Genomic DNA, 531,982 nt, shown 5'->3' with positions numbered 1-531,982 from the left:
GAGCCTCCTCCCAGCAGTCTGGCCCTGCACTGAGTCTGTGCATGATGGAGCCTCTCCCAGCAGGGCTATGGCCTGTTCTCTGCAAAGTGCTCAGCTGGTTCAGTTTTTTGCAGGAAGGAGTGGGATCCATGCGCCCTGCTCCTCACTGACAGGAGTGTCCTCTTCCCTCCTTTTCACACAGGGTATGTCCACACTGCTCTCCGCTACCACTGAGCTACACCCCCATTTCCCATCTATCTTTACCTCAAGTCTTGGGGAATTACTCTCTGGCAGTACTGTCTGCAGGAGCAGGTGGTGCCATGCACACATGGCGGGGGGAGGACGGCCCTCTATGGGGTTGGTCATCTGTGGTGTCCCCCAACCTACGATCAGCATGACGCTTCACGATAGCACATCATCCCCTGAGCTCCCGCCTCCCTGCCCTGTGTGTGTTGCCACCTCACAGCACTCACCTGATGTTCCCTCCCACGTGCCCGAAGATGTCTGGGAGGCCTCCTGCATCTGGGGGACCAGTTCCAGGGTGAGGGTCACAACGTTCCTGGAATCCTCATCCTGGAAATGTTGGTCAGCAGGGTTGTTGTCCTGAAGCTGCATCTGCTGCTGCCCAGGTGTCTCCATCCCAGACTCCAGAACCATGGCAGGAAAGAGGCACAGGCATTGGTGGTATAGTGGTGAGCATAGCTATCGTCTAAGCAGTTGATGTGGGTTTAATTCCCAACCAATGCAAAGGGCAGAAGGAGCAATGAAGCCCCTTACAAAGGTTTTACTTTAACCCCAAAAAATGGGCACAAGTGGGTCCCACAGCTGGGAGCTGCTTTTCCAATAGGCAGGAAGTGCTTGATCACAGCCAAATGGTGGAGAAGCTACACTTGACCACCTGAAACATGAGAACAGCTCTTGGCCATGGGCCATGCAGAATGTCTGGCAGCCCCTTTGCTGCTCTTGAACTTGAGCCAAGACGCTGTACCCGCCCCCTCCCAGAAACTTCTGTAACTCCTCTGCCATCCAATTCCTCCCCAGTTTCTTCCTGACACCTGCCCCCCACCCCCCTCAGCTGAGTACTTTCTAGGTGGGAGCTTCTAGGAACAGGCATTCCTGGCCACAGGGTGGGTCTGGGTCCTCTCAGCCTTTGGATCCATGTGCAACGTGATCCCAGGGGGACCATCTCCTGGAGTTTCTCCTTGTCCCATGGATCTCAGGGCAGGGGGACCCAGGGCCGGGGTCTGTATGCTGCAAAAGGGTGTAACACATGCCAACATTTCTCCTTCCTCTGCCGGAGAGGGAGCCAGATAGTTCCCATGATACCACATACAGATGGGCAGGGTCTGGAGAGGTGAAGCCACTGAATGGAAAAAGCAAGGAGAGCAGAGTGTCAGCTATCAGCTGAGAAACTCAAACATGGGGCAGTGTGATGGTCCCATGGTGTAAGGAGCAGGACTTTGATTTCTGCAGTCTGAGTTCAAATATCAGTGGGGCCTACTAGTGAGGTGTTGGTTTGTGCAAATCTGTAAGAGTGAATCTCCTTGCCCCTCTCCTTCAAGTCCACATTGTGTGTCTTTACTTTTTCAATCTAAGGACTTTGAAAAAACTGTTTCCAAAAGCAGCTCCAGTGGCACAATGGGTCAGCCTGCAGTACTTATAAGACAGCGCACCCAGGAGACCTACTGAGGTTGTGAATTCAAACCTCATATGGAGCGGTGGTTTTCAGTCCCAGCTGGGCTGTCTTCTTGCATTGAACCCTGGGGGTGCTGGGATTTCACCCCAGAGGACAGGAGCAGTGAAAATTCCCCCTTCACATGCTATGGCCTCCAGCAGCGGCCGGAGGCCGGCTGCAGTAGCTGGCGCCCTGGGCAGGGCAGCGCAATTGGTGCCCCTGCCTGCACAGCTGTCAATGCCCGTGATGTCATCATTGGGTGCCCTGGTTAGTGGTGCCCTAGGCAGCTGCCTAGCTCCCCTAGGCCCACAGGCCACTGGTGATGGCCTCATCAGAGCGATTGGTGGGTGGCCACGATGTGAGGCCAACTGGCACAGAGAGGTTTGGACCCTTGACCCTCTTTCTGCTGGGTCCTTCTTGTCCATCTTCTCCCCCCCGCCCCACCCATCAGCAGCCACCGTCCCTTTCAGCCTCTGGGTCAGCTCAGGAAAAGAGGCAGGAAATGGGACAAAGTCAGGAGACAAGCAACAAACCCCCAAACTTCCCCTGTGCTCTGAGAGCCCAGTTTGCTGAGAGCCCCCCTGCCTGAGACCCCAGAGCCCTCCCTTGGGCCTCAGAACAAAAGCTTTTGTTAATGTCTGTGCTTGAACCAGGGACCTTTACAGCTTCAGTCTAATGCTCTCCAAACTGACCTACTTTGGCACCTGAAGTACCTGCCTTCCACCCCTTGCCCTTGCCCTTCTCTCCCAGTATGTCTCCACTGCATGTTTCACTTGCACAAAAACCTCCCCCCTGTGCGTGTGGCTGGCAGTGGTTGCTAGATGGATCCATTCACATGTAGCTTCACTGAAACCCCCTTGTTTTTGCCTTGAGCCTCCCCCAGCCCAAAGGCCGGTGCCCAATAGAACAGTCCCTGTAAGAAATGTGTCACTTTTACCCCTGGGAGGAGCAGCTCAGCCATGCAAAGGGGCTGCCTGGGGCCGGACATTAGCCCTGAAGGGCAGGGGTGGGTGTGGCAGTGACATCACAAGGGCCTTTTGCAGCCCCTCAGCTTATTGGCTAATGGAGGTTGGGAGGTGATGACCTCACAGAGAGTCCATGACAACGGCCAGGTGGGACAGGCTGCAGGGCAGAGGCCATCTCAGAGACCCCCGATCGCTTTGCTGCAGGGAGTCTCTTTGAGATCTGTTTCTGAGGCCAGAGAGAGAATGGGAGTCCAAAGAATGAGTGTGAGAATGAGCCTTCTCCTCTCCCACCAGCTAAATGACCTAGAAGGCAGAGAGGTGGGAGAAGGACCCAGAGTTAATCTCTTGGGTCACAGCTGCTGTAACAATGAGGTAAGATGAATGAGTGGGCAGTTGTCATGTGAAGAGTGAGGCTGGTTTCACTGACTGGGAATTGAACCCAGACTTCAGTAGTGAAAGCACCAAATCTTACCCACTAGACCATCAGGGACACATGAATGCAGTTCTTTCTTTACCTACATTAACCTTTCACAGGTCACTTTCTGTCCCCTTCAGGACAGGGGTCCATTTTCCATTGTCCAGAGGGGACAAGAACAGAAACCAAACAGAACATCAGAACAGCCAGATGGGACCATGCCAGTTGCCCAACTAGCCCAGGATCCTGTCTCATGACAGCAGCCAATTTCATTGCCCAGTGGGAATCCTCAGGACAGACAGTTATTAAGTGATCCCTCCCATCGCCCATTCTTAGCTTCTAGAACACACCAGCTAGGGACACCTTCCCTGTCCATCCTGGTTAAATGCCACTGATTGACCTTTCCTGCATTAAATTATCCAGTTCTTTTTTGGACCCTCTTGTAGATTTCACCTTCACAGCATCCACTGGCAAGGAATTCCACTGGGTGCAAAAATGCTTCCTTTTGGTTTATTTTTAATTTGGTTACTTACCAGTTTCATTCTCTCACCCGGGATCTTCAGTAGGAGAAAAAAAATTCTTATTGTTTAGGCAACATGCACTGCACTGCAGAAAGCAGCCCCCTGCCTTTTGGGAAGAGACCCCTGAAAGCGCTTAGCCCTCTGGCTCACTAAACAGCTTAGCCCTGTGGCAGCTAAACAGGTTAGGCTGAGAGTGGAGGAGGCAGGTCTGGGGCTGAGACTTCTCAGTGATGCCTTGCCTGAGACCAGATGCGGTGGCCAAACAGTCCAGGGCCCACCCAGAAGTGTCACTGCTGTGGCTGTGCACCTTCGGGGCAGTGTGGCTGTGGCCTTTGCTGCAAGGGGACACAAAGACACAGCATGTTCTGCCTCATGCCCAGACCCCAGCCACCCCATTCCCCTCACTTTCTTCCCAACCAGCTCCTCCAGCTTGCTTGCACACACCCCTTTTTCCTGCTCCCTCAATCCTGGCCAGACACCCCACCCTGCTCCTGCATCCACGTTCCTTCTGCTCCCTTTCTCCTGGCCACACACGGCTCCTTGGCGCTTCTCAAGCCAGGGCCTGCAAGGAGCCACCAGGCAGGAACCAGCCCTTGGAGCTCAGCTTGCACCCGAGCTGGTAGTTTCCCACCACATCTCGCCTGAGAAGAGGTGACTTGTTCTCCTTTCTTCTGACCTTACATCTCTGTTCCCTTCAAAGGTCTCCGCTGCCTCAGGGCCCGCCTCCTCAGGGCGCTGCCCCTCTGCCACTGGGCTGGGAGTGGGAGACTCCATAGTCTCTGCACTTGGGCTGAGAAGTCTCACTGGGACTCGTCTGTTGATGGGTTAGTCAGCCCGATGGCCAGCTGGATCCATTCCATAGCGCTGCCCGAGAGGAGCTTTACAAGTGCCCAGTGTCCATTGGTATTTTCTGGGGCTCTGTGTAGGGGTTTGGGCTGGGCAATCTTTTCCACGGGAAATGCCTCTTCTTTGGAACAGCAGCTCCCAGGAGTTCATGGAGCTTCTTCTTCTCAGCTTGGGAAAGGGACGACTCAGGGGCGATGGGGCAGAGTTTAGTGTAATGATGCAGTTTCTTTTCAGCTCCCTGCAAACTGTCTCCCAGCTGTGGGTGAGGCTGAGTGTGTGTGAAACCAGCTGCACTTGGGATGATTTTGTTAATTGTTTAAAAAGCCTCACCCACTTCTTCTGCCTGGGGAGGTATCTGTAATAGATGCCTAGTGTGATATCACTGTTGGGTTTTACCCCTTGTAACCTCATCCAGAGACTCCTGACAAGTCTGTCTCCTGTGTCCATCTCCGCCTCAGTTCAAGTGTTCGCACGTTTCATATCTAAGGAAACTCCTCCTCCCTTTTTCCCTGCCAGTCCTTCCCGAGCAATCTGTACCCTTCTGTGCAAATATTCCAGTCGTGTATTATCCCACCACATGCCTGTGATACCAACTTCTTCCTGCTTATTACCTATAGTCCTGTGTGTCTATACCAGCATCTAAGACACAGATTAGATTTTGCTTCCCAGTGGTCCTGCGTCCTTCCTTTATCTCTGCTGTTACAGCCCCTGCTCTCTCCCAGTTCTGGCCCATGTCCCAGGTGTCCTTGTTGTTCATTTATCTGTGGGCTTTGGGCACTTGCCCCCGTCAAACCTAGTTTAAAGTCTCCTCACTAGGTGAGCCAGTCTGTATCCAATACTCTTCCCTTCCTCGACAGGTGAGCCCCACCCCTGCTGAGCAGCCCTTCCTGCCACAGCATCCCATAGGCAAGGAAGCCAAAGCCCCCTGCCTACTGAGCTGTAGCTTTCTGTGCCCAGGGAGCCAGACACCGCCAGGGCTGGAGGGAAATGGGGAATGGCTGCACTTTGGGAGGCAAAGGTATTGTCTGGAAACATAAAGAGCCATTTTAAAGAGCCTTTGGAGGCAGGCACCATGGCTTAGTTGGCTAAAGCGTCTGCCTTATAAACAGAAGAGCCTGGGTTTGACTCCCAGTGGTACCTTGTTGCAGCCTTTGTTCACCTTTTCCTATGTCCTTGTGGACACAGAAGAGGCCTCCTCAGGCCACCCATGGAACTGCTGGTTCAGGAAAAGGCTGATTGGGGAGGAGTGTTGGGAAGAAGGAAACCACAAGCCTGGAGTGGGTGCAGAGGCTGCTGTGACTGGCACACGCAAGGCAGGGCTCTGACTGCAATTTCTGGGACAGGAGAGCCAGCACCACTCAGCCTTGTGATTCCCTGGGGCTGTCAGCACCTAGAGAGCCTGAGGGTGCAACCTCTGCAGCTCCTGCAGCCATGGAGAGTCAGGGTCTGTGGGCATCAGGTGCTTCTCACCTTTGGGGGAGAAACCTCTTGGGACTTGTGGTTTCCTTCTTCCGCATACACCTCCCCACTCAGCCTTTTCCTGAACCAGCAGTTCCATGAGAGGCCAGGAGAGGCCTCTTCTGTGTCCCAGAAGGGCATAAGTAAATGTTATCAAAGGCTCCAACGAAGCACCACCAGTAATTGAACCCAAGATCCCCTGTTTACTAGGCAAATGCTTTAGCCAGCTAAGCCATGGTGCCCTATTTTGATCCATCTGTCAACTGTTCTACTGTATGGTCCCAGACAACACCATTGCATGGCAAAGTTCAGCCATTCCCCATTTCATTCCTGCCTTCTCACCCTGCCGCTGTCTGGCTCCCTGGGCACAGAAGGCTACAGCTCAGTGGGCAGAGGCTCTAACATGCACATCTCCCCCAGCCGCTGGGACTGTGGAGTTGCCTTTGAGGTTTTGCAGGGTTATGGGAGGAAGAAATGGGACAAAATTTGATTATCTGGCTTGTAAACCCCTTGGCCTCAGGGATTAGGTTGGAGTCCCCAGGTTGTGGCCCGGCCTCCTTCAGTTTGGTCCCTTCCTGAGGGCACAAAACTGACAGCAGAGAATTCCTTTACCCTGCAGCAATCTCTGTTGGCCAAAGGGTTAGCAACCGAATATTTGCCCAAGCTTAAGTGCAGCAGCAGAAGATGGTGTTAAGTGTGTTTCTGTGGCGTAGTGGTTATCACATTTGCTTAACATGGAAAAGGAAAAGGACCCTGGTTTAAAGCCAGGCAGAAACAGGTGAAAACACAGGGTCTTCTCCTATTGTGGGTCCACTTGATGCCCACAAGGCAGTTTCAGTGCCTGCCCTTTGGTGCAGGGATGGACAGCATGTGTGCTGGCTTTCAGGAGCATGTGGGAGACAGCTAAACAGGTTAGGCTGAGACTGGAGGAGGCAGGGCTGGGGCTTCTCAGCAATGCTTTGCCTGGGACCAAGTGGTTGCAGCAGCATGGTCCAGGGCTCTCTGTGGAAGTGCCACTAGTGCAGCTGTTGCCTTTGCTTTGCTGTAAGGGGACACAAAGCCATATAGGCTGTGTCTGCACTGGCACTATCAGCCCCACTGCTAGTAATTCTCAGAGGGTCCATATTGCCCTAGAAAGAGGTGTGGCCAAAGCACAGACCTCGCTGTGAGCAGGATTTGAACCTGCACAGGGAAACCCTAGTGGATTTCTAGTCCAACGCCTTAACCACTCAGCCATCACAGATCTGGGTATGAAAACTGGTGAATAATCCCAATGTGCAGGCTTAACGTCACCTGCCACAGAATTCACACAGCAAACCATTGCAACAGCTGTGCACAGGAGTCCTGGCTGTTCCCGTCTTACGCTGCCTTGGAGGTGAGTTCTGCTTCAAGGTCTTCTCTCCTCCTTCTTGGTCTTCCTTTCCCTTTTCCTTCCTCTTCTCTTCTCCCCTTTTCCTTCTTCTTGCTGGTCTCCTTCTTGGACCCCAGTTTATATAGAGAAACTCAATACTGCTTAGTTCTTCCTTAACCAATTATTTTAGTAAAATTTCACTCACCAATCAGAACATACTGTAACAGAATTACCTAACCAATCATACCACACTGCCTTAGTTGATTTACACCACACAAAGTCAATCACACAGCAGACAGAAACAGATCCAAACCAGACTATCACACAGACAAACAACAGGAAAGTGAGGCCAAGAAGCATAAAATGCCAATTGCACAACCACAACTATTGGTAAGCAGTCTTTTGCCAGACAAAATGCTGTTAACTGAGTTTTCTCTACCCACTTTGAGATCTGCTTCTTCCCTGGTGACAGTGGGTGTCACCAGAGACCCCTTCTCACAGCCTAGTGTGACACTATTTCAATGTCATTTAGATGGAATGTGAGCATGTGACTCCAGGCTTTACAGCTAATTGCTGCTGCTCTTCAGTGTGGCTGCAGAAAAAAGCTTCAGTTTAGACCCATGGTCACCAACCCGTCAATCGCGATCGACTGGTCAATCACAAGGCCTCGACCAGTTGATCGCGAGGTGTTTGGGCACCCCCACCCCCATTTTCCCCCCACCCCTGAGAAGCCTCACTACTTACCTCTAGTGTAGTGCTGGCTTCCCGTGGAGTGGATGGAAGTCCTGTCTGAAGCCCACGTCACTTCCGGGGGTTCCAGAAGTGCACGGGCTGCTCCCCTCCCACAGCTCTGTTGTGTGCTGGGGGAGGGGGCGTCGGCCCTGGAGGAGGAGTGCGGCAGTTTCCCTGTGCCGCTAGCACTGGAGGGGTGAGTAGAGCGCAGGGGTTGCCTCGGGGCAGGCACCCATGGGGGTTGGGTTGGCCAGACTGGGCCGCACCATGCTGTGGGAGGAGGGTTTGGCCCTGGGGCAAGTGCCCGCGGAGGTTGGTCATGCTGTGGGAGGGGGTTGGCCATGCCGCACCATGCCATGGGAGAGGGGATTTGGCTCCAGGTCAGGCACACGTGGGGTTTCCCTGCACCACAGGGGAGGGGGGGAGTCGGGCCCGGAGGAGGCACATGCTGACTTCCCTTGGGGCCGGGGGGGGAGAATCCTAGGAGGAGGCAGATGCAGGGGACTGTGCTGCCACTGGCCCCCCACCCCCTGACCACACTACCCGCTCCCCAGAACCCACTCCTCTGTCCCGAGCCACAGAACTCTGTCCCCTCTCCCCTGTCCCCAGCTACAGAACTCTGTCCTCATTCCCGTCCCCACTCCTCAAACTCTGTCCCAACTGGCACCCTGTCCCCTGCTGCAGAACCCTGTCCTCTGCCCTCCCAGGACCCTGTTCCTTCTCCCCTGCCCCCCGCCGCAGAACTCTGTCCCCACAAAATGTATAATTATAAATGCTTCATTTTAGATTTAAATAGCATGAATAAAAAGACCATTTATTTCATAACTATAAACACCTGATTTTAATTTTATATATCGCATAATTTAAAAATAAACTTTATCAGAGTGTGTCAGTGAGGGCTGGGGATAGCAAGTGATGGACAGGAGGAGAATAGAGAGGGCAGGGCTTCAAGGAAGGGGTGGGGCGGTAGATCTTCACCTGTTCTGCGATTTAAAAAGTGATCTTGGGTGTAAGAAGGTTGGAGACCACTGCTTTAGACCTACTGAATAGTTACAGGGCTTCCAATTGTGTTACAGAAAAGCCTTATTGTTACATAAGACCTCTCCAGGCCAAGGACAGCAGGATCCAGAAGCACAGATAAAGGTAGGTAAGTACAACTGCAAAGGGACTCAACCCCTCAATTTTCTGACATGAAGCCAGACACCTTGCCCTTTAGGCCATGCAGTCTTGGGCTGCTCAGGATTGAATTTCTTGAAATGTGTAGGTAGGGAAAAGTCTCCCTAGTCCATCAGGTTTTATTATTTTCCTTGTTTGGGGGTTTAGAAATCACGTCTGAGCTGGTGAATTATTCTTATTGTGTGTAAGTAAGCATTGCAGCCCAGGGATTTTCCTGAGTCTATGTTACTTCATGGCTCTCTACCACCTAGGCTATCTCCATACTGCATCTCTCTTCCCCAAAAGCTTATGCAAATGAAGCACAAATTAGCATATTGCCATGCTAATTTGCATAATTAATTTAGGTCTGTTTTTGCACAAGAGGCTTTTGCACAAAAAGGAGCTGGGTGGACTGGGGCTCTTCCTGCCACCTGCTTCCCCTGGCTGCAGCCTGGCCTTGGGCTCTTTCCTGACAGCCCCATGGGGCCAGGGGAAATGCAGGGGCCATTTCAGAGTCTGGTTGGGGGCGGTGACCTGTCCATGCCGTGATGGGGGAGGGGAGAGTGTCACACGGCTTCTTCTAGAGCTGGTATTTAAATAAAAACAAAAAATAAACAAGCAGCTGGGATGGGGCAGCTGGAGGGATCTGGGAGACCAGAGGCAGCCTGAGCGCTGAGAGTCACAGGGGCTCACCAAAAACATCAGCTGTTTGTCCCATGGTGCAAGGGGCAGCACTCAGGGATCTGAACTTTGCAACCTGAATTCAACTGTTAGTGGGCCCTTCCTAGGCTGGTTGTTGTGAAACCTTCCTGCTTTACATTTCTTGTTCTCAGGCTGGTGAAAAGAGATTTTTGTGCCTTCTGCTGGGTGTCTAATGTCTACTGGCGCTTGGTCTCTCATCCAGCAGGCTCAGATGAGCTGGGGCCCTGGAACCTACCAGCCTGGCTAGAGATGCAGGGGGCTGACATTGTGTTTTTGCTGCTTCCCCTGATGCCCTCAGGTCCAGTCCCAGCAGCTGCCAGGCTCTGCCTATTGCCCCCTGGCCTCTGCTAACCCACATGTTGGGTGTGGAGCTATTGCCTTGGGCGTAGGAACAGTCTGGGAGAGCGAGCAGCACAAGTGAGAGGCTGGACCAAGATTCACTCAAATGGTTTGGTTCTTTTGGGTCTGCCCCTTCTGCACCCCTAGAGACAATGAAACAAAAAAAGACCCAGGAGAAGAACCCAGCTATTTTATTTTTGCTGTGGCATAAATGGATCTAGCTCTGGGGTCCTTCTGCATGTGAAGCACCCCTGTGCTCCTGGGTTCTTCTGCCCCCCGCCTGCGATGCCATCCACTTGGGGGAGCACTTGCCCTGACACTTGTACATGGGCCAACATGGACAAACCAGTGGCCTCACTCAGGTGTCCTTCACTAGCTCAGCTGGTAGAGTTGCAGACTGTAGTGCGTGCGTGGCAAGTAATCCTTAGGCTGCACTGCAATTGACAAAAAGATTATGGGTTTGAGCTGCTAATTGCATTTCTTGGGATGCACGGGCCTTGAGACCCCTTGAAGGCTGGACTAAAATAAAGAAGGGTTGCACTTTGGAATTCAAAGGTGTTGTCTGGGACCATAAATTAGCACAGTTTTAGAGACACTTTTTTCAGAATAGGCTTTTCTGATATTTGGCCCATCTACACAGGCCCAAATGTGGGGAAAACCTCCTCTTTCGGAAGAGCCCTTATTCCTACTAAAATGAGGAATACAGGCCTTCCAAAAAACACGCCCACTTTTTTGGAAACTGATCTCCATGGATGTGGCAGAGTTTTTTCAGAGATACAAAAGGTATCCTGGAAAAACTCAATATTTGGCATATAGCCAAGAAGGGTATCTGTGTTGGGGCTGTTGCTAAAAAGGGCACTGTGGCCTAGCTGGCTAAAGCAGCTGCCTTATAAACAGGTGATCCTGGGTTCAAATCCCATTGGTGACTTGTTGTAGCCTTTGATCACATTTTCTTATGTCTTCCTGTGACAGAAAAGGCTTCCCCTGGCCACTGATCAAACTGCTGGCTCAGGAAAAGGCTGACTGGGGAGGAGTGTTGGGAAGAAGGAAACCACAAGTCTGGCACGGGTGCAGAGGCTGCTGTGACTGGCATTGGCAAGGCAGGGCTCTGACTGCAATTGCTGGGACAGGAGAGCCTGCAGTACACTCCCTTGTGATTCCCTGGGGGTGTCAGTGCCCAGAGCTCCTGTGAGTGCAACCTCTGCAGCTCCTGCAGCCATGGAGAGTCAGGGTATTGGGCATCAGGTGCTTCTCACTTGTGGTTTCCTTCTTTCCAACTCTCTTCTCCAATCAGCCTTTTCCTGAACCAGCAGTTCCATGGGTGGCCAGGGGAGGCCTCTTCTGTGTCCCAGAAGCACATAGGAAAATGTAAGCAAAGGCTTCCAACAGGCATCACTGGGAGATGAACCCAGGATCTTGTGTTTGCTAGACAGTAGCTTGAGCCAGCTAAGCCATGGTGCTCTCTGCATGCAGTTTGGTGAAACTTTTCTACCCTATGGTTCCAGACAACACCTTTGACTCCCAGCATGCAGCCATTCCCCATTTCCTTCCAGCTCTGGCAGTGTCTGGCTCCCCAGGACAGGGCAAGGGGGCTGGGGGACGCTGGCTACATGTGGCTTGAGGATCTCACAAAAATCCCAGCCAGTCTGCTCTGTACCCCCTCAGTGGCAGCCCGTGAGTCTGGGGAAATAGGCAGTCGCCTAGAGCGCCACCAGCCCGTGCACACAATGATGATGTCATGAGTGCCAGGGCACCCTGTGATTACATCACAGCCGTACAAGCACGGGTGCTGATCGCACCTTCCACCTGGGGCGTCAGCTGCCGCAGCCGGCATCAGACCACTCCTGCACCCCCTAATGTCTGCTACAGCTGCTTCCAGACCAGATTGTGCTCTGCCGCCGGCATCACAAGGTACTGGGCAGTCAGGGCCAATCCCCCAGTGCAGCCTCTGTCCATGGCCACACAAGGGCTCCTTTGGGAAGTGGGGCAGGACGGTCAAGCTGGGGGTGAGAGGGGTGTGATAAAACAGCATCTGTAAGAAAGTTAAGAGTGGAGGGCAGGAGGTAGGGCCTGGGGGCATGAGCAGCGCTGGGCAAGCGGGCTCAGTTCAGTTTCTCCCCAACACAGTTTCTGGCTCAGGGCGTCCCTTTCCTCTACCCCAGTCATCACCGGGCTGTGAAGCAGCACCAGAGGGTTGTGGGCTGTGTAGCAGTGTGGGGCAAGTCTAAACCACACCATTCCGTGTGAGCTAGGCCAGTTATTCCTTCAAAGGTTGTGGGTTCAATTCTTGCCAGTGTCACTTTAGCTGTTTCTTCATTACCAGGGCAGCATTTACAGAATCAGCAACCCCCTTGAACCATGGCCAAATGGGCCCAAGGCAAAGGAGGGGAGACAGCCCCACTTCCAGGAACTACAAGTCTCTGCACAGCAGAGGGAGGGAAGCAGCTGCCTCAGAAATGTTCTTGGCTGCTGGCCAGGAGTCACCCAGCCAGAGCCTGTCTTTGGCACCCCAGGCTCTCCCCCCCTCCCCCCCCCAGCACTGATGGGAAGAGCAAACAGTTGGCCAATTTTATGACTACAGATGAGGCTGTTTTCCCTGACTGGGAATCAAAGCCCGGCCACAGCACGCACAGTGCTGACCCCTAGCCACTAACCCGCCAGGGAAACAAGAAGCACACTTACTTGCTCAGCTACACTCGCCCTTCGCAGGCCACTTTCTGTTCCCTTCAGAACGTGGGGCCATTCTCAGAGAAGGTGCGTGATGCCGGTGTATTTCTCTGTGCCTCCCCCGCCCCCCCTTCCCCTGCCCGCTCTTCTCACTTTCCTCTCCCCCTTCCCCTGCTGGTAACACAAACAGGACTTCTCCCTGTGCAAAGAACAAACTCTCTGATTTTGATGTGGGGAATGTAGAACTGGGGAGGAGGATGGCAGAAAGGGGAAGAAGGGGGAAGTGGGGCTCAGGGATGGTGCTGGGACTGGCGTCAGCCTTGGGTGGTCCCACTGCCTCATGTGCAGGGGCCTCGGCAGCCATGGGGAGGCTCCAGGAGGAGAAGCCACAGGAGCAGGGGCAAGGGCAGGTTCAGGTGGGACCTGAGCAGGAGCAGTTTGGGTTCGGGGAGGCTGCTGGGCCACTGAAGCACGTGACCAGGCAGTTGGCAGCAGCTCTGTGTGCCAGGCACGTGCTCCAGGCCTTCTGGAAATATTGAGCCTCCCTTTGTGACTTGTGCTGAAGAGCCTTGGGGCAGCTACTGCAGCAGCAGGAATTTGGGCATCAGGCCACCCCATTGGGGACAATGGAGGGAGGAGAAAGATTTTCCTTCCTATTGGGGAAAGCAGGCCAGGCCAAGGCCCTTTTAGCCACTGGGTCTGTGCAGGCTCAAGCCTCCTCCTACCAGTTCTCTGGACTGTTTCCTGAAAAAGTCTCAGCCTTTTGCTTGTCTCTACTTCCCATAGCAGGTAGCTAAAGGAAGGGAAGTCATCAAACACCCCTGTGGCCAGCATGGGGCTTGAACCCACCACCTTGGCATTATTAGTACCACGCTCTAACCAACTGAGCTAGCTGGCCTACAGACCTACAGCTCACCAGTGGTCCTTTGAGGAAAGGTGCCTTAGGCAGCTGCAGGGCTGTCTCTGCAGCTGCCAATGGCTCTTCTCTGACAGGGCCACTAGTGACTCACTGTGACGTGGGCTGGCTAGTCCAGCTGGTTTGAGGGTTGGTCAAGGTGGCTGGCGGCTGGCAGACCCAGAGCAAAGAGGCAGCCGGAATCTCTTGCTGTCAGCACCTTGCCTCCCAGCTTCTTCCCTGTCAGCAGCAGCCGCAGCCCCTTTTGGCCACTGGGTCAGCCTAGGAAGGGAGGCAGGAATGGGGCATCAGATTGCAGGATTCAGAGTCCTGAGCGCTGCCATTGTCACCCTGGGACCTGAACCAACCACCCGTCACTCAACTGGGCCGAACTGGTGCCCCAGTTCATGCCCACGGGGACCTGCTTTACTTGGTTTCCTTCCAACTTCTTCTCCTGGGCTGCAAGGAGCATCCCTGGGATAGGCATAGGACTCTGCTTCCCCACAGTCGGCCCCACCCCACAGGCTTTGGCAGAACGGAGGGGAGGGGCTCTGCTCACCCCACTGAATCCCACAGAGGTGCTGAGCTCGTGCCCTGCCCCCCTCAGCTTGGCTTCCCTCCTCTGCCCCATTCCTGCCTCATTTCCTCCTTGGGCCAGTCACACAAGGGAGGCAGCAGGAAGAGCCATCCCCATACGCCAGCCTCCAAGGGCAGGGGTGGCCAAGACACAAGACCCCAGCCTGACCCATCTGGCTTCCCCAGGCTGGCACCAAGGGGCATTCTCAGCTGATGTCACTCCCTTCTGTCACATGGGATTCGGGCTCATCTCAGGCACAGGCCTGGCAGCAGGAGCTGCACTTACCTGGCCACCAAGGGAAGCTGCAATAAGCTGTGTTTCTGCCTGGCTTTGAATTAGAGCCTTTTTGTATGTTAGACAACCATGATAACCACTACACCACAGAAAAACACATTGGTGGGGGTAGAACTTGGCTGTTCTGTTCCTAGCTCTTTCTAACTCTTTCTGCAGGGAAGGGGAATGCACCTTGTGAACACTTCACCTCTTGTTCTCATGGAAGCCACTAACCTGAGCTGCCAGCTCCTCATTTCCTCACCAGCCCCTTGAGATTTGTAGCTCAAGGCTGGAGCTGCTGTGGAAGGAGGTGAAGCTACAGAAGCTGACGGGACAATCAGCGGGCAGAGGGTTATTTTTTCTCCTCCCTGGGCTGATGTGGCTAGAACTGAGGAGAAGAAAATCCTCTTCCCTTCTCCTCAGAAGATGGAAATTGCAGTTGGTTCCCTCTTTGGTTCTCCTAAAGCTGGACCCCAGGACTAGACTTTTTCTTTCTAAAACCCTGTTGAAAGCTGAGAGTGAATTGCCTGTAGACTGAGAATGTGACTTAAAAAAGGGCATCACCCAGCATAGGGCTTGAACCCATGACCTTGAGATTAAGAGTCTCATGATCTACCAACTGAGCTAGCCAGGCTAGCTGCCAAAAAGCCTTCTCACACCCCATTACAGGGTATCAGGAGCCAAGTGTTCGCCACTGCCTGACAAGTCTTTTTTTTTTTTTTTTTTTTTTTTGGCCCCCGGTGACCAAGAGTCTTGTTGCCAGCCTGGAGAAGACAGATGAATGAGGCCAGGAACCTATTGGAGAATCTTGTGAAATATTTGTCCAAGTTTAAATCCATCAGAAAATGGATTTATAGGTGTTTCTGTGGCGTAGTGGTTCTCACATTTGCCTAACACACAAAGGCTATGTGTACACTGGAGGGCTCTTGCTCAAGAATGGCTGTTCTTGCGCAAGAATCCTCAGAGCATCCATACCGCCCACCTACTCTTGCGCAAGGAGATTAACAGTACGGTGTCAGAAGACAGGGCTTCTTGTGCAACAGCTATGCTCTTTTCTGACAAGTGTAAGCCCTTCTAGTTCCTGTGCTTTGACTTCCTTTTCCATAGGCTCCCCAGAGAGAATTTTGTGCCTCCTGATGGGTGTCTGACGCACCCGGAGCTCAGTCTCTGGCTTGGATGGTCCCTGGAACTTACAATCTGGCTGGAGCTTGCTGCTTCCCCTGATGTTCTCATGTGTGGTTCCAGCAGCTGCAAGACTCCAACTCTTGCCCCCATGGCACTAACAGGTGCCCACCTCTAAGCGCTCATTTAAATTGGTCTTTATGGTCCCTTTCAGTGCATTTTTCTCCTCAGCAGCACACAAGAGAGAAGCCGTTGCCAGCGGCCCTGCAAAGCAAGACGAGCTTTTCCTGCCTTCCTCAGACTGACTCGCTACTTGGCCCCATTACTGCCTCCCTTCCTGGCCTGACCATGTGGTAGAAAGGGGCTGCGGCTGCTGCTGACAGGGAAGAAGCCGTGAAGGAAGGTGCTGGCAGCAAGAGATTCCGGCTGCCTCTTTGCCCTGGGTTTCAGTGCGCCATGCCGTTCGCCAGCCACCTTGACCAAACCTCAAAGCATCTGGACTAGCCAGCCCACATCACAGTGAGTCACTAGTGGCCCTGCCAGGGAAGAGTCCTTAGCAGCTGCAGAGACATCCCTGCAGCTGCCTGAGATGCCCCCCTCAAAGGGCCACTTACAAGCTAGGTTTCTGTAGGCTGCTGAGCACAGTTGGTTAGAGCATGGTGCTAATAACACAAAGGTTGTGGTTTCAAGCCCCATACTAGCCACAGCGCTGTTTGGTTTGGTGACTTGCCCTTGTTTAGCTGCCTGCTATGGACAGGGAAGCAGAAACAAGAGAAGGCTGAGAGCTTTGCAGGTAGGCCAGAGAACTGGTGGGGGGATGCTCCAGCCTGCACCGACTCAGTGGCTAAAAGGGCCTTGGCCTGGCCTGCTTTCTCCAATAGCAGGGAAACTCTTCTCTTCCCTCCATTGTTCCCAATGGAGTGACAATGTCCAAATTCCTGCTGCCACAGTGGCTATCCCAAGGCACCCTGCAGGGAGGAGGCACCCAAGCCAGAGAAAGGTTCAATATTTCCAGGTGGCCTGGAGCATGTACTAGGCACATAGTGCTACTGCCAACTGCTTGGTTGTCTGCTTCAGTGGCCTGGCAGCTGGCCCTCCCCAACCCAAACTCACTCCTGCTCCAGTTCCCTCTGAGCCTGCAGCTGCCCCTGCTCCTCTGGCTTCTCCCCCTGAAGCCATTCCATGGCTGCTGAGGCCCCCACCCATGAAGCAGTAGGGCCACCAGAGGCAGGCGCCAGTTCCAGCCCCATCTTTGAGCCCCACCTCTCCCTTCCTCACCTCTCCACCAGCCTCCTCCTCCCTCCCAGGTTCTTTACCCAGCCACTCCCCACTTCTACATTCCCCACATGAAAACCAGTTTGTTCTTTCAGCAGGGAAAAGTCAAGTTTGTTTTACCGGCAGGAGCAGGGGGAGGGGAAAGTGGGAAGGGAGAGCAGGGGAAAGGTTGGGGGGGAAGCACAGAGGGGAATGTAGAGGCCCCTTGTGGGGATGCCCAGGGGAGAGTCTCACAGGTGTCCTTGTCTGAAATTCTCCTCCAGAGCCTCTTGGAGGTACAAGCCCTCAATGGGCTCCTGGTGGCATCACGGGCACCGAGTTCTTCAGTGGCCCCAACCCAGGTAGGGCAGCTGCTGCATAGAAGAAAGTGGCTCAGGGAGGGAATACATGAATGACCCTGTGGAGGTTGGTGAGTTTTGGCTTGTTCGCACCAGCCCAGGCAGTGGACTGTTTCCCTGCCTCTAGGGCTCTGAATTGGGACCCGGTGGAGAAAGAGGGCCTGGGTCCTGCTACCTCCAACCCAGAGGCTAGCCATTGCTAGCCTACTCTAAGAGTTCCCTGTCATTGGTCTTGAGCTGAGAAGGCTGTGCACTGGTGAACTAGAGACACTTACCTGTGGACTTGAGCCAAGAAGGCTGTGCACTTGCTAAGTAAAGACATTTCTTGCAGGACCTTAGCCTGGAAGGCTGTGTGTCTGTTGATCCAAACCCCTCACTGGGGAACCCCAGCCTGGAGAAGGTGAGGCTTGTGTTAATCTAGGACTCTACTCATAGACCTCAGCCGAGTTGGTGATGCTTCTGTTAATTAAGGGGCTGGGTTAAAGTATGGCTACCTGTACACCGGCATGATTTTCCAAAAATGCTTGTAACGGAAAAGTTTTCCTTTAAAAGCATTTTCAGAACAGAGCGTCTCGATTGGCACGGATGCTTTTCCACAAAAGCACTTTTTGCGGAAAAGCATCTGTGGCCAATCTAGATGCGCTTTTCCGCAAAAAAGCACCGATTGCCATTTTGGCAATCGGGGCTTTTTTGCGGAAAACAAATCTCAGCTGTCTACACTGGCCCTTTTGCACAAAAGGGACTTTTGCCCGAATGGGAATAGCATAGTATTTCCACAAAAAGCACTGATTTCTTACAGTAGGAAGTCAGTGCTTTTGCGGAAATTCAAGTGGCCAATGTAGACAGCTGGCAAGTTTTTCCGGAAAAGCGGCTGATTTTCCGGAAAAACTGGACAGTCTAGACACAGCCTAGGACTAGATTAGACTGGGAGGAAAGTGCAGGGGTTGGGATGAAGGGGACACTGCAGAAGTTAGGGGCACAATGCAGGGTTGGTGGCAAAGGGTGCACAGGATGAGGGTGCAGGAGATGGGGAGCTCATGGATGCAGGAACAGTAGAGCAAGGCTGGGTGGGAATGAGACTGGGTGCCAAGCTAGTACATTTTCAGGGTCCATGTGTGCAGGGTCACGCACCTTGCTAATTATCCTTTGGTTTAGTATATTTCTTCCATAATTTAAATTGCACGTGTGTGTGTGTAAAACTCTCAATAACTCATGGGTGCCATGTAGGCACACATCTGAAAAAGTGCACAGGATGTCACTCTGTGCACAAGAAAAAACTCACTCCACTCATGGATGGAAGATCTTAGGACTACTGGCTGAAGGCTCTAGCTGGGACTGTGATCTTAAAGATGGAGGGGACTGACATGTAGGCCTCTGAAAGGCTACATCAAGGAGAAAAGACTGCCACAAGCTCTTGCTGCCCCAGCACACGTGTTACTGTGAAGGGGGAGGAAGGAGACACACCTCTCCCTGCCATGGTAACTCTGGGGCTGGGGACATGGGATAGCCAACTGTCCTCTGGCCACAGCAGGACTGGGCTGGGGTTGAGACCAGTGGGTAGAGGTATATCTCCCCACCAAAGCCCTATCAGCTCACATGGCATTTAACAGGCTGAGGCACAGCCACCTGGCCACATAGCTTACAGGGAACTCAGGTTCTAGGTTTCTTCCCCCTGTAGGTTCTCCAATGGCTAACAAGAGTTGAGCTCTGACTGAAGCTTTCCCCACAGTCAGAGCAGCTGAATAGTTCTCTCTCCTCTGTAGGTTGTCTTATATTTAACACACACATGGACAAGGGGGATCCAGTAGATACAGTGTACTTAGATTTCCAAAAAGCCTTTAACAAGGTCCATCACAAAAGACTCTTGTGCAAATTAGGTTATCATGGGATAACCAGGAAGATCCTTCCATGGATTGAGAACTGGTTGAAAGGGTAGGAATAAACGGTAAATTTTCATAATGGAGAAGTGTAACCAGTGGTGTTACCCCAGAGTCAGTCCTAGGACCAATCCTATTCAACTTAATAACTGATTTAGAGAAAGGGGTGAGCAGTGAGGTAGTCAAGTTTGCGGACGTTACTAAACTGTTCAAGATAGTCAAAACCAAAGCAGGCTATGAAGAACTTCAAAAAAAGATCTCACCAAACTGAGTGACTGGACAACAAAATGCCAAATGAAATTTAATGTGGATAAGTATAAAGTTATGCACATTGGAGAAAATAAACCTAACTATACATACAATATGATGGGAGCTAATTTAGCTACAACTAATCGGGAAAGAGATCTTGGCGTTATTGTGGATAGTTCTCTGAAAACGTCTACAGTGTGCAGCAGCAGTCAAAAAAACAAATAGGATGTTAGGAATTATTTAAAAAGGGACAGAAATTAAGATGAAGAATATCTTACTGCCCATATATAAATCTATAGCACACACACATCTTGACTACTGTGTACAGATGTGGTCTCCTCACCTCAAAAAACATATTTTGGCATTAAAATAGTTCAGAAAAGAGCAACTAAAATGATTAAGGGTTTGGAATGGGTGCCATATGAGGTGAGGCTAAAGAGACAGACTTTTCAGTTCAGAAAGAAGGGACTAAGGGGGATATGATAGAGGTATGTATATAAAATCATGAGTGGTGGGGAGAGGGTAAATAAAGAAAAACTATTTACTTGTTCCCATAATATAAGAACTAGAGTACACCAAATGAAATTAATGGGTAGCAGGTTTAAAACTAATAATAGAAAGTTCTTCTTCACACAGCACACAGTCAACCTGTGGAACTCCTTGCCAGAGGAGGCTGTGAAGGCTAGGACTGTAACAGAGGTTAAAAAAGAGCTGCATAAAATCATGGAGATTAGGTCCATAAAAGGATATTAGCGAGGGGGTAAGGAATGGTGCCCCTCGCCTCTGTTTGTCAAAGGCTGGAGAAGGATGGCAGGAGACAAATTGCTTGATCATCATCTTCGGTCCACTGCCTCTGGGGCACCTGGTACTGGCCACTGTTGGAAGACAGGATACTAGGCTAGATGAACCATTGGTCTGACCCAGTATGGCCATTCTTATGTTAAAGTCTGACCTGTATTTGAAGCCTTGTCTGCAATCAGAGCTATTATGAGGCGACTCTCTTGTATGTTTTATCTGATGGTTAGTAAGGCAGGAGCACTGACTATAGCTTTCCCTGCAGTCAGAGCAGGTGAAGGGTAGCTCTCATATGTGGGTTCTCCTATGTCTAACAAGGTGTGCGCTTCTACTGAAGCTTTTCCCACAGTCAGAGCAGGTAAAGGGTTTCTCTCCTGTGTGGGTTGTTCTATGTCTAACAAGCTGTGACTTCTGACTGAAGCATCTCCCGCAGTCAAAGCAACTAAAAGGTTTCTCTCCTGTGTGAGTTCTCCTATGGAGAACAAGGTCTGATCTCCCGATAAAGCCTTTCCCACAGTCAGAGCAATTGAAAGGTTTATCTCCTGTGTGTCTCCTCCTATGTGTAACAAGGTTTGACCTCTTCCTGAAGCTTTTCCCACAATCAGAGCAATTGAAAGGTTTCTCCCCTGTGTGGGTCCTCCTATGGATAACAAGCTCTGAACTTGTACTAAAACTTTTCTCGCAGTCAGAGCAATTAAAAGGTCTCTCTCCTGTGTGGGTTCTCCTATGTCTAACAAGGTGTGACTTCTCATTGAAGCTTTTCCCACAGTCAAAGCAATTGAAAGGTTTCTCTCCTGTGTGGGTCCTTCTATGGGTAACAAGGTGTTCACTTCTACTGAAGCTTTTCCCACACTCACAGCAATTGAAAGGTTTGTCTCCTGTGTGGGTCCTCCTATGGGTAACAAGGTGTTCGCTTCTACTAAAGCTTTTCCCACACTCAGAGCAATTGAAAGGTTTATCTCCCGAGTGGGTCTTCCTATGGTTAACAAGATGTGAATTCTGACGGAAGCTTTTCCCACAGTCAGAGCAGTTGAAGGGTTTCTCCCCTGTATGGGCTCTCCTATGTGTAACAAGATGTGAGCTCCTCAAAAAGCTTTTCCCACAGTCAGAGCAATTGAAAGGTTTGTCTCCTGTGTGGGTCCTCCTATGTCTTACAAGGTGATCGCTTCTACTGAAGCTTTTCCCACAGTCAGAGCAGTTATGGGGTGTCTCTCTTATATGTAGTATCTGATGGTTCGTAAAGTGCAAGTGCTGACTGAAGCTTTTCCCCGAGTCAGAGCACTTGAAGGGCTTCTCTCCTGTGTGGGCTCTTTGATGTTCAATAGGAGTTTCAGAGTCACTACAAGTGCAGGGTGACTGTTGATGGGGGATTTTCTGTTGAACGGTTTCTGTGTTTCTTTTCTCCCCTCTGCTCCTGTGACTGGATTTATCCTGTCCCCCTCCTGGATGGTTTCCATGCTGCCTTTCTGGGCTATGCTGACTCTCACAAGTCTCTCCCTGCTCACGTATCTGGGAAACATGCCCTTCAGGTCTTCCCAGTAACATCCCACATGGAGACACTTGCTCCGATTCCTCCTGCTGCACAATATCATGGTTCTCAGTCAGCATCCCATCACCTGTTGGGATAGAGCAGTGGTCCCCAACCTTTGAAGGTTGTCGGGCGCCAGGGGGCGTGGCCGTTCGCCTGCCGGGCACCAGGGGGCGGGGACACTTGCGCGCCCGGGGGCGGGGCCCCCCCATAGCCGCGTGCCCGGGGCCCCCTCCTAGGGCTGCGCGCCCAGGACCGGCACTCCCCCCCCCTCCCCGCAAGCGCCATGCGCCCGGGGCCGGCGCTCACCGTGCGCCATGTGCCCGGGGCCAGGCCAGCCCCGAGCACCTGGCGGGCGCATGCAAATGCCCCTGCGGGCGCCATGGCACCCGCGGGCACCGTGTTGGGGACCACAGGGATAAAGAAATAATCCAGACAGGAGTTATTCTCTATGATGAGCTGAAAGAAAACTCTGAAAGAGGAATAGAAAAGGGGACACACGCTCAAATAATGATTGAATTATCATGAGCTGAGTTCACCCTCCTTCTTCACAACTCTTCCACAGAAGAGAAAACCCAGCCTTTCCTCATCCACCATGCTCTGGCTCAAGTTGAAGACAGGCTAAAGAATCAGACAGACTTCATGAAAACACACAAGTAACACCTGCTATAAGTTGGTTTCTGAGGCATTTTTAACTGATTGCTCACCTGTGTGGATGCCACTGATGATCTCTCCTTCCTCTCGGCTCTGGTCATCTGGGACCTGCAACTTCTCCTCTCGCTCCACCCAGGTGATCACATGAACTTCAGAGACTGGAAATCCTGTTTGGAAAGTAATTAAATAAGTGCTGATCTTGTTCATTAAGGTCTCTGCCATTACTGCTTCCAGAGTCAGGATCTGAGTCACCCATCCAGAGAGGCTCCTTTCCAAGAGCCCAGAACACACACACACCTGCAGTAAAGGTCCACCCCCCCCCCCCCCCCCACCTTGAGAATGGCCCAGCTCTTTCCCCAGGAGAGCTGAGCACTCTGATGCACTCTCTAGGGTACAACTCAGTCCCCCTCAAAGCCCATTCCATCCCCCTCATCCCCAGTATCTCAGAGCAGGACAGGGACACACTGCTCAGAAGGGGAGCCCTAGGGAGGGCTGGCAGGTCTGACACCAAGGTCCCCAGACAGGGCTCAGACTGTAGCAGCCACATGCCAGGTCACTAGGACTTGGAGAGGAAGGACCCAGCAGAGCTCTAGTTCCCCAAGGCTCTGTCCACAAAGCTCCTGGCTGGTAAGCTGGGCTCCCCCTGCTCTTTGGCTCAGATGTTCTACTTGGGCTAGAAGGAGGCAGAAGAAGGTGTCTGAGCAGCTAAATGAATCCTTGGCAGGCTTCTTCAGGGCCCTGCCTATGCTCCTGATTCCTGATCCCAACTTCCTGTGTCTGGGTGGGCTCTGCTAGCTGCCCACAACAGCTGCCATTCCTGCAGCTGCCCAGGGTGGCATGAGGCTTCTCAAGCGACCAGCCAGGGTGAAGCTGGGCCGTGTTGCTTCTCTGATGCTTGTGGCTGTAACTCAGCTCCCCGTCTGTAGCCTCGGTTCTACTCTGACAGCAGCAGCCTTTGTGTAGTTTCCCAGTCTGGTGAGCCTGGCCTTTGATTTGGGGCCGCTCCAGGGAGGCACAGAATCGACCACATTTGCACCTTGTGAGCGCTTTCCCCTCAGCTTTGCCTCCACCCCTTCTTGGGCCTGCATTTAGTGTTCAGAAGAGCCACCTGTGATGTGACCATGGAGATCATTGTGCTACCACTGTTACACAATCGCAAGAAACCTTGTGCGAATGTGCTGTGTGCCGAGTCAATGGGAAAATTCTGATCTGATTACTAGGATTATCTTATGTCCATTATTTTTGAACTAAAACAAGCCAGGCTTTGGCAGAATGGTGGAGCACTGCTATCAACTAACCAAGAAATCACATTCCTGAGCAGGAGGAGGGCAATCAACTCACCGCTCTCTGCAGGAACTGCAAACACACAGTCCTAACAGATAGCTCACTGACCCTTGTGCACAAGAGCGGGATGAGGGGATAATGGATATGGATGTTTTGTTCAAACAAAGAGGCAGAAGGCCAAGTGGGGTAGCAACACATGGAACGCAACATGTATTTTATTTTGGTCAATATGAGAGGAGAAGTCACAGGAAGGGCATGTTGATACTGGCTGAGGGGCAGTGTTCTAGCTGCTGACTGAGCTGGTACCATTATTGGGTTGGGACAAGTCTCACTATACCTGTGTCTGAGGAGCTGGGACACTAGCACCCTGCTCCTTTCACAATAAACCTGGCTGAGTGCCTTAGCCTCTGAATGGAGCCTGGGTCTTTCTTAGCAGCAACCCTATGCCGTGCTGCATGGATAAGCTGCATGCCCTGCCAGTGCCGCTGGCATCAAGGCTCCAGAAAGATCTGCCCTGAACAGCCGTATCAACTCTCTGTGGCACTAGCAGCAATTCATATGGCACTGCAGTCACTGTGGGAAGCAAAATTATCAATCACAGCAGCACCTGGGAACTCTGGTGTAAATCAGGACCCCACTGTGCTATTGCAGTGCTCATATGGAGCTAAGCATCACCCCTCTTTAGTGTAGGTATCCTTCCCAGCCCTGAGAAACATGGACACACTATAAAAGCTAGTAAAGAGAGAGGTGACTGCACACAGAGAGTCTAAGGGACTGGATCAAGGTCACACAGGGGGACTGTGACAGGCAGAGGACTGAACACAGGTCTCCTGAGCATGAAGCCAGACATTCACACAGGAAGAAAAAGTTCCTACCCGCAGATATAAAAAGACAAGACAGGTGACATGATTTATCTCCACTGCACAGAGAGGCAAGTGAGCCCCAGAGAGAAGGAAGCTGAACTTTTGAAAGGAGACCCAACCTGTGCCTGAAATGCAAGGGGAGCTCTGCTCATGTTTGTCTACTACAGAGCTACCTCGGACAAAATACTCACAAAAGCGTGAACTGCCTTATCCACCCTCCCTCAGCCCCAGCATCCAGCCCCTCTCACTGACAAGTACCAGCATGTCACAGATTAGCTACAGGCAGGGAAGGACTCTGGGAACCGCGCCCACCTTCCAGTGGCTAAGCACACTGCCACATGGGGATCCTGCAGCCACTAACAGCAGCCAGACCCAGACCTCTGGTACCTGATGTTCCTGCCTGAGCCCTTCCACTCACACCTCTGGTCAAGGCACAAGATGGGCAAGATAGGGGGGAAGCGGAATGAGACCTGAACCTGGGAGGGGGCACGGAGGGGACAGTCTTTCACACAAGAGCCAGGATTATTATGGCAGATAGTCCTGACATTGGAGGCAGAGGCAATGAATAACCCTGAATCAAACCTAATCCAGATGCTCCAGAGCCCACCCAGCTGCTGTTACCCAAGGGGACAGGAATCCTTACTCAGCCAGTTCACAGCCTCATAATTCTCCTGCATCACACCCCTGTAGAGGGCTCTCTGGCCCGGATCCAGCAGAGCCCATTCCTCCTCAGAGAAATACACAGCCACGTCCTCGAAGCTCACCGGCTCCGCCACGGCCATTTCCTGTCCCTGGCTCTGCAGGTCAGGGGCTGAGCTGGAGTCAGACATGGGTGTTCTGCAGCCTGGTAGGGGGAAAAGAGAAATTGGAGACATTTCAGAAGGGGCTTTAATCCTTTCCACACCCCCATTCTGCCCAGACTCTGTCCGTGGTGACACACATGCTAGACTCTGTCATTGTGGGCAAAAGTTTTAGTCTAGATATTCCAGAAACAGCACACAGGAGTTAGATCCCAAATACACATTCATTTCTGTCTGTACCTGGCTTGAGTTACAACATTACTGCCTCTGCAACAACGGGATTTAGTTCTCAGCACCCAGTGTTTCCGATAACAAGCCACATATTCATCTGCCTGAACATTGACATAGGCTAAATGCAGGCTGTTGTATTTGAAACCCTTAGTCTTCATTCACAGATTTGCAGCACAAACTTTGCTCTCTCATCTCACAGAGACGTTACAAACCCTTTCCACAACGGAGTCAGTGAAGGTAACACCACCATTCAGATGCTTATTATTAAACACGTGTGCTGAGTGTTTTTAGGAAGAGATCTTAAAATTCATGGATTCATGGGATCAGAAAATATCCTTAGTCACGCAGTCTGACCCCTCTGTGGCACAAGCCATTACACTCCATCCAGTTACCCAGGCACAAAGCTGTTTCCCCACAGTGTACTTTCAAGAAAGTCCCCCAGTGATTTGAAGATATTAAGAGATGGGAGAATCCACCAGTTTTGTTCATTTGTTTCAGTAGCTAATCTGCTTCCCTATCAAACATTTGTGCCTTTTTTCTAGCCTAAAATAGTCTGGCTTGAGCTTTCACTTATTGGCTGTCACTGAGCCATATCCACTTGATGGGGTGAGCAATACATTTTGATGGGGGGGCCAAATGGAAAGTGGCTGAGAGCTGCACTCTTCCATGACATTAATGCACAAAATGCAGGGTCTGGGATGGACGTTAGGAGAAGAAGGGAGCTTGGGGTAAGGGTTTGGGATGCAGAACCTACAGAGGGGTCTAGAAGGGAGTTTGGGTGAAGGAGGCAGGCTGTGATAAAGGACACTGGATTAGCCAACTACTCATTAGATACTTAAGTAACTTTAATTTAGAGAAGTGACTGGGTGGACAAATAAGGCGCTGTGGGTGTCTGACCACTGAGAGCTCCTGCATACATAGCTGCAGGACAACGACAGGGTTTGGGCATGGTGAGTGCGGGGCAGGAGTGGGGAGCAGATATTAGGTTGGGAAGGGAGAGGTTGGGGTGACAGAGGCAAGCTCTGGACAGGAGATTTATCTGAGTGACTCCTGGCCAGAGGCCAAGTACCTCAGGAAGGCAGGCTGCAGGGCCATGTGGGTGTGTGAATAATTATGACCCAGAGGGAAGGGGGCACGGTGCTTTGTTTCTGGCCAGAAACTGGCCAATGAGATTGTCCTGGGGGTGGAAGCAGCACCTGAAGCCTTCCCCCCTCCTCTCCAGGCTCACAGTTGCTTTCTGAGTGACTTGCAGATGGGGAGTGGCATCTGTGGGCTGGATCCAATGGCTTGGTGGGGTGGATCCGACCTATGGGCTGTATTTTGCCCAGGCCTGCACTAGACGTAACAGCCCTTAGGGATCCAGTAGTTTCTTGCTTTGAACGAACTGATATAGTAGAAGCCAGGCAGCGCTCAGCCTATTTATTGTTTGAAACCAACCCCATATTGAAACTGACTGAGCAGTGAAATTTGAACTTGAAGGTGCCGTGCATTGTGTGCTTTAACTTCACCCCTTTAGCATCACACCCCGTAGACCAGTGTTTCTCCAAGTGCCCACAGGTCCCCATGCAGTGCCCCGGGTCTCCTCGCTGATCAGTGGGTAAGATTTAGGGATGAGTGGCTGAGATTTAGGGCTGTGCTCGCTATGGTCACTGGGTCTGATTGGTAACTTCAATGACAATCCCATGAATTCTCATAATTTAAAGACTCTCCACCTGCAAACTTACCCTGTCTGAAAGCTCCCAGGGATTTTCCTCTTGCTCTCTCCAGCGCAGAGGGCAGAGTGTCTGGTGGGGGAAGGGATAAGAGAGGAGAGATTCCAGGCTCTCCTATTTATAACAATGTCCCCACTCTGAACTCTGCATTTCAATTGTATCAGAGACCAGACAGAGACACACTCAGGAACTGAGTATGAAAGAGTCTAAACTTTCATTCCTTCTCTCACTCGGGCACCTCCCAGCAATGGAACCAACATCCCCGCAACCTGTCCCAGGAGAGAAGCTGTGAGTGAGATTTACTTTTCCCTCCTCACCCCCTCCCACTTGGCTTCTCATTCACTTACTGCCTCTTATCATAACCTGGAGTTGTGGTGGCAGAACACGTGGTCATCACAGTAACTTTAGCCATTTTGATCTCTGACTGGGAGGTTCAGAGTTTGCAAACCCCTGGATTTATCTGCAAGCACTTGGGTCTGTTCGCTCAGTGTCTCTAAGGAGAGCAGTGTGATGGGGCCGTCATTCTCCACGTGGGAACTGAGGCAGGGGAAGGTTGGCTTCATAGGCCAGATTCAATAGTCTCAGATACTTGAACCACTTTCCCCTCATCCATCCCTTCCAGGTACCTTTGAACTCCCTCAGAGTCTCCGATAGAGCAATCGTTTTCTGGGAGAAACCTCTGACTTGTTCTTCCAGTTCAGGGGAAATCTCCTCTGGCAACTGGAACTGCCCCGTCTCACATCTGGACAGAAACAATTCCATGTGATTGTATTTCATTTACTGCTGATAAGTTCCGGCTAGTGAGTCTCAGCTCTAACAGACCTGGAGTTAGAATTCCTCCAATTTTCCCAGCAACACAGTCCATGGCCATGCAACCTTCCCCTGAAAGGTCCCATTGCTGTTCTTCACTTCTGTCCTGGGGAGACTGACTGTGGGACAAAAGGGGAATTGAGTCTCCATGGCCAACTCACTCCTTGGCCTCTAGGCGCTGAGGGACAGGAGTTTCCCAGGTGAAGGGCTGAAGGAATCTGTCCAGTAGGGACTAGACTGAGACACCAGCTCCTCTCTCCCCAGCTCCTTCCACACAGGTCCCCAAACAGCCCTCAGGTGGGACAGATTCTTGGTCCTTGCTGCCCTGGGCTGAATGTGCCCAGTGCCCAGCAGTGACAGGCCCATGTTCCACCCCACAGCCCACAGGGAGGTGGCAGCTCCAGGAAGCACTTGAGGTTAGACTGTGCCCTGAATGGGGAATTCCAGAGTCTGCTGTGCGAGGATGAGACCCTCAGAATTAAATGAGCCAGAGATATTTGTATCTAACATCTGGCTTTTAGAGCCCTGTGGAGATGTGGTGCTAACATCAGCTCCAAGCTCTTTTCCTGAGCTGTGTAGCGGGAGGGGAGCAAGAGCCACATACCTACTCAGGGTGCTTCTGACGTCCTAGAAAAAAGACAGAGAAAAGACTCTCAGCCCCATTGGACACACACAGGGGACCTCAGGGAAGAGATTTTGCAAACATGGGAAGAGAGCCCCTGCCCTGACTCCAGGAACATGGATCCCCTGAGTGAATGGGGCTTTACAATCTCTTATAGCTCTGTGCCTGTAACTCAACAAAGCACAAGAGTCATTCACATGGCAGCAATGCACATGGAGTTACACCCAGATCTGACAGCTGGACCTTAGCACTTGTGATTCAGGAGCCTCCCTTCCCTGTGTGGGGAGCTGAGACGTTTCTCCCTCGGTCTCACCTGCAGGAATATATTCACTGGCTTCTGACACTTCCCTTCCAGCTCACTGATCCGCTCGCTGATACGGGAAATCTGCACAGAGAGTTTCCCGACAGTGTCAGTCTGGAACCTCCCAATCTCCTCATCCAGCTTCTTCAGCTGGGCCAGCAGGAGTCGCTCTTGTTCCTCCAGGAACTGCCGCAGCTGCTGAAACTCGGCCACAATCATCTGCCTCTCGGCTTGGGTCCATTTCTGTATGGAAACAGGGAAAGGGCTGGTCAAGGGCATGAATGGAGCCCAGGGCCCTTTCATGGAGAGCTGAGTGTGAAGCAGGGAGAATTTCTTGGAAAACCCTAAAATGTGTGACATTTGACTCTACTTTGTGGTTACTAGGCAGAGGTGGCTTTCCCAGCATCTCCTTTGGGCCCCATGTCCCTCTGAAAGGGATGTGCCCATATCTGTCATGGGCAGCATCTTTTGATATTCATGGGCTCTGGAAATTCAGACCCTGAGCAGCACGAGGCAGGACTCAGCACCAGCCTGACAGAGATATCCAGGAAGGAAAAAGGAGAAACATGTTAATACACCAAGTGAGCAGACAACCCTTTAGGGGGACACTCAGCTCCTTTGAGGAGGATTTCTGGGAAAACTACAAAGGCTGGACATTAACTCATGCGCTGACATGGAAGCTCAGGGCCTGTCTACACATGGATCTCACCATGCAATCCACAATCCAGGAGAAACACCAACAAGCCCAATGTCACCAAGGCCACACGAGTCTGCCTCCTAACAGCCCTCCCACTGCCAGTCCCTGCTGTTTCAAACGACAGGCACCTACCAGATACTCCTGGCGTGTCCCTTCTGCTGTTGTTTTCCTTCCCAGCACCTTTTCTCTCTCTTCCCTCAGAGTCTTCAAATGGGCCTCCAATTTTTCCTGAAGAAACAGAGATAAGCACAGGGGCAAACCCCATCAGATGTTGGTAGCCCATTTGTCTGCCTTTAAGAGAGTCCCAGTTCTGTGGAGCTCTGCCCCTCTCCAGCAGGCACTCAGCCCTGGACATGGTTGTGTTCATAGAAAAAGACACAAGAAGAGACTGAGGATGCAGCAGGACACCTACAAGGGTGGGGGAAGGATCAGTGGTGGCACCTTTATAAAGAATGAAGCAGGTGGGGATTAGGGAGGTAAAAATGCTTAACAATACTAATCATGTAACTGATCACAATTTATCAGTGAGAGGAGTTTTTTAATCGGCTGACAGGTAGGGCTGGTAGCGGAAATGGGCACTCCTGGGCCGGGGATCTCTCGTGAAGTCTGCCGGGGGTGGCCACAAGGACTGCTGGCTGATGGGAACTCCCAGCAGCTGCAGACTGACGTTAGCTGCCAGAGGGAAGCAGGCACTGCTGGGGCAGTGGGGAGTTTAACCAGTAACTGGCACCGATAAGCATTAGCTCTTCAGTTAACCAGTTTGCACTCTTGCTACAATCCAGTTGACTCCTAGTTGTGTCTGGCATGGACCTGCACTTCCTGAAGTTCTGCTATGGGTGGACTGAAGGCGCTCGGGGCCCCACACAGCATCCAGCCCAGCAACCTCATCTAGTGCCAGCGGCTGCATTGGAGTTTAACTCCTCATGGAGCTCCTCAGAAGTTCGGCATCCCTATTAGAAACCTTCACTTCCTGCTGGACCTAGGGCTTTATCAAGGCATCTTTCCCTCCTAAACGGCCACACTTCACCTCTGTTCAGTGATGCTGAGGGGCAGGGAGCAGTGTCAGTCTAACAGGGTACGGGGCTAAACTCTATCCCTGACGTGCCTGGCGACTATGAGCGACTAGGTGCTGACCCACCTTCCCTTCCCACAATTTGTCTAACTGGACTGTGACCTGCTCAGAGAAGGGACTTTCCCTTGCTGGATGTTGTGCAGGTCTCAACTGCCATTGCAGGTCTATAAGACAAATGACAGATTGTTCCACCCATCAATAACAGCTTGCAACCTCCTCTTCTCCAGTCCCAAGGCAGCTCACTGATAGAGTGGCCTGTACCTCCTGTGATCTAAACCTTTCTGATTGTTAACACCTTCCCTTGTGCAAACACCCAGTGAGGGCTGGGTTTCAGGATTCACAGCCCCGGAGAAACCTTTCCCACATGGGGTATCTTGACGCAAGTTGCCACAAAGCCAGAGCATTTACTTTTTACAGCATGTCTTGTAGGCTTTACTGAGCTCTGTCACAACTGTGCCCAGTAACTGTTAGTGAAATAACGCTGTAATTAAAACACACTGGACAGGAACTCTGTACCTTGTACTCCGGGGCAGCTTCCTGTATGAGCACCACCGTGTGAGCCTGAGATCTGTCGGACACCACACAGATGGGAGTTTGATTCTCTTCACAGAACCACTTCAGAGCTTCCTGGTGCTCCCCACACACTCCGTCCCATCTTGCTCTCTCTGCTGCCTGGAAACTCAGCGGCTTGGCTAGTTCCATCACATTTGCCAGCTGCCAGTTGGGCCCGAGAGGTCCCTGCTGCTCAGTGTCTCTGCCCTGAGGGCCGAGGGGGGCCTGGCAGAAATTGTTCCCACACTCCAGAGTGACAGGGGCTGTGAAATCCTCTGGGCAGACAGAGGGGCAGGTCCAGGGGCGTGAGGGCACCAGCACTGAGAATAAAAAAACGAAATCAAAATTAAAAAACAAAAAAGCCCCCAAAGCTTCGCTCACCCCTTCCCCCGCCAGATCCTCCCCTGGGCCCCTCAGCCACCTGCCCCAGCCAGACCCCCCCCCCGTCTCTGCGCCCCTCAGAGCAGGGCCCCCCCCGCACACTCTGCAGCCCCCTCGCAGCCCCTCTGTGCGCCCCCGGCCCGCCCAGACACCCTGAGCCCGGCGGCAGAATCAGGAAGCCCGACAGAGGGACCGCGGGAGTGGGGGGGCGCCCCGATACCTAACGCCGCCTCCTCCCCCCAACCCCCTCACGCCGGGCCGCCCCCTCCGCGCTGAGCCAACCCAGCAGCGAGTAACGGCGCCAACGGCCCCTCGCAACGGCTCCCACCTCAGGGCGCGCGGCGCGTGACGTTACTGCAGCCGCCGCGGGGCGGGCGGGGCCTGAGCGGGGCGGGGAGTGACGGGCGAGGACGCACTAAAATCCGGCTGCGGGGTGTAGAATGCGGCGGGCGCGGTCAGACCGCGCATGCGCAGCGGGCTAGTGACTCCGAGCAGAGTCCAGCGCCCGGGGTTTAGCTCAGCCCGCGAGCTGCCCGGCCACGCCCCCAGCGCCGCGGGGCCCCACGTGGCTTCCGCCTGTGGGAGCCAGGCCGGGGCGAGATTCTACAGGCCCCGGGGCAGCCGCTCCCCGCGTGTCTGTGCCGAGAGCAGCTCCCCTGGGGCGGGCACCGGCTCTTAGGGGGGAGCCTCCCGCGGGACAGCGGAGCGGCCCCGAACCAGCTGCTGCGCTGGGGGCCCGGAAGGGGGGAGGGTCCAGAGCCCCGTGGTGTATTCCCAATTCCCCCCCAATCCAGCCCCCCTCTCCCGAGCCCCATGACCGCCCGCCCCGCAGTCTGATCCCCTGTAGCGGCCCCCGCCGCAGTGCAACCCCTGCCCCTCCCCCCGCCTCCTCCATCCCTGCGCCCACAGCACTCCCCGTGGCAGCCACTGGCCGCAGCAGGAGCCCAACGGACCCCGCCCCCCACTGTGACGTTATTGCTCCGCCCCTTGCTCTCGCTCCGATTGACAAGGGTTCCCCGGGCTGTCACGCCCCAGTGACGCAGAATCGCCCGCCTCCGTGGCCGCATCATCAGTGACGTACATTGCTCCGCCCCTTGCTCTCTAGTCCGGGTGAGGGGGATTCCCTGGCCCTGCTGGCCCGCCAGGAGTGACAGGGCTGCCCAGAGACGCCGAGGGCGGGGCCAGGAACTCGGAAGGGGGCGGGGCCGGGGATCCACCAACCAATGAGAGCGCGGTAGCCCAGTGACGCGCCTGCCCTTCCTCCGGCGCGAGACACGGACCCGCCTCTCGGGCCAGGGGGGCGGGAGCGCGCGGACTCGGCCGGGCTCGGGCCCCGGAACGTGTCACCTGAATGTTCCACCCAGGCCCAGGAGGAGCCGGGCTGCTTGAGAACTTCCTGTCCTTGTGGGGCCTCGGCTTGGCCTGTGGAGAGTCACAGCCACAGTTTGTGGTTTAATAATAAAGTTTTTCCTGTTTGAATCTCAGTGTCTGTCACTGAATAGTTATTGTCTGAGCCCAGTACTGCCTGCCCCTCCCCCTAGCATTTCCCACTGCTGTGAAAATTGAACATGGTAAAACTGCAACTGAGAGCATGTAACTAGATCCATATAAATACTCAACTGTTACTTTATCTGTCAACATCGCACATCAAACACAATGAATTCTGCACAAGCCTCACTCTCTCTCCTTACACGCACAGTTCTGGGAGCTGAGCAGCCCAGCCTGGTGGATTCTGGGGAACATGTGCCGCCCCAGAGATTCGCCAAACCAGCCCAGGGGTAGGTGGCAGAGCCAGAGTGTGGGACATTGATCACCAAAGCCTCTAGGGCTGGGGTGTCTCCTGCTGGCTTTTCCCATTACAGGAAACAGCCTGAGTCAGCTCCAGGGAGGGGAACAGCCGGTTGTTGCTGGAGGCAGGTAGAGCCTGAGCTCAGGAAATAGAAACTGATCCTCTTCCCCAGCCCAGAGGGAGCCATGGCCGCAGCGAGCACAGTGGAAAGTCTCAGAATGGACGTGACTTGTCCTGTCTGCCTGGAGTATTTCACGGACCCGATGATCACACCCTGCGGGCACAATTTCTGCCACACCTGCCTCAGCTGGTGCTGGGAGGGACCTGGCCCAACTAACCCCTGCCCACAGTGCAGGGCCCCTGTGCAGCAAGGACCTCTCCTGCCCAACAGGCAGCTGGCGAACATGGTGGAACTAGTCAAACAGCTCAGTTTGCAGGTAATGAAGGGAGCAGGCACGGGCAGGATGTGTGGGGAGCACCAGGATGTGCTGAAGCTGTTCTGTGAGGAGGATCAAGACCCATCTGTGTGGTCTGCAGAGAGTCCTGGGTGCACCAAGCGCACACAGTGCTGCCCATCTGCTAGGGAATTACTCTGAGTTTGAGTCACTGGCTAATTTCCCTGACTGTTCTATGGCCCAGTGCGACTCACCAACCAGCTGAAGCCTGCCTGGCTCAGGAGAGGCTGGGACAAAAGAAATGCTCCAGCTGAGGGGGGGTAAGGGGAGGAGGCAACAGAGGCCAAATTCCAAGTCTTTAAAGACACCGGATGTGAGAAACTTCTCTGAGATGCTCAGCGGAATCCTCCTGAAACCAGCCCTCTATGAGAGCGGCAAGGAGTCCTGTGGCACCTTATAGACTAACTGAAGTGTAGGAGCATAAGCTTTCATGGGCAAAGACCCACTTCGTCAGATGCAGCCCTCTATGGGGGAAATGAGAGCCCGTTACCGAATGGGAGGGGTATGGATCAGCCACAGGCTGGCTATGGGAATGTGCTGTCTTCAGACTGGAGAAGGGAGGTTACAAGCTGCTGTTGTTGTTACAAATGTGATGACTAGAATTTAATGTTATTACTTGTGTTTGCATCACAGTAGCCCTTACAGGTCCCACATGAGATCCAGGCTTTGCACAAAACAAAACTAGGGACAATCTCTTCCCTGAGCGGTTTACAGTCTAGATAGACAAACGTTGGGAAGGAAAACTGAGGTACAAAGCGGGGGAGGGGGGTAAAAGAGAGGAAGAAAGGTGAATGAGCTAAGAGGTTAGTAGCTGATGTCAGTCTAGAACCACCCCCAATTTTTCCAGGTACACTTTATGATCCTAACCACTAGGCCATGCTGCCACCTCAGGTGTGGGGTTGAAACATATTGGTTAGGAGAGAAAGATGCCCAGTAAGGTGAGGCAGTTTCCCACTGCTGAACTCCTGGGCTGCTCAACTCCTGGGCTGCTCCAGGAGGGGTTAAACTCAGATGCTGTGACCGGCACTAGAGGAGATCTCTGGGCTGAACACTGTGGCTGTGTCTAAACTGGCAAGTTTTTCCGCAAAATCATCTGCTTTTGCGGAAAAACTTGCCAGCTGTCTACATTGGCCACTTGAATTTCCGCAAAAGCACTGACAATCTCATGTAAGATTGTCAGTGCTTTTGCGGAAAAAATATGCTGCTCCCATTCGGGCAAAAGTCTTTTTCTGAAAGACTTTTGCGCAAAAGGGCCAGTGTAGACAGCACAGTACTGTTTTCCGCAAAAAAGCCCCGATCGCGAAAATGGCGATCGGGGCTTTTTTGCAGAAAAGCATGTCTAGATTGGCCACGGACGCTTTTCCGCAAAAAGTGCTTTTGTGGAAAAGCGTCCTGCCAATCTAGACGCTCTTTTCCGAAAATGCTTTTAACAGAAAACTTTTCCGTTAAAAGCGTTTCCGGAAAATCATGCCAGTGTAGACGTAGCCTGTGTGGGACCATGAGCACCTTGAGTCCACCTTCAACAGGGCTCCAGGCAGCGCAGGGCCACGCCAGCCACCACTGGGATCAGACTGGGTTAAAGCAAAACTACCCCCAGGCTGGAGCTGCTTGGTACCAGTCTGACCTGTGCCAGGCAGCTTTTAGGAGTCTCCCAGAATGCACTGCTGCCAGGAGCTGTACCAGGCACTGCGGCAGTGGGTACTTGCCCCGAGGGTACTACCACTGTAGGGCAGTGCTGGGGCAAACCCCAGCCACCCTGAGCAGAAATCAACCTGTTTAATTAAGGGAGTCACTGACCCATCCCCAGAGCACAGGACATGCCCACGCCTGCCTGCCGGGCCTCCCCCACCTGCACTGGTCGGCCTCTGTGGGCCTGTCCCTGCCTCTGTCAGACCATCCCCACCTACATCATTCTTTGTGGAGGTGCCGCCCCCTCCTGCCCCCACCCTCACAGGTGTCCTGCTGCAGCCTCAGTCTCCTCAGCTAAGGCTACACTGTAGCCTTCTTCTGGAAAAACTTATACAACTGAAGCACAGTGTGGAATATCGCCGTGCTTCATTTGCATCATTAATTAGCATCTGCTTTTGAGCAAGAGGCTTTTGCACAAAAAGGAGCTGTGTAGACAGCAGATAGAGGCAGCAAAGTGCAGGGGGAAAAAGGGGGACTTAAAAGCGGCAGAGATGCACAGCTAGGCCTGGTTTGAAACACCAAGGCAGCGTTCAAAGGGGCAGCACCACTGACCTGATCCCTGGCTCGGTGTTTCAAAGTGGCAGCGCTGCAGAGCTGATTCCAGGCTCAGCTGAGCGTCGCTGCGCGTGTGGAGCCCGGGGTCAGCTGGGGACTCCTCAGCTGATCTCGGGTTCCACGTGGCATTTCAAAGCAGCAGCGCAGCATGGAGCCCGGGGTCAGCAGGGGACTTTGACTCCCGCTGGGGACTCTTGTGCATGTCAAAGCTGGCGCCCACCTACAGCCCGGAGTCAGTGGGACTTCCCACCTGCCCTGGGCTGCACGTGGAGTTCTGCATTCCTCCTTTGAAACGTACTAGAACCCCAGCGGGAGCTCCTTTACATTTAACAGCAGGAATGCAGGAGTGTCTCTCGACTAATCGAGTAGTCGATGGAAATTCCATTGACTACTTGACTAGACAATTAACCACTAGTTAGCATCCTGAGTTTCTCCATGTTTTTGGGTGTGGACAGGTCCTGAACTTCCATGTCAGGGGATGAGTTAAAGTCCAGCCCTGGTGGCTTTCCCAGAAATCCTCCCCCAGTGACCTGAATGTCCCTGGCAAGGGCTGTCTGCTGGGTCTGTCATTTCCTGCACTAATGGGTTTGCTTCTGTGTACTTCCTGGGTATCTATCTGTGTCAGTGTGGGGCTGAGCAGTGTTCCCAGTACTCTGAGTGCTTAGGCAGCAGCTCAGGAGAGATCCTGATGCCTCAGTACACATAGAAAAAAATATTCAACACATTGAGGAGAACCTGGGTGCTGAGTCCTGCCTCCTGCTGTTCCCAGAGCCCATGAATAACAGAACACGCTGCCCATGACAGACATGGGAACATCCCTTTCAGAGGGACACAGGGGCCAAAGGGGAAACCGAGAAACGCCTCAACCTAGTACCCGTAGAGTGGAGACAAGTGTCAGAAATCTGTAGGTTTGCCAAGTTCTCCCAGAAATCTGTAGGTTTGCACTCAGCTCCTCATGAAAGGGCCCCGGGCTCCATCCATGTCCCTGCCCAGCCCTTTCCCTGTTTTCAGACAGAAACCAAGAGGCAGAAGATTGTGGCCAAGTTTCTACAGCTACCGCAGTTCCTAGGAGAACAAGAGCGACTCCTGCTGACCCAGCTGGAGAAGCTGGACGAGGAGACTGGGAGGCTCCAGACTAACACTGAACTGGAAGAACAAGTCAGGGGTTTCTCCCAGAAAACCACTGCGCTGTCAGAGACTCTGAGGGAGTTCACAGGTACCTAGAAGGGATGGGGGAGGGGAGAGTCAGCAAAGCGTCTGAGGCTGTGGAAAGAGACCGATGGAAACCTGGCTGGGAAACACTGATCTACAGAACCGCCCCTCTGTTCAATTAGCAGTTTTAACTCAACTTCTAATTCAAACCCTGGGAGATCGACAGCAGCAGCCTCAATCTTCCCTGCAGTGTAGACACACCCCAAGGCTACGTCTAGACTGGCATGATTTTCCGGAAATGCTTTTAATGGAAAAGTTTTATGTTAAAAGCATTTTTGGAAAAGAGCATCTAGATTGGCACAGATGCTTTTCTGCAAAAGCACTTTTTGCGGAAAAGTGTCCGTGGCCAATTTAGAAGCGCTTTTCCGCAAAAAAGCCCCGATCGCCATTTTCGCAATTGGGGCTTTTTTGCGCAAAACAAATCTCAGCTGTCCACAGGCCCTTTTGCACAAAAGTTTTGCGCAAAAGGGACTTTTGCCCGAACGGCAGCAGCACAGTATTTCCGCAAGAAGCACTGATTTCTTACAGTAGGAAGTCAGTGCTATTGTGGAAATTCAAGCAGCCAGTGTAGACAGCTGGCAAGTTTTTCCGGAAAAGCAGCTGTTTTTGCAGAAAAACTGGTCAGTCTAGACACAGCCCAAGTGTGTCTCTGCTATAATGAAAACCCAGGTCTGTGTGTTAGGATTGGGGATGTCATCGGCAATATGGACTCCTGAAGTCTCACTTCTCTTATTCCTTCCCCCACCAGACACGCCGCCCTCTGTCCTGGAAGGAGCAGGAGGAAAGTCCCTGGGAGCTTTCAGACAGGGTGAGGTTTCAAATGAAGACTGAAAACACCTTCCACACATCATACATGTGTAGCTCAAGTCACCAACCAAACCCCCAGCGACCACGACAGGCAGAGCCCAAAACCTGCCCACTGAGTAGGGAGGAGCCCCAGGGGCACTGGGTCAGAAGGACGAGGGGCCGTGTCCTGACCCTTTAAGCAATGGGATGGTCGGACCCCCCCCACACACACTTCTTACTATGGGCACAGTTTGCAGGCAGGGGGCTTTGCAGGCAGGGGCTGCGCTTTGTGTCGGGGCAGCTGATCAGCGCAGCCCCTCCTTGGGCACCAGCCTCTGCCCTGTGCTGGCCCCTCCCCATAGCCCCACCCCAGATCCCCTTCCCCAGAGCCCTGCCAACAGCCAGGCCAGAAGCCAGAGCTGGGCTCCCCCAATTGAGCCCGGCTGCCCTGAGGAGCCCTGGACCCTCCACCTGCCCTGGGGGTGACTAATGCCCAGGCCCTGCTCTCTGGGGTGAGGCGGCTCTTCCCCTGCGCTGCCCTGGGCAGGGGGTGGAGGCTGCAGCAGGGGAGGGAGTTTCCCTCTGGGGGTTGAAGCTGGAACCTGCCTCTTTTGCCCCCCCGCCCCTTCCCCACCTCACTGAACCCTCCTGCCCTCGGCCTGACTCTGGGGATGGAGCAGCCTAAGCTGGGGGGCAGGAGGCTGCAGCCTCTGCACAGAAATGAGAAGCTGATGAAGTGGGTCCCATTGCCCAGGCTGAGGCCCAGTGACAGCTCGGCTCAGTCTTAGGCTAGGTCTTCACTACATTTTTTTTTTTTCAGAAAAAGGTATGGAAACTGCGCTCCACAATTTGCGCACATTTTTCCGGTTGTTTTTTTTTTTTTTTTTTTAAGATGTTTTTCTGAAATTTGGCCCACCTACACGGAATGAAATGAGGAATGCAGGTCTTCCAAGAGAATGCATCTGCTCTTCCGATAAAAGCGTCAGAAGAGCAGACCTGTTTCCTGGATGCGGCGGAGATTTTCCAGGATAGAAAAACTCCATAGTCTAGACATAGCCTAGTGACCCAGGACAGAGGCAGCTCCCTGGGGCCCAGGCCTGTCCCAGCCAGAACAGGGATGCTGGGGAGGTTGAGAAATGGCCCCAGCCGCTCCCAGGACTGAGCTCTGCCCCTCACGCCCTGATTCTCTCTCCCCAGCGATTGTGACTCTGGATCCAGACACGGCGAATCCCCAGCTTGTCCTGTCAGAGGATCAGAAAAGTGTGAAATGGGAACATGAACGTCAGCCACTGCTCGACAAACCGGAGAGATTTGACTCTGTGTACTGTGTGCTGGGCCGTGAGGGATTCACCTCGGGGAGACATTGCTGGGAGGTGGAGGTGGGGGATGGGAAAGATTGGGCTGTGGGGGTGGCCAGAGAGTCTGTGAGCAGGAAGGGACGGATCAGCCGTAGCCCTGAGGAGGGGATCTGGGCTGTACAGTGGTGGGGGGGTTTCTTCCAGGCTCTCACTGACCCTGAGGTGACCCCACTGCAACTGAGCACTCCCCACAGGATCTGGGTTTGTCTGGACTGTGACCAGGGGCAGGTGACATTTATCGATGCTGATGCTGAGGCCCTGATCTTCACTTTCCCGCCGGGCTCCCTCCCTGGGGAGAGAATCCGACCCTGGTTCTGTGTGGGGTTTAAATCCCAGCTCCAACTGTCCCTGAGTTCAGCCTCTCTAGGCCTCACACAGCCCAGTCTCTAGAACCTTGGAGTCCCATCTGCCTAGCCCCTGCTCCTCATCTCTATGATGTGTGGAAGCTGCTCCCCTCCATCCCTGCAAGAGAAGACCCCCTTGGGCTCCAGGAGGAGCAGAGGAGCAAAGGTGGGGGCTGGGCAGGGGCAGAACTAACAGCTGGGCAGGGGACAGGCAGAGGTTGTAACAAGATGATTTTTTGGTAGCCGTATTGGAAAGCCTGTAGCTATTTGGTAGGCCTAGACTACCGCCTTCTTCTGCAGCCAGACTGAAGAGCAGCAGCCATTAGTTGTAAAGCCAGGAGCCACATGCTCACATTCTGTCTAAATTGCATGAGTGTCACACTAGGCTCTGAGAAGGGGATTCTATCTTAATAGCACGCACTGTCACCAGATAAGAAACAGAGCTCAAGATGGGCAGGGAAAACTTACTTAACTGTATTTTGTCTGGCAAAACACTGCTTATCAATAGTTGTGGTTGTGGAATCCTCATTCTACGATTCTTGTCCTCACTTTCCTATTGTTTGTCTGTGTGGTATCTGTCTGGTTTGTGTCTGTTTCTTTCTGCTGTATAGTTAATTTTGCTAGGTGAAAATCAACCAAGGTGGTGGAGTGTGATTGGTTAGGCAATTCTGTTACCGTATGTTATTATTGGTTAGTAAAATTATACTAAAATAATTGGTTAAGGTGAGCAGGATTCAGATTTCACTATATAAACTGGGGTCCAAGAAGGAGACAAGCAAGCAAAAGTAATAGAAGCAAAAGGACAGAAGAAGAAAGGGGAAAAGCAAGAAAAGCAAAAGGGAAACAAGAACAGAAAGGAACAACAAGAAGAAGGAAGACAAACTCCCCTCCAAGACATGGCATCTAAGACCGGGTGGGGCGAACATTTTTTGCCCCAGGCCACATCTGAAGGGCTGTGGCCTCAAGCAGAAGGGTCAGGATACTTCCCTGCTTCCCCATCCACAGACTATGATTGGTCTGGGGGTAGGGGAGAGCATAAAGTCTTTGCCCTCTCCCTCCCCACAGAGGTTCCCCTAGGGACCCATTTCCCTGTGCGGGAGGAGACTTCACGCACGCCCCCTTCTGCCCCCAGGCCAATCAGGGCTTGGGGGCAGGGGAGCATGCAAAGACTCCTCCCGTCCTGCCAGGAGCACGTGGTGCTTCTAAGCGCTGCACGCTCCTGACATGGGGAGGAAACTTCGTGTGCTTCCCCCAGCCCCAAGTCCTGATTGGCCTGGGGGCGGGGGAGTGGCAGGGCCTCTGTGGGCCGAATCAACCCACCTGGTGGGCTGTATCTGGCCCACAGGGGCCCTTTTGCCTATCCCGACCTAAGACCAGAACTGCCAGGATTCTGCTGCACAACCGCGACATGTAGCAGCTAAGATCCAGAGTGACTGATCTTACCTGGCCAGCAGAGGAAGTCTGCCTGCCTGTACCAGGAATGGTGAGCATGACACTGTATTCTGCTTGCTTGAGAATTGTCAATAAATAGAGGATAAGGATATTACTCTGTAAGGCTCTTTCAGTGGCAAAAGATCCTGCAAATCGGCAGGAAGTCCCACCCGTCACCCTGAGTGAGGGTGGGTGTGTAAATAAACAGGGTTGCACCTTTATCACAGTATTGGACTTTAAGGGGAGCAGCCAGATCACTGCTGCGCCCATAGCGGGGTATTTGCCCCAAAGTCCGTACAAAGGGGGCCATGTGAGGTGTCAAATAAAAGCTTCTGTTTTACTGAGTCTATGTGTGCTCTTCATGTGCTTGTATGATCTCTGTATGCGGAGTTATGAATATGTTCTCTGTGCTGGTATTGGGCCTGGACTGCCTGTCATGAGGAAGGAATGACCAATGAATGATGATGCTAACTAGCACAACCGTAAGCACAATGGCTCTCAAGATGCCCAATACACACCTGAGGAATGCATCTGGGAACATGCAAACCAGCCAGGGCATTTTTAAAAGCCGGCTAGTGCGAACCCCGTGCCGCGCGGCTACACACGGCACGGGCTAGATAGTTAGAAATAGCTAGCTAGCTATTCCAAACTATCTGTACTCCTCGTTCCACGAGGAGTACAGATAGTTCGGAATGGCTACGTAGTTCGAACTATCTAGCCCGTGCCGCGTGTAGCCACGCGGCACGGGGTTCGCACTAGCCGGCTTTTAAAAATGGCGGCACTGGCTTTATGCTAATGAAGCCCGGGAAATTCAAATCCCGGGCTTCATTAGCAAGTTCGGTATGCATACATTATCCCGCTAGTTCGAACTAGCGGGGTAGTGTAGACATACCCTGAGTTAGGTCACTGGGGTCAGCCCAGCTGGTTTGGGCTTGTTCTAGTTAGTTCTGTGTTATGCAATAACATGGATACTCGCAACTACTCAAGCTCTCTGTATTTCCACTGATCTAAGTTTCAGTTTGCACAGTGTAGCCATCAGTTCTTACCCCCACCTTCCAGAACAGCCAAAAAAAATGTTTGTTTTCTTACATTGACTTCTACCTTTTTGTTCCCGGAGGCAGCACAGGTATCCCACCCTCGTTGCCACTTGTTATGTTGTGTGGAGTTTCACAGAATAGGAAGAAATCAGTGGAAATACAGAGAACTTGAGTAGTTGCTAGTGTTAGTAGTTGCCTATGGAAATACAGCTCACAAGTGGCCCTTTCAAGAAAGGTGCCTCAGAAAGCTGCAGAGACATCTCTGCAGCTGCCAAGGGCTCTTCTCTGACAGGGCCACTAGCGACTCACTGTGATGTGGGCTGGCTAGTCCAGCTGGTTTGAGGTTTGGTCAAGGTGGCTGGCGGTCGACATGGCGCACTGAGACCCAGGGGAAACAAGCAGCCGGAATCTCTTGCTGCCAGCATCTTGCCGCCCAGCTCCTACCCAGTCAGAAGCAGCCACAGCCCCTTTTGACCACTGGATCAGCGTGGGAAGGGAGGCAGGAATGGGGCCACGCCATTCCGCTCACAGTGCACTACATCATATCCTTCACGTGCAGGCTGCCTGCACACAGCATCCCAGCCTGCACATGCTAGCAGCCGGCCGCTGAGCACAGGGAGTGGCTCCGGCAGCGGCAAGGGCTTCATGTGCGGTGGCAGCTCACATTTTCCTAGGTCCTCCTGGGACATAGAAGAGGCCTCCCCTGGCCACCCATGGAATTGCTGGTTCAGGAAAAGGCTGATTGGGGAGGAGTGTTGGGAAGAAGGAAACCACAAGCCTGGAGCAGGTGCAGAGGCTGCCATGACTGGCACTGGCAAGGCAGGGCTCTGACTTCAATTGCTGAGACAGGAGAGCCAGCACCACGCACCCTTGTGATTCACAGGGGGTGTCAGCACCTAGAGAGCCTGAGGGTGCAACCTTTGCAGCTCCTGCAGCCATGGAGAGTCAGGGTCTGTGGGCATCAGGTGCTTCTCACTTGTGGTTTCCTTCTTCCCAACACTCCTCTCCAATCAGCCTTTTTCTGAACCAGCAATTCCATGGGTGGACAGGGGAGGCCTCTTGTGTGTCCCAGAAACACATAGGAAAATGTGGTAAAAGGGTATTGAAAGGCACCACTGGGAGTTGAACGCAGGATCTCCTTTTTACTAGGCAGTTGCTTTAACCAACTGAGCCATGGTGCCCTCCTTAGGGAATTTGGTGAAACTGTTCTATTGTATGGTCCCAGACAACACCTTTGACTCCCAAGGTGCAGCCATTCCCCATTTCCCTCCCGCCCTGGCAGTGTCTGGCTCCCTAGGCACAGAAAGCTACAGCTCAGTGGGCAGAGGCTGTAACATGCACATCTCCCCCAGCTGCTGGGGCTGTAGAGGTGCATTTGAGGTTTGGCATAGTTTGCGGGAGGGAGAAGTGCAGCAAACATTGATCATCGTGCTTGTAAATCCCTTGGTCCTCAGGTTTGGGTTGGAGTCCCCAGAAGAGGACCTTGCCTTTTTCAATTTGCTCCCTTTCTGAGGGCACAGAATTAAGGAGAGATAATTTCTTAACCCCACAGCAATCTGAGTTGGCCAAGGAGTTAGCAACAAAATTTCTGTCAACATTTAAGTAGAGTCAAGGAAACCCTCACAGGTGTTTCTGTGTATTTGTAGACCGAAGTTCATTCAAGTGGTTTGTTTGTTTGTGGACCTGCCCCGACCGCACCCCTAGAGACTCTGGAACAAAGAAGACACATGAGAAGAACCCAACTTTCTTCCTTTTGCTGTGACATGGATGGATCTAGCTCAGGTTTCACTCAGGGGGGTCTGTCTGCATGTGAAGTACCTGTGACAGCTCCTGTGCTCCTCTGCCCCTCATCAGCAATGCCATCTACTTGGGGGGGATCATTTGCCCCGAGACTTGTAGAAGGGACAACCTGGACAAGGCAGGCTTAAGCAAGTACCCTTTGATAGCTCAGCTGGCAGAGCAGAGGACTGTAGTGTGTGATTGGCAAGTGATCCTTAGGTTGCTGGTTTAACTCCAGCTTGAAGGAGTGATTCTTCAGCCTGGCCTTAACAGAAGGCAACCAATGTGGTCTATGTCTTCAGAGTCTTCCACTGTAATTGATAAAAAGATTGCAGCCAATCACATTTCTTGGACTGCACAGGTTCTGTCCACACACAAAAGTTCTTTTGGAACAATGGCTGTTATTCCACAACAACAATGCAAGAGTCTACACAGTAATTGCATTATTTTGAAATAATTCTGAAGTAACAGACGGATTATTCTGACTTCTGCAAACCTCATTCTACAAAGAATAACACCTGTTCCAAATTAGCTATTTCAAAATAAGGCCTGTGTAGATGCGCCACTGCTGCGAGTTTGAACTAGCCCCTCCTCAAGACCATTCTAAGTTATTTTTCCTGGGGCTCTAAATCAAGGTAGCTCGTCTACACTGGGGAGCCTGCCTCAGACTATTCTGAGGTTTCCCTGCAGTGTAGCGGTGCTAGTTCGAAATAAGCTATTTTAGAATAACTATTCAAGAAAAGCTTATTCCAGAATAAATGGTCAGTTTAGTCATAGCCAGGGAGATGAAGCAGCAGGAGGGAAGCCAGGAGTGCAGAGGCCAGCCTGAGAGCTGAATATCCCAGGTGCCCCATGCATAGTCCACTCTATGGGTCCCATGGTGTAAGGGGCTGCACACAGGACTTTGAATCCTACAATCTGAGTTCAAATTTCAGTGGGTCCTGCTGTTGTGGGGCTTGTTGTTATGAAGTTTTTCACACTGCATGGCTATGTTTATGCTGCAGGCTTTTTGCACTAGAACCACTGTTCGTGTGCAAAAACGTGTGGAGTGTCTACCCTGCATGTGCATTCTTGTGCAAGAAAATGTAGAGTAAACCATTGGAAAAGAGGGCTTCTTGTGTAAAAGTTATTCCTCTCCCCATAATGAACAAGCCCTTTTGCACAAGAAGGCCAGGCAGTATGGACAGGCAACAGGGATTTCTTACACCAGAAACCCTGATGGCTAAAATGGCCTTGAGAGGTTTCTTGTACAAGAGAGCATCCACACTGCCATGGACGCTCTTTATAAGGAGATATACCACCCTATAGATCTGGAGGGGACCTTGAGGGGTCATCTAGTCCAACCCCCTGCACTCATGGCAGGGCTAATGGTCATTCTCAAGGGCTGAGCTCTCAAGTCTGGGTTTAGGGAGCTAATGCTCAAACCACTCAGCTCTCCCTCCCTCTTGGGGGAAAGGGTGTGGCTGTGTGGACCTGCTCTTGCACAAGAACTCTTGCCCAAAACAGTTCTCGTGCAAGAAGCCTGCAGTGTAGATGGAGCCTAAAGTTTTTCATATTTTTTTGTTTTAAAAATATTTCAAACAGTTATTCAATGTGCCCCAGGCCTGGAATTGTGCTGCAGCTGCCTCCCTCGCTACGGTCGCTGGCTCCATGTGCACTGGCCTTCTGTCTGGGTGCTGGCAGGGGAGTGAGAGGTGGCAGGTACCGATGGGTAACAGGTGCCAAGGTGCATACAGAGAAGCCAGCACATGCATCTCTTCAAGTGACCTCACTTTACACACCTCAGCTTTTAGGAAACACTCCTGTCTGCACCTACCAGTGTCACTGTCTGCTCCTGAGGGGTCCTGTCTGGGGGAAACGGCAATTCCAGGGGACACTTGCCCAGTGTTCAAACGTCTCACAGATGCCATGGCAAAGAGGAAGCCTAAGAGACTTTGCATCTACTAGGCAACAGTACAACTGCCACCCCAGACAGGACTTGAACCCACAAGCTCTGGCTTAGGAAGCCACATATATCTGGTTTCAAGATTCAAGCTCTTGGAAGGCGCCAGAAACACAAGAAGGGCTGATCATACCCCTCTGAAAAGCAGCTTTCAGGAGGCACCTCCAGCTGTCCCCAGAGTGTGGGTCACCCCACACTAGCCATGAGTGAAACACAACAGCTGGACATCTTGTCATAAGAACATAACATAAGAACATAACAACGGCCATACTGGGTCAGACCAAAGGTCCATCTAGCCCAGTATCCTGTCTACCGACAGTGGCCAGCACCAGGTACCCCAGAGAGGGTGGACCGAAGACAATGATCAAGCGATTTGTCTCCTGCCATCCCTCTCCAGCCTCTGACAAACAGAGGCCAAGGACACCATTTTATCCCCTGGCTAATAGCCTTTTATGGACCTAACCTCCATGAATTTATCCAGCTTCTCTTTAAACTCTATTATAGTCCTAGCCTTCACAGCCTCCTCTGGCAAGGAGTTCCACAGGTTGACTACACGCTGTGTGAAGAAGAACTTTCTTTTATTAGTTTTAAACCTGCTACCCATTAATTTCATTTGGTGTCCTCTAGTTCTTCTATTATGGGAACTAATAAATAACTTTTCTTTATCGGCCCTCTCCACACCACTCATGATTTTATAGACCTCTATCATATCCCCCCTCAGTCTCCTCTTTTCTAAACTGAAAAGTCCCAGTCGCTTTAACCTCTCCTCATATGGGACCTGTTCCAAACCCCTAATCATTTTAGTTGCCCTTTTCTGAACCCTTTCCAAGGCCAAAATATCTTTTTTGAGGTGAGGAGACCACATCTGTACACAGTATTCAAGATGTGGGCGTACCATAGTTTTATACAGGGGCAGTAAGATATTCTGGGTCTTATTTTCTATCCCTTTCTTAATAATTCCCAGCATCCTATTTGCCTTTTTGACCGCCGCCGCACACTGTGTGGAAGTTTTCAGAGAACTGTCCACGATAACTCCAAGATCTCTTTCCTGATTTGTCGTAGCCAAATTAGCCCCCATCATACTGTACGTATAGTTGGGGTTATTTTTCCCGATGTGCATTACTTTACATTTATCCACATTAAATTTCATTTGCCATTTTGTTGCCCAATCACTCAGTTTGGTGAGATCTTCTTGGAGTCCCTCACAGTCTGCTTCTGTCGTGACTATCCTAAACAGTTTTGTATCATCTGCAAACTTTACCACCTCACTGCTTACCCCTTTCTCCAGATCATTTATGAATAAGTTGAAAAGGATTGGTCCCAGGACTGACCCTTGAGGTACACCACTAGTTACCCATCTCCAATCTGAAAATTTACCATTTATTCCTACCCTTTGTTTCCTGTCTTTTAACCAGTTCTCAATCCAAGAAAGGACCTTCCCTCTTATTCCATGGCTATGTAATCTCCCTCCTGAAGCCAGGGGCTTGTCTCCCATAGCTGCAACCTCAGCACTCTGGGGCTCACGCTGCTCCTGGGGAAGGGAGCGGGTCCCATAGGGGTTGGGGATGGGTGGGGAATGGCCAGCTGTTACTGAAGGGGGAGGATAAAACGCAGCCACCTTGCCAATGGCAGGGAGAGCGGTTGGGGCTGGTGGCACCGTGGGACGTCCCTGGGGGAGCTCTGCAATGTGACCCTGGCTCCCAAGGCAGCAAGTGCAGAATCCCCCTTGGTGCACTGCAGCTCACAGCACCCCTGGTTTCTTCACTCTGCTTTGCAGCAGGGCAATTGCTGGGGTAGAAGAAAGGGAAAAGCTGAGCCAGAGGAACACATGCGCCCCCTCCCACACTCAGACCCCCCATACCCAGCCCCCTGCCCAGAGCCTCAGCTGTGGCTTAACCCTGGTTCCAGAGAGAAGAGGCCAATTCAAACAGCCCCATGGCAGCGAGGGAGTCAGCATGTCAGTGGGTGGGGCAGGACGCTGGGGGCAGAGCTGGGCTCTAACTCGCTGGGTGATCTTGGCCTGTACAGTGAATCTCTCCCTGTCTCCATGGCCCTGTCTGTACAGCAGGGACAGCAACACTCACAGCCCCACAGGAGGGGGCTGGTTTACTGCTTCACCCCACGGTCCAGCAATGAGCCCCCAACTCCTCCTGTGCTCAGGGAGCCAGGTTTGCCATGTGAATTCTGTGGGGCAGGTGCCATCAGGCCTGGGCACTGGGACTATTTCCCAGTTTCCCCGGCCCTCTGACACTGCTAAGATCAGAGGTGAGGCGGCTGAGTGGTTCAGGTTTTTGATTAGAAACCAATAGACTAAGCAGGTCCACAAAATCCACTAGTTCTGCAGCCCCAGAAAAATAAATGTGAACCTCAGTCCTCCCTGTCCCTTCCCCTCACGCCATGGGGGCTGGAACGCCAGAGGAGTGAGGTGTCTTAGTTGAGGGCCACATCAGAGAGGGCTGGGGGCCTTTGCAGGAGTTTTTTTGTTTCTCACTTTTGTGGCCCCCAATTTTTCTGTGGATCAGTGGCCCCCGACCAAAAAAAGGTTCCCCACCCCTGCCATAAATAAAGCAACATTGAAACCTTGTGTGCTGGCCATAATGTTTTCCTTTATTTCAAATGAAGTTTGATCAACTAACATGAGACAGTTCAAGTGCTTAATCTGTTTATTTAAATTAAACTGTTCTCCCCAGCTGCAGCCCTAGCAAAATGGCTGGGGTGTGATTATGTCATTAGTGGTGAGTGTCCATTAGTAACCAAGAGTCCATGGAAAGGTTTGGGGAGGGCAGGGGCTCAGCAAAGGGGTGGGGGTCTTGGGGAAGGGACGGGATAGATCCTGGCTTGCCCTGACATTTAAAAGGTGACCTTGTGGGCATGTGGCACCCTGAGCAGCCTCTGATGTTCCCTGCTTGAGCCCCAGAACCAGCCCTGAGTGAGGGGGGCAGAGGGGGAGCAGCTCACACATGCCAAGGGGCTGGCCAGGGGCAGGACATGAGCCTGCAAGGCAGCAGTGACATCACAAGGGCCTTGTGCAGCACCTCAGCTCATTGGCTGGGAGGCAGTGACCTCACAGAGGGGCCATGGCAACAGCCAGGTGGGACAGGTTGCAGGGCTGGGGCATCTCAGAGACCCCCCTGGCCTGGCTTCCTGGAATCTCCTTTGTGAGGTTTCCCCTTGAGGGCCCCATCTGGGAGTGTCTCTGTGGAGATTTCCCCTTTCCCCAGGCTGCAGTAGGAGGGGCTGGGGCAGGCAGGGGCACAGGAGGGGCTGGCACTGAACTGAAGAGAGATCTGGGAGAAGCAAGAGGAAGGGTTGCAGGATCCCGATGAGGATGGGATTTGAACCCATGCATGCAGAGCACAATGGATTAGCAGTCCATCACCTTAACCACTCGGTCACCTCATCTGAGCTGTAAGAGTTTGTTACCAATTACCCAAAGCCAGCACTGCCAGGAACCTTTGTGCCACTCGCTGGCTGGCCGGGGACATCCAGGGCTGGAAGGTTTTGGCTTTTCACAATGTTCCCTGGGCTGTTGTACAAAGCTCAGTGCTCGTAAAAAACCCAAACACCCCCTGGCTACATCTACCCTGCAGGCTTCTTACACAAAAACTGTTTTGTGCAAGAGGTCTTGCGCAAAATGTCTTGTGCAAGAGCATGTCCACAGCGCCATGTGCTTTTGCGCAAGAATGTCCGTGACAGTGTGCACGCTCTCTCGTGCAAGAAAGCTCTGATGGCCATTTTAGCCATAGGGGTTTCTTGCACAAAAAAACCCTCTTGCCCATTCATACTACCTTCTTGTGCAAGAGCTCTTGCACAAGAGGGTATATTCCTCATGGGGAGAGGAATAACTCTTGCCCAAGAAGCCCTCTTTTCCTATGTTTTGCCATAAATTTAGTTGCTCAAGAACGCGCATGCAGTGTAGATGCTCCTCAAGTTTTTGCGCAAGAACGGCCATTCTTGAGCAAGAAGCCTGCAGAGTAGATGTAGCCCCTGGGTGCCCAGAGATGAGCTGTCTAGTCACAGTCTGGCTCGGCGCGCGCTCTGCAATGGGAAGATGTCCATGGAGCAGGCAGATGGCAGCAGCACATGGCTCTGGTGGATCCAGCATCCAGAGGAGTGTTTCCAATATGAGTGTTTACTGACAGTGTCCATCTCTGGTCTGATTTCACAGTGTGCTTCCCTCACATAACCCTGCCGCAATTCCTTGACCTTGGCTCTGACTTGGTCTAGGATGCGGGGTAGTGGCCTTTCTTTATAAGACCATTGTCCATTCGGCCATAGATATCCACATTCCTCCGCATGGACTGCAGGGCCTGCAGAGACTCCTCCTTCGACCACAGCTCCAAGAGGGTCTTTATCTGTGGCCCAGACAATGACAGTGCCTGGCGTTTGCTGCCCCTGGCTTGATTTGATTCCCAGCCAATGCAAGGTGGGAAGGGAACAGGCAACCTCCTGGGGGAGATCTTCTTTAACCCTGAACAACAGGAACAAGTGGGTCCCACAGCCAAGGGCTCCCTCTCACCGCTTTTTGTGGGGAGCAGCTCAAACACTCTGTAGTGTGTATTCTCAGATTGCCCCTGTCCCACTGGGCTGTTGTCATGGACCCTCTGTGAGGTCACTGCCTCCTAACCAATGAGCTGAGGTGCTGCACAAGGTGCTTATGATGTCACTGCTGCCTTGCAGGGCTCATGTCCTGCTCCTGGCCAACCCTTTGGCCTGTTTGAGCTGCTCGCCCTGTATCACCCCCACTCACTCAGGGTATGTCTGCACTGCAGAAGTAAACAGGGTCTGAACCACTGCTTCCAATACAGCCAGCTGAAAGGGGAGAGCAGTCCTAGGTGTGGGCACACTCCTTCAGTTGTGTAGCCCTGCAAAATACTCAACTGTTGATATGGAAATACAGCTCATGCTGGGCTGGGAAAGGAATCCGGGCTGTGGCTATGTAAATCCAGTTCAACCAGTGCTATAGGCCTGATGGAGGATCGGTTGTGAGAATGGAATGTGGAGTATTGTAACTTATTTGGCTGTTGTGGGGTCACAAACCATTTTATCTCTAACTGTAGGAATTGTAAAATATGACACCAGTGCTTGCAGGAGAGACACTGTCATTGAAAAAAGTCTGGGGTGGACGAGCCTTTCCCTTCCAGACTCAAGTGGAGTGGACTCTGGGTGTGGGGGGAAGGAGCGTGAACCAGCAGCCCACATGTCCTCCAGCCATGAGCTATGAGACGGGTTCATTCTGCCTCTCCCTCCCCCACTACCCATTCTAATGATAGATCTAGAACAGACTCCTTAAGGAATCTCTTTGTTATTTTGAAATATTGTTCCAGTGGGGGCTGGAATCTTGTCCAGCCTAGTGGGGGGCCAAGAGCTGAAATCACCAAGGAAACTGACAAAGAGCAGAAATCACTGGGGTTAGCCCAGAGCCAGACCTATCCCGATCATAAAAGCAGCAGCTGGCAGGAGCAAGCAGCCAGCAGGGTGAACGGTAGGGGCAAGAGCAGGTAGTTGGTGGGTGGCCAGTAGGAGCAGTGGCGGGTGGCCAACGGAGAGGGTGAGATGCCTCCTATGCCCACTCCCTCCAAGAGTGGGAGATGAGGTCTGAAAATCACGCCTAAGCTCTTATCTGCCCTGAGCAAGGGCAGCAACTGGGAGTGGGGTATAGAGAAAGTTTGGGCACGTGAGTGGGACACGTACATGGCTGGACTTACATTGCTGGCAAAGGACATTGCTCAAGCCACTGTAGCCGAGACTTATTTGTGGGTTGGTTCTGAACCCTGCTTGTGGTATTTTCCCAGGCGAATGCCACGTTACTTCTCGCCCTCTTTCATTAAAAGCTTCTTTTCTACATTCAGACTCTGTGCCGGCAAGTGGGGAAGTATCACCACCCCAAGGTACTCGGAGGGGGGGGGGGGATTTCCCAGGCTTCTGGGTGGAGGCTCAAGCCAGTTTTGTGTGAGATGAATGAAGAGAAACCCCTAGACATCGAACCCAGCCCTGGCTGCTGCCAGCACTACCTGGCAGAAGAGATACACTAGCAGGGGGAGTGACCAAAGCACAGGCCTCGCTATGAGCAGGCTTAGAACTTTTTCAGGGAAACCCTATTGGATTTCTAGTCCAACACCTTGACCACTCGACCATCACAGATGTGAAGACAGCAAAGCCCCTGGGCCAGGGGAACTGGCAGATAATCCCAATGCCCAGGCGTGATGTCACCAGCCACACAAAATTCACACAGCAAACTGGGCTCTTAGAGCAGGGGAAGTTTGGGGGCTCGTTGCTGGGCCGTGGGGTGAAGCATCAAACCAGCCCCCTCCTGTGGGGCCTATCAGTGTTGCTGAATGTGTGCCCCTGGAAACGGGAAACAAAAGGTCTGGAAGCCACACAGAGACCCTGCTGGGCTGAAGTCCCAATGACTCCACTTTGTCTTTGCCTGTGGGCTTGTCTGTCTGCAGCCTGGAAACCTCCTGGCTCCTCAGACCACTGGTCTGGATGGAGCATTACAGAAGTCGGAATAATGGAATTGCTGTGTAGACGCTTCCATTGTTATTGCAGTATAATGGCCGTTATTCCCAAGGAACGCTGCTGCGTAGATGCAGCCTGAGAGAAACGCTGAGCAAGGGCTCTTACAATGTCAGGGGAGTCATTGAAATGAGATCACTTCTCTAGATATAAAAAGGAAGACATGTCAGGACTGGGATTTGAACCCACATCTCTATTCAGAGACCAGAACACCCAACTGAGGGAAAAACAGAACCTTGGGTCTATCACCTTAGACCACTCAGCCACCCTGACAACTGCGTAAAAATAATCAACCGCAGCTTTCTTACATATGTGAGTTGCTCGGGGAGGCGGCGGGAGCACCTCTCTTTCCCCATCTAACAGCTGCTCTACAGCACAGCTGGGTTTATCCTCACTCACCCTCATCTACCGTTGTGAGGTGTTTTACAGGGAGCTGACAGGAAACAGAAGAGGGGAAACCGCTGGCCGGCAGAACCGAGGCCTGGGATTGTCCTATGCCAGGGAGACTGTGTCAGTGCCCTTGGGGATCCTGAGCAGGGTTGGTACTTGGGTTAGTACTTGGGGTGGGGCCGGGGGCTGTTCTGAAAGGCTGCGTTAGACCCTTTTGTCCTTCCCTGTCTCACCCCAGCGCTGAGCAACACCCGTCTGCGCATCCGTGTCTCTGTGGCAGGAACCTGCCCAGGCAGCTCTTCCAGTGAAGCCCCTGCCTGGCAGCACCGAGCAGTGAGAGCTGAGTGAAGGGGGAGGCAGGACCAGGAGGAGAAGGCTCCATGACTGTGTCAGAGGGAGGCTCTGCCCTGGCCAGTGGGGAATCGTTGCCTCTCCGAGGGGCCCAGGCCTGGTGAGTCATTTCCCCAGGTTACTGAGTGGGGGCTGGAGCCAGTTCTGGGTTGTCTCCTTCAACAACCAAACTGAACCAATGGATCTTGTGCCCACCTGACACTGTGCTGGGCTAGTGCTGTGTGTGCCACAGAGCTTCCTACATGGGAGAGGGGAGGGGCAGCTTGAGTCACCCAGCTCCGCCCCTTCTGAAGGGCTTGTGAAAATGGCAGGTGCTGTCTTGGCAGTGAGGGAGAGGTGGGAAAAGGGCCCTGAGTGAACCTCTTGGGTCACAGCTGCTGTAACAAAGAGGTAAGATGAATGACTTGGCAGATGTCAGGTGAAAACTGAGGCTGGCTTCCCTGACTGGGAATTGAACCCAGGCCTCAGCAGTGAAAGTGCTGAATCCTAAACACTAGACCATCAAGGACACAAGAGCAAGGTTCTTTCCTTACCTAAACTAGCCTTTCACAGACCACTTTCTGTCCCCTTCAGGACATGGGTCCATTTTCCATTGCCCAGAGGGGACAAGAACAGAAACCAAACAGAACATCAAAGCAGCCAGACAGGGCCATGCCAATTGCCCAACTAGCCCAGGATCCTGTCTCACAACAGCAGCCAATTTCATTGCCCAGTGGGAATCCTCAGGACAGACAATTGTTAAGTGATCCCTCCTGTTGCCCATTCTCAGCTTCTAGAATACACCAGCTCAGGACACCTTCCCTGTCCATCCTGGTTAAATGCCATTGATTGACCTTTCCTGCATTACATTATCCAGTTCTGTTTTGGACCTTCTTGTAGATTTCACCTTCACAACATCCTGTGGCAAGGAGTTCCACTGGGTGCAAAAATGCTTCTTTTTAATTTATTTTTAATTTGGTTACTTACCAGTTTCATTCTGTCACCCATGATCTTGAGTCGGAGAAAAAAAATTCTTCTTGCTTTCTGCACCCGTGTCATTTTTACATGAAACTGTCCCATCACCCCTGAGTCTAGACTACATCTAGACTGTGCTCTCCCCAAGATCTCCTCCCGCAGAAGAGATGCAAATCTGCTGATACTTTTTGAGGAAGAGATTTTTCCGATTTTTGGCCCCGTGTAGCCCACCCGTGGGAAAACTGCTCATAGCCGGGGGAATTAGCTCTTCACTAAGCACGTGAGAGGCAGTGGGATCAATAGCCACATTCCTCAGTGTCTGTGGTGTTCTCCTTCCTTCTTCTCACAGGCAGAGTCGGGGGGCTCTGAGCACCCAGAGACCAGTCCCTCTTCCTCCCTGGTCTCTGAAAAACCCAGCGAGTGGAGCACGGAGCTGCTGGGCCTGGTGGAGTGTTGGGAGAGGGGCTAGTGCTCCCTTTGCGCACGAGAGGTAGGAGGATTCACTCCCATCTTCTCCTGCCTGCTCACTGGTGCTGAGGGGCTGGCCCCTTTCCTGCCACCCCAACTCTTATTCCCACAGTGCACTTTGTGCAGGGGCCCTTGGTCTTTGTGCCAAGGCATGTGGCTGGGAGCCAGGACTCAGGGCCCTTCCCCAAATATACAACCCCCACCCCACCCAAACCCTCTGTTCAGCTCTCACTGTTTGGCTGCCTCCAGCATAGGCTGAGCAGGTGACCTGCCCTACAGCTGGGAGAGCATCAGGCACCTGACCACAAGTCTGATCAGTCTGGGGACCAAGCTCCATTGGGCCTCAGACACCCAGCACAGGAGTAAAACTGCCTCTGGGGAACCTCAGCACAAGGAATGTAAAACCCACAGAGCACAAGGAGCTCACAGCAACCAGGCCAGCCCAGCAGGCCCCACTGAGATTTGACCTCAGCTTGCAGGATTCAGTGTCCTGAGTGCTGCCCCTTACACCATGAGACCTACATATACAGCTTCTGGTGGGGACCTGGGACACTCAGGTCTCAGGCTGGCCTCTGCTCTCCTGGCTTCCCACCAACAGCTTCATCTCTCAGGACTCTCTGGCTACGTCTACATGGCACATTGATTTTGGAATAAGCTGTTCTTGAATAGTGATTCCAAAATAGCTTATTTCGAAATAGCACGTCTACACTGCAGGGAAACCTCAGAATAGTCTGAGTCAGACTCCCCTAATGTAGACAAGCTACCTCGATTTAGAGCCCTGGGAGAAATAACTTAGAATGGCCCTAGGGAGGGGCCATTTTGAAAAGCGGAAGTGGCGCATCTCCACACGCATTATTCTGAAATAGCTAATTGGGAACAGGCGTTATTCCTCGTAGAGTGAGGTTTGCAGAAGTTGTAATAAGCCATCTATTACTTTAGATTATTTCACATTAACGGAATTGCTGCACAGACTTTGGCATTGTTATTCTAAATGGCCATTATTCCAAAATAACTTTTCTGTGTAGACAGAACCTGTGTCCTGCCCCAGCTCTGCTGCTTTCAGGACAAATTCCTTGTTAGGGTCCATCACAATCTGGGGTCAGTGAGGGTCCGTCCCACCTGAGATGTGTGGCCGCTCTCTGGGACAGCAAACACGGACACAAGGCAGGATTCTCTCATTCTAGGACCATTCATTGGTTTTTCACCTGTCAGAGCTACAGACTAACAGGGCCCCCCCCGAAGGGACCGACTATGTGGCCCCCAGACCTTTTGTTTGCTGGTGCCTAGATGCCAGGGGCCCAGACTCTGCAACACTCACAGGACCCACAGGAGGGGGCTGGTTTGATGCTTCACCCCACGGCCCAGCAACGAACCCCCCAGCTCCCCCTGTGAGCTGGGAGCCAGGTTTGCTGTGTGAATTCTGTGGGGCAGGTGACATCAGGCCTGGGCACTGGGATTAGTTACCAGTTTCCCTGGCTCTGCGGCATTGCTGAGCTCACAGCTGTGATGGCTGAGTGGTGAAGTTGTTGGATTAGAAATCCACTAGGGTTTCCCTGCGCAGGTTCAAATCCTTCTCACAGCAAGGCCTGTGTTTTAGCCACACTCCTTCCTTGGGCAACAAGCTACACAACCCCTCTGATACTCTCCTCACCCTCCCCATCCGGGGCCCATCCCCTCTGCTCCTTTCAGAGACTACGAGGTAGAAGGGCAGTGTCCAGAGAACAGGGTTTTCCAAAATTTGGTGCCATGTAGCAGCAGGTGGCAGGAGCCAACGTGGCTTGACAGCCTGTTCCATCCTAGTGCACTGACCTCCCAGCCTGCTGCTGCTCTGGGAGGGGGTGTCTGGCCGTGTGCATCGGGGCATTGTGATGCCACGCGTGATACCAACACAGGATGCTCTGCTGCAGCGTCCTCGCCCTGCCTCTGACCCCAGGAGCTACTGGCAGACGGGCACCGACCCTCCGTCCTCACCTTCTGCAACCAGCTGTTCCCAAGAGGGCAAGTTTGGGCAGAAGGTGATTCCAGGATTCTGTTTCTGCCCTTGTGGACAGAGAAACCGGGACAAAGCAGCAGCCCCAAAAGGCTCTTCCATACTCAGCTTACAGAGCAGAGGCCTGGAGTAGTTGCTCAGCAAGGCTGTGTCTACACTGCCCCCGCTTATGCAAAAAATATGCAGATAAGACAAAGCGTGCAATATCGCTGTGCTTCATTTCCATAATTAATGAGGCTCCGTTTTTGCAGAAGAGGCTTTTGTGCAAAAAGGAGCCATCTAGACAGCGCCTTTTCTTGCACAAACCCAGGAATATTCCACGCTTTGCCTCATTTGCATTTTTTTTTTTTTTTTTTTTTTTTTTTGCACAAGAAGGGAGGCACTGTAGACATAACCTATGGCTGATTATTTCCAGGAATAACGGAATTGTGCTAGAGGGTTTTTCTTGCGCAAGAAGGGAAATGTAGACAGCTCCTTCTTGAGCAAGAGCCTCTTCTGCAAAAATGGGGGCTCATTAGACATGCAAATGAGACTGGGCAATATTCCACACTTAGCCTTATTTGCATAGCTCTGGCACAAGATCGCGCCAGTGTAGACATAGCCTGTGTGTCCCTACATGGCTGGTTTGACCCCAGCAGGTATCCCTAGAGAGCTAGTTTGACTCCAGCTCTAAGTGGAGCTTCTTTTCCCTCCCCTGGCTGAGGCAGGACTTGACAGCTGCTGGGTGGAGCAGTAGGGCAGGCAAGGACCTTCCAGGGGGCACAGGCAGGCTCTCCACAGAGGAACCAAACAAGGGAGCAGCCACAGGGACTGTCAAAGCCTGGGACTGAACCAGGAACCATTAAATCTGCGCTCTGAGAATCACCTCACTGAGGGTATGTCTACACTACCCCGCTAGTTCGAACTAGCGGGGTAATGTAGGCATACCGCAATTGCAAATGAAGCCCGGGATTTGAATTTCCCGGGTTTCATTTGCATAAGCGGGGCGCCGCCATTTTTAAATCCCCGCTCGTTTGAACCCCGTGCAGCGCGGCTACACGGGGCACGAACTAGGTAGTTCGAACTAGGCTTCCTAGTTCGAACTATCGTTACTCCTCGTGGAAGCCTAGTTCAAACTAGGAAGCCTAGTTCGAACTACCTAGTTTGTGCCCCGTGTAGCCGCACTGCACGGGGTTTGAACGAGCGGGGATTTAAAAATGGCGGCGCCCCGCTTATGCAAATGAAGCCCGGGAAATTCAAATCCCGGGCTTCATTTGCAATTGCGGTATGCCTACACTACCCCGCTAGTTCGAACTAGCGGGGTAGTGTAGACATACCCTGAGCTACTTCAGTAAGTATGCAGTTTGTTTTGCCTGGTCCCATCACTTCTCTCTCAGGGGTGTGTCTACACGGGTGCGATCTTGTGCCAAAGCGGCCACTTTTGCGCAAAACCTTCCTGCCTGTCTACACTGGCGGGGAGTTCTTGCACAAGAACCCTGACGTTCTAATGTATGAAATCAGGGCTTTTTGCGCTAGAACTATGATGCTCCTGCTCAGGAATAAGCCCTCTTGCACAACTGTTCTTGTGCAAGAGGCCAGTGTAGACAGGCGACATGCATTCCTTGCACAAGAAAGTCCTATGGTGAAAATGGCCATCAGAGCTTTCTTGCACAAGAGAGCGTCTACACTGGCACGGATGCTCTTGTGCAAAGACACATGCCAGTGCAGACGCTCTCTTGTGCAACTACTTTAGCGCAAGAACATGACAGTGTAGACATAACCAGGGAGATATAAGGCTGTATTTTTCCACAGCCTTAAGTCACCTGACACACACAATTCAACCAGCAAGCCTGGGTCCCAGAACTCAGGTAGCATGTGGGGGTCTCATAGTTGAGCCATGGGGTTCAGCATCAAACCAGCCCCCACCTGTGGGTGGTGTAATTGTGCTGGAATCTGGTTACTCTTGTCCGTGGACAACGAGAAACAGTCTGGTGGGCCACACAGAGAACCCTGCTGGGATAAAGTACAGGCAACTGACGACTCTGTCTTGCTGCCTACAGCAAATCCTCCAGGTTCTGCACGGTACTGGGTGGAAGTGGTGTCACTTGTGCAGCAGCACAGAGTAGTTTAAACTCTGAAGCTAAATGAACACTTGGGAGAAAGAGGCTCCTTGTTACAAATTCAACGTTCAATACCACAAGGTTAGTAAGGACTGTGCTTGGTTCTTTGATTTGAGGCAAAGGGCTTGTTCTCACTGCCCAGGTGCTCCAGGAATGAGACTCTACGTGGCACTACATGGCATAGTGGAACCAGGCTAGAGATGCAGGGGGTAGGAGGGGCTGAGCGTGCATCTCTTGCTGCTGCCCCTGGTGCCTGCACATCTGGTCCCTGCCACTGCCGGCTCCGCCCCCTCCCGGTGCTAAAGGTGGAGGTCTGTGGGGGGGCTGGGCACGAGGGGGGGGGTCTATAGGTAGAAGAGGGCTGGGCACAGGGTATATCTGGAGGAGATCTCTGGCAGAGGGGAAACTGGGCATGGTGGTTGCTGGGTATCAGCTCTGCGGGGTAGGGGCCAGTGTGGTGGACTCACTAGCAGTGCAGGGATGGGGCAGGGATGTAGGTGGAAGGGGAGTGCATGGGTGGCTTGGGGATGGTGTTATCTAGGGGTTGGGTTGCAGGAGGCTTGGGGTAGGAGAGGCAGGAGGTTCCCTGTTCTTTTCATAAAGACAATGCTGAAACATTTTGTGTTTGACATAATATTTTATTTAAAAATGAAGCCAGGCCAACAAACCCCAATTGGGGTCAACCCTCCTCCCCATCTGGCCACAGCATCATAACACTCCTGTACCCGCTCCCCCCCTCCCCCCGCAGACTCCAAATCTGAGCCTATCATACACGGGAACCCCCTGTCCTGAGCCTCTTACATCCCCAAACTCCTGCATCCCCACAACCCACTCTGCTGCCACAACACCCCTGCACCATCCACACACTGAAAATCTGTGTCCTGAGCCCCTCCTACTGCCAGCCTCCCTGTCCTGAGCCCCTCATGCACCCCAGCCCAAACTCCTGCACCCTCACAACCACAAGCCTGTAGTTTGCTCAGTGCCCCAACCTGCCCCCCCCCCCCCACCAACCCCCACACTCTCCAGCCTGGAGCCTCCTCCCCAAGCCAGCATCCTCCTCTCTACTTGCTCCTGCACCTAAATTCCCTCTGGGTATGTCTACACTACTCTCCTAATTCGAACTAAGAGGGTAATGTAGGCATACCGCACTTGCAAATGAAGCCCGGGATTTGAATTTCCCGGGCTTCATTTGCATAAGCCGGGCGCCGTCATTTTTAAATCCCGGCTAGTTCGAACCCCATGCCGCGCGGCTACACGCGGCACGGAGGAGCTAGTTCGGATTAGGCTTCCTAATCCGAACTAGCTGTACTCCTCGTGGAATGAGGAGTACAGCTAGTTCGGATTAGGAAGCCTAATCCGAACTAGCTACTCCGTGCCGCGTGTAGCCGCGCGGCACGGGGTTCGAACTAGCCGGGATTTAAAAATGGGCGGCACCCGGTTTATGCAAATGAAGCCCAGGAAATTCAAATCCCCGGCTTCATTTGCAAGTGCGGTATGCCTACATTACCCCGCTAGTTCGAACTAGCGGGGTAGTGTAGACATACCCTCTCAGAGCTTGCACCTCTCACCCCTTCCTAGTGCTTTTTTGGTGATGGTCTGCCCTAGAATGGTGCACTGGTACCAATTTCCCCCCGGTGCGACTTTTTTGTTTCCCCCTTTCCCCCCTCTGTGGTATGTGGCTCTTCACACTCTATCCACAGCTATTTTGGCTCTTCGTCTCTAATGGGTTGGCCACCCTGCACTAACCCAAAAGAGCAGTGGATAGTAGTGCAAAGAGCCACACATCCCTCCACCAGAGCCAGGTCCTCCACTCTAATCCAATGCCCTCCCCCAGAGCCAGGTACCCCCCAGGCCTCTCCCATTCTAACCCAATGCCTGGGTCTTACTGGAGCTGCCACAGCCACGGCCTCACACTTCTCCCTCCAGGCACTGGGGCACGTGCACAAAGCAGGCATGCAGCTCTGAACGAGTCGCAACCCCGAGAGCCGCATTTCTGTGAGCAAAGAGCCGTATGTGGTTCAATAGCCACATATCAGCCACTCCTGTCCCAGACAGATGTGCACATCAGCACGGTAGCAGCAGCTGTTGTGGGAGTCTAGAAATCTCCTCCCGCAACTCCCCACATGCCAGGGACCAGCCAACCAAAGGGAGGGCTGCAGGGTCTTGAGTAGAACAGAGTGTTGGGGGAGGGGTCTGTATCTACTTGGGGAAACTCCTCAGTCCCGCATCCCAGGCACGTGCTGTGGCACAAAGACCAGTGGTCTCTGCACAACGTGTCTTGCAGGGATAAGAGCTGGGGCAGCAAGGAGGGGCAGCCCCTCAGCACCAGAGAGCATGCGAGAGAAGATGGGAGCAAATCCGGCTACCGCTCCCTTGAGATGGAGACACATTTCCGTGGGGGCAGAGCTAAGCTCCCAGCTGTGATGGCCGAGTAGTTAAGGTGTTGGACTAGAAATCCAATGGGGTTTCCCTGTGCAGGTTTGAATCCTGTTCACAGCCTCTGGGCATGGTGGAGGTTCCTCCTACCAGATGTCTGGCCTGCTTTCTACAAAGCTCTCTGGCTTTTGCTTGTTTCTGCTTTCCTTTAGTTACCTACTATGGACAGGCAGACAGGACCCATCCCACCTGTCCAGCAGCCAGCTGGAGCACATGACCTTGGTATTATTAACACCACACTTGAACCAGCTGAGCTAGCTGGTCCCCCAAATGGCCCTTTCAGAAAGGAGCCTCAGGCAGCTCTGGACCAAGGGGGGTCGTTGTAGGCGGGGGGATTAGTTTGAGTAGCAGAGCTCTGGCTGACCCTACAAAAGGCAGGGGGATCCATACCCACGTTCTCCAGTGATGGGGAAACCTCATTTCTCTTGTCACAGGCAGAGCCAGCCCCAAGGGCCTCCAGTGGCCCCTCTCTCCTTCAACCTTCTCTCCCCAAAAGCTACTTGGGCCAGGGCAGGAAGCTGCTGGGACTCAGCCCTCCCTTTGCCAGGCCGTGACAGAAGCCATGGGGACAGGTCCCAGGCGGTGGCGGGGGGGGAGGGGGCAGAGTTGCCCCATTGAGACTGTCAGAACCAGACAGAAAAAGCCACCTCCCTCCTGCTTGTTTTCTGGTCTCTTCTTTCAGCCCCACTCCTGCCTGGGCCTGGGTCCCTTCTAGCCACTGACTCGCATCTGCTGAGCTGTACCTGGGGGCTGTGGGGGGCTCAGGCGTGTGGGGAGGGGTCCTTGGTCACTGCGCAGGCGGAGGAGGCTGGGGTCTGTCTCTGCTCCGGGTACAGAGCCCAGAGCTGACTGAGCTTCCCGGGTCAGACGCTGCTGCCTCCGATATCGTGATCTGGGAGCCCAGGCTGAGCAGCGGGTGCGTAGCGAGGACTAAGGAGACGTTCACAGCGGCCCCTCTGTGCCCACCCCGGCTGGGGACGTTCCCCGGTGCCTGTTACCAGCCCCTCGGGGCGGCCCCAGGCGCTGCCGGCATCAGCTCCAGGGGCCGGGGAGAGAACTGGGGGGCAGGAAAGTGACTCGGCCAAACCAGCCTGAGTTTGTGCCGCAAACAGCCACGAAGAAGGAAAAGCACCAGGCGGAAGGTCGCTCGCTCCGCTCAGCGCGGGGATCGCCCGCCGGCCCCGGGGAAACCGCGCAGCCGAGACGGGAGACGCTGGCGCGGCCGGGAGAGGGGTGATGCAGGCAGGCTCCCCGCGGGGAGCAGCGACTCTCTCTCCGCGCCCAGCGGCGCTTGCCCCGCATTCGCTGTGCTGCGGGAGCCGAGCCTTGTGCCGCCCCGCTGGGCTCAGCGCCGGCCGGCAGACAGGCAGCGTTACCGCACCGGGGCGCCCGGAGACTCTACGGCGGATCCTTTTCGCTGCCTCCGCCCGTCACCAGCGGGGACTCGAAAGGCAACTCCCTCCTGCCCGGCAGCGGAAAGAGCCGCGGCCCGTGCGGGGATCGAACCCGCCGCCTTGGAGCCATTGGCGCCGCGCGCTGCCCAGCAAAGCCACCGGCCTGGGCGCGGTCCCGATTCACCTGCTTTAATTGCGGGGAGCAGCCCCGCCCCCGCGCCACTTCCCCGGGACACTCGCCATTGGGCGGCGCTGCCCCGGCTCTGGCCGACACGTGCCCCGGCACGAGGCCAGACACTGATGCGGGCAGAGAAGCCGGAGGCGACCGCAAGGGACCAGCTGGAGACTCCCCACCTAGATGAAAGGGGCGGGGCTAGCGCAGGGGGCGTGGTTAGCGGGGGGACAGTAGAGCGGGCGGAGGACGCTCCGGCAGCCGCAGCACGAGCCCCGCAGACGCTACTGCCACGCGGACCGCGCCGAACCACCTTAGCCTCAGACACCTTAGCCACGCCCCGGAGCGCCTTAGCCCCGCCCACTTTCACCCTTCCGACACCCTCAGCGTTCTCTGACTGCGCAGGCGCAGTTTTTCCCGCCAAAAGAGGACGAAACCAAAAAAGCGGAGGGGACCATCGTATATCACCCGCACCACGCCGCCGGCACGTGGTATCGCCCAATTCTGAGGGTATAAAAAGGTCTCGCCTTAGCCACGCCCCTTTCCTTCCTGCACGAACACGCCCCCTGCAGCGCGTCTGGCCGGGAGCGGAGGGCGGAGCAAGAGCAGCAGCCCCCGGGAAACGCCCCGGCACCGGGCAGCGTCCTGCGAAGCGCTGATAGGACCTGAGGTAAGTGTTGCCTTTTGGAGCTGGACGCTGTGTTTTGAGCTGACTGTGCTATGTATCCTAGCGTCTGTGCGTGGTGATTTCCTGCACTGGTGCTGGGTCCTGGGACGGTTTGGGTGTGTTGCTCATTGCTAATGGCGTGTTCTGGGAGTGCTTTTTTACAGGTGTCTCTTTAGGGTATATCAGGAGTGTACTTAAGCACAAAAAGGAAGCTTACAGAAAGTGGAAACTTGGACAAATGACTAGGGAGGAGTTTAAATGTATAGTTCGAGAATGCCGGGGGGTTATCAGGAAGGCGAAAGCGCAAATGGAGTTGCGACTGGCTAAGGATGTGAAGGATAACAAGAAAGGTTTCTACAGGCATGTCAACAAGAAGAAGGTGATCAGAGAGGGTGTGCAGTCCCTAATGGATGAAGGAGGTAACCTAGTGACAGAGGATGTGGGGAAAGCTGAAGTACTCAATGCTTTCTTTGCCTCTGTATTCACGGACAAGGTCGGCTCCTGGACTTCTGTGCTAAGCAACGCAAGATGGGAAGAAGATGGACAGCCCTTGGTGGGTAAAGAACAGGTTAGGAACTATTTAGAAAAACTAAACGTACACAAATCCATGGGTCCGGACTTAATGCACCCAAGGGTACTGAAGGAGTTGGCAAACGTCATTGAGGAGCCTTTGGCCATTATCTTTGAAAAGTCGTGGAGATCGGGCGAAATCCCGGATGATTGGAAAAAGGCAAATGTAGTGCCCATCTTCAAAAAAGGGAAGAAGGACGATCCAGGGAACTATAGGCCGGTCAGTCTTACCTCGGTTCCTGGAAAAATCATGGAAGGGATCCTAAAGGAATCCATTTTGAGACACTTGAATGAGAGGAAAGTGATCAGGAATAGTCAGCATGGATTCACAAAGGGCAAGTCGTGCTTGACCAATCTGATTAGCTTCTATGATGAGGTAACTGGCTCAGTGGACATGGGAAAGTCAGTGGATGTTATATACCTTGACTTTAGCAAGGCTTTTGATACGGTCTCCCACAATATTCTTGCCAGCAAGTTAAGGGAATGCGGATTGGATAAATGGACGGTAAGATGGATAGAAAGATGGCTAGAAGGCCGGGCCCAGCGGGTAGTGATCAACGGTTCGATGTCAGGATGGCGGTCGGTTTCTAGTGGAGTACCCCAAGGTTCAGTTCTAGGACCGGTTTTGTTCAATATCTTTATTAATGACCTGCATGAGGGGATAGATTGCACCCTCAGCAAGTTTGCAGATGACACTAAGCTAGGGGGAGAGGTAGATACGCTTAAGGGCAGAGATAGGGTCCAGAGTGACTTAGACAAATTGGAGGATTGGGCCACTAGAAATCTCATGAGATTCAACAAAGACAAGTGTAGAGTCCTGCACTTGGGACGGAAGAATCCCAAGCATAGTTACAGGCTGGGGACCAACCTGTTAAGTAGTAGTTCTGCAGAAAAGGACCTGGGGGTTACAGTGGATGAGAAGCTTGATATGAGTCAACAGTGTGCCCTTGTAGCCAAGAAGGCTAATGGCATATTAGGCTGCATTAAGAGGAGCATTGCCAGCAGATCCAGAGATGTCATTATTCCTCTTTATTCGGCTTTGGTGAGGCCACATCTGGAGTACTGTGTCCAGTTCTGGGCCCCCCACTACAAAAAGGATGCGGACGCATTGGAGAGGGTCCAGCGGAGGGCAACCAAAATGATTAGGGGTCTGGAGCATATGACCTACGAGGAGAGGCTGAGGGACTTGGGTCTGTTTAGTCTGCAGAAGCGAAGAGTGAGGGGGGACTTGATAGCAGCCTTCAACTTCCTGAAGGGAGGTTCCAAAGAGGATGGAGAGAGGCTGTTCTCAGTAGTGACAGATGGCAGAACAAGGAGCAATGGTCTCAAGTTGTGGTGGGAGAGGTCCAGATTGGATATTAGGAAAAACTATTTTACTAGGAGGGTAGTGAAGCATTGGAATGGGTTACCTAGGGAAGTAGTGGAGTCTCCATCCCTAGAGGTGTTTAAGTCTCGGCTTGACAAAGCCCTGGCCGGGTTGATTTAGATGGGATTGGTCCTGCCTAGAGCGGAGGGCTGGACTTGACGACCTTCTGAGGTCTCTTCCAGTTCTGATTCTACGATGAGGGGATGGTTGGATGAAATAACATGAGCTTGGTAACTAATTGACCATTCATTACCAGTTGGAAATAGGTCAATGGAGGGATGATAGGAGTTGCTATAGGGAACTTTCTGGGTGTCTGGCTGGTGAGTCTTGCCCCCATGCTCAGGGTTTAGCTGATCGCCATATTTGGGGTCAGGAAGGAATTTTCCTCCAGGGTAGATTGGCAGAGGCCCTGGAGGTTTTTCGCCTTCCTCTGTAGCATTGGGCACAGATCACAGCTGAAGGACTCTCTGCATGTTGGGGCCTTCAAAGTATTTGAAGGCTTCAATATCTGAGACATAGGTGAGAGGATTATTCTAAGAGGGGTGGGCGAGATTCTGTGGCCTGCACTGTGCAGGGGGTCAGACTAGATGATCATAATGGTCCCTTCTGACCTTAAAGTCTATGAGTCTATGAGGAGTGGGGGCAGGGCGTTGAACTGGGCCTCCTTCTTAGAGCCACCAGCCTTCCAGGAAAGCCAGGCAGAGGAGAAACTGAGGGAGCAGCCAACAGGAGAGCTTGCCTTGGGAATCGGACCTGAGGTAAGTGATGCCTTTTGGAGCTGGACGCTGTGTTTTGAGCTGACTGTGCTATGTATCCTAGCGTCTGTGTGTGGTGATTTCCTGTGCTGGGTCCTGGGACAGTTCTGGTGTGTTGCTCATTGCTAATGGTGTGTTCTGGGAGTGCTTCTTTACAGGTGTCTCTTTAGGACGTAGCAGGAGTGGGGGCAGGGCGTTGAACTGGGCCTCCTTCCTAGAGCCACCAGCCTTCCAGGAAAGCCAGGCAGAGGAGAAACTGAGGGAGCAGCCAACAGGAGAGCTTGCCTTGGGAATCGGACCTGAGGTAAGTGTTGCCTTTTGGAGCTGGACGCTGTGTTTTGAGCTTACTGTGGTATGTATCCTAGGGTCTGTGTGTGTGATGATTTCCTGCACTGGTGCTGGGTCCTGGGACGGTTTGGGTGTGTTGCTCATGGCTAATGGCGTGTTCTGGGAGTGCTTTTTTACAGGTGTCTCTTCAGGACGTAGCAGGAGTGGGGGCAGGGCGTTGAACTGGGCCTCCTTCCTAGAGCCACCAGCCTTCCAGGAAAGCCAGGCAGAGGAGAAACTGAGGGAGCAGCCCGCAGGAGAGCTTGCCTTGGGAATCGGACCTGAGTTAAGTGTTGCCTTTTGGAGCTGGACGCTGTGTTTTCAGCTGATGGTGCTATGTATCCTAGTGTCTGTGTGTACGGTGAATTCCTGTGCTGGGTCCTGGGACGGTTTGGGTGTGTTGCTCATTGCTAATGGCGTGTTCTGGGAGTGCTTTTTTACAGGTGTCTCTTTAGGGTATATCAGGAGTGGGGGCAGGGCGTTGAACTGGGCCTCCTTCTTAGAGCCACCAGCCTTCCAGGAAAGCCAGGCAGAGGAGAAACTGAGGGAGCAGCCAACAGGAGAGCTTGCCTTGGGAATCGGACCTGAGGTAAGTGATGCCTTTTGGAGCTGGACGCTGTGTTTTGAGCTGACTGTGCTATGTATCCTAGCGTCTGTGTGTGGTGATTTCCTGTGCTGGGTCCTGGGACAGTTCTGGTGTGTTGCTCATTGCTAATGGTGTGTTCTGGGAGTGCTTCTTTACAGGTGTCTCTTTAGGACGTAGCAGGAGTGGGGGCAGGGCGTTGAACTGGGCCTCCTTCCTAGAGCCACCAGCCTTCCAGGAAAGCCAGGCAGAGGAGAAACTGAGGGAGCAGCCAACAGGAGAGCTTGCCTTGGGAATCGGACCTGAGGTAAGTGTTGCCTTTTGGAGCTGGACGCTGTGTTTTGAGCTTACTGTGGTATGTATCCTAGGGTCTGTGTGTGTGATGATTTCCTGCACTGGTGCTGGGTCCTGGGACGGTTTCGCTGTGTTGCTCATGGCTAATGGCGTGTTCTGGGAGTGCTTTTTTACAGGTGTCTCTTCAGGACGTAGCAGGAGTGGGGGCAGGGCGTTGAACTGGGCCTCCTTCCTAGAGCCACCAGCCTTCCAGGAAAGCCAGGCAGAGGAGAAACTGAGGGAGCAGCCAACAGGAGAGCTTGCCTTGGGAATCGGACCTGAGTTAAGTGTTGCCTTTTGGAGCTGGACGCTGTGTTTTCAGCTGATGGTGCTATGTATCCTAGTGTCTGTGTGTACGGTGAATTCCTGTGCTGGGTCCTGGGACGGTTTGGGTGTGTTGCTCATTGCTAATGGCGTGTTCTGGGAGTGCTTTTTTACAGGTGTCTCTTTAGGGTATATCAGGAGTGGGGGCAGGGCGTTGAACTGGGCCTCCTTCTTAGAGCCACCAGCCTTCCAGGAAAGCCAGGCAGAGGAGAAACTGAGGGAGCAGCCAACAGGAGAGCTTGCCTTGGGAATCGGACCTGAGGTAAGTGATGCCTTTTGGAGCTGGACGCTGTGTTTTGAGCTGACTGTGCTATGTATCCTAGCGTCTGTGTGTGGTGATTTCCTGTGCTGGGTCCTGGGACAGTTCTGGTGTGTTGCTCATTGCTAATGGTGTGTTCTGGGAGTGCTTCTTTACAGGTGTCTCTTTAGGACGTAGCAGGAGTGGGGGCAGGGCGTTGAACTGGGCCTCCTTCCTAGAGCCACCAGCCTTCCAGGAAAGCCAGGCAGAGGAGAAACTGAGGGAGCAGCCAACAGGAGAGCTTGCCTTGGGAATCGGACCTGAGGTAAGTGTTGCCTTTTGGAGCTGGACGCTGTGTTTTGAGCTTACTGTGGTATGTATCCTAGGGTCTGTGTGTGTGATGATTTCCTGCACTGGTGCTGGGTCCTGGGACGGTTTCGCTGTGTTGCTCATGGCTAATGGCGTGTTCTGGGAGTGCTTTTTTACAGGTGTCTCTTTAGGACGTAGCAGGAGTGGGGGCAGGGTGTTGAAGTGGGCCTCCTTCCTAGAGCCACCAGCCTTCCATCACAGCCAGGCAGAGGAGAAACTGAGGGAGCAGCCCGCAGGAGAGCTTGCCTTGGGAATCGGACCTGAGGTAAGTGTTGCCTTTTGGAGCTGGACGCTGTGTTTTCAGCTGATGGTGCTATGTATCCTAGTGTCTGTGTGTACGGTGAATTCCTGTGCTGGGTCCTGGGACGGTTTGGGTGTGTTGCTCATGGCTAATGGCGTGTTCTGGGAGTGCTTTTTTACAGGTGTCTCTTCAGGACGTAGCAGGAGTGGGGGCAGGGCGTTGAACTGGGCCTCCTTCCTAGAGCCACCAGCCTTCCAGGAAAGCCAGGCAGAGGAGAAACTGAGGGAGCAGCCAACAGGAGAGCTTGCCTTGGGAATCGGACCTGAGGTAAGTGTTGCCTTTTGGAGCTGGACGCTGTGTTTTGAGCTTACTGTGGTATGTATCCTAGGGTCTGTGTGTGTGATGATTTCCTGCACTGGTGCTGGGTCCTGGGACGGTTTCGCTGTGTTGCTCATGGCTAATGGCGTGTTCTGGGAGTGCTTTTTTACAGGTGTCTCTTCAGGACGTAGCAGGAGTGGGGGCAGGGCGTTGAACTGGGCCTCCTTCCTAGAGCCACCAGCCTTCCAGGAAAGCCAGGCAGAGGAGAAACTGAGGGAGCAGCCCGCAGGAGAGCTTGCCTTGGGAATGGGACCTGAGTTAAGTGTTGCCTTTTGGAGCTGGACGCTGTGTTTTCAGCTGATGGTGCTATGTATCCTAGTGTCTGTGTGTACGGTGAATTCCTGTGCTGGGTCCTGGGACGGTTTGGGTGTGTTGCTCATTGCTAATGGCGTGTTCTGGGAGTGCTTTTTTACAGGTGTCTCTTTAGGGTATATCAGGAGTGGGGGCAGGGCGTTGAACTGGGCCTCCTTCTTAGAGCCACCAGCCTTCCAGGAAAGCCAGGCAGAGGAGAAACTGAGGGAGCAGCCAACAGGAGAGCTTGCCTTGGGAATCGGACCTGAGGTAAGTGATGCCTTTTGGAGCTGGATGCTGTGTTTTGAGCTGACTGTGCTATGTATCCTAGCGTCTGTGTGTGGTGATTTCCTGTGCTGGGTCCTGGGACAGTTCTGGTGTGTTGCTCATTGCTAATGGTGTGTTCTGGGAGTGCTTCTTTACAGGTGTCTCTTCAGGACGTAGCAGGAGTGGGGGCAGGGCGTTGAACTGGGCCTCTTTCCTAGAGCCACCAGCCTTCCAAGAAAGCCAGGCAGAGGGGAAACTGAGGGAGCAGCCAACAGGAGAGCTTGCCTTGGGAATCGGACCTGAGGTAAGTGTTGCCTTTTGGAGCTGGACGCTGTGTTTTGAGCTGACTGTGGTATGTATCCTAGTGTCTGTGTGTGTGGTGACTTCCTGCACTGGTGCTGGGTCCTGGGACAGTTTTGGTGTGTTGCTCATTGCTAATGGCGTGTTCTGGGAGTGCTTTTTTACAGGTGTCTCTTTAGGACGTAGCAGGAGTGGGGGCAGGGTGTTGAAGTGGGCCTCCTTCCTAGAGCCACCAGCCTTCCATCACAGCCAGGCAGAGGAGAAACTGAGGGAGCAGCCCGCAGGAGAGCTTGCCTTGGGAATCGGACCTGAGGTAAGTGTTGCCTTTTGGAGCTGGACGCTGTGTTTTCAGCTGATGGTGCTATGTATCCTAGTGTCTGTGTGTACGGTGAATTCCTGTGCTGGGTCCTGGGACGGTTTGGGTGTGTTGCTCATGGCTAATGGCGTGTTCTGGGAGTGCTTTTTTACAGGTGTCTCTTCAGGACGTAGCAGGAGTGGGGGCAGGGCGTTGAACTGGGCCTCCTTCTTAGAGCCACCAGCCTTCCAGGAAAGCCAGGCAGAGGAGAAACTGAGGGAGCAGCCAACAGGAGAGCTTGCCTTGGGAATCGGACCTGAGGTAAGTGTTGCCTTTTGGAGCTGGACGCTGTGTTTTGAGCTGACTGTGGTATGTATCCTAGGGTCTGTGTGTGTGGTGATTTCCTGCACTGGTGCTGGGTCCTGGGACAGTTTTGGTGTGTTGCTCATTGCTAATGGCGTGTTCTGGGAGTGCTTTTTTACAGGTGTCTCTTTAGGACGTAGCAGGAGTGGGGGCAGGGCGTTGAACTGGGCCTCCTTCCTAGAGCCACCAGCCTTCCAAGAAAGCCAGGCAGAGGAGAAACTGAGGGAGCAGCCCGCAGGAGAGCTTGCCTTGGGAATCGGACCTGAGTTAAGTGTTGCCTTTTGGAGCTGGACGCTGTGTTTTCAGCTGATGGTGCTATGTATCCTAGTGCCTGTGTGTACGGTGAATTCCTGTGCTGGGTCCTGGGACGGTTTGGGTGTGTTGCTCATTGCTAATGGCGTGTTCTGGGAGTGCTTTTTTACAGGTGTCTCTTCAGGACGTAGCAGGAGTGGGGGCAGGGCGTTGAACTGGGCCTCCTTCTTAGAGCCACCAGCCTTCCAGGAAAGCCAGGCAGAGGAGAAACTGAGGGAGCAGCCAACAGGAGAGCTTGCCTTGGGAATCGGACCTGAGGTAAGTGATGCCTTTTGGAGCTGGACGCTGTGTTTTGAGCTGACTGTGCTATGTATCCTAGCGTCTGTGTGTGGTGACTTCCTGTGCTGGGTCCTGGGACAGTTCTGGTGTGTTGCTCATTGCTAATGGTGTGTTCTGGGAGTGCTTCTTTACAGGTGTCTCTTCAGGACGTAGCAGGAGTGGGGGCAGGGCGTTGAACTGGGCCTCCTTCCTAGAGCCACCAGCCTTCCAAGAAAGCCAGGCAGAGGGGAAACTGAGGGAGCAGCCAACAGGAGAGCTTGCCTTGGGAATCGGACCTGAGGTAAGTGTTGCCTTTTGGAGCTGGACGCTGTGTTTTCAGCTGATGGTGCTATGTATCCTAGTGTCTGTGTGTACGGTGAATTCCTGTGCTGGGTCCTGGGACGGTTTGGGTGTGTTGCTCATTGCTAATGGCGTGTTCTGGGAGTGCTTTTTTACAGGTGTCTCTTTAGGGTATATCAGGAGTGGGGGCAGGGCGTTGAACTGGGCCTCCTTCTTAGAGCCACCAGCCTTCCAGGAAAGCCAGGCAGAGGAGAAACTGAGGGAGCAGCCAACAGGAGAGCTTGCCTTGGGAATCGGACCTGAGGTAAGTGTTGCCTTTTGGAGCTGGACGCTGTGTTTTGAGCTGACTGTGCTATGTATCCTAGCGTCTGTGTGTGGTGATTTCCTGTGCTGGGTCCTGGGACAGTTCTGGTGTGTTGCTCATTGCTAATGGTGTGTTCTGGGAGTGCTTCTTTACAGGTGTCTCTTTAGGACGTAGCAGGAGTGGGGGCAGGGCGTTGAACTGGGCCTCCTTCCTAGAGCCACCAGGCTTCCATCACAGCCAGGCAGAGGAGAAACTGAGGGAGCAGCCAACAGGAGAGCTTGCCTTGGGAATCGGACCTGAGGTAAGTGTTGCCTTTTGGAGCTGGACGCTGTGTTTTGAGCTTACTGTGGTATGTATCCTAGGGTCTGTGTGTGTGATGATTTCCTGCACTGGTGCTGGGTCCTGGGACGGTTTCGCTGTGTTGCTCATGGCTAATGGCGTGTTCTGGGAGTGCTTTTTTACAGGTGTCTCTTCAGGACGTAGCAGGAGTGGGGGCAGGGCGTTGAACTGGGCCTCCTTCCTAGAGCCACCAGCCTTCCAAGAAAGCCAGGCAGAGGGGAAACTGAGGGAGCAGCCAACAGGAGAGCTTGCCTTGGGAATCGGACCTGAGGTAAGTGTTGCCTTTTGGAGCTGGACGCTGTGTTTTGAGCTGACTGTGGTATGTATCCTAGTGTCTGTGTGTGTGGTGACTTCCTGCACTGGTGCTGGGTCCTGGGACAGTTTTGGTGTGTTGCTCATTGCTAATGGCGTGTTCTGGGAGTGCTTTTTTACAGGTGTCTCTTTAGGACGTAGCAGGAGTGGGGGCAGGGCGTTGAAGTGGGCCTCCTTCCTAGAGCCACCAGCCTTCCATCACAGCCAGGCAGAGGAGAAACTGAGGGAGCAGCCCGCAGGAGAGCTTGCCTTGGGAATCGGACCTGAGGTAAGTGTTGCCTTTTGGAGCTGGACGCTGTGTTTTGAGCTGACTGTGGTATGTATCCTAGTGTCTGTGTGTGCGGTGACTTCCTGCACCGGTGCTGGGTCCTGGGACAGTTTTGGTGTGTTGCTCATTGCTAATGGTGTGTTCTGGGAGTGCTTCTTTACAGGTGTCTCTTTAGGGTATATCAGGAGTGGGGGCAGGGCGTTGAACTGGGCCTCCTTCCTGGAGCCACCAGCCTTCCATCACAGCCAGGCAGAGGAGAAACTGAGGGAGCAGCCAACAGGAGAGCTTGCCTTGGGAATCGGACCTGAGGTAAGTGTTGCCTTTTGGAGCTGGACGCTGTGTTTTGAGCTTACTGTGGTATGTATCCTAGGGTCTGTGTGTGTGATGATTTCCTGCACTGGTGCTGGGTCCTGGGACGGTTTCGCTGTGTTGCTCATGGCTAATGGCGTGTTCTGGGAGTGCTTTTTTACAGGTGTCTCTTCAGGACGTAGCAGGAGTGGGGGCAGGGCGTTGAACTGGGCCTCCTTCCTAGAGCCACCAGCCTTCCAAGAAAGCCAGGCAGAGGGGAAACTGAGGGAGCAGCCAACAGGAGAGCTTGCCTTGGGAATCGGACCTGAGGTAAGTGTTGCCTTTTGGAGCTGGACGCTGTGTTTTGAGCTGACTGTGGTATGTATCCTAGTGTCTGTGTGTGTGGTGACTTCCTGCACTGGTGCTGGGTCCTGGGACAGTTTTGGTGTGTTGCTCATTGCTAATGGCGTGTTCTGGGAGTGCTTTTTTACAGGTGTCTCTTTAGGACGTAGCAGGAGTGGGGGCAGGGTGTTGAAGTGGGCCTCCTTCCTAGAGCCACCAGCCTTCCATCACAGCCAGGCAGAGGAGAAACTGAGGGAGCAGCCCGCAGGAGAGCTTGCCTTGGGAATCGGACCTGAGGTAAGTGTTGCCTTTTGGAGCTGGACGCTGTGTTTTCAGCTGATGGTGCTATGTATCCTAGTGTCTGTGTGTACGGTGAATTCCTGTGCTGGGTCCTGGGACGGTTTGGGTGTGTTGCTCATTGCTAATGGCGTGTTCTGGGAGTGCTTTTTTACAGGTGTCTCTTTAGGGTATATCAGGAGTGGGCGCAGGGAGTTGAACTGGGCCTCCTTCTTAGAGCCACCAGCCTTCCAGGAAAGCCAGGCAGAGGAGAAACTGTGGGAGCAGCCAACAGGGGAGCTTGCCTTGGGAATCGGACCTGAGGTAAGTGTTGCCTTTTGGAGCTGGACGCTGTGTTTTGAGCTGACTGTGCTATGTATCCTAGCGTCTGTGTGTGGTGATTTCCTGTGCTGGGTCCTGGGACAGTTCTGGTGTGTTGCTCATTGCTAATGGTGTGTTCTGGGAGTGCTTCTTTACAGGTGTCTCTTTAGGACGTAGCAGGAGTGGGGGCAGGGCGTTGAACTGGGCCTCCTTCCTAGAGCCACCAGCCTTCCAGGAAAGCCAGGCAGAGGAGAAACTGAGGGAGCAGCCAACAGGAGAGCTTGCCTTGGGAATCGGACCTGAGGTAAGTGTTGCCTTTTGGAGCTGGACGCTGTGTTTTGAGCTTACTGTGGTATGTATCCTAGGGTCTGTGTGTGTGATGATTTCCTGCACTGGTGCTTGGTCCTGGGACTGTTTCGCTGTGTTGCTCATTGCTAATGGCGTGTTCTGGGAGTGCTTTTTTACAGGTCTCTTTAGGGTGTAGAAGGAGTGGGGGCAGGGCGTTGGACTGGGCCGCCTTCTTAGAGCCACCAGCCTTCCAGGAAAGCCAGGCAGAGGGGAAACTGAGGGAGCAGCCCGCAGGAGAGCTTGCCTTGGGAATCGGACCTGAGGTAAGTGTTGCCTTTTAGAGCTGGACGCTGTGTTTTGAGCTGACTGTGGTATGTATCCTAGGGTCTGTGTGTTTGATGATTTCCTGCACTGGTGCTGGGTCCTGGGACGGTTTCGCTTTGTTGCTCATTGCTAATGGCGTGTTCTGGGAGTGCTTTTTTACAGGTGTCTCTTTAGGGTGTAGAAGGAGTGGGGGCAGGGCGTTGAACTGGGCCTCCTTCCTAGAGCCACCAGCCTTCCATCACAGCCAGGCAGAGGAGAAACTGAGGGAGCAGCGCGCAGGAGAGCTTGCCTTGGGAATCGGACCTGGGGTAAGTGTTGCCTTTTGGAGCTGTTAGCTGTGTTTTCAGCTGATGGTGCTATGTATCCTAGTGTTTGTGTGTACGGTGAATTCCTGTGCTGGGTCCTGGGACGGTTTTGGTGTGTTGCTCATTGCTAATGGCGTGTTCTGGGAGTGCTTTTTTACAGGTGTCTCTTTAGGGTGTAGCATTAGTGGGGGCAGGGCGTTGAACTGGGCCTCCTTCTTAGAGCCACCAGCCTTCCAGGAAAGCCAGGCAGAGGGGAAACTGAGGGAGCAGCCCACAGGAGAGCTTGCCTTGGGAATCGGACCTGAGGTAAGTGTTGCCTTTTGGAGCTGGACGCTGTGTTTTGAGCTGACTGTGGTATGTATCCTAGGGTCTGTGTGTGTGATGATTTCCTGCACTGGTGCTGGGTCCTGTGACGGTTTCACTGTGTTGCTCATTGCTAATGGCGTGTTCTGGGAGTGCTTTTTTACAGGTGTCTCTTTAGGGTGTAGAAGGAGTGGGGGCAGGGTGTTGAACTGGGCCTCCTTCCTAGAGCCACCAGCCTTCCAGGAAAGCCAGGCAGAGGGGAAACTGAGGGAGCATCCCACAGGAGAGCTTGCCTTGGGAATGGGACCTGAGGTAAGTGTTGCCTTTTGGAGCTGGACGCTGTGTTTTGAGCTAGTTGGGTTACTTGCCCAAGAACCTGCGTTTCTGGTTGTTTAATTCCCTGATACTAGTTGCGAGGACATGGCGCTCATTCTGCCAAGTTCCTGTATCAATAGCCGCTTTTGATAGGACGTGCTCTGGTTCACCCACTTTATATTTAGTCGTCTAGGATGTGTAAGCCCTTGAAAAATGTCACTCTTTATCTGTCTGCTGTTTCTGGACATATTAGACTCTTTTTTTTTGTTGTTTTTGTTTTTCTCACATGCTCTTACTCACCCTCTTCTCCTTATTAGAACGTTAGAGGTTCCCCATTAATAAACATGTCTCCAAAGAGATGTCTGTTAGATGCAGGTGCTCCTCCGCACCCTTTGGCCTTCCCTTATCCCTTGTTTTAAAAACTGCTCTACGCCCTTTTTAATGGTAAGTGCTGGCAGTTAGGTTCCCTTTTTGGTTTTGGTGGAGCCCTTCCTTCCCATACAGGCACCCCCTTCTCCAAAGTTCCCACACTTCTGGAGAAAGCTACATCTCTCCTCTTCACCATTGTCTCATCGATGTAAGTGGCTTTTTGTGGTGGTGGGGGACGGGGGTGTTGGGCAGAGGGGGCTGTGCTGTGGGCTGTTGGAATGAATATCCAGGTGTTTGTCTGATGGTTTGTCTGACTGGTACTAGTTGCGGGGACTGAGACTCCATCTGTTTGGCCATCAAGAGTGGTTTATTTCAGTGGGGGCCTTCAGGGGCTGATGTGGTTGGAGGCAAGACGCTTGGAACCCAGCAGCCTTATCCGAGAGGCAGTCAGTGAACTGAGTGAGCAGCCAACTGGGGAGTTTCCCTGGGAAAGGTCCATGTGGAGCTTAGGTAAGCGAGGCTGTTGTGGAGGGGGGAGGAGTGGCTATGTTAAGATGGTAAGAATGGCTATACTGTGTCAGACCAGAGGTCCATCTAGCCCAGCATTCTGTCTTCTAACAGTGGCCAGTACCAGATTCTTCAGAGGGACCCAACAGATGGGAATCAAGTGGATCCCTCTCCTGTGTCTGTTTCCAGGCTATGACTGACAAACCAGAGGCTAGGGACGCCGCTGCTGGACCTGACCTCTGTGAACCTATCTAGTTGTGTTTTTTAACCCTATTAGAGTCCTGGTCTTCTCAACCTCCTGTGGCAAGGAGTTCCGCGGGTTGACTGCACACTGCGTGAAAGAAGAACTTCCTTTTTGTGTAAAACTTGCTACCTATTAATTTCATGTGGTGATCTTTAGTTTGTAGGGGAACTAGTAAATAACATTTTTCCTTACTCATATTGCCCCAAAGTCTCCTCTTTCTCTAGGCTGGAAAGTCCCAGTCTTTTTAACCTCTTTTTGTATGGGACCTGCTCCAAACCCCTCATAGTTTCTGCTGCTCTTCTCTGAAGCTCTTTGAATGCCTTTATAGAGAGGCGATGAGAGAGACTGTCGTTTTCTCCTCTGTTTCATTTTGAAAGGATTCCTGACGTCCGTCGTGTGCGCTTTGGCTGCTACTGCTGCACATTGAGTGGATGTTTTTAGAGAACTCTACGCAGTGACTCCAAGATCTCTCTCCTGAGTGGTTAGAGCTAAATTAGTCCTTATCATTTTGTATGTAGTCAGGGATGGTTTTCCCCGCTTATACGTTACGTTCCATTCATCGACATCATTAGCTTTCATTTGCCATTTTCTTGCCCACTGATTTAGTTTTGTGAGATCTTTGAAGCTCTTCACGGTCTGCTTTGTTCTTAAGTATCTCGAGCAGTTAACATCACCTGCGAAGTTTGCCACCTCACTGTTTACCCCTTTCTCCAGACGATTTATAAGTAGGTTGAATAGGATGGGTCCCAGTATGGACCCTTGGGGCCGGGGGAGGAGGCACCTCTCTCCATTCTAAAAACTGACCATTTATTCCCACCCTTTGTTTCCTATCTCTCTTTCAACCAGTTATCAATCCATGGGAGGACCTTCCCTCTTATCCCATGACAACGTACTTGACATGAGGGACCTTGTCAAAAGCTTTCTGAAAATCTAAGTACACTATAGCCCCTGGCTTCCCCCCCCCTTGGCCGCATGTCTGTTGACCCACCTTCCCCTCCCTCAGTCCAAAAACTCTCTAGTAGTAAGACATGACTTCCCTTTATAGAAGCCATAGTTGCTTTTTTTCCCCACCCAAGAAAGGGTTCATCTATGTGTCTGACCATTTTATGCTTGGCCATAGTTCCAAATAACTTGCCTGGTACCGACGTTAGGCTTCCCAGTCTGAAATTGCCAGGATGGCCTCTAGAGCCCTTTTAAAAATATTGGCGTCCTGTTAGCAGTCTTTCTGCTTGTTGGCTATGGAATCTTGATATAAAGGCTAGGTTACAAAGGCCAGTTAATCGTTGTGCAGTTTCACATCTTACTTTTTTCAGAACGCTTGTGTGAGTGATGTCCAGTGCCACTGACTTGTTACTGTCAAGTTTTACCACTTTGCTCTGAAACCTCCTCTAGTGACACCTCAGTCTTGGACAATTCCTCAGATTTGTCAGCTCCAAAGAATTGCTCAGGTTTTGGAATCTTGCTAACGACATTGTCAGCTGTGAAAATGAAAGCAAGGAATTCATTTGGTTTGTGCAACGACCTAATTGTCTTGGGGTGCTCCTTAAGCATTTCGATGGTCAAGTGCCCCTGCTGGTGGTTTAGCAGGCTTCTTGCTTCTGATATACTTAGCCAAATGGCTTTTTATTACTTTTTTGACTGGCTAGCTGTTCTTCAAACTCCTTTTGCCTTTTCTTCTATTTTTACACTTCATTGGACCATTTATGCTCCTTTCTGTTTTCCTTGCTAGGATTTAACTTCCATTTCTTTTTAAAATGATGCCTTTTTCTCTTTCACTCGCTTCTTCTGTTACTTGGTGGTTCTCTTACTGTGTGTTAATTTGGGATATACATTTAAGTTGGGCATTTCTTACGGTGTCTTGGAAAAGCGTCCATGCAGCTTACAGGGATTTTCCTTTTGTCACTGTACATTTTTCATTTCTGCTTAACGAACCTCCTCATTTTTGTGTAGTTCCCCTTTCTGAAATTCAGTGCCACAGTGTTGGGCTGCTGAGGGTTTTTCCCACCACAGGGATCATTTAGGACTAAGTCAAGAATTGCCTGTCCCCTTGTGGGTTCCAGAACCATTTGCTCCAAGAAGCAGTCATTTGAAGATATCAAGAAATGTTACCTGTGCCTCCCATCCTGAGGTGAGGTTTTACCCAGTCAATATGGGGATAGTTGATGTCCCCCACTATTATTACTGAGGTTTTAATTTTGATGGCCTTGCGAATCTCCCTTAGCGTTTCATAGTCACTATGGCTGTCCTGGTCAGGTTCCCTCTGGCTATCTTTTAAATTTCTTTTTAACCAACTTCCTCTTCATTTTTGTGTTTTCCCCTTTGTAAAATTGAGTAACACCTTGTTGGGCTGCTGAGGTGTTTTCCCACCACTGGGCTGTTAAATTTTATACAAGGCACTCTAGTTCACCCATCTTATTTAGACTTCTAGCGTTTGAGTATAAGCACTTGGAAAAGGGTCACTGTCTACCATTTCCAGCTGTTAAACTTTTTTCACTTGTTTCTCTTATCTGATCTTCCTCTTCCTTGATCATTTTCCATCCTCTTCAACCTTACTAGGAGAGACTCTTAATAGATGCTCCTACAAGAGCTGTCTGTCAGATACGTCTGCTTTCCCCTAGTCCGTAGTTTTAAAACTGCTCTACGACCTTTTTAATGTTAAGTGTCAGCAATCTGGTTCTAGTTTGATTTAGGTGGAGCCCATCCTTCCTGCATAGGCTCCCCCTTCCCCAAAAGTTTCCCCAGTTGCTAACTAATCAAACACTCCTCTCTACACCATGGTTTCATCATAGAACTATACACTGGAAGAGACCTCAGAAGGTCATAAAGTCCAGCCCCCTACTCTAGGCAGGACCAATCCCAACTAAATCAACCCAGCCAGGGCTTTGTCAAGCCGAGACTTAAACACCTCTAGGGATGGAGACTCCACTGCTTCCCTATGTAACCCATTCCAGTGCTTCACCACTCTCCTAATGAAATAGTTTTTCCTACTATCCAACCTGGACCTCTCCCACCACAACTTGAGACCATTGCTCCTTGTTCTGCCATCTGTCACTACTGAGAACAGCCTCTCTCCATCCTCTTTGGAACCTCCCTTCAGGAAGTTGAAGGCTGCTATCAAATCCCCCCTCACTCTTCGCTTCTGCAGACTAAACAGACTCAAGTCCCTCAGCCTCTCTTCATAAGTCATATGCTCCAGCTCCCTAATCATTTTGGTTGCCCTCTGCTGGACTCTCTCCAATACGTCCATCCTTTTTGTAGTGGGGGCCCAGAACTGGACACACTACTCCAGATATGGCCTCACCAGAGCTGAATAAAAGGGAATAATGACATCTCTGGATCTGCTGGCAATGCTCCTCCTAATGCAACCTAATATGCCATTAGCCTTCTTGGCTACAAGGGCACACTGTTGACTCGTATCCAGCTTCTCATCCACTGTAGCCCGCAGGTCCTTTTCTGCAGAACTGTTACTTAGCTGGTTAGTCCCCAGCCTATAACAATGCTTGGGATTCTTCCGTCCCAAGTGCAGGACTCTGCACTTTTCCCTGTTGAACCTCATCAGATTTCTTGTGGCTCAATCCTCCAATTTGTGTAAGTCACTCTGGGCCCTATCTCTGCCCTCAAGCGTATCTACCTTTCCCCCTAGCTTAGTGGTCTCATCCACACCTTGAGACTCTGAAGTGCTGCCTGCTACCTGGAAACATTTGAGAGAGTTTGCCTGGGAAAGGTCAGAAAGGAGCTTGAGTAAGTGTGGCTGTTACAGTGCAGGGGATATGTTGGGGTGGTGCTGTGCTGTGGGCTGGTGGGGTAAGTATGCAAGTGTCTATCTGGTTTGACTGGTAATAGTTGCAGGGACTGAGACCGCATGTGTTTGGCACATTGAAAAGTGTAACTTGGGAGTGCTTTGTTCCAGGTGGGCCTTCAGGGGCTGATTGGCTTGGAAAGGCAGCCAGAACCAATGGAACTGAGCAGCAAATAGGGCAGCAGCTGACAGAAGAGTCTGCCTGGGAAAGGTCCACAAGGTGCAGGGGTTGGTGTGGTTTTGGGGGGGGGGGGGGGGGAACTATTAAAAACGTAAGAACGGGCCTGGTGGGTCATACAGAAGTCCATGGTTTGTCACAGGTTGTTTGTGCACAGTGTGAAGGAAAAACTTCCCTTTTGTGTTGAACCTGCTAGCTATTTGGTGACCAATAGTTCTTACGTTATGGGAATAAGTAAATCACTTTTTTCCTTTGACTTTTTCCACCCATCCTGATTTTAGAGACCTCTATCTTATCCTCCCTTTGTCTCCTCTTTAGAGCTGAAAAGTCCCAGTCGCTTTAATCTCTCTTCATACAGGAAGCATTCCAAACCCATTGTCATTTTTGTTGGCCTTTTCCAGTGCCGGTTGATCATTTTAGAGATGAAGCGACCACGTCTATAGGCCATATGGAAGGTGTGAGCGTACCATGGCTTTCTGTAGAAGTGATAAAAGATTATCTGTGGTATTCTGGATCCCTTTGTACAAGGATTCCTTGGGTTTTTTGCCTTCTGTGGCCCACGGAGTGGATGTTTTCCAAGAGCTTTCCACAATGATTCCAAGATCTCTCGTGGGAATGGTTACAGCTAAATTAGTCCCCATTCTTTTGTCTGTATCATTGATACTGTTTTTTCCAACATACCTTACTTTACATTTATCAACGTGAACTTTCATTTGCCATTTTGTTGCCCAGTTGCTCAGTTTTGAGAGATCTTTTTGAAGCTCTTGGCAATCTGCTTTAACTGTCTTGAGCAGAGTAGTATCAGCTGCAAAATTTTCCACCTCACTGTTTATTCCTTTCTCTAGAGCCTTAATTAATAGGATTGGTCCCAGAACAGACCTTTGAGGGACACTGCTAGTGTGTGTTCCATTCTGAAAAGCGATTAATTCTTACCTTTTGTTTCCTGTCTTGTAACCAGCTCTCAGTCCATGAGAGGACCTTTCCTCTGATCCCATGACCACTTACTTGGTCTTAAGAGCCTTGTCAAAGGGTTTCTGGAAATCACCAAGTATTTGCTATCTACTGGATTTCCCCCAAAGGGCTCAACTAAGGCATAACCTTTCTTTACAGAAACCACACTAACTTCCTTCCCAACAACTGATCATAGAATACTAGGACTGGAAAGGGACCTCGAGAGGTCAAGTCCAGTCCCCTGTCCTCATGGCAGGACCCAGTACTATCTAGACCATCCCCGATAGATATTTATCTAGCTTACTCTTAAATATCTCCACAGATGGGGATACCACAACCTCCCTAGGCAATTTGTTCCAGTGTTTAACCATCCTGACAGTTGGGAATGTTTTCCTAATGTCCAACCTAAACTGCCCTTGCTGCAGTCTAAGCCGATTGCTTGTTCTGTCCTCAGAGGCCAGGAAGAACAAGTTTTCTCCCTCCTCCTTGTGACACCCTTCTAGATACCTGAAACCGCTATCATGTTCCCCTTCAATCTTCTCTTTTCAAACTAAACAAACCCAGTTCTTTCAGCCTTCCTTCATAGGTTATGTTCTCTAGACATTTAATCATTCTTGTTGCTCTTCTCTGGACCGTCTCCAAATCTCCACATCTGTCTTGAAATGTGGTGCCCAGAACTGGACACAATACTCCAATTGAGGCTTAATCAGCGCAGAGTAGAGCGGAAGAACGACTTCTTGTGACTCTGGGATTCATTAACAGGTGTGTTTAGAGCCAGACACATTTGCTTCCCTGGCCACAGTCTCACGCTGATTCATATGTAACTTGTGGTCCACTATGACCTCTCTCTGTGGTACTCGCTCCTAGACAGTCGCTTCCCATTCTATAGGGTGGAACTGATTGTTCTTTCCTAAGTGGAGCACTTTGCATTTGTCCTTATTAAACTTCATCCTGTTTACCTTAGACCATTTCTCCAATTTGTCCAGATCACTTTGGAGGATAGGGTCATAATTCAAAGCAGTTGCAACCCTTCCCAGCTTGGTATCTTCTGCAATTTTAATAAGCGTACTCTCTATGCTGGTATCTAAATCGTTGATGAAGATACTGAGCAGTATGACTTGTAGAAATCTACTGATTACTATTCTAAGTGATTTTTAACTTCCTCTTTTTTATTTTATCTTCTAAACCCTATTCCCTTCCAACTAGCATTCACTGTTAGGTATTCCTTCATCAGGCTTCTAGGTGAAGACCAAAAGGAAGTCATTAAGCATGACTAAAATAAGCAGTAACCTCATGTAAGTTGTATGTGAGACGGCTATCAAACGTGTTGCTAAAAGTCTAGGTATACCATGTCCACCACTTCTCCCTTACCCACAGGACTTGTTATATTATCAGAGAAGCCTATCAGATTGGTGTGACATTTTGTTCTTTACAAATCCATGCCGGATGTTACTTATCACCATATCTTCCAGTCATTTGCAGGTGAATTCCTTAATGACTTGTCCCATTTATCTTCCCTGGCAAAGAAGTCTGACTGGTCTGTAGTTTCCTGGGTTGTTCTTATTTCCCTTTTTTATAGATGGCCATTATATTTTCCCTCTTCTGCAATCTTTCCTGTCTTGAATGATTTTTTCAAAGATCATGGCTTTGAGTTGGGCCTCCTGCTCTGATCCAGCACCCTCACACCAAAGGCAGTTTTAGGGGGACCTCAGTGAGTAGCCAACAGGGGAATAAGCCTAGGAAATGTCAGAGTGGAGCTCTGGTAAATGTGGCTTTCAGGTGGCTGATGTTAGGAACATGACAACAGGGATACTGGGTGAGACCAAAGGTCCATCTAGCCTCGAATCTTGTCTTCCAACAGTGGCCCATGCCACAGAGGGAGTTGAAACCAAGGGAATCCAGTGACCCCTCTCTTGTCATCTGTTTCCAGGCTCTGACTGACCGAGCCTAGGGTCACCATTGCTACCCATTCTGGTTAATAATCATTGGTGGGCCTAACCTTCATGAACTGATCTAGTTAAAAGCCCTGGTCTTCACAACATCCTCTGGCACGGAGTTCCCCAGGATGGTTGTGTGAAGGAACAGCTTTGTGTTTTTTAAACCTGCTACGTGTTACTTTCATTTGGTGACCCCCTAGTTCTTATGGGAACAAGTGAATAGCTTTTCTTTATTCACTTTTTCCACCCTGTCATGATTTTGTAGCCCTTTAGCGTATCCTCCCTTAGTCTTTTCTTTTCCTAAGCTGAAAAGTCCCAGGCTTTTTAATCACTTTTCATATGGGACCTGTTCCAAATGCTTCATTATTTCTGGTGCCCTTTTCTGAAAGTTTTCCAAAGACAATTTATCTTCTCAGAGATGAGGACTCCACGTCTCTGCTCAATATTTGAGTTGTAGGCTAGCCATGGTTTTATACTGAGGTGGTAAGATTCTCTGCCCTTTCGTCTGTTCCTTTTTAAAGAATTCTTAATATTCTCCTTGCTAATTTGACTGCTGCCGCACGTGGAATGAATGCATTACTTAACATTTATTGACATTAACTTTCATTTGTCATTTTATTGCCCCATCAGTTAGTTTTGAGACATCTTTGAAGCATTTTGCTGTCTGCTTTGTTCTTAACTATCTTGAACAGTTTATCACCTGCCAATTTTGGCACCTCACAGTTTACCCCTTTCTTCAGAACATTTATAAACAGGTTGAATATCATTAGTCCCAGTACAGACCCATGGGGCATACAGCTCCTCTTTCCATTCTGGAAACATACCAATTATTCCTACCCTTGATTTCCTTTCTCTTTAACCCAGTTATCAGTCCATGAGAAGACCTTCTTTCTTATCCCATAACTCTACATGACTTAAGAGCCTTTGGGGGGGGGACCTTGTCGAAGACTTTCTGGAAACCTAAGTGAACTGTGTCTTCTAGCGACCACTTGTCCACATGTTTGTTTGACCCCCTCCCCCTCCAAGGAACTCTAGTAAGGCAGAACTTCTCTTTACAGAAAGCTTGTTGACTTCTTTTCCCCCAACAAATTATGTTCTTCTGTCTGACAACTATATTTTTGACAGTAGTGTCAGCTAATTTGCCCAGTACTGACATTAGACTTAGTCTGTAATTGCCAGGATCCTCTCTAAAGCCCTTCTTAAAATATTGGCGTCCCATTGGTCATTAGGAGCAGAAACTGATTTAAAAGGAAGGTTACACAGGTACAGTTTGACAGTTGAGTTTTCAGAACTCTTGGGTGAATGCCATCTGATCCCAGTGATTTGTTATTGTTGATCAATTTGTTCCGTGTCAAGCCTAAATCCACACTCTGGCACAATGAATACAGAATTGGGGGCCTACAAAAGTACCCCCAAACCTTACCTTTCCAGGCTTTGGTATAAAGCTTCCCCCAAAATCTTAAACCTAGATTTTGGGATAAAAATCTGTTGCCACCATCCAAGTAACGGTAAAAAAAACCAGGAAAGAGATCACTTAGGAAATATCAACCCTAAAGTAAAACCAGGACACACAAATTAAGCAATACCAGGTTAATAAGAAAAGAACTTTTATTATCGCCACAATACTCCTGTTACATGCATAATGACTAGATGGAAAAGTTACCATTTAATATACTCATGGAGGACCCTTATGGGCCAAAAGCTGGGTTACAAAGGAGAGACCCATTTTAAATGAGACCCATTTCCATTCTCAAACTGTAAAACAATAAAATCTAATGGGTTTATCTAAACTTTACCCTACTTACAGATAGTGAAAAGTCTTTTCTTTGAGAAACACATGATGTCTGTCCCCCTCAATCTCTGGAGAGAAACTGCCCAGACGCAAAGGAGGGAAAAAACAAAAATTCCTGTGTCCCAGTTTGAAATTCCTACCTACCTTTCTATTGGTGGCCTGCTACTTGGTTAGGTAAGGGACATGGTTAACCCCTCAGTCCCCAGGCTGCTGGCTAGCCCTCATGGTCATGACATTCCCGAAACCACCTTTTAGTTAGTTGAAACTGGGAAAATTCCTCAGATTTGTCACCTCAAAAGAATGTCTCAGACTTTAAATCTCTCCAATATCCTCATCTGTAAAGATGGAAGCAAAGAATTCACTCAGCTTCTCCCCAACAACCTTATCATTTTTGAGAACTTTTTTAGCATGTTGCTGGTGAAGTGGACCGCCTGGCTGTTTAGCAGGCTTCCTGCTTCTGATGTACTTAAAAAAAAATGCTGTTCCTTTTTGAGTGTTTGGCTAGCTGTTCTCCAAACTCCTCCTTTCTGTCATTTCTTCAATTTTTACACTTAATTGGACAGATTATGCTCCTTTGTATTTTCCTCACTAGGATTTAACTTCTACTTATTAAACAATGCCCTTTCCCCTTTCACTGCTTCTTTACTTGGTGGTTAAGCCACAGTGGTATATTTTGCTTCTCTTACTGTTTTTTTGTTTTTTAAATTTCGGGTATCCATTTAAGTTGGGTCCCTATTATGGTGTCCTGGAAATATTTCCATACAGCTTTCAGGGATTTGATTCTCCCCCCCCCCCCCCCCATATACCTTTTTAATTTCGGTTTAACCAGCCTCCTTTTTGCATAGTTTCCTTTTCCGAAATAGAATGCCACAGTGTTGGGCTGTTGAGGTGTTTTTCCCAGCACAGGGAGGTTAAATTGTATTACATTAGTCATTATTTCTAGGCAGTACAGTTATATTTATCTTAGACCAGATGCTGTGCTCCATGTAAAACTAAGGCAAGAACTGCTATTCCCCTTGTGAGTTCCAGAACCAGCTTCTCCAAGAAGCAGTCACTTAAGGTATCAAGACATTTTATCTGGGCATCCTGAGGGGACATGTATCCAGTCATTCTGGGGATAGTTGAAATCTCTCCCTCCCCCTCCCTCTCCCCTTATTATGAAGGTTTTTATTCTCACTCATCTCCCTTAGTCAGTCTCGCCTTCTAGTCCGGTGGTCGATAATATATCCCTCAGGCTATGTTCTTCAGACGTGGGATTTCTAACTGTCATGGCTCCTTCCCCAGTCTGGCATGATAAATGCAGAAGTGGGGGCCAGCACGTGTCCCCCAAAGCCTTATCTACCAGGCTTGGTATAAAACTTCCCCCAAAATCTTAAAAACCTAGATTTTGGGAATAAAACTACCGCTGCCACCACCCAAATATTAATGATGAGATTAGGGGAAAGATCATTTGGGAAATCTCACCCCTATTATAAAAATCAGGACACACAAGTAACCAATGCCAGGTTAATAAAAAGAAAAGAGAAACTTTTTATTATTATAACAGCAACATTCCTGTTGCAAGCATAAGGATCAGATGTAAGGGTAACAAAGTATACTTATGGAGGAATTACACCATAGGCTAGAACTTAGTTAAAAAGAAAAGCCAAACATCTCTTAAGCAGTGCCAGATACCAGATCCTATACCCAACCCTTAAAACAATAAAGCCTAACGAAACTACCTAAACTTGACCCTACTTACAGAAAATGAAGAATGGAATCTTGGGGGGGGGGGGGGGAGAGATGCTTGTCCCTCTCTGTAGCTGCAGAGAGCACACCCAGAGAGAAAAAGAAAGGAAAAAACCCAAATTCCTTTGTCCGAGTTTGAAAGTCCCACCTACATTCCTACTGGTCACTCCACCTGGCTAGGTGTAGTTAACCCCTTAATCCTCAGGCTGCTGGCTAACCTTCATAATGACACTAACCATAGATTCTGTGGAACCTTTCTTTTCCTTTGATTCTGCATTTTTTCACCTATGGTGCCACTCCCCCACCAGCACGACCTGTTCTTCCAATACATACTTTGGTGTGACTGTCCCATTGATTGTCCTCATTCCACCAACTTTCTGTGACTTTCTGTGTGAGTAGCCTTTTTATGAGGCGCACTCATGCACCAGTCTTATTTAGACTTCTAGCATTTGTGTATAAGCTCTTTAAACATGTCACTGTTGAGCTGTCTGCCATTTCCTATGTTAGACTTTCATTTGATTCTCATCTGATCTTTCTGATCTTCCATCCTTTCCTAATTAATAGAATATAGAGACTCTATTAATAGACTGCCCCCAAGAGATGTCAGCCCAATCCATGTGCTCTTCTGCACCCATCAGCTTTCCCCCAGCCCTTAGTGTAAAAACTGCTCTAAAACCTTTTTAATGTGAAGTGCCAGCAGTCTGGTGCTATTTTGGTGTAGATGGAGCCCATCCTTCTCGTACAGGCTTCCCCCCCCGTTTCCCAAAGGCTTCTTCGGTTCCTAATCTAAACCCTTGCTCTCTACACAGTCTCATTCACGCCTTGAGACTCTGAAGTGGTGCCTGCCTGTGTGGGCTTGTGCATAGAACTGGAAACATTTGAGACCTTTCCCAGGAAAACTAAGGAGCTCAGACAAGTGTCGCTTTCGTGGGAGTGAAGGGGAAAGGGTATTGTGCTGTGGGCTGATAGGTAGAGTTTCTAAGTATCAGTTGAGTGTTCCTTGCATGCTAGTTGTAGGGACTGTGTAATCATGTGCTTAGCAGTTTGAGAAGTGTGAATTAGGAGTGCTTTGTGGGGGGGGCCTTCAGGGGCTGATTGGTTTGGAGCCAGTAGCCTTCTAACAGGCTGTCAGAGCCAACCAAGAGTGTCTACTGTCAATTTTTTTCAGAAAAACAGCCATTTTCCCAAGAAATCTTGAATTAAATCTACACTGCAACTGCATTCTTTCAATTTTCTTTTAAAAGGACTGAGGGGTTTCCCCCACAGTGGTAACCCTCTTTGTTGGAAATAAACCAGGACACTCTGGATGCAGATGAAAACAAGCAGAGGATTTATTACACCAGCTGATGGAGTGACACGCAGGGGTTACCCTGGTGAACACTGGTTAATTAACACTATACAATAGGTTATATAGTCAGCAGGTGGACGGAGGAAAAATGATTTGATAGGTCTAGCAGCAAGATGAAATGAGCACATAAGCCAATAGAACTACTAAAGATTACATAACATCTCCGCCCATTGCAAAGTAACAGCTCGTTAATTAATATACAGGTGGTTATTGTTCAAATGCCAAAACATGTCAGCAAAACAGTAATAACATTTAGTCTGCATTTATGATGATGATGTTTCTTATAGCAGGCGGGTATGGCCTTGAGTTGGTGCAGCACTGGGTTCTCAGGCTCATTATCTAGGAGTGAAGCAAGAAGCAAGACAGTTAAGCAAATTTATGAATGTTATCTTAAGCAAAATGTTAAGTTACTAACTGGAGTCCAGTTTGAGTGTCTTAGAATGTGGTTGCTATGGTGCCCAGGGTCTTTTTCTGTCTGCAGTTCTTATCCTGACTGTGGGAATGGAGTTATGCTGTTTAGAGGCCTACTAGCACTTTTAGGGCTACCTCAGTTTACCCTACAGTTCCCTCCTTTTGACTTTAGGGTTCTTTGACCCGCCAGGACAAACACAGTAATTTCAGGGTGTTCATTCTGCGCTGGAAGCAAACAATATGAATGTTATGATTGAAACTTCGCACATAACTTGGCACAACACTACTTAAATCTACCCCTAGGGTATTTGCCGGTGAAGCCGCTGCCCATGATTTAGGTTTGACCTCTACTGCCTGGTCGAGTGCCTCAGAGGTAGGTGTTTGGCATGGTCTACGGTGTTTCCCTATCTGTGTGTACTTCAGACGGCCAGCCTCGATATATCTTTGGGCATTGGCCAGCAACTCCTTGATCTTTGCCTGCAGGCCAGTAAACCCTCCTCTTGGTACTTACTTCCGCTGTGCCACTCAGGATCTCATGTCAAGTTACTTATCACTGCCGAAGTGCGATAGAGCTGCATTCCACCAACGGTCAGGATCGCCCGGTGGGGGACTGTTATGCACACAGACGGATATGTAGAAGGGCAAGATGGAGTGATCTGTCTGGGTAGTCAAACACCAGTAGGTACCGTTTATTTGGACCAGCTCGATGTTTATTTGTTTTTCTGTGAGAACCACATTAAACCTAGGCAGATTCGTCATGATGTTAAATGTACAGGTACATAAAATTTTTATCAAAGTGGGTGCAATAATCCCTGGATACAGGGAGGTTTCTACACCTTCAGAATAAGCAATGCTCTTGCTTTGGTACAGGCAGGGAGGTTACCATTCTGATTATTGTGAGTGAGGAATCCCCAGAGGAGCTAAAACAAATGGTTATACTATGGCCTGTCCAGTGGAGCACTTTGCATGTCTCTTTATTAAACCTCATCCTGTTTACCTCTGACCATTTCTCTAACTTGGTAAGGTCATTTTGAATTATGTCCCTATCCTCCAAAGAAGTCGCAACCCCACCCAGTTTGGTATCATCTGCAAACTTAATAAGCGTACTCTCTATCCCAATATCTACATCATTGATGAAGATATTGAACAGTACGGATCCCAAAACAGACCCTTGAGGAACTCCACTTGCTATCCCTTTCCAGCAGGATTTAGAACGGTTAACAACAACTCTCTGACTATGGTTATCCAGCCAATTATGCACCCACCTTATTGTGGCCCTATCTAAGTTATATTTGCCTAGTTTATCAATAAGAATATCATGCAAGACCGTATCAAATGCCTTACTAAAGTCTAGGTATATGACATCCACCGCTTCTCCCTTATCCACAAGGCTCGTTATCTTATCAAAGAAAGCTATCAGATTAGTTTGGCATGACTTGTTCTTCACAAACCCATGCTGGCTATTCCCTATCACTTTATTACCTTCCAAGTGTTTGCATAGGATTTCCTTAATTACCTGCTCCATTATCTTCCCTGGGACAGACATTAAACTGACCGGTCTGTAGTTTCCTGGGTTGTTCTTATTCCCCTTTTTATAGATGGGCACAATATTTGCCCTTTTCCAGTCTTCTGGAATCTCCCCTGTCTGCCATGATTTTTCAAAGATCATAGCTAACGGCTCAGATACCTCCTCTATCAGCTCCTTGAGTATCCTGGGATGCATTTCATCAGGACCTGGTGACTTGCTGACATCTAACTTTCCTAAGTGATTTTTAACTTGTTCTTTGTGTATCCTATCTTCTAAACTTACCCTCTCTCTGCTTGTATTCACTACGTTAGGGGCACCTCCAGACTTCTCGGTGAAGACCGAAACAAAGAAGTCATTGAGCATCTCTGCCATTTCCAAGTTTCCTGTTACTGCTTCTCCCTCCTCACTAAGCAGTGGGCCTACCCTGTCCTTGGTCTTCCTCTTGCTTTTAATGTATTTATAAAAGGTCTTCTTGTTTCCCTTTATGCCTGTAGCTAGTTTGATCTCATTTTGTGCCTTTGCCTTTCTAATCTTGCCCCTGCATTCCCGTGTTGCTTGCCTATATTCATCCTTTGTTTGTTGTCCTAGTTTCCATTTTTTATAGGACTCCTTTTTTATTTTGAGATCGTGCAAGATCTCCTTGTTAAGCCAAGCTGGTCTTTTGCCATATTTTCTATCTTTCCTACACAGCGGAATTGTTTGCTTTTGGGCCCTTAACAACGTGCCTTTGAAATACTTCCAACTCTCCTCAGTTGTTTTTCCCTTCAGTCTTGCTTCCCATGGGACCTTACCTACAAGTTCTCTGAGCTTATCAAAATCTGCCTTCCTGAAATCCATTACCTCAATTGTGCTGGTCTCCCTTCTACCTTTCCTTAAGATCATGAGCTCTATTCAGTCAGTAGGTCTAACTTCAGTGGCTTGATGTCAGTGTTTAGTTTCTTTCCCACAATATTCATACAAACTTTAACTCAGAGGACTGTGTATTCTTTGTCCTTGTAGTGTTCATGTTGTTACAATAAACAAAATAATTGTGTGAATGAGGGGAGGCCCAAGGCTGTGTATTCCCCATTGCTATTAGTGTATATTTGTTCTATGTATGTGACTTGAAGGAAGTTACATTGACTAGAGTCACTGTTTCTCTTATAGGACCAAGCATGGTTCACAGATGTTTAATTGTTAGTAGGAACCCATGCAATTCCATAATTCTTGAGGCCTTTTAAGGCATCAGGCACCAATGAGTAGCAGGACAAGTAGCTGTTACTGCAATGGTGAGGTTACTAGTTTCCTCATTGTTGTGGGCATCTTTACTTAAATATGCTGATGTCCCACTTGCCTGTATTGTTACTTATAGATTTCTTATTATCTCTGGCCAAACCACTTTTATGGTTGGTGTGCAAATTTGCAGAAGCTAAATGTTTTGTGTAGCCATTAAAGCAAAACCAATCCGGTGGGGGAGGGGCTGGTACCCCACTCCCAGTCCTGTTCACGTGATGCACTCCTTGCTTCCTTCCAGTTCCTTTTTTGTTCACCTGTGGGAGACATTGTTAACATTCTCATAGCCTAAACAATTACTAAACTATTATCCTTTTACTGAATTTTAAAGTTGCCAATTGATTAAGTTTAGAGTTGCCAATGGATTGGGCCCAATTATTAATTTTGTTGGTTTAAATTCATGCTTCTGCTTTACTTAAAATTATCTTTTCATTAAAATAATTTTCTATACACAACAACATTTGCAATATGTATTACATTTAAGACACAAGACAAACTTGGACAGAACACAAACTTATGTCATGACACAGAGCCATGGTTTTTTGTTGTTGTTGTTGTTTTACTTCAGCTGGCACCAGCGCTTTCTGATGATCTGAAAGACAAGAAAACATTTCTACCCACATTGGGGTAGTGCATTATATTTTAGAATACTTTTTCTTTACAGATGTTCTTTCCTAACTTTTATTAGCCTGCTGTTACCTAATGGTATGCTTTGTTTTGCACACCAGCTTCAGAGGGTTTGAGTAAATTACTTCATTGTTCAATTATTAAGTTAAAGATGACATGCTTCAGTTTCCCTCTTGTACTGCAGTCCAGGCTCTCTTTTCCTTTAATGTGTGAAGCTTCAAATAATTTACTGCCACAAACTTTTTCTTAGAACAAGGCACTTGCTAGTTACTATTTCAGCAAGCAAAAAGGTTTTCTTTTCCTGAAAAGAAGCATATACAACGTTACAGGCTTACTTATGGGGGACAGTGCCCCCCCCTTTCTAGAACAGACAGGCAGTTTGCAGACACAACCTTGGATCTGAAAGCAAGCTAAAAGTGCTATTAACTCAGCCTTGAACAGAGACAGTGACGTTTCAGGGCTTGGATTTTTAAAACAATGCTTTGTTTTCTTAAAGAGTAAATTTAACCTTAAGGATTGAATGTATAGATTTCATTCTTTTATACAGTTAAGTGTCAATCGAATTTCTTATTTACTTTTTACTATGCCCATAGGACTCTAAACTCTTTGCCTTCTCCTTTCACATGCCTTTTTTTCCCCCTCTTCCTTCTTATGGTCTATCCTGATTTCTGCTAAATGACCTTTCCTAATGACACAAGTTTATCTAATATTAATTTGGTAAGGAGAGTGGGCTTTCCAATTAGCCCTCACACCTCCTTATTCTTTTCAATATGTAAATCTAAATGTGTATTATTGCAGTCAGCTATTAATTTTAAACTTCTCAGTATAGGGTTTTCATAACATCCATGCTGCAGCAGTTGATCTATGCTGCTGATTCTGGGGTGGATCACTTGCCCATGCTCTGTAAGGAGATTTATGTTGCAGAATGTGTCCCCTTGTTAGGGCAGATTTAGCTTCTGGTGATTACATCTTTAAATTTAATTTCTACCGGTTGACTTTAGGGTGGTTTTTAGGTTACTTCCTCCCATGCCCTCAAGCTAATTATAACAGCGTGTGAGGGAAGGGTTTTAACTGGTTTTTTTTCCTCTGGACGGCCTCTACTCGTGCGTTGTGAAACATCCTTGAATTGCCTGCGATTCCAGCCGGAGAGGCTGTAGTTATCTATTTGCTAACCAGGAGATTCTCAAGGCCTTAAGTTGGTGGGCAGACTTGCCTACTCTTGTATTGTGTTCTGTGTAAATGTTTCTAACTAAAATGCCTAGGGTCAATATGGCTTGATGGTCGGCAGGCATTCTTTCCTTGAGAATTTGGAGGAATACTTCCCATCAGCTGTTAAGTTTATTTGCTTTGGATCGGGCAAAGTTGTTACTAGAGCCCGTTTTTCCATTGGGAAGAGCTGATCCTTTTAGTTACCTTTCGTGCCTCCTCTCTATAATGATGTATAGCCTATATGGGGCTGGGCATAGAGAGGAGTAAAGGGGTAATGTGCCAAATTCCCCCCCTAAGCTTGGGAGAGGCGGCACAGTTGATATGGGTGCGCCAGCTGGGAAATCCTTTCCTCTCACTCCCAGTGCATTCTTTTGGCTCAGAGGCACTGCTGCTTGTAAGTTACATTTCTTACCATAGGGAGGATTTCTTTTTGCTTTTCTGAGCTTCAATTTTATCCTTCAGGGCTTTAATTTCTTTTCTGTCAATCCGTTAAATGCTTACAGGTCCTTGGACCATGATGCACATACATGTAGTGGGTGCCTTTCTGCGGTGGGGTTATGCTTAGACTGATCCCCATTCATTTTAGTTATTCAGGGGAGTATTTTGTCCACTCCTTGTTTGTTCAGTGGCTTATAGGAAACTAAATCTACACACTCCAAAGAAGGGGTCTGCTGCGTCTAGTGTCAGACCTTTTTAGCAGCTTATGAAATAAGGGGAGTCATCACTCCCTAACATATCCGCTCGGCCTCAAGGTTTGGCTGACCCCCCCCCCCCTTGCATTTAAGACTTTGTCAGTGGCATTCACACCTCATACATTCATTTGCATTCATTCAGATGAGTGATTATAAATGTGGTTTTCAACATACTATCAGTAGGAGGAATAGGATTATCCCTAACAAGAAAAGGAGCACTCCCTGGGATTGCTCCAAATCCCAGTAGTTGTTTAAAACAGCCCACGGATTAGTGTACTCAGTCATTGGTTGCTAGCAATCTTATTCCCTAGCAACCAATGCTAAGGTATGACATACAAACACACAACACGTGGTCCGGCGAACGCAGAGGTTCAGCGGGTCACACTTTCCAGCTGTAACAGCTACAGCTCACTCTCAGACCTTCTCAGTCCCTCCTGACAGGCGCTGGGTTCTTTTTCTTCCAGTCCTAGACTTGGGTGCCTTGGCTCCCAATCCGGCTGGGCTTAACTTCCAGCTCGGGCTTGGGCACCTTGCTCTCAACCTGGCTGACTTACGGAGGTTACGCGCGGTTTTCCTCCCTGCTTCTGCTTTTTGGTACCTCCTCGGGGATTCCACACACGACTTAACTGTCCCTCTTTAGCTTCGTCTTTCAGACGTACTCTTAGGGATCAGCCTTTTCCCCCGAACTTCCATGTGTGGCTTATACCGTACGGTCTTCTCTTCTTGTAGCACCTCTTGGTACCTTCACAATTGCCGGCGGGGATTTGCACTATGCAAGAGTGTGTACATTAAGTGCCTGTTGGGGGGCGTCCGCCAGGTCTTACAATGTTACGTGCAAGGAGAGAGTGGGTCACCAGTTTGTGCTGCCTGCCGCCTTGTGTACTCGGCCGAACCCGAGCTTAACGTACGGCTCAATCACTCCCTGGTGATTTATCCAGTCTCTCCGTAACGAGCCCCTTAGTTCTAACAGTACACAACCCTTTTGTGCTCGTCCCCTGTGGGGGGTTAGATGTTCCTCCCTCCCTCTTTCAGGCCTGCCTCATATACTTGGTTCACCCTCATCCAGGTATCTCATGCCTCAAATGGGAACGGAACCAGGATGTGTCTGAAGGAAACCAGAGTTATCGACCCCTAGGCCTAATGAGGTGGTAAATTAAATATACTCACCTCTCTTGGGTTTCAGTCTCCAGCTCCCGATCAGCTCACAGGCCTGAATCCCGGACGAGCCCCCAGTTTGTTGGAAATAAACCAGGACACTCTGGATGCAGATAAAAACAAGCGGAGGATTTATTACACCAGCTGATGGAGTGACATGCAAGGGTTACCCTGGTGAACACTGGTTAATTAACACTATACAATAGGTTATATAGTCAGCAGGTGGACGGAGGAAAAATGATTTGATAGGTCTAGCAGAAAGACGAAATGAGCACATAAGCCAATAGAACTACTAAAGATGATATAACATCTCCGCCCATTGCAAAATAACAGCTTGTTAATTAATATACAGGTGGTTATTGTTCAAATGCCAAAACATGTCAGCAAAACAGTAATAACATTTAGTCTGCATTTATGATGATGATGTTTCGTATAGCAGGCGGGTATGGCCTTGAGTTGGTGCAGCACTGGGTTCTCAGGCTCATTATCTAGGAGTGAAGCAAGAAGCAAGACAGTTAAGCAAATTTATGAATGTTATCTTAAGCAAAATGTGTTAGGTTACTAACTGGAGTCCAGTTCGAGTGTCTTAGAATGTGGTTGCTATGGTGCCCAGGGTCTTTTACTGTCCGCAGTTCTTATCCTGACTGTGGGAATGGAATTATGCTGTTTAGAGGCCTACTAGCACTTTTAGGGCTACCTCAGTTTACCCTACACTCTTTCTATGAGGAAAAAGCCTTTTTCTGGAAGAGCTCTTTTGGAAAAAGGCATATGTGGACAGGGAAGAGCTCTTCCAAAAAGTGTTCTGGTGGCCACTCTGTCCATAGTAATCAGACTGAATAGACACTGTCTTTGAAAAAGCAGATCACTTTTTCAATGAGCTTTGGTGGTGTGGATGCTCTTTTTTTGGAAGAAGTTCTTTCCAGAAGATTTCTTCCAGAAAAGCTTCTTCTGAAAGAAGCCTGCAGTTCAGACGTAGCCCAAGTGAGCAGCAAACAGGGCAAAAGCCAACAGGGGAGTTTGCCTTGAACAAGCCCATGAGGGGTTGGTCTCTTGGTTTTTGTTTTTTTCTCTTCTCTCCTCCTTTTCAGGCTTCTAAGGGCAATAAATACATCTGAGGAGTCTTAGAAGGAAGGTGGAATGGTTAGTAAATGGCCAGAGGTGATGTGGATGGTGTCTGCGATAGGAGGCTTTCTTCATACAATTAAGAGAAGCTTCCAGATGACAGGCCATAGTTCTCATGGGAGACTTGACTCACCCTGATACCTGTTGGGAGATCAATGCAGCAGTACACAGACAATCCAGACAATTTTTTGGATAATTTCGGGTAGAACTTCCTGGTACAAGTCCTGAAGGAACCGACCAGGGGCCATGTGCTGCTTGATATGCTGCTCTCAAACAGTGAGGAACTAGTAGGGGAAGTAGAGGTGGGTGGCAACTCAGGAAGCAGTCCTCATGAGATAGGGGAAATCTCAGGATTCTGACAAAAGGAAGAAAGGAGAGCAGATGTGGGAAAAGCTGAAGTATTCAATGCTTTTTTTGGTCTGACTTCATAGACAAGGACAGCTCCTAGACAATTACATGAGGCAACACAGTACGGGAAGGGGGTGGGCAGCTCTTGGTGGACAGAACAGGTTAAGACCTATTCATAAAGGTTAGACGTACACAAATGAATGTGGATAGGGGAGTTGGCAGATGTCATTGCAGAGCCATTGGTCATTATCTTTGAAAACTCATGGACATTGGGAGAGGTCCCAAATGATTGGAAAGGCAAATGTAGTGCTCATCTTCAAAAAAGGGAAGAGACAATCCAGGCAACTACAGACGGGTCAGCCTTGCCCCCCAGAAAATTCATGGAAGCAATCCTGAAGGGATCCATTTTGAAGCACTTGGAAGAGGAGAAGGTCATCAGGCATCGTGAACATGGATTCACCAAGGGTAAGTCGAGCCTGACCAACCTGATTACCTTCTGTGATGAAGTAACTGTCTCTGTGAACATGAGGAAGTGGGTGGATGTGATGTGCCTTGATTTTAGCAAAGCTTTTGATACTGTCTCCCATAGTGTTATTGCCAGCAAGTTAAGGAATTATGGATTGTAAGGTGGATAGAAAGCTGGCTAGATAGTTAGGCACAATGAGTAGTGATCAACAGCTCAGTCTGGTTGGTGGTCAGTACCCCAAGGATCGGTTCTAGGGCTGGTTTTGTTCAACATCTTTAGTAATGACCTGATGAGGGGATGAATTGCACCCTCACCTAGTTTGCAGATGACCCTAAATTATGGGGGAGAGGTAGCTACATTGGAGGGTAGAGAGAGGGTCCAGAGTGACCGAGACAAATAGGAGGATTGAGCCAAAAGAAATCCGATGAGGTTCAACAGGGACAAGTGCAGCGCCCTGCACTGGGGACAGAAGAATCCCAAGCTCTGCTACAGGCTGGGGACTGACTAAGTAGCAGTTCTGCAGAAAAGACCCTGGGGATGACAGTGGATGAGATACTGGACGAGTATCACCAGGGTGCCCTTGTGAGAGAAGGCTAATGATGTATTAGGGTGCATTAGGAGGAAGGGCCCTTTCAAGAGGAAGACCTGCAGGGGAGGTCCCTCCCCAGCCATGCTCTCCATGCGAATTGCAACAGAACACACATGAGCAGAGACGGCCTCAGTTCCCGCTCCAGCCATTTTCCCTTGTGCCTCTACCTCCCTTGGCCCTCAGACAGTGCTGGGAGGGATTGGTTTTTAAACCAGCTCCCTCCAGTGTCGACTCCGGTTCACTCCGTGGCAGGGCAGCCCCGCCCCGCACTCAAGCCCAGGGAAACCACCTGGTGCCGGGGGCGGAGAGGGCCCCACCCACACAGCCCTACCAGGCATGCTCCAAGGGGAGCACAGGTATAAAAGGCTGCTGGCCTGCTCAGAAGGGGCAGACTGCGGCCCGAGCTGGAGCTAGCGCCCAACGGCCAGAGCGGGAGTCGCCAAGAGTGCTGAACGCACCGCTGCTGGGCCTCAGCCAGGTTCAGCCCCAACGCTGGAGCCACCGACTGACCCCCTGTAACCCGGGCACCGGACCGGACACTGCCAACCCCGACGTTGCTGGGGGAAGTACCAGTACAGCCATCTGACCAATGCCAACAGGTGGTACCGCGGCAGGCCGGGGGCAGGGAGCTGTAAAAGCCCGAGGGCTTGGGGCGTTGCGGGGAGGAGCCCCTGCTGAGCCAGTGGTGGGAGCCACTTGCCACTAATAGGGCCCTGGGTCGGGGCCCCCCTACCCCTGCTGCCCAAGACCCCAGCGAGTGGGGGCTGGAATAAAGAACTTTGGGACTAGGCCTCTGGGCCTGCGAACTTTGGACTAGGCCGTGAGGCCATATTTCCCCTAAAAAGGGGCATCACGCTTTGGGCCAAGGCCCAAGCTGGTTGGATTATGTCCCAGAGGAGGGTGGCAACCCCTGTCGAGGGGGGGGGGGGCCCAACACTCCCTCTTGCTGCCCCTCTCTGATAGGCTGCAAGGGGAAAGGGAAGTGACTAGTTGCATCAGTAGTCAACTATCTGATAGGCTTGTGCTTATCCGATAGTCAATATTAGGTGGCTAAATGATTTTAGAAAGATAAAGCTGCAGGTGGTCCCCTAACAAAACTAGACTCTCTGGTTCTGAGACAGCCAGTATCTGTAATCTGGTGGCATGCCTCCCTTTTCCCTTAGAGGACAATTCATTGTAGGTAAACCAAACATAAGGACAATTTATTTAGGGAAAAATTACGAAATGGGGAATTCAGTGTGTAACCAGTAATTTAAAACAAAAACAATTTAACCTGTACCATAGCCAGTCCCCACTGAACAAAGTATGCATTTGGTTGAGCCTAAATTATACAGTAAGTATTATAACAAGTTTATAGAAACCTTCTTGAAAGTTCCCAAGATGGACAGCTGCTCAGGACCTCTGATCTCGTGGCTCCTGGAGAGCATTGACAGAGGAGCATGGAGGAGAAGAGACTTCCTTGCTGCCCATGGAAGGTAACTGGCAAAGTCGCTTGCTATCTGGTGCTAACTCTTGGCTTGACAAAGCCCTATCTGAGTTGATTTAGTTGGGATTGGTCCTTCCTTGGGCAGGGGGCTGGACTTGATGACCTTCTCAGGTCTTTTCCAGCTCTATGATTCTATGATATGTGGAGTCTTCAGTGTGGCTGCAGCTGTTGGGGCTGGAGTCTTGGATGACATGAAAGGAAAACCCCACACAACCCGCCACTGGGATGGGCATCCCTCAGCTGTTCTGCTGCCAACCTTTTATGCAGTCTAAGGCAGGAAACTCCTGTGAAGGAGACCCTGTAGCATCTGCCCCTACATGGAAACCCTGTAGGATCTTAGAACATAAGAATGGCCGTACTGGGTCAGACCAAAGGTCCATCTAGCCCAGTAGCCTGTCTGCCGACAGTGGCCCCAGAGAGGGTGGACCAAAGACAATGATCAAGCGATTTGTCTCCTGCCATCCTTCTCGAGCCTCGGACAAACAGAGGCCAGGGACACCATTTCTATCCTCTGGCTAATAGCCTTTTATGGACCTAACCTCCATGAAATTATCTAGCTTCTCTTTAAACTCTGTTATAGTCCTAGCCTTCACAGCCTCTTCTGGCAAGGAGTTCCACAGGTTGACTACACGCTGTGTAAAGAAGAACTTTCTTTTATTAGTTTTAAACCTGCTACCCATTAATTTCATTTGGTGTCTTCTAGTTCTTCTATTATGGGAACTAATAAATAACTTTGCTTTATCCGCTCTCTCCACACCACTCATGATTTTATACACCTCTATCATATCCCCCTCAGTCTCCTTTTTTCTAAACTGAAAAGTCCCAGTCGCTTTAACCTCTCCTCATATGAGACCCGTTCCAAACCCCTAGTCTTTGCCCACGAAAGCTTATACTCCAACACTTCAGTTAGTCTAAGGTGTCACAAGACTCCTTCCTGCTTTTTACACTTATCCACATTAAATTTCATTTGTCATTTTGTTGCCCAATCACTTAGTTTGGTGAGATCATTGTGGAGTCCCTCAGGGTATGTCTACACTACAAAGTTAATTCGAACTAATGGACGTTAGTTCGAATTAACTTTGATAGGCACAACACTAGCGCTCTGCTAGTTGGAACTTAATTCGAACTAGCGGAGCGCTTAGTTCGAACTAGGTAAACCTTATTCCACGAGGACTAAGCCTAGTTCGAACTGACTAGTTCGAATTAAGGGCTGTGTAGCCCCTTAATTCGAACTAGTGGGAGGCTAGCCCTCCCCGGCTTTCCCTGGTGGCCACTCTGGGCACCACCAGGGAAACTCGTATGCCCCCCTACCGGCCCTAGAGCCCTTAAAGGGGCACGGTCTGGCTACAGTGCCCATGCCAGGTGCAAGCCTGCCAGCACCCAGCCAGCAGACCCTGCACCTGGCACGGCTCGAGCCAGCCACCCGATGCCCCCCAGCTGTCCGCCTCTTCCCGGGACCAGGCTGGCGGCTCTTGAGAGCCTGCCCAGGACCGCAAGACGAGGGCACCTGCCTGGTCTAGTGCAGACATCTTGGACCTCGTCCACGACCTCCGCACTAGGCACAGGAAAGTGGCTGTCTAGGGCAGGAGAGCTGCCAGCCTGGCCACCCAGGAGCAGGTTTGCATGAAAATCAAGGTGGTCCACTGAGACCCCCGACCCTGAGCCCTGAGCTTAGAATGGCCGTACTGGGTCAGACCAAAGGTCCATCTACTCCAGTAGCCTGTCTGCCGACAGTGGCCAACCCTAGGTACCCTGGAGGGGATGGACCAAAGACAGTGACCAAGCCATTTGTCTTGTGCCATCCATCTCCAGCCTTCCGCAAACATTGGGCAGGGACACCATTTCTACCCCCTGGCTAATACCACTCCATGGACCCAACCTCCATGACTTGATCTAACTTCTCTTTAAACTCTGTTCTAGTTCTAGCCTTCACAGCCTCCTGCAGCAAGGAGTTTCACAGGTTGACTTTGCTTTGTGAAGAAGAACTTTTTGTTACTAGTTTGAAGCCTGCTACCCATTCCTTTCCTTTGGTGTCCTCTAGTTCTTCTATTATGGGAACTAATGGAGAACTTTTCTGTATGCACCCTCTCCACACCACTCTTGCTTTTATAGACCTCCAGCATATCCCCCTCAGTCTCCTCTTCTCTAAGCTGAAAAGTCCCAGTCTCTTTAGCCTCTCTTCATATGGGACCTGTTCCAAACCCCTGATCATTTTAGTTACCCTCCCCTCTCCCAGCCTCTCTTTCCCTCTCCCACCTCTTTTTCCCAGTCTCCCCCAGTTTTGTTCAATAAAGAGAGATTCTATTTTTGAACACATGTTTTCTTCATTTTGTACATCAGGAAGGGGGGCTAGGGAAGGAGGTGAGGGAGGAATGGGGTACGAGCCCCTGATGGGGAGGACTGGGTTGGCTCTGCAGGCTTCTCGGGGTGGAAGTTCTCCTGCAGCCCCCTGATTGCCCCCTCTCCCGGGATGGCAGCCTGTGGCAAGTGCAGTGGTGGTGATGGCCGAGTGCTGTGATGTTCCACGTGTGGGCACTCAGGGCACCCCAAGCCAGGACTGCTTCGCAAGCGGGGAACCCCTGAGAACTGTCTGTCCGGGGTGGGGGTCAGGTCCCTTTAAGCACAGCCCTCGGCTAGCCTGAGACAGCAGCTCCACGCTCTAAGTCCTCATCTGATGCCCTGCCGGCACTGCTTCTGGCCATCCTTAACCTCTGTTCAGGGTCCACTCTGTGTGGACATGCTAGTTCGAATTAGCAAAACGCTAATTCGAACTAGTTTTTAAGTCTAGCTGCGCTAATTCGAATTAGCTTAGTTTGAATTAACTAATTCGAACTAAGTTAGTTCGAATTAGTGCTGTAGTGTAGACATACCCTCAGTCTGCTTCTGTCTTGACTATCCTAAACAGTTTGGTATCATCTGCAGACTTTATCACCTCACTGCTTACCCCTTTTCTCCAGATCATTTACGAATAAGTTGAAAAGGATTGGTCCCAGGACTGACCCTTGGGGGACACCAGTAGTTCCCCCTCTCCATTCTGAAAATTTATCATTTATTCCTACCCTTTGTTTCCTGTCTTTTAACCAGTGTTAAATGGGTTGCATTAATAGTAAGGTTACAATTTAGCTGTAGCCCAACAAATATTGACTGGTGGTTATTATAATTTTTTGACTTTTCTCAAAATTGTGCTTGAGTTAAGAGATTATCTAAATTTACATGATAATCTGAGGGATAAGGGTGCCAGGAAGGGTCTTTATCAGCTGCCTCGCTTCCCCAGTTTTGTAACTTAGAATAGTTTGCTTCTATAGCAGTGATGGGGTCTGGAGATTGGGATGTTGATGGAGAGTTTTGTCCACACAACCAACACTTAGATAAATTCAAAGCTTTGGCTATAGCTACAGTTGCATGAATATAAGAATTTTTAGTCCAAGCAACATCAGAGCTTAGAGAATTCCGCCATTCAGCAAGGGTAAAGAAAGAAAGGAGAACAAGTAGAATAAAATGTAACATACTTAAAACTTAGGCTTCCAACATAAAATTAGTAACAAAACTTAACAACACCTACAAAAAAACTAACAATCCCTGATGCCTTTCTAGATCCTGCTAGTTGTCAATCTTTGTCTATGGGTCTTAGATGGTAGAATTCATTAAAAATGGGAGGTTTACCACCCCTTTTCTCTGATATAGGAGTTTGTTATTGGGGATTATATATATATATATATATATATATATATATATATCCAATAACAAACTCCCAGGATCATGAAAATGACAAATCTTGTACCAAACAATTCAGTCGTGGGGATTAAGTCTTTTTCCTTCGTGATCGTAAGTTATATTGTGGAGACTTTCTGTAGAATGTGTAAGTGATTCTGCTGCAATTGGGAGGTGCAGTAGCTGAGAACTGATGGAGAGCAGCTGGGGGAGGTACCTTTTTGCAGTGCAATTCGTGTACCCAGCTCTGGAGTCCTTCACATTTTACAGCGGTGTGAGTGGTTAGCAGGACTTGGGCAAGGCCCTTTCCAGAGAGATTGGGCATTTGTCTGCTGGTGTGCCTTTATGTAGACTGAGTCTCCAGGCTCTAAAGCAGTGGTCTCTGACATTTTTACACCAAAGATCACTTTTTAAATGAGACCAAGCCAAAATCTACTGTCCCGCCCCTTCCTTGAAGCTTTTACCCCTTCCTTGAATCCCTGCCCTCTCTATTCTCCTCCTCTCCATCACTTGCTATCCCCAATCCTTATACTGCTGATTCTAAAAAAAAATTGTTGGAAACCAGGCTTTTTCTGTCCATGGCCTTCACGTATAGCCCATCCAGCCACACAAAGCAGCTTACAGAAAATGTAGGCCTGTCACACTTTGAGAAAGCATAACTTGTAAGGGCACAATGCAGTTTTTGTGAATGGAATTTGACCTTACAGGCATCTGGGGACTCACAGACGCCAAAATAATAGGGAGGTGAGTATGACTAGATAAGTGCCTAGCTGCACTTACAGATAAGCCTCATTTGACCGTAGCTTGACCGGTCTTAGAGGCAAGAGAAAAAAACAAACATAGGGTAATAAAACACAACTGTCTCACACTAACTATGCCCCATCTGGTCCTGTCCACGAGGGGATCACGCATACATAACAAAAATTCCTATAGGGCAGTATTGTCATACTACCTCATCACTAGCCTGTCAGGTCCTGCCAAATGCAGACCCTAGCATGGCATTAGATATCGAATTTTTGTATAAAAGACCCTCAATCCCTTTGTTCTACGGAGGTTCCATGTATTGAGGGCACGTATCTCTTTTTGCCCAGCTAAAGGATTGATCACCCTGAGGCTGCCTTCGAATCAAATATAGGGGTGCACGAGTCCTGAGCATGATCCGAGTTCTAGTGTGTCTTTGTGTTATCGTTGCTGGATTTGTAAGTATTGCTTAAATGTATTAATTGGTTTATTGCTAAAATGTATTACTTATTGGTTTAATAGTTAAATTGTGTTAATTTCACTGTGTAATTCTGTAAAGCGTATCTAAGTTCTGTTAACCACACTGTGTAAATTGTATAATTTTGTGTTGTGTAGTAGTGTTGTATTTAGGTTAAGTATAAGTGTTAGAAATAGAAGTCTAGGAGTTAAGTTGTAAAAAGTAGATTTATGACTAACTCTACCAGCTGCCCTAAAATAACTACAGAGGGACTGGCTTTAGACAAAGTTTTTATTATCATTATATTGTCCTTGTTTTTGTATTTTTCGTTAAGCAAATTAGAGACATTGATTTAAGTGAATTGTAATCAAAGAATTGTAATCACTTGGGTATAACTGTGCCCAAGCTTTTCTACGCTGTAAAAGTATTAAACAATTGCTAGTTTAAACACCTACTTGTTAATTGCTGCTTTTGACCACTTCATAAAAATCATTTGTTTCACCATCATCCAGTAGGTTCTGCAGGGGAGGCAGGGTGCCGGGGGGAGCAAGGGAGAGGGAGCAGGAGGGCAGGGGACAGGTTTGGGGCAGGGAAGAGGGAAGAAGGTTTGGAGGCAGAGAGTCCCCTACACCATCCACGGAGGGAAGCCTCCGTCCTGCGCTCCCTCCCGGCTGAGCGCAGGGCAGCTGGACTGGAGCGAAGAGAAGCAGCTTCTCTTCACTCCTGCCCAGCTGGCCTGTGCTCAGCCCAGAGAGGCTGCGCCTAAGCTTCCCCGTGAGTAGCTGCTCATCAAATGAGGAAATCAAATGTAAACCCCTGGCTCTATCTGCAAGCAGTGGACTCTGTTTGCTCAGTGCCTCTAAGGAGAGCAGCATGATGGGGCCATCATTCTCCATGTGGGAATTGAGGCATGGGATGGTTGGCTTCAGAGGCCAGATGCAATAGTTTCTAATAGTTAAACAACTTTCCCGTACTCCATCCCTTCTAGGTACCTTTGAATTCCCTCAGTCTCTGACAGTGCAATCGTTTTCTGGGAGAAAGCATTGACTTGTTCTTCCAGTTCAGGGGAAATCTCCTCTGGCAGCTGGAACTGCCCCGTCTCACACCTGGACAGAAACAATTCCATGTGATTCTATTTCATTTACAGATAAGATTTGGCTAGGCAGTCTCAGCTCTAACAGGCCTGGAGGAGTTAGAATTCCTTGAATTCCCCCAACCTGAGAACAGGGGCAACACAGTCCATGGATATTCAACCTTCCCCTGAAAGGTTCCAATGCTGTTCACCTCTGGCCCGGAGAGACCAGCTGGGGGCAAAAGTGGAATTGAGTCTCAATGGGTAATTCTCTCTTTGGCCTCCAGGCACTGAGGGACAGGATGTTCCCAGGTGAAGGGCTGCAGGAATCTGCCCACTAGGAACCAGACTGAGGGTATGTCTACACTCGAAAGTTAATTCGAACTAACAGACATTAGTTTGAATTAACTTTGATAGGCACTACACAGGCAAACCGCTAGTTTGAACTTAATTCAAACTAACGGACTGCTTAATTCGAACTAGGTAAACCTCATTTCATGAGGACTAATGCCTAGTTCGAATTAACGAGTTTGAATTAAGGGCTGTGTAGCCACTTAATTCGAACTAGTGGGAGGCTAGCCCTCCCCAGCTTTCCCTGGTGGCCACTCTGGGCACTACCAGTGAAACTCTTCTGCCCCCCTCCTGGCCCCGGAGCCCTTAAAGGGGCATGGGCTGGCTACGGTGCCGGCTCCAGGTGCAAGCCTGCCAGCACCCAGCCAGTAAACCCTGCACCTGGCACGGCACAAGACAGCCACCCGCTGCGACCCAGCCCTCTGCCTCTTCCCGGGACCAGGCTGGTGGCTCCCAGGAGCCTGCCTGGGCCTGCAAAAGGCGGGCGCCCGCCTGATCTAGTGCGGACATCGTGGACCTCATCCACGACCTCCACACTAGGCACAGGAAAGTGGCCATCTAGGGCAGGAGAGCTGCCAGCCTGGCCACCCAGGAGCAGGTTTGCATGAAAATCAGGGTGGTCCACTAAGACCCCTGACCCTGAGCCCTGAGGTTAGAACGGCCGTACTGGCAAGGAGTTCCACTCAGCGCAAAAATGCTCCCTTTTGGTCTATTTTTAACTTGATTACTTACCAATTTCATTCTGTCACCCTGGTTCCTGAGTAGGAGGAAAAAATTATTTGCTTTTTGCATCCCTGTATCATTACATAAACCCCTGTCCGATTGCCCCTTGCTCGTCCCTTTCCCAAGCTGAGAAGAAGACGTTCCACATCGTCTTCTCAGCTTGGGAAAGGGACGAGCAAGGGGCAATTGGACAGGGGAACTGCTGGGAGCTGCTTTCCCAAGAAGAGGCATTTCCAAAAGAGAAGATGGCCAAGCCCAATCCCCTACACAAAGCCCCAGGAAATACCAATGGACATTGGGAAAGCTACCTCTCAGGCAGCGCTACTGAATGGATCTGGCTGGGGTCCAGCTGACTAACGCCATCAATGGAAGAATCCCAATGAGACTTCAGCCCAAGTGCAGAGACTGTGGAGTCTCCCACTCCCAGCCCAGTGGCAGAGGGGCAGCACCCTGAGGAGGCAGGTCCTGAGGTGGAGGAGACCTTTGAAGGGAACAGAGACAAGGGAGACGTGAGGTGAGAAGAAGGGGAGCAAGTCGCCTCTTCTCAAGCAAGACGATGTGGGAAACTCAAGCCGAGCTCCAAGGGCTGGTTCCTGCCGTGGTGGGTCCTTGCAAGGCCTGACTTGAGAAGCAACAAAAAGTGCCCTGTGTGTAGCCAGGAGAAAGGGTGCAGGAGAAAGGGAAAGTGTTGGAGCAAGCTGGAGGTGCTGAGTTTTGGGGTGGCTGGGATCTGGGTATCAGGGGGGAACCTTACCTGATTTTGTGTGTCCTTGCAGCAAAGGCTACAGATGTCCCAGAGGTCCTGTTGTTGGCCTATGCGGCTGCAATGCCCTGGTAGCTTTGATTTGTAGCTCAAAGCTGGAGCTGCTGTGGAAGGAAGTGAAGCTACAGAAGCTGACGGGGGACAATCAGCAGGCGGAGGGTTATTTTTTCTCCTCCCTGGGCTGATGTGGCTAGAACTGAGGAGAAGAAAATGAGGAGCTGGCAGCTCGGGTTATTGGCTTCCATGAGAACAAGAGGTGGAGTGTTCATAAGGTGCATTCCCCTCCCCCACAGAGCAGTTGTAGAAAGAGCTAGGAACAGAACAGTCAGACAAGTTTCACACTTGATGTGTGTTTCTGTGGTGCAGTGGTTATAACATTTGCCTAATATTCAAAAGGTCCCTGGTTCAGAGTCAGGCAAAAACACAGCGTCTTCTCTTATTGCTGTTCCCCTTGGTGCCCTGGGTAAGGGCAGCTCCTGGTACTGAGACTGTGCCTGGGATAAACCCAACTCCCATGCAACAGGCGCGGGTGACATCAGCTGAGAATGCCCCTTGGTGCCAGCCTGGGGAAGCCAGATGGGTCAGGCCAGGCACCTGATGGACACTTGTCTCAGCCTCCCCTGCCCTCGGATGCTGGCGTATGGGGCCGGCTCCTGCTGCTGCTTCCCTTGTGTGACTTGCCCAAGGAGGCAGTGAGGTAGGAATGGGGCAGAGGAGGGAGGCCAAGCTGAGGGGGGCAGGACAAAAGCTCAAAATTTCAGTGGGACTCAGTAGGGTGAGCAGAGACCCCCCCCCTTGTTCTGCCAAAGCCTGTGGGGGTGGGGCTGGCTGTGGGGAGGCAGAGTCCTCAAAATCCACCTTCTTTGGCTTCCTTTCCTGCAGGCCCGCTAGAGAGGGATTTGTGCCACCTGCTGTGAGTCTGAAAACACCTGGCAGCTCTGTCTCTTGTCTGGCAGGCTGGGAGGGGCTGGGGCCCTGGCAATGCAGAGTCAGGCCTACGCGTGGCTGTAGACAGCAGCAAAGACTTCCAAGAGGAGAAGGCTGAAAATTCAGCATCAAATGTGCCCCCTGCTGTGGTCCTGTAAGGCGACCTTGACAATGCAGCGCTATTTCGGGGTACTAAGGCATCTGTAATATCTATCCCGTGTGTTAACAGTGCCCTATTATTTTGAAATACAATGGGCTCGCTATTCCAACATCCCTGTAAACCTCATTCCAGGAGGAGGAAGGGACATTTTGGAATAGCAGGTTATTTCAAAATGTGGTGCTGTGTAAACACTGAAGAGTTTTTCAAAATAAGATGAAAATGACAACTTCTGTAGCTCAAAATGTTTACCATATGTCAACCCTCTGTCTACTCTGAACCCTAAACTTGAAATAAGATGCTACATCAGGGCTCTGTTTGCCCTGTTTAGTCCAGAGAACACATCTGCTCTTCCACAAAATTTTTTGGAAGAGCAGACATGATTTACTGGCATCTCTGTGAACTTCATTTTATGAAGAAGGGATGTTCCAAAAAAGGGTTTTTTTCCCCACATTTGGCCCAGTGTAGACAGGCCAAATGTCAGAAAAGCCTTTTCCAAAAAAAGAAGCACAAAAAGCTATGCAAATTGGAGTTCACAATTTGCCTAGCTTTTTCAGAAGAACAGTGTAGTGTAGACATAGCTTGAGTGTTGCACAGCACTGGTAGGAGACATGGAGGGACAAAAGGGTCCATGGGCACCTGCAGCCTTTCAGAGCAGCCCTTGCATCCACCCTCGCTGGGGTCTGCTGGACTAAAGCCCATCCTAGTGTCAGCCTAAGGATTGCCCGTTCTGTAAAAGCTGCCCTGGAAATGAAGAAGCAGCTAAAGTAACTCTGATGGGATTTGAACCCACAATCTTTAAATCACTGCTCTTGTTCACCCAGAGCACCACAGCTTATAAATCCAACACATTTCCTGTTGTGAGGCAGAGCCTCCCAGACTGTTAGCTTTGCAGCATGCCAATTGCTGGGGGAAAAGAAAGGGGAGCCAGGTCTGTTTCTTTTGGGAGAGCAAGTAGGAAGAGGGGGGACCACTGAGCACCCTGACAGTGAAAACAATTGGGCTCTGTCTACATTGGCGGGTTTTGTGCCAGAAATATGCAAATGAGGCTAAGCATAGCGGCATTGCACAAGAGGGTTTTTCTTGCACAAGAAGGGGCTGTGTAGTTTCTCCTTCTGGCACAAGAGCCTCTTCCACAACAATGGCAGCTCATTAGATATGCAAATGAGACTCACTCACTCCCTTGGCCACTTGCCACTACTCCTACCGGCCGCCCGCCAGCCACTCCCTCCAGCCACCCCATCCATGCTGCTGTGGGTGCCAGTGTCTCACCACACTGTGAAGTCAGACCAGAGACGGACACTGTCAGTAAACACTCATATCGGAAACGCTCCTCTGGATGCTGGACCCACCAGAGCCGTGTGCCGCTGCCATCTGCCTGCTCCGTGGACATCTTCCCATTGCAGAGCGCGCTGAGCCAGACTGTGACTAGACAGCCCCTCTCTGGGCACCCAGGGGCTACATCGACACTGCAGGCTTCTTGCTCAAGAACGGCCGTTCTTGCGCAAAAACTTAAGGAGCATCTACACTGCATGCGTGTTCTTGCACAAGTAAATGTATGGCAAAACGTAGGAAAAGAGGGCTTCTTGGGCAAGAGTTATTCCTCTCCCCATGAGGAATAAACCCTCTTGTGCAAGAGCTCTTGCAGAAGAAGGTAGTACGAATGGGCAACAGGGTTTTTTTGTGCAAGAAATCCCTATGGCTAAAATGGCCATCAGAGCTTTGTTGCACAAGAGAGCGTGCACACTGCCACGGATATTCTTGCGCAAAAGCACATGGCAGTGTGGACATGCTCTTGCACAAGACATTTTGTGCAAGAACTCTTGCACAAAACAGTTCTTGTGTAAGAAGCGTGCAGCGTAGATGTAGCCAAGCGGTGTTTGGGTTTCTTACGAGCACTGAGCTTTGTACAACAGCCCAGAGAACATTGTGAAAAGCCAAAACTTTCCAGCCCTGGGTGTCCCTGGCTGGCCAGCCAGCAAGTGGCACAATGGTTCCTGGCAGTGATGGCTTTGGGTAATTGGTAACAAACCCCTGCAACTCAGATGAAGTGGCCGAGCGGTTAAGGTGATGGACTGCTAATCCATTGTGCTCTGCATGAATGGGTTCAAGTCCCATCCTCATTGGATGTTTGCAACCCTTCCTCTTGCTTCTCCCAGACCTCTCTTCAGTTCAGTGCCAGCCCCTCCCACTGCAGCCTGGGGAAAGGGGAAATCTCCACAGAGACACTCCCAGCTGGGACCCTCAATTCCTTCTGCCCTCAAGGGGAAACCTCACAAAGGAGACTCCAGGCAGCCAGGCCATGGGGGTCTCTCAGATGCTGCAGCCTGTCCCACCTGGCTGTTGCCATGGACCCTCTGTGAGGTCACTGCCTCCCAACCAATGAGCTGAGGTGCTGAAAAAGTTCCTTGTGATGTCACTGCTGCCTTGCAGGCTCATGTCCTCCCCTGCCCACCCCCTTGGCATGTGTCAGCTGCTCCCCTTCTTCCCCCGTCACTCAGGGCTGGTTCTGGGGCTCACACAGGGAACATCAGAGACTGCTCAAGGTGCCACATGCCCCCAAGGTCACCTTTGAAATGTCAGGGCAAGCCAGAATCTATCCCATCACTTCCCCAAAACCCCACCCCTTTGCTGAGCCTCTGCCCTCCCCAAACCTTTCCATGGACTCTTGGTTACTAATGGACACTTGCCACTAATGACATAATTACACCCAAGCCATTTCGCTAGGGCTGCAGTTGGGGAGAAAAGTTTAATTTAAAACATTAAACAATTAAGCATTTGAACTGTCTCATGTTAGTTGATCAACCTTAATTTTAAATAAAGGAAAACATTACGGCCAGCACACAAGGTTTCAGTGTCGCTTTATTTATGGCAGGGGTGGGGAACCTTTTCTGGGTCGGGGGGCCACAGACCCGCAGAAAATTGGGGGCCACAAAAGTGAGAAACAAAAAACCTCTTCCAAAGGCCCCCAGCCCTCTCTGATGTGGTCCCCAACTAAGACACCTCACGCCTCTGGCGTTCCAGCCCCATGGCGTGAGGGGAAGGGACAGGGAGGACTGAGGTTCACATTTACTTTTCTGGGGCAGCAGAACTAGTGGATTTTGTGGACCTGCTTAGTCTATTGGTTTCTAATCAAAAACCTGAACCACTCGGCCGCCTCAGCTCTGATCTGAGCAGTGCCAGAGGGCAGGGGAAACTGGTAACTAATCCCAGTGCCCAGGCCTGATAGCACCTGCCCCACAGAATTCACACAGCAAACCTGGCTCCCAGAGCACAGGGGGAGTTGGGGGCTCATTGCTGGGCTGTGGGGTGAAGCATTAAACCAGCCCCCTCCTGTGGGGTTGTGAGTGTTGCTCTCCCTGCTGTACCGACAGGGCCATGGAGACAGGGAGAGATTCACTGAACAGGCCAAGGTTGCCTAGCGAGTTAGAGCCAAGATCTGCCCCCAGCTCCCTGCCCCACCCACTGATGTGCTGACTCCCTCGCTGCCATGGGGCTGTTTGCATTGGCCTCTTCTCTCTGGAACCAGGTTTAAGCCACAGCTGAGGCTTTGGGCAGGGGGCTGGGTATGGGGGGTCTGAGAGTGGAAGGGGGAGCGTGTGTTCCTCTGGCTCAGCTTTTCCCTTTATTCTAGCCCAGCAATTACCCTGCTGCAAAGCAGAGTGAAGAAATGAGGGTTGCTGTGAGCTATGGTGCAATAATCAGGGTCTTGGACTTCTAAGCTGTAGCCATTAGTGTGAGCTAGACTAGTCGTTCCAAAGTTGTGGGTTCAAATCCCACTGGAGTCACGTTAGGTGCTCTCTGATTTCCAGAGCAGCTTTTACAGAACAGGCTGGACCTGCCCCTGTTGCATGATGAGAGTGTCAGGAAGCTTGTGATCCCAAGACCTCTGTGTGAGACTCCCCTGGGGGGGCTCACAGGAGAGAGCCCCTGGGTACCACACACGGGCCACGGAGACCTGCTCCATGGTCAGCTGGGTGCGAGAGACGTGCCTGAGACTCTTGGTGGGTGTGTGGGCCCTGCCCTGCCCTGCCCTGCCCTTCCTTGAAAGAGACGGGACAAACACAGGGCTGGTTGACAGGGGCTCTGACACTCCAGCAGCGGGGCAGTCCAGTCTTTCAGCTGGATTCAGACCAGGCTGGTTGGAGCCTCTTGCGCTTGCCGAGGGGGATTCTGCACTTGCTGCCTTGGGAGCCAGGGTCACATTGCAGAGCTCCCCCAGGGCAGGGTTTGGGTCTCAGGGTTTGGGTTGGAGTCCCTGGGACGGGGAAGGGGGGTTTGGTCCCTTCCTGAGGGCACAGAATTAACAAGAGAGAATTCCTTCCCCCGCAGCAATCTGAGCTGGCTAAAGAGTTGGTAACAGAATATTTTCCCAAGTTTAAGTTGAGGAAAGAAAAGCCTCTGTGGTGTAGCGATCACTGTGTTTGTTTAACATACAGCAACTCCTTAGTTCAAAGCCCTATAGAAACACAGGTTTTTGAGATGTCCTCTCTGAGGGGCCAGGCATGTTCCACTCTGAGCTGGGGGTCTCAGGGCTTGGGTCCCTTGTTGCCCTACTCAGGGTTGTGCAGAGGTGTCCTGGAAGCTCTTGTCGAAGGCTCTTTCACAGGCGAGTTCTTCTTGCTGGTCTCCTTCTTGGACCCCAGTTTATATAGTGAAAATTGAGTCCTGCTTAGCAATATCTTAACCAATTACTTTAGTATAATTTTGCTAACCAGTCATAAGATACTATTGTGATTTACCTAACCAATCATACTCCACCACCTTAGTTGATTTACATCTAGCAAAATTAATTTTACAGCAGACAGAAACAGATCCAAGCCAGACAGCAACCACACAGACAAACAATAGGAAAGGGAGGACAATAATCATAGAATGCCCATTGCACAAACACAACAATTGATAAGCAGTTTCTTCCCAGACAAAACGGTGTTTAACTAAGTTTTCTCTACCCATCTTGAGGTCTGTTTCTTATCTGGTACCAGTGGGTGCCATTAGGACAGGATCCCCTTCTCACAGCCTAGTGTGACACTATTTCAGTGTCATTTAGCTGGAATATGAGTATGTGACTCCAGGCTTTACAACTAATTGCTGCTGCTCTTCAGTCTGGCTGCAAAAGAAAGCTTTAGCTTAGACCTACTGAATAGCTACAGGCCTTCCAATAGGGTTACAGAGAAACCATATTGTTACAGAAGACCTTTCCAGGCCAAAGATAGAAGGAAACCCTCAGGGGTGCTTCTAGACTAAGGTTCATTCAATTGGTTTGTTTTTTTGTAGACCTGACCCTTCCACACCCCTAGAGACTCTGGAACAAAGAAGACACATGAGAAGAACCCAACTTTCTTCCTTTTGCTGTGACATGGATGGATCTAGATCAGGTTTCACTGAAGGGGTCTGTCTGCATGTGAAGTACCTGTGACAGCCTCTGTGCACCTCTGCCCCTCATCAGCAATGCCATATACTTGGGGGGAGCGATTGCCCTGAGACTTGCAGAAAGGACAACCTGGACAAAGAATACATACTCAGGCACTCTTTGATAGCTCAGCTGGTAGAGCGGAGGACTGTAGCGTGTGTTTGGCAAGTCATCCTTAGGTCGCTGGTTCAACTCTGGCTCAAAGGAGCCATTCTTTTCCCTCCAGCCTGGCCTTAGCAGAAGACAATGAAGGTGGTTACCTTGGGTCCATGTCTTCAGAACCCTGCACTGCAATTGACAAAACAATGGTGGGGATGAGCTGCCAATCACATTTCTTGGGCTGTGCAGGTTCTGTCCACACACAAAAGTTGTTTTGGAACAATGGCCGTTATTCCACAACAACAATGCAAGAGTCTACACAGCAATTCTGTCATTTTGAAATAATTCTGAAGTATCAGACGGCTTTTTCCGACTTCTGCAAACCTCATTTTACAAAGACTAATGCCTATTCCAAATTAGCTATTTCAAAATAAGGCCTGTGTAGCTGCGCCACTGCTGCTAGTTTGAACTAGCCCCTTCTTGTGGACATACTAACTTATTCTTCTGAGACAGGTCGTCTACACTGGGGAGCCTGCCTCAGACTATTCTGAGGTTTCCCGGCAGTGTAGATGTGCTAGTTTGAAATAAACTATTTTGGAATCACTATTCAAGGACAGCTTATTCCAAAATAAATGTGCCGTGTAGTCATAGCCAGAGGGATGAAGCAGCAGGAGGAAAGCCAGGACTGCAGAGGCCAGCCACATTGCTGAGGGCAGAGAGAGCAGCTGGTGCTGGGCTGGTGGCACCGTGGGACGGCCCTGGGGGAGCTCTGCAATGTGACCCTGGTTTCCAAAGCAGCAAGTCCAGAATCCCCCTCAATGAGCACGAGAGACTCTGACCGATCTGGTCTGAATCTGGCTGAAAGGCTCAAGTGCCCCAGTGCTGGAGTGTCAGAGGCCAGAAAGACATAGGAAAAAGTAAACAAAGTCCACCACAAGGCACCAGTGGGACTTGATCCCAGGATCTCCTGTTTACAAGGCAGGTGCTTTAGCCAACCAAGCCATGGTGCCTTCCTCAGGGAGCCTTGTGAAACTGTTCTACTCTATGGTCCCAGATAACACCTTTGCCTCCCAAAGTGCAGCCATTCACCATTTCCCTCCAGCCCTGGCAGTGTCTGGCTCCCTGGGCACAGAAGGCTACAGCTCAGTGGGCAGAGGCTCTGACATGCACATCTCCACCAGCTGCGTGGCCTGGGGAGTTGGCCTTGAGCTTTAGCATCACTGAGGGGAGGGAGAAGTGCAGCAAACATTGATTGTCTGGATTGTAAACACCCTCTCTCCTGGCCACACACGGCACTTCTTGGGGAGTCTCAAGACAGGCCCTGCAAGGAGCCGCTGGGGCAGGAACCAGCCCTTGGAGCTCGGCTTGCACCGGAACCGGCAGTTTCCCACCACGTCTCACTTGAGAAGAGGCGACTTGTTCCCCTTCCTCTCACCACACGTCTCCCTTGTCTCTGTTCCCTTCAAAGATCTCCTCCACCTCAGGACCTGCCTCCTCAGGGCGCTGCCCCTCTGCCACTGGGCTGGGAGTGGGAGACCCCATAGTCTCTGCACTTGGGCTGAGAAGTCTCACTGGGACTCGTCTGTTGATGGCGTTAGTCAGCCCGATGGCCAGCCGGATCCATTCCGTAGCGCTGCCCGAGAGGGAGCTTTCCCAATCTCCACTGGTATTTCCTGGGGCTTTGTGTTGGGGGATTGGGCTTGGCCATCTTCTCTGCTGGAAATGCCTCTTCTTTGGAAAGCAGCTCCCAGGAGTTCATGGAACTTCTTCTTCTCAGCTTGGGACAAGGACAAGCAAGGGGTGACGGGACAGGGGTTTATGTAATGATGACAGGGGTGCAGAAAGCAAATAAGAATTTTTATTCTCCTACTCAAGAACCAGGGTGACAGAATGAAACTGGTAAGTAACCAAGTTAAAAAAAGAAGCATTTTTGCACCCAGTGGAACTCCTTGCCAGAGGATGTTGTGAAGGTGAAATCTACAAGAAGGTCCAAAAAAGAACTGGATAATTTAATGCAGGAAAGGTCAATCAATGGCATTTAACCAGGATGGACAGGGCAAGTGTCCCTAGCTGGTGTATACCTGAAGCTGGGAATGGAGGGATTACTTAATAACTGTCATTCCCTCCGGACAATGAAATTGGCTACTGTTGTGAGACAGGATCCTGGGCTAGTTGGACAACTGGCATGGCCCAGTTTGGCTGCTTTGATGTTCTATTTGGCTGTTCTTGTCCCCTCTGGGCAAGGGAGAATGGACCCCCCCTCATCGTGAAGTGGACAGAAAATTGCCTGCGAAAGGCTAGTGTAGGTGAGCAAAGAAACTTGTTTTATGTGTCCCTGATGGTCTAGTGGTTAGGATCCTGCACTCTCACTGCTGTGGCCTGTGTTCAATTCCCAGTCAGGGAAACCAGCTGTGACTTTCCCAAAACATGTCCCTTGTCAATCTTCTTGCCACATGTTACAGCAGCTGAGACCTAGCATGGGGCTAACCCTAACCCCTCCCCCTTGGCTGGGCACTGCCTGGACTCAGGCCTCCCCAGTGCCAGCCTAAGGGCTCTGGAGAGGAGGCTCTGGCTCTGGAGAGGACAAGGCAGCTCCAGGGGCAGAGTCCTTTTTTCTGCAGTAGTTCAAACCCAGCCCCTTGGTTTCAACTAACTAACATTACTCCTCATTTTTTGCCCTCTGTGCCTACCTCCCAACCTCAACATACCCCAACACATCCCCTTCCCTCTCCCTCTCCCCTTCCCCTTGCTGGTAACACAAACAGGACTTTTCCCTGTTGAAAGAACAAACTCTCTGGTTTTTATGTGGGGAATGTAGAACTGGGGAGGCCCATTGTATGTGTCCCTGGTGGCTTCATTTATAGTTTTCAGTCTTTACATTTGCATCCCTTTTTGGAAAAGAGGGTGCAAGTGTAAACATACCCTACATAGCGAGAGTTGGCCTCCGTCAGTTGAGCCTGGCTATGTCCCTACTTCAGGAACCCAAAGGGAGCAAAGAACAGAAGTACTGGAAGCTGGTGGGGTACCCTCTGAATTTGATTTAGTGAGTCTTAGTTGGACTTGCTAAATCAAACTCCAGAAAATTGAAAGATAGTGGCCATTCCTCCCCCAGTGGGTGTGATTCTTGTTCTTCTGCACAGCATAGCCCAGGTAGACCAAGGACTTTCAGATCACACCCTTGCGGAATTGATGGGACTAGAACCCAGACACAGCAGATTTTAACTTGTTTCAGTTGAGATGGGTTTGCCTGGTTTATGCGCATTGACACAGAAACACATTAGGGCTACGTCTACACTGGAACCCTTTTCCAGAAATGCTTAAAATGGAACTTATAATACTTCGTTATAAGTATTTCCGGAAAAAGCACGTCTACATTGGCAGGATGCGTTTCCAGAAAAGCACTTTTTCCGGAACAGCATCCGTGGCCAATGTAGACGCGCTTTTCCAGAAAAAAGCCCCGATCGTCATTTTCGCGATTGGGGCTTTTTTGCGGAAAAGACTACTGTGCTGTCTACACTGGCCCTTTTCCGGAACAGTTTTTCCGGAAAAGGCCTTTTGCCTGAATGGGAGCAGCATAGTTTTTCTGGAAAAACACTGACAATTTTACAGTAGATCGTCAGTGCTTTTCCAGAAACTCAAGGGGCCAGTGTAGACAGCTGGCAAGTTATTCCAGAAAAGTAGCTCCTTTTCTGGAATAAATGGCCCAGTGTAGACACAGCCTAGGGGTTTGCAGTAATTTAGGAATCTCTGCACAGCAGAAATTCAGAATGTGATGCAATTGGAGATGCAAAGGTTTCAATGAAGTTGACCAACCTTTCAGCAGGCACTTGGAGTTGAACGAGGAACCACTTTGCCTACAGTTAAACACTCTACCACTGAGCTACATCCCCATTACACTTGCTTGTTTGCATCCAGTGTTAGGAAATTAGCCGTTGGCAGCACATTCTGCAGGAGCAGGTGGTGCCTTGCACACATGGTGGGGGGAGGATGGCCCTCTATGGGGTCACACATGTGTGGTGTCCCCCAACCTACAATCAGCATGACACGTCACAATAGCGCATCACCTCCTGTGCTCCCGCCTGCCCTGTGTGTGTGTTGCAACCTCACAACACTCACCTGATGATCCCTCCCGGGTGCCCGAAGACATTTGGGAAGCCTCCTGTATCTGGGGGACCGGTTCCAGGGTGAGGGTCATGACGTTCCTGGAATCCTCCTTCTCCTCATCCTGGAGCTGCTGGTCAGCAGGGTTGTCATCCTGAAGCTGCGGCCGCTGCTGCCCAGGTGTCTCCATCCCAGACTCCACAACTGTACCTGGAGACAGGGTTCCCCAACCCCCAGGACTTGGTCCAGTTCTTCATAGTATGCACAGTGCTGCGATGCTTCCCCAGTGCGGGAACTGCGCTCACAGGTCCTCACATACCCCTGCCGCAATTTCTTGACCTTGGCTCTGACTTGGTCTGGGGTGGGGGGAGGTGGCCTTTCTTTGCAAGGCCGTCAACCATTCAGCCATAAATATCTGCATTCCTCCGCCTGGACTGCAGGACCTGCAGAGACTCCTCCTTGGACCACATCTTTATCTCTGGCCCAGACCATGACAGTGCCCGGCACTTGCTGCCACTTGCTTGGTCCTGCGATGTATCCCTGGAAGGGCCAGAGGGAACTCTGGGGGCTTGTGCCTGTGACATGGCTCTCCAAGAGGCTGGAAGCGCTCGATCTTAGCCGACTGGATAGTGAAATTATACTAAAATAATTGGTTAAGGTAGAACTAAGCGGTACTTGAATTTCTCTTTATAAACTGGGATCCAAGGACACCAGCAAGAAGAAGGAAAAGGGGAGAAGAGAAGAGGAAGGAAAAGGGAAAGGAAGACCAAGAAGGAGGAGGGAAGACCTTGAAGCAGAACTCACCTCCAAGGCAGCCTAAGAGCAGAACGGCCGGGACTCCTCTACACAGCTGTTGCAATGGTTTGCTGTGTGAACTCTGTGGCAGGTGACATTAGGGCTGTGCACTGGCATTATTTACCAGTTTCCCTGGATCCAATTCACCCAGAGCTGTGATGGCCGAGTGGTCAAGACGTTGGACTAGAAATCCAATGGGGTTTCCCTGCGCAGGTTCAAATCCTGCTCACAGTGTGGTCTGTGTTTTGCCCACACCTCTTCCTCGGGCAGCAAGGGCCTCTGTGAGTTACCAGCAGTGGGGCTGTTACTGTTGGCATCAGGACTGGATTTAGGGTTGAGCTAGTGGGGCAGCTGCCATCAGGCCCTGGCTCCTGGCAGGCTGCAGCAGTTCCCTGGGGCTGCATTAACCTCCACAGCACCTGTCAGCAGTGCCCTTCCCCATGCATCTGTGGGGCTCTGCATGGCCTGCCCCAAGGGACCCTGGGTTGCACGCCAGCGGTGGTGGCAGGGCCAGGCTGTGCAGCACAAGAGCATCCTGCCACCACAAGCTCCATGGAGGGGGAGGGTCTGTATATGCACTGTGCACCCAGGGTGGAGCCGCACATGCACCATGAGCCGGGGGGCAGAGCACCATGAGCCGGGGGGCAGTGCCACATGCCCGGAGCACTAGAATGGCTCAGACTGGCTGTGGTCAGCATCTAACTAATTGCACCATTAGGCCATGTCTTCACTCAGGTGGAGATTTCTGCTGCAATCCATCTCCCAGAGTTTGATTTAGCAAGTCTAGATAAGTCTAGCTAAATCAAACCCAGAGGGCACCAGCACCAGCTCTTTGCTGCCATCCTACTTCCACTGTTAGGACACCAGCAAACAGTAAAACCAACTCCAGATACGTGTTGGGATATGGTGGAAAGAAGAGACACATTGGCCTCACCACAAGGCACCACTGGGAGTTGAACCCAGGATTTTCTGCTTATAAGGCAGCTGCTTTAGCCAACTAAGCCATGGTGCCCTCCTTCAAAACAACCCTCAAACTGTTCTACTTTATGGTTCCAGAGAACATGTTCCCATTCCAAAGTGCAGCCGTTTACCGTTCCCCTCCAGCTCCTGCTGTGTCTTGAGGTCTGCGCAGCCTAAGACGTTAGATTGGCAGCTGGAACCCAAAACCTTTTTGTTAATTGTAGCACCAGGCCCCAAAGGGACAGACCCAAGGCAGCCGCCTGGTCCTAAGGCCGGGCCTGCAGCCAGGGGGAGGAAGAAGAATCTCTCCTTTCAGCTGGAGTTGAATCAGCAACCTAAGGGCACTTGCCGAGTACCTGCTACAGGCCTCTGCTCTGCCAGCTGAGCTATGGAAGGTGCAAGGGGCAGGCTGCTTTGCCCAGGTGGCCCTTGGATGAGTGCCAGGGCAAGAGCCCCCCGAAGGGGACGGCCTCCCAGGGGAGGGGCAGGAGAACCCAGCAGCACAGGGGTGTCACAGGCGCTTCACCCGCAGAAGGACCCTTGAGTGATTCAGGCAGAAACGCCGCGTCTCGCTCCCTGCAGCTCCCCTTGCTGCCCTGGCAGGCGCTGCCCCTTCTCCCACCGGCCTGGGCCTGGCCTCCCTCCCCTGCCCAGCACCACAGAAAGCCCCTTGGCATGAGCCTGGGCAAGCCAGAGGCCTCAGGCCTGTCCCCTCTGAGGGGCTTGTGCCTTGGCCTCCTCTGCCCTTGGTGCTGGCTCTCCCGGCTGCCCCTGAGCGCTGCTGGCCAAAGGAGGCAGCAAGGCAGGAGAGGGGGGAGGAGCAAGTCCCGCTGAGGCCGACAGCTCGGGCTTAAGCCTCCAGCCCCAGCACAAAACCTTCAGTCGGGCCCGTGTGGCTCCCTCCTGCCCCCGCACACGCTCACAGGGGGAAACGTGCCCCATGTTCCATCCCCGCGCCAGGCCTGGGTGACGGGCTCAGCCCTCCAGCAGCCAACAGGGCCTGTGAGGGACAGACTGAGAGCAGGGCCCCACTGACACCCCCCGTCCTGCCCCACTGGCCTGCATGTGGCGCTGGCACGGGACAGGCAGGAACGGCAGCCGGGGAGAAAGCAGCTTGGACTGACGGGCGAATCTCACTTGCTGACCAGACTCCCAGGTCCTGGGCTCTGGGGCTAGTCCCCCTGTAGTCAGAGCCCCCCGGCCACAATGCTACTCCAGGGGGCCTGCTTCCAGGGCCACCTAATCCCAGGGGCTGGGGGCCACCTAATCCCTGGGGCTGGGGGGCTGGAGGCCTTTGCCCTGGCGTCTTAGAGCTCCCCCAGTGTCGGCTGCTGCTGGCCTGAATGGTGCTGGATGCTCCTGCTCCCCTCCCAGCAGGCTGGCCCTGCGCAGGCTCTGTGCTCGCTGGAGCCTCCTCCTGCCAGGTCCCCGGCCTGCTCCCTGCAAAGCCTCAGCCTGGCTCCTTTCCTGCCCTCTGCTTGCAGGGCCCGGTTCTGGTGTATCCCTGAGCCCCAGCATTGGGTATAGCACTCGGGGGGGGGGGCAGCTAAGAGAGACCCCCCCCTTCCCAGAGAGCAGCCCCCAGGGCTGCAGTGGGAAGATCTGGCCCAGGGCTGCTCTCAGCAGAGGGGGCTGTGATCCAAGCCTGGGGCCAGGGAAGCTGCTACCAGCTCGTGCAGGGTGGGGGGAACCATCCAGCAGCCAACAGGGCCTGTGAGGGACAGACTGAGAGCAGGGCCCCACTGACACCCCCTGTCCTGCCCCACTGGCCTGCGTGTGGCGCTGGCACGGGACAGGCAGGAACGGCAGCTGGGGAGAAAGCTGCTAGGACTGACGGGCGAGTCTCACTTACTGACCAGACTCCCAGGCCCCGGGCTCTGGGGCCAGCCCCCTGTGGGTCAGAGCCCCCCGGCCACAATGCTACTCCAGGGGGCCTGGTTCCAGGGCCACCTAACCCCAGGGGCTGGGGGGCTGGAGGCCTTTGCCCTGGAGTCTCAGAGCTCCCCCAGTGTCGGCTGCCGCTGGCCTGAATGGTGCTGGATGCTCCTGCTCCCCTCCCAGCAGGCTGGCCCTGCGCAGGCTCTGTGCTCGCTGGAGCCTCCTCCTGCCAGGTCCCCAGCCAGCTCTCTGCAAAGCCTCAGCCGGGCTCCTTTCCTGCCCTCTGCTTGCAGGGCCCCTGGAAATGGCTCTGGGCGGATCCCTGAGCCCCAGCATTAGGTGCAGCACTGCTGGGCCCCTGGAGCCTGGGCTGCAGCCAGGAGGGGGAATCTCCCACAGGGCCGGTGGGATGTAGAAAGCTGCTCCCTGGGAACCTTTCCCACGGCAGCGCCCCCAGCCTGGACAGCCCCTGCCCGGCCCCCACCCCAGGGTGGGCAGCATTTGTGGGGGCAGGTAGGAGAGGCCCCCCTCTCCTTCCCAGAAGAGCAGACCCCCCAGGGCTGCAGTGGGGGTATCTGGCCCCAGGCTGCCCTCAGCAGAGGGGGCTGTGGTCCCAGCCTGGGGCCAGGGAAGCTGCTACCTGCTCGTATGGGGCGGGGAGAGCCACCCCAGAGAGGGTGGGGAGGGGGATCAAGTGGGGTGGGGGCAGATAAGATGGTTGAAGGGGAACAGAGATGTGTGAGGTGGGGGCAGGAAGGGGAGGCAGGAGGTGCTGAAGGGAGGTTGGGGGGATCATGCCAGTCAGTGGGTGGCTGGGAGCAAGGGTGCAATGGAGGGAAACTTGGGGGGGGTCACAGGAAGGGAAAGGGGGCAGGGGAGGTTGGGAGGAGACTGGGGGAGCAAGAGCAGCCTGGCTGGGGAAGGGGAGACACAGGGCATGCCTTGTACAGAAGGAGATGGGGAAAGATACAATGGCAGCTCCCCCATCCCCATGGGGCAGGGGGAGGGCAGAGGTGACTGGTGGTGGCACTTGGGGGCACCAACTTCTCTGCCCCCACAACATTTCTGAAGTTTATAACCAGGGTGTCGCAAATGCCCCCTGCCTCTGTGGATGCCTCTCCCTGCGCCCCTCCCTCTGCAGGCTCCAGCCCCCCGGGGGAAGAGCTGCCCCCCCCAAGAGACTGAGGGGAATTTCTTCTGTGAATTTTTAAGTGTAGATACCTGCAAACACTGATCTGTTAGGGACTGGTAATGGTTTAGTTCCATATTTGCTTATTTGCATAATGTATATGCAGCTATGTAAATATGTTACCAGTCTGGCAAAAGTTTGTGAATGGGTTTGGCTGTCCATGGTATTAAAAAAAGGTTAGCAATCACTGGCCTGATCCATGGGGGGTGGCCAAATGCAAGGCAGGGAAAACACTAGGGCTGTGTCTACACTCACGGATTCTTGCATGAGAAATATGCAAATGAGGCTAAGCGTCAAATATCGCCGAGCCTCATTTCCGTACCTAATGAGCCACCATTTTTGCAGAAGAGACTCTTGAGCCAGAAGGAGCGTCTACACTGCCCCTTCTTGCACAACAAAAACTCTCTTGTGCAATTCCTCTACGACGATAATTTTCAGGAATAGCGGCATTGCACAAGAGGGTTTTCCTTGCACAAGAAGGGGCAGTGTAGACAGCTCCTTCTGGAGCAAGAGCGTCTTCTGCAAAAATGGCAGCTTATTAGGTATGCAAATGAGGCTCCATGATATTCCACGCTTAGCCTCATTTGCATATTTCTTGTGCAAGAAGCTGGGAGTGTAGACATAGCCTAGGTGAAGGTGGGGGGGGGGGTATTTTCCCCACCAGACCTTTGTCCCTCGGACTCCCTGGGGACGTTGGGTTTTATCTTGTTTAGTTTCCCTTTTCCCTGCTTCCCTCCTCACCGTGGGGGAGGGGGCGGCTCTTTCACCCTTTCGGTGGGAAGCCCTGACACAGAGATGGGACGGGCAGATACTCTGAGAGTGAGCCCCTGGGGTATTTGGGGAGAGAACTTGCACGTCTGCCTTTTCTCCATCCCTAGGATGACGGAGTGGGTAAGGCATTGGCCTTAAGATCCAATCGATGTTTATCTGCGTGGGTTTGAACCCCACTCCTGGTAGCTTCCTGTTTTGGAGAGACATCGATCTGGATGGTGCTTTGTTCTGCTGTGAGGCAGGGAACTAGACTTCATCTCTGAAAGTCCCTTTGGCTGTGGCGGCATGTTGCGCATTAACACATCCACCCTGCCATGTGCGAGATGTGCTTTTGCTCAAGAGCATCCATGGCAGTGTGGACACTCCCTTATGCAAGAAAGCTCTGTTGGCCAGTTTAGCCATTGGGCTTTCTTGCACAAGAAACACCTGTCCCGTGTCCACACTGCCCTCTTGTGCAAGAGCTCTTGTGCAAGAGGACTTACACCTGTTAGAAAAGAGAGTAGCTCTTGCACAAGAAGCCCTCTCTTACCACACTTTTACAGTAAAACTTCTTGCACAAGAGCAAGTGGGCAGTGTGGCCCTTCTTGCACAATAACATGCCAGTGTGGACACAGTCTTCCAGTTCTAGTCCCAGTTCTGATTGGCTGAGCAGGGGCCAGTCACAGGGAGGAGACTCAGGACTTTGCTGTTCTCCTTGGCTGTGTCTACATTGGCACCCTTTTCCAGACAAGGGATGCAAATGAGACAAGTCCCAGCAAACGAGCCAGAACCAATCGACTGCTCTAGGAATTGTTCTGCTTCTCACCAGTGCTTGTCTCTGAGCAGCTCCTGAGTCTCTCTGTGTCCCGGTGCTTCTAACCCACTGGCTGAGCCATCCCTAGGCCGGACTGTGGGGCTGTAGCTCCTTTGAGGCACTTTACTCTGATCCGTCAGGGTCTGATCTGAGGGTGAGCTTCAGCATCAGGGCTTCTGGGTCCTGTTCTTCAATCCCCACCCCACTCAGTCACCCACCCCCAGCCTTTTCCAGCACAGCCTGCCCCACCCCCTCCCCACAGGGCTTCTACAGGGGCCTCTGTCCCAGGGGGAATGGGGAGCCCCTGCCCCCAGCACCCACCCACCTACCCTGCTGCTGCTCCCACCAGAGCAGAGGATTTACCCGGCACAAGTAAGTGCCTCTGTCCCCCCTGACCCCGGCTGCTGGGTTCCCTCCTGTTTAGGTGCCTGGCCCCAGGTAAGGTCATATGAGACCTTTCTTCCCACCCAGCCCCTGTCCTGCTCCCCCCCTCTCTCCGGGTCTTGCTTTGACACCCTCCCATGTTCTTGCTCCTTCATCCATGTTCCTTCTGGACATGCACATGCACAGCACTCCTTGGTGCTTCTCAATCCGGGACCTGCAAGGAGGAACCCGCCCTTGGAGCTCAGCTTGCACCGGATCTGGTAGTTTCCCACCACATCTCACCTGGGAAGAGGTGACTTGTTCTCCTTCCTTCTTACCTTACATCTCCGTTCCCTTCAAAGGTCTCCGCTGCCTCGGGACCCGCCTCCTCAGGGTGCTGCCCCTCTGCCACTGGGCTGGGAGTGGGAGACTCCACAGTCTCTGCACTTGGGCTGAGAAGTCTCACTGGGACTCGTCTGTTGACGGCCTTAGTCAGCCCGATGGCCAGCCAGATCCATTCCGTAGCGCTACCCGAGAGGGAGCTTTACAAGTGCCCAGTGTCCATTGGTATTTTCTGGGGCTCTGTGTAGGGCATTGGGCTTGGCCATCTTTTCCACGGGAAATGCCTCTTCTTTGGAAGAGCAGCTCACATGAGTTCATGGAATTTCTTCTTCTCAGCTTGGGAAAGGGACAAGCAAGGGGCGATGGGACAGAGGTTTATGTAATGATGACAGGGGTGCAGAAAGCAAATAAGAATTTTTATTCTCCTACTCAAGATCCTGGGTGACAGAATGAAACTGGTAAGTAACCAAATTAAAAGTGAATCAAAAGGGAGCATTTTTGCGCCCAGTGGAACTCCTTGCCAGAAGATGTTGTGAAGGTGAAATCTGCAAGAAGGTCCAAAACAGAACTGGATAATTTAATGCAGGAAAGGTCAATCAATGGCATTTAACCAGGATGGACAGGGCAGGTGTCCCTAGCTGGTGTATTCTAGAAGCTAGGAATGGGCGACAGGAGGCATCACTTAATTGTCTGTTCTGAGGATTCCCACTGGGCAATGAAATTGGCTGCTGTTGTGAGACAGGATCCTGGGCTAGTTGGACAACTGGCATGGCCCCGTCTGGCTGTTCTGCTGTTCTGTTTGGTTTCTGTTCTTGTCCCCTCTGGCCAATGGAAAATGGACCCGTGTCCTGAAGGGGAGAGAAAGTGGCCTGTGAAAGGCTAGTGCAGGTAAGGAAAGACCCCATGTGCAGGTGTCCCTGATGGTCTAGTGGTTAGGATTCAGCACTTTCACTGCTGAGGCCTGGGTCCAATTCAGAGTCAGAAAAACCAGCCTCACTTTTCACCTGACATCTGCCAAGTCATTCATCTTACCTCATTGTTACAGCAGCTGTGACCCAAGAGGTTCTCTCAGGGCCCCTTTCCCACCTCTCCCTCACTGCCTAGAGAGCACCTGCCATTTTCACAAGCCCTTCAGAAGGGCAGAGCTGGGTGACTCAAACTGCCCCTCCGCTCTCCCATGTGGGCAGCCCTGCAGGAAGCTCTGTGGCACACACAGCACTAGCCCAGCACAGTGTCAGGTCGGCACAAGATCCATTGGTTCAGTTTGGTTGTTGAAGGCGACAACACAGAACTGGCTCCAGCCCCCACTCAGTAACCTGGGGAAATGACCCACCAGGCCTGGGCCCCTCGGAGAGGCAACGATTCCCCACTGGCCAGGGCAGAGCCTCCCTCTGACACAGTCATGGAGCCTTCTCCCCCTGCTCCTGCCTCCCCCTTCACTCAGCTCTCACTGCTCGGTGCTGCCAGGGAGGGGCCTCACTGCGAGAGCCGCCTGGGCAGGTTCCTGCCACAGAGACACGTCCCAGAGCAGGATGGATGCTCAGACCGACACTGAGTGTTCCTCAGCGCTGGGGTGAGACAGGGAAGGAAAAAAAGGGTCTAACGGCGCCTGCAGCCTTTCAGAACAACCCCTGGCCCCACCAGCACATCCCAGCTCTTCCCTCTGCCCTTGCTGCACTCTGCTGGGCACTGTCTGGACTCAGTCCTCCCCGGTGCCAGCCTAAGGGCTCTGGAGAAGACATGGCAGCTCCATGGGCAGAGTCCTGAGCCCCTGGCAGGGCAGGGATCATTAAGCAGTTGGGGGGGGCTGGGTTGCTGCACAGGTTAGGGCTGGCCTGGGCAATGACTTTTGATGGGGAACCACTCCCAGGGCTGCACTTTTCCATGCTATTAATGGAGGAGGAGGGGGTCTGGGATGCAGGTTGGTGCAGACAGGAGCTTGGGGCAGAGGATTGGGGTGCAGGAACAGTTGCAGGAGGCTGGGTTGTGACCTGGGGCAGAGGATTGGGGTGCAGGATCTGGGAGGGGTGAGGGTTCAGGATGGGGGCAGAGGGTTTGGTTTACATGGGGTACCAGTGGGTTGAGGGAAGGGAGGGGCTGGGGTGCCAGAGGCAGGCTCTGGCTGGGAGACTTACCTGACTCACTCCCAGCCAGCAGCCCAGAACATTTCTCAGGCAGTTACTTCCCTTCCCCCCACACAGGCTCTCAACCTCCGTTAGCCAATAAGCTGAGGGGCTGCAAAAGGCCCTTGTGATGTCACTGCCACACCCACCCCTGCCCGCCAGGGCTAATGTCCTACCCCAGGCAGCCCCTTTGCATGGCTGAGCTGCTCCCAGGGGTGAAAGTGACACATTTCTTACAGGGCCTGTTCTATTGGGCACCACCCCTTGGGCAGGGGAAGGCTCAAGGCAGGAAGTTGGGGGAGGGGTTGTGATAGGACAGTACCTGTAAGAAATTAAAGTGTGGAGTGGAGTGTGGGAGGCTCAAGGTAGGTACTTGGGGAGCGTGTCAGTGGGGGGTGGGGCTCAGGACAGGGGTGAGGATGTGGGAATCAGGGCACAGGATTAGGGATGTGGGGGGGCTTGGGGCTGGGACTGTGTGTGTGTGTTGAGGGGATCAATGGGACTAGATTCCCAGCTCCCTCTGCTCTGGGCTCCCTGAGGCCCTTTAACCCACAAGGGTTTTCTCTGCAGTGCACTGAGGAGAGGAACCCCTGAGCCAGTGATGCCGCTTTGCCCAGGTTGACAGGGACAGGAAGCAGGCTGGGTGCCCAGTAACCCCAGACAGATGTGCACATCTTCATGTGAGCAGCAGCTGTTGTGGGGCTCTAGAAATCTCCCCCTAGATCTAATTCCCCACGTGCCAGGCACCAGTCAAAGCCAGGGCTCCGGGGTCTCAAGCAGAACACTGCAGGGGGCAGATACGTGTCTATTTGAGGCAGGTTCCACACTCCCACATCCCAGACACGTACTGTGGCACAAAGACCAACGGTCCCTGCACAAAGTGTGTCCCAGGGATAAGCGTTAGCCCCGGGAACAAGCATCGCCCTGCAGAAGAGACACCCCTGGTCTGGAGCCAACAAACCCAGGAGACACCCAGCTCAGGATCCCCAGGCGCACTGACACAGACTCCCTGGCACAGGAGAATCCCAAACCTCAGTCCTGCCGGCCAGAGTTTTCTCCTCTTCTCTTTCTTGTCAGCTCCCTGCAAAACACCTCACAACGGTAGATGAGGGCGAGTGGGGATAAACCCAGCTGGGCTGTAGAGCGGCTGTTAGATGGGGAAAGAGAGGTGCTCCTGCTGCCTCCCCGAGCAACTCTTACATGTAAGAAAACTGTCATTGGAGGTGACTGCATAGATGTCAGGATGGCCGAGTGGTCTAAGGCACCATACTCAAGGACCTGTCTTTCCCTTAGTTGGGTGTTCTGGTCTCCAAATGGAGGCGTGGGTTCAAATCCCACTCCTGACACATCCTCTTTTCTTAAATCATCTCTTTTATGTCTAGAGAGGTGACCTCATTTCCCCATTTCTCCTGACATTGTAGAAGCCCTTGCTCCTCCCACATGCTCATGAAAGCATTTCTTCTAGGCTGCATCTACACAGCAGCGTTCCTTGGGCATAACGGCCATTATACTGCAATAACAATGAGAGCATCTACACAGCAATTCCATTATTCCAACGTCTGTAACGCACCATCCAGACCAGTGGTCTGAGGAGCCAGGAGGTTTCCAAAATGCAGGATAATGTAGCACTTTAAAGACTAACAAGATGGTTTATTAGATGATGAGCTTTCGTGGGCCAGACCCACTTCCTCAGATCAAATAGTAGTCACAACCATATATACCAAAGGATACAATTAAAAAAAATGAACAAATATGAAAAGGACAAATCACATTGCAGAACAGGAGGGAGATGCAAGGGGGGGGGGAAGGAAGGAAGGTAAGTGTCTGTGAATTGATGATATTAGAGGTAGGGAGAGTGGGATGTTTGTGAGTTAATGGTATTAGAGGTGATAATTGGGGAAACTATCTTGGTAATGGGTGAGATAGTTCAAATGTTTGTTAAGTCCTTGTTGGAAAGTGTCGAATTTTAACATGAATGACACTTCAGAGGATTCCCTTTCAAGTGCAGATGTAAAAGGTCTTTGTAGCAGAATGCAGGTGGTTAAGTCATTGAGAGAGTGTCCTTTCTGGTTAAAATGGCAAGAAACTGTTTTCTCTTTGTGATCTTGTCTGGTATCTGTTTTGTGGCATTAATCCTTTGGCGAAGTGTCTGAGATGTTTGTCCAATGTACATAGCAGATAGACACTTTCGGCACATGATAGCATAGATTATATTTCTGGATGCGCAGGAATATGTGTTCTTGATCTTATAACTCACTTGGTTAGGTCCAATAATGGTATCAGCAGAATGAATATGTGGACAAAGCTGGCAACGGGGTTTGTTGCAAGGGAAGGTACCAGGGTTGGTATTAGTGTGGTGTGTCCTGTGGTGGTTGGTAAGAATCATCTTGAGGTTAGGTGGTTGTCTATAGGAGACTATGGGTCTGTCTCCCAGAGCCTCTTTGAGTATGGTATCCTGTTCCAATATAGGCTGTAGTTTATTGATAATGTGTTGGACAGGTTTAAGTTGGGGGTTGTAGGTGATGACAAGTGGTGTTCTATTGTTCGTTTTCTTGGGTCTGTCTTGAAGTAGATGGTTTCTAGGTATTTGTCTGGCTCTTTCAATTTGATTTTTTATTTCTCTGGGTGGGTAGTTGAGATTTATAAATGCTTGGTAGAGATCCTGAAGCTTCTGGTCTCTGTCAGTGGGATTAGAGCAGATGCGGTTGTATCGAAGGGCTTGGCTATAGACGATGGATCGTGTGGTGTGTTCTGGATGGGAGCTGGGAGCATGTAGGTAACTGTATGAGTCGGTGGGTTTTCTGTAGAGAGTGGTGTCTAATTTTCCATTGTTGATTTGTACGGTGGTGTCCAGGAAGTGGATCTCTCGTGTAGAATGGTCCAGGCTGAGGTTGATGGTGGGGTGTAGGTTGTTGAAATCTCTGTGGAATATCTCCAGTGTTTCTTGGCCATGCGTCCAGATCATAAAGATGTCATCGATGTACCGTAGGTAGAGGAAGGGTGAAAGGGGACGGGAGTTGAGGAAACGTTCTAGGTCAGCCATAAAGATGTTAGCATACTGTGGGGCCATGCGTGTACCCATGGCTGTGCCGCTGATCTGGAGGTATAAGTTGTTCTCAAACTGGAAATAATTGTGGGTGAGAACAAAGTTACATAGGTCTGCGATCAGGTTGGCAGTAGTGTCCTCTGGGATAGTGTTTCTAATTGCTTGTAATCCGTCTTCATGTGGGATGTTGGTATATAGAGCTTCTACATCCATGGTGGCTAGGATGGTATTATTGGGGAGGTTATCGATGTTTTGTAGTTTCCTTAGGAAGTCAGTAGTGTCTCGGAGATAGCTGGGGGTATTGGTTACGAAGGGTTTGAGAAGAGTGTCTACATAGCTGGATAGACCAGTAGTGAGCGTGCCAATACCAGAGATGATGGGACGTCAGGGGTGCCCAGGTTTATGGATCTTGGGAAGTAGGTAGAACAATCCTGGTCGGGGGTCAGAAGGTGATTCTGTGAGGATTTGTTCCCGAGTAGCTGTGGGGAGGCTTTTAAGGAGACAGTGTAGTTTCTTTTGGTATTCCAAGGTGGGATCAGAGGGGAGAGGTTTGTAAAATGTGGTGTTCGAGAGTTGTCTGGTTGCCTCCTGGTTATAGTCGGCCTTATTCATAATGACCACAGCACCCCCTTTGTCAGCTGGTTTGATTACAATGTCCAGGTTGTTTTTGAGACTCTGGATGGCATGGTGTTCAGCGCGGCTAAGATTGTGTGTCACTTGTTGTCGTTTGCGAATAATGTCAGTCTGTGCATTGTTGCGGAAGCTGTGTATATAGAAATCCAGATTGTAATTCCGACCGTCAGGGGGAGTCCATATAGAATTATTTTTCCTTTGGTGTTGATAGGGGGGGATCTGGTAGGTCAGATTGATGTTCAGTGGTGGTTTGGAAATATTCTCGGAGAGGGAGGCGGCGAAAAAAAGCCTCAAGGTCACCACAAAATTGTATCCAGTTTGTGGGGGACGTGGGGCAGAAAGAGAGACCCTGGGACAAGACAGACTCTTCTGCTGGATTGAGTTTGTAGCTGGAGAGGTTAACAATATTATCCGGTGGGTTGAGGCAGTTGCTGTTGTAGCTAGTGGTATGGAGCAGGTTAGAAAATTTATTGTCTTTTCTTTGTTGTAGGGAATAGAAGTGTGTATAGTAGATTTCTTGTCTGGTGGAACAAAAGTCTTGCAAGGTTTCCAAAAAGGACTCAACAAACATTTGAACTATCTCACCCATTACCAAGATAGTTTCCCCAATTATCACCTCTAATACCATTAACTCACAAACATCCCACTCTCCCTACCTCTAATATCATCAATTCACAGACACTTACCTTCCTTCCCCCCGCCCGCATCCCCCTCCTGTTCTGCAATGTGATTTGTCCTTTTCATAATTGTTCATTTTTTTTAATTGTATCCTTTGGTATATATGGTTGTGACTATTTTCTTCCACTATTTGATCTGAGGAAATGGGTCTGGCCCACGAAAGCTCATCATCTAATAAACCATCTTGTTAGTCTTTAAAGTGCTACATTGTCCTGCATTTTGCTTCAGCTACCCCAGACTAACACGGCTACATTTCTATCACTATTCAGGTAGGACTGTGACTGGTCCAAGCAAGGAATGTGTCTTGGGGCTAGTTTAGTGACACGCTAAGGCCGTGTCTACACAATGGCTGTGTCTAGATTGCATCCCTTTTCCATAAAAGGTGGGGGAATTAGCTCAAGTGGTAGAGCACTTGCTTTGCATGTAAGAGGCAATGGAATCAACACCCACATTCTCCAGTGTTAGATATTTGCTTTTTCCTTGTTTTACAGGCAGAGACAACAAGGGGGCTAAGTGCTTCTAGGGGCCTCTTTGCAAAAGGCAGGGGACTGGTTTCTCCAGTGCAGTGGGTGTCACGTTTGCCGGGCATAGAAAAGTTCCCTGGCTAAAAGCCAGACAGGCAAAGTCCTGCCTGTAACACCCAGAGGAGGGGATTCACTTGCCTGGGGAGGGCAGGAACAAACCAGCACTTGGCTGCCAGCTGTTTGCACATCTGGACACAGAAGTATCCTGAGCCTTGGTTCTACCAGCCAGTTTCTTTTCAATTCACTGCAAACTGCGTCCCAGCTGTAGGTGACGCTGAATTCTCCTGCCTGGGGAGGGTGGGAACAGACCAGCACTTGGGAGCTTGGCTGCCAGCTGCTTAGCACATCTGGACACAGAAGAATCCCAAGACTTGGTTCTGCCAGGCTCCAATTTCCCCTCTTCTGTTTCTTTTCAGCTCCCTGCAAACTGCTTCCCAGCTGTGGGTGAGGCTGAGTGTGTGTGAAACCAGCTGCGCTTTGGATGATTTTGTTAATTTTTTAAAAAGCCTCGTGCACCTCTTCTGCCTGGGGAGGTGTCTGGAATAGACACCTAGTGTGACTTCACCCTGGGGTTTTACCCCTTTAACCTCACCCAGAGACTCCTGACAAGTCCACTCCTGTGTCCATCTCTGCCTCAGGCCAAGTGTTCACGTTTCATATCTGAGGAAACTCCTCCTCCCTTTTTCCTGCCAATCCTTCCTGAGCAAGCTTTACCCTTCTGTGCCAATATACCAATAAAGTGTATTATCCCACCAAGTCCCTGTGATACCAACTTCTTCCTGCTTATTACCCATAGTCCTGTTTGTCTGTACCAGCATCTAAGACACAGATTAGATTTTCCTTCCCAGTGGTCCCACGTCCCTCCTTTATCTCTGCAGTTACAGCCCCTGCTCTCTCCCATTTCTGGCCCATCTCCCAGGTGTCCATGTGATTCACTTACCTGTGGGCTTTGGGCACCTGCCCCCATCAAACCTAGTTTAAAGCCTCCTCACTAGGTTAGCCAGTCAGCACCCAAATACTCTTCCCTTCCTCGACAGGTGAACCCCGTCTCTGCTGAGCAGCCCTTCCTGCAACATCATCCCATGGGCAAGGAAGCCAAAGCCCCCTGCCCACTGAGCTGTAGCTTTCTGTGCCCAGGGGGCCAGACACTGCCTGGGCTCGATGGCTGGAGGGAAGTGGGGAATGGCTGCTCTTTGGGAAACAAAAGTGTTGTCTGGAAACATAAAGAGACATTTTAAAGAGACTTTGGAGGTGGGCACCATGGCTCAGTTGGCTTAAAGCACCTGCCTCATAAACAGGAGATCCTGGGTTCGAATCCCAGTGGTACCTTATTGTAACCTTTGTGCACATTTACTCATGCCCTTCTGGGACACAGAAGACACTGCACAGCTTACTTCGAGGTGAGGGTGCTGTGTAGATGTGCCTGTCCTGTTGAGGGCCAGCCTGCTGTGGGGAGGCTCTGGCCACTTCCTTTCCTTGTCTCTCTCAGGCTGTGTCTACACTGCAAGGCTATGTCTACACTGCAGGCTTTTTGCACAAGAGCAACTGTTCTTGCCCAAAATCTTGCAGAGCGTCTACACTGCAGGCATGTTTTTGCTCAAGTAAATTTATAGTTCAGCATCAGACAACAGGGCTTCTTGCACAGAAGTTATTCCTCTCCCCACGCGGAATAAGCCCTCTTGTGCAATCATTCATCCACAAGGAGGCAGTGTGAACAGGCAACAGGGGTCTCTTGCTCAAGAAAGCCCTATGGCTAAAATGGCCATCAGAGCTTTCTTGGTAGGAGAGCGTCCACACTGCCATGGGCTCTCTAGCATAAAAGTACTTCTCTTGTGCAAAAGCACATGGCAGTGTGGACGCACTGTTACACAAGACCTTTTGCACAAGAATTCTTGCAGAAAACAGTTCTTGAGCAAGAAGCCTGCAGGGTAGATGTAGCCAGGGGGTGTTTGGGTCTGTTACCAGCACTGAGCTTTGTACAACAATCCAGGGAACATTGAGAAAAGGCAAAACCTTCCCGCCCTGGGTGTCCCTGGCCAGCCAGCAAGTGGCACAAAGGTTCCCTGAAGCACTGACTTCAGCTGATTTGAAACAAACCCCCGCACCTGAGAGGTGGTTAAGGCGATGGACTGTTCAAATCCCATTCTCACAATGTGGTTGCAGCCCTCTCTCTAGCCTCTCCCAGAGGTTCAGTGCCAGCCCCTCCTGTAACCCTGCCTGCCCCAGCCCCTCCCACTGCAGCCTGGGGAAAGGGGAAATCTCCACAGAGACACTCCCAGATGGGACCCTCAATCCCTTCTGCCCTCAAGGAGAAACCTCACAAACTGACAGACAATCCCCAGGCCCTGAGCATGGTGCGGGCGAGGCCCATGGGGCAGTTTGCCTGGTGGGATTTGGGGGGTAGAGAAGCTGTGAAGCTCTGTGAGTGGATAAGGTCCCTGGCTGTGCTGCACCCCCTGCTGTGTGTGTGACTCAAACTGTCCCTCGTCCCCTTTTGTGTGTCTGTTGCGCTTCCAGCTTCTTTCCTCAGGCACATTCATCTGGCAAAGACCCCCCCAGGGATCTTGTATCTTCCTTTGTGCTGCTCAGCTGCAGACACTGCCAGAGCTGGAAGGAAATTGCTGCACTTTGGGAGTCAAAGGTGTTGTCTGGGACCATAGAGTAGAGCAATTTCACCTACCTGGCCAAGGAGGACACCATGGCTTAGCTGGCTAAAGCAATTCCCTAGTAAACAGAAAAACCTAGGTTCAACTCCTAGTGGTGCCTTATTACAGCCTTTGCTCACATTTTCCTATGTGTTTCTGGGACACAGAAGAGGCCTCCCCTGGCCACCCATGGAACTGCTGGTTCAGGAAAAGGCTGATTGGGCAGGAGTGTTGGGAAGAAGGAAACCACAAGGGCTCGTCTACACTGGCCCCTTTTCCGGAAGGGGCATGTAAATTTCACCAGTCGTCGTAGGGAAATCCGCGGGGGATTTAAATATCCCCCGCGGCATTTAAATAAAAATGTCCGCCGCTTTTTTTCCGGCTTTTAAAAAAGCCGGAAAAGAGCGTCTACACTGGCCCCGATCCTCCGGAAAAAGTGCCCTTAAAAGTAGGAATAAGACCCTCCGGAAAAGGGCACTTTTTCCGGAGGATCGGGGCCAGTGTAGACGCTCTTTTCCGGCTTTTTTAAAAGCCGGAAAAAAAGCGGCGGACATTTTTATTTAAATGTCGCGGGGGATATTTAAATCCCCCGCGGATTTCCCTACGACGACTGGTGAAATTTACATGCCCCTTCCGGAAAAGGGGCCAGTGTAGACGAGCCCCAAGTGAGAAGCACCTGATGCCCACGTACCCTCACTCTCCATGGCTGCAGGAGCTGTAGAGGTTGCACCCTCAGGCTCTCTGAGCACGGACACCCCCAGGGAATCACAAGGATGTGTGGCGCTGGCTCTCCTGTCCCAGCAATTGCAGTCAGAGCCCTGCCTTGCCAGTCACAGCAGCCTCTGCACCCGCTCCAGGCTTGTGGTTTCCTTCTTCCCAACACTCCTCCCCAATCAGCCTTTTCCTGAACCAGCAGTTCCATGGGTGGCCAGGAGAGGCCTCTCCTGTGTCCCAGAAGCTGCCAGGCTCTGACTCTTGTCCCCTTGGTGCCCCCGTCTAAATTCTCTTTTAAATCGGTCTTTATGGTCCTGCTCAGGGCGTTTTTCTCCTCAGCAGCGCACAAGAGAGAAGCTGTTGCCACTGGCCCTGCAAGGCAAGACGAGTTTTGCCTGCCCCCCTCAGCCTGACTCCCTACTTGGCCCCATTCCCACCTCCCTTCCTGGGCTGACCCAGTGGCCGAAAGGGGCTGCGGCTGCTGCCGACAGGAAAGAAGCTGGGAGGCAAGGTGCTAGCAGCAAGAGATTCCGGCTGCCTCTTTGCCCTGGGTCTCAGTGCGCCATGCCAGCCACCAGCCACCTTGACCAAACATCAAACCAGTTGGACTAGCCAGCCTATATCACAGTGAGTCGCCAGTGGCCCTGTCAGAGAAGAGCCATTGGCAACTGCAGAGACATCCCTTCAGCTGCTGGATGCACCTTTCTGAAAGGGCCATTTGTAAGCCATGCTCTGGTTGGCTGGCTAGCTCAGTTGGTTAGTGCCTGGAGCTGCTAATGCCCTGTGGTGACTGTTCTACTGCTTCCTCCCCACCCCCCACCCCCCTTCCTTTAGCTGCCTGCTATGGACAGGGAAGCAGAAACAGGGAAAAGGCTGAGAGCTTTGCAGGACTCAGGCCAGAAAACTGATAGGAGGGGGGTCCAGCCTGCACAGACCTAGTGGCTAAAAGGCTCTTGGCCTGGCTGGCTTCCCCCAATAGCAGGGAAAACTCTTCTCTTCCCTCTCTTGTGGGGCTACTCATGGGCCTGCTTGCTCAGCTGTTTAGAGCTTGATGCTAATAATGCCCAGGTCACGGGTACAAGCCCCATGCAGACCCCACAACACTGAAATTAGCTTTGTTTGAGCTGCTCCCCACGAAAAGCGGTGAGAGGGAGCCCTTGTCTGTGGGACCCACTTGTGCCTGTGGTTCAGGGTTAAATAAGATCTCCCCCAGGAGGTTGCCTGTTCCCTTCCCACCTTGCATTGGCTGGGAATCAAATCAAGCAAAAGGCAGCAAACATCAGGCACTGTCATGGTCTGGGCCACAGATAAAGACCCTCTTGGAGCTGTGGTCCGAGGAGGAGTCTCTGCAGGCCGTGCAGTCCATGCGGAGGAATGTGGACATTTATGGCCAATGGCTGATGGTCTTGCAAAGAAAGGCCACCTCCCTCTGAGGGGGAAATCTCGCTCCCCTGGGGTACAGAGCCCCCAGAAGGGTTCGAGGCCGGAGGTCAAATCAGTGAGGCAGGAAAGAAACTTAGAAGAGAAAACTTTATGATGCATGCATGCAGGCTGTCACTTCCAAGAGTGAAGCAGCCCTGACACACAGATTCAGGGAATCTTTATACAGTATGCTTAGACAGTTCAGTTGTGGATTGTTCTTCTTTAACATATCAAAGTCTCAGCAGAAGTACTCTGAGACTTCTGTTCACCCCAGGAGTGCTAGAAGTAAGTTTTTACAGTACACAAAGCCACATGAGAACTTGAGTGGAGGAGTCTACAAGGCAAACTGTGACAAAGATAAGAGTTTACATAATAATTTGTGACAGACTAGGAGTATCCATGAATTTGAGATAGTCATTTGTAAGGGTCTTTGATTAGAGTTAATTTGATTCTCTCTGTTACAGGGAGAGAGGCCTGGAAAACTTTTTAACCCTTACAGCAGTTTTCTTTCAGAGAGTTTTGATTTCCTGCACAGTCCCCCCTTTAGACACAACTGGAGTTATTTGATTTTCCCCACAATTCCCCCCTTTAATACTCCTATTGGAGTATTACTCAAAGTTTATTCTGGACATTCTTAGGTATTCTTCTTTTTGCTGGGATGAATTCTTATATAGATGAAGGTTTTCTTTATCTGCTGGGTAAATGACCCTTTGCCCATTCCCTGGATTTAACCTTACTTTACGATAGCAGGTATTTTCTGGGATCCACCCAGATCTTTACCAGTGCCAAATTTGTTTTCAAAACATAAGGGAAACATAGTCCCTGATGGATGTAATGCTTGAGTTAGGGGAATTCCTGAGGCAATTAGATTTTTATGCCAAATCTGCCTGTTCCCCCCCATGACTATGTACTTCTGGCACAGTGTTATCATTCTGGGCATCTACCCACTCCCGCTCTCCTGTAGAGTACTGACTACCAGTAGATCTGAATTTTAGGGGTCTGGTCCACAGGGAGGCAGGAGTTGGGATAAACTGTAATGGTAAAAGGCCTTCAGAGCCTATTATAAGCTGTTCACATATCCAACAGTCACTTGTATTGGTGAGGGACACAACCTTTTGCAGGGCTTCCCAAAAAGGGTGGGGAAAGTTATATACTAAGGCTATTCTGACTACTAAAAGAAGGAAAACAATCCCCATCTTATTATAGTATCTTAAGTCTCTAAAGTAGAAAGGATAATAATAATATAGTAATTAGCTAGCAACTAGCAAAGCAGTCTTTTAACTAAACTTAATCAGTTAGTATTGTTTGGGTTGCCTCTGCAGGCACTCTTCGAGATTTCGTAGTCTCTTAGTTCACTCAATACTGGAATGGATTCCCCTTTGTGAGAGCTACAGGGCGCCAGGCTCACCTGTAGGTCTTTGCTGGTACAGTCCTACCTCTCAGGTTGTACCTCGAAGCTCCTGGTGGAGGCCGGTTTGGTAACAGTCTGGTTTGAGAGTCTGCCGCCTCGGTCCGCTGAACCTCGTCCTCAGGTGATTCCTCCAGGGAGGGGTCCTGGGTGACGGGGTCAATCAGCTCTGTTGGATCTACAGTTCGGCGTACATGACTTGCGTGGATCCACGAGCGGCGCTCCTTCACCTTTACTGCTGTGTGGGTGATGAGCAGCAATTGGAACGGTCCTTCCCACCGGGCTGTCAGGGAATTCTTTTTGCGATGTTCCTTCACGAACACGTAGTCGCCTGGTTGGATGTTGTGGCACGGCACATCAGTAGGTGCTGGGAGGGCTTCCTTTACCTGCAGGTGCAAGCTCTCCTAACCGTCATTTTATGTCTAGGTTTCTTCTTTCTGTGTGGCTGCTAGCCTGTGGGCCTCCTGCAACATTAAACTGCTTACAAATCACACATGTATTAGATATTCTTGACAGCTTCTAGGTGCACGCCTGGGGCGTACCCTTGTTTTGGGATTTGTGAGGCCACCCCCCTTTTGCTCATGTGTGTCATTTGATGAGACACCTGAGCAAGCTGCCATGTGAGAGATTTTTGGGGCGACTGGGCAGCCATCAGGTGCACCCATTATCCCAGCTGGGGATAAGGAGCAGCCTGCTTTCTCCCAAAGGTTTCTCTCTTCAGGTTGAGCAGCTTGCTGTAGTTCTATCAGGTCCTGCAAAGAAACAGGGAGGGAAAGAGAGACCAGAATCTGAAAGGGAGCCAGAGGTCCATGTGCTGCTGCACGTCTGGCCGCTGCATCAGCATTCCCATTACCCAGAGAAACAGGATCAGTGGCACCTGTGTGGGCCGGGCAATGGGTAATAGAAAGGGATGTGGGTAGCTGAATAGCATCAAGGAGTTGGGAGATAAGGGGACCATGAGAGAGAGCAGAGCCAGAAGAGGTAAGGAAACCTTGTTGTTTCCAAATTTGTCCTGTGGCATGACAGACAGAGAAAGCATACTTTGAGTCAGTATAAATGGCAGCAGACTGTCCGGAAGCTAAAAGGCAAGCACGAATTAAAGCGATGAGCTCAGCAGCCTGAGCTGATTTTGATTCCTGGAAGAGAAAAGAACCTCTAAAACATTATTATCTGAGACCACTGCATATCCAGCCTCTACTTTACCAACTTTCTTTTACATGAGCCATCAGTATACAATACAAGATCTGCATTTTCCAGCGGTTGATCAGACAAATTTTTGGGGAGGTTTTACACAGTGCTCAAGCAATTCTTCACAGTTATGGGTATGTGCTTTACCATTAGAGGGTAAAGGAGAAAAAGTAGCTGGGTTAAGTACATTACATCTTTGAATTACCACATTTGGGAAGAGAGGATAACATTCTTATACAGGGTTTGTCTCTGAACAGATAGGTGCTGAGTGCGGTGTCGCTGTAAGAGAGCAGAGACAGCATGAGGGACCTGTAAGATAATGCTGTGGCCTAATGTGACAGGTTGGGCCTTTTTAAAGTAATTCAGCAGCAGCTGCAACAGCCTTCAGACAAAGTGGGAACCCACGGGCTACTGAGTCCAGTGTTGCAGAAAAATAAGCTACTGGACGAGGTGTGGGTCCAAGGGGTTGACAGAGAGCTCCAGCTGCAATTCCATCCTGTTCATGACAAAACAGAGTAAAAGGCTTGCTATATTTAGGTAAGCCCACTGTGCAGAAGAGTTTTAAGGGAAAGGAAAGCAGATTCACATTCTGGGGACCAGGTCACTGGGTCAGGAGCTAAGATTAAGAGTAGAATAGTAAGGGGCCTGGTGAGTCCAGAAAAGTTAGGAATCCATTGTCTGCAATATCCTGCAGTACCCAGAAATTTGTATACCTGACTTTGGTGAAAGGGTGAGGAATGGAAAAAACTTGTGAGATTCACTCAGGTGTTAACTGGCGGCCATCTCCTGAAAGTAAATGTCCTAAGTACTGAACTCTTTGTTTTACAAACTACAATTTGGCTTTGGAAGCCTTGTGACCCTTATTAGCAAGACACTTTAACACATATGAGGTATCAGTTTTACATCTTTTCTTAGTTTTACTAGCAATTAACACATCATCAACATATACTGAACTGCAGGGAAGAGAGAGAGAGTTAAGGTCAGCTTTTTAAAAACTGAGAAAACAGAGTAGGGCTTTTACAATAACTTTACAAAAACATGTCCAGGTTAATTGATGACCCTGAAAGGAAAAGGCAAAGAGAAATTGGGAATTCTTATGCACTGGAATACAAAAGAAGGCAGAACATAAATCTATTACAGAAAACCAGGTTAGGTACTACTGGAAATCTAGGGATTACAAACTTATTAATGGCTCTTAGGTTTTCTTCAAATCTATAGATTTGCTTTTTCACAGGTAGTACAGGTGTATTACATGGTGAAGTTGTATAAACAAGTATCCCTTGTTTAAGGAGGGAGAGATTACAGGCTTAATGCCCTCTTGTGCCTCCCTACCCAATAGATACAGGGCTACCCTTGGGAAAGGCTTGTTGTGTCTGTATGTTATTTGCATTGGTGTTGCAGAGGCTAGCAACCCCACTTCATTCACATGGGCTGCCCACAATGTCTCTGGGACTTCTGAGAGGTCCAGGAGGGGTGTATGTCCTGAGGTCTCATCAGATTCCTCTGAGAGTAGTAATGCCATCAAATTTGGAGCCTGATGGGGGAAAGGTCAACAAATATCCCTTCCTCTCTACAGAGAAGGTTTGCACCCAATTTACACAACAAGTCACGTCCCATAAGGTTTACAGGAGAACAGGGAGATAACAGGAAAGAATGTTCAGCTGACAAGGGTCCAAAGCGGGGTGGGGGTGCAGATGGCACATCTGGGGAATCAAGCTGTTTCTTTAGAGTAGCCAATTCTTGCTGCAGCTTTTCAATAGAATCTTTTTTGCTAGCCATAATGCTCTGATTATATTTTTTTTTACTGCCACATCCTCCCAGAGGCACCAATATTCCATCTGGTTAGGATGTTTTTCCTCGAGGAAAACTTTAAGATAAGCAAGCTTAGTTAAATCAAAACTCTAGTTGCCATTTATTCTGGAAATTCCCCTGAGTATAGCCATTCCAAATGCTCATTAATTCCTTAAGTCTCCTTAGTTTCAAACCTGCAGGCAATACCTAGCTGACTGATCATCTGAGACAAGGGAGTCCCAGGCTGTGAGAAACCTTTTCTCTCAGTAGGAGACAGACTTGAGGGAGCAATCTTATCCATGTTAGCACTGTCTTGTCCAAGGACAGCGCAGGAGCCCAACAGTACTACCCTCCCCAAGGATAGTACAGGCGTCCAGCAACACTACCCTCTCCAAGGATAGTGTGGGAGTCCACACAAACTGACAGCTTCACTCACACTCCTTATGTGCCGGGGGAAACCGCCCTTGCTTTCAGCAGCTGTGCAGTGACACTGACAGCACTGGTGCGGCTGCGGTCCCACTCCGGACTTCACTCACTCAAAACCATGCGCTTGGACTCGCCACCAATCAGTCAGCAACAACAACAACAACAAAATCCAACCCCTATTTGGCTATACCCAGTGTTTTCGTTTTAAATTTCCCTCAAGCCTCTTAACAAAAAATTTTTAAGTAAAAGATGACTCTTACCGCCAGCCGGTCCAGCTGGTGACGAGAACAGGGAGGCGGACTGGGGGATTTTAAATGGATCCCTTACCCTCCAGATGCGCGCTGTAGTCCGTTCCCATTCCCCGTCATCAGCCTTTCCAACTGGAGTTCCAAGCCATCCCACTTCTGACACCAAATTGAGGGGGAAATCTCGCTCCCCTGGGGTACAGAGCCCCCAGAAGGGTTCGAGGCCGGAGGTCAAATCAGTGAGGCAGGAAAGAAACTTAGAAGAGAAAACTTTATGATGCATGCATGCAGGCTGTCACTTCCAAGAGTGAAGCAGCCCTGACACACAGATTCAGGGAATCTTTATACAGTATGCTTAGACAGTTCAGTTGTGGATTGTTCTTCTTTAACATATCAAAGTCTCAGCAGAAGTACTCTGAGACTTCTGTTCACCCCAGGAGTGCTAGAAGTAAGTTTTTACAGTACACAAAGCCACATGAGAACTTGAGTGGAGGAGTCTACAAGGCAAACTGTGACAAAGATAAGAGTTTACATAATAATTTGTGACAGACTAGGAGTATCCATGAATTTGAGATAGTCATTTGTAAGGGTCTTTGATTAGAGTTAATTTGATTCTCTCTGTTACAGGGAGAGAGGCCTGGAAAACTTTTTAACCCTTACAGCAGTTTTCTTTCAGAGAGTTTTGATTTCCTGCACAGTCCCCCCTTTAGACACAACTGGAGTTATTTGATTTTCCCCACACCTCCTACCCCCACATCCTAGACCAAGTCAGAGCCAAGGTCAAGGAATCACACAAGAGGTATGTGAGGGAGGAACCGCATTACTGTGCATGCTCTCAGAGAGGATGAAAAGCGGTGAGAGGCAGCCCACAGCTGCAGGACCCATTTGTGCCTGTTTTTTCAGGGTTCAAGTAAAACTTCAGCAAGGAGCTTTGATGCTCCCTCTTTACAGTGCATTGGCTGGTAATCAAACCCAGGTCAACTGCTTGGAAGATAGCTATGTTCACCACTATACCACCAACACCTGCCTGCAAAGCTGCTGGGAAAATTAGTGAGGGAAGCCCACATCTGCCATGAGGCTAGCCAGAGGTGAGAGGGTGCCTGTGTGGTTTGGGTAAAGCAGAACTTCTTGGCCATTAGGCAAAGACCAGAAGTGGTGACGCTGGGGCAGTGGCTGCCCTGCGCTCTCTGTGGTGTGAGGAGCCGGGCGGGAGAGGAGTCCCAGAGGTTGTTGGGTGGGAGAGTAGAGTTTATAGGACTTTGGGCTAAGCTCTAGAGCAGCCAAGGGAGAGGTGGGGAAGTGACTTCTGGATACTCTGTATGGCCTGGCAATCAGGACCAAGAGCTGTTCTTGTGTTTGTTGCTGTAAAATGTTGTTTCTGGGTCATTTGGCTAAGCTCGAGCGCTTCTGCCTTCCAGAGAGCCATGTCACAGGCAAAAGCCCCCAGAGACTCCTTCAGGGACACACCTCAGGACCAAGCAAGGGGCAGCAAATGCCAGGCACTGTCATTGTCTAGGCCAGAGATAAAGACTCTCTTGGAGCTGTGATCCCAGGAGGAGTCCCTGCAGTCCAGGTGGAGGAATGCAGACATTTATGGCTGAATGGCTGATGGCCTTGCAGAGAAAGGCCACCTCCCACCCTGCATCCTAGACCAAGTCAGAGCCAAGGTTAAGGAATTGCGGGGGGGTATGTCAGAGCCCCTGAGTGCAGCTCCCGCTCTGGGGAAGCACCGCAGCACTGTGCATACTGTGAGGAACTGGACCGAATCCCGGGGTGTGGGGAGCCCCTGTCTCCAGGGATAGTTGTGGAGTCTGGGATAGAGACACATGGGCAGCTGCAGCTTCAGGATGACAACGCTGATGACCTGCAGCGCCAGGAGACGCAGGAGGACTCCCAAACATCTTCAGGCAGCGGGGAGGGAACATCAGGTGAGTGCTGGGAGGTTGCAACACACAGGACATGTCTACACTTGCAGTCTCCTTCAGGAGAGGAATGCAAATGGAGACATTCAAAATAGTAAATTAAATTGGGATTTAAATATCCCGCGCTATATTTGCATAATCGTGTCCGGGCACTGTTTCAAAATACTTTATTATGAAATAAAAAACACTGTTTAGATGCAGTTATTTGGGGAGAAAACCCTTCTTCCGAAATAACCCTTAAACACTCCCCTCTGGTCTGGACCTAACAGCAGTGTCAGCGTTTGCTAGTCGGGGCTCTAGACAGCACCTGCACAGAGGGAGACGGCAACTGCGGGATGCCCTGGCCAACTGTCCCAATGTCTCACAGCAGAAAAGAAAACAAAAGAGGCCAATGCAAACAGCCCCCTGGCAGCGAGGGAGTCAGCACGTCAGTGGGTGGGGCAGGGAGCTGGGGGCAGAGCTGGGCTCTAACTCGCTGGGTGACCTTGGCTCATTCAGTGAACCTCTCCCTGCCTCCATGGCCCTTTCTGTACAGCAGGGACAGCAACACTCACAGCCCCACAGGAGGGGGCTGGTTTGTTGCTTCACCCCACGGCCCAGCAATGAGCCCCCCAAGCTCCCTCTGTGCTCTGGGAGCCAGGTTTGCTGTGTGAATTCGGTGGGGTAGGTGCCGTCAGGTAGGCACTGGGATTAGTTACCAGTTTCCCTAGCCCTGGGGAAATACTGACTTCATAGCTGTGATGGCCGAGTGGTTAAGGTGTTGGACTCGAAATCCAATAGGGTTTCCCTGCGCAGGTTCAAATCCTGCTCACAGCGAGGCCTGTGTTTTGACCACACCCCTGGCCAGGCAACAAACTGCACAACCCCTGAGCCACTCTCCCTGCCCCCAGTCAATCCCTTTCTGCACCTTTCTGAGAGAGACATGGGGCATGATGCTGCGTTGTGGCTCCCTGAGCTCTAGGGAAACTCTCAGCCTCTGCCCCTTGCCCAGCACCCCATGGCTCAGTCCTACCCCTAGGGGCTGCCCTGCTCCAGTGTATGATAGGAGTTGAGAGGATGGAGCGTCTGGGCCTGCCCCCAAAGGGCCATCCATGAAGGGCAGAAATGCTGGGGATATGAAGTGGGTCACTCTTCCCGAGGTGCACAGCCCCTTCCCCCCCCTCCTGTGTTGGGAGCAAAGGGTCTAGAGAAGTATTGGGGGAGAAAGGGGGGGGGGTCTTGTTCCCTGCTCTTGCTCTGCCTTGGGCAAAGAATTAGTAACAGAATATTTGTCCAACTTTATGTACAGAAAAAACTGACAAGCATGTTTCTGTCCCATGTTTCTGTGGGGTAGTGGTTATCATGTTTGCTTAATATGCAAAAGCCTCCAGGTTCAAAGCCAAGCAGAAACAGGGGTGAGGGGGTTCTGCTCTTATTGTGGCTCCCCAGGTAAACACAGCTCCTGCTGCTTGGGAAAAGCCCAACTCCCAGGCTGAGTAAACCAAGGAACAGCAGGAGCCCTGCCCTAGAAAGAGGCCAGTGTGTTTAAGTGCATGGCCCAGACAGACAGCCCCAGGCTGGGAGGACAGAGCTGCCTGACATCTCTAGTGCTCCTCAGGACCACAGGGGCACATGGGTGTTAACAACATGCTCATGTGGTGCCATGTTCCATCCAAGCCAACAAGAAGTGTTTCTTGTGGCATCACCCCAAGGCTTCCAGAGTTGAGTAGCTCTGCATTAAGGGTTCTTATTAATGTCAAGAACCTCAAGCAATGTAAAGCCAGAGTGTGATGGAACTGGAAACGAAAATATTGCCACTAGAAGGAACTTTTTCCAAGGGTGCACTTGGAGTTGAACCAAGGACGACTTGATCTGCCATCAAATGCTTTACCACTGAGCTACACCCTTGTGAAAGTAGACATCTGCATCCAGTGTTGGGAACTGGGCAGGGAACAAGAGACTTTTTTGTAACATACCTCTCAGGTGGAAGGGACCCTCACTGACTGACCCCAGATTGTGACTGGTGCTAACAAGGGATTTGCTCTGAAAGTAGCAGAGCTGGGGCAGGACAGAGACTCCTGAGCGATGAAGGGGCTGGAGGGAAGCCAGGAGAAGAGGCCAGCCTGAGAGTTGAGAGGCCCAGGTGCCCCCATGGGCTGTCAGCTGTAGGTGCCATGGTGCAAGGGGCAGCACTCGAGGCTCTGAATCCTCCAAGATGAATGTAAGGGTACGTCTAGACTACATGCCTCTGTCGCCAGAGGCATGTAGATTAGGCTACCCGACAGAGTAAAATGAAGCGGCGATTTAAATAATCGCCGCTTCATTTAAATTTACATGGCTGCCGCTTTGAGCAGACAAACAGCCGATCAGCTGTTTGTCGGCTCAGCGCGATAGTCTGGACGCTCCCCTGCCGACATCAAAGGGAGCTGTCGACAACCCAGGTATGCCTCATCCCAGGAGGCATACCTGGGTTGTCGACAGCTCCCTTTGATGTCGGCAGGGGAGCGTCCAGACTATCGCGCTGAGCCGACAAACAGCTGATCGGCTGTTTGTCGGCTCAAAGCGGCAGCCATGTAAATTTAAATGAAGCGGCGATTATTTAAATCGCCGCTTCATTTTACTCTGTCGGGTAGCCTAATCTACATGCCTCTGGCGACAGAGGCATGTAGTCTAGACGTACCCTCTGTCTCAGTGGGACTGGCTGGGCTGGTTACTGCAAGGTCCTCGCGCTTCATGTGCTTTGGCTTCCTTGTCCTTAGGGACAGTGGAGACAATTTTGTACCTCCTGCTGGGTGTCCAGACTGAGCTTGGTCTCCAGACTGAGCAGGTGGGAGGGAGGGGTCTGATGCTGTCACAGCTGCAGCACAGGTCACCCACCTGGCCCCTGAGCTCAGCCCATGTGGGCGGCAGCCAGACAGTGTAGTGTGAGTGGAACAGAGGGTCATGGGGGGAGGGGAATTTGTATATTTTAGGAAGGGTCCTGAGTCCTGGCTCCCAGCTACACGCCTTGGAACAAAGACCAACAGCCCCTGCACAAAGGGCATTGTGGGAATAAGAGTTGGGATACCAGCAAGTCAGTGGAAGATGGGAGTGAATCCTGCTACCTCTCACTTGCAAAGGCAGCTAATTCTGCTGCACCTGCAACCTGTCTCCAGTGCTCCTGCCACTGCTTGGCCCAGGAGGGCTGGTGTCCAGCAGCTCTCTGCCCCAGTGTGGCTGGCTTTTGGGGAGAGCAACTAGGAAGTTGTGGGGTTACTGGAGCCACTTAGCCCCCTGGCTGTAAAGAGACAACCAAGGATTTCCCCCAGCATTGATCCCACTACCTCTTACATGCTAACAGAGCACACTACCATTTGAGCTAATACCCCTACTGTATTAGCAGGGGCCTTCTTGGAGGCTCTTCCCTTCTCCACAGAGACATCTGCCTTCTAGGTCAGTTAGTCGTGGGAAAGGAGAAGGCTCCAAAAAGGCCACAAGGGCAACTCTCAAGGAGACTCCCTGCAGCAAAGCCATGGGGGGGTCTCTGAGATGGCCCCTGCCCTGCAGCCTGTCCCACCTGGCCATTGTCATGGACTCTCTGTTATGTCATCACCTCCCAACCTCCTTTAGCCAATAAGCTGAGGGGATGCAAAAGGCCCTTGTGATGTCACTGCCACACCCACCCCTGACCTCCAGGGCTAATGTCCTGCCCCAGGCAGCCCCTTTGCATGGCTGAGCTGCTCCCAGGGGTGAAAGTGACACATTTCTCACAGGGACTGTTCTATTGGGCACCACCCCTCAGGTGGGGGAAGGCTCAAGGCAAGAATTTGGGGGAGGGGTTGTAATAGGACAGTACCTGTAAGAAAATGTGGACTGGAGTGTTAGAGGCTCAGGGATCTGGGGAGCATGTGAGTGTGGTGGGGGGATCAGGGCAGGCGTAAGGATGTGGGAGGGTAGAGAAGTCAGGGCACAGGATTAAGGATGAGAGGGAAGGCTTGGGGGTGGGACCGTGTGTGTGTGTTGAGGGGGTCAATAGGACTAGAATCCCAGCTCCCTCTGCTCTGGGATTCCTGAGGCCCTTTAACACACAAGGGCTTTCTCTGCAGCATGCTGAAGAGACAAACCCGAGCCATAAGTGATGCTAAATAGCCGTAGTGTGGACGCCCCACTGCTGCTATTTCAAAATCTCTCCTCCCTAGGGCCACTGAAGGTCACTACTCCCCCATGCTTCCTGGGGTTCCAAAGTCACAGAGCACGTCCATGCTAGATCTCTGGCAGAGGGGCCGCTGAAAGTCAAAAGACCAGAAGGGTCATCTGATGGCGGTAAACCTCTTCTATGAGGAAGCCTTTTTCCAAAACAGCGTTTTTGGGAAAAGGCACGTGTGGACTCAGAAGAGGAAGTTTTTTCAAAAGAAGAGGCTTCTGCCACTCTGTGCATAGTAATCATAACTGAAATGTGAGATAGCATCCACATTGATGCATTCTATCTTTCAAAAAAGCAGATGGCTTTCTGGATACACTTTCACTGTGTGAACGCTCTCTTTCAAAATGAGCTTTTCTGGAAGAGCTTTCTTCCGAAAGAAGCCTGCAGTCTAGACATAGCCTCAAAAACAGGTGGACCCAGGAGGCAGAGGGACATCTGTTATTCTCAGGGCACGTCTAGATCATCCTTGGCCTTTGAAAGAAGATATGCAAATTTGGCACGATATGATAAATTCTTTCAATGCCATTTTCCTAAGAGTTTTTTTGTTTTTGTTTTGTTTTTTTAAACAAACAAACAAACAAACACCACAGTCTAAACATGGTTCTTTTGCGGGGGGAAAACCCCTGTTTTGAAAGAACCCTTCTTCCTAAAAAAATGAGGTGTACAGGGTTCTTTTGAAAAAGTTTTTTTGGCTTGAAAACCCCCATCTACACTGCTTATTCCCCCCACAAAAACAGCTCTACAAAAGGGATCAGAAGATATGCAAACTGGAAGCTAACACTCTGCTCCTTGCTTTCCTTCTGCTGCTTCACCTCTCAGGATAACCATGCCTGTCCCATGCTGAGAGCCAGACCCAAGCAGCAAAGAGACGGTTGGACTCTCTTGCTGCCAGGGTCTCACCACCCATCTTCTTCCTGCCATCAACACTGCAGCCCCTTTCAGCCACTGGGTCAGCCCGGGAAGGGAGGCAGGAAATGGGGCCATGTAGGGAGTTGGGTTGAAGGGGGCAGGCAAAGCTCATCTCGTCCTGCAGAGCCACTGGCAGCAGCTTCTCTCTGGTGGTGCTGCTGAGAAAATGCCCTGAGAGAGAAGTGGCAGCCTCAGAGCAAGGGGTGCTGGTGCCACAGTAGCTCGGTGGGGCGAGCGTTAGACTTGTAACCCTTCTGCCGGCAGCAGCCAGGGCTGTTTATCTAATTTATGATAGAAATGTAGCCGTGTTAGTCTGGTATAGCTGAAACAAAATACAGGACTATGTAGCACTACATAGTCCTGTATTTTGTTTTATCTAATTTATGTGCATATGCATGGTAAACTCTAGAATTTATTTCCTTTCATATTGAGTAAGGGGCATGGGAAGGTTTACTAAAAGCCAAGGGGGCACGGGGACTGAAAAAGGTTGGGAACCCCAATCTAAATGAAGCTTTTCCCACAGTCAGGGCAGCTGAAGGATTTCTTCTATGTGGATTCTCCTATGTCTAAAAAGATGTGAGCACCAACTGGAAAAACCCACCTGCAGAGAAATAAGTGAGCTGCAGAGAGTAAAAGGGCCTGACCACGCGACAGCCACCTGGGGCAGGTGTTAAGAGTCTGTCCAATTGATGCAATGCAGCCAGACAGTATTGTCAGAGCATGTCTCCATAGAAATGACACTCATATTGCTGGTATCAATTGCTGGACTTAGGAGACGGGCTGAAAGGTGTGTTTCATACGCAATAGAAACAAAGAACATTTATTCAAAAGTTATTTGTACAGAAGTAACAAGACTCATGTTTAAATATGAATCTCCATGGCACTCATCTGAACAAGCACTCCTGACCTCAGTATTGAGCACAAGACCAAACTCACTCCCTTCAGGGATGGAAAAAGTAACAAGCAGCTGTTTTTGCACAAAAGGCTTTTGCGCAAGAACGAGCAGTGCAGATGGGTCCTTGTTATGCAAACCCCCTTCTTGTGCAAGAGCCATTCTTCCTGAAAAATGGAGCCCGTCTACACTGCTCGTTTTTGCGTAAAAGCTTCTTGTGCAAAAACGGGCGCTCGTTACTTATGCAAATGAGGCTCAGCAATATTCCACGCTTAGCCTCATTTGCATGTTTTTGCAGAAAAAGGCTACAGGTAGAGAGAGCCATAGAGATGAAAAGCCAGGAGCTGGGTACAGAGGACTCCTATGAGGTCACAGAGTCTGAGGTGTGTGAGACCAGAGAGACTGATTTCAGGGGCGCAGGCTGAGCTGGGATTCTGGCCACACCCGGAGCCAGGGTCGGATTCTCTCCCGAGGAAGGGAGCCAGGTGGGAAAGAGAAGATCAGGGCCTCAGTACCAGGATCGATAAATGTCACCTGCCGCTGGTCACAGTCCAGACAAACCCGGATCCTGTGTGGGAGGCTCAGATACAGGCGGGTCACAGGGGAGGTGAGAGCCCAGAACTGACCACCCCACTGCTGCACAGCCCAGATACCCCCCTCAGGGCTACGGCTGATTCCTCCCTTCCTGCTCACAGACTCACTAGCCACCCCCAAGGCCCAGCATTCCCCATGCCCCACCTCCACCTCCCAACAATGTCTCCCCGAGGTGAATCCCTCACGACCCAGCACACAGGACACAGAGTCAAATCTCTCCGGGGTGCTGGGCAGTCGCTGCCATGCACGTTCCCATCTCACACATTTCTGATCCCCAGACAAGACGAGGTCAGGATGAGCCGTGTCTGGATCCAGAGTCACAATCGCTGAGGAGAGAGAATGAGAGCGTATGGGGCAGAGCTCAGCCTTGGGGGCGGCTGGGGCCATTTCTCACCCTCCCCAGCAGCCCTGTTCTGGCTAGGACAGGCCTGGGCACCAAGGAGCTGCCTCTGTCCTGGGCCCTGAGACTGAGCCGAGCTGTCACTGCAGCACCTCAGCCTGGGCAATGGGGCCCGCTTCATTAGTTTCTCATCTGTCAGGCCCAAAGCAGAAGGATTCAGTGAGGCAGGAGCAGAGGTAGGTAGGTACCAGCTTTAAACTCCAGAGGGAAACTCCCTCCCTTTAAAAGGCCAACAAAAATGATTAGGGGTTTGGAATGGGTCCCATATGAAGAGAGATTAAAAAGACTTGGACTTCTCATCTTAAAAACGAGGAGACTAAGAGGGGATATGATAGAGATCTATAAAATCACGACTGGCATAGAAAAAGTGAATAGGGAAAAGGTATTTACTTATTCCCACAATAAAAGAAGTAGGAGTCATGAAATGAAATTAATAGGCAGTTTTAAAACAAACAAAAGGAAGCTTTTCTTCACTCATCACACAGTCAGCCTGGGGAACTCCTTGCCAGAGGATGCGGTGAAAGCTAGAAAATTAACAGGGTTCAAAAAAGAGCTAGATAGATTCATAGAGATTAGGTCCCTCAATGGCTATTAGCCAGGATGGGTAGGAATGGTTTCCCTGGAGGTGGATGATGGGAGGGATCATGTGAAGATTACCTACTCTGTTCCCTCCCTCTGGGCATCTGACATTGGCCACAGTCAGCAGACAAACCAAAGGTCCATCTAGCCCAGTATCCTGACCCAGTCTTGCTGTTCTTATGCGAGTTCCAGAGCCCTTTGCCTGTTCCCGTGTCATGACTGCTAGTATGTCCCCACAGACAAGCCCCCCCCCTACCAGCCTCTCCCCCCACACTGCTAACTGCCAGTTTGTCCATACAGAGGCCCCCTCTGCAGCCCATCCCCCATGTCCCTAACTGCCAGTCAGTCCCCTCAGATAGATCCCCTACTCTGACCCAGTATGGCTGTTTTTATATTCTTATGTTCTCCCCTGCTGCAGCCTCCACTCCCAGCCCAGGGCATAGAGAGGAGGGTGCAGCGCTGGGGAAGAGCCGCCTCACCCCAGAGAGCAGGGCCTGGGCATTAGTCGCCCCCAGGGCAGGTGGAGAGCCCATGGCTCTTCAGGGCACCTGGGTTCAATGGGAAGCAGCACAGCTCTGGCTTCTGGCCTGGCTGAGGGAGGGTCTCTGAGGAAGGGGAGCTAAGGTGGGGTCACTGGGACAGGACAGCACAGGGAAGAGGCAGGTGCCCAAGGAGGGGCTGATCAGCTGTCCACAATCTGTGCTCACAGTAAGAAGTGAGGGGTCTGGCCATCCCATTTCTAAAGGGGGGCAGGACATGGCCCCTTGTCTTCTGATCCAGTGCCCCTGGGGCTCCTCACCACGCAGTGGGCAGGTTTGGGGCTCTGCCTGTCATGGTCACTGGGGGTTTTGTCGGCGACTTAAGCTACAACCACAGGAAGATTTTTCAGTCTCCACTTGAATCCTCACCTTGTCTAAAAGCTCCCAGGAACTGTCCTCTGGCTCTCTCCAGTGCAGAGGGCAGCGTGTCTAGTTGGGGGAAGGGATAAGAGAGGTGAGACTTCAGGAGTCCATCTAGCCCGTGAAATCCCCAATCCCAACACGCAGACCTGGGTTTTCGTTATAACAGACACATCTGGGGTTCGTCTACACTGTGGAGATCGAGGCTGGTGCTGTCGATCTCCCAGGGTTCGCATTAGAGGTCGAGTTAAGACAGCTAATAGAATAAGGGGCACTTCTATTGCTGCCGGTAGCCCTCATTTCATGAGGAGTAAGGGAAGTCGGAAGGCGAGTGCTCTTCTCTCCACTGCCCGTTATGTTACTTTGAGAGCAGCTAGGCAATTAATGCAGTGGAAGTTGTGTAGCTTAATTCAACTTTGTCCCGCAGGGTAGACGTACCCTTAGGTATTTAATATAAAAAGGTCTGAAGCCTCCTACTTTCTCTCACTCAGGCATCTCCCAACAAAGGAACCAACATCCCGGCAGCCTCACAGCCAGCCCAGGACAATCTGTGCAGAGATTCGCTTTCTAATCAATGTCCCCTCCCACCCTGCAGACTCCACTGGGTTTGGCTCATTCACTTGAAATTTGCCTAGGCCCAGATGCCGCAAAGACTTTGGCTTAAAGTAACTTCACCCACTTGGATCTCTTGGACACCAGCAGGAGGTTGAGAGTTTGCCAACTCCTTGCTCTACCTGTGAGCTGGGGGGTCTGTGTACTCAGAGTCTCCACAGAGAGCAGCACGGAGCTGGGTGTTTCTGTCTGTGTGTCGGCGATTTTGTGCTCTAAAGTCACTGTAATTACAAAGCGGCTTTTGGAACAAATAAGGTTCAATGAATCCACCTGAGTGTCTGGGACGGCAAGTGGGCCTCTCCTTACAATAGAACCAACATCTGTGGGATGGCAAGTGGGTGCCATTCTCACCTCACAATTAAACAGAAACTTAATCTAATGAGGAACCAAATGACCAGCATCGGTCTCTTTCCATAGCCTCAGACGTTTCACTCACTCTCCCCTCCCCCGTCCCTTCTCCGTACCTGTGAACTGCCTCAGAGTCTCCGACAGAGCAGTCGTTTTCTGGGAGAAACCCCTGACTCGCTCATCCAGTTCAGGAGAAATCTCCTCTGGCAGCTGGAACGGCCCCGTCTCACACCTGGGGAGAGACAACGTCACATGGTGACACTGCACCGAGTGACTCAGTTCTCCAGCTCTGGCCAGTGAGTCGCTGCTCTGCTGGGCCTGGAGTTCAAATCCTTCAGTTCTCCCAGCCCGAGAGCAGGGGCAGCACAGCCCTTGGCCCTGCAACGTCCCCCTCAAAGGTCACATGAACAGTCTGCAGCTCTGGCCTGGGGAAATCAGCTGGGGGACTAAAGGAGAACTGAGTCTCGATGGCCAACTCACTCCTTGGCCTCCAGGCTCTGAGGGACAGGAGGTTCCCAGGGGAAGGGCTGAAGGAATCTGCCCACTAGGAACTAGACAGACACCAGCTCCTCCTCCCCAGCTCTTTCCATGTAGGTCTCCAAACACCCCTCAAGTGGGACAGACTCTCGGTTCCTGCTGCTCTGGTTCCTGCTGAATGTGCCTAGATCCCAGCAGTGACAGACCCATGTTCCACCCCACAGTCCTGGAGGGAGTGTGGTGTGAGGGGAGTGAAAGCCACATACCTGCTCAAGGTGCTTCTGACATCCTAGAGGGAAGAGATAGAAAGAATCTCAGTTCCATCGGACACACACACTTGTGACTCAGGAGCCTCCCTTCCCTGTGTGGGGAGCTGGGATGTTTCTCCCTCAGTCTCACCTGCAGAAATTCACTCGCTGGCTTCTGACACGTCCCCTCCAGCTCACCAATCCGCTCACTGAGATGGGAAATCTGTACAGAGAGTTTCCTGACAGTGTCAGTCTGGAGCCTCCCAATCTCCTTGTCCAGCTTCTCCAGCTGGGCCAGCAGGAGTCGCTCTTGTTCCTCCAGGAACTGCCGCAGCTGCTGAAACTCGGCCACAATCTTCTGCCTCTCGGCTTGTATCTGTTTCTGTGTGAAAACAGGAAAATGCTGGTCAGAGGCATGAATGGAGGCCAGGGCCCTTTCTTGGGGAGCTGAGTGTGCAGCAGGGAGAACTTCATGGAAAACCCTCATTTCTGCCATTTCTAACACTCAGCATACAGTCAATCTGTGGAACTCCTTGCCAGAGGATGTGGTGAAGACCAGGATTTTAACAGGGTTTAGTAAAGAGCTAGATTCATGGACGTTAGGTCCATCAAAGGCTATTAGTCAGGATGGGTAAAATGGTGACCCTAGCCTCTGTTCCTCTGAAGGTGGGTGACAGGGATACTGGAATGGATGGACCGTTGGTCTGACCCAGTATGGCCGTTCTTCTTTGACTCTGCCCTGTGGGTACTAGGCAGAGGAATCTCTCCCAGCTTCCCATTTAGCCCCTGCATCTCTCTGAAAGAGACGGTTTCCTGCGATGGGCAATGCATTCTGTTATTCGTGGGCTCTGGGAATTCAAATCCAGAGCAGCAGGAGGCAGGACTCAGCACCAACCTGACAGAGAGACACCGGGGAGAAAACAGAAGCAAACCTGTGAATGCAGGAAATGAGCAGACAGCCCTTCCCAGGGACATTCAGGTCACTGTGGAAGTATTTCTGGGAAAGACACAAAGGCTGGACATAAACTCATCTCCTGACATGGCAGCTCAGGTCCTGTCTACACATGGATCTAACCCAGCAATCCACGGTCATGGAGCAACTCCCTATTCCACCTTCCCAAGGCCACACAGAAACTTGCCTCTAAACAGCCCCTCCCCCTGCCAGTATCTGCTGGTCCATAGCCACAGGCACCTACCAGATACTCCTGGCTTCTCCCCTCTCTGATCACTTTCCATCCCAGCAGCTTTTCTCTCTCTTTCCTCAGAGTCTTCAAATGGGCCTGGATTTTCCCCTGAGGAAACAGAAATGAGCTTGGAGGTTTCATTGTGAGGCTGAGAGGGGTGTGGGACAGGACATTTCCCCACCAAAACTCAAGATGATTGTTGGTCCGAATCACTTTGTGATATCTGGGCCCCCAAGGAGATGAACCCTTATTAATGCAGCCTGGGAGTGTGTCAGTCTGACTTGTTACACATTCAGGTTCAGGTGTTTTAGTCATTACAGAGATCTCAGTTATCACCCAGCCTTACCGGTATGTATGGAGGTGTTAATGGTATAGCCCGTAGCAGGGCACTGGAGACACATGGAGGTGAGTCAATACACACGTGTTTGAGGAGGTTTAATAAACAAAGTGACACCAATCCCAGAAGCCCCAGAGTTTAAATATGGGCTGGGAGTTCCTGGGCAACCCCCATGAGGGATCTGGAGCCCATTTAATCTGGTTTGAGCTGCCCAGTCCTAGTTTTGTGGGGCTCTGTCCCTGCCAGGCAGGGACTCAGACCTGGACGTGGCTTAGTCTGTGCAAACAAAGACAGGAGGGCTGTGTCTAGACTGGCAAGTTTTCCCACAAAATCATCTGCTTTTGCGGAAAAACTTGCCAGCTGTCTACACTGGCCGCTTGAATTTCCGGAAAAGCACTGACGATCTCATGTAAGATCGTCAGTGCTTTTCCGGAAATACTATGCTGCTCCCGTTCGGGCAAAAGTCTTTTTCCGAAAGACTTTTGCGCAAAAGGGCCAGTGTAGACAGCACAGTACTGTTTTCTGCAAAAAAGCCCCGATTGCGAAAATGGCAATCGGGGCTTTTTTGCGGAAAATCGCGTCTAGATTGGTCATGGACAAGTGCTTTTGCGGAAAAGCATCCTGCCAATCTAGACGTGCTTTTCCAAAAATGCTTTTAACAGAAAACTTTTCCGTTAAAAGCATTTCCGGAAAATCATGCCAGTGTAGATGTAGCCGAGGAGACTGAAGATGCAGGTCACCCGGGGGCTGGGCAGGAACGGGGGCAGTGCTCCTTTTAAGCTGTGCTCTTGTGCGACTGCTCAGGAGAAATTCAAATGCTGCCCAGCTGATTGGCAGAGCGCCCACAGCTAGGATTTGTGTTTCCATTGGTGGTGCACACATGTCTCTTGCTGTATATAAATTTTTTTCTGCAAAAGGATAGAAAAGGTCAGAGAGAACATTGGATGGGGGAGGCACTTCCATGGAGATGATGCAGGTGGAGGTGCACTGAGAAAGGAGGGGATGGGCCCACGCAGGGTGACTGATACAGATGAGGATGGACCCAGGCAAGCTTTGGGGGTGCCCTGTGCTCTGGGATGTTTCAGCGACCATCCTAGTTAGACAGGGAGATTTGTAAAGAACAGATGGATGCCGGTCCCACTGCTGTGTTAACTCTTGCAGTGGCAACACCCCCTGGGCAAGTACCCACTGCTGCAGTCCCTGGTACAGCTCCCAGCAGCAGTGCATTCTGGGACATTTCCAAAGGCTGCCTGGTGGGACTAACAGAACCACATTGGCTGGTCTGTGCCCAGGTACCCACTAGCACAGGTCAGGCCAGCCCCTGACAGCTCTGTCCTGGGGGTAGTTTTGCCCAGTCTGATCCCAGTTGGACCTGGCATGGCCCTGTGTGGTCTGGAACCCTGCTGTAGGTCGACTAAAGGTGCTTGGAGTCCCACACACCGTACAGCCCAGCCCAGCCCTCCTCTAGTGCTGGCCACAGCATCTGAATTTAACTTCTCATGGAGCAGCCCACGAGTTTAGCATCACAAAGGGAAACCTCCTCTCCCTCTAGTCCTGGGCCTGTAGCAAGGCGTCTTTCCCTCCTGACACATTTCAGCACTGGGGCCAGTGCTAAGGTGACAGCATGACTTGTGGTTAGGGCATTGAACTGGACCTGGAGAAACTGGGGCTCATGCTGATGCTTGATGCCCATGGGCAACTTGTGCTCCTCTCTGTGCCTCAGTTTCCCTTCCTTAATAGGAATGGGGCTAGTTGCCTTTCCCTGTCCTCCCTGCTGCCTCTATATCAGAGGCAATAAGGGGGAGGGAAGAAGGAGCTGGTGTTGGGGGGGGGACACTCGGCTTAAAAGGCGGTTACTCAGCACCATTTCCGTGGTGGAAGGAGGGCAGGGGAGTTAGAGCTGCAGTGATCCCGGGGGCGGTGCAAGCTGGGACTTTTCAGTACCGGCTCATGACGCCCCTGGGAGCTAACGGCGCTTCAGCTCTGCACTTTAAGACTGCATCTAGACTGGCATGATTTTGCACAAATACTTTTAACGGAAAAACTTTTCCATTAAAAGCATTTGCGCCAAAGAGCGCCTATATTGGCAAGTGCCTTTGCGCAAAAGATTTGCTTTTGCGCAAAAGCATCTGTGCTCAGTATAGACGTGGTTTTGTGCAAGAAAGCTCCGGCGGCCATTTTCGCCATCGGGGCTTTCTTACGCAAAAAATTCCTGTCCCTGTCTACACTGGCCCTCTTGCGAAAGAACACTTGCGCAAGAGGACTTATTCCGAGTGGGCGCGTCAGAGTTCTTACACAAGAACACTGACAATCTTACATTAGATTGTCAGTGTTCTTGCGCAAATTCTCGCAGCCAGTTTAGATAGCTGGCAAGATTTTAGATGCACCGTAAATGTAGTAAAAGCCTGCTGGGGGTTAGCTCCCATTAGACTCTTATTACATTTAAAGTGCAGAGCAGCAGAGGGAGTGCCCCCCATTAACTAATCAAGTAGTCAATGGAAATTCCATTGACTACTCTCTTAGTTAATTAACTAATACTTAACATCCCAATTCCCTGCCCTTTGTCTAGCTACCCTGTACTGCTCAATGTAGCTACTTTTCCCTCCCTGTATTTTGTGCTGAGCCTAAATCTCATTTGGGATCTGGAACAGCTACTGTGATGCAAATACAAACAATAATTTCAATTCAATCTGTAAGGACCTACAGCTCTTAACTTCCCTTTTGCCAGTCACGTAGACCGGCTTGCTGTGCGTGGGATTTAAACCTCACTGATTGTCAGCACCTTCCCTTGGGTAAAAAGTTCCCTTATTTCCCAAATGGGAAGGGCAGCTGAGATTCCAAATCCTACGTCAGATATCTTGAAAGATTTCATACTTTGCCCCGATACAACATGACCAGATCAAGTATTTTGTTACAGTATCGCCTGGGCCAGGAAGGATTTACAATGAGAGCTGACTGATGATTCACACTGAGTCAAGGAACAGTCAGGGAAATTAGACCTGTAATTAAAATCCCAAGAAATTACCTATTAGACAGACAGTGCAGTAGTCCCCTACCTTGTACTTCTGGGCAGCTTCCTCCAAAGGAACCACCGTGTGCACACGATGCACCCAGGACCTGTCGCAGACCATACAGATGGGGGCTTGATCCTCCTCACAGAACAGCTTCAGCGGCTCCTGGTGTGCCCTGCATACCCTACCCCCCTTTGCTCCCTGAATTGCCTGCAGACTCAGCTGCTGGACTATTGACACCATGTTTGCCAGCTGCCTGTTGGGCCGGGTGTGTCTCTGCTGCACAGCTGCTCTGCATTGTGGGCAGGGGATGGCTGGGCCAGGTCCCTCCCAGCATCGTATGAGGCAGGCACGACAGAAATTGTGCCCGCAGGCTGTGATCACGGGGTCCTTGAAATAATCCAGGCAAAGAGAACATGTCACTTCCTCCTGAAGACTTTCCATGGGGCTTGCTGCGGCCATGGCTCCTTCTGAGCTGGGGAATAGGATCAGTTTAGATTCTGTGAGCTTGGGCCTGCCTCCAGTAGTAACTGGTTGTTCCCCTCCCGGGAGCAGCTGTTTTATGGATAGGAAAGAGCCAATGGGAGACATCACAGCCCTGGAGGCTTTGGTGAGAAATGTCCCACACTCTGGCTCTGGCATTAGCCCCTGAGCTGGCGGGGAGGTTCCCTGGGACATCACATGGACCCAAGAATCCACCACCCTGTGCTGATCAGCTCCCAGAACTGTGCATGTAAGGAGTCAGTGTGAAGCTTGTGCAGAACTCATGGCTATAGCTACACTGCCCCTTTTTGTGCAAGAAAAACCCTCTTGCTCAACGCCGCTATGCTGATTATTTTCAGAAATAATGACATTGCGCAAGAGGGTTTTTCTTGCGCAAGAAGGGGCAGCATAGACAGCTCCTACCGGAGCAAGAGCCTCTTCTGCAAAAATGACAGCTCATTAGGTATGCAAATGAGGCTGGGCAATATTCCTCACAGTAGCCTCATTTGCATATGTCTCTCCCAAGAAGCTGCGAGTGTAGATGTAGCCTTAGCGTTTAGTGTCCAAAGTTGGGGCCGTTCCTGCAGGGGCTGCACATGGAGACTGCCCCTCCCCCCCTTTGCCTTGGAAGTGCGGCCAGGGGAGGCGTGAACCAGGCAAGTACCGAACCCCGCCCCCATCTCCTGGCCCCGCCTCCGTCTGTGTGACGCCCCGCCCCAGCGCTGCACAGAAACCCCGCCCCTCCCCTCGATGGGCCGGGCGCACTGCGGGGGCGGGGCGAGCTGCGCGGGGATAACACTCCCCGGTTTGCAGGGGCTGCTCTGGCCCCGCCCCCAGCTGCTGCCGCGCAGAGAGCGGTTACCTGCGAGCGGGGGGAAGGGAGCGTGTCCGGACGCCGCTACTGCGGGGAACGCGGCCCCGAATCGCCTCCCTGCAGGGCCCCGCCCCCGCGCGAGGGAATTAATTAACGTACCGGGGGGGGGCGGGGGACAGAACCGGGCTCCGTCCGGCCGCCCCCGCACCCCGCCCCCACCTCGGCTCCTCCGCCGGCGAGTAACGGCACCAACGGCTCCTCCGCAATTCGCGCCCCAGTGCCCGCAGGGAGCGGCCCGCAACGGGGTTCGCTGCGCGCGGGGAGCCTCCGCCCAGGGGCCAATGGCAGCGCGGTGGGCGGGGCCTGGGCAGGGAGAGGGGCGGGGCTGAATCAGCGGAGGGGCCCCAGGGCTTCGCTCTGCCGGGCGGGGCTCCCCGGGCCAGGGGGCTGCTGCCTCGCGAGGCGGGGCGGGGCATTTGCAGCGCCTGTAAGGGGGGGAGGGGCTCATTGCCGGGCTGGGGCCGGTGCCCGAGATGGGAGGTTGGCGGGGGCATGAAATCCCCAGGCGGGTCTCCCTGCAATCGCCACGCGGGGAGGCGTGACCAGCCTCCTATGACCAGCCTGAGCCTCCTATTTCTATGTGTGGTGCACATCTGCACCTGCCTTGGTGCACACAACAGCATTTATGCCACAAAGATGGACCCAAGTCGAGAGAACCCTGCCCCGAACCCTGGCAGGACAGCCTGAGTGACAGACACCTGCTCCCTCCCCAAGCCCCACAACACTCTGGTTTCTGCCCGTCCCAAAGGAGCGTTGGCCCCAAGTCACTGGCACCTCCGGGCTGAAAGCAAACCCAGCGCCTGCAGCCAGTCCTATGGCACCATCACCAATGATTTACTGGCCCAGAGAAGGGAAGGGGAGTTACTCACAGGGCGAACGTAGCAGCCGGACACCCCCACACGGTGCTCTTCTACCTGGCCCAAGGGAATAGAGGCGCCTCTGGTGAACCACCTCCTTGTGTCCTGTAGCATCAGCCTGCAGATTCCCTCAGTTCGCGCCTAACCCGCCCCCACGGCCATCCCCCTCCCTCCCTCCTTGCCCCACCCCCCTGTCTAAGCCAGGGAGAGAGAAAGTTCTTTCTGCCCCGGCTCGTCCTTCCCTCCCCCAGAGCTCTCACTGATAAGAGGTTTGGGGCCGGCTCCTCTTCAAGGGCAGGTGGAGGAGGGGAGCAGCCAACAGAGTCTTTTTCCTCCATCATGGCTTGTCTGGTGTCCAGAGCTTCCTGTGCTAGGCAGGAGATGCCTCCCCACCCCCCCTTCTTCTGGACACACCAGAGTCTCTCACTTGGCTCTGCCCCTTGTCTGGCCTCGGGCTGCTCCCGGTGTCACAACAAACCCTCGTCCAGCCCCTGAGAAACACCAAACTCCTGGCACAGCCAGTCCAAAGGGGTCAGCACCCACAGCCACCCCCACCCCCAGCATTTCCCAGAGTCCAGCGGCTGCCCCCCTCTCGGCCAGTCCAATGCCTGTTTAACCACATGGACACCCCAGGGAGCCACCTGGCTGCTGGCCTGGCCCCTGCACAGCCCATGAGGAAGCCCCTGAGTTGGCATGTTCAGCTCTTAGCATTGAGGTAGCTAGCGGGGGGGGGGCATGTGCTCCCAATCAGCTGGGCTAGGGCCGGGCAGGAACCGTGTCTGGGCAGCGCAGCAAGCAGGGCTAGCCACTGACCATGCTCCCTGGGGAGGCACCCCCAACCCCTCCTCTTCTGCCCTCCCCTCGCACCCAGTTCCCCCAGAGCCTGGCTGGAGAGACTGCCCCACTGCCAGCCTTGCTGCTCGACATGGTGCAGTCATGGGGCCAAGGGCAGGGAAGCTGCTCGGGTGTGGGGAGCAGATGGGAGTTGGATGGGGGCCTGGAGTACAGGGGCAGGAGGGGTTTGGGCCAGGACATGTCGGGCTTTAGCAGGGGAGCCACAGGTTTCCCCAGGCTCCCTGACCTGCTCCCTCTGCCCCCCATTTCTGTTTCCAGCATGGCCCTTGGATCAAAAAGTTTGTCAAGCCCTGATCTAGCACCATGCTCATCCCCTTCTGATACCCAGTGCACCCCCCTCCCCGCCGCAGCATCCTGCCTCACACCACTCCCTCCCTCCCTCCCCATCCCACCTCCTCACCTCCTCACTCTGTCACTCCATGTCTCACCTCGTGCCCACCCCCTCACTGCTAAGATGCACGGGACAGACACAGGACTCTGCCTCCATGCAGCCAGCCCCACCCCACAGGCTTTGGCAGAACAAAGGAGAGGGAGGTTTTGCTTGCCCCACTGAGGCGCTGAGTTTCTGCCCTGCCCGTATCAGCTTGGCTTTCCTCCTCTGCCCCATTCCTGCCTCGCTTCCTCCTTGGGCCAGTCACACAAGGAGGCAGCAGGAAGAGCCAGCCCCAGATGCCAGCCTCCCAGGGCAGAGGGGGCCAAGCCACAAGGGTTCAGCAGGTGCCTGGCCTTACTTATCTCCCTTCCCCAGACTGGCACCAAGGGGCATTCATAGCTGATGTTTGTTTTCTACTATAGTTAAACTTGGACAAATATTCTGTTATCAACTCTTTAGCCAAGAACTCAGGGGAAGAGGCAGAGCAAGAGCAGGGAACAAGACCCCCCCCCCACACACACACGACATGCATCATGACATGGTCTTTGCTCATGGAAGTGTTGCCAACACAGGGGTGCCCGAGGGGGGCAACAGCTGGGTTCGGTGCCCGGTATGCACGCTCCAATAAACACACCCGTGTGGAGAAGCAAAAAAAAGTTTATTTGAACGCTCAAATAGGTGCCAGGAGACTAGACATCTCAGATCAAGCGCACCAACGTAAGCAGTTTTCCCTCCTTATATACCCAGGTTGTTTACTTGCAGGAAAATAGTGAACTGTAGCAAGTTTCCCACGCTGGGACATGCTGCCAGCCCTCCTCTTCCCCCTCCCCTCTACAGAGACATATCTGAATTCTTCTTCTATACCACTGATAGTAACTAGGCAACTTCAAGGTCTTGCCGTTCCCAGCTATTAGCAAGCCAGAGAAAAGTTATGCCTGGAGGAGAAGGGGCGGAAGGGGGGGGTGCTTTTAGGGTACTTGAGCTTAGAGCGGGGGCGCTTCATCGATTCTCATGATCTTCCACTCCCCTGAGTTACCTAGGATCATGCCCAGTGACCCCAACAGAAGCTTATGCTCCAATAGTTTTGTTAGTCTATAAAGTGCCACAGGACTCATTGGCTACGTCGACACTGGAGGGTCCTTGCAGAAGTACGGCCATTCTTGCACAAGAATCCACAGAGCGTCCACACTGCTTGCCCCTCTCACGCAAGAACATTGACAGTACGGCATGGTAAGAGAGGGCTTCTTGCGCATGAGCTACGCTCTTTTCTTACAAGTGTAAGCCCTCTTGTACAGTGTCCCGTTTGGAACCAGGGCCTGCAGTGCACAGGGAGAGGGGGTGGAGATTCTGGGGGTAATCCAGGGGCAGGGAGTGGAGGTGGTAGTGGGATTCCCATGGGTGGGGGTCAAGAAGAAGGAGCTGAACAGGAAGCAGGGGCCAGGCGTGGTGGTCACAGGGCCAAGAGCATGGCAGGATGGGTAGCAGGCTGGGGTCCCAAAGGGGCAGTCAGGGACCTTGGCATAGAGGGGTTCAGTAGGACTTGGGGATCCTAGGGGGCTGTGCGGGTGTGTGTTCAGGGGGGATTGGATAGAGGGTGGAGCCCCAGGGAAACAAGGGGAGGGACCAGGCCACACCTGGCTCTTTGGGGAGGGGAACAGCCTCCCCACCCTGCCTTGCCTATCCATCTCTCCGTACCATGGAGGAGCAGGAGGTGGGGTGGAGAGGGAGGCAGTGACAGGGATGGGACAAGATGTAGAATGAGAAGGGATGCAGTGAGGGGGTGGGACAGAGAGGGACACAGTGAGGGGGTGGGGTAGGAGGTGAGTTGGGGGGATGCAGTAGGTAAGATGAGGCAGGAGGTGGCAATGGGAGGAACACAGTGATGGGGTGGGGTAGGAGGTGAGCTGGGGAGAGATTGTGGATAAATCCCTGTAATATTATACTTTGTATTAAGATCTTATCCTTTTAGATATATCTCTGTTAAGTGTTCTTATAGAATCTCTGTAACATTTCTCCTATAACTTTGTATTAAGATATATAGATCTAGTAAGAAAAAATGTCTTTTGAGCCCTCCCCTTTCCTTGATTGCCCTGTCGAAATGAATGAGGTGTGAATGGAGAATGAAAGGGGAGCATCTCCAGCAGCAGTTGCCAGGGTGGAGAAGGTCTGGGAGCTAGATCCAAGACAATACCTGCAGAGTGAGCTCATTAAGACGACTGGACATACAGACACATAGGCTACGTCTACACTGGCCCCTTTTCCGAAAGGGGCATGCTAATTTTAAACTTCAGAATAGGGAAATCCGTGGGGGATTTAAATATCCCCCGCGGGATTTAAATAAAGATGTCCACCGCTTTTTTTCCGGCTTGTAGATAAGCCGGAAAAGAGCGTCTAGACTGGCCCGATCCTCCGGAATAAAGCCCTATTCCGGAGGATCTCTTATTCCTACTTCAAAGGTGGGAAGGGGATGAGCCTTCTGAACACTCACGTTTGCTATTTCAGGACTTGGCAAACGTTTAGCTCCAAGGGCCATGCTGGGACCAGAAATTATGTGTGGGGACGGGTGGGGAAGGCTGGGGGAGGCTCTGCCTCCTCTCCCCAAGCCAGACATGGCCTGCTCCATCCTCCATCCCTCCCCCTGTACTCCAGGCCCCCCATCCACACGAAATCTGCTCCCCACACCTGAGCAGCTCCCTTGCCCTGGGCCCCATGATTGCACCATGCAGAGCAGCAGGGTTGACTGTGGGACAGCCACACCAGCCAGGCTCTAGAGAAACTGGGTGTGGGGAGGGGGCAGGAGGGGATGGGCCAGGGTGCCTCCCTGGTCAGCCCTGATCCCCGCACTGCCCAGAAGTGGTTCCTGTCCTGCCCTGGCCCAGCTAATGCGGCCGTACCTGCCCCCACCCCTCAGCTGCCCCAATGCTAAGAGCTGAACATGCCAGCTCAGGGGCTTCACCCTGCCTCAGTTTCCCCACTGGGCAGAGACAGGAGGGATGAGGACCCCACATCTCAGGGGCTAACCTGGGGGCTGAAGCTCTCAGGTGGGCCCCACCCTCTCCTCTGCCCACTCCGGGTGTGTGAGGCCCCAGCCTGGCTCCTTGGCCCAGGGGGCAGCGAGGGGCCTGGGCTGCCTGGCCCCAGGAGGGGGGTTCCTAGGCCGAGCTCAGCACCTGCCTGTAGCAGGGAATTAGGCACCAAACTCTGTGAGAGCCGGGGCTTAGGCCACACACTCTGTGGGGGGCTCCCATTGGCTCCGGCGGCTCCCTGCTCACACGCTGGCGTGTGTGGGGCCCATTCTGAGGGGGCATCTCTCCCCTTTCCTTGCCCAGGGAGCCCACGGGCCCAGCTCAGGCTGGGTGGGTCCTGGCCTGTCCTGTGACTGGGCAGGTGCTGGTCAGTGAGGTGTCTGGCAATCGGTCTCAGCTCCTCAGGGCCGGTGAATGTGGCCCCCAGGCCTTTCCTCCCACCTGCGCATGGGGGTTTATTTCCCTTCTGCAGCCTCTGGGGAGCCCGGTGCAGGTGCGACTCTGGCGCAGACACAGCGAGGGGAAGGCGGGCGGGGACGTGACTGAAATAAGAGCAGCGGGCAGGGGGCTCAGGTGTGGGGCCAGCACAGACACTTTGTGCTGGGGGGGTGTCAGTGGGTGTAGCCCTGGCAATGGGGCGGGTTGGTGTGAGGAACAAGGGGAGATTTTCTGGCCAAGAGCCTGTGTTGGGAAGGGATTCCTCAGCCTGTCCAGCGCTGTGACATGGCTCCCCGTGATGGTCAGTGTGCGGTGTGTGTCACACGGCCACTCACCACAGACATGCAGGGCCTGTGTGACACTGCCCAGCCCAGTGCCAGCTTCTGTCCAGGCCCCAGACCTCCCCAAGCACTGGCACAAGCTGGGTCGGCAGCCAGCTGGCTCCCTGGGGTGTCCATGTGGTTAAAACAGGCATTGGACCGGCAGAGACGGGGCAGAGGCTGGATTCTGGGAAATGCGAGGGGAGCGGGGGGTGGCTGCCGGTGCTGACCCCTGGGACTGGCTGTGCCTGTGGCGCTGGGGGAGGGTTCGGTGTTTCTCAGGGACTGGACGAGGGTTTGTTGTGACACCGGGAGAAGCCCAAGGCCAGGAGAGGGGCAGAGCCAAGTGTGAGACCCTGGTGTGTCCAGGGGACGGGGGGGGGGGACATCTCCTGCCTGGCACAGGGAGCTCCAGACACCAGACAAGCCACCGTGGAGCATAAGACTCTGTTGGCTGCTCCCCTCCTCCAGCTGCCCTTGAAGAGGAGCCGGCCCCAAACCCTCTTATCAGTGTGAGCTCTGGGGGAGGGAAGGACGAGCCAGGCGGAAAGAACTTTCTCCCAGGCTTAGACAGGGGGGTGGGACAGGGAGGGGGATGGCGGTGGGGGGCGGGTTGGGCACAAACTGAGGAATGTGCAGTTCCCTGGCGCAGGCTGGTGCTACAGGACACAGGAGGCGCCTCTGTTCCCTTGGGCCAGGCAGGAGAGCACCGTGTGTGTGTGCGTGTGTCCGGCTGCTGCGTTCACTGTGAGTAACTCTCCTTCCCTTCTCTGGGCCAGTAAATCGTTCATGACGGTGCCATAGGACTGGCTGCAGGCGCTGGGTTTGCTTTCAGCCTGGAGGTGCCAGTGACTTGGGGCAAACGCTCCTTTGGGATGGGCAGAAACCAGAGTGTCGGGGGCTGGGGGAGGGAGCCGGTGTCTGTCCTGACAGGGTTTGGGGCAGGGGAGCTGGAGCCATGGCCCGCCGGGGGGGGGGGGGGGGAGCGGCCCGGCAGCCCGGGACACGCGCGGGGGAGAGCCTGGGAGATGCAGCGCGAGGAGCCGGGGGTGCCGGGCAGAGCAGCCAGGGACGTGCCGGGAAGAGGGGCGGGGTGTGTGTGTGAAGGGGCGGGGCTGGGGGGCCGGGGTGGGTGTGAGAAGGGGCGGGGCTCGGGGTGCCGGGGGGGCGGGGCTGTGGAGCGGGCGGTGGAATGTTTCTGAACTGGGGGAGCAGCTCTCTAGCCCCGCCCCCGGCTCCTCCGCGCGGGTAAGGGGGGGGGTTCGGGGGCGGGGCTCGGGTTTGGGAGCTTCGGGGGTGGAGCCTCCCCCGCCCACCCCACGCGTGACGGAGTTGACACGTGACTATCCCCCCGGCCGCTTCCCTGGGGGCGGGGCTGTAGCGGTGGGGAGGCTGCTGCGGTTTCTCGACCCCTCCCCCAGGGTTACGAGAAATGCCCCGTTTCTCGTGTGCTCGCCCCGCCCCCGCCCCCGCCCCCGCGTGCGGCTTCCAGAGGCGGAATCATTCTCTGGCCGGGGGAGCCCCGCCCCTCGGGACTGGGGCGAGCCGAGGAAGCTCCCGGTATGACCTAAGCCCTGGCGCCGGACTCCCAGCAGTGTCACTGACCTTCTGCGCATGCGCGAACTCCCTCCATTCCGTGCGGCCGGGGCCGGGTTTTCGTGCTTCCCCGCCGCGCGCCCTCAGGCCATTCTTGGGCCGTTACTCGCCGCGCTGCTTCGAGAGGCGGGGCCGGGTAGTTAACGCTGGGGGAGCCCTGGGAGCGCCCCCGGGGGCGGGGCTCTGCGTTGCCGGGGGGCGGGGCTGTTTGTGTGTTTCCATCCGCGGCGCCTCATTGGCTCCCGGGCGCTCCCGCTGCTCCCGGCGGCTGAGAGCCCCGCCCCCCTCACGCCCCCCCCCCCCCCGCTCCTGACCCGCCTCCCCCTCCCCCACGTGGTCTGTGGAGCGCTGCTGCTGGGTGAGCCCCGCGCTGCGCATGCGCGAGTTTCGCGGAGGGGGGGGGACGGCTGCCGGGGGGCCCCGCCACTCGCTCCTGACCCGCCCCCCCCCCCCGCGTGTCTGTGGAGTGGCAGCTGCTGGGTGGGCGGCTGCGCCTGTGTCCCGCCGACGGGGGTTGTGGGGCAGGGCCTCAGTGGGGGAGGGGGCTCTGGGAGGGGCTCACACAGGCTGGGGGGGCTGCAGATATCTTGTGCGAGTTGGGGGTGGGGCACAGCTGGGCTGGGGGGGGGCTGTGACCCACGTTCTTGTGCTGCCTGGGGGGGGGGGGCTGCTCCGGCCGGGCAGAGGCCTCAGGCCGCTCGCTGCTGCCCCCTCTGTGGTTGAATGTTGCACGTTCCGCGCAGGGCCCGTCGGCCCGTCTGTCTCTGGCTGTCGCTGCTTCCAGACGCTCACGCTCCACACAAGCCGAGAGGCGAAGATTGTGGCCGAGTTTCAGCAGCTGCGGCAGTTCCTGGAGGAACAAGAGCGACTCCTGCTGGCCCAGCTGGAGAAGCTGGAGGAGGAGATTGGGAGACTCCAGACTGACGCTGACGGGAAACTCTCCGCTCAGATTTTCCGTCTCAGCGAGCGGATCAGTGAGCTGGAGGGGACGTGTCAGAAGCCAGAGAGTGAATTTCTGCAGGTGAGACTGAGGGAGAAACATCCCAGCTCCCCACACAGGGAAGGGAGGCTCCTGAATAACAAGCACTGGGGTCCAGCCGTTAGATCTGGGTGTAACTCGGCGGGTGCATTGCTGCCATGTGAGTGACTGTTGTGCTTTGCAGAGTCACAGGCACAGAGCTATTAGAGATGGCAAAGCCCCATTAGCCCATGGACTCTAAGGCCCTGGTGACAGATCAGGGCATCTCTCCCCCATATTTGCAAAATGCCTTCCCTGTGTGTGTCCAGTTCAGCTGAGATTCTTTTCTGTCTCTTTTCTCTAGAACGTAAGAAACAGCTTGAGCAGGTAGGTGGCTCGCACTCCTGTCATATTGCACAGCGCAGGGAAAGAGATTGGAGCTGATGTTGGCACCACGTCTCCCCAGGGCTCTACAGCCAGATGTTGGACAGAAATGCCTTTGACTCACTTAATTCTGAGGGTCTAACCCTTGCACAGCAGACTCTGGAATTCCCCATTCAGGGGCACAGTCTGACTTCAGATATTTCCTAGAGCTGTCACCTCCCTGGGGACTAGCTGCCTCAGGACTGTGGGGCTGGAATATGGGTCTGTCACTGCTGGGCACTGGGCACATTTAGACCAGGGCAGCAGGGACCCAGAGTCTGTCTTACCTGAGGGAAGTTTAGAGACCTGTGTGGAAGGAGCAGGGGAGGGAGAAGCTGGTGTCTGTCTGGTTCCTAGTAGGCAGATTCCTGCAGCCCTTCACCTGGGAACATGCTGTCCCTCATTGCCTGGAGGCCAAAGAGTGAATTGGCCATTGAGACTCAATTCCACTTTTGTTCCCAGCTGGTCTCTCCGGGCCAGAGGTGAGCAGTGGAACCTTTCAGGGGAAGGTTGCACAGCCATGGGCTGTGTTGCCCCTGCTCTCAGGCTGGGGGAATTTAAGGAATTATAACTCCAGGCCTGTTAGAGCTGAGACTTCCTAGCCATAGCTTATCATCTGTAAATGAAATAGAATCACATGGAATTGTTTCTATTCAGGTGTGAGACAGGGCAGTTCCAGCTGCCAGTGGAGATTTCCCCTGAACTGGAAGAACAAGTACATTCTTTCTCCCAGATAACGACTGCGCTGTTGGAGACTCTGAGGGAATTCGAAGGTACCTAGAAGAGATGGAGTAGAGGAAAGTTGTTTAACTATTAGAAACTATTGAATCTGGCCTCTGAAGCCAACCTTCCCCTGCCTCAATTCCCACATGGAGAATGACGGCCACATCATGCTGCTCTCCTTAGAGGCACTGAGCAAACAGAGTCAACTGCTTGCACATAGAGTCAGGGGTTTGCAAACTCTGAGCCTCCCGTTGGTGTCAAGGGATCCACATAGGTAAAGTTAATGTCATGGCAATGTCTTCGCCCCAGCACAGGTCTAGGTTATGACAAGAGGTGGTAAGTGACTGAGAGAAACCAGGTGGGAGGGGATGAGGAGGGAAAAGTAAATCTCACTTTCAGTTTGTGTCTCTTGGGGCAGGCATGAGGCTGCAGAGATGTTGGCTCCATTGCTGGGAGGTGCCCAAGTGAGACAGGACATGGAAGGTTTCAGACCTTCTCATACTAAACACTTGAATGTGTGTCTGTCTGGTCTCTGATACAAGTGAAATGTAGAGTTCAGCACGGGGACATTATTATAAAGATGAGAGCCTGGAATCTCACCTCTCTTATCCCTTCCCCCACCAGACACTCTGCCCTCTGCACTGGAGAGAGCAAGAGGAAAATCCCTGGGAGCTTTCAGACAAGGTGAGTTTGCTGGTGGAAATTTTTTAAATGATGAGAACACATCTTCATGGGCTTGTCATTGAAGTTACCAACCAGACCCAGCGACCACGGTGCTCACAGCCCTAAATCTCACCCAGTGATCAGTGAGGAGCTCCAGGGGTGCTGCATGGGGACCTGCAGACACTTTGAGAAACACTGATCTACAAGGTGTGATGCTAAAGGGGTGAAGTTAAAGCACACAACAGACAGCACCTTCAGGCTCAGATTTCACTGCTCAGTCAGTTTCAATATGGGGTTGGTTTCAAACAATAAATAGGCTGAGAGCTGACTGGCTTCCACGGTATCAGTTTGTTTATGGCGAGTATCTGCTGGATACGCAAGGGCTCTTCGGTCTAGTGCAGGCCTGGGCAAAATACAGCCTATCTAGCTCTCCAGGCCATCAAATGCAGCCCACTGATGCTTGGTGAGCCATGGGCTAGTTCCATACTTGCTACTTCCCACCTGCAAGCCACTTCACCGGAGGTGAAGCGGGAAGGCTACAGGCACTGCTTCCACCCCCAGGACAATCTCATTGGCTGGTTTCTGGCCAGAAAGAAAGCACTGTGCCCCCTCCCGTCTGGCTTATCGTTATTCACACACCCACATGGCCCCGCAGCAGGTGTGAGGGTTGAGCAGGCTCCCTGCCTGCCTCAGAGAGGTGCTTGGCTGCTGGTCAGGAGTCACTCAGGTAAGTCTCCTGGCCAAAGCTTGCGTCTGTGTCAGCCAACGGTCAGAGCAGTGTGTGTGGGTGTGTCTCCTAAGTCTTTAGCTGCTAAGACACGAAGTCTCGTCGCAGCGGGCAGCCCAGAAGGCTGAAAGGAGCCCCGAGAGTTTAACGTCTGTGACTTTACTGCTAGGACCGAGGTCCCGTCACAGAGGGTAGCCAAACAGGCTAACAGACGCCCCAGTTGTAGGAAGAGCTTATTACACTTCAGATTTTAGCTGCTAGAACACGGGGGGGAAGGGGGAGAGTTCCTTTGCAGCGGGCAGCCCAGGAAAGGCTGAGAAGTGCCCCAGTGGACCCTGTCACCTGGGAGTGACACAGATCCAAATGCCCAAGCTCTTCCTATAACTGTCCCTTTATGACCGGCTGAAGTTCTTTTAAATTGTGCTTGGTTCTGTTACAGCAACTGAAGGAGTCAGGTTAAAGCTTAAACAGTTACAGGTTTAGTGAGGAAGCTTATAAATCATATGGTTGCAATGGCTATTGTTCTATTTCTTAACTGCTGGCAAATATATATATATATATAGATATATATATATATATAGATATATAGATCTTAAAAAAAAATGGTTACAAAGAAAATAAAGATAGAAAATAGAAAATAATGGTACCAAATGACAGCTTAATCTTTAAAGAGCTCTATTCTATGCATGCACTAAAACAAAAGGACACATACAGGTACAATTTTTATCCCTTTCTGCGTCACTCGGTCCCAGCGTGTCAGGCCAGGATCGGTCCCTCAATTCCTTGGAAAGACGAAAATACGAGGTGGGTGTCCCCGTGGACCTCGGGAGGTCAAACACCTAACCCGACCAGCAGGTAGAGAGCAGATTGACACTCAAAGTGAGTGTGTGCTGGACCCATCTTTTTACCCATTTTGGGTCATGTATTTCTCTTTCTTATCTATGATGCCAAACTGTGCTGGTCTGTCTTTTGTGACACCAGTTCTTACAAGGAAGTTGTGAACTTAATTTACACTTGTAAGAGAGAGTTGAGATGATTAAATTGGAAGTACTGGGCATTCTTTTCTCAGTGGGAAATTCCTCTCCCAGGGACTGTGTGTGTTCGAATCAACATAGGTGCCAGCCGGGCACTTCTTGCAGCCTCGAGCTTAGCTTATTTCCTTAATTGTTACTCAGAGTTAGAGAACACTCGCATATCCTGGTCTCGCATCAAAGCAGATCAAAGCTTGATGGCTATGCTGATTTTCTTATTGTTCCTTCTCTGCTCTGTATACAGACATCTCAGAGGGCAAGCAAGATTGTTTGAGATGTGGGGGGGGCTGTCTGGCTACACTCTGGCACCCCAACCTCTCCTTTCCCCATCTAATTCTCTGCCCCCTACTCCTGCCTCCCACTCCACATACCCAAACTCTTTGTTCTTTTCCTGTATCCAAGTAACCCTCGTCTCTTTATTTGTCCACTTAGCTGTTTCTCTAAATTACTTTAAATATCTCATGAGGAGTTGCTAATCCAGTGCCCCAAATCACACTGCCTCCTTCACCCAAACTCCTTCCCAGACCCCTCTTTCCCTCCTGCATCCCAACCCCTTACCCAAAGCTCCCTTCTTCTCCCAATGTCCATCCCATATGCTGTATTTCCTGCTTGATATCTTGGAAGAGTGCAGCTCTCAACCACTTTCCAAAATCTTGGAGTGCCCTCCCCCTCCCCCAATCAAAATGAATTGCCCACCCCTGGTCTAGTGGATACAGTTCAGTGAGAATCAATGACTGAAAGCTGCAGCCGAAGAATTTCAGGCTACAGAAATTTCAGGCTTACTTTTTGATGGGTAAGAGGATTAGCTGCTGAAACAAATGAGCAAAGTTCTCCATCTCTTGATGTCTTGATGTCTTCCAATCAACACTAGGCAACTTTCTGGAAAACATGCTGTGGGGAAACAGCTTAGTGCCTGGGTAGCTGGGCTAAGTGTAATGGCTTGTGCCGCAAAGGGGACAGACTGCATGGCTAAAGATATCTTCTGATGCCATGAATCCATGAATTTTAAGGTCTTATCCTGCAAACACTCTCTGCACACATGTTTAATAGTATGCATTTGAATGCTCATATTAACTTCACTTCCTCTCTGTTATGGAGCGGATTTATAAAGTCTGTGTCAGATGACAGATCTGAAGTTTGGGCTGCAAATCAATGCATGAAGACTAAAGATTATAAATACTGCAGCCCAAATTAAATTAAACCTATGTCCACGTTCAGGCAGATGAATATGTGGCTTGTTAGGAGAAACACTGGGTGCTGAGAACTGAATCCCATTGTTGCGAGCAAAGTAATGTAACTCAAGCCAGGTATTGAGAGAAATAAATATGGCTTTCAGATCTAACTCGTGTGTGGAGTTTATGGAATAGCTAGACTCAACGTTTACCCAAAAATGCAGATTCCAGCATGTTTTTCACCAGGGAAAGAGTCTGGACAGAATTGGGGTGTGGAAAGGATTAAAGCCCCTTCTGAAATATTTCCGATTCCCCTTCTCCCCGCCAGGCTGCAGAACACCCATGTCTGACTCCAGCTCAGCCCCTGACCTGCAGAGCCAGGGACAGGAAATGGCCGTGCCAGAGCCGGTGAACTTCGAGGAGGTGGCTGTGTATTTCTCTGAGGAGGAATGGGCTCTGCTGGACCCGGGCCAAAGAGCCCTATACAGGGATGTGATGCAGGAGAACTATGAGGCTGTGAGCTGGCTGGGTGAGGATTCCTATCCCCTTGTGGAACAGAAGCTGGGTGGGCTCTGGAGCAGCTGGGTTGGGTTTGGTTCAGGGTCCTTCATTGCCTGAATCCCCAATATCAGCAGTATCTGCCCCAGTAATCCTGGCTCCTGTGTGAGAAGAGGTTCAGTGACATAATAGTGGTGCTGCTCTTTCCACAGCCAAGGTCTCATTGTGGTTCCCACCATCTTATCCATGTCGTGCCTTGGTTGGAGGTGTTAGTGGAAGGGCCTACGCAGGAACGGCAGGTACCAGAGTTGTGGGGCTGGGTGCAGCTGCTCTTAGTGTCTGTAGCGTCCCCTTATGCTATTGTGCTGAGCTCCTGGAAGGAAGGTGCCAACTCAGAGTCCTTCCCTGCCTCTGGTAGATTCTGTGCAAGCCAGAAGGGCACCAAATGGCAGGCCCGACTGGCCACAAGAGGAGAGCTGCCGCTGCTGGCAGAGTTGAACCAAGGCTGCAGAAGTGGAGCTGAGCTGCAGGAGCATCTAGGAGCAGCAGAGAAGCAGCCCAGCCTGTCTCCACCTTGGCTGGCCACAGGAACAGGCCGGCACTACCCTGGCTGTCTGCAGGACTGACACCTGTTGTGGGCACCCAGGCACAGTCAGTCAGGATCAGGAATATGGAGCATAGGCAGGGTCTGAAGTGGCCAGCCAAGGATTCATTCTCCTGATCAAACAACTTCTCCTGCCTCCTTCCGGCTCAAGTAGAGCACCTGAGCCCAAGAGCAGGGCAAGTCTAGCCCCAAACCAAGAACTCTGTGGGTAGAGCCCATAGCGCTCTAGAACTCTGCTGGATCCTTTCTCTCTCAGCCCTAGTGACCGCACCTGTGGCAGCTCAAATATGAGTCCTGGATAGGGGTGTCTGTCAGGCCTGAAAGTCCTAGAGCATTCCCCATATGAGCAGTCCTGCCCAAGTATGGAACAGGCCCTAAGGGAGACTGAGTTGTATCCTCCAAGAGTGCAGCAGAGCACTCAGTTCCCCATGGGAGTCAGCTGGGCTATTCCCAACATGGTAGTGGTGCAGCGGGAGTATGGCATTAGTATGTCCTGGGATCTTGTACCAGCCAGAGACCAGTCTCTGGAAGGTTGGGAAGGAGCCTCTCTGGGTAGGAGACTCAGGTCTTGGCTTTGACAGCAGCAATGGCACAGACCTTAATGTTAAAGATCATCACTTGGTTAATTGCTCCCCAAATAGGATTTTCAGGCTCCAAAGCTCATGTGCTCTCTTGGGTGGAGCAAAGGGAAGAGGTGCAGATTGCAGATCTCCAAGGCTGTGAGGAAGAGGAGATCATCAGTGACACCCACACAGGAGCGAAATCAGCTAAACTGACTCAAACCAATTTCTGTGTTTGCATAGCAGATGTTGATTGTGTGTTTTCATCAAGTCTGACTGGCCCTTCAACCTTTCTTCAACTCCAGTCTGAGAGTGCTGGGTGGGGAAAGAGTTATGGGGGAGCAGGGTGAACTCAGCTTAGGATTATTGTATCTTTCCAGCCATTCTTTGGGTGTCTCCCCCATTTTCTGTTCACCATTCAGAATTTTTTATTTCAGCTCAGCACAGGGAATGACTCCTGTGTGGTTTCTCTTTCTATCCCAGCAGGTGATAAGATGCTGAATGAGAACAGTGAGAGGAGTCTTCAGGAGGAAGGACCTGAGCGAATGGCTCCATGTGGGATGTTAGTGGGAAGATCTGAATGGCATGTTTCTCAGAGTCCTGAGCAAGAGGAAACCTGTATGAGTCAGCATAGCCTACAAAGGCAGCAGGGAAACCATCCAGGAGTGGGACAGGATAAATCCAGTCACAGGAGGAGAAGGTTGAAAACAAACACAGAAACTGTTCAAAAGAAAATCCCTCATCAACATTCACCTTGTGCTTGCAGTGACTGTGCAACACTTATTAAACATGAAAGAGCCCAAACAGGAAAGAAACCCTTCAGCTGCTCTGACTGTGCGAAAAGCTTCAGTCGGAGGTCACACCTTGTTAGGCATAGGAGAGCCCACATAGGAGAGAAACCCTTCAGCTGTTCTGACTGTGGGAAAAGCTTCAGTGATAGGTCAAACCTTGGTAGCCATAGGAGAGCCCACACAGGGGAGAAACCCTTCAGTTGTGGTGACTGTGGGAAAAGCTTCAGTCAGACCTCAACCCTTGTTATCCATAGGAGAGCCCACACAGGAGAGAAACCCTTCAGCTGCTCTGACTGTGGGAAAAGCTTCACTCAGAGGTCACACCTTGTTACCCATAGGAGAGCCCACACAGGAGAGAAACCCTTCAGCTGTTCTGACTGTGGGAAAAGCTTCAGTCGGAGGTCACACCTTGTTACCCATAGGAGAGCCCACACAGGAGAGAAACCCTTTAGTTGTTGTGACTGTGGGAAAAGCTTCAGTCGGAGATCAGACCTTGTTATCCATAGGAGAGCCCACACAGGAGTGAAACCCTTCAGCTGCTCTGACTGTGGGAAAAGCTTCAATCAGAGTTCACAGCTTGTTATCCATAGGAGAGCCCACACAGGAGAGAAACCCTTCAGCTGCTCTGACTGTGGGAAAAGCTTCAGTCGGCAGTCATACCTTGTTACCCATAGGAGAGCCCACACAGGAGAGAAACCCTTCAGCTGCTCTGACTGTGGGAAAAGCTTCAGTCAGAGGTCACACCTTGTTACCCATAGGAGAGCCCACACAGGAGAGAAACCCTTTAGCTGTTCTGACTGTGGAAAAAGCTTCAGTGACAGGTCAAATCTTGTTACCCATAGGAGAGCCCACACAGGAGAGAAACCCTTCAGCTGTTCTGACTGTGGGAAAAGCTTCAGTGACAGGTCAAACCTTGGTAGCCATAGGAGAGCCCACACACGAGAGAAACCCTTCAGCTGCTCTGACTGTGGGAAAAGCTTCAGTGACAGGTCACACTTTGTTAGCCATAGGAGAGCCCACACAGGAGAGGGACCCTTCAGCTCCTCTGACTGTGGAAAAAGCTTCATTGAGAGCTTACACCTTGTTAGACATAAGAAAACCCACGTGCAAGAAACCGTTCAGCTGCTCTGACTGTGGAAAAGCTTCAGTCAGAGGTCGTACCTTGTTATCCATAAAAGAACTCTTACAGGAGAGAAATCCTTCAACTGGTCTGACTTTAGGAAATGCTATAGCAAGAGTTAAAGCCTTGTTGCATATAGTTGAACCCATGCAGGTAAGAAACCCTATAGTGGGGGTGAGCAAAATTTTCTGTGTTGGCAGAATCCAGCCTTCCTAAGGCTTTGATCCTGTCCACAAGGCAGTGACAGGCACCACCTCCAAATGAAGATGTACTGAGGGGGAAGGAGCTAAGTCCCACCCCCTCTTCATGCTTTGTAGCCACTAGAGAGGAGGTAGTGCTAGGCTGAGTCTTTGCCACACAACCTGAGGCTGGCAGTAGAGGCACTGCTGCCACTGCACTTCTGGCCTCCAGGGCCACATGGCCATGTCAAGGGTGCCTCTGGGGCTGGTCCTGGGCTGCATGGCTGCAGCAGCAACTCCTCCAGCCCTGGACTGAATGCATGCAGCAGTGGTGCCTCCAGTGTTCAGGGCCGGTCCTAGTCTGTGTGGCTGCTGCTGCAGCAGAGCCTTCCTCTGGAGTGACCAGGACAGTGTGGCTGGAGATGCTGCTGCAAGGGGGCCCAAAGCCAGGTAATATTTGCTGTCATCCCCCGGATACCCCCTCCCAATCTCCTCAATTCCCTTTCCCCCAGCAGCTAGCACCCCCAGCTTGCTCTGACAGCCTCCTTTTTTATTGCACCGTCTCTCCTGGCCACATACTGTACCTTATTCCTGGCCAGGCTTAACACCTGCTAGTTTCTGCATCCCAGATCCTTCCTCAAAACCCCAACCCTTTCTTTAGGCCTTTGTCACATTATTGGATTTTAAGGTGCACATACAGATAACTGCTGTGATCACGGGGAACTGTTTGCCCCAAATTTGGTACAAAGTTGGCCATGTGAGATGTCAAACGAAAGCTTATGTTGTGCTCATTCTATGTATGGTATTCATGTGCTTGTTTGGAGTTAGTATGGGGAGTTATGAATATGGGCTCTGCTGATGCTATGTATGGACTGCCTGTCATGAAGACGGAATGTCCAATGAGTGACTATGCTAATTTGTACGGCTCCAAGGACAATGGCTCTCCGGGTGGCCAATACACACCTGGGGAATGAGTGTGGAAAGCTGCAAAGCAGCCATGCCACAGTGGCTGCTGGCATATGAAACAGACAGGACACTTGACCATGTGATTAGCTCCAGCTTGGGAGACACCAAAAATTAATATCAAATGCTATGAGGGGGGCTCCAGCTTGTCTTCAGTCTTGCTTCTTATCCCAGATGCAGCGTTGCTAAGGACAGGGACACGGGAAGGACTGCTGACCCATCCTGACGTACAGTGTACGCCAAAGACTTTTATGCTAGCAGTTTGTAACATCTCCACTAAGATCCTGCATCAAGAACTTGCTGATTGATGTATATAATGTATTCTCTTTAACAATCTTACTCTCAACCTTTTCTTTCTTGTATTAATAAACCTTTAGATTCTAAACGATTGGTCCACTGTGATCTTATGGGTAAGATCTATAGTATAAATTGACCAGGGATTCATGGCTGGTTCTTTGGAACCATGTGGATCTGTTCTGGGTGAGAGATTGGGCTGTATAACCCCTCACCTGCGTGTAAGCCCAGGGCTGACTGTGGCACAGGAAGAGCTGGGGTATCTGAAGAGTTTTGCTCATGAGGGTTCCTGTGGGCTGGACTGGCAGAAGAAGGGCTCAGTGTGACTGGTTTGTGGCCTATTTCAGAAAGGTCTCCAGTCAAGGGCTGTAAGCAGTTCTGGGTTTGAGCAATTTGCCCTGAGTGGATTCCCTCAGAAGTGCCCAGACCCGGCCTGGCCCATCACAGCCCTGCCCTCTGTAAACCTTCTGTACACTACTGTTGCTAATGGAAACTCACTGTTAATTACATAATTAGTCAAGCCATTTTGCTAGGGCTGCATCTGGGGAGTTGCATTTAAATTATTAAAGAGATTAAACCTTTTAACTCATGTTAGTTGATCAAACTTTATTGTAAATTAAGTAAAATATTTATGTCCAATACATATGAAAAAATCAATGTTTTTATTTATTGCAGGGGTGGAAAACCTTTTTTGCATTGGGGGCCACTAACCCACAGAAAAATCAGTTGGAGAACACACAAGTGAGAAGCAAAAAAACTCCTCCCCAAAGCCCCAGCCCTCAATGATGAGACACCTCTCTCTTCTGGCATTCACAAGGTGAAGGGAAGAGATAGGGAGGACTGAGGTTCAGGGCTTCCCATAGGCCAGATTTACTTTCCCGGGGTTCCAGAATTAGTGGATTTTGTGATCTCCTTAGGCTCTAGGGTAGAAACAAATGTGCCAACCTGACTCTGCACTAGGCTAGTGCTGTGTGTGCCATGTAGCTTCCTGCAGTGCTGTGGGCAATGTCCAGGTCCTGTAGTCACTCCCTGACATACCTGAGGAAGGTCTCCAAGAAGCCCTGGGGGTTGGGTTCCTGCAGAGCCTGGAAGGCAGCCTGCAGAAAGTGCTGTATCAGTAGTAAACACCTTGATAAGTTTCATCGCTGTATTGTTTTGACAGATGCCCCACCCCTCCCTTAGGCCTTGCTCTTAACCCTACCCCCTTCCATCACCGGTCTTACAGACAACGTAGAAGGCCACGAGTCTTACATGTATAATATCTTGTCTCCAGAGTAGGGGGAGGACTATGCATTTTATGATTTTGAATATATGCAAGAAACGGGGGTTTACGTGGCAAATTGTGTTTATGCCTTCCACTTTGTGACAAAGCCCCTTGTTATCTCCCCATGGGTTCTGTGCTTTTTTACAGTTTCTTGTGTGCCTCAGAGACTCAAGCTACAGAAGATGTCAATTTGATCTTATTTTCAAATACGCTTTAGTGTCTACACAGCACTAAATATCAAAATAACCTGCTGTTCTGAAATGTCCCTTACGCCTCATGGAATGAGGTTCACAGGGACATTGGAATAGTGAGCCCATTGCATTTCAAAATCAGGGGACACAACACACAGGATAGTTATTACAGGTATCTCTGTACCCCAAAATAGCACTGCAGTGTTGTGGTCACCTTACAGGCCCACAGCAGGGGGCAGGTTTGATGCTGAATTTTCAGCCTTTTGCACTCAGGACTCTCTGTTGCTGCCACATGTAGACAGGTACAGCCATATGTAGGCCTGACCCTGCATCTCTAGAGCCCCAGCCCCTCACAGACTGCCAGACACAGGGGTAGGTGTTCTCAGACTTGGGCACAAATTCCTCTCTATGGAACCTACAGGACAAGAAGCCAAAGAAGATGGATTTTGAGGGGTTTGTAGCAACTAGCCCAGCCACAGCAGGCTCTACTGAGATTTGAACTCAGCTTGTATGATTCAGAGTCTGGAGTGCTGCCTCTTACACCATGGGACCTGCGCAAGACACTCCTGACTCATCTGGGCCAAACTAGAGCCCCATCCCATGCCCACTGGAACTAGTTTTGTTTGTTTTCCTTCCACCTGGAGCCCCCTTCTTCTCCTGGGATGCAAGGAGCCTGAGATGCCCTGAGACAGGCAAAGGACTCTGCCTCCACTCAACCAACCCCACCCCACCAGCTTTGGCAGAAGAAAGGGGTGTGGGGGGGGGGCTCTGCTCACCCTACTCAGTCTTACTCAGGCTCTTGCATAAGAAGGAGCGTCTACACTGTCTTGCGCAATGCTGTTCTTCCTGAAAAGTAATAGGTGTAACAGCATTGCACAAGAAGGTTTTTCTTGCGCAAGAAGGGGCAGTGTAGATGCTCCTTCTTACGCAAGAGCCTCTGCTGAAAAAAATGGTGGCTCATTAGGTATGCAAATGAGGCTTGGCAATATTCCACGCTTAGCCTCATTTGCATAATACTTGCGCAAGAATCTGCAAGTGTAGACATAGCCTGTGTTACTGCTTGGCTTTTAATCAGGGACCTTTCTATGCTAGGCAAACATGATAACCACTTCACACCAGAAACACAACTTGGTAGTGAAACTTGGATAACTGTTCTGTTCCTAGCTCTTTCTAACACCCTGCTCTGCAGGGGAGAGGAATACACCTTGTGAACTCTCCACCTCTTGTTCTCATGGAAGCGACTCAACCGAGCTGCCAGCTCCTCATTTCCTCACCAGCCCCTTGAGATTTGTAGCTCAAAGCTGGAGCTGCTGTGGAAGGAGGTGAAGCTACAGAAGCTGATGGGACAATCAGCAGGCAGAGGGCTATTTTTTCTCCTCGCTGGGCTGATATAGCTAGTATTGAGGAGTTTGTTCTCTCTCTGGTTCTACTAAAGCTGGACCCCAGGACTAGACTTTTTCTTTCTAAAACCCTAGTGAAAGCTGAGAGTGAATTGTTTGCAAACTGAGACTGTAAGTTAAAGAAGGGCCTCACCCAGTATGGGGCTTGAACCCTGAGATTAAGAGTTTCATGCTCTACCAACTGAGCTAGCCAGGCTGTATACTGTTTTGTACCCCATAAAAGGGACATCTTTCCAGCGACAGGAGAAATGTCCGGGTTTAGGATTTCTTTTAGCGCTGCAGGAAGGGGAGATGGAGGGAATTCAAACCCCTTTGCAAGCTTTGTTCTCATGGCACCAAGTGAGACAGGAGGGGTGTGAGCTGAGGAACCTGCCCCCCCAGAAGGGGCATTTGGGTGCACCCAGGGGCAGCAAGAATTCAGGCCCTCAGGCCAGTGCATTGGGGACAATGTGTGAGCCCTTCCATGAGCATTTTCTGTTCCCACTGGGGAGGGCAGCTGGGCAGAACTGTTGGGCACCCAGCATCCCTTTCAGCCCCAGGTGCAGGAGGTAACAGAGAGGGGAGGAAAGTCCATGGCCAGAGCCTCCTCCCAGCAGGGCTCTGGCCTGTTCTCTGCAAAGTGCTCAGCTGTTCCATTTTTTGCAAGAAAGACTGGGATCCATGCACCCTGTTCCCCAGTGACAGGAGTGTCCTCTTCCCTTCTTTTCACACAGGGTGTGTCCACGCTGCTCTCCTCCTTCGAGGGAGGAATGACTAAGACTCACTAAATCAAACCTAGAGGGCATCCCCACCAGCTTCCAGTACATCTGCTCTTTGCTCCCTTTGGCTTCTCACTGTGGGACATGGCCAAGCTCGACTGAAGGAAGCCAATTCCAGTTATGTAAGGCGGGATGGTGGGAAGAGCAGACATATTGGCCAGGCACCACTAGGGGCTGCCTCCCTCACCTCCCCCGAACCTGGCAGGTGCCTGGGCAGCTTAGCCATGGGTCCGCTCTCTGGGACTTTTCTCCCAGCTGCTCCATGTGTTGCCATTGCCCATCCCAAGGGAGGGAGGAGAAGAGTTACTCTCTGTGGCTGCAGAGGTTGCACTCACAGGATCTCTAGACACTGACACCCCCAGGGAATCACAAGAGTGTGTGATGCTGGCTCTCCTGGCCCAGCAATTGGAGTCAGAGCCCTGCCTTGCCAGTGCCAGGTACAGCAGCCTCTGCACCTGCTCCAGGCTTGTGGTTTCCTTCTTCCCAACACTCCTCCGCAATCAGCCTTTTCCTGAACCAGCAGTTCTATGGGTGGCCTGGGGAGGCCTCTTCTGTGTCCCAGGAAAATGTGAGCAAAGGTTACAACAAGGCACCCGGGGGAATTGAATCCAGGATCTTTTACTGATAAGGAAAGTGATTTAACCAGCTAAGCCATCATACCAAGCTCAACAAACGCACACAAAAAAGCAGTCATAAAATGGTTCTACTCTATGGTCCCAGACAACACCTTTGACTCCCATTTCCCTCCAGCTCTGGCGGTGTCTGGCTCCTTGGGCACAGAAAGCTACAGCTCAGTGGGCAGCGGCTCTGACATGCACATCTCCCCCAGCCGCTTGGATTGTAGAGTTGCCTTTGAGGTTTGGCAAAGTGATGGAGAAGGAGAAGTGGAGCAAACATTGATGATCTGGCTTGGTAACCCCTGGGTCTCAGTGTTTGGGTTGGAGATCCAGATGGGGGCCCAATCTCCTCCTGTTTGGTCCCTTCCTGAGGGCACAGAATTAATAACAGAGAATTCCTTTGCCCTGCAGCAATCTGAGTTGGCCAAAGAGTTAGTAACAGAATTTTTGTCCAAGTTTAAGTATAGAAGAGCCCCCTTCAAAGCTGTTTCTGTGGTGTAGAGTTTATCAAGTTTGCCTCATTCCCCAAAGGGTTCTTGGTTCAAAGCCAGGCAGCGTTACAGCCTTTTCGCCTATTGTGGCTTTCTTTGGTGTCCAGATAAGTGCAGCTCCTGTACCTGCAATGAGCCCAACTCCTATGTGATGGGGGGCGGGGGCGGGGGCGGGGAGGGAGGTGATACAGCTGAGGATGCCCCTGGGTGCCAGCCTGGGGAAGTAAGATGAGTCAGGCCAGGCACCTATGGGAGGCATGTGGTGTGGCCTCCCCTGCCCTGGAGGTTGTGTGATGGGGTGGGTTTCTCCTGCTGCCTCCCTTGTGTGACTTATCCATTATAAAATGAGGTGTAATGGTTATTTTGGAAGAAGGGTTTTCTTTAGAAATAACTGCATCTACACAGCCTTTTTATTTTGAAATAGCACCATCATGTGATTATGCAGATGAAGTGCGGGATATTTAAATCCCAGCTTCATTTACAGTTTTGAATCTTTACATTTGCATCCCTTTTTGAAAAGAGGGTGCAAGTGTAAACATACCCTACGTAGCGAGAGTTGGCTTCCTTCACTTGAGCCTGGCTGTGTCCCTGCTGCGGGAACCCAAAGGAAGCAAAGAGCAGAAGTACTGGACGCTGGTGGAGTACCCTCTGGATCTGATTTCGTGAGTCTTAGTTGGACTTGCTAAATCAAACTCCATAAGATTGATTGTGGCCATTCCTCCCCCGCTAGGCGTGGTTCTTGTTCTTCTGCACAGCACAGCCCATGGAGACCAAGGACCTGCCAATAGGCATTCAGATCTCAGCCTTGTTTAATTGATGGGAATAGAAACCAGACACACAGCAGGTTTGAACTGGTTTCAGTTGAGAGATGAGTTTGCCTGGTTTACATGCATTGACGCAGGAACACATTAGGGGTTTGTGGTCAGTTTAAGAATCCCTGCACAACAGAAATCCAAAATGTGACACATGGAGCTGCAAAGGTTTAAGTGAAGTTGCTCAACCTCTTAAGGGGACACTTAGGAATTGAAGCAAGGACCACTTGATTTGCAGTCAAGTACTCTACCACTGAGCTACATCCCCATTTCCCTTCTGTCTTTACCTCAAGTTTTGGGAAATTACTCTCTGGCAGTACTGTCTGCAGGAGCAGGTGGTGCCTTGCACAGATGGCGGGGGGAGGACGGCCCTCTATGGGGTCGGTCATGTGTGGTGTCCCCCCACCTACGATCAGCATGACACTTCACGATAGTGCATCATCCCCTGTGCTCCTGCCTCCCTGCCCTGTGTGTGTTGCAACCTCACAGCACTCACCTGATGTTCCCTCCCGTGTGCCCGAAGATGTTTGGGAGGCCTCCTGCATCTGGGGGACTGGTTCCAGGGCGAGGGTCATAGCATTCCTGGAATCCTCATCCTGGCGCTGCTGGTCATCAGGGTTGTTGTCCTGAAGCTGCAGCTGCTGCCGCCCAGGTGTCTCCATCCCAGATTCCACAACCATTGCAGGAAACAGGCACAGGCATTGGTGGTATAGTGGTGAGCATAGCTGCCTTCCAAGCAGTTGACCTGGGTTCAATTCCCAGCCAATGCAAAATGACAACGGAGTGATGAAGCTCCTTACAGAGTTATCACTTTAATGGCACAAGTGGGTCCCACTGCTGGGACTTTCACCATTGTTTGCCAATAGGCAGGAAGTGCTTGATCACAGCCAAATAGCGGAGAAGCTACACTTGACCACCTGAAACATGAGAACAGCTCTTTCCCATGGGCCATGCGGAGTGTCCAGCAGCTCCTTTGCTGCTCTTGAACTTAACCCAAGAGCCAAGAAGTTGCACTTGCCCCCTCCCAGAAACTTCTGCAACTCCTCTGCCATCCAATTCCTCCCCAGTTTCTTCCTGGCAACCCCCTCTCCCCTGCAGCTGAGTCCTCCTTTCTAGGTGGGAGCTTCTAGGAACCCACATCCCTGGCCACAGGGTGAGTCTGGGTCCCCTCATCCTTTGGATCCATGTGCGACGTGATCCCAGGAGAACTATCTCCTGGAGTTTCTCCCTGTCCCATGGAGCTCAGGGCAGGGGACCCAGGACCGGGGTCTGTACGGTGCCAACATGTGTAACACATGGCAACATTTCTCCTTCCTCTGCCGGAGAGGGAGCCAGATAGTTCCCTTGAGACCACATACAGATGGGCAGGGTCTGGAGAGGTGAAGCCACTGAATGGAAAAAGCAAAGAGAGCAGAGTATCAGCTACCAGCTGAGAAACTCAAACATGGGGCTGTGTGATGGTTCCATGATGTAAGCGGCAGGACTTTAATTTCTGCAATCTGAGTTCAAATCTCAGTGTGGCCTGCTGGTGAGGTGTTGGTTTGTGCAAATCTGAGAGTCAATCTTCTTGCCCCTCTCCTCCAATTCTACTTTGTGCTTCTTGACTTTTTCAATCTAAGGACTTTGTAGAAAGATCTTTCAAAAGTGGCTCTAGTGGTGCAATTGGTCAGCACTGGGTACTTATAAGACAATGCACCCAAAAGACAGGCTAAAGTTGTGAGTTCAAACCTCATATGGAGCAGTGGGTTTCAGTCCCTGCTGGGCTGTCTTCTTGCATTGAACCCTGGGGGAGCTGGGATTCCACCCCAAAGGACAGAAGCAGTGAAAATTCCCCCTTCACATGTTATGGTCTCCAGGAGCGGCCGGAGGCTGGCTGCAACAGATGGCACCCTAGGCGGGGCAGCGCATTCGGGGACCCTGCCTGCACTGTGGTCAATGGCCGTGACGTCATCATCGGGCGCCCGGGCTAGCGGTGCCCTAGGCAGCTGCCTAGCTCGCCTAGGCCCACAGGCCACCGGTGATGGCCTCATCAGAGCAATTTCTGGGTGGCCCCTCTTTCTGCCGGGTCCTTCTTCTCCCCCCCCCCCCCACCCATCAGCAGCACCGTCCCTTTCAGCCTTTTAGCCTCTGGGTCAGCTCAGGAAAAGAGACAGGAAATGGGACAAAGTAAGGAGACAAGCAACCAACCCCCAAACTTCCCCTGTGCTCTGAAAGCCCAGTTTGCTGAGAGCCCCCCTGTCCGAGACTCTGTTCTGCTTGAGACCCCAGAGCCCTCCCTCGGGCTGCCTGGCATGTGGGGACTCAGGTCTAGTGGTGGATTTACAGAGTCCCACAACAGCTGCTGCCAGCGTGCGGATGTGCACATCTGTCTGTGGTTACTGGGCACCAGCCTGATTGGGTGAGTCCAGGATTCTGTTCCTGCCAGGATGGACAAAGCAGCAGGGAGAGAGGTGCTTCAATAGCTCAGCTGGCAGCGCAAGGGCAGGTGTTCCGAGGGGGCTGGCTCCATGCTGCTCTAAGGAGAGCTCCTTTTCCCTTCCCTGGCAGAGGAGGGGCAGGACTTGCTGGCTCCTAGGTGGAGCAACAGGGCAGACAAGGCCCTTCCAGGAGGTACAGCTGGGCTATTCACAGAGGAGCCAAAGAAGGGACAAGCCTCAGGAACAAAGGCTTTTGCCAAAGCCTGGGATTGAACCAGGGGCCTTTAGATCTTCAGTCTAACATTCTACCCACTGAGCTACTTTGGCACCTGACACTTTTGGCTATCCCACCCAGCCCCTACAACATATGTCTGCACTGCATGTTGCACTTGAACAAAAACCTCCCCCTGTGTGTGTGGCTGGCAGGGGTTGCTAGATGGACCCATTCACATGTAGCTTTACTGAAACCCCCCTTGGTTCTGCCTTGAACCTCCCCCGGCCCAAGGGATGCTGCCCAATAGAACAGGCCCTGAAAGAAATGTGTCACTTTCACCCCTGGGAGCAGCTCAGCCAGGCAAAGGGGCTGCCTGGGGCAGGACATTAGCCTGGGAGGGCAGGGGTGGGTGTGGCAGTGACATCACAAGGGCCTTTTGCAGCTCCTCAGCTTATTGGCTAAAGGAGGTTGGGAAGTGATGACTTCACAGAGAGTCCATGACAGTGGCCAGGTGGGACAGGCTGCAGGGCAGGGGCCATCTCAGAGCCCCCCCCCCCCCCCCCCGCCCATGGCTTTGCTGCAGGGAGTCTCCTTGAGATCTGCTCCTGAGGTCAGAGGGAGAATGGGAGTCACAAGAATGAGTGTGAGGAGGAGCCTTGTTGGAGCCTTCTCCTTTCCCACGACTAACTGACCTAGAAGATGTCCCTGTGGAGAAGGGAAGAGTCACTGAAAGATTCACTAAATTGACAGTGGAGGAATTAGCTCAAGTGGTAGAGCAATTGCTTAGCAAGCAAGAGGTAGTGGTATTGATACCCACATTCTTCAGTGACTAGCAGTTTCCTGTTTTTTTGTTTTTGCAAGCAGAGGGCCAAGTGGCTGCAGTGGCCCCTCCCTCTTCCTACTCACTCACCCCAAAAGCCACCGCGGCTTAGTTCCAAATCTGTAAACCCCATTGCCCGAGGGATAGCGCCTCTTCCAACATAGCTATTTTGCAATAGTCAGAGTGGCTACTCCACTGCAGCTATTTCGAAATAGCTCCTGCCCAGGGCCAGTCAAAGTACTTACTCCCCAGTGCCTCCTGGGGCTCTAAGTCGAGGCTTCCCTGCAGTGTGGACGTGTTACTTTGAAACAAGCTATTGAAAAACAAGTGCACTGTGTAGACAAACCCTGAGAGCTGAGTGAAGCTTTTAGTATCCCTGCTCCTGGCACACAATCCCATTGGCTGGTTTCTGGCCATGTGAAGCACCATCCCCCCTCCACTCAGGCTCTTATTCACTGACCCACATGGCCCCTGCAGCCTGTGTGGGGGCAGGGCAGGCTGCCTGAGAAATGTGCTGGGCTACTGGCCGGGAGTGAGCCAGGTAAGTCTCCCAGCCAGAGCCTGCCTCTGGCACCCCAGCCCCCCCTTCCCTCAATGCACTGGTGCCCCACGTAAACCAAATCCTCTGCCCCCCACCTGAACCCACACCCCTCCCAGATCCTTCCACAGAGCTGCCATGTCTTCTCCAGAGCCCTTCGGCTGGCACCGGGGAGGCCAGAGTCCAGGCAGTGCCTGGTGGAGCCCAGCGAGCGTGGAGGGAAGGGCTGGTACTTGGGGGTGGGACTCGGGGCTGTTCTGAAAGACTGCAGGTGCCGTTAGACCCTTTTGTCCTTCCCTGTCTCACCCCAGCACTGAGCAACACTCAGTGTCGGTCTGAGCATCCGTCCTGCTCTGGGACATGTCTCTGTGGCAGGAACCTGCCCAGGCGGCTCTCGCAGTGAGGCCCCTCCCTGGCAGCACCGAGCAGTGAGAGCTGAGTGAAGGGGGAGGCAGGACCAGGGGGAGAAGCCTCCATGACTGTGTGAGAGGGAGGCTCTGCCCTGGCCAGTGGGGAATCGTTGCCTCTCCAAGGGGCCCAGGCCTGGTGGGTCATTTCCCCAGGTTACTGAGTGGGAGCTGGAGCCAGTTCTGGGTTGTCTCCTTCAACAACCAAACTGAACCAATGGATCTTGTGCCGACCTGACACTGTGCTGGGCTTCCTGCAGGGCTGCCAGGGCTGCCAACACAGGAGAGGGGAGGGGCAGGAGGAGCAGTATGAGTGACCAGCTCTGCCCCTTCTGAAGGGCTTGTGAAAATGGCAGGTGCTGTCTTGGCAGTGAGGGTGTCATGATTATGAGGATTAGCCAGCAGCCTGGGGATTAAGGGGTTAACTACACCTAGCCAGGTGGAGTGACCAATAAGAATGTAGGTGGGATTTTTCAAACTGGGACAAAGGAATTTGGGTTTTTCCTTTGTCCTTTTGTCTCTCTGGGAGAGTTCTCTGCAGCTACAGAGAGGGACAAGCATGTCTCTCTCTCCAAGACACCATTCTTCATTTTCTGTAAGTAGGGTAAAGTTTAGGTAGTTTCGTTAGGTTTTATTGTTTTATGGATTGGGTATGGGATCTGAGATCTGGCACTGTTTAAAAGATGTTTTGGCTTTTCTTTGTAACTAAGTTCTAGGCCCATGGAGTTTCTCCATGAGTATATTTTGTTACCTCCCTATCTAGTCATTATGTTTGCAACAGGAATATTGTTGTAATAATAAAAGTTCTTTCTTTTCTTTTTATGAACCTGGCAGTGGTTAATTGTATGCGCTGATTTTTGTTTTAGGGGTAAGATTTCCCAAATGATCTTTCCCCTGATTTCTTTATCAACATTTGGGTGGTGGCAGCGGAAGTTTTATTCCCAAGATCTAGGGTTTTAAGATCTTGGGGGGAAATTTTATACCAAAGCCTGGTAGATAAGGCTTTGGGGTACACTTGCTGGCCCCCACTTCTGCATTTATCATGCCAGAGTGGGGAAGGAGCCATGACAGAGAGAGAGGTGGGAAAGGAGCCCTGAGTGAACTTCTTGGGTCACAGCTGCTGTAACAATGAGGTAAGATGAACAAATAGGCAGCTGTCATGTGAGAACTGAGGCTGGTTTCCCCAACTGGGAATCAAACCCAAGTGTTAGCCGTGAAAGTACTGAATCCTAACCACTACACCATCAGGGATACACAACAAAAAAAAGCACCTTTCCTTACCTACACTAGCCTTTCACAGGCCACTTTCTGTTCCCTTCAGGACGAGGGTCCATTCTCCCTTGCCCAGAGGGGACAAGAACAGAAACCAAATAGAACATCAGAACAGCCAGACTGGGCCATGCCAGTTGCCCAACTAGCCCAGGATCCTGTCTCACAACAGCAGCCAATTCCATTGCCCAGTGGGAATCCTCAGGACAGACAATCATTAAGTGATCCTTCCTGTCGCCCATTCCTAGGTTCTAGAATATACCAGCTAGGGACACCTTCCCTGTCCATCCAGGTTAAACGCCATTGATTGACCTTTCCTGCATTAAATTATCCAGTTCTGTTTTGGATCTTCTTGTAGATTTCACCTTCACAGCATCCACTGGCAAGGAGTTCCACTGGGTGCAAAAATGCTTCCTTTTGGTTTATTTTTCATTTGGTTACTTACCAGTTTCATTCTCTCACTGGGGGTCTTCAGTAGGAGAAAAAAAATTCTTATTGCTTTCTGCACCCCGTCATCATTACATAAACCTCTGTCCCATCGCCCCTGAGTCGTCCCTTTCCCAAGCTGAGAAGAAGAAGTTCCATGAACTCGTGTGAGCTGCTGTTCCAAAGAAGAGGCTTTTCCCGTGGAAAAGATGGCCAAGCCCAATCCCCTACACAGAGCCCCAGGAAATACCAATGGACACTGGGCACTTGTAAAGCTCCCTCTCGGGCAGCGGTATGGAATGGATCCAGCTGGCCATCGGGCTGACTAACGCCATCAACAGACGAGTCCCAGGGAGACTTCTCAGACCACGTGCAGAGACTGTGGAGTCTCCCGCTCCCAGCCCAGGGGCAGAGGGGCAGCGCCCTGAGGAGGTGGGTCCCGAGGCAGCGGAGACCTTTGAAGGGAGCGGAGACGTAAGGTCAGAAGGAAGGAGAACAAGTCACCTCTTCTCAGGTGAGATGTGGTGGGAAACTACCAGATCCGGTGCAAGCTGAGCACCAAGGGCTGGTTCCTGCCCTGGTGGCTCCTTGCAGGGCCTGTCTTGAGAAGCGCCAAGGAGCCGTGTGTGGCCAGGAGAAAGGGAGCAGAAGCAATGTGGATAAAGGAGCAGGGTGGGGGAGCAGGAACAAGGGAGGGTGTCAAAGGAAGCTGGGGGTGCTGGGTGAGAAGAAAGGGAGGGGAATGGGGTGGCTGGGGTCTGGGCATGAGGCAGGACTTTATGTGGCTTTGTGTCCACTTGCCCCAAAGGTGACAGCCACACTGCCCCGAAGGTGCACAGCCACAGTAGTGGCACTTCCAGGGTGGGCCCTGGACTGCGTGGCTGCAATGACCTGGTCTCAGGCAAGGCACCACTGAGAAGTCTCAGGCCTCCCCCTCCGCGTCCTCCTATCTCAGCCTAACCTGCTGAGCTGTCTCCCACAAGCTCCTGAAAGCCAGCACACATGCTGCCAAACCCTGCACCCGGTGGCAGGCCCTGGAATTGCCTTGTGGGCACCCAGGGGAAGTGCAATAATAGAAGATGCTGTGTTTCTGCCTGGCTTTGAACCAGGCACCTTTTGCCTGTTAGGCAAACGTGATAACCACTACACCACAGAAACACAAATACAAAAGTTTTCTGCTACTGCACTTATGCTTGGGCAAATATTCGGTTGCTAACCCTTTGGCCAACAGAGATTGCTGCGGGGCAAAGGAATTCTCTGTTGTCAATTTTGTGCTCTCAGGAAGGGACCAAACTGAAGGAGGCCGGGCCCCCACCTGGGGACTCCAACCTAAACCCTGAGACCAAGGGGTTTACAAGCCAGAAAATCAAAGTTTGCTGCGTTTCTCCCTCCCACAACCCTGTAGAACCTCAAAGGCAACGCCACAGTCCCAGGTGCTGGGGGAGATGTGCACGTTAGAGCCTCTGCCCACTGAGCTGTAGCCTTCTGTGCCCAGGGAGCCAGACACCACCAGGGTGGGAAGGCAGGAGGGAAATGGGGAATGGCCAAAATTTGTGAGACAATGGTGTTGTCTGGGACCATACAGTAGAACAGTTTAGAGGTGGGTCTGAGTAGGGCACCGTGGCTTAGCTGGTTAAAGCACTTATCTAATAAACAACAGCACCTGGGTTCAGTTACCACTGGTACCTTGTTCAGCCTTTGCTCACATTTACTTATGCCCTTCTGGGACACAGAAGAGGCCTCTCCTGGCCTCTCATGGAACTGCTGGTTCAGGAAAAAGGCTGAGTGGAAAAGAAAGAAACCACAAGAGGTTTCTCCCCCACAGGTGAAAAGCTCCTGATGCCCACAGACCCTGACTCTCCATGGCTGCAGAGGTTTCACCCTCAGGCTCTGAGCTCCTCAGGAAATCACAAGGATGTGTGGGGCTGGCTTTTCTGTCTCAGTAAGTGCAGTCAGAGCCCTGCCTGTCACTCACAGCAGCCTCTGCACCTGCTCCAGGGTTGTGGTTTCCTTCTTCCCAACACTCCTCCCCAATCAGCCTTTTTCTGAACCAGCAGTTCCATGGGTGGCCAGGGGAGGCCTCTTCTGTGTCCTAGAAAGGCGCCACAGGGACTTGAACCCAGGATCTTTCATTTATGAGGCAGGTGCTTTAGCCAACTAAGCCATAGTGCCCTCCTCCAAAACCTTTTTAAAATGGCTCTTTATGTTTCCACACAACACTTTTGACTCCCAAAGTGCAGCCATTCCCCATTCCCCACAGCCATCGAGCCCAAGCGGTGTCTGGCTTCCTGGGCACAGAAAGCTGCAGCTCCGTGGGCAGGGGGCTTTGGCTTCCTTGCCCATGGGATGCTGTTGCAGGAATGGCTGCTCAGCAGGGGTGGGGTTCACTTGTTGAGGAAGGGAAGAGTATTTGGGTGCCGACTGGCTCACCTAGTGAGGAGGCTTTAAACTAGGTTTGATGGGGGCAGGTGCCCAAAGCCCAGAGGTAAGTGAACAACATGGACACCTGGGAGATGGGCCAGAAATGGGAGACAGCAGGGGCTGTAACAGCAGAGGTAAAGGAAGGATGCGGAACCACTGGGAAGCAAAATCTAATCTGTGTCTTAGATGCTCGTATAGACACACAGGACTATGGGTAATAAGCAGGAAGTTGGTATCACAGGGATGTGGTGGGATAATACACTTATTGGTATATTGGCACAGAAGGATAGAGCTTGCTCGGGAAGGACTGGCAGGAAAAAGGGAGGAGGAGTTTCCTCAGATATGAGACATGTGAACACTTGACACAGGAGTGGACTTGTCGGGACTCTCTGGGTGAGGTTAAAGGGGTAAAACCCCAGGGTGATGTCACACTAGGCGTCTATTACAGACACCTCCCCAGGCAGAAGAGGTGCATAAGGCTTTTTAAACAATTAACAAAATCATCCAAAGCGCGGCTGGTTTCACACACAATCAGCCTCACCCACAGCTGGGAGGCAGTTTGCAGGGAGCTGAAAAGAAACAGAAGAGGGGAAACTGGAGCCTGGCAGAACCAAGTCTTGGGATTCTTCTGTGTCCAGATGTGCTAAGCAGCTGGCAGCCAAGCTCCCAAGTGCTGGTCTATTCCCACTCTCCCCAGGCAGGCAAATCCCCTCTGCTGGGTGTTACAGGCTGGACTTTGCCTGCCTGACTTTTAGCCAGGGAACTGCTCCCTGTGAGGCAAATGTGACACCCCCTGCACTGCAGAAACCAGCCCATTGCCTTATGGGAAGAGAAGGACCCCTTGGAAACAGCCCCTGGCTGGCTCTGTCTGTGGAAAAGAAAGAGCAAATCTTTACCACTGGAGAATGTGGGCATCGATCCCACTGCCTCTCACATGTGAAGTGAGCACTCAATGCCCATGTTCTCCAACTGCAGCTCAGTTCTCATCCCTTATTTTCACTGTTGGGGCTCAGTGGCCCCCTCCCTCTTCCTACCTGCTCTCCCAAAAGAGACAGACCTGGCTCCCCTTTCCTTTCCCCCAGCAATTGCCATTCTGCAAAGCAGAGAGTCATAGAACCATAGAGCTGGAAGAGACCTCAGAAGGCCATCAAGTCCAGCCCCTGTTCTAGAGAATGGAGATCTCAAATTCAGCACTCTCTGTGGTGCAATAGAAAACATGTTGCACTTTTAAGCTACAATAGTTAAAGTGAACCCACCAAGTCATTTGAAGATTGTGGGTTCCAGTCCCATGAGTGTCACTTTAGCTGCTTTCTCATTTCCAGGGCAGTTTTTACAGACCAGGCAATCCTTAGGGTGAAACTGGGGTGGAATGAGTCCAGACAGTTCCCAGCAGACCCCAGTGAGGATGGAGGGAAGGGCTGGTTCTTGGGGTTGGGGCTGGGGGTTGTTCTGAAAGGCTGCAGGTGCCGTTAGACCATTTTGTCCCTCCCTGTCTCTACTAGTGCTGAGCAACACTCAGGCAGTGTCTACACTGCACTGCTCTTCTGGAAAACCTACGCACATTTCAAAACTCAATTTGTGCAACATTTTATGCTGCTTTTTTTGGAAGAGGCTTTTCCGACATTTGGCCTGTCGGGAGGCAGCAGGGAGGCAGCAGGCAGAGCCGGCCCAATGCACCAGCCTCCCAGGGCAGGGGAGGCCAAACCACAAGCCTCCAGCAGTTGCCTGGCCTGATTCATCTCCCCTTCCTAGGCTGGCACCAAAGGGCATTATCAGCTAACATCACCTTTCTCTGTCACGTGGGAGTTGGGCTCATCGCAGGCATAGGCTGCACTTACCTGGGCACTAGCAATAAGAGAAGATGTTGGGTTTCTGGCTGGTTTTGAACCAGGGAACTTTTGTGTGTTATACAAACATGCTAATCACTACACCACAGAAACACACTTTGGTGCTGGTGGAACTGGGATGACTGTTCTGTTCCTAGCTCTTTCTAAAAGGGGACTGCACCTTGTGAACGCTCCACCTCTTGTTCTCAGGGAATCCACTAACCCGAGCTGCCAGCTCCTCATTTCCTCACCAGCCCCTTGATATTTGTAGCTCAAAGCTGGAGCTGCTGTGGAAGGAGGTGAAGCTACAGAAGCTAACGGGGGACAATCAGCGGGCGGAGGGTTATTTTTTCTTCCCCCCCCCTGGGCTGATGTGGCTAGAACTGAGGAGAAGAAAATCCTCTTCCCTTCTCCTCAGAAGATGGAAATTGCAGTTGGTTCTCTCTCAGGTTCTACTAAAGCTGGATTTTAGGACTAGACTTTTTCTTTCTAAAACCCTGGTGAAAACTGAGAGTGAATTGCTTGTAGACTGAGAATGTGAGTTAAAGAAGGGCATCACCCAGATGGGGCTTGAGCCCATAACCCTGAGATTAAGAGCCTTATGTTGTTTTGTTAACTGAGCTACCCAGACTGGCTACACCAAGTCTTTTCATGCCCCTATGACAGGGTAGCAGGAGCCAAGTGCTCTCAACTTCCTGACTTGGCTCTTTCTTGCTTCCAGTGGGGGGTTCTGGTCTGTGGGGAGGTTTGAGCTCAAATCCCCCTCCTGACACACCCACTTCTTTTCCCACAAGGAACGGCCCCATTTCCATCTTTCCAGTGACAGGAGAAGGGGCCGGTTTTAAGATTTCTTGAGCAAGAACCCGCCAGTGTAGACCTAGTCCTGCAGTCAGAGTTCAAAGACTGTACCAAGAGGCTGGGAATGACATCCCTTGTTTCAGTATTTTTCTTCTATACAATTATCAAGCTATATTTAGCTAAGCTGTTTGTAAGCAACTGGCGGGTACCACAGTAGCGCACATCCGCACAAGCGCAAACGACCTCACTAGTGGTGCACATTATGAAACTCACTCCACCCATGGATGGAAAATCTCAGAGGGAACATGACCCGCCACCCATCTTCTTCCCTGCATTGGCAGCCACAGTCCCTTTCAGCCACTGGGACACCCCGGGAAGAAAGGCAGGAATGGGGCCAAGTGCAAGTCAGGCTGAGGGGGGCAGGCAAAGCTCATCTTGCCTTGCAGGTCCACTGGCAGCAGCATCTCTCTTGTATTCTGCTGAGAGAAAAATATGCCTGAGAGAAACATGGGCCTCAGAGAGCTTGCAGCCGTTGCCAAAGTAGCTCAGTTGGGAGAGCGTTAGACTGAAGATCTAAAGGTCCCTGGTTCAATCCCGGGCTTTGACAGAAGCCTTAGTCAATGTGGCTTAGTCTGTTTTGTCATCTCTCCATCTCTGGCAGGCCAATATCTGCAGTCAGAGTTCAAAGGTTGTATCAAGAGGCTGGGAATGACATAATAAAGTTGATGATATTTCAGGGTTAGAAGTGGGAGAGGGGATTTCATGTCACCTCAGAGATTGTTGACACAGTAGAACAGGGCTCTTGGCTTCAGCTGCTCCCAGCCTTGCGTCTCTGTTTTTAATTCCATGCCCCCAGAAATGAACAGTAACAGAGCCTGCCTCGGACTAAATCTGAGGCTTCCCCATACTGAGGACACGCTATTTCTATTTTCTTAGACTGGAAGTTATTATGTTGATTTAAGCAATTTCAAAATAGTTTCCAAGTATACACATGTCCCTATAGTCCTGGTCTTCACAACATCCTCTGGCAAGGAGTTCCACAGGTTGACTGTGCGTTGTGTGAAGAAATTGTTCCTTTTGTTTGTTTTCAACCTGCTAATATCATGATGCATCCTTAGTTCTTCTATTATGGGAACAAGAAAAATACCTTTGCTTATTTACAGTCTCAAAACAGCCATGATTTATAGACCTCTATTTTATTTCCACTCTGTCTCCATCTTTCTAAGATGAAAAGTTCCAATCTCTCTTCATGTGGCAGCTGATCCAAACCTTTCATCATTTTTGTTGTGCTTGTCTGAAGTTTCCAATGCCAAGGTATGGGTTTTTTGTTGGGGGCGGGGGGTAAGGCAACCACATTTCCAGTCAGTGCTCAAGTTGTGGGCACAGCATGGATTTACAGAGATGTAATATGATAGTCACTGTCTTATTGTCAAGGCCTTTAAAAATAATTTCTAACATCCCATTTGTGGCTCTACATGGAGTGGATGTTTTTAGAGAGCTCTCCAGCTGTGACTTGTTGTAGGCAGATTTGTTTCCATTTAGTATGTGTGTTACTAATTGTTTATACTAATTATACAGATTAATTGCCAGACTCAAAGCTCACAGCAATTTTCCATGAAAAGGTGTTTTCCCCTCCCCATCATGGTGCTGGAAAAAGAGTTAGTAACAGAATAGTTAGCCAAGATAAGCACTTTCGTAGCTTTCTGTGGTGTAGTGGGTATGATGTTTGCCTAACATGCAAAAGGTCGTTGGTTCACAACCAGGCAGAAACAGTGTGTCTGCTTTCACTGCAGCTCCCCTTGGTGACCAAGAAAGCGCAGCTCATGCTGCCCAACCTGTGCCTGGGAGGCTAGGTATGGGGTCAGCTCTTCCTGCTGGTCCAAGGAGGAAGCAAGGCAGGAATGGAAGCCAAGCTGAGGGAGGCAGACCAGAAGCTCAGGGGTTGAGGAGAGTCCCCCCCCCCCCCACTGCCCCTTGTTCTGCCAAATCCTGTGGGGTGGGGCTGCTTATGGGGAGGCAGAGTCCTGTGTCTGTCTCAGGGCATCCCTGGGATGCCCTTTGCTGCCCAGGAGAAGAAGGGGGCTCTGAGTGGAAAGAAAACAAGCAAAGCTGGTCCCAGTGGGCATGAGCTGGTGCTCCAGCTGAGGGAGTGGTGGTTGGTGCAGGTCCCATGGTGTAAGGAACAGCCCTTAGCCCTGGGGAGTCCTGCAAGCTGAGTTCAAATCTCATTGGGACCTGCCACTGTTTGGCTGCAGAACCCTTCCACTCCCACTGCTTTGTTTTCCTTCCCCTTAGGTTCTTAGGTTCATGAGACCGTTTCTTACCCCTCACACTGGGTGTCTGCTGCTGCTCAGTGGGTGGCTGGGATGTGCTGGGACCCTGGGCTTGCAGGATGCTGAGGTTTCATGTTTCTTGCTGCTGCCCCTGATGCCCTCTTGTTTGGTCCCAGCAGGTGCCAGGCTCTGCCTCTTGCCCCCGTGGTGCTCAAGGGAATGCGCATCAGGCCAGGCTGACTGGCCAAGGAACAGCAGGAGCCCTGTCCCAGGAGGGGAAGGAGGGGCCAGAGTGTGTGAGGGCGTCACCCAGACAGGCAGCCCCAGGCTGGGAGGACAGAGCTGCCCCACATCTCTAGCGCTCCTGAGGCCCAGGGGGTCCCAGCACAGACACAAGAGCAGCAGCCTTGGCCACTGGCCCCAGGTTTGCAGGGACCGTCCCTGGCTCCCCGCTCAGACTGGCCAGGGGAGCACGTTGGTGCTAACAACATGCTCAAGTGGCGCCATGTTCCAGCCAGGCCGACAGGGAGCGTTTCTTTTGGTGCCACCTGATGCCCACAAATGTGGCCCTTGCACCCACCCCCCTGCTTTTCCCCTGGCCCCCGTGGGGCTGGCAGGAAAGCGGCCCAGGGCCAGGCAGGAACCAAGGGAAAGCAGGAGGCAGGAAGAGCCTCAGACTGGAGCCCAGCTCTCCAGAGGAGCATTTCCAATATGAGTGTTTACTGACAGTGTCCATCTCTGGTCTGATTTCACAGTGTGGTGAGACACTGGCACCCACAGCAGCATGGATGGGGTGGCTGGACGGAGTGGCTGGCGGGCGGCCGGTAGGAGCAGTGGCAAGTGGCCAATGGAGAGGGTGAGCCTCATTTGCATTTCTAATGAGCCACCATTGTTGTGGAAGAGGCTCTTGTGCATAAACTTGAGGAGCATCTACACTGCACGCGCGTTCTTAAGCAACTAAATTTATGGCAAAACGTAAGAAAAGAGGGCTTCTTGGGCTGATGTGGCTAGAACTGAGGAGAAGAAAATCCTCTTCCCTTCTCCTCAGAAGATGGAAATTGAGGTTTGCAGGATTCAGAGTCCTGAGTGCTGCCCCTTACACCATAGGACCTGTGGTGTGAAAGTGCAGTGGGCACCTCTGACTCTCAGCTCTCAGGCTGGCCTCTGCTCTCCTGGCTCCCTCCAGCTACTTCATCTCCCAGGACTCCCTGTAAGAAATGTGTCACTTTCACCCCTGGGAGCAGCTCAGCCAGGCAAAGGGGCTGCCTGGGGCAGGACATTAGCCCTGGAGGGCAGGGGTGGGTGTGGCAGTGACATCACAAGGGCCTTTTGCAGCCCCTCAGCTTATTGGCTAATGGAGGTTGAGCGGTGATGACCTCACAGAGAGTCCATGACAATGGCCAGGTGGGACAGGCTGCAGGGCAGGGGCCATCTCAGAGGCCCCCCCCCCCGCATGGCTTTGCTGCAGGGAGTCTCCTTGAGAGTTGCCCTTGAGGCCTTTTCGGAGCCTTCTCCTTTCCCATGACTAACTGACCTAGATGACAGACGTCGCTGTGGAGAAGGGAAGTGCCTCCAAGAAGGCCTCTATAAATGCAGCAGGGGAATTAGCTCAAGTGGTAGAGCGCTTGCTTAGCATGCGAGAGGCAGTGGGATCGATGCCCACATTCTCCAACTGCAGCTCAGCTCTTATCCCTTATTTTCACTGTCCAGGGCTCAGTGGCCCCCTCCCTCTTCCCACCTGCTCTCCCAAAAGAGACAGACCTGGCTCCCCTTTCTTTGCCACCAGCAATTGCCATGCTGCAAAGCAGAGAGTGGAGATATCAGGCTCTGTGGTGCAATGGAAAGCATGTTGGACTTTTAAGCTGCAACAAAATACAGGACTATGTAGCACTTTAAAGACTAACAAGATGGTTTATTAGATGATGAGCTTTCGTGCGCCAGACCCACTTCCTCAGATCAAATAGTGGAAGAAAATTGTCACCACCATATATATCAAAGGATACAATTAAAAAAACTGAACACATATGAAAAGGACAAGTCAAATTTCAGAACAGAACGGGGATGCGGAGGGGAAGGTAAATGTCTGTGAGCTAATGATATTAGAGGTGATAATTGGGGAAGCTATCTTTGTAATGGGTAAGATAACTAGAGTCTTTGTTAGGACCCCGCCGTAAAGTGTCGAATTTTAGCATGAATAACAGTTCAGAGGATTCCCTTTAAAGTGCAGTTTTAAAAGGCTTTTGAAGCAGGATGCAGGTAATTAAGTCATTGAGATAATGTCCTTTCTGGTTGAAATGGCAAGAAACTGGTTTTTTTCTGTATTTTGTTTCAGCTACCCTAGACTAACATGGCTACTTTTCTATCACTATTTTAAGCTGCAGTGATTCATGTGAGCCCAGCTAGACATTCAAAGTTTGTGGGTTCAAGTCCCACGAGTGTCACTTTAGCTGCTTTCTCATTTCCAGGGCGCAGCTTTTACAGAACAGGCAATCCTTAGGGTGAAACTGGGGTGGGCTTGAGTCCAGACAGTTCCCAGCAGACCCCAGTGAGGATGGAGGGAAGGGCTGGTTCTCGCGGTTGGGGCTGGGAGTTGTTCTGAAAGGCTTCAGGTGCCATTAGATTGTTTTATCCCTCCCTGTCTCCTACCAATGCTGAGCAACACTCAGGCTATGTCTGCTCTACACTGCTCTTCTGGGAAAAGCTACGCAAACTTCAAAACCCAATTTGTGCAGCTTTTTCTTCTGCTTTTTTTTTTTTTTTTTGGAAGAGGCTTTTCGGACATTTGGCCTGTTACACTGGGCAAGTCACACAAGGGAGGCAGCAGGCAGAGCCAGCCCAATGCACCAGCCCCCCAGGGCGGGGAGGCCAAGGCACAAGCAGCTGCCCGGCCTCATTTACCTGGCTTCCCCAGGTTGGCACCCAGGGGCATTATCAGCTGACGTTACCCCCCCCTCTGTCACATGAGCGTTGGGCTCATTAACAGGCTGGTCAGCAACAGCTGCAGTTACCTGGGCACCACAATAAGAGAAGACCCTGTGTTTCTGCCTGGTTTTGAACCAGGAACTTTTTGCATGTTAGGCAAACATGAGAACCACTACACCACAGAAACACATTTCAAGGGATGGAACTTGGCTGACTGTTCTGTTTCTAGCTCTTTCTAACACCCTGCTCTGCAGGGGAGGGGGATGCTCCTTGTGAACACTCCACCTCTTGTTCTCAGGGAAGTGCCTAATTTCCTCACCAGCCCCTTGAGATTTGTAGCCCAAAGCTGGAGCTGCTGTGGAAGGAGGTAAAGCTACAGAAGCTGACAGGGGACAATCAGCGGGCGGAGGGTTATTTTTTCTCCCCCCTGGGTTGATGTGGCTAGAACTGAGGAGAAGAAAATCCTCTTCCCTTCTCCTCAGAAGATGGAAATTGCAGTTGGTTCTCTCTTTGGTTCTACTAAAGCTGGACCCCAGGACTAGACTTTTTCTTTCTAAAACCCTGGTGAAAACTGAGCCAACTTCTCACAGGCTGAGAATGTGAGATAAGGAAGGGCATTGCCCAGCATGGGGCTTGAACCCATGACCCTGAGATTAAGAGTCTCATGCTCTACCAACTGAGCTAGCCAGGCTGGGTGGGAAAAGTTTCCTAATATCCCATCTCAGGGGAACAGGAGCCAAGTGTTCTCCACTGACTGACTCAAGGCTCTTTCTTGCCCCTAACTGGGGCTCTGGTCTGTGGAGAGGTATGAACTCGAACCCCACTCCCGACACACCCACTTCTTTCCCCACAAGGAACGGCCCCATTTCCATCTCTCCAGGGACAGGAGAAGGACTCTGGCCTGGTGTCTGCAAAATGCTCAGCCTGTTTCATTTTCTGCAGGAGTGAGTGGGATCCATGCGCCATGTTCCCCAGTGAGAGGTATGTGTCTTCTTCCCCCCTTTCCACAGACACAGCAGGCCAGGGGGCTATGAGCCTCCAGAGGCCCCTTCCTACCTGGCCTCCCACAAAGCTGGGGTGAAAAGCTGCTAGACCCCAGCCCTCCTGGGCCAAGCCATGGCAGAGGTAGCAGGATTCACTCCCGTCTTCTCCTGCCTGTGCCCTGGTACTGAGGGGCCGGCCCCTTTCCTGCTGCCCCAACTCTTATTCCCACAATGCACTTTGTGCAGGGGCCATTGGTCTTTCTGCCAAGGTGTGTGGCTGGGAGCCAGGACTCAGGACCCTTCCTAAAATATACAAATCCCCCATCCCTCCCAGGGGCCAGGTGAGTGACTTGCCTTGCATATGTGACAGCATCAGACCCCTCCCACCCGTCTGCTCAGTGTGCAGACCAAGCCCAAGGGTAGCACCTGGGTTGTGTGTTACACAAAAGCCTCTTGTTCCCTGCCCAGTTCCCAACACTGGCTGCTGATGCTAACTTCTATGGGGGTGTAGCTCAGTGATAGAGTCTTTGACTGTAGCTCAACTGGTCCTTGTCTCAAATCCAAGTGCCCCCTTGGAAAAAATTCCTTCTAGTGTAAACATTTTCCTTTCCAGTTCCATCACACTCTGGCCTTACATTGCTTGAGGTTCTTGACATTAATAAGATCCCTTAATGCAGAGCTACTCAACTTTGGGATCCCTGCAGCCATAATCAAAGGCATTTAACCAGGATGGACAGGGCAGGTGTCCCTAGCTGGTGTATTCCAGAAGCTGGGAATGGGATCACTTAATAACTGTCTGTCCTGAGGATTCCCTCGGGACAATGAAATTGGCTGCTGTTGTGAGTCAGGATCCTGGGCTAGTTGGGCAACTGGCATGGCCCAGTCTGGCTGCTTTGATGTTCTGTTTGGTTTCTTTTCTTGTCCCCTCTGGGCAAGGGAGAAGGGACCCCTCATCCTGCGAAAGGCTAGTGCAGGTGAGCAAAGAAGCATGTGTCCTGTGCCCTATATTGTATTATTGTAGTAATAAACATTTAGATGTTAGATGCTAAAGGATTGGCTCAGCGTGATTTGTGGGTAAAATCCAGAGGGTAAATTGACCAGGGATCTGGCTTAAAGGTGAGTTCAAGGGGAAACCTCACAAAGGAGATTCCAGGCAGCCAGGCCATGGGGGTCTCTGAGGTTGCTCTGTGAGGTCACTGCCTCCCAGCCAATGAGCTGAGGTGCTGTAAAAGTTCCTTGTGATGTCACTGCTGCCTTGCAGGCTCATGTCCTGCCCTGGCCAGCCCCTTGGCATGTGTGAGCTGCTCTCCCTGCCCCCCTCACTCAGGGCTGGTTCTGGGGCTCAAGCAGGGAACATCAGAGGCTGCTCAGGGGGCCACATTGCTAGGCCAGGGGCCCTCCTGTGGGGCTGTGAGTGTTGCTGTCCCTGCTGTACAGACAGAGTCTCAGCAGGCTGCAGCAGCGGGAGACACTTCCCTGGTTTCGGGAGGGAGACGAGATGAAAAGGCCCATGACTTGGAGCCAGCTACAGATACCCATGGAAAGCTGATTTTCAGAGGAGTGTGATCAGCCCTTCCTGTGTATCTGGCTTCTTCAAAGTCTGCTCCCAGATACTCTTCCCTTCCTCAACAGGTGAACCTCACCCCGGCTGAGCAGCCCTCCCTGAAACAGCATCCCATGGGCAAGGAAGCCAAAGCCCCCTGCCCACTGAGCTGTAGCTTTCTGTGCCCAGGGAGCCAGACACCACCTGGGCTCGATGGCTGGAGGGAAGTGGGGAACAGCTGCACTTTGGGAGTTAAAAGTGTTGTCTGGAAACATAAAGAGCCATTTTAAAGACACTTTGGATGAGGCCACCATGGCTTAGCTGGCTCTCCTGTCCCAGTAATTGCAGTCAGAGCCCTGCCTTGCCAGTGCCAGCAGCTTCTGCAGGGGCTCCAGGCTTGTGATTTCCTTGTTCCCAATACCCCTCTCCAATCAGCCTTTTCCTGAACCAGGAGTTCCATGGGTGGCCACTGGCCAGGGGAGGCCTTTTCTGTGTCCCAAAAGGGCATAAGTAAGTGTGAGCAAAGGTTACAACAAGGCACCACTGGGAGTTGAACCCAGGATCTCCTGTTTATGAGGCAGGTGCTTTAGCCAGCTAAGCCATGGTGCCCTCCTCCAAAGTGTCTTTAAAACTGCTCTTTATGTTTCCAGACAACACTTTTAACTCCCAAAGAGCAGCCGTTCCCCACTTCCCTCCAGCTCTTGCCATGACTCAAGGCCTGCGCAGCCCAAGACATTTGCTCCAAAACAGAACTGGATAATTTAATGCAGGGAAGGTTAATCAATGGCATTTAACCAGGATGCACAGGGCAGGTATCCCTAGCTGGTGTATTCTAGAAGCTGGGAATGGGCGACAGGAGGGGTCACTTAACAATTGTCTGTCCTGAGGATTCCCACTGGGCAATGAAATTGGCTGCTGTTGTGAGACAGGATCCTGGGCTAGTTGGACAACTGGCATGGCCCAGTCTGGCTGTTCTGATGTTCTGTTTGGTTTCTGTTCTTGTCCCCTCTGGGCAATGGAAAATGGACCCGCATCCTGAAGGGGACAGAAAGTGGTCTGTGAAAGGCAAGGGTAGCTAAGGAGAGGTGCATGTTCATGTTCATGTTCATGTGTCCGTGATGGTCTAGTGGCTAAGATTCAGCCCTTTCACTGCTGAGGTCTGGGTTCAATTCTCAGTCAGGGAAGCCAGCCTCATCTGTACTCATGAAATATGCTGAGTCTTTGCCCTTTTCCATCATCGGGAGGGCCTGTGGGTTGAGGGAAGGAAGGGAGGGGCTGGGGTGCCAGTGGGAGACACTCCCAGCAGCCAAGCACATTTCTCAGGCAGCCCCTTCCCTGCGCAGGGGGTACAGGTCACATGCCTGGGTGAATAAGAGCTTGTGGGGACTGGCCAGGGCTTCAAGCAGGCAGCTCCCATTGGCCACAAACAAGCCTGGAGCAGGGACCAGGCCTGAAGCCTTTTCCTCTACAGCTGAGAGACACAAAGGGCCCAGCAGCCCCTTCTCTCAGCTGTGCGTGGGGGCAGGGCGCGTGGGGGCAGGGCGAGCAGGGAATCTGCCTGAGGCTTCTTGCTGCCATGTTGGGTGGCTTCATGGGCTGGATCCAGCCCGCTGGCCTGTATTGCCCAGGCCTGGCTTAGAGGGAACCTTGGCTCTGGGCTGTGGGGGAGGGGCGCTGTGGAAAGGCCAGTCTGGCCTTCCTGGGCAGGGCATGACGACATGTGGCCCGGCTGCCACACATCCCAGACAGGCTTTTTAAAGGCAAAGTAGCTCAGTTAGACGAGCATTAGACTGATGCTCTAAAAGTTCCTGGTTCAATCCCAGGCTTTGGCATGTGCTAACAGGGGCTAATAACTTCAATTGTTAATGGGTTAGCTTAGAGCTGTCATCACAAGCTACTGTGTAAGAGGAAAGTTGAGCTACAGGCTGGGTATCTATCCTTCCAGGGGGAAGGTACAAGGGCTACACTTGCAGGAAATCAGGTGCTACCCTAAGAAACACTCCCTGTTGGCCTGGCTGGACGATGGCACTGCATGTTATTAGCACCAATGTGTCCTCCTGCGCCTGAGGAACACTAGAGATGTCAGGCAGCTTTGTCCTCCCAGCCTGAGTCTGTCTGGGCCAGACACTGGCCCCTCTCTTTCTAGGACAGGGCTCCTGCTGTTCCTTGCTTTACTCAGCCTGGGAATTGGGCTTATCCCAAGCAGCAGGAGCTGTGTTTACCTGGGGAGCCACAATAAGAGCAGAACCCCTGTTCCACTTTCTGCCTGGCTTTGAACCAGGAGCCTTTTCCACATTAAGCAAACATGATAACCACTACCCCACAGAAACATGCTTGTCAGTTTTTTTCTGTACATAAACTTGGACAAATATTCTGTTACTAATTCTTTGCCCAAGGCAGAGCAAGAGCAGGGAACAAGACCCCCCCCCCCCAATACTTCTCTAGACCCTTTGCTTCCAACACAGCGGAGGGGGGGGCTGTGTGCCTCAGGAGGAGTGACCCACATCATATCCCCAGCATTTCTGCCCTTCATGACAGGCCCAGACGCTCCATCCTCTCACTCAACTCCTATCACACACTGGAGCAGGAGAGCCCCCAGGGGTAGGGCTGAGCCATGTGGTGCTGGGCAAGGGGCAGAGGCTGCAGGAGCTGAGAGTTTCCCTAGAGCTCTGGGACCCATAATGAGGCACCATGCGCCGTGTCTCTCTCAGAAGGCGCAGAAAGGGATTGACTGGGGACATGGAGAGAGTCTCAGGGTTTGTGCAGCTTGTTGCTCTGGTTAGGGGTGTGGCCAAAACACAGACCTCGCTGTGAGCAGGATTTGAACCTGCGCAGGGAAACCCTATTGGATTTCAAGTCCAACGCCTTAACCACTCAGCCATCACAGCTGTGAACATAGCAATGTCCCAAGACCAAGGAAACTGGTAACTAATCCCAGTGCCTAGACCTCACCTCACCTGCCCCACAGAATTCACACAGCAAACCTGGCTCCCAGAACACAGGGGAAGCATGGGGGCTCCTTGCTGGGCCATGGGGTGAAGCTTCAAACCAGCCTCCTCCTGTGGGGCTGTGAGTGTTGCTGTCCCTGCTGTACAGACAGGGCCATAGAGCCAGGGAGAGGTTCACTGAACAAGCCAAGGGCACCCAGTGAGTTAGAGCCCAGCCCTGCCCCCAGCTCCCTGCCCCACAGACCAATGTGCTGACTCCCTGGCTGCCCTGGGGCTATTTGCATTGGCCTCTTTTGCTGTCTTTTCTGCTGTGAGACATTGGAACAGTTGGCCAGGGCGTCCTGCAGTTCCCATCTCCCTCTGTGCAGGTGCTGTCCAGAGCCCCGACTAGCAAATGCTGACACTGCTGTTAGGTCCAGACCAGAGGTGAGTGTTTAAGGGTTATTTCGGAAGAAGGGTTTTCTCCCCAAATAACTGCATCTAAACACTGTTTTTTATTTCATAATAAAGTATTTTGAAACAGCACCCGGACGCGATTATGCAAATGTAACGCAGGATATTTAAATCCCGGTTTCATTTACAATTTCGAATGTCTCCATTTGCATCCCTCTCCTGAAGGAGACTGCAAGTGTCGACATGTCCTGGGTGTTGCAACCTCCCAGCACTCACCTGATGTTCCCTCCCCGCTGCCTGAAGACGTTTGGGAGTCCTCCTGCGTCTCCTGGCACTGCAGGTCATCAGCGTTGTCATCCTGAAGCTGCCGCCGCTGCTGCCCAGGTGTCTCCATCCCAGACTCCACAACTATCCCTGGAGACAGGGGCTCCCCACACCCCTGGATTCGGTCCAGTTCCTCACAGTATGCACAGTGCTGCGGTGCTTCCCCAGAGCGGGACCTGCCCTCACAGGCCCTCACATACCCCTCCCGCAATTCGTTGACCTTGGGTCTGACTTGGGCTAGGATGCAGGAGTGGGGAGGTGGCCTTTCTCTGCAAGGCCATCAGCCATTGAGCCATATGTTAGATAATTTCATGGCGGTTAGGTCCATAAAAGGCTATTAGCCAGGGGATAAAATGGTGTCCTTGGCCTCTGTTTGTCAGAGGCTGAAGACGGATGGCAGGAGACAAATCGCTTGATCGTTGTCTTCGGTCCACCGCCCCCGGGGCACCTGGCACTGGCCACTGTCGGCAGACAGGACACTGGGCTAGATGGACCTTCGGTCTGACCCAGTATGGCCGTTCTTATGTTTTTATGTTCATAAATGTCTGCATTCGTCCACCTGGACTGCCGGGCCTGCAGAGACTCCCCCTCGGATCACAGCTCCAAGAGGGTCTTTATCTCTGGCCCAGACACTGACAGTGCCCAGTGTTTCTGCCCCTTGCTTGGTCCTGTGATGTGTCCCTGAAGGGGTCTCTGGGGTCTTGTGCCTGAGACATGGCTCTCCGAAAGGCAGAAGTGCTCGATCTTAGGCAAAGGACCCAGAAACAACACTTTACAGCAAAAAACACAAGGACGGCTCTTAGTCCTCATCCCTGGGCCACAAAGAGTATCCAGAAGTCACTTCCCCACCTCTCCCTTGGCTGCTCTAGAGCTTAGTCCAAAGTCTGATAAACTCTATTCTCCCACCCAACAACCTCTGGGACTCCTCTCCTGCCCAGCTCCTTAAACCATGGAGAGTGCAGGGCAGTCACTACCCCACCGTCACCACTTCTGGTCTCTGCCTAATAGCCAAGAAGTTCTGCTTTACCCAAACCACACAGGCACCCTCTCGCCTCTGGCTGGCCTCATGGCAGATGTAGAATTTCCTCACTAATTTTCCCAGCAACTTTTCAGGCAGGCATTGGTGGTATAGTGGTGAGCATAGCTGCCTTCCAAGCAGTTGACCTGGGTTCAATTCCCAGCCAATGCAATATAAAGAGGGAGCATCAAATATCCTTAGTGAGGCTTTACTTGAACCCTGAAAAACAGGCACAAATGGGTCCTGCAGCTGCGGGCTGCCTCTTGTGGCTTTTCATCCTCTCCGAGAGCATGCACAGTAATGTGGTTCCTCCCTCACATACCTCTGCTGCGATCCCTTGACCTTGGCTCTGACTTGGTCTAGGATGTTGGAGGCTCATAGCCCCCTGGCCTGCTGTGTCTGTGGAAAAGGGGAAGAGGACACATACCTCTCACTGGGGAACAGGGCACAACCATCCCACTCCTTCCTGCAGAAAATAAAACAGGCTGAGCATTTTGCAGAGACCAGGCCAGAGCCCTTCTCCTGTCCCTGGAGAGATGGAAATGGGGCCGTTCCTTGTGGGGAAAGAAGTGGGTGTGTCGGGAGTGGGGTTCGAGTTCAAACCTCTCCACAGACCAGAACCCCACATTAGGGGCAAGAAAGAGCCTTGAGTCAGGCAGTGGAGAACACTTGGCTCCTGTTCCCCTGAGATGGGATATTAGGAAGCTTTTCCCACACAGCCTGGCTAGCTCAGTTGGTAGAGCATGTGACTCTTAATCTCAGGGTCATGGGTTCAAACCCCATGCTGGGCAGAGCCCTTCTTTAACTCACATTCTCAGCCTGTAAGCAATTGGCTCTCAGTTTTCACCAGGGTTTTAGAAAGAAAAAGTCTAGTCCTGGGGTCCAGCTTTAGTAGAACCAAAGAGAGAACCAACTGCAATTTCCATCTTCTGAGGAGAAGGGAAGAGGATTTTCTTCTTCTCAGTTCTAGCCACATCAGCCCAGGGGGGAGAAAAAATAACCCTTCACCGGCTGATTGTCCCCCATCAGCTTCTGTAGCTTCACCTCCTTCCACAGCAGCTCCAGCTTTGAGCTACAAATCTCAAGGGGCTGGTGAGGAAATTAGGCACTTCCCTGAGAACAAGAGGTGGAGTGTTCACAAGGAGCATCCCCCTCCCCTGCAGAGCAGGGTGTTAGAAAGAGCTAGGAACAGAACAGTCAGCCAAGTTCCATCCCTTGAAATGTGTTTCTGTGGTGTAGTGGTTATCATGTTTGCCTAACACGCAAAAGGTCCCTGGTAAAAATCCAGGCAGAAACACAGGGTCTTCTCTTATTGCGGTGCCCAGGTAACTGCAGCTGCTGCTGACCAGCCTGTTGATGAGCCCAACGCTCATGTGACGGGGGGGGGGTAACGTCAGCTGATAATGCCCCTGGGTGCCAACCTGGGGAAGCCAGATAAATTAGGCCAGGCAGCTGCTTGTGCCTTGGCCTCCCCTGCCCTAGGAGGCTGGTACATTGGGCCGGCTCTGCCTGCTGCCTCCCTTGTGTGACTTGCCCAGTGTAACAGGCCAAATGTCCGAAAAGCCTCTTCCAAAAAAAAAAAAAAAAAAAAGCAGAAGAAAAAGCTGCACAAATTGGGTTTTGAAGTTTGCGTAGCTTTTCCCAGAAGAGCAGTGTAGGGCAGACAAAGCCTGAGTGTTGCTCAGCACTGGTAGGAGACAGGGAAGGATGAAACGATCTAATGGCACCTGAAGCCTTTCAGAACAACTCCCAGCCCCAACCACAAGAACCAGCCCTTCCCTCCATCCTCACTGGGGTCTGCTGGGAACTGTCTGGACTCAAGCCCACCCCAGTTTCACCCTAAGGATTGCCTGTTCTGTAAAAGCTGCGCCCTGGAAATGAGAAAGCAGCTAAAGTGACACTCGTGGGACTTGAACCCACAAACTTTGAATGTCTAGCTGGGCTCACATGAATCACTGCAGCTTAAAATAGTGATAGAAAAGTAGCCATGTTAGTCTAGGGTAGCTGAAACAAAATACAGAAAAAAACAGTTTCTTGCCATTTCAACCAGAAAGGACATTATCTCAATGACTTAATTACCTGCATCCTGCTTCAAAAGCCTTTTAAAACTGCACTTTAAAGGGAATCCTCTGAACTGTTATTCATGCTAAAATTCGACACTTTACGGCGGGGTCCTAACAAAGACTCTAGTTATCTTACCCATTACAAAGATAGCTTCCCCAATTATCACCTCTAATATCATTAGCTCACAGACATTTACCTTCCCCCCCGGCATCCCCGTTCTGTTCTGAAATTTGATTTGTCCTTTTCATATGTGTTCGGTTTTTTTTTGTATCCTTTGATATATATGGTGGTGACAATTTTCTTCCACTATTTGATCTGAGGAAGTGGGTCTGGCCCACGAAAGCTCATCATCTAATAAACCATCTTGTTAGTCTTTAAAGTGCTACACAGCTTTAAAGTGCTGCATTTTGTTGCAGCTTAAAAGTCCAACATGCTTTCCATTGCACCACAGAGCCTGATATCTCCACTCTCTGCTTTGCAGCATGGCAATTGCTGGTGGCAAAGAAAGGGGAGCCAGGTCTGTCTCTTTTGGGAGAGCAGGTAGGAAGAGGGAGGGGGCCACTGAGCCCTGACAGTGAAAACAATGGATAAGAGCTGAGCTGCAGTTGGAGAATGTGGGCATCAATCCCACTGCCTCTCGCATGCTAAGCAAGTACTCTACCACTTGAGCTAATTCCGCTGCTGCATTTACAATGGTTTTTGTGGAGGCACTTAACCCTAACCCTTCTCCACAGCGACATCTGTCATCTAGGTCAGTTAGTCGTGGGAAAGGAGAAGGCTCCGAAAAGGCCTCAAGGCAACTCTCAAGGAGACTCCCTGCAGCAAAGCCATGGGGGGGCTCTGAGATGGCCCCTGCCCTGCAGCCTGGCCCACCTGGCCACTGTCATGGACTCTCTGTGAGGTCACCACCTCCCAACCTCCTTTAGCCAATAAGCTGAGGGGCTGCGAAAGGCCCTTGTGATGTCACTGCCACACCCACCCCTGCCCTCCAGGGCTAATGTCCTGCCCCAGGCAGCCGCTTTGCATGGCTGAGCTGCTCCCAGGGGTGAAAGTGACACATTTCTCACAGGAAGTCCTGGGAGATGAAGTAGCTGGAGGGAGCCAGGAGAGCAGAGGCCAGCCTGAGAGCTGAGAGTCAGAGGTGCCCACTGCACTTTCACACCACAGGTCCTATGGTGTAAGGGGCAGCACTCAGGACTCTGAATCCTGCAATCTAAGTTCAAATCTCAGTGGGACCTACTAAGACTGAGCTGGTTGTTACAAGGTTCAGGTGCTTTGGCTTCTATACCCTGAGGTTCACTGGAGAAAATTTTGTTCCTCTTGCTGGGTGTCTGAGGCCACTGGAGCTCCATCTCCAGACGGAGCAGGCCGGCGGGAAGGGCCTGATGCCATCACAGCTGCAGGGCAGGTCACCCACCTGACTCCTGAGCTCAGCCCGTGCTGGAGGCAGCCAGACAGTGTGAGCGGGTCAGAGGGGGAATTGGGGGAAGGGTCCTGAGTCCTGGCTCCCAGCCGTGCACCTTGGCACAAACACCAATGGCCCCTGCACAAAGTGCATTGTGGGAATAAGAGTTGGGGCAGCAGGAAAGGGGCCGGCCCCTCAGTACCAGGGCACGGGCAGGAGAAGATGGGAGTGAATCCTGCTACCTCTGCCCTGGCAGGAGGGCTGGGGTCTAGGAATTTTTCACCCCAGCTTTGTGGGAGGCCAAGTAGGAAAGGGCCACTGCAGGTGTACAACCCCCTGGCTGCTGTGTCTGTGGAAAGGGGGGAAGAGGACACATACCTCTCACTGGGGAACAGGGCGCATGGATCCCACTCGTTCCTGCAGAAAATGAAACAGGCTGAGCATTTTGCAGAGAACAGGCCAGAGCCCTTCTCCTGTCCCTGGAGAGATGGAAATGGGGCCGTTCCTTGTGGGGAAAGAAGTGGGTGTGTCGGGAGTGGGGTTCGAGTTCAAACCTCTCCACAGACCAGAACCCCACATTATGGGCAAGAAAGAGCCTTGAGTCAGGCAGTGGAGAACTCTTGGCTCCTGTTATGCTGGGATGGGATATTAGGAAACTTTTTGTACAGAGCCTTGCTAGCTCAATTGGTAGAGCCTGAGACTCTTAATCTCTGGGTCATGGGTTCAAGCCCTGTGCTGGGCAGTTCCTTTCTTTAACTCACTTTCTCAGTCTACAAGCAATTGGCTCTCAGTTTTCACCAGAGTTTTAGAAAGAAAAAGTCTAGTTCTGGGGTCCAGCTTTAGTAGAAGCAGAGGGAGAACCAACTGCAATTTCCATCTTCTGAGGAGAAGGGAAGAGGATTTTCTTCTTCTCAGTTCTAGCCACATCAGCTCAGGGAGGAGAAAAAAATAACCCTCCGCCCACTGATTGTCCCCGTCAGCTTCTGTAGCTTCACCTCCTTCCAGCAAATTGAAGAAGGCCGGGTCCCCTCCTGGGGACTCCAACCCAAACCCTAGGACCAAGGGATTTACAAGCCAGATGATCAATGTTTGCTGCACTTCTCCCTCCCCCAAACTATGCCAAACCTCAAAGGTAAATTCTACAGCCCCAGCGGCTGGGGGGGATGTGCATTTCAGAGCCTCTGCCCGCTGATCTGTAGCCTTCTGTGCCCAGGGAGCCAGACACCGCCAGGGCTGGAGGGAAATAGGGAATGGCTGCACTTTGGGAGTCAAAGGTGTTGTCTAGGACCATAGAGTAGAACAGTTTCACCAAACTCCCTGAGGAGGGCACCATGGCTCATTTGGCTTTTCCCGAACCAGCAGTTCCATGGGTGGCCAGGGGAGGCCTCTTCTGTGTCCCAGGAGGACCTAGGAAAATGTGAGCTGCCACCACACATGAATCCCTCACCGCTGCCGGAGCCACTCCCTATGCTCAGCGGCCAGCTGCTAGCATGTGCAGGCTGGGATGCTGTGTGCAGGCAGCCTGCATGTGCAGGATATGATGTAGTGCGCTGTGAGTGGAATGGCATGGCCCCATTCCCGCCTCCCTTCCCGCGCTGATCCAGTGGCCGAAAGGGGCTGTGGCTGTTGCTGACAGGGAAGTAGCTGGGAGGCAAGATGCTGGCAGCAAGAGAATCCGGCTGCCTCTTTGCCCTGGGTCTCAGTGCACCATGTTGACTGCAGCCACCGTGACCGAACCTCAAACCAGCTGGACTAGCCAGCCCACATCACAGTGAGTCACTAGTGGCCCTGGCAGAGAAGAGCCCTTGGCAGCTGCAGAGACATCGCTGCAGCTGTGTGAGGCGCATTTCTTGAAAGGGCCACTTGTGAACTGCACTTTTGTTTGCCGGCTAGCTCAGTTGGTTAGCACGTGGTGCTAATGATGCCAAAATCATGGGTTCAAGCCCTATGCTGGCCACTGGGGTGTTTGTTTTGTTGACTTGCCCTCATTTTGCCTCCTGCTATGGACAGGGAAGCAGAAGCAGGCAAAAGGCTCAGGTGTTTGCAGGACTCGGGCCAGAGAGCTGGTAGGAGGAGGCTCCAGCCTGCACAGACCCAGTGGCTGAAAGGGCCTTGGCCTGGCCAGCTTCCCCCAATAGCAGGGAAAACTCTTCTCTTCCCTCCATTGTCCCCAGTGGGGTGACCTGATGCCCAAATTCCTGCTGTAGCAGTGGCTACCCCAAGGTTCCCTGCAGGGGTCAGGCTCCCCAGCACAAGGCACAGAGGGAGACTTAATGGGTGTGTCTAGACTGGCCAGTTTTTCCGGAAAATCAGCCACTTTTCTGGAAAAACTTGCCAGCTGTCTACACTGGCTGCTTGAATTTCTGCAGAAGCTCTGACTCCCTACTGTAAGAAATCAGTGCTTCTTGAGGAAATACTATGCTGCTCCTGTTCAGGCAAAAGTCCCTTTTGCGAAAAACTTTTGCGCAAAAGGGCCAGTGTAGACAGTTGAGATTTGTTTTGTGCAAAAAAGCCCCGATGGCGAAAATGGTGATCGGGGCTTTTTTGCGGAAAACCGCATCTAGATTGGCCACGGATGCTTTTCTGCAAAAAGTGCTTTTGCGGAAAAGCATCCGTGCCAATCTAGACGCTCTTTTCCGCAAATGCTTTTAACGAAAAACTTTTCCATTAAAAGCATCTCCGGAAAATCATGCCAATCATGCCAGTCTAGACTTAGTCCCAGCGTTAGGTAAGAAATTGTCTCTCATGAACCTAAGGGGAAGGAAGGCAAAGCAGTGGAAGTGGGAAGTGGGAGGGTTTTGCAGCCAAACACTAGCAGGTCCCACTGAGATTTGGACTCAGCTTGCAGGACTCCCAGGCCCAAGTGCTGCTCCTTACACCATGGGACCTCCACCCAACACCACTTCCTCAGCTCAGTGACTCAATTATGCTGAACTGGAGCCTCAGCTCATGCCCACTGGGACCAGCGTTGCTTGTTTTCCTTCCACCCAGAGCCCCCTTCTTCTCCTGGGCTGCAAGGGGCATCCCTCGGACAAACCCAGGCCTCTGCCTCCCCACAGCCAGCCCCACCCCCACAGGATTTGGTAGAACAAGAGGGAGGGTTCTCCTCAACCACTGAGTCCCAGAGCCTCTGGTTTGCCTCCCTCAGCTTGGCTTCCATTCTCTGTCCTATTCCTCCTTGGGCCAGTCTCACAAGGAGGCAGCAGGAAGAGGTGGCCCCATACCTAGCCTCAGGATGGGCAGCAAGACCTGAACTTTCCTGGGCACCAAGAGGAGCTGCAATGAAAGCAGACCATCTGTTTCTGCCTGGCTGTGAACCAGGGACTTTTTGCATGTTAGGCAAACATCATACCTACTACACCACAGAAAGCCACAAAAGTGCTTAAACTTGGATAACTATTCTGTTACTAACTCTTTTTCCAGCACCATGATGGGGAGGGGAAAGCAACTTTTCATGGAAAATTGCTGTGAGCTTTGAGTCTGGCAATTATTCCGTATAATTAGTATAAACAATTAGTAACACACATACTAAATGGAAACAAATCTGCCTACAACAAGTCACAGCTGGAGAGATCTCTGAAAACATCCACTCCATGTGCAACCACAAATGGGATGTTAGAAATTATTTTAAAAGGTCCTTGTCAATAAGACAGTGACTATCATATTACATCTCTGTAAATCCATGCTGTGCCCACAACTTGAGCACTGACTGGAAATGTGGTTGCCTTACCCCCCGCCCCCAACAAAAAACCCATACCTTGGCATTGGAAACTTCAGACAAGCACAACAAAAATGATGAAAGGTTTGGATCAGCTGCCACATGAAGAGAGATTGGAACTTTTCATCTTAGAAAGATGGAGACAGAGTGGAAATAAAATAGAGGTCTATAAATCATGGCTGTTTTGAGACTGTAAATAAGCAAAGGTATTTTTCTTGTTCCCATAATAGAAGAACTAAGGATGCATCATGATATTAGCAGGTTGAAAACAAACAAAAGGAACAATTTCTTCACACAACGCACAGTCAACCTGTGGAACTCCTTGCCAGAGGATGTTGTGAAGACCAGGACTATAAGGGCATGTGTATACTTGGAAACTATTTTGAAATTGCTTAAATCAACATAATAACTTCCAGTCTAAGAAAATAGAAATAGCGTGTCCTCAGTATGGGGAAGCCTCAGATTTAGTCCGAGGCAGGCTCTGTTACTGTTCATTTCTGGGGGCATGGAATTAAAAACAGAGACGCAAGGCTGGGAGCAGCTGAAGCCAAGAGCCCTGTTCTACTGTGTCAACAATCTCTGAGGTGACATGAAATCCCCTTTCCCACTTCTAACCCTGAAATATCATCAACTTTATTATGTCATTCCCAGCCTCTTGATACAGCCTTTGAACTCTGACTGCAGATATTGGCCTGCCAGAGATGGAGAGATGACAAAAGAGACTAAGCCACATTGACTAAGGCTTCTGCCAAAGCCCGGGATTGAACCAGGGACCTTTAGTCTAATGCTCTCCCAACTGAGCTACTTTGGCAACGGCTGCAAGCTCTCTGAGGCCCCTGTTTCTCTCAGGCATATTTTTCTCTCAGCAGAATACAAGAGAGATGCTGCTGCCAGTGGACCTGCAAGGCAAGATGAGCTTTGCCTGCCCCCCTCAGCCTGACTTGCACTTGGCCCCATTCCTGCCTTTCTTCCCGGAGTGTCCCAGTGGCTGAAAGGGACTGTGGCTGCCAATGCAGGGAAGAAGATGGGCAGGGGGGCCATGTTCCCTCTGAGATTTTCCATCCATGGGTGGAGTGAGTTTCATAATGTGCACCACTAGTGAGGTCGTTTGCGCTTGTGCGGATGTGGGCTACTGTGGTACCCGCCAGTTACTCACAAACAGCTTAGCTAAATATAGCTTGATAATTTTATAGACGAAAAAATACTGAAACAAGGGACGTCATTCCTGGCCACTTGGTACAGCCTTTGAACTCTGACTGCAGGGCTAGGTCTACACTCAGAGGTTCTTGCGCAAGAAATCCTGAAACCGGCCCCTTCTCCTGTCACTGGAGAGATGGAAATGGGGCCGTTCCTTGTGGGGAAAAAAGTGGGTGTGTCAGGAGGGGGATTTGAGCTCAAACCTCCCCACAGACCAGAACCCCCCACTGGAAGCAAGAAAGAGCCAAGTCAGGAAGTTGAGAGCACTTGGCTCCTGCTACCCTGTCATAGGGGCATGAAAAGACTTGGTGTAGCCAGTCTGGGTAGCTCAGTTAACAAAACAACATAAAGCTCTTAATCTCAGGATCATGGATTCAAGCCCCATGTTGGGTGACGCCCTTCTTTAACTCACATTCTCAGTCCACAAACAATTTACTCTCAGTTTTCACCAGGGTTTTAGAAAGAAAAAGTCTAGTCCTGGGGTCCAGCTCCAGTAGAACCAGATAGAGAACCAACTGCAATTTCCATCTTCTGAGGAGAAGGGAAGAGGATTTTCTTCTCCTCAGTTCTAGCCACATCAGCCCACAGAGGAGAAAAAATAACCCTCCCCCCGCTGATTGTCCCCCATCAGCTTCTGTAGCTTCACCTCCTGCCACAGCAGCTCCAGCTTTGAGCTACAAATCTCAAGGGGCTGGTGAGGAAATGAGGAGCTGGCAGCTCGGGTTAGTGGCGTCCCTGAGAACAAGAGGTGGAGTGTTCACAAGGTGCATTCCCCTCCCCCACAGAGCAGGGTGTTAGAAAGAGCCAGGAACAGAAGAGTCAGACAAGTTCCATTATCACTAAAGTGTGTTTCTGTGGTGTAGGGGTTATCACATTTGCCTAACACGCAAAAAGTCCGTGGTTCAAAGTCAGGCAGAAACACAGGGTCTGCTCTTATTGCTGCTCCCCTGAGTGCCCAGGTATGTGCAGCTGCTGCTGACCAGTCTGTGCCTGGGATGAGCCCAACTCCCACGTGACAGAGTGGGGTGACATCAGCTGAAAATGCTCCTTGGTGCCAGCCTGGGGAAGGGAGATGAGTCAGGCCAGGCAGCTGCTGGAGGCTTGTGGCTTGGCCTCCCCTGCCCTGGAAGGCTGGTGCATTGGGCCGGCTCTTCCTGCTGCCTCCCTTGTGTGACTTGCCCAGTGTAACAGGCCAAATGTCAGAAAAGCCTCTTCCAAAAAAAGCAGCAGAAAAAGCTGCAGAAATTAGGTTTTGAAATTTGCGTAGCTTTTCCCAGAAGAGCAGTGTAGGGCAGACACAGCCTGAGTGTTGCTCAGCACTAGTAGAGACAGGGAGGGACAAAACAGTCTAACGGCACCTGCAGCCTTTCAGAACAACCCCCAGCCCCAACCCCAAGAACCAGCCCTTTCCTCCACCCTCACTGGGGTCTGCTGGGAACTGTCCGGACTCATTCCACCCCGGTGTCAGCCTAAGGATTGGCTGGTCCGTAAAAGGTGCCCTGGAAATGAGAAAGCAGCTAAAGTGACACTCATGGAACTTGAACCTACAGTCTTCAAATGTCTTGCTGGGTTCACATTAACTATTGCAGCTTAAAAGTCCAACATGTTTTCTATTGCACCACAGAGAGTGCTGAACTCGATATCTCCACTCTCTAGAGCAGGGGGCTGGACTTGATGGACTTCTGAGGTCTCTTCCAGCTCTACGGTTCTATGACTCTCTGCTTTGCAGCATGGCAATTGCTGGGGGAAAGGAAAGGGGAGCCAGGTCTGTCTGCTTTGGGAGAGCAGGTAGGAAGAGGGAGGGGGCCACTGAGCCCCGACAATGAAAATAAGGGATGAGCACTGAGCTGCAGTTGGAGAACGTGGGCTTTGAGTGCTCACTTCACATGTGAGAGGCAGTGGGATCGATACCTGCATTCTCCAGTGGTAAAGATTTGCTCTTTCTTTTCCACAGGCAGAGCCAGCCAGGGGCTGTTTCCAAGGGCTCCTTCTCTTCCCATAAGGCAATGGGTTGGTTTCTGCAGTGCGGGGGGTTTCCTGTTTGCCTCACAGGGAGCAGTTCCCTGGCTAAAAGTCAGGCAGGCAAAGTCCAGCCTGTAACACCCAGAAGAGGGGATTCGCCTGCCTGGGGAGGGCAGGAACAGACCAGCACTTGGGAGCTTGGCTGCCAGCTGCTTAGCACATCTGGACACAGAAGAATCCCAAGACTTGGTTCTGCCAGGCTCCAGTTTCCCCTCTTCTGTTTCTTTTCAGCTCCCTGCAAACTGCCTCCCAGCTGTGGGTGAGGTTGAGTGTGAGTGAAACCAGCTGCGCTTTGGATGTTTTTGTTAATTGTCTAAAAAGCCTCATGCACCTCTTCTGCCTGGGGAGGTGTCTGGAATAGACGCCTAGTGTGACATCACCCTGGGGTTTTACCCCTTTAACCTCACCCAGAGACTCCTGACAAGTCCACTCCTGTGTCTATCTCCACCTCAGGCCAAGTGTTCGCATGTTTCATATCTAAGGAAACTCCTCCTCCCTTTTCCCTGCCAATCCTTCCCTAGCAAGCTCTACCCTTCTGTGCCAATATTCCAGTCGTGTATTATCCCACCAAGTCCCTGTGATACCAACTTCCTGCTTATTACCCATAGTCCTGTGTGTCTATACGAGCATCTAAGACACAGATTAGATTTTGCTTCCCAGTGGTCCCACGTCCCTCCTTTATCTCTGCTGTTACAACCCCTGCTCTCTCCCATTTCTGGCCCATCTCCCAAGTGTCCATGTTGTTCACTTTCCTGTGGGCTTTGGGCACCTGCCCCCATCAAACCTAGTTTAAAGCCTCCTCACTAGGTTAGCCAGTCGGCACCCAAATACTCTTCCCTTCCTCAACAGGTGAACCCCGTCCCTGCTGAGCAGCCCTTCCTGCAACAGCATCCCATGAGCAAGGAAGCCAAAGCCCCCTGCCCACTGAGCTGTAGCTTTCTGTGCCCAGGGGGCCAGACACCGCCTGGGCTCGATGGCTGGAGGGAAGTGGGGAACGGCTGCACTTTGGGAGTCAAAAGTGTTGTGTGGAAACATAAAGAGCCATTTTAAAGAGACTTTGGAGGAGGGCACCATGGCTTAGTTGGCTAAAGCACCTGCCTCATAAACAGGAAATCCTGGGTTCAAGTCCCAGTGGTGCCTTTTCTAGGACACAGAAGAGGCCTCCCCTGGCCACCCATGGAACTGCTGGTTCAGGAAAAGGCTGATTGGGGAGGAACATTGGAAAGAAGGAAACCACAAGCCTGGAGCAGGTGCAGAGGCTGCTGGCACTGGCAGGCAGGGCTCTGACTGCACTTGCAGAGACAGGAAAGCCAGGCCCACACATCCTTATGATTTCCTCAGGGGCATGAGGGTGCAACCTCTGCAGCCATGGAGAGTCAGGGTCTGTGGGCATGAGGAGCTTTTCAAGAGAGGGGGGGTGAAACCTCTTGGGGCTTGTGGTTTCCTTCTTCTCCCCAATCAGCCTTTTCCTGAACCAGCAGTTCCATGGGTGGCCAGGGGAGGCCTCTTCTGTGTCCCAGAAGGGCATCAGTAAATGTGAGCCAAGGCTGTTTATTAGGCAAGTGCTTTAGCCAGCTAAGCCACGGTGCCCTTCTCAGACCCACCTCTAAACTGTTCAACTGTGTGGTCTCAGACAACACCATTGTCTCACAAATTTTGGCCATTCCCCATTTCCCTCCTGCCTTCTCACCCTGGTGGTGTCTGGCTCCCTGGGCACAGAAGGCTACAGCTCAGTGGGCTCTAACATGCACATCTCCCCCATCACCTGGGGCTGCAGAGTTACCTTTGAGGTTCTGCAGGTTTGGGGGAGGGCGAAATGCAGCAAACTTTGATTCTCTGGCTTGTAAACCCCTTGGTCTCAGGGTTTAGGTTGGAGTCCCCAGGTGGGGGCTCGGCCTCCTTCAGTTTGGTCCCTTCTTGAGGGTACAAAATAGACATCAGAGAATTCCTTTGCCCTGCAGCAATCTCTGTTGGCCAAAGGGTTAGCAACCGAATATTTGCCCAAGCTTAAGTGCAGTAGCAGAAAACATTTTTATGGGTGTTTCTGTGGTGTAGTGGTTATTACGTTTGCTTAACACGCAAAAGGTCCCTGGTTCAGAAACACAGGGTCTTCTCTTATTGCAGTTCCCCTTGGAGCCCACAAGGCAGGAGCATATGGGAGACAGCTCAGAAGCTTAGGCTGAGATTGGAGGAGGCAGGGCTGGGGCTGAGACTTCTCAGTGGTGCCTTGCCTGGGACCAGGTGGTTGCTGCCACACAGTCCAGGGCCCACCCAGGAAGTGCCATGACTGTGGCTGTTCACCTTCGGGGCAGTGTGGTTGTTGCCTTTGCTGTAAGGGGACACAACGACACATAACATCATACCCAGACCCCAGGCACCCTGTTCCCCTCACTTTCTTCCCACCCAGCACCCCCAGCTTCCTTTGACACCCTCCCTTCTTCCTGCTCCCCCATCCTGCTCCTGCATCCACCTTCCCTCTGCACCCTTTCTCCTGGCCACACATGGCTCCTTGGCCCTTCTCAAGCCAGGCCCTGCAAGGAGCCACCAGGGCAGGAACCAGCCCTTGGAGCTCGGCTTGCACCGGATCTGGTAGTTTCCTACCACATCTCACCTGGGAAGAGGTGACTTGTTCTCCTTCCTTCTGACCTTACGTCTCCGTTCCCTTTAAAGGTCTCTGCTGCTCGGGACCCGCCTCCTCAGGGCACTGCCCTGGGCTGGGAGCGGGAGACTCCACAGTCTCTGCACTTGGGCTGAGAAGTTTCACTGGGACTCATCTGTTGATGGCGTTAGTCAGCCCGATGGCCAGCCGGATCCATTCCGTAGCGCTGCCCGAGAGGGAGCTTTACAAGTGCCCAGTGTCCATTGGTATTTTCTGGGGTTCTGTGTAGGTCTTGGCCATCTTTTCCACGGGAAATGCCTCTTCTTTGGAACAGCAGCTCCCAGGAGTTCATGGAACTTCTTCTTCTCAGCTTGGGAAAGGGACGACTCAGGGGTGATGGGAAAGATATTTGTGCTGTGAAAACAGCAGGGCCCCCAGGGAAACTGGTAAATAATCCCAGTGCCCAGGCCTGATGTTACCTGCCCCCACCCAATTCACATGACTAACCTGGCTTCCAGAGCACAGGGGGAGTCTGTGGGCTCATTGCTGGGCCGTGGGGTGAAGCAGGAAACCAGCCTCCTCCTGTGGGGCCTGTGAGTGTTGCTGAATCTGGGCCCCTGCACCTGGGGAATGGCAAACAAAAGGTCTGGGGGCCACACAGAGACCCCACTGGGCTGAGCAGGAAGTGGCTGGGACTTTGCTTTGTCTTTGCCTGTGGGCTTGGCTGTCTGCAGCCTGGAAACCTCCTGGCTCCTCAGACCACTGGTCTGGATGGTGTGTTACAGACGTCAGAATAATGGAATTGCTGTGTAGACGCTCCCATTGTTATTGCAGTATAATGGCCGTTATGCCCAAGGAACGCTGCTGTGTAGATGCAGCCTAAGAGAAATGCTTTCATGAGCATGTGGGAGGAGCAAGGGCTCCTACAATGTCAGGAGAAATGGGGAAATGAGGTCACCTCTCTAGACATAAAAGAGATGATTTAAGAAAAGAGGATGTGTCAGGAGTGGGATTTGAACCCACGCCTCCATTTGGAGACCAGAACACCCAATTAAGGGAAAGACAGGTCCTTGAGTCTGGCGCCTTAGACCACTCGGCCATCCTGACACACATGCAGATGTTTCCAATGGCAGTTTTCTTACATGTGAGAGTTGCTCGGGGAGGCGGCGGGAGCACCTCTCTTTCCCCATCTAACAGCCGCTCTACAGCCCAGCTGGGTTTATCCCCACTCACCCTCATCTACTGTTGTGAGGTGTTTTGCAGGGAGCTGACAAGAAAGAGAAGAGGAGAAAACTCTGGCCGGCAGAACTGAGGCTTGGGATTCTCCTGTGCCAGGGTGTCTGTGTCAGTGCTTGGGGATCCTGAGCTGGGTGTCTCCTGGGCTTGTTGGCTCCAGACCAGGGGTGTCTCTTCTGCAGGGCGATGCTTGTTCCCGGGGCTAACGCTTATCTCTGGGACACACTTTGTGCAGGGACTGTTGGTCTTTGTGCCACAGTACGTGTCTGGGACGTGGGAGTGTGAAACCTGCCTCAAATAGACACGTATCCGCCCCCCGCACTGTTCTGCTTGAGACCCCGGAGCCCTGGCTTTGACTGGTGCCTGGCACGTGGGGAATTAGATCTAGGGGGAGATTTCTAGAGCCCCACAACAGCTGCTGCTCGCATGAAGATGTGCACATCTGTCTGGGTTACTGGGCACCCGGCCTGCTTCCTGTCCCTGCCAACCTGGGCAAAGCGGCATCACTGGCTCAGGGGTTCCTCTCCTCAGTGCACTGCAGAGAAAGCTCTTGTGTGTTAAAGGGCCTCAGGGAGCCCAGAGCAGAGGGAGCTGGGAATCTAGTCCCATTGATCCCCTCAACACACACCCACAGTCCCAGCCCCAAGCCCCCCCACATCCCTAATCCTGTGCCCTGATTCCCATATCCTCCCACATCCTCACCCCTGCCCTGAGCCCCACCCCACACTGACACGCTCCCCAAGTACCTACCTTGAGCCTCCCACACTCCACTCCACACTTTAATTTCTTACAGGTACTGTCCTATCACAACCCCTCCCCCAACTTCCTGCCTTGAGCCTTCCCCTGCCCAAGGGGTGGTGCCCAATAGAACAGTCCCTGTAAGAAATGTGTCACTTTCACCCCTGGGAGCAGCTCAGCCATGCAAAGGGGCTGCCTGGGGCAGGACATTAGCCCTGGCGGGCAGGGGTGGGTGTGGCAGTGACATCACAAGGGCCTTTCGCAGCCCCTCATCTTATTGGCTAACGGAGGTTGAGAGCCTGTGTGGGGGCAGGGAAGTAGCTGCCTGAGAAATGTGCTGGGCTGCTGGCCGGGAGTAAGCCAGGTAAGTCTCCCAGCCAGAGCCTGCCTCTGGCACCCCAGCCCCTCCCTTCCCTCAACCCACTGGTACCCCATGTAAACCAAACCCTCTGCCCCCATCCTGAACCCTCACCCCTCCCAGATCCTGCACCCCAATCCTCTGCCCCAGGTCACAACCCAACCTCCTGCAACTGTTCCTGCACCCCAGTCCTCTGCCCCAAGCTCCTGTCTGCACCAACCTGCATCCCAGACCCCCTCCTCCTCCATTAATAGCATGGAAAAGTGCAGCCCTGGGAGTGGTTCCCCATCAAAAGTCATTGCCCAGGCCAGCCCTAACTTGTGCAGCAACCCAGCCCCCCCCCCCCCAACTGCTTAATGAGCCCTGCCCTGCCAGGGGCTCAGGACTCTGCCCATGGAGCTGACATGTCTTCTCCAGAGCCCTTAGGCTGGCACTGGGGAGGACTGAGTCCAGACAGTGCCCAGCAGAGTCCAGCAAGGGCAGAGGAAAGAGCTGGGATGTGCTGGTGGGGCCAGGGGCTGTTCTGAAAGGCTGCAGGCGCCGTTAGACCCTTTTGTTCTTCCCTGTCTCACCCCAGCGCTGAGCAACACTCAGTGTCGGTCTGAGCATCCGTCCTGCTCTGGGACGTGTCTCTGTGGCTCTCACGGTGAGGCGCCTCCCTGGCAGCACTGAGCAGTGAGAGCTGAGTGAACGGGGAGAGGCAGGACCAGGGGGAGAAGGCTCCATGACTGTGTCAGCGGGAGGCTCTGCCCTGGCCAGTGGGGAATCGTTGCCTCTCCGAGGGGCCCAGGCCTGGTGGGTCATTTCCCCAGGTTACTGAGTGGGGGCTGGAGCCAGTTCTGTGTTGTCTCCTTCAACAACCAAATTGAACCAATGGATCTTGTGCCCACCTGACACTGCGCTGGGCTAGTGCTGTGTGTGCCACAGAGCTTCCTGCAGGGCTGCCCACATGGGAGAGCGGAGGGGCAGTTTGAGTCACCAGCTCTGCCCCTTCTGAAGGGCTTGTGAAAATGGCAGGTGCTGTCTTGGCAGTGAGGGAGAGGTGGGAAAGGGGCCCTAAGAGAACCTCTTGGGTCACAGCTGCTGTAACAATGAGGTAAGATGAATGACTTAGCAGATGTCAAGTGAAAAGTGAGGCTGGTTTCTCTGACTGGGGATTGGACCCAGGCCTCAGCAGTGAAAGTGCTGAATCCTAACCACTAGACCATCAGGGACACCTGCACATGGGGTCTTTCCTTACCTGCACTAGCCTTTCACAGGCCACTTTCTCTCCCCTTCAGGACACGGGTCCATTTTCCATTGTCCAGAGGGGACAAGAACAGAAACCAAACAGAACAGCAGAACAGCCAGACTGGGCCATGCCAGTTGCCCAACTAGCCCAGGATCCTGTTTCACGACAGCAGCCGATTTCATTGCCCAGTGGGAATCCTCAGAACAGACAATTAAGTGATGCCTCCTGTCGCCCATTCCTAGCTTCTAGAATACACCAGCTAGGGACACCTTCCCTGACCATCCTGGTAAAATGCCATTGATTGACCTTTCCTGCATTAAATTATCCAGTTCTGTTTTGGACTTTCTTGTAGATTTCACCTTCCCAACATCCTCTGGCAAGGAGTTCCACTGGGCGCAAAAATGCTCCCTTTTGATTCACTTTTAATTTGGTTACTTACCAGTTTCATTCTGTCACCCAGGATCTTGAGTAGGAGAATAAAAATTCTTATTTGCTTTCTTCACCCCTGTCATCATTACATAAAACTCTGTCCCATCGCACCTTAGTCGTCCCTTTCCCAAGCTGAGAAGAAGAAGTTCCATGAACTTCTTCCTTCAAAGTAGGAATAAGAGATCCTCCGGAATAGGACTTTATTCTAGAGGATCGGGCCAGTCTAGACGCTTTTTTCCGGCTTTTCCCCAAACCGGAAAAAAAGCGGCGGCCATGTTTATTTAAATCCCGTGGGGGATATTTAAATCCCCTGTGGATTTCCCTATTCCCGCTTTCCGAAGAAGGGGCCAGTGTAGACGTAGCCCTAGTGTTTTCCCTGCCTTGCATTTGGCCACCCCCCATGGATCAGGCCAGTGATTGCTAACCTTTTTTTAATACCATGGACAGCCAAACCCATTCACAAACTTTTGCCAGACTGGTAACATATTTACATGTCTGCATATACATTATGCAAATAACAAATATGCAAATATGGAAATAAACCATTACCAGTCCCTACAGATCAGTGTTTGCAGATATCTCCGCTTAAAAAAATTCACAGAAGAAATTCCCCTCAGGCTTCTGGAGGGGGCAGCTCTTCCCCCGGGGGACTGGAGCCTGCAGAGGGAGGGGCGCAGGGAGAGGCACCCACAGAGGCAGGGGGCATTTGGGACACCCTGGTTATAAACTTCAGAAATGTTGTTGGGGCAGAGAAGTTGGTGCCCTCAAGTGCCACCACCAGTCACCTCTGCCCCCCCTCCTGCCCCACGGGGGTGGGGGAGTTGCCGTTGTATCTTTCCCCATCTCCTTCTGTACAAGCCCTGCCCTGTGTCTCCCCTTCCCCAGCCAGGCTGCTCTTGCTCCCCCAGTCTCCTCCCAACCTCCCCTGCCCCCTTTCCCTTCCTGTGACCCCCCCTAGTTTCCCTCCATTGCACCCTTGCTCCCAGCCACCCACTGACTGGCATGATCCCCCCAACCTCCCTTCAGCACCTCCTGCCTCCACTTCCTGCCCCACCTCACACGTCCCTGTTCCCCTTCACCTCTCTTATCTGCCCCCACCCCACTTGATCCCCCTCCCCACCCTGTCTGGGGTGGCTCTCCCCGCCTCGCACGAGCTGGTAGCAGCTTCCCTGGCCCCAGGCTGGGATCACAGCCCCCTCTGCTGAAAGCAGCCCTGGGCCAGATACCCCCACTGCCACCCTGGGGGGTCTGCTCTTCTGGGAAGGGGAGGGGGGGCCTCTCCTACCTGCCCCCACAAATGCTGCCCCCCCACAAATGCTGCCCACCCTGGGGTGGAGGCCGGGCTGGGGGCCGGGCCGGGCAGGGGCTGGCCAGGCTGGGGGCGCTGCCATGGGAAAGGTTCCCAGGGAGCAGCTTTCTACATCCCACCGGCCCTGCAGGAGATTCCCCCTCCTGGCTGCAGCCCAGGCTCTGGGGGCCCAGCAGTGCTGCACCCAATGCTGGGCCTCAGGGATCCGCCCAAAGCCATTTCCAGGGGCCCTGCAAGCAGAGGGCAGGAAAGGAGCCAGGCTGAGGCTTTGCAGAGAGCTGGCTGGGGACCTGGCAGGAGGAGGCTCCAGCGAGCACAGAGCCTGCGCAGGGCCAGCCTGCTGGGAGGGGAGCAGGAGCATCCAGCACCATTCAGGCCAGCGGCAGCCGACACTGGGGGAGCTCTGAGACTCCAGGGCAAAGGCCTCCAGCCCCCCAGCCCCTGGGGTTAGGTGGCCCTGGAACCAGGCCCCCTGGAGTAGCATTGTGGCCGGGGGGCTCTGACCCACAGGGGGCTGGCCCCAGAGCCCGGGGCCTGGGAGTCTGGTCAGTAAGTGAGACTCGCCCGTCAGTCCTAGCAGCTTTCTCCCCAGCTGCCGTTCCTGCCTGTCCCGTGCCAGCGCCACACGCAGGCCAGTGGGGCAGGACAGGGGGTGTCAGTGGGGCCCTGCTCTCAGTCCGTCCCTCACAGGCCCTGTGGGCTGCTCGAGGGCTGAGCCCGTCGCCCAGGCCTGGCGGGGGGATGGAACATGGGGCACGTTTCCCCCTGTGAGCGTGTGCGGGGGCAGGAGGGAGCCACACGGGCCCAGCTGAAGGTTTTGTGCTGGGGCTGGAGGCTTGAGCCCGAGCTGTCGGCCTCAGCGGGACTTGCTCCTCCTCCCTCTCCTGCCTTGCTGCCTCCTTTGGCCAGCAGCGCTCAGGGGCAGCCGGGAGAGCCGGCACCAAGGGCAGAGGAGGCCGAGGCACAAGCCCCTCAGAGGGGACAGGCCTGAGGCCTCTGGCTTCTGCCAAGGGGCTTTCTGTGGTGCCCAGCAGGGGAGGGAGGCCAGGCCCAGGCAGGAGAAGGGGCAGCAAGACACTGTGTTTCTGCCTGGTTTCACTGAAGGGTCCTTCTGCAGGTGAAGCACCCATTAGAGCCCCCTGTGTTGCTGGGTTCTCCTGCCCCAACACTCACCCAAGGGCCACCTGGGCAAAGCAGCCTGCCCCAGGCCCCCTTCCAAAGCTCAGCTGGCAGAGCAGAGGCCTGTGGCTGGGGATCAGCAAAGGCCCTTAGGTTGCTTTTTTTTTAAATAAATAATGGAGATGGCCTATCTCCTAGAACTGGAAGGGACCTTGAGAGGTCATCAAGTCCAGTCCCCTAAATTCTCAGCAGGACCAAGTACCATCCCCTAATGAACTTTTGCCCCAAATAGCCTCTGCAAGGATTGAACTCACAACCCTGGGTTTAGCAGGCCAGTGCTCATACCATTGAGCTAACCCTCCCCAAACATCTGTGTAGTCAGCATGGGGCTTGAACCCATTACCTTGGTATTATTAGCACCAGGCTCTAACCAAATGAGCTAGCTGGGCTGCTGATTTGACTCCAGCTGAAAGGAGAGATTCTTCTTCCTCCCCCTGGCTGCAGGCCCGGCCTTAGGACCATTTGGGGCCTGGTGCTACAATTGCCAAAAAGGTTTTGGGTTCCAGCTGCCAATCTAATGTCTTAGGCTGCGCAGGCCTCAAGACACGGCAGGAGCTAGAGGGGAACGGTGAACGGCTGCACTTTGGAATGGGAACATGTTCTCTGGAACCATAAAGTAGAACAGTTTGAGGGTTGTTTTGAAGGAGGGCACCATGGCTTAGTTGGCTAAAGCAGCTGCCTTGTAAGCAGAAAATCCTGGGTTCAACGCCTTGTGGTGAGGCCAATGTGTCTCTTCTTTCTACCATATCCCAACACATATCTGGAGTTGGTTTTACTGTTTGCTGGTGTCCTAACAGTGGAAGTAGGATGGCAGCAAAGAGCTGGTGCAGGTGTCCTCTGGGTTTGATTTAGAGAGTCTTATCTAGACTTGCTAAATCAAACTCTGGGAGATGGATTGCAGCAGAAATCTCCACCTGAGTGAAGACATGGCCTAATGGTGCAATTAGTTAGATGCTGACCACAGCCAGTCTGAGCCATTCTAGTGCTCCGGGCATGTGGCACTGCCCCCCGGCTCATGGTGCATGTGCGGCTCCACCCTGGGTGCACAGTGCATATACAGCCCCTCCCCCTCCATGCATGGAGCTTGTGGTGGCAGGATGCTCTTGTGCTGCACAGCCTGGCCCTGCCACCACCGCCGGCGTGCAACCCAGGGTCCCCGGGGGCAGGCCATGCAGAGCCCCACAGCTGCATGGGGAAGGGCACTGCTGACAGGTGCTGTGGAGGTTAATGCAGCCCCAGGGAACTGCTGCAGCCTGCCAGGAACCAGGCAGGCAGTGCCTGATGGCAGCTGCCCCACTAGCTCAACCCTTAATCCAGTCCTGATGCCAACAGTAACAGCCCCACTGCTGGTAACTCACAGAGGCCCTTGCTGCCCGAGGAAGAGGTGTGGGCAAAACACAGACCTCGCTGTGAGCAGGATTTGAACCTGCGCAGGGAAACCCTATTGGATTTCTAGTCCAACACCTTAACCACTCGGCCATCACAGCTCTGGGAAAAGTGCATCCAGGGAAACTGGTAAATAATCCCAGTGCACAGCCCTAATGTCACCTGCCACAGAGTTCACACAGCAAACCATTGCAACAGCTGTGCAGAGGAGTCCCGGCCGTTCTGCTCTTAGGCTGCCTTGGAGGTGAGTTCTGCTTCAAGGTCTTCCCTCCTCCTTCTTGGTCTTCCTTTCCCTTTTCCTTCCTCTTCTCTTCTCCCCTTTTCTTCTTCTTGCTGGTCTCCTTCTTGGACCCCAGTTTATAAAGAGAAATTCAAGTACCGCTTAGTTCTATCTTAACCAATTATTTTAGTATAATTTCTCTATCCAGTTGGCTAAGATCGAGCGCTTCCAGCATCTCAGAGAGCCATGTCACAGGCACAAGCCCCCGGAGACCCCTCTGGCCCTTCCATAGACACATCACAGGACCAAGCAAGTGGCAGCAAGTGCCGGGCACTGTCATGGTCTGGGCCAGAGATAAAGCTGTGGTCCAAGGAGGAGTCTCTGCAGGCCCTGCAGTCCAGTTGGAGGAATGCAGATATTTATGGCCAAAGAAAGGCCACCTCCACCCACCCCAGACCAAGTCAGAGCCAAGGTCAAGGAATTGCGGCAGGGGTATGTGAGGACCCGTAGCTCAGCTCCTGCACTGGGGAAGCACCTTAGCATGGTGCATACTGTGAGGAACTGGACCAAGTCCTGGGGATTGGGGAACCCCTGTCTCCAGGGACAGTTGTGGAGTCTGGGATGGAGACACCTGGGCAGCAGCGGCCGCAGCTTCAGGACAACAAACCTGCTGACCAGCAGCTCCAGGATAAAGAGAAGGAGGATTCCAGGAACATTGTGACCCTCCCCCTGGAACCGGTCCCCCAGATGCAGGAGGCCTCCCAAATGTCTTCGGGCACCCGGTAGGGAACATCAGGTGAGTGCTGTGAGGTTGCAACACACACAGGGCAGGCGGGAGCACAGGGGGTGATGCGCTATTGTGACGTGTCATGCTGATCGTAGGTTGGGGGACACCACACATGTCTGACCCCATAGAGGGCCGTCCTCCTCCCGCCATGTGTGCAAGGTACCACCTGCTCCTGCAGAATGTGCTGCCAATGGCTAATTTCCTAACACTGGATGCAAGCAAGCAAGTGTAATGGGGGTGTAGCTCAGGGGTAGAGTGTTTGACTACAGGCAAAGTGGTTCCTCGTTCAACTCCAAATGCCTGCTGAAAGGTTGGTCAACTTCATTGAAACCTTTGCATCTCCAATTGCATCCCATTCTGAATTTCTGCTGTGCAGAGATTCCTAAATTACTGCAAACCCCTAGGCTGTGTCTACATTGGGCCATTTATTCCAGAAAAGCAGCTACTTTTCTGGAATAACTTGCCAGCTGTCTACACTGGCCCCTTGAATTTCTGGAAAAGCACTGACGATCTACTGTAAAATTGTCAGTGTTTTTCCAGAAAAACTATGCTGCTTCCGTTCAGGCAAAAGTCCTTTTCCGGAAAAACTGTTCCGGAAAAGGGCCAGTGTAGACAGCACAGTAGTCTTTTCCGCAAAAAAGCCCCCATCGCAAAAATGACGATCGGGGCTTCTTTGCGGAAAAGCGCGTCTACATTGGCCACGGACGCTTTTCCGGAAAAAGTGCTTTCTCCGGAAATATTTATAATGGAAAACTGTTCCGTTATAAGCATTTCCAGAAAAGGCTGCCAGTGTAGACGTAGACTTAATGTGTTCCTGGGTCAATGCACATAAACCAGGCAAACCCATCTCAACTGAAACAACTTCAAATCTTCTGTGTGTCTGGTTTCTACTCCCATCAGTTCAGCAAGGGTGTGATCTGAAGGTCCTTGGTCTACCTGGGCTGTGTGGTGCAGAAGAACAAGAATCACACACAGTGGGGGAGGAATGGCCACAATCAATCTTCTGGAGTTTGATTTAGCAAGTCCAACTAAGACTCACGAAATCAAATTCAGAGGGTACCCCACCAGCTTCCAGTACTTCTGCTCTTTGCTTCCTTTGGGTTTCTGCAGTAGGGACACAACCAGGCTCAACTGACGGAGGCTATCTCTAGCTACTTAGGGTATGTTTACACTTGCACCCTCTTTCCAAGAAGGGATGCAAATGTAAAGATTGGAAACTGTAAATGAAGCCACCAGGCCTGCTTCAGTGGCCCAGCAGCTCAAGTTCCCCTGAACCAGCTTCTCCCCCTGGAGCCACCCCCCAGCGCTGCTGAGGCTCCTGACATGAGGCAGTGGGACCAGGGCTTTGTCTAAGGATGGTTGTGGAGTTTGTGAGGGAGACACCTGGGCAGCAGCAGCTGCAGCTTCAGGATGACAACGCTGATGACCTGTAGCTCCAGGACGAGGAGGAGGATTCTAGCAGTGTCGGAACCCTAGCTTGGAGCCAGTTCCTGGTCTTCCTGCTTCAGGATGACAATCTGCTCATGCAGGCACCACCTGCTCCTGCAGACAGTGCTGCCAGGTGCTAAGTCCCCAACACTAGGCTGAAAAGTACAACCACTGCTGGGTGTAACTCAATGGTAGTGTTTGAGTGCCGATTGTAGAGGTCCTTGGTTCAATCTCAAGTGCCCCCTTAAAAAGTTGATTATCCTAAGTGAAACATTTGCACCCAGGTGTGTCAATCATGGATTCCTATTGTACAGGGATTCTTAAAATGTCAGCAAACCCCTCGTGTGTTCTTGTGCCAATGCATGTAAACCAGGCAGACGGGTCCCTCAACTGAAACCAGTTCAAACCTGCTGGGTGTCTGGTTTCTATTCCCATCAACTGAGCAAGGCTGAGATCTGAACGCCCATTGGCTGTTCTGTACAGAAGAACAAGAACCACGTCCAGCTGGAGAGGAATTGCCGTGATCAATCTTCTGGTATTTGATTCAGCCAGTCTAACTAAGACTCACTAAATCAAACCCAGAGGGTACCCCACCAGCATCCTGCACTTCTGCTCTTTGCTCCCTTTGGCTTCCTGCAGTGGGGACAGGGCAAAGTTCAACTGAAGGAAGCCAACTCCAGGTACAGATGGAGGGATGGTAGGAAAAGCAGACACATTGGTCAGGCACCGCTGGTTTCATGCACACTCAGCCTCACCTACAGCTGGGAGGCAGTTTGCAGTGAGCTGAAAAGAAACTGGCCGACAGAACCAAGGCTCAGGATATTTCTGGGTCCAGATGTGCAAACAGCTGGCAGTCAACCTTGTTGCCCTTGTTAGGGGTATGACCAAAACACAGGTCTCAGTGTGAGCAAGATTCAACCCTGCACTGGGAAAAACTTTTGGATTTTTAAGCCAACTCCTTAACCACTTGGCCATCATTACTGTAAGAGACCGTTCTCCTGTACTTATATGTGAACAAAAAATTTGTGACTTGCTCGTTGGCCAATTCGGATTGCTATAGGACAAAGGAATTCTCCCTTAATTCTGTGCCCTCAGGAAGGGACCGACCCAAGGAGGCCGGGCCCCCACCTGGGGTCTCCAACCCAAACTGTGAGACCCAAGGGCTTACAATCCAGATGATCAGTGTTTGCTGCACTTATCCCTTCCCCCAGCAATTCTAAATCTCAAGGCCAACTCCACAGTCCCAGCAGCTAGGGGAGATGTGCATGTTAGAGCCTCTGGCCACTGAGCTGTAGCCTTTTGTGCCCAGGGAGCCAGACACTGCCAGGGCTGGAGGGAAATGGGGATTGGCTGCATTTTGGGAGTCAAAGGTGTTGTCTGGGACCATAGAATAGAACAGTTTTAGGAAGTGGCCTCAAGAGGGCACCATGGCTTAGCTGGCTAAAGCACCTGTCTTGTAAACAGGCGATCCTGGGTTCAACTCCCAGTGGTGCCTTGCTGTGGCCTTTGTTCACCTTTTCCTATCTCCTTCTGGGACACAGAAGAGGCCTCCCCTGGCCACCCATGGAACTGCTGGTTCAGGGGGGGCTGGTTAGGGAGAAGGAAACCAGAAACCTGGAGTGGGTGCAGAGATGACTAGCACTGGCCAGGCAGGGCTCTGACTCCCACTGTAAGCCCCTGGGTACCACACATGGGCCAGTGAGTCCTTCTCCATGGTCATCCCAGTGCTCTGGGTGCGAGAGACGTGCCTGTAACTCCCTGCTGGGAGCGTGGGCCCTGCCCTGCCTGGTGAGGGAGGGGACAAACACAGGCTGGTTGACAGGGGCTCTAACACTCCAGCATCGGGGTTGTCCAGCCCATCAGACGGATTTAAACCAGGCCGGTCGGAGCCTCCTGCGCTCGCCAAGGGGGATTCTGCACTTGCTGCCTTGGGAGCCAGGGTCACATTGCAGAGCTCCCCCAGGGATGTCCCATGGCACCACCAGCCCAGCCCCAGCCTCTCTCCCTGCCCTCAGCAACGTGGCTGCGTTTTATCCTTCCCCTTCAGTGACAACTGCCCATTCCCCACCAGCCCCAGATCCTGTGGGACCTGCTCCCTTCCCCACGAGCAGTGAGCGCCAGTGTGACTCCCTGCTGAGGCTGCAGCTGTGGGAACAAGCCCCTGGCTTTGTGATGGAGACGAGATGTCAACGTGTTGAGTTTCACCCATGGCTAGTGTGGGGTGACCCACACTTTGGGGGCAGCTGGAGATGCCTCCTAAGCGCTGGTTTTCAGAGGGGTGTGATCAGCCCCCCCTGTGTTTCTGGCTCCTTCCAACGGCTTGAATCTGGCACCTAAAAATTGAGGAATGTGCATTTGGAAGAGGGAATTTCTGTCTCTGTTCTCTTTAGTGTGCCCCAGCAGCTTAATGGACAAAGCAATGGTTTCTTAAACCAGGGATTATGGATTCAAGTCCCACCTGGGTTGACAGTTGTGATGTTTCCTGGTAGGTGTAGAGTCGCTTTGGCTTCCTCTTTGCCATGTTATCTGTGAGATGTTTCAACACTGGGCAAGTGTCCCCTGGAATTGCCATTTCCCCCCAGACAGGACCCCTCAGGAGCAGACAGTGACACTGGTGTTAGGCGCAGACAGGAGGAGAGTGTTTGCTAAAAGCTGAGCTGTGCACAGTGAGGTCACTTGCAGAGATGCAGGCGCTGGCGTCTCTGTATGCGCCTTGGCACCTGTTACCCATCGGTACCCACCACCACTCACCCCCCTGCCAGCACCCAGACAGAAGGCCAGTGCACATGGAGCCAGCGACCATTGCGAGGAAGGTGGCTGCAGCACAATTCCAGGCCTGGGGCCCATTGAACAATTGTTTGAACTATTTTTTAAACAAAAAAATATGAAAAACTTTAGGCTTCTTGACCAAGAACGGTTTTGGGCAAGAGTTCTTGTGCAAGAGCTCATCCACACGGCCGTGTGCTTTAGCCCTAAAAGCAAGGCAGGATAGCTCAGTTATTTGAACATTAGTTTGCTAAGCCCAGGGTTATGAATTCAATCCTTGAGATAGCCATTTAGGTATCTGGGGCATATCTGTCAAGGATGGTTCTTGGAGCTTCCATTAGTGCAAGGACAGAACTACCTGACCTCTCAAGGCTCCTTCCAGCTATATGAAGTGGGGTATCTCCTTATAAAGAGAATTGTGGACACTCTCTTGTGCAAGAAAGCTCTAGCCATAGGGGTTTCTGGCGCAAGAAATCCCTCTTGCCTGTGCACACTGCCTTCTTGTGCAAGAGGGCTTATTCGTTATGGGGAGAGGAATAACTCTTGTGCAAGAAGCCATCTTTTCTAATGGTTTACTGTATATTTTCTTGTGCAAGAATGCACATGCAGGGTAAACACTCCGCTAGTTTTTGCACAAGAGCGGCCATTTTGTGCAAAAAGCTTGCAGTGTGAAAAACCTCACACCAACAAGCCCACCCCAGGAGGTCCCATTGAGATTTGAACTCACATTGCAGGTTTCTAAGTCCTGAATAGTGATTCCAAAATAGCTTATTTCGAACTAGCACGTCTACACTGCAAGGAAACCTCAGAATAGTCCGAGGCAGGCTCCCCAGTGTGGACGAGCTGTCTCGATTTAGAGCCCTGGGAAGAATAACTTAGAATGGCCCCGGGGAGGGGCTAGTTCAAACTAGCAGCAGTGGCGCAGCTACACGGGCCTTATTTTGAAATAGCTAATTTGGAACAGGTGTTATTCTTTGTAGAATGAGGTTTGCAGAAGTCGGAATAAGCCGTCTGTTACTTCAGAATTATTTCAAAATAACGGAATTGCTGTGTAGACTCTTGCATTGTTGTTGTGGAATAACGGCCATTGTTCCAAAAGAACTTTTGTATGTGGACAGAACCTGCACAGCCCAAGAAATGTGATTGGCAGCTCCTCCCCACAATCCTTTTGTCAATTGAAGTGCAGGTCTCTGAAGACAGGGACCCAAGGTAACAACCTTGACTGCTTTCTGCTAAGGCCATGTTGGAGGGAAAAGAATGGCTCCTTCAAGCTGGAGTTGAACCAGTGACCTAAGGATCACTTGCCAAATACACACTACAGTCCTCTGCTCTGCCAGCTGAGCTATTGAAGGGTGTGTGAGCAATGCTAATTTATCCATGTTGTTCCTTTTGCAAGTCTCAGGGCAACTTCTCCTCCAAGTATATGGCATTGCTGATGAGGAGCAGAGGAGCACAGGGGCTGTCACAGGTACTTCACATGCAGACAGACCCCCTGAGTGAAACCTGAGCTAGATCCATCCATGTCTCAGCAAAAGGAAGAATGCTGGGTTCTTCTCACGTGTCTTCTTTGTTGCAGAGTCTCTAGGGGTGCGGCACCGAAACCTTTTGTGCTGGCCGTAATGTTTTCCTTTATCTAAAATGAAGTTTGATCAACTAACATGAGACAGTTCAAACGCTGAATCATTTAATGATTTAAATTAAACTTTTCTCCCCAGCTGCAGCCCTAGCAAAATGGCTGGGGTGTGATTATGTCATTAGTGGCGAGTGTCCATTAGTAACCAAGAGTCCATGGAAAGGTTTGGGGCGGGCAGGGGCTCAGCAAAGGGGTGGGGTGTTGGGGAAGGGACGGGATAGATCCTGGCTTGCCCTGACATTTAAAAGGTGACCTTGGGGGCATGTGGCACCCTGAGCCGTCTCTGATGTTCCTTGTGTGAGCCCCAGAACCAGCCCTGAGTGACGGGGGCAGAAGGGGAGCAGCTCACACATGCCAAGGGGCTGGCTGGGGGCAAGACATGAGCCTGCACGGCAGCAGTGACATCACAAGGAATTTTTACATGACCTCAGCTCATTGGCTGGGAGGCAGTGACCTCACAGAGGGGCCATGGCAATAGCCAGGTGGGACAGGCTGCAGGGCTGGGGCATCTCAGAGACCCCCATGGCCTGGCTGCCTGGAATCTCCTTTGTGAGGTTTTCCCTTGAGGGCAGAAGGGATTGAGGGTCCCAGCTGGGAGTGTCTCTGTGGAGATTTCCCCTTTCCCCAGGCTGCAGTGGGAGGGGCTGGGGCAGGCAGGGTTACAGGAGAGGCTGGCACTGAACTGAAGAGAGATCTGGGAGAAGCAAGAGGAAGGGCTGCAAACATCCAATGAGGATGGGATTTGAACCCATGCCTGCAGAGCACAAGGGATTAACAGTCCAGCCCCTTAACCACTGGGCCACCTCATCTGAATTGCGTGGGCTTGTTTCAACCTACCCCAAGTCAGCACTACCAGGAACCTTTGTGCCATTTGCTGGCTGGCTGGGGACACCCAGGGCGGGAAGGTTTTGGCTTTTCACAATGGTCCCTGGGCTGTTGTACAAAGCTCAGTGCTGATAAGAAACCCAAACAATCCCTGGATACATCTACCCTGCAGACTTCTTGCTCAAGAACTGTGTTGTGCAAGAGTTCTTGTGCAAAACGTCTTGTGCAAGAGCACGTCCATACTGCCATGTGCTTTTGCACAAGAATGTCCGAGGCAGTGTTTACGCTCTCTTGTGCAAGAAAGCTCTGATGGCCATTTTAGCCATAGGGGTTTCTTGCACACAAAAAAACTGTTGCCCATTCATACTACCTTCTTGTGCAAGAGCTCTTGCACAAGAGGGTTTATTCCTCATGGGGAGAGGAATAACTCTTGCCCAAGAAGCCCTCTTTTCCTACGTTTTGCTGTAAATTTAGTTGCTCAAGAACGTGCATGCAGTGTAGATGCTTGTCAAGTTTTTGCACAAGAACGGCAATTCTTGAGCAAGAAGCCTGCAGTGTAGCTGTAGCCCCTGGGTGCCCAGAGAGGTGCTGTCTAGTCACAGTCTGGCTCGGCGCGCGCTCTGCAATGGGAAGATGTCCACGGAGCAGGCAGATGGCAGCGGCACACGGCTCTGGTGGGCCCAGCATCCAGAGGAGCATTTCCGATATGAGTGTTTACTGACAGTGTCCGTCTCTCGTCTGATTTCACAGTGAGCTTCCCTCACATCCCCCTGCTGCAATTCCTTGACCTTGGCTCTGTCTTGGTCTAGAATGTGGGGGTAGGAGGGAGGTGGCCTTTCTTTGTAAGACCATTGGCCATTCTGCCATAAATGTCCACATTCCTCCGCATGGACTACAGGGCCTGCAGAGACTCCTCCTGGGATCACAGCTCCAAGAGGGTCTTTATCTGTGGCCCAGACCATGACAGTGCCTGGCGTTTGCTGCCCCTTGCTTGATTTGATTCCCAGCCAATGCAAGGTGGGAAGGGAACAGGCAACCTCCTGGGGGAGATCTTATTTAACCCTGAACAACAGGCACAAGTGGATCCCACCCCCAAGGACCCCCTCTCACCGCTTTTCATGGGGAGCAGCTCAAACACCCTGTAGTGTGTATTCTCAGATTGCCCCTGTCCCACCTGGCTGTTGTCTTGGACCCTCTGTGAGGTCACTGCCTCCTAACCAATGAGCTGAGGTGCTGCACACAGTGCTTATGATGTCACTGCTGCCTTGCAGGGCTCATGTCCTGCTCCTGGCCAACCCTTTGGCATGTTTGAGCTGCTCCCCCTGTATCACCCCTACTCACTCAGGGTACGTCTACACTACAGAAGTAAACAGGGTCTCAACCACTGCTTCCAATACAGCCAGCTGAAAGGGGAGAGCCGTCCTAGCTGTGGGCACACTCCTTCAGTTGTTTAGCCCTGCAAGATACTCGACTATTGATTTGTAAATACAGCTCATGCTGGGCTGGGAAAGGAATTCGGGCTGTGGCTATGTAAATCCAGTTCAGCCAGTGCTATAGGCCTGATGGAGGATCTGTTGTGAGAATGGAATGTGGAGTATTGTAACTAATTTGGCTGCTGTGGGGTCACAAACCATTTTATCTCTAACTGTAGGAATTGTAAGATATGACACCAGTGCTTGCAGGAGAGACACTCTCATTGAAAAAAGTCTGGGATGGATGAGCCTTCCCCTTCCAGACTGAAGTGGAGTGGACTTTGGGTGTGGGGGGAACGAGCGTGAACCAGCAGCCCACATGTCCTCCAGCCATGAGCTATGAGACGGGTTCATTCTGTCTCTCCCTCCCCCACTACCCATGCTAAGGATAGACCTAAAACAGACTCCTTAAGGAATCTCTTTGTTATTTTGAAATATTATTCCAGTGGGGGCTGGAATCTTTTGTCCAGCCTAGGTGGGGGGCCAAGAGCTGAAATCACAAAGGAAACTGACAAAGAGCAGAAATCACTGGGTTTAGCCCAGAGCCAGACCGATCCTGATCGTAGAAGCAGCAGCTGGCAGGAGCAAGCAGCCAGCAGGGTGAACGAGAGGGGCAAGAGCAGGTAGTTGGTGGGTGGCCAGTAGGAACAGTGGCAGGTGGCCAGCAGGGTAGCTGGTGGGAGTAGCTGGCGGCAAGCCAGTAGGAGCAGTGGCGGGTGGCCAACGGAGTGGGTGAGATGCCTCCTATGCCCACTCCCTCCAAGAGTGGGAGGTGAACTCTGAAAATCACGCCTGAGCTCTTATCTGCCCTGAGCAAGGGCAGCAACTGGGAGTGGGGTACAGAGAAAGTTTGGGCACGTGAGTGGGACACGTACGTTGCTGGACTTACATTGCTGGCAAAGGACATTGCTCAAGCCACTTGAGCCGAGACTTATTTGTGGGTTGGTTCTGAACCCTGCTTGTGGTATTTTCCCAGGCGAATGCCACGTTACTTCTCACCCTCTTTCATTAAAAGTTTCTTTTCTACATTCAGACTCTGTGCTGGCAAGTGGGGAAACATCGCCTCCGCGAGGTACTTGGGGTGTGTGTGGATTTCCCAGGCTGCTGGGTGGGGGCTCAAGCCAGTTTTGTGTGAGATGAATGAAGAGAAACCCCTAGACATCAAACCTAGCCCTGGCTGCTGCCAACACTACCTGGCAGAAGAGATACACTAGCAGGCCTCGCTATGAGCAGGCTTAGAACTTCTTCAGGGAAACCCTATTTAATTTCTAGTCCAACACCTTGACCACTCGGCCATCACAGATGTGAAGACAGCAAAGCCCCAGGGCCAGGGGAACTGGCAGATAATCCCGATGCCCAGGCCTGATGTCACCAGCCACACAAAATTCACACAGCAAACAGGGCTCTTGGAACAGGGGAAGTTTGGGGGCTCGTTGCTGGGCCGTGGGGTGAAGCATCAAACCAGCCCCCTCCTGTGGGGCCTGTGAGTGTTGCTGAATGTGTGCCCCTGGAAACGGGAAACAAAAGGTCTGGGAGCCTGCTGGGCTGAAGTCCCAATGACTCCACTTTGTCTTTGCCTGTGGGCTTGTCTGTCTGCAGCCTGGAAACCTCCTGGCTCCTCAGACCATTGGTCTGGATGGAGCGTTACAGACGTCGAAATAATGGAATCGCTGTGTTGACGCTCCCATTGTTATTGCAGTATAATGGCCGTTATTCCCAAGGAACGCTGCTGTGTAGATGCAGCCTCAAAGAAATGCTGAGCAAGGGATCCTGCAATGCCAGGGGAGTCATTGAAATGAGGTCAATTCTCTAGATATAAAAATGAAGCAATGTCAGGAGTGGGATTTGAACCCACGCCTCCATTCAGAGACCAGAACACCCAACTGAGGGAAAGTCAGAACCTTGAGTCTGGTGCCTTAGACCACTCGGCCATCCTGACAGCTGTGCGAAGATATTCAACCAAAGTTTTCTTACATGTGTGAGTTGCTCGGGAGGCAAAGGGAGCACCTCTCTTTCCCCACCTAACAGCCGCTCTACAGCAAAGCTGGGTTTATCCCCACTCACCCTCATCTACCGTTGTGAGGTGTTTTACAGGGAGCTGACAGGAAACAAAAGAGAGGAAAACTCTGGCTGGCAGAACCGAAGCCTGGGATTGTCCTGTGCCAGGGAATCTGTGTCAGTGCCCTTGGGGATCCTGAGCAGGGTTGGTACTTGGGGTGGGGCCGGGGGCTGTTCGGAAAGGCTGCAGGCGCCGTTAGACCCTTTTTTCTTTCCCTGTCTCACCCCAGCACTGAGCAACACTCAGTGTCGGTCTGAGCATCCGTCCTGCTCTGGGGCGTCTGGGCGTCTGCAGCCAATGTTGGGAACTGGACGAGGAACAAGAGACAAGAGGCTTTTGTGTAACTCACATCCCAGGTGCCACCCTTGGGCTTGGTCTCCACACTGAGCAGGCGGGTGGCAGGGGTCTGATGCTGTCACCGCTGCAAGGCAGGTCACCCACCTGGCCCCTGAGCTCCATGTGGGCAGCAGCCAGACAGTGTGAGTGGAACAGAGGGTCGTGGGAGGTGGGGATTTGTATATTTTAGGAAGGGTCCTGAGTCCTGGCTCCCAGCCACGCACCTTGGCAGAAAGACCAGCGGCCCCTGCACAAAGTGCATTGTAGGAATAAGAGTTGGGGCGGCAGGAAAGGGGCCGGCCCCTCAGCACCAGAGAGCCGGTGGGAGAAGATGGGAGTGAATCCTGCTACCTCTCATGCGCAAAGGAAGCACTTTTCCAATGCAGCTAATTCTGCCCCATCTGCAACCTGCCTCCAGTGCTTCTGCCACTGTCTGGCCCAGGAGGGTTGGTGTCCAGGAGCTCTCTGCCCCAGCGTGGCTGGCTTTTGGGGAGAGCAAGTAGGAAGTGGGGGCCGGGGCGGGGGGAGGCTACTGGAGCCACTTAGCCCCCTGGCTGGCTCTGCTGGTAAAAGAAAAATTGGAAATTTCTCCCCCCATTGGAGAATGTGGGTATCGATCCCACTGCCTCTCACATGCGAAGCGAGCGCTTTATCACTTAAGCTTGAGCTAATTCCCCTGCTTCATGTATAATGGTCTTCTTGGAGGCTCTTCCCTTTTCCACAGGGACATCGGCCTTCTAGGTCAGTTAGTCGTGGGAAAGGAGAAGGCTCCAAAAAGGCCTCAAGGGCAACTCTCAAGGAGACTCCCTGAGCAAAGCCATGGGGGGGGGGGGGGCTCTGAGAGGGCCCCTGCCCTGCAGCCTGTCCCACCTGGCCACTGTCATGGACTCTCTGTGAGGTCATCACCTCCCAACCTCCTTTAGCCAATAAGCTGAGGGGCTGCAAAAGGCCCTTGTGATGTCACTGCCACACCCACCCCTGCCCTCCAGGGCTAATGTCCTGCCCCAGGCAGCCCCTTTGCCTGGCTGAGCTGCTCCCAGGGGTGAAAGTGACACATTTCTTACAGGGACTGTTCTATTGGGCACCACCCCTTGGGCAGGGGGATGCTCAAGCCAGGAAGTTGGGGGAGGGGTTGTGATAGGACAGTACCTGTAAGAAATTAAAATGTGGAGTGTGGGAGGCTCACGGCAGGGATTTGGGGAGTGTGTGAGAGTGGGGGGGGCTCAGGGCAGGGGTGGGGATGTGGAAGGGTAGAGAAGTCAGGGCACAGGATCTGGGATATGGGGGAGGCTTGGGCCTGGGACTGTGTGTCGAGGGGATCCCTCTGCTCTGTGCTCCCTGAGGCCCTTTAACACACATGGACTGACCTGGGCGCAGGCCAATGAGGGGGGTTTCAGTGAAGCTACATGTAAATGGATCCCTCTAGCAATCCCTGCCAGCCACACGCACAGGGGGAGGGACTTTAGCCAAGGAAGCAGAAGCAGCCAATCTGAGGGAGGTTTAGAAGCAAGGATGGGCTGCTGCCAGGATGGATGAGGGGATGTCACAGGGCACTAGCACAGCAAGGGGAGCAGAGAGGGCCCTGCTGCACCCAGAGACATGGCAAAGCCTGGGATTGAGCCAGGGACCTTTAAATGTTTCATCTTAGGCTCCCCACACTGAGCTACCCATAAACCCCTCTAGCTGGTTATTAACTGTCCGGGATGTCTGGCAGCCATGTCACAAACATGATGCCGTCGTGCCCGGCCCAGGAAGGCGAGACTGGTGTTTCCTGCCACCTGCAGTTTGACTGGCTCCTTCCCCCCATTCCTGCCTTAGCTCCTTGGTCTAGCCTCTCACTTGTGCTGCTCCTACGCCCAAGGCAATAGCTCCACAACCAAGGGCTGTGTCTACACTGGCATGAATTTCCGGAAATGCTTAAAACGGAATACTATTCCTTTTTCAGTTTTTCCGGAAAAGGAGCGTCTACATTGGCAGGCTGCTTTTCCGGAAAAGCCCTTTTTCCAGAAAAGCGTCTGTGGCCAATGTAGACGCGCTTTTCCGGAAAAGAGCCCCGATCGCCATTTTCGCGATCGGGGTTTTTTTCCGGAAAAGACTAGTAGGCTGTCTACACTGGCCCTTTTCCGGAACAGTGTTCCATAATAAGGACTTATGCCCGAGCGGGAGCAGAATAGTTTTTCCGGAATAGCAGCTGATTTTGTACAGTAGAGCATCGTTGCTTTTCCGGAAATTCAAGGGCCAGTGTAGACAGCTCGCAGCTTATTCCAGAAAAGCGGCTGATTTTCCGGAATAAGTGGCCCAGTGTAGACACAGCCAAGGTGTGTTGAGTCGATTTACCTCAGCCTAGAGCCAGCGCAGGGAGTAGAACAGGTTTCTTTTCCTTTCTCAGAAGCAGGGAACCCACATTCTCTGAGGCCCCATCCTGAGACTCCCTCCCTTTAGCCCCGGAGGCCACTAGGCAGAGCCTGGCAGCTGCTGGGAGCAGACGTGAGAACATCAGGGAGAAACACAAACTCAGCCCCCTACATCTCTAGCCAGGCTCGTATGTTCCATGGCCCCAGCACATCCCAGCCTCCTGCTGAGCCAGCCAGACAAGAAATGGAGCACCAGTGGGCATCAGACACCCAGCAGGAGGCACAAAATTATCTTGTCACCAACCTGAGGGAAAGAAAGCCAAAGCACAGGGAACGGAAGGGTTTTGCAGCAACCCATCAATGAATACTGCACTGAGATTTGAACTCAGTCTGCAGAATCCTGAGGGCTACCCCTTACATCATGGAACCAACAAAGCAGCCCAGGGCAGACTGGAGCCAGGTGAAGCAGGAGGCAGGAAGCGCCCGAGTCTCCACAGCTCCTTTTTGTGCAAAAATGCACCCTAATTAATTATGTAAATAAACCACAGAAATATGCTAATCAGTGCCTCATTTCCATATGCGTTTGTGGAAGAGAGGTGCAGTATAGAGATAGCCTAGGTGGTAGATAGCCATGAAGTGACATAGACACAGGAAAAATCCCTGGGCTGCAATCCTTAGTTATACAAAATAAAAATAATTCACCAGCTCAGACGTGATTTCTAAGCCCCCACACAAGGATAATAATAAAACAGGATGGACTCGTTCGACTACTGACTACTTACACATTTCAAGATGTCCACTTCTAAGCAAGCTAAGAGGCTGTGTCTACACTGGCATGAATTTCCGGAACTGCTTAAAAAGGAATACTATTCCGTTTTCAGTTTTTCCGGAAAAGGAGCGTCTACATTGGCAGGCTGCTTTTCCGGAAAAGCCCTTTTTCCGGAAAAGCGTCTGTGGCCAATGTAGACGCACTTTTCCGGAAAAGAGCCCCGATTGCCATTTTCACGATCAGGGCTTTTTTCCGGAAAAGACTACTGGGCTGTCTACACTGGCCCTTTTCCGGAACAGTGTTCCGGAATAAGGACTTATGCCTGAGCAGGAGCAGAATAGTTTTTCCGGAATACCGGCTGATTTTGTACAGTAGAGCGTCGTTGCTTTTCCAGAAATTCAAGGGCCAGTGTAGACAGCTCGCAGCTTATTCCGGAAAAGCGGCTGATTTTTCCGAATAAGTGGCCCAGTGTAGCCACAGCCAGACTGTGTGGCCTAATGGATAAAGCATCTGACTTTGGCTCAGAAGACTGAGGGTTGGAGTCCCTTTGCAGTTGTTTGCTATGCTCTGGGTCCTGCTATTTTATGCTTAGAAAGGTTCTCTGTAACAAAGTGGTTTTTCTGTAGCTATCTGGTAGGTCTAAACTAAAGCCTTCTTCTGTAGCCAGACTGAAGAGTAGCAGCAATTAACTGTAAAGCCCAGTGTCACATTCTGTCTAAATGACATTTGAATAGCATCACACTAGGCTGTGAGAATGGGGTTGGATCCTAATGACACCCACTATCACCAAGTAAGAAACACATCTCAAGATGGGTAGAGAAAACTTCGTTAACAGCAATTTGTCTGGCAAAAAACTGCTTATCAACAGTGTAGCTGTGTCTACACTGGCCACTTATTCCAGAAAAGCAGCCGCTTTTCTGGAATAACTTGCCAGCTGTCTACACTGGCCGCTTGCTTTTCCGGAAAAGCAATGACGATCTAATGTAAAATGGTCATTGTTTTTCCAGCAAAACTATGCTGCTCCCATTCGGGCAAAAGTCCATTTCCGGAAAAATTGTTCCAGAGAAGGGCCAGTGTAGACAGCCCAGTAGTCTTTTCCGCAAAAAAGCCCCGATCGCGAAAATGACGCGCGTCTACATTGGCACGGACGCTTTTTCGGAAAAGCATCCTGCCAATGTAGGCATGCTTTTTCCGGAAATACTTATAACGGAAAACTGGTCCATTTTAAGCATTTCCGGAAAGGGGTGCCAATGTAGACGTAGCCCCAGTAATCTGTTTCCCGGCAGCCGCGGAGTTGGGGCGTAGACCAGAGGATGTTGCGAAGGCCGAGTTACTGAGGCAGTGTGATGAAATGCACCCTCCCCACCCCGTACTCAAGGAGCTGACTGGGGTGACATCTGAGATATGGAGGATTATTTCAGAAAACTCGCGGCAGGCGGGAGAGATTCCCGAAGCGGGGGAAGGGGCAACCTATCAAAAGGGTATATCTGCTGTCTTCAGGAAAGCTGTGGGTACCGTCTCATGTGACTTGCGCACGAACGCGCTCGCTAGCCAAACACAAGCTAGACGGAGCTACCGTCAGGGTGCTGCTAAAGGGTCAGAGATACCGTTCCCAGGGAATAGTTATCGCCGTAGTGCCCAGCCTCGCTGGAAGAGTGTAATGAGCGGGGGTCCGGCAGGGATTCCTTGTGGGCCCGGTTCCCTTCCTCGGCCATTCGGATGGGCGGCGTAGAGAGTACGCTTATCAAGACTGCGGAGGACCCCGAGCTGGGAGGGGTTGCAGGTGCTGTGGAGGATGGGTTCCTCGCAATTCGGAATGATCTGGACAAAGCAGAGAAATGGTTTGGAGAGACTACGATGAAGTTCAATAAGGCCAAATGCAAAGGACTCCGCTTACGAATGATCGATCCTTTGCTTGCGCCCGCGTGCACGGTGGCAGAGAGAGAGAGACAGAGAGAGAGAGAGAGAATGGGAAACGGCTGTCTAGGAAGGAATACTGTGGACAAGAATCGGCACAGCAGGGGAGAAGGCCAGGGAGAGGCTGGCTGTCACAGCGGACCACGAGGTAAACGGGAGTTGAGAGCGGTAAACGGGTTGCCAGAGCAGCGAACATCGTTCTGGGGCGCGTTAGCGGAAGCAGCAGCGTCGTGCGCAAGACAGGAAAAGTAATTCTTCCGCTCTGCACGGTGAGGATTAGGCCTAGCTGGAGCATTGTACCCTGTGGGCGGGAAGGGAGGCAGACTCATACAAATCGGAGACAGGGAATGCAGAAAAATGCAAGAGAAACTGACTGTGCGGGGTGTAGAAGATTGGAAGGGAGTCTGCTAGAGGGGAGCTGCTAAGAATTTTCAGGGCCATAAAAGACTGCTAGGCAGAGAAGAGAGAACTTCTGGTTCTTCTGAAGCTCGGGGGGGGGGGGGGGGGAGGAGGCCAGGACGAGAAGCAAGGGGCTGGGGCTGCAGCGAGGACCAGCAGGCCATTAGGGGAAACTTCCTGTAAGGCAAGCAGGGTGGCTGAAGAGGGGCATCAATGGCCTAGGAAAGCAATGTGCTTTCCAGGAAATGGCAGAAGAAGCAGAAAAAAGAGCCCCCCCCAGGGACCAGCCAAGCCAAGCTTTAGCACAGAACAGGGACCGAGCAGAGAAAAATGCAAAAAACTAGCAATGCTTGCCACAGAGAAAAAAAGAACAAGAACAGAAGCAGTAACATTTCTTCTCTGTTTGTCTTGGTCATCTGTCAGTCTATTTTTCACAGCAAACGCCAGGGGAAAGCGTGAACACAGTCCCCCACTACCACAAATTATGCAGTCGAGTTTCCCACATTTGGGGAAATCACAGGGGTCAGCACACCTGCAGTGCAATGGATGAGCCTCACCCTGGGAAAACCACCTTCATGATCATGGTATCTCCCCTGCCAGGTAAGTATGATTTCCACCTGCACAACCACCGCCTGCCCCCCACCGCCCAAAGCCTCTCACATCACAGGGGACGCCGCCTCGTGCACCCACACCGCTGCGCCCCAAACGCTCCCCTACTGCCCGCACCCGCCCCCAAGCCGCCCCCAACACCCACACCGAGCCCCGCTTACCCAAGGCGGGCCCCACTTGCCAGCCCACTCCCGCTCCCACAAGCCTCCGCTCGCGCCCACATCTGCATATGTACTCACGCCCCTCCGCCTCTCCCCCCGGGACACGCCCCTGCCTGCCTGTCTTCCCCGGGCCCGGAGCTCTCTCTCCTCTCCGGCCTGAGCCCCGCTTTGGCGGCGCTGCTGTACCCCGACTCCCGACCCCACCGGCACTCTCCCCGGCTGCGGCCCGCACACCCAGCAGGAGCTGGCTCGGACAGGAGCCGCCACTCAGGAGGCACTGGGTCCGTGCAGCTTCCGCTCTCGCCCCGACACCCCCGGTCCAACTGGGCCTGTCGCCCTCCGTAGCTGGGCGCATCCGGGCTGTGTCTACACTGGCCACTTATTCCGGAAAATCAGCCACTTTTCCGGAATAACTTGCCAGCTGTCTACACTGGCCCCTTGAATTTCCGGAAAAGCGCTGATGATCTACTGTAAGAAATCAGCCACTTTACCGGAAATACTATGCTGCTCCCGTTCGGGCAAAAGTCCTTTTTCCGGAAAACTGTTCCGGAAAAGGGCCACTGTAGACAGCACAGTAGTGTTTTCTGCAAAAAAGCCCCGATCGCGAAAATGGCGATCGGGGCTTTTTTGCGGAAAAGCGAGTCTAGATTGGCAAAAAGTGCTTTTGGGGAAAAGTGTCTGTGCCAATCTAGATGCTCTGTTCCAAAAATGCTTTTAACAGAAAACTTTTCCATTAAAAGCATTCCGGAAAATCATGCCAGTCTAGATGTAGCCCCTCTTGTTAGCACTACATAGTTCTATTTTTTGTTTTAGCTGGACTAGACTAACACAACTACTACTATTAAAAAGGTAGCACATCATAAGGTATAACATTTTCAAATAAACACAGGCATCTATAGGCCTCACTACAAAAACTAATAGTTCAGTTCTGTTTTTTCACACCATTAGGTAGCTTTACCAGAGTGAAGCCTCAAAAAATTGAGTATAAACTCTTAAATGTTCCTCTCCACGGAAATCTTTAGTAAAAGGCGAAAGATTTATACGATCTGAAAAGAACCCAGAGTATACCACAGCTGCTGCAGAGGCGCTGCCAGAAAAACGGCGTCTGTTTCTCAACTCACGGTGGCTACACCGGACCGTCTGCAAATCCCCACCCCTTCTGCAGCCTGTTGCTCTGCCGTGCTGATAGCCCGAGTTTTGCATGGGAGCCAGGGGCTTTAGGAGCAAACTCTGCCCCATGGACGCGGGTGGTGAATCACTGTGCCCAATGCATCGTGGGTATGTAAATGAGCACCCCGAGGTACGCCGAGTGCGCGGAGGAGCCCAGATCTCCGAGCTGCGGCTGCAGCCCCTAGCTTGCTGCCGCGGGCCGGGCTGGGCAGCTGCTGCTGGTCCCACCGCTGTTCCGGGCGCAGGCCGCGCGCTGGTTCCCCGTGGCCCCTTGGGCCAGTAGCTTGGGGGTGCCGGGCTCTGCCCTTGGGCCAGTAGCTTGGGGGTGCCGGGCTCCGCGCTTCCCTCGGGAGGGGCAGGCGGGCTTGGGGCTCTGGTCGCTGCCGTGTGTAAGGGCTGGGGCACGAGCCGCTGAACTGCCCCGGGGGAGGGTGGGTCAGCCACGGAGCCTACAGAGAATCCAGCCCGCCCCGCGGCAGCAAAGTCCCCAGCCTCCAACGCTGCAGCCTGCACCTGTGGCCCTTCTCAGTAGCCTGCCCGCTGTGATCGAGCCAGACCCCGGGACACCCGAGTGCGATTATTCTCCCCTGCCTGGGCCAGCTGGTGTTGTCCCCGGTTTGCTCGCGCTGTTTAAACACCTCAGTCTCCACCCCTAAAGGAGCCGGGTTGGTTCCAACCTTCTCAGGAACGTTCACAGCATGGAAAAGAACAGGAACAGCCGCACTGGTGACGAAACCCTAGACACCCCCTTCCTATTCCAAAGTGCAGCCGTTCCCCATTCCCCTCCAGCTCTTGCCATGACTCAAGGCCTGCGCAGCCCAAGACATTTGATTGGCAGCTGGTACCCAAAACCTTTCTGTCAATTGTAGCACCAGGCCCCAAAGGGACAGACCCAAGGCAGCCGCCTGGTCCTAAGGCCGGGCCTGCAGCCAGGGGGAGGGAGAAGAATCTCTCCTTTCAGCTGGAGTTGAATCAGCCACCTAAGGGCACTTGCCGAGCACCCGCTACAGGCCTCTGCTCTGCCAACTGAGCTATGGAAAGTGCCTGGGGCAGGCTGCTTTGACCAGGTGGGCTTTTTATGAGTGCCAGGGGACGAGCCCCCCATGGGGCCGGCCTGCCAGGGGAGGGGCAGAGGAACCCAGCAGCACAGGGGTGTCACAGGCTCTTCACCCATAGAAGGACCCTTGAGTGATCCAGGCAGAAACGCGGCGTCTCACTCCCTGCAGCTCCCCTTGCTGCCCTGGCAGGCGCTGCCCCTTCTCCCACCGGCCTGGGCCTGGCCTCCCTCCCCGCCCGGCACCACAGAAAGCCCCTTGGCGTGAGCCTGGGCAAGCCAGAGGCCTCAGGCCTGTCCCCTCTGAGGGGCTTGTGCCTCGGCCTCCTCTGCCCTTGGTGCCGGCTCTCCCGGCTGCCCCTGAGCGCTGCTGGCCAAAGGAGGCAGCAAGGCAGGAGAGGGGGGAGGAGCAAGTCCCACTGAGGCCGACAGCTCGGGCTCAAGCCTCCAGCCCCAGCACAAAACCTTCAGCCGGGCCCGTGTGGCTCCCTCCTGCCCCCGCACACGCTCACAGGGGGAAACGTGCCCCATGTTCCATCCCCGCGCCAGGCCTGGGCGACGGGCTCAGCCCTCGAGCAGCCCACAGGGCCTGTGAGGGACGGACTGAGAGCAGGGCCCCACTGACACCCCCCGTCCTGCCCCACTGGCCTGCGTGCGGCGCTGGCACGGGACAGGCAGGAACGGCAGCCGGGGAGAAAGCAGCTTGGACTGACGGGCGAGTCTCACTTGCTGACCAGACTCCTGGGCCCTAGGCTCTGGGGCCAGCCCCCCGTTGGGGGGCTCTTGCCCTGGCACTGGTCAAAAAGCCCACCTGGGCAAAGCAGCCTGCTGCAGGTACCATTAAGTAGCTCAGCTGGCAGAGCAGAGGCCTGTAGCGGGTGCTCGGCAAGTGTCCTTAAGTTGCTGATTCAACTCCAGCTGAAAGAAGAGATCCTTCTCCCTCCCCCTGGCTACAGGCTCGGCCTTAGGACCAGGTGGCTGCCTTGGGTCTGTCCCTTTGGGGCCTGGTGCTACAATTGACAGAAAGGTTTTGGGTACCAGCTGCTGATCAAATGTTTTGGTCTGCACAGACCTTGAGTCATGGCAAGAGCTGGAGGGGAATGGGGAACGGCTGCAGTTTGGAACGGGAAGGGGGTGTCTGGCACCATAAAGTAGAACAGTTTCATACCCCTTTTTAAGGAGTGCACAATGGCTTAGTTGGCTAAAGCACTTGCCCGTAAGTAGGAGATCCTGGGTTCAACTCCCAGTGGTGCCTTGTTGCCAGCCCAAAGGGTCTTTTCTTCCCACCATTCTTCAACATGTAGCTGGAGTTGGTTTTACCTTCAGTTGAGCTTGGTGGTGCCCTCACAGTGGGAGTAGCAAAGAGCAGGAGGTACCCTAGGGGTTTGATTTAGTGCAGCTTAGCTAGACTTGCTAAATCAAGCTCTGGAAGATGGATTGCAGCAGCCATCTCCACCAGAGTGAAGACATGGCCTAATGGTGCAATTAGTTAGATGCCGACACTAACAGCCCCACTGCTGGTAACTCACAGAGGCTACATCTACACTAGAAGTTTTCTCCTTAAAAAATATGTTAATGAGGGACTCAATTGCATGAGTCACAATCTCATTTGCATATTTTCAGCCAATGGGCTTGTTGTGCAAAAACAAGTAGTGTGAATGTTTTTTTGCACAAAGCCCCTTTTTTCACAAGATTCTTATGCCCCCCAAAAAGAGGTATCCTGATCTTGCAGAAAAAGGGGGTTTTGCACAAAAAGAAAACTTCCATACTGCTTGTTTTTGCACAACAACTCCAGCGTGAAATCAGTTTGCCAGAAAATATGCAAATAAGATCATGACTCATGCAAATGAGACCCTCATTAGCACCTTTTTTTGCTGAGGAAATCCGTAGTGTAGACATAGCCGGAGATTCTGGTGCTGGTCATGCAATAGAAGCACATTATGTTTAAACAGCTGCCGTATGAATGTACCTGAAAGTCACAAGGATCAATGATCTGTGTGAAAGGCAGGTGGCCAGTAATTAGAGCCCCAGGTATGTTGTGTGCACAAGGGACGGTAGGAATGTGCACCAGGCAGTCTGATAATGGTGTTTAGTGTGTATTTGTAACAGGCTCCTGCCCATCTCCGGTAGATTTGGGCAACTCCTCCACCAATTGCAATACACACTAGGCCATTCCTCCCCAGCTGGGTCTGGTTCTTGTTCTTCTGCACAGCACAGCCCATGGAGACCAAGGACCTGCCATTGGGCTTCCAAATCACACCCTTGTCGAATAGATGGAAACAGAAACCAGACACACAGCGGGTTTGAGCTGGCTCCAACCGAGGGACGGGTTTGCCTGGTTTATGGGCATTGGCACAGGACAGCAGTAAGGGGTCGTATTCATTGATAGAATCCAAAAAATAGAAACCTAGAATGTAATGGAATTGGAGAGAGAAATGTTTCCATTGAATGATCAGTTGGATTTGAAGTAACACTCATATAATTTGTAGTCTATCAATGAGCTACTCTCCCTGATGTTTGCACTGTTAGGAGTTGAGAAGGGAACAAGAGGCTTTTGCAGCCCACACACCCCTGGGCCTGTCTCCATCACTTCTGCCTCTGCCAGGTGAAGGGAGGCCGCTGGGCCCAGCATCTTTCTCCCCAACCAGGGCCGGCTTTTGGGGAGAGGGAGGGGCCACTGGAGCTGCTTGGTCCCCTAGCTGTGTCCATGGGGAGGTGGCTCTGCTGAAAGCCAGACTGGTTTTCCTATTGTTGGGCAGGACCCTGCAATCCATGTTCTCTCCTGCTTTTGTAGCCTCTGTTGTCTTCTGCAGGTGTCCTTTCTGATGGGACAGGCATGTTCTTCTCAGGGTCTGGGTACCATGTTGCCCTAGGAAGGGGTGTGGCCAAAATACAGGCCTTGCTGTGACCAAGATTTGAACCTGCACAGGAAAATGCTATGGAATCTTAAAGTCAATGCCTCAACCACTCAGTCATCACAGCTCTAAGTAACAGCAGGCCAGGGAAACTCATAAATAATCTCAGTGCCCAGGCCTGATGTCACCTGACCCACAGAATTCACTCAGCAAACCATTTCACTGGTCATGCAGAGGAGTCCTGGCTGTTCTGGTCTGAGGCTGGCTTAGAGGGGAGTTCTGCTTCCAGGTCTCCCTCCTCCTTCTTGGGGAGTGTCTAGACTACCTAACGTCGACAGAACTCAGTAGTTTTGTCGACGCTGATATACCTCATTTTACGAGGCATAACACCTTCTGTCGACAAAACTTCCGTCGACAAAACGCGGTAGTCTAGACGTACCCTTGGTCTTCTTCCTTCCTTTCCCTTTCCCTCCTTCTTCTTCTTCTCATTTCCCTTTTCCTTCTTCTCCCTGGTCTCCTTGGACCCCAGTTTATATAGTGAAAATTCAGTCTTACTTAACCAATTATTTTAATATGATTTTACTAACCAAAGCTCACATACTATTATGATTTACCTAACCAATCACACTCCATCACCTTTGTTGATTTTTCCCCAGCAAAATTAATTATACAGCCGACAGAAACAGTTATAATCCAGACAGCGATCACACAGAAAAACAATAGGAAAGTGAAGAGAATAATCATAGAGTTCAAGGGAAAACCTCACAAAGGAGATTCCAGGCAGCCAGGCCATGGGGGTCTCTGAAATTGCCCCTGTCCTGCCTGGCTGTTGCCAAGGTTGCTCTGTGAGGTCACTGCCTCCCAGCCAATAAGCTGAGGTGCTGTAAAAGTTCCTTGTGATGTCACTGCTGCCTTGCAGGCTCATGTCCTGCCCCTGGCTAGCCCCTTGGCATGTGTGAGCTGCTCCCCCTCACTCAGGGCTGGTTCTGGGGCTGAAGCAGGGAACATCAGAGGCTGCTCAGGGGGCCACATTGCTAGGCCAGGGGCCCTCCTGTGGGGCTGTGAGTGTTGCTGTCCCTGCTGTACAGACACGGCCATAGAGCCTCAGGAGGCTGCAGCGGTGGGAGACACTTCCCTGGTTTCGGGAGGGAGACGAGACGTCAAGGCCCATGACTCTGAGCCAGCTACAGATACCCATGGAAAGCTGATTTTCAGAGGGGTGTGATCAGCCCTTCCTGTGTATCTGGCTTCTTCAAAGGGGCTTAATCAGGAGCTAAAAGTTGAAGAAGGGACATTTAGAAGGGTGAATTTCTTTCCCTGGCAGCCTTTTCTGTGTGTCCCAGTGGCCTAATGGATAAGGCACTGGCCTCCTAAGCCAGGGATTGTGGGTTCAAGTCCCATCTGGGGTGATGGTTTCTCACACTGGCAAAGAGTTTACATTCCTCTGCTCTCTGAAACAACTAGCATGGATGCTCCACAGTTGCTCTCTCCCTCTCTGCAGAAGTTGTTCAGACCCTACGCCAGCAAATGCTGGTGTAAGATGCAGATCTGAGTGCTAACAGCCCAGGTATTCAAAGTCAGAATGAAGAGGCACATTTTGCTCTAGAAGGCCCAGGAGTGACAGCCTGTGGCAGAGCAGGGTCTGTCTGGTGACAAAGTGGACCTGAGGATGAGAAGGCCCATGAGAGGCAGAGACTCCAGAGCAGTGGGGTGGTTAGTTATTTGGTCTGGCAAAAGGACAGAAAAACCCCAGGCCCTGAGCATGGTGCGGGCAAAGCCCATGGGGCCTGGTGTGGTTGGGGGGTGGAGAAACTGTGAAGCTCTGTGAGTGGATAAGGTCCCTGGCTGAGCTGCGCCACCAGCCTTGTGTGCGACTCAAACTGTCCCTCGTCCCCTTTTGTGTGTCTGTCGCGCTTCCAGCTTCTTTCCTCAGGCACATTCATCCGGCAAAGACCCCAGCAGGGATCTTGTATCTTCCTTTGTGCAGCTCAGCTGCAGACACTGCAGGGGCTGAAAGGAAATTGCTGCACTTTGGGAGTCAAAGGTGTTGTCTGGGACCATAGAGCAGTTTCACCCAACAGCTTGAGGGGGGCACCATGGCCTAGCTTGCTTCTTCTAAACAGAAGAGCCTGGGTTCAACTCCCAGTGGTGCCTTGTCGCTTCCTTTGCTCACATTTTCCCAGGTCCTTCTAGGACACAGAAGAGGCCTCCCCTGGCCACCCATGGAACTGCTGGGCTGACCCAGGGCCTGAAAGGGGCTGTGGCTGCTGCTGACAGGGAAGAAGCTGGGAGGTAAGATGCTGATAGCAAGAGAGTCCAGCTGCCTCTTTGCCCTGGGTCTCAGTGCACCATGCCAGCCAGCAGCCACCTTGACCAAATGTCAAACCAGCTGGACTAGCCAACACACGTCATAGTGAGTCACTTGTGGCCCTGTCAGAGAAGAGCCATTGGCAGCTGCAGAGACATCCCTTCAGCTGCTGGACGCGCCTTTCTAAAAGGGCTATTTGTGAGCTGTGTTTGGGTTGGCTGGCTAGTAAAGTTGGTTAGTGTCTAAAGCTAATAATGCCAAGGTTATGGGTTCAAGCTGTGTGCTGGCCACAGGTATGTTTATTGTGGTGACTGTTCTACCCCTGTCTCCCTCCTTTAGTTGCTTGCTATGGACAGGGAAACAGAAATAGGCACAAGACTGTGAGCTTTTCAGGAAATAGGCCAGAAAACTGGTAAGAGGAGGCTCCAGCCTGCACAGATCCAGGGGCTAAAAGGGCCTTGGCCTGGCCTGCTTTCCCCAGTAGCAGGGAAAACTCTTCTCTTCCCTCTGCTGTGGGGCCACCTTTGGGCCTGCTGGCTCAGCTGTTTAGAGCTTGATGCTAATAATGCCCAGGTCACGGGTACAAGCCCCATGCAGACCCCACAACAGCCAAATTAGTTTTGTTTGAGCTGCTCCCCATGAAATGCGGTGAGAGGGAGCCCTTGGCTGTGGGACCCACTTGTGCCTGTTGCTCAGGGTTAAATAAGATCTCCCCCAGGAGGTTGCCTGTTCCCTTCCCACCTTGCATTGGCTGGGAATCAAATCAAGCAAGGGGCAGCAAACGCCAGGCACTGTCATCGTCTGGGCCACAGATACAGACGCTCTTGGAACTGTGGTCCGAGGAGGAGTCTCTGCAGGCCCTGAAGTCCATGCGGAGGAATGCCGACATTTTTGGCCAAATGGCCAATGGTCTAGCAAAGAAAGGTCACCTCCCTCCTACCTCCGCATCCTACCAAGTCAGAGCCAAGGTCAAGGAATTGCCGCAGGGGTATGTGAGGGAGGAACCGCATTACTGTGTATGCTCTCGGAGAGGATGAAGAGGGGTGAGAGGCAGCCCACACCTGCAGGACCCATTTGTGCCTGTTTTTTCAGGGTTCAAATAAAAGCTCAGCAAGGAGCTTTGAGGCTCCCTCTTTACATTGCATTGGCTGGGAATTGAAACCAGGTCAACTGCTTGGAAGGCAGCTATGCTCACCACTATACTACCAATGCCTGCCTGCAAAGTTGCAGGGAAAATTAGTGAGGAATTCCTACATCTGCCATGAGGCTAGCCAGAGGCGAGAGGGTGCCTGTGTGGTTTGGGTAAAGCAGAACTTCTTGGCCATTAGGTAAAGACCAAAAGTGGTGTCGCTGGGGTAGTAGCTGCCCTGCACTCTCCGTGGTGTGAGGAGCCGGGCGGGAAAGGAGTCCCCGAGGTTGTTGGGTGGGAGAGTAGAGTTTATCAGACTTTGGGCTAAGCTCTAGAGCAGCCTAGGGAGAGGTGGGGAAGTGACTTCTGGATACTCTTTGTGGCCCAGGGATGCGGACCAAGAGCCGTCCTTGTGGTTTTTGCCGTAAAGTGTTGTTTCTGGGTCCTTTGCCTAAGATCGAGCACGTCTGCCTTTTGGAGAGCCATGTCTCAGGCACAAGCCCCCAGAGACCCCTCCAGGGACACATCACAGGACCAAGCACGGGGCAGAAACACCGGGCACTGTCAGTGTCTGGGCCAGAGATAAAGACCCTCTTGGAGCTGTGATCCGAGGGGGAGTCTCTGCAGGCCCGGCAGTCCAGGGGGAGGAATGCAACATTTATAAACATAAAAACATCAGAACGGCCGTACTGAGTCAGACCAAAGGTCCATCTAGCCCAGTGTCCTGTCTGCCGACAGTGGCCAGCACCAGGTGCCCCAGAGGGGGTGGACTGAAGAAAACAATCAAACGATTTGTCTCCTGCCATCCCTCTCCAGCCTCTGACAAACAGAGGCCAAGGACACCATTTTATCCCCTGGCTAATAGCTTTTATGGACCTAAGCTCCATGAAATTATCTAACATATGGCCCAATGGCTGATGGCCTTGCAGAGAAAGGCCACCTCCCCCCTCCTGCGTCCTAGACCAAGTCAGACCCAAGGTCAACGAATTGCGGGAGGGGTATGTGAGGGCCCGTGAGGGCAGGTCCCGCTCTGGGGAAGCACCGCAGCACTGTGCATACTGTGAGGAACTGGACCGAATCCCGGGGTGTGGGGAGCCCCTGTCTCCAGGGATAGTTGTGGAGTCTGGGATGGAGACACCTGGGAAGCAGCGGCTGCAGCTTCAGGATGACAACGCTGATGACCTGCAGCGCCAGGAGACGCAGGAGGACTCCCAAACGTCTTCAGGCAGCGGGGAGGGAACATCAGGTGAGTGCTGGGAGGTTGCAACACCCAGGACATGTCGACACTTGCAGTCTCCTTCAGGAGAGGGATGCAAATGGAGACATTCAAAATTGTAAATGGAACCAGGATTTAAATATCCCGCGCTCTATTTGCATAATCGTGTCCGGGTGCTGTTTCAAAATACTTTATTATGAAATAAAAAACACCGTTTAGATGCAGTTATTTGGGGAGAAAAACCCTTCTTCTGAAATAACCCTTAAACACTCCCCTCTGGTCTGGACCTAACAGCAGTGTCAGCGTTTGCTAGTCGGGGCTCTGGACAGCCCCTGCACAGAGGGAGATGGCAACTGCGGGATGCCCTGGCCAACTGTCCCAATGTCTCCCAGCAGAAAAGAAAACAAAAGAGGCCAATGAAAACAGCCCCCTGGCAGCAAGGGAGTCAGCACGTCGGTGGGTGGGGCAGGGAGCTGGGGGCAGAGCTGGGCTCTAACTCGCTGGGTGCCCATGGCCCATTCAGTGAACCTCTCCCTGTCTCCGTGGCCCTGTCTGTACTGCAGGGACAGCAACACTCACAGGCCCCGCAGGAGGGGGCTGGTTTAATGCTTCACCCCAGGGCCCAGCAATGAGCCCCCAAGCTTGCCCTGTTCTGTAGCCAGGTTTGCTGTGTGAATTCTGTGGGGCGGGTGAGGTCAGGCCTGGGCACTGGAATTATTTACCACTTTCCCTGATCCTGGGAGACTGCTGACTTCACAGCTGTGATGGCCGAGTGGTTAAGGCGTTGGACTAGAAATCCAATAGGGTTTCCCTGCGCAGGTTCAAATCCTGCTCACAGGGAGGCCTGTGTTTTGGCCACGCCCTAACCAGGGCAACAAGCTGCACAACCCCTGGGCCACTCTCCCTGTCCCCAGTCAATCCCTTTCTGCACCTTCCGAGAGAGACACAGAGCATGGTGCCTCCTTATGGGTCCCTGGACTCTAGGGAAACGCTCAGCTCCTGCAGCCTCTGCCCCTTGCCCAGCACCCCATGGCTCAGCCCTACCCCTGGGGGCTGCCCTGCTCCAGTGTGTGATAGGAGTTGAGTGAGAGGATGGAGCGTCTGGGCCTGCCCCCAAAGGTCCATCCATGAAGGGCAGAAATGTTGGGGATATGAGGTGGGTCACTCCTCCCGAGGCACACAGCCCCCCCCCCCCCGTGTTGGGAGCAAAGGGTCTAGAGAAGTATTGGGGGGGGTCTTGTTCCCTGCTCTTGCTCTGCCTTGGGCAAAGAATTAGTAACAGAATATTTGTCCAAGTTTATGTACAGAAAAAAACTGACAAGCATGTTTCTGTGGGGTGGTGGTTATCGTGTTTGCTTAATGTGCAACAGGCTTCTGGTTCAAAGCCAAGCAGAAAGTGGGAACAGGGGGTTCTGCTCCTATTTGTGTCTCCCCAGGTAAACACAGCCCCTGCTGCTTGGGGATAAGCCCAACTCCCAGGTTGAGTACAGCAAGGAACAACAGGAACCCTGACCTAGAAAGGAAGGGGCCAGTGTGTGTGAGTGCATGGCCCAGACAGACAGCCCCAGGGTGCAAGGACAGAACTGCTGGACGTCTCTAGTGGCCCTGAGGGGGGGAGACATGGGTGCTAGCAACATGCTCATGTGGTGCCATGTTCCAGCACTGCCAACAGGGAGTGTTTTTTGTGGTGTCATCTGATTGCCCCCAACTGTAGCCCTTGTACTTGCCCTGTGGCAGGATAGAGACCCAGGGCCAAGAGAAAGCAGGAAGAGCCCCAGGATGCAGCTCATCTCCCCTTTTCTCCTGCAGTGCAGGCTGTGATAACAGCTCTAAGCAAAACCATCAACTTGAAGTAATTAGCCCCTATTGGAGCATGCCAAAGCCTGGAATTGAACCAGGGACCTTTAGATCTTCAGTCTAACGCTCTCCCCACTGAGCTACTTTGGCTGTGATAAGAGTCCTGTGTGGCCTGTAATTCTCTGTCCAGGATGTTTGGCCGCATGTCGTCATGCCCTGTCCAGGAAGGCCAGACTGGCCTTTCCACATCGCCCCTCCCCCACAGCCAGAGCCAAGGTTCCCTCTAAGCCAGGCCTGGGCAATACAGGCCAGCGGGCTGGATCCAGCCCATGAAGCCACCCAACATGGCAGCAAGAAGCCTCAGGCAGATTCCCTGCTCGCCCTGCCCCCACGCACAGCTGAGAGAAGGGGCTGCTGGGCCCTTTGTGTCTCAGCTGTAGAGGAAAAGGCTTCATGCCTGGTCCCTGCTCCAGGCTTGTTTGTGGCCAATGGGAGCTGCCTGCTTGAAGCCCTGGCCAGTCCCCACAAGCTCTTATTCACCCAGGCATGTGACCTGTACCCCCTGCGCAGGGAAGGGGCTGCCTGAGAAATGTGCTTGGCTGCTGGGAGTGTCTCCCAGTCAGAACCTGCCTCTGGCACCCCAGCCCCTCCCTTCCCTCAGCCCACTGGCCCTCCCTGTGATGGAAAAGGGCAAAGACTTGGCACATTTCATTAATACAGATGAGGTTGGTTTCCCTGACTGGGAATTGGACCCAGGCCAGAGCAGTGAAAGTGCTGAATCCTAGCCACTAGACCATCAGGGACACATGAACATGGGTCTCTCCTTAGCTACCCTTGCCTTTCACAGGCCACTTTCTGTCTCCTTCAGGACATGGGTCCATTCTCCCTTGCCCAGAGGGGACAAGAACAGAAACCAAACAGAACATCAGAACAGCCAGACTGGGCCATGCCAGTTGCCAAACTAGCCCAGGATCCTGTCTCACAACAGCAGCCAATTCCATTGCCCAGTGGGAATGCTCAGTACAGACAATTGTTAAGTGACCCCTCCTGTCGCCCATTCCCAGCTTCTAGAATACACCAGCTAGGGACACCTGCTCTGTGCATCCTGGTTAAATGCCATTGATTGACCTTCCCTGCATTAAATGATCCAGTTCTGTTTTGGATCAAATGTCTTGGGCTGCGCAGGCCTTGAGTCATGGCAAGAGCTGGAGGGGAATGGGGAACGGCTGCACTTTGGAATGGGAAGGGGGTGTCTGGCACTATAAAGTAGAACAGTTTCAAAGCTCTTTCCAAGGCGGGCACCATGGCTTAGCTGGCTAAATCAGCTACCTCATAAACAGGGAATCTTGGGTTCAAGTCCCAGTGGTGCCTTATTGTAGCCTTATTGTATTCCTTATTGGGGAGGGGTGTTTGGAAGAAGGAACAACAGGTGAGAAGCACCTGATGCCCACAGACCCTGACTCTCTATGGCTGCAGGAGCTGCAGAGGTTGCACCCTCAGGCTCTCTAGGCCCTGACACCCTGAGGGAATCACAAGGGCTTGTGGTACTGGCTCTCCTGTCCCAGCAATTGCAGTCAGAGCCCTGCCTTGCCAGTGCCAGCAGCTTCTGCAGGGGCTCCAGGCTTGTGGTTTCCTTCTTCCCAACACTCCTCCCCAATCAGCCTTTTCCTGAACCAGCAGTTCCATGGGTGGCCACGGGAGGTCTCTTCTGTGCCCCAGAAGGGGATAAGTAAAAGTGAGCAAAGGTTACAAGAAGGCACCACTGGGATTTGAACCCAGGATCTCCTGTTTATGAGGCAGGTGCTTTAGCCAGCTAAGCCATGGTGCCCTCCTCCAAAGTGTCTTTAAAATGGCTCTTTATGTTTCCAGACAACACTTTTGACTCCCAAAGTGCAGCCGTTCCCCACTTCCCTCCAGCCATCGAGCCCAGGCAGTGTCTGGCCTCCTGGGCACAGAAAGCTACAGAAAGCTCCGTGGGCAGGGGCCTTTGGCTTCCTTGCCCATGGGATGCTGTTGCAGGAAGGGCTGCTCAGCAGGGTTGGGATTCACCTGTCGAGGAAGGGAAGAGTATTTGGGTGCAGACTGGCTAACCTAGTGAGGAGGCTTTAAACTAGGTTTGATGGGGGCAAGTGCCCAAAGCCCAGAGGTAAGTGAACAACATGGACACCTGGGGGATACCAGGGCACAGGCAGGAGAAGATGGGAGTGAATCCTGCTACCTCTGCCATGGCTTGGCCCAGGAGGGCTGGGGTCTAGCAGCTTTTCACCCCAGCTTTGTGGGAGGCCAAGTAGGAAGGGACCTCTGGAGGCTCATAGCCCCCTGGCCTGCTGTGTCTATGGAAAGGGGGGAAGAGGACACATACCTCTCACTGGGGAACAGGGAGCATGGATTCCACTCGTTCCTGCAGAAAATGAAACAGGTTGAGCATTTTGCAGAGAACGGACCAGTCCCTGGAGAGATGGAAATGGGGCCGTTCCTTGTGGGGAAAGAAGTGGGTGTGTTGGGAGTGGGGTTCGAGTTCAAACCTCTCCACAGACCAGAACCCCACATTAGGGGCAAGAAAGAGCCTTGAGTCAGGCAGTGGAGAACACTTGGCTCCTGTTACACTGAGATGGGATATTAGGAGCTTTTTGGCTGGTAGCCTGGCTAGCTCAGTTGGTAGAGCCTGAGACTCTTAATCTCAGGGTCATGGGTTCAAGCCCCATGCTGGGCGGTGCCCTTCCTTAACTCACATTCTCAGCCTGTGAGCAATTGGCTCTCAGTTTTCACCAGGGTTTTAGAAAGAAAAAGTCTAGTCCTGGGGTCCAGCTTTAGTAGAACCAAAGAGAGAACCAACTGCAATTTCCATCTTCTGAGTTGAAGGGAAGAGGATTTTCTTCTCCTCAGTTCTAGCCACATCAGCCCAGGGGGGAGAAAAAATAACCCTCCGCCCGCTGATTGTCCCCTGCACCTTCTGGCGCAAGAGCCTCTTCCACAACAATGGTGGCTCATTAGATATGCAAATGAGGCTCACCCTCTCCCTTGGCCACTTGACACTGCTTCTACCGGCCGCCCTCCAGCCACCCCATCCATGCTGCCATGCTGCTGTGGGTGCCAGTGTCTCACCACACTGTGAAATCAGACCAGAGACGGACACTGTCACTAAACACTCATATCGGAAACACTCCTCTGGATGCTGGGCCCACCAGAGCCGTGTGCCGCTGCCATCTGCCTACTCTGTGGACATCTTCCCATTGCAGAGCGCGCGCCGAGCCAGACTGTGACTAGACAGCCCCTCTCTGGGCACCCAGGGGCTACGTCGACACTGCAGGCTTCTTGCTCAAGAATGGCCGTTCTTATGCAAAATCTTGAGGAGCATCTACACTGCACACGCGTTCATCAACAAATAAATATATGGCAAAATGAAGGAAAAGGGCTTCTTGGGCAAGAGTTATTCCTCTCCCCATGAAGAATAAACCCTCTTGTGTAAGAGCTCTTCCACAAGAAGTTAGTATGAATGGGGAACAGTTTTTTTCGTGCAAGAAACCTCTATGGCTAAAATGGCCATCAGAGATTCCTTGCACAAGAGAGTGTGCACACTGCCACAGACATTCTTGCGCAAAAGCACATGGCAGTGTGGACGTGCTCTTGCACAAGACATTTTGCACAAGAACTCTTGCACAAAACAGTTCTTGTGTAATAGCCTGCCGGGCAGATGTAGCCAGGGGGTGTTTGGGTTTGCTACCAGCACTGAGCTTTGTACAACAGCCCAGGGAACATTGTGAAAAGCCAAAACCTTCCTATCCTGGGTGTCCCTGGCCAGCCAGCGAGTGGCACAAAGGTTCCTGGCAGTGATGACTTTGGGTAGCTTGAAACAAACTCCTACAGCTCAGATGAGGTGGCCGAGTGGTTAAGGCAATGGACTGCTAATCCATTGTGCTCTGCACGCATGGGTTCAAATCCCATTTTCATTGGGTGTTTGCAGCCCTTCCTCTTGCTTCTCCCAGATCTTTCTTCAGTTCAGTGCCAGCCCCTCCTGTACCCCTGCCTGCCCCAACCCCTCCCACTTCAGCCTGGGGAAAGAGGAAATCTCCACAGAGACACTCCCAGCTGGGACCCTCAATCCCTTCTGCCCTCAAGGGGAAACCTCACAAAGGAGATTCCAGGCAGCCAGGCCATGGGGGTCTCTGAGATGCCTCAGCCCTGCAGCCTGTCCCACCTGGCTGTTGCCATGGACCCTCTGTGAGGTCACTGCCTCCCAGCCAATAAGCTGAGGTGCTGAACAAGGCCCCTGTGATGTCACTGCTGCCTTGCAGGCTCATGTCCTGCCCCTGGCCAGCCCCTTGGCATGTGTGAGCTGCTTCCCCCTTCCACTGTCATTCAGGGCTGGTTCTGGGGCTCACACAGGGAACATCAGAGGCTGCTCAGGGGGCCACATGCCCCCAAGGTCACCTTTTAAATGTCAGGGCAAGCCAGGATCTATCCCGTCCCTTCCCCAAGACCCCAGCTCAGGGGTTGTGCAACTTGTTGCCCAGGTTAGGGGTGTGGCCAAAACACAGGCCTCGCTGTGAGCAGGATTTGAACCTGCGCAGGGAAACCCTATTGGATTTCTAGTCCAACACCTTAACCACTCGGCCATCACAGCTGTGAGTGCAGCAGTGCCCCAGGGCCGGGAAAACTGGTAAATAATCCCAGTGCCCAGGCCTGACAGCACCTGCCCCACAGAATTCACATGGCAAACCTGGCTCCCCGAGCACAGGGGGAGTTGGGGGCTCATTGCTGGGCCGTGGGGTGAAGCAGCAAACCAGCCCCCTCCTGTGGGGCTGTGAGTGTTGCTGTCCCTGCTGTACAGACACGGCCATAGAGACAGGGAGAGATTCACTGAACAGGCCAAGGTAACTCAGTGAGTTATAGCCCAGCTCTGCCCCCAGCTCCCTGCCCCACCCACCGACGTGCTGACTCCCTCGGTGCCATGGGGCTGTTTGCATTCGCCTCTTCTCTCTGGAACCATGTTTAAGCCACAGCTGAGGCTCTGGGTATGGGGGACCTGAGAGGGGGAGCGTGTGTTCCTCTGGCTCAGCTTTTCCCTTTATTCTAGCCCAGCAATTACCCTGCTGCAAAGCAGAATGAAAAGATGAGGGGTGCTGTGAGCTGTGGTGTAATAGTCAGGGTGTTGGATTTCTAAGCTGTAGTATGAGCTAGACCAGTCATTCCAATGTTGTGGGTTCAAATCCCACGGGAGTCACTTTAGGTGCTCTCTGATTTCCAGAGCAGCTTTTACAGAACAGGCTGGACCTGCCCCTGTTGCATGATGAGAGTGTCAGGAAGCTTGTGGTCCCAAGATCTCTGTGTGAGACTCCCCTCCGGGGGCTCACAGGAGAGAGCCCCTGGGTACCACACATGGGCAATGGAGACCTGCTCCATGGTCATCTGGGTGTGAGAGACGTGCCTGAGACTCCTGGTGGGTGTGTGGGCCCTGCCCTGCCCTTCCTTGAAAGAGACGGGACAAACACAGGGCTGGTTGACAGGGGCTGTGACACTCTAGCAGCGGGGTCGTCCAGCCTTTCAGCTGGATTCAGACCAGGCTTGTTGGATCCTCTTGCGCTCACCAAGGGGGATTCTGCACTTGCTGCCTTGGGAGCCAGGGTCACATTACAGAGCTCCCTCAGGGCAGGGTTTGGGTTGGAGTCCCTGGGATGGGAAAGGGGGATTTGGTCCCTTCCTGAGGGCACAGAATTAACAAGAGAGAATTCCTTCCCCCGCAGCAAGCTGAGTTGGCTGAAGAGTTAGTAACAGAATATTTGCCCAAGTTTAAATAGAGGAAAGAAAAGCCTCCGTGGTGTAGTGATCACTGTGTTTGTTTAACATACAGCAGCTCCTTAGTTCAAAGCCCTATAGAAACACAGGCTCTTGAGGTGCCCTCTCTGATGGGACAGGCATGTTCCACTCTGAGCTGGGGGTCTCAGGGCTTGGGTACCTTGTTGTGCAGAGGTGTCCTGGAATCTCTGGTCGAAGGCTCTTTCACAGGCGAGTTCTTCTTGCAGGTCTCTTTCTTGGACCCCAGTTTATATAGTGAAAATTGAGTCCTGCTTAGCAATATCTTAACCAATTATTTTAGTATAATTTTACTAACCAGTTGTGATTTACCTAACCAATCATACTCCACCGCCTTAGTTGATTTACATCTAGCAAAATTAATTATACAGCAGACAGAAACAGATCCAAACCAGACAGCGACCACACAGACAAACAATAGGAAAGGGAGGACAAGAATCATAGAATGCCCATTGCACAACCACAACTATTGATAAGCAGTTTCTTGCCAGACAAAACGGTGTTTAACTAAGTTTTCTCTACCCATCTTGAGGTCTGTTTCTTGTCTGGTACCAGTGGGTGCCATTAGGACAGGATCCCCTTCTCACAGCCTAGTCTGACACTATTTCAGTGTCATTTAGCTGGAATGTGAGTATGTGACTCCAGGCTTTACAGCTAATTGCTGCTGCTCTTGAGTCTGGCTGCAGAAGAAGGCTTTTGCTTAGACCTACTGAATAGCTACAGGCCTTCCAATAGGGTTACAGAAAAACCACATTGTTACAGATGACCTTTCCAGGCCAAAGATAGAGGGAAACCCTCAGCGGTGTTTCTAGACCAAGGTTCATTCAATTGATTTGTTTTTTTGTAGACCTGACCCTTCCGCACCCCTAGACACTCTAGAACAAAGAAGACACATGAGAAGAACCCAACTTTCTTCCTTTTGCTGTGACATGGATGGATCTAGCTCAGGTTTCACTCAGGAGGTCTGTCTGCATGTGAAGTACCTGTGACAGCCCCTGTGCACCTCTGCCCCTCATCAGCAATGCCGTATACTTGGGGGAGCTCTTGCCCTGAGACTTGCAGAAAGGATAACCCGGACAAAGTAGTAGTACTCAGGCACTCTTTCATAGCTCAGCTCGCAGAGCAGCAGATTGTTTTGTGTGTGTGTGGCAAGTGATCCTTAGGTTGCTGGTTCAACTCCAGCTCAAAAGAGCTGTTCTTTTCCCTCCAGCCTGGCCTTAGCAGAAGACAACCAAGGTGGTTACCTTGGGTCCATGTCTTCAGAACCCTGCACTGCAATTGACAAAACAATGGTGGGGAGGAGCTGCCAATCACAATTCTTGGGCTGCGCAGGTTCTGTCCACACACAAAAGTTCTTTTGGAACAATGGCCGTTATTCCACAATAACAATGCAAGAGTCTACACAGCAATTCCGTTATTTTGAAATAATTCCGAAGCATCAGACGGCTTATTCCGACTTCTGCAAACCTCATTCTACAAAGAATAACGCCTCTTCCAAATTAGCTATTTCAAAATAAGGCCTGTGTAGATGCGCCACTGCTGCTAGTTTGAACTAGCCCCTTCTTGTGGACATACTAACTTATTCTTCTGAGACAGGTCGTCTACACTGGGGAGCCTGCCTCAGACTATTCTGAGGTTTCCCTGCAGTGTAGATGTGCTAGTTCAAAAAAAACTATTTTGGAATCACTATTCAAGGACAGCTTATTCCAAAATAAATGTGCCGTGTAGTCATAGCCAGAGGGATGAAGCAGCAGGAGGAAAGCCAGGAGTGCAGAGGCCAGCCAGAAAACTGAGTGTCCCCAATGCCCATGCACAGGTCACTGGGTAGGTCCCATGGTGTAAGGGGCAGCACTCAGGACTTTGAATCCTGCAATCTGAGTTCAAGTCTCAGTGGGACCTGCTGGTTTGAGCTTGTTATTGTGAGGTTTTTCACACTGCACAGCTATGTCTATGCTGCAGGCCTTTTGCACAAGAATGGCCATTCTTGTGCAAAAACTAGCGGAGTGTTTACCCTGCATGTGCATTCTTGCGCAAGAAAATGTACAGTAAACCATTGGAAAAGAAGGCTTCTTGCACAAGAAGGCAGTGTGCACAGGCAAGAGGGATTTCTTGTGCCTAAAACAGCCATTAGAACTTTCTTGCACAAGAGAGTCTCCACAGATGCTCTTTATAAGGAGATAAACCATTTCATAGAGCTGGAGAGAACTTTGAGAGGTCATCTAGTCCACTCCCCATGCTCATGGCAGGGCCAAGAGCCATTCCTGACAGATTTGCCTCAGACGTCTCTAAATGGCTCCTTCAAGAATTAAACTCATAACCCTGGAATGGCAGTTCCAGGGGACACTTCTCCAGTGTTCAAACATCTAACAGATAATATGGCAAAAAGGAAGCCAAAGAGAATTGCACTTACTAGGAAATGTCATAACTATCACCTCAGACAGGACTTGAACCCACAATTCCAAGATTAGGAGACCAATGCTTTGTCCACTAGGCCACACTAGTGACACTGAAAAGGCAGAAATTCCCTCTTCCCAATACACATTCCTCAACTTTCAGATAACAGAGTCGAGCTGTTGGAAGGAACCAGAAACACAGGAAGGGCTGAAAATCAGCTCTCAGGAGGCACCTCCAGCTGCCCCCCAAGTGTGGGTCACCCCACACTAGACATGGGCGAAACTTAACACCTTGACATCATGTCTCCCTCCCAAAGCCAGGGGCTTGCCTCCCACAACCGCAGCCTCAGCAGGGCACTGCACTGGTGCTCACGCTGCGAGGGAGGCAGCTGCACAATTCCAGGCTTGGGGCACATTGAACAACTGTTTGAAATATTTTTAAAACAAAAAATATGAAAAACTTTAGGCTCCATCTGCACTGCAGGCTTCTTGCCCAAGAACTGTCTTGTGCAAGAGTTCTTGTGCAAGAGCACATCCACACGGCCATGTGCTTTGGCACAACAGGGAGGGAGAGCTGAGTGGTTTGAGTATTAACTTGCTAAACCCAGGATTCTGAATTCAATCCTTGAGGGGGCCATTTAGAGATCTGGGGCAAATCTGTCAGGGAGGGTTCCTGTGCTTGCTATGAGGGTAGGGGGCTGGACTATCTGACCTCTCAAAGTGCCTTCCAGCTCTATGAGGTGGTTTATCTCCTCCTAAGGAGCATCTACAGCAGCATAGATGCTCTCTTGTGCAAGAAAGCTCTAATGGCTATTTTAGCCTTAGGGGTTTCTGGTGCAAGAAATCCCTCTTGCCTGTGCACACTGCCTTCCTGTGCAAGAGGGCTTATTCGTTATGGGGAGAGGACTAACTCTTGCACAAGAAGCCCTCTTTTCTAATGGTTTACTGTACATTTTCTTGCACAAGAATGCACATGCAGGGTAGACACTGTGCTAGTTTTTGCACAAGAACTGCCATTCTTGTGCAAGAAGCCTGCAGCATAGCCAGGAAGTGTGAAAAACCTCACAACAATAAGCCCCCAACCCAGGAGGTCCTACTAAGATTTGAACTCAGATTGCAAGATTCAAAACCTGCCCCTTACACCATGGGACCAAGACAGGTGACTGTGTGTAGCCATATGGAATACTGAGCTTTCAGACTGGACTCTAGACTATTGGCTTTCCTCCTGCTGCTTCATCCCTCTGGCTATGACTACATGGCACATTTATTTTGGAATAAGCTGGTCTCAAATAGTGATTCCAAAATAGTTTATTTCAAACTAGCACGTCTACACTGCAGGGAAACCTCAGAATAGTCTGAGGCAGGCTCCCCAGTGTAGATGAGCTATCTCAATTTAGAGCCCCAGGAGGAACAACTTAGAATGGCCCTGGGGAGGAGCTAGTTCAAATTAGCAGCAGTGGCGCAGCTACAGACACATTATTTTGAAATAGCTAATTTGGATTACGTGTTATTCTTCGTAGAATGAGGTTTGCAGAAGTCGGAATAAACCGTCTGTTACTTCAGAATTATTTCAAAATAACGGAATTGCTGTGTAGACTCTTGCATTGTTATTTTGGAATAACGGCCATTGTTCCGAAAGAACTTTTGTGTTTGTGGATATAACCTGCGCAGCCCAAGAAATGTGATTGGCTGCTCCTCCCCACAATCTTTCTGTCAATTGCAGCGGAGGGCTCTGAAGACATGGACCCAAGGCAACCACCTTGGTTACCTTCTGCTAAGGCCAGGCCGGAGGGAAAACAATCGCTCCTTCGAGCCGGAGTTGAACCAGCGACCTAAGGATCACTTGCCAAGCACAAACTACAGTCCTCCGCTCTGCCAGCTGAGCTATCGAAGGGTGCTTGACTGAAGCTGGCTTGTCTAGGTTGTCATTTCTACAAGTCTCGGGGCATGTGCTCCCCCAAGTAGGTGGCATTGCTGATGAGGGGCAGAGAAGCACAGAGGCTGTCACAGGTACTTCACATGCAGACGGACCCCCTGAGTGAAACCTGGGCTAGATCCATCCATGTCACAGCAAAAAGAAGAAAGTTGGGTTCTTCTCATGTGTCTTCTTTGTTCCAGAGTCTCTTTGCTGCGGTCGGAGCAGGTCCACAAAAAAACAAACCACTTCTCACGTGTCTCCTCACGTTTCTTCAGCAGGGGAGGCAGGAGCAGAAAGTGGGAAGGGCGGGCAGGGGAAGGGTGTGTGTGCGGTGGTGGTGGGGGAGGCACAGAGGGGAAATACAGAAGGCCCTTGTGGGGGCACCCAGGGGAGATTCTCACAGGTGTCCTTGTCTGGAACTCTCCCTCAGGGCCTCTCAGATGCACAAGCCCCCGGAAGGGCCTGCTGGATGGCAGCCGTGTGCTGCTGCTGAAGGGCCTTTTGCGGAAAAGGGATGCAGATTAGACACAGCGCAATTGCAAATGAAGTGGGGATTTAAATCTCCCCTGCTTCATTTGCATGAACATGGCTGCTGCTTTTTTCCGGCTCGGGGCTTTCGGGGCTTTGCTGGCAAAAAGCGCCAGTCTAGACAGGGATCTTTTGGAAAATAAAACCTTTTCCGAAAGATCCCTTATTCCTAGCAATGTAGCCCCCTGAGCAGCCTCTGATGTTCCCTGCTTGAGCCCCAGAACCAGCCCTGAGTGAGTAGGGCAGAGAGAGCAGATCACACATGCCAAGGGGCTGGCCAGGGGCAGGACATGAGCCTGCAAGGCAGCAGTGACATCACAAGGAACTTTTTCAGCACCTCAGCTCATTGGTTGGGAGGCAGTGACCTCACAGAGGGACCATGGCAACAGCCAGGTGGGACAGGCTGCAGGGCTGGGGCACCTCAGAGACCCCCCATGGCCTGGCTGCCTGGAATCTCCTTTGTGAGGTTTCCCCCTGAGGAGGGTTACAGGAGGGGCTGGCACTGAACTGAAGAGAGATCTGGGAGAAGCAAGAGGGAAGACTACTAACACCCGATGAGGATGGGATTTGAACCCCTGCATGCAGTGCACAATGGATTAGCAGTCCATCACCTTAACCACTCGGCCACCTCATCTGAGCTGCTGGGGCTTGTTTCAAATCACCTGAAGTCAGCACTTCAGGGAACCTTTCTGCTACTTGCTGACTGGCCAAGGACACCCAGGGCGGGAAGGTTTTGGCTTTTCACAATGTTCCCTGGGCTGTTGTACAAAGCTCAGTGCTCGTAACAAACCCAAACACCCCCTGGCTACATCTACCCTGCAGACTTCTTGCGCAAAATCTGTTTTGTGCAAAATGTCTTGCCCAAGAGTGTGTCCACACTGCCATGTGTTGCACAAGAGAAGTGCTTTTCTGCAAGAGCACCCATGGCAGTGTGGATGCTTTCCTGCTCAGGAAAGCTCTGAAGGGCATTTTAGATATACAGCTTTCTTGAGCAAGAAACCCCTGTTGCCCATCCACACTGACTCCTTGTGGACGAGTTGCTCTTGTGCAAAAAGCCTGCAGTGTAGACGTAGCCCTGCAGTGTAGACACAGCCTGAGAGACAAGTAAAGGAAGTGGCCAGACCCCCCCCCCCCCCCCAGCAGGCTGGCCCTCAACAGGACAGGCATGTCTACACAGCACCCTCACCTCGAAGTGAGCTGTGCGGTGTGAGCAGCTGCCCAGGACCCCAGGGGAAGGTCTGTGGGGAGTTTCCAAGGCAACAACAGCTACAAAGTTTCATAATCTACACTCATGTGACTGTGATTTATTCCTCCACTAGCAAGTGTCTCTGAAGGGATGAGAAATGCAGGGCCCAGGTGCAGGGAGCCGGGTCACATTCTCCTGCCTGAGTCTCAGTCCTGGCTGAAGCCTGGCTACAGAGAGAAGAGGCCAATGCAAAAAGCCCCTGGTAGTGAGGGAGTCAGTACGTGAGTGGGTGGAGCAGGGAGCGGGGGGCAGAGTTCAGCTCTAACTCACTAGGGGTGTGTCCCATACTTCAAAATAATCAATGCGCCTATTTTGAAATAGCTTATTTTGTAATTTGGCGCTGGCTACACAGCACTTATTTCCAAATAAATCGCTATTCCAAAACATCCCTCCCTCCTCCTGCCATGGAGGGACGTCGGAATAGCGAGCCCGTTATAGCTTGAAACAAGGGGCTTGCTCTTAAGATGCGTCTGTGTGATATGAGCACCGCGTCCTCTAAACCTCCAAGGTAGCCAGCCCACGGGTGTCAGTCTCGCAAGTGGCACTTTCAGAAGGGAGCTTTGGGCAGCTGCAGGGATGTTGTGGGCTCTGGAACAAGGTGGGTGAGGCAGCAGGGTTGTTTGTAGGCACGGGAATTAGCTTAAGTGGTAGAGCGCTCACTTAGCATGTGAGAAGCAGTGGGATTGATGCCCAACTGCAGCTCAGTTCTTATCTGTTAATTTCAGTGGCCCCCTCCCTCTTCCTACCTCCTCTCCCAAAAGAGACAGACCCCCAGCAATTGCCATGCTGCAAAGCAGAGAGTGGCCATATCAACCCCCACAGTCTGTCAGGCTCTGTGGTGCAATGGAAAGCATGTTGGTCTTCTAAGCTGTCAGGGTTAATGTGAGCCCAGCTAGACATTCAAAGGTTGTGGGTTTAAGTCCCACTAGAATCACTTTAGCTGCTTCCTCATTTCCAGGGTGTGGCTTTTACAGAGCAGTCAATCCTTAGGGTACGTCTAGACTACCGCATTTTGTCAACGGAAGTTTTGTCGACAATTTGCGTCCAGACACATGGAGTTCTGTCGACAAAGCAAGCCGCTTTGTCGACAGAACTCCGTAGTCTGGACGCAGTGTTACAGGCAATAACACCTTCTGTCGACAGAGTTCTGTTGACAGAAAGTGTTATGCCTCGTAAAATGAGGTATACCAGCGTCGACAAAACCGCGGAGTTCTGTCGACGTTATGTCGACAGAACTCCACGGTAGTGTAGACGCTGGTATTGTTTTGTCGACAAAAGTCCACTTTTGTCGACAAAACTAGGTAGTCTAGACACACCCTTAGGCTGACACTGGGGTGGGCTGGCATCCAGGCAATTCCCAGCAGACCCCAGTGAGGGTGGAGAGAAGGGCTGGTCCTTGGGGTTGGGGCTGGCAGTTGTTCTGAAAGGCTGCAGGTGCTTTTAGACTGTTTTGTCCCTCCCTGTCTCCTACCAGTGCTGAGCAACACTCAGGCTATGTCTGCCCTACACTGCTCTTCTGGGAAAAGCTACGCAAATTTCGAAACCCAATGGCTGTGTCTACATTGGCACTCTTTTCCGGAAAAGGGATGCTAATGAGACAGTTCGGAATTGCAAATGCCACGGGGATTTAAATTTTCCCTGCGGCATTTGCATGAATATGGCTGCCGCTTTTTTCCAGCTTGGGGCTTTGCCGGAAAAAAGCGCCACTGTAGACAGGGATCTTTCAGAAAATAAACCTTTTCCGGAAGATCCCTTATTCCTCTTAACATCAGGACCTTATTGCTGCTCTCCTGGGTGCCCAGGTATGTGCAGGTGCTGCTGACCAGCCTGTACCTAGGATGAGCCCAACTCCCATGTGACAAAGGGGGTGTGACATCAGCTGATAATGCCCCTGGGTGCCAGCCTAGGGAAGCCATGACTTGGAGCCAGCTACAGATACCCATGGAAAGCTGATTTTCAGAGGGGTGTGATCAGCCCTTCCTGTGTATGTGGCTTCTTCAAAGGGGCTTAATAAGGAGCTAAAAGCCAAGTAAGGGACATTTAGAAGGGTGAATTTCTGTCCCTGGCACTATTTTCTGTGTACCCCAGTGGCCTAATGGACAAGGTGCTGGCCTTTTAATCCAGGGATTGTGGGCTCAAGTCCCACCTGGAGTGACTGTTTCCTCTCATTAACAAATTATTTGCCTTCCTTGGCTCTCTGAGATAGTTGGCAAGGATGATCCATGGTGGCTGTCTCTCTCTCTATAAAAACTGTTCAGACCCCTCCCTAGCAAATACAGGTGTGTCTGCTAAAAGCCCATGTATTCACAGGCAGAACAAAGGGGCATTTATTGCACTTGAAGGCCCAGGAGTGACAGCGAGAGAGAGGTGCCTGTAGCAGAGCAGGGTCTGTCTGGAGACAAAGCGGTGCCTGAGGATGAGAAGGCCAATGAGAGGCAGAGACTCCAGAGCAGTGGGGGTGGCTAGTGATCTGGTCTGGCAAACTGACAGAAAATCCCCAGGCCCTGAGCATGGTGCGGGCAAGGCCCATGGGGCAGTTTGCCTGGTGGGGTTCGGGGCGTGGAGAAGCTGTGAAGCTCTGTCAGTGGATAAGGTCCCTGGCTGAGCTGTGACACCTGTCGTGTGTGTGACTCAAACTGTCCCTCATCCCCTTTTGTGTGTCTGTTGCGCTTCCAGCTTATTTCCTCAGGCACATTCATCCGGCAAAGACCCCCCCAGGGATCTTGTATCTTCCTTTGTGCAGCTCAGCTGCAGACACAGCAGAAGGGTTTTCCTGCAGCCACCGGCCCCAGCCCCTCTCTCCAGGGAACTGCAGCCCCTCGGACCAAGCAGCTGCTCCCAGCATTCAGGAGGCACCAGGCTGAGAAGAAACCAACTGACACGGTGCTGCCAGGGAGGGGCCTCACTGCTAGTCGCTGTTCCTGTTCCAGGAGTGGAGCAAGTTTTGTCCTGGGCACCAATATTGAGGGCTCCAGACATGAGGGATGCCAGCGCACTGGCCCAAGCCAAGCCGGCAGTGATGGTTTTACACATGCAGGGAAATGCCCCAACTTCTCCCCCTCACAGAGCTGCTGCCTCTCCGGGAGGCGGATGAACTGCAGGTGCGGGACAGCTCCCTGCCAGCAGGGACAGCAGCCAAGGCACCAAATATCGCTGGGTCTGCAGCCAGTGTTGGGAACTGGGCAGGGAACAGGAGGCTTTTGTGTCACACACGTCTCAGGTAGGACGGACCCTCACTGAGCCCAGACTGTGACTGGTCCTAGCCAGGAATGTGTCTGGGGCTGGTTTGTGACACTCTCAGGCCGTGTCTACACTGGGCGTAAGAGCGACGCTGCCGCGGTCGATGTTCCGGGCTCTAGGGAAGACCGGCTGATTGGAACTGAGCTGTGCAGAGTCTTGCAAAGGGAACCACAACTTCTCTGGAGATTTGCTGAGTTTTAGATGAGGGTTTATCAGAAGGGACGTTGTGGGCTCTGGAACAAGGTGGATGGGACAGGAAAACTCTTTACAGTAGGGGAATTAGCTCAAGTGGTAGAGTGCTCGCTTTGCATGTGAGAGGCAGTGGGATTGATACCCACATTCTCCAGTGACAGGTGTTTGCTGCTTCCTCTTTTCCACAGATAGAGCCAGTCAGGAGCTAAGTTCTTCCTTAGGCCTCCTTTCCTCTTCCATAAGGCAATGGGCTGGTTTCCGCAGTGCTGGGGGTGTCCCTTTTGCCTCACAGGGAGAAGTTTAGAGTTTACTTCCCAGTGGTCCCGCGTCCCTCCTTTATCTCTGCTGTTACATCCCCTGTTTTCTCCCATTTCTAACCCATCCCCCGGCTTTCCATGTCGTTCACCTACCTGGGGGCTTTGGGCACCTGCCCCCCAGCAAACCTACTTGAAAGCCTCCTCACCAGTCTGCATCCAAATACTCTTCCCTTCCTCTACATTTGAACCCCATCCCTGCTGAGCAGCCCTTCCTGCAACAGCATCAAGGAGGCCAAAGCCCCCTGCCCACGGAGCTGTAGCTTTCTGTGCCTAGGGGGCCAGACCCCACCAGGGCTGGAAGACAGGAGGGAAATGGGGAATGGCTGCACTTTGGGAGTCAAAGGTGTTGTCTGGAAATATAAAGAACCATTGTAAAAAGGTTTTGGAGGAAGGCACAATGGCTTTGCTGGCTAAAGTGTCTGCCTTATAAACAGGAGATCCTGGGTTCAACTCCCAATGATGATTTATTGCAGCATGTGCTGGCATTTTCCTATTTCCTTCTGGGGCACAGAAGAGGCCTCCCCTGGCCACCCATGGAACTGCTGGTTCAGGAAAAGGCTGATTGTGGAGGAGTGTTGGGAAGAAGGAAACAACAAGCCTGGAGCGGGTGCAGAGGCTGCTGTGACTGGCACTGGCAAGGCAGGGCTCTGACTGCAATTGCTGGGACAGGAGAGCCAGCACCACATGCACTTGTGATGCCCTGGGGGTGTCAGTGCCCAGAGAACCTGCGAGGGATGCAAATGTAGACATTCAACATTGGAAATGAAGCTGGGATTTAAATATCCTGCACTTCATTTGCATATTTGCAGACCGGTGCAATTTCAAAATATTTATTTTGCAATACAAAACGCTGTTGAGATGCGCTTATTGTGGGAGAAAACCCTTCATTAGAACTAACCCTTAAACCTCATTTCATAAGGAGTAAGGGGGATTTTGAAAGAAGGCTGAATTTGCATTTCTGTCTTGAAAGAGGAATGACGTGTAGACAAACCCTCACATGGGGAGATGCAGAGATCAGAATTGCCCTGCCTCCCTCTGCTTGTCTGGCTCCTTTGCCCCATTTCCTGCCTTCCTGCCTGAGCTGACCCAATGGCTGAAAGGGACAGCAGCTGCTACTGGGTAAGGGGAGACGATGGGCACCAAGACCCAGGACACCACTTGGCCTTCAATACTGGCCACCCACCATTCACTCTGATGAGGCCATAATATGTGAAGGGGGAATTTTGACTGATAGCATCCTCTGAGCTGGAATCCCAGCTCGCACAGCAATCAGCAGAAAGGGGCAGCCCAGTCGGGACTAAAAACCACTGCTCCAGGTGAGGTTTGAATTCACAACCTCAGCATGTCTCCTATTCACACTGCTTTATAAATACTGTGCACTCACCCATTGCACCACTGGAGCAGATGTTTGAGAGTTTTCTCCAAAGTCCTTACATTGAGAAAGTGAAGAAGCACAAAGTAGAATTGAGCCAGAGGGGCAAGAAGATCAATTCTCAAGGATTTACACAAACCAACAATTCCCCAGCAAGTCCCACTGAGATTTGAACTCAGCTTGTGAGATTCAAGCTCCTGATCCCTTCCCCTTATATTATGGGACCATCCCACAGCTCTGTGCTTGAGGTTCTCAGCTGGTAGCTGATACACTGATCACCTTGTTTCTTCCATTCAGCTGCATCCCCTCTCCAGACCCTGCCCCATCAGTATGTGGGCTCATGGGAATGAGCTGGCTCCCTCTCCTGCAGAGGAAGGAGAAATGTTGCCCTGTCCCTCCTGCTTAGCTGGCTGGCCCCAGGTAAGGTCACATGAGATTATCCAAACACATCCCCATCAGCCCACAGCCCTGTTCCATATCTAGGGCCAGCACTGGGTGGGAAGTGGTCAAGGAGGCAGCGACTCACAGGAAGAAGTCAGGGGCAGGGCTAATGAGATGATCTTGATTTGTCAATGCCAAGCTGTGGCCAAAAAGGGTCAGGTAAGGATCAAACCCAGGAAGGCTCCTGCCATCTGTTGGTACCTGCCAAAGCCTGGGTGTGAACCAGGGATCTTTAGAATATCAGTCTAAAACTCTCTCCACTGAGCTACTTTGGCTGATGGGTATGGAATTCTCTGGCCTATAATTCTCTGTCTGGGATGTTTGGCAGCCGGGCTGCACACAGTGGACGTCGTCATGCCCTGCCCAGGAAGGCGAGACTGGCCTTTCCACAGCGCCCCTCCCCCACAGCCCGGAGCCAAGGTTCCCTCTACGCCAGGCCTGGGCAATACAGGCCAGCGGGCTGGATCCAGCCCATGAAGCCACCCAACATGGCAGCAAGAAGCCTCAGGCAGATTCCCTGCTCGCCCTGCCCCCACGCACAGCTGAGAGAAGGGGCTGCTGGGCCCTTTGTGTCTCTCAGCTGTAGAGGAAAAGGCTTCATGCCTGGTCCCTGCTCCAAACTTGTGTGTGGCCAATGGGAGCTGCCTGCTTGAAGCCCTGGCCAGTCCCCACAAGCTCTTATTCACCCAGGCGTGTGACCTGTGCCCCCTGCGCAGGGAAGGGGCTGCCTGAGAAATGTGCTTGGCTGCTGGGAGTGTCTCCCAGAGAGAGCCTGCCTCTGGCACCCCAGCCCCTCCCTTCCCTTCCCTCAGCCCACTGGCCCTCCCTGTGATGGAAAAGGGCAAAGACTTGGCAGATTTCATTAATACAGTGGAGGCTGGTTTTTCTGACTGGCAACTGAATCCAGGCCAGAGCATGAAAGTGCTGAATCCTAGTCACTAGACCACAAGGGAGATAAGTACCTGATGCGTATGCTCAGCTACACTAATTCTCAGGGCCAGACACGTGGCCCTGCCCCTGTGCATCGTGGGTGGTGCACCTGCCCTTTGCTACCTGGGCTGATGAAGCCCTACACAGGGCAGCCCTATAGCCAGGAACGTTTCCCAGGCAGGCTCAGCAGGGCCCGCATTGGTGTGGAGACGCCTTCGGGCCCCTCAAAGGGCGGTTCCACTGTCTGCTCCCCTGGCTGGACCTTGGCGAGTCGAACACCACCCAAGTGTCCTCCAGAATAGTTGTGAGAACCAGGCGGAGACATTCCTGCCCCCTGCACAGCTGGGCTGGTCACTCCACCCTGCTGCTTCAGGCCCCTGCCAGTCTCATTCCTACTCTTCCCTGCCACCCCATCTTTTAACTGGCGTACCGGGCAACGTTCTCACGATGATCTAACAACCCTTCAATGACGGGAATGCCCAGCCTCTTGTTCTTAGTCACCCAGCCTGCCTCTTTCTAGTACAAACTCCCTCTCCCAAAGGCAGAGCTGCAAGCAGCTCAAACTCTGTTGCATTTAAGAGCAGCCTCTGGAGTCAGATCCTGCAGCTTTAAGCAGAGCTCCAGTCGGAAATCCAGGGAGTTCAAACTCTCCCACAGCCTTGCCAGTCACAGTGGCCTCTGCAGCCACTCCAGGCTTGTGGTTGACTCCTCCCCAATCAGCTTTTTCCTGAACCAGCAGCTCCATGGATGGCCAGGGGAGACCTCTTCTGTGTCCCAGATGGACCTAGGAAAATGTGAGCAAAGGCTACAACAAGGCACCACTGCGAGTTGCACCCAGGATCTCCTGTTCACAAGGCAGGTGCTTGAGCCAGCTGAGCCATGGTGCCCTCCCCGGACAGGGTTGCTCGGTTTATGGTCCAGGACAACACCTTTGACTCAAAAAATGAGGCGTAATGTTAATTTGAACCAAGGGCTTTGGTTCGAACTACTGCGTCCCGGTGCGCACTTCATGGTTCGAATCAGGTGTGATTCGATCTAGTGCGCCGGGCGAGATCTTGCTAATCAAGCATGGTACATTAAAATCCCTGCCTCATTAGCAATTTCAGTCGCCTACATTTGCATCCCTAGTCTGAAGTAGGAAGCAAATGTAGACGTACACAAACAGCACTCCAAACTGAGCCCATTAAATAACAGAATATTTAAGTTCCATCATAAAGTGTAACAACTATTTCATTTCATGTAGCGATATGAATCATCATAGCTTGTATGCTAAATCAAGAAAATGGACAATTTCGTTTTATGCCTCAAAGGAACAGATCCGTGTAAGATACCGAATGGCTACGGAATGTGTTGCAGTGTTAATGTTCTTTGTAGTTGATTTCATACTAAATACATGAAGTCATGTACCTTGTTAATTATCCCTTTTTTCAGTATTTTTTCTTCTATTAAATTATGAAACTATATTTAGCTAAGCTGTTTGTGAGTAACTGGCGGGTACCACAGTAGCACACATCCACACAAGCGCAAACGACCTCACTAGTGGTGCACATTATGAAACTCACTCCTCCCATGGATGGAAAATCTCACAGGGAACACGGCCCCCTGCCCATCTTCTTCCCCCCCCCCAGGCAGCTACAGTCCCTTTCAGCCACTAGGACACCCCAGGAAGAGAGGTAGAAGTGGGGCCAAGTGCAAGTCAGTCTGAGGGGGGGCAGGCAAAGCTCATGTTGCCTTTCAGGGCCACTGGCAGCAGCATCGCTCTTGTATACTGCTGTGGAGAAAAACATGCCTGAGAGAAGTGGCAGTATCAGAATCCTTGCAGCAGTTGCCGAAGTAGCTCAGTTGGGAGAGTGTTAGACTGAAGATCTAAAGGTCCCTGGTTCAATCCCAGGCTTTGGCAGAAGCCTTTGCCAATATGGCTGAGTCTCTTTTGGCATCTCTCCATCTCTGGTAAGCAAACATCTACAGTCAGAGTTCAAAGGCTGAACCAAGAGGCCAGGAATGACGTCATAAAGCTGATGGTATTTCAGGGTTAGAAACAGGAGAGGGGATTTCATGCCACCTCAGAGATTGTTGCCACAGTAGAACAGGGCTCTTGGCTTCAGCTGCTCCTAGCCTTGCTTCTCTGTTTTTAATTCCATGCCCCCAGGAAGGAACATTAACAGAGCCTGCCTCGGACTAATTGTGAGGCTTCCCCATACTGAGGACATGCTGTTTCTATTTTCTTAGACTGGAAGTTATTAAGTCGATTTAAGCAATTTCAAAATAGTTTCCAAGTATAGACATGCCCTTATAGTTCTGGTCTCCACAACATCCTCTAGCAAGGAGTTCCACAGGTTGACTGAGCTTGTGTGAAGAAATTCTTCCTTTTGTTTGTTTTCAACCTGCTAATATCATGTCGCAGCCTTAGTTCTTCTATTATGGGAACAAGAACAATCCCTTTCCTTATTTACAGTCTCAACAACAGCCATGATGTATAAACCTCTATCTTATCTCCACTTTGTCTCCACTTTTCTAAGGTGAAAAGTCCCAGTCTCTCCTCATGTGGCAGCTGATTCAAACTTTCATCATTTTTGTTGTGCTTTTCTGGCCTGTTTCCAATGCCAATGGGAGCTGCCTGCATGAAGCCCTCCCCCCTCCACTCAGGCTCTTATTCCCCCAGGCACCTGACACCTGCAGCCTGTGCAGGGAAGGAGCTGCCTGGGAAATGTGCTGGGCTGTTGGCCAGGGCTCAGCCAGGTGAGTCTCCCAGCCAGAGCCTGCCTCTGGCACCCCAGCCCCTCCTCTGGCTGGACCTTGGCAAGTCCAACATCCCCCAAGTGGTGGTGGCCTGCGGTGGCCTCCAGAATAGTTGTGAGCATAAGATCAGCTCTCTGGCCTGAGTCCTGCCAAGCTCTCAGCCTTTCCCCTGTTTCTGCTTCCCTGTCCATAGCAAGAGGCAGAATCAGAGCAAGTCAACAAATCAAACAACCCTTCTCCACAGGGACAGCTGACTGTGTGACATAAGGAAGAGAAGTAACCAAACCAAGCACCCCTATGGCCAGCATAGGGCTTGAACCCACAACTTTGGAGTTATTATAACCAGAATTTAACCAACAGAGCTAGCCAGCCCTATGGCAACACAGGTCACAAGTGGCCCTTTCAAGAAAGGCACCTCAGACAGTTCCACCGACATTTCTGCAGCTGCCGAGGGCAGCTCTGATAGGTCCACTAGCGACTCACTGTGATGTGGGCTGGCTAGTCCAGCTAGTTTGAGGTATGGTAAAGGTAGCTCAGGGAGGAGGAAAAATAACCCTCCGCCCGCTGATTGTCCCCCGTCAGCTTCTGTAGCTTCACCTCCTGCCACAGCAGCTCCAGCTTTGAGCTACAAATCTCAAGGGGCTGGTGAGGAAATGAGGAGCTGGCAGCTCGGGTTAGTGGCTTCCCTGAGAACAAGAGGTGGAGTGTTCACAAGGTGCATTTCCCTCCCCCGCAGAGCAGGGTGTTTGAAAGAGCTAGGAACAGAACAGTCAGACAAGTTTCAGCCCTAATGTGTGTTTCTGTGGTGTAGGGGTTATCACATTTGCCTAACAGACAAAAGGTCCCTGGTTCAAAGCCAGGCAGAAACACAGGGTCTTCTCTTATTGCCGGGCCCGAGTACATGCAGCTCCTGCTACTCAGACTGTGCCTGGGATAAGCCCAACTCCCATGCGGGGGGGGGGGGTGACATCAGCTGAGAATGCCCCTTGGTGCCAGCCTGGGGAAGCCAGATGGGTCAGGCCAGGCACCTGATGGACACTTCTGTCTCAGCCTCCCCTGCCCTCGGAAGCTGGCGTATGGGGCCGGCTCCTCCTGCTGCTTCCCTTGTGTGACTTGCCCAAGGAGGAAGTGAGGCAGGAATGGGGCAGAGGAGGGAGGCCAAGCTGAGGGGGGCAGGACAAAAGCTCAACATCTCAGTGGGACTCAGTAGGGTGAGCAGAGCCTCTCCCCCTTGTTCTGCCAAAGCCTGTGGGGGTGGGGATGGCTGTGGGGAGGCAGAGTCCTCAAAATCCACCTTCTTTGGCTCCCTTTCCTGCAGGCTCCCTAGAGAGGGATTATGTGCCCCCTGCTGTGAGTCTGAAAACACCTGCCCCCTGGCAGCTCTGTCTCTTGTCTGGCAGTCTGGGAGGGGCTGGGGCCCTGGCAATGCAGAGTCAGGCCTACGCGTGGCTGTAGACAGCAGCAAAGACTTCCAAGAGGAGAAGGCTGAAAATTCAGCATCAAACGTGCCCCCTGCTGTGGTCCTGTAAGGCGACCTTGACAATGAAACGCTATTTCGGGGTCCTAAGGCATCTGTAGTATCTATCCCGTGTGTTAACAGTGCCCTATTATTTTGAAATACAATGGGCTCGCTAGTCCAACGTCCCTGTAAACCTCATTACATGAGGAGGAAGGGACATTTCAGAATAGCAGGTTATTTCGAAATGTGGTGCTGTGTAAACACCAAAGCATTTTTCAAAATAAGATGAAAAAGACAACTTCTGTAGCTCAAAATGTTTACCATATGTCAACCCTCTGTCTACGCTGAACCCTAAACTTGAAATAAGATGCTACATCAGGGCTCTGTTTGCCCTGTTTAGTCCAGAGAACACATCTGCTCTTCCACAAAATTTTTCGGAAGAGCAGACATGATTTTCTGGCATCTCTGTGAACTTCATTTTATGAAGAAGGGATGTTCCAAAAAAGGGTTTTTTCCCCCACATTTGGCCCAGTGTAGACAGGACAAATGTCAGAAAAGCCTCTTCCAAAAAAAGAAGCAGAAAAAGCTATGCAAACTGGGGTTCACAATTTGCCTAGCTTTTTCAGAAGAACAGTGTAGTGTAGACATAGCTTGAGTGTTGCACAGCACTGGTAGGAGACATGGAGGGACAAAAGGGTCCATGGGCATCTGCAGCCTTTCAGAGCAGCCCTTGCCTCCACCCTCGCTGGGGTCTGCTGTACTAAAGCCCATCCTAGTGTCAGCCTAAGGATTGCCCATTCTGTAAAAGCTGCCCTGGAAATGAAGAAGCAGCTAAAGTAACTCTGATGGGATTTGAACCCACAATCTTTAAATCACTGCCCTGGTTCACCCAGAGCACCACAGCTTATAAATCCAACACATTTTCCGTTGTGAGGCAGAGCCTCCCAAACTGTTAGCTTTGCTGTCTCTGATATCTGCTTTGCAGCGTGCCAATTGCTGGGGCAAAAGAAAGGGGAGCCAGGTCTGTTTCTTTTGGGAGAGCAGGTAGGAAGGGGGGGGGACCACTGAGCACTGTGACAGTGAAAACAATTGGGCTATGTCTACACTGGCGGGTTTTGTGCCAGAAATATGCAAATGAGGCTAAGCGTAGCGGCATTGCGCAAGAGGGATTTTCTTGCACAAGAAGGGGCTGTGTAGTTGCTCCTTCTGGCACAAGAGCCTCTTCCACAACAATGGTGGCTCATTAGATATGCAAATGAGGCTCACTCACTCCCTTGGCCACTTGCCACTGCTCCTACCAGCTGCCCGCTAGCCACTCCCTCCAGCCACCCCATCCATGCTGCTGTGGGTGCCAGTGTCTCACCACACTGTGAAATCAGACCAGAGACGGACACTGTCAGTAAACACTCATATCGGAAATGCTCCTGTGGATGCTGGGCCCACCAGAGCCGTGTGCCGCTGCCATCTGCCTGCTCCGTGGACATCTTCCCATTGCAGAGTGCGCGCCGAGCCAGACTGTGACTAGACAGCCCCTCTCTGGGCACCCAGGGGCTACATCTACACTACAGGCTTCTTGCTCAAGAATGGCCGTTCTTGCACAAAAACTTAAGGAGCATCTACACTGCATGCGTGTTCTTGCACAAGTAAATTTATGGCAAAACGTAGGAAAAGAGGGCTTCTTGGGCAAGAGTTATTCCTCTCCCCATGAGGAATAAACCCTCTTGTGCAAGAGCTCTTGCACAAGAAGGTAGTATGAATGGGCAACAGGGTTTTTTTGTGCAAGAAATCCCTCTGGCTAACATGGCCATCAGAGCTTTCCAGCACAAGAGAGTGTGCACACTGCCACGGACATTCTTGCACAAAAGCACATGCTAGTGTGGACGTGCTCTTGCACAAGATGTTTTGCACAAGAACTTCTACACAAAACAGTTCTTGTGTAAGAAGCCTGCAGGGTAGATGTAGCCAGGGGGTGTTTGGGTTTGTTACGAGCACTGAGCTTTGTACAACAGCCCAGGGAACATTGTGAAAAGCCAAAATCTTCCAGCCCTGGATGTCCCCAGCCAGCAAGTGGCACAATGGTTCCTGGCAGTGATGGCTTTGGGTAATTGGTAATAAATGCTATCAGCTCAAATGAGGTGGCCGAGTGGTTAAGGCGATGGACTGCTAATCCATTGTGCTCTGCATGCATGGGTTCAAATCCCATCCTCACTGGATGTTTTCAGCCCTTCCTCTTGCTTCTCCGAGACCTCTCTTCAGTTCAGTGCCAGCCCCTCCTGTAACCCTGCCTGCCCCAGCCCCTCCCACTGCAGCCTGGGGAAAGGGGAAATCTCTACAGAGACACTCCCAGCTGGGACCCTCAATCCCTTCTGCCCTCAAGGGGAAACCTCACAAAGGAGATTCCAGGCAGCCAGGCCATGGGGGTCTCTGAAATGCCCCGACCCTGCAGCCTGTCCCACCTGGCTGTTGCCATGGTCCCTCTGTGAGGTCACTGCCTCCCAACCAATGAGCTGAGGTGCTGCACAAGGCCCTTGTGATGTCACTGCTACCTCCCAGGGCTCATGTCCTGCCCCCAGCCAGCCCCTTGGCATGTGTGAGCTGCTCCCCCTCCCCCCGTCACTCAGGGCTGGTTCTGGGGCTCACACAGGGAACATCAGAGGCTGCTCAGGGGGCCACACGCCCCCAAGGTCACCTTTTAAATGTCAGGGCAAGCCAGGATCTATCCTGTCCCTTCCCCAAGACCCCAACTTCCCCACCCCTTTGCTGAGCCCCTGCCCTCCCCAAACCTTTCCATGGACTCTTGGTTACTAATGGACACTCACCACTAATGACATAATCACACCCCACACATTTTGCTAGGGCTGCAGCTGGGGAGAACAGTTTAATTTAAATAAACAGATTAAGCGTTTGAACTGTCTCATGTTAGTTGATCAAACTTCATTTGAAATAAAGGAAAACATTACGGCCAGCACACAAGGTTTCAGTGTCGCTTTATTTATGGCAGGGGTGGGGAACCTTTTCTGGGTCGGGGGACCACTGACCTGCAGAAAATTGGGGGCCACAAAAGTGAGAAACAAAAAACCTCCTCCAAAGGCCCCCAGCCCTCTCTCATGTGGCCCCTAACTCAGACACCTCACTCCTCTGGCGTTCCAGCCCCATGGCGTGAGGGGAGGGACATGCAGGACTGAGGTTCACATTTACTTTTCTGGGGCAGCAGAACTAGTGGATTTTGTGGACCTGCTTAGTCTATTGGTTTCTAATCGAAAACCTGAACCACTCAGCCGCCTCAGCCCTCATCTGAGCAGTGTCAGAGGGCTGGGGAAATTGGTAAATAATCCCAGTGCCCAGGCCTGATGGCTCCTGCCCCACAGAATTCACACAGCAAACCTGGCTCCCAGAGCACAGGGGGAGTTGGGGGGCTCATTGCTGGGCCATGGGGTGAAGCATTAAACCAGCCCCCTCCTGTGGGGCTGTGAGTGTTGCTGTCCCTGCTGTACAGACAGGGCCATGGAGACAGGGAGAGATTCACTGAACAGGCCAAGGTCGCCTAGCGAGTTAGAGCCAAGATCTGCCCCCAGCTCCCTTCTCCTCCCACCGACGTGCTGACTCCCTCGCTGCCATGGGACTGTTTGCATTGGCCTCTTCTCTCTGGAACCAGGTTTAAGCCACAGCTGAGGCTCTGGTCAGGGGGCTGGGTATGGGGGGGGGGGGTCTGAGTGTGGGAGGGGGAGTGTGTGTTCCTCTGGTTCAGATTTTCCCTTTCTTCTACCCCAGCAATTGCCCTGCTGCAAAGCAGAGTGAAGAGATGAGGGTTGCTGTGAGCTGGGATGCAATAGTCAGGGTCTTGGACTTCTAAGCTGTAGCCATTAGTGTGAGCTAGACTAGTCATTCCAAGGCTGTGGGTTCAAATCCCACCGGAGTCACTTTAGCTGCTTTCTGATTTCCAAAGCAGCTTTTACAGACCAGGCTGGACCTGCCCCTGTTGCATGATGAGAGTGTCAGGAAGCTTGTGATCCCAAGACCTGTGTGAGAGACTGCCCTGGGGGGGTTCACAAGAGAGAGCCCCTGGGTACCACACACGGGCCACGGAGACCTGCTCCGTGGTCAGCTGGGTGCGAGAGACGTGCCTGAGACTCCTGGTGGGTGTGTGGGCCCTGCCGTGCCCTTCCTTGAAAGAGACGGGACAAACACAGCCCTGGTTGACAGGGGCTGTGACACTCTAGCAGCGGGGCTGTCCAGCCTTTCAGCTGGATTCAGACCAGGCCGGTCGGAGCCTCTTGCGCTCACCAAGGGGGATTTTGCACTTGCTGCCTTGGGAGCCAGGCTCACATTGCAGAGCTCCCACAGGGCAGGGTTTGGGTCTCAGGGTTTGGGTTGGAGTCCCTGGGATGGGGGAGGGGGCTTTGGTCCCTTCCTGAGGGCACAGAATTAACAAGAGAGAATTCCTTCCCCTGCAGCAAGCTGAGTTGGCCAAAGAGTTAGTAACAGAATATTTGCCCAAGTTTAAATTCAGAAAAGAAAAGCCTCTGTGGTGTAGCCATCACTGTGTTTGTTTAACATAGTTCAAAGCCCTATAGAAATACAGGTTCTTGAGGTGCCCTCTCTGATGGGACAGACATGTTCTACTCTGAGCTGGGGGTCTCAGGGCTTGGGTACCTTGTTGCCTTACTCAGGGTTGTGCAGAGGTGTCCTGGAAGCTCTGGTCGAAGGCTCTTTCACAGGCGAGTTATTCTTGCTGGTCTCCTTGGACCCCAGTTTATATAGTGAAAATTGAGTCCTGCTTAGCAATATTTTAACCAATTATTTTAGCATAATTTTATTAACCAGTCATAAGATACTATTGTGATTTACCTAACCAATCGTACTCCACCACCTTAGTTGATTTACATCTAGCAAAATTAATTATACAGCAGACAGAAACAGATCCAAACCAGACAGCGACCACACAGACAAACAATAGGAAAGGGAGGACAAGAATCATATAATGCCCATTGCACAACCACAACTATTGATAAGCAGTTTCTTGCCAGACAAAACGGTGTTTAACTAAGTTTTCTCTACCCATCTTGAGGTCTGTTTCTTATCTGGTACCAGGGGGTGCCATTAGGACAGGATCCCCTTCTCACAGCCTAGTGTGACACTATTTCAGTGTCATTTAGCTGCAATATGAGTATGTGACTCCAGGCTTTACAGCTAATTGCTGCTGCTCTTGAGTCTGGCTGCAGAAGAAGGCTTTAGTTTAGACCTACTGAATAGCTACAGGCCTTCCAATAGGGTTACAGAGAAATCACATTGTTACAAATGAGCTTTCCAGGCCAAAGATAGAAGGAAACCCTCAGGGGTGTTTCTAGACCAAGGTTCATTCAATTGATTTGTTTTTTTGTGGACTTGACCCTTCCACACCTCCAGAGACTCTAGAACAAAGAACACACATGAGAAGAACCCAACTTTCTTCCTTTTGCTGTGACATGGATGGATCTAGCTCAGGTTTCACTCAGGGGGTCTGTCTGCATGTGAAGTACCTGTGACAACCGTTGTGCTCCTCTGCCCCTCATCAGCAATGCCATCTACTTTGGGGAGCAGTTGCCCTGAGACTTGCAGTAGGGGTAACCTGGACAAACCAGCATTTGTCAAGCACCCTTCAATAGCTCAGCTGGCAGAGCGGAGGACTGTAGCGTGTGCTTGGCAAGTGATCCTTAGATTGCTGGTTCAACTCCGGCTCGAAGGAGTGAGTCTTTTCCCTCCAGCCTGGCCTTAGCAGAAGGCAACCAAGTGGTTGCCTTGGGTCCATGTCTTCAGAACCCTGCACTGTAATTGACAAAACAATGGTGGGGAGGAGCTGCCAATCACATTTCTTGGGCTGTGCAAGTTCTGTCCACACACAAAAGTTCTTTTGGAACAATGGCCGTTATTCCACAACAACAATGCAAGAGTCTACACAGCAATTCCATTATTTTGAAATGATTCTGAAGTATCAGACGGCTTATTCCGACTTCTGCAAACCTCATTCTACAAAGAATAACACCTGTTCCCAATTAGCTATTTCAAAATAAGGCCTGTGTAGATGCGCCACTGTTGCTAGTTTGAACTAGCCCCTTCTTGTGGACATACTAACTTATTCTTCTGAGACAGGTCGTCTACACTGGGGAGCCTGCCTCAGACTATTCTGAGGTTTCCCTGCAGTGTAGACGTGCTAGTTCGAAATAAACTATTTTGGAATCACTATTCAAGGACAGCTTATTCCAAAATAAATGTGCCGTGTAGTCGTAGCCAGAGGGATGAAGCAGCAGGAGGAAAGCCAGGAGTGCAGAGGCCAGCCTGAAAACTGAGTGTCCCTAATGCCCATGAAGAGGTCAGTGTGTAGGGCCCATGGTGTAAGGGGCAGCACTCAGGACTTTGAATCCTGCAATCTGAGTTCAAGTTTCAGTGGGACCTGCTGGTTTGAGCTTGTTATTGTGAGGTTTTTTTGCACAGCTATGTCTATGCTGCAGGCTTTTTGGGCAAGAATGGCCATTCTTGTGCAAAAACTAGCCGAGTGTTTACCCTGCATGTGCATTCTTGTGCAAGAAAATGTACAGTAAACCATTGGAAAAGAGGGCTTCTTGCACAAGAAGGCAGTGTGCACAGGCAAGAGGGATTTCGTGTACCTAAAACAGCCATTAGAGCTTTCCTGCACAAGAGCGTGTTCACAGATGCTCTTTATAAGGAGATAAACCATTTCATAGAGCTGGAAGGAACTTTGAGAGGTTATCTAGTCCACTCCCCATGCTCATGGCAGGGCGAAAAGACATCCCTGACAGATTTTTCTCAGATGTCTCTGTATGGCCCTTTCAAAGATTAAACTCATAACCCTGGGTTTAACAGGCCAAAGCTCAAACCACTGAACTATTTCACCCTCTTGGACCAAACTGCATGGCAGCGTGGATGTGCTCTTGAGCAAGAACTCGGGCCGAGAACAGTGCTCCCTGTGCACTGGCCTTTTATCTGGGTGCTGGCAGGGGGGTGAGAGGTGGCAGGTACCGATGGGTAACAGGTTCAAAGGCGCATACAGAGAAGCCAGCAACTGCATCTCTGCAAGTGACCTCACTGTGCACAGCTCAGCTTTTCAAAAACACTCTCCTCCTGTCTGCGCCTAACACCAGTGTTAGCGACTGAGGAGTCCTGTCTGGGGGGAAATGGCAGTTCCAGGGGACACTTGTCCAGTGTTCAAACATCTCACAGATAACATGGCAAGAAGGAAGCCAAAGAGACTCACACCTACTAGGAAACATCACAACTACCACCTTCAATGGGACTTGAACCCACAATCCTGTCATTAGGACACCAATGCATTGTCCATTAGGCCACAGTAGTGGCACTAAAATGACAGAAATTCCCTCTTCCCAATACACATTCCTCAACTTTTAGATGGCAGATTCGAGCTGTTGGAAGGATCCAGAAACACAGGAAGGGCTGAAAATCAGCTCTCAGGAGGCACCTCCAGCTGCCCCCAGAGTGTAGGTCACCCCACACTAGCCATGGCGAATCTCAATACCTTGACATCTCGTCTCCCACCCAAAGCCAGGAGCTTGTCTCCCACAGCCGCAGCCTCAGCAGGGAGCCGCACTAGTGCTCACGCTGCTCCTGGGGAAAGGAACGGGTCCCACAGGGGCTGGAGCTGGCGGAGAATGGGCAGTTGTCATTCAAGGGGAAGTATAAAATGCAGCCACGTTGCTGAGGGCAGGGAGAGCAGCTGGTGCTGTGCTGGTGGCACCGTGGGACATCCCTGGGGGAGCTCTGCAATGTGACCCTGGCTCCCAAAGCAGCAAGTCCAGAATCCCCCTCGATGAGCACGAGAGACTCTGACCCGTCTGGTCTGAATCTGGCTGAAGGGCTCAAGTGCCCCAGTTCTGTAGTGTCAGAGGCCAGAAAGACATAGGAAAAAGTAAACAAAGTCCACCACAAGGCACCACTGGGAGTTGAACCCAGGATCTCCTGTTTACTAGACAGGTGCTTTAGCCAGCTAAGCCATGGTGCCTTCCATGTGTAGTTTGGTGAAACTATTCTACTCTATGGTCCCAGACAACACCTTTGCCTCCCAAAGTGCAGCCATTCCCCATTTCCCTCCAGCCCTGGTGGTGTCTGGCTCCCTGGGCACAGAAGGCTACAGCTCAGTGGGGAGCGGCTCTGACATGCACATCTCCACCAGCTGCTTGGCCTGGGGAGTTGGCCTTGAGATTTAGCATCACTGAGGGGAGGGAGAAGTGCAGCAAACATTGATTGTCTGGATTGTAAACCCCTGGCTCTCAGGGTTTGGGTTGGAGACCCAGGTGGGGGCCTGGCCTCCTGCAGGTTGGTCCTTTCCTGAGGGCACAGAATTAAGAGAGAATTCCTTTGCCCTGCACAAACTGGGTTGGCCAAAGTGTAAGTAACAAATGTTTTGTTCACATACAAGTAGAGGAGATCAGTCTCCCACAGTAGTGGTGGCCAATTGGTTAAGGAGTTTGATTAGAAACCCCTTGCAACCTCATTCAGAGGCTCCTGACAAGTCTGTCTCCTGTGTCCCTCTCCACCTCAGTCCCAGTGTGTGCATGATTTCATATCTGAGGAAACTCCTTTTTGTCTGCCAATCCTTCCCGAGCAAGCTGTACCCTTCTGTGCCAATATTCCAGTCGTGTATTATCCCACCAAGTCCCTGTCATACCAACTTTTTCCTGCTTATTACCCATCATTCCTGTGTGTCTGTACCAGCATCTAAGCCACATATTAGAGTTTTCTTCCCAGTGGTCCTGTGTTGCTCCTTTATCTCTGCAGTTACAGCCTGTGATCTCTCCCATTTCTGGCCCATCCCCCAGGTGTCCATGTTGTTCACTTACCTCTGGGCTTTGGGCACCTGCCCCCATCAAACCTAGTTTAAAGCCTCCTCACTAGGTTAGCCAGTCTGCACCCAAATACTCTTCCCTTCTTCAACAGGTGAATCCCGTCCCTGCTGAGTAGCCCTTCCTGCAACAGCATCCCATGGGCAAGGAAGCCAAAGCCCCCTGCCCACTGAGCTGTAGCTTTCTGTGCCCAGGGAGCCAGACACCGCCAGGGCGGGAAGGCTGGAGGGAAATGGCTGCATGTTGGGAGTCAAAGGTGTTGTCTGGAACCTTAAAGTAGAATTTTACACCAGTATGTGAGGGGGGCACCGTGGCTTAGCTGGCTCCGGGGTCTCAAGCAGAACACTGGGCGGGGGGGGGCACATGTCTCCTTGAGGCAGGTTCCTCACTCCCACGTCCCAGACACGTACTGTGGCACAAAGAGGAAGGGTCCCTGCACAAAGTGGCTATGTCCACATTGGCATGATTTTCGGAAAAGTATGTCTAGATTGGCAGGATGCTTTTCCGCAAAAGCACTTTTTGCGGAAAAGCATCCATGGCCAATCTAGATGCGGTTTTCTGCAAAAAAGCCTCGATTGCCATTTTGGCGATGGGAGCTTTTTTGTGGAAAACAGTACTGTGCTGTCTGCACTGGCCCTTTTGTGCAAAAGTCTTTCGGAAATGACTTTTGCCTGAACGGGAGCAGCATAGTATTTCCGGAAAAGCACTGACGATCTTAAATGAGATCGTCAGTGCTTTTCCGGAAATTCAAACGGCCAGTGTAGACAGCTGGCAAGTTTTTCCGCAAAATCATCTGGTTTTGAGGAAAACCTTGCCAGTCTAGACACAGCCAGTGTGTCACAGGGATAAGCGTTATCCCGGGAACAAGCAGCACCCTGCAGAAGAGACACCCCTGGTCTGGAGCCAACAAACCCAGGAGCCGCACAACTCAGGATCCCCAAGGGCACTGACACAGACTCAGACTCCCTGGCACAGGAGAATCCCAAGCCTCAGTTCTGCCGGCCAGCGGTTTCCCCTCTTCCGCTTCTTGTCAGCTCCCTGCAAAACACCTCACAACGGTAGGTGAGGCTGAGTGGGGATAAACCCAGCTGTGCTGTAGAGCGGCTGTTAGACGGGGAAAGAGAGGTGCTCCTGCCGCCTCCCTGAGCAACTCACACATGTAAGAAAACTGCAGTTGAAGGTATTTGCACAGCGGTCAGGCTGGCCAAGTTGTCTAAGGTGCCACACTCAAGTTTCTGTGTTTCTGTCCCCCCCCACCTGAGACTCTGTTTGATTGAGACCCCAGAGCCCTCCCTTGGGCTGCCTGGCATGTGGGGACTCAGGTCTAGTGGTGGATTTGCAGAGTCCCACAACAGCTGCTGCCAGCGTGCGGATGTGCACGTCTGTCTGGGGTTACTGGGGACCGGCCTGATTGGGTGAGTCCCGGATTCTGTTCCTGCCATGATGGACATCCATCTGATTAACCCCCTTCACTTCCAGCCCTTCCTGAGAGTTGCTGCTTCCTTGACTAGATGGCCAGCCGGGTCCATTCCGTAGCGCTGCCGGAGAGGGAGCTTTCCCAATCTCCACTGGTATTTCCTGGGGCTTTGTGTAGGGGATTGGGCTTGGCCATCTTCTATTTTGGAAATGCCTCTTCTTTGGAAAGCAGCTCCCAGGAGTTCATGGAACTTCTTCTTCTCAGCTTGGGAAAGGGACAAGCAAGGGGCGATGGGACAGGGGTTTATGTGATGATGACAGGGGTGCAGAAAGCAAATAAGGAATTATTTTTTCACCTACTTAAGAACCAGGGTGACAGAATGAAACTGGTAAGTAACCAAGTTACAAAGGAAGCATTTTTGCTCCCAGTGGAACTCCTTGCCAGAGGATGTTGTGAAGATGAAATCTACAAGAAAGTCCAAAGAAGAACTGGATGATTTAATGTAAATGTCAATCAATGGCATTTCACCAGGATGGACAGAGCTGGTGTCCCTAGCTGGTGTATTCCAGAAGCTGGGAATGGAGGGATCACTTAATAACTGTCTGTCCTGAGGATTCCCTCGGGACAATGAAATTGGCTGCTGTCATGAGACAGGATCCTGGGCTAGCTGGACAACTGGCAGGGCCCAGTCTGGTTGCTTTGATGTCCTGTGAAAGGCTAGTGTAGGTAAGCAAAGATGTTTGTGCCTTGTGTCCCTGATGCTATAGCAGTTAGGATCCAGCATGCTCACTGCTGTGGCTTTGGTTCAACTCCTAATCAGGGAAACTGTTGTCAACTTTCACATAACAGTTCCCTTGCCATTTTTCTCGCCACATGTTACAGCCAGACTGTGACCCAAAAGGTTCCCACCTCACCCACACTGCTAAGACAACACTTACCATTTTCAGAAGGGGCAGAGCTGGGTGACTCCAACTGCCCCTCCCCTCTCCTGCATGGGCAGCGCTACAGGAAACTCCATGGCGCACACAGCACTAGCCCAGCGCAGTGTTCAGTTTGGCTGTTGGAGGAGACAACACAGAACTGGCTCCCGCCCCCACTCAGTAACCTGGGGAAATGACCCACCAGGCCTGGGCCCCTCGGAGAGGCAACGATTCCCCACTGGCCAGGGCAGAGCCTCCCTCTGACACAGTCATGGAGCCTTCTCCCCCTGGTCCTGCCTCCCCCTTCACTCAGCTCTCACTGCTCGGTGCTGCCAGGGAGGGGCCTCACTGCGAGAGCCGCCTGGGCAGGTTCCTGCCACAGAGACACGTCCCAGAGCAGGACGGATGCTCAGACCGACACTGAGTGTTGCTCAGCGCTGGGGTGAGACAGGGAAGGACAAAAGGGTCTAACGGCGCCTGCAGCCTTTCAGAACAGCCCCCGGCCCCACCCCCAAGTACCAGCCCTTCCCTCTGCCTCTGCTGGGCACTGTCTGGACTCAGGGCTCCCCAGTGCCAGCCTAAGGGCTCTGGAGAGGACAGGGCAGCTCCAGGGGCAGAGTCCTTTCTTCTGCAGTAGTTCAAACCCAGCCTCTTGGCTCGAACTGACGTTACTCCTCATTTTTTGCCCTCCGTGCCTCCCCACCCTCCAAACACACCCCAACACATCCCCTTCCCACTTTCCTCTCCCCCTCCCCCTGCTGGTAACACAAACAGGACTTTTCCCTGTTGAAAGAACAAACTCTCTGGTATTTATGTGGGGAATGTAGAACTGGGGAGGGGCTGGGGAAAAACCCTGGGAGGGGGAGGAGTCTGGGAGGAAGGGCTAAGGCTGGCACCTTCCTCTGATGGTCCCACTGCCTCATGTCAGGGGCCTCAGCAGCACTGGGGGGTGGCTCCAGGGGGAGAAGCTGGTTCAGAGGAACTTGAGCTGCTGGGCCACTGAAGCAGGCCCCTAGCAGCAGCCTCTGTGCAGGGCTCACACGCTCTAGGCCTCCCGGTCATATTGAGTCTCCCCCTGTGGCTTGGGCTCCAGAGCCTGCCCCCCACCTGGTGCCTTGAGGTAGCCACTGCAGCATCAGTTTAAAGGAGCAAACAACAGCAGTGATGTTGTGGTTGGGCATCAGTTCCCTTGCTTATGGGGACAGGAAGCCAGGCCAAGGCCCTTTTAGCCACTGGGGCTGTGCAGACTGGAGCCTCCCCCTACCAGATCTCTGCCCTGCTTCCTGCAAAGCTCACATTTTTGCTTGTTTCTTCTTCCCTGTCCATAGCAGGCAGCTAAAGAGAGGGATGTCACCAAACCAAACAGCCCTGTGGCCAGCATGGGGCTTGAACCCATGACCTTGGTGTTATTAGCACCACACTCTAACCAGCTGAGCTAACCGGCCAATAAAAATACAGCTCACCAGTGGCCCTTTCAAGAAAGGAGCCTCAGGCAGCTGCAGCGATGTCTCTGAAGCTGCCAATGGCTCTTCTCTGACAGGGCCACTGGCGACTCACTGTGATGTGCGCTGGCTAGTCCAGCTGGTTTGAGGGTTGGTCAAGGTGGCTGGCGGCCGGCAGACCCAGGGCAAAGAGGCAGCAGGAATCTCTTGCTGCCAGCACCTTGCCTCCCAGCTTCTTCCCTGCTAGCAGCAGCCGCAGCCCCTTTCGGCCCCTGGGTCAGCCCAGAAAGGGAGGCGGGAATGGGGCCTCAGATTACAGGATTCAGAGCACTGTTCTTAACACCAACCACCCCTCACTCAACTGGGCCAAACTGGTGCCCCAGTTCATGCCCACTGGGACCTGTTTTACTTGGTTTCCTTCCACCCAGAGCCCCCTTCTTCTCCTGGTCTGCGAGGAGCATCACTGGGATCCTTTCTCATATCCCAGCACAGGGCCATCTCTCCAGTGACAGGAGACGGGGCTGGTTTCAGGATTTCTTTTAGCGCAGCATGAAGCAAGGGGAGACAGAGGAAAATCAACCCCGTTTGCAAGCTTTGTGTGACAGGAGGGGTGTGAGCTGGGGAGCCTGCCCCCCCAGAAGGTACATTTGGTTGCACCCAGGGGCAGCAAGAATTCAGGCCCTCAGGCCAGTGCATTGGGGACAACGTGTGAGCCCTTCCATGAGCATTTTCTGCTCCTACTGGGGAAGGCAGCTGGGCAGGACCAGCCTGCAGCCCACGTCCCTTTCAGCCCCAGGTGCAGGAGGTAACAGAGAGGGGAGGAAAGTCCATGGCCAGAGCCTCCTCCCAGCTGTCTGGCCCTGCGCAGAGTCTGTGCATGATGGAGCCTCTCCCAGCAGGCCGATGGCCTGTTCTCTGCAAAGTGCTCAGCCTGTTTCATTCCTTTGCAGGAGCGAGTGGGATACATGCGCCCTGTTCCTCACTGACAGGAGTGTCTTCCTCCCTTGGTTTCACACAGGGTCTGTCCTCCTTCCAGGGAGGAATGCAAATCCAGATGAGTGAAATTTCAAATGAAACATGGATTTGAACTTCCTGAGCTTCATTTGCATAATTTCAAACACCAAGTCCAATTGAGACCCACTAAATCAAACCCAGAGGCACCCCCACCAGCACTGCATTGGAGCATTTCCATTTGCGCCACATTCTGGGTCCTGCCCAGCTGCCTTCCCCAGTGGGAGGAGAAAATGCTCATGGAAGGGCTTTTTCCAGAAGAGCAGTGCAGTGTAGACACAGCCTGAGCGTCGCTCAGCACTAGCAGGAAACAGGGAAGGACAAAACAGTCTAACGGCACCTGCAGCCATTCAGAACAACCCCCAGCCCCAACCCCAAGGACCAGTCCTTCCCTCCACCCTCCCTGGGATCTGCTGGACAGGTCCAGACGCAGGCATGGGCGAGCCCGGTAGCTGCCCAGGATGTCAACCGATGTGGGGTGCCCGATGGCAGATGCATCCCTTACAGCTGCCATCAGGCGTCACGTGCCCAGCTCCCGCAGCACCTTCTCACCCGCATCCCTATGGTGCATGCCAGCAATGCTCTCCCCCCACAGACGCAGGCCCCACACGGGCAAGGCTTGCTGCTGGAAACTGTCTGGATTCAAGCCCACCCCAGCGCCAGCCTAAGGATTGCTGGTCTATAAAAGCTGCCTTGGAAATGAGGAAGCAGCTAAAGTGACTCTGATGGGACTTGAACCCACAACCTTTGAATATCATAGTATGCTTACACCAGCTCCCTGCAGCTTAGAAGTCCAACGTGCTTTCCATTGCACCACAGAGCCTGATTGATACCTCCACTCTGCTTTGTAGCATGTACATTGCTGGGCGAAAAGAAAGGGGAGGCAGGTCTGTCTCTTTTGGGAGAGCAGGTAGAAAGAGGGAGGGGGCCACTGAGCCCCCGCCAGGGAAAATAAGAGATAAGAACTGAGCTGCACCTGAAGAATGTGGGCATTGACCCCACTGCATTTTGGTTGCTAAGCAAGTGCTCTATCAGCTGAGCTGAGCTAGCTCTCCTACCTGTGAAAGATGCATCTGCCTCACCTCCCCTGTTCCAGAGCTGCCCGAGGCTCCTTTCTGAAAGGGCCACTTGTGGGACTGACACCCGTGGGCCGGCTAGTTCGGAGGTTTAGGACGTGGTGCTCATATCACACTGACGCATCTTAAGAGCAAGCCCCTTATTTCAAACCATAACGGGCTCGCTATTCTGAAGTCCCTGCAAACCTCATGGTGCGAGGAGTGAGGGATGTTTCAGAACAGCGATTTATTTGGAACTAAGTGCTGTGCAGCCAGCGGCAAATTACAAAATAAACTATTTCAAAATTGACTCGAAATAAGCTACCCAATTGCATCGCTTATTCTGAGCTATGGGACGCACCCCTAGTGAGTTAGAGCCCAGCTCTGCCCCCAGCTCCTTGCCCACCCACCCACGTACTGACTCCCTCGCTGCTATGGGGCTGTTTGCATTGGCCTCTTCTCTCTGTAGCCAGGCTTCAGCCAGGACTGAGACTCAGGCAGGAGAATGTGACCCGGCTCCCTGCACCTGGGCCCTGCATTTCTCATCCCTTCAGAGACAGATGACTGTACGTTATGAAATGTTGTTGTTGTTGTTGTTGCCTTGGAAACTCCCCACAGACCTTCCCCTGAGGGCCCGGGCAGCTGCTCACATTGCACAGCTCATTTCAAGGTGAGGTGCTGTGTAGACACACCCAGCCTGTTGAGGGCCAGCCTGCTGGGGGGAGGCTCTGGTTACTCTCTTTCCTTGTCTCTCTCAGACTGCATCTACACTGCAGGGCTACGTCTACACTGCAGGTTTTTTGAGCTGTTCACTGCAGCTGTTCTTGCCCAAAATCTTGCAGAGTGTCTACACTGCAGGCATGTTTTTGCTCAAGTAAATTTATAGTTCAGCATCAGACAACAGGGCTTCTTGTGCAAGAGTTATTCCTCTCCCCAAGAGAAATAAGCCCTCTTGCGCAATCACTCATCCACAAGGAGGCAGTGTGAACAGGCAACAGGGGTCTCTTGCTCAAGAAAGCCCTGTGGCTAAAATGCCCATCAGAGCTTTCTTGGAAGGAGAGTGTCCACACTGCCATGGGCTCTCTTGCATAAAAGTACTTTTCTTGTGCAAAAGCACATGGCAGTGTGGACGCACTGTTACACAAGACCTTTGCACAAGAATTCTTGCACAAAACAGTTCTTGAGCAAGAAGCCTGCAGGGCAGATGTAGCCAGGGGCTGTTTGGGTTTGTTCAGTGCCAGCCCCTCCTGCACCCCTGCCTGCCCCAGCCCCTCCCACTGCAGCCTGGGGAAAGGGGAAATCTCCACAGAGACACTCCCAGCTGGGACCCTCAATCCCTTCTGCCCTCAAGGGGAAACCTCACAAAGGAGATTCCAGGCAGCCAGGACATGGGGGTCTCTGAGATGCTGCAGCCTGTCCCACCTGGCTGTTGCCATGGATCCTCTGTGAGGTCACTGCCTCCCAGCCAATGAGCTGAGGTGCTGCACAAGGCCCTTGTGATGTCACTCCTGCCCCTGGCCAGCCCCTTGGCATGTGTGAGCTGCTCTCCCTGCCCCCCTCACTCAGGGCTGGTTCTGGGGCTCAAGCAGGGAACATCAGAAGCTGCTCAGGGGGCCACATTGCTAGGCCAGGGGCCCTCCTGTGGGGCTGTGAGTGTTGCTGTCCCTGCTGTACAGACAGGGCCATAGAGCCTCAGGAGGCTGCAGTGGTGGGAGACACTTCCCTGGTTTCGGGAGGGAGACGAGACGTCAAGGCCCATGACTTGGAGCCAGCTACAGATACCCATGGAAAGCTGATTTTCAGAGGGGTGTGATCAGCCCTTCCTGTGTATCTGTCTTCTTGAAAGGGGATTAATCAGGAGCTAAAAGTTAAAGAAGGAACATTTAGAAGGGTGAATTTCTTTCCCTGACAATGTTTTCTTTTTGCCCCAGTGGTCTAATGGACAAGGCACTGGCCTCCTAAGCCAGGGATTGTGAGTTCAAGTCCCACCTGGGGTGACAGGTTTCCTTTCACTGACAAGGAGTTTACATCCTTTTGCTCTCAGAAAGGACGCTCCACAGTTGTCTCCCTCCGAGCAGAAGTTGTTCAGACCCCTCACTAGCCAATGCTGGTGTTAGGTGCAAATCTGAGTGCTGAAAGCCCAGGTATTCAAAGTCAGAACAAAGGGGCGCATTTTGCTCTAGAAGGTCCAGAAGTGACAGCCAGAGGGAGGTGGCTGTAGCGGAGCAGGGTCTGTCGGGAGACAAAGCGGAGCAGGAGGATGAGAAGGCCCCTGAGAGGCAGAGACTTCAGAGCAGTGGGGAGGGGGGGGGGGGGGGGGGGCTAGATATTTGGTCTGGCAAAGTGACAGAAAATCCCCAGGCCCCGAGCATGGTGTAGGCGAGGCCCATGGGGCAGTTTGCCTGGTGGGGTGGAGAAGCTGGGGTGCTCTGTGAGTGGATAAGGTCCCTGGCTGTGCTGCGCCTCCTGCCATGTGTGTGTGACTCAAACTGTCCCTCATTCCCTTTTGTGTGTCTGTTGCAGTTCCAGTGTCTTTCCTCAGGCACGTTCATCCGGCAAAGACCCCACCAAGGATCTTGTATCTTCCTTTGTGCAGCTCAGCTGCAGACACTGCCAGGGCAGATTCCCTGCTCGCCCTGCCCCCACGCACAGCTGAGAGAAGGGGCTGCTGGGCCCTTTGTGTCTCTCAGCTGTAGAGGAAAAGGCTTCAGGCCTGGTCCCTGCTCCAAGCTTGTTTGTGGCCAATGGGAGCTGCCTGCTTGAAGCCCTGGCCAGTCCCCACAAGCTCTTATTCACCCAGGCATGTGACCTGTCCCCCCTGCGCAGGGAAGGGGCTGCCTGAGAAATGTGCTTGGCTGCTGGGAGTGTCTCCCAGTCAGAGCCTGCCTCTGGCACCCCAGCCCCTCCCTGCCCTCAGCCCACTGGCCCTCCCTGTGATGGAAAAGGGCAAAGACTTGGCAGATTTCATGAGTACAGATGAGGGTGGTTTCCCTGACTGGGAATTGAACCCAGGCCTCAGCAGTGAAAGTGCTGAATCCTAACCACTAGACCATCAGGGACACATGAACATGGCTCTCTCCTTAACTACACTAGCCTTTCACAGGCCACTTTTTGCCCCCTTCAGGATGTGGGTCCATTTTCCATTGCCCAGAGGGGACAAGAACAGAAACCAAACAGAACATCAGAACAGCCAGACGGGGCCATGCCAGGACAGACATTTATTAAGTGATCCCTCCTGTTGCCCATTCCTGGCTTCTAGAATACACCAGCCCTGTCCATCCTGGTTAAATGCCATTGATTGACCTTTCCTGCATTAAATTATCCAGTTTTGTTTTGGATCAGATGTCTTGGGCTGCGCAGGCCTTGAGTCATGGCAAGAGCTGGAGGGGAATGGGGAACGGCTGCACTTTGGAATGGGAAGGGGGTGTCTGGAACCATAAAGTAGAATAGTTTCAAAGGCCTTTTCAAGGAGGGCACCATGGCTTAGCTGGCTAAAGCACCTGCCTTATAAACAGAAGATCCTGCGTTCAACTCCCACTGGTGCTTTATTGTAGCCTTTGCTCACATTTACTTATGTCCTTATCGGGGACAGAAGAGGCCTCTCCTGCCCACCCATGGAACTGCTGGTTCAGGAAATGGCTGAGTGGGGAGGAGTGTTGGGAAGACCGAAACAACAAGTGAGAAGCACCTGATGCCCACAGACCCTCACTCTCCATGGCTGCAGAAGCTGCAGAGGTAGCTGGCTCCAAGTCATGGGCCTTGATGTCTCATCTCCCTCCCAAAACCAGGGAAGTGTCTCCCACCGCTGCAGCCTCCTGAGGCTCTATGGCCCTGTCTGTACAGCAGGGACAGCAACACTCACAGCCCCACAGGAGGGCCCCTGGCCTAGCAATGTGGCCCCCTGTGCAGCCTCTGATGTTCCCTGCGTGAGCCCCAGAACCAGCCCTGAGTGACGGGGGCAGGGAGAGCAGCTCACACATGCCAAGGGGCTGGCCAGGGGCAGGACATGAGCCTGCCAGGCAGCAGTGACATCACAAGGAACTTTTACAGCACCTCAGCTCATTGGCTGGGAAGCAGTGACCTCACAGAGCAACCTCAGAGACCCCCATGTCCTGGCTGCCTGGAATCTCCTTTGTGAGGTTTCCCCTTGAACTCACCTTTAAGCCAGATCCCTGGTCAATTTACCCTCTGGATCTTACCCACAAATCACGCTGAGCCAATTCTTTAGCATCTAACATCTAAAGGTTTATTACTACAATAATACAATATAGGACACAGGACACATGCTTCTTTGCTCACCTGCACTAGCCTTTCGCAGGATGAGGGGTCCCTTCTCCCTTGCCCAGAGGGGACAAGAACAGAAACCAAACAGAACATCAAAGCAGTCCCAGTCAGAGCCTGCCTCTGGCACCCCAGCCCCTCCCTTCCCCCAACCCAACCCAACCCAACCCACTGGCCCTCCCTGTGATGGAAAAGGGCAAAGACTTGGCAGATTTCATTAATACAGATGAGGGTGGTTTCCCTGACTGGGAATTGAACCCAGGCCTCAGCACTGAAAGTGCTGAATCCTAACCACTAGACCATCAGGGACACATGAACACAGCTCTCTCCTTAACTACACTAGCCTTTCACAGGCGACTTTCTGTCCCCTTGAGGACATGGGTCCATTTTCCATTGGCCAGAGGGGACAAGAACAGAAACCAAACAGAACATCAAAGCAGCCAGACTGGGCCATGCCAGTTGCCAAACTAGCCCAGGATCCTGTCTCACATCAGCAGCCAATTTCATTGTCCCGAGGGAATCCTCAGGACAGACAGTTATTAAATGATCCCTCCCATCGCCCATTCCCAGATTCTGGAATACACCAGCTAGGGACACCTGCCCTGTCCATCCTGGTTAAATGCCTTTGATTATGGCTGCCAGGGATCCCAAAGTTGAGTAGCTCTGCATTAAGGGTTCTTATTAACGTCAAGAACCTCAAGCAATGTAAAGCCAGAGTGTGATGGAACTGGAAAGGAAAATGTTTACACTAGAAGGATTTTTTTCCAAGGGGGCACTTGGAGTTGAGACGAGGACCAGTTGATCTGCAGTCAAAGACTCTATCACTGAGCTACACCCCCATGGAAGTTAGCATCAGCAGCCAATATTGGGAACTGGGCAGGGAACAAGAGGCTTTTGTGTAACACACAACCCAGGTGCTACCCTTGGGCTTGGTCTGCACACTGAGCAGACGGGTGCGAGGGGTCTGATGCTGTCAAATATGCAGGGCAAGTCACACACCTGGCCCCCAGGGGAGGTGGGGGATTTCTATATTTTAGGAAGGGTCCTGAGTCCTGGCTCCCAGCCACACACCTTGGCAGAAGGACCAATGGCCCCTGCACAAAGTGCATTGTGGGAAGAAGAGTTGGGGCAGCAGGAAAGGGGCCGGCCCCTCAGCACCAGGGCACGGGCAGGAGAAGATGGGAGTGAATCCTGCTACCTCTGCCATGGCTTGGCCCAGGAGGGCTGGGGTCTAGCAGCTTTTCACCCCAGCTTTGTGGGAGGCCAAGTAGGAAGGGGCCTCTGGAGGCTCATAGCCCCCTGGCCAGCTGTGTCTGTGGAAAGGGGGAAGAGGACACATACCTCTCACTGGGGAACAGGGCGCATGGATCCCACTCGTTCCTGCAGAAAATGAAACAGGCTGAGCATTTTGCAGAGAACAGGCCAGAGCCCTTCTCCTGTCCCTGGAGAGATGGAAATGGGGCCGTTCCTTGTGGGGAAAGAAGTGGGTGTGTCGAGAGTGGGGTTCGAGTTCAAACCTCTCCACAGAGCAGAACCCCACATTAGGGGCAAGAAAGAGCCTTGAGTCAGGCAGTGGAGAACACTTGGCTCCTGTTACCCTGAGATGGGATATTAGGAAATTTTTTCCATGCAGCCTGCCTAGCTCAGTTGGTAGAGCATGAGACTCTTAATCTCAGGGTCATGGGTTCAAGCCCCATGCTGGGCAGTGCCCTTCCTTAACTCACATTCTCAGCCTGTGAGCAATTGGCTCTCAGTTTTCACCAGGGTTTTAAAAAGAAAAAGTCTAGTCCTGGGGTCCAGCTTTAGTAGAACCAAAGAAAGAACCAACTGCACTTTCCATCTTCTGAGGAGAAGGGAAGAGGATTTTCTTCTCCTCAGTTCTAACCACATCACCCCAGGGGGAGAAAAAATAACCCTCCGCCCGCTGATTGTCCCCCGTCAGCTTCTGTAGCTTCACCTCCTTCCACAGCAGCTCCAGCTTTGAGCTACAAATCTCTAGGGGCTGGTGAGGAAATTAGGCACTTCCCTGAGAACAAGAGGTGGAGTGTTCACAAGGAGCATCCCCCTCCCCTGCAGAGCAGGGTGTTAGAAAGAGCCAGGAACAGAACAGTCAGACAAGTTCCATCCCTTGAAATGTGTTTCTGTGGTGTAGTGGTTATCACGTTTGCCTAACACGCAAAAGGTCCCTGGTTCAAAGCCAGGCAGAAACACAGGGTCTTCTCTTATTGCGGTGCCCAGGTAGCTGCTGATGACCAGCCTGTTGATAAGCCCAACGCTCATATGACAGAGGGAGGGGGGAGGTAATGTCAGCTGATGGTGCGAACCTGGGGAAGCCAGATAAATTAGGGCAGGCAGCTGCTTGTGCCTTGGCCTCCCCTGCCCTGGGAAGCTGGTGCATTGGGCTGGCTCTGCCTGCTGCCTTCCTTGTGTGACTCTTCCCTCCCCCCCCCCAAAAAAAGCAGAAGAATAAGCTGCACAAATTGGGTTTTGAAATGTGCGTAGCTTTTCCCAGAAGAGCAGTGTAGGGCAGACATAGCCTGAGTGTTGCTCAGCACTGGTAGGAGACAGGGAGGGATAAAACGATCTAATGGCACCTGAAGCCTTTCAGAACAACCCCCATCCCCAACCGCGAGAACCAGCCCTTCCCTCCATCCTCACTGGGGTCTGCTGGGAACTGTCTGGGAACTGTCTGGACTCAAGCCAACCCAGTTTCACCCTAAGGATTGCCTGTTCTGTAAAAGCTGCGCCCTGGAAATGAGAAAGCAGCTAAACTCCTCTACCTGCAAAACCTGCTCCTGCCCAGCCCTCCTTGTTCCAGAGCCCACAACATCTCTGGTGCTGCCCAAGGCGCCTTTCTGAAAGGGCCACTTGTGGGACTGACACCCATGGGCCGGCTAGCTCGGAGGTTTAGGACGTGGTGCTTATATCACACATATGCGTCTTAAGAGCAAGCCCTTTTTTTCAAACCATAATGGGCTCGCTATTCCGACGTCCCTGCAAACCTCATGGCACGAGGAGTGAGGGGCGTTTCAGAATAGCGATTTATTTGGAACCAAGTGCTGTGTAGCCAGCGCCAAATTACAAAATAAGCTATTTCAAAATTGACTCCAAATAAGCTACCCAATTGCATCACTTATTTTGAGGAATGGGACGCACCCCTAGTGAGTTAGAGCCCAGCTCTGCCCCCAGGCCCATACACCCACTGCTGCCTTGCAGGCTCATGTCCTGCCCCTGGCCAGCCCCTTGGCCTGTGTGAGCTGCTCCCCCTCTGCCCCTGTCACTCAGGGCTGGTTCTGGGGCTCACGCAGGGAACATCAGAGGCTGCTCAGGGGGCCACATTGCTAGGCCAGAGGCCCCCCTGTGGGGCTGTGAGTGTTGCTGTCCCTGCTGTACAGACAGGGCCATAGAGCCAGGGAGAGATTCACTGAACAGGCCAAGGTCACTCAGTGAGTGAGAGCCAAGATCTGCCCCCAGCTCCCTGCCCCACCCACCCACGTACTGACTCCCTCGCTGCCAGGGGCTGTTTGCATTGGCCTCTTCTCTCTGGAACCAGGCTTAAGCCACAGCTGAGGCTCTGGGCAGGGGGCTGGGTATGGGGGGGTCTGAGTGTGGGAGGGGGAGCGTATGTTCCTCTGGTTCAGCTTTTCCCTTTCTTCTACCCCAGCAATTGCCCTGTTGCAAAGTAGAGGGAGAGGATGAGGAGCTAGCTGAACTTTGGGGCCCTGTGGTACCATGGTAAGCATGTTAGCTATCTAAGCAGTGGTGCTTGGAATGAGTCCACCGAATTATTCAAAGGTTTTGGGTTCAAATCCCACCACAGTCACTTTTATCTGATTTCCAGAGAGGCTTTTATAGAAGAGGCTGGACCTGCCCCTGTTGCATGATGGGAGTGACAGGGAGCTTGTGACAGGACCTCTCTGTAACATGCCTGTAACTCTAGTGTCTGGCTCTGACACTCCAGCAGTGGGGCCGTCCAGCCCGATTCAGACCAGGCCGGTCGGAGCCTCTCGCGCTCATCAAGGGGAATTCTGCACTTGCAGCTTTGGGAGCCAGGGTCACATTGCAGAGCTCCCCCAGGGCTGTCCCATGGCGTCACCAGGCCGGCCTCCCGCACCCTCGGCAATGTAGTTGTGTTTTATCCTTCCCCTTCAGTAACAACCGGCCATTCCCCACCCAGCCCCAGCCACCGTGGGATCCGCTTCCTTACCCAGGAGCAGTGTGAGTGCCAGCGCGGCTCCCTGATGAGGCTGCAGCGGTGGGAGACACTTCCCTGGTTTCGGGAGGGAGACGAGACGTCAAGGCTCATGGCTCGGAGTCAGCTACCGACACCTATCAAAAGCTGATTTTCAGAGGGGCTGATCGGCCCTTCTTGTGTATCTGGCTTCTTCAAAGGAGCTTAATCAGGAGCTAAAAGTTGAAGAAGGGACATTTAGAAGGGTGAATTTCTGTCTCTGGCAGTGTTTTTTCTGTGCCCCAGTAGTCTAATAGGTAAAGCACTGGTCTCTTGAACCAAGATTTGCTGGTTCAAATCCCATGTGGGGTGACAGTTTGCTGTAACTCACAAGGAACTTTGTGCTCTGCGAGAATTAGCAAGGACCCTCCACAGTGGCTGTCTCTGTCTACAAAAACTGTTCAGACCCCATCCTGGTCATCACTGGTGTTAGGTGAAGATCTGAGTGCTAAAAGCCCAGGTATCCAAAGTCAGAAGCAAGGGTCTAGAAGGCCCAGGAGTGACAGCCAGAGGGAGGTGGTTGTAGCAGAGCAGTGTCTGTGTCTGTCTGGAGACAAAGCGGAGCCTGAGGATGAGAAGGCCCATGAGAGGCAGAGACTCCAGAGCAGTGGGGTGGTTAGTTATTTGGTCTGGCAAACTGACAGAAAATCCCCAGGCCCTGAGCAAGGTGCTGGTGAAGCCCATGGGGCAGTTTGCCTGATAGGATTTGGGGGCATGGAGAAGCTGGGAAACTCGGGGAACTCTTTGGGTGGATAACATCCCTAGCTGTGCTGTGACATGGTGCTGTCAGGGAGCGGCGTCACTGTTCCAGGAGCGAGTTTTGTCCTGGGCACCGATATTGAGGGCGTGTGCACCTGTTTGTGTGTGAGCCCTCATGGCACCTGCACCTGCCAACTCCTTCCAACTCCTGCTGGGAGGTGAAGGGTCCCCTGGACCCATAGTTTCTGGTGGGGAGAAGTGGAGGGACCCTTGATCCTATATTTCCTGTTGGAGAGGGGTGGAGGGACCCTAAGCCCTATAGCTCCTGCCAGGAGGGACCCTGATCCCTTATCTCCTGATACAGTTTCAGTTCTTCCCAGGCGGGATGTTCCAGACATGAGGGATGCCAGCGCACTGGCCCAGCCTGGGCCTGCAGTGATGGTTTCTACACATGCGGGAAATTCCCCGGCTTGAACCCCCCCTCCCCTCACACACCCAGCGCTTCTCCCCCTCACAGAGCTGCTGCCTCTCCTGGAGGCGGATGAACTGCGGGTGCGGGACAGCTCCCTGCCAGCAGGGACAGCAGCCAAGGCACCAAATATCGCTGGGTCTGCAGCCAGTGTTGGGAACTGGGCAGGGAACAGGAGGCTTTTGTGTCACACACGTCTCAGGCAGGACGGACCCTCACTGAGCCCAGACTGTGACTGGTCCTAGCCAGGAATGTGTCTGGGGCTGGTTTGTGTCACTCTCAGGCCGTGTCTACACTGGGCATAAGAGCGACGCTGCCGCGGTCGATGTTCTGGGCTCTAGGGAAGACCGGCTGATTGGAACTGAGCTGTGCAGAGTCTTGTAAAGGGAACCGCAACTTCTCTGGAGATTTGCTGAGTTTTAGATGAGGGTTTAGCAGAAGGGACGTTGTGGGCTCTGGAACAAGGTGGATGGGGCAGGAAAAACTATTCCCAGGCAGGGGAATTAGCTCAAGTGGTAGAGCGCTTGCTTTGCATGCAAGAGGCAGTGGGATCAATACCCACATTCTCCAGTCATAGATGTTTGCTCCTTCCTATTTTTCACAGACAGAGCCAGCCAGGGGCTAAGTGCTTCCAGGGGCTCCTTCCCTCTTCCAAAAGGCAAGGGGCTGGTTTCCACGGTGCAGGGGTTTTGCATTTACCTTACAGGGAGCAGTTCCCTGGCTAAAAGTCAGGCAGGCAAAGTCCAGCCTGTAACACCCAGCGGAGGGGATTCGCCTGCCAGGGGAGGGCAGAAACAGACCAGCACTTGGGAGCTTGGCTGCCAGCTGCTTAGCACATCTGGACACAGAAGAATCCCAAGACTTGGTTCTGCCAGGCAGCAGTTTCCCCTCTTCTGTTTCTTTTCAGCTCCCTGCAAACTGCCTCCCAGCTGTGGGTGAGGCTGAGTGTGTGGGAAACCAGCTGCACTTTGGATGATTTTGTTAATTGTTTAAAAAGCCTCAGGCACCTCTTCTGCCTGGGGAGGTGCCTGTAACCATCCTTCCCTTGTGTCTGTACCAGAGTCTAAGACACAGATTAGAGTTTACTTCTCAGTGGTGCCGCATCCCTCCTTTAGCTCTGCGGTTACAGCCCCTGCTCTCTCCCATTTCTGGCCCATCCCCCAGGTGTCCATGTGATTCACTTACCTGTGGGCTTTGGGCACCTGCCCCCATCAAACCTACTTCAAAGCCTCCTCACCAGTCTGCATCCAAATACTCCTCCCTTCCTCAACACTTGAGCCCCATCCCTGCTGAGCAGCCCTTCCTGCAACAGCATCAAGGAGGCCAAAGCCCTCTCCCCACGGAGCTGTAGCTTTCTGTGCCCAGGGGGCCAGACCCCACCAGGGCGGAAGACAGGAGAGAAGTGGGGAATGGCTGCACTTTGGGAGTCAAATGTGTTGTCAGGAAACATAAAGAACTGTTGTAAAGAGTCTTTGGAGGAGGGCACCATGGCTTAGTTGGCTAAAGCACCTGCCTCATAAACAGGAGATCCTGGGTTCAAGTCCCAGTGGTGCCTTCTTGCAGCCTGTGCTTGCATTTTCCTATGTCCTTATGGGGCACAGAAGAGGCCTCCCCTGGCCACCCATAGAACTGCTGGTTCAGGAAAAGGCTGATTAGGGAGGCACATTGGGAAGAAGGAAACCACAAGGCTGGAGCGGGTGCAGAGGCTGCTGTGCCTGGCCCTGGCAGGGCTCTGACTGCAATTGCTGGGACAGGAGAGCCAGCACCACACGCCCTTGTGATTCCCTGGGGGTGTCAGCAACCAGAGAGCCTGAGGGTGCAACCTCTGCAGCCATGGAGAGTTAGAGTATGTGGGAGTCAGTTGCTTCTCATCTGTGGTTTCCTTATTCCCAATGCATCTCTCCACTCAGCCTTTTCCTGAACCCGCAGTTCCATGGGTGACTGGAGAGGCCTCTTCCGTGTCCCAGAAGGGTGTAGGAAAATGTGAGCAAAGGCTGCAACAAGGCAACTCCAGAAATTGAACCCAGGATACCCTGTGGATTACACAAAGTTTTAGCCTGCCAAGCCATGGTGCCCTACTCAGACCCACTTGTAAACTGTTCTATATACGGTCCCAGATAACACCATTGCCTCACACAGTTCAGCCATTCCCCATTTCCCTCCTGCCTTCCCACCCAGGCAGTGTCTGGCTCCCTGGGCACAGAAGGCTGCAGCTCAGTGGGCAGAGGCTGTAACATGCACATCTCCCCCAGCCACTGGGACTGTGGAGTTGCCTTTGAGGTTCTGCAGCGTTGTGGGAGGGAGAAATGCAGCAAACTTTAATTTTCTGGCTTGTAAACCCCTTGGTCTCAGGGTTTATGTTGGAGTCCCCAGGTGGGGGCCCGGCCTCCTTCAGTTTGGTCCCTTCCTGAGGGCACAAAACTGACAACAGAGAATTCCTTCGCCCTGCAGCAATCGCTGTTGGCCAAAGGGTTAGCAACCGAATATTTGCCCAAGTTTAAGTGCAGCAGAAGACGGTGTTAAATGTGTTTCTGTGGTCTAGTGGTTATCACATTTGCCTCACACACAAAAAGTCCCTTTTTCAAAGCCAGGCAGAAACACAGGGTCTCCTCTTATTGCGGTTCCCTTGGTGCCCACAAAGCAGTGCCAGGGCCTGCCCCCTGTGGTGCAGGGATGGGTGGCCTGTGTGCTGGCTTTCAGGAGCATGTGGGAAACAATGAAACAGGTTAGGCTGAGATGGGAGGAGGCAGGGCTGGGGCTGAGACTTCTCAGCAGTCCCTTACCTGGGACCAGGTCATTGCAGCCACTCAGTCCAGGGCCCACCCTGGAAGTGCCACTACTGAAGCTGTGCACATGACGTCCTGCCTCATTCCCACACCCCAGCAGCCCAATTCCCCTCACTATCTGCCTACCCAGCACCCTGAACTTGCTTTGACATGCTCCCTTGTTCCTGCTCCCTCTATCCTGGCCAGACTCCCCACCCTGCTCCTTTATCCACGTTCCTTCTGCACCCTTTCTCCTGGCCACACACGGCTCCTTGGCGCTTCTCAAGCCAGGCCCTGCAAGGAGCCATCAGGCAGGAAGCAGCCCTTGGAGCTTGGCTTGCACTGGATCTGGTAGATTCCCACCACATCTCACCTGGGAAGAGGTGACTTGTTCTCCTTCCTTCTTACCTTACGTCTCCGTTCCCTTCAAAGGTCTCCGCTGCCTCGGGACCCGTCTCCTCAGGGCGCTGCCCCTCTGCCACTGGGCTGGGAGTGGGAGACTCCCCAGTCTCTGCACTTGGGCTGAGAAGTCTCACTGGGACTTGTCTGTTGATGGGTTAGTCAGCCCGATGGCCAGCCGGATCCATTCCGTAGTGTTGCCCGAGAGGGAGCTTTACAAGTGCCCAGTGTCCATTGGTATTTTCTGGGGCTCGGTGTAGAAGATTGGGCTTGGCCATCTTTTCCACGGGAAATGCCTCTTTTTTGGAACAGCAGCTCCCAGGAGTTCATGGAACTTCTTCTACTCAGCTTGGGAAAGGGACGACTAAGGGGCGACGGGACAGAGGTTTACGTAACGATGACAGGGGTGCAGAAAGCAAATAAGATTTTTTTTTCTCCTACTCAAGATCCTGGGTGAGAGAATGAAATGGTAAGTAAGTAACCAAAATAAAAATAAACCACAAGGAAGCATTTTTGCGCCCAGTGGAACTCCTTGCCAGAGGATGTTGTGAAGGTGAAATCTACAAGAAGGTCCAAAACAGAACTGGATAATTGAATGCAGGAAAGGTCAATCAATGGCATTTAACCAGGATGGACAGGGCAGGTGTCCCTAGCTGGTGTATTCTAGAAGTTGAGAATGGGCGACAGGAGGGATCACTGAACTATTGTCTGTCCTGAGTATTCCCACTGGGGAATGAAATTTGCTGCTGTCGTGATATAGGATCCTGGGCTAGCTGGACAACTGGCATGGCCCCGTCTGGCTGTTCTGATGTTCTGTTTGGTTTCTGTTCTTGTCCCCTCTGGGCAATGGAAAATGGACCCTCGTCCTGAAGGGGACAGAAAGTGGCATGTGAAAGGCTAATGTAGGTAAGGAAAGATGATTATTCATGTGTCCCTGATGGTCTAGTGGTTAGGATTCAGCACTTTCACTGTTGTGGGCTGGGTTTGAGTCCCAGTGAGGGAAACCAGTCTTAACTTTCACATGACAACTCCCCACTCATTCATCTTACCTCATTGTTCCAGCAGCTGTGACCCAAGAGGTTCACTCAGGGCTCGTTTTCCAATGTCACCTACCACAGTATTCACACAGCAAACTGTAGTGCAGAGGAGTTCTGGCTGTTCTGGTTTTAGGCTGCCTTGGAGGTGAGTTCTGCTTCAAGGTCTTCTCTCCTCCTTTCCCTTTTCCTTCCTCTTCTCTTCTCCCCTTTTCCTTCTTCTTGCTGGTCTCCTTCTTGGACCCCAGTTTATATAGAGAAACTCAATACTGCTTAATTGTTCCTTAACCAATTATTTTAGTATAATTTCACTAACCAATCAGAACATTCTGTAACAGAATTACCTAACCAATCAGACCCCACTGCCTTAGCTGATTTACACCTAGCAAAATCAATTATCCAGCAGACAGAAACAGATCCAAACCAGACTATCACACGGACAAACAACACTACTCGAGGAGGTGGCAAAATGGAATCTAGGAGGCCAGACTCCTTCGTGCTCCGCCAGGACCATGCACGGGACGGGCAGCGCCCCAGGATCTGCATGCGCCCGGATCAGTACCAAACCCCGCCAGCCGATTCTCTTCCCCCTTGGACATCCCCGCTCACCCCCACCCTCTGTCGGCCTGGCGGTTCTCCCCCACTTCTCCTGATCTACCCCCTCCAGCCCTGCTGCCCACACCAGCCCTGCTTCCTCCCATCAGTTCTCCCCCCATCTTTCCCAGCCAGCCCCACTGCTCCTCCCTTCCCCCAGCCAGCTCTGCTTCCACCAGCAGAACCAGAGTAATCCAATAAACCCTGCACCACCACATCGTGTACTGAAAAGGGGCTCGTTTATTTTCAGAAAGCCGACGCCATCTTTGGAATTTTGTATCAATATTCTCATTCCGGATGGTGAATGCACCAAGCTCTGTCCATTCCGACACATGGCAGCGCCTTCAACCTCACTGGCACTGGCAGCAGCAGGGATATTTAAAAGGCTTTTCAATGTTTATTCAGGATCTCTGTGCCCTGATCAGACCCCCTCCCTGCTGGCTGATGCTCCACCCCCTCAGGCCAGGCTGCCACTTCTCTCCTGGCACCACCAGTCCTGGTTTCACAAGCCAGTAACCCCAACACCCCACAATATCCCCCATAATTTAGAACTACAGGCCTTCTAATGGGGTTATAGAAAAACCACATAGGACCTTTCCAGGGCAGCAACATCAGGATCCATGAGCACAGACAAAGGAAGGTAAATACAACTGTGAAGGGACTCAAACCCTCAATCTTCTGATCCAAAGTCAGACACCTTATCCTTTAGGCCACACAGTCTTGACTTGTAGACAGCTGCACTTCCTGCAATGTGTGGGTAGAAAAAAGTTTCCCTAGTCCAGTGGTCCCCAATGTTTTGGGGATGCTGGGTGCCTGGGGGCAGGGTCACTCATGCACCGTGCCTCCAAGGGTGGGGCCGCTCATGGGCCACGTGCCTGGGGGCGGGGCCAAGCATGCGCCACGCGCCTGGGGCCAGCACCGGATTGTGCCATGACCCCGGAGCCAGGACCGGCACCAGCATGTGCCGTGACCCCGGGCAGGGGCTTTCCAGGCACCGGGTGCCTGGGGCCGGCACCTGCCGCATGCCCAGGCCAGCCCAGATTGCTCAGCAGGCCACATAAATGGCCCAGCCGGCACCATGGCGCCTGCGGGCACCGCACTGGGGACCACTGCCCTAGTCCATCAGGTTTTATTATTTTCCTTGTTTGGCGGTTTAGAAATCACGTCTGAGCTGGTGAATTATTCTTATTGTGTGTAACTTAGGATTGCAGCCCAGGGATTTTTCCTGAGTCTATGTCACTTCATGGCTATCTACCACCTAGGCTATCTCCATACTGCATCTCTCCTCCGCAAAACCTCATGCAAATGTAGCACAGATTAGCATATTGCCATGCTCATTTGCATAATTAATTGGGGTCCGTTTTTGCACAAGAGGCTTTTGCACAAAAAGGAGCTGTGTAGACTGGGGATCTCCCTGCTTCCTGCTTCCCCTGGCTCTAGCCTGGCCCTGGGCCTCTTTCCTGCCAGCCCCATGGGGCCGGGGAAATGCAGGGGGCCATTCCAGAGTCTGGTTGGGGGCGGCGACCTGTCCATGCCGTGATGGGGGAGGGGAGAGTGTCACACGGCTTCTACTAGTGCTGATACTTAAGTAAAAACAAAACTTAAACAGGAAGCGGGAATGGGGCAGCTGGAGGGAGCCAGGAGAGCAGAGGCAGCCTGAGCGCTGAGAGTCCCAGGTGCCCACCAAAACATCAGCTGTTTGTCCCATGCTGCAAGGGGCAGCACTCAGGGCTCTGAACTTTGCAACCCGAGTTCAACTGTCAGTGGGATTTTCCTAGGCTGGTTGTTGCAAAACCCTCCCGGCTTTAAGTTTCTTTTCCTCAGGCTGGTGAGAAGAGATTTTTGTGCCTTCTGCTGGGTGTCTGGTGCCCACTGGCGCTCGGCCTCTCATCTGGCTGGCTCACAAGAGCTGGAGCCATGAAACCCACCAGCCTGGCTAGAGATGCAGGGGGCTGAGGTTGTGTTTCTCGCTGCTTCCTCTGATGCCCTCAGGTCTGGTCCCAGCAGCTTCCAGACTCTGCCTATTGCCCCCTGGCCTCTGCTAACCCATCCATTGGGTGTGGAGCTATTGCCTTGGGCGTAGAAACAGTCTGGGAGAGGGAGCAGCACAAGTGAGAGGCAGGACCCAGATGCACTCGACCGGTTTGGTTCTTTTGGATCTGCCCCTCCTGCACCCCTGGAGACATTGAAACAAAAAAAGACCCATGAGAAGAACCCAGCTATTTTTCTTTTGCTGTGGCATGAATGGATCTAGCTCAGGGGTCCTTCTGCATGGGAAGCGCCCCTGTGCTCCTGGGTTCTTCTGCGATGCCACTCGCTTGGGGGAGCACAGGGCCTGACACTTGTAGACTGGCCAACATGGACAAACCAGCAGCACTCAGGCCCCATTCTAAACGGGCCCAAATGTGGGGAAAACCTCCTCTTTCAGAAGAGTCCTTATTCCTAATAAAATGAGGAATACAGGGCTTCCGAAAGAACACGCCAACTTTTTTGGAAATTGATCTCAAAAAGTTGACCTGTTCCATGGACGGGGCAGAGTTTTTCCCAGATACAAAAGTTATCTTGGAAAAGCTCTATATTGCCGCTGTAGCCAAAAAGGGCACCATGGCTAAGCTGGCTAAAGCACTTCCTTTGTAAGTAGGAGATGCTAGGTTCAAATCCCAGTGGTACCTTGCTGTCGTCTTTGCTTATGTTTTCCTGTCCCCTTCTGGGACACAGAAGAGGCCTCCCCTGGCCACCCATGGAACTGCTGGTTCAGGAAAAGGCTGATTGGGGAGGAACATTGGAAAGAAGGAAACCACAAGCCTGGAGCGGGTGCAGAGGCTGCTGTGACTGGCACTGGCAAGGCAGGGCTCTGACTGCAATTGCTGGGACAAGTGAGCCAGCGCCAAGTGCCCTTGTGATTCCCTGGGAGTGTCAGTGCCCAGAGAATCTGTGAGGGATGCAAATGTAGACACTCAAAACTGGGATTTAAATATCCTGCACTTCATTTGCATATTCACAGACCAGTGCTATTTCGAAATACTTTATTTTGAAATACAAAACGCTGTTGAGATTCGCTTATTGTGGGAGAAAACCCTTCGTCAGAACTAACCCGTAAACCTCATTTCATAAGGAGTAAGGGGGATTTCGAAAGAAGGGTTTTCTTTCCAAAGAACTGTGTCTAGACAGCGCCTGTTAGTTCAAAATAGCATATTTCGAAATAGCGGCCAGACATGATTATGCAAATCCCCACTTCATTTGCAATGTCACTCAGCTGAATTTGCATTGCTCTCTGGGAAGCGGAATGACGTGTAGACAAACCCTTACATAGGGGAGATGCAGAGATCAGAATTGCCCTGCCTCCCTCAGCTTGTCTGGCTCCTTTGTCCCATTTCCTGCCTCCCTGCCAGAGCTGACCCAATGGCTGAAAGGGACAGTAGCTGCTGCTGATGACAGGTAAGGGGAGAAGATGGGCAACAAGACCCTGGAGACCACTTGGCCTTAGATCCTGGCCACCCACCATTCACTCTGATGAGGCCATAATCTGTGAAGGGGGAATTTTGAGTGAGAGCCTCCTCTGAGTTGGAATCCCAGCTCCTACAGAGTTCAAAGGAAGGGGACAGCCCAGTAGGGACTGAAAACCACTGCTCCAGGTGAGGTTTGAACTCACATCCTGAGCATGTCTCCTATGCGCACTGCCTTATAAGTACTGTGCACTGACCCATTGCACCACTGGAATAGAGTTTTCTCCAAAGTCCTTACATTGAGAAAGTAGAATTGAGTGAGAGGGGCAAGAAGATCAATTCTCAAGGATTGACACAAGCCAACATTTCACTAGCAAGCCCCACTGAGATTGGAACTCAGCTTATAGGACGTAAAATCCGGAACCCTGCCCCTTCCACTACGGCACCATCACGCTGCCACGTGCTTGAGGTTCTCAGCTGGTAGCTGACACTCTGCTCTCCTTGTTTCTTCCATTCAGCTGCATCACCTCTCCAGACCCTGCCCCAGCTGCATGTGGGCTCATGGGAATGAGCTGGCTCCCTCTCCGGCAGAGGAAGGAGAAACGTTGCCCTGTCCCTCCTGCTTAGCTGGCTGGCCCCAGGTAAGGTCACATGAGATTATCCAAACACATCTGTAACCCCCAAGGAGATGACTTAGATTCCCGGGGCCTTGTCTGCTGGCAGCTCGGGGAGAGGCTCTGAGTTTGCCTTGGCTCCCCCTCCCTACCAGGGACAGAGTCTGCCCGGCAATCCATGGGGAGTGAGATGCCCCTCCCAGGGGGAAGGAGAGACCATTGTGGAGGGGAGTCTGGAGCCAGCAGGGCAAGGGGAGCTAGAAAGCCCCAGGCCTGCATGCAGGGTTCCCCCTGAGAACTAGCCTCTAGGGACCTGAAGGCAGGATCCCTCAGCTGGGTGTTATGTCTCCACTGTTGAGTCCCAATTTGTGGCGTTTGCTGGGAGGCTTCCCCAGCCAGGCTGAGTTGGTGCCCTCACACACTATGAATGACCTCAGGTTGAGAGATGACTCAGTCACTGCAGAGGGGCTGCTCTCTTCTCGCAGGGACCCTCTTCAGGCAGGAACCAGGCTGCTTTGGTCCCAGAATTTCCCCTCACCATGAAGGGGTGCAGGGCTCAAGGTGCAGGCCACACAACTGCACCAAAATTCAAACTATAACCTCCTAGCCCAGCATCCAGACCCACACAGCAGGCAGCAGCCCTGAACTCGCTGCTAGAGCTGAGCTGACCATGCAGTGATTCCTCTCACCCAGGGAGCAGGAGAGCCGACTCAGCCTGGCTGGGGAAGCCTCCCAGCAAACTCCTAGGATGCCCTAGGCTGCCCCTCGGGGGGTGGGCTGTGAGCTCCCATCTGGGGGAGAAAGTTGGAGGGGAGAGAGTTGGGAGCCAGGGGGCTCTGAGAGGTACGGGGGGGGGGGGCGCAGCCCCAGGAGCAGCTGCACCACAGCCCAGCTCCAGCACTGGGAAAGCGTTGGAATTAGTCGTGGGAGCAGCCTCCCCGCCCCCCCACCCCTGGCCTTGGTGGAGGCCTCCAGCCACCAGACCAGGGCCCTGGCTGCCAGAGCAGATCCTGCCTACCCCATCCTTATGCTACATGACTGCAGCAGGCCCTCAGATCAGGCTGTGGCCCCCACTATGTGGCAGGCCCTGGCTCCCCACTGGAGCAGCCTCCCCCCAGCCACGTGGCAGTGGCCAGCTCCCAAAGCAAGCCTCAGCCTCCAGAGCAAGCCCTCCTCACCACGTGGCCGGAATAGGCCCTGACCGGCCTCCACCACGTGGCCTCGGCACAGGCCTCCAGCCTCCGGACCAGGCCCTTTCCCCACCTCCCCCTGCCATGTGGCCACAACATGCAGGATGTCACCAGAGAAAGCCCTGCACCCCCCACGGCACCCCCTCCAAGAGACCACAGCAGGCCCCACCCACCAGAGCACGTCACTCACCTCTGTGGAGGTGGGGTGGGTGGGTCATTTTTTGTGTGTGGCTGTACAGGCACACACCTTAGAGGGAACGCTGCCCGGCATTTTTCAGCGCTGTCCCTCGGCCAGGGTAGACCACCCCTTCGAGTGCAGGGTATATTTTCTGAGGACAAGTAAATCTCATTGTGGCCCTTGCAATAACCAGCTTGGCCTCGCCTACACTGGCCTGTGACTACGCAGTGAATTGGATCCCACCCCTCTAACGCCCGAGGTGTCCACACTGGCCTAGCAAACCGCCACCATGAGAGACACGGTCCCCCCAGGTCGACATTACTTCAAAATAACGACTCGCTGTTGCAATGCGCGTGTTATTTCGAAATAAAGTCAGTTATTCTGAAATAACACTGCTGTGCAGACATCCCCTAAATGTATGACAAACAAAAATATCTTTTCAGTTGCTTTATGCCTGGGAAGAAAGCTTCACCACACTCCATGTTATGAGCTTCACCACACTTCATGCCAGCGCCGTTAATACAATTAAGTTAATCTGTGAAGACTCGGTAAAAGGATCCCTTCTCTGTTTCTTTACCAAACTGCATGTGTTGTGTTTTTAAAACCAAGGACATGAAGAGCCCAATGCTGCTCTGAAATCAACAGTGGACACTGACTGCAAATAATATTTCTACAGAAAAATAAACGAAAGAGGATATTGCAGCAGAGATTTCTATGGAGAGGAAGGCAGGATGGCAGACTGAGGAAGGAGTGATATTAAATGATGCAGGAGCAGGCAGGGAGGGGCTATATCTTGATTACCAATAATATGTGGCTAGAAAGTTGAAAATTGCAGGAATTAATGCAGCCAGAAGTTCAAAGAATGTTACAAACGAGATTGGTTAATTCGTTCTATGTTTTTTCACCTATGAATGTTCAAAGGTGCAGCGCTGTATGGGGTGTATGTGCTCTGCTGTCTAGAGAGAGCCAATCAAGATGAGAGTGAGGGAGAGTCACACACGTGTGTCGCTGTGCTGGTTATGACACATGGACATTGTGACTGAACAGTCTGATACTGCCATAATGAATTGGGTTCAGTGAAATGTTTTGGATTTCTTGAAGTGCCACAGCGGAAATACACATGATATATACAAATGTAAACCTGTCAGATGTTGATATAGACATGAGGGAAGAATAAAGGTCAATAATTCCATTTCTAAAAATTGATTTTTAATAAAAAACTGTTAAAATTTAAAGGAAAATGTTGTGCCGACACCTTGTTACAGTGACAGGCTTCTAAATTAGAAGACATTTTTTCTTTCATGTTTGACATTGAGATTTCACAGCAGTAGAAAACTGAGAGAAGTGAGGTCCCCTCCCCCATCCCGTACCATCTGTGCTCCCTGGCCCAGGGGACGGGGCAAGGTGAGGGCAGCAAACCCCACCCACTGTCTGGCTGTGTTTCTTACCAGCCTCACCCTGTGCTTGGGTGCAGTAAACCTGGGACAGGGGATGGAAAGCAGCCTGGGCTCCTTCCAACCAGGGAATCCCATTCACCCAGCCTGGGCTGGGCTGCCAGGTGTCTGGTTTTCCACTGGAAGCTCCAGCTGCAAAGGGAAAGGGGCAGTGACTGGTTGGCACAAAACATCCAGGTACCTGCAGTATCCAGCCCTGCCCCGGGAGGAGGGGCCAGTCGGTGCCGCAGGGTCACTGTCAGGGGCAGGGATTCCCTCCCGCCAGGGCCGGCACCGGGCAGATGGTCAGGGGAGCCGCGTTGGTGCCCCCGGCGTTGAGACCAGGACAGAAGAAAGGGCGGAGCGTCCCGGAGAAGGTGCCGGTGAAGGTGAAGAGATGGGACCTGTCAGTCACATTGTAAAACGAGACCTCGCCCGCCTCATAGTTCAGGAAAACCCCCACCCGGCTAGGCCTGGCGCTCACGGGGAGGGGGGTCAGGGAGGAGATGCAGGCCTTGTATCCCCCGTCCCTCAGCCACACGGCCCAGTATCCGTTCCCAGGTGTGAATATGACCTTCCCCTTCCTGCTCACAGATTCCCTGCAAACCCCCAGAGTCCAGCCTGTCTTGTCTCCCACCTCCACCTCCCAGTAACACCTCGTGCCTATGAAGCCTGCAGCACCCAGGACAAAGATACAAGGGTCAAATCTCTCGGAGTTGTCGGGCAGATCCTGGTGCATGTCTCCAAGTCTCACACTTTTCCGATCCTCAGACAGGATGAGTTTGGGATTTGCCGTGTCTGGATCCAGCGTCACGTCCACTGGGGAGAGAGTCACAGAGTCAGGGCCGGGGGCAGGGGCAGGTCCCTGGGGTCAGGGGGAAATTAACCTGCCCCCCCCCCCGTTAATCGCTGTGCGGGGGGGGGGTGTTATTGTCTGAGGGGAGTCAGGGCCCCTCTGCCGGTGATGAGACACAGAGCGGGAAAAGGGCAGGAGGAGCGGGGGAGGGATGGGAAGCTGTCAGTGGGGGGAGAGGCAGGGTAATGCTAGGAGAGGAGAGGGGAGGGGCAGATGATGGGGCAGAGAGCAACCATAGGGCCAATGTGGGGCAAGAGGAGCAGGCACAAGGGGACAGAGGGGTGTGGGAAGGGGCAGTCCCCAGGAGGGCAGAGGGAGGGGCGGACACCAGGGAGTAGAGGGGGAGGAAGGGAGCAGAGGGGCACAGAGGCAGACAGAAGGGTGTGGGGAAGGGCAGGCTCTAGGGAGGGAGAGTGGGGAGAGTGGGGAGGAGATGTGGGCAGAGATGGGGTGGGGCCTACACCACAGGACCCAAAGGGGGGCCCAGGGAGGAGACCCCAGGTAGGCAGAGGGGCAAAGGGAAGGGCAGGCCCCAGGGAGGCAGATTCCCAGGAGCGCTGTGAACGAGACACGAGGAGTCGTCCTTCCGCTCTGCTCTGCTCTGATCAGGCCTCAGCTGGAGTCTTGTGTCCAGTTCTGGGCCCCACATTTCAGGAGAGAGGTGGAGAAATTGGAGGGTCCAGAGAAGAGCAACAAGAATGATGAAAGGTCAAGAGAACTTGAGCTAGGAGGGGAGGCTGGAGGAATTGGGCTTGTTTGGTTTGGAAAGGAGCAGACTGAGAGGGGACATGAGAACGGTTTTCAAGTATCTAAAAGGGTGTCACAGGAGGAGGGAGAAAAATTGTTCTCCTTGGCCTCTGAGGGCAGGACAAGCAGCAATGGGCTTAAACTAGGGAGGTTGAGGTTGGACAGGAGGAAAAACTTTCTGCCTGTCAGGGTGGTGAGACACTGGAATAAGTTGCCTGGGGGGTTGTGGAGTTTCCATGCTTGGAGATATTGAAGAGCAGGTTGGACACACACCTGTCAGGGATGGTCTGGATGGTGCTTGGTGCTGCCGTGAGGGCCGGGGACTGGACTCAATGACTCTCGAGGTCCCTGCCAGTTCTGTGATTCTGATGGAGGTGAAGGCAGAGAGGGGCCTCAGGGAGGCAAAGGAGCAGTGACCAGAGGGGCTTGTACCAGGGGCTGGAGGGGGATGATAGGCGCAGGATCGGGAGACAGAGGACAGGGGAGAACTAAGGGGACGGTGGAAGGAGTGTGAGGGGAGGGGGCAGGCAGCAGGGGTGAGGGTGGGGAGAGGAAAGGGGCTTGTGCTGAGGGGAGGGGGCAGGGCAGGAGGAAAAAGCGGAAGCACCAAGGGGAGAGCAGGGGAGAGTAAATGCCAGGGGACAGGGATGGGGAAGGTACCAAGGCAGATGGGGGCGGGGTGGACAGTCTGATCCTCAGTGGGTGGGGAGGTGAGGGAAGGGTGGGCGCCAGGGGGCTAGAGGGCTATCAGGGGGAGGGGTAAAGAATGGGGGGCAGAGGATGAGCAGATGGGCTGGCAGCAATGGGGCAGGAGGAGGGGCAGGCACCAGGGCTATCAGGGGCCAAGGGGAGACAGTGAAGGGAAAGGGCAGGAGGAGCGGGGGAAGGGTGGGAAGGTGTCAGGGTGGGGGAGGGAGGGGACAGGCTGATGCTGTGAGAGGGAAGGGGAGGGGCAGATGAGAAGGGAAGAAGGGAGACCATGGGGGCAAGAGAAACAGGCACAATGAGGACAGAGGGGGGTGAAGGGAGGGGCAGGTTCCAGCCGGGATTTCCCTAGGACCCCCGAGGGGTGTACACCAGTGCTCCCTCCAACTGTGCCTAGCCGTGTGCGGAATACATTTTATGACGTGCACTGCAGCGCGCCCAGGAGACACACGGGCTGTGGCCATGTGAACGCTCTGCTGATCCGCTGGGCAGCTCCTGACTCTCCCCTGAGCGCGCAGGGCGGATGTGTCAGCAGGACCTGGACGAGCTCTCCCGGCTGCTGTCTGTGCCGGTGGGACTAGTCTGGCTGCCAACCCACTAGTTTGTAAGTAGGGCGTGAGTGAGCCTCCCACCTCCAACAGCTCGTGAGGGAGGCACCAGGTCCAGCCCGTATTGACAGGGACACGCCTGCCCTGCCTGGGGCCCGGCCCATAGAGCTGGGCTGCCCGGGATCCGTTCTGCCTGGGGCTGGGCACAAACCACTGAGGTGCCATGTGGGGTCAGGAAATGTTGGGGCCCTTTTAGTGTCTGAGTGACGGGCAGCAGCAGAGCTGGACTGGGCCTGCCTGGGGGAGGGGATCTCTCAACACCAAGGCTGTGTTTACATTGGCACCCCTTTCCGGAAAAGGGATGCTAATGAGACCAGTTGGAATTGCAAATTCTGCGGGGAATTTAAATATCCCCCGCGGCATTTGCATGAACATGGCTGCCGCTTTTTTCCAGCTCGGGGTTTTGCCAGAGAAAAGCGCCAGTCTAGACGGGATCTTGCAGAAAATAAACCCTTTTCCGCAAGATCCCTTATTCCTACTTGAAAGGAGGGGCAGGGTATCGGGGGATGGGAGGGGGGTGCAACTGCAAACCAATGGGCTGTTGCCAATGAGTGGAGTATGAGGGAGTGGCCATTTCTCCACTTCCTGCCCCCTTCACCTGGGGGCCAGTCCCAGTTCACACCCATGTGGCTGCACTGGGGGTTTGCACGGGGGCAGCTGCATCAGTGCAAGGGAACCCGGCTCCCACGGCCTCAGACACTGTTGTCCCGGGGCTATGCCCCTCCCCTCACTGAGTTATGGGTCAGTAACTGCAGGTCGCTGGGACTGGGGGCTGGACTCTGGGCAGCTGAGGCGCCCTGGCCCAGTGACTGGCAGGGAGGGACTGTCCCCAGCCCCAGCCCCTCGTGGTGATGGGCAGGCCGGGCTCAGGGCACCAGCTGGGACACTCCAGGGTGGCTGTGAAATGTGCCCTGGCCAGGAAAATCCCCCCAGCCCTGATCTCAGCCCACAGACCCGGCTGCCAGTGGAGACTCGGCTCCAGCCTGAACTCTCTGCCCAGAGAGACGTGTCCCCTGGGCCCTGTGAGCGGCACAGACCCTCTCCTGCTGCCCCGGCGTCTCCTAGCACCAGCACTGGCCACAGAGCCCCTCCCAGAGCCCAGGGGGGCAGCTAGCAACTGCCCCAGACACCCTCCTGGCTCCCCTCGTCCAGCCCTGAGGTAGACGCGCTGGGGGTCTCACACCAGGCTCTGCAGACATGGCAGGTTTGGCTACACAGGCAGCGCGTGCCCGAGCCGGGAGGGGCAGACACTGGTTATGGGGTTCGTGCCCCAGCACTAAATAGCCCTGAAGAGCTTGGGGGCTGTTCTCACACGACCTTCTCTACTGAGCCCCCCCAGGTATCAGGGCCTGCGCCCGGCCTGTGCTGACACAGCCATCCCTCTGTTGTGTGCTCCCCCCGGCTTGGAGACTCACTGCCCTGGGCCGAGCAGACAAACCCCTTGGCTACTGCACTGTTTTGTGCACGAAATATGGAAATGAGGCAAAGCATGGAATACTGCCACACCTCATTTGCATAATTAACGAGCAGCCATTTTTTGCACAAGAGACTGTTGCATAAAAGGAGAGGTTTAGATGGTGCCTTTTTGCGCAAAAACCTCGTGTGCAAAAATGAAGCTGAATTAAACAGGAGACAGGGCCCAAAGACAGACCCTGGATTTGCCTTGGGCCCAGCCCCACTGGCTGGACACGCCCGGAGTTTTCTCCCCAGGCTGCAGAGCGCCGAGGGGACCCTGCCAGGAAGCCGCTTCCTGCCCCAGACCGAGGGGGGGATGAGAGGGTTCAGGTGGGAAGCGGCTCCTGGCCTTAGCTCTGGAGTCACAACCCGGCTCCATAACACCCCCCAGCCCCTCCCCAGGTTCCAGCTTTGCCAGCAGGGTGTGTGAGGCCCCCCGACTCCCAGCCCCTGCCTGTGGGGTTCCTGGACTGGGGTGAGCCCAAGGGTCTGGTGTTATTGCTCTCCCAAGGGCCGGGCCATCTCCTAGGCCTGAAGCACTGGCACAGTGCTGGAGGCGGGTGGGGGAGGGAGGGCTTCCGGGAGCCAGTCACTCCCCAGAGCGGGAGATGGCGTCACTGACACCAGGGCAAAGCCAATTACCTGCGAATCCTCGGGCTCGCCTGAGTCCTGGAACAAGCAGAGAGGGAGAGAGAGAGGTGAGAATTCCCACCGCAGAGCCCCCCGGAGCGGGAGCAGGGATGTCCTGGCTCCTTCCACCACCTCCAGCTCTGCCCTGGCTCCCCACAGCCTCTGACTCCCCTCGGCTGCTCTGTCCCATGCTCCCCGGCTGGACTCCCCCCTGCGCCGATTCCCTTACACCCGCCCAGCCATGGGGCTTCTCCAGGTGGGGGAACAGGCTCCCAGCAGCTGCTGTGCCCGGCGCTAGGGCAGCACCCCAGGATCCTCACCTCTCTCCGCAGCCAGCGCCCCTGGAAGGGAAGAGAAAAACCCATCAGTGGGGGGGCAGTGCCCAGGACTCACAGCCCAGCTCTGCCCCGCGCTGCCAGAGGGTCCTGGGGAGCAAGGCCCCAGAGCCAGCTTCTCTCAGATGTTTCCACCCCCAGCCACACAGCCCCTGGGATTTCACATGCACCCCCACAGGGGTGGTGCCCAACTCCTATGGGCACCAGTGGGAGTTCAGGGCCCAAGCTGCTCCGGGGCTGCTGAAACTCCCGCCAGGCCCCTGTGTGACTCACTGGGCACCTGCCCAGCTCTGAGCATCTGGCCCAAGGGTTCAGACACCAGGCCCAGGCGTGTGGCTGGTGTCAGTTAGGGAGGCTCCGTGAACGTCCAGGGAGCTGGGACTCGGGTCCTGAGTCTGTGACGTCGTCTCCCACGGCAACCAGCTCCCAGCGTCCCCAGAAACCCTCCCTGCCCCATGGCTCGCGCAGGCTGGGCTGGGGGACTCTGCTTGGCAGCAGGAGGGGGCGGCCACAGGGACCGGGGCAGCGGGGGAGGCACCTTCACTTCCTGCGCCTGTTCTCCACCATCCACGTCCCTCTGGGATCCTGCCATTCTGCTCAGTGCAGCTCCCCCTGCCCAGGAACCCGCCAGCCCCCCAGGAGCAGACCCTGGGGCCTCAGGGACCCAGCTGGGCCTTTCCACGCCCCTCCCCACATCCCCAGACAGTGAGAGAGGAGCCCCCAGCAGCGCCGCCCCGTACCCAGGAATCCTGTCACGGCCCCCTGGAGACTGTTCTCTCCTGGGAAGTCCCGGATTCTCTGCTCCAGCTCCGGGCACTTGGGCGCAGGATGCGGCGACGTCGCCTCCTCGCCCCTGCAGAGACACGAGGGCGTTATTGGCCTCCTGCCTCAGCCCCTCAAAGCCAGACAGAGGAGCGGGTGGGGGCTGGGCCACAGGCAGAGCTCACAGGGCCCGGACCTTGGATGCTCAGGGGGGTTTTTCCTGCCAGGCCAGGCCTGGGGGCCTCTCTCCAGCCAGAGGGAAAACAGCCCAGGCAGCACCAGGCCCAGCTCCCACACACCCGGCCTGGCCCATGTGCCCCCCTAGGACCTGGCTGGGCCGCTCCCAGGGCTGAGAGAGGGGCCCATTCTCCAGGCCCAGACACTCCTCAGCTTCTCCGCTCAGCCCCCAGGGGCCGGGTCACTCTCCATGGGGTGGGGGCTCCAGATGAGGAAACTCCCACCCCCCCCCCGAGGCCTGGCCTGGGACACTTGGCTCTTTCCCCACAGGCCCCCCATGGGCCATGCCAAAGCTGGGGCCGGGTCCCAGCTGGGCCGTTGGGATGACCAGCCTCAGCTCTATTAATAACCCCCTGAACCAGCCAGGTCCCAGGGAGGTTCCCCAGCCCAGAGCTGTGGGGCAGTCCCCTCCCAGGGTGCATCACACCCCGGCAGTGGCCCCAGGGCGGTGGGTACGGAGGAGGCAGGGTTCAGAGGGTGAGACAGGCCCGTTGTGGGGGGCTGGGGCTGGAGTCACTGCCTGGGCTCTGAGCCTGCTCCCAGCATGACGGGGGTGAGAGGCAGACGGAGCCCGGACGTACCTGCTCACGGCGCTTCTCACACCCTAGAGGGGAAGGAGACAGAGCAGAGAGTCACTGCCCATGGCCCAGCCCGGCCCCTGCCCCACAGAGGTCACACTGCTCCCCTGCCCCACAGGCTGCTCCCCCAGGTGGGAGACCCACTGAAGGGCTGTGCTAGGGAGAGCCAAGCCCTTTTCACCAGCTGCTTTGCGGGAGGGGGGGGCAGCTTTTCACCAGCCTTCCCAATGGCTCAAACTCCTGCCTCTCTGCAGTCCTGGGGCCCCGGCCCTGCAGCCACCCCGGGCCCTGCTCCCGCCCCCCCCCCAGAGTTACCCTGTGAGCCCCCAGTGACTCAGGGGCACCCCTCCCTGCACTGGGCTCCAGGCGTGTCTGACCCCCCGTCTCACCTGCAGCAATTCCAGCGCCGGCTGCCGATGCTTCTCCTCCAGCTCTGAGATCAGGGCGCTGAGCCGGGAAATGTCCTCGCCCAGGCGGGCGGCGTGTTCCTCCCTCCTCCTCCCAATCTCCTCGTCCAGCTCCCCCAGCCGGGCCAGCAGGAGGCGCTCTCGCTCCACCAGGAACTGCCGCAGCCGCTTGCACTCCCAGCCCACCAGCTGTCGCTCCACGTCCGTCTGCCTCTGGGGGCGCAGAGCGGACGGGGCCGGGTCGCGGGTGAGCGGGGCCGTGAGAAGTGGCAGGGCCTTGTCCGGGCTGCGCAGAGCGTTTCACTCGGTGTCTTTGCCCGGCCGGCTGGGCCTTGCCCAGGGCTTGTCCCAGGGCAAAAATTTCACCGAAAATCACCCCAAGCCCCATCACTGCACCAACAGACTGAGGTGCAGCCTAGGCCGTGGGAAATGGGGCCCAAGCCAGCTGCTGGTATCCCTGGGGTGTCTGACACTCACACCTGGGGGTCAGCACAGATCTTCCCTCAGCCTGACCCTGCCACATCTGGGCATACAGAGCAGTTTGACAAGCCTCACCCCTGCCCCCCATGGGAGAAAGGCAGAGCCAGAGGCTGCTCCCAGCCAGCCTGGGGTGAACTCACTGACCTCAGTGGGAACTAACACCAGCGTCCCCCAAGAGTCTGACCCAAACCCCACCGACTCCAGTGGGAACTAGCACCAGGGTAACAGAGGAGCCTGACCTGTACCCCAGTAGGGTCACTCTTGATTTATACCAGGTAGCTGTGAGCGGAGGCCGCCCCACACTGAAGTGACCCTGAGCTGTGTCCCTGCATTAACCCTGGAAACCCTTTAACCTTCTGAAGGACCCAGACACCAGCCAGCACAGAGACCCGCCTGATGCTGTCACTGCTCCTCCCCCACCATGCAAAGCGGCTGGGCAGTGCCAGGCACCTACCAGGAGCCTCTCGCTCTCCTTGTCCCAGTCGGATTCCAGGCCCCGGAGCGCGTCTCTCTCCTCCCGCAGACGCTGCAGGCGGCTCAGGATTTGCTCCTGCAAACACAGACAGCGGCGCTGCGGGCTGCTTGGAGCCATTGGCTCGTGCCCAGCGAGAACAGCGCCACGGAGCAGTGAGGCAGGGGGAGCAGGCCCCCCCCCCCCTCCAGCCCTTGGTAACTGCCCAGCAGCACTGCTGGGCCTGGCCCAGCTCCATGTGGCTGGGTCGTGTTCCCAGGCAGGCCCCTGGCTCTACCCAGGGCAGGTCAGAACATGCAGGGGGCTCTGGCGCTGCAGAGAAATTGCCCCGTAAGTCTGGTCCCTACCTTGCACTCTTGGGCAGCCTCCTCGATGGGCACCACCGTGTGCGCGCGGTGAGCCCGGGACCTGTCGCACACCACACATATGGGGGCTTGATCCTCTTGGCAGAAGAGCTTCAGGGCCTTCTGGTGCCTCTCGCACCCTGGCTGCCCCTCGGGCGCTGGCCCTGCCGGGAGCCGCAGGCGTTTCACCAGCTCCACGAGGTTCCCCAGCTGGTAGTTTGGCCGCAGGTGTCTCTGCAGGATGGTCTCTCTGCACTGGGGGCAGGAGAAGTTGGGCTCCGACTCCCCCCAGCACTGGCTGAGGCAGGCCCGGCAGAAGTTGTGCCCACACTCAATAGACACCGGGTCTGTGAAATACTCCAGGCAGATGGGACATGTCACCTCATCCTGGAAGCTCCTGGCCAGGTTCCCGGAAGCCATGGCCCCTCTGCAACCCCGCCCTGCAGGTTGGTTTTGTTTCCCGATCAGAGGAAGCAGCGTAACCTGTTCAAGCTGCTTTATTTTTTTCTAAGCAGGTTGTACAACTCGGAGCCAATCACACTTGCTGGATGGAAATGCAGAAATTAAAAAACCCGCCACAGAAGTCAGACCCTCAGAAATGCCCCAAAAAAGCACCAAGCTACCTAAGAAAACTCCCAGGCAGTTACAGACACACAGAACCTTGCCTGGTTAAAAGTCTCAGGGGGAGCCGTGTTAGTCTGTAACTAAAAGAAGCTTAAAAACCAACGAGTTTTCATGGGCACCGCCCACTGCTCCGTGTTTGCCGTCTGAGGCAGTGGGTTGTGCCACGGAAGCTCATGACACTCTCCAGATTTTTTGCTAGTCTCTCTGATGCTACAGGGCCAGGGGTTTCTTAAGGCACCAGAAGCCGGCGCTGCTCCCGTTTATAGGCGTAGGCAGGAGCTGAAGGTCTGTGTCCCCTACAGCGAGCGGGGCCTGGGGAGGGACCCTGAAGGGGCAGTGGGATTAATTCCCCCCCCCATTTACCCCTCATGTTTCACAATCAGATTCTGTTCCCCTTTGCCTCCAATAATACTGGGGTGCTGCTGAGGCACGTGACTCGCCCCGTCATTAACGATCATCAGAGCCAGGACCCATTTGGGGGCCAGTGTCCCCCAGCGGCTAAGTCAGGGCTGCCCCCCCCAACAGGGTGTTCTACTGCCCCAGGTGGGGTGGGGAATGGGGGTGATAAGGGCCCCCCCACCCCAGGGCAGGACCCAGAGCGGCCACAGACCCTGCTCCAGGCCCTCGTGTTCCCCTCCCCTCGGGCCCCACAAGCTCAGGCCCATGGGCCCCAGGGGGCTCTGTGCCCCCCCCCCAGCTGCCCCCTTCTGACACGGGCTGTGACCCGCTTTGGGCCCCGCCCCGCCCCGCTCTCACCCCGGGGAAAGGCCCCGTCGGGCCGAACTCGCAGCAGCGCCCCCGCTCCGGCTCCGCGGCACGTGCGGAACCCCCCGCGTCGTGACACGCGGTGCCGGCCCCGCCCCCTGCATTCGCTGCTGCCGCCCGGCCCGGGCGCCCAATCGCGCGAGGCGGGGGCGGGGCCAGGCAGCTCCGGGTCAGAGCTAAACCCCGGTGCGGATCCCAGACCGGAGTCACTGACCCGCTGCGCACGCGCGGTCCGACCCCTCCCCCCTTCTTCTGCCGCGCGCCGGCCGGGTTTTCAGAGCGTCCCGCCAGCCGCTCCCTGCCCCGCCCGCCTGGGCGTCTGACTCTGTGGCGGGAATTCTGAAGGAGCCGTTGGGGCCGTTACTCTCCGCGCGCCTGGTTCGGCTTCCGGTCAGCGCCGAGCGGGGGGCGGGGCAGGAGGACTCGGAGGCGCTGAGGTGAAGTGGGCGGGTGGAGGCGGTGACGTGTCAGATGGGGGCGGGGCAGATAAATCGTTGCGGGGCAACGTGGGGGAGGTTTTGCTGCCTCCCCACCCCGAACAGGCGAAGATCCTCCGCCCCGCCCCTTCCTCAAAGCCCCGCCCCCTCTCTTCTCCCCCTGTCCATCACTTGCTGTCCCCAGCCCCCACTGACACACTGACACACACAGTTTAGTTTTAAATTCTGCCAAACATGCCATTAAAATCACGTGTTCATAGCTATGAATAAATGGTCTGTTTTATTCCTGCTATTTCATCTACAATGAAGCATTTACAATGATACATGTTGTGGGGACAGAGCTCTGCATCTGGGGAGCCAGAGAGTCCCCTGCATCTCCCAGGATTCTCCCCCCAGGGAAACCAGTGCCTGCCTGCCTGCCCTGGGGCCAACCCCCCCAGTGCAGCCCCCTGCAGGGCTGACTCCCCCTCCTGTGCAGTGCAGGAGCCCATGCTCCCTCCTCCTGCAGTACACCCAGCAGAGCAGCCAGTGCACTTCTGGAATCTCCCACAGTGGCACTGAGCTGCAGGACTTCTGTCCATCCCCAGGAAGCCCACACTACCTCCATTTTCACTGGAGGGAAGTAGTGGAGCTTCTTGGGGGTGGGAGGGAAACAGGGGCAGGGCAGACAGGACACTTTGCATTGCAAGCCACTGCTCAAGGCCTTGCCATTAACCATCACCATCAACCTGTTGGTGACCACAGATTTAAACAGTTCACATACAATGGAAATCCAAGAAAGGTGAATGTCTTCATTGAATCAACACTCTCACAGGGGGCACTTGGATTTGAACCAAGGACCACTCGATCTGCAGTCAACACTCTGCTACTGAGCTACACCCCCATGTGAGAGCAGTGTCTACAGCCCGTATTGAGAAGTGGGTAGTGAATAAGAGACTTTTGTGTAACACACATCTCAGCTGGGATGGACCCTCACTGACCCTAGATTGTGACTGGTCCTAACAAGGAGTTTTCCTGAAAGCAGCAGAACTGGGGCAGGACAGAGGTTCTGTCCACACGGAAAAGTTCTTTTGGAACAATGGCCGTTATTCCAAAATAACAATGCAAGAGTCTACACAGCAATTCCGTTAGTTTGAAATAACTCTGAAATAACGGAAGGCTGATTCCAACTTCTGTAGACCTCACTGTATGCAGAAAAATGCCTATTCTGAAATAGCTATTTCAAAATGAGGCCTGTGTACATGATCTACTTCTGCTATTTCAAAATATCCCCTTCCCAGGGCCATTCTAAGTTATTCAACGTGGGGCTCAAAATCAAGGTAACACGTCTACATTAGGGAAGCCTCCTCGGACTCATTTTGAGGTTTCCCTGCAGTGTAGACGTGCTATTTTCAAATACACTGTTCCAGAAGAGCTTATTCCAAAATCAATGTGCCGTGTAGACGTAGCCAGACAGTCCTGAGAGATGAAGGAGCCGGAGGGAAGCCAGGAGAGCAGAGGCCAGTCTGAGACCTGAGTGTCCCAGGTGTCTACCCAAGGCTCTGCCTGTGAAAAGAAAGAACAAGGGCTCAGCAGAAACTTCAATTCCACTTTGTGCGTCTTGACTTTTTCAATCTAAGGACTTTGAAGAAACACTTCAAATATCTGCTCCAGTGGTGCAATGGGTCAGCGCACAGTACTTATAAGGCAGTACTTGTAGGAGACATGCTGAGATTGTGAGTTCAAACCTCACCTGGAGCACTCACTTTTGGTCCCTGCTGGGTTGTCCCCTTGCAGTGGTTCCCAAACTTTTCGGCATCACTCCCCCCGCTTTTTGATTTGTGAAAACCCTCATGCCCCCCTCTGGAATTTCTTCACACCCTCTCTCCTCCCCGTCCCCCCCCAGGCTGTCCCCAGAGCCCAGCGCCCAGGAGTCTGGTCAGCAAGTGAGACTCGCTCGTCAGTCCAAGCTGCTCTGTCCCGGCTGCCATTCCTGTCTGTCCCGTGCCAGCGCCGCACGCGGACCAGTGGGGCAGGACAGGGGGTGTTAGTGGGGCCCTGCTCTCAGTCCGTCCCTCACAGGCCCTGTGGGCTGCTCGAGGGCTGAGCCCGTCGCCCGTTGCCCAGGCCTGGCGCAGGGATGGAACATGGGGCACGTTTCCCCCTGTGAGCATGTGCAGGGGCAGGAGGGAGACACACAGGCCCTGCTGAAGGTTTTGTGTTGGGGCTGGAGGCTTGAGCCAGAGCTGTCGGCCTCTGCTGGAATTGTTCCTCCCCTCTCCTGCCTTGCTGCCTCCTTTGGCCAGCAGCGCTCAGGGGGCAGCCAGGAGAGCCAGGACCAATGTAAGGGGACTGTTACCCCTTACTAAAACTCTGTGGGAGTTTTTTGGTTTGCCAGCTCCCAGCTTCAGAAGGGGAAGGGTTCATGAGACTGACAGACCCCAGAGACAATGGAAAGCAGCCAACACTCCAGCTCAGCCTGATTGACAGGTTGTAAATGGGGATTGTTCTGGCTCTCTCTGAGCAAACAGAGAGCTGAAAGAGTAGTGCAAGCTCTAAGAAGAAGTCCTGCAGCGACAGAACCAGACACAGACAGCCCGAGCAGTGAAAGCTGTGTGCAGAAGAAGTCCTGCAAAAGGAACAGAGAGCTGAGAGACTGCTAAGAGGAGCAAGCTGTGCTGAGGGGCAGTTTTTGCAGCAGCAGAGCCAGGCATACACAACTCAAGGAGAGCAGACCCTGTGGTGAGCAGCAGACTGGCAGTGCTCAGAGAGCCAAAAGGAACAGAGAAGCAACACAAGGAGCTGGAGACTGACAAGGCAGCACAGCCTGCAGCTGGATGTGGTGAGCACCTGGGACCAGCAAAGTGTGGGGAAAGGCTCTGGACTGGGAGAGGAGTCTGGCCACGTCGAGCTTGAGACTGTGTGGTCACTACCAGAGCTAGCGTGTCCAGCCTGTAGCCCCCCCCTGCAGCATATCCAAGGCCTCTAAGAAAGGGACTGTGGACTGTCCTTACACTCTGCAGACTGCTGTTTTGATGTCCCTGTGCTACAGAGCAGGGCTGTGTGTTCTCATTTAACAATTCTCATTTTGTCTTATTTTTTTCTCTTTAATCAGTTGTTGTTTAATAAATTGTATTTGCTTTGAACCTTATGAAGTGATCACTGGACCAAGAAGGCCTGCAGTGTAAAGAGAGCACCTCGGAGTGGGGACACCCTAACTCCTGCCCCTAGTGACTACAAGGCCGGGGATTAAGCCCCAGGAAACCTGGGCCCAGCCTTGTTGGGGTTTCAAGGGCTCCGCTACTCAGGAGAGTGGAGGGGGAGCCCTCAGGATCAGGGAGCCATGGGGTAAAGGAAGTGGGAGCGGGGACTCAGATCCTTTTGCTGGTTCATTTCACCGGGGTGTATAGAATCCAGGAAAGTTCCCCACAATAGCAGGACCATTCCCCCGCTTACACAAAGGGCAGAGGAGGCCAAGGCCAAGGCACAAGCTCCTCAGAGGGGCCAGAGGCCTCTGCCAAGGGGCTTTCTGTGGTGCCGAGCAGGGGAGGGAGGCCAGGCCCAGGCAGGAGAAGGGGCAGCAAGACACTGTGTTTCTGCCTGGTTTCACTCAAGGGTCCTTCTGCAGGTGAAGCATCCATTAGAGCCCCCTGTGTTGCTGGGTTCTCCTGCCCCAACACTCACCCAAGGGCCACCTGGGCAAAGCAGCCTGCCCCAGGCCCCCTTCCAAAGCTCAGCTGGCAGAGCAGAGGCCTGTGGCTGGGGATCAGCAAAGGCTCTTAGGTTGATTTAAAAAAAAAAATAATGGAGATGGCCTATCTCCTAGAACTGGAAGGGACCTTGAAAGGTGACCCAGTCCAGTCCCCTGACTTCTCAGCAGGACTAAGTACCATCCCTGATGAATTTCTTGCCCCAAATGGCCTGTGCAAGGATTGAACTCACCATGCTGGGTTTAACAGGCCAATGCTCAAACCACTGAGCTATCCCTCCCCAAACATCTCTGTAGTCAGCATAGGGCTTGAACCCATGACCTTGGTATTGTTAGCACCAGGCTCTAACCAACTGAGCTAGCTGGGTTGCTTAGTCAACTGCAGTTGAAAGGAGAGATTCTTCTCCCTCCCCCTGGCTGCAGGTCTGGCCTTAGGACCAGGCGGCTGCCGTTGGTCTGTCCATTTGGAGCCTGGGGCTACAATTGCCAAAAAGGTTTTGGGTTCCAGCTGCCAATCTAACGTCTTAGGCTGCGCAGACCTCAAGACACGGCAGGAGCTAGAGGGGAACGGTGAACGGCTGCACTTTGGAATGGGTAGAACAGTTTGAGGGCTGTTTTGAAGGAGGGCACCATGGCTTAGTTGGCTAAAGCAGCTGCCTTGTAATCAGAAGATCCTGGGTTCAACTCCTTGTGGTGAGGCCAATGTGTCTCTTCTTTCCACCATATCCCAACACATATCTGGAGTTGTTTTTACTGTTTGCTGGTGTCCTAACAGTGGAAGTAGGATGGCAGCAAAGAGCAGGAGCAGTGTGTACTGGTGCAGGTGCCCTCTGGGTTTGATTTAGAGAGTCTTATCTAGACTTGCTAAATCAAACTCTGGGAGATGGATTGCAGCAGAAATCTCCACCTGAGTGAAGACATGGCCTAATGGTGCAATTAGTTAGATGCTGACCACAGCCAGTCTGAGCCATTCTAGTGCTCCGGGCATGTGGCTCTGCCCCCCGGCTCATGGTGCATGTGCAGCTCCACCCTGGGTGCACAGTGCATATACAGCCCCTCCCCCTCCATGCATGGAGCTTGTGGTGGCAGGATGCTCTTGTGCTGCACAGCCTGGCCCTGCCACCACCGCTGGCATGCAACCCAGGGTCCTCTGGGGCAGGCCATGCAGAGCCCCACAGCTGCATGGGGAAGGGCACTGCTGACAGGTGCTGTGGAGGTTAATGCAGCCCCAGGGAACTGCTGTAGTCTGCCAGGAACCAGGCAGGCAGTGCCTGATGGCAGCTGCCCCACTAGCTCAACCCTTAATCCAGTCCTGATGCCAACAGTAACAGCCCCACTGCTGGTAACTCACAGAGGCCCTTGCTGCCCGAGGAAGAGGTGTGGGCAAAACACAGACCACGCTGTGAACAGGATTTGAACCTGCGCAGGGAAACCCTATTGGATTTCTAGTCCAACACCTTAACCACTCGGCCATCACAGCTGTGGGTGAAGTAGATCCAGGGAAACTGGTAAATAATCCCAGTGCACAGCCCTAATGTCACCTGCCACAGAGTTCACACAGCAAACCATTGCAACAGCTGTGCAGAGGAGTCCCGGCCGTTCTGCTCTTAGGCTGCCTTGGAGGTGAGTTCTGCTTCAAGGTCTTCCCTCCTCCTTCTTGGTCTTCCTTTCCCTTTTCCTTCCTCTTCTCTTCTCCCCTTTTCCTTCTTCTTGCTGGTGTCCTTCTTGGATCCCAGTTTATAAAGAGAAATTCAAGTACCGCTTAGTTCTACCTTAACCAATTATTTTAGTATAATTTCACTATCCAGTCGGCTAAGATCGAGCGCTTCCAGCCTCTTGGAGAGCCATGTCACAGTCACAAGCCCCCAGAGACCCCTCTGGCCCTTCCAGGGATTCATCGCAGGAGCAAGCAAGTGGCAGCAAGTGCCAGGCACTCTCATGGTAGGGGCCAGAGATAAAGCTGTGGTCCAAGGAGGAGTCTCTGCAGGCCCTGCAGTCCAGGCGGAGGAATGCAGATATTTATGGCTGAATGGTTGACGGCCTTGCAAAGAAAGGCCACCTCCCCCCACCCCAGACCAAGTCAGAGCCAAGGTCAAGAAATTGCGGCAGGGGTATGTGAGGACCTGTGAGCGCAGCTCCTGCACTGGGGAAGCACCTTAGCACTGTGCATACTATGAGGAACTGGACCAAATCCTGGGGGTTGCGGAACCCTGTCTCCAGGGACAGTTGTGGAGTCTGGGACGGAGACACCTGGGCAGCAGCGGCCGCAGCTTCAGGATGACAACTAAGATGACCAGCAGCTCCAGGATGAGGAGAAGGAGGATTCCAGGAACGTCGTGACCCTCACCCTGGAACCGGGTGATACAGGAGGCTTCCCAAATGTCTTCGGGCACCCGGAAGGGAACATCAGGTGAGTGCTGTGAGGTTGCAACACACACAGGGCAGGCGGGAGAACAGGGGGTGATGCGCTATTGTGACGTGTCATGCTGATCGTAGGTTGGGGGACACCACACATGTGTGACCCCATAGAGGGCCGTCCTCCCCCCACCATGCGTGCAAGGCACCACCTGCTCCTGCAGAAGGTGCTGCCAACGGCTAATTTCCTAACACTGGATGCAAACAAGCAAGTGTAATGGGGGTGTAGCTCAGTGGTAGAGTAACTGTAGGCAAAGTGGTTCCTGGGTTCAACTCCAAGTGCCTGCTGAAAGGTTGGTCAACTTCATTGAAACCTTTGCATCTCCAATTGCATCACATTCTGAATATCTGCTGTGCAGAGATTCCTAAATTACTGCAAACCCCTAGGCTGTGTCTACACTGGGCCATTTATTCCAGAAAAGCAGCTACTTTTCTGGAATAACTTGCCAGCTGTCTACACTGGCCCCTTGAATTTCTGGAAAAGCACTGACGATCTACTGTAAAATTGTCAGTGTTTTTTCAGAAAAACTATGCTGCTCCCGTTCAGGCAAAAGGCCTTTTCCGGAAAAACTGTTCCGGAAAAGGGCCAGTGTAGACAGCACAGTAGTCTTTTCCGCAAAAAAGCCCCGATCGCGAAAATGACGATCGGGGCTTCTTTGCGGAAAAGTGCGTCTACATTGGCCACGGACGCTTTTCCGGAAAAAGTGCTTTTCCGGAAAAGCATCCTGCCAATGTAGATGCGCTTTCTCCGGAAATATTTATAATGGAAAACTGTTCCGTTATAAGCATTTCCAGAAAAGGCTGCCAGTGTAGATGTAGCCTTAATGTGTTCCTGTGTCAATGCACATAAACCAGGCAAACCATCTCAACTGAAACAAGTTCAAATCTGCTGTGTGTTTGGTTTCTATTCCCATCAGTTCAGCAAGGGTGTGATCTGAAGGTCCTTGGTCTACCTGGGCTGTGCAGTGCAGAAGAACAAGAATCACACCCAGTGGGGGAGGAATGGCCACTATCTTTCAATCTTCTGGAGTTTGATTTAGCAAGTCCAACTAAGACTCACGAAATCAAATTCAGAGTGTACCCCACCAGCTTCCAGTACTTCTGCTCTTTGGTCCCTTTGGGTTCCTGCAGTAGGGACACAGCCAGGATCAACTGACAGAGGCCAACTCTCGCTATGTAGGGTATGTTTACAGTTGCACCCTCTTTCCAAGAAGGGATGCAAATGTAAAGATTGAAAACTGTAAATGAAGCCACCAGGGACACATACAATGGGCCTGCAGAAAAATGAAACAGCTGAGCACTTTGCAGAGAACAGGCCAGAACCCTGCTTGGAGAGGCTCCATCATGCATATTTTGTGCCAGGCCAGACTGCTGGGAGGAAGCTCTGGCCACGGACTTTCCTCCCCTCTCTGTTACCTCCTGCACCTGGGATTGAAAGGGACGTGGGCTGCAGGCTGGTCCTGCCCAGCTGCCTTCCCCAGTGGGAGCAGAAAATGCTCATGGAAGGGCTCACACATTGTCCCCAATGCACTGGCCTGAGAGACTGAATTCTTGCTGCTCCTGGGTGCACCCAAATGCCCTTCTGGGGGGGCAGGTTCCCCAGCTCACACCCCTCCTGTCACACAAAGCTTGCAAACGGGGTTGATTTTCCTCCATCTCCCCTTGCTTGCTGCTGCGCTAAAAGAAATCCTGAAACCAGCCCCGTCTCCTGTCACTGGAGAGATGGCCCAGTGCTGGGATATGAGAGAGGATCCCAGTGATGCTCCTTGCAGCCCAGGAGCAGAAGGGGGCTCTGGGTGGAAGGAACCCAAGTAAAACAGGTCCCAGTGGGCATGAACTGGGCACCAGCTTGGTCCAGTTGAGTGAGGGGAGATTGGTCCCATGGTGTCAAGGGCAGCGCTCAGGACTCTGCTGCTGCTGGCAGGGAAGAAGCTGGGAGGCAAGGTGCTGGCAGCAAGAGATTCTGGCTGCCTCTTTGCCCTGGGTCTGCCAGCCGCCAGCCTACCCCAGCAGGTCCCACTGATATTTAAACTCAGATTGCAGGATTCAAAGTCCAGCATGCTGCATCTTACGCCATGGGACCGACATGGTGCAATGTGTGTGGGTACCTGGGATACTCAGTTTTCTGACTGGCCTCTGCAATCCTGGCTTCCCTCCTGCTGCTTCATCCATCTGGCTATGACTATACGGCACATTTATTTTGGAATAAGCTGGTCTCGAATAGTGATTCCAAAATAGCTTATTTCGAACTAGCACGTCTACACTGCAGGGAAACCTCAGAATAGTCCGAGGCAGGCTCCCCAGTGTAGACGAGCTACCTCGATTTAGAGCCCTGTGAAGAATAACTCAGAATGGCCCTGGGGAGGGGCTAGTTCAAACTAGCAGCAGTGGTGCAGCTACACAGGCCTTATTTTGAAATAGCTAATTTGGAACAGGTGTTATTCTTCGTAGAATGAGGTTTGCAGAAGTCGGAATAAGCCGTCTGTTACTTCAGAATTATTTCAAAATAACGGAATTGCTGTGTAGACTCAGGAAGTGGGTCTGGCCCACGAAAGCTCATCATCTAATAAACCATCTTGTTAGTCTTTAAAGTGCTATATTGTCCTGCATTGTGTAGACTCTTGCATTGTTATTGTGGAATAACGGCCATTGTTCCAAAAGAACTTCTGTGTGTGGACAGAACCTGCGCAGCCCAAGAAATGTGATTGGCAGCTCCTCCCCACAATCCTTTTGTCAATTGAAGTGCAGGTCTCTGAAGACATGGACCCAAGGTAACCACCTTGGTTGCTTTCTGTAAGGCCAAGTTGGAGGGAAAAGAATGGGTCCTTCAAACTGGAGTTGAACCAGCAACCTAAGGATCACTTGCCAAACACACACTACAGTCCTCCGCTCTGCCAGCTGAGCTATTGAAGGGTGCATAAACAATGCTAGTTTATCCAGGTTGTTCCTTTTGCAAGTCTCAGGGCAACTGCTCCCCCAAATAGATGGCATTGCTGATGAGGGGCAGAGGAGCACAGGTGCTGTCACAGGTACTTCACATGCAGACAGACGCCCTGAGTGAAACCTGAGCTAGATCCATCCATGTCACAGCAAAAGGAAGAAAGTTGGGTTCTTCTCATGTGTCTCCTTTGTTCCAGAGTCTCTAGGGGTGTGGCACCGAAACCTTTTGTGCTGGCCACAATGTTTTCCTTTATTTAAAATGAAGTTTGATCAACTAACATGAGACAGTTCAAACGCTTAATTGTTTAATGATTGAAATTAAACTTTTCTCCCCAGCTGCAGCCCTAGCGAAATGGCTGGGTTGTGATTATGTCATTAGTGGCGAGTGTCCATTAGTAACCAAGAGTCCATGGAAAGGTTTGGGGCGGGCAGGGGCTCAGCAAAGGGGTGGGGTGTTGGGGAAGGGACGGGATAGACCCTGGCTTGCCCTGACATTTAAAAGGTGACCTTGGGGGCATGTGGCCCCCTGAGCAGCCTCTGATGTTCCCTGTGTGAGCCCCAGAACCACCCCTGAGTGACGGGGGAAGGGAGAGCAGCTCACACATGCCAAGGGGCTGGCCAGGGGCAGGACATGAGCCTGCAAGGCAGCAGTGACATCACAAGGGCCTTGTGCAGCACCTCAGCTCATTGGCTGGGAGGCAGTGACCTCACAGAGGGTCCATGGCAACAGCCAGGTGGGACAGGCTGCAGGGCTGGGGCATCTCAGAGACCCCCATGGCCTGGCTGCCTGGAATCTCCTTTGTGAGGTTTCCCCTTGAGGGCAGAAGGGATTGAGGGTCCCATCTGGGAGCGTCTCTGTGGAGATTTCCCCTTTCCCCAGGCTGCAACAGGAGGGGCTGGGGCAGGCAGGGTTACAGGAGGGGGTAGCACTGAACTGAAGAGAGAGCTGGGAGAAGCAAGAGGAAGTGCTGCAAACACCCGATGAAGATGGGATTCAAACCCATGCATGCAGAGCACAATGGATTAGCAGTCCATCGCCTTAACCACTCGGCCACCTCATCTGAGCTGTTAGGACTTGTTACCAATTACCCAAAGCCATCACTGCCAGGAACCTTTGTGCCACTTGCTGGCTGGCCGAGGACACCCAGGGCGGGAAGGTTTTGCCTTTTCACAATGTTCCCTGGGCTGTTGTACAAAGCTCAGTGCTGGTAACAAACCCAAACATCCCCTGGCTACATCTACCCTGTAGGCTTCTTACACAAGAACTGTTTTGTGTAGGAGTTCTTATGCAAAACGTCTTGCGCAAGAGCACATCCACATTGCCATGTGCTTTTGCACAAGAATGTCCGTGGCAATGTGCACGCTCTCTTGTGCAAGAAATCTCTGATTTTAACCATAGGAGTTTCTTGCACAAAAAACCCCTGTTGCCCATTCATACTACCTTCTTGTGCAAGAGCTCTTGCACAAGAGATTATTCCTCATGGGGAGAGGAATAACTTTTGCACAAGAAGCCCTCTTTTCCTACGTTTTGCCATAAATTTGCTTGCACGAGAATGTGCATGCAGTGTAGATGCTCCTCAAGTTTTTGCGTAAGAACGGCCATTCTTGAGCAAGAAGCCTGCAATGTAGACGTAGCCCCTGGGTGCCCAGAGACGGGCTGTCTAGTCACAGTCTGGCTCGGCGCGCGCTCTGCAATGGGAAGATGTCCACGGAGCAGGCAGATGGCAGCGGCACACGGCTCTGGTGGGCCCAGCATCCAGAGGAGCGTTTCCGATATGAGTGTTTACTGACAGTGTCTGTCTCTGGTCTGATTTCACAGTGTGGTGAGACACTGGCACCCACAGCAGCATGGAAGGGGTGGCTGGAGGGAGTGGCTGGCGGGCGGCCGGTAGGAGCAGTGGCAAGTGGGCAACGGAGCGGGTGAACCTCATTTGCATATCTAATGAGCCACCATTGTTGTGGAAGAGGCTCTTGTGCCAGGGTACGTCTAGACTACATGCCTCTGTCATCAGAGGCATGTAGGTTAGGCTACCCGACATAGGAAAATGAAGTGTTTATTTAAATAATACTTGTGCAAGAGGGCCAGTGTAGACAGGGAAGGAATTTTTTGCGTAAGAAAGTCCCAATTTGCAAAATGGTGATCGGGGATTTCTTGCGCAAAATCGCGTCTAGACTGGCCACAGATGCTTTTGCACAAAAGCACTTTTTGCGCAAAGGCACCCATGCCAATCTAGACGCTCTCTTGCGGAAATACTTTTAAAGGAAAAACTTTTCCGTTAAAAGCATTTCCGCAAAATCATGCCAGTGTAGACACAGCCACCGTGTTTAAAGGCAGAGCTGACTAGAATCAATTGAGAGTCCTTGTCTTGTCTCAGTGATTGCTTGAGCAAATATCATTGATAAAATCTTGTGTAGACTGACCTTGGACTCAACATGCAGGCAATATGTGTTAAAGGGCAGTGCAAAGGAGGCAGTGAGGTACCATATTACCTAATGAAATCATTGGTGCTGAAATAACTAAGGACTGGAATTTGACCACAGAACTGACACTTTCTTAACAGACTCCATTTTTGCTATTTAAAAGGTAAATCAATGTAACAGAAAACTGCAACGCTCTCTGGTAACTTTTTAAAAATCAAACTTTAAACTTTATTGAAAAGATTGGAGAGTTTGCAATTGAAAATATTTGACCTATACTTAAGGCAACTGATTTAATTTTGTGTAAAATTTTGCATCATAAAGGATGGCATTTTTTTTTTAATGTTCAACTATATTGATATACATTTTGGTCAGATCTACTTCTGATGTGATATTTGGGTGTGGTTGTGGTTTAAGTGTCCTTTTTTTTTTTGCTCTACAAAAAATTCTGGGTGGTGGGGCCCTGCCAAAACTATTCGAATTGGGCCCCGCACTTCCTAAAGCCGGCCCTGTGCCCCACAACCTGTGGCCTCAGCACAGGCCTCCAGCCACTGGACCAGGGCCCTGGCTGCCAGAGTGGGCCCTGACTCCCCCCCCTCCCCCTCACTATGTGGCCACAGCAGGCCCTGGCTCCCCCGCCCCCCAGAGTAGCCCTCACCACACAGCAGGCCCTGGCTCCCCACCTGAGTAGCTCCCCCGCCCTGTGGCAGACCCTGGTTTCCCCAGCCCCACCCAAGTAGCCCCCTCACCATGCAGCATGTCCTGGCTCCCTGCCTGAGAAACACCTCCCACCCCCACCATGTGGTATGCCCTGGGCCCCCATCAGAGCAGGCCCCAGCCCCCCGCCATGCGGCAGCCCTTGGCTCCTCACTGGAGCAGCACCCCCCACACCTCCATGCAGCAGCCTCTGGCTCCCCACCAGAGCAAACCTCCCCACCACGCAGCAGGCACTAGCCCCCCAGCAAGCCCCAGCTGCCAGAGCAGGCCCTGGCCCCCTCACCACATGGCCGGAGCAGGTTGCCACCATGTGACCTCAATGCAGGCCTCAGTCTCTGGACCAGGACCTCTATTTCCCCCTACCCCCCACCACGAGGGCCACAGCAGCCCCCGCCCGCGAGAGCATGCGCCACTCACCTCTGTGGAGGAGGGAGGGAGGTGGGTGGAGAATTTTTTGTGCGCGGCTGTGCAGGTGCACACCTTAGAGGGAACGCTGCCCGGCACTTTTCAGCGCTGTCCCTCAGCCAGGGTAGAGAATCCCTTCGAGTGCAGGACACGTGTTCCGAGGACACGTAAATCTCTTTGTGGCCTTTGCAATAACCAGCTCTGCCACATCTACCCTGGCCCATGATTGCACAGATTATAGGATCCCACCCCTTTAACGCCCGGGGTGTCCACACTGGCCTAGCAAACCACCGCCACAAGAGACACGGCCCCTCCTGCTCGACATTACTTCGAAGTAACAGCTCGCTGTTGCAATGCGCATGTTGTTATTTCGAAATAAAGTCAGTTATTCTGAAATAACGCTGCTGTGCAGACATCCCCTAAATGTATGACAAACAAAACTGTGATCTTTTCCATTGATCTGTGGCTGGGAAGAAAGCAAACTTCACCACACTCCATGTTAGGAGTCATTATGTGCCAGCATCTTTAATACAATTAAGTTAATTTGTTGTGACTCAGTAAAAGAATCCCTTCTCTATTTCTTTACCAAACTGCATTTGTTGTGTCTTTATAACCAAGGACATGAAGAGCCCAACACTGCATTGAAATCAACGCACGCTGGCTGCGAATAATATTTCTATAGAAAAATAAACTAAACAGGATATTGCAGCAAAGATTTCTATGGAGAGGAAGGCAGGATGTCAGGTTGAGGACAGAGCGGTGTTAATTGATGCAAGAGCAGGCAGGGAGGGGCCATATCTTGATTACCAGAGATCTGTAGCTAGACAGTTGAAAATCGCAGGAGTTAATGCAGCCAGAAATTCAAAGAATATTATAAAATCACGTGAATCTAATGAGATTGGTTAATTCATTCTATGTTTTTTTTCACCTATGAATGTTAAAGGTGCAGCGCAGTATGGGGTGTATGAGCCCTGCTTTCTAGAGAGAGCTGGTCAGGGCAAGAGAGTGAGGGAGCAGCTGCACATGTGTGTGGCTGCACTGGTTATGACACATGGACATTGTCACTGAACTGTCTGTGTGACGGGGTGAAGCAACCCCGCCACTCACCAGCGGCGCAAGGTACGGGCCAGGGCGAAGGGTCCGCGGGTGCCGGACGCCGGGGAAGAGGCGCGTCATCAGCGTGCGCCCGGGAGTGACGCTGACGTCACGGGCGCGCGTGGACAGGACCGGGAGGAAAACTCGGAAGTGGGGGGAGCCTGGGAACAACAGGGGAGGGAGGACAGTATAAAGGGGGAGACACGAACGAGGACTGTGGGAGGAGAGGGAGAACGGAGCATGGGACAGTAGGAGGGGAGGAGAAGAGAGACGCCGGGTCGTAACGCCGGCGGAGTGGAAGCGGCCCAGGGCGGGCCATGAACCCCGGGAGCAGGTGTGTTTGGGGTACACACCCCCCTGCTACCGCCAAGAGCCACGCTCTTGGCGTTAGGGCCCTGGGTCGGGGTCCGGAGAGAGGGTGGGCCCGGACCCCCCACTCTGCCCCACAAAGGGCTGTGAACTCGAGCCGGTCCGGCTCCCACCTCAAGGAGCCAGAGATGGGGGGGGGGGGGGGGGAGACGGTGGGTCGATTCATGACAGTCTGACAATGCCATAACGAATTGTGTTCACAGAAATGTTTCAGATTGCTTGAAGTGCCACAGCTGACATACACACAATGCCCTGTAAATAAGTCAAACATCGATATAGCTGTAAGGGAAGAAAAAGGTCAAAAATTCCATTTCTAAAAATAGATTTTTAATAAAAAGTTGGTGAACTGTAAAAGAAAAGGTTCTTGTGCTGACACCTTGTTACAATAACAAGTTTCTAAATTAGAAAACGTTTTTTCTTTCATATTTGACACTGAGATTTCACAGCAGTAGAAAACTCTGACAGGAGTGAAAGTTCCCTCCCCCCTCATCTGGGGCAGGGGACGGGGCAAGGTGAGGGCAGCAAACCCCACCCACTGTCTGGCCATGTTTCTTACCAGCCTCACCCTGTGCTGGGGTGGAGCACACCTGGGTCAGGGGGTAAAAGCAGCCTGGGCTCCTTCCAGCCAGCGGGTCCCATTCACCTGGCCTGGGCTGGGCTGCCAGGTGTCCGGTTTTCCACTGGAGGCTCCAGTTGCAAAGGGAAAGGGGCAGTGACCGGCTGGCTCAAAACATCCAGGTACTTGCAATAACTGGCCCCGCCCTTGAGGGAAGAGCCGCAGCGCTGGGAGGGGCCAGTCGGTGCCGCGGGGTCACTGTCAGGGGCAGGGATTCCCTCCCGCCTGGGCCGGCACCGGGCAGATGGTCAGGGGAGCCGCGTTGGTGCCCCCGGCGTTGAGAAAGGGACTGAAATAGGGGCGCAGCGTCCCGGAGAAGGTGCCGGTGAAGGTGAAGAGATGGGACCCGTCAGTCACATTGTAAAACGAGACCTCGCCCGCCTCGTAGTCCAGGAAAACCCCCACCCGGCTGGGCCTGGCGCTCACGGGGAGGGGGGTCCAAGGGGAGGTGCAGGCCTTGTATCCCCCGTCCCTCAGCACGACGACCCAGCATCCATCCCCAGGTGTGTATGTGATCTTCCCCTTCCTGCTCACAGATTCCCTGCAGACCCCCAGGTCCCAGCCTGTCTTGTCTCCCACCTCCACCTCCCAGTAACCCCTCCCCCCTGTGAACCCCTCGGCACCCAGCACACAGGGACAAGGGTCAAATCTCTCGGGGTTGTCGGGCAGATCCTGGCGCGTGTCTCCGTGTCTCACACGTTTCCGATCCTCAGACAGGACGAGTTTGGGATGAGCCGTGTCTGGATCCAGAGTCACGTCCACTGGGGAGAGAGTCTCAGAGTCAGGGCCGGGGGCAGGGGCGGGTCTCTGGGCTAAGGGGGAAATTAACCTGCCCCCCCCGTTAATCGCTGTGCGGGGGGGGGGGGGGGTTATTACCTGAGGGGAGTCAGGCCCCTCTGCCCGTGAGGAGACACAGAGCGGGAAAAGGGCAGGAGGAGCGGGGGAGGGGCGGCAAGCTGACAGTGGGGGGAGGGGCAGGGTAATGCTGGCAGAGGAAGGGGGAGGGGCAGATGATGGGGCAGAGGGGGAGGGATGGAGCAGAGGGAGCAACCGTAGGGCCAATGTGGGGCAAGAGGAGCAGGCACAAGGGGACAGAGGGGTGAGGGAAGGGGCAGTCCCCTGGGGGGCTGGGTGGAGGGGCAGATGCAAGGAGGGCAGAGGGAGGGGTGGACACCAGGGGGCAGAGGGGGAGGAAGGGAGCAGAGGGGCACAGGGGAGCAGACAGAGGGGTGTGGGGAAGGGCAGGCCCTATGGAGGCAGAGGGGGGAGGAGATGTGGGCACCAGTGCGGCAGAGATGGGGTGGGGCCTGCACCACAGGACCCAAAGGGGGGCCCAGGGAGGAGACCCCCGGCAGGCCGAGGGGCAAAGGGAAGAGCATGCACCAGGGAGGCAGATTCCCAGGGGCGCTGTGAGCGAGACACGAGGAGTCGTCCTTCCACTTTGCCCTGCGCTGATCAGGCCTCAGCTGGAGTCTTGTGTCCAGTTCTGGGCCCCACATTTCAGGGGAGAGGTGAAGAAATTGGAGGGTCCAGAGAAGAGCAACAAGAACGATGAAAGGTCGAGAGAACAGGAGCTAGGAGGGGAGGCTGGAGGAATTGGGCTTGTTTAGTTTGGAAAGGAGAAGACAGAGGGGACATGAGTTTTCAAGTATCTAAAAGGGTGTCACAGGAGGAGGGAGGGAAATTGTTCCCCTTGGCCTCTGAGGACAGGACAAGCAGCAATGGGCTTAAACTGCAGCCAGGGAGGTTTAAGTTGGACATGAGGAAAAAGTTCCTGCCTGTCGGGGGGGTGAGACACTGGGTAAATTGCCTGGGGAGGTTGAGGAGTCTCCATCCCTGGAGATATTGAAGAGCAGGTTGGACACCTGTCAGGGAGGGGTTAAAGGCAGGGGGTAGAGGGGGAGCAGACGGGCAGGCAGCAATGGGGCAGGCACCAGGGCTAACAAAGGCCAAGGGGAAACAGTGAAGGGAAAGGGCAGGGGAGGGGTGGGGAGGTGTCAGTGGGGCAGGGGAGGGACAGGCTGATGCTAGAAGGGGGAAGGGGAGGGGCAGATGAGAGGGGCAGAAGAGGGCTATTGGGGGGGGCAATAGGAACAGGCACCATGAGGACAGAGGGGGGTGAAGGGAGGGGCAGGTTCCTGCTGGGATTTCCCTAGGACCCCCGGGGGGGGGGGTGTACACCAGTGCTCCCTCCAGCTGTTCCTAGCCGTGTGCGGAATACATTTTGTGACGTGCACTGAGGCGCGCCCAGGAGACACACGGGCTGTGGCCATGCAAACGCTCTGCTAATCCACTGGGTGGCTCCTGACTCTCCCCTGAGCGTGCAGGGCAGGTGTGACAGCAGGGCCCGGACGAGCTCTCCCGGCTGCTGTCTGTGCCGGTGTCAATGGGGCTGGTCCAGCTGCCCTGGCCGACCCACTGATGTGTAAGCAGGGTCTGCATGAGCCCCCCTTCCCCCAGACAGTTCATGAGGAGCTGGATAGGAATGATGCCAGTACCAGGCCCGGACGGAGGCATGGGTGAGCCGGGCAGCTGCCCGGGGCGCCAACCGATGGGGGACGCCTGATGGCAGCTGTAAGGGGTGTGCGGTGTCCCTTAGAGCTGCCATCAGGCACCGGGCACCGGCTCCCACAGCGCCGGCCTGCCTGCATCCCCGCAGTGCCGGCCAGCAACGCCCTTCATCCCATGGCTGCGGGGCCCTACACATAGCCAGGCCGCGCATATTGCCAGGGACACGCCTGCCCTACCTGGGGACCGGCCCACAGAGCTGTCTGAGTGACGGGCAGCAGCAGAGCTGGGCTTGGCCTGCGTGGGGGAGGGACCCTCAGCACCGAATCTGTGCTGGGGTTTGCCAGGGCTCAGCTCCCGCCCCTCTGGGCTCCCAGCCCCGGCACCTCTGGGCTTACAAAGTCCTGCAGCGCCCTCCAGCCTGAAAATTACTAGATTGGTTGTTGGTTTCTCAGGTGCTACAGGAGTACTCGTTGGTTTTTGAGGGTTTTTAAGATACAGACGCACTTGGCCTCCTCTGGGCCTGGCACTTCCCAGCCCTGGCACCTCTGGGCTTCACTCATCAGCTGGGAAAATAAACATGCTGGAGCCCGGCACTTCTCCAGTGACACGTTAAGCCCTGGCCACCCCCACACATCCTGCGCTGGAGAGCAGGGGTGGGGCTGCTGGATGCTAGTGAAAATGAGGGCCGGTGGTCCAGGGGTTTCCTAGCACCACAGGCCTGGTTTGCCGGCCCCTCTCTCCCATGCAGACAGAGCTGCCTGGACCACACGGAGCCTTTGGCTTGGTTCAGTGACAGCTGGAGCTGCAGTCACAGAGCTCTCAGGGCTGAGCCCTGCTGGGGACAGTGTCTGTGTGCGGGAGAGGGGGGCAGCCCGGCCTGCACTAGCTGCGAGGTTCCCCACTCAGAGCTGCCATTCCCAGATCTTGTGGGACCTCGAGGGATGGGCTGAGGGCACTTGGGGGTGGGCAGCAGAAGGTGCCGGGGCCGGGCGATTGGGGACGGAGCAGGAGAGGGAACGGTGGTGCAGAAACAGCAGCAGCCAGAACATGGGTCTGTGGCACTGTGTGTCAGAGACTCCAGCCTGCTGCTTTGTGCCTGGGAATCTGATAGAAAAACATGTTTCCTAGGAGGCCAAGACTTTTAAAATTCACTATTTGCCAGGGTCGTTGTGTCACGACATCGCTAGTGCGACAGGCCAGTGTCTGGGGGAGTTTCTGTGTTGACTGTGTTGTTATTATTATAATTAATATTTATGCAAAATCAGCCATATTGGGCCAGACCCCTGGTCCCTCTGCCCAGTGTCCTGCCTCCTGCCACTGCAGCGCCTGGAGCAGCCAGAGGGAATGAGCAGAGGGGGAATTGTCTAGTGATCCCTGCCTTGTCGCCCACTCCCAGCGTCCGGCGCACAGAGGTTGGGGACACTCAGATCAGGCTGGCGCATCCCTGCCCAACCTGGCTCAGAGCCAGGGACGGAGCGACCCTCCGTGAACGGATCTTGCTCTTTCTGACCATGCTGTCACTTTGGCCTTCACCCCACCCCCGGCAGAGCCCCGCCGGCCGACTGCGCTGCATGAGGAAATGCTGCCTTTGTGTGGGTCAGTCTCGCTGCCTGGTCACGTCACTGGGTGCCCCTGGCTCCTGTGTGCAGTGTAGGGGAAATGACACTTCCTGACTCACGTTCTCCTCCCCTGCCAGCATCCTCCAGGCCTCACGTGACCCCAGGGGCAAGGAGGGGGTGGGAGACGAGGCAGGTGACAAGGGGAAAGAGAGAGGTGAGAAGGGGATGGGGGGGCAGACCCCAGGGGGCAAAAGGGCAGCAAGGGGAAGGTGGTTATCAAGGGGGGGAGGGGCATGAGGGGTGGGTGCCAGGAGAACAGAGACGGGCCAGGGAAGGAGCAGTCCCGAGGGAGGGAGGGAGGGAGGGAGGGAGGGAGGGGGGCTGAGCAGAGGGGCAGAGGCAAGCAGGGCAGAGAGCAGAGGGGCAGGCGCCAGAGGGCAGAGTGGGGACCAGAGAACAGGGCAGCACAGGGGGGAAGAGAGTTGGGTGTGGAGAAGGGAGGGCACAAGGGGGGCAGAGGAAAGGTGAGTGGAGGGACAGGACCCAGAGGTTAGAAGAAGGGGAGGGGAGGGGCAGGATCCAGAGGGGAGGGGAGGACACCAATGAGCTAGAGGAGATGGGAGGGGAAGGGGAAAACATTAGGGGACCCAAAGGGGGCCAAGGGTGGGGACTTGCGCGGGGAAGCAGCAGGGAGAGGTGGGGCCAGAGGAGGGAGCACAAAGGGGCTGGCACCAGTGGTTTGGGGAGGGGGAGGGTGCAAGTGTCAGGAGGCAGAGGGGAGGGGCAGAATTAAAGGGAAGGTGGAAGGGGGTGGGGATGTGAGGGAAGGGGCAGGCACAGGGGGTGAGGGAAGGGCTCATGCTGAGGCCTAGGTGGGGCAGATGCCAGGGGCTAGAGGGGTGGGAAGAGGGGCAGGTGCCAGGGGGTGGGAGGGCAAGGGAAGGGTGGATGCCAGGGGCTACAGGGTACAAGCAGAAGGTGCCAGGGCTCAGGGGTGCAGCCTGGAGTGTGACAGGCACCAGGGCCAAGAAGGGGCCAGGTGTGAAGCAGCTATTGGAGGTTGAAGGGGGCAAGGGAAGGGAGGGCACCAGGGAGAGGGGGAGGAGCAGGTGCCAGGGGACAGAAGGGGGAAGGGACGGGCAGACAAAACAGAGGGGGAGGGGAGAGCGGGGTGGGTGCTGGGGCAGAGGGAGTGAAAGGGGGGAGCATGATGCAAGTCACATGTGAGGATGCAGGGGGTGTAAGGAGAACTGGGGCAGAGGGCGGTGAGGGGGTGGGCACAGAAGAAGGAGGCAGGGGGCAGGCACTGGGGGGCAGTGAGGGAAGGGGGAGGCACCAGGAGGGTGTGGGGGAGGGGAAGGGGGAGGGCAGGTGCCAGGGGGATGGAGGGGTGGAGCGTAAGGACAGACAGAGGGAGGAAGAGGAGGGGAGGGACAGGTCTCCACTTCCCTGGCCCAGCCCCTCCCCCAGGGCTCCTAGGAGGGGCAGGGCAGCAGAGGATGGGAGGGGGTGCAATTGCAAACCAATGGGCTGTTACCAATGAGGGCAGTGGGGAGGGGAGGGGCCATTTCCCGCCCCCTCCACCTGGGAGAAGCTGCACTGGGGCCAGTCCCAGTTCTCACCCACGTGGCTGCACTGGGGGTTTGCACGGGGGCAGCTGCATCAGTGCAAGGGAACCCGGCTCCCACGGCCTCGGACGCTGCTGTGCCGGGGCCATGCCCCTCCCCTCACTGAGTTATGGGTCAGTAACTGCAGGTCGCTGGGGGCTGGACTCTGGGTTCCCAGGTGGGGCTGCCCCACTGAGCTGCAGAGCCAGTCTCACCCCCACGCTCTGCCCAGGGCCGTGTTTAGACCCGGGGAGCATCTGCAGCAGCAGAGACTGAGGGGACCCAACGTCAGACCCCCGGAGCCCAGCGGTTCCAGCCCCCACCTGAGGGGGGACCCACATTCCCATCCCTGCCCCGCCCCACACAGGGATGGGACCTGGGACTCCCAGCTGGGTCCCAGCCCCTGGGCTACAGGCTGGAACGGAAGCGGCGGCACCTGGCTCTGTCCATGGACACTCGCCAGCAAACTCAGCCTGGGGCCGGGAGCAGTTTCACTGGACCCCAAATCGAATTGTTCTGCCGATGAACCATTAGCTCCCGATTGCCCAGCCCCTCTGCAAACCTGCCTGAGCAGCTGAGGCGCCCAGGCCCCAGTGACCGGCAGGGACGGACTGTCCCCAGCCCCAGCCCCACGCGGTGACGGGCAGGCCGGGCTCAGGGCACCAGCTGGGACACTCCAGAGCGGCTGTGAGATGTGCCCTGGCCAGGAAAATCCCCCCAGCCCTGATCTCAGCCCACAGACCCGGCTGCCAGTGGAGACTCGGCTCCAGCCTGAACTCTCTGCCCAGAGCGACGTGTCCCCTGGGCCCTGCGAGCGGCACAGACCCTCTACCACTGCCCCGGCGTCTCCCAGCGTGGGCACTGGCTACACAGCCCCCCTCATAGAGCCCAGGAGGGCAGCTAGCAACTGCCCCAGACACCCTCCTGGCTCCCCTCGTCCAGCCCTGGGGCAGACACGCTGGGGGTCTCACACCGGGCTCTGCAGACATGGCAGGTTTGGCTACACAGGTGGGCAGCGCGTCCCAGAGCCGGGAGGGGCAGACTCTGGTTGTGGGGTTCGTGCCCCAGCACTAAATAGCCCTGAAGAGCTTGGGGGGCTGTCACTGCCGATCTCACACGACCTTCTCTACTGAGCCCCCCCAGGTATCAGGGCCTGCGCCCGGCCTGTGCTGACCCAGCCACCCCCGTGTTGTGTGCTCCCCGCGGCTTGGAGACTCACTGCCCTGGGCCAAGCAGACAGACCCCTTGGCTACTGCGCTGTTTTGTGCAAGAAATATGCAAATGAGGCAAAGCGTGGAATACCACCACACCTCATTTGCATAATTTACGAGCGGCCGCTTTTTGCACAAGAGACTGTTGCACAAAAAGGAGCGGTGTAGACGGTGCCTTTTTGTGCAAAAACCTCGTGTGCAAAAATGAAGCTGAATTAATTATGCAAATGAGGCATGGCAATATTCCATGCTTTGCCTCATTTGCATATTTCTTGCACAAAATAGTTCAGTACAGACATAGCCCTTTTGTTTAAACAGGAGACGGGCCCTCAGCCCAGCCCCTCTGACTTGACACGCCCGGAGTTTTCTCCCCAGGCTGCAGAGCGCCGAGGGGACCCTGCCAGGAAGCCGCCTCCTGTCCCAGACCGAGGGGGGATGAGCAGGGTTCAGGTGGGAAGCGGCTCCTGGCCTTAGCTCTGGAGTCACAACCCGGCTCCATTACACCCCCCCAGCCTCTCCCCAGGCTCCAGCTTTGCCAGCACAGTGTGTGAGGCACCCTGGCTCCCAGCCCCTGCCTGCGGGATCCCTGCAGAGGGGTGGGCCCAAGGGTCTGGGGTTATTGCTCCCCAAGGGCCGGGCCATCTCCCAGGCACGGTGCCGGAGGCGCGGTGGGGGGGCTTCCGGGAGCCAGTCTCTCCCAAGGGTGGGAGCTGGAGTCACCGACACCAGTGCAAGGCCAGTTACCTGCGAATCCTCGGGCTCGCCTGAGTCCTGGAACAAGCAGAGAGAGAGGTGAGAATTCCCACCGCAGAGCAGGGATGTCCTGGCTCCTTCCACCACCCTCGGATCTGCCCTGGCTCCCCACAGCCTCTGTCTCCCCTCGGCTGCTCTGTCCCACACTCTCCAGCTGGATTCCCCCCTGCACCGATCCCCTCGTGCCCGCTCAACCATGGAGCTGCTCTGGGTGGGGGGAACAGGCTCCCAGCAGCTGCCTTGCCCAGCCCTAAGGCAGCACCCGGGATCCTCACCTCTCTCCGCAGCCAGCGCCCCTGCAAGGGAAGAGAAAAACCCGTCAGTGGGGAGGCAGTGCCCAGGGCTCACAGCCCAGCTCTGCCCAGCGCTGCCAGTGGGTCCCTGGAGAGCAAGGCCCCGGAGCCAGCTTCTCTCAAGTGTTTCCATCCCCAGCCACACAGCCCCTGGGATTTCACACGCACAAGAACAGGAGAGGTGCCCAACTCCTATGGCCACCAGAGGGAGTTCGGGGCCCAGCTGCTCTGGGGATTCTGAAACTCCCGCCAGGCACCTGTGTGACTCACCGAGCACCTGCCCAGCTCTGAGCGTCTGGCCCAAGGGGTTCAGACACCGGGCCCAGGCGCGCGGCTGGGACTCGGGCCCTGAGTCTGTGACGTCTCCCACGGCAACCAGCTCCCAGCGTCCCCAGAAACCTTCCCCTGCCCCTCGGCCCGCGCAGGCTGGGCTGGGGGACTCTCTGCTTGGCAGCAGGAGGGGGCAGCCGTAGGGACAGCAGGGGAGGCACCTTCACTCCCCGCGCCTGTTCTCTGCCATTCGCATCCCGCTGGGATCCTGCCGTTCTGCTCAGAGCAGCTCGCCCCCCCCCCACCCTTCCAGGGCTCAGGAACCTGCCAGCCCCCCAGGAGCAGACCCTGGAGTCTCAGGAACCCGGCTGGGCCTTTCCACGCCCCTCCCCACACCCCCAGACAGTGAGAGAGGAGCCCCCAGCAGCGCCGCCCCGTACCCAGGAATCCTGTCACGGCCCCCTGGAGACTGTTCTCTCCTGGGAAGTCCCGGATTCTCTGCTCCAGCTCCGGGCACTTGGGCGCAGGATGCGGCGACGTCGCCGCCTCGCCCCTGCAGAGACACGAGGGTGTTATTGGCCTCCTGCCTCGCCCCCCCCCCCCCCCAAGCCAGACAGGGGAGCGGGTGGGGGCTGGGCCACAGGCAGAGCTCACAGGGCCTGGACCTCGGCTGCCCAGGGAGTTTTTCCTGTGGACACAGCCTGGGGGCCTCTCTCCAGCCAGAGGGAAAACAGCCCAGGCAGCACCAGGCCCAGCTCCCGCACACCCAGCCTGGCCCATGTGCCCCCCTAGGACCTGGCTGGGCCGCTCCCAGGGCTGAGAGAGGGGCCCGTTCTCCAGACCCAGCTGCTCCTCAGCTTCTCCGCTCAGCCCCCAGGGGCCGGGTCACTCGCCATGGGGTGAAGGCTGTGGGATGGGGACACTCCCCCCAAGGCCTGGCCTGGGACACTTGGCTCTTTCCCCAGAGGCCCCCTCATGGGCCAAGCCAACGCTGGGGCCGGGTCCCAGCTGGACCCTTGGGGTGACAGGCCTCAGCCCTATTAATATTCCCCTGAGCCAGCCCGGCCCCCGGGGAGGGTTGCCCATCCCAGAGCTGTGGGGCAGTCCCCTCCCAGGGTGCCTCACACCCCCACAGCGGCAGTGGCCCCAGGGCAGTGGGTACGGAGGAGGCAGGGTTCAGAGGGTATGACAGTCCCATGGTTGGTGGCTGGGGCTGGATTCACAGCCCGGACTCTGAGCCTGCTCCCAGCATGACAGGGGGTGAGGGGCAGATGGAGCCTGGACGTACCTGCTCACGGCGCTTCTCACACCCTAGAGTGGAAGGAGACAGAGCAGAGAGTCAGTGCCCATAGCCCAGCTCAGCCCCTGCCCCAAATGGCTCCCCTGCCCCACAGGTTGCTCCCCCAGGTGGCAGACCCACTGAAGGGCTGTGCTAGGGGGAGCCGAGCCCCTTTTACATCAGCTGCTTTGCAGGGGGCCAGGCCCACTTTTTCATCAGCCTTCCCAATGGGCCAAACTCCTGCCTCTCTGCAGCCCTGGGGCCCCAGCCCTGCAGCCACCCCGGGCCCTGCTCTCTGCGCTGAGTTACCCTGTGAGCCCCCAGTGACTCAGGGGGTCCCCTCCCCACACTGGGCTCCGGGCACATCTGACCCCAACTCACCTGCAGCAATTCCAGCGCCGGCTGCCGACACGTCTCCTCCAGCTCCAAGATCAGGGCGCTGAGCCGGGAAATCTCCTCACCCAGGCGAGCGGCGTGTTCCTCCCTCCTCCTCCCAATCTCCTCGTCCAGCTCCCCCAGCCGGGCCAGCAGGAGGCGCTCTTGCTCCGCCAGGAACTGCCGCAGCCGCTGGCACTCCCAGCGCACCAGCTGTCGCTCCACATCTGTCTACCTCTGGGGGTGCAGAGCGGGCGGGGCCGGGACACGAGTGAGAGGGGCCGTGGAAAGTGGCAGGGCCTTGTCCGGGCTGCGCAGAGCGTTTCACTCTGTGTCTTTGCCAGGCCGGCTGGGTCTGGCCCAGGACTTGTCCCAGGGCAAAAGTGTCACCGAAAATCACCCCAACCTCTGTCACGACACCAAAAGACTGAGGTGCAGCCCAGGCCGTGGGAAATGGGGCCCAAACCAGCCACTGGCATCCCTGGGGTGTCTGACACTCACACCCGGGGGTCAGCACAGATCTCCCCTCAGCCTGACCCTGCCACAGCTGGGCACATGCAGCACTTTGACAGGCCTCACCCCTGACCTCCGCAGGAGAGAGGCAGAGCCAGAGGCTGCTCCCAGCTACCCGGGGGTGAACCCACTGACCCCAGTGGGAACTAACACCAGGGTAACAGAGGAGCCTGACCCAAACCCCAGTGGGGTCACTCTCCAGATTTACACCAGGTAGCTGCGAGTGGAGGCTAGGGTTGCCACGTGTCCGGTTTTTGCCTGACCCGTCTGTTATTCGGGTCTCCCACTTGGTAAAAAAACTCCTAAAATACCAGACATGTGAAATGTCCAGTATTTCCTATTTCTCTTGGACGGAAGCCAGGCAGGGACAATTTTCCCCTGTCGTGTCTGGCGTAGGTGGGGGAGTGAGGAGTACGGGGCCATTTAAAGGTGAAGCGCCTTCCCCCCCCCCTTTTTTTTTTTGCTTAATAACTTTGGTCTCCCCCCTTTTTTTTCCTCAACATAATTTTTTCCCAGTGTTTTGTTTTTGGAGGGAGAAGGGGGCTGTTTGGTATTTTTTGTTAAACCATCTGGCAACCCTAGCGGAGGCTGCCCCCCATGGGTTCAGGTGACTCTGAGCTGTGTCCCTGCACCGACCCTGAAACTCTTTAACCTTCTGAATGACCCAGACACCAGCCAGCACAGAGACATACCCCCCCCTGCTGTCACTGCTTCCCCCTCCCCCCCGCCCCAATGCAAAGCGGCTGGGCAGGGCCAGGCACCTACCAGGAGCCTCTCGCTCTCCTCGGCCCAGTCGGATTCCAGGCCCCGGAGCGCGTCTCTCTCCTCCCGCAGACGCTGCAGGCAGCTCAGGATTTGCTCCTGCAAACACAGACAGCGGCGCTGGGGGCTGCTTGCGGCCACTGGCTCGTGCCCAGCAAGAACAGCGCCACGGAGCAGTGAGGCTGGGGGAGCAGGTCCCCCCCTCTCCAGCCCACGGTAACTGCCCAGCAGCGCTGCTGGGCCTGGCCCAGCTCCATGTGACTGGGTGCAGTTCCCAGGCAGGCCCCTGGCTCTACCCAGGGCAGGTCAGACACACGCAGGAGGCTCTGTCGCTGCAGAGAAATTGCCCCTGTAAGTCTGGCCCTTACCTTGCACTCCTGGGCAGCCTCCTCGATGGGCACCGCCGTGTGGGCGCGGTGAGCCCGGGACTCTCTGCATATCACACAGATGGGGTCTTGATCCTCCTGGCAGAAAAGCTTCAGGGCCTCCTGGTGCCTCTCGCACCCTGGCTGCCCCTGGGGTGCTGGCCCCACCGGGAGCCGCAGGCGTTTCACCAGCTCCACCAGGTTCCCCAGCTGGTAGTTGGGCCGCAGGTGTCTCTGCGGGATGGTCTCTCTGCACTGGGGGCAGGAGAAGTTCGGCTCCGACTCCCCCCAGCACCGGCTGAGGCAGGCCCGGCAGAAGTTGTGCCCACACTCAATGGTCACCGGGTCTGTGAAATACTCCAGGCAGATGGGACAGGTCACCTCGTCCTGGAAGCTCCCAGCCAGGTCCCCGGCAGCCATGGCCACTCTGCAACCGGGCCCTGCAGGTTAGTTTCGTTTCCTGAGAGTAAGGAAGCAGCGTAGCCTGTTCAAGCTGCCTTCTTTTTTTAAAAGCAGGTTGCAAACTGGGAGCCAATCACACTCGCCGGACGGAAATGAAGAAAAAAAAAACGCCACAGAAGTCAGAGCCCCAGAAATGCCCCAAACAAGCACCAAGCTACCTAAGAAAACTCCCAGGCAGTTACAGACACACAGACCCTTGCCTGGTTAAAAGTCTCAGGGGGAGCCGTGTTAGTCTGTAACTAAAAGAAGCTTAAAACCCAACAAGCTTTTATGGGCACCTCCCCCTGCTCCGTGTTTGTTGTCTGAGGCAGTGGGTTGTACCACAAAAGCTCATGACACTCTCCAGATTTTTTGCTAGTCTCTCAGATGCTACAGGGCCAGGGGTTTCTTAAGGCATCCAGAAGCTGGTGGTGCTCCTGTTTATAGGCGTAGGCAGGAGCTGAAGGACTGTGTCCCTTATTGTGAGCTGGGACTGGGGAGCTGGGATTGGGGTGTCTATGTAGATAGTTTGCTCCTACTTTCTTGGGTGTGTTCACTGTCTGGTGGATGCATTGGGGTTTTGCTCAGTGTCATCAACAGGCTGGTCCCACATTACTGAGAGAAAATCCTCAGGTCTGGGGTTTTCCTCAGAGCTTCTAATTGCAGCGTAGTCCCCTTCCTGGAGGGAAGCTACTGCACTGAGTCATTCTCCTTGGGGGGGGGGCGGGCTGAAGGGGCAAAGGGATTAATCCCCCCATTTACCCCTCATGTTTCACAATCAAATTCTGTTCCCCTTTGCACCCAATAAAAGCAACATGCTGCTGAGGCATGTGACTCACCCCGTCATTATGATCATCAGAGCCAGGACCCATTTGGGGACCAGGGTCCCCCAGCTGCTAAGGCAGGGCTGGCCACCTCCAACAGGCTTTTTACTGCCCCAGGTGGGGTGGAGAATGGGGGTGATAAGAGATGCTACCCTCCCCCCTCCCCCCCAGGGGGCTGCTCTCTGCTTTGTTGCCCCATTTCCTTGGGCAGCACCCAGAGTGGTCACAGACGCCTGCTCCAGCCCCTTGTGTTCCCCTCTCCTCAGGCCACACAAGCTCAGGCCCTGTGGTCCCAGGGGGTGGCTGCCCCCATTGCTCAGACACAGCCAAGGCCTAGGCAGGTACGTGGCTGTTCTGTGACAGTGACAGGGCACAACTGGGTCAACTGGGATAGAGGGTAGAGTCACCCCCCCCACTGAGACTCAGCCCCACTCTGCCCCTCCCAGCTGCTGTTCCCCCAACTGGCTCCATCCCCCCCGCCCCTGTGACTATGTCCCCCCAGGGCGCCCTGCTGCCTGGGTCAGAGGCTGGGCCAGCATGGGGGGGGGGGTCTGTGTGCACAGGCTGCCCAGGGATTCACTGCGTTTTGATCCGACTAACCCCCCCTCCCCAGTTTGCCCTTTTCTGTCCGACCAGTGTTCCTGCCCCCCCGCAGGGCAGCTGCTCCCTGCTGGGGGGGGGGTTGACCCCTCGGCCCCAGAGCTCGCACTTCGCCCCCCCATACTAAGGGCAGAAACTTCCTGGGGGCGGGGCCGCTGACGCAGCAGGAGAGGGGGGCGAGGCGGACACAAGATTCCCCCCCCCCGCTCCGCTCTCCCGCCCGGGGCTCAGCGCACGGAAAGGCCCCGTCGGGCTGAACGCGCAGCAGCACGAGCCCCGCCCCCTCCCCGGCACGTGGGGACCCGCCCCCGTATTGTGACACGCGGTGCCCTGCCCCGCCCCCAACAGCTGCTCCAAACCCGCGGGGCGGGGGCGCGCCCAGGCAGCTCCGGGTCTGAGCTAAGCCCCGGCGCTGATCCGGGAGCGGAGTCACGGATGCGCTGCGCACGCGCAGTCTGACCCCGCCCTTCCTCAGCGCCCCGGCCGAGTTTTCAATGCGTCTGTCCCCGCCCGTCGCTCCCGGCCCCTGCCCAGGCCCCGCTGCGATTGGTCCCTGGGCGGAGCCCGCAGCAGCGTCTGGCTCCGCGCGCGGGTAGAAAGGCGGCCGCCACTGCGCATGCGCCGCGCACTGCCCGGGGCGAGTTCTGGGGGAGCCGTTGGGGCCGTTACTCGGCGCGCTGCTGCGTCCGCTTCGGGCGGGGCAGGGACGGGACGAGCGCGGAGGCGCCGAGCGGGGTGAGGCGGGAGCCGCGAGGGGGGCGGGGTTCAATCGCTGCGGGGGCGACGGGGGGGGGGCTCTTGGGCCCAAATCTCTGGTGGGGGCGGGGCTGGCACCAGGCTGGGGGGGGGAACGCTCCTGCCGGGCACGGCGCGCGGGGATAGTGGCCGGGGGCGTCCCCACACAAACCCCCCCAGGCTGCTCCGGTACCGAGCCTGGCCCCACAGCTACGTGGGGGGGGCTGGGAGTGAGAGCGAGGCTCCCAGGACACGTAAGGCCCAAAGTCAAACCCGCGCATGCGTGTGACGGCGCGTTGTGGGTCCCCCGTCTCCTGCACCCCGAAATGGCACAAACAGACTGCACCCGCCGGTGGAATAGAGGAAGTTTATTGCCTCTCCAGGATACAGCACAGCACAGATGGAATCTGGTCACAGAGCTGGGCTAGGATGCCTCAGGCCCCCTTGAGATGGGGGAGACCGGGCCCCTAAACTCCAGCCCCTTTCCCTAGCCTGTCTCCTCCATGCTCCCAGACAGCAACTAACCCCCACTCTTCCAGCCCTGCCCCCCAGCCAGGGCAGCATCCACCTTCCTTTGTTCCTCTTCATGGGGGGTGTCTGGTTCGACAGGTTTGGCGTTACCTTTGCATAATGAGGTTTTCCCTGCTGGGTCTTGCTCCAGACAGCAGAGGTCACCACAGCCCAGCAAGTACCCCCCCCCCCACGTCACAATGCGCAGCACGGGGCTGTCCCAGCTGCTGGAGCAGCGGGCCCACCTGGGGCCAATCACGCAAACAAGCCCCACGCCCAGCTAAGTGAAGGGTAAAGCAGAAACCCCAACCCGGGCAGCCCCAGCCCAGCCAAACAGCAGCTGCATGACACCATGGGGTTAGGCTGCAGCAGCAGCACAAACCTCTCCCGGCCTGGCCTGGGCTTCACGTGGAGCTGGGAGCAGCCCCCGGGAATATTCCAACCTGTAGGATGTTGGGCCCATGTGCCCGTGGGGCGCCTTTGTGGGTGTGTTCTTCCCTCCTCACTCCACCCAGGTCAGAAGGAACCCTTGGGGCATTATCTGTGGCCAGGCTGGGCAAGATTCCCTGATGTATGTAAGTATGGGTAGCAGCGCTGCTGGATTGAAACATTTTTTCAGTAACTCCAGTTAACTTTCACAATGGCAAGAAAATGAGCATTTCTGTGCCCTTATTACAAATCTGAGTTTTCACAGGTGCAGGGACCGAGGGGGGAATAGGTCACTAGCGAGTGAGACCACAATGCATGGCAGCAGGCACTGGGATTCCAAACATTAAGGCTTTGTCGCCAGATTGGCAGCATCACCTCTCAAAACATGCAAAGTCTCTGGCCTTAAACCGAACAACTAAGTTCTCGGGCAGCGTTATTCTTACCTGGCATCGGGGTTACTGTCATTATGACCTGAAGAATTTTCCACTGGTTTGTGTGTTGAGTAGGGCAGGGATGTTACATTTAGCTTCATTGGCTGTTACTACTCTTCAAAGGTAAAAGTGCTGCGGGGAGCATGTCTCTCCCCCCCCCCCCCCCCCCCCCCCCCGGGCTGCACATGAAGTTGCTGCTCCAAACAGCTGGGACAGCCCCATGCTGCACCTGTGCTGGTTTGACTTTTGGGCCTTATGGTTACTGGGGGCTTTGCTCTCACTCCTGCTCCACCATCACATAGCTGTGGGACCAGGCTCAGTGCTGGGGTAGCCTTGTTGTGGGGTGGCAGCTGCTGGGTGAGTGGCTGTGCCTGGCTCCCAGCAGCAGGGTGGGTTGGTGGGGCAGGAGAGTTGGGGGAGTTGGGTTTTGTGTGGGGACGGCATCACCACCCATCTGGCACTTGCAGGGCATCAGTGTGTGGGGAGGGGGTCTGTCCAAGGGGCACACGCATGCTGTGGGGGAGGGGGCATGGAAAGGCTGAGGGGCTGCAGCTCAGCTTGTGGGAGTTGGGGAGATTGGCACAGCTGGACTGGGGGAGGAGGAGCGGTTGTGATGCACCATCCTGTGCTTCTTGTTGTTCAGGCTTTGGGTATCGGTGCACCGTCTGGGGGCTCTGCTCTGGCTGTGCAATGGCCTTGCCTCCTTCTCTCTGGCTGTTGGTGCTTCCTGATGCTCTCCCTGACAGGCTTTTGAGGGGTGGGGGGGGGGCTGAGAGCTGGGTGCAGGCTGGAGGTGCAAAGAGGGGCTGTGAGAGGGGACTGCAGAGTGTGCAGGTGAGGGATTTGAACACAGGATGAGGAGGGGCCCTGGCATGAGAGGCACAGACACAGGGGGAAGGGTTCTGGCTGGGGCAGTTGGCTGAGGGGGCCCAACTGGCTGGAGTGGGCAGTGGGTGAGTAAAGCTTTTAAATTTTGATTTTTTTTATCATCAGTGCTGGTGTATCATGCACACGCCCTCCAGACCTACCCCCACATTGCTGAGCTCAGGAAATTGAAACTACCCCTGTTCCCCAGCCCAGAAGCAGCCATGGCTGCAGAGTCCCCCGTGAAAAGTGTCTAGGAGGAAGCGCTGTGTCCCATCTGTCTGGAGGATTTCACAGCCCCTGTCACTCTGGAGTGTGGGAACAATTTCTGCCAGGCAACCCTAAGACGTCAGTGCAGAGACACTGGGCATCAGAGTCCCCTCCAGCCCATCCGGCAGCTGACAACGATGGTGGAACTAGCCAAGCCGCTAAGTTTCCAGGCAGCATAGAGAGCAAGATGGGACAGTGTATGTGGAGAGCACCAGGAGGCTCTGAAGCTGTTCTGTGAAGAGGATCAAACTCCCATCTGTGTGGGGTGTGACAGATCCTGGGATCAAACGGTGGTGCCTATACAGGAAGCTGCCCAGGAGTACAAGGTACAGAGTTGCTGTCCAGTGTGATGGGAAATAAGGTTGGGTTTTAATTACAGGCTAATTTCATTGACTGTTACCTGGCAGATGTGTGACATGGCTCTTTAAAGCCTTCATGGTACAAGAGATGCTGTAAAAAGTAAATGCTCTGGCTGCGTGGCAACTTACATCAAGTCTTTACAGATACCTGAGGTGGGAAATGTGTCTCTGAATCCTGAGACCCAGCCCTCACTGGTGATAGGAGGGGTTTTTGTACGAGGGAAGGTGTTAACAATCAGAGGGGTTTAGCTCACAGGAGTGACAGGCCAGTCTATGGGAATGAGTTGCCTTAGGACTGGAGAAGAGGAGGTTACAAGCTGTTACTGATTGGCTGAGAAGCAGTACCGGTAGTCATCTGTCAGTTGCCTTATAGACCCACAATGCAATCAGGGCCCTGCACAGCACCCAGCAAGGGACAGTCCCTGGCCTGAGCAGGTCACAGTCTAGTTAGACAAATGGTGGGAAGGGAAAGTGAGGCAGCAAGTTCCCTCATGGTCACCAAGCAAATCAGTGGCAGAGTTTAGCTCAGACCCCTGCTCTCTCCAGGCTCAGTCCACGGCTACACTAACCACTAGTCCGCAGTCCCCCCACCCCTCAGCATCTCTGAACAATGATGAAGTGTGGCCGTTGAAGGGAAAGACGCTTTGCTACAGGCCACAGTCCAGCAGGGAGAGTGCTAGAGGAGGTCATTGGGCTGGATGCTGTGTGGGGCCTTGAGTCCACCCACAGCACCACTCCAGGCTGCGCAGGGCCATGTCAGGCACCACTGGGATTCGACTGGATTGTAGCAAGAGTTCAAACTGGTTAACTGATGAGCTAATGTTTATCGGTGCCAGTTACTAGTTACACTCCCCACTGCTCTCGGCAATGCCCGCTTCCCCTAGCAGCTAACATCAGTCTGCAGCTGCTGGGAGTCCCCACCTGCCGGCAGTCATTGCGGCCACTTCTGGAAGACCCCACGAGAGAGCCCTGCCCCCAGGAGAACCCATGTCTGCTACTGGCCTTGCCTGTCAGCAGGTTAAAAAATACTGTCACTGATAAAATTGTAATTGGTTACATGATTAATATTCTTAACCCTTTTTACCTCCCAAATCCCCTCTTGCATCATTCTTTATAAAGGTGCCACTACAGATCTGTCCCCCACCCTAACAGGCGTCCTGCTGCATCCACCCTCTCCTCCTGTCTCTTTTTCTATGGACAAAGCCACATCTGGGGCTGAATCCCTGCCAGACAGGGACAGAGCGCCACAAAACTGGGACTGTGCAGCTTAAAGGCAGACAAAACAGGAAACCCCAACATCTCATGGGGTTTATTTCTGTTTCTTCAGGAAAAACGTGAGGCGCATTTGAAGTTTCTGAGGGAAGAGAGAGAGAAGCTGCTGGGATGGAAAATGTCAGCTGAAGAAAAAAGCCAGGAGTGTCTGGTAGGTGCCTGTGGCTATGGACTAGCAGGGACTGGCAGTGGGAGGGCTGTGTTAGGAGGCAGACTCCTGTGTGGCCTTGGTGAGGTTGGGCTAGTTTGTCTCTCTCCTGGATCATGGATTGCAGGGTGAGATCCATGTAGACAGGCCCTGAGCATCCATGTCAGTGCATGAGACTTTCTCAGAAATCATCCCTGAGGAAGCTGAATGTCCCCCTGAAAGGCTGTCTGCTGGGTCTCCTCACTTGGTGCATTAACATGTTTGCTTCTTTTTCCTCTCTGGGTATCTCTGTCAGGCTGGTGCTGAGTCCTGCCTCATGGTGCTCTGGATCTGAATTCCCAGTGCCCATAAAAAACAGAAGATGCTGCCCATTACAGACATGGGAACATCCCTTTCAGAGGGACACAGGGGCCAAAGGAGATGCTGGGAGAGATGCCTCTGCCTAGTAACCACAGAGTAGAGTCAAGTATCAGAGGGGTAGCCGTGTTAGTCTGAATCTGCAAAAGCGACGAGGAGTCCTGTGGCACCTTATAGACTAACTGAAGTGTAGGAGCATAAGCTTTCGTGGGCAAAGACCCACTTCGTCAGATGCATGTAGTGGAAATTTCCAGAGGCAGGAATAAATATGCAGGCCAGGATCAGGCTGGAGATGACCAGGTGGATCCAATCAAGGAGGATGAGGCCCACTTCTAGCAGCTGATCTGGAGGTGTGAATTCCAAGAGAATAGAAGCTGCTTTTGTAGTTAGCAAGCCATTCACAGTCTTTGTTTAATCCAGAGTTGATTGTGTCAAACTTAAAGATGAACTGTAGCTCAGCAGTTTCTCTTTGAAGTCTGGTCCTGAAGTTTTTTTGCTGCAGTTCATCTTTAAGTTTGACACAATCAACTCTGGATTAAACAAAGACTGTGAATGGCTCGCTAACTACAAAAGCAGCTTCTATTCTCTTGGAATTCACACCTCCAGATCAGCTGCTAGAAGTGGGCCTCATCCTCCTTGATTGGATCCACCTGGTCATCTCCAGCCTGATCCTGGCCTGCATATTTATTCCTGCCTCTGGAAATTTCCACTACATGCATCTGACGAAGTGAGTCTTTGCCCACGAAAGCTTATGCTCCTACACTTCAGTTAGTCTATAAGGTGCCACAGGACTCCTCGTCGCTAGAGTAGAGTCAAATGTCACACAAATTTTAGGTTTTTCCAAAAAGTTCTCCCTGCTGTGCATTCACCTCCCAATGAAAGGGCTGCATCCGTGTCCCAAACAGCCCTCTCCCTCTTTTCATACAGAAATAGACACAAGCCGGGAGGCAGATGATTGTCGCTGAGTTTCAGCAGCTGCATCAGTTCCTGGTGGAACAAGAGCGACTCCTGCTGGCCCAGCTGGAGAAGTTGGATGAGGAGATTGTGAAACTCCAGACTGGTGTACTCAGGAAACTCTCCGCCCAGATTTCTCGTCTCAGCGAGCTTATTGAGGAGCTGGAGGGGAAGTGTCCAAAGCCAGCAAGTGAATTCCTGCAGGTGAGAGTGAGGGAGAAACATCCCAGCTCCCTACACAGGGAAAGCAGTCTCCTATATCACAAGCGCTGGGGTCCAGTTGTCAGATCTCAGTGTAACACCTTTTGCATTGCTGACATGTGAGTGACTGTTGTGCTTTGTAGAGTTCCAGGCACAGAGACATTAGAGATGGCAAAGCCACATGTGCAAGGGAATCCAGGGGCCAGACCAGGGCCTCTTCCCCATATTTGTAAAATCCCTTCCCTGAGGTCCCCTGTGTGTGTCTGATGGGGCTAAGATTCTTTTGTCTCTTTTCTCTAGGATGTCAGAAGCACCTTGAGCAGGTACGTTGCTCTCTCTCCCCTCATGCTGCACCACACAGAGAAAAAGCTTGGAGCTGATGTTAGCACCAGATGTTGGATACAGATGTCTTTGACTCGTTTAATTCTGAGTGTCTCACTCTCTCACAGCAGACTCTGGAATTCCCCATTCAGGGGCACTGTCTGATGTCAGGTGTTTCCTAGAGCTGTCACCTCCCTGGGGTCTAGCTGCCTCAGGACTGTAGGGCTGAAATATGGGCCTGTCACTGCTGGGCACATTCAGCCCAGGGCAGCAGGGACCAAGAGTCTGTCCCACCCAACGGCTGTTTGGAGACCTGCGTGGAAGGAGCTGGGGAGCGGGGAGCTGGTGTCTCAGTCTAGTTCCCAGTGGGCAGATTTCTACAGCCCTTAAGGTGCTAAGGACCAGGAGGTTCCCAGGTGGAGGCCAAGGAGTGAGATGGCCATGGACGTGGAGTCTCAATTCCACTTTTATCCCCCAGCTGGCCTCCGGGCCAGAGGTGAAGAACAGCAATGGGACCTTTCAGAGGAAGGTTGCACAGTCATGGGCTGTGTTGCCCCTGTTCTCAGGCTGGGAGAACTGGAGGAGTTCTAATGCCATGCCTGTGAGGGTATGTCTGCACTACATGGCTCCGTCGATGGAGCCATGTAGATTAGATTTGTAGACATATGAAAATGAAGTGGCAATTTAAATAATCACCGCTTCATTTAAATTAAAATGGCTGCCACGCTGTGCCCATCAGCTATTTGTTGGCTAAGCGCAGGGGTCTGGATGCTCCGCGGTTGACATCAAAAGCCTTTGTCGACTGCCCTGGGAAACCTCATCCCACGAGGCATAACGGGGCGATCCACAAAGGCTTTGGATGTTGACCACAGAGCGTTTTGTGGGCATTGATTCTTTGGTGAAGTGTCTGAGACGATTGTCCAATATATATAGCAGACGGACACTGTTGGCACGTGATGGCATCAATTATATTTCTGGATGAGCAGGACTACGTGTTCTTGATCTTATAACTGAATTGGTTAGGTCCAATAATGGTATCAGCAGAATGAATATGTGGACAAAGCTGGCAACGGGGTTTGTTGCAAGGGAAGGTACCAGGGTTGGTATTAGTGTGGTATGTCCTGTGGTTATTGGTAAGAATCATCCTGAGGTTAGGTGGTTGTCTATAGGAGACTATGGGTTTATAAATGAGCAGATGCAATTGTATCGATCCATTGTCTATAGCCAAACCCTTTGATACTACTGCATGTGCTCAGATCCCACTGACAGAGACCAGAAACTTCAGGATCTCTAACAAGCATTTATAAACCTCAATTACCCACCTGGAGAAATAAAAAAGCAAATTGAAAGAACAGAAACCATCTACTTCAAGACAGACCTAAGAGAACCAACAATAGAACACCACTTGTCATCCCTATAGCCCCCAACTTAAACCCGTCCAACAATTTATCAATAAACTTCAATCTATACTGGAACAGGATACTACCTCCAAGAAGCTCTGGGAGACAGACCCATAGGCCTCGGATAAAATCCAAGAAGAGCCGTGCTGCCTAAATCCCATGCATGGCAACACAACAGGATGATGTAGGAAACACGTGTTATTCATTTTGAGAAAAGAGGCGTTGACATCACAAAAATGTTTTCTCTGACACGTGACAGTGCCCTGCAACAGTGGGAAAGTGGAAGAGATTTGTAAAGATCATTGAGGATCCCATTGGCCACCTGATGGTACATTTTCATTATATTATTCACCAAGAAAATCTTTGTGTCAAGATTTCTGACTCTGAGCTTCACAATGGGATGGCTACAGCAGTGAAAATGGTGAATTTTCTTGTTGTTTGATCTGCCTTGATGCATTGGCAGTTCCAAGCCCTGCTTGAGAAGATGGACAATGCACAGAAGGGCTTTCCATTTCCCAGCAGTGTTCATGGGTTGGGCCATGGGATAGTTTGAATGCACTTTGTGGACTCTCCTGATGAAATTAAGATCTTTTTGCCAGAAAAAGGTCAAAACTTCCCTGAACTGGATGTACAAATGGCTCATGCAACTAATGTTTCTAGCTGACATCACCGCACACCTAAATAAACTCAACCTCCCTCAGCAGGGTGCAAACCGGACTCTTCTGCGTGTTTTTTAAAACAGAGAAGGTATTTGTTGTGAAACTTGCCATTTTTTTCTCAGGATATTGACACCTCAACTTTTTGCTATTTCTAGCATTTGAAAGAACTATTGAAACATCGCCAGTGTTGCTGAGATTAAAATGTACATACACGAACTCACCGCTGAATTTTCTGTCAGATTTCAAGTTTTCCAATTGGCCCGATGTATTCCTTTCTAAGCAAACCAGACAACTTTGTTGCCAGTGACATGGATTCAACAGTGCTTCAGTGGATGGGTGTTGACGATTTCGAAAGGCAATGCATTGAATCGCAATGCTCAGACTTATGGGTCTCAAAGTTTCGGGATCTGCAGCACACACTTGAGGCTACTGATACAGATCATGGGGTCTCTATCATGGCCTGTTGGAAAGCCCTGCCTGTGAAATTTGACTGTTTGAAGAAAGTGGCATTTTCACAGCTCTCAGCCTTTGGATCTACACACCTGTGAACATGCATTTTCACATATGTCCATCTCGGAGCCGGTTAACAACTGAACACTCAGAGGCTTGTGTGCTGCTTAAAGTATCAAACCAGGAGCCTGAGATCAGAGAAGTCGGCAAGGCAAAGCAAGGCCATGGATCATCTGGTCATCTGAAGAAGTGGTCTGTGCCCACGAAAGCTCATGACACCATTTACATGTTTTGTTAGTCTTGAAATGCTACCAGACTATTATTTTTTAAGGTTTTACTGAACGGTGAGATCTGCGTCTTAATTTCTTTATTAATGAAGCTGCTGCAAGTAGCACTATTATTGACTTTAAAAGTATCAGAGGCACGCAGACCTGCACATGGAGGTGAGTAAGTCAAATCACGTCACTCCACCTTGGAAAGGTTGCTGACCTTGGTCTACCTTGTGGCAAGGTACAGAAGCAAGAAGAGCTTCCTTTGCATTGCAAACTGGATTTTCTTTCCTTTTTTTTTTTTTTTTAAACCTGAAAATAATCCTTGGGGAATCTCTGACCCGGCCCCACAAACATCACTTTTCCTTCTTCAAATCACAGTTTTTCCATCCCACCTTGTCACACGGAACCTCTTGTTCTTCCAGTGCTGCGCACACAAGCTCTGAGCTCCTGGTTCCCGTACTGCTCCCTGTGGGGGTTTAGCACGGTGAGTTGATGTGGAGGAGAAACCCAAAACCCCTCCTAGGACAAGGAGTTGCTCCCTTCTCTGACACTCCTGGGGCTCCCTGGGCTTCCATGGAATCAAATTCCTGGGGGCTCAGGGGAGGAGGTGTCCCAGCCCCTCCCTAGGCTGCTAGCAGAGAATTTCTGCCGGCTCCCCATGTCCTGCTGGCGAACCCCCTAGAGGGGCAGGAGAAGCAGCACAGAGGCTTGCTGTGAGGTAAATGAAAGCAGAGGTCAATGGCTCCTCTCAGGGGGTTGTTTGGGTTGGTCTTGTGACCCTGGTGGATGAATCTGGAGGTTATTTGGAGTTTGTCAGTGGGTTTGGTTGGGCTCAGGCCCGTCCACTGGTCACCTCTTGGACCCAGACCTCTCTGAGCAGAGGGGGGATCCCTGACTCCCTGTTCTGACCCCTGCAGCAGTGGAGAATGGACCTGGCTTCATCACGTTCTCCTGAGCTTCTAGTGAAGGGTAAAAGCCGGGATGGTCCCAGGAGTTTCCAGAAACATGGGCCAGACTTTTCAAAACCCTCCCTCCACCACGAGAGCCAGATTTTGTCCTTGCCTGGCAATGACAATGTTTCCCCTTGAGCCCAGGGACAGGTCACAACCTCAGTTCCCTCCAGGGGGCGCACAAAGAATTTTAATCCCGCCCCCTTCCTCAGTAGAACCACTGTGCAGCACCCTCCTCCCTTGGAAACTAAATTGCAGGGAGGAGGACTTGGGAGTGTGGGGGCAAGGGCCATGTGGTGGCTGCTCCTGGGACCAGGGCTGAGTCTGTGGTGCATGGAAAGCACCTTATTGTGCCTAACACGCTTTCAAGTGATGGCTGGACAAGGGCTCTCCTCTGTGTGTGTTTCACTGGCTTGGTTTTGTCCAAAGCACACGTTATCGGTTTGGTTTTGACCAAAGGTTCCTCAACGTCATTGCTTATTATAGATATCACACAGCCATAGCCAATGGAGTGTTCTCGTGAGAGACACTGGTGGAAAATGGGCGGCCCACACCCAGGTGTGGCCTCAGTAGGAGACATGTCTGAGCCAAGGAGAGTAAAAAAAACACTCTCGGGGATGGAGGATGTGGCTCAGCTGAGTCTCAGCCACCTAGAAAAACAGCCTGTTCCTAACTCAGTCGTTTTCTACTCTGTTGAAACAAACAAAAAACAGTTTCCCTCCAGCTCGACCTCAACAAGCATTTTGAAGAGGTGACCTAGGGCCTGTAAATACCTTGCAAAACAAGCCAAGCTCCAGCAAGACGACCAAGCCACACCAGGTGCAAGCTAAGTTGCTGCCCAGCACAGTGGGCCCATCAGGATTTCCCTGTGGTGGAGTGTGGCCTTGCCTTCCTGCTACAGGAATCCAGGGGGGACATGATACACTTTACTCTTTGGGAAGTGACTCTTGTATAGTACAACATTAACAGCATCTTGCCCCTGTTCTTACGTTGTATCGGAGGAGTTTGTGGATCACCGTGAGGGGGTGCTGTTACGTTTGTGTCATAAATCTGTATTATGTAAAATTACAAGCACTATTTTAAAGACAAATTTCCAGACCACATGATAGATCTGTAAACATTAAGGCTGTGTCTATAGAGCACCCTTAGCTTGAAATAAGCTACGCAATACACATTAAGCAAATTGCGTAGCTTATTTTGAGGCTATTTCAAAATAGCTTATTTTATAATTTGGTGTTATATTCACAGAACCAAATTTCAAAATAACTCGCTATTCCGAAATGCCCTTAAGACTGGTGGAACGAGGGTTACCGGGACGTTGGAATAACCTGCCCTTATTTTGAAATCTATTTCAAAATAATGGGCTGCTTGAATAGACGCAGAATAGCTATTTTGGGATGCTTCCGGTATCCCGAAATAGCTCTGCAGTATAAACGTAACCTTTAGAAAGCAGCAAATATTAAAGTGAGCCCTCAACAGGGGAGAAGAAACTGAGACTTGCATTTTGTGGTACATGTGGGGCTTGTACAAAAGCGATTTGTTTTGTTTTGGAACATGTCACGGTTTTGGAAATCTATCAGCAGTATTCTTCAAAGGAACTTCAGTGAAAACTCCCATTTTAAGGGAAATACCCACATGAACCAAACAGAAATGAATAACATTTATTAAAAAGTTATTTGTGCAGAAGTAACAAGACTCATGTTTAAATATGAATGTTCATGGCACACGTCCCAACAGGCGCCCATGACCTCAGTATGGGCGCACAAGGCCAAACTCCCTCCACTCAGGGATGGAAAAACTTAGGGGAACACTGGTGACAAGTGTTGCTAGCTGCACCACAGGGGAAGGTGACTTTGGCTCCTGTGGCAGGAGCTCTGGCTGGAGACCCCAGTGAGATCTCAGGACACAGACTGGTACCAGTCGCTCCCTGCTGCTGCGCAGCTTCCAGCTTCCCCCCAGCCCCAAACCCTGATGGGTTAATTCTGTGTCCTGCCACCCCCACCTCCGCCTGTCCCCAGCCCAGTTGTTAATTCTGCCTCTGCCCAATCTCCACCTCTGCCCCTGTAGCAGCCCAAAGGAGCCTTCTTACCCCTCCTATCTCTGGGACTGCAGGGAGGGAGGGGGAGAAGCTTTCAGGCATCAGAGATGAGGGGCCAGGGGCTGGGTATGGGGAGTCCTGTGAGGTCACAGAGACTGGGGTGTGTGAAGCCAGAGAGGCTAATTTCAGGGACACAATCTGAGCCGGGATCCTGGCCCCACCCAGATCCAGGGTCGGATTCTCTCCCCAGGGAGGGAGCCCGGCGGGAAAGTGAAGATCGGGGCCTCGGCACCAGCATCGATAAATGTCACCTGCCCCCGGTCACAGTCCAGACAAACCCGGATCTGGCGGGAGGGGCTCAGAGGCAGGGCGGTCACAGGGGAGGTGAGAGCCCGGAACTGACTTTCCCACCGCTGCACAGCCCAGATCCCCCCCTCAGGGCTAATGCTGATCCGTCCCTTCCTGCTCACAGACTCTCTGGCCACCCCCACAGCCCAGTCTCGCCCATCCCCCACCTCCACCTCCACCTCCCAGCAATGTCTCCCCGAGGTGAACCCCTCACGGCCCAGCACACAGGGCTCAGAATCAAATCTCTCTGGGTTATCGGGCAGTGCCTGCCATGTGTCTGTCCATCTCACATGTTTCCGATCACCAGACAGGATGAGGTGGGGATTTGCCGTGTCTGGATCCAGAGTCACAGTCGCTAGGGAGAGAGAATCAGGATGTGAGGGGGAGAGCTCAGCCCTGGGGGTGGCTGGGGCCATTTCTCACCCTCCCCAGCAGCCCTGTTGTGGCTGGGACAGGCCTGGGCCCCAGGGAGCTGCCTCTGCCCTGGGCCCTGAGACTGAGCCGAGCTGTCACTGCAGCGCCTCAGCCTGGGCAATGGGACCCGCTTCGTCAGCTTCTCATTTGTGTGCAGAGGCTGCAGCCTCCTGCCCCCTGGTCGGGCTGCTCCAGGCCCAGGCCCAGAGCAGGAGGGTTCAGTGGAGGGGGGAGGAGGGACAGAGGAGGCAGGTTCCAGCTTTAACCCCCGGAGGGAAACTCCCTCCCCGCTGCAGCCTCCACCCCCTGCCCAGGGCTCAGGGGGAGGGGGCAGCGCGGGGGAAGAGCCACCTCACCCCACAGAGCAGGGCCTGGGCATTAGTCACCCCCAGAGCAGTGGAGAGTCCAGGGCTCTTCAGGGCATCTGGGCTCAATGTGGGGAGCCCAGCTCTGGCTTCTGTCCTGGCCGGGGGCAGGGCCTCTGGGGAAGGGGACCTGGGGCGGGGTCACGGGGAGGGGCCAGCACAGGGCAGAGGCTGGTGCCCAGGGAGGGGCTGCGCTGATCAGCTGCCCAGACACAAAGCGCAGCCCCTCCCCTGCAAACTGTGCCCATAGTGAGATGTGGGGGGGGTCCAACCATCCCATTTCTTAAAGGGGCAGGACACGGCCCCTCGTCCTTCTGATCCAGTGCCCCTGGGGCACCTCACCGCTCAGTGGGCAGGTTTGGGCTCTGCCTGTCGTGGTCACTGGGGGTTTGGTTGGTGACTTGAGCTACACACTCAGGAAGGTGTTTTCAGTCTCCACTTGAAACCTCACCCTGTCTGAAAGCTCCCGGGGACTTTCCTCCTGCTCCTTCCAGGACAGAGGGCAGCGTGTCTGGTGGGGGAAGGGAGAAGAGAGGTGAGATTTCAGGAGTCCATATTGCCCACAACACCCCCAATCCTAACACACAGACCTGGGTTTCCATTACAGCAGAGACACACTCCAGGTGTGTTTACACTGCAGGGAAGATCGAGGCTGCTGCTGTTGATTTCCCAGCTCACTGTCCCCTCCCCCATCCCTTCTAGGTACCTGTGAACTCCCTCAGAGTCTCCGACAGCGCAGTGGTTTTCCGGGAGAAACCCCTGACTTGTTCTTCCAGTTCAGTGTCAGTCTGGAGCCTCCCAGTCTCCTCGTCCAGCTTCTCCAGCTGGGCCAGCAGGAGTCGCTCTTGTTCCCCCAGGAACTGCCGCAGCTGCTGAAACTCGGCCACAATCTTCTGCCTCTCGGCTTGTGTCTGTTGCTGAATGAAAACCGGGAAAGGGCTGGTCGGGGACATGGATGGAGCCCGGGGCCCTTTCATGGGGAGCTGAGTGCGCAGCAGGGAGAACTTGGCAAACCCACAGATTTCTGGCACTTGACTCCACCCTATGGGTACTAGGCTGAGGCATCTGTTTCCCCTTTGGGCCCTGTGTCCATCTGAAAGGGATGTTTCCATGTCTGTCATGGGCAGCGTGTTCTGTTATTCATGGGCTCTGGGAACAGCAGGAGGCAGGACTCAGCAGCCAGGTTCTCTTCAATGTGTTGAATAAATTTTTCTATGTGCACTGAGGCATGTGTAAATGTGCACCACCAGCTGAAACAACACCTAGCTGTGGACAGCTGGGCAGCATCTGGATCACTCCTGAGCTGCTGCCCAAGCACTCAGTGTACTGGGAACACTGCTCAGCCCCACACTGGTGCAGATACCCAGGGGCTACGTCTAGACTGGCATGATTTTCCGGAAGTGCTTTTAACGGAAAAGTTTTCTGTTAAAAGCATTTGCTGAAAAGAGCATCTAGATTGGTACGGACGCTTTTCCGCAAAAGCACTTTTTGCGGAAAAGCATCCGTGGCCAATCTAGACGCACTTTTGCGCAAAAAGAAATCTCAGCTGGCCCTTTTGCGCAAAAGGGACTTTTGCCCGAACGGGAGCAGCATAGTATTTCCACAAAAAGCACTGATTTCTTACAGTAGGAAGTCAGTGCTTTTGCAGAAATTCAAGCGGCCAGTGTAGACAGCTGCCAAGTTTTTCTGGAAAAGCGGCTGATTTTCTGGAAAAACTGGCCAGTCTAGACACAGCCAGGGAGTACACAGAAGCAAACCCGTTAGTGCAGGAAATGACAAACCCAGCAGACAGCCCTTGCCGGGGACATGCAGGTCATTGGGGGAGGATTTCTGGGAAAGCCACCAGGGCTGGACATTAACTCATCCCCTGATATGGAAGCTCAGGGCCTGTCCACACCCAAGATCATGGAGAAACTCAGGATGCTAACTAGTGGTTAATTCTCTAGTCAAGTAGTCGATGGAATTTCCCTTGACCACTCGATTAGTCAATAGGCACTTCTGCATTCCTCCTTTTAAATGTAAAGGAGCTCCCGCTGGGGTTCTAGTACGTTTCAAAGGAGGAATGCAGAACTCCTCATGCAGCCCAGGGCAAGTGGGAAGTCCCGCTGACTCCAGGCTGCAGGTGGGTGCCTGCTTTGAAATGCACAAGAGTCCCCAGTGGGAGTCAGAGTCCCCTGCTGACCCCGGGCTCCATGCTGTGCTGCTGCTTTGAAATGCCACGTGGAACTTGAGACCAGCTGTGGAGTCCCTAACTGACCCCGGGCTCCACACGCGCAGCAATGCTCAGCTGAGCCTGGAATCAGCTGTGCAGCGCTGCCACTTTGAAACACCAAGCCAGGGGTCAGCTCAGCAGTGCTGCCCCTTTGAACGCTGCCTTGGCGTTTCAAAGCAGCAGTGTCACACAGCTGATCCCAGGCTCAGCTGTGCATCGCTGCTGCTTTCAAGTATCCACTTTTCCACTTTTCCGTTTCCACTTTGCTGCCTCTATCTGCTGTCTACACAGCTCCTTTTTGCGCAAAAGCCTCTTGCATAAAAGGGGATGCTAATTAATTATTCAAATGAAGCATGACGATATTCCACGCTGCGCTTCATTTGCATAAGCTTTTCCGGAAGAAGGCTACAGTGTAGCCGTAGCTCAGGAGACTGAGGCTGAGGGTGGGGGCAGGAGAGGGCGGCACCTCCACACAGAATGATGTAGGTGGGGATGGTCTGACTGAGGCAGGGACAGGCCCACAGAGGCCGACCAATGCAGGTGGGGGAGGCCCGGCAGGCAGGCGTGGGCATGTCCTCTGCTCTGTGGATGGGTTTGTGACTCCCTTAATTAAACAGGTTGATTTCTGTTCAGGGTGGCTGGGGTTTGCCCCAGCGCTGCCCTGCAGTGGTAACACCCTCTGGGCAGGTACCCACTGCCCCAGTGCCTGGTACAGCTCCTGGCAGCAGTGCATCCTGGGAGATTCCCAAAGGCTGCCTGGCACAGCTCAGAGTCGCACTGGGCAGCTCCAACCTGGGGGTAGTTTTGGTCCAACCCAGTCTGATCCCAGTGGTGCCTGGCGTGGCCCTGCGCTGCCTGGAGTCCTGTGGTGGGTGGAGTCGAGGTTCTTGGGTCCCACACAGTGTTCAGCCCAGCGATCTCCTCTAGTGCCGGTCACAGCATCTGAGTTTAACCCCTCATGGAGCAGCCCAGGAGTTCAGCATCCCAGTGGGAAACTGCCGCTCTCTGCTGGGCATCTTTCTCACCTAACCAACACGTTTCAGCCCTGAGGCCAAGGTTGTGAACTGCATTTAGAGAAACTGGGGTTCTAAACTGCCTGCAGCCACTAACCACCTAGCTGATTCACCCTCCTTTCTCTGCCCTTTGTGCCTCAGTTTTCTTCCCAACTTTTGTTTCTCTAGACCAGTGGTCCCCAACCTTTTGAGGTTGTCGGGCGCCAGGGGGCGTGGCCGTTCGCCCGCCGGGCGCCAGGGGGCGGGGACACTTGCGCGCCCGGGGGCGCCCCCACCATAGCCGCATGCCCGGGGGCGGCCCCCCCATAGCCGCATGCCCGGGACCGGCGCTCCTCCCCCTCCCCCTCCCCCTCCCCTCCTGCAAGCGCTGCGCGCCCGGGGCCGGTGCTCCCCCCCCCCCCCCCCGCAAGCGCCGTGCACCCGGGGCCAGCGCTTCCCCCCGCAAGCGCCGCGCACCTGGGGCCGGGGCCAGCGCTTCCCCCCCCCCCCGCAAGCGGCGCGCGCCCGGTGCCGACGCTCCCCGCAAGCGCCGCGCCATGTGCCCGGGGCCACACCAGCCCGGAGCACCTGGCGGGCGCATGCAAATGCCCCTGCGGGCGCCATGGGGCCCGCGGGCACCGTGTTGGGGACCACGGCTCTAGATTGTAAACTGCTCAGGGCAGGGATTGTCCCTGGCTGGGTTTTGTGCAGAGCCTGGATCTCATGTGGGTTTCGTGAGGGTTACTGTGAAGCAAATACAAGTAATAACATTAAATTCTAGTCATCAAATCTGTAACACCAACAGCTTCTAACCTCCCTTCTCCCTTCTCCAGGCTGATGGCAGCATGTTCCCATAGGTCAGCCTGCCACTGATTCATACGCCTCCCATTCGGTAACGGGTCCTCATTTCCCCCAAGGGGGGCTGAGTACAGAAGGATTTCGCTGAGCATCTCAGAGAAGTTTCTCACATCTGGTGTCTTTAAAAACTTGGAATTTGGCCTCTGTTGCCCCCCAACTTCTCCCAAGACAGGCAGGCTTCAGCTGGTTGGTGAGTTGCACTGGACCAGAGAACAGTCAGGGAAATTAGCCAGTGACTAAAACTTAGAGTAATTCCCCGCAGATGGGCAGCACCATGTGCGCTTGGTGCACACAGGACTCTCGGCTTGATCCTCCTCACAGAACAGCTTCAGCGCTTCCTAGTGCTCCCCACATATCCCACCTGTGCCCGTTCCCTTCATTACCTGAAAACGGAGCTGCCTGACTAGCTCCACCACGTTCGCCAGCTGCCTGTTGGGCTGGAGGGATCCCTGCTGCACAGGGTCCCTGCACAGCGGGCAGGGGACGGCTGGGTCGGGTCTTTCCCAGCACCGTCTGAGGCAGGTGCAGCAGAAATTATGCCCGCAGGCTGTGATCACCGGGTCCATGAAATACTCCAAGCAGACAGTACAAGTTACTTCCTTTCGGAGACTTTCCACTGCACTTGCTGCGGCCATGGCTCCCTCTGGGCTGGGGAAGAGGATCAGTTTCAATTTCCTGAGCTCAGGCTCTACCTGCCTCCAGCAACAATGAGCTGTTCCTCTCCCTGGAGCTGACTCAGGCAGTTTCCTGGAAAGGGAAGAGCCAGCAGGAGACACCCCAACCCTGGATGATGAGAAATGTCCCATACTCTGGCTCTGGCACCTGCCCCTGGGCTGGTGTGGCGAGTCTCTGGGGCGTCACATGTTCCCCAGAATCCACCAGGCTGGGCTGCTCAGCTCCCAGAACTGTGCCTATAAGGAGTGAGAGTGAATCTTGTGCAGAATTCATTGTGTTTGATGTGTGATGTTGACAGATAAAGTAACAGTTGAGTATTTATATGGATCTAGTTACATGCTCCCAGTTGCAGTTTTACCATGTTCAATTTTCACAGCAGTGGGAAATGCTAGGGGGAGGGGCAGGCAGTACTTGGCTCAGACAGTTACTATTCAGTGAGAGACACTGAGATTCAAACAGGAAAATCTTTATTATTAAACCACAAATTGTTAATGTGACTCTCAAAACAGATCAAGTCAAAGTCCTTCAAGGATAAGAAGCTCTCAAGCAGCCTGGCTCTTTCTGGGCCTGTGTGGAACTTTCAGTTACTATGAAGGGAAAGATTTTTCCCGTCGGTTTGTGAGCGGACAGTGAAATCGAGGTTCGCTGGCATCTGCTCCCTCCAAGCCCAGTGACATTCAATTCTCAGGCCAAACACTTATTCCAGCTGGAATTCATGTTTCCGGGGCCCGATTCTGACGTGCACTAAGGCTGCTCTGGCTCGTTCTAAAGGAGCCTCAGTGTCACTAGCGCTGACAAAATGAATGGGTCCCATGCACGCAGGAGCGGCCAGGCCGGGTCAGACAAAGGCCCCCCCAGCCCCGTGTCCTGTCTGCCCAGTGCCCAGTGCGGGTGCCCCAGGGGGAGGGAACAGAACAGGGATCCCCAGTGACCCGCCCCCTGCGGCCCGTTCCCAGCGTCCTGCAAACAGAGCCCAGGGGCACTTCAGTGCGGGGCTTTGCACTATATTGGGGTGTCTGCCAAAGCCCCGGGGGATGAAGAGGAAGGTTCGGGGGGGGGGGGCGGGCTCGCAGGAAGGGCTGTGAGGGGCTCGCAGGGGGATTGTCACGGTCACCGGGGGGGGGCGCCTGCCCAGGGCGAGGACCCGGCACCCCCCCCCCCCCCCGCATGTGACACGTTCCGGGTCCCGAGCCCGGCCGAGTCCGCGCGCTCCCGCCCCAGTGGCCCGAGAGGCGGGTCCGTGTCTCGGCCGGAGGGGGGAGGCGGCAGCAGGCGGGTCACTGGCTTCCGCGCTCTCATTGGTTCGTGGAGCCCCGGCCCCGCCCCCTTCCGAATCCCTGCCCCGCCCTCAGCGTCTCTGGGCGGCCCCGTCACTCCCGGCCTGACAGCGGGGCCAGAGGAATCCCCGTCACCCGGGCGGGAGAGCAAGGGGCGGGGCAATTACGTCATTGATGATGACTCCACGGGGGCGGGCAATTGTGCGTCACTGGGGCGTGACAGCCCGGGAAACCCTTGTCAATAGGAGGGAGAGCAAGGGGCGGAGCAATCAACGTCACAGTGGGGGGAGGGGTCCGTTGGGCTCCTGCTCTCATTGGTTCGTGGAGCCCGGCCCCGCCCCCATCGTCTTTGGGCAGCCCCGTCACTCCCGGCCTGACAGCAGGGCCAGAGGAATCCCCGTCACCCGGGCGGAAGAGCAAGGGGCGGAGCAGTTTACGTCACTGATGATGCGGCCACGGAGGCGTGACAGCCCGGGGAACCCCTGTCAATCGGAGCGAGAGCAAGGGGCGGAGCAAGCAACGTCACAGTGGGGGGCGGGGTCCGTCGGGCAGTGCTGGGGCGCCGGGCTGTGGGGGCGATGGAGGGGCCGGGGCTGCACTGCGGCGGGGCCATGGGGCTCAGGGGCTGGAGGCGGGGGGACCCGCAGCCCGTTGGCTCCCCCCCTCCGGGCCCCCGGAGCAGCAGCTGGTTCGGGGCCGCTCCGCTGTCCCGCGGGAGGCTCCCCCCGCAGAGCCGGTGCCCGCCCCAGGGGAGCTGCTCTCGGCACAGACACGCGGGGAGCGGCTGCCCCGGGGCCTGGAGAATCTCGCTGGGGGCGTGGCCGGGCAGCTCGCGGGCTGAGCTAAACCCCGGGCGCGGGACTCTGAGCGGGGTCACTAGCCCGCTGCGCATGCGCGGTCTGACCGCGCCGGCCCCATTCTACACCCCGCAGCCGGCAGTTTAGTGCGTCCCCGCCCGTCACTCCCCGCCCGCCCCGCGGCGGCCTCGCAGTAACGTCACGCGCCGCGCGCCCTGAGGTAGGAGCCGTTGCGAGGGGCCGTTAGCGCCGTTACTCGCTGCGGGGTTGGCCCAGCGCGGAGGGGGCGGCCCGGCGTGAGGGGGCTGGGGGGAGGAGGCGGCGTTAGGTATCGGGGCGCCCCCCCCCCGCGGTCCCTCCGTCGGGCTTCCTGATTCTCCCGCCGCGCAGGGTGTCTGGGCGGGCCGGGGGCGCACAGAGGGGCTGCGGGGGGGCTGGGATATTAACACGGGGTGAGGAGGGGCCCTGGTCTGAGGGGCGCAGAGACGGGGGGGGGGGTCTGGCTGGGGCAGGTGGCTGAGGGGCCCAGGGGAGGATCTGGCGGGGGCAGCGGTGAGCGAAGATTTGGGGGCTTTTTCGTTTTTTAATTTTGATTTTTTTTTTTATTCTCAGTGCTGGTGCCCTCACGCCCCTGGACCTGCCTGGCTATTGCTGAGCTCAGGACAGTGACACGGCCTCTGCGCCCCAGCCCAGCGGCAGCCATGGCTGCAGAGAGCCCCGTGGAAAGTGTCCGGGAGGAAGCGCCGCGTCCCGTCTGTCTGGAGGATTTCACAGCCCCTGTCACTCTGCAGTGTGGGCACAATTCCTGCCAGGCCCCCCTCAGCCCTCAGGGCAGAGACACTGAGCAGCAGGGACCCCTCCGGCCCAACCGGCAGCTGGCAAACGTGGTGGAACTAGCCAAGCCGCTGAGTTTCCAGGCAGCACAGAGAGCAAGATGGGACGGGGTGTGTGGGGAGCACCAGGAGGCTCTGAAGCTGTTCTGTGAAGAGACTCAAACTCCCATCTGTGTGGTGTGTGACAGATCCCAGGCTCCCAGGGTGCTGCCCATAAAGGAAGCTGCCCAGGAGTACAAGGTACAGAGTGGCTGTCCAGTGCATTTTAATTATCAGTGCTAGTTACTGGTTAAATTCCCCACTGCCCCACCAGTGCCTGCTTCCCTCTGGTAGCTAATGTCAGTCTGCAGCTGCTGGGAGTTCCCATCAGCCAGCAGTCCTTGTGGCCACCCCAGGCAGACCTCGAGAGAGATCCCTGGCCCAGGAGAGCCCATTTCCACTATCAGCCCTACCTGTCAGCAGGTTAAAAAATACTGTCATTGATAAAATTGTAATCTGTTAATGATTAGTATTGTTAACCATTTTTTACCTCCCTAATCCCCACGTGCATCATTCTTTTTAAAGGTGCTACCACTGATCCTTCCCCCGCCCTCGCAGGTGTCGTGCTGCATCCGCAGTCTCCTTCTACGGACAAAACCATGTCCAGGGCTAAGTCCTTGGTGAACAGGGGCAGAACTCCACAAAACAGGGACTCTCTTAAAGGCAGACAGATGGGCTCCCAACATCTGATGGGGTTTGCTCTCATGCTTATATCTGTTTCTTCAGGAAAAATTGGAGGCCCATTTGAAGACTCTGAGGGAAGAGAGAGAGCAGGTGCTGGGAAGGAAAACAACAGCAGAAGGGAAATGCCAGGAGTATCTGGTAGGTGCCTGCGGCTATGGACCAGCAAGGACTGGTATTGGGAGGGCTGTGTTAGGACGCAGACTCCTGTGTGGCCTTGGTGAGGTTGGGCTTGTTTGTGTTTCTCCTGGATCGTGGATTGCAGGGTGAGATCCATGTGTAGAAAGGCCTTGAGCATCCATGTCAGTGCATGAGTCCAGGGCCAACTTATTCATTAGGCACAGTGCCTAGGGTCCACAATACTTTTAGGGGCCCACAAAAATGTTTTAATTTCTTTTAAAATCAGAAGAAAAAAATGAACTTTTAGGGTCGAAGAAAATGTTTTAATTTTTTCTCACATCAGAAAAAAAATGAATCTTTTAGGGCCCACGAAAATGTATTAAATTTTGCCTAAAAAAGAAAAAAAATAAAATGTTGAAGTAGTTAAAGTTATATCAAAAATAATTTTTAATATTGATATTATTATGGTGGGAGGGGCCCACGAAGGCATAAGTACCTTGTGTCCACGAAATTTTTAGGGCTCAGAAAAATGTTTATTAAAATACAAAAAAAATCACAGTATTTAAAAATGTAATTGTTTATATTATATTATTAATTGCAATAATTCAAATCGAAAGTTGGAGCTCAACTCAACAATCGGATATTACACCATAACGGAATTTCCATCAGTAATACACATTTGCATTTTTACCGAATACTTTCTTGCACATGTATACATATAATAATTTTATGGAACTACTTATCAATTCTGAACTAAGGTGAGTATATTTGAGATGTAACGGTTTTTTTCAAATGTTATAATTAAGCACCCAATATAAACACAATAAAATATACATGTGCACTTCATTCCATTCAAATTTATTCACACGTATTTAGTGAATAACAATCCCGTATTTGCAAAGTTAATAAATTATATAAGGTAATCACTAACCTAAAGAGATAACTTACTGATGAAATTAATTATAATACATACCTTTTAAGTAAACAAAACGGAGAACACTTTGATATATGCACTATTATTTTGTACTATAGTGAGAAGCTTAGTGACTGTAAATTGTATTGCCAATATGGCTTCGGCCATAGGCGCCAATTGAATGATGGCGGATAGGAGGCCAACTTTGCCTCAGCGCAGTCGAAGTATCTGATACTTCGACTGCGTTGGTATAAAGACGAATATAATCCAGGCTGGCTTAGATTCGTCTTTATACCAACGCAGTCGTAAAATATCATTTTTAATATATTTTTTTTTTATGGAAGAAAGGGCCCATGAAGGTAAAAGTGCCTAGGGCCCACGAAAGTCATAATGCGGCCCTGCATGAGTCCAGCCTTTGTGGCTTTCCCAGACATCCTCCCCAAAGGAGCTGTGTCTCCCCCTGAAGGGCTCTCTGCTCACTTGGTACATTAACATGTTTCCTTCTTTTTCCTCCCAGGGTATCTCTGTCAGGGTGGTGCTGAGTCCTGCCTCATGCTGCTCAGGGTCTGAATTTCCAGAGCCCATGAATAACAAAAGATGCTACGGTGGCGGCACATCGGGGTCCCCCGCCTCCTGCACCCCTGTAGTGGCACGAACAGACTCCACTAGCCAGTAGAATAGAGGGAGTTTATTGCTTCTCCAGGATACAGCACAGCACAGATGTAATCTGGTTTCAGGAACTGGGCTAGGAGGCCGCAGTGCCCCCCCTTGAGATAGGGGGTGACTGGGCCCTACAATCCCAGCCCCCTCCCTAGCTCCTTCTCCCCTGCTTCCTAGGCCGACACTAAAAAAAGTCCCTTCCAACCCTACCCCCCAGGCAGTGGCGGCATTCCACCTTCCTTTGTTCCTCTCCCTGGGAGGTAACTGGTCGAACAGGTTACCTCCCTGACCATCAGCTACTCTGCTGGGCCGTGGTACAGACAGTAACCAGTGGGGGTCACCCACAGCCCAAGCCCAGCAACCAGCAAGGTACCAACAGTACGTCATAGCTGCCCATGACAGACATGGGAAAATTCCTTTCAGGGGGACACAGGGGCCAAAGGAGATGCTGGGAGAGCCACCTCTACCTATTAACCACAAAGTAGAGTCAAATGTCACGCATTTTAGGGTTTTCCAAGAAATTCTCCCTACTGTGCACTCAGCTCTCCATGAAAGGGCCCTGGGCTCCGTTCATGCCCTTGACCAGCCCTTTCCCTGTTTTCATACAGAAATGGTCCCAAGCCGAGAGGCAGATGATTGTGGCTGAGTTTCAGCAGCTGCGGCAGTTCCTGGAGGAACAAGAGCGACTCCTGCTGGCCCAGCTGGAGAAGCTGGATGAGGAGATTGGGAGGCTCCAGACTGACACTGTCAGGAAACTCTCTGCTCAGATTTCCCATCTCAGCGAGCGGATCAGTGAGCTGGAGGGGACATGTCAGAAGCCAGCGAGTGAACTCCTGCAGGTGAGACTGAGGGAGAAACATCCCAGCTCCCCACACAGGGAAGGGAGGCTCCTGAATCACAAGTGCTGAGGTCCAGTTGTCAGATCTGGGTGTAACTCCATGTGCATTGCTGCCATGTGAGTAATTGCTGTGCTTTGTAAAGTTACAGGCACAGAGCTACTAGAGATTGTAAAGTCCCATTCGCTCAGGGGATCCATTTTCCTGGGGTCAGGGCAGGGCCTCTCTTCCCATGTTTGCAAAATCCCTTCCCTGAGGTCCCCTGTGTGTGTCCAATGGGGCTGAGAGTCTTTTCTGTGTCTTTTTTTTCTAGGACATCAGAAGCACCCTGATTAGGTATGTGGCTCTCACTCCCCTCACGCTGCACAGCTCAGGGAAAGAGCTTGGAGCTGATGTTAGCACCACATCTCCACAGGGCTCTACAGCCAGATGTTAGATATGAATATTTTTCATTTATTTAATTCTGAGTGTCTCACTCTCGCACAGCAGACTCTGGAATTCCCCATTCAGGGCACAGTCTGACCTCAAGTGTTTCCTGGAGCTGTTACCTCCCTGTGGATTGGCTACCTCCGAACTGTGGGGTGGAACATGGGCCTGTCAATGCTGGGCACAGTCAGCCCGGGGCAGCAAGGACCAAGAGTCCGTCCCACCTGAGGGCTGTTTGGGGACCTGTGTGGGAGGAGCTGGGGGAGGGTGGAGCTGGTGTCTTAGTCTAGTCCCTATTGGACAGATTCCTTCAGTCCTTCACCTGGGAACCTCTTGTGTTTCAGTGCCTGAAGACCAAGGAGTGAGTTGGCCATGAAGACTCAATTCCCCTTTTGTCCTCCAGCCAGTCTCCTCAGGCCAGACATGAAGAACAGCAATGGGGCCTTTCAGGGGAAATTTGCATGGCCATGGACTGTGTTGTCCCTGCTCTCAGGCTGGGAAAATTGGAGGAATTCTAACTCCAGGCCTGTTAGAGCTGAGACTTACTAGCCAGAAGTTATCAGCAGTAAACGACATACAATCACATTGAATTGTTTCTGTCCAGGTGTGAGATGGGGCAATTCCAGCTGCCAGAGGAGATTTCCCCTGAACTGGAAGAACAAGTCAGCAGTTTTTCTCAGAAAATGATTGCTCTGTCAGAGACTCTGAGGGAGTTCAAAGGTACCTAGAAGGGATGGATGAGGGGAAAGTGGTTAAATTATCTGAGACCATTGAATCTGGCCTCTGAAGCCAATATTCCTCTGCCTCAATTCCCACGTGGAGAATGACGGCCCCATCACTCTGCTGTCCTTAGAGACACTGATTGAACAGACCCAGCTACTTGGAGATAGAGCCAGGGGTTTGCAAACTCTGGACCTCCCATTCAGAGATCAAAATGGTTAAAGTTACTGTGTTGGCCACGTGTCCCACCACCACAGCTCCAGGTTACAACAAGAGGCAGTAATTGAATGAGAAACCAAGTGGGAGGGAGTGAGGAGGGAAAAGTAAATCTCACTTACAGCTTGTCTCTCCTGGGACAGGTTGCGGGGATGTTGGCTCCATTGCTGGGAGGTGCCCGAGTGAGAGAGGAAATGAAAGTTTCAGACTCTTTCATACTCCATTCCTGAGTGTGTCTCTGTCTGGTCTCTGATACAATTGAAATGCAGAGTTCAGAGTGGGGACATTGTTATAAAGAGGAGTGCCTGGAGTCTCACCTCCCTTATCCCTTCCCCCACCAGAGACGCTGCCCTCTACACTGGAGAGAGCAAGAGGAAAATCCCTGGGAGCTTTCAGACAGGGTGAGTCTGCAGGTGGAGAGTCTTTAAATGATGAGAAAATTCCAGTGAAAACATCCTCATGGGATTGTCATTGAAGTTACCAACCAGACCCAGTGACCACGGTGCACACAGCCTTATTTCTCACGCTTTTGCGTAAAAAAGCCCCGATTGCCATTTTTGCGATCGGGGCTTTTTTGTGCAAAACAAATCTCTGCTGTCTACACTGGCTCTCTTGCGCAAAAGGACTTTTGCCTGAACGGGAGCAGCATAGTATTTCTATAAGAAGCATTGATTTCTTACATGAGATCCTCTGTTCTTGCAGAAATTCAAGCAGCCAGTGTAGACAGCTGGCAAGTTTTTCAGCAAAAGCAGCTTCTTTTGCGGAAAAACTTGTCAGTCTAGACACAGCTACTGTGGGGAAACAGAGCTTTGTGCCTGGGTAACTGGACTAAGTGCAATGGCTTGTGCCACTGAGGGGGTCAGACTGCATGACTGAGAAGATCTTCTTTAATTTTAAGATCTCATCCTGCTAACACTCAGCACACATGTTTAATAATAAACATCTGAATGGTGGTGTTAATTTCACTGACTCTGTTGTGGAAAGAGTTTATAACGTCTTTCAGATGAGAGAGAAAAGTTTGTGCTGCAAATCAGTGAATGAGGACTAAGGGTTTTAAATACAGCAGCCTACATTTAACCTACGTCCATGGTCAGGCAGATGAATATGTGGCTTATCAGAAACACTGAGTGCTGAGAACTAAATCCCATTGTTACAGACTCAGTAATGTTGTAACACAAGCCAGGTACAGGCAGTCCCCGGGTTACATGGATCCGACTTACATTGGATCCCTACTTACAAATGGGGTGAGGCAACCCCGCACTAGCTGCTTCCCCCCAGCAGACCAGGGAGACGCGAAGCTAGCGCCCCCTCCCCCAGCAGACCAGGGAGATGCAGAGCGGCTTTTCACAGCAGACACCTCAGCTTGAGAATAAAGGACTGAGGGAAGTGGGGTGTGGGAGAATAAAACTGAGCTCTGGATAAATGTTTGGCTAGAGTTTCCCCTACAATATGTACCCGTTCCAACTTACATACAAATTCAACTTAAGAACAAACCTACAGTCCCTATCTTGTACGTAACCCGGGGACTGCCTGTACAGACAGAAATGAACGTGTATTTGGGATCTAACTCCTGTGCGCTGTTTATGGAATATCTAGACTAAAACTTTTGCCCACAATGGCAGAGTCTAGCATGTGTGTCACCACGGACAGAGTCTGGGAAGAATGGGGGCTTGGAAAGGATTAAAGCCTCTTCTGAAATGTCTCCAATTCCTCTTCTCCCCCTGCCAGGCTGCAGAACACCCATGTCTGACTCCAGCTCAGCCCCTGGCCTGCAGAGCCAGGGAAAGGAAATGGCCGTGGCGGAGCCTGTGAGCTTCGAGGAGGTGGCTGTGTATTTCTCTGAGGAGGAATGGGCTCTGCTGGACCCGGGCCAGAGAGCCCTCTACTGGGATGTGATGCAGGAAAATTATGAGGCTGTGAGCTGGCTGAGTAAGGATTCCTGCCTCCTTGGGTAACAGCAGCTGGGTGGGCTCTGGAGCATCTGGGTTGGGTTTGGTTCAGGGTTATTCATTGCCTCTGCCCCCAATGTCAGGAGTATCTGCCATAATAATCCTGGCTCTTGTGTGAAAGACTGTCCCCTCCGTGCCCACTCCCAGGGAAAGCAGGTTCAGGGATGTAACAATGGTGTGGCTCTTCCCACACCTAAGGTCTCACTGCGCTTCTGCCCCCCATCTTGCCCATCTTGTGCCTTGACCAGAGGTGTGAATGGAAGGGCTCAGGCAGGAACAGCAGGTACTAGAGGTCTGGGTCTGGCTGCTGTTAGTGGCTGCAGGGTCCCCATGTGGCAGTGTGCTCAGCCACTGGAAGGAGGGTGTGGTTCCCAGAGTCCTTCCCTGCTTCTAGCTAATCTCTGTGACATGCTGTTCTTGCCAGTGGGAGGGGCTGGATACTGGGGCTGAGGGAGGGTGGATGAGGCAGTTCACGCTCTGTGAGTATTTTGTCCGAAGTAGCTCTGTAGTAGAGAAACGTGAGCAGAGCTCTCCTTGCATTTCAGGCACAGGCTGGGTTTCCTTTCAAAACTTCAGCTTCATTCTCTCTGGGGCTCACTTGCCTCTGTGTGCAGTAGAGATAAATCACGTCATCTGTGTTGTGTTTTTAGAGTGAAATATCTTTGGGTAGGGACTTTTTCTTCCTGTGTGAATGTCTGTCTTTATCTTCAGGAGACCTGTGTTCAGTTCTCTGCTCATCACAATCTTCCTGTGTGACCTTGATCAAGTCTCTTAGACTCTCTGTGTGGTCATTTCTCTCTTTACTAGCTTTTATAGTGTGTCCCTGTTTCTCAGGGCTGGGAAGGATACCTACACTAAAGAGGGGTGATGCTTAGCTCCATATGAGCACTGCGATAGCATAATGGGGTCCTGATTTACATCAGAGTTCCCAGGTGCTGCTGTGATTGATAATTTTGCTTCCCTCAGCAACTGCAGTGCCATTAGAATTGCTACTAGCGCCACAGAGCGTTGATATGGCTTATTCAGGGCGGCTCTTTCTGGAGCCTTGATGCCAGTGGCACTGGCAGAGCGTGCAGCACACCACACGGTTGCCGCTAAGAAAGACCTAAGCTCCATTCGGAGGCTAAAGCACTTGGCCAGGTTTATTGTGAAAGGAGCAGGGTGCTAGTGTCCCAGCTCCTCAGGCACAGGTATAACGAGACTTGTCCCAACCCAATAATGGTACCAGCTCAGTCAGCAGCTAGAACACTGCCCCTCAGCCAGTATCAACATGCCCCTCCTGTGGCTTTGCCCCTCCTCTCACATTGACACAAACAAAATGCATGTTGCGTTCCATGTGTTGCTACCCCCTTTGGCCTTCTGCCTGTTTGTTTGAGAAAAACATCCATATCCATTATCCCCTCATCCTGTTCATGTGCACAAGGGTCAGTGAGCTATTTGTTAGGACTGTGTGTTTGCAGTTACTGCAGAGAGCGTTGAGTTGATTGCCCTCCTCCTGCTCAGGAATGTGATTTCTTGGTTAGTTGGTACCCAGTGCTCCACCATTCTGCCAAAACCTGGCTTGTTTTAGTTACAGAATAATGGACATAAACAAGATAATCATAGTCATCAGATCAGAATTTTCCCATTGACTCGGCACACAGCACACTTTGCACAAGGTTTCTTGCGATTGTGTAACAGTGGTAGTACAATGATCTCCATGGTCACATCACAGGTGGCTCTTCCAAACACTAAATGCAGGTCCAAGAAGGGGTGGAGGCAAATCTCAGGGGAAGGCACTTACAAGGTGCAAATGTGGTAGATTCTGTGCCTCCCAAATCAAAGGCCAGGCTCGCTGGAAGAGGCAGACTGGGAAACCACACAAAGACTTCTGCTGGCAAAGTAGAACCAAGGTTACAGACGAGGAGCTGAGTAACAGCCCCAAGCATCAGAGAAGCAGCATGACCCAGCTTCACCCTGGCTGGTCGCTGGAGAAGCCTAGTGCCAACCTGGGCAGCCGCGGGAATGGCAGCTGTTGTGGGCAGCTAGCAGGGCCCACCCAGACACAGGTAGTCGGGGTTAGGAGCATAGGCAGGGCCTGAAGCAGCCTGCCAAGGATTCACTTAGCTGCTTAGACAACTTCCTCTGCCTCCTTCTGGCCCAAGTAGAATATTTGAGCCAAAGAGCAGGGGGAGCCCAGCCCACCAGCCAGGAGCTTTGTGGACAGAGCCTTGGGAAGCAAGAGCTAGTCCTTCCTCTCCAAGTCCTAGTGACCTGGCATGTGGCCACTACAGTCTGAGCCCTGTCTGAGGGCCTTGGTGTCAGACCTGCCAGCCCTCCCTAGAGCTCCCCTTCTGAGCAGTGTGTTCCTGTCCTGCCCAGAGATACTGGGGGTGGGGGGGATGGAATGGGCTTTGAGGGGGACTGAGTTGTACCCTAGAGAGTGCAGCAGAGTGCTCAGCTCCCCTGGGGAAAGAGCTGGGCCATTCTCAAGGTGTGGGGGGGGTGCACCTTTACTGCAGGTGTGTGTGTCCTGGGCTCTTGTATCAGCCAGATCCCAGTCTCTGCAAGGTGGGGAAAGGAGCCTCTCTGGATGGGTGACTCCGATCCTGACTCTGGAAGCAGTAATGGCAGAGACCTTAATGAACAAGATTAGCACTTGATTAATTGCTCTCCAAACAGGATTTCCACTCTCTGAAGCTCATGTGATCTCCTGGGTGGAGCGAGAGGAGGAGTTGCAGGTCCCAGATCACCAGAGCTGTAAGGAAGGGGAGATCATCAGTGGCACCCACACAGGTGAGCAATCAGTTAAATTGCCGCAGAAACCAGCTTATAGCAGGTGTAACTTGTGTGTTTTCATGTAGTCTATCTCACTCTTCAGTCTGTCTTCAACTTGAGCCAGAGTGTGGTGGGTGGGGAGAGGCTGGGATCTCTCCTCTGTGGAAGAATTGTGAAGGGGGCTAAGCTCATGATAATTCAGTCATTATTTTAGCGTGTCCCCTTTTCCTTTCCTGTTTCAGAGTTTTCTTTCAGCTCATCATAGACAATAACTCCTGTCTGGATTATTTCTCTATCCCAACAGGTGATGGGATGCTGACTGAGAACCATGATCTTGTTCAGCAGGACGGATCGGAGCTAGTGTCTCCATGTGAGGTGTTACTGGGAAGACCTGAAGGGCATGTTTCCCACATACATGAGCAGGGAGAGACTTGCGAGAGTCAGCATAGCCCAGAAAGGCAGAGTGGAAACCATCCAGGAGAGGGACAGGGTAAATACAGTCACAGAAGCAGAGGGAAGAAAAGTAACATGGAAACTGTTCAACAGAAAATCCCCCATCAACAGTCACCCTGCATTTGTAGTGATTGTGAAACTCTTATTGAACATCAAAGAGCCCATATGAGAGAGAAGCCCTTGAAGTGCTCTCACTCTGGGAAAAGCCTCAGTCAGCACTCTCACTTTACAAACCATCAGAAAATACATACAAGAGAGACACTCCATAACTACTCTGACTGTGGGAAAAGCTTCAGTAGAAGCGATCACCTTGTAAGACATAGGAGGACCCACACAGAAGACAAACCTTTCAATTGCTCTGACTGTGGAAAAAACTTTCTGAGCAGCTCACACCTTGTTACACATAGGAGAGCCCATACAGGGGAGAAACCCTTCAACTGCTCTGACTGCGGGAAAAGCTTCAATCAGAGGTCGCACCTTGTTACCCATAGGAGGACCCACACAGGAGAGAAACCTTTCCATTGCTCTGACTGCGAGAAAAGCTATAGTACAAGTTCAAACCTTGTTATCCATAGGAGGACCCACACAGGGGAGAAACCTTTCAATTGCTCTGACTGTGGGAAAAGCTTCAGGAAGAACTCATACCTTGTTAGACATAGGAGAACCCACACAGGAGAGAAACCTTTCAATTGCTCTGACTGTGGGAAAAGCTTTATCGGGAGATCAGACCTTATTAAACATAGGAGAACTCACACAGGAGAGAAACCTTTCAATTGCTTTGACTGCGGGAGACGCTTCAGTCAGAAGTCAGCGCTTGGTAGACATAGAAGAACCCACACAGGAGAGAAACCCTTTACCTGCTCTGACTGTGGGAAAAGCTTCAGTAGAAGCTCACACCTTGTTATACATAGGAGAACCCACACATGAGAGAGACCCTTCACCTGCTCTGACTGCAGGGAAAGCTTTAGTTGGTGCTCCTGCCCTACTAACCATCAGATAAAACATACAAGAGAGTCACCTCATAACAGCTCTGATTGCAGAAAAGGCTTCAAACACAGGTCAAACTTTAACATAACAGCCATACTGGGTCAGATCAAAGGTCCACCTAGCCTAATATCCTTTTTTCGACAGTGGCCAGTACCAGGTGCCCCAGAGGGGGTAGATCAAAGATCATAATGAGGGAATTTGTCTCCTGGCCTTTGACAAACAGAGGCCAGGGGCACCATTCCTTACCCCCTGCATTAGAGTAATTGGCTACTGCCAATGTGTATTGGCAAGTTTTTGCGCAAATACTCTTTCACATGAGTTTTTGCGTTAGAGTATTTGAGCAAGAGAACGTCTACACTGGCATGTGCATTTGTGTAAAAGATGTGCCATTTTAGCCATTGGGCTTTCTTGCGCAAGAAATTCATGTTGCCTGTCCACACTGGCCTTTTGTGCAAGAAAAGTTTTGGAAAGCTGATTGGTGTGGAGATGCACGTTAATCGGAGGGAGACTTCTCTTAGAGGAGAATCCATTGATAGAGACTCTCTAAGTTGTAGTCAGAAAGAGAGGAGAGGGCAAATCATGGGCCAGAGTTGACAAATAACCGCATACACAGGAATCCAATGCATCAGGGAAGGGCAAACAAATAAGCAGTGGTAAATTTTTAAAGTGCTTGTACACAAATGCTAGGAGTCTGACTAATAAGATGGGTGAACTAGAGTACCTCATATTAAAGGAGGAGATTGACATACTAGGCATCACTGAAACCTGGTGGAATGAGCAAAATCTGTGGGACACAATCATACCGGGCTATAAAATATGTAGAAAGGATAGAGCAGTCCAGGTGGGTGGCGGAGTGGCACTGTATGTGAAAGATAATGTAGAATCAAATGAAATAAAAATATTAAGTGAATCAACATGTTGAATAGTATCGCTATGGATAGTAATTCCATGCTTCAGTAATAAGAAATTAGCAGTAGGGATATATTACCGACCAATTGACCAGGACAGCGATACTGACATTGAAATGCTGAGGGAGATTAGAGAGGCTACCAAAATAAAGAACTCTATAAGGGTATGTCTACACTACAATGTTAGTTCGAACTAACGGACGTTAGTTCGAACTAACATTCAAAGGTGCTACACTAGCGCTCCGCTAGTTCGAATTTGAATCAAACTAGCGGAGCGCTTAGTTCGAACTAGGAAAACCTCATTTTACGAGGATTAAGCCTAATTCGAACTTACTAGTTCGAATTAAGGGGTGTATAGCCCCTTAATTCGAACTAGTGGGAGGCTAGCCCTCCCCAGCTTTCCCTGGTGGCCACTCTGGCCAACACCAGGGAAACCCGTATGCCCCCCTCCCGGCCCTGGACCCCTTAAAGGGGCACGGGCTGGCTACGGTGCCCGTGCCAGGTGCAATCCTGCCAGCACCCAGCCAGCAGACCCTGCACCTGGCACTGCACAGAGCCACCCACCCGATGTCCCCCAGCCCACCCCCTCTTCCCGGGACCAGGCTGGCGGCTCCCGGTAGCTTGCCCGGGACCGCAAGAGGCGGACACCTTCCTGGGCTAGTGCGGACATCGTGGAACTCGTCCACGATCTCTGCACTAGGCACAGGAAAGTGGCCGGCTAGGGCAGGAGAGCTGCCAGCCTGGCCACCCAGGAGCAGGTGTGCATGAAAATCAAGGGGGTCCACTGAGAGCCCCTGACCCTGAGCCCTGAGCTTACAATGGCCGTCCTGGGTCAGACCAAAGGTCCATCTAGCCCAGTAGCCTGTCTGCCGACAGTGGCCAACCCTAGGGACCCTGGAGGGGATGGACCGAAGACAGTGACCAAGCCATTTGTCTCATGCCATCCCTCTCCAGCCTTCCACAAACTTTGGGCAGGGACACCACTCCTACCCCCTGGCTAAAACTACTCCATGGACCCAACCTCCATGACTTGATCTCACTTCCCTTTAAACTCTGTTCTAGTTGTAGCCTTCACAGCCTCCTGCAGCATGGAGTTCCACAGGTTAACTATTTGCTTTGTGAAGAACAACTTTCTGTTACTAGTTTGAAGCCTGCTACCCATTCCTTTCCTTTGGTGTCCTCTAGTCCTTCTTTATGGGAACTCATGAAGAACTTTTCTGAATGCACCCTCTCCACCCAACCCCTGCTTTTAGAGACCTCTATCCTGTCCCGGCTCCATCTTCTCTTTTCTAAGCTGAACTGTCCCAGTCTCTGTAGCCTTTCTTCATCTGGGACCTGTTCCCAACCCCTGATCATGTTAGTTGCCCTCCCCTCTCCCAGCCTTTCTCTTCCCCTCTCCCACCTCCTTTTCCCAGTCTCCCCCAGTTTTGTTCAATAAAGACAGATTCCATTTTTGAACACAATTGTCCTTTATTTTGTACAACAAGAAAAGGGGCTAGGGAAGGGTAAGTGGAAGGAGGTGAGGGAGGAATGGGGCACGAGCCCCCGATGGGGAGGACTGGGCTGGCTCTGTGGGCTTCTGGGGGTGGAAGCTCTCCTGCAGCCCCCCAAGTGCCCCCTCTCCCTAGATGGCAGCCTGCGGCAAGTGCAGCCGGGCTGATGTCCGAGTGGTGTGATGTGCCCAGTGTGGGCACTCCGGGCACTCCAAGCCAGGACTGGTTTTCAAGCGGGGCACCCCTGAGAATTGGCTGTCCGGGGTGGGGGTCGGGACCCTTTAAGCACAGCCTCGGCTAGCCTGAGACAGCATCTCCACGGTCTAAGTCCTCCTCTGATGCCCTGCCGGCACTGCTTCCGGCCATCCTTAAGCCCTGTTCAGGGTCCACTCAATGTGGACTTGCTAGTTCGAATTAGCAAAATGCTAATTTGAACTAGTTTTTAGTTCTAGATGCGTTAGTTCGAATTAGCTTAGTTCGAATTAACTAATTCGAACTAAGTTAGTTCGAACTAACTGTAGTGTAGACGTACCCTAATAATGGGAGATTTTAACTACCCCCATATTGATTGGATACATGTCACCTCAGGAAGAGAAGCAGAGAGAAAATTTCTCAATGGCTTAAATGACTGCTTCTTGGAGCAGCTGGTGCAGGAACCCACAAGGGGAGAGGCAATTCACAATTTAGTCCTGAGCGGAGCGCAGGATCAGGTCCAGGAAATAACCGTTACAGGACCGCTTGGGAATAGTGACCATAATATAATAACATTCAACATTCCTGTGGTGGGAAAAACACCTCAGCAGTCCAGTACCCGGGCATTTAATTTCAAAAAGGGGAATTACACAAAAATGAGGAGGTTAGTTAAACAGAAATTAAAAGGCACAGTGACTAGAGCCAAATCCCTGAAAGCTGCATGGAAACTTTTTAAAGACACTATAATAGAGGCCCAACTTAAATGTATACCCCAAATTAAAAAACATAGCAAGAGACCTAAAAAAATGTCACCGTGGCTTAACCACCATGTAAAAGAAGCAGTGAGGGACAAAAAGGTATCTTTTAAGAAGTGGAAGTCCAATCCTAGTGAGATAAATAGAAAGGAACATAAACACTATCAAATCAAGGGTAAAAATGTAATAAGAGAAACAAAAAAAGATTTTGAGGAACAGCAGCTAGCCAAAAACTCAAAAAGAAATAACAAAATGTTTTTTAAGTACATTAGAAGCAGGAAGCCTGCTAAAAAACCTGTGGGTCCCCTAGATGATCGAGCTAAAAAAGGAGCAATCAAGGAAGATAAAGCCATTGCAGAGAAACTAAATGATTTCTTTGCTTCAGTCTTCACAGCTGAGGACGTTGGGGAGATTCCTGAATCTGCACCTTCCTTTGTGGGTGATGAATCAGAGGAACTGTCCCGGATTGAAGTGTCATTAGAGGAGGTTTTGGAACAAATAGAAAAATTTAATGTTAACAAATCTCCGGGACCGGATGACATTCATCCAAGGGTTCTAAAAGAACTCAAATGGGAAATTGCCGAGCTATTATCTGTGGATTCTAACTTATCCTTTAAATTGGCTTCCGTACCTAATGACTGGAAGGTAGCCAATGTGACACCAATATTTTAAAAAGGCTCTAGAGGCAATCCTGGCAATTACAGACCAGTAAGTCTAACTTCAGTACCGGGCAAATTAGTCGAAACAATAGTGAAGAATAAAATTGTGAAGCACGTACAAGAACATAATTTGTTGGACAAAAGTCAACATGGTTTCTGTAAAGGGAAATCCTGTCTTACTAATCTATTAGAGTTCTTTGAAGGGGTTAACAAACATGCAGACAAGGGGGATCCAGTAGATATAGTATACAGGCAGTCCCCGGGTTACGTACAAGATAGGGACTGTAGGTTTGTTCTTAAGTTGAATTTGTATGTAAGTCGGAACTGGTACATATTGTAGGGGAAACTCTAGCCAAACATTTTTTTTAGTTTTGGATAGCATAGGGAAAGGTTAACTCCCCTCTAATGTTTGTTTTGCTGTCTGTTCCCCTGTTCAGAAGATTTCACATCTATTTCTGTCCCTGTGACAAACTCAGGACTAAAGGAGTAACTCATCAAATACCAAACAGCTCTGCACCATGCTTTGAGCTAATAGCTTTATTTCCACACACCACCCAGGGTTCTAGGAGGAGGGTCCTTTTTTTGCTAACACAATGAGACCAGCACTTTGTTTGTTTTGGTGGAGTCTTTGTTTGCCCAGGGAGTCCAGCATGTATAGGGGGAGGAGGGGCGGAGAGGCTGCTTTTGTCTGCTGTTCGGCAGCCTGTTGCTCAGGGGAGAGGGCAGCCTGTTGCTGGCAGGGGGGGAAGGGGGGAGGCGTGCAGGATGCGAGGCCTGGGGGGGGGGCAGCGGGCGTGGGGAGGCACTTTTCCTCTGCCCGGCAGCTCTGCGGGATCCCTGTCCCTGTGGCCAGCTGCTGCAGGCAGAGGCCAGTTGGAGCCTGCCGAAGAGGAGGAGGAGGTGGATTCTAGGACCCAGGTGAGCGAGCCCTGGGGACGCTGCTGCGCTCCGGGAGCCCGGCATGTATAGAGGGGAGGAGGGGCAGAGAGGCTGCTTTTGTCTGTTCGGCAGCCTGTTGCTGGCAGGGGGGTTGGGGGGCAGCCTGTTGCTGGCAGGGGGGTTGGGGGGCAGCGGGCATGGGGAGGCACTTTTCCTCTGCCCTGCAGCTCTGCGGGACCCCAGTCGGAGCCGGCCCGAGGAGGAGGAGGATCCTAGGACCCAGGTGAGCCAGCCCTGGGAATGCTGCTGCGCATGTGCAGGAGTTGCCTCACCCCGTTCGTATCTAGGGATCCAACGTAAGTCGGATCCACGTAAGTCGGGGACTGCCTGTACTTGGATTTTCAGAAAGCCTTTGACAAGGTCCCTCATCAAAGGCTCTTGTGTAAATTACATAGCCATGGGATAAGAGGGAAGGTCCTTTCTTGGATTGAGAACTAGTTAAAAGACAGAAAACAAAGGGTAGGAATAAATGGTAAATTTTCAGATTGGAGAGGGGTAACTAGTGGTGTCCCCTAAGGGTCAGTCCTGGGACCAGTCCTTTTCAACTTATTCATAAATGATCTGGAGAAAGGGGTAAGCAGTGAGGTAGTAAAGTTTGGAGATGATACCAAACTGTTTAGGATAGTCAAGACAGAAGCAGACTGTGAGGGACTCCAAGAAGATCTCACCAAACTGAGTGATTGGGCAACAAAATGGCAAATTAAATTTAATGTGGATAAGTGTAAAGTAATGCACATTGGGAAAAATAACCACAACTATACATACAGTATGTTGGGGGCTAATTTGGCTACGACAAATCAGGAAAGAGATCTTGGAGTTATCATGGACAGTTCTCTGAAAACTTCCACGCAGTGTGCAGCAGCGGGCAAAAAGGCAAATAGGATGTTAGGAATTATTAGGAATGGGATAGAAAATAAGACCCAGAATATCTTAATGCCCCTGTATGAAACTATGGGCCGCCCACATCTTGAATACTGTGTACATATGTGGTCTCCTCACATCAAAAAAGAGAATTTTGGCCTTGGAAAGGATTCAGAAAAGGGCAACTAAAATGATTAGGGGTTTGGAATGGGTCCCATATGAGGAGAGGTTAAAGCGACTGGGACTTTTCAGTTTAGAAAAGAGGAGACTGAGGGGGGATATGATAGAGGTCTATAAAATCATGAGTGGTGTGGAGAGGGCGGATAAAGAAAAGTTATGTATTAGTGCCCTAAATAGAAGAACTAGAGGACACCAAATTAAATTAATGGGTAGCAGGTTTAAAACTAATAAAAGAAAGTTCTTCTTTACGCAGCGTGTAGTCACCCTGTGGAACTCCTTGCCAGAGGAGGCTGTGAAGGCTAGGACTATAATAGAGTTTAAAGAGAAGCTAGATAATTTCATGGAGGTTAGGTCCGTAGAAGGTTATTAGCTGGGGGATAAAATGGTGTCCTTGGCCTCTGTTTGTCAGAGGCTGGGGAGAGATGGAAGGAGACAAATCGCTAGATCATTGTCTTCTGTCCACCCTCTCTGGGGAACCTGGTGCTGGCCACTGTCGGTAGACAGGATACTGGTCTAGATGGACCTTTGGTCTGACCCAGTACGGCCATTCTTATGTAAATGCCAGGGGGCCAAGTGCAGACAATGAGGGAAAGGGAAAGAGACAACACGGGTTTCTTGCTCAAGAAAGCCCTATGGCTAAAATGGCCATCAGAGCTTTCCTGAGCAGAACGTCCACACTGCCATGGGTGCTCTTACAAAAAAGCACTTCTCTTGTGCAACAGCACATGGCAGTGTGAACACATTGTTGTGCAAGACCTTTTGCATAAAACAGTCCTTGAGCAAGAAGTCTGCAGGGTAGATGTAGCCAGGGGGGCTGTGTCTACATTGGCACCCTTTTCTGGAAAAGGGATGCTAATGAGACAAGTCAGAATTGCAAATGCCGCGGGGGATTTAAATATCCCCCGCGGCATTTGCATGAACATGGATGCCACTATTTTCCAGCTTCAGGCTTTGCCGGAGAAAAGTGCCAGTCTAGATGGGATCTTTTGGAAAATAAAGCCTTTTCTGGAAGATCCCTTATTCCTCTTAAAATCAGGAATAAGGGATCTTCCGGAAAAGGCTTTATTTTCCGAAAGACCCCGTCTAGACTGGCGCTTTTCTCCGGCAAAGCCCCGAACCAGAAAAAAGCGGCAGCCATGTTCATGCAAATGCCGCGGGGGATACTTAAATCCCCCACAGCATTTGCAATTCCGAAGTGTCTCAGTAGCATCCCTTTTCTGGAAAAGGGTGCCAATGTAGACACAGCCGGGGTGTTTGGGCTTTCTACCAGCCCTGAGCTTTGTACAATAGCCCAGGGAACATTGTGAAAAGGCAAAACCTTCCTACCCTGGGTGTCCCTGGCCAGCCAGCGAGTGGCACAAAGGTTCCTTGAAGTGCTGACTTCAGGTGGTTTGAAAAAACCCTTGCAGCTCAGATGAGGTGGCTGAGTGGTTAAGGAGATGGACTGCTAATCCATTGTCCTCTGTGTGCATGGGTTCAAATCCCATTCTTATTGGGAGTTTGCAGCCCTCTCTCTTGCTTCTCCAGAAGTTCAGTGCCAGCCCCTCCTGTAACCCTGCCTGCCCCAGCCCTCTCTCACTGCAACCTGGGTAAAGGGGAAATCTCCATAGAGACACTCCTAGATGGGGCCCTCAATCCCTTCTGCCCTCCAGGGGAAACCTCACAAAGGAGATTCCAGGCAGCCAGGCCATGGGGGTCTCTGAGATGCCCCAGCCCTGCAGCCTGTCCCACCTGGCTGTTGCCATGGACCCTCTGTGAGGTCACTTCCTCCCAGCCAATGAGCTGAAATGCTGTAAAAGTTCCTTGTGATGTCACTGCTGCCTTGCAGGGCTCATGTCCTGCCTCTGGCCAGCCCCTTGGCTTGTGTGATCTGCTCCCTCTCTGCCCCCCTCACTCAGGGCTGGTTCTGGGGCTCAAGCAGGGAACATCAGAGGCTGCTCAGGGGGCCACATTGCTAGTCCAGGGGCCCTCCTGTGGGGCTGTGAGTGTTGCTGTCCCTGCTGTACAGACAGGGCCATAGAGCCTCAGGAGGCTGTAGCGGTGGGAGACACTTCCCTGGTTTCGAGAGGGAGATGGGACGTCAAGGCTCATGACTTGGAGCAGCTACAGATACTCAGGGAAAGCTGATTTTCAGAGGGGTGTGATCAGCCCTTCCTGTGTATCTGGCTTCTTCAAAGGGGTTTAATCAGGAGCTAAAAGTTGAAGAAGGGACATTTAGATGGTTGAATTTCTTTCCCTGGTAGCATTTTCTGTGTTTCCCAGTGGTCTAATGGACAAGGTGCTGACTTTCTAAGTCAGGGATTGTGGGTTCAAGTCCCATCTGGGGTGGTAATTTGCTCTCACTGACAAAGAGTTTACTTTTCTCTGCTCTCCAGAGTAGTTGGCAAGGATGCTCCACAGTTGCTGTCTCCCTCTCTACACAAACTGTTCAGACCCCTCACTAGCAAATGCTGGTGTAAGATGCAGATCTGAGTGCTAAAAGCCTGTGTATTCAAAGTCAGAATGAAGTGGCTTATTTTGCCCTAGAATGCCCAGGAGTGACAGCCACAGGGAGGTGGCTATAGCAGAGCAGGGTCTGTCTGGAGACAAAGCGGAGCCTGAGGACGAGAAGGCCCATGAGAGGCAGAGACTCCAGAGCAGTGGAGGGCTAGTTATTTGATCTGGCAAAGTGACAGAAAATCCCCAGGCCCTGAGCATGGTGCGGGCGAGGCTCATGGGGCAGTTGCCTGATGGGGTTTGGGGGTAGAGAAGCTGTGAAGCTCTGTGAGTGGATAAGGTCCCTGGCTGTGCTGCGCCACCTGCCGTGTGTGTGACTCAAACTGTCCCACGTCCCCTTTTGTGTGTCTGTTGCGCTTCCAGCTTCTTTCCTCAGGCACGTTCATCCGGCAAAGACCCCCCCAGCGATCTTGTATCTTCCTTTGTGCAGCTCATCCGCAGACACAGCCAGGGCTGAAAGGAAATTGCTGTACTTTGGGAGTCAAAGGTGTTGTCTGGGGCCATGGACCAGCTTTACCAATCAGCTTGAGGAGGGTATCCTGGTTAACACACTTACCTTGTAAACAGGAGATCCTGGGTTCAACTCCCAGTGGTGCCTTATTGCAGCCTTTGCTCACATTTTCCTATGTCCTTCTGGGACACAGAAGAGGCCTCCCCTGACCACCCATGGCACTGCTGGTTCAGGAAAAGGCTGATTGGGGAGGAGTATTGGAAAGAAGTAAACCACAAGTGAGAAGCACCTGACGCCCTCACTCTCCATGGCTGCAGGAGCCGCAGAGGTTGCACCCTCAGGCTCTCTGAGCACGGACACCCCCAAAGAATGACAAGGGCGTGTGGTGCTGGCTCTCCTGTCCCAGCAATTGCAGTCAGAGCCCTGCCTTGCCAGTGCCAGTCACAGCAGCCTCTGCACCTGCTCCAGGCTTGTGGTTTCCTTCTTCCCAACACTCCTCCCCAATCAGCCTTTTCCTGAACCAGCAGTTCCATGGGTGGCCAGGGGAGGCCTCTTCTGTGTCCCAGAAGTTGCCAGGCTCTGACTCTTGCCCCGTTGGTGCTCCTGTCTAAATGCTCTTTTAAATGTGTCTTCATGGTCCTGCTCAGGGTGTTTTTCTCCTCAGCAGCGCACAAGAAAGAAGCTGCTGCCAGTGGCCCTACAAGGCAAGACAAGCTTTGCCTGCCCCCTCAGCCTGACTCCCTACTTGGTCCCATTGCTGCCTCCCTTCCTGGGCTGACCCAGTGGCCGAAAGGGACTGTGGCTGCTGCTGACAGGGAATAAGCTGGGAGGCAAGGTGCTGGCAGCAAGAGATCCTGGTTTCCTCTTTGCCCTGGGTCTCAGTGCACCATGCCGGCCGCCAGCCACCTTCACCAAACCTCAAACTGGCTGGACGAGCCAACCCACATCTCAGTGAGTTGCTAGTGGCCCTGTCAGAGAAGAGCCCTTGGCAGCTGCAGAGACATCCCTTCAGCTGCTAGAGGTGCCTTTCTGAAAGGGCCATTTGTGAACGAAATTCCAGTTGCCCGGCTAACTCAGTTGGTTATAGTGTGATGCTAATAACACCAAGGGCATGGGTTTGAGTCCCATGCTGCCAACAGAGGTGTTTGCTGTGGTGACTGTTATGCTGCCTGTGATGGACAGGGGAAACAGGCAGAAGGCTGAGGCTTTTCAGGGAACAGGCCAGAGAGCTGGTAAGAAGAAGCTCCAGTCTGCACAGACCAGTGGCTAAAAGGCCCTTGGCTTTGCCTGCTTTCCCCCATAGCAGGCAAAACTCTTCTCTTCCCTCTATTGGGGGGCTATGCATGGGCATTCTGGCTCAGCTGTTAAGAGCTTGATGCTAATAATGCCCAGGTCATGGGTACAAGCCCCATGCAGACCCCACAACACCTAAATTAGTTTTATTTGAGCTGCTCCCCACGAAAAGCAGTGAGAGGGAGCCCTTGGCTGTGGGACCCACTTGTGCCTGTTGTTCAGGGTTAAATAAGATCTCCCCCAGGAGGTCGCCTGTTCCCTTCCCACCTTGCATTGGTTGGGAATCAAATCAAGCAAGGGGCAGCAAACGTCAGGCACTGTCATTGGGCCACAGATACAGGCCGTCTTGGAGCTGTGGTCCGAGGAGGAGTCTCTGCAGGCCCTGCAGTCCATGCGGGGGAATGTGGACATTTAGGGCCGAATGGCCAATGGTCTAGCAAAGAAAGGCCATCTCCCTCCTACCCCCGCATCCTAGACCAAGTCAGAGCCAAGGTCAAGGAATCGCAGCAGGGGTATATGAGGGAAGCACCCATTACTGTGCATGCTCTCGGAGAGGATGAAAAGCGGTGAGAGGCAGCCGGAAGCTGCAGGACCCATTTGTGCCTGTTTTTTAAGGGTTCAAGTAAAAAGCTCAGCAACAAGCTTTGATGCTCTCTCTTTACATTGCATTGGTTGGGAATTGATGCCAGGACAACTGCTTGGAAGGCAGCTATGTTCACCACTATACCACCAATGCCTGCCCGCAAAGCAGCTGGGAAAATTAGTGAGGAAAGCCCACATCTGCCATGAGGCTGGCCAGAGGCGAGAGGCGAGAGGGTGCCTGTGTGGTTTGGGTAAAGCATAATTTCTTGGCCATTAGGCACAGACCAGAAGTGGTGATGCTGGGTTAGTGGCTGCCCTGCACTCTCTGTGGTGTGAGGAGCTGGGCGGGAGAGGAGTCCCAGAGGTTGTTGGGTAGGAGAGTAGAGTTTATCGGCCTTCAGGCTAAGCTCTAGAGCAGCCAAGGGAGAGGTGGAGAAGTGACTTCTGGATACTCTGTGTGGCTTGGGGATGAGGACCAAGAGCCGTCCTTGTGTTATTGGCCGTAAAGTGTTGTTTCTGGGTCGTTTGCCTAAGATCAGGCACTTCTGCCTTCCAGAGAGCCATGTCACAGGCACAAGCCCCCAAAGACCCCTTCAGGGACACATCACAGGACCAAGCAAGGGGCAGCAAACGCCAGGCACTGTCAGTGTCTGGGCCAGAGATAAAGACCCTCTTGGAGCTGTGATCCGAGGGGGAGTCTCTGCAGGCCCGGCAGTCCAGGAGGAGGAATGTGGACATTTGTGAACATATGAACATAAGAATGGCCATACTGGGTCAGACCAAAGGTCCATCTAGCCTAGTAGCCTGTCTGCCGACAGTGGCCAGTGCCAGGTGCCCCGGAGGGGGTGGACCGAAGACAACGATCAAGCAATTTGTCTCCTGCCATCCCTCTCCAGCTTCTGACAAACAGAGGCCAGGGGCACCATTTTATCCCCTGGCTAATAGCCTTTTATGGACCTAACCGCCATGAAATTATCTAACATATGGCCCAATGGCTGATGGCCTTGCAGAGAAAGGCCACCTCCCCCATCCTGCATCCTAAACCAAGTCAGACCCAAGGTCAAAGAATTGCGGGAGGGGTGTGTGAGGGCCCATGAGGGCAGGTCTCGCTCTGGGGAAGCACCGCAGGACTGTGCATACTGTGAGGAACTGGACCGAATCCCGGAGTTTGGGGAGCCCCTGTCTCCAGGGATAGTTGTGGAGTCTGGGATGGAGACACCTGGGCAGCAGCTGCAGCTTCAGGATGACAATGCTGATGACCTGCAGCGCCAGGACGAGGAGGAGGATTCCAGAAGCTTTGTGACCTTCACCCTGGACAATGCTGATGACCTGCAGCACCAGGGGACGCAGGAGGACTCCCAAACGTCTTCAGGCAGTGGGGAGGGAACATCAGGTGAGTGCTATGAGGTTGCAACACCGAGGACATGTCGACACTTGCAGTATCCTTCAGAAGAAAAATGCAAATGGAGACATTTGAAATTGTAAATGAATTTGGAATTTAAATATCCCGTGAGTCATTTGCATAATCGTGTCCGGATGTTGTTTCAAAATACTTTATTTTGAAATAAAAAACACCGTTTAGATGCAGTTATTTTGGGAGAAAACCCTTCTTCCGAAATAACCCTTAAACACTCCCCTCTGGTCTGGACCTAACAGCAGTGTCAGCGTTTGCTAGTCGGGGCTCTGGACAGCACCTGCACAGAGGGAGGTGGCAACTGCGGGATACCCTGGGCAACTGTCCCAATGTCTCACAGCAGAAAAGAAAACAAAAGAGGCCAATGCAAACAGCCCCTGGCAGCGAGGGAGTCAGCACGTCGGTGGGTGGGGCAGGGAGCTGGGGGCAGAGCTGGGTTCTAACTCGCTCGGTGACCTTGGCCCATTCAGTGATCCTCTCCCTGGCTCCATGGCCCTGTCTGCACAGCAGGGACAGCAACACTCACAGGCCTATAGGAGGGGGCTGGTTTCATGCTTCACCCCACGGCCTAGCAATGAGCCCCCAACGCCCCCTGTGCTCGGGGAGCCAAGTTTGCTGTGTGAATTCTATGGGGCAGGTGCCGTCAGGCCTGGGCACTGGGATTATTTAACAGTTTCCCTGGCCCTCTGACACTGCTAAGATCGCGGCTGAGTGGTTCAGGTTTTCGATTAGAAGCCAATAGACTAAGCCGGTCCACAAAATCCACTAGCTCTGCAGCCCCAGAAAAGTAAATGTGAACCACAGTCCTCCCTGTCCCTTCCCCTCACGCCATGGGGCTGGAACGCCAGAGGACTGAGGTGTCTTAGCTGGGGGGCCACATCTCAGAGGGCTGGGGGCCTTTGGAAGAGGTTTTTTGTTTCTCACTTTTGTCGTCCCCGATTTTTCTGTGGATCAGTGGCCCCCGACCCAGAAAAGGTTCCCCCCCCCCGCCATAAATAAAGCAGCATTGAAACCTTTTGTACTGGCTGCAATGTTTTCCATTATTTCAAAAGAAGTTTGATCAACTAACATGAGACAGTTCAAACGCTTAATCTGTTTATTTCAATGAAACTTTTCTCCCCAGCTGCAGCCCCAGCAAAATGGCTGGGGTGTGATTATGTCATTAGTGGCGAGTGTCCATTAGTAACCAAGAGTCCATGGAAAGGTTTGGGGAGGGCAGGGGCTCAGCAAAGGGGTGGGGTCTTGCGGAAGGGACGGGATAGATCCTAGGTTGCCCTGATATTTAAAAGGTGACCTTGGGGGCATGTGGCACCCTGAGCAGCCTCTGATGTTCCCTGTGTGAGCCCCAGAACCAGCCCTGAGTGAGGGGGGCAGGGAGAGCAGCTCACACATGCCAAGGGGCAGGACATGAGCCTGCAAGGCAGCAGTGACTTCACAAGGGCCTTGTGCAGCACCTCAGCTCATTGGCTGGGAGGCAGTGACCTCACAGAGGGGCCATGGCAACAGCCAGGTGGGACAGGCTGCAGGGCTGGGGCAGCTCAGAGACCCCCATGGCCTGGCTGCCTGGAATCTCCTTTGTGAGGTTTCCCCTTGAGGACAGAAGGGATTGAGGGTCCCATCTGGGAGTGTCTCTTTGGAGATTTCCCCTTTCCCCAGGCTGCAGTGGGAGGGGCTGGGGCAGGCAGGGGTACAGGAGGGGCTGGCACTGAACTCCTGGGAGAAGCAAGAGGGAGGGCTGCAAACATCTAATGATGATGGGATTCGAACCCATGCGTGCAGAGCACATTGGATTAGCAGCCCATCACCTTAACCACTCGGCCACCTCATCTAAGCAGTTAGGGTTTGTTTCAAATCACCTGAAGTCAGCTCTTCAGGGAACCTTTCTGCCACTTGCTGACTGGCCAAGGACACCCAGGGTGGGAAGGTTTTGGCTTTTCACAATGTTCCCTGGTTTGTTGTACAAAGCTCAGTGCTGGTAACAAACCCAAACACCCCCTGGCTACGTCTACCCTGCAGACTTCTTGCTCAAGAACTGTTTTGTGCAAGAGTTCTTGTGCAAAAGGTCTTGCACAACAGTGTCTCTGCACTGCCATGTGTTGTTGCACAAGAGAAGTGCTTTTCTGCAAGAGCGCACATAGCAGTGTGGACGCTCTCCTGCGCAGGAAAGCTCTGACGGGCATTTTAGCTATCGGGCTTTCTTGAGCAAGAAACCCCTGTTGCCCATCCACACTGCCTCCTTGTGGACGAGTTCTTGCACAAGAGGGCTTATTCCTCACAGGGAGAGGAATAATTCTTGCGCAAGAAGCCCTGTTGTCTGATGCTGCACTATAAATTTACTTGCTTAAGAACGTGCCTGCAGTGTAGACTCTCTGCAAGTTTTTACACAAGAGCAGTTGCTCTTACACAAAAAGCCGGCAGTGTAGACGTAGCCCTGCAGTGTAGACACAACCTGAGAGAGACAAGGAAAGGAAGTGGCCGGAGCCTCCCCCCAACAGGCTGGCCCTCAACAGGACGGGCACATCTACACAGCACCCTCACCTCGAAGTGAGCTGTGCAATGTGAGCGGCTGCCCGGGACCCCAGGGGAAGGTCTGTGGGGAGTTTCCAAGGCAACAACAACTACAAAGTTTCATAATCTACACTCATGTGACTGTGATTTATTCCTCCACTAACAAGTGTCTCTGAAGGGATGAGAAATGCAGGGCCCAGGTGCAGGGAGCCGGGTCACATTCTCCTGCCTGAGTCTCAGTCCTGGCTGAAGCCTGGCTACAGAGAGAAGAGGCCAATGCAAACAGCCCCATGGCAGTGAGGGAGTCAGTACGTGGGTGGAGGGAGCAGGGAGCTGGGGGCAGAGTTCAGCTCTAACTCACTAGGGTTGTGTCCCATAGTTCAAAATAATCAATGCGCCTATTTTGAAATAGCTTATTTTGTAATTTGGGGCTGGCTACACAGCACTTACTTTGAAATAAATCGCTGTTCCAAAACATCCCTCACTCCTCCTGCCATGCAGGGACGTCAGAATAGCGAGCCCGTTATGGTTTGAAACAAGGGGCTTGCTCTTAAGACGCGTCAGTGTGATATGAGCACCACGTCCTAAACCTCCGAGCTAGTCGGCCCACGGGTGTCAGTCTCGCAAGTGGCCCTTTCAGAACGGAGCCTCGGGCAGTGGCAGCGATGTTGTGGGCTCTGGAACAAGGTAGAGGAGGTAGCAAAAGCTTTTGTAGGCAGGGGAATTAGCTCAAGTGGTAGAGCGCTTGCTTAGCATGCGAGAGGCAGTGGGATCCATGCCCACATTCTCCAACTGTAGTTCAGTTCTTATCCCTTATTTTCACTGTTGGGTGCTCAGTGGCCCCCTCCCTCTTGGTACCTGCTCTCCCAAAAGAGACAGACCTGGCTCCCCTTTCTTTTCCCCCAGCAATTGCCGTGCTGCAAAGCAGAGAGTGGAGATAACAAACTCAGCAGTCCGTCAAGCTTTGTGGTACAATGGAAAGCATGCTGGGCATTTATGCTGCAGTGGCTAGTGTGAACCCAACTAGACAGTCAACGGTTGTGGGTTCAAATCCCACCAGTGTTACTTTAGCTGCTTTCTCATTTCCAGGCAATCCTTAATGCTGAAATTGGGGTGGGCTTCAGTCCAGGTAGTTCCCAGCAGACCCCAGTGAGGTTGGAGGGAAGGGCTGGTTCTTGGGTTGTTGGCTGAGGGTTGATCTGAAAGGCTGCAGGTACCATGTCCTGCCCAGGAAGGCGAGACTGGCCTTTCCACAGCGCCCCTCCCCCAGAGCCAAGGTTCCCTCTAAGCCAGGCCTGGGCAATACAGGCCAGCGGGCTGTATCTAGCACATCAAGACACTCCCTGCTTGCCCCACCCCCGCAAGCTGCTGAGAACAGGGACTGCTGGGCAGTTAGTGTCCCTGTTCCCAGCACAATCCCATTGGCTGGTTTCTGGCCATATGAAGCGTCATCCCCCCTCCACTCAGGGTCTTATTCATCGACCCAGATGGCCCCTGTAGCTTGTGTGGGGACAAGGCAGACAGGCTGCCTGAGAAATGTGCTGGGCTGCTGGCCGGGAGTGAGCCAGGTAAGTCTCCCAGCCAGAGCCTGACTGACACCCCAGCCCCTCCCTTCCCTCAACTCCCGGGTACCGCACGGAAACCAAACCCTCTCCCCCCACCTGAACCCACACCCCTCCCAGATCCTGCACCCCAATCCTCTGCCCCAAGTCACAACCCAACACCCTGCAACCATTCCTGCACCCCAGTCCTCTGCCCCAGGCTCCTGTCTGCACCCAGCCTCCATCCCAGACCCCCACCTCCTCCGATAATAGCATGGAAAAGTGCAGGCTTGGGAGTGGTTCCCCTTCAAAAGTCATTGCCCACCCCTGCCTAAACTGTGCAGCAGCCCAGCCTCAAAGCTGCTTACTGATCCCTTCCCAGCCAGGGGCTCTGGACTCTGCCCCTGGAGCTGCCCTGTCTTCTCCAGAGCCCTTAGGTTGGCACCAAGGAGGCCTGAGTCCAGGCAGTGCCCAGTGGAGCCCAGCAGAGGCAGAGGGAAGGGCTGGTACTTGGGGGTGGGGCCGGGGGCTGTTCTGAAAGGCTGCAGGCGCCGTTAGACCGTTTTGTCCTTCCCTGTCTCACCCCAGCGCTGAGCAACACTCAGTGTCAGTCTGAGCATCCGTCCTGCTCTGGGACGTGTCTCTGTGGCAGGAACCTGCCCAGGCGGCTCTCGCAGTGAGGCCCCTCCCTGGCAGCACCGAGCAGTGAGAGCTGAGTGAAGGGGGAGGCAGGACCAGGGGGAGAAGGCTCCATGACTGTGTCAGAGGGAGGCTCTGCCCTGGCCAGTGGGGAATCGTTGCCTCTCCGAGGGGCCCAGGCCTGGTGGGTCATTTCCCCAGGTTACTGAGTGGGGGCTGGAGCCAGTTCTGTGTTGTCTCCTTCAACAACCAAATTGAACCAATGGATCTTGTGCCGACCTGACACTGCGCTGGGCTAGTGCTGTGTGTGCCACAGAGCTTCCTGCAGGGCTGCCCACATGGGAGAGGGGAGGGGCAGTTTGAGTCACCAGCTCTGCCCCTTCTGAAGGGCTTGTGAAAATGGCAGGTGCTGTCTTGGCCGTGAGGGAGAGGTGGGAAAGGGGCCCTAAGAGAACCTCTTGGGTCACAGCTGCTGTAACAATGAGGTAAGATGAATGACTTGGCAGATGTCAAGTGAAAAGTGAGGCTGGTTTCTCTGACTGGGGATTGGACCCAGGCCTCAGCAGTGAAAGTGCTGAATCCTAACCACTAGACCATCAGGGACACCTGCACATGGGGTGTTTCCTTACCTGCACTAGCCTTTCACAGGCCACTTTCTCTCCCCTTCAGGACACGGGTCCATTTTCCATTGCCCAGAGGGGACAAGAACAGAAACCAAACAGAACATCAGAACAGCCAGACTGGGCCATGCCAGTTGCCCAACTAGCCCAGGATCCTGTTTCACGACAGCAGCCAATTCCATTGCCCAGTGGGAATCCTCAGGACAGACAATTAAGTGATGCCTCCTGTCGCCCATTCCCAGCTTCTAGAATACACCAGCTAGGGACACCTGCCCTGACCATCCTGGTTAAATGCCATTGATTGACCTTTCCTGCATTAAATTATCCAGTTCTGTTTTGGACTTTCTTGTAGATTTCACCTTCACAACATCCTCTGGCAAGGAGTTCCACTGGGCGCAAAAATGCTCCCTTTTGATTCACTTTTAATTTGGCTACTTACCAGTTTCATTCTGTCACCCAGGATCTTGAGTAGGAGAATAAAAATTCTTATTTGCTTTCTTCACCCCTGTCATCATTACATAAAACTCTGTCCCATCGCACCTTAGTCGTCCCTTTCCCAAGCTGAGAAGAAGAAGTTCCATGAACTTCTTCCTTCAAAGTAGGAATAAGAGATCCTCCGGAATAGGACTTTATTCCAGAGGATCGGGCCAGTCTAGACGCTTTTTTCCGGCTTTTCCCCAAACCGGAAAAAAAGCGGCGGCCATATTTATTTAAATCCCGTGGGGGATATTTAAATCCCCTGTGGATTTCCCTATTCCCGCTTTCCGAAGAAGGGGCCAGTGTAGACGTAGCCCTAGTGTTTTCCCTGCCTTGCATTTGGCCACCCCCCAGGGATCAGGCCAGTGATTGCTAACCTTTTTTTAATACCATGGACAGCCAAACCCATTCACAAACTTTTGCCAGACTGGTAACATATTTACATGTCTGCATATACATTATGCAAATAAATATGCAAATATGGAAATAAACCATTACCAGTCCCTACAGATCAGTGTTTGCAGATATCTCCGCTTAAAAAAATTCACAGAAGAAATTCCCCTCAGGCTTCTGGAGGGGGCAGCTCTTCCCCCGGGGGACTGGAGCCTGCAGAGGGAGGGGTGCAGGGAGAGGCACCCACAGAGGCAGGGGGCATTTGGGACACCGTGGTTATAAACTTCAGAAATGTTGTTGGGGCAGAGAAGTTGGTGCCCTCAAGTGCCACCACCAGTCACCTCTGCCCCCCCTCCTGCCCCACGGGGGTGGGGGAGTTGCCGTTGTATCTTTCCCCATCTCCTTCTGTACAAGCCCTGCCCTGTGTCTCCCCTTCCCCAGCCAGGCTGCTCTTGCTCCCCCAGTCTCCTCCCAACCTCCCCTGCCCCCTTTCCCTTCCTGTGACCCCCCCTAGTTTCCCTCCATTGCACCCTTGCTCCCAGCCACCCACTGACTGGCATGATCCCCCCAACCTCCCTTCAGCACCTCCTGCCTCCACTTCCTGCCCCACCTCACACGTCCCTGTTCCCCTTCACCTCTCTTATCTGCCCCCACCCCACTTGATCCCCCTCCCCACCCTGTCTGGGGTGGCTCTCCCCGCCTCGCACGAGCTGGTAGCAGCTTCCCTGGCCCCAGGCTGGGATCACAGCCCCCTCTGCTGAGAGCAGCCCTGGGCCAGATACCCCCACTGCCACCCTGGGGGCTCTGCTCTTCTGGGAAGGGGAGGGGGCCTCTCCTACCTGCCCCCACAAATGCTGCCCCCCCACAAATGCTGCCCACCCTGGGGTGGAGGCCGGGCTGGGGGCCGGGCCGGGCAGGGGCTGGCCAGGCTGGGGGCGCTGCCATGGGAAAGGTTCCCAGGGAGCAGCTTTCTACATCCCACCGGCCCTGCAGGAGATTCCCCCTCCTGGCTGCAGCCCAGGCTCTGGGGGCCCAGCAGTGCTGCACCCAATGCTGGGCCTCAGGGATCCGCCCAAAGCCATTTCCAGGGGCCCTGCAAGCAGAGGGCAGGAAAGGAGCCAGGCTGAGGCTTTGCAGGGAGCAGGCCGGGGACCTGGCAGGAGGAGGCTCCAGCGAGCACAGAGCCTGCGCAGGGCCAGCCTGCTGGGAGGGGAGCAGGAGCATCCAGCACCATTCAGGCCAGCGGCAGCCGACACTGGGGGAGCTCTGAGACTCCAGGGCAAAGGACTCCAGCCCCCCAGCCCCTGGGGTTAGGTGGCCCTGGAACCAGGCCCCCTGGAGTAGCATTGTGGCCAGGGGGCTCTGACCCACAGGGGGGCTGGCCCCAGAGCCCAGGGCCTGGGAGTCTGGTCAGTAAGTGAGACTCGCCCGTCAGTCCAAGCTGCTTTCTCCCCGGCTGCCGTTCCTGCCTGTCCCGTGCCAGCGCCGCACGCAGGCCAGTGGGGCAGGACAGGGGCGTGTCAGGGGGGCCCTGCTCTCAGTCCGTCCCTCACAGGCCCTGTGGGCTGCTGGAGGGCTGAGCCCGTCGCCCAGGCCTGGCGCGGGGATGGAACATGGGGCACGTTTCCCCCTGTGAGCGTGTGCGGGGGCAGGAGGGAGCCACACGGGCCCGGCTGAAGGTTTTGTGCTGGGGCTGGAGGCTTGAGCCCGAGCTGTCGGCCTCAGCGGGACTTGCTCCTCCCCCCTCTCCTGCCTTGCTGCCTCCTTTGGCCAGCAGCGCTCAGGGGCAGCCGGGAGAGCCGGCACCAAGGGCAGAGGAGGCCGAGGCACAAGCCCCTCAGAGGGGACAGGCCTGAGGCCTCTGACTTCTGCCAAGAGGCTTTCTGTGGTGCCGAGCAGGGGAGGGAGGCCAGGCCCAGGCAGGAGAAGGGGCAGCAAGACACTGGGTTTCTGTGTTTCTGCCTGGTTTCACTCAAGGGTCCTTCTGCAGGTGAAGCGCCCATTAGAGCCCCCTGTGTTGCTGGGTTCTCCTGCCCCAACACTCACCCAAGGGCCACCTGGGCAAAGCAGCCTGCCCCAGGCCCCCTTCCAAAGCTGAGCTGGCAGAGCAGAGGCCTGTGGCTGGGGATCAGCAAAGGCCCTTAGGTTGCTTTTTAAAAAAAAAAATAATAATAATGGAGATTGCCTATCTCCTAGAACTGGAAGGGACCTTGAGAGGTCATCAAGTCCAGTCCCCTGACTTCTCAGCAGGACCAAGTACCACCGCTGATGAATTTTTAATGCAAATGGCCTCTGCAAGGATTGAACTCACAACCCTGGGTTTAGCAGGCCAATGCTCAAACCACTGAGCTGTCCCTTACCAAACATTTCTGTAGTCAGCATGCGGCTTGAACCCATAACCTTGGTATTATTAGCACCAGGCTCTAACCAACTGAGCTAGCTGGGCTGCTGTGTGAACTCCAGCTGAAAGGAGAGATTCTTCTTCCTCCCCCTGGCTGCAGGCCCGGCCTTAGGACCAGGCGGCTGCCTTGGGTCTGTCCCTTTGGGGCATGGGGCTACAATTGCCAAAAAGGTTTTGGGTTCCAGCTGCCAATCTAACGTCTTAGGCTGCGCAGACCTCAAGACACGGCAGGAGCTAGAGGGGAACGGTGAACGGCTGCACTTTGGAATGGGAACATGTTCTCTGGAACCATAAAGTAGAACAGTTTGAGGGCTACTTTCAAGGAGGGCACCATGGCTTAGTTGGCTAAAGCAACTGCCTTGTAAGCAGAAGATCCTGGGTTCAACTCCCAGTGGTGCCTTGTGGTGAGGCCAATGTGTCTCTTCTTTCCACCATATCCCAACACAGATCTGGAGTTGGTTTTACCATTTGCTGGTGTCCTAACAGTGGAAGTAGGATGGCAGCAAAGAGCTGGTGCAGGTGCCCTCTGGGTTTGATTTAGCGAGTCTTATCTAGACTTGCTAAATCAAACTCTGGGAGATGGATTGCAGCAGAAATCTCCATCTGAGTGAAGACATGGCCTAATGGTGCAATTAGTTAGATGCTGACCACAGCCAGTCTGAGCCATTCTAGTGCTCCGCGCATGTGGCACTGCCCCCCGGCTCATGGTGCATGTGCGGCTCCACCCTGGGTGCACAGTGCATATACAGCCCCTCCCCTTCCATGCATGGAGCTTGTGGTGGCAGGATGCTCTTCTGCTGCACAGCCTGGCCCTGCCACCACTGCTGGCGTGCAACCCAGGGTCCCCTGGGGCAGGCCATGCAGAGCCCCACAGCTGCATGGGGAAGGGCCCTGCTGACAGGTGCTGTGGAGGTTAATGCAGCCCCAGGGAACTGCAGCCTGCCAGGAGCCAGGCAGGCAGTGCCTGAGGGCAGCTGACCCACTAGCTCAACCCTTAATCCAGTCCTGATGCCAACAGTAACAGCCCCACTGCTGGTAACTCACAGAGGCCCTTGCTGCCCGAGGAAGAGGTGTCGGCAAAACACAGACCTCGCTGTGAGCAGGATTTGAACCAGCACAGGGAAACCCTATTGGATTTCAAGTCCAACGTCTTAACCACTCAGCCATCACAGCTCTGGGAAAAAAAAAAGGATTCAGGGAAACTGGTAAATAATCCCAGTGCACAGCCCTAATATCACCTGCCACAGAGTTCACACAGCAAACCATTGCAACAGCTGTGCAGAGGAGTCCCGGCCGTTCTGCTCTTAGGCTGCCTTGGAGGTGAGTTCTGCTTCAAGGTCTTCTCTCCTCCTTCTTGGTCTTCCTTTCCCTTTTCCTTCCTCTTCTCTTCTCCCCTTTTCCTTCTTCTTGCTGGTCTCCTTCTTGGATCCCAGTTTATAAAGAGAAATTAAAGTACTGCTTAGTTCCATCTTAACCAATTATTTTAGTATAATTTCACTATCCAGTTGGCTAAGATCGAGCGCTTCCAGCCTCTCAGAGAGCCATGTCACAGGCACAAGCCCCCAGAGACCCCTCTGGCCCTTCTAGGGATACATCGCAGGAGCAAGCAAGTGGCAGCAAGTGCCGGGCACTGTCATGGTAGGGGCTAGAGATAAAGCTGTGGTCCAAGGAGGAGTCTCTGCAGTCCAGGCGGAGGAATGCAAATATTTATGGCTGAATGGTTGACGGCCTTGCAAAGAAAGGCCACCTCCCCCCACCCCAGACCAAGTCAGAGCCAAGGTCAAGAAATTGCAGCAGGGGTATGTGAGGACCTGTGAGCGCAGTTCCCGCACTGGGGAAGCTCCGCAGCACTGTGCATACTATGAGGAACTGGACCAAGTCCTGGGGATTGGGGAACCCCTGTCTCCAGGGACAGTTGTGGAGTCTGGGATGGAGACACCTGGGCAGGAGCGGCTGCAGCTTCAGGATGACAACCCTGCTGACCAGCAGCTCCAGGATGAGGAGAAGGAGGATTCCAGGAACGTCGTGACCCTCACCCTGGAACCGGTCCCCCAGATGAAGGAGGCCTCTCAAATGTCCTCAGGCGCCGGGGAGGGAACATCAGGTGAGTGCTGTGAGGTTGCAACACACACAGGGCAGGCGGGAGCACAGGGGATGATGCGCTATTGTGACATGTCATGCTGATTGTAGGTGGGGGGACACCACACATGTGTGACCCCATAGAGGGCCGTCCTCCCCCCGCCATGTGTGCTAATTTCCTAACACTGGATGCAAACAAGCAAGTGTAATGGGGGTGTAGCTCAGTGGTAAAGTGTTTAACTATAGGCAAAAGGGTCCCTGTTTCAACTCCCAGTGCCCCCTGAAAGGTTGATCAACTTCTTTGAAACCTTTGCATCTCCAGTTGCATCTCACTCTGCATTTCTGATGTGCAGAGATTACTACAAACCCCTGGGCTGTGTCTACGCTGGGTCATTTATTCTGGAAAAGGTGCTGCTTTTCCAGAATAACTTGCCAGCTGTTCACATTGGCCGCTTGCTTTTCCAGAAAAGCAATGACGATCTACTGTAAAATTGTCAGTGTTTTTCCAGAAAAACTATGCTGCTCGTGTTCGGGCAAAGGTCGTTTTCCGGAAAAACTGTTCCGGAAAATGGCCAGTGTAGACAGTCTTTTCCGCAAAAAAGCCCTGATTGCAAAAATGACGATCGGGGCTTTTTTCCGGAAAAGCGCGTCTACATTGGCCACGGACGCTGATCCGGAAAAAGGGCTTTTCTGGAAAAGCATCCTGCCAATGTAGATGCGCTTTTTCCGGAAATCCTTATAACGGAAAACTGTTCCATTTTAAGCATTTCTGGAAAAGGGTGCCAGTGTAGACGTAGCCCTAATGTGTTTCTGTGTCAATGCGCATAAACCAGGCAAACCCATCTCAACTGAAACAAGTTCAAATCTGCTGTGTCTGGTTTCTATTCCCATCAATTCAGCAAGGGTGTGATCTGAAAGTCCTTGGTCTACCTGGGCTATGCTGTGCAGAAGAACAAGAATCACACCCAGAGGGGGAGGAATGGCCACTATCTTACAATCTTCCAGGGTTTGATTTAGCAAGTCCAACTAAGACTCACTAAATCAAATTCAGAGGGTACCCCACCAGCTTCCAGTACTTCTGCTCTTTGCTCCCTTTGGGTTCCTGAAGTAGGGACACAGCCAGGCTCAACTGACGGAGGCCAACTCTCGCTATGTAGGGTATGTTTACACTTGCACCCTCTTTTCCAAAAAGGGATGCAAATGTAAAGACTGAAAATTGTAAATGAAGCCACCAGGGACACATACAATGGGCCTGCAAAAAAATGAACCAGCTGAGCACTTTGCAGAGAACAGGCCATCGCCCTGCTGGGAGAGGCTCCATCATGCACAGACTCTGTGCAGGGCCAGACTGCTGGGAGGAGGCTCTGGCCATGGACTTTCCTCCCCTCTCTGTTACCTCCTGCACCTGGTGCTGAAAGGGACGTGGGCTGCAGGCTGGTCCTGCCCAGCTGCCTTCCCCAGTGGGAGCAGAAAATGCTCATGGAAGGGCTCACACATTGTCCCCAATGCACTCGCCTGAGGGCCTGAATTCTTGCTGCCCTTGGGTGCACCCAAATGCCCTTCTGGGGGGGCAGGTTCCCCAGCTCACACCCCTCCTGTCACACAAAGCTTGCAAATGGGGTTGATTTTCCTGCTTCTCCTCTTGCTTGCTGCTGCGCTAAACGAAATCTTGAAACCAGCCCCGTCTCCTGTCACTGGAGAGATGGCCCTGTGCTGGGATGTGAGAAAGGATCCCAGTGATGCTCCTCGCAGCCCAGGAGAAGAAGGGGGCTCTGGGAGGAAGGAACCCAAGTAAAGCAGGTCCCAGTGGGCATGAGCTGGGCACCAGCTTGGCCCAGTTGAGTGAGGGGAGGTTGGTCCCATGGTGTCAAGGGCAGCGCTCAGGACTCTGCTGCTGCTGGCAGGGAAGAAGCTGGGAGGCAAGGTGCTGGCAGCAAGAGATTCCGGCTTCTCTTTGTCCTGGGTCTGCCGGCCGCCAGCCACCTTGACCAACCCTCAAACCAGCTGGACTAGCCAGCCCATGTCACAGTGAGTCGCTAGTGACCCTGTCAGAGAAGAGCCATTGGCAGCTTCAGAGACGTCCCTGCAGCTGCCTGAGGCGTCTTTCTTGAAAGGGCCACTGGTAAGCTGCACTTTCGTAGGCTGGCTAGCTCAGCTGGTTAGAGTGTGGTGCTAATAACACCAAGGTCATGGGTTCAAGCCCCATGCTGGCTACAGGGGTGTTTGGTTTGCTGACTTTACTTCCTTTAGCTGCCTGCTATGGACAGGGAAGCAGAAACAAGCAAAAGGCTGAGAGCTTTGCAGGAAGCAGGGCAGAGATCTGGTAGGGGAAGACTCAGCCTGCACAGCCCCAGTGGCTAAAAGGGCCTGGGCCTGGCTTCCTGTCCCCAACACAGGGGAACTGATGCCCAAATTCCTGCTGCTGCAGTGGCTACCTCAAGGCACCAGCTGGGGGGCAGGCTCTGGAGCCCAAGCCACACGGGGAGACTCAATATGACCGGGAGGCCTGGAGCGTGTGAGCCCTGCACAGAGGCTGCTGCTGGGGGCCTGCTTCAATGGCCCAGCAGCTCAAGTTCCTCTGAACCAGCTTCTCCCCCTGGAACCACCCCCCAGCACTGCTGAGGCCCCTGACATGAGGCAGTGGGACAATCAGAGGAAGGTGCCAGCCTTAGCCCTTCCTCCCAGCCTCCACCCCGTCCCAGGGTCTTTCCCCAGCCCCTCCCCAGTTCTACATTCCCCACATAAAAACCAGAGAGTTTGTTCTTTCAACAAGGAAAAGTCCTGATGGTGTTACCAGCAAGGGGAGGGGGAGAGGGAGAGGGAAGGGGATGTGTTGGGGTATGTTGGGGTTGGGAGGGAGGCACAGAGGGCAAAAATGAGGAGTAATGTTAGTTAGTTGGAACCAAGGGGCTGGGTTTGAACTACTGCAGAAGAAAGGACTCTGCCCCTGGAGCTGCCCTGTCCTCTCCAGAGCCCTTACGCTGGCACTGGGGAGGCCTGAGTCCAGACAGTGCCCAGCCAAGGGGGAGGGGTTAGGGCTAGCCCCATGCTAGGTCTCAGCTGTTGTAACATGTGGCAAGAAGATTGACAACAGACATATTTTGGGAAAGTTGCAGCTGGTTTCCCTGACTGGGAATTGAACCCAGGCCACAGCAATGAGAGTGCTGGATCCTAACCACTAGACCATCAGGGACACATGAAACAAGTCTCTTTGCTCACCTACACTAGCCTTTCGCAGGCCATTTTCTGTCCACTTCAGGATGGTGGGGGGGTCCATTCTCCCTTGCCCAGAGGGGACAAGAACAGCCAAATAGAACATCAAAGCAGCCAGACTGGGCCATGCCAGTTGCCCAACTAGCCCAGGATCCTGTCTCACAACAGCAGCCAATTTCATTTTCCGGAGGGAATCCTCAGGACAGACAGTTATTAAGTGATCCCTCCATTCCCAGCTTCAGGTATACATCAGCTAGGAACACCTGCCCTGTCCATTCTGGTGAAATGCCATTGATTGACCTTTCCTACATTAAATTATCCAGTTCTTTTTTGGACCTTCTTGTAGATTTCACCTTCGCAACATCCTCTGGCAAGGAGTTCCACTGGGTGCAAAAATGCTTCTTTTTTAACTTGGTTACTTACCAGTTTCATTCTGTCACCCTGGTTCTTTACTAGAAGAAAAAATAATTTCTTATTTGCTTTCTGCACTCCTGTCATCATCACATAAACCCCTGTCCCGTCGCCCCTTGCTTGTCCTTGTCCCAAGCTGAGAAGAAGAAGTTCCATGAACTCCTGGGAGCTGCTTTCCAAAGAAGAGGCATTTCCAGCAGAGAAGATGGCGAAGCCCAATCCCCCAACACAAAGCCCCAGGAAATACCAGTGGAGATTGGGAAAGCTCCCTCTCAGGCAGTGCTACGGAATGGATCCGGCTGGCCATCGGGCTGACTAACCCATCAACAGATGAGTCCCCGTGAGACTTCTCAGCCCAAGTGCAGAGACCGTGGAGTCTCCCGCTCCCAGCCCAGTGGCAGAGGGGCAGCGCCCTGAGGAGGCAGGTCCTGAGGCAGAGGAGACCTTTGAAGGGAACAGAGACAAGGGAGACGTGAGGTGAGAGGAAGGGGAACAAGTCGCCTCTTCTCAAGCGAGACGTGGTGGGAAACTGCCGGTTCTGGTGCAAGCCGAGCTCCAAGGGCTGGTTCCTGCCCTGGTGGCTCCTTGCAGGGCCTGGCTTGAGACGCACCAAGAAGTGCCATGTGTGGCCAGGAGAGAGGGTGTTTACAATCCAGACAATCAATGTTTGCTGCACTTCTCCCTCCCCTCAGTGATACTAAAGCTCAAGGCCAACTCCCCAGGCCAAGCAGCTGGTGGAGATGTGCATGTCAGAGCCTCTGCCCACTGAGCTGTAGCCTTCTGTGCCCAGGGAGCCAGACACCACCAGGGCTGGAGGGAAATGGGGAATGGCTGCACTTTGGGAGGCAAAGGTGTTGTCTGGGACCATAGAGTAGAACAGTTTCACCAGGCTACCTGAGGAGGGCACCATGGCTTAGCTGGCTAAAGCACCTGTTTAGTAAACAGGAGATCTTGGGATCAAGTCCCAGTGGTGCCTTGTGGTGGACTTTGTTTACTTTTTCCTATGTCTTTCTGGCCTCTGACACTCCAGCACTGGGGCACTTGAGCCCTTCAGCCAGATTCAGACCAGATCGGTCGGAGTCTCTTGTGCTCATCGAGGGGAATTCTGGACTTGCTGCTTTGGGAGCCAGGGTCACATTGCAGAGCTCCCCCAGGGATGTCCCACGGTGCCACCAGCCCAGCACCAGCTGCTCTCCCTGCCCTCAGCAATGTGGCTGCGTTTTATCCTTCCCCTTCAGTGACAACCGGCCATTCCCTGCCAGCCCCAGCCCCTGTAGCACCCATTCCTTTCCCCAGGAGCAGTGTGAGCACCAGTGCAGTGCCCTGCTGAGGCTGCGGCTGTGGGAGACTAGCCCTTGGCTTTGGAAGGGAGACATGATGTCAAGGTGTTAAGTTTTGCCCATGTCTAGTGTGGGGTGACCCACACTTGGGGGGCAGCTGGAGGTGCCTCCTGAGAGCTGATTTTCAGCCCTTCCTGTGTTTCTGGTTCCTTCCAACAGCTGGACTCTGTTATCTAAAAGTTGAGGAATGTGTATTGGCCTAGTGGACAAAGCATTTTGGAATTGTGGGTTCAAGTCCCATCGGAGGTGATAGTTATGACATTTACTAGTAGGTGCAATTCTCTTTGGCTTCCTTTTTGCCATATTATCTGTTAGATGTTTGAACACTGGAGAAGTGTCCCCTGGAACTGCCATTCCAGGGTTATGAGTTTAATTCTTGAAGGAGCCATTTAGAGATGTCTGAGGTAAATCTGTCAGGGATGGCTCTTGGCCCTGCCATGAGCATGGGGACTGGACTGGATGACCTCTCAAAGTTCTCTCCAGCTCTATGAAATGGTTTATCTCCTTATAAAGAGCATCTGTGGACACTCTCTTGTGCAAGAAAGTTCTAATGGCTGTTTTAGGCACAAGAAATCCCTCTTGCCTGTGCACACTGCCTTCTTGTGCAAGAAGCCCTCTTTTCTAATGGTTTACTGTACATTTTCTTGCACAAGAATGCACATGCAGGGTAAACACTCCGCTAGTTTTTGCACAAGAATGGCCATTCTTGCGCAAAAGGCCTGCAGCATAGACATAGCTGTGCAGTGTGAGAAAACCTCACAATAACAAGCTCAAACCAGCAGGTCCCACTGAGACTTGAACTCAGATTGCAGGATTCAAAGTCCTGAGTGCTGCCCCTTACACCATGGGACCTAAACGCTGACCTCTTCATGGGCATTGGGGACACTCAGTTTTCTGGCTGGGCTCTGCACTCTTGGCTTTCCTCCTGCTGCTTCATCCCTCTGGCTTCGACTAAACGGCACATTTATTTTGGAATAAGCTGGTCTAGAATAGTGATTCCAAAATAGTTTATTTCGAACTAGCACGTCTACACTGCAGGGAAACCTCAGAATAGTCCGAGGCAGGCTCCCCAGTGTAGACGACCTGTTTCAGAAGAATAAGTTAGTATGTCCACAAGAAGGGGCTAGTTCAAACTAGCAGCAGTGGCCCATCTACACAGGCCTTATTTTGAAATAGCTAATTTGGAACAGGCGTTATTCTTTGTAGAATGAGGTTTGCAGAAGTCAGAATAAGCCGTCTGATACTTCAGAATTATTTCAAAATAACGGAATTGCTGTGTAGACTCTTGCATTGTTATTGTGGAATAATGGCCATTGTTCCAAAATAACTTTTGTGTGTGGACAGAACCTGCACAGCCCAAGAAATGTGATTGGCAGCTCCTCCCCACCATTGTTTTGTCAATTGCAGTGTAGGGTTCTGAAGACATGGACCCAAGGTAACCACCTTGGTTGTCTTCTGCTAAGGCCAGGCTGGAGGGAAAAGAATAGCACCTTTGAGCTGGAGTTGAACCAGCAACCTAAGGATCACTTGCCAAGCACACGCTACAGTCCGCCACTCTGCCAGCTGAGCTATCAAAGGGTGCCTGAGTAGTTCTTCTTTGTCCAGGTTGTCCTTTCTGCAAGTCTCAGGGCAAGAGCTCCCCCAAGTATATGGCATTGCTGATGAGGGGCAGAGGTGCACAGGGACTGTCACAGGTACTTCACATGCAGACAGACCCCCTGAGTGAAACCTGAGCTAGATCCATCCATGTCACAGCAAAAGGAAGAAAGTTGGGTTCTTCTCATGTGTCTTCTTTGTTCCAGAGTCTCTAGGGGCGCAGAAGGGTCAGGTCTACAAAAAAACAAACCAACTGAATGAACCTTAGTCTAGAAGAACCCCTGAGGGTTTCCTTCTATCTTTGGCCTGGAAAGGTCATCTGTAACAGTGTGGTTTCTCTGTAACCCTATTGAAAGGCCTGTAGCTATTCAGTAGGTCTAAGCTAAAGCCTTCTTCTGCAGCCAGACCCAAGAGCAGCAGCAATTAGTTGTAAAGCCTGGAGTCACATACTCATATTCCAGCTAAATGACACTGAAATAGTGTCACACTAGGCTGTGAGAAGGGGATCCTGTCCTAATGGCACCCACTGTTACCAGATAAGAAACAGACCTCAAGATGGGTAGAGAAAACTTAGTTAAACACCGTTTTGTCCGGCAAGAAACTGCTTATCAGTAGTTGTGGTTGTGCAATGGGCATTCTATGATTCTTGTCCTCCCTTTCCTATTGTTTGTCTGTGTGGTCGCTGTCTGGTTTGGATCTGTTTCTGTCTGCTGTAAAATTAATTTTGCTAGATGTAAATCAACTAAGGTGGTGGAGTATGATTGGTTAGGTAAATCACAATAGTATCTTATGACTGGTTAGCAAAATTATACTAAAGTAATTGGTTAAGATATTGCTAAGCAGGACTCAATTTTCACTATATAAACTGGGGTCCAAGAAGGAGACCAGTAAGAAGAACTTGCCTGTGAAAGAGCCTTCGACCAGAGCTTCCAGGACACCTCTGCACAACCCTGAGTAGGGCAACAAGGGACCCAAGCCCTGAGACCCCCAGCTCAGAGTAGAACATGCCTGGCCCATCAGAGAGGGCACCTCAAGAGCCTGTGTTTCTATATGGCTTTGAACTAAGGAGGTGCTGTATGTTAAACAAACACAGTGATGGCTACACCATGGAGGCTTTTCTTTCCTCAACTTAAACTTGGGAAAATATTCTGTTACCAACTCTTTAGCCAACTCAGCTTGCTGCGGGGGAAGGAATTCTCTCTTGTTAATTCTGTGCCCTCAGGAAGGGACCAAACCCCCCTTCCCCGTCCCAGGGACTCCAACCCAAACCCTGAGACCCAAACCCTGCCCTGGGGGAGCTCTGCAATGTGACCCTGGCTCCCAAGGCAGCAAGTGCAGAATCCCCCTCGGCAAGCGCAAGAGGCTCCAACCAGCCTGGTCTGAATCCAGCTGAAAGGCTGGACGGCCCCGCTGCTGGAGTGTCAGAGCCCCTGTCAACCAGCCCTGTGTTTGTCCCGTCTCTTTCAAGGAAGGGCACGGCAGGGCCCACACACCCACCAAGAGTCTCAGGCACCTCTCTCGCACCCAGCTGACCATGGAACAGGTCTCCGTGGCCAGTGTGTGGTACCCAGGGGCTCTCTCCTGTGAGCCCCCCCCCCCCCAAGGGGAGTCTCACACAGAGGTCTTGGGATCACAAGCTTCCTGACACTCTCATCATGGAACAGGGGCAGGTCCAGCCTTTTCTGTAAAAGCTGCTCTGGAAATCAGAAAGCACCTAAAGTGACTCTGGTGGGATTTGAACCCACAATCTCGGAATGACTAGTCTAGCTCACACTAATAGCTACAGCTTAGAAACCCAAGACCCTGACTATTGCACTGCAGCTCACAGCAACCCTCATCTCTTCACTCTGCTTTGCAGCAGGGCAATTGCTGGGCTAGAATAAAGGGAAAAGCTGAGCCAGAGGAACACACGCTCCCCCTCCCACACTCAGACCCTCCATACCCAGCCTCCTGCCCAGAGCCTCAGCTGTGGCTTAAACCTGGTTCCAGAGAGAAGAGGCCAATGCAAACAGCCCCATGGCAGTGAGGGAGTCAGCACGTCGGTGGGTGGGGCAGGGAGCTGGGGGCAGATCTTGGCTCTAACTCGCTAGGCGACCTTGGCCTGTTCAGTGAATCTCTCTCTGTCTCCATGGCCCTGTCTGTACAGCAGAGACAGCAACACTCACAGCCCCACAGGAGGGGGCTGGTTTAATGCTTCACCCCACGGCCCAGCAATGAGCCCCCCAACTCCCCCTGTGCTCTGGGAGCCAGGTTTGCTGTGTGAATTCTGTGGGGCAGGTGCTGTCAGGCCTGGGCACTGGGATTATTTACCAGTTTCCCTGCCCTCTGACACTGCTAAGATCAGAGCTGAGGTGGCTGAGTGGTTCAGGTTTTCGAGTAGAAACCAATAGACTAAGCAGCTCCACAAAATCCACTAGTTCTGCTGCCCCAGAAAAGTAAATGTGAACCTCAGTCCTGCCTGTCCCTTCCCCTCACGCCATGGGGCTGGAACGGCAGAGGAGGGAGGTGTCTGAGTTGGGGGCCACATCAGAGGGCTGGGGGCCTTTGGAGGAGGTTTTTTGTCTCTCACTTTTGTGGCCCCCAATTTTCTGTGGGTCAGTGGCTCCCGACCCAGAAAAGGTTCCCCGCCCCTGCCATAAATAAAGCAACATTGAAACCTTGTGTGCTGGCCGCAATGTTTTCCTTTATTTCAAATGAAGTTTGATCAACTAACATGAGACAGTTCAAACGCTTAATCTGTTTATTTAAATGAAACTGTTCTCCCCAGCTGCAGCCCTAGCAAAATGGCTGGGGTGTGATTATGTCATTAGTGGCGAGTGTCCATTAGTAACCAAGAGTCCATGGAAAGGTTTGGGGAGGGCAGGGGCTCAGCAAAGGGGTGGGATCTTGCAGAAGGGACGGGATAGATCCTGGCTTGTCCTGACATTTAAAAGGTGACCTTGGGGGCATGTGGCACCCTGAGCAGCCTCTGATGTTCCCTGCGTGAGCCCCAGAACCAGCCCTGAGTGACGGGGGCAGAGGGGGAGCAGCTCACACATGCCAAGGGGCTGGCTGGGGGCAGGACATGAGCCCTGGGAGGTAGCAGTGACATCACAAGGGCCTTGTGCAGCACCTCAGCTCATTGGTTAGGAGGCAGTGACCTCACAGAGGGACCATGGCAACAGCCAGGTGGGACAGGCTGCAGGGCTGGGGCATCTCAGAGACCCCCATGGCCTGGCTGCCTGGAATCTCCTTTGTGAGGTTTCCCCTTGAGGGCAGAAGGGATTGAGGGTCCCATCTGGGAGTGTCTCTGTGGAGATTTCCCCTTTCCCCAGGCTGCAGTGGGAGGGGCTGGGGCAGACAGGGGTACAGGAGGGGCTGGCACTGAACTGAAGAGAGATCTGGGAGAAGCAAGAGGAAGAGCTGCAAACACCCGATGAAGATGGGATTTGAACCCATGTGTGCACAGCACAATAGATTAGCAGTCCATCAGCTTAACCACTCGGCCACCTCATCTGAGCTGTTGGGATTTGTTACCAATTACCCAAAGCCAGCATTGCCAGGAACCTTTGTGCCAGTCAGTGACTGGCCAGGGACACCCAGGGCTGGAAGGTTTTGGCTTTTCACTATGTTCCCTGGGCTGTTGTAAAAAGCTCAGTGCTAGTAACAAACCCAAATACCCCCTGGCTACATCTACCCTGCAGACTTCTTGCTCAAGAACTGTTTTGTGCAAGAGTTCTTGTGCAAAAGGTCTTGCGCAACAGTGTCTCTGCACTGCCATGTGCTGTTGCACAAGAATGTCCGTGGCAGTATGCACGCTCTCTTGTGCAAGGAAGCTCTGATGGCCATTTTAACCATAGGGGTTTCTTGCACAAAAAACCCCTGTTGCCCATTCATACTACCTTCTTGTGCAAGAGCTCTTGCACAAGAGATTATTCCTCATGGGGAGAGGAATAACTTTTGCACAAGAAGCCCTCTTTTCCTACATTTTTCCGTAAATTTACTTGCACAAGAACGTGCATTCAGTGTAGATGCTCCTCAAGTTTTTGTGCAAGAACGGTCATTCTTGAGCAAGAAGCCTGCAGAGTAGATGTAGCCCCTGGGTGCCCAGAGAGGGGCTGTCTAGTCAAAGTCTGGCTTGGCGCAATCTCTGCAATGGGAAGATGTCCACGGAGCAGGCAGATGGCAGCGGCACAGGGCTCTGGTGCTCCCAGCATCCAGAGGAGCGTTTCCGATATGAGTGTTTACTGACAGTGTCCGTCTCTGGTCTGATTTCACAGTGTGGTGAGACACTGGTACCCACAGCAGCATGGATGGGGTGGCTGGAGGGAGTGGCTGGCGGGCAGCCGGTAGGAGCAGCGGCAAGTGGCCAACGGAGCGGGTGAACCTCATTTGCATATCTAATGAGCCACCATTGTTGTGGAAGAGGCTCTTGTGCCAGGGTACGTCTAGACTACATGCCTCTGTCATCAGAGGCATGTAGGTTAGGCTACCCGACATAGGAAAATGAAGCGGCGATTTAAATAATACTTGCGCAAGAGGGCCAGTGTAGACAGGGAAGGAATTTTTTGCGTAAGAAAGCCCCAATTCGCAAAATGGTGATCGGGGATTTCTTGCGCAAAATCTCGTCTAGACTGGCTACAGGTGCCTTTGCGCAAAATCTAGACGCTCTTTTGCAGAAATACTTTTAAAGGAAAAACTTTTCCGTTAAAAGCATTTCCGCAAAATCATGCCAGTCTAGACGCAGCCACTGTGTTTAAAGGCAGAGCTGACTAGAATCAATTGAGAGTCCTTGTCTTGTCTCAGTGATCGCTTGAGCAAAAATCATTGATAAAATCTTGTGTAGACTGACCTTGGACTCTACATGCAGGCAATATGTGTTAAAGGGCAGTGCAAAGGAGGCAGTGGCGGTGAGGTACCATGTTACCTAGTGAAATCATTGGTGCTGAAATCACTGAGGTCTGGAATTTGACCACAGAACTGACACTTTCTTAACAGACTGCATTTTTGCTATTTAAAAAGTAAATCAATATAACAGAAAACTGCAACGCTCTCCAGTAACTTTTTAAAAATCAAACTTTAAACTTTATTGAAAAGATTGGAGAGTTTGCAATTGAAAATATTTGACCTACACTTAAGGCAACTGATTTAATTTTGTGTAAAATTTTGCATCATAAAGGATGGCATTTTTTTTTTTTAAAAATGTTCAACTATATTGATATACATTTAGATCACATCTACTTCTGATGTGATATTTGGGTGTGGTTGTGGTTTAAGTGTCCTTTTTTTTTTGCTCTACAAAAAATTCTGGGTGGTGGGGCCCTGCCAAAACTATTCGAATTGGGCCCCCCACTTCCTAAAGCCGGCCCTGTGCCCCACAACCTGTGGCCTCAGCACAGGCCTCCAGCCACTGGACCAGGGCCCTGGCTGCCAGAGTGGGCCCTGACTCCCCCCCCTCCCCCTCACTATGTGGCCACAGCAGGCCCTGGCTCCCCCGCCCCCCAGAGTAGCCCTCACCACACAGCAGGCCCTGGCTCCCCACCTGAGTAGCTCCCCCGCCCTATGGCAGACCCTGGTTTCCCCAGCCCCACCCCAGAGTAGCCCCCTCACCATGCAGCATGTCCTGGCTCCCTGCCTGAGAAACACCTCCCACCCCCACCATGTGGTATGCCCTGGGCCCCCATCAGAGCAGGCCCCAGCCCCCCGCCATGCGGCAGCCCTTGGCTCCTCACTGGAGCAGCACCCCCCACACCTCCATGCAGCAGCCTCTGGCTCCCCACCAGAGCAAACCTCCCCACCACGCAGCAGGCACTAGCCCCCCAGCAAGCCCCAGCTGGGCCCTGGCCCCTCACTACATGGCCGGAGCAGGTTGCCACCATGTGACCTCAATGCAGGCCTCAGTCTCTGGACCAGGACCTCTATTTCCCCCTACCCCCCCACCACAAGGGCCACAGCAGCCCCCGCCCGCGAGAGCATGCGCCACTCACCTCTGTGGAGGAGGGAGGGAGGTGGGTGGAGAATTTTTTGTGCGCGGCTGTGCAGGTGCACACCTTAGAGGGAACGCTGCCCGGCACTTTTCAGCGCTGTCCCTCAGCCAGGGTAGAGAACCCCTTCGAGTGCAGGACACGTGTTCCGAGGACACGTAAATCTCTTTGTGGCCTTCGCAATAACCAGCTCTGCCACATCTACCCTGGCCCGTGATTGCACAGATTATAGGATCCCACCCCTCTAACGCCCGGGGTGTCCACACTGGCCTAGCAAACCACCGCCACAAGAGACACGGCCCCCCCGCTCGACATTACTTCGAAGTAACGGCTCGCTGTTGCAATGCGCATGTTGTTCTTTCGAAATAAAGTCAGTTATCCTGAAATAACGCTGCTGTGCAGACATCCCCTAAATGTATGACAAACAAAACTGTGATCTTTTCCATTGATTTGTGGCTGGGAAGAAAGCAAACTTCACCACACTCCATGTTAGGAGTCATTATGTGCCAGCATCTTTAATACAATTAAGTTAATTTGTTGTGACTCGGTAAAAGAATCCCCTCTCTATTTCTTTACCAAACTGCATTTGTTGTGTCTTTATAACCAAGGACATGAAGAGCCCAACACTGCACTGAAATCAATGCACGCTGGCTGCAAATAATATTTCTATAGAAAAATAAACTAAACAGGATATTGCAGCAGGGATTTCTATGGAGAGGAAGGCAGGATGTCAGGTTGAGGACAGAGCGGTGTTAATTGATGCAAGAGCAGGCAGGGAGGGGCCATATCTTGATTACCAGAGATCTGTAGCTAGACAGTTGAAAATTGCAGGAGTTTATGTAGCCAGAAATTCAAAGAATATTATAAAATCACGTGAATCTAATGAGATTGGTTAATTCATTCTATGTTTTTTTTCACCTATGAATGTTCGAAGGTGCAGCACAGTATGGGGTGTATGAGCCCTGCTTTCTAGAGAGAGCTGGTCAGGGCAAGAGAGTGAGGGAGCAGCTGCACATGTGTGTGGCTGCACTGGTTACGACACATGGACATTGTCACTGAACAGTCTGTGTGACGGGGTGAAGCAACCCCGCCACTCACCAGCGGCGCAAGGTACAGGCCAGGGCGAAGGGTCTGCGGGTGCCGGACGCCGGGGAAGAGGCGCGTCATCAGCGCACACCCGGGAGTGACGCTGACGTCACGGGCGCGCGTGGACAGGACCGGGAGGAAAACTCGGAAGTGGGGGGAGCCTGGGAACGACGGGGGGAGGGAGGACGGTATAAAGGGGGAGACAGGACATCAAGGAAGGGGGAAGACACGAACGAGGACCGCGGGAGGAGAGGGAGTACGGAGCATGGGACAGTAGGAGGGGAGGAGAAGAGAGACGCCGGGTCGTAACGCTGGCGGAGTGGAAGCGGCCCAGGGCGGGCCATGAACCCCGGGAGCAGGTGTGTTTGGGGTACACACACCCCTGCTACCGCCAAGAGCCACGCTCTTAGCGTTAGGGCCCTGGGTCGGGGTCCGGAGAGAGGGTGGGCCCGGACGCCCCACTCCGCCCCACAAAGGGCTATGAACTCGAGCCGGTCCGGCTCCCACCTCAAGGAGCCAGAGATGAGGGGGGGAGACGGTGGGTCGATTCATGACAGTCTGACAATGCCATAACGAATTGTGTTCGCAGAAATGTTTCGGATTGCTTGAAGTGCCACAGCTGACATACACACAATGCCCTGTAAATAAGTCAAACATCGATATAGCTGTAAGGGAAGAAAAAGGTCAAAAATTCCATTTCTAAAAATAGATTTTTAATAAAAGGTTGGTGAACTGTAAAAGAAAAGGTTCTTGTGCTGACACCTTGTTACAATAACAAGTTTCTAAATTAGAAAACGTTTTTTCTTTCATATTTGACACTGAGATTTCACAGCAGTAGAACACTCTGACAGGAGTGAAAGTCCCCTCCCCCCTCATCTGGGGCAGGGGACGGGGCAAGGTGAGGGCAGCAAACCCCACCCGCTGTCTGGCCGCGTTTCTTACCAGCCTCACCCTGTGCTGGGGTGGAGCAAACCTGGGTCAGGGGGGAAAAGCAGCCTGGGCTCCTTCCAACCAGGGGGTCCCATTCACCAGCCTGGGCTGGGCTGCCAGGTGTCCGGTTTTCCACTGGAGGCTCCAGTTGCAAAGGGAAAGGGGCAGTGACCGGTTGGCACAAAACATCCAGGTACCTGCAGTAACCGGCCCTGCCCTGGGGGAAGAGCCGCAGCGCTGGGAGGGGCCAGTCGGTGCCGCGGGGTCACTGTCAGGGGCAGGGATTCCCTCCCGCCTGGGCCGGCACCGGGCAGATGGTCAGGGGAGCCGCGTTGGTGCCCCCGGCGTTGTTACTGGGACTGAAATACGGGCGGAGCGTCCCGGAGAAGGTGCCGGTGAAGGTGAAGAGATGGGACCCGTCAGTCACATTGTAAAACGAGACCTCGCCCGCCTCGTAGTCCAGGAAAACCCCCACCCGGCTGGGCCTGGCGCTCACGGGGAGGGGAGTACGGGGGAAGGTGCAGGCCTCGTATCCCCCGTCCCACAGCCCCACGACCCAGAATCCACCCTCAGGTGAGTATGTGACGTCCCCCTTCCTGCTCACAGATTCCCTGCAGACCCCCAGGTCCCAGTCAGTCTTGTCTCCCACCCCCACCTCCCAGTAACACCTCCCGCCCGCGAACCCCTCGGTGCCCAGGACAATGAGATAGTTCTCAAATCTCTCGGGGGTTTCGGGCAGATCCTGGCGCGTGTCTCCGTATCTCACACGTTTCCGATCCTCAGACAGGACGAGTTCGGGATGAGCCGTGTCTGGATCCAGCGTCACGTCCACTGGGGAGAGAGTCACAGAGTCAGGGCCGGGGGCAGGGGCGGGTCCCTGGGGTCAGCGGGAAATTAACCTGCCCCCCCCGTTAATCGCTGTGCGTGGGGGGGGGTTATTGCCTGAGGGGAGTCAGGGCCCCTCTGCCCGTGAGGAGACATAGAGCGGGAAAAGGGCAGGAGGAGCGGGGGAGGGGCGGCAAGCTGACAGTGGGGGGAGGGGCAGGGTAATGCTGGGAGAGGAAGGGGGAGGGGCAGATGATGGGGCAGAGGGGGAGGGATGGAGCAGAGGGAGCAACCGTAGGGCCAATGTGGGGCAAGAGGAGCAGGCACAAGGGGACAGAGGGGTGAGGGAAGGGGCTGTCCCCAGGGGGGCTGGGTGGAGGGGCAGATGCAAGGAGGGCAGAGGGAGGGGTGGACACCAGGGGGCAGAGGGGGAGGAAGGGAGCAGAGGGGCAGACAGAGGGGTGTGGGGAAGGGCAGGCCCTAGGGAGGCAGAGGGGGGAGGAGATGTGGGCACCAGTGCAGCAGAGATGGGGTGGGGCCTACACCACAGGACCCAAAGGGGGGCCCAGGGAGGAGACCCCAGGCAGGCCGAGGGGCAAAGGGAAGAGCAGGCCCCAGGGAGGCAGATTCCCAGGAGCGCTGTGAGCGAGACACGAGGAGTCGTCCTTCCGCTCTGCCCTGCGCTGATCAGGCCTCAGCTGGAGTCTTGTGTCCAGTTCTGGGACCCACATTTCAGGAGAGAGGTGGAGAAATTGGAGGGTCCAGAGAAGAGCAACAAGAACGATGCAAGGTCGAGAGAACATGAGCTAGGAGGGGAGGCTGGAGGAATTGGGCTTGTTTGGTTGGGAAAGGAGCAGACTGAGAGGGGACATGAGAGTGATTTTCAGGTACTGGAAAGGGTGTCACAAAGAGGAAGGAGACAAATTGTTCTCCTTGGCCTCTGAGGGCAGGACAAGCAGCAAGGGGCTGAAACTGCAGCAAGGGAGGTTGAGGCTGGACATTAGGAAAAACTTCCTGCCTGTTGGGGGTGAAAAACTGGAATAAGTTGCCTGGCGGGGGGGTTGTGGAGTCTCCATCCCTGGGCCGTGAGGGCAGGGGACTGGACTCGATGACTCTCGAGGTCCCTGCCAGTTCTGTGATTCTGACGGAGGTGAAGGCAGAGAGGGGCCTCAGGGAGGCAGAGGAGCAGTGACCAGAGGGGCTTGTACCAGGGGCTGGAGGGGGTTGAGGGATGCAGGGTCGGGGGGCAGAGGGAGAGGGGCTGGGAGAACTAAGGGGAAGGTGGAGGAAATGTGAGAGGAGGGGGCAGGTAGCAGGGTGGGGGTGGGGGAGAGGAAAGGGGCTTGTGCTGAGGGGAGGGGGCAGGGCAGGAGGACAAAGGGGAAGCAAGAAGGGCAGAGTGGGGGGAGAGACAAATGCCAGGGGACAGGGATGGGGAAGGCACCAGGGCAGATGGGGGGAGAGAAGGTTTTATTCGCAGTGGGTGGGAAGGGTGGGTACCAGGGGGCTAGAGAGGCACTGAGGGAGGGATTAAAGGCAGGGGGCAGAGGTAAGCAGGTGGGATGGCAGCAATGGGGCAGGGGAGGGGCAGGCACTAGGGCTAACGGGGGTCAAGGGGGAGACAGTGAAGGGAACGGGAAGGAGGAGTGGGAGGGATGTGAAGGTGTCAGTGGGGCGGGGCTGGGGGGAGGGGACAGGCTGATGCTGGGAGAGGGAAGGGGAGGGGCAGACGAGAGGAGCAGAAGGGGGTAATGGCGTCAAGAGAAACAGGTACCATGAGGACAGAGGGAGGGGGGTGAAGGGAGGGGCAGGTTCCAGCCGGGATTTCCCTAGGACCTCTGAGGGGGTGTACAGCAGTGCTCCCTCCAGTTGTTCCTAGCCGTGTGCGGAATACATTTTATGACGTGCACTGAGGCGCGCCCAGCAGACACACGGGCTGTGGCCATGTGAACGCTCTGCTGATCCGCTGGGCAGCTCCTGACTCTCCCCTGAGAGCGCAGGGCGGGTGAGACAGCAGGGCCCGGACAAGCTCTCCCGGCTGCTGTCTGTGCCGGTGTCAATGGCGCTGATGCGGCTGCCCTGGCTGAACCACTCGGCTACGTCTAGACTGGCCACAAATTCTGGAAAAGGGATGCAAATCAGGTAAGTCAGCATAGGGAAACCCGCGGGGGATATAAATATCCCCCGTTGATTTAAATAAACATGTCCGCCGCTTTTTTTCCGGCTTGGGGAAAAGCCGGAAAAAAAGCATCTAGACTGGCGCGATCCTCCGGAATAAAGCCCTTTTCCGGAGGATCTCTTATACTCAGGTAGGAATAAGAGATCCTCCTGAAAAAGGCTTTATTCCGGAGGATCGTGCCAGTCTAGATGCTTTTTTTCCGGCTTTTCCCTAAGCCGGAAAAAAAGCGGCGGACATATTTATTTAAATCCACGGGGATATTTAAATCCCCCGCGGTTTTCCCTATGCTGACTTACCTAATTTGCATCCCTTTTCCGGAATTTGTGGCCAGTCTAGACGTAGCCTTAGTGTGTAAACAGGGTCTGAGGGAGCCCCTCCCCCGGGACAGCTCATGAGGAGCCGGATTGGGATGATGCCAGGCCCAGCCTGTATTGCCAGGGACACGCCTGCCCTGCCTGGGGCCCGGCCCACAGAGCTGGGCTGCCCGGGATCCGTTCTGCCTGGGGCTGGGCACAAACCACTGAGGTGCCATGTGGGGTCAGGAAATGTTGGGACCCTTTTAGTGTCTGAGTGATGGGCAGCAGCAGAGCTGGGCTGGGCCTGCCTGGGGGAGGGACCCTCAGCACCGAGTCTGTGCTGGGGTTTGCCAGGGCTCAGCTCTGGCCCCTCTGGGCTCGTCCGTTCCCAGCCCCGGCACCTCTGGGCTCACAAAGTCCTGCAGCACCCACAGACTAACAGAGAGACGACTGATAGAAATGTAGCCGTGTTAGTCTGGTGTAGCTGACACAAAATTAGTATCAGAGATCCTAATTCAAGCTACCTATTCCATGCCACGTGTAGCCACGGGCCAGAATTCGCACTAAGGGGGGATTTAAAAATGGCGGCGTCCGGGAAGATGCAAATGAAGCCCAGGATAGCCTAGGGGGCTAGTGTAGACATACGCAGAGAGATGACTAGATTTGTTGTTGGTTTCTCAGGTGCTACAGGAGCATGCGTTGTTTTTTGAGGGTTTTTTAAGATACAGACTCAATTGGCCCCTCTGAGACCTCTGGGCCTGGCAGTTCCCAGCCCCGGCACCTCTGGGCTTGGCCCATCAGTTGGGAAAATAACAAACGTGCTGGAGCCTGGCCCCTCTCTGGTGACAGGTTAAGCCCTGGCCACCCCCACACGCCCTACGCTGGGGAGCAGGGTGTGGCTGCCGGGGGCTGGTGAGAAGAGGGCGGGTGGCCCAGGGGTTTGCTGGCCCCTCTCTCCTGTGCAGACAGAGCTGCCTGGGCCAGACCGAGCCTTTGGCTTGGGTCAGTGACGGCTGGAGCTGCAGTCACCGAGCTCTCGGGGCTGAGCCCTGCTGGGGACAGTGTGCGGGTGAGGGGGAGCCCGGCCTGCACCAGCCACGAGGTTCTGCGCTCAGAGCTGCCATCGCCCAGAGCTGGTGGGACCTTGAGGGACGGGCTGAAGGCACATGGAGGGGGGGCAGCAGAAGGTGCCGGTGCCAGGCCGTTGCGGACAGAGCAGTAGAGGGAACGGTGGCGCAGCAAACAGCAGCAGCCAGAACATGGGTCTGTGGGACTGTTTCAGAGACGTCACTCCAGCGCCCTGCTTAGTGCCTGGGAACCGTTTCCTAGGAGGCCAAGACTTTTCAAATCCATTCATTGCCAAGGCTGTTGTGTCACGATATCGCTAGCGCGACAGGCCAGTGTCTGGGGGAGTTTCTGTGTTGACTGTATTGTTATTATTATAATTAATATTTATGCAAAATCAGCCATTTTGGGCCAGACCCCTGGTCCCTCTGCCCAGTGTCCTGCCTCCTGCCACTGCAGCACCTGGAGCAGCCAGAGGGAATGAGCAGAGGAGGGAATCGTCTAGTGAGCCCTCCCCTGTCACCCACTCCCAGTATCCAGTCCACAGAGACTAGGGACACTCAGAACAGGCTGGCGCATCCCTGCCCACCCTGGCTCAGAGCCACTGGCGGAGCGACCCTCCGTGAACGGATCTTGCCCTTTCTGACCATGCTGTGACTTTGGCCTTCACCCCACCCCCGGCAGAGCCCCGCCGGCCGACTGCGCTGCCTGAGGAAACGCTGCCTTTGTGGGGGTCAGTCTCGCTGCCTGGTCACGTCATTGGGTGCCCCTGGCTCCTGTGTGCAGTGAAGGGGAAATGACACTTCCTGACTCATGTTCTCCTCACCTGCCCATATTCTCCAGGCCTCACGTGGCCCCAGGGGCAAGGAGGGGGTGGGAGACTGGCCGGCCAGGTGATGAGGGGAAATAGAGAGGTGGGACATGGGGGGCAGACCCCAGGGGGCAAAAGGGCAGCAAGGGGAGGGTGGTTATCAAGGGGGGAGGGGCATGCAGGGCAGGTGCCAGGAGAACAGAGATGGGCAAAGGAAGGAGCAGTACCAGGGGTGGGGGGAGGTGGGGCAGAGCAGAGGGGCAGAGGCAAGCAGGGCAGAGAGGAGCAGGGCAGGCACCAGGGGCCAGAGTGGGGACAAGGGAACAGGGGAGCAGAGGAGGGTGGAGAGTTGGGTGAGGAGAAGGGAGGGCACAAGGGGGCAGAGGAAAGGTGAGTGGAGGGGCAGGACCCAGAGGTTAGGAGAAGGGGAGTGGAGGGGCAGGACCCAGACGGGAGGGAAGGGCACCAATGGGCTGGAGGAGGAGGGAGGGGAAGGAGCAAACATCAGGGGGCCCAAAGGGGGCCAAAGGCAGGGACTTGCGCTGGGAAAGCAGCGGGGAGAGATGGGCCCAGGGGGCCGGGGGAGGGGAGCACAAAGGGGCTGGCACCAGTGGTTTGGGGAGTGGGAGGGTGCAGGTATCGGGAGGCAGAGGGGAGGGGAGGGGCAGGCACAGGGGGTGAGGGAAGGGCTCATGCTGAGGCCTACGTGGGGCAGATGCCAGGGGCCAGAGGGCACAAGGGGCGGGAGGAGGGGCAGGTGCCAGGGGGTGGGAGGGCAAGGGAAGGGTGGATGCCAGGGGCTACAAGGTACAAGCAGCAGGTGCTGGGGCACAGGGGTGCAGCCTGGAGTGCGACAGGCACCAGGGCCAAGAAGGGGCCAGGAGTGAAGCAGCTATTGGAGGCTGAAGGGGGCGAGGGAAGGGAGGGCACCAGAGGGCAGGGGGAGGGGCAGGTGCCAGGGGAGAGAAGGGGGAAGGGAGGGGCAGACAAAAGGAAGGGGGAGGGGAGGGAGCAGTGGGTGCCGGGGCAGAGGGGGTGAAAGGAGGGGGCATGAGGAAGATGGGGGGTGGGGCAAGTCACATGTGAGGGTGCAGAGGGGCGTGAGGAGAACTGGGGCAGAGGGCGGAGAGGAGGTGGGCTCAGAGAAGGAGGAGGCAGGGGGCAGGAGTTGGAGGGCAGGGAGGGAAGGGGGAGGCACCAGGAGGCTGTGGGGAGGGGAAGGGCAGGTGCCAGGGGGATCGAGGGAAGGGAGCATAAGGACAGACAGAGGGAGGAGAGGGACAGGCCTCCACTTCCCTGGCCCAGACCTGGGGCAGGGCAGTGGAGGATGGGAGGGGGGTGCAATTGCAAACCAATGGGCTGTTGCTAATGAGGGCAGTGGGGAGGGGAGGGGCAATTCCCCACTTCCTGACCCCCCCCCCCCCCACACCTGGGAGAAGCTGCCCTGGGGCCAGTCCCAGTTAATACCCACGTGGCTGCACTGGGGGTTTGCACGGGGGCAGCTGCATCAGTGCAAGGGAACCCGGCTCCCACGGCCTCAGACACTGCTGTGCCGGGGCCGTGCCCCTCCCCTCACTGAGTTATGGGTCAGTAACTGCAGGTCACTGGGGCTGGGGGCTGGACTCTGGGTTCCCAGGTGGGGCTGCCCCACTGTGCTGCAGAGCCAGTCTCACCCCCACGCTCTGCCCAGGGCCCAGGGCCGTGCTTACACCCAGGGAGCATCTGCAGCAGCAGAGACTGAGGGACCCCACGTCAGACCCCCGGAGCCCAGCGGTTCCAGCCCCCACCTGAGGGGGGACCCACATTCCCATCCCTGCCCCGCCCCACACTGGGATGGGACCTGGGGCTCCCAGCTGGGTTCCCGCCCCTGGGCTACAGGCTGGTAGGGAAGCGGCGGCACCTGGCTCTGTCCATGGACACTCGCCAGCAAACTCAGCCTGGGGCCGGGAGCAGTTTCACTGGACCCCAAATCGAATTGTTCTGCCGATGAACCATTAGCACCCGATTGCCCAGCCCCTCTGCAAACCTGCCTGAGCAGCTGAGGCGCCCAGGCCCCAGTGACCGGCAGGGAGGGACTGTCCCCGGCCCCAGCCCCAGCCCCAGCCCCGCGCGGTGACGGGCAGGCTGGGCTCAGGGCACCAGCTGGGACACTCCAGAGCGGCTGTGAAATGTGCCCTGGCCAGGAAAATCCCCCCAGCCCTGATCTCAGCCCACAGACCCGGCTGCCAGTGGAGACTCGGCTCCAGCCTGAACTCTCTGCCCAGAGCGACGTGTCCCCTGGGCCCTGCGAGTGGCACAGACCCTCTGCCGCTGCCCCGGCACCTCCCAGCACCGGCACTGGCCACAGAGCCCCTCCCAGAGCCCAGGGGGGCAGGTGTCCCCAGCTAGTGACTGCCCCAGCCACCCCCCCACTGCCCCCATTGCCCAGGCCTGGGGCAGATGCGCTGGGGGTCTCACACCCGGCTCTGCAGACACGGCAAGCTCTGGCCACACAGATGAGCAGCACATCCCAGAGCCGGAGGGCAGGGGCAGACCGAGATTTGTGGGGCTCCTGATACAGCACAAAAACAGCTGCACAGACCTTCTGACTGAGGCTGGAGCTGGGTGGGTGCAATCCCACATGGGCACCCCCCCAGGCAATTTACCCGCCCCCCCCCAGCCTGCACCCATCCCCCACCAAAACTCCCCAAGCCTTAGGCTGCTGGAGTGGGGGAGGGGAAGAGGGCAGCTCTGGGCAAAATTTCTGCAAACCTGCTGCCCCTGCCAATGGCCCCGCTGGAGATCCTGGGCCCGGCCACCAAAGAGTGTCAGGGATTGACTCCTGTCTGGGACCCTGGCCAGGGCCCAATGGCCATCAACTGGGCTGGGGGCAATTGAGGGGGAGGGGGCCGGGCAGGGTGGGTCTGAACTAACCTACAAGAAGCATTTGGCCTTCCTGGCTTTAGCCTGGCCCTGCTGCTCTGTCCTGATCCCCCCCACACCCCCCATGGCTCTGGCCCCTCACATAGAACAAAGGGGAAGGTTTTAGCCTGTTTTACAAAACCAATGTAAGTTCCTGGCTGAGCCGAGGGACGTTCTCTGCGTCTCTGGCCACCGCGCTGGGCGGGTGACTCTGCTAACAGGGTTAATCAACTGTCTGTTGCTAGGAAAGGGCCGTGCAGGGGGATCCTCCCAGCTGGGCTTGTGGGGTCCCCAGATCTGCCATAACTGGACTAACCCTGGGCCTGAGTGTGGGAGAAGAGCTCAAGTTGGGGTTGTCAGGGCTTGTGAGCCCCAAGGAGGGGCCAGAGGGGATGTTTAGTTTCTTTTCTTTCCCTGGGAAGTGACTTTAAGGCCTGTCTACGTAGGAAGAGGCCAGAGGAGCTGGTGCAGAGCAGCGAGTTGGCGCAGGCTGCCCAGTGGACACTCTCATTCCGCACTACGGGTGCCTGGGCTGGGTTACCCGTGTGGGAAGGACACGAGTGCAGGGACAGTGTCCACACTGGCAGCGAGAGCGGAACCCTCAGGACTAAGCTACAGAACAGCTGTTTCACCCTAGTGACGCTGAGGTCCCCCCCATATCCCACCCACGCTGACAAGCCCCATGTGGGGCAGGAGGTTTGAATTCCTTCTTCCTCACCCCAGCAGCCCAGCCAAGCCACCCGCTGTCCTTCTGTACCCCCTCCCACCTCTGCATCCCCTCCCAATCTGCCTTCGCTTCCAGCTGGACAAGCTCCTTGGCTGGATGTTCTGCCAAACTTGGCCAGCTGGGAAATGACCAGTCTATAAACTGGAGGCCATAAAATATCAAGGGAGCAGTTACACAAGTGTCTGTGTGCAGCATCATCACCTCTCCTCCCCTCCCCTCTGCATGTGGCTACCCTAAGGGTTTGTGAAGAAACAAACCTCTGAAAGTTTCCTGCAGACAATGACATTTTACCCTTCCCCTTAGTCCAGGGGTAGGGACCTAAGGCCACAGGGCCAGGTGTGACCCTCGGCTTGCCCGAGGCTCAGAGCTCCCTCAGCATTGGAGAGCCTGAGCTGGTGCTCTGTCCCTCCTCCCTTCCCCACTGTCCTGGAGGCTGGAGCTCACAAAATCTACCAGCCTGGGCCCCCCAGACTCTGGGGTGTGAGGGGAACGTGGGGACTGATCAGGGACAGAACCCCAGGGGAAAGGGCCAGCGGGACTGCGGCAGCATTAGCAGAGTTAGTTACCTGCGTATCCTTGGGCTCTGGTGAGTCCTGAAATAATCAGACACGAGAATTTACACAAATGAAATTCAGACTCAGCAAGACACACGCTGAAAAACAAACCAGAAACGGGGCTTACCCAGCTCTGCCGGAGGGTCCATGGGAATGAGAGGGGGAGAAAAGGGAAAAAAGAAGAGAAATGAATCAATAGGAGAGACTCTCAATAGCAAAACTGTCCAGTTCTGAACCCCCCTTACACTGGCTTCAGTGGGAATTTAGCCTGAGTAAGGACAGCAGGATTGGGCTCCCAACTGCTAGTTATGACTTTGGATCCTGCAAAGCCTCCCCCAGGGATCCACGGGACTTCAGTGCAATCAGACCCTGAGCCTGATCCAGAGCAATGGTGTGTGTCAGGCGAGAGGACACAATCCTGCTCCACGGGCACTAGGGCTGCAGGTGAACATCCATGGAGAACTCAGCAGTGTGGGCCCTATTCGTATAAAATACTTGTGGTTCTTGCTACAGGGTGTCTCTGGTGTCAGGGAGTGAGGCTGGTTTGCCTTTTAGTGCTATTTCCTGGGGTCCCGGCTGTGAAATATCAAACTGTTAATATTCAGATTTCAATGCCAACATTTCCCATCCATTTTTTGTTTGGGTAACAGCTGGATTTTCCCTTCTCATGTGTGTTACCTGTCTCGGCAACACAATTCTTTTGGCACTAACATGTCCTTGCAGACACAGCTCCGAGGGCTTCTTTGCCTATTTAATTCATACTCGAACCAGACGAACTGCACTTACCTTTGGCTGCCTCGTATTCCGCTGGAAAGTAACAGACATGCTGAGTTACTGTCGAGTCTCAAAATGTAAAGCACAAACGTCAAGCTAAGAGCAGCATGTCCATCGCTGGGGATACCAATGACGTGAACGATTTGTCCATAAGACACTTCAGCAGAGCACAGCACAGGACCTGGCTGCATACCACAGCGCTAGGCCCTGCACACACACACTCAGGGCCAGGCCACACTTGACAGGCTTGGGGGCTCCCACAGGACAGATGTTCCCTCTCAGACTGGAACCTGGGCTCTGACACCCAGTGAGGAGACGTGTCCAAGCAGGGATGCCCATGCTGCTAGATTTAGCCCTACAGTGAGAGCTCCTGTCAGCCAACCCAGACTCCGAGGGTTGTTGCCACGGGTGGTTGTTTGCACTGCAGACATACTCACAATCTGGTAATACGACTGACTGAGCTGGGCCGGTGTATTCAGGGCCCTGGGCTCAGGGTATCGTTTCTGTAATTCCTGTGGGGTTTATTAATGGTCCCTTCCCCTTCAGAGCCTGTTAACAGCCCCTGAGTCCCCATCACTCGTCACACAGGCTGTAACTCCGCCTGCTAAAGCTGAGGTGGAAACCAGCAACTGCACTGGCATTAAATGTGACTTTTTACTGAGGCAAATTGGCTCATCTGTGTAGACCCAACAGACATGACGTGGAACATTGAACCCATCCCCTGGTGCCAGGCACTGACCTGTCTGCCTCTCCATCGCTGCCTGCAGGGCCTCTAGAGGGAGAAACGAGCGAGAGGTGAGATTTCACCCTGGCGTGTTCGTGGGCAGAACGTTAATGTCAGTTACTGTTACTGACCTTTCTCTCTGTCCCTGTCAGACAGCAGGGTCTCTAGAGAGAGAAAAGGGGGCGAGTGATTAATCCGTTCATGGGTTTCAAGGCCAGAGGGGAGCCCTGTGATCACCCCGCCTGCCCCCTGTAAAACACAGGCCCATGGGCTGCCCCACAATAATTCCCACAGCTGATCATTTAGATCAGCGGTTCCCAACCTTTTCCAGATGGGATCCATTTTGACAATTCAGGAAGACTTGGTGACCCAGGGCAATCCAAAAAGGGGGAGAGGCGGGGAGCAGAGCCACCAGGGGAGACACTTGCCGACCCTTTTGAAATGTAATGGTGACCCGTATTTGGATCACGACCCATAGGTTGGGAAACACTGATTTAGAAGAACAGCCAGGCTTGATTTACAAACTGCCCAACGGCCAGGGCCAGAGGACACACCAAGGTCCTGGGCATGAGCGTTAGGTACAACAGGCCAGGGCTGGCTCAGTTTCTCCTTGCTCTGCTGCAGCCATTGGACCCACGATTGCTGGGCTTTGGGGGGAAGTTTGTGGTTTATTATGCCCCAGGCAGGTTGCAGGTGGCTGAGAAGATGGCTTGTGGTAATCCGCTTCCTGGGTTCCTCACTGTTCTCCCAGGACTGGGGCAAAGGCCAGGGGACCCCAGGGTATTAGTAACTCCAGGAAGCTGAGCAGCACATGCCACCTCCTCAGCAGCCCAGAACCTACATGGGGGGCCTAGAAAAACAGGCCAGTTCCAAGAGACATTTTCCCTCAGGCAGCTTGGGGACTGGGGAGGGGAGGCACAGAACAGCTGCAGGTGTCTGGGGCAGATCTGGGCTGGTGTTGGGGGCCAACGTTTACAGCTTTAGCTGGCACAGGGCTCCTCCGACTGAGATGCTTGAAGCTCTTCCAGGCATCGGGGGGGGGGGGGGGAGTCTCAGAGCTCTGGCTATGGGGAGATGTGCAGGTGGAAGAGGTGGGGGTAGCTTCCCAAAGAGGGGATTCCACCCACTGCCCATCACCCGCCCTTGGGAAATGGTGACAGTGATTAGTTCATAATGGCAGGTGAGATGTCACCCAGCTGCATTAATGGGGAGAGCTCTGTGGCCAGCCAACGTGATGGGCCCAGCCACTGACCTTTCTCACTGTCCAGGGCAGATTGTAGGGTCTCTAGAGGGAGAGAAAAGGGTGAGAGGTGAGATGGCACCGTTGTGTTTGTTGTGTGGTTCCCGCTATTAATGTACCCAGGCTATAGCTATGGAAGCGAGGTCGACAGACTGATGCACAGTCTCAATCAACATGGACCATTCCATCTCAACATCCCTATAATCAGTATCTCTGCCGCTTGGCCCTGTCACACTCCTGTCTCACCAGGCTGTTGCAGGGGGGAGCAGAAAGTCATTTTTATCCAGTTCCTTGGCTGCTCCCTCTGTGCCCATGCCCTGGACAACTAGGCAACTTAAGAGCAGGGAATGGGAGGACTTATAACACATCAGTTCCTACAAGTGTCAATGGCTTTAGTGAAGAACTGATGTACAGCGGGGTGACTTAGAGTGGGGAGCCCTGTACTTCCAATTTTCTACATAGTTTTCACAGCCCTTTAGGTGAGAAAACCCCCTGGGCGGGGCTTTCACAGATGCCTTGGGGGCTCTACACTCAATATCCATTAATTTAAACATTGCCCCTGTTCCTGTAGCAGGATCTCAGGCAGGCAAATCTCACTGCAGATAAGTGCTAACCTTTCCATTTGCACAGCCCCTGCCTTGCCCTGCCACAGCTCCTGCTCATGACCCCAGACTGGGGGGCAGAATCGGGCCCTAAGAAACCTCCCTCTCTTCTCCTACTTTGTGTTCTGGTTTCCCTGCAAGAAGCCAAGCTGGGTATGTTAGAGCCAAGCCCAGCTCACTGTGCCCCACATGGGCGTTTCAAGCAGAGCCCTGCTGATCCCCAAGGAAAAGTTCAGACTCACTTGTGATGGGGATCTGAAGGGGCAAAACCCCTTGACAGTTCTTGGTTCAGACACAATCATAATTTCTTCAGCTTCTCCCTTCACCCTCAGCCCAGCTCCCACTGCTGACACTTCTCCCAAAATTGAGCCAAACACCCCTTAATCCTATGTCTTTACTTCTGGTGTTGGGACCAGTAAATCTCTGTCTGTCCCCCATCGAATTCCCCTCCCTCCTCCCATCACATCACCTTTTTCTCGGTGCTGCCTCCAGTAGCAGTAACTGGCCAGGGCAATGAGACCAGCCAGGAGAGGCAGCATCACCCCCATGGCCACCATCCAGGAGTTGTCCTTTGGGAAAAACAGCTCTGCAAGAGAAAGTGCCATTGATGTGGGAGCAAACATGCGCAGCACAAAGGCAGGGCACTTACAGTGGGTCCTCTGTGTCTGGTTAACAGGGAGATATGGCTGCTTTGTAGGGTTGCTAACTCCCCCAGACTGGATGACATTTACAGTAATGGTGTCCCATCTGGGACAGTTGGCAACCATAGTGCTTTGTGCTTTATTATTAGGAGAGTGAAACCCCAAGTTCTTGTCTGGCTACTGAACATGGTTAATTAATAACAGAAGGCATGCTGGGGTAAGGAGCAGGTAGGATGCAGCTCCATTATGCTACACCTATCAGGTATCTAAAAGGGTGTCACAGGGAGGAGAGGGGAAAATTGGCTGCTGATGACAGGACAAGATGCAATGGGGCTTAAATTGCAGCAAGGGAGGTTAGGTTGGACATTAGGGAAAACTTCCTGCCCATCAGTGTAGTTAAACACTGGAATAAGTTGCTTAGGGGGGTTGTGGAATCTCCATCCCTGGAGATATTGAAGAGCAGGTTGGACAGACACCTGTCAGGGATGGTCTAGATAGTGCTTGGTCCTGCTGTGAGGGTAGGGGACTGGACTCGATGACCCCTCGAGGTTCCTTCTAGTTCTAGTGTTCTAGGATTCTATCTCCCCCTCCATCCGCATAAATCCAAGCAATCCCTAGGTTCCTCTAAGTCAGGGTGGGGAACCTAAAACCCGGGGGCCAGAGGTAGCCCCCAGTTTGCCTGGATCCAGCCCTCAAGGCTCAAGGTTCCCTCTAGCATTGGGGAGATCGCGTTGGTTCTTCAGATCCCCCACTGCCATCACCCCATGGGGCTGGCGCACACAAAATCTACTAGGCTGGGCCCCCCTAAAAATTCATCCAGAGCCCTCTTCCCTGAACCCTGACTAGAGAATCCTTGTTATGTGATTAGTGGGCTGTATTGAAAACTGTAAACATTACTAGCTACCCTTGAAATCCTGAGATGAATTCCTGGTCCTGCTTACAGGTTAAGGGACTCTGCAGGGAGCATACATCCAGGTCCTCTGCAGTCAGCCGGCAAAGAACCAGCCTACAGCAGGTTGGGTTGGGTCTGTGTCTTTGCCTTAGGCTCTGTCTACACTACAAAGGTATTTCAAAATAACTAATTTTGGAATAATAACTCCTGAAATAACTATTTCAAAATAGCCCATCCACACTGCAGGGAAGCCTCAAAATTAGTCTGAGGCAGGCTCCCCTAATGTGGCCATGCTATCTCAATTTAGAGCCCCAGGAGGCACTGGGGAGTAATTACTGTCAATGACCCTCGGGAGCTATTTCAAAACAGCAGAAGTGAAGCATCCACATGACCACTATTTTGGTATTTTCAGATGTATTCTAACCAGTGATGCTCAGATCATACTCAGGGCTCTCTTCTGCTCTTTAGGAAAAATGACTGTTAACCAGATTCTTATATAAACACTTTGTACCCAGGAACTCATTCTGAGAATGAAGGAGAATTTCCTCCCCCTCTCACACTGAGGGCTGTAATCTTCACAGCACACACACCAAGGCTGTGTCTACACTGGCAAGTTATTCCGGAAAATCAGCCGCTTTTCCAGAAAAACTTGCCAGCTGTCTACACTGGCCACTTGAATTTCCGGACAAGCACTGACGATCTACTGTAAAATCATCAGTGCTTTTCCGGAAAAACTATGCTGCTCCCGTTCGGGCAAAAGTCTTTTTCCGGAAAACTGTTCTGGGAGAGGGCCAGTGTAGACAGCACAGTAGTGTTTTCCGCAAAAAAGCCTCAATCGTGAAAATGACGATCGGGGCTTTTTTGCGGAAAAGCGCGTCTAGATTGGCCACAGACGCTTTTCCGGGAAAAGTGCTTTTCCGGAAAAGCGTCCTGCCAATCTAGACGTGCTTTTCCGAAAATGCTTTTAACGGAAAACTTTTCCGTTAAAAGCATTTCTAGAAAATCATGCCAGTGTAGACGTAGCCCAAGACATTCCAAAAGTAAGTAATAATTGGCTGTGTGCACCCTGCTGCCAACTGACACGTGAGCGTTGAGCTCAGACCTCTCACCTCTCAAGGTCCTAGAGCCTGGTCTGCATGCCAAGCCCAAACATCTACACCACAATTTAACAGTCCCTCTGCCCAAGCCCCTTAGTCTGAGCTAATTGGCACGGGCCACCAACAGGTGTCTAACTTCACTATAGAGCCGTGGTTACCAACCAACCTGTAAATCATGATTGAGTGGTCGATTGTGAGGGCACAACAAGTCAATCACAAGGCATTCCAGCCCCCTTTCATTCCCTCCAACCCCAAGAAGGAACCCGTTTTGTAGCTACCTTCTGAGAAAATAGAGGTAGTGCTGGCTTCCTGTGGCATGGGGGGAAACCCCCCAGTTGCAAGCCAAGTCCTGCTTCTCAGGAAGTGTGCAGGCTGCTCTTCCCCTTCCCAAACAGCCGGTGTGTTTCCTGACACGCCGGGCCTTTTGTGCTGCTGGGACTTCCTTCCTGTGCTTACAGAATGGGGGCGGGGAGTAGGAGTCTGAGACTGCATGCTGGCTCCAACTTCTCAGGAAGCATGCAGCTGTCGTGGGGAGTGGAGGAAGAGTGCACTGCCTGAGAAGTTGGAGCTGGTGTACAGTCCCATGACTCCTACTCCCCGTCTCCCTTCCATGCAGGAAGACAGCACAGGGAAGGAAGTCCCCAGTGGCACAACAGACCTGGCTTTTCAGGAAACATGCCAACTGTCTGGGGGAGGGGAAGAGCAGCCCGACTTTCTTCCTGAGACCCCAGACTTGGCACGCAGCTGAGGGACCCCCAGGTACCAACTAAGCTGTCTCTGTCCCTCCCCCCTGGCAAGATCTCCATAAGTACTCTGCCCCAACCCCCACCAGTAACCTGCCTCCTGCCTCAGCACACTGTCCCCTGCCCCAGCCCCCACCAGCACCCTATGTGACGGGGTGAGTCAACCCCGCCACTATCCCCAACAAGGGGGCTGGGATGTCGCTGGAGGGTGTGCAGGCATGGCTTGGGTGGCGGCAAGGCAAGCGCCACCAGACGCTCACGGGGAAGGGGCGGGCAGAAACGTGGCAGGCGGAAGTCGTAGGAGTGTCTGGGCAACGCCTGCGGCCGGCCACATCACGTGATGTCACCGGTGTGACGGGCGAAGGGGGGATGTCACACGCCGGGTGGAAGAGTGGGGAAGAGGATAAAAATGGGAGGGGGAACACAGGAAAGGGGGAGGCAGGTGGAAGCGGGGCAGGTACTGGGGCCAAGGGAATGGAGGAGGGGGAAGGATTCCCCTAAAAGGGGCTCCGGTGGCAGGGTTGAATGTGGCCCAGGGTAGGGTCATGGAGCCCGTGAGTGGGCGCGTTTAGGGATAAACCCCCGCTTGCTACCACTGGGAGATTGGTTCCCGGTGTTAGGGCCCTGGGCCAGGGTCTGGGAGCGTGGGTGGGCCCGAACCCCCCTCCCTGCCACTGGCAGGCGAACTGAGTGTGGCATAAGGAGGCAGAGGTTCGGCTCCTTGTTGGCCCCGCGACTGATATGTAGGGGTAGGGCGGGCAACCCAAAGCAATCGGGGCACAATAGACACACAAAATAACGGGGTCTAGGACCCGAATAAATGTAGATACGTGACACCCTGTCTCCTGCCCAAACCCCCACCAGCAGCCTTCCCCCTGGCCAGATACCATACAGCACCCTGCTCCTGCCCCCTTCCCAGGCCCCCACCAGCACCCAGCACCCTGCCCCCTGACCAGACACCCACCAGCACCCTCCTGCCCCCTCCCTCCTGGCCAGATATCTACCCCCAGCTTGCTTCTGTACCCTATTTTCTACCCAGATTCTGCACTTCCATCCCTCTCCCACTCACTGGCAGCCCTGTCTTGCACACTGGATCTCCCATTTTTGGCCCCACCATAGAGTGTAGAGGGCCTACAAATTCCACTAACCCTGGAACCCCAGAAAAGTTAATCTGACCTGAGACCTTGAACCTCAGTCCTACTTAACCTCCCCCCAACCATGGGGCTGAAGTGCCAGGGGAGGGAGGTATTTCAGTTGGGGCCACACAAGTGAGTGTTGGGGGAGGTTTGAGGGGTTGGGTTTTTTTGCATCTCACTTGTGTGGCCCCAACTGACTTTTCTGTGGGTCAGTGACCCCTGACTCAAAACAAGTTCTCCACCCTTCTCATAAATAAAGACAATGCTGAAACATTTTATTTAAAAATGAAGCCTGGCCAACAAACCCCCAACTGGCTACCGCATCATAACACTCCTGCACTCCCCACCTCATACCTCAAATATGAGCTCATCATACACTGAAACCCCCTGTCCCGAGCCTCTTACATCCCCAAACTCCTGCATCCCCACATCCACAGTCTTCTGCCACAACACTCCTGCACCATCCACATGCTGCAAATCTGTTTCCTTAGCCCACAGACTCTCAGCCTCCCTGCCCCTCACTCCTCACACTCCCCAACCCAAACTCCTGCACCCCCACAAGCCTGCAGCTGGCTCAGCACCCCAATCCTCCACCTGACCCCAACACTTTCCAGCCTGGAGTCCCCTCCCTGAAAGCCAGCATCCCTTTCTCCATTTACTGCTGCACCCAAATTCCCTCCCAGAGCTTGCACCTCTCACCCCCTCCCACAGGCAAATCCCTGATTTCCACCCCAGGGCTCACACCTCCTGTTTCAACCCAGTGAAAGTGAGTAAGGTCTGGGAATAGCAAGTGATGGAGAGGAGGGGAACGGAGAGGGCAGGGCCTCAAGGAAGGGGTGTGGTCTTGGGAAAGGGATGTGGTAGATCTTGGTTTGTCCTGACATGTAATAAGTGATCTTGGGTGTAAAAAGGTTGGAGACCGCTGCTGTAGAGAGATCCCAAGAGAACTGAGGTTGCTCAGGATTTTCTAAGACTTGCTCAGCACCTAGAACATTCAGGCCAATGAACAGGAGAGGCAACGATAAATACCCTCCACCAATGTCTACAGTGTCTCAGTCTGTCCCTGCATGGCACAGATGGGCACTGACCTGCTATGGAAATGGCTAACACTCTCCCCTGGTTGAGTCGGGGGTTCTGGGCACGGCAGGACACTTTCTGGTTGGATGCTTCTATTAGAACCATGGCAATCTCTGTTCGAAATAGGCCATCAGATGCTTGGAAGCTGCTTTCTGAAGCTGATGGTAAGAGCTGCCCCTGCTGATCTCTCCACTCAGTCTCAGGCTTTGGGTACCATCCAGATGATCCACACACCAGCTGGATCCCTCCATCCTGATATCCCTCCAGAGAGATATCAGGATCAGAGCCCAGACCTACAGAATAAAGAAATGAACTGGTGCTAATCCTACAGTGCCCAGTAATGAGCCAAAAACTTTTACACTGTCAAAAAACATTTCCTGTTAAATTAGTAATCAAATGTGAGTCCATGAGTATGGTTGCTCAATTAATCTGATCAGTCTTATTTGACACACAAGAAAATTAATTTTAATGTTAAGTATCAGAGGGGTAGCCATGTTAGTCTGAATCTGCAAAAGTGACAAGGAGTCCTGTGGCACCTTATAGACTAACAGGTATATTGGAGCATAAGATCCTTGTCGCAATTTTAATGTTGTGACTTTTCTATGCATAAATTTGTTCCTGGTTTAATGAATGAAGTGCAAATTCCTTGGTGGACACTTTTAAATCAAGAAGCAATTGACTCAAGCTAAATCAATATAAGACATTCCCAAACCCATTTAGGTGACCACACAGAGGTTTGCACTCGTTCATTGAAACCAGTGCCCTTGTATGTGCAGACAAGCCTTGAATTCATTCATGAATCAATAGCCTTGTAATAGGAAATTTAGGGTTGCCTTGGCAGTGCCTTGGACTCTTGGGCTACGTCTACACTGGCAAGATTTTCCGAAAATGCTTTTAACGGAAAAGTTTTCCATTAAAAGCATTTTCGGAAAAGCACGTCTAGATTGGCAGGATGCTTTTCCGCAAAAGCACTTTTTGCGGAAAAGCATCCGTGGCCAATCTAGACGCGGTTTTCCGCAAAAAAGCCCTGATCGCCATTTTCGCCATCGGGGCTTTTTTGCGGAAGACACTACTGTGCTGTCTACACTGGCCCTTTTGCGCAAAAGTCTTTTTGAAAAAGACTTTTGCCCAAACGGGAGCTGCATAGTATTTCTGGAAAAGCACTGACAATCTTACATGAGATCGTCAGTGCTTTTCTGGAAATTCAAACAGCCAGTGTAGACAGCTGGCAAGTTTTTCCACAAAAGCAGATGATTTTGCGGAAAAAATTGCCAGTCTAGACACAGTCTTGCAGATTGCCAAAGTGAGCAGCACAAACATAAGCAAGAAGGAAGTTATGAGTTAAGGTCTTGTCTCCTATACCAAATCATACTCTAATTTTTTTTAGCAGAATCATAGAACACTAGAACTGAAAGGGATCTCGAGAGTCATCATGTCCAGTCCCCGGCCCTCACGGCAGGACCAAGTATCATCTAGACCATCCCTGACAGGTGTCTTTCTAACCTGCTGTTAAATATCTCCAGGGATGGAGATTCCACAACCTCCCTAGGCAACTTATTCCAGTGTTTATCCACCCTGACAGGCAGGAAGTTTTTCCTATTGTCCAACCTAAACCTCCTTTGCTGCAGTTTAAGCCCCTTGCTTCTTGTCCTGTCATCAGAGGCCAAGGAGAACAATTTTTTTTCTCCCTCCTCCGTGTGACACCCTTTTAGATACCTGAAATCCGCTCTCATGTCTCCTCTCAGTCTTCTCTTTTCCAGATGTAAGTGGGGTCAGGGTAAGCTCTACCCTGACATCTGGTGGTGAACTGTGGCGAATGGTGCAAAGAGACTTCAGGGGCTGATCCCAATTTGCATAGACACACCCACCCTGTCTAGCATGTGCTCACAGCAGCCCAAATGGTCACTTTGGCCACTGTGGGATCCCCAATCTCTCTGTTATTGATGCAGGGGGGATAAAAGTATTGTTACCCTGATTATGTGAATCAAGGACAATGGATTCGCCATAAACTAAGTAGCACTCGCTAGACAAGGGGCATGGGTTCCAAACCCAGTTGAATTGAGAAAAACTGGGAATGGTTCTTTGTATATGGTGGTGGGGTGCTATTTGAGGACCTAAACAACACTGATTACACTCTCTCCACTATGGAATATCATAACTAACTTGGATTCTATAATGAGTCTAATTGTGAGCTGTGGAATTAACTTCACTGTTAGCCAGGGGAGCACTAGCACTGAGGCTCCTATGTTATGAGCTGAAATCACTGGCTATGTCTACACTGACATGATTTTCTGCCAATGTAGATGTGCTTTTTCTGTTTTAAGCATTTTTTTAAGCTTTTTCCGTTTTAAGCATTTCTGGAAAAGGATGCCAGTGTAGACGTAGCCAGTCACTGTGTGTTGTGGGGAGCCTGGTGCTATACTGCGGAAGAGCTGAAATCACTGTTGCTGTGGGGAGGTGCGGCGCTACTGGACCAACCCAGTAGCACCCCAGCTGCTCTGTCCAAGGCATCCCCAAGTCAGCCACTGCTGAAACTGACCAGCGGCTGAGGCAGAGTTGCTCTGCCCCAGGCTTCCTGGAATCGGCAGCTTGCAAGGGACAACCAGCAAGTGCAGGCAGACAGCAGAGCAGTTTGCCAGGATGACCGGCAGGTGCAGGCGGATAGCAGAGCAGCTGGCGGGGATGATCTGCAGCTGGTAGGAGCGGCAGCAGACAGCCAGACTACATCTACACTGGCATGATTTTCCGGAAATGCTTTTAACGGAAAAGTTTTCCGTTTAAGCCCCTTGTCTCCCTGGTCTGCTGGGTGTGGGGGGGCGCAGCTAGTGCACCCCCCCCCCAGCATACCAGGCTTTTCTCGCAGATGCCTGGGGTAGAGCAGCTGGGGTGCTGCCGGGTTGGTCCAGTAGCGCCGAGGAGCGGCGCTGCGGGACCAACCTGGCAGCGCGCCCCAGCTGCTCTGTCCCAGGTGTCCTGATTCAGCCACTGCTGAAACTGACCAGCAGCAGCTGAATCAGGACGCCTGGGGCAGAGTAGCTGGAGTGCTTCCGGGTTGGTCCCACAGCGCCGAGGTGCGGCGCTACTGGACCAACCCAGCAGCACCCCAGCTGCTCTGCCCCAGGCGTCCCCAAGTCAGCCGCTGCTGAAACTGACCAGCGGCTGACTACAGGAAGCTGGAGGCAGAGTTGCTCTGCCCCAGGCTTCCTGGAATCAGCCGCTGATCATTTTCAGCAGCAGCTGACTTGGGGACACCTGGGGTAGAGCAGCTGGGGTGCTGCCGGGTTGGTCCACACAATGCCGAGGTGCGGCTCTGCGGGGACCTACCCGGCAGCGCCCCAGCTGCTCTGTCCCAGGCGTCCAGATTCAGCCGCTGTTGAAACTGATCAGCGGCTGATTCCAGGAAGCCTGGGGCAGAGCAACTCTGCCTCCAGCTTCTTGTAGTCAGCCGCTGGTCAGTTTCAGCAGCGGCTGAATCTGGACGCCAATTCTGACTTACATACAAATTCAACTTAAGAACAAACCTACAGTCCCTATCTTGTACGTAACCCGGGGACTGCCTGTATACCAAAGGATACAAATAAAAAAAATGAACACATATGAAAAGGACAAATCAAATTTCAGAACAGAAGGGGGATGGAAGGGAAGGAAGGGGGGGAGGTAAATGTCTGTGAGCTAATGATACTAATTGGTGTTAGTGTGGTATGTCCTGTGGTTGTACTCACCCAGAGAAATAAAAAAGCAAATTGAAAGAGCCAGACGAATACCTAGAAACCAACTACTTCAGGACAGACCCAAGAAAACCAACAATAGAACACCACTTGTCATCACCTACAACCCCCAACTTAAACCTGTCCAACACATTATCAATAAACTACAGCCTACACTGAAACAGGATACTAAACTCCGAGAGGCTCTGGGAGACAGACCCATAGCCTCCTGTAGACAACCACCTAACCTCAAGATGATTCTTACCAACCACCACAGGACATACCACACTAATACCAACCCTGGTACCTTCCCTTGTAACAAACCCCGTTGCCAGCTTTGTCCACTTATTCACTCTGCTGATACCATTATTGGACCAAACCAAGTGAGTTATAAGATCAAGAACACATATTCCTGCGCATCAAGAAATATAATTTATGCTATCGTGCCGAAAGTGTCCGTCTGCTATGTACATTGGACAAACGTCTCAGACACTTTGCCAAAGGATCAATGCCCACAAAACAGATATTAGACAGGATCAGAAAGAAAAAACAGTTTCTTGTCATTTCAACCAGAAAGGACATTGTCTCAATGACTTGATTACCTGCATCCTGCTTCAAAAGCCTTTTAAAACTGCACTTTAAAGGGAATCCTCTGAACTGTCATTCATGCTTAAATTCAACACTTTACATTCAAATTTGAATAAAGACGCTAATTATCTTACCCATTACAAAGATAGCTTCCCCAATTATCACCTCTAATATCATTAGCTCACAGACATTTACCGCCCTCCCCATCTCTCTTCTGTTCTGAAATGTGATTTGTCCTTTTCATATGTGTTCATTTTTTTTAATTGTATCCTTTGGTATATATGGTTGTGACTATTTTCTTCCACTATTTGATCTGAGGAAGTGGGTCTGGCCCATGAAAGCTCATCACCTAATAAACCATCTTGTTAGTCTTTAAAGTGCTACACAGTCCTGTTTTTTGTTTCAGCTGCACCAGACTAACATGGCTACATTTCTACCACTATATTAAGACAAGTCTCACAATGAGCCTTTGAATTTCGCTTATTACGCTGTTGAAGACACCAGAGTATCAGAACAAGTTACTGACCTGCCACCTGTAGTTCCAGTAAAGCTTCCTCAGAAGAGACACTGGAATCAACAAGACACGTGTACTGTCCATGGTCAGAGGGTTGGATGTCACGTATTCTCAGGGAAACACTCCCGGTGGTGATGTCACCTTTCAAGATCTCAGTTCTCCCTTCATATTCCAGGATCTGCTCCCTGTACTGATCCTGGCCATCGCGGTACAGGTGCACGATCTCAGAGAAGTGGGACCGGAACCATCTCACCTCCATGTTCTTGGCACTCATCTTGGGGGAGAGGTGGCAGGGCAGGATGGCCTCCCCACCCAGGGAGGCAGTGACTGGGTGGTCAGGTCCCCTCACTGTGAATTGTGCTGTGAAATGAGCCAAGGGAAAAAGAAAATTGAATTGGAAAGTCACTAAGGGAGACAGGAGTGTAAGGCTGTGTCTACACTGGCCACTTATTACGGAAAATCAGCCACTTTTCCGGAATAACTTGCCAGCTGTCTACACTGGCCCCTTGAATTTCCGGAAAAGCACTGATGATCTACTGTAAAGTCATCAGTGCTTTTCCGGAAAAACTATGCTGCTCCCGTTCGGGCAACAGTCCTTTTCCGGAAAACTGTTCCGGAAAAGGGCCAGTGTAGATAGCACAGATTTCTTTTCCACAAAAAAGCCCAGATCTCAAAAATGACGTTCAGGGCTTTTTTGCAGAAAAGCACATCTACATTGGCATGGACGCTTTTCCGGAAAAAGGGCTTTTCCAGAAAAGCATCCTGCCAATGTAGACACGCTTTTTTCCGGAAATACTTATAACGGAAAACTGTTCTGTTTTAAGCATTTCCGGAAAAGGGTGCCAGTGTAGACATAGTTCTCGTGTACAATTGGGGCTATTCTCTGCCTTCTGATTTCAGAATCTTTAAAAATGATTTGGGTCACATTTCCAAGCACTTATCTATAACCAAGAGGGACTGAAGTTTGCTTTAAAAGAAAACCAAAGCTGTAAGAAATCACTGTAAGAAATCAGTGCTTCTTGAAGAAATACTATGCTGCTCCCGTTCGGGCAAAAGTCCCTTTTGCACAAAGCTTTTACGCAAAAGGGCCAGTGTAGACAACTGAGATTTGTTTCGCGCAAAAAAGCCCCAATCGCGAAAACTTTTCTGTTAAAAGCATTTGCGGAAAATCATGCCAGTCTAGACGTAGCCAGGGGATTTAAAAATGGTGCCCACCCGGGAACATACAAATGAAGCCCGGAATATTTAAATCCCGGGCTTCATTTGCAAGTTTGAATGCTACATTAGCCACCCTAGTTTGAACTGGGGGCTAGTGTAGACACACCCTCTCCTTTCATCACATGCTTGGGGAAGCTCAGACCCAGATCTCCTCCCAGCACAGCCACTGCTCCACCCAGCTACTCCAGCAAATGTCTCCATCAGTCAGTCCAGTTATACCTTGCACTGCGATGTAAAAACCAGATAGACGGGTGGCTCTTAACCATTCCAGTACCTCAGTCAGCAGTCTGATTTGTCTTGCCTACCCTCAGGTGTCGCCTCACTTGAAAACAACTTGCTTACAAAACCAGACATAAAAATACTAAAGTTTCCCAACCATGTGCAGAATAAATTTGATGACGTGCACAAGGCATGTGCAGATGTACACCACCAGTGGAAACATAGGCTTCCGGCTGTGGGTGCTTTGTCTGAGAACAGGCAGCAAACCCAATGAGGAGGCCATACTCCTACCTGAAGCCAGTCCATGAACTTGCAGAGCAAGGCAGAGTGTGAGGTAGCTGGGCAGAGCAGAGCTCATTACAGAGCCAGGAGAGAATGAGGGACTCTTCCCCGTCATCATCACTGGGTCTGGGCACAGAAGAAAGAAACAAAATCAGATGTTAAGTGACTGGCACCAGAATCATGCTGCTGTGCAATGAATGGAGTTGAGAAGGGATTCTCCCCAGAGCTCTAGTTTGTACTAGCTCTGAGCAGGGTCAAACATCACTGGGGCTAAGAGCAGCTCGTCTGTACTGGCGCTTGTCCCTTGGAGCTTCACCTGTGCTACAGCAGCCCTGGGAAATAAATCCATATGTGGACACAGTAACTTTGGAGCAGGAGTGCCTTATTCTGTTAGCTCACTTTGGCAGTGCACTGAATCAACAGCAACATGGCAATCCTCTGGAAGAAGAGTGTTGTATCAATTCTGCTGCCATACAGGAAATGTCTGCACATTTCTGTTTACCCATACTCGGAAACTTACTGCTGCATGTCTTTTTGCTGTGCCGATGTACCCATCGGGGCCCAAAGAGCCAAAGGTCTTAACATGAACCCGTCAATGTCTAGCAATTCAATGTTAATAGGGCTGGGCTACAGAGACCTCTCCCTGCTTAGCACTTTGGCAAATGCACCCTAACATTTTCAATCTTTTTCCTTCTGTTTTGATGTCTTCAATAAAACAGTTAAAGCATTTGTATACAAAATACTAAATTAGACTTTCATTTAACAATATCCCTGTTTCTCTTCTCTTTTGCTGGAGAGACTGTTACTTGATAGTCTTTTAGATGGCAATACATTACAGGTGCTCCCTGACTTATGAACACATCGATTTATGACCATCTGTACTTACCCATTAACCCTATTATAATATTTTAGAGTTGAGAACCATGTACGTTTAGTTTTTTGAACAGCACGGGCAGCTGTACAAGGATATTTCCGACTTACAAACAAATCGAGTTATGACCAGGTGTTTGGAACGTAACCCGTTTGTAAGTCGGGGACTATCTGTATTGTAATGAGAATGGGGAACTGAAGAACAGCTCTGTGTGGCTTGAAAGCTTGTCTCTCTTACCAACAGAAATTGGTCTAATAAAAGATTCTTCATCACCCCCTTGAGACACTAATGCCCAGGGACTGACACCACAGCATACATGGGAATAACTGCTGTCTGGGGAAAAGAGAAGCTGTTAGTTGAGAGGGGCTGACTCTGTTTTTGCTCATGTCAATAAAGTCCAGTGTTGTTTGAAGACAAAACAAGACAAACACACAAAGAAGGGGAGAGACAAGACCAATACAGATATAAAATTCAGCTCCTGTCTCTGGCGCTGATCCTAGGGATGCTAAAGACTAATCAACTAGTCAACTATTCAATAAGCAAATGCTTATCAGATAGTCAGTTGACTAGCTGACTAGTCGATTCCCACATCAGATAGAAGCAGCAAATGGGGGGAGAAGAGGAGAAGGGGAACTTCAAAGTGGCTGCCTCCATGCATTTCAAAGGGACAGCTGCCATGAAGCCAGGGGTCAGCTGGGGATTCCCCAGCTGATCCCAGGCTCTTAGCAGCATACAGCGCAGCATGGAGCCTGGGGTCAGCGTGAGACTCTGAGTCCCCCACTGATCCCAGGCTCCATGGCTTTGAAATGCACAAGAGCCCCAGCTGGGGACTCTCATGCATTTCAAAGCAGGCACCTGCATGCAGCCCAGAGTCAGTGGGACTTCCCTCTGACGCTGGGCTATATACGGAGTTCTGCATTCCTCCTTTGAAATGCACAAGAGCCCCATTGCAGGCTCTTGTACATTTCAAAGGAAGAATGTGGAAGTGCCTGTCGACTAGTCAATTAATCACAATTTAACATCCCCAGCTGATCCTCGCTTCCCATCTCACTGTGGCAGAAACACAAGCCCAGCACATGGTGGGACCTAGGCTCTGAGATCTGGCAACTTGTTCCAGCAGCAGGCTGCTTAGGGAATTGCTCTAAGGTGCCTCTCTCCTAACCAGGGCTGCCCTTAGGATTATAAAATGGTGCCCCACTGATCCCAGTGTGTCAAGGGGCACATCCCCTGGACAAAACCTGATTGTTCAACACAATCCTGCCAGCTCACCAGAGCCCCTTGGCTGCCGGCCTGAACCAGTCCCACACAGCCTGTCCAGAGATAGCCAGGCCAGGTGAGTGGAGTAAACCCATCCTGCCCTGACTCACCGCCATGTTCCCCTCCTTCCTGGCTGAGCTCAGCTCCTCCACCCATTACCATCTACATGCTGACAGCTGATAACCATTCCCAAAGGCTATGTCTAGATTGCATCCCTTTTTCATAAAAGGGATGCAAATTAGACATATCGCAATTGCTAATGAAGCAGGGATTTAAATCTCCCCTGCTTCATTAGCATAAAAATGGCTGCCGATTTTTCGGCACAGAGCTTTGCCGGAGAAAAGCGCCAGCCTAGACACTGATCGTTCAGAAAATAAAGCCTTTTCCAAAAGATACCTTATCCCTTATTTAAGAGGGATAAGGGATCTTTCAGAAAAGGCTTTATTTTCCAAAAGATCAGTGTCCAGACTGGTGCTTTTCTCCAGCAAAGCTCCATGCTGAAAAAAAGCAGCAGCTATTTTTATGCTAATTTTAAATCCCCACTTCATTAGCAATTGCGATACGTCTAATTTGCATCCCTTTTATGAAAAAGGGATGCAATCTAGACGTAGCCAAAGAGTAGTTGTCATGCTGAACTACTATCATGGTTCACAGTCTTGCTGAAAGGGTTCTTTAGGGATCAGTTTTGAAACAGTTTCTGTTCAATATCTTCATTAGTGAGGTAGATATTTGCAAAGTGAGATATTAGCATAGCGATGTAGATATTAGCATTATTAAGTTTGCAGAGGATCCCAAGCTGGGAGGGGTTGCGACTGCTTTGGAGGATAGGGTCATAATTCAAAATGATCTGAACAAATTGGAGAAATGGTCTGAGGTAACCAGGATGAAGTTTAATAAAGACAAATGTAAAGTGCTCCACTTAGGCAGAACATGAGCTAGGAGGGAAGACTGAAAGAATTAGGCTTGTTTAGTTTGGCAAGGAGACGACTGAGAGGGGACATAACAGTTTTCAGCACAGTTAGCTCATTCCAATCACACAATGGGGCAGTGTCCGCTCCACAGAGTTTCTGACCTTAAGACGGGAGGGGGGGAGGGGGGAGTGGATGTTCCCTTGTCTAGTTCATTGCACTTCAGCAGAGGCAGGGACTGCAACAGAGCTCATTTGCTTTTGTTGTTTTGCTGTGTGATGTGAGCTGTAGTTATTGAATAGCTTCCGCACAGATGTTCATGGGCTTCTTTGTTCTTCTAACATTTTGAGGGCTGAAACTGAGACTAGGTCTACATTGCAATGTTAAATCAGAAAAAGATACATGAATTGTGGGATGCAATTTGTGTATGTTCTTCCAATTTACTTTCAAAAGAAGGCTTTTTGAAATTTGGCACGTCTACATGGCACCAAATTGCAAAAGAAAGTGCTCTCTAGAAACATCCCTTATTCCTCTTAGAACAAGGTTTACAGTGGTGGTGAACAAGCATGTCTGCTTTTTTGACGTTTTTTTTGAAAAAGCAGACGCGTTGCTTGGATGTGGCATGGCTTTTCCAGGATAACTCTGGTATCCTAGAAAAACAATGCAGTCTAGACATAGCCTAAGATGGGAATCTGCCACTACCGCCTCTCACTCATCTTTCAGAGAATGAGGAGTGCTCTGAACCCACCTTGCTCCATGTCAGCCGACTTGACTGCAGATTTGGGGTGTCTTTACCCCTAGGTTGGGGTAGGGAGTGATTGACCCTTTGAGCACGTAGGACCCTCAAAGTAGGGAAAAGGCTTGGAAAAATAAGTGTCTGCAGGCATTGCTGGGTTTGGCCACAGATGAGCAGGGTTTTGTGAATCCCAGGCTGTGTCTACACTGGGCCACTTATTCCGGAAAAGCAGCCACTTTTCCGGAATAAGCTGCGAGCTGTCTACACTGGCCCTTGAATTTCCGGAAAAGCACTGACGATCTACTGTAAAATTGTCAGTGTTTTTCTGGAAAAACTATGCTGCTCCCACTCGGGCAAAAGTCCTTTTCCAGAAAACTGTTCCGGACAAGGGCCAGTGTAAACAGCCCAGTAGTGTTTTCTGGAAAAAAGCCCCGATCGCGAAAATGACGATCGGGGCTTTTTTTTTCGGAAAAGTGCGTCTACATTGGCACGGACGCTTTTCCGGAAAAAGGGCTTTTCCGGAAAAGCATCCTGCCAATGTAGACGCTTTTTTTCCAGAAATACTTATAACGGAAAACTGTTCTGTTTTAAGCATTTCCGGAAAAGGGTGCCAGTGTAGATGTAGCCCCAGTGTGTCCTGACTGGGATTTGTTTTAGGTACTGTGGCAGGTACTTAAATCCTCTTACGAAGCCAGCCGGTGTTAAGGAAAGGGAGCCGCCCACTGCCAAAAACATCCTGTGCAGAAGCTATTCAATAACTACAGTTTACATCAGACAGAAAAACAGCAAAAGCAAACAAGCTCTGTTGCAGTCCCTGGCTCTGCTGAAGGGCAATGGACTAGCCAAGGGAAAAACCTCCCCTCAGTCTTTAGGTCACAAACTCTGTGGAGCAGAGACTCTGCCCCACTGTGATTGGAATGGGCTCAGCTGAGATTGGAATGTGCTAACTGTGCTGCTACCAGAACCAAACTCACACCAATCATCATGTGGGTGGTTCTGCAGCAGGAGAGCAACAGTTTATCCCTGACAAACCTGAGAGAGGGGTCCTGTGACACTGGTAGCTCATCTGAGTGTGTGGACAAGGAAATATCAAACCAGCCTGTAGTTCCTGGAATAGAAGCCCCTCTTACCTGCTGTTTTCTGCAGAGGAACTTCCAAGCTGTGTCAGGGTCCTTGGGAAGCTCTCAGGTTCTCTACCATCCTCGGCCATCCCCTAGGGAGAGATCCTCTTCTCTGTGAAACCTCCCTTTGCTGAGGCAGCTTTGTCCATTCAACACAGGAGTCCCACAGGCCAGGAGCCTGACTTTGTCCATTTCATTTCTATCTGGTGTTGATTTGTTGCGTTTTTCACTGAATGGAATCGCTGCCTGTTTCTGCCGCTCCCACCAGTGTTGGAAATGAAAGTAACAAGGTGGCTGGGACGTTATCGGAACAGGAATCCTGGTCACGTGCTGAGTAACTGGCAAGGATCAAAGTCCTCTTAAAGAAACCTCCCCAGCAATGCCTGTGAGTGACAGCTTGGGAGCCGACCCACTCGCTTTGGCAGGTGACGCTCAACTCAGCACTGTTCTCCATGGCTTCCATCCCCGGTGAAGGAAGGAAAGTCTCCCACTTCCTGATTGTGAGAGGCATAGAAGGGTGAGGCCCTGCACCAACTCTCAGGTAGAGACTGGGAGTAACTGGTGAGTTTTCTTGTGAAAGCAAAACACAGGGACAATGCAGGGGATTATTGACCAGTCCACTAACTTTAGTACCCAGAAAGGTAATAGAGTAAATCAACTTGTAATCACCAAGAAGAAAATAAGTTGATAATGTGGCAGAGCTCTGCTAGTGCCCTCGAGCCCTGCATTTTCTGGCAGATGTTAAGATGCCTCAGAGGTTCCAAATGATCCTCCCACGGCCTCTCAGTTCTTTTAGAGGCAAGGGTACCCCACTTACTGAGCCCTTTTCATCACTAGTTTGGAGGAGAAAAACCCTTTTACATTCCAAAAGATCCTCTTTCCCATCCCCTGCCCCCAATGGCAGCCCACTGCACATGAAGAGGGGTAAGGGGAACCCAGTCACACTCCCTGACTCTGGGTTCCAGCCCAGCGACCTAAGGTAGCATCTAGTTGTGGGGTTCTTGCCCTTATCCCCACCATTTTGATATAAGGTGGGTGCATAACTGACTGGATAACCGTACTCAGAGAGTGGTTATGAATGGTTCACAATCCTGCTGGAAAGGTATAACAAGTGGGGTTCCGCAGGGGTCTGTTTTGGGACCAGCTCTGTTCAATATCTTCATCAACAATTTAGATATTGGTATAGAAAGTACACTTATTAAGTTTGCAGATGATACCAAGCTGGGAGGGGTTGCGACTGCTCTGGAGGATAGGGTCATAACTCAAAATGACCTGGACAAATTGCAGAAATGGTCCGAGGTAAATAGGATGAAGTTTAACAAAGACAAATGCAAAGTGCTCCACTTAGGAAGGAACAATCAGTTTCATACATACAGAATGGGAAGCGACGGTCTGGGAAGGAGTACAGCAGAAAGGGATCTAGGGGTTATAGTGGACCACAAGTTGAATATGAGTCAGCAGTGTGATGCTGTTGCAAAAAAAGCAAACATGATTCTGGGATGCATTAACAGGTGTGTTGTGAGCAAGGCACGAGAAGTCATTGTTCCGCTCTACTCTGCGCAGGTTAGGTCTCAATTGGAGTATTGTGTTCAGTTCTGGGCACCACATTTCAAGAAAGATGTGGAGAAATTGGAGAGGGTCCAGAGAAGAGCAACGAGAATGATTAAAGGTCTAGAGAACATGACCTATGAAGAAAGGCTGAAAGAATTGGGTTTGTTTCATTTAGAAAACAGAAGATTGAGGGGGCACATGATAGCAGTTTTCAGGTATCTAAAAGTGTGTCATAAGGAGGAGGGAGAAAACTTGTTCATCTTGGCCTCTGAGGATAGAACAAGAAGCAAGGGGCTTAAACTGCAGCAAGGGAGGGTTAGGTTGGACATTAGAAAAAAATTCCTAACTGTCAGGGTAGTCAAACACTGGAATAAATTGCCCAGTGTGGTTGTGGAATCTCCATCTCTGGAGATATTGAAGAGCAGGTTAGATAAATGTCTAACAGGGATGGTCTAGACAGTATTTGGTCCTGCCATGATGGCAGGGGACTGGACTTGATGACCTCTCGAGGTCCCTTCCAGTCCTCGTATTCTATGATTCTATGATATAGGTGCCTTCCCCTGAGCCACTTCCCCAACCATCCCAGAAATATCTCCTCTTGGTATATTGGGAGAAACCTTTTCTGCTTGCCTCTCACAGTCTGACTCTCTTTGTTACAGACAAATTGGGGTTTTGAAGAACAAAACAGGCCAAGCTAATCTAATTTTCTTCCTTTGACAGGGCTCCTGGCATAGTGAATGGAGAGAAGGAGCAGAAAAGATGTCCTGATTTCAGTACAGCATCTGACCACTAACACATGACATTTTGATATAAGCAAACTAGGGAGGAAAGAAGGAGAAAAGGAGGAGTTGCACTCTACGTAAGAGAGCACTATGATTACTCAGAACTCCAGTATATAGAGTGAGAAAAACCTGTTGAGAGTCTATGGGTTAAGTTTAGAGGTGCAAACAACAGCAGTGATGTTGTGGTTGGTGTCTGCTACAGGCCACTGAATCAGGTGGATGAGGGAGATGAGGCTTTTCCCGGACAACTGAGAGAAGCTTCCAGATCGCAGGCCCTGGTTCTCATGGGGGACTTTAATCACCCTGACATCTGTTGGGAGACCAATATGGCAGTACACAGGCAATGCAGGAAGTTTTTGGAGAATGTTGGGGATAACTTCTTGACACAAGTGCTGAAGGATCTGACCATGTGCCGTGCGCAGCTTGACCTGCTCACAAACGGGGAGGAACTAATAGGGGAAGTAGAGGTGAGTGACAACCTGGGAAGCAGTGTGACAGACCGGGCCGTGTCTGGGCACAGCTAAGGGCATCCGCTCAGGGCGAATTGCTCAAATCCGGGGTTCCTTACAGCCCCCGACTGGCGACCTCTCCACACAGGCCACAAACCAGTCTCACAGAGCGCTTCAGCTGCCTGCCTGAAGTCTCCCGAGCAAAACCCCTCCGACACCCCAGCAATATCCGTGCCCCAGATGGCCCCGGGCCTGTACACAGGTGGGGGGTCCTAGCACCCAATCCCACCTACCCCGAACAAGTTCTGTCCGGTTCCAAGAAACCAGCCACAGATCCCTGGTCAATTTACCCTCTGGACCTTACCCACAAATCACGCTGGGCCAATCCTTTAGAATCTATATCTAAAGGTTTATTATTACAAGAAAGAAAAGCCTGAGAGTAAGGTTATTAAAGTACAGTACGTTACATGCACCGAATCTCCCAGTTCTCGATGCAGGCTCTAGCAGAGATGTTGCAGCTGCTGGTTTAAAAGTTCTTATTGCACATCCTACGATCAGGATGGGTTCACAGGTCTTCCGGGCTCTTCAATCCCTGCAGTGCTGCCTCTGGGATGAAGTGCTGAGCTGAGAACAAAATGGCATCGACCACATGGCCTCTTTATACTCCTTCCTGGCCTCTTCTAGTCTGCAGCAAGTCACCTGGTCAGAGGCCAATCTCTATATTTCCTGCTGGCTGCCCTCAGGTGACAAATCCCATTCTTTGGGTGTGTCCATAGCCTATTGAGAGCCATTGTTCCACAGGGCTTTGCTACTCAGCCTGTCCATAGCCATGCTTAACCACATTCACAGAAATATTCAGCTTCCACACAGATTACAGATTCCTACCTACACACACAGACATTATACACTCACATAAATAGCGTACATAAGACCAACAAACAATAATCTCCCATTCAATACCCCACATGGCTCCCCCCACACCAATTTCTGGGGCCAACACCCCCACCTAGGGGTGCAGCAGCGATCTGGCTGCTTCCCTCCAATTCAGCAACGTGACAAGCAGTGATCATGAGATGGTAGATTTCAGTATCCTGACCAAAGGAAGAAAAGAGAGTAGTAAAATACACACCTTGGACTTCAGAAAAGCAGACTTTGACTCCCTCAGAGACCCAATGGGCAGAATCCCCTGTGATGCTAACATGAAGGGGAAAGGAGTCCAGGAGAGCTGGCAGTATTTTAAAGAAGCCTTATTGTAGGCACAGAAAGAAACCATCCTGATGCGTAGCAAGAGAAGCAAACATGGTAGAAGACCAGATTGGATTACAGGGGAAATCCTTGGTGAATTTAAGCACAGAAAGGAAGCTTACAGAAAGTGGAAACTTGGACAAATGACCAGGGAGGAGTTTAAAGGTATAGCTCGAGAATGCCAGGGGGTGTATGTCTACACTACCCCCCTAGTTCGAACTAGGGGGGTAATGTATGCATACCGAACTTGCTAATGAAGCCCGGGATTTGAATTTCCCGGGCTTCATTAGCATAAAGCCGGTGCCGCCATTTTTAAAAGCCGGCTAGTGCAAACCCCGTGCCTCACGGCTACACGGGGCACGGACTAGATAGTTCGGATTAGGAAGCCTAATCCGAACTATCTAGTCCGTGCCGCATATAGCCGCGCACTATATAGCCGCGGGGTTCGCACTAGCCGGCTTTTAAAAATGGCGGCGCCAGCTTTATGCTAATGAAGCCCGGGAAATTCAAATCCCGGGCTTCATTAGCAAGTTCGGTATGCATATATTACCCCCCTAGTTCGAACTAGGGGGGTAGTGTAGACATACCCGGGGTTATTAGGAAGGCGAAAGCGCAATTGGAATTGCGACTAGCAAAGGATGTGAAGGATAACAAGAAAGGTTTCTGCAGGCATGTTAACAAGAAGAAGGTGATCAGAGAGGGTGTGCGGCCCCTACTGGATGAAGGAGATAACCTAGTGACAGATGATGTGGGGAAAGCTGAAGTACTCAATGCTTTCTTTGTCTCTGTATTCACGGACAAGGTGGGCTCCCAGACTAATGCGCTAAGTGACGCAAGATGGGATGAAGATGGACAGCCCTTGGTGGGTAAAGAACAGGTTAGGAACTATTTAGAAAAGCTAAACGTACACAAATCCATGAGTCCGGACTTAATGCATTCAAGGGTACTGGGGAGTTGGCAAATGTCATTAAGGAGACTTTGGCCATTATCTTTGAAAAGTCGTGTAGATCTGACGAGATCCCAGATGATTTTAAAAAAAGCAAATGTAGTGCCCAGCTTCAAAAAAGGGAAGAAGGATGATCCAGGAAACTATAGGCCGGTCAGTCTTACCTCATTTCCTGGAAAAATCATGGAAGGGATCCTTAAGGAATCCATTTTGAGACACTTGGAAGAAAGAAAAGTGCTCAGGAATAGTCAGCATGGATTCACGAAGGGCAAGTCATGCCTGACCAATCTGACCAACTTCTATGATGAGGTAACTGGTTCGGTGGACGTGGGAAAGTCAGTGGATGTGATATACCTTGACTTTAGCAAGGCTTTTGATACCGTCTCCCACAATATTCTTGCCAGCAAGTTAAGGGAATGCGGATTGGATAAATGGACGGTAAGATGGATAGGAAGCTGGCTAGAAGGCCGGGCCCAGCGGGTAGTGATCAATGGCTTGATGTCAGGTTGGCGGTCGGTTTCTAGCGGAGTGCCCCAAGGTTCGGTTCTAGGACTGGTTTTGTTCAATATCTTTATTAATGATCTGGATGAGGGGATGGATTGCACCCTCAGCAAGTTTGCGGATGACACTAAGCTAGGGGGAGAGGTAGATAGGGTCCAGAGTGACTTAGACAAAATGGAGTATTGTGCTACAATAAATCTGATGAAGTTCAACAAGGACAAGTGCAGAGACTTGCACTTGAGACAGAAGAATCCCAAACATTGTTACAGGCTGGGGACCAACCAGCTAAGTAATAGTTCTGCAGAAAAGGACCTGGGGGTTACAGTGGATGAGAAGCTGGATATGAGACAACAGTGTGCCCTTGTAGCCAAGAGGGCTAATGGCATATTAGGTTGCATTAAGAGGAGCATTGCCATCAGATCTAGAGATGTGATTATTCCCCTTTATTTTGGCTCTGGTGAAGCCACATCTGGAGTATTGAGTCCAGTTCTGGGCCCCCCACTACAAAAAGGATGTGGACGCATTGGAGAGGGTCCAGTGGAGAGCAACTAAAATGATTAGGGGGCTGGAGCATATGACCTACGAGGAGAGGCTGAGGGACTTGGGTCTGTTTAGTCTTCAGAAGAGAAGAGTAAGGGGAGATTTGATAGCAGCCTTCAACTTCCTGAAGGGAGGTTCCAAAGAGGATGGAGAAAGGCTGTTCTCAGTAGTGACAGATGGCAGAACAAGGAGCAATGGTCTCAAGTTGCGGTGGGAGTGGTCCAGGCTGGATATTAGGAAAAACTATTTCACTAGGAGGGTGGTGAAGCACTGGAATGTGTTACCTAGGGAAGTAGTGGAGTCTCCATCCCTAGAGGTGTTTAAGTCTTGGCTTGACAAAGCCCTGGCCAGGTTGATTTAGTTGGGATTGGTCCTGCCTAGAGCAGGGGGCTGGACTCGATGACCTTCTGAGGTCTCTTCCAGCTCTATGGATCTATGATTCTATGATAGGGAAATGTGTTTCAGATTAGTGTTAAATTACTGTAAAGTGTGTGCACAACTGATTGAAAAAACATAGTCAGAATAATTACGAATGGTTCACTGTCAAATTGGGAGGTGCATATCTAGTGGGGTCCTTCAAAGAGCCCCATCTCATCGCTAACCCTGATTCCTACATCCCCATACCCATGGCTCTTTGCCCTAAGCCCCCCACATTCCCAAGCCTGGCCCTGACTCCTGCACCCCCACATATTCAACCCCTGCCCTGAGTTCCCATACACCCTGACACTCCCCATTTCCTTGCTTGAGCCCCCCAGCACTCCACCCCACACTTACAACAATGCCACCCTCCAACTTCCTGCCCTATGCCGCCCTATGGGGTCGCAATATGACAGTACCTATATGAAATCTAAATTACTTGCACCCTTGGACTGAACCAAGATGAGCCAGAAACATACAGTGGAGCTAAAATAGGATTGCTTCTCAATATACCTTATAGAAAAGAGATAAAACAGAAATTTGGAGTAGTGCTCTGCTATCACAGAGCTATAGCAATGCTTAAGATTTGAAAACTCCTCCTAAACGATAAGAGCTTTTCAGTATACAGCTTAAAGCAATGTAACAGTTTGTTTGTGCCAGGACAATGGGATGTGCCTGGAATGGGATTGTTTCTCATAAAACCAAACAGAAAAGAGACAGAATCACCAAGTCAAGTACAGGCCTCAAAATTGACATAACTGAGCAAATGTTGAAAGACGCTGAACTAAGATCAGCCAGAAAAATAGGATGAATTTGAAATAGGATTACTTCTCAATAAACCTTACAAAAAAAGAGATGAAATTGAGACATTTGGAGTAGTGCTCTGTTTTGGCTAAATCAAACTAATTTTTTTTTTTACTAAAAAAAGAAATGGATAAATTTTAATAATCCCCTTTTTATCAAAATCTGAAATAAGAATTAACTTCCTAAAAATAACATGCTATTTTTGAAAAATACAATTATTTAAATAAAACATGTACATTTTCCTTTTATTTCTCCCAAAAAATCCTTACTTGATTTAATGAGCTGAGCAACACTGGGTAAATCTTCTAGTAGAAAATATGGGTCATGAATTCATCATAGTATGATGGTTGTAGGGAAGAAGCAGAAGAAGAAGAAGAAAAATCCCCTCAGTGCACTTGTAACTTCTTAAAGAATGTGTGACGGGCACCCTATTAAACATACTTGTTATTGGATTTGTGCTTTGTTTTAATGAATGTTTATTGGATACTTTCTCTGTGCAAAGGCTGGGAGAATACGGCTTCTCTTGAAAAAATAGAAAAATTCCCTCAGAGCACTTGTAACTCCCTGGTGAATGTGTGTTACGCAGCCCCCCTCTGACTCCCAGTCACAAAGTATATTTATCAGAGTATATCCATCTTTTACAGCTTTCCATGCTTGTAGCTCTCTTACCACCTGCTCCTCTCTCCCACCATTAAACAGGGTCATAAATTTTCATTGGGTCATAAATGACCCAGGCTGGGAGGAAAGTTCAGTTAGAGTGTTTCTTGGCACATGGGTGGGGACAGATCAGTCAGGCTAATTATTTATCAGGTACTGGAAGAACTAGCTGCTGGTGATGGTCTCTTGTCTTCATGCTTGGTAATCAGATTATTTCTACATCGAGGAGTAACTTGCATACACTGGATTGTTATGCAGCCCCATTTAGTAACCAAGTTTCAAAGCCTTGCTCTGTCTTAGGAGAGGGAGGAAAGTTTGGGGTAAACAGACTTGAGTTTTCCCTTATATCTCTCTGATGCCATGAGGGATATTGAGTCACTGGCAATCACATGGGAGGGTCCACACATGGGGCCCATCTGCAGCCCTATTGACATCAACCAAGTTGATGTTTTCACCCCATGAAAATGGGACTGGGATTCATAGGCTTGAAGTATCTAGCTCAGGGGTGGGTGTTAATTTTGTGGGGGGGGGGGGGTACTCCAAGAATTTGGAAAGTGGTCGAGGGCTATATTCTCCCATGATATTAATAGAGGAGGTGCAGGGTCTGGGATGGAGAATTTCGTGGAGAAGGGAGCTTGGGGTAAGGGAGGGAATTTGAGTGATGGAGGCAGTTGTAATTTGGGGTGCTAGACTAGGGTGCAGGGGGTTGGACTGTGACCTCGGGCAGGGAATTGGGGTACAGGAGAGGATGTAGGGGTTTGGGCTGTGATCTAGGGAAGAGGGGATTGTGACCTGGGGCAGGGTATTGGGATGCCAGATCTGGGAGGAGATATGGGTACAGGAGTGAGGCAGAGAATTTGGTTATGTGGAGTGTGGGGGGGGGGAGGGGCGGTAGAAGGTTGGGGAAATGAGGGTCTATGGTGCCAGAGACAGGCTTTGGCCAGGAAACTTACCAGCCAGCATCCCCAGCACATTCCTGATTCAACCTCCCTTCCTGCCCCACCCCCGCACAGGCTGCATCCACATGTTCTGTGAATAACTACAAGCCCCTTGAGCTTTGTGGCTGCCTGTTATTGAAACAGGCAACGTTCAATGGCCAGTTTCTGGCCAGAAGCCAGTCAATAGGATTGTGCTGGGGTTGGGAGCAGCTCCTAAAGCTTCCCTCCTCCCCTTGAGGCTCAGCTTTTAAAGTGTTTCTGAGCAGCATGTGGTGTGCAAGGCAGCATCTGCTGGCAGGATCCAGTGGCCTGGCAGGCCAGATACAGCTTGTGGGCCATATTTTGCCCAGGCTTGATCTAGCTGAGGAGTGTTGACTCCTTCTCCCAGCATCAGGAACAGACTCACAGCCTGGGGGTACTTTGAAGCTGGATCAGCCAGGCAGAAGAAGGGAAAAGGCTAAGATGGGAGGAGAAGGCTGGGATACTAGAAGGGACATTAGGGGCAGGTGCGTGGGTGCAGTATGAGTAGGATGATTAGGGAAGGATGAGAGGTTGCCCTTGGAGGGGCTCTGAATCCTTATCCCTTTCCCCTATGGGAGGTGGTATCTGCTCCTATGACTACACAGTTCAGTGTTACATGATGTTTTCTAGCTTTCCTTCCTTCTCTTCTTAAGAATGAAAGAGCTAGTTAATGTGTGCCTGGCCAGCCAGCAACCATTGCCCCAGTAAGGGAACGTTTTATGGTGCAACCCGCATGATTCATTGTGTAAAGTCTGAAGGTTACAGCAACTCCTGCCTCCCGAGTCAAGGAGCCTTTCAGCACAAACTGGGATTAAGAAAAGTTACCATATGCAGGGGGGACTTGTGTCCCCCTGCCCAGGTCCGCTCTCACAGGAAACCTTTGCACCGGGGTGGTTTCCTGTTCCCATGTGAATGGGGCTGGAAGTCTCTGTAGCCATGTCCCATTCCACCCCTCCCTCCCCCACAAGCATGTTTCACGCATTCTACAGCAGATGGTGAGAGGAATTTCCAGGTGCTTCCAATGCAGCAGGAATTCTGGGCAAGAAGTGTTACATAAATATTATGTCCTTTATTACACCCTGTTCCTCAGTCCTTAGGCTGCAGAATTCAGCAATTGCTGCAGAGCCGGGCTCCAGAGTCTCCACTTGGTAATCACGGGTGGGATGGTCAAAGTCTCTGGAAGAGTCGGATGCCCCATCACTAGCCCTGTGGGTGTGTCGAAGGAATTTGATCTTTGTGCCACAACCGTCCTATGAGATGGATCCAGTCCCAGGAACGTCCCAGCCCCTTTTCTGCTTTCGGTTTTGAAGCTGGTGGATGTGCCAAGACCGGACAGTGTTTCTATTTCATATAAATGTGCTAACGCCCTGCAGAGCACAGGGGTGGGCTGAAGTTACCCCTGTGGCTGCAGACCCATCCAGTGGGATGGATTCTGCAGGCTGGGAAAGGGACACCGTGCCTGGGAACTCTGCCTAGCAAGAGTGGCTCTGGATGCCAGCAAGCCCCCTGGAGAGACTGGAATGGCTCAGGTACGGCTCCGCAGGACTCTACAGGTAGGGGTCACTCGGCACAGCCTGCTGCTCTGCTCTCTGCCAAGTTCCTGGCTCTTGGTGCTGGTGAGGCAGGGGCACTGCTGCTATGAAAGAGATTTGGGGATGAAGTGTCACTGTCTCACTGGGAATGCAGCAATGGCTGTAAAAACGCTCCCATGGATTCAGAGACCTGTCTGGTCACGCCCAGGTTCTCCTTTGCTCGCTGCTCTGTGCTAGCTACTGTGGGAACCAAGTGCCATTTGCAGCTTGACTGGGGGGCACTGCTGGGCATGTGGGTGTTTCACTATCCGTTCCCTGCTGTGAAGATCTGGAGCCAGAGGGTGAAAAATGGAAGGGAAACACATTGGGGACCAGATTAAGTGCAATTGATATAGTGAGGGGAGAATTTCTAAAGCTCATAAGGGATTTAGGTAACATTTCCTCTAATCTTTTTCATCCATCTGTGGATTTTTTCCATCCATGTGCAGAATGAATTTTTACATGCACTGAGGCATGTGCGGATGTGCACCACCAAGAGAAACACACAATCTAGCTGTGGGTGCCCTGCCAATCATCTGAGCAGCTTTGGAATCTCTCCTGAGCAGCCAGCTCACAGGGAACATGGATTTAAAAGCACAAGCCCCATTGACCCTAACTCCTGTATGTGCAGGTGGTGACACATTCCCTGACTGGTCTGGATTGCACCCAAATATCCCAGCTTCTGCAGAAAAGAGAAGAGTGAAAGGTGATTTTTCTGGCACCGATTCACAAGGTCTGGTCTGTGCCTGGCCTTCATCCAGGCCCTTGGGAGTGACCCCTTTATTGTGCTGCACCCCACGACCCACACCATTGCACAGAGGCAATTCCCTGGTTTGAGTGGTGCAGAAACAAGGCCTTTGAGAACCAGTGATCCCTGGCTTTCTCCACAGTTCTCAGCAGCAATTTCAAGGAAGCCCGAGTCCTGCAGGGGATTGGTTCGACCCCTTCACGGCTGTACGGTGTCTGTGAGTATCTGCAGTAATAGACTAGGGGTATGTCTACATTACCACCCTAGTTCGAACTAGGGTGGTAATGTAGGCAACCGGAGTTGCAAATGAAGCCTGGGATTTGAATTTCCCGGGCTTCATTAGCATATTGCTGGGCGCCGCCATTTTTAAATGTCCACAAGTGCGGTCTCTGTGCCCGCGGCTGCACACGGCACGGAGTCTGCACTAGCGGACATTTAAAAATGGCGGCGCCCGGCAATATGCTAATGAAGCCCGGAAAATTCAAATCCCGGGCTTCATTTGCAACTCCGGTTGCCTACATTAACCACCCTAGTTCGAACTAGGGTGGTAATGTAGATATACCCTAGATGATATAATGGTCCCTCTGCCCTTAGCCTATGAATATAGGGAAGTGTGGTAATGTAAACATAACTGAGCCATGGACCAGGGCAGTGAAAGTCAGACAGCTCTGGCGCTGTCACTGTCTCCCCTTCACTCACTGTCTGGTTTGTTTTTCCTCCTGTTCCCAGGCCCAGCGATGATGATGGGGAAGGTTCTTTCATTCTCCCGCGGCTCCACAGTGAGCTCCATTCTGTCCGGCTACCTCGCGCTCTGCCTCGCTCTGCAGATTCTCAGGCTGGCCTCAGGTAGGCGCTCCAGCCCTCTTGCTGAGTTTGTTGCTGTTGCTATGGCTGATCATCCCTGTCCATCTCCTGTCACTGCCTTGTCTTGTGTAAATCACGTCTGCTCAACCTGCCACCAACATGGAGAGCCCACAGGGCACAGCTGGGTCTCCAGTAACCATGGTTACTATCTGATCCATGATGTTAGTCCTGAATACTACATCTACCCCACTGCTCCAGGGCACGTCTACACTAGGAAATTATTTTGAAATAGCTAAATTTGAAATAATAACTCCTGAAATATCAAAATGGAACTATCATGGCCATGCTATGGGGAAGCCTCACAATTAGTGCGAGGGAGGCTCCGTTATTGTGGATGCGCTACCTCAATTTAAAGCCCCGGGAAGCTCTTTGAAATAGCAGGAAAGGAGCATCCCCACTAACACTATTTCAACATAACTATTTTGAAATTAGCATTATTCCCAGGGGAAAGCAGGAGAACAGATTTCGAAATGACAGGTTTGGTAGTGCGGACATTCTGCTTATTATTTTGATATAAGGGGGTGTGACGGGGTCCCGCGACCCCACACAGCAGCCCCCAAGGCAAGTGCCCTGCTCAGGCTGCAGATGAGCCTTTATCGGCCATGTGCCAGCTGCGCCAGCGCAGTGGCTCAGCTGACAGCCGCTGGCCTGACAGCTGGGAAAATGGTGGAGGCGCTGGCCCCCACGCTACGTCAGCATGCAGGGCGGAGTCACACCAGAGACCAGCCTTAGGGCCCTGATCTGGGGCCCGTCAGTGTGGGTGGGGTGGGGTGGGGTGGGGTGGGGTGGGGTGGGCCCGCCCCGCCCTGGCCCGCCCCGCCCTGGCCCGCCCCCCCCATTTGTATTGGGGAGCGCTGAATATAGATACTGACTCGAGCCAAGAGGCCCATTAGATGTAGAGGGACTGATTGGAGATGAAATGGGGGTTCAACCCCATGAACACATAGACAAGGGACCTGGGGCGCCAGGCTGACCCCCGGCATGCCCCATCACAAAGTGGTGGCCCGTCACAGGGGGTTATATTAATATAACTCCCCAGTGTAGACTGGGGCTGGTTGATTCTGGCAGCTTCTAAAAAGCAGAACACAGTGACCCCCACTAAAGTGCTGAGAAACTATTTAGAAGGACCTGGGGATTACAGTGGTTAAGAAGCTGGATATGAGTCAACAGTGTGCCCTTGTAGCCAAGAAAGCTAATAGCATATTAGGTTATATTAGAGGAGCATTGCCAGCAGATCTAGACAAGTAACTATTCCCATTTATTCGGCTCTGGTGAGGCCACATCTGAAATATTGTGTCCAATTCTGGGCCTCCCACTATAGAAAGGATGTGGACGCATTGGAGAGGGTTCAGCGGAGGGCAGCCAAAATGACGAGGGGGCTGGAGCACATGACCTATGAAGAGAGACTGAGGGTATGTCTACCCTAGCCATCCTAGTTTGGACTAGGGTGGCTAATGTAGTCATTCGAACTTGCAAATGAAGCCCGGGATTAAAATATCCTGGGCTTCATTGCATGTTTCTGGGTGCCGCCATTTTTAAATGCCTGGTAGTTCGGACTCCTGGCCCGTGGCTACATGCGGCACGTGCTAGGTAGTTCGAACTAAAGCCCTAATTCGGATTACCATTACTCCTCCTGCAATGATTTAGGATCTTTAGTTCGAACTACCTAACTAGTGCCATGTGTAGCCATAGGCAGGTAGTTCGAGCTACCAGGCATTTAAAAATGGTGGCACCCAGGAACATGCAAATGAAACCCGGGATATTTTAATCCCGGGCTTCATTTGCAAGTTCGAATGACTACATTAGCCACCCTAGTTCGAACTAGGGTGGCAGTGTAGCCATACCTTGTTTCTTTTTGCACAAAAAACCCTGGCACAAAAAGAAATGGCAGAAAATATGCTAATGAGATCATGACTCATGCAAATAAATCCCTCATTAGCGTAATTTTTTCTGGAATTTATTGCAGTGTAGCCGAAGCCTGAATCATTAAGTTTTCACGGCACTGGTAAAGGCCCTCATTAGTCCATTTAGCGCATAAACAGATTCACACTTCATATTTCTGATTTCATATACCAAAATGATGCATTCACAAAAATAGAATATACTCATTCAGCAGATTGTAACTGATGTTACATGAGCCATTTTGCATAAAGCGTATCTGAGTTATGCTTGTCCATATTCACAAGCCAATTTTCATAAGGCATGGGGGAGAGTCCATCACAGGGACTGTGTCTAACACTCCCATAAGAACTCTGTGTGACAAGTATTGGAATTACACCTGGCACATGTGTGACTTTCAAAATGCACTGTATGAATGTTCTGTGTATTTTTGTGCCCTTTATAAACAGGATCTGTACATGTTACATATGCATTTGTAGCCTGTAGATTGTAATCTATGCCATGAGGGAGGGTTACCCCATTCCCTTTGGAAGCTACAAACCACTGTGGCTGTGTCTAGACTGGCCACTTTTTCTGGAAAAGCAGTTGCTTTTCCATAAAAACTTGCCAGCTGTCTACACTGGCAGCTTGAATTTCCACAAAAGCACTGATTGTCAGTGCTTTTGTGGAAATACTATGCTGCTCCCGTTTGGGCAAAAGTCCTTTTTCCGAAAAACTTTTGCGCAAAAGGGCCAGTGTAGACAGGTGAGATTTGTTTTCTGCAAAAAAGCCCCGATCGCGAAAATAGTGATCGGGGCTTTTTTGCGGAAAAGCGCATCTAGATTGGCCACGGATGCTTTTCCTGCCAATCTAGACGTGCTTTTCCGAAAATGCTTTTAACAGAAAACTTTTGCGTTAAAAGCATTTCTGGAAAATCATGCCAGTGTAGACGTAGCCTGTGAGTAACTGCTAGGACAAGTAACAGCTGCAGAGAAATACCACCTGTAACCGGGCACGTGGTACACGCCCCAATTTTTACCCATGCCCCTGGACTTCCCTTTCTCAATAAGAGTCAGTTTGTAGGCCACAGTCTGCTGACATCACTTTTAATAGGTGCAACCACGTCCCCCAACGTACTTTTTCCTTAGAAGCCGACTGAGCTTGTCAGTGTCTTCTCCATGTACAATTGCAAAGGGGTTGGGAGTAAGGGGGACCCGGGTCCACCCTCATAACTGGGTCCTGACCCAGGGCCCTAAGGGAAGGAGAACAGCCTCGTTCTCTCCCCTGTGGTCGATGGGGCAGCCGCCCGTAACATGCCGACCCATGGGCTCTCCATTGCCCTGCCTTGGGTCACTTCCTACCCTCCACAAGTCCTCTTCGAGGAGCGGGCAACACGGGCAGTTAGGCCTCCCTTTTGTGGGCCCCTCCACCTACGCTCTTGGGCCCTCCATCCCTGGACGTCCCGGCCTTCCTCCTCCAGGAGCTGGCCGGCTTTTAAAAGTGGCGGCACAAGGCCAGCTGAGGCCACCACAACCCTGGACGCTCTTGCCCCGCCCCCTCGCACTCAGCAGGGCACACTGCGTGACGCTCCTGCACTAACGGCCACCGCACTCCCCTCTGTTCCCCAGCTGGGTTTTTGCAGCGCGTCCCCACCTCCTCCCTTGTACCGAGGGGCTGGGGTAGCCCCAGTGCAGAGCCCTAGTGCTCCATCACACCATCCTGCAGAGAACTGCTTAAACTGATTAGACAAGGAAAGACTGGCCTGAGGGGTGGATGGTCTGATAGAGGCAGCAGTCTGTGGGGGGGGGGGGGGGAGGTGGCACCATGGAGATGGAGATGGTGCTGGAGGGAACTGGCTTTTAAGTCAGTTCCCCCCAGGCACCAGTTCCTGCTCCTCACCCCCCCACACACACTGCCCCACCCTCCCACTGAATGGCCAAGTTGGGTCAAACCAAAGGCCCCTCCAGCCCAGTGTCTTAACTGCCCAGTGGCCAATGCAGGTGCCCAGAGGGACTGGACAGAACAGGGATCCCCAAGTGACCTGCCCCCTGCGGCCCGTTCCCAGCATCTGGCAAATGGAGGCTCCGGATGCCCTCCCTGCCCTGCTTGGCTAGTAGCCATTGATGGACTTTGTTCTTGAACTCCCTTGCCCAAAGCTAGAGCTTCCCCCTTCCCTCTGCACTGGACAGCCACTTGGCCCTGGCTCCTTCCCACCCCCAGTCCTGCTCCAGTTCCCAGAGAAGACGACAGCTCCAGCTCTCCCCCAGCATTGCTCCAGTTCCCAGAGCAGCCAGACAGCCAGGCTGTATCCCCAGCTCACCTGGAGCAGCCAGGCAGCCACACCACAGCCCCATCTGCTCCAGAATAGATGGTCATCTCCCACTAGCAGCCAGGCAGCTGCACTGCAGTCCCATCTCCAGCCTTCCTAGCCAGCCAAGGAGCTGCATGGTCCCAGTTCTGCTCTGGCCTCAGGACCAGCCGGGCAACCACATGGCCTTGGCTCCACTCTGGCCCCTGGAGCAGCCACAGACCCTGGACGATCTGGGCAGCAGGGCCACATCTTCAATCTTCCTGGACAGCCATGTGACTCCAGCCTTTCCAGACAGAGAGAGCATGAGATCTACCCTGGTCTTTTAGGGAAGGCCGTCCCTTGCCTCTGTTACCTGTCACCCATGTTAGACGCCTGTTATAATTTGGGCCTTTCCACCATCCCTGGCAAAGAGTTCCACAGCTTCACTGTGAGGAAATAATTCATTTAGCTTGTTTAAAATCTGCTGCCTATAGATTTCTTTGGGTGACCTACCTGTGGGATATGTTGAAGTAAATAACATTTCCTTAGCTAGGTTTTCCACACCATTCATGATTTAATAGACCCTGAATATGCCCCTTCCAGGCTGAGAAGTCCCCATCTTTTTAATTTCTATTCATATAGAAGCTGTTCCTTTTACCCCTACTCATTTCTGTCACCCTTTCTGTACCTTTTCCAAATCCAGCAGATCATTTTTTAGATGGGTGACCAGATCTGCATGCAGTATTCGAGATGTAGGCATACTATGGTTTTATACAGAGGCAATATGATGTTCTCTGGCTTATTCTCTATGGGCATGTCTACACTACAGAGTTAATTCAAAATAAGAGCCCTTATTTCAAATTAACTGTAATAGCTGTCTACATATACAAACCACTATTTCGAAATTAGTTCAAAATAGCGGAGCGCTTATTTCGAATTAGGTGAACCTCGTTCTACGAGGAATAACTTCTAATTCAAAATAGCTAATTCGAAATAAGTGCTGTGTAGACACTTATTTCAAATTAGCTGGCCTCCAGCCCTTCCCAGTTCCCCCTGGTGGCCAATCTGGGCCAAACCAGAAAAACTCCTCTCCCCCAGCCCCGGGACCCTTAAAGGGATAAACTCTGGCCAGATGGCACTTGCCAGAGCCAGCCTTGCCAGCAGTCTTTTCCCCTGACCTAGTGGCCCTAGGATGAGCCAGGCAGCCACTGACAGCCAGCCATCCCCCACCCAGTCCCCCAGCACCTGGGGCCAGCCAGGGGCCATAGACGGTGCGTGCCCTCCTGGACTAGTGTGGAGGTCATACACCACATTGAGGTTTGGGGGCAGGCCCCCAGTGTCCATAATCTCTGCACTAGGAGGAGGAACATGGCCGTCTACAGCTGCATAGTGGCCACCATGGCCCAAAAGGGACACAGGTGCACCCAGGAGCAGGTGTGCCTGAAAGTGAAGGAGCTGTGGCAGGTGTACGCCAAGGCCACCAGGGGCGGCACCGCAGCAGGGGCTGACACCTGCCCCTACTTCCCCACCCTTGACCAACTCCTGGGGGGAAGGGTGGTCCACACCAGCCCGGAAGGCAGCGAACCAGAAGTGGAGAGCCCCGACCCAGTTGCACCGGAGGGGTCACGCCAGCTGTTCCAGCACCGGAGTCGGCAGGGTCGGATAGGGAGGCCATACCAGGTAAGTGCCAGCACTGTCTCCTGCCCAGGGGGGAGGCGGGGAGGGAGACCAGGGACTGAACACGTGAGCCATGTCTCCCACGGATCATGCAGATGCCTGTACACATGTGAGCACATGCCATGCCACCCTTGGGCAGGTGGCTCCAGCTGCATGACACCTGGGGCCATGGCCCAACAGGCACATGCATGTGTGAAGAGACCTGACACGCTCTCGACCCTGGGGCGGGACCCAGCAGGACGCCCTCCTTCACACACCTCCTCTACACAGAGGCAGGGAACATCTCCCTGCCCACCCTCCCCCCGTCCCGGCCACACTATACACGGCACAGGAGTATGGGTGCGGTCTTGGGACAGCTCCCAGTCCCGGGGAGAGCCAGACATCCTGACCATGGCCTCTGTGCAAGCACATAGGCTCTGACGGTGCAGGGCATGGTCGCCCTCACGTCGCGAGGGGGGGGGGGGTTGAGCATCATCCACTGTGTCCCCAGGGAGAACTGACCACTTCTCTTCTTTCTCTACAGCTGCACCAGCTGCTCGTGCAGGGTGCACCACCCCGCCCGGGACATGCTCCCGCACCCGCGGCCTGCTCCAGACCACCACCATGGAGCAGGAGTACTGGGACCAGCACCTGGGGTCCCTGCGAGCCCTGAACCAAACCGTGAAGGCCTGGATGCTGGAGGACCTGCAGTTCCGCCGGGAGCAGCTGGCTGAGGACTGAGCTAGAAACGCTAACCTGCAGGCCCTGATGCAGAGCATGGTGCCCTGTGCCGGTCCTGTGCCTGCTGCCCCCCCCAACAACTTTCCCTCCTCCCACTCCTGCCCCCCACCTCTTCCTTATCAACCTCCACACCCTCCTCCTCAATGTCCACACCCCTCCACCTCAACCTCCGCACCCTCCACCCCATCCCCTGGGGATGCCGAGGCCCCCTCCCTCACCGTGCTGGGAGGTGGTTGGCCTGGCGAGACCCCCACCCCGATCCCTGAGCTTCCCTTCCCCTCCTTCCTCTTGCTTCCCCCTTCCAGCTCCCTCCTCCCAGTTTTCCCCCTGCCCTTTCCCACCCTCTCTCCTGCCCTCTCCTGTCTCCTTTCTCCCATCTCCCCATAGTTTCATTCCCCCTCCCTAGTTGTGCTGAATAAAGAGAGTTGTTATTTTTGAAAATACGTGTATTTTATTTGACATCGGGGGGGGGGGGGGCTAGGGAAGGGTAAGTGGAAGGATGAGAGGGGGAGGAATAGGGCACAAGCCCCTGGTAGGGCAGACCGGGGAGGCTCTTAGTGCTCCTCAGGGTGGAAGCTCTCCTGCAGGGCCCCCTGGATCCTGACAGCCCCTCGATGGTCCTCCCGGATGGCAGCCTGCAGCCAGTGCAGCCAGGTTGCTGGCAACGTGTCCACTGGGGGCAGGCTGGTTCCATGTTGCAGAGTGCCGTGGTGTCCCGAGTGAGGGCAAGCAGAGCACTCTGAAACAGGACTGCTTTGCTGTCCTTCAGCGAGGTAGACCAGCAAGCAGAGAAACCTGAGAACTGTCTGTCCGGGGTGGGAGGTTGGGTTTCTTTAAGCACAGCCCTCGGCTAGCCTGAGGCAGCAACCCCACACACTAAGTCCGACCCTGATGCCCTGTCGGCACTGGTTCCGGCCAGCCTTACCTTCGATTCAAAATTCACTCAATATGGATGTCCTATTTTGAATTAGCAAAATGCTATTTCAAATTAGTTTTTGGGTCTAGATGCATTATTTAGAACTAGCTTATTTTGAATTAACTAATTTGAAATAAGTTAATTCAAATTAGCGCTTTAGTGTAGACTTACCCTATTAGTTTCCTAATGATTCCTGATAGAAATGTAGCCGTGTTAGTCTGGTGTAGCTGAAACAAAATACAGGACTATGTAGCACTTTAAAGACTAACAAGATGGTTTATTAGATGATGAGCTTTCGTGGGCCAGACCCACTTCCTCAGATCAAATAGTGGAATAAAATTGTCACAGCCATATAAACCAAAGGATACAATTTAAAAAAAATTGAACACATATGAAAAGGACAAATCACATTTCAGAACAGAACGGGAATGGGGGGGAAGGTAAATGTCTGTGAGCTAATGGTATTAGAGGTGATAATTGGGGAAGCTATCTTTGTAATGGGTAAGATAGTTGGCGCCTTTGTTGAGACTGACACTGAAGGCTCGTCTACACTGGCCCCTTTTCCGAAAAGGGCATGTTAATTTCACAGGTCATAATAGGGAAATCCGTGGGGGATTTAAATATCCCCCGCGGCATTTAAATAAAAACTAGGTTTGTCGGGGGCAGGTGAGCAAAGCCCACAGGTAAGTGCTGAATGTGCGGGACTGGGAGATGGGTTGGAAATGGGGGGGACTACGGCCTATAATGGCAAGGAGAAAGGAGGGTCAGGGCACAACAGGGAGGCAAGATCAAATCAGTATCTTAGATGCCTATATACAAATGCGAGAAGTATGGGTAATAAGCAGGAAGAACTGGAATTGCTAACCAATAAATACAACTATGATATCATTGGTATTACAGAAACCTGGTGGGATGGGACGCATGATTGGAATATTGGTATGGAAGGGTACGGCTTGCTCAGGAAGGACAGACAGGGAAAAAAGGGAGGAGGGGTTGCCTTGTATATTAAAAATGTACACACTTGGACTGAAGTGGAGATGAACGTAGGAGATAGCTGTGTAGAGAGTCTCTGGGTTAAGCTAAAAGGGGTAAAAAACGAGGGTGATATCATGCTAGGAGTCTACTACAGGCCACCTAGCCAGGTGGAAGAGGTGGATGAGGCCTTTTTTAAACAATTAACAAAACTATCCAAAGCCCAAGATTTGGTGGTGATGGGGGACTTCAACTATCCAGACATATGTTGGGAAACTAACACAGCGAGGCACAGGCTATCCAATAAGTTTCTGGACTGCATTGGAGACAACTTTCTGTTTCAGAAGGTTGAAAAAGCTACCAGAGGAGAAGCTGTTCTGGATTTGGTTTTAACAAATAGGGAGGAACTAGTTGAGAACTTGAAAGTGGAAGACAGTATAGGGGACAGTGATCACGAAATAATAGAGTTCATGATCTTAAGGAAAGGTAGAAGGGAGACCACCACAATTGAGGTTATGGATTTCAGGAAGGCAGATTTTGATAAGCTCAGAGAACTTGTAGGTAAGGTCCCATGGGAAGCAAGACTGAAGGGAAAAACAACTGAGGAGAGTTGGAAGTATTTCAAAGGGACGTTGTTAAGGGCCCAAAAGCAAACAATTCCGCTGTGTAGGAAAGATAGAAAATATGGCAAAAGACCAGCTTGGCTTAACAAGGAGATCTTGCATGATCTCAAAATAAAAAAGGAGTCATATAAAAAATGGAAACTAGGACAACTAACAAAGGATGAATATAGGCAAGCAACACGGGAATGCAGGGGCAAGATTAGAAAGGCAAAGGCACAAAATGAGATCAAACTAGCTACAGGCATAAAGGGAAACAAGAAGACCTTTTATAAATACATTAAAAGCAAGAGGAAGACCAAGGACAGGGTAGGCCCACTGCTTAGCGAGGAGGGAGAAGCAGTAACAGGGAACTTGGAAATGGCAGAGATGCTCAATGACTTCTTTGTTTCGGTCTTCACCGAGAAGTCTGGAGGTGTGCCTAACGTAGTGAATACAAGCAGAGAGAGGGTAAGTTTAGAAGATAGGATACACAAAGAACAAGTTAAAAATCACTTAGGAAAGTTAGATGTCAGCAAGTCACCAGGTCCTGATGAAATGCATCCCAGGATACTCAAGGAGCTGATAGAGGAGGTATCTGAGCCTTTAGCTATGATCTTTGAAAAATCATGGCAGACAGGGGAGATTCCAGAAGACTGGAAAAGGGCAAATATTGTGCCCATCTATAAAAAGGGGAATAAGAACAACCCAGGAAATTATAGACCCGTCAGTTTAACGTCTGTCCCAGGGAAGATAATGGAGCAGGTAATTAAGGAAATCGTATGCAAACACTTGGAAAGTAATAAAGTGATAGGGAATAGCCAGCATGGGTTTGTGAAGAACAAGTCATGCCAAACTAATCTGATAGCTTTCTTTGAAAAGATAACAAGCCTTGTGGATAAGGGAGAAGCGGTGGATGTCATATACCTAGACTTTAGTAAGGCATTTGATACGGTCTCGCATGATATTCTTATTGATAAACTAGGCAAATATAACTTAGATAGGGCCACGATAAGGTGGGTGCATAATTGGCTGGATAACCGTAGTCAGAGAGTTGTTGTTAACGGTTCTAAATCCTGCTGGAAAGGGATAACAAGTGGAGTTCCTCAAGGGTCTGTTTTGGGACCTGTACTATTCAATATCTTCATCAATGATGTAGATATTGGGATAGAGAGTACTCTTATTAAGTTTGCAGATGATACCAAACTGGGTGGGGTTGCGACTTCTTTGGAGGATAGGGACATAATTCAAAATGACCTTAGCAAGTTAGAGAAATGGTCAGAGGTAAACAGGATGAGGTTTAATAAAGAGAAATGCAAAGTGCTCCACTTAGGAAGGAACAATCAGTTCCATACATACAAGATGGGAAGCGACTGTCTAGGAAGGAGCATGGCGGAAAGGGATCTAGGGGTCATAGTGGACCACAAGTTGAATATGAGTCAACAGTGTGATGCTGTTGCAAAAAAAGCAAATATGATTCTAGGTTGTATCAACAGGTGTGTTGTAAGCAAAACTCGTGAAGTCATTCTGCCGCTCTATTCTGCACTAGTTAGGCCTCAGCTGGAGTACTGTGTCCAGTTCTGGGCGCCACATTTCAAGAAAGATGTGGAGAAATTGGAAAGGGTGCAGAGAAGAGCGACAAGAATGATTAAAGGTTTAGAGAACATGACCTATGAAGCCAGGCTTCATGAACTGGGCTTGTTTAGTTTGGAAAAAAGAAGATTAAGGGGGGACATGATAGCGGTTTTCAAATATCTAAAAGGGTGTCACAAGGAGGAAGGCGAAAATTTGTTCCTCTTGGTTTCTGAGGACAGGACAAGGAGTAATGGGCTTAAAGTGCAGCAGGGGAGGTTTAGATTGGACATTAGGAAAAAATTCCTAACTGTCAGGGTGGTCAAATATTGGAATAAATTGCCAAGGGAGGTGGTGGAATCTCCCTCTCTGGAGATATTTAAGAACAGGTTAGATAGACATCTGTCAGGGATGGTGTAGACGGAGCTTGATCCTGCCTTGAGGGCGGGGGGCTGGACTCGATGACCTCTCGAGGTCCCTTCCAGTCCTATTATTCTATGATTCTATGATTCTATGATTCTATGTCCGCCGCTTTTTTCCGGCTTTTAGAAAAGCCGGAAAAGAGCGTCTACACTGGCCCCGATCCTCCGGAAAAAAGCCCTTTTCCGGAGGATCTCTTATTCCTACTTTGAAGTAGGATGCAGGTAGTTAAGTCGTTGAGACAGTGTCCTTTCTGGTTGAAATGGCAAGAAACTGGTTTTTCTTTGTTCATTAAAAGTGAACACTCCCCATCCCTGCAGCACCGGCCAGCTACAACTTCCCCCCACGGCCATGGGGCACTACACGGCCCGGCGCGCATGCCAGCAGTGACATCCAGGCCAGACTGGGCCGCGCTTGTGCCGTGCGCCCGGGGGTGGCACCGCACGCCTGTGCCCGGGGTGCCAGAATGCCTTGGGCGACCCTGTTTGTGAGATCCCTTTGTAACTCTTTGCAGGGACCCACATTCCAGAGGCCTTAAGAGGACAATTAAACTTCCATTTTTCATTGTACATGTCACAGCACAGTTCACAGTGAGGGGACCTGACCTCCCAGTCGCTGCCTCCCTAGGAGGGGAGGCCGTCCTGCACTGCCACCTCTCCCCCAGGATGAGTGCCGAGAACATGGAGGTGAGGTGGTTCCGAGCCAAGTACTCTGCAGTCGTTCACCTGTACCGCGATGGGCAGGATCAGTTTGGAGAGCAGATGCTGGAATATCAAGGGAGAACTGAGTTCTTGAAAGATGACATCACCATTGGGAGAGTTTCCTTAAGAATATACAACATCCAACCCTCTGACCATGGACAGTACACATGTCTTTTTCAGTCCAGTGTCTCTTATGAAGAAGCTTTACTGGAACTACGGGTGGCAGGTCAGTAACTCATTGTGATATGTTGATGTGTTCAACAGAGATTGAAGACGAATCAGAGGCGTCACTGTGAGATGAGACCTGATTTTTCTCATTATAGTTGGTCTTCTCTGTTTAAGGCTTATTCTAGTTTAGTTCTTAACAACAGTTTTTTCCTTAGGGCTCTAAAATTCACAGTCATATGCAGATTCCCTTGAAAATGTTTGTGACTCATTGGAATCTGGGGCGGGGCTATTAGGCTAAATTAGAGGTCATTAGAGCAATGATTCTCAACCAAGAATACATACACCCATGTGGTATGCAGAGATCTTCCAGGGGGTACACGAACTCATGCCTAGTTTTACAATCAATGTATAGATTTTAATGTCAATCTGTTTGTTTGTCTGGTTGTTCAAGAACTCCTTCTAAAAGGTAAGAACTAGGATCACCACATTCAGGAGGCAGCTTCCTCTTCTCCTAATGCAAAGCAAGGTCAGGGTTTGGTTGTGCCAGGACAACTGGAAGCCCCAGGGAAAGGACAGTTTCCCATAACAGGCAAGCGGAGGGGCTGTTGTTTGGAAGGGCATGATATGAGAGTGGCCACTGGGGGCAGTGAGCCCGTAGGGGAGAGCTATCCAGTGGGGACAGACGTACCACCAAGTGAATGGTGAGCAGGGCTAGGCTCTGTCCTCTTACATGCTAGCACACCAGTAAGTAGCTCCCCTGCTCAAAATCTCCACCCCTACCCCCACCCTCACCCCCAGCCCTTGGCCACAGCACCAGAGAGAGAGATAAAAAAGCCCCTTGGTGACCGAAGGGGTGGGGATGAGGAGAGAGAAAATGTCCCTGGAGGCTTGGAGTCTGAGGGAGAAAAAACAGCCTGGTGGCTGGGGTGGAGCTGGGGGAAGAGAAAAGGCCCAGGCCAGGTGAAGCCCCCTGCCCTGAGCCCTTCCTCACCCCCAAACCCTCACTCTCTCACACACTTCGCACCCCCAGCCTCCTGCACCCACCCTCCACATCCCCAAGGCCCTGCTCTGAGTCCTGCACACACACACCAGCCTCCTGCTGTGAAGGAGCCAGGCAGCACTGGGCAATTCTGCTAATAGGCTACATAAAAAGCATCAGCAAAGTCAATGCAAATTAAAATTTCATACAGACAATAATTTGCTTACACTGCTCTATATGCTGTACACTGCAATGTAAGTTCAATCCTTATATTCCAATTGATTTATTTTATAATTATCTGATAAAAATTAGAAGTTAGTATTTGTCAGTGCTAGTGGCTGTGACACTTTTATATGGCTATGTCTGATTTTATAAGCAAGTAGTTTTTAACTAAAGTAAACTTGAGGAGATACAAACAAGAAATCTGATTCCTGAAAGGGCATGGGATCTGCGGGGTTGCATATAATCTTCACCTTAGGCCTTTTAACATCAACCCTGTTTGTGCCTCTTGGTAATTTCCCATGAGTCTATCAGACCATAGCCTTGTGACTCCTGCCTTTCTGGAAGAGGACTCTGGGGATCTCTACACGACAGTTTTTCTGAAAAAACTTCACTTACGTCTACACTGCAGTCATGTTCTTTCAAAAAAAAATCAAAAGAATAGAGGAGTTTTTTCCAGCATTGGTAAACCTCTTTCTACGAGGAGGAAGCCTTTTTCCAAAGAGTTCTTTCAGAAAAAGGCATGTGTGGACGGGGAAAAGGGAGTTTTTTCAAAAGAAGAGAAAAGAGGAAAACACACAAGTGTCCTGGTGGCCATTCCATCCATAATAACCACAGCTTAAATGCGAGATAGCATCCATTCAGTGTGGATGCTATCTTTCGAAAAAGTAGATCGCATTTTTTATGTGCTTTGGCAGTTTAGATGCTCTCTTTTAGAAGAAGTTTTTCTGGAACATCTCTTCCAGAAAAGCTTCTTCTGAAAGAAGCCTGTAGTCTAGACATAGCTTCATTAGCCTGGGCACTTCTGATCACTTGTATCCATTTTCTGTTATTCAGTTATTTATTCTGAAAGGGTACAGGGCACTGCCAAGCAACATGAAATCCCCAAAACATGGGTTTATATCTAAGAATTAATTTAAGTTTTATCTACACATACATGTGCACTGTTTCCAAAGTGAGTTTGGAAATGTCTTATATTTATTTAGCTCAAATAAATTCCTTCTTGATTTAAGAGTGTGCACATGTAGATTTGCACTTAAACTAAATCAGTTTCACTAAACTGTAGCAAGTTTATACATAGAAAAGCCCGGACATAAACATTAAATGTACTAGATATCAAATATGAATTTGGCAAGATTAACTGACCAGCCACACTCATGGACTCACATTTGCTTGCTAGTTCACAAGAAATGTATGTAGCTAACAGGGTGATATAACATTTGGGTTGTTACTGGGCACTGTGGGATTATCACAAGTTCCTTTTATTTCTTCTGTAGATTTGGGCTCTGATCTTGACATCTCTCTGGAGGGATATCAGGATGGAGGGATCCGGCTGGTTTGTCAATCATCTGGATGGTACCCACAGCCTGAAACTGAGTGGAGAGACCAGCAGGGGCAGCTCTTACCATCAGCCTCAGAAAGCAGCTCTCAAGCAGCTGGTGGCCTGTTTCAAATACAGACTGCCATGGTTCTAACAGACGTATCCATCCAGAAAGTGTCCTGCCGCATCAGGAACCCCCAACTCAACAAGGAGAGAGAGTCAGCAATTTCCATAGCAGGTCAGTGCCTGTCCGTGCTGCACAGGGACAGACATGGGCAGAGAGTATTTATCACTGTGTCTCCCGTTCATTGGCCTGGAACTTTAAGGGACTGAGCAGGTCTTTGAAAGTGCTGAGCAACCGCAGTTTTCTTGGGGTCTGTCTACTCCACTATTAAACACCTACAAGTTTTTGCAGCAGAATATATGCTAATGAGGGACTCATTTGCATGAGTTGTGATCTCATTTGTATATTTTCTGCTGTTTCTTTTTGTGCAAGGGGTTTTTGCGCAAAAAAAAGCCGCGTGGATGATTCCTTTTTTGTGCAAAACCCTCTCCTGTGCCAGCTGGCTCAGGCTAAGGAGCTTGAGCTAAAGGGCTGTTAAATTGTGGTGCAGATGCTCAGGCTCAGGCTGGAAACCAGGCTCTAGGAACCTCTGAAGGTCCCATAAGGTGGGTGCATAACTGGCTGGAAAACCATTCTCAGAGAGCAGTTATAAATGGTCCACAATCCTGCTGGAAACGTATAAGTAGTGGGGTTCTGCAGGGGTCTGTTTTGGGACCGGCTCTGTTCAATATCTTCATCAACGATTTAGATATCGGCATAGAGAGTACGCTTATTGGCTACGTCTACACTGGCCCCTTTTCCGGAAGGGGCATGTAAATTTCACCAGTCGTCGTAGGGAAATCCGCGGGGGATTTAAATATCCCCCGCGGCATTTAAATAAAAATGTCCGCCGCTTTTTTCCGGCTTTTAGAAAAGCCGGAAAAGAGCGTCTACACTGGCCCCGATCCTCCGGAAAAAGTGCCCTTTTCCGGAGGGTCTTATTCCTACTTTGAATAAGTAGGAATTATTCAAAGTAGGAATAAGACCCTCCGGAAAAGGGCACTTTTTCCGGAGGATCGGGGCCAGTGTAGACGCTCTTTTCCGGCTTTTTTAAAAGCCGGAAAAAAGCGGCGGACATTTTTATTTAAATGCCGCGGGGGATATTTAAATCCCCCGCGGATTTCCCTACGTCGACTGGTGAAATTTACATGCCCCTTCCGGAAAAGGGGCCAGTGTAGACGTAGCCATACAGAACAGGAAGAGACTGTCTAGGAAGGAGTATGGCAGAAAGGGATCTAGGGGTCAGAGTGGACCACAAGCTAAATATGAGTCAACAGTGTGACACTGTGCAAAAAAAAAAAAAAAAAAAAAGCGAACATGATTCTAGGATGTGTTAACAGGTGTGTTGTTAGCAAGACATGAGAAGTCATTCTTCCACTCTACTCTGCACTGATTAGGCCTCAGTTGGAGTATTGTGTCCAGTTCTGGGCACCCCATTTCAAGAAAGATGTGGAGAAATTGGAGAAGGTGCAGAGAAGAGCAACAAGAATGATGAAAGGTCGAGAGAACATGACCTATGAAGGAAGACTGAAAGAACTGGGCTTGTTTAGTTTGGCAAAGAGAAGACTGAGAGGGGACATGATAATGGTTTTCCAGGTATCGAAAAGAGTGTTATAAGGATGAGGGAAAAAACTTGTTCTTCCTGGCCTCTGAGGACAGAACAAGAAGCAATGGGCTTGAACTGCAGCCAGGGAGGTTTAGGTTGGACATTAGGAACAAGTTTCTAACTGTCAGGGTGGTCAAACACTGGAATAAATTGCCCGGGGAAGTTGTGGAATCCCCATCTTTGGAGATATTTAAGAGTAGGTTAGATAAGTGTCTGTCAGGGATGGTCTAGACAGTGTTTTGTCCTGCCATGAGGTCAGGGGACTGGACTCGCTGACCAGTCAAGGTCCTTTCCAGTCCTAGTATTCTATGATTCTATGACTTTATGATAAAAGAGGTATTTTAAGAAGTGAAAGAGGAAGAAAACAGAACAAAGAAGATTACTAAGAAAATAAAACAAAGCACACCATCTAAGGTAAATTCACTAAAGAAATTGATTACAAACAGTAATTCTTCACCCTAGCTAGACATAGGTCTCAGATTTGTTTGCACAGACCAGATATCTTTCTTGCCTGGGTCAATCAGGTCTTTCCTCCCCCATCCCCCTCTTTCCACCCCATTTTTGTTTCCAGCTGTTTTTCAGTGTCTCTTTGGTTAGAGAGGCAGAGGAGAAGCAAACTGAATACTTTGATTGTTTTCCTCCCCCACCTTATTTATATGTGATTTCCATAAGATGGGAGTCCTTTGTTTGATTCCCCCAGCTCCCAGTGGAAAAGATCAGCAGTCCAAAATGGAGGTTAGTATCATGTGACCAGGTCACCCTGATTCTGTAGCATCCCAGTTCTCATGAGTCAGTAGCAGTATGGAGGCCACAGGAAGGCCAAGCCTTTTCACAGTCCATTGTTCTCACTGATGGACCATTTGTCCAGTCTGACTTTTCCATTGTTAGACCTGAAGTGTTGGCAGTGGTAGTCACAAGATTAGCATTCTTGAACTACAGATACTGTAGTCACTATTCCTAATGTCAGAAACAAAAATGCGGAGTCCTGTGGCACTTTACACACTAACAGATTTATTTAGGCATAAGCTTTCATGGGTAAAAAACACTTCATCAGATGCACACACAAGAAGTAGTTTTTACCCATGAAAGCTCGTGCCCCAAAATCTGCTAGTTTATAAAGTACCACAAGACTCCTTGTTGTTTTTGCAGATAAATGGTTACCCCTCTGAGACTGTTCATATGCAAAAATGATACATGCACAGAAATAGGATCATCATATTTAGGAAATTATAACCTTTCTAATGATACTTTACAGGATCCATCTTGCATAAAGTTAATCTCAGTTATGTCTTATTCATATTATAAGTGGCTTTTCATGAAGAATATGGAGTGTACATCAGACCAGCAATCATTAATCTTCTCAGTTATGATGGAAGAGGGAATTTTTCTTTGTTCTTGTGCTGTAGTGAGGTCCGGGTTGGAATTGCAAGTTGTCATTTTAAGAGAGTCCTGTTTCCAGATCCTGTTTGCAGACCAGTGGGCTCTGTAACAAAGTTTGCAAACAGAATCAGGGCTTGTCTACACAAACAGTCTGTGGCAAGCTTGAGTGTATATCTGCTTCTCACTAGCCTGCCATTCATGTCAAGCAGGTTGGTGCATGATGGATTTACATCCCAGTCTGCCCCACACTAATTGTTCCTATAGCCAAGCCAACTTAAAGCCAGATGGGGTGAGTTTTGCCCATTGCCCTAAGGAGAAGCCTCGCCTGTCTGGTTTGGGTTCATACATGTTATGGCTCTGGATTCTCAGAAGCAATGTTGTGTTTGTGACACCCCATAGGGTACAATCTGGACAGTTGAACCACTGTGTCCCTCTAACTCTCCAGACCAGGGTGCCTTTTACACTGGTGAAAAGCAGCCTCTGCTCACACACAGCCATTAGCATGTAAATTCACTCCCAAAAAAGTTACATGAATGCTCTCTCAGCCACTCATGGACTATATACAGGGTGACACTCACAAGTTCCCCAGCCTACACTATGAAAACATTCACTGGGTACTGTCCAACACACTTCTGAACAATGCAAACTCATTAAGAGTCAATCATTTCATCAAAGGAAATTATTCTGCTGGTGTCTTTGTTAACATGAGTTGAGATTTCCTGAATATTTCAACCAAAACACGCTGGTTTAGGTAAAACAATTTAACAAGTTTATTAACAAGAGATTTTAAGTGATACTAAGTGATACTGCATAAAGGTCAGAACTGGTTACAAAAGAAATAAAAACTGAAACCAAACCTAATTCCTAAACTTTATTAATCTAAATAAGATTTGAAAGCAAAAAGGTTTCTCACATCCAAAAACTTACTGAAGACCATACTAACTGGAAAACCTTTCGGCCAGGACCATCTCTCTCCCTCCTCCCACTCACACATAGTTCAATGACGCTCTCATATTGATTTCCAAGCAATGTTAGTGCAGTGAGAAGAGATGGAGGAGGAGAGGTAACACGGCAGTCGTTGTCTCTTATTTTATACCCTCCTTTCTGGAAGGCTGCAATGTAACACCACTTTCCCCCCAAGAATCCAGAAGTATAATACTCATTTTAAGCTGGATAAGGGATCTTTCGGAAAAGGCTTTATTTTCCAAAAGATCCACATCTAGACTGGTGCTTTTTTCTGGCAAAGCTCCAAGCCGGAAAAAAGCGGCAGCCATTTTTATGCTAATGAAGCGGGGGAGATTTAAATCCCGGCTTCATTAGCAATTGTGATATGTATAATTCGCATCTCTTTTACGGAAAAGGGATGCAGTCTAGACACAGCCTCTGTGTATTTCCCTGTGAGATTCTTTAAACTGGTCACAGTATCATCACATCCGTGTCCTGTCTTCATGCTCCATGTGTCAATGGCACTTTCTCTTGCAGGGCTGTTTTTCCCGAGGGTCAATGCCTGGATGGTGTCTGTGTGGGTGATCCTGGCTCTCCTGGCTGGTCTCATTGCTGTGGCCAGTTACTACTTCTGGAAGGTGTACAGAGCAAAAGGTGAAGTAACAAGAAGGGGAATTGCGGTGGGGGAGGGGGAGAGAGCTAAAAATGAAACACAACAGTAAAGATACCGGGATATAGGGTATGTCTACACTACCCCGCTAGTTCGAACTAGCGGGGTAATGTAGGCATACCACACTTGCAAATGAAGCCCGGGATTTGAATTTCCCGGGCTTCATTTGCATAAGCGGGGAGCTGCCATTTTTAAATCCCCGCTGCTTCAAACCCCGTGCAGCGCGGCTACACGGGGCTCGAACTAGGTAGTTCGGACTAGGGTGCCTATTCCGAACTACCGGTACACCTCATTTCACGAGGAGTAACGGTAGTTCGGAATAGGAACCTAGTCCGAACTACCTAGTTCGAGCCCCGTGTAGCCGCGCTGCACGGGGTTCGAAGCAGCGGGGATTTAAAAATGGCGGCTCCCCGCTTATGCAAATGAAGCCCGGGAAATTCAAATCCCGGGCTTCATTTGAAAGTGCGGTATGCATACATTACCCCGCTAGTTCGAACTAGGAGGGTAGTGTAGACATACCCTAAGGGGTTTTCATTCCATATTCACAAACATTTCAGGCCGTGGGCGTCAGAAGGACAGTGAATGGTGATTTCATATTAGTGTCAGGTGGCTTCAAGCCTTCAAAGCTCACTATAGGATCCCAACCAAATGTGATTCTGAACCGTTCCCTGGGGATGAGCAAGGCTCTGTTTGAAACAACATGTGGGGTACAGTGAACTGAGCTTGGAGCACTGACATATGGAACCTGGCAAGAAAATATTAACAGGAGGTAGGAGGAGAGGGATTTTCTTTGGTTCCAGTTCTGCCCGCTCCAGTCTGTGCAAGCACCCTCCCTCCCCCGTGTCTGACCAATCTCATTAGCTTCTATGATGAGGTACCTGGCTCTATGGACATGGGGAAGTCAGTGGATTCTTGACAGCAAGTTAAGGGAGTATGGATTGGATAAATGGACTGTAAAATGGACAGAAAGCTGGCTAGACTGTTGGGCCAAACGGGTAGCGATCAAAGCTCCATGTCAGGTTGGTGGTCGGTTTCCAGCGGAGTGCCCCAAGGATCTGTTCTTGGACTGGTTTTGTTCAACGTCTTTATTAATGACCTGGATGAGGGGATGGATTGCACCCTCAGCAAGTTTGGAATGGCACAAAGCTAGGGGGAGAGATAGATATGCTGGAGGGCAGGGATAGGGTCCAGAGTGACCTAGACAAATTAGAGGATTGGGCCAAAAAAAACTGATGAGGTTCTACAAGGATAAGTGTAAAGTGCTGCCCTTGGGACAGAAGAATCCCAAGCATTGTTACAGGCTGGGGACCGACTGGCTAAGTAGCAGTTTTGCAGAAAAGGACCTGGGGGTTACAGTGGATGAGAAGCTGGATATGAGTCAACAGTGTGCCCTTGTAGCCAAGAAGGCTAATGGCATATTAGGGTGCATTAGGAGGAACATCGCCAGCAGATCCAGAGATATCATTATTCCCCTTTATTCAGCTCTGGTGAGGACACATCTGGAGTATTGCGTCCAGTTCTGGGCCCCCCACTACTGGAAGTATGTGGACACATTGGAGAGGGTCCAGCAGAGGGCATCCAAAATGATTAGGGAGCTGGAGCACATGACTTATGAGGAGAGGCTGAGGGAGTTGGGTTTGTTTAGTCTGCAGAAGAGAAGAGTGAGGGGGGATTTGATAGCAGCCTTCAACTTCCTGAAGGAAGGTTCCAAAGAGGATGAGGAGAGGCTGTTCACAGTGAGGTCAGATAGCAGAACAAGGAGCAATGGTCTCAAGTTACAGTGGGGGAGGTCTAGGTTGGATCTTAGGAAAAATTATTTCAGTAGGAGGGTGGGGAAGCACTGGGATGGGTTCCCTAGAGAGGGGGTGGAACCTCCATTCCTAGCGGTTTTTAAGTCTCGGCTTGACCGAGCCCTGGCTGGGTTGATTTAGTTGGGTTGGTCCTGCCTTGGGCAGAGGGCTGGACTTGATGACTCCTGAAGTGTCTGCCTACCCTGGTATTCTATGATCTAGGTGAGTAGGAGCTGTGAATGGGAAAGTAATATTGTCAAGGCTGTTCCCCCCTCTGGCAATGTGAATGCAGAAGTTGGGGGCCTGCAAGAGCACCCCAAAACCTTGTCTCTATAGGCTCTGGTACAAAAACTTCCCCCCACCAAATCCTAATACCCAGATTTTGGGGGATCCGCTGCCACCATCAATAGCTTTTGAACCCACAAACAGGGGTGGACACTTGAAACCAACCCAGGGGTTACCCCAAGCTTTTTCCCCCCAAAAGAGCTTGAAAAAGAAAAGAGAAAAACAAGCTGCAGTCTCTGATAGCTGACCCATCAGTCAGAGACCTGCAGATACACACAGCCAGACCTTCCAGGATGCAGAAATCAACCAATACCAGCTACTTAAAATAATAGTTTATTATTCAAACAATACCACAGTTGCAAGCATAATAAATTGGCTAGATGAAAAGAGCCACCATTGATATAGATATTCAGGGAAAGTCCCAGGTCCGAAGGCTTAGAAAGAGAAAAAAAAACACTTAGCAAGCTCAGATATTTTCCAAATCCCCAAACAAGGAAAACAATAAAACTGTGACGGATTATCTAAACATTTCCCTACTTAAACATTGTAAGAAGTTCATTCCTGGAGAGAGAAGCATCTCCCATCTCCCTTAGTAACTGGGAGAAATTGCTCTGGATTTCAGACAAAGAAGAGAGAGAGAAAACCCCTCTTTTCTAGTTTGAAATTTCTATCTGAATTGTTATTGGCTGAACACCTGATACCTTGGCTAGGAGGCATCAGTTAATCTTTAGCCATCCGGTGCTGGTCAGCACTCCTGATGATGACACACCCCCAAATCACAGACAGCACTGGACAAGGCTGGGCCACACTGGCTGTGATTTCTTTTGGGAAGTCTGGGATAAAACATGCTTAATAAGTGAATGGGAAAGTAATGTTAATGGAGAGGTTAGCAATCACTTTATTTACACTAAGACTAACTCACCCTGAGGGTTGGTCAGAGGAGCCAACAGCCTCCACGGGCCCCTGGGTAAAGTACATGGGGTGGGGGGACACTGTCTCTGCACTCCAAGAAGGGGTGGGAACTTGAGTGGAAGGGGCGGGGACAGCCAGCCCTCAGGCCACCCAGAGCATGGTGAGTTCTCCTCTCCCTGCCCTCAGAGCTGCCCAGAGGGTGCAATATGATGCTCCCACAGTGATTTCAAGGTCTGGAACTTCAGGCACCATTGCTGCCATAGTAGCAGCCAGGAGCCTCAGGCAGCTGACACCTTTTCTCCCAAGCAACCAAATGCCCTTTTAATAAGCCCAACCCCTCTCTGCACCCCACTCCCAGTCGCTGCCCTTGGTCAGGGGCAGACCCAGAGTCCAGAGGTGCAGGCACATTACTAGCTCTTCTGCCTGGTACTCACTTGCCATTGCTCTTCACCATCCACCCTGCGGGTCAATCACTGTGCACCTTGTGCATACAGCCATGCAATTAGCACTCCACTTCTGTTCCCCAGATACTCTATCATGGTCTAGCAGCACCTTAAAGACTAACAAAACTTGAAGATGATATCATGAGTTTTCGTGAACACAGCCCACTTCTTCAGATGACAGGAGCATTAAAAGTCCAGTTGCAAAATAAATAGGGGATCTGGGGAGAAGGAAGGGAAAAAATAGTGAATTAGAGTTGTTTGTAAAAGTGGCGAGGAGTCCTGTGGCACCTTATAGACTAACTGAAGTGTAGGAGCACTTTGTCAGATGACATGCCCATGAAAGCTTATGCTCCTACACTTCAGTTAGTCTATAAGGTGCCACAGGACTCCTCGCCGCTTTTGCAGATTCAGACTAACACGGCTACCCCTCTGAGAGTTGTTTGTGTTATATGAAGCTGATCGAGAAGGTATAAATTGTTCTTAAGTACCCATTGTTGGTTGGTGAAGTCATTAGGATGTGGAAAGTAGTATGCTAGCCAGATAATGTCTTTATTCATACCTTTCTGATGGCTCCCAAACTTGTAAATGAAGCTAAGTTCCAACCCTTCTCTGTGTATTTGGCTTATGAAATTTGCCTGAAACAACATGATGACTTTGAGATCTATTAATGAGTGTCTGGGCAGGTCGAAGTGTTCTCCAACAGGTTTTTGTGGGTTTCCTTTTTGGATATCTGATTTGTGTCCATTATTTCTTTCCCGTATTCTTTGCCGATGTACATGGCAGAGGGGCGTTGCTAGTATTTGATGGCACAGATCACATTAGTGGATGCCCAAGTAAATGAGCCCCTGATGTAGTGGCTGATGATGCTGGATCCAGTGATGAAATTGCTTGTGTAGATGTGCAGACAGAGTTGGCACCAGGACTGATTGCAGGGGTGGGTTCCTGGATGATTATGCAGGGGAAGAATTTGTTTGAGGTTAGGGGGTTGTCTGTAGGTGAGGATTGACCTTTCCCCCATGGTGTCTGAGAGTGAGGAGTCATTTTCCAGGATAGATTGTAGATAGTGGATAATGCAGTGGAGGGGTTTAAGTTATGGGCTATAGGCGATGACAAGTGAAACGCACCATTTTGTAGAGAGCATCCCAGACAAAGGATTACAGAGTTACTGGAAGACACAACTTAGTTTACAACACAGACATTGTCTAATCATGAGAGACAGGGTGAAATAGAAGCCTACAGATCTCATAAACAAATCATTATACACCAAACTTATATCCTTATACCAATTCTAAAATATTGCATTTTTGCTACACCAGGTATGAACTGGTTTGATTTACAGTTTCAGACACATGTGAAATTTGTCTCTGTGCCCAGAGAGAACGAGGCTGGGCTCATTTCCAGGCACTAAACAATCTGAACAATTAACTGCCTCTGTCTTGTTCCCTGGGCCTTTCAGAGAACCCCCTGCATCAGCTGCATGGCTGGGGCTGCTGTAACAGCACAAACACACCCAGGAACTGCCCAGTTGGCCTGGGATGCTGCTCACACAGGGCACTAGATGGCCAGACTGAGTCTGTGCTCAGTGGTGACTGGCAGGTATGATGCTACCTCCGTTGCCTGCAGTGTTGGGACCCCAGGGTGACACACCAAGGGGACGAGATCCAAATGGCAAAGAGCTAATCTTAGCGGCGATTTCTGTAGGTGCCCATCTGCACCTGCTCCTTGGCTTTTGGGCTACGTCTATACAGCACATTTATTTCAGAATAAATTATTCCAGAAGAAATCTTCCAAAATAGCTTATTTCGAAATAGCACGTCTACACTGCAGAGAAGCCTCCAAATGAGTCCAAGGCAGGCTCCCTAATGTGGATGTGCTACCTCAATTTAGAGCACCAGGAAGCCCTGGGGAATAATTACTCTGAATGGCCCTGGGGAGGAACTATTTTGAAATAGCAGCAGTAGAACATCCAGGGTGTGTCTAGACAACATGGCTCCATCAATGGAGCCACGTAAAGTAGTTTACTGGACATAGTTAAAGAAGTGGGGATTTAAATAATCCCTGCTTCATTAAAATAAAAATGTCCGCCGTGCTGTGCCGACAATCAGCTGATCTGGCACAGCGCAGCAGTCTAGACACGCTATGGTCGACAAGGGAAGCCTTTGTTGACCGCTCCGGTAAACCTCGTTTCACGAGGCATAACAGAGTGGTCGACAAAGGCTTCCCTTGTCGACCGCGGTGCATCTAGCCTGCCGCGCTGTGCCAGATCAGCTGAATGTTGGCACAGCATGGTGGCCATTTTTATTTTAATGAAGCGGGGATTATTTAAATCCTTGCTTCATTGATTATGCTGAGTAAACTACTTTACATGACTCCGTCGACGGAGCAATGTAGTCTAGATGCACTCCAACACTACAGCTATTCTGAAATAGCTGTATCAGGAGAGGCATTATTCCTTGTGGAATGAGGTTTACAAACATTGGAATAATCTGCTCAGTATTTTGAAATTATTTTGAAATAACCAAATCACTGTGTAGACACTTGGATTGTTATTTCGGAATCACTGTGCTGTGTAGACGCGCCCCTGCTGACCTGAGCAGCACCCAGCTAAAGACAGGCCACTCCACCCCATTCTTAGCTGGGGCACCCCCATCTATCCAGGCACTAGGAAGAGCTGTTCCCCTGTACCACTAGGACCAGGGAATAGGCACAATCCTAGTGATACATGGTCAGGTGTTGGCCTAGGATGTTGACAGTGAGACCCTGTCCCTTATCCAGCCCAGGTCAATGGCCCATTCAAATCACTCAGCTCCTTCCCCCACCCCCACAGGCAGGAGCGGGGGGAGTTCAGGTGATGGGCACAGAAGGGACAGACAGGGACCTGGATAAAAAGGAGACTTTCTCCTCTCCAACAACAGTAAGAGCTGACAGGAGGGTGACAGGGCCCAGGCTGGGGGGTGACACTCAGAGGAGCCCCTACAGGGGATGGTCAGTGGGGGAGGGAAGTGAAGGAGGGTCAGTGCAAGGCTGTTGAGACAGATCAGTCCGTGTGTCAGTCTGTTGGACTCACTTACAGCTCAGGTCCATTAATAGCAGGAACCGCACCACAAACACGACGGTGCCATCTCACCTCTCGCCCTTCCTTCCTCTAGAGACTCTGCGATCTGCCCGGGACAGCGAGAAAGGTCAGTGGCTGGGCCCATCACATTGACTGTCCCCGTGGCGTCTCGCCTGCCATTGTGAACTAACTGGTGGAAGAATTTCCCAAGGGCCGAGGGGGATTCTCCAGTCCTGGCGGTTTGGAAATCAAGACTGGACTGATACACGAATGAAACAATTTGCAGGAGGGATTAGTGGGGGGCAGGCCACAGCCAGGCTTAGGTAACGCAGGGCTCAGACGGGCGGGTCACAGAGGTCACTTCTGGCCCAAGAATCTACCAATAGATGAGTCACTCCCGTCTTTTTCTCTCTCTAGAGACCCTGCTGTCTGACTGGAAGGAGGAGAAAGGTCAGTTCCTGGGCCGGGTACAAAATCCCCATTCCCCCCTAAACACCAAAGGGTGCAGTCTCACCTCTCTCTCTCTCCTCCCGCAGAGAAACTGCGCTCTGCCATGAAGCAGCAGAAAGGTAAGTGGCTGGACCGGTGGGATGGGCCGAACATTTCACGTCATGCCAGTCGCATCGGCTCGGTCGATTTCTTTATATAGAAAATGCACCAAATTGAACATGACCTCGTCCCCCTCCCTTCTTCTCCATTCCCTTCCTCTCTACCTCCTGTCCCGCCCCCTACCCCCATTCCCATCCCTGATCTCCCTTCCTCCCTCACATCCCGCACTCACCTTCTCTTTCACTAGCCAGCCCCTCCGCTCCACGAGAAAGCCTAATTCGAACTACCTACTCCGTGCCGCATCTAGCCACGGGCACGGAGTCCTCACTAATGGGATTTAAAAATGGCGGCACCCGGCAAGGTGCAAATGAAGCCCGGGATATTTAAATCCCAGGCTTCATTTGCAACTTCGAATGACTACATTAACCACCCTAGTTCAAACTAGGGTGGTAGTGTAGACATACCTTAACTTATTACATGAAAATTGTGCATCTTATTTCCAGAGTACCGTATATACTCGAGTATAAGCCGAGTTTTTCAGCACATTTTTTGTGCTGAAAAATGCCCCCCTCGGCTTATACTCGAGTCAGCCTCCTGCTCGCGGGCGGGCTCAGCGTGTCTCTGCCGCCGGCCGGGTCTAGCCGCGTGAGCCCGGAGCTCCGGCCCCGGTAACCGAGGCACTCGGGGCGGGGGGCGCTGCCGGGAGCGGGCTGGGCTCCGTGTGTCGGGGGCCGTCGCTGCTCGGGGCGCTCGGAGCCTCTGCCGGCCGCTTGGGTTGCGGGTGCGCCCGCAGGTGCTGCTCAGAGCCAGCGGCCTCGCCCCGGGGCCGCCGGCAGGGAGGCTCGGGGAGCAGCCGAGAGGGGCTCTGGCCTGGGAAAGGTCCGGGCGGGGGCGGCGGGGACTGAGCTGGTTGGGCCGAGTGTCCGAGCGTCTGTTCCCGTGTGTGACTGGTGCTAGCGCTGGGCGCTTTCTTGCAGGCGGCCCTTCAGGGGCTCATTGGATTGGTGGGAGGACTTTGAGCGGGAGTTACGGTATTTTTGATACCATATTGTTTTTGTTGACCCCCTTTTCCACTTACAGAGCTAGGTTATTGTTTTTCTTTGAAATAAATATTCATGTAATTTTATTGGTATCTATCTTCATTTTTTACATTTACCAGTAGCTGCCTCATTTCCTACCCTAGGCTTATACGCGAGTCAATATTTTTTCCCAGTTCTTTGTGGTAAAATTAGGTGCCTCGGCTTATATTCGGGTTGGCTTATACTCGAGTATATACGGGTATTTTGAAAGAGCCTATTTTGAAATTTGGCACATCTACGCAGTGCCAAATTTCAAAATAATGCGCTATTTTGAGCCATCCCTTATCCCTTATGGCTATGTCTACACTGGCATGATTTTCCGGAAATGCTTTTAACGGAAAAGTTTTGCGTTAAAAGCATTTTCGGAAAAGCACGTCTAGATTGGCAGGATGTTTTTCCGCAAAAACACTTTAAGGCGTCCATGGCCAATCTAGACATGCTTTTCCACAAAAAAGCCCCGATCGCCATTTTCGCAATCGGGGCTTTTTTGCGGAAAACAAATCTCTGCTGTCTACACTGGCCCTTTTGCGCAAAAGTTTTTCGGAAAAAGACTTTTGCCCGAATGGGAGCAGCATAGTATTTTCACAAAAGGACTGACAATCTTACATGAGACCGTCAGTGCTTTTGCGGAAATTCAAGCGGCCAGTGTAGACACAGCCTGGTGTGGATTTTGCAGAAAAACTTGCCAGTCTAGACACAGCCTGGTGTACTGGGATGGTGAAATAACACGCGCGTTATTTTGAAAAATATTATGAAACAATGGGCGGCTTGTGTAGCCGTGTGGTGTAGAAGTACCTTATAGTCTGGATTGTGTGTGTACAGGAACTAGCACAATGGAACTTAGCCCTCACTGTGTGTGCACAGAACCAAGCGCTGTGGGGCCCAGCCCTGAGTGTGTGTGTACAGGAACTAGCACAATGGAACTCAGCCCTGAGGGTATGTTTAGACTACATGGCTCCATCGACAGAGCCATGTAGATGAGTTTACTAGACATAGCATTTACATCAAAATGGCCACCGCACTGTGCCGGCAATCAGCTGATCGACACAAAGGGGCAGTCTAGACGTGCCACAGTCGACAAGGAAAGCCTTTGTTGACCACTCTGGTAAACCTCATTTCACAAGTGTTTGTGTACAGGAACTAGCACCATTGGCCCAGGCCCTGAGTGTGGGGCCCAGTGCTGAGTGAGATCCCTAGATGCAAGTGGGATGCAATTAATAACGTGCAATGGGCAGGAGATTGTCCAAGGGACATTGGGGTATGACCTTGGGTGGGGCTTCCTGGTGCGTGTGGCTGTGCTGTGGATGGGGGAGGGTGAAGAGGGGCAGGTGGGAAGGTTTCAGGGATCGATATGGGAGGGACAGAGAGCAGTGACGTGGTGCCAGGAAGCCCTGCCCACTGGTCTGGGTTTACCGTGCAGTGTCTGAGGTATATCACACAGCACATGTAACAGCAGGGGCAGGACAGCCTGGGTCTCTGTCCCTGTAGCAAACTGACTCCTGTGCTGTGCTCTGCTTAGCGTCTATGGACAGACCTTGCAGCCTGTTCGTATCCCCAGCGAGAGAGACGCTGCTCTTAGCTTGGCTGTTTTGCTGTAAGTTGTGAGACTCAACCCTAACTCACCATGTCTTTTACTTTCCAGCTGACTACGAGGCAATGAAAGGTGAGGGCATGTCGACTGGTTTCAATTATGTTTTAATTGGAAAAGGGCCACTCAGAGCAGGGTTAGTTACAAACTAATGTGTTACCGAACAGGTGATATACATGACAGCAGGGAATACTGGCAATAATGGATGGAAAACTTGTGAAATTGTAATATGAATTTTAACTAGTTACCAACTTTCTAGTGGCACAAAACCAAACACTCTGTCCTGCCTCTTCCCAAGGCCCCGCCCCTTCTCTGAGGCTCCACCCCTATTCACTCCCTTTCCCCTCCCTCCGTCACTTGCTCTCCCCAACCTTCACTCATTTTCACTAAGCCAGGGCAGGGGTTGGCAAGTGGGAGAGAAGACGGCTCTGGCTGGGAGTGCAGGCAAGACAAGAAATGTGGGGTTCAGTGGGGGCTCCAAGCTGGGACAGGGAGTGAAAGGGGGTGAAGGCTCTGGCTGGGGTGTGGGGTCTGGAATGGGGCAGGAGATGAAAGGTTTGGGGTGCAGGAGAGGGGTCCAAGCTGCAGCTGAGGGGTTTAAAGTGTGGTTGCAGGACCAGGGCTGCAGCAGGGCTTTGGGGTGCAGGAGGGGGTGCCAGATCTAGGAAGGAGTGTGGGTGAGGAGGGTTTCAGGACTGGATTTGGGGTGCAGGAGGAGGGGGTGGGGGCTCCAGGGGAGAGTTTGTGTACAGGTGTGAGCTCGGGAATGGGGCAGGTGGGGGTGTGGGCTCTGGGAGGGAGTTTGGGTGAGGAGATGGCTCCAACCTGGGGCCAGAGACTGGGGTGCAGGAGAGGGCTTGAGATGCAGGCTCCAACCTGGTCATGCTTACCTCAGGTGGCTCCCAGTCAGCGGCTCACCAGGGCTAAGGAAGGCTCCATATAGCTCCCATAAGCAGCCAGCATGTCTGGCTTCTAGGGGCAGGGTTGGTCAGGTTTCCCTAGACCAGCAGGCCCTGCCCCTACAGCTCCAATTGGCCTAGACTCATGGGCAATGGGAGCTGCAGAGCCACCCCTCAGGGCAGAGACAGGCTCAGTATATGGAGCTTCTCATTGCCCCTGTCCTAGGGCCTGGCTAGAGCCATCAGGGTCCCTTTTTGACTGGATGCTCTAGTCAAAAACCAGATGCCTATCACCTCTAATATTAGTAGTTTTAATTTTCACAGTAACCTTTGGAAATGCTGCCTGAAACACAGGGGCTATGTCTAGACCAGCATGATTTTCTGGAAATGCTTTTAATGGAAAAGTTTTCCGTTAAAAGCATTTTCGGAACAGAGCGTCTAGATTGGCACGGACGCTTTTTTGCAAAAGCACTTTTTGCAGAAAAGCCTCCGTGGCCAATCTAGATGCGCTTTTCCGCAAAAAAGCTTTTTTGCCATTTTCGTGATTGGGGCTTTTTTGCACAAAACAAATCTCTGCTGTCTACACTGGCCCTTTTGCGCAAAACTTTTGCGTAAAAGGGACTTTTGCCCGAACAGGAGCAGCATAGTATTTCCGCAAAAAGCACTGATTTCTTACAGTAGGAAGTCAGTGCTTTTGCGGAAATTCAAGCGGCCAGTGTAGACAGCTGGCAAGTTTTTCCAGAAAAGCAGCTGATTTTCCGGAAAAACTGGCCAGTCTAGACACAGCCAAACAGACTTCACGTACTGACCTCAGAGAGACCTGTAGGAAGAACATAAGAACACAGGAGTGGCGTAACAGTGGACAGGCTGGGTCAGACCAAAGTCCAGTCCAGCATCCTGTCTGTCCACGGTGGCCAATGCGGGTGCCCCAGAGGGAGGGAACAGAACCGGGAATCCTCACGTGATCTCTCTTCTGTCGCCCATTCCCTGCTTCTGGAAAATGGATGCTCAGGACACCCTCCCTGCCTAGCCTGGCTAATAGCTCTTTTTTAACCCTGTTAAAGTCCTGGTCTTCCTGTTAAAGTCTGGCAAGGAGTTCCACAGGTTGACTGTGGGTTGTGTGAAGAAAATCTTCCTTTGGCTTGTTTTAAACCTGCTGCCTATTCATTTCATTTGATGACCCCCTAGTTCTTGAGTTATGGAAAGGAATAAATAACTCTTCTTTATTCCCTTTCTCCACACCAGACATGATTTTATAGACCTCTATCACATCCCCCTTAGTCTCCTCTTTTCTAAGCTGAAGTCCCAGTCTTTTTCATCTCTCTTCATATGGCAGCCGTTCCAAACCCCTCATCAATTTTGTTGCCCTTTTCTGAACCTTTTCCAATGCCCAGAGATTTTTTTTTTAGATGAGGTGACCACATCTGTATGCAGTATTCAAGATGTGGGTGTCCCATGGTTTTATATAGCGGCAATAAGGTATTCTCCAACCTATTCTCTATCCCGTTTTTAATTATTCCTAACATTCTGTTTGCTTTTCTGACTGCCACTGCGCAAGGAGTGGATGTTTTCAGAGAGCTATCCACACTGACTTCAAGATCTCACTGTTGAGTGGTTGTAGCTAATTGAGACACCAACATTTTGTGGATACAGCTAGGATTATGTTTTGTGCATTACTTTGCCTTTACTAGCATTGAATTTCATCTGCCATTTTGTTGCCCGGTTACCCAGTTTTGTGAGAACCTTTTGACCGTATGCTTTGGTCTTTTCTATCTTGACCAGTTTAGTATCATCTGCAAATTTTGCCACCTCACTGTTTACCCCTTTCTCCGGATAATTTATAAATAGGGTTGGTCCCAGGACAGACCCCACTCTGAAAACCAACCATTTATTCCTATCCTTTGTTTCTCATCTTGTAACCAGTTATCACTCCCTAAGAAGCCTTCCCTCTTATCCCAGGGCAACTTATTTTACCATTTTTGGCAAAGGAACAAAGGCTTTTTGAAAAAATGTAAGTATACTACTTCCACTGGATTCCCACCCCTACCCATAGGTGGGGTGGGGGGAGGGGGGAAGCTCTACACACAGTCCCCCTGCCCTTCCACAGCAAGCTGTGCACTCCTACCAGCTCCAGCCCTGAGGAGGTTGGCCACTCAATCTACTGACCCAGCTGGTTCCAGTTACCCAAATGCAGGGTTCAAACCCATAGCCCTACATTTTGGAGGTTGATGAATTAGCCATTAGGTTACCAGAGGACCCGCTCCAAACTCAGACTTCTCAAGTCTTCCAATGTATTTTCAAATGTTCTCTGTGACAGACAGCATGATAAACACCTCTTCTTCTGTAATAGTAGCATAGAGATTATGATCATTATTTCCAAACCATCCAACTATATTTACCTCTTGGACTAGAGCCTTTGCTTCACTGAGGACCAAATCAAGAACTGTCTCTCCTCTTGTGGGTTCCAGAACCAGCTGCTGCAAGAAGACGTCATTTAAGGTGTCCAGAAAAAACTATCTCTGCCTTGGATCCTGAGGCAACGTGTACCCAACAAAGAGGGGAATAATTGAAATCCCCCATTATTTTTATTTTAGTAGCCTCCCTAATCTCCCTTAGCATTTCACAGTCACTATCACCATCCTGGCCAGGTGGTCGGTAATATATCCCTGCTGCTATATTCTTGTTATTAGTGCATGGAATTACTATCCATAGAGATTCTATGGAACAGTTCATTTCATTTCAGATTCGTAATTAATTTGATTTCACGTATAGTGCCACTCCCCCACCAGCACCATCTGCTCGGTCCTTCCCATATATTTTATACCTTGGTATGACTGTGTCCCATTGATTGTCTTCATTCCACCAAGTTTCCATGATGCCTTTTATATCAATAGCCTCTCTTAATATGAGGCACTCTAGTTCACCCATCTTAGTATTTAGACTTCTGGAGTTTGAATATAAGCACTTTAAAAAGTTGTCACTATTTAGGTGTCTGTCATTTCCTGATGTGATTGAATGAACCTGTTTTTCATTTCACAGTTTCTCCTCGGTGCTTGCCCTCATCTTCCATCCTCTCCTCTTGACTAGAACATGGAGAATATGTATTAATAGACCCTCAACTAAGAGATGTCTCTGTCAGATCCACGTGTTCCTCCACACCCATCGGCTTTTCCCTAGCTCTTAGTTTAAAACTATGACCGTTTTAATGTTAAGTGACAGCTGTCTGGTTCCATTTTGATTTAGGTGGAGCCCATCCTTCCTGTATAGGCTTCTCCTTTCCCAAAAGTTTCCCTAGTTCCTAATAAATCTAAACCCCTCCTCTCTACACCATCATCTCATCCACGCATGGAGACTCTGAAGTGCTGCCTGCCTACCTGGCTCTGCGCGTGGAACTGGAAGAATTTCAGAGAACTCTACATTAAAGGTCCTGGATTTCAGTCTCTTTCCTAGTAGCTTAAATTTGGCCACCAGGACCTCTCTCCTACCCTTCCCTATGTCATTGGTACCGACATCTACCAGGACCACCAGCTCCTCCCCAGCACTACACATAAGTCTATCTAGATGTTTCAAGAGATCCACAACCTTTGCACCAGGCAGGCAAGTCACCACCAGGTTCTCCCGGTCATCGCAAATCCAGCTCTCTATGTTTCTAATGATTGAATCCCCCATTACTAACAGCTGCTTTTTCCTAATGACTGGAGTTCCCTCCTCCACAGACGTATCCTCAGTGCGAGAGGACACCATGACATCACCTGGAAGGAGGGTCCCAACTATGGGATCACATCCCTCTGCTCCATTTGGATGTTCTCCATCCCTGAGCCTTTCACCCTCCTTAACAGCACAGGAGCTGCCTGACTGCGGGAGGAATTGTTCTATTGTATAGAACCTCTGTGTCTCGTCTACGTACCTCTCTGCCTCCCTTGGCTCCTCCAATTCAGCCACCCTGGCCGCCAAAGCCTATACATGGTCTTTGAGGGCCAGGAGCTCCTTCCACCAAATGCACACATATGCCCCCTACCTCCAGGGCAGGGAATCATACATGCTACACTGAGCGCAATAAACAGGATAGCCCCCACTCTGCTGCTGGGCTTCTTCCTGCATTTTTTTTCCGGAGCTAATTCCTTTCTTGATTTTTTTTTACATCAGGTGATTTTCATTTTAGCTTAAAAATGCTAAATGTTAAGTGGATCTAATTCCATTCACTCTCCCCCTCTAAATTCTTGCAAAACCCCTTTTAGCTGCTCCTGTTTGCTAGCTCAGGTGTGATTAAAACAGTATTTAGCTGATATGGATGGGGCCCACCTCTGAGCCCTCAATGATGTGCACCCACATCCCTTGGGGCATGATGGGACCCTATGAGCCCTGCTGGCTTTCACACCGCACAGCTCTATGGTCAGGCACATGGTCTGAGCCACTGAACCTGGCAGGAGTTGCAGATGCTCAGCACCCTTCGGTGTCACCCGGCATCACCCCGATGATGGAGACACTGGGGAAGGAAAAGGTCTTAGAGCTGCAGGCCAGGGTCTCTGCTGGGCCAGGATCTGCTTGGGGTGCACTTTGGGGGCAGTGAGGGGGCTGGTTGTGGCTCCCTGGTTCTCAGGCTGCCCAGGGGCTGTTCTATTTCACTCCAAGAGGCAGTGGTACCCGAGAACTGGGGATGTGCCCTGCTCTGCCCCGATACCCAGCCCCTCCCTCCCTGACGTGCCCCCTTCAGCAGGCACCAGGGGAGAAGTTGGCACAGACGCCAGTGATGCTGCTTTCCCCCAGCTGGGCTCCCCTGCACCAGGGGAATTCTCTGATCTCCCTGCCCGTCTGCACCATCCTGGCACACACCTCTGCCTTTATCGCTGAGACCCCGTTCTGCCCCCCACCCAGACTCACATGAGTGACTCTCACAGCTGCAGTCCCACTGGTTTCTGCAGGGAGGGTTCACAGGGTCAGGGGTCATAAAGCAGATGCTGTGACTTCAGGAACCCAATTCAGGTGTCCCTTCTTAGGCTAAATTCCCACTGAAGCCGGAGATTGGGGGCGGGGGGGGGGGGGTGTCAAAACTGGACAGTTTTATTATTGAGACTCTCCCTATTAATTCATTTCTGTTCTTTTTTTCCTTTTTATTCCCCCCTCTCATTCCCATGGGCCCTCCGGCAGAGCTGGGTAAGTCCCGTTTCTGGTTTGTGTGGTTTGTTTTTCAGTGTGTGTCTTGCTGAGGCTGAATTTCATTTGTATAAATTCTTGTCTCTGATTATTACAGGACTCATGAGAGCCCGAGGATACGCAGGTAACTAACTCTGCTACTGCTGCAGTCCCTTTGTCTCTTTCCTTGGGGTTCCATCCCTGCTCAGTCCCCTTATAGTTGTCACACTAAGGGGTAGACAAAACATCATTGTCTATCTGAAACTTTGAGGCACTTGGTATTCACACACCATATTCCCCCTGAATACCTGCTGTGGAGGGGTGCACATGGGCATTTGTGTGACTGCTCCATTGCTATTTTATGGCCTGTAGTTAGTAGATTGCTCCTTTCCCTACTTCCTGTGCTTGGCAGAAATGTCCAGCCCAGGAGCTTGTCCAGCTGGATGTGAAGGCAGATCGGGAGGGGGGGCAGAGGGGCAGCAGGTGGCTTGGCCGGGCTGCTGGGGTGAGGAAGAAGGAATTCAAACCTCCTCTCCCCACACGGGGCTTGTCAGCACTAGAGCCAGGAAGGCCAAATGTTCCTTGTGGGTTAGTGCCCCCCCACCTCATTGACGCAACCCCAGTCGATGGCCATTGGGCCCTGGGCAGGGCTGGGGTCTGGGACACTTCACACCCTGGTCCCCTGAGGCCTTCCGGAACCTGAGACCAGCATCTTGGTGCCTCATTCTAGGGAATGACCAGTCCCTGCCCCCTGCGCCCCAGAGCTGCCCCCTCCTGGCCAGGGTCCCAGACACGAGTCACTCCCTGATGTGCCACAAACACCAGGCCCAGGGTGTCCAGAAGGGCCAATGGCAGGGGTGGCAGAGTTGCAGAAATGTCAATGGAGCCTCGAGTGCACCCCTCCCCCCCGGATCCAGCCTGAGCTGGAAGGTCTGTGCGGCTACTTTTGTGCTGTAACAGGAGCCCCACAAACCTCAGTCTGCCCCCCCACCTCGCCCTCTGGCTCTGGGATGCCCTGCCCGGCTGTGTAGCCAAACCTGCTGTGTCTGCAGAGCCGGGTGTGAGACCACCAGCGTGTCTGTCCCAGGGCTGGGCGGGAGGAGCCGGGGAGTGGCTGGGGCAGTCACTAGCTGGGGCCACCTGCGCCCCTGGGTTCTGTGAGAGGGGCTCTGTGGCCATGTCCCACGTTGGGAGACGCCGGGGCAGTGGCAGAGGGTCTGTGCCACTCACAGGGCCCAGGGGACACGTGGCTCTGGGCAGAGAGTTCAGGCTGGAGCCGAGTCTCCACTGGCAGCCGGGTCTGTGGGCTGAGATCAGGGCTGGGGGGATTTTCCTGGCCAGGGCACATTTCACAGCCGCTCTGGAGTGTCCCAGCTGGTGCCCTGAGCCCGGCCTGCCCGTCACTGCACTCACTCACCAGTCACTGGTGCCTGGGCACCTAGACAGCGTTGCAGTGGGGTTGGGTGAAATGCAACCCACTTGTTCTCATTTATACCCCCAGAATCCTCTCCTGCCATGCCCCTCCATGACAGCCCCAACATCCTGCCCTTGCCCTGGGGGAGGGACTGGGCCAGGGCAGCGGAGGGGCTGGCTGTGGGGTTTGCCTGGCTGGCGGCTGGTGATTGTGGGGCCGGCTGGCTGGCAGGGAGAGTCCCAGCTGTGTCCCTGCCAGTGTGTGGGGGGCTGACACTGGCCCGCTCCTAGCAACAAACCAGCCACACACAGCCGCTAAGCCAAAGATTCCCTGGGGCTGCCCTGCCCCTCCCCCCTTCCTGGCTCTTGCCCCTCCCCGCCTCTTCCCCACCCCTCTGACCATGTGTCCCTCTGCCTCTGTCCTCCCCTCACCCTTTCGCTACACCTCTGATGGTTGTGTCCTTTGGTGTAGGCCCTTCTCTCCCCCCATGTCTGCTGCATTGGTGCCTGCATCTCCTCGCCCCTCTGCCTCCCTAGGGCCTGCCCTTCCCCACACCCCTCTGTCTGCCCCTGTGCCCCTCTGCTCCCCTCCCTCCTGCTGTGCCTCCTGGTGCCTGCCCCTCCCTCTCTGCCCTCCTTGCATCTGCCCCTCTACCCAGCCCCCAGCCCTCCTGGGGACTGCCCCTTCCCTCATGCTGCCTCTCTTCCTGGCACCCACCCTGATGTCCCTCTCTCTCTTGATAACTACCCTTCACTCACTGCCCTGGTACCTCCTGGGGTCTGCCCCACCCTTTCCCCTCTGCCTCTTTCTCTGCCCCGGCCCCTCTGACTCAGGCTCCTGCCTCACTCTGTCCCACCTGTGGCTACCTGCTCTCTCCCCACGTGGCCCTGGCACCTGCCCCACTGCTCATATCCTGGACACCATCACCTGTCCCCCTCTTGGTTCCCCTCTGCCCCATTAGAGCTCCCCCATTGCCTCTCACCTTTCTGCCCCCTGGTGCCTGCCCTTTATCTGGCTCCCTGTGCTCGTGGGGTCTGTTCCATTCTCCCTGGTGCCTGCTGCTGCCCTCACACCCTTCAGCCCCTTTTCTTCACCCCCCCGTCCTCATGGAGCCGACTCCTCTCCCCCCAATATTGTACTTGTACCTGCCCCTCCCCTCTGACTTCCACCCCCTCTGCCCCATCTCCTGCCCCTTCCCTTTGCTCTCCCAGCATCAGCCTGTCCCTATCCATCCCCCACAATCTCATTCCCAGCACCTTCCGCACCCCTCCTGCCCTTCCCCTGCTCATAGGCAGAGGGGTCCCTGATGTCCCTCAGGCAACACCCGCTCCCCACCCCCGTACACAGACAGTGATTAATTTCCCTCTGACCTCAGTGACTAACCCCTGCCTCTCTCTCCCCAGTGGACGTGACTCTGGATCCAGACACGGCTCATCCCAACCTCGTCCTGTCTGAGGGTCGGAAACGTGCGACGTACGGAAACACGCGCCAGGCTCTGCCCAACACCCCTGAGAGATTTGATCCTTCTCCCTGTGTGCTGGGCACCGAGGGGTTCGCGGGCGGGAGGCGTTACTGGGAGGTGGAGGTGGGGGACAAGACTGAGTGGTACCTGGGGGTTTGCAGGGAATCTGTGAGCAGGAAGGCATCGTTCAGACCCACACCCAGTGATGGATACTGGGCCGTGTGGCAGAGCTATGGTACATATCAGGCCTGCACCTCTCCTTTGACCCCCCTCCCCGTGAGTGCCAAGCCTGCCCGGGTGGGGATTTTCCTGGACTACGAGGCAGGCGAGGTCTCGTTTTACAATGTGACTGACAGGTCCCAGCTCTTCATGTTCACCGACACCTTCTCTGAGACGCTCCATCCCTATTTCCACACTGGTTACAATGCAGCTCCTCTGACCATCTATCTGGTCCCAGCACAGACCGGAGAGACTGGCAGTACCACGAGCTGAATCTCTCACCTCCAGCTGCCCTGGGTCGCGTTACCACAGAGCTGCACCATGAGACACTTGCCCATTGACTCCTCTTGGTCTTCCTGTTGGGGTAGAGCACTGGGAGCAGCTGTAGAGCAGCCTGCACTCAATTTGGGGGTGGGGGGGCATCACAAAACACTAAATCCACTGCCGGGGGGTCGTTCTTAGAGCATGGGACCAGGCTGTCATGTAGCTGGACCCAGCGACCACCGGGGCAAAGACTGTCCCCTCCCCCCCACCAGCACCAATCCTAATTGTGTTCCACTGGGGATGATACAACGGACATCAACTGCCTGCCCTCTCCCTCTCAGTTCCCAGACTCGGACCTGTGAGCTGGGGAGAGGAGAGGGGAAGAGATTGGACTGGAGACAGCCAGATGCAGGGGCAGAGGGTGCAGGGGCAGAGGCTTCAGCTGCCTGCCTGAAGCTTCACGAGCAAAACCCCTCCGACACCCCAGCAATATCCGTGCCCCAGATAGCTCCGGGCCTCATACACAGGTGGGGGGTCCTAGCACCCAATCCCACCTATCCCGAACAAGTTCTGTCCGGTCCCCAGAAACCAGCCACAGATCCCTGGTCAATTTACCCTTTGAACCTTACCCACAAATCACGCTGGGCCAATCCTTTAGCATCTAACATCTAAAGGTTTATTATTACAATAAAGAAAAGCATGAGAGTAAGGTTGTTAAAGGATAGTACATTACATGCATCGAATCTCCCAGTTCTCAATGCAGGCTCTAGCAGAGATGTTACAGCTGCTGGTTTAAAAGTCCTTGTTGCGCATCCTAGGATCCGGATAGGTCCACAGGTCTTTCTGGCTCTTCGATCCCTGCATTGCTGCCTCTGGGATGAAGTGCTGAGCTGAAGAACAAGATGGAGTCCACCACATGGCCTCTTTATACCTCCTTCCTGATCTCCTCTTGGCTACAGCAGGTCACCTGGCCCACGGCTCATTCCTGTGTTCCCTGCTGGTAGCCTTTAGGTATGAGTCACCACTCATTCTTTAGGTGTGTCCTTGGCCCATTGAGTGCCATTGTCCCACAGGGCCTCGCTGATTAGCATGTCAGTAGGCCGGGCTCTGCCCACTGCTCAACCACATGCAGAGAAATATTCAGTATCTACATAGATTACAGATTCCTAACTACACACACAGACATTAAACAATCACATGACTAGCGTACACAGGATTATCAGACAGTAAACTTGTATTCAACACCCCACATAGCCCCCTTTTATACCATTTTTGGGGCCACCACTCCCACCTATGGGTGCATCAGTGATCTGGCTGCTCCCATCAAAATCCAGTAACGTGACAAGAAGTCAGTGAAAAGAGAGTATCTTTTTTTTAATGGGAAGCAGTGATCCTACGACAGTCTCTGAGGGTATGTCTACACTACCCTCCTAATTCGAAGTAGGAGGGTAATGTAGGCATACCGCACTTGCAAATGAAGCCCAGGATTTGAATTTCCCGGGCTTCATTTGCATGAAGCTGGCCGGCGCCATTTTTAAATGACGGCAGTTCGAACCCCGTGCCGCGCGGCTACATGCGGCACGGGGTTCGAACTGCCGGCATTTAAAAATGGCGCCGGCCGGCTTCATGCAAATGAAGCCCGGGAAATTCAAATCCCGGGCTTCATTTGCAAGTGCGGTATGCCTACATTACCCTCCTACTTCGAATTAGGAGGGTAGTGTAGACATACCCTGAGTGACTAGAGGAGAGCTATAGATATGAATTATGCCAGAAAACAAGCCATGGAATATTCATCAACATCCATGCCCAGGAAAAGACTAAACCTTGGAACAACAGCTATGTCAATAGAACAGGGAATGTTTAGTTAGACATGATCTGGTTATTGTTTTTATTATTAGGTGTGTTGCACTCCTCTGTGTTGAGCCCATGTACTACTCCACCTCCCATGGGACAGTGTAACCTTTAAACTGAATCTTAGGGGAGCAATGCTCTGAGTTTTTAATCTCCCTTGTTTTCAGTTGCTCTGTAACACCTAGCCACCAAGTATGTTTTACCACATCTGTTTTCTTTGTTTTGTTAATAAAATCACTGTGTAAGTCTGTGATCTGATTCCTGTGACCTAGAAGGCAGGAGGACTGAAAGATCACCTACTAAGGGTATGTCTACACTGCAAAGTTAATTCGAACTAACAGCCGTTAGTTTGAATTAACTTTGAATTAACTTTGATAGGTGCTACATATGCAAACCTCTAGTTTGAATTTAAAACGAACTAGCTGAGTGCTTAATTCGAATTAGATAAACCTCATTCTGAGGACTAACACCTAGTTCGAATTAAGTAGTTTGAATTAAGGGCTGTGTAGCCACTTATTCGAACTAGTTGGAGGCTAGCCCTTCCCAGGTTGCCCTGGTGGCCACTCTGGGCCAAACCAGGGAAACTCTTCTGCCCCCCCTCTCGACCCCGGAGCCCTTAAAGGGCCATGGTCTGGCTACACTGCTTGTGCTAGTTGCAAGTCTGCCAGCACCCAGCCAGCAGACCCTACACCTGGCACAGCATGGACCCAGGAACAGGTCCGGATGAAAGTGAAGGAGCTTCGCCAGGACAAGGGAGCTCAGCTTCTGCTCCAGGGTAAAGCCTCACTCCTGCCCCTATTATTAAGACCTGCACCACATCCTGGGGGGTGGTGCAGCCCCTTCCCCACTCCTGGTGGTTGACTCAGGGCTGGAGACACCCATCCTCGCCCACTCGGGGGTCAGAGACGGTGAGGAGGAGGAGGAGGACACTGATGTGGCCAGCACCATGACCTTGATGAACCTTGAGCTGGCTTCCCAGGACAAGGGCGCATGCCTGTCTGCATGCAGACTGCGGCCCCTCCCCCGGCCAATGGGATCCCAGTGTGGCTGGACACTTCCCTTGCCTGCTTGTCCGTGGGAGGAGGGGTGCGTTTGTGGAAGCAAGGTCCCCTGGAGACCTCTGGGCCCCTGTGAGGCAGGGCCCACTGAGCAGGCCTTGCTCCCAGGACATCACCTTCCTCTGGCCCAGGAACTGTCAGTCTCAGCTCACTGATGAGGGCAAGACCTCAGGGACAGTGTCTCCAAGGATGACTGAACACCTCTTCACTCTCCCCAGCCGGGCCAGCAGTGAAGGGAGGCGATTGACTGAAGCCGAGCCAGTCACCTGGCACTGGGGGTGCCACAGGTGCCAAAGGACCCAGGAACACCTGATGCAGGAGCACGTCTCCATATCCTGGGCTCTGCATGAGTCCCTGGCCCTGAATGTTCGGGAGGACATGCAGTGGCAGAGAGACACATGGATGGAATTGCTGCAGCAGGGACACAATGTGTGCAATCGTCCAGACTCTCCTCACCCACCTGGAGCCAGTTCCTGGTCCTGCCCCAGTCCCAGTTCCCAGTCCTGACCTCCTCCCATGCCTGCTCCTGCCCCCCTGTCACTGGGGTTCTTGAGAGAAGCTCTCCCTCAGGGCCACCCAGATGCACACCCCTGCCTGATGGGTCTGCTGGAGGGCATCTGTGCATGGCTGCTAAAAGGCCCATTGTCGGCCTCTGCACCCCACCCTGGAAGGAACTCCTCTCCCTTCCTCTCCACGATGCTGTGGAGCACACATGTGGACACTACCTGGGGGTGTTCTGCTCCCCCATATCCAGGCAGGTCAGGAGGCACCTGAACCACACTGTAGGGTGGCCCTCAGAGAACGGAGGGCACGCCCCCTTTTCTGTTGCCCCACCTCAAAAGGGGAGGGCACTCACACGGGGTTTCCTATGTCGTCCTTACAATATAATTATATTCCCCTCACCAGTGTCCCAATGTTCCACGCAGCTCCCCACTCCCATGAGTTCTGTGGCCTTGACTCTTTTGGCCACCTTGCTGTTCTATATATGTCACCCCCTTACCTGTTCCTGGGGGTCGTCATACACAGCCTTCGAGCCACAATTCACGCAGTACCAATGAGCCCCTACCGTCGCCCTCAGGCACCGGAGAAGGGGGACCAGGCCCACCCTCTCCACTGGGTCTCGGCTCAGGGCCCTGGGGGGAAAAATGCACTCTCCCTTTGGCCACTACCCATAACGTGTCAACCCATGGGCTCTAAACAAGGCCCCATCCCGGGCCATTTCCTACCCCTTTCTCCATGCTCTCGGCCCACTACCTGTGTAGCCTGTTGTTGGGGTCCTTAATCCTTTTGTATGCATACCTTGGGGGGCGGAGGGGAGGGCTTCCACACAGTGTATCCACCCTGGGTCCTCTGCTGGTCCTGCTTACTGTCAAGACCTTCTTCGCAGCATACATCTTCCCCCTCCAAGCCTCTACAGCTGGGGCTTGTACTCCCTCCATTCTCTTCCTTTCCTTCCTCTCCTTGACTGTGTGGTGCACCTTTTTTAAAGGTCGCACTGCAACACCACCATGGCTCCTCCCCCGCCCCTCACATACTCCCTGCCACCACATCCAGGCAGTCTGGGGTGCCAGCACATGCGCTGTAGGGTGGCTGCCATACTGTTTTTCCCTCTGCTTGAGGAAGCGGCACTCCCATGGGAGTGCGGGGCTCAAATGCCCCATCACACATGCCTTGAGATGGCTGAAGATGCACTCCACCTGCATGTGGGCTCTGACCAGGTGGCCATTGAAGCGGTCCTTGCTGGGGTTAAGGAGTCCAGTATATGGCTTCCAAGCCAGAGCATGAAGGGATAGGCCATATCCCTCATGATGCACTGTGGTATCTCAATGTCCCCGACCCTGATTTTACACTAGGGGAAGAAAGTGATGACCTCCAGCTTGTGGAAGAGGCTGGAGTTGTGGAAGATGCTGGTGTCATGTGCCTTCCCCAACCAGCTGACGAACATGTCCATAAACGGGCCGTAGTGCTTAACCAGGGCCTGTAGGACCATAGAAAATATCCCATTCAGTGTGCAGGTTGCTTTTTCAATGTGCTTTGGCAGCACGAACACTCTTTTGGAAGACATTTTTCTGGAAGATCTCTTCTGGAAAAGCTTCTTCCAAAAGAAGCCTGCACTCCAGACATAGCCTGACAGATTTCAGTCAGCTGACCTGCAGCAGCTCACCCCTCTCTCCATTGCTCAGGGAGCAGCTCCCTCTTCATAGCTAAGTTTGCAAGGCAGAGAAGCCCTACAGCAAGTCCTCGGCACTCTCACTCTTGTCCCGGCCGTGGCCTTTTCCCGCCCCACCATGAGCAGAGGCTCCCCCAGGGCACGAAAGGCCGGGACATTCCCATCACTATGTATTCTGAATAAATCTCCCAAGTTCAATTATTGCTCTGTAAATGTTCACACTTCTTAAGGCTGGTTCCCTTTCTGGCACTTTGAGTTGGGGGCAAGAGATTTTTAAATATCCTGACACTAAAAGCTTCTGCTTAAAAACTCCCCAAGGTCACAGATTCCCTGAGCGTGGTTTGGCATTGCGGCCACCAACCAAATACAAAAATATTTTCAGATCTCAGGAAGATGCACTTGGGAATTTCCTCTTGTGGGGTATCCTCAAGCTCTTTAGCCCTTGCTCAGGAGAAAGCTTGAAATCAAACTGTAATATCTTAGGTGATCTTTCAGTTTCAGGTCCATGAACGAAGAGCCTCCTGCCTTCTAGGCCACAGGAATCAGATCATAGATTTAAAAAGTGATTTTATTAACAAAACAAAGAAAACAGATGTGGTAAAACATACTTGGTGGTTAGGTGTTAAAAAGCTACTGAAAACAAGGGAGATTAAAAACTCAGAGCATTGCTTCCCTAGGATTCAGTTTTAAAGTTACAGTGCCCTGTGGGAGGTGGGGTAGTACATGGGCTCATCACAGAGGAGTGCAACACACCTGATAATAAAAACAATAGCCAGCTCGTGTCTAACTAAACATTCCCTGTTCTATTGACATATCTGTTGTTCCAAGGTTTAGTCTTTTCCTGGGCATGGATGTTGATGAAAATTCCATGCTTTGCTCTCTGGCTTAATTCATATCTGTAGACTGCCACAAAGACTGCTGTCGGTTCATTGCTTCCCATTAAAAAAAAGAGACTCTGTTTTTACTGACTTCTTACCAACGTTTCCTGGAGACTGTCAAGGACCCACTGTCTCTGGGTTTAACCCTTGCAGGAAATTTAGTTAAGTGAATGGCTGTGATGTGTAGAAAAGGAAAGCACCCTTCCCATGCACCACATCACTAGGAAAACAAAACAGCAAGTAGTCCTACCAACACCGTGTTATGCATCTCTCCTCATACTTTGCTTATTCAGTACCTACTAACTCACTTGAGAAATTAGACCAATTGCTACTACAATAGAGCATTCCAGAGGGCAGTGGGTGAAACCCAGAGCAATCTGGTTCAATTTCTTTTAGATATTGTATTTTCTTGATGCTCCAGATAAGCAAGGTAAGTACAGGGCACTCTGTGAGAAATGGCCTATTGTCACAATCTTCAGAACTGAATTGAACATGTTCATATCGCATCCAGTTTACAACAAGCAATCCCAGCTGTGACAGGTCATGTATGCGCGCCTTGGGACAACACTGTTCTGTAAACTAGAACATTGGTATTTCTCTCTGTGCGTTACACTGAGATCTCACTGGGGTAGAACATTTTGACAGGAGGGATCCCTGTTTGTTACCTTTTGCTGTCCTGAACCAGTGGGTGAGGTAGGGAAACAGGAAGAAAACTTGAGACAGGGCATAACAAAACAGCCTATGAGAGGAGGGGAAGACAATCTGCTGGGGCTCTGTCCTATGAGTGGGGCCATCGCTCACTCAGCCCTGGGGCTGGGGTTCCCCTGCCTTTGGCAGCTCCCCTCATCCCCTCCCCCCATTGTGCTAAAACCAGCTCCCTCCACACGGTTGATTTGCAGCACAGAATGCCCTGTGTGGCACTCTCACTCCTGCCCCCACACTGCCCCCTGTTGCTGTTTGAGTCCCCCCCATAGGCAGAGACCCCCCGAGGGAGGGTAATGCCAAAATCTTCCTGTTGCTCACTGGCCCCATCGCCCTCACTGGGCTCCTCTGCCCTGCTCTGTTTCTGCCAGGAGCTCTTATCTCCCTCCCCTCCTTTTCATTAACCCTCCATCCCCGTGTGACCTCGGCTCTTCCCTTCCTGCTGCTGCACCCGCTCCCCACCCTGGCCACTGCAGCTACCCAGACATTGTATTCTCCCATCTGTTGTTTCTGCACCCCACAGCCCAGATGCCTGCACCCTCTGCCCCTGCAGTTGGCTGTCTCCAGTCCAATATCTTCCCCTCTCCTCTCCCCAGCTCACAGGCCTGAGGCTGGGAACTGAGAGGAGGAGAGCAGGGGGCAGGCAGTTGATGTTCTTTGTATCATCCCCATGGGAACACAATTAGGGTCGGTGCTGGGAGGGGACAGTCTGTGCTGAGGGGGTCACTGTTTCCATCTCCACAACAGCCTGGTCCCATGCTCTGAGAACAACCCCCCGGCAGTGGATTTAGTGGGTTTTGTGTGATGCCCCACCACACTGAGTGCAGGCTGCTCTGCCGCCACTCCCGGTGCTCTACCCCAACAGGAAGATCAAGAGGAGTCAATGGGCAAGTGTCTCATGGTGCAGCTCTGTGGTAATGCAACCCAGGGCAGCTGGAGGTGAGAGACTCAGCTCATCGTACTGCCAGTCCCTCCGGTTTGTGCCAGGACCAGGCAGATCGTCAGGGGAGACGCATCATAACCAGTGCGGAAATAAGGGCGGATCATCTCGGAGAAGGTGTCGGTGAAGGTGAAGAGATGGGACCTGTCAGTCACATTGTAAAACGAGACCTCGCCCGCCTCGTAGTCCAGGAAAACTCCCACCCGGCTGGGCCTGACGCTCACAGGGAGGGGGGTCAAAGGGGAGGTGCAGGCCTGATATTTGCCATAACTCAGCCACACGGCCCAGTATCCATCACTGGGTGTGGTTCTGAACGATGCTTTCCTGCTCGCAGATTCCCTGCAAACCCCCAGGTACCACTCAGTCTTGTCCCCCACCTCCACCTCCCAGTAACGCCTCCCGCCCGCGAACCCCTCGGTGCCCAGGACACAGGCACAAGTGTCAAATCTCTGAGGGGTGTCGGGCAGAGCCTGGCGCGTGTTTCCGTATCTCACACGTTTCCGACCCTCAGACAGGATGAGGTTGGGATGAGCCGTGTCTGGATCCAGAGTCACAGTCGCTGGGAAGAGAGAGGCAGGGACTAGTCACTGGGGTCAGAGAGAAATTAATCACGGTGTGTGTGCTGGGGTGGGAGGGAGTGGCTGTTGCCTGAGGGGCATCAGGGCCCCCCTGCCTGTGAGCAAGGGAAGGGCCGGAGGGGTGGGGCAGGTGTTGGGAATGAGACAGTGGGTGAGAGGAGGGGAGGGGTCAGGCTGGTGCTGGGAGAGCAGAGGGGGCAGAGGAGGTGGAAGGAAGAGGGGAAGTACAGGCAGAAGTACAATGGGGGACAAGAGTAGTTGTCTCCATGAGGGCAGGGGGGTGAGGTAAAGAGGCTGAAGGCGTGAGGGCAGCAGCAGGCAACAAGGAGAATGGGACAGACCCCATGGGCAGAGGGAGCCAGGGAAGAGGCTGGCACCAGGGGGCAGAAAGGTGAGAGGCAATGAGGGAGCTCTAATGGGGCAGAGGGGAGCCAAGGGAAGGACAGGTGATGGTGTCCAGGATATGAGCAGTGGGGCAGGTGCCAGGCCCATGGGGGAAGAGAGCAGGTAGCCACAGGTGGGACAGAGTGAGGCAGGAGCCTGGGTCAGAGGGGCTGGGCAGGGAAAGAGGCAGAGGGGAAAGGGTGGGGCAGACCCCAGGAGGTACCAGGGCAGTGAGTGAAGGGCAGTTATCAAGAGAGAGAGGGACATGAGGGTGGGTGCCAGGAAGAGAGGCGGCATGAGGGAAGGGGCAGCCCCCAGGAGGCCTGGGGGCTGGATGGAGGGGCAGATGCAAGGAGGGCAGAGAGGGAGGGGCAGGCACCAGGAGGCACAGCAGGCAGGAGGGGAGCAGAGGGGCACAGGGGCGCAGGCAGAGGGGTGTGGGGAAGGGCAGGCCCTAGGGAGGCAGAGGGGTGAGGAGATGTGGGCACCAATACAGCAGAGATGGGGGAAGAGAAGGGCCTACACCAAAGGACACAACCATCAGATGTGTAGCGAGGGTTTTATGTGCACAGGGGCAAGGGCAAAATTCCTGCTCCCCTCCCCCACACTGCTGCCACTGCCACCACCATCACCACCACGGCTGCATGGCAGGGCCCCAAACCTGGATCTTGTTCCACATCTTCCCCTGCCCATCTAGTTTGGGGCCAGGCCCCCGCATGCACTAACCCGCTGGGGGACATGGAGGGGCGTGGGGCTGGGTGCGGAGAGGCAGGAAGGAGGCTCCAGCCGGCAGTAATGGGCAGAGGAGTAGGTGAGCTGAGGGATGATGGGGGGAGTGGAGAGAGATTAAACTGGCACCCCCCTAGCATGGTGCCAAGGGGCAAATGACCCCCCTGCCTTCTCTTGCTACGTCACTGACAAAGGGGGGCAAGGGAAGGGACATCAGACAGGCAGAGGGGCAAAGGAAGAGGCAGGTACCAGGAGGGAGATGGGGTGAGGGCAGAGATGGGGCTCAGAGGGGCAGAGGAGGAGTGAGGGGCTGACACTAGCGGATGGGGGTGGGGTGAGGGTGTAAGTGTCAGGAGGGCAGAGGGGAGGGGCAGGGGAGAACTAGGAGGAGGTGAAGGGCTGAAAGGGAAGGGGGCAGACACCAGTGGGTGGGAGTAGGGAAAAGGGACTTGTGCTCAGAGGAAAGGAAGGGGCAGGGCAGGCACTGGGGGGCAAAATGGGGTGATACAAATGCCGGGGGCAGTGATGGGTTTGGGATGCGGAAGGCGATAGGGGAAGGGACCATCAGTGTGAGGGAGGGCAGGGAAAGGGGCGGGTGCCAAGGGCTATGAGGGGAGGGGTGAAAGCTGGGGGCAGAGGAGGAGCAGATGGGCAGACAGCAAAGGGGCAGGTGGAGGTGCAGGCACCAGGGGGAGAGTGGAGGGACGGACATGGAAAGGGGCAGGCACCAGGGCCATCAAGGGGCAAGAGGAGGGAGATATTGGGGGAAGGGAGAGGCAAAAGGAGAGGCAGATCCAGAGGGGGAGGGGGAGGAGCAGGGACAGGTGAGGGGAGGTTGAGGCAGACTAAAGGAAGGGGGAGGGGAGGAGTAGGTGCCAGGGCAGGGGCAGTGAAAAGAAGTCCGGGCGTGAGGGAGAGGAGGGTTGGAATGCGTCATGGCTGAGGGGAGTGAGGAGAGCCGGGTCACTGGGCAGAGGACTGTGAGGGGGAGGCACTAGGGCGGGGTGGGGGCCCTGCAGCCAGAGGGGAAGGAGGGCATGGAGAGGGGCGTGTGTCAGGAGGCAGGCCCAGCACCAGAGGAGAAGGGCAAGTGGACAGTCACCCTAGGGCCTGGCATTTAAAGGGGCTGGGGGTTCCTGGCTGCCACTGCTGCTATTGTAGCAGCAGCCAGAGCCGCAGGCCCTTTGAATTGCTGTCACAATGCCCCCTGCACTGGGGACCCGCACTCTGGGCTCTCTGGGCACCATTGAAATTTCTGCAAACCTACTGCCCCTGCCAATGGCCCTACTGGAGACCCTGGGCCTGGTGTTTGTGGCTCATCAGGGAGTGACTCGTGTCTGGGACCCTGGCCAGGAGGGGGCAGCTCTGGGCACAGGGGCGGGACCGGTCATTCCCTAGAATGAGGCACCAAGGAGCTGGTCTCGGGTTCCCGACAGCCTCAGGGCACGGGGTGTGAAATGTCCCAGAGCCCAGACCTGCCCAGGGCCCGATGGCCATCGACTGGGCTGGGGGCAGTGAGAGGGGAGGGGGCACTAACCTACAAGGAGCATTTGGCCTTCCTGGCTCTAGTGCTGACAAGCCTCGTGTGGGGACAGGAGGTTTGAATTCCTTCTTCCTCACCCCAGCAGCACCTGCTGCCCCTCTGCCCCCCCTCCCGATCGGCCTTCGCATCCAGCTGGACAAGCTCCTGGGCCAAGCACGGGAAGCAGGGAAAGGACCAATATATACTAACTACAGGCCATGAAATAGCAAAGGAGCAGTCACACAAGTGTCTGTGTGCACCCTACACAGCAGGCACCCTGGGGGGAAATGCTGTGTGAATACCAAGCGCCTCAAAGTTTCAGACAGTCAATGACATTTTGTCCCCTTAGTGTGAGAGCTGTAAGGGGACTGAGCAGGGACAGAGCCCCAGGGCAAAGGGCCAGCGGGACTGCGGCAGTAGCAGAGTTAGTTACCTGCGTATCCTCGGGCTCTCATGAGTCCTGTAATAATCAGAGACAAGAATTTACACAAATGAAATTCAGACTCAGCAAGACACACGCTGAAAAACAAACCAGGAACGGGACTTACCCAGCTCTGCCGGAGGGCCCATGGGAATGAGAGGGGGGAATAAAAAGGAAAAAAAGAACAAAAATGAATTAATAGGGAGAGTCTCAATAATAAAACTGTCCAGTTTTGAACCCCGCCCTCTGGCTTCAGTGGGAATTTAGCCTGAGTAAGGACACCCGGATTGGGTCCTATAGTCCCAGCATCTGCTTTATGGCCCCTGACCCTGCGAACCCTCCCTGCAGAAACCAGCGGGACTGCAGCTGTGAGGATCACTCAGGTGAGTTGGGGGGGGGGAACAGAACGGGGTCTCCGTGATAAAGGCAGTGGTCACTGTGTGCCGGGATGGTACACAAATAAATAAGTTTCCTTTATTCACCCTCTCCACACTCATGATTTTATAAACCTCTATCATATCCCCCCTCAGTCTCCTCTTTTCAAGCTGAAAAGCCCCAGTCTCTTTAGCAATCGAGGTGTACTGGTAGTTCGGAATAGGAAGCCTAGTCCGAACTATCTAGTTTGAGCCCCGTGTAGCCGCGCTATACGGGGTTCGAACCAGCGGGGTTTTAAAAATGGCGGCTCCCCGCTTATGCAAATGAAGCCCGGGAAATTCAAATCCCGGGCTTCATTTGCAAGTTCGGTATGCATACATTACCCTCCTAGTTCGAACTAGCGGGGTAGTGTAGACATACCCAAGGAGAGGAAGAAGGACGATAAAATAAGGGCAAGCACTGATGACTGTGAAATGAAAAACAGGTTCATTCAATCACATCAGGAAATGACAAACAACTAAATAGAGATACATTTTAAGTGCTTATATTCAAACTCCAGAAGTCTAAATAATAAGATGGGTAAACAAGAGTGACTCGTATTAACAGAGGGTACTGATATAATAGGCATCATGGAAACTTGGTAACCAGTTAAAATTCACGTTACAATTCCACAAATTTTCCATTCATTATTTCTGGGTATTCCCTGCTGTCATGTCTGTCACCTGTTCGGTAACACATCAGTTTGTAACTAACGCTGCTCTGAGTGGCCCTTTTCCAATTAAAACATAATTGAAACCAGTCGACATGCCCTCACCTTTCATTGCCTCGTAGTCAGCTGGAAAGTAAAAGACATGGCGGGTTAGGGTTGAGTCTCATGACTTGCATCAAAACAGCCAAGCTAAGAGCAGCGTCTCCCTCACTGGGAATACGAATGGGCTGCAAGGTCTGTCCATAGACGCTAAGCAGAGCACAGCACAGGAGTCAGTTTGCTACAGGGACAGAGACCCAGACTGTCCTGCCCCTGCTGTTACATGTGCTGAGTGATACACCTCAGACATTGCACAGGTAAACCCAGACCAGTGGGCAGGGCTTCCTGACACCACATCACTGCTCTCTGTCCCCCCCATATCAATCCCTGAAACCTTCCCACCTGCCCCTCTTCACCACCCCTCCTCCCATCCACAGCACAGACACACGCACTGGGAAGTCCCACCCAGGGTCATACCCCCGTAACCCTTTACCAATCTCCTGCCCATTGCACGCTATTAATTGCATCCACTTGCATCTAGGGATCTCACACAGCATTGGGCTCCACACTCAGGGCCTGGGCCAAAGATGCTAGGCCCTGTACACACACACTCAGGGCTGAGTTCCATTTTGCTAGTTCCTGTTCACACACAGTCCAGACTATAAGGCTATGTCTACACTGGAGGCTTCTTGCACAAGAATTCTTCTGCGGAAGAGTTCTTGTGTAAAAAATCTTCCACAAGAGCATCCATGGCAGTGTGGACACTCTCTTGCGCAAAAAAGCTCTGATGGCCATTTTAACCATAGGGGCTTCTTGCACAAGAAATTCATGTTGTCTGTCTACGCTGGCTTCTTCTGGAAGAGCTCTTGCACAAGAGGGCTTATTCCTTTTTGGGAGAGGAATAACTCTTCCGAAAGAAGCCCTGTTTTACAACGCTGTACTGTAAATTTACTTGTGCAAGAACACTCGTGCAGTGTAGACAGGAGGCAAGTTTTTGTGCAAGAACAGCTGTTCTTGTGCAAGAAGCTGCCAGTGTAGACATAGCCTAAAAGAGGGAGACAGGAAGAGCTGGATCCAGCAGAACAGGCAATGAAGAAGCAAGTAGAGCAGCAGGAGGAAGGGAGCTCGGAAAACCAAGGATTTAATGGAGATGCCTGGACGGGTCGAGGGTGTCAGAAGGAGGAGGAGGAAGAAGATAGAATGAGGATCACAGCGAAGCCATTGGACCAGGCCAGGAAAAGGTTGTTGGAAACTTTGGTGAGACCGGTTTAAGAGGAGTGCAGGGGGCAGAAGCCGGATTGCAGAGGATCTAGGATAGAATGAAAAGAGAGGAACTCCAGATAGCGACTGCAGACAGAGCATTCACTGAGGGTACGTCTAGACTACAGGCTTTTGTCTACAGAAGTTTTGTCGACAGATACTGTCGACAAAACTTCTGTCGACAAAGAGCGTCTACACTACATTCAGTTCTGTCGACAAAGCAAGCTGCTTTGCCCACATGGTAGTGTAGATGCGAAGGACAGTTTACATGCAATAACACCTTCTGTCGACAGAAGGCGTTATGCCTCGTAAAATGAGGTATACCAGCGTCAACAAAACTGCTGAGTTCTGTCGACGTTATGTTGACAGAACTCAGCGGTAATGTAGACGCAGGTATAGTTTTGTCGACAAAAGTCCACTTTTGTCGACAAAACTCTGTAGTCTAGACTACATGCCTCTGTCGACAGAGGCATGTAGATTAGACTACCCGGCATAGGAAAATGAAGCGGCGATTTAAATAATCACCACTTCATTTAAATTTACATGGCTGCCGCGCTGAGCCAATCAGCTGTGTGTTGGCTCCGCGCGGTAGTCTGGACTCTCCACGGTCGACATCAAAGGCATTTGTCTACCTTCCAGGTATGCCTCCTGGGAACGAGGAGTAAAGGTAGTTCGAATTAAAGAGCCTAGCTCGAATTACCTACTCCGTGCCATGTGTAGCCACGGGCACGGAGTCTGCACCAACGGGGATTTAAAAATGGCGGCGCCCGGCAAGATGCAAATGAAGCCTGGGATATTTAAATCCCGGGCTTCATTTGCAACTTTGATTGCCTACATTAGCCACCCTAGTTTGAACTAGAGTGGCAGTGTAGGCATACCCAGAGAGACTGAAAGTATGTCTACACTTCAAAGTTAATTCGGAATAACAGCCATTATTCCGAATTAAATTTCATAATGTCTACATAGGCAAACCGCTATTTTGAAATAAATTCAAAATAGTGGGGCGCTTAATTTGAGTTTGGTAAACCTCATTCTACGAGGAGTAATGCCAAACTTGAAATAGCTAATTCAGAATAAGTGCTGTGTAGACGCTTATTTCGAAATAGGGGGCCTCCAGCCCTTCCCAGTTTCCCCTGGTGGCCACTCTGGCCACAAGGTAACTCCTGACCTTATGTCCTGCCAGACCTGGTTCCAGCTGGCCTTAAATCTGAATCAGTGTCCACTCAGTGTGGACGCGGTATTTCGAATTAGCAAAACGCTAATTCGAAATGCATTTTGTGTGTAGACGAGTTAATTCGAATTATCTTAATTCAAATGAACTATTTAAAATTAAGATATCTCGAATTAACGTTGTAGTGTAGATGTTCCCTAAGTGTCACAGGATGGCTGGTCCTTTAAGGCGAGTTGAGCGCATCTGAGACTAATCAGCTGGTGCTGGGACTAGGGATCAGGTGACGGCTTAAAGATCTGTTGGTTTCCACAAAAGCCTGTCCAGCAAGTCCCTTAGCTAAGGGAGGGCAGCAGGAAGATGCCTGCGGGGCACCCTGGGGCAGGGGAAAGAGCCCCGTTCATGTTTTTGCAGAGGCGACTGGTGAGGAGTGACATGTTGATGGGGGAGGACATGTGACTGCCCCACATGACGCCCCTCTATCCTGGTCCCCACTTTGCCCCTCCCTGCCCCTGCCCTGCCTCTCCCCATCATTGTTCCATCCCATCCTATTTCTTTACCCAAGTCTCCTGCCCCCGGCCATGCTGCCCAGGGGACTATGCTGGCAGGGGGAAGGCTGGCAATCAGAACAGGGGTCAGCTCCCCAGTTGTGTTGCTCCACTTCCCACGGATGAGTGCAGGATGGGACTGGGGACAGGGGGAGAGGCAGAAGGAGGCAAGAAAGGGGATGAAGGGGAATGAGGGGGCAAGGTCATGTTCAATTTGGTGCATTTTCCATATAAAGAAATCGACCGAGCCTACGTGACTGGCAAGACGTGAAATGTTCGGCCCGTCCCATCGGCCCAGCCACTGACCTTTCTGCTGCTTCATGGCAGAGCGCAGTTTCTCTGCGGGAGGAGAGAGGGAGAGGTGAGATTGTATCCTGTGGTGTTCAGGGGGGGAATGGGGAATTTTGTACCTGGCCCAGGCACTGACCTGTCTCCTCCTTCCAGTCAGACAGCAGGGTCTCTAGAGAGAGAAGGACGGGAGTGACTCGTCTATTGGTAGATTCTCAGGCCAGAAGTGACCACTGTGGCCCGCCCGTCTGAGCCCTGCATTACACAAGCCTGGCTGTGGCCTGCCCCCCACTAATCCCTCCCGTAGATCGTTTGATTCATGTATCAGCCCAGTCTTGATTTCCAAACCACCAGGGCTGGAGAATCCCCCTCGGCCCTTGGGAAATTCTTCCACCAGTTAGTTCACAATGGCAGGCGAGATGTCACCCAGCCGCGTTCACGGGGACAGTCAATGTGACGGGCCCAGACACTGACCTTTCTCGCTGTCCAGGGCAGATCGCAGAGTCTCTAGAGGGAGGAAGGGTGAGAGGTGAGATGGCCCCATTGTGTTTGTGGTGCGGTTCCCACTATTAATGTACCTGGGCTGTAAGTGAGTCTGACAGACTGACACGCAGGACACACGGACTGATCCGTCTCAACATCCCTGCACTGACCCTCCTTCACCTCCCTCCCTCACTGACCAACCCCTCTAGGGGTTCCTCTGAGTGTCACCCCCCAGCCTGGGCCCTGTCACCCTCCTGTCTGCTCTGACTGTTGATGGGGAGGAGAGAAACTCGCCTTTCTATCCAGGTCTCTGTCGGCTCCCTTCTGTGCCTGAACTCCCCCCGCTCCTGCCTGTGGGGGTGGTAAAGGGAGATGAGTGATGGGAATGGGCCATTGACCTGGGCTGGATAAGGGACAGGGTCTCACTGGTGACATCCTAGGCCAACACCTGACCATGTATCACTAGGATCGTGCCTGTTCCCTGGTCCTAGTGGTTCACAGGAACAGCTCTCCCTAGGGCCTGGATAGATGGGGGTGCCCCAGCTAAGAATGGGGTGGAGGGGCCTTTCTTTAGCTGGGTGCTGTTCAGATCAGCAGGGGTGCGTCTACACAGCACAGTTATTCCGAAATAACAGTCCAAGTATCTAACTGTAATTTAGTTATTTCAAAATAAATTCAAAATACTGAGCAGATTATTCTGACTTCTGTAAACCTTCATTGCAGGAAGGATAACGCCTTTCTTGAAATAGCTATTTTGCAATAGCAGAAGTGTGGACGCTCCACTGCAGCTATTTCGAAATAGCTCCTCTTCAGGGCCATTCAAAGTAATTACTGCCCAGTGCCTTCTGGGGCTCTACGTCCAGGTAGCACATCTGCATTAGGGGAGCCTGCCCCGGACTCATTTTGAGGCTTCCCTCCAGCGTAGACGTGCAATTTCGAAATAAGCTATTTTGCAAGATTTCTTCCGGAATAACTTATTCCGAAATAAATGTGCTGTATAGACGTAGCCCAGGAGCCAGGGAGCAGGTGCAGATGGGCACCTAGAGACATCGCCTCTAAGATTAATTCTTTGCTCTTTGGAGCTCGTCCCCTTGGCGTTTCACCCTGGGGTCCCACCGCTGCAGGCAATGGAGGTAGCGTCATGTGTTCCAGTCACAGCCTGCGCCGGACCATCTTGTGTATAGTGTGAACAGCGTTCAGGCCAGCTGGGCCGTTCCTGGGTGTGTTTGTGCTGTTACAGCAGCCCCAGCCATGCAGCTGGTGCCGGGGGTTCTCTGACAGGCCCAGGGAACGAGACTGTTGCAGTTAATTGTTCAGATTGTTTAGTGCTTGGAAATGAGCCCAGCCTGGTTCTCTCTGGGCACAGAGACAAACTTCACATGTGACTGAAAATGAGTTAATGCCTGTGTGTGTGGGGGGGGTGTCTCAGCCCTGCACTGGCCCAGCAAGGGTTGGACGTGGCCTGTGGGTGCAAGAGGCCATGCCTCCTCACCCCTCCTGGACACACTCCTGCTGGATGCTGGCTGTGCAAGGTGCAGTTTAGCCAGTCTGGGCTGGCAGGAATAGAGCAAACACACGCTGTGAGTTCCTTCCAAGAGACTGTGGCAGCTGAACACAGCGAGTCCATGGCAGGTCCTCTGCTGAACACAGAGACAGAGGAAGGCAGCTGGTTGGTGCCAGAGGAGGAAACACCAGAGCTGGAAGCACAGATGGGAAGCAGCCCAGAGGAGCATTTGTTGAGGTGGGAACTTTCACCTCAAACCAGGATCCGGGGCTGGGGCAAAGAGGGTTAGAATAGGCCTGGATCCCCCTACCCTTTCTTGCACCTCCCACTGGATTCAGCAGCCAATCAGAGGGTTGGGTGCTACTGCCTGCGATGGTGACTACTGAGCGCGGCTACTGGAGACTAGAATCCCAGATTGACTCTGGCCACTATGCATCGCTGCCCTGAGGACAGAGTGGCAGCCCGTATAAAGTCTGGCCATGGGCAATGTTCCCTTTAACTTTTTCCATCAGTATGGGGAATAAATTTTGTTTTGTGCACCAAGGCATATGTGGATGTACACCACCACTAGAAACACACACTGCTGGCTGTGGGTGCTCTGCTAATCAGCTGGACAGCACCTGGATCTCTTCTGGGGACTGCCAAAGTGCAAGGCTTACAGGGAACACTGGCCATGGGGCCTCGCTGCCCCACGAGCTGCCCTATAAATAATGGCCATACAGCTGCTCTGTCCTGAGAGCAAAGGCATGTCCCAGATCTCCCACTGCTAGGTCTTGCTACTCCAACCACAAGGAGCCACACTCATGGAAAAGGGACATTTTCCTTCCTCGATGGCCTGAAATCCTACTACACCCTGTCACCTAACCAAGAGCCAACCCTCATAATGTAGCTGTCAAAACCACAAAGTAAACCAGTTCACACCTGGTGGTGCAGTGTGTGTAAGGGCGTAAGCAGAGTCTCAGTGAGCTCTCCCCTGAGGCAATACCGTTACACCACTTATTTTCAGGAAGAACCGCATTGTGCAAGAGGGTTTTTTTGTGCAAGAAGGGACAGCGTAGACAGCTCCTTCTGGTGCAAGAGCGTCTTCGGCAAAAATGGCAGCTCATTAGGTATGCAAATAAGGCTCAGAGATATTCCATGCTTAGCCTCATTTACATATCTCTTGCACAAGAACCGGCCAGTGTAAACATAGCCTTAGTGTAGATAAAGTAATTGCCAACCTTTCCATTAGCACTACTTTCCCACTCACAGCTCCTACTCCACTGGATGGGGAGGGAGGGCACATGCAGAGGCTGGAGGGGACAGACCCGGAAGGGAAGAAATCCCCCCTCCTACTTGCTGGTAGCTTTTTCTTGCCAAGTGCTTTGTGTTGGTGCTCCAAGTTTAGCTCGCTGGACTCCACACGGGTGTTTCCATGTAAGCTGTGCTGATCCCAAGGGACAGTTCAGAATCACATTTGTTTGGGATTTTTTAGGGAGCTTTGAAGGGGTGGAGCCATTTGACACTTACATGACATCACCATTCACCCTCCTTCCCACTGCCTGAAACTTTGTAAACATGGAATCAACCCCCCTTAATCCCAGTATCTTTACTGTTGTGTTTCATTTTTATCTCTCTCCCCTGCCCAAATCCCCCATCCTGTTACATCACCTTTTGCATGGTACTGCCTCCAGAAGCAGAAACTGGCCACCGCAATAACAGTGACCAGGAGAGCCACGCTCACCCACACAGACACCATCCAGGCATTGACTCTCGGGAAAAAAAGCTCTGCAAGAGAAAGTGCCATTGATTTGGGAGCAAACACGTGCAGCACAGAGGTAGGGCACTATGACAATGGTGACACTGTGACTAGGTAAAAGAATCACAGGGGCTGTGTCTAGACTGCATCCCTTTTCCGTAAAAGGGATGCAAATTAGACACATCACAATTGCAAATGAAGCGGGGATAAAAAAAGGAATAAGGAATAAGGAATAAGGGATCTTTTGGAAAAGGCTTTATTTTCCGAAAGATCCCCATCTAGACGGGCGCTTTTTTCCGGCAAAGCTCCGAGCCAGAAAAAAGCGGCAGCCATGTTTATGCAAATGAAGCGGGAGGGATTTAAATCCCCGCTTCATTTGCAATTGCGATGTGTCTAATTTGCATCCCTTTTACGGAAAAGGGATGCAGTCTAGACACAGCCAGGGAGAAGTGTCTCCTGGGTGTTTTATTAATAGGTCAATGAAAGTCCAGACCTTAGTCTTCTTACTGAGGATGGTTAATTAATGGAAAGAGGTGTGTTGAGGGTAGAGAAGGGGTAGGACAGAGCTCTGTGGTGCTCCCCCCCCATATGTTCAGGCAGTCTCTAGGGAGTGCTTCTTAAACTGTGTTCTGTGGTACACTGGTGTGCCACAAGGCAGTCGGAGGTATGCCGGGGAGAACTACAGAGTTTAAAATGGCTGCCTTAAAGGGACAGGTGACTTTCTTTCCCCCTCAATAACTTTCTCCCCAACCCTTTTTTTTTCTCAATAACTTTTCCCTGGCCTCTTTTTTTTTCTCAACAAAAAGTCCTTGGTGGTCCTCATAAAAAGGATTATTGTTTGGTGTTCCTCTGTCTTAAAAAGTTTAAGAAACACTGCTCTAGGGCTTCCTGACACCCCTTCACAGGGCTCAGCCACGTGAGAGAGCCAGGCCCAAAATATATTAATGCACAATTTTAATACAAACAAAACTTGAGCCTGGAGAGTCAGAGTAAAAATTCCTCCACGTTCCTCTTCCCTGGGCTCTAAAAAGGGGTGATATTGACAAGAGGGTCCTTGCTATGTGATTAGTGTGACACATTGAAAACAGTGTAAAAATTACAGACTGCCACTCTGAATCTGAGGGTATTTTGGTGTTGCTTGCAGGCTTGGGCTGTGCTAGGAGCTTTGTCTGCTGCTGTATTTGGCTGTGGGGTGTTAGAGCTCAGGATTTGGGGGACTAAAGCAGTGTTACACTGCAACCTCGCAGGAAGAAGTTTTGTTTTGTTTCTAACTCTCTCTGAGTATGCTGTGAACACAGACCATCAGCTTGTCAGCAGTGCAGCACTATGAAACCTTGGATGAATAGTCTTGACAAATGCAACATCATTATTGTTACAGAGCTGGACTACTCATTCTGTATTATCAAAGCTATGTGGTAGATAATAATACAGAAAAAAATATGAACTTTTTTCCTAAAAATTAAGATGCTTTTTGTTGAGTGTATGTTTTGGCATGTTTTAGCTCTGATTCTTTATCGTTATTGTTAGCAATGCAAAAACTCTCATCAACCTCATTATGCAGGTAAGATAGTTTATCCCTCTGTGGATGCGTCTACACTGCACCCTTAACTCAAAATAAGATATGTAATTTGCTGTATGCAAATTGAGTATCTTACTTCAATTTTTATTTCGAAATAGGCTATTTCAAAATTTCCCCTGCATGCGTGATATTCAAAGAGTCTATCGGAAGAACTGTAAGTTCCTTGTTCACACCATCTGTGTACATGATATTTGAGATGTCATCAGGGATGATATGCAAACTCTTTGTTTACTGCCTCCTGATGGCAAACGGTTGCAAATTGAGTATCTTCAATTTTATTTCAAAATAGGCTATTTCAAAATTTTGTGCAGCCTCAGAGAGTGGCCATGTTATTCTGTATATGCAAAAACAACAAGGAGTCCTGTGGCACCTTAGAGACAAATTTATTTGCGTATGAGTTTTCATGGGTAAAAGCCATTTCTGATGCATCTGATGAAGTGATTTTTACCCACGAAAGCTTCTGCCCAAATAAATCTGTTAGTCTTTAAGGTGCCACAGGATTCATCGTTTTTGCATATGAAGTTAGGAATATTAACTAATATAGCTATAGTTCAGCTATGCTATGCTAATTTTGGTGATGTCCACTGCTAAAATGTCAGGTACAACAATGGAAAAGCCAGACAGGGATTGTGGTCTAACACGGAGGACAATGGACAATGAAAAGGCATGACCTGATACTACTCCTCCATTTTGGGCAGCCAAACTTCTCCTCTAGTTGTTGGGTAAATCAAACAAAGGATTCCTGCCTTATAGAAATCCTATGTAAGACAGGGAGGGAAACTATCAGGGTCTTTAGTTTGCTTGTCCTCCGCATCCCCACCCAAAGAGACACTGAAAACACCTGGAAACAAGAACAGAGAGGCAGCAGGGATGGAAGAACTGCTTGACTGAGGCTGGAAAGATATTTGGCCCGTGAAAAAATCTACCTAAGACCTATGTCTATCTAGGGTGAGGAGGAATCACAATTTATAACCAATTTCTTTAGTGAATCTAGCTTAGTTTGTGTGCTTTGTTTTACTTCCTTATCAATCTGCTTTGTTCTGTTTGCTTCCCCTTTAACTTCCTAAAATCCATCTTTTCTAGACTTAGTTAACATATTTTTTGTTTATAATTGTTTATAATATAAACCAGTTTGTGTAATTTCTAATGGGGGGGGGGGAGGAGGGAGAAGTTGTGCATACCTTCTCCCACATTGAGGGAGGGGATGAATTTCATATAGTTTTGGGTTTGCACTTCGAGAAAGGTGAACTCTTGGAGCAGTGGCAGGTCCCTTAAGATGAGCCTTCCTAGGGTATCTGATATCAGTATCTATATCATTCTGCGGCGGGGTGTGGTCCCGCCTGCATGCTTGTGAGCTTGGCCCAGCAAGACCAGGTAAAGGGGGCCCAGGCTGGCAGAATAAGTTGATTCAATTGCTTTCCAGTATAGCAGGTAACATCCCGAAGGAGTCCAACCTATCACAGCTGGGTACTGAACTATTATGAAAATCTTTCCAATGATCTCCCAGCCTGCAATGTGCTAAACACCCTCAGCTCCTATTGTGGTGAAAGTTTATATCTATATTGATATTAGACGCCCACAACTGTCCCATGCCAAGTGACTCGGGGCACTGACCTGCTATGGAAATCACTGACTCTGTCTCTTGGTTGAGTCGTGGGTTCCTGATGTGGCAGGACACCTTCCGGTTGGACTCTTCTGTTAGAACAATGGCAGTCTCTGTCTGAAACAAGCCACCGGCCTCCTGGGACGTCTTTTCAGAGACCGATGGTAAGCGCTGTCCCTGGTGATCTCTCCACACAGCCTCGGGTTGTGGGTACCACCCGGATGATTGACACACTACCTGGACCCCTCCATCCTGATGTCCCTCCATAGAGATGGCAGGAGCAGAGCCCAAACCTACAGATGAAATGAATGAAATTGTGCTAATGCTACAGTGCCCAGTAATGAGCCAAAAGTTTTATTACACTGAACTAGTAGAGCAGGGAAAGAGCTCACGGCTTCACCCCCTCTCCTCTGTTGCAGCTGGACAAGCCCCACTGCCCCAGTCCCACTGCCCCAGCCCCACTCTCCAGACTGAGTGCTGAGCAGACCAGGCCAAGCCCCCAACCACACTCCCTGGCTGGAGTTCTGGGGTAGGAGACACTACTCCATTTTTCCGGGGCCCCTGGCCAAAACATCTATCACCCCCTATTACAAGTATCAGAGGGGTAGCCGTGTTAGTCTGAATCTGCAAAAGGGGCGAGGAGTCCTGTGGCACCTTATAGACTAACTAAAGTGTTGGAGCATACGTTTTCGTGGGCAAAGACCCACTTGACATGCATCTGATGAAGTGGGTCTTTGCCCACGAAAGCTTATGCTCCAACACTTCCGTTAGTCTATAAGGTGCCACAGGACTCCTCGCCGCCCCTATTCCAAAAAAGTTGTGAAACATCACCTGACTTTTCATTGATGTATCTCATTAGCCCCTTGCTCTAATTCAGTGGCTCTTAACCTTTAAGACTACTGTACTCCTTTCAGAGGTCTGATTTGTCTTGCATACCCCATTTCATCTCACTTGAAAACTACTTGCTTACAAAATTAGATACAAAAATTGAACAGTGTCACAGCCACTCTTACTGAGAAACTTCTGATTTCCCATTTTTACCACATAATTATAAAATAAATCAATTGGAATATAAATATTAAACTAACATTTCAGTGTAGAGTACATAGAGCAGTACAAACAAGTCATGGTCTGAATACATTTTAGTTTGTACTTACTTCATTAGTGCTTGTTATGTAACTTGTTATAAACCTAGGCAAATATCTAGATCTCTAAAAAACAACAATGGTCTGGTAGCACTTTATAGACCAGAGGCTCTCAAACTTGTGATACTGTGACCCCCCCTCTTAGTTGCTCGCAACCCCCTTCTAAGCCGCTCACGACAACCCAGGGGATCGGGACCAATAGTTTGAGAAATGCTGTTATAGACTAACAAAACAGCTACATGTTTTGTTAGTCTATAAAGTGCTACCAGACCATTTGGATTTTTTTTCTGTACAGACTAACTTGGCTACCTCCTGAAGCATCTAGAACTCTGCATATCCCCAAGGGAACACCTACCCCTGATTGAGAGCCATTGCTCTAATAACCTCAAATTTAGCCCACTACACACACCCCAGATTCCAATGAATCACAACCATTTTCGAGACAATCTGAGTATGTGTAAATTTTAGAACCCTTAGGACAGTCATTCTCAACTTGTTTCAGTCCACGGACCACCAGGCCAATCAAAAAAATGTTGTGGACCACCTCCTTTTTGAGACATGATAAAAAAGAGCAGACAACTAACATTTTGGTTTGAAATTTATTTCTTACTAACAGATTTTTGGTGCCTGCCCATGCCGTGTGACTTTGGACAATGTTCCTATGGACCATCGAAAAAGTCACCATGGACCACCAGTTGAGAACACAGCCTTAGGGGAAAAAGTAATTGTTAAACAGCGAGCTAGAATAAACCTTAACCAGAGCAGAGCTACTGCCCTGCTGTACTGAGACAAGTCAGCTGTCATCTCACAATGACCCCTCAGATTCCTCTTATTACCCTGTTGAGGACATCCGAGTATCAGAACAAGTTACTGACCTGCCACCCGGAGTTCCAATAAAGCTTCTTCATAAGAGACACTGGACTGAAAATAACATGTGTACTGCCCATTGTCAGAGGGACGGATATTGTGTATTCTCAGGAAAACTCTCCCATTGGTTATGTCGTCTTTCAAGAGCTCAGTTCTCCCTTGATATTCCACCATCTGCAGCCCATACTGATCCTTCCCGCCACGATACAGGTGCACAACTGAGGAGAACTTGCCTCGGAACCACCTCACCTCCATATTTTCTGCGCTCATGCTGGGGGAGAGGTGACAGGACAGGACGGCCTCCCCACCTAGGGAGGCAGCGACTGGACGCTCAGGTCCCCTCACTTTGAACTGTGCTGTGAAATGTACAATGAAAAATGGAAATGAAATAAGCGAGAGGCTGGGAGTGGCATTAACTCAGCAGTAACACACACAAGCTGGCTGTGTCTACATTGGCACCCTTTTCCAGAAAAGGGATGCTAATGAGACACTTCAGAATTGCAAATCCGCGGGGGATTTAAATATCCCCCGCGGCATTGGCATTTACATGGCTGCCGCTTTTTTCCAGCTTGGGGATAAGCCAGAGAAAAGCGCCAGTCTAGACGCATACACGAGGCATACAGGATCTGCCAACGAAGGGTTCTGGGGTCGGCAGATCCCTGTCTAGGCTGCCACGCTGAGTCGACAATCAGCTGATCAGCACAGCGCGGCGGCCATTTTGATTTAAATGAAGCGGTGATTATTTAAATCATGGCTTCATTTCCCTTTGCCGAGTAAACTAATCTACATGGCTCCATCGATGGAGCTATGTAGTTTAGACACACTCCCAGAGTTCACATGTGAGTGTTTAGACACTGTCCTGACTATCTCTGAATGAGGCTCAACATTTCTCATGGGCACCCTGGGGCTAATGATATGGACAGGCCTGGCTCTCTGATATACCAAGGCCTTTCCATGCTGCTCCAGCACAGCGGCTTCCTCATCTGCAGGAGCAAAGGGTGTAACGCAGACAACGTGTGAAGACAGGAAAGCAGATGATCATCAGTATGCAGGTGGTGGTTTCAGGGTAAAGTCAGAGGTCAGATAATAGAGAGGGAAGAGGCAGATAAAGTGAAGGAAGCAGAGAATGGGTATCTGTGGGCATGTCTACACTACAGAGAAGATTGAAGCTGCCACTGTCAATCTTCCAAGCTACGTCTACACTGCAGGCTTTTTGCACAAGAACAGCTGTTCTTGTGCAAAAATTTGCAGAGCGTCTCCACTGCACGTGCGTTCTTGCGCAAGTAAATTTACAATAAAGCGTCAGAACAGAGGGCTTCTTGTGCAAGAGTTATTTCTCTCCCCATGAGGAATAAGCCCTTTTGGGCAGGAGCTCTTGTGCAAGAGGGCAGTGTGGATGGGTGGCAGGGGTTTCTTGTGCAAGAAAGCCCTATGGCTAAAATGGCCATCAGAGCTTTCTTGTGCAAGAGAGCATCCACACTGCCATGGATGCTCTTGCGCAAAAGCACATGGAAGTGTGGATGGACTCTTGCACAAGTACTTTTGTGCAAAAACAGTTCTTGCTCAAGACGCCTGCAGTGTAGATGTAGCCCCAGGGTTTGAATTAGTGGGTCTAGTGAAGACAGCTAATTCAAAGTGAGAATTAGTCGACGCTGGAAGTCCTGCTTCCACAAGGAGTAAGGGACGTTAAAGAAAGAGTGTTCTCCCTTCAACTTCCTGCAGTGTGAACAGTGCCAGAAGTTGAGTTAAGATGTGTGACAGGGCGTTTTCCATGCACTGGCCCTTTAAACGTAAAACCCCAGCCCTGACCTAGGGCTGAGAGCAAAGCCCCAGCTGAGGCAGTTCTGGCTAATGAGGGCCCAGCAGGGGGCTATATAAAGAAGGACTCCTGGGCTATGTCTACACTGGCAAGTTCTTGCACAAGAATGGCCTTTCTTCCACAGAGCATCCACACTGCCCTCCCACTCTTGCGCAAAAAGATTTACAGTACGGTGTCAGAAGACAGGGCTTCGGAAGAGAGGGCTTGCGCAAGAGCTACCCTCTTTTCTAACAGGTGTAACCACTTTTGCGCAACAGCTCTTGCGCAAGAGGACAGTGTGAACACGCGGCAGGGGTTTCTTGCACAAGAAAGCCCAATGGCCATCAGAGCTTTCTTGCACAAGAGAGCATCCACGCTGCCATGCCTGCTGTTGCACAAAAGTGCATGGCAGTGTGGACGTGTTCTTGTGCAAGAACCCGCCAGTGTACACATAGCCCTGGAGGGAGAGGGGGAGCTGACTGCTGCTCTGGACAGAGAGCAGGAGGGACCTGGCTGCCAGGGAAAGCAGGAGGCTTCCTGGAGGTAGAGCAGGGCTGGAGAAGGCAGGCAGAGCTGGGGAGGCTCTGTCCAAGCAAGCCCCCAGACTGTAGGGCCTGAAGCAAGGCTGGAGGCCACTAGGGTTGTAGAGAGGCAGCCATGGTGGGTAGGGCCAGCAGGTCCACACCCCTTTGTTGGTGATGAGTGGCCATTACCAACTGCAGTTTGCCCCTGAGGCAGGGGCTCGATGAAGACTGTCAGGGGGTCACTGAGGCAAGGTGGGGACAGGGGAACGGGGTGTTCCCTGGGAGAACAGGGTGCCCTGGGGAAGGGAGGACCCTGAGTGCAAGCAGGATAAACACCAACCCCCTGCAGGGGGGCTCAGACACTGGTGTGGGCCCTGCCAGAGGGCAGTGTCCTGAAGAGGATGCTGTGGTCAAAGAGAAACATGGGTAGACGCCAGCTAGAGGGAGACGTCCAGCGAATCATCAAGCGAATTCCCAGGATTGCCAGCTGATGGTGAGTCTGCCCCATGACAAGGTACTTTGACTTCAGCTACGCAATTAATGTAGCTGAAGTTGCATATCTTAATTCGATATGAGTATCTTATCCTGTAGTGTAGACATGCTGTGTGTTTCCACATGGCAGGGGTGGGTGGGGAGAACCACAGAGCTAAGACTGAGCATTCAGAGAGAGCTGGTTACATTAGCAGGATGCAGACCACAGCAGGTGGGAACTAAAATGCCTGAGTGTCCGTGAAGGCAGCCCCGGGGTGGAGTGAAACTCCAGAAGGGGGTCACAGAAGGCACAGAAAGAAGCAGCCAGCAAATAGCCTCACATCCGCACAGTGGGATGAGGTCTAGTTCTTAACCCATCAGACGTGGCTAGTGCTTCATGAACAATCTGTGGGTTGTTCCTTCTAAAGTGGAGAGTCTGGGATTCAGGACCCCTTCCTGGCTCAAGAGTCTGATTTGTGAGGCAGACGGTCTGTCGGTGCCCTCTCTAGGAATTCATAGTGTCCTAAATAGCTTGTGACCCCTGTGGCGGTGCTCACTTGTGTTCTGTGTTTTGGAAGCTGCCAGAAATAGCCAGAGCAGTAGCATGGATGTGGTGTCCAGGCCTGACATGATGATGCAGATTGTAACCGTGGTTACTGGGTACCCAGCCGTGCCCTGTGGTTTTCCACATTATTGGCAGGCAGAGCACAAGTGGTTTACAACGCAAGGCAGTGAGGGGAGATGGCTGGGGATGACCAGCCATAGCAACAGCAGCAAACCCAGTGAGGAGGCCGGAGCGCCTACCTGAGGCCAGCCTGTGAACCAGGAGAGCGAGGCAGAGTGTGAGGTAGCCAGGTAGAGCCGAGCTCACTGTGGAGCTGCGGGAGAAGGTGGGAAACTTCCCCATCATTGTCGCTGGGCCTGGGAAACAGGAGACATAACAACAAACCAGACAATGAGTGAGTGGAAGGCAGCAACAGCACCACAGCTGTCTGGCTTTCACAGCCTTGGCCCATGGCTCAGTTATGTTTGTATTACCATGTGACGGGGTGTATCAACCCCGCACTGAAGTTTAGGGAGTTGCATTGGCCTACTTGGCTGAGAGCTACAGAAGGACTGGAGC

General features: G+C 52.4%; 12 protein-coding genes and 77 non-coding genes across 117 annotated transcripts; 40 read left to right on the top strand and 49 right to left on the bottom strand.

Annotated features, from left to right (window-relative positions):
- Positions 1–5,467: 5,467 nt before the first annotated feature.
- On the top strand, positions 5,468–5,541 carry TRNAI-UAU (transfer RNA isoleucine (anticodon UAU)). The gene has a single exon. It is a non-coding gene; the product is annotated as a tRNA-Ile (tRNA).
- A 1,479-nt stretch (positions 5,542–7,020) lies between these two features.
- TRNAS-AGA (transfer RNA serine (anticodon AGA)) lies at positions 7,021–7,102 on the bottom strand. Its single transcript has one exon. It is a non-coding gene; the product is annotated as a tRNA-Ser (tRNA).
- Positions 7,103–13,629: 6,527 nt separating this feature from the next.
- TRNAI-AAU (transfer RNA isoleucine (anticodon AAU)) lies at positions 13,630–13,703 on the bottom strand. The gene has a single exon. It is a non-coding gene; the product is annotated as a tRNA-Ile (tRNA).
- Positions 13,704–15,111: 1,408 nt separating this feature from the next.
- TRNAK-CUU (transfer RNA lysine (anticodon CUU)) lies at positions 15,112–15,184 on the bottom strand. Its single transcript has one exon. It is a non-coding gene; the product is annotated as a tRNA-Lys (tRNA).
- A 4,959-nt stretch (positions 15,185–20,143) lies between these two features.
- Positions 20,144–32,417, bottom strand: LOC142821491 (uncharacterized). 9 transcript variants are annotated; one of them, XM_075912546.1, is made up of 10 exons: positions 32,042–32,417; positions 31,297–31,652; positions 29,841–29,936; positions 29,024–29,254; positions 28,693–28,715; positions 27,905–28,020; positions 27,291–27,350; positions 25,179–25,379; positions 22,442–22,555; positions 20,144–21,822 (listed from the first exon to the last, which is right to left on the bottom strand). In XM_075912546.1, exons 2-10 carry the CDS (start codon positions 31,480–31,482, stop codon positions 20,495–20,497), a joined length of 2,355 nt encoding a protein of 784 aa, XP_075768661.1. In that variant the 5' UTR covers positions 31,483–31,652; positions 32,042–32,417; the 3' UTR covers positions 20,144–20,494. The 9 variants fall into 9 exon arrangements, with proteins under 9 accessions (XP_075768661.1, XP_075768664.1, XP_075768662.1 ...); XM_075912549.1 differs by having other exon boundaries at positions 31,996–32,065; XM_075912547.1 differs by lacking the exon at positions 32,042–32,417 and adding an exon at positions 31,934–32,008.
- Positions 32,418–33,548: 1,131 nt separating this feature from the next.
- LOC142821578 (zinc finger protein RFP-like) lies at positions 33,549–41,643 on the top strand. The gene is made up of 4 exons (XM_075912942.1): positions 33,549–33,939; positions 37,213–37,417; positions 38,162–38,221; positions 39,397–41,643. The coding sequence occupies exons 1-4, from the start codon at positions 33,688–33,690 to the stop codon at positions 39,945–39,947; spliced, it is 1,068 nt and encodes a 355-aa protein (XP_075769057.1). The 5' UTR covers positions 33,549–33,687; the 3' UTR covers positions 39,948–41,643.
- A 7,767-nt stretch (positions 41,644–49,410) lies between these two features.
- On the bottom strand, positions 49,411–49,492 carry TRNAS-GCU (transfer RNA serine (anticodon GCU)). The gene has a single exon. It is a non-coding gene; the product is annotated as a tRNA-Ser (tRNA).
- A 4,294-nt stretch (positions 49,493–53,786) lies between these two features.
- Positions 53,787–53,858, bottom strand: TRNAE-UUC (transfer RNA glutamic acid (anticodon UUC)). Its single transcript has one exon. It is a non-coding gene; the product is annotated as a tRNA-Glu (tRNA).
- A 2,414-nt stretch (positions 53,859–56,272) lies between these two features.
- On the top strand, positions 56,273–56,354 carry TRNAS-AGA (transfer RNA serine (anticodon AGA)). The gene has a single exon. It is a non-coding gene; the product is annotated as a tRNA-Ser (tRNA).
- A 4,924-nt stretch (positions 56,355–61,278) lies between these two features.
- Positions 61,279–61,360, top strand: TRNAS-AGA (transfer RNA serine (anticodon AGA)). Its single transcript has one exon. It is a non-coding gene; the product is annotated as a tRNA-Ser (tRNA).
- A 48,729-nt stretch (positions 61,361–110,089) lies between these two features.
- On the top strand, positions 110,090–110,171 carry TRNAS-GCU (transfer RNA serine (anticodon GCU)). Its single transcript has one exon. It is a non-coding gene; the product is annotated as a tRNA-Ser (tRNA).
- Positions 110,172–113,575: 3,404 nt separating this feature from the next.
- TRNAY-GUA (transfer RNA tyrosine (anticodon GUA)) lies at positions 113,576–113,665 on the top strand. The gene is given in 2 exon segments: positions 113,576–113,612; positions 113,630–113,665. It is a non-coding gene; the product is annotated as a tRNA-Tyr (tRNA).
- A 2,224-nt stretch (positions 113,666–115,889) lies between these two features.
- Positions 115,890–115,961, top strand: TRNAE-CUC (transfer RNA glutamic acid (anticodon CUC)). Its single transcript has one exon. It is a non-coding gene; the product is annotated as a tRNA-Glu (tRNA).
- A 2,644-nt stretch (positions 115,962–118,605) lies between these two features.
- Positions 118,606–118,687, top strand: TRNAS-AGA (transfer RNA serine (anticodon AGA)). Its single transcript has one exon. It is a non-coding gene; the product is annotated as a tRNA-Ser (tRNA).
- A 704-nt stretch (positions 118,688–119,391) lies between these two features.
- TRNAI-UAU (transfer RNA isoleucine (anticodon UAU)) lies at positions 119,392–119,465 on the bottom strand. The gene has a single exon. It is a non-coding gene; the product is annotated as a tRNA-Ile (tRNA).
- A 5,673-nt stretch (positions 119,466–125,138) lies between these two features.
- LOC142818187 (zinc finger protein RFP-like) lies at positions 125,139–167,285 on the bottom strand. 13 transcript variants are annotated; one of them, XM_075912569.1, is made up of 8 exons: positions 159,683–160,225; positions 158,212–158,641; positions 154,831–154,926; positions 153,786–154,016; positions 153,653–153,675; positions 153,026–153,141; positions 151,959–152,018; positions 125,140–125,597 (listed from the first exon to the last, which is right to left on the bottom strand). In XM_075912569.1, the coding sequence occupies exons 1-8, from the start codon at positions 160,144–160,146 to the stop codon at positions 125,428–125,430; spliced, it is 1,590 nt and encodes a 529-aa protein (XP_075768684.1). In that variant the 5' UTR covers positions 160,147–160,225; the 3' UTR covers positions 125,140–125,427. The 13 variants fall into 13 exon arrangements, with proteins under 13 accessions (XP_075768686.1, XP_075768684.1, XP_075768689.1 ...); XM_075912574.1 differs by lacking the exon at positions 125,140–125,597 and adding an exon at positions 137,862–138,406 and having other exon boundaries at positions 159,683–159,841; XM_075912570.1 differs by lacking the exon at positions 125,140–125,597 and adding an exon at positions 146,170–150,397 and having other exon boundaries at positions 158,212–158,272; positions 159,683–160,224.
- On the top strand, positions 128,110–128,218 carry TRNAL-CAA (transfer RNA leucine (anticodon CAA)). The gene is made up of 2 exons: positions 128,110–128,147; positions 128,173–128,218. It is a non-coding gene; the product is annotated as a tRNA-Leu (tRNA).
- Positions 133,008–133,082, top strand: TRNAM-CAU (transfer RNA methionine (anticodon CAU)). Its single transcript has one exon. It is a non-coding gene; the product is annotated as a tRNA-Met (tRNA).
- On the top strand, positions 144,249–144,330 carry TRNAS-CGA (transfer RNA serine (anticodon CGA)). Its single transcript has one exon. It is a non-coding gene; the product is annotated as a tRNA-Ser (tRNA).
- On the top strand, positions 166,027–177,785 carry LOC142821496 (uncharacterized). Its single transcript, XM_075912597.1, has 8 exons — positions 166,027–166,139; positions 167,732–168,009; positions 168,311–168,333; positions 169,027–169,142; positions 169,717–169,776; positions 173,014–173,214; positions 173,396–173,482; positions 174,831–177,785. The coding sequence occupies exons 6-8, from the start codon at positions 173,028–173,030 to the stop codon at positions 176,267–176,269; spliced, it is 1,713 nt and encodes a 570-aa protein (XP_075768712.1). The 5' UTR covers positions 166,027–166,139; positions 167,732–168,009; positions 168,311–168,333; positions 169,027–169,142; positions 169,717–169,776; positions 173,014–173,027; the 3' UTR covers positions 176,270–177,785.
- Positions 177,786–183,422: 5,637 nt separating this feature from the next.
- On the bottom strand, positions 183,423–183,495 carry TRNAC-GCA (transfer RNA cysteine (anticodon GCA)). The gene has a single exon. It is a non-coding gene; the product is annotated as a tRNA-Cys (tRNA).
- A 430-nt stretch (positions 183,496–183,925) lies between these two features.
- On the top strand, positions 183,926–183,997 carry TRNAG-UCC (transfer RNA glycine (anticodon UCC)). The gene has a single exon. It is a non-coding gene; the product is annotated as a tRNA-Gly (tRNA).
- A 1,901-nt stretch (positions 183,998–185,898) lies between these two features.
- Positions 185,899–185,971, bottom strand: TRNAF-GAA (transfer RNA phenylalanine (anticodon GAA)). The gene has a single exon. It is a non-coding gene; the product is annotated as a tRNA-Phe (tRNA).
- Positions 185,972–190,403: 4,432 nt separating this feature from the next.
- On the bottom strand, positions 190,404–190,476 carry TRNAV-AAC (transfer RNA valine (anticodon AAC)). Its single transcript has one exon. It is a non-coding gene; the product is annotated as a tRNA-Val (tRNA).
- A 4,421-nt stretch (positions 190,477–194,897) lies between these two features.
- TRNAF-GAA (transfer RNA phenylalanine (anticodon GAA)) lies at positions 194,898–194,970 on the top strand. The gene has a single exon. It is a non-coding gene; the product is annotated as a tRNA-Phe (tRNA).
- A 4,702-nt stretch (positions 194,971–199,672) lies between these two features.
- Positions 199,673–199,745, bottom strand: TRNAV-AAC (transfer RNA valine (anticodon AAC)). The gene has a single exon. It is a non-coding gene; the product is annotated as a tRNA-Val (tRNA).
- Positions 199,746–200,176: 431 nt separating this feature from the next.
- Positions 200,177–200,249, bottom strand: TRNAK-CUU (transfer RNA lysine (anticodon CUU)). Its single transcript has one exon. It is a non-coding gene; the product is annotated as a tRNA-Lys (tRNA).
- Positions 200,250–202,619: 2,370 nt separating this feature from the next.
- Positions 202,620–202,693, bottom strand: TRNAM-CAU (transfer RNA methionine (anticodon CAU)). Its single transcript has one exon. It is a non-coding gene; the product is annotated as a tRNA-Met (tRNA).
- A 2,197-nt stretch (positions 202,694–204,890) lies between these two features.
- Positions 204,891–204,972, bottom strand: TRNAS-UGA (transfer RNA serine (anticodon UGA)). The gene has a single exon. It is a non-coding gene; the product is annotated as a tRNA-Ser (tRNA).
- Positions 204,973–206,866: 1,894 nt separating this feature from the next.
- TRNAG-UCC (transfer RNA glycine (anticodon UCC)) lies at positions 206,867–206,938 on the top strand. Its single transcript has one exon. It is a non-coding gene; the product is annotated as a tRNA-Gly (tRNA).
- A 547-nt stretch (positions 206,939–207,485) lies between these two features.
- On the top strand, positions 207,486–207,558 carry TRNAK-CUU (transfer RNA lysine (anticodon CUU)). Its single transcript has one exon. It is a non-coding gene; the product is annotated as a tRNA-Lys (tRNA).
- Positions 207,559–207,991: 433 nt separating this feature from the next.
- TRNAV-AAC (transfer RNA valine (anticodon AAC)) lies at positions 207,992–208,064 on the top strand. The gene has a single exon. It is a non-coding gene; the product is annotated as a tRNA-Val (tRNA).
- A 2,841-nt stretch (positions 208,065–210,905) lies between these two features.
- TRNAK-CUU (transfer RNA lysine (anticodon CUU)) lies at positions 210,906–210,978 on the top strand. The gene has a single exon. It is a non-coding gene; the product is annotated as a tRNA-Lys (tRNA).
- A 7,261-nt stretch (positions 210,979–218,239) lies between these two features.
- On the top strand, positions 218,240–218,313 carry TRNAM-CAU (transfer RNA methionine (anticodon CAU)). Its single transcript has one exon. It is a non-coding gene; the product is annotated as a tRNA-Met (tRNA).
- Positions 218,314–220,770: 2,457 nt separating this feature from the next.
- TRNAL-CAA (transfer RNA leucine (anticodon CAA)) lies at positions 220,771–220,879 on the bottom strand. The gene is made up of 2 exons: positions 220,842–220,879; positions 220,771–220,816 (listed from the first exon to the last, which is right to left on the bottom strand). It is a non-coding gene; the product is annotated as a tRNA-Leu (tRNA).
- A 2,367-nt stretch (positions 220,880–223,246) lies between these two features.
- TRNAE-UUC (transfer RNA glutamic acid (anticodon UUC)) lies at positions 223,247–223,318 on the bottom strand. Its single transcript has one exon. It is a non-coding gene; the product is annotated as a tRNA-Glu (tRNA).
- Positions 223,319–227,657: 4,339 nt separating this feature from the next.
- Positions 227,658–227,739, bottom strand: TRNAS-AGA (transfer RNA serine (anticodon AGA)). The gene has a single exon. It is a non-coding gene; the product is annotated as a tRNA-Ser (tRNA).
- Positions 227,740–231,494: 3,755 nt separating this feature from the next.
- TRNAT-UGU (transfer RNA threonine (anticodon UGU)) lies at positions 231,495–231,568 on the top strand. Its single transcript has one exon. It is a non-coding gene; the product is annotated as a tRNA-Thr (tRNA).
- Positions 231,569–234,101: 2,533 nt separating this feature from the next.
- Positions 234,102–234,191, bottom strand: TRNAY-GUA (transfer RNA tyrosine (anticodon GUA)). The gene is given in 2 exon segments: positions 234,102–234,137; positions 234,155–234,191. It is a non-coding gene; the product is annotated as a tRNA-Tyr (tRNA).
- A 4,408-nt stretch (positions 234,192–238,599) lies between these two features.
- TRNAL-CAA (transfer RNA leucine (anticodon CAA)) lies at positions 238,600–238,708 on the bottom strand. The gene is made up of 2 exons: positions 238,671–238,708; positions 238,600–238,645 (listed from the first exon to the last, which is right to left on the bottom strand). It is a non-coding gene; the product is annotated as a tRNA-Leu (tRNA).
- A 6,339-nt stretch (positions 238,709–245,047) lies between these two features.
- Positions 245,048–245,211, bottom strand: LOC142821670 (U1 spliceosomal RNA). The gene has a single exon (XR_012898358.1). It is a non-coding gene; the product is annotated as a U1 spliceosomal RNA (small nuclear RNA).
- A 1,112-nt stretch (positions 245,212–246,323) lies between these two features.
- On the bottom strand, positions 246,324–246,439 carry LOC142821684 (U5 spliceosomal RNA). Its single transcript, XR_012898373.1, has one exon. It is a non-coding gene; the product is annotated as a U5 spliceosomal RNA (small nuclear RNA).
- A 5,349-nt stretch (positions 246,440–251,788) lies between these two features.
- On the top strand, positions 251,789–251,861 carry TRNAR-CCU (transfer RNA arginine (anticodon CCU)). Its single transcript has one exon. It is a non-coding gene; the product is annotated as a tRNA-Arg (tRNA).
- A 2,039-nt stretch (positions 251,862–253,900) lies between these two features.
- Positions 253,901–253,972, bottom strand: TRNAG-UCC (transfer RNA glycine (anticodon UCC)). The gene has a single exon. It is a non-coding gene; the product is annotated as a tRNA-Gly (tRNA).
- Positions 253,973–255,863: 1,891 nt separating this feature from the next.
- TRNAS-AGA (transfer RNA serine (anticodon AGA)) lies at positions 255,864–255,945 on the top strand. Its single transcript has one exon. It is a non-coding gene; the product is annotated as a tRNA-Ser (tRNA).
- A 1,034-nt stretch (positions 255,946–256,979) lies between these two features.
- TRNAF-GAA (transfer RNA phenylalanine (anticodon GAA)) lies at positions 256,980–257,052 on the bottom strand. The gene has a single exon. It is a non-coding gene; the product is annotated as a tRNA-Phe (tRNA).
- Positions 257,053–258,656: 1,604 nt separating this feature from the next.
- On the bottom strand, positions 258,657–258,730 carry TRNAM-CAU (transfer RNA methionine (anticodon CAU)). The gene has a single exon. It is a non-coding gene; the product is annotated as a tRNA-Met (tRNA).
- An 812-nt stretch (positions 258,731–259,542) lies between these two features.
- TRNAK-CUU (transfer RNA lysine (anticodon CUU)) lies at positions 259,543–259,615 on the top strand. The gene has a single exon. It is a non-coding gene; the product is annotated as a tRNA-Lys (tRNA).
- A 1,158-nt stretch (positions 259,616–260,773) lies between these two features.
- TRNAS-GCU (transfer RNA serine (anticodon GCU)) lies at positions 260,774–260,855 on the top strand. Its single transcript has one exon. It is a non-coding gene; the product is annotated as a tRNA-Ser (tRNA).
- Positions 260,856–261,444: 589 nt separating this feature from the next.
- On the bottom strand, positions 261,445–261,526 carry TRNAS-AGA (transfer RNA serine (anticodon AGA)). The gene has a single exon. It is a non-coding gene; the product is annotated as a tRNA-Ser (tRNA).
- A 3,017-nt stretch (positions 261,527–264,543) lies between these two features.
- On the top strand, positions 264,544–264,615 carry TRNAQ-UUG (transfer RNA glutamine (anticodon UUG)). Its single transcript has one exon. It is a non-coding gene; the product is annotated as a tRNA-Gln (tRNA).
- Positions 264,616–266,913: 2,298 nt separating this feature from the next.
- TRNAY-GUA (transfer RNA tyrosine (anticodon GUA)) lies at positions 266,914–267,003 on the bottom strand. Its single transcript is given in 2 exon segments — positions 266,914–266,949; positions 266,967–267,003. It is a non-coding gene; the product is annotated as a tRNA-Tyr (tRNA).
- Positions 267,004–268,107: 1,104 nt separating this feature from the next.
- Positions 268,108–268,189, bottom strand: TRNAS-GCU (transfer RNA serine (anticodon GCU)). The gene has a single exon. It is a non-coding gene; the product is annotated as a tRNA-Ser (tRNA).
- A 6,376-nt stretch (positions 268,190–274,565) lies between these two features.
- TRNAI-GAU (transfer RNA isoleucine (anticodon GAU)) lies at positions 274,566–274,638 on the bottom strand. The gene has a single exon. It is a non-coding gene; the product is annotated as a tRNA-Ile (tRNA).
- Positions 274,639–277,120: 2,482 nt separating this feature from the next.
- TRNAF-GAA (transfer RNA phenylalanine (anticodon GAA)) lies at positions 277,121–277,193 on the top strand. The gene has a single exon. It is a non-coding gene; the product is annotated as a tRNA-Phe (tRNA).
- A 1,635-nt stretch (positions 277,194–278,828) lies between these two features.
- Positions 278,829–278,901, top strand: TRNAV-AAC (transfer RNA valine (anticodon AAC)). Its single transcript has one exon. It is a non-coding gene; the product is annotated as a tRNA-Val (tRNA).
- Positions 278,902–281,620: 2,719 nt separating this feature from the next.
- On the top strand, positions 281,621–281,702 carry TRNAS-GCU (transfer RNA serine (anticodon GCU)). Its single transcript has one exon. It is a non-coding gene; the product is annotated as a tRNA-Ser (tRNA).
- A 5,729-nt stretch (positions 281,703–287,431) lies between these two features.
- On the bottom strand, positions 287,432–287,505 carry TRNAT-AGU (transfer RNA threonine (anticodon AGU)). The gene has a single exon. It is a non-coding gene; the product is annotated as a tRNA-Thr (tRNA).
- Positions 287,506–292,054: 4,549 nt separating this feature from the next.
- Positions 292,055–292,128, bottom strand: TRNAI-AAU (transfer RNA isoleucine (anticodon AAU)). The gene has a single exon. It is a non-coding gene; the product is annotated as a tRNA-Ile (tRNA).
- A 1,725-nt stretch (positions 292,129–293,853) lies between these two features.
- Positions 293,854–293,959, bottom strand: TRNAR-UCU (transfer RNA arginine (anticodon UCU)). Its single transcript has 2 exons — positions 293,923–293,959; positions 293,854–293,889 (listed from the first exon to the last, which is right to left on the bottom strand). It is a non-coding gene; the product is annotated as a tRNA-Arg (tRNA).
- Positions 293,960–296,115: 2,156 nt separating this feature from the next.
- Positions 296,116–296,188, top strand: TRNAR-CCU (transfer RNA arginine (anticodon CCU)). The gene has a single exon. It is a non-coding gene; the product is annotated as a tRNA-Arg (tRNA).
- Positions 296,189–297,178: 990 nt separating this feature from the next.
- Positions 297,179–297,250, bottom strand: TRNAE-UUC (transfer RNA glutamic acid (anticodon UUC)). The gene has a single exon. It is a non-coding gene; the product is annotated as a tRNA-Glu (tRNA).
- Positions 297,251–298,709: 1,459 nt separating this feature from the next.
- TRNAE-UUC (transfer RNA glutamic acid (anticodon UUC)) lies at positions 298,710–298,781 on the bottom strand. The gene has a single exon. It is a non-coding gene; the product is annotated as a tRNA-Glu (tRNA).
- A 1,323-nt stretch (positions 298,782–300,104) lies between these two features.
- On the top strand, positions 300,105–300,177 carry TRNAK-CUU (transfer RNA lysine (anticodon CUU)). Its single transcript has one exon. It is a non-coding gene; the product is annotated as a tRNA-Lys (tRNA).
- A 432-nt stretch (positions 300,178–300,609) lies between these two features.
- TRNAV-AAC (transfer RNA valine (anticodon AAC)) lies at positions 300,610–300,682 on the top strand. The gene has a single exon. It is a non-coding gene; the product is annotated as a tRNA-Val (tRNA).
- Positions 300,683–304,368: 3,686 nt separating this feature from the next.
- Positions 304,369–304,441, top strand: TRNAA-UGC (transfer RNA alanine (anticodon UGC)). The gene has a single exon. It is a non-coding gene; the product is annotated as a tRNA-Ala (tRNA).
- A 911-nt stretch (positions 304,442–305,352) lies between these two features.
- Positions 305,353–305,426, top strand: TRNAM-CAU (transfer RNA methionine (anticodon CAU)). The gene has a single exon. It is a non-coding gene; the product is annotated as a tRNA-Met (tRNA).
- A 9,852-nt stretch (positions 305,427–315,278) lies between these two features.
- Positions 315,279–325,903, bottom strand: LOC142821535 (zinc finger protein RFP-like). Of its 7 annotated transcripts, none has more exons than XM_075912758.1 (10): positions 325,744–325,903; positions 324,144–324,684; positions 323,779–323,874; positions 322,827–323,130; positions 322,441–322,463; positions 321,601–321,713; positions 320,846–320,866; positions 320,538–320,564; positions 317,401–317,492; positions 315,717–316,343 (listed from the first exon to the last, which is right to left on the bottom strand). In XM_075912758.1, the coding sequence occupies exons 2-10, from the start codon at positions 324,558–324,560 to the stop codon at positions 315,784–315,786; spliced, it is 1,653 nt and encodes a 550-aa protein (XP_075768873.1). In that variant the 5' UTR covers positions 324,561–324,684; positions 325,744–325,903; the 3' UTR covers positions 315,717–315,783. The 7 variants fall into 7 exon arrangements, with proteins under 7 accessions (XP_075768879.1, XP_075768873.1, XP_075768872.1 ...); XM_075912757.1 differs by lacking the exon at positions 325,744–325,903 and adding an exon at positions 325,521–325,709; XM_075912764.1 differs by lacking the exons at positions 315,717–316,343; positions 317,401–317,492; positions 325,744–325,903 and adding exons at positions 315,279–315,677; positions 325,521–325,708 and having other exon boundaries at positions 322,827–323,057.
- Positions 325,904–327,612: 1,709 nt separating this feature from the next.
- On the top strand, positions 327,613–327,706 carry TRNAI-UAU (transfer RNA isoleucine (anticodon UAU)). The gene is made up of 2 exons: positions 327,613–327,650; positions 327,671–327,706. It is a non-coding gene; the product is annotated as a tRNA-Ile (tRNA).
- A 3,346-nt stretch (positions 327,707–331,052) lies between these two features.
- Positions 331,053–331,134, bottom strand: TRNAS-AGA (transfer RNA serine (anticodon AGA)). The gene has a single exon. It is a non-coding gene; the product is annotated as a tRNA-Ser (tRNA).
- Positions 331,135–334,892: 3,758 nt separating this feature from the next.
- Positions 334,893–334,982, bottom strand: TRNAY-GUA (transfer RNA tyrosine (anticodon GUA)). Its single transcript is given in 2 exon segments — positions 334,893–334,928; positions 334,946–334,982. It is a non-coding gene; the product is annotated as a tRNA-Tyr (tRNA).
- Positions 334,983–335,988: 1,006 nt separating this feature from the next.
- On the bottom strand, positions 335,989–336,070 carry TRNAS-GCU (transfer RNA serine (anticodon GCU)). Its single transcript has one exon. It is a non-coding gene; the product is annotated as a tRNA-Ser (tRNA).
- Positions 336,071–340,318: 4,248 nt separating this feature from the next.
- LOC142821550 (zinc finger protein RFP-like) lies at positions 340,319–352,649 on the bottom strand. The gene is made up of 7 exons (XM_075912812.1): positions 352,131–352,649; positions 351,766–351,861; positions 350,122–350,144; positions 349,274–349,386; positions 348,546–348,566; positions 348,262–348,288; positions 340,319–341,390 (listed from the first exon to the last, which is right to left on the bottom strand). Exons 1-7 carry the CDS (start codon positions 352,545–352,547, stop codon positions 340,831–340,833), a joined length of 1,257 nt encoding a protein of 418 aa, XP_075768927.1. The 5' UTR covers positions 352,548–352,649; the 3' UTR covers positions 340,319–340,830.
- A 1,880-nt stretch (positions 352,650–354,529) lies between these two features.
- Positions 354,530–368,466, top strand: LOC102463042 (tripartite motif-containing protein 10-like). 2 transcript variants are annotated; one of them, XM_075912822.1, is made up of 6 exons: positions 354,530–354,727; positions 357,091–357,557; positions 358,918–359,013; positions 360,295–360,525; positions 360,823–360,845; positions 368,442–368,466. In XM_075912822.1, the coding sequence occupies exons 4-6, from the start codon at positions 360,319–360,321 to the stop codon at positions 368,449–368,451; spliced, it is 240 nt and encodes a 79-aa protein (XP_075768937.1). In that variant the 5' UTR covers positions 354,530–354,727; positions 357,091–357,557; positions 358,918–359,013; positions 360,295–360,318; the 3' UTR covers positions 368,452–368,466. The 2 variants fall into 2 exon arrangements, with proteins under 2 accessions (XP_075768937.1, XP_075768936.1); XM_075912821.1 differs by lacking the exon at positions 368,442–368,466 and adding an exon at positions 362,100–364,536 and having other exon boundaries at positions 354,531–354,727.
- Positions 366,221–372,530, bottom strand: LOC142821551 (zinc finger protein RFP-like). The gene is made up of 4 exons (XM_075912813.1): positions 372,185–372,530; positions 368,446–368,656; positions 368,191–368,250; positions 366,221–367,315 (listed from the first exon to the last, which is right to left on the bottom strand). Exons 1-4 carry the CDS (start codon positions 372,434–372,436, stop codon positions 366,798–366,800), a joined length of 1,041 nt encoding a protein of 346 aa, XP_075768928.1. The 5' UTR covers positions 372,437–372,530; the 3' UTR covers positions 366,221–366,797.
- A 1,770-nt stretch (positions 372,531–374,300) lies between these two features.
- On the top strand, positions 374,301–387,050 carry LOC142821526 (uncharacterized). 2 transcript variants are annotated; one of them, XM_075912702.1, is made up of 10 exons: positions 374,301–374,770; positions 375,163–375,623; positions 376,149–376,244; positions 378,405–378,635; positions 378,946–378,968; positions 379,663–379,778; positions 380,336–380,395; positions 381,723–381,923; positions 384,605–384,718; positions 385,005–387,050. In XM_075912702.1, exons 2-10 carry the CDS (start codon positions 375,252–375,254, stop codon positions 386,078–386,080), a joined length of 2,289 nt encoding a protein of 762 aa, XP_075768817.1. In that variant the 5' UTR covers positions 374,301–374,770; positions 375,163–375,251; the 3' UTR covers positions 386,081–387,050. The 2 variants fall into 2 exon arrangements, with proteins under 2 accessions (XP_075768817.1, XP_075768816.1); XM_075912701.1 differs by having other exon boundaries at positions 374,301–374,878.
- Positions 387,051–400,109: 13,059 nt separating this feature from the next.
- On the bottom strand, positions 400,110–400,191 carry TRNAS-GCU (transfer RNA serine (anticodon GCU)). The gene has a single exon. It is a non-coding gene; the product is annotated as a tRNA-Ser (tRNA).
- Positions 400,192–403,582: 3,391 nt separating this feature from the next.
- On the bottom strand, positions 403,583–403,654 carry TRNAE-UUC (transfer RNA glutamic acid (anticodon UUC)). The gene has a single exon. It is a non-coding gene; the product is annotated as a tRNA-Glu (tRNA).
- A 3,614-nt stretch (positions 403,655–407,268) lies between these two features.
- Positions 407,269–407,342, top strand: TRNAT-UGU (transfer RNA threonine (anticodon UGU)). Its single transcript has one exon. It is a non-coding gene; the product is annotated as a tRNA-Thr (tRNA).
- Positions 407,343–408,033: 691 nt separating this feature from the next.
- On the bottom strand, positions 408,034–408,115 carry TRNAS-UGA (transfer RNA serine (anticodon UGA)). Its single transcript has one exon. It is a non-coding gene; the product is annotated as a tRNA-Ser (tRNA).
- A 3,046-nt stretch (positions 408,116–411,161) lies between these two features.
- Positions 411,162–411,235, top strand: TRNAI-AAU (transfer RNA isoleucine (anticodon AAU)). The gene has a single exon. It is a non-coding gene; the product is annotated as a tRNA-Ile (tRNA).
- Positions 411,236–412,142: 907 nt separating this feature from the next.
- TRNAE-CUC (transfer RNA glutamic acid (anticodon CUC)) lies at positions 412,143–412,214 on the bottom strand. The gene has a single exon. It is a non-coding gene; the product is annotated as a tRNA-Glu (tRNA).
- Positions 412,215–413,547: 1,333 nt separating this feature from the next.
- Positions 413,548–413,621, top strand: TRNAT-AGU (transfer RNA threonine (anticodon AGU)). The gene has a single exon. It is a non-coding gene; the product is annotated as a tRNA-Thr (tRNA).
- Positions 413,622–414,765: 1,144 nt separating this feature from the next.
- On the bottom strand, positions 414,766–414,837 carry TRNAQ-UUG (transfer RNA glutamine (anticodon UUG)). Its single transcript has one exon. It is a non-coding gene; the product is annotated as a tRNA-Gln (tRNA).
- A 636-nt stretch (positions 414,838–415,473) lies between these two features.
- On the bottom strand, positions 415,474–415,563 carry TRNAY-GUA (transfer RNA tyrosine (anticodon GUA)). Its single transcript is given in 2 exon segments — positions 415,474–415,509; positions 415,527–415,563. It is a non-coding gene; the product is annotated as a tRNA-Tyr (tRNA).
- A 3,431-nt stretch (positions 415,564–418,994) lies between these two features.
- TRNAS-GCU (transfer RNA serine (anticodon GCU)) lies at positions 418,995–419,076 on the bottom strand. Its single transcript has one exon. It is a non-coding gene; the product is annotated as a tRNA-Ser (tRNA).
- A 4,064-nt stretch (positions 419,077–423,140) lies between these two features.
- Positions 423,141–453,542, bottom strand: LOC102459489 (butyrophilin subfamily 1 member A1-like). Its single transcript, XM_075912824.1, has 11 exons — positions 453,275–453,542; positions 448,382–448,498; positions 446,666–447,013; positions 441,856–442,137; positions 436,728–436,844; positions 434,548–434,580; positions 434,432–434,464; positions 433,705–433,725; positions 433,046–433,051; positions 432,931–432,957; positions 423,141–424,391 (listed from the first exon to the last, which is right to left on the bottom strand). The coding sequence occupies exons 2-11, from the start codon at positions 448,488–448,490 to the stop codon at positions 423,832–423,834; spliced, it is 1,536 nt and encodes a 511-aa protein (XP_075768939.1). The 5' UTR covers positions 448,491–448,498; positions 453,275–453,542; the 3' UTR covers positions 423,141–423,831.
- An 11,630-nt stretch (positions 453,543–465,172) lies between these two features.
- On the top strand, positions 465,173–503,955 carry LOC102459961 (butyrophilin subfamily 1 member A1-like). Its single transcript, XM_075912797.1, has 11 exons — positions 465,173–465,281; positions 476,923–477,270; positions 479,688–479,969; positions 484,303–484,419; positions 491,015–491,047; positions 491,338–491,370; positions 491,457–491,489; positions 494,191–494,211; positions 500,184–500,189; positions 500,287–500,313; positions 502,986–503,955. The coding sequence occupies exons 1-11, from the start codon at positions 465,173–465,175 to the stop codon at positions 503,534–503,536; spliced, it is 1,560 nt and encodes a 519-aa protein (XP_075768912.1). The 3' UTR covers positions 503,537–503,955.
- A 6,798-nt stretch (positions 503,956–510,753) lies between these two features.
- Positions 510,754–531,777, bottom strand: LOC106732022 (butyrophilin subfamily 1 member A1-like). Its single transcript, XM_075912823.1, has 10 exons — positions 531,664–531,777; positions 528,075–528,422; positions 526,066–526,347; positions 522,785–522,901; positions 519,622–519,654; positions 519,166–519,198; positions 515,950–515,970; positions 514,888–514,893; positions 514,773–514,799; positions 510,754–511,685 (listed from the first exon to the last, which is right to left on the bottom strand). The coding sequence occupies exons 1-10, from the start codon at positions 531,767–531,769 to the stop codon at positions 511,135–511,137; spliced, it is 1,524 nt and encodes a 507-aa protein (XP_075768938.1). The 5' UTR covers positions 531,770–531,777; the 3' UTR covers positions 510,754–511,134.
- Between the last annotated feature and the right edge of the window lie 205 nt (positions 531,778–531,982).

Source organism: Pelodiscus sinensis, chromosome 31, assembly GCF_049634645.1.
Source record: "Pelodiscus sinensis isolate JC-2024 chromosome 31, ASM4963464v1, whole genome shotgun sequence".
In the NCBI taxonomy this organism is placed as follows: domain Eukaryota; kingdom Metazoa; phylum Chordata; order Testudines; family Trionychidae; genus Pelodiscus; species Pelodiscus sinensis.
Note: the sequence above shows the minus strand (reverse complement) of the source record. Positions and strands in the feature narration are given on the sequence as shown.

What these genes read in the sequence shown, in the direction of transcription:
- LOC142821491 (XM_075912546.1), bottom strand. Translation starts at nt 31,482, where the DNA reads ATGGAACTAGCCAAGCCGCTGAGTTTCCAGGCAGCAGAGAGAGCAAGA. An exon ending in GTCAGAAGCACCCTGAGTAG is followed by an intron (nt 28,021 to 28,692) that starts GTATGTGGCTCT and finishes GTTTCTGTCCAG; the next exon opens with ATGTGAGACGGGGCAGTTCC. An exon ending in TGAGGCTGTGAACTGGCTGA is followed by an intron (nt 22,556 to 25,178) that starts GTAAGGATTCCT and finishes CTTTCCAAACAG; the next exon opens with GATTTCCAGTCTCTGAAGTT.
- LOC142821578 (XM_075912942.1), top strand. Translation starts at nt 33,688, where the DNA reads ATGGCCGCAGCGAGCACAGTGGAAAGTCTCAGAATGGACGTGACTTGT. An exon ending in TCAAACAGCTCAGTTTGCAG is followed by an intron (nt 33,940 to 37,212) that starts GTAATGAAGGGA and finishes CCCTGTTTTCAG; the next exon opens with ACAGAAACCAAGAGGCAGAA. An exon ending in GACTCTGAGGGAGTTCACAG is followed by an intron (nt 37,418 to 38,161) that starts GTACCTAGAAGG and finishes TTCCCCCACCAG; the next exon opens with ACACGCCGCCCTCTGTCCTG.
- LOC142818187 (XM_075912569.1), bottom strand. Translation starts at nt 160,146, where the DNA reads ATGCTGTTGTGTGCACCAAGGCAGGTGCAGATGTGCACCACACATAGA. An exon ending in GGAGAAGCCAGGAGTATCTG is followed by an intron (nt 154,017 to 154,830) that starts GTAGGTGCCTGT and finishes GTTTTCACACAG; the next exon opens with AAACAGATACAAGCCGAGAG. An exon ending in CAGCGAGTGAATTTCTGCAG is followed by an intron (nt 153,676 to 153,785) that starts GTGAGACTGAGG and finishes TCTTCCCTCTAG; the next exon opens with GATGTCAGAAGCACCTTGAG.
- LOC142821496 (XM_075912597.1), top strand. Translation starts at nt 173,028, where the DNA reads ATGTCTGACTCCAGCTCAGCCCCTGACCTGCAGAGCCAGGGACAGGAA. An exon ending in TGAGGCTGTGAGCTGGCTGG is followed by an intron (nt 173,215 to 173,395) that starts GTGAGGATTCCT and finishes CTCTTTCCACAG; the next exon opens with CCAAGGTCTCATTGTGGTTC. An exon ending in GGCCTACGCAGGAACGGCAG is followed by an intron (nt 173,483 to 174,830) that starts GTACCAGAGTTG and finishes TTTCTATCCCAG; the next exon opens with CAGGTGATAAGATGCTGAAT.
- LOC142821535 (XM_075912758.1), bottom strand. Translation starts at nt 324,560, where the DNA reads ATGGCTTCCGGGAACCTGGCCAGGAGCTTCCAGGATGAGGTGACATGT. An exon ending in CGGCGCTGGAATTGCTGCAG is followed by an intron (nt 322,464 to 322,826) that starts GTGAGACGGGGG and finishes CTTCCCCTCTAG; the next exon opens with GGTGTGAGAAGCGCCGTGAG. An exon ending in ATCCAGACCATCCCTGACAG is followed by an intron (nt 316,344 to 317,400) that starts GTGTGTGTCCAA and finishes CTCTCTCCCCAG; the next exon opens with TGGACGTGACGCTGGATCCA.
- LOC142821550 (XM_075912812.1), bottom strand. Translation starts at nt 352,547, where the DNA reads ATGGCTGCCGGGGACCTGGCTGGGAGCTTCCAGGACGAGGTGACCTGT. An exon ending in AGGAGAGCGAGAGGCTCCTG is followed by an intron (nt 350,145 to 351,765) that starts GTAGGTGCCTGG and finishes CTTCCACTCTAG; the next exon opens with GGTGTGAGAAGCGCCGTGAG. An exon ending in GGCGCTGGCTGCGGAGAGAG is followed by an intron (nt 348,289 to 348,545) that starts GTGAGGATCCCG and finishes TGCTTGTTCCAG; the next exon opens with GACTCAGGCGAGCCCGAGGA.
- LOC102463042 (XM_075912822.1), top strand. Translation starts at nt 360,319, where the DNA reads ATGATTGTCGCTGAGTTTCAGCAGCTGCATCAGTTCCTGGTGGAACAA. An exon ending in CAGCAAGTGAATTCCTGCAG is followed by an intron (nt 360,526 to 360,822) that starts GTGAGAGTGAGG and finishes TCTTTTCTCTAG; the next exon opens with GATGTCAGAAGCACCTTGAG.
- LOC142821551 (XM_075912813.1), bottom strand. Translation starts at nt 372,436, where the DNA reads ATGGCCGCAGCAAGTGCAGTGGAAAGTCTCCGAAAGGAAGTAACTTGT. An exon ending in TCAGGCAGCTCCGTTTTCAG is followed by an intron (nt 368,657 to 372,184) that starts GTAATGAAGGGA and finishes GTTTTCATTCAG; the next exon opens with CAACAGACACAAGCCGAGAG. An exon ending in GACTCTGAGGGAGTTCACAG is followed by an intron (nt 368,251 to 368,445) that starts GTACCTAGAAGG and finishes TTCCCCCACCAG; the next exon opens with ACACGCTGCCCTCTGTCCTG.
- LOC142821526 (XM_075912702.1), top strand. Translation starts at nt 375,252, where the DNA reads ATGGCTGCAGAGAGCCCCGTGGAAAGTGTCCGGGAGGAAGCGCCGCGT. An exon ending in CAGCGAGTGAACTCCTGCAG is followed by an intron (nt 378,636 to 378,945) that starts GTGAGACTGAGG and finishes TTTTTTTTCTAG; the next exon opens with GACATCAGAAGCACCCTGAT. An exon ending in GACTCTGAGGGAGTTCAAAG is followed by an intron (nt 379,779 to 380,335) that starts GTACCTAGAAGG and finishes TTCCCCCACCAG; the next exon opens with AGACGCTGCCCTCTACACTG.
- LOC102459489 (XM_075912824.1), bottom strand. Translation starts at nt 448,490, where the DNA reads ATGATGACGGGGAAGAGTCCCTCATTCTCTCCTGGCTCTGTAATGAGC. An exon ending in AGTTCATGGACTGGCTTCAG is followed by an intron (nt 447,014 to 448,381) that starts GTAGGAGTATGG and finishes CTCATTTCACAG; the next exon opens with CACAATTCACAGTGAGGGGA. An exon ending in GTTAGCCATTTCCATAGCAG is followed by an intron (nt 436,845 to 441,855) that starts GTCAGTGCCCAT and finishes TTTCTCTTGCAG; the next exon opens with AGCTGTTTTTCCCAAAGGAC.
- LOC102459961 (XM_075912797.1), top strand. Translation starts at nt 465,173, where the DNA reads ATGATGATGGGGAAGGTTCTTTCATTCTCCCGCGGCTCCACAGTGAGC. An exon ending in GATTCTCAGGCTGGCCTCAG is followed by an intron (nt 465,282 to 476,922) that starts GTAGGCGCTCCA and finishes TACATGTCACAG; the next exon opens with CACAGTTCACAGTGAGGGGA. An exon ending in TGCCCGGGACAGCGAGAAAG is followed by an intron (nt 491,048 to 491,337) that starts GTCAGTGGCTGG and finishes TTCTCTCTCTAG; the next exon opens with AGACCCTGCTGTCTGACTGG.
- LOC106732022 (XM_075912823.1), bottom strand. Translation starts at nt 531,769, where the DNA reads ATGATGGGGAAGTTTCCCACCTTCTCCCGCAGCTCCACAGTGAGCTCG. An exon ending in ATTGGAACTCCGGGTGGCAG is followed by an intron (nt 526,348 to 528,074) that starts GTCAGTAACTTG and finishes TTTCATCTGTAG; the next exon opens with GTTTGGGCTCTGCTCCTGCC. An exon ending in GAGAGCCCGAGGATACGCAG is followed by an intron (nt 511,686 to 514,772) that starts GTAACTAACTCT and finishes CTCTCTTCCCAG; the next exon opens with CGACTGTGACTCTGGATCCA.